The following is a 444,869-nucleotide window of genomic DNA, read 5'->3' as shown; positions in this document are numbered from 1 at the left end:
GCCTAGTTAATACATAGTAATTAAGAAAAAAGGGTTCTTAGGTATAATAATTAAAAAACGCAAATGAACGCACATTTTATTCGATAATATATGAATTCAGTAGATTATACAACAAATATTTTTTTGGGGTTAATTATACAATTATAACCTAAAAAGGTTAATTGCATTTAACATCAGTAAGCTCATCAAATATCATTTTATTATTTATTCGCTAAAGTTATACATAGATAGACGTTTAGATCCCATCCATGACCCCGGAACTTTAAGTCCTTCGGCGGGATTCGAACCCGCGACCATATTGGTCGTCAGAAGTTTCTAACATTAATAACATATTATAATATGAGCAACATTTGCCCAAATATGTCTTAAGCAAAAAATTGCCCGAATTTTGCTTAAATCAGGCAAGACAAATATGATTAATTAAATATACCATCCATGACCCAGGAACGAATTCCATCGACGGGACTCGAACCCGCGACCACTTGGTCGTCTACTACTAATTGACCAATATTTTTCCCAACAGGAAATTTTTGCCTAATGTTGGGCAATTTTTGCCCAGCACTAGGCAATTTTTGCCCCACGTCGAGCAATTTATAAGCCCAGTATCTCCTCCATCATGCCATCAGGAATAAGCTTCATGGTCTCTTCGAAATCTTTTTCCTCTTCGGAGAGTTGAGCATGAGCCATCTGTAGAAACCGCTCTCCGAGACACTTGTTCCTCATCTCTTCACTTTCGCCCTTCAATTTGCAGATGTAAAGGTACTCTATGTAGATGACAGCAATCAGTATACCTGAAAAAAATCATACTTTAATAATGTACCCGAATCCTGCGCAGTATACAGGGTGTAACAAATAAGGTATAGTCAGCCGAAAGGGGGTGACTCAGGGGGTCATTCCCAACAACTTTTGTTCTTCAACTTTTGAAATTTGCAAAAAAAGAGCTTTTCCATAATAAAAAGTCACGATCAATAAAGTTTATATGGGGAATCAATAAAATAAAATAATAATAAATACTTAGTTTAAAAAAAATGAAACAATTCGTAACTTAATATCAATTTATACGTGGGAGAGCCATGCTTCGGCACGAATGGGCCGACTTGACTGGAGAAATACCACGTTCTCACAGAAAACCGGTGTGAAACAGCGCTTGCGCTATGTTTCGCCGAGTGAGTGAGTTTACCGGAGGCCCAATCCCCTACCCTATTTCCTTCCCTACCCTCCCCTATTCCCTTCCCTTCCCATCCCTACCCTCCCCTATTACCCTATTCCCTCTTAAAAGGCCGGCAACGCACCCGCAGCTCTTCTGATGCTGCGAGTGTCCATGGGTGACGAAAGTTGCTTTCCATCAGGTGACCCGTTAGCTCGTTTGCCCCCTTATTTCATAAAAAAAAAATCAAGCATAATTTTACCGTCGAAACTCCTATGTTTTGAGATCAAGTAGAATTGGTAGACTAAAGAAGAACCTTAGCAACAATTTTTTTAAATAAATAAAATATAAGTATACTAGCCAGTCAAAAATGTTCTAGGGCTTCACTATACATAATATTATATTGTAATTGTTATGTGCATCAAACTTGTTACTGTTCTATTCTTTGTTTGCTTTTTGTTTCTTGATTAACATTTCTAGTGTATTTTATATCTGTAAAAATTTGTAATTGGCCTTCCTATGTTATTTTAAAACTACTTGTTAATCTAGCTGTAAGTGATTTTCCTAAATAAATAAAAATAAAATAAAAATGAATTCTAAGATCATCTATTTTACTTTAGTAGCCCCTTCAGAAACTTTACTTACAGGTGTTCGGTACATTTATCAATTTGAAGTCTTTACAGTAATTATTGTGGCTGTTTCGAAAGCTCTCCGGATCTGGAAACTCCAAGAATATCTTGCATATGTCCGTCAGGTATATCAACTCGAACGTCACAAGGTCCTTCTGTAAAGGAAAGTGGAGATCAGCACCAAGATTTTACTATTTTTAACTACCTTAAATAAAATTAGCCTGGACTCGCCCATGAAGGGTTCCGCGGCAGCATTAACGTTTATTGTTATGAAATTAAAAGATTTTAGATTTATTTTTATATCTCAGATGATTTAATGAACGTTAATTTAAGGTTTACCATTTATGACGTATAAAAAAACTACTTGCTAGAAGTTAGAGGGGGGGAGGGCGGGAGACATATTACATGGTAAAATACCACTTTGGAAGAGTCTCTCTTATACTATTCATGTTATAAAAATGATATTAGAAATCCCAATACGATTTTTGAAGACCTATCCAATAGATACGCATAGGTTAGATGAAATAAACATTTTTTTGTATCAGTTGTACCTATGGGAACCTCTAAAAATTTTTAATAAAGTTTCCATTTTTGTATCAAAATCTTAATGCGGTTCACAAACTACATCTACTTACCAAGTTTCAATAGTATAGCTCTTATAGTTTCGGAGAAAAGTGGCTGTGACATACGGATGGCATGAATGAATGAATGACGAATGAATGAATGAATGAATACGCTTTATTGTGCTCAAAATGTACAAACATAATAAAGAAGTTACATGAAATCAGCATGAGCAAAAAATTTATGTTGTATGTATGTATGGATGTATAATATGTTGTATGTATGTGAACTTTAAGAGGCAAGTTTCAGTAGCAGGCTCGTCAACAGCCGAATATATAATGTATTATGGTTCTGTATGAAGCCGTTAAAAAGGCTTTGTGGTTAAGGACTTCAGCTACTAGTATTAATTAAATCTTAATAATTAATATAGAGGTACGAAAAGATAATCCAAAAAGAGAGATCCAAACATATTGACATTAAATATCACTTCTCCCGAGAACAATGTGAGAAAAAGACAATAACTTTGAAATGTATTTCAACAGATAACCAGATCGTGGACATGCTGACCGAGCCCCTGCCAGCAGCCAGGTTCCGCGACCTGCGGGACACGAACGTGGAAGAATGATGTTTTATAATGTTTCAATAAATACTATTAGTAAATAATTATTTAATGATCTGGTTTTTTTTTTATGAAATAAGGGGGCAAACGAGCAAACGGGTCACCTGATGGAAAGCAACTCTGGTTCACTCTGGTGAGGTTTTTCTGGGGTTTCCCTCATCCTAGCAACAAATGTTGGATCATTTTGTATCTCCCCGGATTTTAAGGTCAAACTGCACGGAAGGTAACGTCAATTATGTATTACTCAATGTCATTTTAAATTGTGATTAATTTAAATAATTTTAAGAGTTCCGTATCCAAAGGTTAAAAACGCGATCCTATTACTAAGACTTCGTTGTCTGTCCGTCTCTCTGTCTGTCTGTCTGTCGCCAGGCTGTATCACAAGAACCGCTATCTATAGCTAGAATTCTGAAATTTTTACAGATTTTGTATATTTGTTGCCACTATAACAACAAATACTAAAAACAAAATAATATTAATATTTATTAAGGGGGGCATACAACAAACATGATTTTCTTAGCCTTTTTTGATATTGAATCAATAATGGTATCAGGTAGGCACTTGAAAATTTTACAAAAGCCTTAAATATATTATGTGTAATTTAATAATTAATAATAATATTTAAATAAAATAAAAATTTTAAGGAGGTTCCCATACAAAAAACACAATTTTTGGCCTATTTTTGCTCTATAACGGTACGGTTCGTGCGCGAATCCGACTCGCACTTGGCCGATTTTATTAATGTTTTGAGATTTAGGTAATTTTATTTAATGTTTATATTACTTTTAAATTTAATTCAAAAGACATAAATTTTTGAGGGGGCGTGTCGAATTTACTTTCGAATCCAAAAATTCCCGTCTTTTGATATCGTATTGAAAGATTTAGGTTCTGAGAAAGTTAAGTACCATTTGAGTCCCACAGGCCACATGTTAACCTTGCTGTCAATTGTGTGAAGTATAATAAACGACTAATAATTCTGAAAACAAGGGTACACAATGCTACCAAAGCCATAAAACTATAATTTATTATGGACGCCTTTTAGTTTTTAAATGATCATGTTCACATTTGGCATGGGAACGTTTTTTTGTTGGCTCTGTTTATTTTACTGTTAAATATTCGTACACTACTCTCCTTTCCTCCTTGGGGTATAGACGTGCCTTACCGAATGCGATTACCCTAAATAAAGTGCAATATAAAAGTGAATTTCTTTTATTTAATCTATCCACGACCTCATAGTCTGTCAATAAGACTAACAATTATTACTTACCGTCCTTACAGCTTTAAACCGCAACACGGTCACCGCCAGCCAGAAGCAGTTGTTGGCGAAGTTGGCCAGGTCCGTCGACGGGATCATGCACATGCCAGTACCACAATAGGACCGCTCGAACTGTAGGAAGTCCTCGGTGTAGGTGAAGATGTAGGGGTAAGGGAAGAAGCCGTGAGAGCCGTAGTTGAGTAGTTTGATCACCTGCTCTATGATCTGCCAGCGGGGATCCTTCACCTAGAATCGGTATACATCTTAAGCCGTAACGTGTAATGTAAGATTACGTGTAATTTAGCGTCAACAGTGTGATGGATCAACAACAACGCTCGGGGCGTTACATGTAATGCTCGTAGTGCCGTCCACACCTAGAATTCGTGTTACATCACACGGTGAATTACATTACACGTTACACTCGTCTGGACCCGGCTTTAGGGTCAATTCAAACCACAACACGACGCGTAGATGCATTTCTAAAGTACTGAATTGACAGATTTCTTGAGCGTGAGACGTCGTGTTACATCCATAAAAAATTAGAAATGCATCTACGCGTCGCGTTGTGGTCTGAATTTACCCTAAGATGTAGTTACACACTTTTTTTTTAATGAAATAAGGGGGCAAACGAGCAAACGGGTCACCTGATGGAAAGCAACTTCCGTCGCCCATGGACACCGAAGGAAAGGGAATAGGGGAGGGAAGGAGGGGATTGGGCCTCCCGTAAACTCACTCACTCGGCTAAACACAGCGCAAGCGTTGTTTCACGCCGGTTTTCTGTGAGAACGTGGTATTTCTCCGGTCGAGCCGGCCCATTCGTGCCGAAGCATGGCTCTCCCACGTATAATTTCCGTACGTCTTCAAGTATTTTGTCCTTATCTTATCCTTATATATAACCTTTCACATTGAAATCGACGCTCGATAGATTGTGTAGTGTTGGTAGAAACACAACATTTGCATTGTAGTCTACGAATAATAAAAACTAAGGAAGAGTATCTATGTCAAAAAATTTGTCCACGAGTCTACAAAATGTGTACCGAATACATGCATACTTTATGCATGTATTTGGTACACAATTTTGTGTAAATATAGAAGTGATAATTAATATCAACGGCTTTATTGCGTAAATTTGAGTGTAAGTGTCTAAAAGACACTTGGCCGAAGTTACGCGGCGTAAATTACGCATGATTACGTAAACGCATACAAAATACGGACGGAACGGACGGAATAGTGTGTCGTCGGTAATTTAAAATACCTTGCGGGCGTAATCATGCGGAATTTACGCCGCGTAACTTCGGCCTAGTGTGCTTAGACAGTGTTTCGTATTGCCATATTTTAGTGTGCGAAAAGGAACCAAATTCAAAACGGTTGAAGTATGGGAGTTACGTTTCCTTAGTTTTTATTATTCGTAGATTGTAGTATCCATTTTGTAACAAGGTTTATCAGTATTCTTTTTAACCGACTTCCAAAAAGCAGGAGGTTATGTTCGTCCGTTTTCTTATACTCACTGTTTCCTTGTCGTAGGAGCACGTGAAGAAACTTGTGATGTAGGCAGTCCCGCTGAATATGTATACCACGTCCAGTATACTCACGATCTACAAAATATCCATACTAATATTACAAATGCGAAATTGTGTCTGTCTGTTACCTCTTTACGATTTTGATTAAATTTGGTATAGATATACTTTGACTTCCAGTGCCCGGACGTAATAATAATAATACCCCCCACACCGGTTTCGGTGACGGTGGCCGGTTTCATTGAAACCAGGCCAGGTACGCAGGAATAGTTTTATAATGCCCAAGTGTGTGCGCAGTACACAAGAGCACTCTCTATTCCTTTGCTCTCATAACCCAGTGGGATGGAAGACATACACGACTGGCGAGAGATCAGGCGCAGGACCGACTTTTTACATGCCCATCCGACGCATGGATCATCTTACTTGTCAGACAATCAGGTGATCAGCCTGCATGGTCCTAACCAAACTTGGAAATAACATAAATAAATAAATGTTTCCAATGCGGGAATCGACCCCACCACCTCCGAGTCAAGAGCCACGCTCTTAACCACTGGACCACCGAGGCGTTATTTGGTATAGAGATACTTTGAGTTCCAGTACCCGAACATACGATAGTACTCACGAGATTAAGGAATTTCGGTACAATAGGGTTGCAGGCGTCATTTAGTTGCATTAAATACTTTTACAGGGTAAAAAAAAAGATAGTGTTATTATTTTGGGCGTGTATGTATGTCTCTTGTACAGAGTTCATTGTGGAAGTATCAGCACTGAATGCGTTACTTTTGACTACTATGACTCTATGAGAAATGCCCTAACAACATGAATTATCCTATATAAAATTAAAAACAAAAGTTACTCTTTTCAGCGCTGCTACTTTCACAGTGTGGTATATAATAAGGAACACATACACACCCTGAAGTATTATCACTTTATTTTGTTACATCCTGTAAAGAAATATCAAACAAAAAATTTTGTTTTTCTTAAAGATAGTAAAAATAAATAATGAAAGAGACAAACGTACTGGCAGTACGACACTGACCTCCATACAAGTACGCTGGACTTACAATACCCTTTGAAATGACAGATATTTTTTGTGCCTATTTGAAGCGGAATCGGCGCCCCCAATGCGGGGGAAGAGAACTAAATCTGACGTAAAAATGACGTTTGAAAGTCACCATATTGGCGCTGATAGCAGTAGTGGGAGTACTTGGAACCAATAGCGATTAAGCGGACATTTGCAAGTTACGTCAGATTAAGTTCTCTTCCCCCGCATTGGGGGCGCTGATTCCGCTTCAAACAGGCACAAAAAACACCTGTTTTTGTGCATGTGCAGTGCAAGAGCGTCCGTGGCCTAATGGGCAGACCTTCGGTTCGCACTCCTAGAGGGTGCAGGTTCGAACCCGGGTGGAGGCGTGTACCTATGAGACATTTTCTGATCTCAAGTACATAATACGGACGCTCGTACGGTGAAGGAAAACATCGTGAGGAAACCCGCACATAGTTGGTCCCAGACGTATTGACTAGTTCTTTCCTCTGGACTAGGCCGACTATGATGCGAGAATGCCGTATGCGCTTGGGCAACCATACGGACATTTAAAAATCTTGTCCCAGGCACTGCAGTATTTGAGGAGTGGTTACTTCGCTCTGAAAAATACTGCATAAATCATCCACAACGGATGTAAAGGCCTAGTTGTGCATATTTGAAGCGGAATCAGCCAGACCTCCATTATGCAAGTACGCTGGACCTAGGATACCCACCTGGGTATCCTAGGTCCAGCGTATGCAGTCGCAGCGTATGCAAGTACGCTGGACCTAGGATATCCAGGTGGGTATCGTAGGTCCAGCGTACTTGCATAATGGAGGTCAGTGCAGTACGATAGTTTTCTCTCTTTCTAGACAGTGTCAAACATAAAGCTCAGTCCATTTTGACGACCTCTGTGGCTCAGTTGGTGGCGCGTTGGTAGCGCAAGCCGGGGGTCGTGGGTTCGAATCCCGCCGACGGAACAAAATGTTTTCAAAGTTCCTGGATCATAGGTGTGTATTAAATATGTGCATCATGTAATAAAAATAAAAGTATTAAATATGTTTCCGTTGTCTGGTACCCGCAACACAAATCCTTCAGGTACTTAGTACGGGGCCAGACTGACGTGGTGTGAAACGTCTATAGATATTATTATTATTTAGAGTATGTACAGCCAAATTACGACGAAAAAGAGTTTTAAAAAATACGTGTGGCACTCGTGGACTGCCGCGGTAAAGCTATTGAATGGCATTTTATCACATTATGCAATTATATTTCGCATAGACGTCTAGTGACACGCACACAAACAATATGCCGAAGTCTGGCCACGACGCACCTGCATAGCGGTGCGGAGCCAGAGTGGGGTGTGTTAGGTTTTTTCGTTACGGAATTTCTTGATCCGGTCTCCGCGCTCATACGCTGAGATAAAAGCAATTCAACAGCTTAAAAGAGAGAGATATAAAAGTCTTACCAGATGTATGTAACAGATAACCTTCATGCACGTATAGGCGTTTTTCATTAGGTATTTTTTCCAGGCCGATGGTTCCCTGCTCTTTTCCTGTAACAAAAATTATTTAGGAAACGTTTGGAATGTCGTTTTGTTCTGAATAATATATCGCAAGTTCGAGACGAGATAAAAATTGCGTTTATAATAATTTACATAGCCGCCAATGCCAAATTTAAAGCTTAAAATCGCATAATATTATGTTCTTACATTCTTCGCAATGCCAAATGCGTTAGCATAATGTAGCTTAGTTTATAACTAACCTTACTGACATATTTTTTAGATAAATATATGTAACTAACATAATTACTAACACTACTAACTTAGTCTAAGAAAAATTGTTACTAACTAATACTTATGGAATATGGATGTATATTGTATAGTATACATCCATATTCCATAAGTATACATTGTATACGTATAGTGTCTGCAGTTGCTACGAGCTGTTGCTACGCCGTAGCACATCTCGTAGCTGCTACGGCGTAGAGCTTCTACGAAACAGAACTTTCAAATCGATAAACGAGCATACGAATTGCTTGATGCTAAGCAATATTAACTTAACCGACAGTAAAAAAGCAGGTAATGTTACAGACAATTTGTGCATAGAGCTTGCGGTACTCGCGTTCCAGGGGAGTCATCATGTTGTATCTGCGCTTTGACGGCGGATCGAAGTGAAGTAGGTACACCATTTTCCTGGAAAAGAAATAAAAATATAAGCCTTAAGAGTCCGGGTGCCATCGCAATTCTCATACAAACGTAATACCAAGATCATTTCGCATACGAGAATATTTACCATATTTGAGTTATTATTTGGTATAGTAAAGTTTCAGTCTATGTATGGATGTTTGTTTCACCGCCTAAGCTCCTGAACTTTATGAGGTAGAAATAGCTTTACAATTCGTGTAGTTAGATTACAGACTTACAAAAAATTGTTCATTCTGGTCACAATATGCAAAATGATCCTTGGATTGCATGTTCATGCAACAGTGTAAAACAGCTGTCTCTCAAGCAATTCCGTATTTAAGATTGCTTGAGAGCCTTTGTTTTGGATACGCGCCAAAGAGCATTGTAAGGGGTCATCCATAATGTGTATCACACGTAAAGGGGGGGAGGGGGTCAACAAAGTGTGACATGGTGTGACAAGGGATGGGAGGGTCCTAATTTAAGTGACATCACATTTTAAATTTAATAAGTGAATCGCGATATTTATTTTTAATGTTTAGATGTTAAATTGTAAATTTGTGACGTCACACTAGGGAGGACCACCTGTGACAAGGAGGTAGGGATCTAAAAATCATAAAATTGTGGCGTACATAATGGATGGTCCGTAAGAGTTGATAAGTTGTTTTCACAATATCATTACTCTCCGGGACACTTGTTTATTTATGCGCGGATGTATTGATTTTGTATTGCTCAGATTAATTGATTGATTAAAATACCATTATTAAGTTAATAATAAGACCCTGCAACTGTTATTAACACTTCAGGGTACAAAATATCAGACTACAACATAAGCAAGGTTTTAATTTCGTATCTGAAATCTGATGGAACCATTATAAACTTTGAACAACGCTACTACTAAAACTACTATTTCTTCATGGTTCTTAACAAACTATTTATCTTAGGCCTTAATTATATACAATTCAATACTCACCTGTGTTATTGTCCAGGAAAACCTGGGAAAAGTCAGGAAAAACTGGTATAAAGACAGGAAATCCCGGAGGTAGCGGCTGGGCGGCGGGCGCGAAAACACTGTCCCGGGCGGGCGGGATGCAAGCTGCGTCACAGACGTAGGGCGGGAGAAGCCGTAGGTTAGGTTGTTGTGAAATATACAGAAAGTTTATTATTCTTTGTTTACAGAACAATGATTAAGAAATAAAAATTACAACATTGGCTTTACAATATGTATATATATTGTAAAGCCAATGTTGCTGCACAAAATAAATAATAATAAATAGAATTAATAAATAATAATAAATACTAATAAAATTTAGACGTGGGAGAGCCATGCTTCGGCACGAATGGGCCGGCTCGACCGGAGAAATACCACGTTCTCACAGAAAACCGGCGTGAAACAGCGCTTGCGCTGTGTTTCGCTGAGTGAGTGAGTTTACCGGAGGCCCAATTCCCTTTCCTATCCTCGGGAAAGGAATAGGCCTTTCCCTTCCCATCCCTACCCTCCCCTTATTACCCTATTCCCTCTTAAAAGGCCGGCAACGCACCTGCAGCTCTTCTGATGCTGCGAGTGTCCATGGGCGACGGAAGTTGCTTTCCATCAGGTGACCCGTTTGCTCGTTTGCCCCCTTCTTTCATAAAAAAAAAGTCATTACCGCTAATTAATAGAACTTACATATTATACAAAAATTTAAAGTTATTGTAATATGATCATTAATTAAGTAAGTATATATCTTATGTCTTACGTTTACCTTAAATTATGATAAAAAATGGAGTAGCATGGCTTTAAATTTAAATCTAAAAGAAAAATCACCTCATATCATTTTGGTATTGTTTTAAAATTTTCAGTAAAATGGCCACGATATAATTTATATTAATTTTCCTCTTTTTATACAACTTATTATTTTAGCTAATTAAAGGATGGTACTTTATTATTATTAAATATTATTTAAGCTAACTTTTTAAACCGTAAAATATTTGTAATATAATATTTTATTATACTACGAATAAACAGATAGAAATGACGTATTCCAGCTAGAAGCCTACCATCGCTCTTCCTACTATCGCATCTGTTCTATGACGCTCGCTTGTTGCATCTGCCCTTGAACTTCGTCTATCGAGCGGCGCCATATCCATCCGATCCGAGAGCCCGGTGTTCGGAGTTGCCATACCTGAAAATACTACTAAATGTGGCAAGTACACCTGAAATGTGGGAAATTTATTAAATTATATAATAAATATAGAAGGTAATAAACCTTCCCGAGCAGATACGATTTTTTCTCATTTACACGTTTATTCTGGTAGTTTATTTAGTGTGATTTTAATAGCGTGGAAAGTTTAAAGCAGTGTTGTAAGAGTAAATTATTACAGATGAATATGAAGATCGATTGAATAGTTAGCAGTACTGTCAGTGTATTAAGTGAAGATATTTATTAAGAAATATATTTTTATACGCTTGATATCAGCTCAGCGGGGCTAAAATGGTCACATAGCAATTCCTCTCAAACAATTCAGCAAATGAATTTTCAAAACTGCCCAACTGACATATGTCAAATTAGTACGAATTACTAGACATGAATTATTATTGCAAACAGAGTGACCATTTTGCGATTTTAAAAAATATTATAATATTGTGACGACCTCTGTGGCTCAGTGGTGAGCGCGTCGGTAGCTCAAGCCGGGGGTCGCGGGTTCGAATCCCGCCGACGGAACAAAAAGTTTTCAATGTTCCCGGGTCTGGATGTGTATTAAATATGTGTATCATATAATAAAAATCTTAAATATATTTCTGTTGTCTGGTACCCGTAACACAAGTCCTTCAGGTACTTACCACGGGGCCAGACTGACGTGGTGTGAAGCGTCCATAGATATTATTATTATTATTATATTATTGTGATTCATAATATGATTCTCCAAAGTGACTATTTTAGCCCCGCTGACCGCAACGTGACTCGTAGATGCCATGAGCTGCATTTCTAAATTTCTATTGAATTAACAGACTTCAATTGTATGAGATGTCAATTGTAATGCAAGTAAATAAAAAAAAGGTAATACTGAAATTTAACAATTCTATTTATAATTTAAGGGACAACAGACCGCAACGCGACGCGTAGATTCATTTTCTAAAAGAAATGCATCTACGCGTCGCGTTGTGGTCTGAATTGACCCTAAAAATGCATCTCAAGATGTCTTCGCGTCACGTTGCGGTCTGAGCTGACCCTTACGATAAAAATATGTACCTACCACAAAAAACACGTGATACAGCGTCCACGAGTCAGAAGTGAAACCTCTGTCCAAACTCTTGACGGCCTCGTGAGTCGTGAGTCGTGACTCAACATTAATAATAATAATAATAATAATAATAATAGCTCCCACACCGGTTTCGGTGACGGTGGCCGGTTTCATTGAAACCAGGCCAGGTACGCAGGAGTAATTTCTATAGTGCCCAAGTGTGTGCGCAGTACACAAGAGCACTCTCTATTCCTTTACTCTCATAACCCAGTGGGACGGAAGACCGACACGACTGGCGAGAGATTAGGCGCAGGACCGACTTTTTACATGCCCATCCGACGCATGGATCATCTTACTTGTCAGACAATCAGGTGATCAGCCTGCACTGTCCTAACCAAACTTGGAAATAACATGTTCCCAACGCGGGAATCGAACCCACGACCTCCGAGTCAAGAGCCGCGCTCTATACCACTAGACCACGGAGGCGTTAGTGACTCAACATTATAATTATATCGAGCCTCTTTAACGTGACGCTATGAAATTTTACCATCTACACACATGAAGAAGTTTCACAAAAATCTCATTAATAACTGGTAAAATCCAAAAATGGTTCATCTAAGCGGGCCCCCTAGACGAGCAATTTTATTGCGCATTATCACGTATTGCGTAATATTATTGACCGTCCAGGGTTGATATCGAACATTGCTCGCCTTCAGTTTAATTGTCAAATAAACTGTTCAATAAAATTGACAATACAATTGTTCGTCTATAGCTATGTCCACACTGTGCACATTCATCTTCAATTTTCGTCATCAACTTTCATATTGGCGCATTCAATAATTGAATGCGTCAAGGAACGCAACGCCAACATTGTCATTTTTGTTTTTTGGATACGGTCAGAGGGCATGCGTTGCGGGCATGCCTCACGGTCGTTGTTGACTGCGCTATAACGCATGCCGCATGCATTGACGAACAGGAAAAGGCACAGTGTGGACAAAGCTAATCGTCTACAAAACACTATCAGTGACGGCAAACCAATGACGCGCGTGTCAGAAGTGGCACGCGACAAAAAAATTTGAGCATGCTACTGATCACAAAATTATGATAGTAATTATTAGAAGGAGGAGTTCTGGCCGATTGGAGTCGTCTACAGGAGGTTCCGAGGACGACTTCCGAATACGTCGCGCCCCACGTCGCAGACAATACGTGATTAGTGTTTTAGTGTTAGTGTTAGTTTTTAGTATAATTGTATGTACCTATGTTAGTCTATAAGGTATTTATAATATGGGCCAAGATGCCTTAATTAAATAAATAAATAATTATTCTACAAAAGCGCCAAGTTAGGCTTGGGACATTATATTTTTAAATACGCATCAGGATTTCAAAGAAAAATATTATGACATCACTAAAGAATTCTACAGAAAAGTGGCACGTTGACAAGAAAAAACAAATCCCTGCACTATACGATCTTTCAAGATTTCTGATAAAAAAGATATTTCCCACCAAAACTTTAACAATCTGGGTCACGGATGTACAGTCCAAGTTCTCGCTAATCGATTATATAAAGTATCGAGAAGGCGATTATGATAAAACATTTAGAAGACTATGTGAGATGTAGACATGGCATAGAATATTAAAAAAAAACTTTTTTTATTTTATTTGAATTGAGGAGTAAGAACTAATAACTATTCTCCTCACTCCTCACTCCTCAATTCAGAGATCAGCGGGTTTTTGTTAAAACTTATAATAATAATAATAATAAAAATGTTTTATTCTTCACACAACAGGAACTTACAAGATAATTAGGTACATGAAATATTATACTCAATAGCTAAATCTTTGTGTGAACTGGAGCCTAAACTAGGTGACCCTGTATTTCAGGACTCCAGGTTCCACCCGCAGATACAGTAAAAGGTGTTCGCGCGAGTGTGTGTTCGTGTGTGTGTGTGTGTGTTTGTGTGTGTGTGTGTGTGTGTGTTTGTGAGTGTGTGTGTGTGTGTGTGTGGGTGGGTGTGTGTGTGATGTTTGTATATTATGTGTATTAATATTTTTATGTAAGTAAGTAATATATTTTGTTATAGTTTTATATTTTTATAAGAATAATATTATATTATTAACAATATACATACATATACTTAAGTCTTAATACATGATATTATGATAAATACACATATTATATGGAATATTATACTAATTTATAATTTTTATTAGGTCTTCTGATTCATTGTAATTTAGTGTAAGGAGCCATTTTTTAACGAGAGTTTTACATTTGTTGCGTGTTTTGTCGTAGATATTTATTAATTTATTTATTCTATTGTAGATATATGATGCAAGGAAGGATATATGACGCGTATAAAACACAGTTTTGTGTTCAGGTATACTGCATACCTTATCTGATCTTCGTTTGGTATGTATATCAGGATCATATGTGAGTTCAGAGTGTTTGTATAATGTGACATTTAGAATATACAAACGTCTGATCGATAAAACTTGTGAGCATTCGTAAAGTTTGCTGGTGGGATATCTATACGGTTTTTTAAAAATAACTTTGAGTAGAGACCGTTGTGCGCGTTCAACTTTTATCATTTTAGTTTTACATGCGCCTCCCCAAGCAGTAATACAATAGCCCAATATAGATTGAGCTAGTGCGAGATATATAGTTTTGAGTAGTTGAGGTTTGGCGATGTCACGTAAGTTTTTAAATACCCAAATTAATTTTCGTGTTCGTGCTGAAAGCAGATTGATGTGAGCATTCCAGGACAGAGCGTCATCAAGCTGGACACCTAGATATTTAATCTCACGGACTTTTGCCAGCGTTAGGCAACTACATGAGGATAAACCGGATTCGATTCCACAGGTATGTGCTTTTAAGTTGAAGGTGGGCGCAGGTTTAGTCTTTTTTGTTATGCTAAATGTTAAATATTTTGTTTTTTTAATATTTAAAGTAAGAAAGTTTTTATGTAGCCAAGCTATAACATTCCTGAGTCCTTTCTCAGCATTTCTGCGTGTTTCTGCCCAGGTCTCTCCTGTAAAAGTTAGAGCAGTATCATCTGCATATGAGTAAATGTTTATTATTTACTTATGTTGCTTGGATACTATCATCCAAGTGTATGCTCAATACACTTACATTTCCTGCAGCTGGTCTACTCTTAATTTATGATACAAATGATCCAGGTTTTTCTTGCTAAACTTCTATAGCATATAATTCAGAAAATAATTTCATCAATAAAATATAATAATAATAATATCCATGGACGCTTCACACCATGTCAGTCTGACCCCGTGCCTGTAAATACCTGAAGGACTTGTGTTACAGGTACCAGACAACGGAAATGTATTTAATTAATTTATTTATTTATTCTTTATGCACAGAGTTACAATCATACATTTAAAAGTTATAATAATGCAACGGTGTACTTATCTCTTTAAGAGATCTCTTCCAGCAAACCTTATAAATAGTGGATGTATTTGTCATAGATGGGCCATGTACACAAAGAGACACAAAAAAAAAGGTAAAAGAGAAGAAAAAACAACATAAACTTATGCTAACTTAAACACTTACAAACTAAAACTAAGTTACAATATAGATAAAATAATACAAATAATAAAAACTTACATAAATACGCAAAATACAATATCATACTGAAATACTATAAATTATACATATTTTATATACTAATAATGAATTTAATACTTTTATACTATACATATATTTAAGTTTTATTATTATATCATACACATATTTAATACAAATCCAGTCCCGGGAACATTGAAAACTTTTTGTTCCGTCGGCGGGGTTCGAATCCGCGATCCCCGGCTTGAGTTGCCACACACTCTACCAATTGAGTCACAGAGGTCTTCACAATACACAACACTAAAACTTTGATTAAATTAATTTTTCAGACAATCTTTCTTAATTTTTTACATTTTTTTACAAACATCTGTCTAACCCACGACTGCATCTCCTTTATCTCCAGGATGTTAACTTACCATGGGAACCCTAAGAGATGATCTCAAGGAGCCCAAAAAACAAGCGAAAAATGTTTCTGGAGCCGTAACAATTAATGATAGCAAAATGGTGACTTTCCCCATCTACCCATTTCCTACATCATCAGTAATGTAGATGACAAAATCGATAGCAGGTGGGCCATCACCGCTGCATTATACAGCAAGACACTCGCCACATGTAATGTCCGCTACACACGTTACGATAGAACTGCACAGTTTTGTCACATCTGAAATACATTAACATGGGTTTACATAAAAGTGTTTCTGACTAAATTAGACCGATTCGTCTACTTTAGGTCTTTAATTAATAAAAAAAAACTTCAAAATAGTTTTTCAGGTAAGGATTAAACGGAGAAAATAATATTAAATAATAGATTGCTAGGAAAGTGTTAAATTAGGTGCGACAGAAAAACATATTTTGGTACACCTTTTTTTTTTTTTTTTTTTTTTTTTTTTTTTTTTTTTTTCACGCAGAGAAATGCATTAACGCATTCGACGCAGGGGATGGGGACTCCCGCTGCGGATATGTGGGGCTCGTCGCGGCGAAGATGGTATGTGCCGCGACCCTACCCACTAAAACTCTGCGACGCTCCTCTCGCCACCCAAGACGAAGCCACGGGCACGACACACCCACCGCAACTCCGTCAGTGGCCGTCCGACCTTTGTCAGACCACACTCATTTGGGGGCGCTTCTCGCCCGGCAGGCCGACAGAGGCCCCACTTGGGGCTTGCTTGGGCTCTGGTGTCACGATGCACGGAGCGTTTTGTGCATCGTGACCCACTCTGGGACTCGAATTTGATGACGGCGTCCCCACGCCGCCACCACTAAGATTTTTTTTTATGAAAGAAGGGGGCAAACGAGCAAACGGGTCACCTGATGGAAAGCAACTTCCGTCGCCCATGGACACTCGCAGCATCAGAAGAGCTGCAGGTGCGTTGCCGGCCTTTTAAGAGGGAATAGGGTAATAGGGGAGGGTAGGGATGGGAAGGGAAAGGAATAGGGGAGGATAGGAAAGGGAATTGGGCCTCCGGTAAACTCACTCACTCAGCGAAACACAGCGCAAGCGCTGTTTCACGCCGGTTTTCTGTGAGAACGTGGTACTTCTCCGGTCGAGCCGGCCCATTCGTGCCGAAGCATGGCTCTCCCACGTATGATTTTTATTTGTAACAATAAATGCAACTGAATTTGTATAATATTACAGTCTAAATAAAGAGGCTATTTTTATAAGAAATGAATGAATGTGTAAGAAGCTTTTGTGAACGTGTGCCAATAATTTTACTGAATACTTGTAGTAGTATATCTACACACACTACTACATCTACATCTGGTAATGCGATCAAACTGTACAGTTATATCGTCTGAAGTAGACGAACCGCTGTTTACATATTTCATTACATTGCTTTCAATTTTATTTTCAACCATTAACGGTTAAATTGCTAGTCGCCTTTCCACAAATGCAACTCTTAAGGTTGATTATATTACATTATGCATAGTCTATTTTGTTCGCAACTTCTTTGCGGCGACATTATAGCGTGGAAACCGCGCATATTTGGGATAAAAATAACTAATGTCATTTCGCGGGAACCAAAGCATCTTCATACATTTCGACAGAATCTGTTTATGTCTGAAGATGTAAGACATAGAAACATTTTTCCATGTTTTAATAAAAACTACTCGTATTAGTATGGCTTTAATGTAATCAAAATCAAAAATCAAAATTGTTTTATTTCTGAATAAAAAAGAATATTTTCAGAATGTCCTACATGATGCCTACCATCGGTTTGGGAACTAACCCGGCCAATAGCTACGCTTTTACTTTTATGCATTGTTACATAGTATATTTTAGTCGGATAGTTTAATGAATTGGACTAATATGGCGTACTAATAAAAAAACTACTATAAAGACTAGATTTTTACTTAAAAATTAGCAATTTTTTATCCCTAAACTATCTAAAACTTTATTGAAATGGGATGCGTGCGGGCATTAGTTTAACAATAAACAAGTTTAGCGCGGATTAGCATATAGATTAGTTACGGCTGTCCGCTATTGTTATATTCATGATATTGTAATGAGAACAGGCTGCTTCATTTTAATTGGTAGCAGCAAGTCTAGTTTTTGATAACCAATCTAACATATTACGGCCTAAGAGCCAGCTTTGCAATCAGAGGAATCTAATATTTTTGCGACTTAGGTATGTTCGATTGATTCATTTATTTTATTTTACTTGAAGTATAGTGGCTTATTTATTCCAAGCAATTCTTAAAATGCATTTCACTGCGTTAACAAAAAAGTTGGATGGACCATGATTGCGAAGCTGACTATATACTGTGCACAATCAAGGACAATCAGAGACGAATATACCACTGTATACATTCGTCTTATCAGATTAATATAAAAAATCTTAGTAGTAGGATGCTTGGCGGAAAATATAATTTTTATCACTTTTCAAAACTACGACGACACCGCGCCTTTGCGCGAAAAGAAGAGCTTTCTGTGATTCGGTCCCAAGCGGCGAAAGAAATATTATTCGCAAAACATATTTAATGTATCGAAATTTAAGAACGATATACAGAATATTTAAATATCGGTCATACAAATATACCGGTTCGATGGCACGTATTACGAAGTTTTCACGGACCGCTGCTTATTCCTTTTCGGATACGACGTTAAATTAGTTGAAAATATTTATAACGTAGGTGCGTCGTCAACCTTTGACCCTTTGTGTGCCTACCTGTGCCAATTTTGGCACATTTGAAAGGTTTTTTGACGTCCACGCTTCTGTAATTGTGTAGTCAGCCATGAAAATAAATAAATTACCAAATGTTATGTGCTAATTTTACTAAATGTGATAATAAAAGTAAACTAGACGCTTGCTTTGCTCATAAAATTACCGCTGAAGTAGAAGAAGCTATATCTGCCGGACAGACAGACAGACAAGTGTCAAAGTGGAGACTACGATTATGGCAAACGTAGCGTAGGGCATTTTTTTAAAGTGATAAACAGTGGACGGATGAGGTGGGCAGTGGATGAATGAGGTCTAGATAATGATTTTTGATCGCCGGAGAAGCCTACAATGGTCAGCAATGAGCGGTGATAGGCTGATCATGATGGTCAATTGCTTATAGTTTTTTTTGACGAAAATAATGTAGTTTTTAGAAGGTTTGAAATGACTTTTGGTCTCTGATAATACAAGTAAAAAGATAAATTACAATGAATTTCACATGTACTATCAGAGTAGTTGATAACGGACCCGCGTAATTTGGTTGACTTATGCCAAGCCCAGATGTTACATCACCATAAGCATTAACTTGGCATAATCCGACCAAATTACGTAGTTCCACATTGCCTATGAATCAATGTATGATGGTACTGAGACACTAAAAACGTTTTCATGCGATATATAATGCTGTTTTAAACAAAAGTTCAAATTGATTCTCATTACATGGACAGTGGCTATTTCTATCCAGTGCATTTTAAAATGCACGACCTGTGGCCGTTTGTCCATTGTAACGTCACCGGAACGTCATCGATAAAAATTGAAATAAAATGCCACTTTATGATCTAGGCTATAGGTTTAATTTTACTCTGCGCTAAACAAAGAAACAGAGCTATTGGTCGCTAGACCAATATCGGTAGAAAATGAAACCTATAATAGGTCAGGGATGGCGAACAAGTGGCACGCGTGCCACCAGTGGCACGAGAGCACGTCGTCACTGGTCTCAAAACTAGTATCGAAATTATTTTAACCAATAATGAAGGTTAAAAATCCTCCTCTGTATAATGAACACCAAAGGCAAATTTTGAAATACGCCTATGCGTATTTCAAAATTTGATTCTATAATCACAATAAAAATATTAAATGGTCCGTGTATGACTTAACTGAAGAAAGGGCACATTAATACGAAAAGGTTGACCATCCCTGGCCTAAGTCATATTTGATTTTTGTCGGTGACGTCCCAGCAGAGTAGACAGAACAAGGCGTACCTCGACTTCAAAAAAACGGGCGAATCTATGTAGTACGTATACATTTACACAAGCATCTTTCTATGTCGATAAGTGCCGACTGGACGTCAAAAAAAAAGAGTTCTGCTGTCATGTATCACACGTCTCTTTTTACCACGCAGTGTTACTGATACTGACATCTCGCTTGCTCAGGCCTTTGTTTCTCTATTCCGCTAGGTATATTAACTTTATGCTCTGGTCCCAGTGACGTCGGCGATGGACCAACGACCTATCAGTCCATGTCAAACGGCCAAGCTACAATTTGCCAGGTGGCTTCTGCCTGTACATTATTGAACAGATCGATACACGTACCTGTCGTTGATTCAGTACACCTGTTCCAACACTTTTGCTTTTGTTTTACAAGAAAATTGTCTTTGAAAGTATCGATTTCATTTTGTTAAAAAAGTAAAAAATGAGTATGCAACTTGACATTTTAGTGGTTGTTTTGTTTTGCCCGTAGTAGAATGATTTACCCAGACCCGGCTGAATTTTATTTATGATTTGAATAAAAAAAAACTTCACAAATCTATTGTACTACTAAGATAGAATCATTTTACTGCGGGAAACCACCATTAAAATGTCACGTAGTATATGGACGCTGTTAAGGATTTCTGTACTAACCCACAAAAAAATACGTATTGAGTTATGAATTCACTTATGATCTTTAGATGATTTAGATTTTAGAACAAAACTGCATTCAAAATTCAACAAATAAAATTGTAGTCATAGGTATATTCTTATATCTTATATGTATATACAATATGTTTTATGTGTTAATCATAATATTATACCGAAAACCAAACTTATGTGATAAAGTCCAAACGACGAATCTATTTATTTACTCATTGTCAAAAATATGAAATGCCACCATCGAAGTTCAACAAAACTGGTGGTGTTGGTGTATACGGAGAGCGGCACGTTGTTCTTAATGAGGACATTCCGGCACGAGACCTCGCACTGCTCCTCCTCGATCAGGCATTCGTCAATCTTCACCATGTAGATCTTCGCTTGGAGTTCCTCTTCGAGCTAGAGAAAGAGAAGTAGAGTTGTTACAAAAACAAATAGTTACTTAACAGAGACCATACTTCATCCTGATTCCTGACACAACTAAAACATACATAATATGAGACACGTTTGTGATCGCTTGTAATTTTCCATCACATGCCAACGAGAAGAGAAAGAACTCAATCGTAAATTCAACGCTTTACACGTACTAAAAGGCATAAGGGTAATGAATAAAAAATGGTAAAAAAAACTACACTAAAGCCTTTTTAAGCTTTAGTGTAGTTTTTTTGTAAATCGGGCTTTGGCCCACCACGAATTCCCACCACTATATATATCCCTTTGATATGATCTCAGGGAGCCCAAGGGAGAGGAAGAAAGGAGGAGGAGGAGGAAGAGGGAAGGAAGGAGGAGAGGAAATAGGAGGAGTAGAAAGTATTCCCATTTTTCTTCCCACTCAAAGCGGGAGACAGCACAAAGTCGCAATGACCAAAAGTAGAAAAAACTTAGGGGGCCATCACGGGAATAAACTATAAAAAATTACATAGCTTAAAAAAGCAATAGAGCAAAGGCAATTTGTGTTGCGCTAAAATTCATTTATTACGCGGGAACCTTACATTTTTTCGGCATAAAAAGTATCCTAATAAGTATGTCCTTTCCTTTTCCTTAAAGTATCTTCATATTATTTTTCAGCAAAAATGGTTCAGTGGTTTAGGGTAGAGGTAACAGACATACAGACGCATAGACGGACAGACAGACACATTTTCGCATTTACAATATTCAATACATGGATATGGATTATATGTAGTTCCTCTCTATATATAGTAATCTGTGCCTGTCCTCTATTCTGATAATGTCAGTTGAGTGGTCTTTAGCAATTGATACGGATTCGAATTGGTCTGGACATGTGATATGGTTGACAGGTAGTATCTACTTATGAATTTGACCATAGACTATAAATGGAGAGATATGTCATGTAACCAGGAGGGGTTTAAAATTCAAGGCCTTACATAGTGTGTATATTTATATTATTATTCTTGTAGCATATACATACATTTGGCATTAGGGTTGATTCAGACCGCAACGCGACGCATAGATGTATTTTTAAATTTTTATGGATTTGACAGATTCGCAAGACGTCTCACGCAATTGAAATCTGTCAAATCCATACAAATTATGCCGCGCCGCGCCTCGCCTCGCCTCGTCGCGTTGCGGTCTGAATTGACCCTTACTAAGCGCGGGTTTTTCACTCTACGGACATCCGTAAAAAGTGCTTGAGATCTGAAGATGTCTTACAGGTACTTGTTAAATCGAACCTGTACTCTAATGTAATTCAAGGACCGATCCACTAAGCCACAGACGCCCATAGTCTTTACTAAACTTCTCAGAGTCCAAAAAAACAGGCTTTCGTTTTTGGTAACGTATTGACGATGTTGTTTAGCTAACGACCGCTTCGTTGCGAAACCGTACATTTTTCCAGGATAAAAAGTATCCTATGTCCTTTCTTGGGACTCAAAGTATATCTTTACAAAATTTCAGCAAAATCGGTTTACTCGTAGCGGTTTGGGCGTAAAGAGGTAACAGACAGACACACTTTCGCATTTATAATAATAGTATGGATTGAAGAATCAGCACCAGATTATTATGACGTAACACATCACACAAAAGCGTTTTAATACGGTTCAAAAGTAACCCAAATACTTTGTTATAACTCAAACGGTTCTCGGTCGTTTGAAATTTCAAAGAGAACGAGATAACCCGGTTCCGTTTGATAAAAGAAATTGCTTTAATACGGCAAAAATACATCCACACAGAGTTTAAATTATATATTTCCGAGATTACTTGCTAAGAACGTAATATTTACTTGGGTTTGGTGAACTTTAGCCTCTGAACACCGCCTTATTGTTTCTTTTACTCACGAATTTTTTTAGGTATCTCATTTCTTAATTTTGTAAAGTCCCAATCACAATTTATTTCAAGCTGCTATTAAGCGTATCAATAAGCGTTTTTTACAATAAAGACAAACCCTTGAAGCAACAAATAACTTCTAAAATGAGTGAACACAACCTAGCGGACCCGACAAAATTTGTTCTTTCACACGTCTTTTATAAAATATTTAATAAGCTGTTTAGTAATAGATTTTTAATTTTTAATAGAATCCGTATGCAATTAATGAAAAATATCAATTGGACCGAATTTTGTATCTAAGTCTTGATTTATTTTCATATTTCAGTTGATTTAATGAAAGTAAAATTAAGGTTTACCATTTATGACGTATAAAAAAACTACTGGCTAGATCTCGTTCGAACCAATTTTCGTTGGTAGTTTTTGTAGGTACATCATATATTTTTTTTAGACTTATCATGCCTCTACTTTAGAAGTTAGAGGGGGGGGGACACACATTTTACCACTTTGGAAGATTCTCTCTCGCAAACTATTCGGGTTAGAAAAAAATGATAATAAAAACCTCAATATGATTTTTGAAGACCTATCCATAGATACCCCACACGCATAGCTTGCTTGAGGCCCAATCCCCTACTCTTTTCTCTTCCCTACCCTCCCCTATTACCCTATTCCCTCTTAATAGGCCGGCAACGCACCTGCAGCTCTTCTGATGCTGCGAGTGTCCATGGGCGACGGAAGTTGCTTTCTATTAGGTGACCCGTTTGCTCGTTTGCCCCCTTATTTCATAAATAAATAATAATAATAACTCGATAAATATACCGACAAGTATACCCTCAATTATCCCCACAGTAATGATCGTCAGTGAATTTCGCCTGCTAGTGCACTTACCGTTAGATGCTGTCTCTCAAACAATTATACCAATTCCCCTGGATCTCAGCTACAGACAAGAGAAAAATAGATGTGTCCTCTCCGCAGCTTACCTCTACTCTCTCTTTACTCTGTTATTTTTTGAAGTTAAACTTCTTTAGGCACGTTGAGAGTAAACTTTCAAGGTCGCGTCATGGCGATACCGTCACGGAATAAGACGACGATTTTGACTAAGGGTCAATTCAGACCGCAACGCGACGAGGAGAGGCAAAGCGCGGCGCGGCATAAATTTGTATGGATTTGACAGATTTCAATTGCGTGAGACGTCTTGCAAATCTGTCAAAGCCTTATAAATTTAGAAATGCATCCACGCGTCGCGTTGCGGTCTGAATTGACCCTAAGGGTCAATTCAGACCGCAACGCGACGAGGCGAGGCGCAGCGCGGCATAAATTTGTATGGATTTGACAGATTTCAATTGCGTGAGACGTCTTGCAAATCTGTCAAATCCATATAAATTTAGAAATGCATCTACGCGTCGCGTTGCTGTCTGAATCAACCCTAAGTTTCACTTCTAAAACGTGTGCTCGGCACACACGCTCTTTTTATTAAATAACTTTTGGATGTTGCACTTTGTTTTTTACTAATTTCGTTTATTTTCCAAAAAAAATCATGAAATTTTGTGTTTCATTTTGAGTGGAAAATAAGCTATAACGGTCCAGTTGCTTTTGTGTTTTAACGCGATTAAATGCGATTGACTTTTATAAATATTTTCAAAAAATTATATTCACTCGAAGCTTGATTTCGACAAAAATATAACCTAAAAATACCAACCAAATTCATGTTTGCACTAAGCAAAAACTTTATTTTTTTTGGCACATCTACTCTAACTATAGTCTATGGCGCACCTCTAACGTATGTATGGGCGTCGAAGTGAACACATACCGGAAATGACGCGCCAGTTCCGCCGGAAGTGGTGTCGGACTGTACCTCAATAGCGCAACTGTTTGCCGATCAAATATCCGGTCAAACGAGGCGCTTATAAATAAAATTGAGAATTGCGACTAAGTTGCATTTAACTTTTAAGACATTTAATTTGCAACAAGTATGCTTCTATAAAGACAATTTATTAAAATGTTCTCATTTACATCCTTTTAAGAGTTCCGTAGTCCACAAAGAATCCTTATACTGCCTTATAGTTTCGGTCTGTCCGTCCGTCTGTCCGTCTGTCTGTCTGTCCGCGGTTTTGCTCAGAGACTATAGGACCTACAAAGCTGTAATTTGGCATGAATACACATATTAATGATGCCGACAAAATGGTACTTCTAAGCTTAAAATAATAATAGTGATGTATAGGGGAGGTCCCTACACATCAAGCGGGGATGAATTTTTTTTTCGCGCCCACCCCATCGTGTGGGGTGTCGTTGGATAGGTTTTTTAAAAATATTATGGGTATTCATAGATCATTTTCTGATTTAGGGATCCATTTGTGAAATATTAAGTTTTAAATTGGAAAAATCGTTAGAGTCCAGTGTCCCCCCCTTCTACCAGCTAAACGGTTGTTTCTGGAAATGTGAAAAAATTCACGGGAGTAGGAAATATGCTGAATTTAAAAGGAAAACTATCACGGCTAAGAAGACTTCATAAGTTATTGAGTAAACTAAAAAAAAATGTATTCGGCGAAGTATTTAAAAGGAACTTTCCGTTCAAATTTCTTTGAAAGTAACTGAGATGATGTTGTTAGTAGTGTGAAACTCGTTATAAATATACATTCATTGACGATATTAAAATAATCAAAAACTAGCTAACTACAGAACCCTATATTGCGCGTGGCCCGACACGCACTTAGCCGGTTTTTATTTTCTTTACCTCCGATAAGCTAGGCCTCCTATGTTTATTGTTCGTCTTTGATTACGATAAACATTACAAAAACAGAAATAAGTTATATTAAGCCTAAACCACAAGTTAAAATCAATATTATTACTTGGCCAAATAAATATACATAAATATTCATATACCATGAACATTACGCGATACCGCTGTCTATCCCAGAGGACCGGTCCTTTTGCGTAAAAACTGTTACATATGTCCGGCCGGCAGTTCCATGTAAACTGCCCTTAGGGACCATAACGGGAATAATTATGGTCTTTTTATGGAAGTTTAAGTGTGTAGGCGTTTACCAATTGAGAAAGTTATAGTGAGTATTCAGTTATGATAAATGATTAGGTTGTTTTTACCCGACTGCGTTGAAAGAGGGTTGGATTTTATTGTGTACGAGCTTTTGCCCGCGGCTTATATAAGTACATATAAAATTTCATCCCCTATTTTAACCCCTTGGAGGTGGAATTGATCAAAATCCTTTCTTAGCGGATGCTCACGTCATATCATCTACCTGCATGCCAAATTTCAGCCCGATCGGTCCAGTGGTTTGGGCTGTGCGTTGATAGATCACTATGTCAGTCAGTCACCTTTGAGTTTTATATATTACGAGCTTTTGTCCGCGGCTTCGCTCGCGTTAAGAGGTATTATTATATACAAACTTTCATCCCCTATTTGAACCCCTTGGGGTTGGAATTTATTAAAATCCTTTCTTAGCGGATGCCTACGTCATAACATCTACCTGCATGCCAAATTTCAGCCCGATCCGTCCAGTGGTTTGGGCTGTGCGTTGATAGATCACTATGTCAATCAGTCAGTCACCTTTGAGTTTTATATATATATATATAGATAGAAGATAGAAGATAGATAGATGATAGAGATATAGAATATAGAATAGATATAGATAATATATGTATGCATATTTCTTTGGAATACTTAACAGTCAGAGCGACAGCAGAGCGCTTACCAGCGGTCCGTCGGGACCGCTGGTAAGCGCTCTTACAAACGAACGGCACTCGTCGACAGCAGTCGACGGTTGCCGTCGACGGCTGCCGTCGACAAGTGCCGCTGGTCTGTAAGAAGCCTAAAATATAAAGTCAAATTTTGGATACTCTTAACCCATCAAGCCCCAAGCGGCAGCCGGCTGCCGCATAACAATTGAAAATCTATTGTGTCTGTGATACCCACGATGGAGGTGCTACTATTGCTTCAACTCGGTGTGACCAGACCTTATTATTATAAGGGATAGTCTTGTATAGTGTAATCGTGTCCCAGATCACATGATTTATGTAACAACAATGCCAGCTGTTAGTTATGGCAGCTTAACTGCCAAATGATGATGATGAATGTATATTGCAAGCACTATAAGCATATTTAATTAAGTTGGTTTTCCGGTTGCCTATTGAGTCTTTAGCTATCTATACTCCACTCGGGCTAACTTGTCGCTAGCGGTCATTGACATAAAACCACGATTGACAATATCTGACACTTTATTGTCAATCGCGGTTTATATGGAAAATTACAAGTTTTTGACATGGAGGCAATGACCGCTAGCGACAAGTTAGCCCGAGTGGAGTTATAGTATTACTTTAAGCATCTAAGGCATAATTTCATCAACGACTGTCAAAGTTAATGCTCGAATTAGTGTCACGTTACCTCTTTCGTTTTTCATATGAATGAAAAAGAAGACATGACTTTTTAACAAGCTGTTAAGACTAACAGACGTTGGTGAAAATGAGCCTTAGTCTAGATTGTTAGGGTTCCATACCCAAAGGGTAAAAACTTGACCCTATTACTAAGACTTCGTTGTCTGTCCGTCTGTCTGTCTGTTTCCAGGCTATAACTCAAGAGCGGTAATAGCTAGAGAGTTGAAACTTTTACAGATTATGTGTATCTGTTGCCGCTATAACAACAAATACTAAAATCAAAATCAAAATTAAAATTTAAGGGGGCTCCCATACAACAAACGTGATTTTTTTGGCCTTTTTTGCTCTATATCAATAATGACAACAGGTAGGTACTTGAATTTTTCTTATAGTCTTTAATTATATGTGTACTTTAATATTTTATAACAATTTTAAAATAAAATAAGAAATTAAGGGGGGCTCCCATACAAAAATTGCAAATTTTGGCCTAATTTTGCTCTATAATGGTACGGAACCCTTAGTGCGCGAGTCCGACTCGCACTTGGCCGATTTCATTTTTGTAATAGTTTTAATATTATAATCGAGGGTGCTAACGGACGAATGCCAAGACTTTCATGATTACTAAACTTATATTAATTCATGTAAAGTGAGACTGAATGTGTATGGGGTTTATGCCATAAACTTTATTAAATTAAAGTAAGTCAATCTTTAACTCTCGTAAGGGCACCTGATAAACTATAGTCGAGGTACGACGAACGGAGACAACTTATATTGTTCGTATTTTATAATTACGTGCATATATATTATTATATTTGTCAATTTATAAACTACTAGATGACGCCCGCAACTCTGTTGCGCCAAAACTCGTTTATCGCGCGGGAACCGTACATTTTCAGGAATAAAAAGTAGCCTATGTCCTTCTTCGGAACTCAAAGTATCTCCATACCGAATTTCATCTAAATCGGTTTAGCGGTTTGGGCGTGAAGAGGTAACAGACAGACAGACAGACATACTTTCGCATTTATAATATTAGTATGGATCTCGTCAAATATCTCTAAATGTATTTTTATTTACACCACATCTAGGCTATCTAGATAGGTAGATATCAATACTGAAATTAATCTTTTAGAAAAATCGTCTCTAAATAACTCACAGATAAGTCTATATTCTATACATAATATGAAACAAAGTCGCTTTTTTTCCCTCATGTCCCTTTGTTCCCTTTAATCTTTAAAACTACGCAACGGATTTTGATGACTCTTTCAGTGTTAGATAGCCCATTTATCGAGGAAGGCTATAGGCTATATTTTATCACGTTAAGACTAATAGGAGCGAAGAAATAGAGGGAATGTGGAAAAAACGGGGAAAATTATTTGAAAGGGCTAACTTGAACGCGCTAATCTCAGGAACTACTGGTTCGATTTGAAAAATTCTTTCAGTGTTAGATAGCTCATTTATTCATAATAAATGGACTATCTAACACTGAAAGAACACTGAAATAAGGCTTTATTTTATCACGCTAAGACTAATAGGAGAATGTGGAAAAACCGGGGAAAAATATTTGAAATGGCTTATCTCGCGAACTACTGGAGCAATTTTTATGTTGGCACAGGTAAGAAGATTTTAATAATTTTTTCAATGGCTATTGGGATGGGTCGCTAGTATATTATATATCCATTTGTAATCTAAAATGTTAGAATTTCACAAACATTATACAAATTATGAATAAAACTTAATCTTTATTATTTCGTTAATAGGGATTCGCGGTTGAGTTAAAACAAGCTTAACATTAACACAATAAGAAATTACTCGGAATGTTAAACGTTACTTAACGAAATTATAATTCTTTGAAAAGTTACTCAGTTACTGTTAATTAAAAGTCGAATTTTAATAAAGAATTACCGACCGTTTTCGGCTTAAAACTTCTGAACGGATTAAAAATTCGCCACTGGATACTGGTAATTAAATGATTTAGATGTTTGGGGAAACTTTGGAATATTTCATTATGGAATTAAAGGAAAAATCTGAGTTTAAATAGACTATACAAGGACGTGCCCATTACTGTCGTGGTCCACCAAAAGCTAACCAACGTCCCCACTGTTGTCAATAACATTTCTACAAGGTGTGAAGTGTATACTTAAGGCCGAGGGTGTGCAAGTGTCCCTTATACAGGGTGTAACAAAAATAAGTGATAATACTTTAGGGTGTGTACGTGTTCCTTGTAGAGAGTTCACTGTGAAAGTAGCAGCGCTGAAAGACTAAAAAAAAATTTCACTTTTGTATGGGGAAACTCGTGACGCTCGGGCCCTTGCCCATACAAAAGTGAAAAATAAATTTCGTCTTTCAGCGCTGCTACTTTCACAGTGAACTCTCTACAAGGAACACGTACACACCCTAAAGTATTATCACTTATTTTTGTTACACACTGTATAAGTTGCAGTATGAAAGTAGTATCTCTGAAATAATAGTTATAGGTATTTTTTTAGGGTTCCGTAGTCAACAAGGAACCCTTATAGTTTCGGTCTGTCCGTCCGTCTGTCTCTCCGTCTGTTTGTCTGTCTGTCCGCGGTGAAATAATAGTTATAGGTATTTTTTAGGGTTCCGTAGTCAACAAGGAACCCTTATAGTTTCGGTCTGTCCGTCCGTCTGTCTCTCCGTCTGTTTGTCTGTCTGTCCGCGGTGAAATAATAGTTATAGGTATTTTTTTAGGGTTCCGTAGTCAACAAGGAACCCTTATAGTTTCGGTCTGTCCGTCCGTCTGTCTCTCCATCTGTTTGTCTGTCTGTCCGCGGTGAAATAATAGTTATAGGTATTTTTTTAGGGTTCCGTAGTCAACAAGGAACCCTTATAGTTTCGGTCTGTCCGTCCGTCTGTCTCTCCGTCTGTTTGTCTGTCTGTCCGCGGTGAAATAATAGTTATAGGTATTTTTTTAGGGTTCCGTAGTCAACAAGGAACCCTTATAGTTTCGGTCTGTCCGTCCGTCTGTCTCTCCATCTGTTTGTCTGTCTGTCCGCGGTGAAATAATAGTTATAGGTATTTTTTTAGGGTTCCGTAGTCAACAAGGAACCCTTATAGTTTCGGTCTGTCCGTCCGTCTGTCTCTCCGTCTGTTTGTCTGTCTGTCCGCGGTGAAATAATAGTTATAGGTATTTTTTTAGGGTTCCGTAGTCAACAAGGAACCCTTATAGTTTCGGTCTGTCCGTCCGTCTGTCTCTCCATCTGTTTGTCTGTCTGTCCGCGGTGAAATAATAGTTATAGGTATTTTTTTAGGGTTCCGTAGTCAACAAGGAACCCTTATAGTTTCGGTCTGTCCGTCCGTCTGTCTCTCCGTCTGTTTGTCTGTCTGTCCGCGGTGAAATAATAGTTATAGGTATTTTTTTAGGGTTCCGTAGTCAACAAGGAACCCTTATAGTTTCGGTCTGTCCGTCCGTCTGTCTCTCCGTCTGTTTGTCTGTCTGTCCGCGGTGAAATAATAGTTATAGGTATTTTTTTAGGGTTCCGTAGTCAACAAGGAACCCTTATAGTTTCGGTCTGTCCGTCCGTCTGTCTCTCCGTCTGTTTGTCTGTCTGTCCGCGGTTTTGCTAAGAGACTATAGGACGGTTGCTTCTGAAAATGTGAAAAAATTGACGGGAACTAGGAAATATGCTGAATTTAAAAGGAAAACTATCACGGCTGAGAAGTCTCCATAAATTTTTGAGTTATATTCGATCAACTAAAAAAATGTATTCGACGAAGTATAAAGGAACTTTTCGTTAAAATTCTTTTGAACGTAACTGAGATGATGTTGTTAGTAGTGTAAAACACGTTACAAATGCACATTCATTGACTATACAAAAATTTAAAAAAAACTAGCGGTACTACGGAACCCTATATTGCGTGTGGCCCGACACGCACTTGGCCGATTTTTATTTAATTTTATAAGTTAAAAGCATGACATTTGGGGCATGTATAACTGTATAATATAGAAATTCGATTATCGTACGGGAACCTACATTTTGCCACATCTATATGCCATACACAATTTAATTGTATTATACGTGATACTTCTTCTCATTATAAAACACCACGTAAATCTTCACACAATTAGAAAATACGTTGCTTTCCACACATGTGGAAATTGAGACAAATTCCGGAAAACATTTTAAGACGGAGTCCACGTGTTAGGTTTCTAGACTTCTAGTCAGCTGGCCGTAAAAGCTAAGTGCTAAGTGATAATCTTGTACAATTTCCTTAAGTGGATACACTGGAAGTGTTTCCACGACTTTAATCTGCCGTTTTGAGACCGTCCTGGACATATTTTAAGGATAGCTGCGTAGAGGTTTTAGAATTATAGTATAGCAATACCAAGTAGTTCTATTTTGATTAAGCGATAAATATTATCTTCTTTGTTGAAATATATAAAGTGCCACGGTAAATAACTAATATTTTGTCTGAGCCATGTACTAAATGCAAAAGTAAAATCTCTATGTTGAAACCTCTATAGGTACACTTAAATCGGTTCTTCGAGTCGAGGGAAAGGTCAAAGGACATGGGATTGTTAAAATCATCGTCAAACAACGGTTTCCGAGAATTGCGCCCCCGAGTTCCAATTTTGCATTCAATGGTATTATTATAATACAAATTATAAATCACTCCATCCACCAGCCCCGGATTTATAAATAGTCCGTTATAGGCCACGCCCTAAGGTGCAGCGTCCATTTTTTTAAATATTACTTTTTTCTCACTTTTTTGGTAAAAAAACGTGCGAGTTTCTTACGCCGGTTCTTTTCGCCGGGTTAGTTCCCGAACCGGTGGTAGGTACCAGTATCGTTCTGAAAGTAATTGTTACAAATCAATTCAGAAATAAAACATTTTTCATATAAGGCCCTACACATTACAAACATGGGGCGGCGGAAACAAAGTGGCCTACTCTCATAAAAATATAAATTCGATACTGTTATCCACTGCCGATACTTTCAGTGATTACAGCCCAAGCGACTTAAAACCTTCCTTCATGATCATACCTACAATCGCCATGATAATAATATAATAATAGCTCCCACACCGGTTTCGGTGACGGTGGCCGGTTTCATTGAAACCAGGCCAGCTACGCAGGAGTCATTTTTATAGTGCCCAAGTGTGTGCGCAGTACACAAGAGCACTCTCTATTCCTTTATTCTCATAACCCAGTGGGACGGGAGACCGACACGACCGGCGAGAGATCAGGCACAGGACCGACTTTTTACATGCCCATCCGACGCATGGATCATCTTACTTGTCAGACAATCAGGTGATCAGCCTGCATTGTCCTAACCAAACTTGGAAATAACATGTTTCCAACGCGGGAATCGAACCCACGACCTCCGAGTCAAGAGCCGCGCTCTATACCACTAGACCACGGAGGCGTAGAATCGGCATAATATAAAAATATTAAAGCCTAGCTTCTACTACAGCGCGCACCTAACAATAAGGCTCAGCGCAATATTCTGCTGTTCCACTTTAATGCGTCTGCGAGATCTTTATTTATTTAAATTATAACTCAGTGTCGTTTTATATAGAGTTTGCTTTTTATTAAAACGATTTATAGATGTCGCAGGCTGTACCCGAGCAGGGTTGAGATAAATGTTATTACTTGTTCTTGGTTAATGGCAGCTGGTTACACGACTACGTCCAGAAAAGGGGTAGTGATTTTGATTTAACATATTTTATCATACGGTTTATATGTAGTAGGGCCACGCTTTCCATTTTTTTTTTAATGAAATAAGGGGGCAAATGAGCAAACGGGTCACCTGATGGAAAGCAACTTCCGTCGCCCATGGACACTCGCAGCATCAGAAGAGCTGCAGGTGCGTTGCCGGCCTTTTAAGAGGGAATAGGGTAATAGGGGAGGGTAGCGAAGGGAAGGGAAGGGAATAGGGGAGGGTAGGGAAGGGAATAGGGTAGGGGATTGGGCCTCCGGTAAACTCACTCACTCGGCGAAACACAGTGCAAGCGCTGTTTCACGCCGGTTTTCTGTGAGAACGTGGTATTTCTCCGGTCGAGCCGGCCCATTTGTGCCGAAGCATGGCTCTCCCACGTATTTATGGTCGATTTACACGGGTGACTAACGGGTCGATTTTAGTCACCTGGCAAGTCACCAGTCAACAGTAGTATTCGCAGCAAGCGATCGCTTGCGACTGAGCGTTTGCACGGTCGATTTTAGTCACCAACCGCATGCGGCCATTGGCCGCATGACTTTGGGGCTTGCGACTTTAGCCGCATGAGGCGTAGTCGAATTGCCATTTACACGGTCGATTTTCGCCGTGCGGCGGAAATCGTGCGGCTTTAGTCACCCGTGTAAATTGGCCATTAGCTTTGATGATCAACCATGTTTGTGAAGTAGTTTATAAAATTAATAAAAATATTTTTAAGTAAACTGTAACAATAATTTCAGAACGTCTAGCTGTCGACCTACCCCGGCGTAAAAGTTCCAGCATTTAACATAATTTTATGGCAACTATTCCATGCACAATCGTCGATTATGGGCATTTGTAGGCAAAAGGTGTGCCTATCTAAACGAAATCACTTGTATTGGTCCATCATAAGCCTAATATTAATAAATAGAGATGTGCTTACTAGTCGCCGACTAGTCGGTAAAGCCGACTATCCGGTCACTTTCGTAGTCGGCGAATAATCGGTAAAAATGAAATGTATTTACGGTTTTTAAATTACGCACAAAAACCATTTGAGGCCTCTCATAGAAAACAAGCAATCTAAAACATATCCAACACGGTTTTTTTACTCTAACGCGGCGGTGAACATATACACCCCCTAAAGTAGTATCATTTATCACTTAGTTTTGTTACAACCTATATAATATTTGCTTGTCATCTCGCGGTGCGCTTATATTTACTAAAATGCGCGAAATATTTGGTTAAATCGTTATATTAATTTTTCTTGTGATCTCGTGGTCTAGCGGCCAACACGCACGTTCTCGCGGACGCATATAAATCCAGTCAATACGATATATTTTATTATTTAACCGTAGTCTTAGGCCCAACCCACACGTACCACAACCACACCACTTCGCAACAACAAAATGCCGTCAAGTAGTGGTTACGTGTGAATGATGTCGCTGCAGCTTTTTGTAGTTGCGTTGTGGTACCGACAAAATGTCGACGTAGTGCGACAACGCATGTCGCAAGCAGTAGTTGCGATATGGTTGCTTACGATAGTCTATGAATCGGAGGGGGGGGACGGACGCGATTGCATCGACGCAACGTTGTGGTTGCGATGTGGTCGGCCACTAGCTCGCTTGTAGTTGCGATGTGGTCGGTATCACACAAGTGGTCGACAACGACTGCAAAATGTGGTACGTGTGAATAGTCCAGTTCATTTACAATACGAAATATTGTAAATTAACTGAATAAGGTTGTGGTGCGGTTGTGGTTGTCGGGTGGTTGTGTTGTGGTGCGGTTGTGGTTGTCGGGTGGTTGTGGTGGGTTGGCCCTTATACTATAAGAGGCTTTTATACATTTGATATTCAAGGTACAGATACTTATCTGTCAATGGTTTCCGTTATGTCGTAGCACAGTGATTTACATATTTATCTCGAGATCTCGATACTCCAACTCGATAATCCCGCGACTGTCGATATTACGATATAATTAACGTAAAGAGAACGTGCCGCTTCGTCTCGCCGCCCGGATTTGCCTCACTTGTTTGCTAATCCGCGCCAAAGACCGGGATTTCTAGTGACTTTTCCCGTTTTGGATGGTAGATTAGATACTTATCTAAGTAATCATACATGTAAACATCTAACGCTAATCTTAGCGTTAGATGTTTACATGTAAACCTAGGGTATAGTATGCAATTCAAGACTATCTCGTTGGAAAAATCACAAAGGTAATTGAGTATATGACGAATCTAGTTATTTTTATTCCAGAGGGAAATAAACTTTTAGGTATTTGTACAAAAGCAGTAAGATTTGATTATAAAAAAAAAGGTGTCTTCTTATTGATGTGGCTGGCAGCGGATGGATGAAGGCTGTTTCCAAGATCAGGATAGTTGGCTTGGCGCTCACTGGGGCAGGCCTACGTTCAACAGTGGATGGCAATAGGCTGATGATGATGATGTTGATGATGATGATGAATTGATGTAGATGTTTTCGTTAATACAATATTTTGCAGCATATTTTATAATAAACTTAAACAAACTTAAACCCAGTAGTAGTAATGAGCCAAACTTTTTCTCAAATATTAAAATTAACAACTCTTACACTTGCAGTTTAGAGGAAACGGCGAAGGCATATCTAAACGTTCTCATCCCAGACGACGAGCCCTCCTTGGATGATGAACACCATCGCGACATTAGGAGTAGAATGTTAGACCCCATTCATACACCGGTCTCAGATTTACCAACCCCGGAGGAGTTTATTAAAATAGTAAACCTTTTGCCTATAAAAAAATCTGCGGGCGAGGATAAAATATCGAATATTATGATAAAGCAAGCGTGTTTAGCGGCCAATTCATCGATTCTATATGTTTACAACAGATGTATCGCAGAAGGTATATTTCCAAGGCGTTCCGGTTGCATAAAATTAATACCTAAAGCGGGAAACAAACCTCCTGACAACCCAAAATCTTACCCTCCGATAACGTTACTGCCTTGCTTAGGTAAATTACTAGAACGTCTCATCGTACCTCGCCTGCTACCCGGTGGCCCTAAATTCCATAGCCATCAGTTCGGTTTCAACGCCGGGAAATCGACTGTTGACGCGGCGTTAGAAGTAAAAAAAATAGTTAATTTGTCGGAAACTAAATACGTGGTCGCCATTTCATTAGATATTTCCGGGGCCTTCGACCATGCCTGGTGGCCGATGGTGCTATTAAAACTAAAAAATCGAGGGTGTTACTGCAATATTTATTCTATAATACATTCTTACTTTTCTAACGGTCAAACTAAGCTTCGTCTAGGACATTGTACACATGTCAAAGATTTAACGTGCGGCTGCCCTCAAGGATCGGTAATTTCGCCTAAATTATGGAACATCGGATTCTACGATTTGTTAAGTCTTCCATTTCCACCGCTTTGTATACTAGTTGGTTACGCCGATGACGGGTTTCTTATCGTTCAAGCAAACTCGCGTTCCGAAATTGAGTCTAAAGCCGACAGTAGTCTTAATTTAATATCTGACTGGGGTAAGCGTAATCGTCTGAAATTCTCCGCGCAAAAAACTTACCAAATTCTTTTAAAAGGTTCCCTTATATCTTCCCCTAGCATTAAACTTGACAATATTCAGCGCGGCTCGTCGCAAGTTGCTACAAAGCCAACGTCTTGCTCTTATATTCTTGTGCAAAGCTTATAGAACCACAAGCACCGAAGCCTTGCCCGTGTTAGCCGGAGTTTTACCCGTTGACCTTGAGATTCAGCGTCGTGCGACAATGTACTATCATAACAAAAACATTGACAACCCGTTCTTTTTAAGCGCTCGCGATAGAAATAAAATAACAAGATTGTTTGAACCTTTAGAAAACTCTTTGCAAAGCCTAATCTCCGAATGGCAGACGCGTTGGGACTGTTCCACCAAAGGGCGACATCTTTAGAATTTTTTCCCTAATATTAGTGAACGACTATCCAATCATTGGATGGATATTGATCACTGCGTTTCTCAATTCCTGACCGGTCATGGAAATTTTAAGGCCAAACTCTACGGATTTAATCTGGTAACATCACCCATGTGCGAGTGCTCAACCGAAGGCAACATGTTTGAACAAACAGCTCATCATGTTCTCTGGGAGTGCAGTCTCTGGCAGGACGAAAGAACTACAATGCTAAACAACCTACTCTGCACATCTGGTGTACTACGATGATCTCGTGGACAGCGCTAGGAACTTCCGTGCCTTCAAGCGTTTTTGTCACAATTACTATTAGCAACAGTCTAACACAATAAATTAATTTAGCTCTAGCGTAGTAGTCACTATTATTATTAACGTTTATTCGCGTGGTGCTTCTCCCCTTCAGTTCTTTGACTTTCGGTCACTGCAACTTTGTGCTGTCTCCCGCTTTATATTGGGGAGGGAATCTGGAATTCTTCCTACTCCTCCTATTTTCTTCTGATTAATTTCGTTGCGAGTCCCAAGACAGCTTTAGCATGTCCCTCGGGCTCCCTGAGATCATATCAAAGGGTTTTCGTGGTTGGATACCGCTGTCGATCCTGGTGACACAGGAGATACAGTGGTGGGAATGTGTGGTGGGCCAAAGCCCGATTTAATATTTTATAACAAAATTAATCTATGTCGTTTCATAGTTCACAATTTTCCGTTTATAACGACCGCTATTTAGGTTTTCGTCATCAGAACGAAGTCATTAAAATGTAAAAAGACTTAACCATCAAGTGGGCTGCAACTGAATTTACTCCTCGAACATAAATAACAGTATTTAATGGAGCGTCCCTGGATAATCCGAGGCATGAGCTCCGTTTAAAAACTGATAATGTTACTTTTAAATGTAATTAAAATAATTCCGAGCCGGAATTCCGTAATTGTTTTCAGTCAATTGTTACGCTTTAAGCCGCTCTGATGAATAGTTGGATGTCGGTAAAAACTTAATCCGCTTTTTCCCGTTCGCTTTATATGTGATTAACGAGTTTGTACAATGTAGAACGTTTAAAATTCCAATGTTTATTTACTTTTGACATACTACAAAATATGCACGCGTCTTCCCATTTATTTATGAGAATAAAGTCACCTTTTATTATTATCTTTAGAGTAAGGAATCACAAAAGGATATAGATTATAGATACTTAAAAAGTTTTCTTTTCATATTTGGTTGTACCTTCCATATCATTTCTTTCGTTCACTGTACTCTCACATTTGTTTTAATCGACTACAACAGTGTCTAATGCAACCACAGTAGCGGTAGTGAGGAAATGTCAGGATTTTATCAAATAGCCATCGTTGGCTTACTGGCGATCCGTAGTGGCTGTACTGGCCAGCTACGTAACCCCAATAGCCACTATATAGACACGCTAAATTGTCACTTAAATGTAAACAACCATGTAATTATTTAAATTTGTGAGATTATATTCGCTTTCTTAGATTACAATGAACAGTTTAAAAAGAATTGAAAAAATAAAAAGTAGCTACAGACTACAGAGTTTCGTGTAACGCCGCGAATTTGTGTGTGTGTGTGTGTGTGTGTGTGGTTGTGTGCGTGCGTGCGCGTGTGTGTGTGTGTGTGTGTGTGTGTGTGTGTGTGTGTGTGTGTGTGTGTGTGTGTGTGTAAATATAATATGCCTGGTTATGTTGGATGACCTATCTTAGTCCATTTTTTGTTCGGTTTTATTTACATAATATTGAGATATTCACATCCTTAAACAATATTTCAGTTTGATAATAATGGACGTCAGTCTGGCTCCGTGGTAAGTACCTGAAGGACTTAATATGTTACCCGTAACACAAGTCCTTCAGGTACTTACCAGACAACGAAAATATATTTGGGAGAGCCATGCTTCGGCACGAAGGGGCCGGCTCGACCGGATAAATACCACGTTCTCACATAAAACCGGCGTGAAACAGCGCTTGCGCTGTGTTTCGCCGAGTGAGTGAGTTTACCGGAGGCCCAATCCCCTAACTCCTACCCTATTCCCTTCCCTACCCTCAACTTTTCCCTTCCCTTCCCTTCCTTACCCTCCCCTATTACCCTATTCCCTCTTAAAAGGCCGGCAACGCACTTGCTGCGAGTGTCCATGGGCGACGGAAGTTGCTTTCCATCAGGTAACCCGTTTGCTTGTTTGCCCCCTTATTTCATAAAAAAAAAAATTAATACTTTTATACTTTACATATATTTAAGATTTTTATTAAGTACATGATACACATATTTAATAAATATCGAAGACCTAGGAACGCAGAAAATGTTTGTTCCGTTGGCGGGATTTGAGCACGCGACCCCCGAGTTGAGCTCTGATAACACGGAGCCAGAGAGAGTCGTCAAGTTTGTTTTTGTTTTATAAAACGATGTTTTATCTTTCCTAGAAAGCGCACAATCGCGTCGGCTCAACAGTTTAAAAAACTATTTTAAAGAGCAGTTTGGTAGATTTAAAAAACTATTAAAGTCATACAACAAAACTCATATAAAGTCGCGTTTTCTAGCAAGCAGCACATTCAAAGAATTGGAATGTTAAGTCGCCTACTTTGCATCATAAACGGTTTTCTACCGTTTAGGAACTGAAAAACACTATTTCAGAGTAACAATGCTTGAAAATTGTTTTTAAGTGGTTTTCTTTGAACGCGAGCCTGATCATCATCAGCACGACGCAGTTATATCATCCATACTATATACTATCCATACTAATATTATAAATGCGAAAGTATGTCTGTCTGTCTGTCTGTCTGTCTGTCTGTTACCTCTTCACGCTCGAACCGCTGAACCGATTTTGCTGAAATTTGGCATGGAGATACTTTGAGTCCCGGGAAAGGACATAAGATAGTTTTTATCCCGGAAAAATGTACGGTTTCCGCGCGATAAACGAATTTTGGCGCAAAGGAGTTGCGGGCGTCATCTAGTAATATTATAAATGCGAAAGTGTGTCCGTCTATCAATCTATCTATCTGTCTGTATGTATGTCTGTTACCTCTTCACGCCATAACTCCTGAACCGATTTTAATGAAATTTGGTATACTTTGTTTCCCGAGAAAGGACATAGGATACTTTTTATCTCGAAAAAATGTACGGTTCCTGCGCAATAAACTAATTTCCGCGCAACGGAGTTGCAGGCATCAACTAGTATACTATTAAAAAAATATTTACGCGGAGTAATATTCAATTTCTGCTTGTCTGTGTCTGGCACATTGGAAAAGTAAGCTGAAAAATTGGCCAAGTGCGAGTTGGACTCGCGCACGATGGGTTCCGTACCGCGATAGAGCAAAAATAGGCTGAAAATTGTGTTTTTTGTATGCCTCTCCTTTATTATTTAATTTATTTAAATTTTATTATAAATTATTAAAGTACAATTAATACAACTGAGTATTTCGTGAATTTTCAAGTGCCTATTTGTTGCCGTTATTGATATCGAGCAAAAAATTGCAAAAAATCACGTTTGTTGTATGGGATATTTAAATATTTAATTTATTTTGTTTTTAATATTTGTTATTATAGCGGCAACAGACATACACAATCTGTGAAAATTTCAGAAGTCTAGCTATATAGACTAGCACGAGTCGGCGCATGAGTACCGAAAACTATTCCACCTCAATTTTTTTATGGGATCCTCTTCAAATTGCCCTCCTGATGATATAAATGCATGTTGCCAGGGCGCAACCCGGTGCCATATTGTTTCAACAAACATTGTTTAAACAATTGCAAGGAATTGTTATTTTTCAACCGAACAATTTTTTTTTATTCTTTATTAGAATACCAATAAAAAAGGTCCTATGACTTTTTACGATAAAGTTAATATTTTTAAAGATATTAATTTTTAAAGGTTCGAAAAACCTCAAATTTGGGTACTGTCGGCCAATGAAAAATATATTAAAAAAATAATAATGTCAAAGTAATATATTTTTTTAAATTCTATGTACAATAGTTAATAATATTGTTAATAGAGATTTCAAAAAAAATCATTGTTTATATTTTTTTTTTATCTTAGCAAAAGTAGACAAAAAATTGTGTTTTTGTATGGGAGCAACAACAAAATTAAACAATTACTTTATTTAAATTTTATTATTAATTATTAAAGTACAAATATAATTAAGGATTTTGTGAAAATTTCAAGTGCCTAACTGTTACTATTATTGACGATGATTTTACGAGCAAAAAAGGCCAAAAAATGATATACACAATCTGTGAAAATTTCAGAAGTCTTAATAATAGGGTTAAATAACTCTCTATGGTTTGGTACTACTAATATATGTATATTATCCTGTGCTATGGTGCTTAGGGTGCTCAGAAGTTTCCCTATGAATTCTCTTCAGCCCGCTAAAAGGAACTTACTATATTGTTTGTAGTTAGTTTGAAGATGATAATAGTCGCGTTTCAAAGTATTCTACTTTTTCATGGAACGTGAAGCACTTTACCTGATGGTAAGTGATTTCTCCCGAGGATCATTGTAATTGAATGCTTTTTAACCCAAACTATATATTATTATAAAGGCGAAAATGTGTCCGCCTGCTACCTCTTTGCGCTTAAATCGCTGAGATTTGGTAAACAGATAATTTGTGTCCTGGGAAAGGCCATAGGATAGATTTTGATGCGGAAAAATGTACGGTTCCCGAGTCAAACATGCTTTGGCTCAACAAAGTTGCGGTGACATCTAGTAAAATACAAATCTTTGAGAGTAATGATTATTAAGCTAATATTTCTGTTCAGACTTAAATAGACTGCAAACAAAGTTCTAATGCGGGCTCTACACTCGCGGTGCGAAAGCCCGCGAAGGCCGCGAACCGCAGCCTTCGCGGGCTTTCGCAAAAAAAAACGTCGCGTTGTTTGCAATTTGAGGTCTAAATTAATTTATTATATTCTTTATGTTTACGCGGCCAACTCAAAAGTCTCAGCAGGCAGCAGGTTGAATATAGTTAGACCCTAGCCAAGATGTTTTATTTATCGCTTCTTATAGAATTACCGATCAAAATGTATAGAATTTACACGACATGATAATATGAACATCAACTTAACATTATTATCGAACGCTTATGTCAATTCCTAACTCTCGGCTAGGGGCTCTGGACTTGATAAGTAGATCTGCATTACGAATGTGCGTCCATAAGTCACACAGAATGCAAAGAGAGATCTCTCGAATAAATCGTCGGATTTCATTATTTTAAAATCTCTTTTCGTGTAATTGTAGACTGTCAGTCTGCCAACTATGAAATCATTGGGAAGACTTATAGTAGGTAGGGTGTAATAAATTTTAGAATGAAAATTCAAAATTCTAGTTTATAGTCTAAAGTAACTTTAGACTATAAACTAGAATTTTGAATTCGGCAATTCATTTTAAAAATTATGGGAAGACATTTTTGTTTGTCATAATATCTACTTCATTTTTATTAAATAAAATTTATTGTGATGTAACGAGAATGTGGTAAATAGGTACTCCATTTTGACACTTGCATAGATGACGCGGATCTACTTGATCATTCATTGATTGTTATAATTAATGTTAAGCTTATATAATAAGGTTGTACATCTGAAATGTGACACGATTGTGCTGAAATTTTGCATGGCGATACTTAGAGTCCCGGGAAAGGACAAACAATACTTTTAATCCCGGAAAAATGTACGGTTCCTGCGCGATAAACGAATTTTGGCGCAACGGAGTTGCGGGCGTCATCTAGTAATAGTACAGACTATAGCCACAAACTGTGGAGATGAACTTAAGGTGCCGTTCCGATCTTTTTTAGTTCCAAATAATTCAATTAAAAAGCCACTTTATGACAGACTGTTCAAATAATATCCTACATTATGACATATACTATAGTGTGTCATAAAGTGGCATTTTAATTGAATTTTTCGGAACGAAAAAAGATCGGAACGGCACCTTAGGTTTATTTCCACAGTTTGTCCATACTTTCGCATTTCCGCTGGTCGCCGTGCTAGCACTACTGGTCCAGAAGAATATAATTATACGTAACATTCACAACTAAAACGAACTGGCGATGTGTCTTCATTCCGTCTAAGTCCGGTTCGAGATATTTTACCTCGGAGTTTCTACGATTTCAAGCCCTATGATCTCAGCATAAGGTCCTTATAGAGGTAGAATAGCCCTGAACGCACCGGGTCACGTGCCAAGCTAATCTAATGGGTTTTACGGATTCCTATAATTTAAATTACCTTTATCTGCCCGAAGCTGAGCGATAAATTTATGAATTTAAAGCAAAACGAATATATATTGCTCCCGCCATCTGGTCAAGGAATTGTTCAATCGAAACGGTAGGTTATTAATTAGTTATTATGAAATACCATCATAATATTAATACGCGAACGAAAAACTTTGGATCCCATTTGACGAAAAATGCGGAAACGTAGGTGAATGAAATTTCGCACAGTTATAGTTTATATGGTGAAGGAGTGCATCGAGCTAATATTATTATGAAATTATGCTTTTATCATACATTTTTTTTTAATGAAATAAGGGGGCAAACGAGCAAACGGGTCACCTGATGGAAAGCAACTTCCGTCGCCCATAGACACTCGCATTATCAGAAGAGCTGCAGGTGCGTTGCCGGCCTTTTAAGAGGGAATAGGGTAATAGGGGAAGGTAGGGATGGAAAGGGAACGTTAACATTACATAGCACACACACTACAATTTGCACACTACCATATTATTTTTGAATGATAAGCCTATAAATACTCTTTTGTTTATTGGTTAAAGTCTGTTGTCAAATTTAAAAATGGATTGTTTTTAATTAATTATGAAATAGACAATACTTTAAACGGAGAGCCAAAAGAAGAAGATAATTTTTAAGGTCGAATTTCGACCATTGGGCGATCTCTAGTTTACTCAAATACGTCAGAAGGAAGGCTTTATTTTGTACTCGGAGACAACGCCCTCAACTATGTCGCGCAGGAATTCATTTATCGCGAAGAACCGTACATTTTCCGGGATGAAAGTATCCTATGTTCTTTTTTGAAGCTCAAAGTATCTCCATGCCAAATTTCAGCAAAATCGATTCAGCCTTTTGGGCGTAAAGAGCTAACCAACAGACAGACACACTTACGTATAATATTAGTGTGGACTAGCTGTTGCCCGCGACTTCCTCCTATCCTCCTCCTTTTCGGATTAAAAAGTAGCCTAAGTTATTCCTTACTACATCAGCTATGTGCCTAAAAAAGTCCCGTCAAAATCAAATTGTAAAAAATGTTGTTTTGGTGTATGTACCCTATATACATTCATATGCATTCAGTAAAAAACGGTTCTTTCAATATTACAAACAGACACTCCAATTTTATTTATATGTAGTATTTAGTATGTATGTATGTATAGATGTATAGATTATCGAATTATCCTTTTATTGACTTAAAAGTTTAAAACTAATAACAGAATATCATAACGTCCAACATAATAAAACTTGAAAGTATTTGACGGTGGAAGTTTGAAAAATTCAATTCCATTCTGATTGGTAGCGGTATTGACCATAGAGCTAGGGAGCACGTAGCAAATCGTGTTGGTCCACAAACACGTAGCCAATATACTGTTAACTTCAAATCCATAAGCTGAGGTAGAAGAATATAGACATGGCGATGTAAGCTGAAATATTTGTAAACAGTTGAAATTATATAAAAATGAAATTAAAATTGTTTTTTTTTATTCCAAATAAGTTGAAAATTACTCTGTTTGTTTTTAGGTAATGATACTATTTGCTATGAGGAATATCTCAAAATGTATATTTTAAATTCGCGCCGCAAACGAAATAACAAATATTTCTTCAGATTCGGTTACGGCGCGGAACAAGCCATAAGATTTTGGTATTAAGGGTCTACATATTTAATTTGTATGTTTAATAATTAATAATAATAATGATATTCAGTCGAGATTTTTCTTTATAAAATAAGGGGGCAAACAAGCAAACGCCCATGGATACTCACAAAATTAGAAGAGTTGCAGGTGCGGTACTGTGCGTTGAGATATAATATAATGTATCTATTAACTGCGTTAAGTATAACAGAAAAAGAATTTTATCGCTTTTGTAGTCGTAAATATACATCTATGATCTACTACAAAAAATTTTACTGGCATTATACTGGCATATCCATTCATTTCCAACGTCTTTAGCGTTAATATAATAACTCACTAGCGATGTCGCGAGTGTGTATTTTAAAATAAGTTTCGTCAAAACTGAGAAATATTAATTAACCCTTCAGTATGTGCCAAAATCTTTGCAAAAATGTAGGGTACGTGGTTTGCAAAAAAAAAATGGCCCCCGGCCTACCCTCTTTGTACAAATAATGTAATAACCTTACATCTAATCCATATTTTATGTTTGTGTGAAAAATATTATAATATATGTTAAATTTTCTATCTATCAAGCCATCATAATATAGTATTTAGTCAGATGTGATATTTGTCTCACCACTGTAAACTTTGAAATCAATGTTTCTAACTATTTCGCAACAAATATATTAATACATTATTATAATCTCAATAACACAGAGCTATACAAACTGTTTATGTAAACAATTCTTTGAAATAACTTAACTTGTTATCAATAAACAGATAAGAGATAAGAGTAATAAAAACCGGTTTTGGTATTATACACAAGCAAACTTCGTCCTTAGTGCAATACAAATAAAGTTCAAAATGGCCGCGGCCGGCAAAAAGCCGTTATAAATAGGTAATTTTTATCTTGATTATTTTACTAAAACGATACTATTATATACTATTACTAGGATCTAAATCGTTTTGTACACGATAATATACGCTTTTAACGTCAATTATTTACAAAAATATTAAACAAATCGCGTTCAAATCACATAAATAAAAACCAAATTTTCTCGTGTAAACTAGAAGTTATTACGATGTAAGTATTTCTTTCAAATGATTATCTAAAACTATTTATAAATTATAATTAATAAATTAAACTATTTTACTACTTACATTCGTTAAATCCATCAATAATATCAAACATACAACACAACATGGCAGAACACACACGAAAAATTCACGATTTTCAAATGACTGACAAATATTCGTCGACCACAGATTGTATAATATTTTGCATTCAGAATGTGGCAAATTTATCGTAGATCATAACTAACCAAACTTCTTCATACAAAAGTAGTCTCTAAGTCGACGAAATACGTAATTCAATCGAACGAAAGAGCGCGGCCACATCCGGCCGCTTGGGTGTAGACGGAATGGCTGCAGTATAATCTGTGGCGGCCGGATCCGGCCGCTTGGGGATTAAAAGGTTAAGTGCAAGAGGAAAATTTTCGACGCAGCTAGAATATAAAATGGGTACTCGTGGATAGTATTAAAGAAGCATATTAATTTTCCTCCTTCATATCTTAAGGGGGCGACTAACCCTAAAGTGTCGATTTTATAATTAATTTTTATACTTGAAAATAAGCCCCGAATTGTTTCATTTTCTAAAATTAGATACTACATTATATTTCCGAGAATTAGATCTGAGCAAAAACACGATATCTTAAAATTTTCTCGATAGAAAAAAATCACAAAGATGCATCTAATCTTCACGAATTTTTCATTTATTGCCGTAACCGTGCATTGAAATTCAAATTCAAATTCTTTATTAAGCATACAATAATATACAATAGTATAAAAGCTAGGTAGCGTACATTACGTCGTCTAATCCCATGCTAAGTAAAAACTTGTGTTATGACAATCAGACAACGGATGCATGCCGAACAATTTTATCCTAACATATATTATTTACACATTCACACACACAATCATACTACACTTTATCACGTAAAGTCTCTTTCGGCGACGTGATGCGCGCTTCGTTCGGGAGCCTCCCCCGGAACCTCCGGTAAACTACACCGGCGGGCCAGAACTCCTCCACCTCGAAGATGGATAAAACTTGAGTCGGCACTCTCACCACAAAGAAACTGAAATTCACTTTGTGACGAGAGTGCAGACGCTCCACCCTCAAGGTGTAGGTGGTCTTCTCGCGGTTTACGACGTCTTCGACCGTCATGGATCAGTGCAGGCGCGACACGTAGAGCGGCGTCGCGGGCACCTCGCTCCGCAGGCGCAGCTCGGGCACATAAGGTGCGGTGCCGCGGTGGTTGCGGACGTCGGGCTTCCTCTTCTTCCTCCTCTCCACCAGAACGAAGCCCTCCTCATCGCACCTCCTGCTCTCGTCCCTGTCGAGTCGATGATGTTCAGCCTTGCGGCCCTCCTTTGCACCCCTCGCCTTTGCCCGCGGGGGTGGTGCGGGGCAAGCAGCGACGCTTGCATAGTTTTTCACTTGAGTCGATGGCCTCAATTTCGTGTCGACGTCATGCGGTGACGCGGACGGCGAGCTGACGGCGGCTGTTGCTGACCCACTTGATTTTGCTGACGTGCAAAACGGCGAGTCGCGTTGAGCTCCGCGACGTATCGAGTCGATCGGATGCTCGGGTGACCTACATAATGAATTATTACTTTTTAATTGTAATAATTCACTACGTAACTCACTGATGGTGGATTCCGAGGCATCCAATCTACCTCGCATCTCGTCCAGCTCTGCCCTCATGATGTTGAACTTCTGGAGCAGGCTGGAGACGTTAACGTAGTCCGTCGATACCGCCGGCAGTTTGTGGAGCTGCTTGGCCACAAACACCGGCAACTCCGCAGGATTAGTCTGCTTGAGCAGGGAGATGATGTCCTGCAAGCTTCGTTCGCTTCCGTCTCCCCTCCGGGACGTCATCTGCGCTGTCTTCCCGAGCGCTTCGTACAGCACGAGCCTGCCCTTGCAGATCTCCTCGTTGGTGTAGGTGGACCTGCATAGCTGCACGATGCCGTCTTCGTCCATGGTGTTGACGACGTGTTGTACGAACGCCAGCAGCTCGTTGGATACGAGTGCCATGGTGTCGGTGCAGCGGCTGTGAGCCGCGCGACTCGCGAAATATTAATTAATTTTATTAATATTTGCTACGTGTGTTGCTGAGCGGTGCGCGACCGTTCGCTACCGCGATCAAAACAACCAAAAAAACAATAAGTTAATATTTTAACACATTGTATTAAATTCTCTCATTGAGAGATCGACCTAGCGGATTTTTTAAATGTTGTATATTTATCGAGTTATTGAGACAAAACTAATTTGGCGATGAATCCGCGTCGTTCTTTTTCACCTGGCATATGAAAGACGGGCGTGAGTGTGAAGAGAGAAGGACGATGTTTGATTTTTGGGGTTAGTCGCCCTCTTTAACTATTACGCTGTACAATGAAATATAACGTCACAATACTTATAGTGTAACCACGTTGTTCTATTTCGATCATCTCACGTTTGTTCTTTCTTTTTGAAAACTTCTTGTAAGCTACTTTACACATACAGTACGTTGTACTTACAGTATTTGTTAAGTTTCATTAAGCACTTATAGATTTTAGTGCACAGTAGGTATGCTAATTAATTTTTTATTATGTACTAACTCCCCCTAAAAAGGAACCCCCTTGGAAGAAATTGCTCAATAGCAATAAAGACGCCGTTGTGTTCTTGTATCTTTGCTGAATGTACTTTTGAATTATGTCTGTACAATATTATGTTGAACGTAATAATGTATATATTGTATTCTATTCTATGATATACATCCGCGTCGGAATTTTAGAATTGCGATAACGCCCAAAAATGCAATGGATCTGTATTTAATCAACTTCATTATATAACTAGCAAAAAGCGAAAAAAAAAACATCGGTAAAATCTATTTTTGAAACAGTCAAAAACAGGGACGTAATTGACAAGAGTTTGTCAGATTAAAAAGAGTATTAACGACAATGAAAACAAAAGGATTATTGTTCGGAATTCTCAGATTTTCCCTCCAATTAAAAACTTGAGCCCTTAACACGCGAAGTGAAGTGGACGGATCGCCTCTTTGTTTTTGGCCATCGAATAAAGGACCTTTTCAACGAAATACGAAGGAAAATTTTCGATAAATCTTTTGTACAGGTTTCGGAATCGGGAGCTGCGTTTTGCCGGAAATTGCCGTTAATTAAGATCTACAAAATGTGAACAAAAACTTATCCCAAATAACGGTGCAGAAACTTTGAAAGCATTTTCATATAAACAGACGAGGTAAATTAACTTTACAGGGCTGTTAGGTATATTTTTTTGAATTTGCGCTTACGCCGTATTATTGATTATAAATAAAAAACCGGCCAAGTGCGTGTCAGGCCACGTGCAATATAGCGTTCCGTAGTACCGCTAGTTTTTGATATTTTTTAATGGTCAATGATTGTATATATGTCGCAGCCGACTGGTTTAAATAGCCAGTTAGAACTGTGACTGTGCTGCGGCAGTAGCCGGCGACCGTCACAAAACACGCCTCAGAATTTTTTATTTTAACTTATTGCATTAAACTTTTGGTCACCCCTTAAACTTAATCCGCGAATAATCTTTTAATAAAATACAAAAAGTTTTCCTATTCTCCCGAATTACATATTAAACTAATGGTCACCCTAGTTAATTTGCCATTAAACCAGTTGGTTAAGCGTCGTCTAGCTGTAGTGTTGAACGTTGTAGTCAACAAGTCGACTAAACGACGTAAAGCCGTGTGATTGAATGGCGCTGTTCAGACAAAGGGTTCAGTCAAAGGGTCACTAGCTGTTTGATTGAACGGCTATTTAAACCAGTCGGCTGCGACATATATATAACAAAATCCCCGCTTCATGTGTGGGACAGTTATTATAAAACAAGTTTTTTAAAGATCTTAGATATTTACCACTAGATGACGCCCGCAACTCCGTTGCGCCAAAACTCGTTTATCGCCCGGGAACCGTACATCTTTCCGGCATAAAAACTATCCTATGTCCTTTCCCGGGACTCAAAGTATCTCCATGCCAAATTTCAGCAAAATCGGTTCAGCGGTTCGCACGTGAGGAGGTAACAGACAGACAGACATACACACTTTCGCATTTATAATATTAGTATGGATTTTGTCGGCATCATTAAAGTATGTGATTTCATGCCGAAATACAGCTATGTAGGTCCTATAGTATCTGAGCAAAACCGCGGACAGACAAACGGACGGACAGACAGACGGACAGACGGATAAACGGATAGACGGATAGACGGATAGACGGACAGACGGACAGACGGACAGACAGATGGACGGACAGACCGAAACTATAAGGGTTAAAACTAACAAGTTGTGTGAGTTTTCCCACTCAAATATTATAAACGCGAAAGAGTGTCTGACCTCTTCACGCCCAAACTACAGAACAGATTTTGCTAAAATTTGCATAGACATACTTTGAGCCCCGGGCAATAATGACATACGATACTTTTTATACCGGAGAATGTACGGTTAAGTGAATTTTAGCGCACCGGAGCCCCGGGTTCCTTAAAGTTCTAAAAACCTGTACCTGTAACTCTCTGTACCACTAGACCTCGCCTCCGTGGTCTAGTGGTACAGAGCGCGGCTCTTGACTCGGAGGTCGTGGGTTCCGATTCCCGCGTTGGAAACATGGTATTTCCAAGTTTGGTTATGGTCGATTTACACGGGTGACTAACGGGTCGATTTTAGTCACCCGGCAAGTCACCAGTCGAATCACCTGTCCAAGTCGAATCGCCACCCCATTTACACGGGTGACTAACGGGTCGATTTTAGTCACCCGGCAAGTCACCAGTCGAATCACCTGTCCAAGTCGAATCGCCACCCCATTTACACGGATGACTAACGGGTCGATTTTAGTCACCCGGCAAGTCACCAGTCGAATCACCTGTCCAAGTCGAATCGCCACCCCATTTACACGGGTGACTAACGGGTCGATTTTAGTCACCCGGCAAGTCACCAGTCGAATCACCTGTCCAAGTCGAATCGCCACCCCATTTACACGGATGACTAACGGGTCGATTTTAGTCACCCGGCAAGTCACCAGTCGAATCACCTGTCCAAGTCGAATCGCCACCCCATTTACACGGATGACTAACGGGTCGATTTTAGTCACCCGGCAAGTCACCAGTCGAATCACCTGTCTAAGTCGAATCGCCACCCCATTTACACGGGTGACTAACGGGTCGATTTTAGTCACCCGGCAAGTCACCAGTCGACAGTAGTATTCGCAGCAAGCGATCGCTTGCGACTGAGCATTTGCACGGTCGATTTTAGTCACCAGCCGCATGCGGTGTAGTCGAATTGCCATTTACACGGTCGATTTTCGCCGTGCGGCGGGAATCGTGCGGCTTTAGTCACCCGTGTAAATCGGCCTTTAGGACAATGCAGGCTGATCACCTGATTGTCTGACAAGTAAGATGATCCATGCGTCGGATGGGCATGTAAAAAGTCGGTCCTGCGCCTAATCTCTCGCCAGTCGTGTCGGTCTTTCGTCCCACTGGGTTATGAGAGTAAAGGAATAGAGAGGGCTTTTGTGTACTGCGCACACACTTGGGCACTACAAAATTACTCCTGCGTAGCTGGCCTGGTTTCAATGAAACCAGCCACCGTCACCGAAATCGGTTTGGGAGCTATTATTATTATTATAGTTCTAAATAAGCTATAAGGAACTATATTCCAAACCATGCTACCAGGCCCATTTTGACATTTAATATAAAGTTTTATGCCTCGCCTCGTGCCTCAGACCGTAATAATATCTACTAACGTAGTATAGATTAACAATCGCAAGCGAAAAAGGTCGTTCAAACTGTCTAGACTTTTGCTTATATCAAAGCTATAAAAGAAACGGCGTATTGTAGCAGTAAAATAAACAATAGCATTATTGCATTAATATATTTTAAGTGTAGCGAAACCGGAGTATTATTAGTCCAATGTTATAAAATTACTAGCTGTCCCGGCAAACGTTTCTTTGCCATATAAAGTATTTCGCCCGTATTATTTTATTGAAGTGACTAAATAAGTATGTCACTATGGCAACGTCCATCGCTACCCCATCGCACAAACAATAGTCGCCGTCAGTCTCGAGTTGTAATAATTTACTATTATTTATTCAACAAATGCACTTATCAATATAAAAAGTACCCAGCAGCCGATTCTCAGACCCACTGAATATGCATATAAAATTTGGTTAAAATCAGTACAGCCGTTTCGGAGGAGTACGCGGCCTAACATTGTGACACGAGAATTTTATTTATAAGATTTGACATAAGCCTCATACATATTATTATTATCTGTCAAACTCTTATTTAAATGAAGTTTAATCATCATTAAATGCCTCTTACTAAGGGCCTGTTTCACCACTTCCTGATATAATAGGCTATCCACAACTTACCTGACAAATAGAGTATCTGTCAGACTATAGAGTAGTATAGAGTATCTGTCAGATAAGTTGTGGATAGCCTATTTAGCATTTATCATGCAGCCCCGAAATAAAATACATTTTGGAATATCTATCTTTCGGATACGGAATATTATCCTACCATATTACTGGGAAACTGCATTTGAATATTTGAAATACACAACGTATTCATTAATTCGTTCGAGTTACTGCGGTATGCGTAAATTAAACAAGAATGATTTATTTACGAGCGCTACCAGAATACATCCCCAATTCTCTATTGCTTGGTACGTTTTGGAATTTGTAATTTTAGCTACTTATGAAGGCGGAAAATACAACTTGGCTGTTTGAACAAAGTCTTGATTGTTTAAAATGCAAATCCAATTAATAAAAATAACATTGGAAAAATTGTGCAGGGATACTAATGAAGAATTACACAGCTTTGCCTTTTTTTATGAAATAAGGGGGCAAACGAGCGAACGGATCACCTGATGGAAAGCTACTTCCGTCGCCCATGGACACTCGCAGCATCAGAAGAGCTGCAGGTGCGTTGCCGGCCTTTTAAGAGGGAATAGGGTAATAGGGGAGGGTAGGGAAGGGAATAGAGTAGGGGATTGGGCCTCCGGTAAACTCAGTCACTCGGCGAAACACAGCACAAGCGCTGTTTCACGCCGGTTTTCTGTGAGAACGTGGTATATCTCCGGTTGAGCCCGCCCATTCGTGCCGAAGCATAGCTCTCCCATGTCTAAAGCCTTGCCTTTGTCTAGCGCAGGCCGGCTGCCGCATAACAATTGAAAATCTATTGTGTCTGCGATACCCACGACGGAGGTGCTACGGAGGTAACCACAGGAGGTACTAACAGACACACTCTTAAGTACAATACGAGTATAATAAATATTGCATAATAATAATAAAAAATTATTTATTTGCACACAAAAAAAAAGATATAAAACACATAAAAGAGACAAAACCAAAAGAAATAAAAACAACAAAAAGTAAGTATAAAAATTACAAAATTGTGCAAAAAGGCGGTCTTACTGATTTAAGCAGTTTCTTCCAGACAATCAATAGATTGGATTTTTAAGAGGGAATAGGGTAGGGGATTGGGTCTCCGGTAAACTCACTCACTCGGCGAAACACAGTGCAAGCGCTGTTTCACGTCGGTTTTCTGTGAGAACGTGGTATTTCTCCGGTCGAGCCGGCCCATTCGTGCCGAAGCATGGCTCTCCCACCTATAAAATTATTATATATTATTAAAATAATATTCAGGAGCCTTTTCTCAGCACCAGGACTTTACCAAATCTAAGGCGAAGGCCTCAAAGGTGTGTATCTTAACACAGATTTCTGTCTGCAGGGATTGCGTACAAAAACGCGAGGAATAAATTAATATTCATCAGCGCGCGTTTGTTCCTGGGGCCAATTAGCCTATCCCCTACTTACGTTCATTGTTTACGTTCCACCACGTATTCGGCTACGTAACGTTACGGTGGAAGTGGGAAATTCTTCTGACAGAAAACAAAGAAGGAAAGAAATTGCTAGTAAGCAAGAATTCAGTGGCAAGGACCGATAAATAATATAAACGGATTATCGTGGGAAAGCCATGCTTCGGCAAACCGGCGTGAAACAGCGCTTGCGCTGTGTTTCGCCGAGTGAGTGAGTTTACTGCAGGCCCAATCCCCTACCCTTTTCCCTTCCCTACCCTCCCCTATTTCCTTCCCTACCCTCCCCTATTCCCTTCCCTACCCTCCCCTATTACCCTTTTCCGTCTTAAAAGGCCGGCAACGCACCTGCAGCTCTTCTGATGCTGCGAGTGTCCATGGGCGACGGAAGTTGCTTTCCATCAGGTGACCCGTTTGCTCGTTTGCCCCCTTAATTCATAAAAAAAATCCCTGTTTTTAAACTTGACTAGCGTCACAGAATATAATATATTAGTAGCTAGTGCGTTAAATTATTATAAATTAGCTTTTTGACCGAGCTTCGCTCGGTATTCTATAAAACACGAATAAAATGACATTTTCTAAAAATTATTCCTAGCTAGATCGATTTATCGCCCCCGAAACCTCCTATATACTAAATTTCATGAAAATCGTTGGAGCCGATTCCGAGATTCCGATTATATATTTATATAATTATATACAAGAATTGCTCGTTTAAAGATATAAGACTAGATGAGACCCGCAACTCCGTTGCGCCATAATTCGTTGATCGCGGAGAAACGAATATTTTTCTGGGACTCATATATCTCCATACCAAACTTCAGTAAAATCGGTTCAGAGGTTTGGGCGTGAAGAGGTAACAGACAGACAGACACACACACATTCGCATTTATATTATTAAGTTAATATGAATATTGATTATAAATCTATTGATTTTGAACCCCTCACAGAAGTAACAATTAAGGGATCTCTAGAACCAGACATTTCTCTGCTTTAGGAATCTCTGGGTAAGGTGGAAAATAAATGAAAACTGCACACTTTGGAAGCCCTGTTTGTTTACCCGTAACATATTATAAGACAAGCAACAATAAACACGTCTTGTAACGGTCTGAGGGTAGATATTATGAAAAGCAAAGCCTAACACACTTATTATGGATAGATAAATATTATACGAAATGATAGAAACATAGTTAAAATAGAAAACAAAATAATAAGAAATAATAAATGAACCTAATATTAATATAATTATTAATTTTAGTTTTTTTTTTGCCTAAGAAATAGAATATTTTACACGTACCTTACACTATTGCATCTAGGCTTAGATCGAATTAATAGTATAGACAGATTTCTGCGACCAACAAAGTGAAGCCGGTTTTTCACAATATTATGTGAGTTAAAGTGGTAGAGCCATGCTTCGGCACGAATGGGCCGGCTCGACCGGAGAAATACCACGGGCTCACAGAAAACCGGTGTGAAACAGCGTTTGCGTTGTGTTTCGCCGAGTGAGTGAGTTTACCGGAGGCCCAATCCCCTACTCTATTCCCTTCCCTACCCTTCCCTATTCCCTTCCTTACCCTCCCCTTTTCCCTCTTAAAAGGCCGGCAACTCACCTGCAGCTCTTCTGATGTTGCGATTGTCCATGGGCAACGGAAATTGCTTTCAAGGTGCAGGTGACCCGTTTGCTCGTTTGCCCCCTTATTTTATTAAAAAAAAAGTATGCTACGTAGTCGGCCACTCACACACGTAAAATAACGCGAGGTAGCGTAGTTAGCGAATATGTTTGCGTAAGCTCGTGCTAATAAAGTGCTCACAGATAAATTAAGTCAGTATACCTAAATTTAAGTAAAAAAAAACGAATTTTTCGGACAATAAACGAGCTGACGATGCACGATGGTAAGTTTTTGTTAGAACACTTCGATTGTGACAAACACGGACAGTGGACACGGACAATAGATCAAAATCGCTCAATCCGTTTGTATGCTGCGATGCCTGAGCAGACAGATGAACAGACAAACTCTTCAAACTATTGTAACACTCCCCTCTTTTTTTCGGGAATTATAAAATGATCCGAACATACGCACAAACAATGTGGAACATAACATGTTCGGACTCTCGTATGTTTTAGGGTTCCGTACCCAAAGGGTAAAAACGGGACCCTATTACTAAGACTTCGATGTCTCTCCGTCTGTCTGTCCGTCTGTCTATCCATCTGTCTGTCCGTCTGTCTGTCTGTCTCCAGGCTGTAAATCAAGAACGGTAATAGCTAGAGAGTTGAAATTGTCACAGACTATGAAAATATATCTGTTGCCGCTATAATAACAAAATATACTAAAAACAAAATAAAATTAATATTTGAGGGGGCTCTCATACAACAAACGTTTTTTTGCCTTTTTTGCTCTATATCAATAATAGCAACTTGAACTCATACAACAAACGTTTTTTTGCCTTTTTTGCTCTATATCAATAATAGGTACTTGAATTTTTCTCAAAGTCCTTAGTTATATGTGTTATTTAATATTTATTAATAATATTAAAATAAAATAAAAAATTTAGAGGAAAAACACAATTTTGGCCTAATTTTGCTCTTTATTGGTACGGAACCCTTCGTGCGCGAGTCCGACTCGCACTTGGGCGATTTTTTGGAGTTAAATATAAAATAATGCGTCATACTAACTTGTATTCTTTCAAAGATTTCTAGAATTAAGAAAACAAACATTCAAATCTATCAACGTTAAAATTCCCCACAAACTTGCAAAACCCTTTTTAAAATTCAAACTAAAACGACACACGCAAATGCAGAATCCGCATTTCTTACAATTAAAACCTTCCTCCGGGCTCTCTAGTTGAATATAAGCTGGGAAAAGTTGAGTAAATGTAAGTTTGTAATTTCAGTTTAATAGAATAGGGTGTTAGAAGTTCGATTTTATGCAGAACTTCGAGTTATTGGGTAATGAGATGTAGAAGTATCTTTTTGTTTGAAGAACAGAGATTTTCGACGTAATAAATTGTATATTTTATTCATAAAGTTAATATACCTAGCGGAATAGAGAAACAAAGGCCTGAGCAAGAGAGATGTCACTATCAGTAACACTGCGTGGTAAAAAGAGACTTGTGATACATGTCAGCAGCACTTTTTTGACGTCCAGTCGGCACGTGCCGCACGTTGACAGTTTAATCTCATAGAATTCATATTCAATCATGCTTGTATACGTACACATATTTTTACACATAGATGAAACCAATTTCGGTTTCGTTTGACAGCTCAAGATTGTTGCTCTATTCCTAGGTATTTGCTAGGTATATTAACTTTATGATTTTACTAGATGACGCCCATAACTCCATTGAGCTAAACTTCGTTTATTGGGCGGAAACCGGGCATTCTTCCTGGATAAAAAGTGTCCTATAACTTGGACATAGCTATGCGCTATGCGCTTTCGTCTTCAATTTTCGTCATCTTATGTCATTCAACTTTCGTTTTGGCGCATTCAATAATTGAATGCGTCAATGAACGCAACGCCAACTGTCATTATTAATAAGAAAGCGAAAGTTTTATATACGATCAGAGGAGAGCTCACGTTCGCTGTTGACTGCGCTATAACGCATGCCATGGACAAAGCTTATGCCCTTTAATCCGGGACTCAAACTCTTTGGTATCTCCATACCAAATTTCATAAAAACTGATTCATCGGCTTGAGTTTGAGGAGGTGACAGACAGATCCACTTTGGCATATTAGTATGGATGCTCATTTCAAATGAAAAGACAGCAAGGCCGTTGCAATTTTTATCATTTTAATTTAACATCTTACACAGTTTTCGACACTTCAAATTACACACGCGAAGGCAGTTTTTTTTTTATAAAATAGGGGAGGGGGGGGGAACGAGCAAACGGGTCACCTGGTGGAAAGCAACTCCAATAATGCTAATTACTTTGTAACCTATTTAATCCGGCGGCAAAACATTTTCCATTTGATGAACACCTTGATTATTTGTACGTAAAACAACGCAACGGCTGCGTCGACGCAACGCTGACGCAACGCGCTGTGTGGACTGGATCTTCAGCTTAGGAAATGATATACATTGATTTTTTGCGGCAAAATGCACTGTTGTCGCATGATAAAGAATTTCAGTGTAACAAAGTTGCAAGCAACGTCTGGATCTATACAAAATTACATATTATAAATGCGAAAGTGTGTCTGTCTGTCTTTCTATACTAAGTACAGTATATTTTATACCTACGGTTTTATACTGCGTTGCCGTTATTATGAGTAATACTAATAATTAGATGGTTTAGTTTAAAAAATGCAAAATCCCCAACTTTTCCCCGCGTTCTGTAACGACAATTATAACAGCATGAATATTTAAATTGAGCTTACCTCAGACGTTAAAAAATCACGTCTGCGAGTTTAAAGTTAGCCGGCGCCTCAAAGCTTTCATTATCAAATGAATTGCACAGTTAAAACTTACTAAAGCTCAGGAATAGCTTTGAGTGTTCTCAAAGTGGAAATTAAAACCCCTTTTTATCTGGGTATGCTTTGTGGTTTTAAAGCACAGGAATGTGGGGACGCTCAGTTTGGAATTAAAGTTTTGACACAATCTTTCACAGTTAAAAACGGTCGTATATTTTATTAAAGGTTGGGACTTGCGGACTCAAAACGACTAATTTGATATGAAATCACGTTGTGAAGATGTTGATGAACAAATTCTGTTTTAAATAATATATTTTAATTGCGAGTGTCAGCATTACTGTTATCTCTTTTTCAATCTGATAATGTCTTTTAATCTTATGTTTAACTTCCCTTCATAATATTGAGCTACCTATTTGTTTATCGTTTTATAATAAACATTCAAAACCATGGGAGCAGTGCGGCACTATTGAAAATAACCAATACGCTTCAGAAATCGGTCAACTTGGTAAGCTAAGTTTCTCTTGTTTCAGATAGTGTCGAAGAACAAAACAATTTTCTTGCAATACCTGCCTAAATGTAATAAATGTGTTTTGTAACGCAATGTTAGTCCAAAAATATAGATCTGCAGTCATAGAGACAAAATCAGCCACAAACAATATAATATTTATGTTAATAACATTGACAAAACAATGTGAAACAGATGCCTCTTAAGTGACATTTATTCAGTATATCTTGGCCACGCGCCAAAACAGCCTATAAAGGTATGATGCCCCTAAATAAAAGCGCGTTCAGATTTGAGCGTTTTTTGCGGATTCAGCATCGTGTGTTTTCCCAAACGCTACAGCAGAAAACGCGCACAAAACGTGCACATTTGAACGCGCCCTAAGGGCTATAAAGAAGAACCTCCTTAGTTTTAATCTCACAAAGTAAGCAGGAATACAACGAAAATAGAAAGTAATTACTTTTTTACTTCCCGTATCCTAATCAAGGAAATGTATTTCGGTAATCAGTCTGTGGTATGGGTATACTAATTTAGACTAATCACCTTCTTACGTTGAGAAGAATACGGTACGTGTTTCGCCTACTAATTATGTCGTAAGGATAGGCCATGCCTGACTTTTGAGTGCCTCATTGCGATGAATCTACAAGATAGTTACGTGAATTATGACGGTTTATTTTTATTCCTATACATTTACTAGACGCTTACGCCAATTCTTGTTACTGACTTCGTCTGTCACGTTGGGAAAACAATTACAAACAAATTACTACCGTTAGCTTCGACTAAATGGTTTTATTAATTAGGGTAAAAGTTTTAAGTCCCTGCTCCATTGGTTACGAGGCACAAGAATTATGCACATTAAACGTACATCACAGTTAAGTACTTTTAATTCAATGATTTGTGGTTCTAAAATAACTTGTACATTACAATATTTATTTTCTATGTTATCTAGAGTGAGTCAAATCCCGTTGACCCATTGGGGCACTTAAATCAGAGACATGTGACAGTGGCCCAGCGCCCGTACCCTTCGAACTTATCCCTACATTGTGCTAATACAGAACAAACCTTGGTTTATTAGCAATTAGTCTTGATTCAATCGGGTGTTTCCTGTAAGGTTAATCTGGTTAAAAACTTGTGTGTGTGGCCCGGAATAGTAATGTGGCGGTTTAAATTGGGAATGGAAAAGTTTGACTCAAGATTTGTTTAGAACCACTTAGTTCTTGTGGGCAAGCGCCCCAACGTCATGGATTTTCCCTTATCATAAAAAAGTTACCCTCTCAGCGCTGCTGCTCTCACAGTGAACCCTATACAGTATACGGGGGACGTAACCTAAAGTATCATCACTTTGTTTTGTTACAGCCTGTATATAATATTATAATAGCTACGGCCTATAATGTTTGGTAAAATGTCTGGAAAGGCAATAGCGTGTAAATAGCTAAATTGCCTGCGGGATAATACAAAAAAAAAACACTCCGGAATCCGTATCATGCCCGACTAACCTGTTCCATAGTCAGCAGGGGTGCTCCTCAGGCAATTGCAGTAGCAGCAAGCCCGTTGGATCTTGTAGGAGCAAGATGATTGTCTTCTGTAGCGCGTGGTTCGCTCCGGAGCGTAGCTGAAGTACTCTTGAATTTTGATGCACTTTGATCGGCCGACCACACAAAAAGTTCACAGCGATTATATTGAAAAACCAAAAGGGAAAGAAACTTGAAATTCCAGCTGGATTAAGCCTTTTCAAGGAAAAATTATCAGAACAAAATTTTCTCATATGCCGTCAAGCCCGATCCGCGGCTAAAAGCGGCCAGCAACACTTGTCATCTGTCAAGTGTCAAAGATCGTCTTCATCCGACAGTGGTGAATTGCCATATTATGTTAAAGGTTCATCCAACGGTTGATGAACAGAAACTCCCAAACTGAGCTACATCCCAACAGTGGAAATCAAACACAACACAAATCCAGAGTGTAATTTGAGAACTTATTATTTAATTATTAAGGAAATTAAGGAAATATAATATATTAAATTATAACAAAATTAAGTGCACAACCCATGTCTGTAGTTAAAATTTTGCGCGGAGCGGTTTTATCTATTTAATTTTGGACATGGATACTTAAAATATAAAAAAGAATACAGGAAAAGTATACAGGGTGTCACAAAAATAAGTGATAATACTTTAGGGTGCGTACATGTTCCTTGTGGAGAGTTCACTGTGAAAGTAGCAGCGCTGAAAGACGAAAAAATTTTTCACTTTTGTATTGGCCCGAGCGTCGCGAGTTTCCCCATACAAAAGTGAAAAAAACTTTCGTCTTTCAGCGCTGCTACTTTCATAGTGAACTCTCTACAAGAAACACGTACACACCCTAAAGTATTACCACTTATTTTTGTTACACACTGTATAGGCTGCTTTTTATGAAGAACATTAAATCTCAGGTTTTCACAAGAATTAAAAGTATTCGCAGGAAACTCAATTAATTATTAATAATAATTATTATTATCAATTATTAATAAAACACAATTTACGTAAATTATATAAAATACCTATAAAACAATGTCTGTTTCCAAATAGAACAATTAACTCAATCTGATAAGTAAAGCTAAGCTCATAACGCAATTATTGAAAGTTTGTAACTCCTAAAGCGATTACACACAGACGAACAGACAAATCTATAACGGGGATTAGTACAGGTAAACTTTGGACATTGTTTTGCTGTTCCGATCGGGCTATTATTGTATACAGCTTAAATTGAATTTAAAGTACTATTTTGGCACATTTTTGGCGATTTTGGCACAGGACAATTTGTATCCCGAAAAAATGAACGGCTTTCGCGCGATTTTGGCACAGGACAATTTTTATCCCGAAAAAATGAACGGCTTTCGCGCGATTTTGGCACAGGACAATTTGTATCCCGGAAAAATGAACGGCTTTCGCGCGATTTTGGCACAGGACAATTTGTATCCCGAAAAAATGAACGGCTTTCGCGCGATTTTGGCACAGGACAATTTTTATCCCGAAAAAATGAACGGCTTTCGCGCGATTTTGGCACAGGACAATTTGTATCCCGGAAAAATGAACGGCTTTCGCGCGATTTTGGCACAGGACAATTTGTATCCCGAAAAAATGAACGGCTTTCGCGCGATTTTGGCACAGGACAATTTGTATCCCAAAAAAATGAACGGCTTTCGCGCGATTTTGGCACAGGACAATTTGTATCCCGAAAAAATGAACGGCTTTCGCGCGATTTTGGCACAGGACAATTTGTGTCCCGGAAAAATGAACGGCTTTCGCGCGATTTTGGCACAGGACAATTTGTATCCCGAAAAAATGAACGGCTTTCGCGCGATTTTGGCACAGGACAATTTGTATCCCGAAAAATGAACGGCTTTCGCGCAATTTTGGCACAACTGAGTTGCGGGCGTCATCTAGGTTAAAGTATAATATTACAAAGCCATTTTTCTTCTTTACTTTTTAAGAAGACATTGGTTTACGAGTATATAATATCAAAATGAACATGTATTGTGTTACTGTTGTCATTTATTCTGATTTCAGAACGTCAACTCAGAACGTACAATTAATAATTAATTTTTAATAAAGCACATACGAATTATAAATAAAATTAAGATTAATGAGAGCAGCCATCCGTGCATCCAGCCGTGATATTTTAAATGTAAAATATCACTTATATCTCGCGGTTGGGAATAAAATTTAATATTTAATATAATTTTATCGAGCAAATAAAGGTTCTCATAACGCTTGCTTGAAGGGCAATATACGGTAATATTAATGGCGAACAAATAACGAATCAGTCATTTTAACGTCAACGGAAGATATATTATCTTATATATAAAATTCTCGTGTCACAATGTTAGGCCGCATACTCCTCCGAAACGGCTCTACTGATTTTAACCAAATTTTATATGCATATTCAGTGGGTCTGAGAATCGGCTACTGGGTACTTATAATATTGATGAGTGCATTTGTTGAATAAATAATAGTAAATAATTACAACTCGAGACTGACGGCGACCATTGTTAGTGGGACGGGATAGCGATGGACGTTGTCATGCTAACATACTTATTTAGTCACTTCAATAAAATAATAGGGGTGAAATACTTGATTTATATTATGGCAAAGCAACGTTTGCCGGGACAGCTAGTAACTTGTAGGCAAATAAATATTATATTCAATAACTTAATGACTTATCGCTACTTTCTCTTTTATTCACACGCAAAATATCAGAAAGATATGTGATAGTCCAAGAGCCAGTGACAACCAGACATTCGTCATTTTGTTAGCTGAAAAATTTCCTGTACATGACCCCTATTATAGGGGTGAGAACAACCATCAACTATGGAGTTTCAGTCGCGGTTACTTTAGGAGGTATGCAATTCTGAATCCTTCGATAAAATATAAAGCTAATTTTTTATTGTTTATTTAACCAGTATATCTGTAGAAATTCTCCTAATTTTTACATCACCAGGCTATAAGATGATGCCTATAGTTCATACAAAACCCGCAGGAATTAGAGAAGTTGATTCCTAGGCAGATGGCGGACCTAAGGCTGGTTTTACAGTGACGCGTACCATCCGCGCGGGTGGCAAGCGCGGGTCGCAAGCACGCGGATGACCCGCTCGAAGCTAACGAGTTCAGTGCCGCGCGGTTTGCCACCTCGTACAGTCGCAATGAGAAAAGTCGCGCTTTGTTTACTATGTAACGATCTAAGGCACTCAAAGCTCGTGAACCGCGACGCTTACCAACCGCGCTGGCAGACGCGTCATTATAAAACCACACTAAGTAATTTGACCATGTTAAGTCAAACCCATCCGACCGATCACAACTAACATTGAATTGACATAAGCCGACCAAGTAACGTAGGTCCGTCAACTATCTAGGAACCAATTTCCTCGACATATTAGTCTACTTTCGCAGAAATTTCTAACTTTATTTGTTTATTATTTCATTTAAATAAAATTGTAGACAAAATATAACTCCACATTTTCCCGCAAAACAATGATACACAGAGAATATTTTCAAAGAGATAATAATATATCAAAACAGCATCTCAGCTCTTGCAAAATTAACCGGAAGTAGTAAATCGTTTTTCGCGAAGAAAATTTAATAAGCTTGTGCATTTGCCAACGGGTAGCTCATAATAAATTGTAAGAGAGCGGTGTAATAAGTGTAACGTTATCTTAAAATTTAAAGAAGACAATATATTTGTATAAATAGACTAGCTGATCCGGTAAATGTTGTTTTGCCATATAAATTATTTCTATTATTCCTACTAGCTATTTGACCGAGTTTTGCTCGGTATTCGATAAAACACGAATAAAGTGACATTTTCTAAAAATGATTCCTAGCTAGATCGATTTATCGCCCCCGAAACCCCCTATATACTAAATTTCATGAAAATCGTTGGAGCCGATTCCGAGATTCCAATTATATATTTATATACAAGAAAAAAGATATAAGATAAGATTAACGATTAAACTTGACTGTGGCTAACATGCCCGCTTTATGTTAAACAGGTTGAAGTTGTATTATAGCATAGAAGTTGATTAATAAAGATTAAAGAATAATTACAAAAGGCTACATTTTTTATTTTAACAAACAGTAACGATAGATCTCTAGTAACTCTAGCTCACCCCACTGGTTTAAATATAATTTAAAACTCCAGGAAAACGTTTGTAATTTACGTGGTGACGTCACGTAGATTTTACCGCCACTTTACGACCTAATAAAGCTGTACACAACTCCATATGAATATGCCAAGTATATGCTTAGATTATCTTTTACAGTATTCCGTCATAAAACCCTTGTACACGAGACCCGAAATTGGTAGGACAAAGGCAAAAGTTTGTCGTATAAATTGTTTTATTCATTTTATGCCGGTTGGGGGGTTGACCGTGCATAATTTTTTAATTTCAACTTTTTTCACTACGTGCACGAGTGATTATAAAAAATAATGAATGTGTGAGTGACGGCTGAAGTGAAAAACATGTCAGGCAGATATTTTGTATTAATACCTCGATCGTGGGGATCGCAGATACAATATTGATCCCATATTGATGCTCCCACGCTCCGTCACAAATCAACTTTAACATTAGACCTAGAGCACGAAATATGCACGGTAAAACCTATTCAATGGAAGCTGCGGGGCTAAAATGGTCACATATAGCAATTCCTCTCAATCAATTCAGCAAATGAATTGTCAAAACTGACAAACTGACAAATGTCAAATCAGTACAAAAATACAGAAATGAATTGCAAGCAGAGTTGCATTTTGCAATTTTATAAAAATGAATCATATTATGATTCATATCATGATTCTTCAAAGCGACCATTTTAGCCCCGCAGTTAGGAAAAATGTGTCCTTGAATAATGCTATGACTTTAATTTGTCGCCAGTATAACGAAATGTGTAAGAATAATTACAAGGATATAGATATATTTAACAATGATATTAAAAAATTTCAAGCCGATTTAAAAAAGATTATTTTTAAGCCGATTTTAAGTGCATGTTGTGTGCACATATTTAGGAATAAAGTCTACTCGTAGTCGATAAGTTTTTAGTTTGTTACTGGCACTAATATTGGCTGTATTCTGTTTTGTGTACCAAATAAAATAAATAAATAAATAAATAGATTTTCAATTGTTAGTCTACCCGCAGACTAACAATTTCAAGTTGGCCGACTATCGTACAAACCACAGAAATAGATCAAGATAGAAGCGTATATAGTCGGCCAACTTGAAATTGTATATCTGCGGGGACCCTTATGCGGCAGCCAGGTGCCGCTTGGGGATTGATGGGTTAAATTACAGGTAGGACTTTTCATCGAAGTCATTTTCGTCATCATCGTTTTTTTTTGAGATTTAAGAAAAAATGCACAACACCTCTAAAGAAGTTTTAAAAGTTTTCAAGTCAGAAATTAAGTAACCAAGTTCATCATAGATTACTATCTTCTTTCTACTACTAGGTACTGTCTACTGACAGGGAGATATTTCAAGGCCCAGAAAAGAACGCATGTTAATTTTAATGGGGCAAAGCAGCACCCGCAACAATATTACGAAGAAAGCCGGGCGGGCGGCTTTTATTTGTTTAAATAAACAAATAAAATATTACTTACATAATATTTTAAAATATACCAACTTCTTTATCTTTAGGCGATACGAAGAACAGACAAGATGGGAAGCTCTAAAAAAGTATATTTTATCAAGGACAATGATCGTAAACATAGCAGCTCCGGCGTTGACAGGCGCGAAACCTCCAATCTCGGGGGAGTTCCGTATATTTTCCGATCCTTATCAAGCAGCTTTCAACGTACTTCGCGTTATAAATATTACATTTCTTCCTCGATTTTGTGCAGTTTTAGATATTTATGTGAGCGTTGTGTTATTTTACTACCACTGTGGCTCAGTTGCCGGAGGAGATCACGGGTTCGAATCTCGCCGCGGGGACAAAGATTTTTCAATGTCCTTGGGTCATTGACGTGTATATATTTTACGTGGTAGAGCCATGCTTCGGCACGAATGGGTCGGCTCGACCGGAGAAATACCACGGGCTCACAAAAAACCGGCGTGAAACAGCGCTTGGGCTGTGTTTCGCCGAGTGAGTGAGTTTTCCGGAGGCCTAATTTCCTACCCTTCCCTTCCCTACCCTTCCCTATTCCCTTCCTTACCTCCCCTACCCTGTAATCATATTCCCTCTTAAAAGCCAGCCTTTTAAGAGGGAATAGGACGCACGCACCTGCAGCTCTTCTTATGTTGCGTGTGTCCATGGGCGACGGAAGTTGCTTCTTGAAATCTCTGCAAGTTAGGTTGATGTAAGATAGGCTTATGGAGTCACCTAACAAAACGGCTGCGTAAGCAATGTGGAAACAAAGCGGCTCAGTTGACATACATTTTGGGTAAAAAAGAGTGGGAGACATTACTTCCTTTCCTACGCTACGCCGGCGCGGTCTACTCTCCCTCCATCTTACGATTTTTCGATCAGATCACATCCTAAAGCGAGTTGAATATTATAGGTCTACCAGAATCTGATGGAAAGACCTTCTTGATGTGAATATTAAAATACTTTACAAATTGTTAAGTTAATAAACAATAAACAATAAATATATTTTTTTGTTGTTTGTGTATATATATATATATATATATATATATATATTTAATTGGAATCTCGGAATCGGCTCCAACGATTTATAAGCAATAGTATAAGCAAATATTTTGTTAAATTTTAAGTGTTAGGCTAGTTTTGTGAACCTTTAATAAAAAATAAAAAAGTATAAATAAATTCTGAACTTTGTTATATTATTTTTCGGTTATATCTTAATCGGTTAAGTTTTGGAGAAAGAATCAGGGGACAACGAATGGTTGATTTTCTGCAGTTGTCTCTATCGCGTTCTGCGGTGTAGGCTTGAGGTAAAGGACAGCTATAGATATTACACGTACTTTTTTTTCATTTCTCTAGCCCCTGGTGTATTCTCTTAAGAGAGCATAACACTGCACTAGTTACACTCTCGTTAATAACTTAGATCCGCTATGATCGGCCTATGAATATTTTTTTCTTGATGGTAGATAAAACATGTAACTTACAAGACGTTTACCCCTATAATATTTTTTTCTCTTTATTTAGAATACATACAGTCATATAATAAAACACTATTACATATAAATATACAATTAAAAAGACTTAAATTAAATTAAATATTACAAAGATCGTGTGTAATGTTACATAATATGTCTGTTCAGGACCCTAGCCCGACGACAAAGGCTTGGGATCGGAAAACTAGTTCTACTAGGGTTCGTGTTTGTTTGTGTGTGTGTGTGCATGCGTTTATAATATGTGTGTATTAAAAAAATATGTTTAGCAAAAATTAAAGAAATTTACAGGAACTCAAAAAGCTTTCATACAAATTTTAATAAGCAACATTATGGCGTATACTTGTTATTACAATTTTTATAATTTACATTTTTTACCTAAGTCTTCTTACTACAATTACAAAAACAACTTATTTTTTGGCAAATTTACTACATTATATTACCAATTACTATGAGCTTAAAGTTTTAACATAAATTGATAAATACTAATGATTACTAATGAGCATGGGCAAAAGTTTAAATAAACAGTTTGGTTTGGACTGAATTAATATTCAGTTTACTGTGGGCTTGTAAATAGTATGTAAGCAATATGCGTGTGTTAATATTATGACGTATTTTACGTATTACAATATCACAATCAATGGTACAAGTTGAAACCGAGCGTCACGCGACAACTGCAGACGACGTGTCGTCGCGACACTGCTGGTTTCTATGTAGTTCTATGAAATACCCCCCGCAGCTAGCGACATGAATCAGTAGTGTCGCGACGTCGTCTGCTGCCGCTTCATGTAGCCAGCTTCTAACCTGTACCTTTAGACTTAAGTTATGGATGCCTTGCATGGGCAACAATTGCGGCAATAATTGCCCAGCGACACGAATGGACCAATCTGGAGCAATTAGTGGAGCAATATGGAGCAATTTCAATAAATTGCGGCAATTATTTCGGCGATATTGCTCCAGATATTTCATATCGCTCAATGTCGCCGATACGAATTGACGAATATCCGATGGGCTCGTGTATTAGTATTGCCTAGTAACTAGTTGATGAAGTTGCGTCATTTGGCTCAATTGTATTGCGATGTATTGCGCAATATTGCTGCTTTTTGCTGCTTGTTGCCGAAAATTGCTTATGTAGTCGTGACGTCATAGTCGACGAAAATTGACTGGAGTGGAGCAATTTTAGTTGCCCGTATTAAGCGTACCTTTAGTCGTTGGTACTGACTCACTATGTTAAGGTTGGATTCAAATGAATCCGCGCGAATGAGCGGTTTAGCCGCTACACCGCGAGATCACAAGCAATCGTATGGCCTTGTTATACCCACCAAGTAAAGTGGCGAGGCAGTGCAAACAGACAATTTAATTGGCCGATTGTAAAAATACTGCGCCAAAATGAGTTCCAATGAAAAAGTAACATAATTATTCAAAAAAGAACCTTTAAAATCCCAATTCAAGCTTAAGTCCTGAAAAATTCCAGTCACATGCGCTTCCGGTAAATGATTACCGGGACTCCGGGTGTTTAAAATGATTGTTAGTTCCGGAATCCAATATTTCATTTTAAATCTAATTTATTTAAAGTGAAAACTTCAATTAACGGTAAAAACTAATCCAAGAACCAGCGACAACCATCCTTCGTCATTTTATAAAAGCTGAAAGTTTTCCTATATAAATTATGACCCCCTACAGAGGTAAAAACGACCAAAAAATATGGAGTTTCGGTCGCAGTTACTTTAGGAGGTATCTAATTCTGAACGTTTAACTGACCTTCGATAAATTATTTTATATTATTTTCTTCGGGGTAAATGTAAGAATCTCGTTTTCTACTGCCGGATATTTTTGATAGTTGCTTCGTACTCCATAGTTTTTGTCGTTCTTGCCTCTATGGGGGAAATACAGGAAAACTTTATGATTTTATAAAAAAACTAGCTTACCCGGCAACGTTGTTTTGCCATATATAAATATTTTTTAATAATGTGAACAACGCTTATTACTTAGGGGTATGAAAAATAGATATTGGCCGATTCTCAGACCTACTCAATATGCTCACAAAATTTTATGAGAATCGGTAAAGCCGTTTCGGAGGAGTACGGGAACGAACATTGTGACACGAGAATTTTATATATAAGATGACGAAAGTCGGGCTGTCACTGGCTCTTGGGTTATGACGCTCCTACATTCCTCCATGTCCATTCACTTTACTCGCTTTCACTTCAATGGTTTGTTTAATTTATTCAAATTTCAGTTTGTTTCATTTCTAAGTAAGTGAAATTATCTGTATAGAATCTTCCGGTTTCGGTGACGGTGGCCAGTTTTATCGAAATCCGTTCAGATACGTGGGAGAGCCATGCTTCGGCACGAATGGGCCGGCTCGACCGGAGAAATACCACGTTCTCCCAGAAAACCGGCGTGAAACAGCGCTTGCGCTGTGTTTCGCCGAGTGAGTGAGTTTACCGGAGGCCCAATCCCCTACCCTATTTCCTTCCCAACCCTCCCCTATTCCCTTCCCTTCCTATCCCTACCCTCCCCTATTACCCTATTCCCTCTTAAAAGGCCGGCAACGCACCTGCAGCTCTTCTGATGCTGCGAGTTTCCATGGGCGACGGAAGTTGCTTTCCATCAGGTGACCTGTTTGCTCGTTTGCCCCCTTATTTCATAAAAAAAAGATACTTTAGATTTCAGAGTAATATTTTATAGTTCCAAAGTAAATTATATTGAATCTTTGATCCGAATGAAATAAGATTGAAAAAAAAAAGTTAAAAAAAAATCATCAAAACAAGATTAAAACCCCTTAGATAAATAAAACCTAACTCTTTTATAAGAATAATTGTTTGAGAGTATTTGGTAAAGTTTTTTGCAAATTCTACTAAATCTATTATTCCATAACCAAATCGAAGGAAAACTTTTCCCATGAAAATAGACAGCCATTTTTCCGTGTCACACTCAGAGAAAATTCTGATTTAGTGGGACATCTATACGGAAATAAACGACAGATTGTTCGTTCCTTTTTCCTCTGAAATGAAAGAAATTTAAACGGCATTTTTATAAATATTTGTTAAAATAGATCCTAATAAAATAAATTCCAAATCTATGTATAATTTATTGATTACACTGAAGAGTCTTGATGAAAAATTATTTTTTATCTTAAAGTTTACAAATAATTTGGCATAATAACTTATATTTTACACTAATACTAAACTATGTCACTACTAAACTATTTCTCTATTCGTGAAAACCTGCCATTGGCCTTTTTTTTTACATAATATTGGCTCTATTGTATTGTAAACTAGATGACGCCCGCAACTCCGTTGCGCCAAAATTAGTTTATCGCGTGGGAACCGTACATTTTTCCGGGATAAAAAGTATCCCGGGACTCAATGTATCTCTGCACCAAATTTCAGCCCAATCGGTTCAGCCGTTTAGGCGTGAAGAGGTAACAAACAGACACACTTTCGCATTTATAATATTAGTATGGATAAAAGCTGTTGGTTTTACAAAATAAATAGATAAAATACAGTTTTAATATTTATTACATTGCGTTTTTACGAGTCCACTTTGCGGAAGCTACGCGTCACTTTTAAACAAAAATGTATCTCAGAAAACTCTTTCATACTCCAACACAGATTTATCCGAAATATTTTTAACACCATTACTTGAAATTGTAAAAGTTTCCAACATTTAGTAACTCCCGTTTCTTTTAAATCTCACCTTCATATTTCTTAATTTTTCCCGACGCCATTTTGTGCGGATTTCGTGAAGATGTTCCATGTTATATAATTATACATTAACTTTTAGGTATCTTAAAGGTTTATAAGATTTATGAAAGATGGTAGTAATATCTTAATTTTGGTATACAGCAAAAACGTAAGTAGTTGCGTAATAGACGTAAAGTAACTAATGAGTAATAATGTTTATGGGCATTTAATGATATTTTATTTAATAAACTCTTTGATATTATCTTCGCTGTCGAATGTACAATATTGACCTTGTGCTTGGGGGCAATCCATTAAGTATGTCATACCTAAAGGGGGGTAGGAGGTCGACGAAATTAAAAGAAAAATTGTAAATTTTTGACGTCACTCTAAGGAATCTCATTAATGTGATCATCTGTGTCTAAAAATCATGTAAATAGTGTGACGTACTTTATGGATGGTGCTTTGGTCGTAGCAATAGCGGCGTAGGCACGCGTAGCACCGCTACGAGCTACGTCTTGCGTAGCACCGCTACGAGCTACGTCTTGCGTAGCACCGCTACGAGCTACGTCTTGCGTAGCACCGCTATGAGCTACGCCTTGCGTAGCACCGCTACGAGCTACGTCTTGCGTAGCACCGCTACGAGCTACGCCTTGCGTAGCACTTGCCAAATTACTTATTTTATATTATTACACAAATTAAGGCTTTAATCACCTGATGTCCATAAAACATTATATATTGCAAGCAATATTAAAGGTATTCCAGTTAAATATAAACTAACCGAAGTTTTCATTATTTAATCCACGTAATAAACTCTGAAATTCCCGCTGCAGGGAGTTCTGGATCGCACTAACCCAACTATATTGGCCAAAAGTCATTGTTCATTCTAATATAAACTTAGATGCAACTGAGGATACCACAGTATATTACAGTAGATCATCTTTAGATTAGACCACCGGGTAACGCACATAATATTACTAACGTTGCTTTTAGTGGCAAACAACTCGTCTCTAACCTGTTACGGATATGTATTTTAATAATTGTTAGAAAACTTATCTGTTTATAGGAATGGTTGCCACAAACAAAAAATTGGGAAGAAATCCACACGATTGATAGTTGTCGTATATATTAAACCACCGCGCTTAGAAAACTTCGATAGTGCGATGCAGGATTATAGGGCTAGTTCGTCAGCCACAACTAATGTACTAAAATCCTGATAACAAATTTACATGAACGTGAAGAGTTGCACTGCATTGCAATTATTACTCAAAGAAAAAAAGTGTTAAGTTTGATGTCAAAGACACTCCTAAATTACACTACTGTATAAAATTTACGCTGTGAAGGTACTGTGAAAATTAATGGAGAGTTATTTGAATATTAAACTATTGCTGGTTGGTTTAGTCAACTTTTCTTCATACAGGTGGAAATAGATTCTAGTTTTAGAAATAAAGATGTTAGATAAACTCAAGAGTAACATGTACTCAAGAGATAATGCTAATTTAATATATTCAGTAGGTATTTTTTTAAAGTTTTTATAGTGAAACTTTTATTTATTTATTTCAATGCACAAAACACATAACAATCAAAATGAAATAACATGGTAAGCGCATTCATAGCTACCTACGCAATCAAATATTTAGTGATGCACACTTTTATGGGATCGGTACAAAAAGCATAAAATCGATTCACATATATTTAATTTTTTTTTTTTATGAAATAAGGGGGCAAACGAGCAAGCGGGTCACTTGATGGAAAGCAACATCCGTCGCCCATGGACACTCACAGCATCTGAAGAGCTGCAGGTGCGTTGCCGGCCTTTTAAGGGGTAATAGGGGAGGGTAGGGAAGGGAATAGCCAATAGGAGAGGGTACGGAAGGGAATAGGGGAGGGTAGGGAAGGGAAAAGGGTAAGGGATTGGGCCTCCGGTAAATTCACTCACTTGGCGAAACACAGCGGAAGCGCTGTCACACGCCGGTTTTCTGTGAGGACGTGGTATTTCTCCGGTCGAGCCGGCCCATTCGTGCCGAAGCATGGCTCTCCCACGTCAAAAGCTAATTTCGATTATTACTAATATTACTACTAATATTTTCGACTTACATGAAAACTTCTCGATAAATACCAATAAACCGCGGTTGAGTGCTCAACTTTCCCAAGGCCCGTTAACCCCAATACCAAGTTAAAGAATTTAAATATTATGCAAAAGTATGGTAGTGTCAAAGTAGTCCAAAGTGCTAACTGCTGTGTTTCAACACCAAGTCTTTTTGACTCGAAGTTATAGGCTGAAGCGGGAATTAGTAATTTTGAAGCATTTTCATTTGACCTTATTTATAAAAAGGTGGCGCCCGCAACTCCGTTTATCGCGTCAGAACTCTACATTTTTCGGTATAAAAAGTATCCTGTCCATTCCCGGGATTCAAATATCTCCACAACAAATTTCAGCAAAATCAGTTCTACGGTTTGTGCGTGAAGAGGTAATAAAATTTGGCATGGATTTAGTGTTCCCATGTGTTCTTATTCATAATGATTTTTAGAACAAAACAAGACACATACAAATGTCAAATATAATATTTAATTTACTTAATTATTGTACTTTTAAATACATTTGTAAAGTTATTGTCCGTAAACGATTTGTACTAGCAAAGACTTTTTAAATACATGTCAAATGAGAGGCAGACAGGTGTTGTATATTCTATATACAAAGTCTAAGTCCTAAGGGCTACACAATTCTGGGTGAGGTTCTAGTTTAATGTTTAGAAGTGTCCCCGATTCTCTATATAACACAAATCTAAAAAAATACTTCATAATAATATGTTTTGTAGTAAATTATGTCCAGTCACCAAACCTACTATTACTGACAGCCAGAGTGTAGCCATTACAATATAAAAAGAAAAATAAATGCGACTTCAGAGCTCTCCTCAATTTTTCCTTCAGCTGAAATAATAATAATTAAACAGAATTTTTATAATTCCGCTTACGCCTCTTACTTACGACATACTAAGAATACTCTGCACATTGTCCTCGAGAGTGTCTTTAATAACAAAAATACTCTCTGCTCCTCAGTACTTGCTTCATGCAAATGCACCTTAATAAACGAGCAGTAGCGACTTAATAAATATTATTTATGAGAATAATAGTATTAATTAGTAGTATTGTTACGGGAAATAGTGGAAAATTAAGTTATTATGGGACAAAACACTATGCAGAAATTAAGCGACTGAAATTCAACATGAATACGCATGCTATTTAAATTAATGATGATTGATGACACTTAATAATAATGTTTTTTTTTATTAGCCTAATAGTGTCCCAAAGAGCGTCCGTGGCCTAATGGGTAGACCTTCGGTTCGCACTCCTAGAGGGTGCAGGTTCGAATCCGGGTAAAGGCGTGTACCTATGAGACATTTTCTGATCTCAAGTACATAATACGGACGCTCGTACGGTGAAAGAAAACATCGTGACGAAACTCGCAGATAGTTGGTCCCAGACGTATTGACTAGTTCTTTCCTCTAGACTAGGCCGACTATGATTCGAGAATGCCGTATGCGCTTGGGCAACCATACGGACACCATACGGACATTTAAAAATCTTGTCCCAGGCACGATAGTATTTGCCAAAATGTGCAAGGTATTAATATTTAAAGTATATAAGCGTCCTCTATGGAAATACAAAGAGAAAAAAACACCTTTTGAGCGTGATTACGTTTAGAAAATTGTGTGCGTCTACTCTTTCTGTCATATCCGCCAAATAGTCCAAACCAACTTCAGCATAGTATACTTTCCTTAGACACTATAAGTCTATAACTCTCTCTCTTACTAATAATAATATTTAGGCAAGTTATTCAAGTAGGTATCTTTGTCCCTCATATTGTGACGTTTCTTAAGGCCCTGTATTCCCAAAAACGGACGGCGCAAAGGTTCGGCTGGTACGCTTTCAGTCACACACTTTGCGCCTGCTATTTTATAGTTTTTTGATCGTCGTTTTTTTATACATCAATTAAATCAAGTCAAAAGAACGAATCGCCCTAGATATATTCTTTGTCTTTAATTCAGTGAAAAAATTATCTGAAAATTCCAAATAATTTGGACACAGTATGGAAAATTCGTTAAAATAAAGATTTTTTTTATCGAGTGAAGTTCATGATATTGTGTAATGGAATATAAATTCCACTGTGTTAGATCCTTACACACATATATTTTTTTCAGAATTTAAATTACTATATTTTTGTGTCTACTGTCACTTTTAAATCTTGAAAATCGTCCGTTTTTGGGAATACAGGGCCTTAAAAGCCAAAATTGTTGAGTCTAGAGATGAAAATTCCCCGGAAAGTTTCCATTTCCAAGGAATATTTCCTGAAAACTTCCAAATTTGGAAGTTTTGAAAACTGTCATTTATCTTATAAAGACAGTTGTGACGTTTATTTTTAAATGCAAATTACACTAAAATTAGGTACTTTTTATAGTTTTGATTAAATTGAACATACTATAGGTATAAAATATGTGATATGAAAGCAGATTTGTCTACTTTATTATTCAGTCGCATGATTTAGATCGTTTTTATTATAAATATTTATCTAAGATAACATTATTTTCAAACATATATTGCTCAGGATTGACTTTGCTTTACGCTTTTCGATTTTTTATATTATATTTTTCTTTGAAACATATAAAATTGTATTTTTTTAATAAAAACTAGAATAGTTTTCTATAGTAATACAGAAAATAACATTTTTTGAAGTATACTATATAAGTCTCTATTAAGGGTCGAATTAACGGATAAACTTCTTTCTAAAGTCAATCAGCTGATTTGATCTTACTCATACTTACATAAAAAAAATTACGTATTGAATTGAGTACCTCATCTGTTTTCGTCGGTAAAAAATACTAATTTATAGAAGAAAAACCATTTTTTAAAAATTCGCAAATGTTTCTGAAAGTTTCCAAAATTTCGGAAACTTTGGAAGTTTTCACGGAAATTTTCCGGTAAACAATTAAGAGGAGTCCACACCGCCGTTTTTCCATACAAACGTTGTCCCCTGTTTCCTCCCTGGATAATGCTAGTAGAGTTATAATTTTTTTCCTGAATATCTACGGCCACTAATACAATGTCCCTATGTTTTCTTTTTTTTTTTCATAATTTAATTATTAAATAAGATATGAACGTTCAAAAACCCAAAAAAATGGCCAGATTTTCCGCTGTGTTCAAACGTCCAGAAAACAGATTTAGCTAGATTATACAGAAAAAAGCAAAATTAGGGACACAGCTCAAGCCTTTTTTAAATCTTTAATGAAAAAAGTACTTAAATCGGTCAAGTTTTGGAGAACGAATCAGGGGACAACGAATCATTGATTTTCTGGATTTTCTGCAGTTGTCTCTATCGCGTTCTGCGGTATAGGCTTGAGGTAAGGGAGACAGCTATAGATATTACACGTACTTTTTTTTCATTTCTCTAGCCCCTGGTGTATCCTCTTAATCCGGTAAACAAAAAAATTTCAACACTTATTAATTCTGAATATCTTCATGTAAGCAGTATATCAATACAAAATATCTGTACCTAATTTATATCTTGTAGGTGTAATCTTTTTGATCTGTACCAGAACTAAGTACTAGGAATTTAATTTTCCGTACTACATAAGTACCTAGAACTTAATCCCCTCTCCAGAAGCTTTCAGGGTAATAATCCAAACTGTTCACGTACGTTTCGCTGATAAAGACTTGTATTATGCAAGAATAAAAATTATTCTCTCAAGATGATTATTCTTGTGGAATTATGCAACTGCAACGGTGCAGGGCATTTATATCAGAAATTGTACTATCAGAGAAGTTGATTCCTATGCAAATCAGGGACCTAAGTAGTTTGGTTGCGTTACGTCAAACCCAGCTGCTGACAGATCACAATTAACATTGAATTGACATATTCGACCAAATAACGTTGGTCTGTCAATTGCATAGTAATCAACTTCCTCGATGGTATCTTCGGGAGTATGCATCTGTAAGAATTTTAATCGTTTTTTTTTTTGGGTTAAAATAATATTAAATTGCCAAGATGCGAGAATATTCGTTTATCGCGCGGAAACTGTACAATTTTCCGGGAATTAAAGTATCCTATGTCCTACTCAAAGTACTATATTAAAAAAAAATATGCACATAAAAAATACAAAGTTGGACTTAATGCCTAGTGGCATTATAGGTATATTCCATATCTTTCAGCAAAATCGGTACAGCAGTTTGAGCGTGACGAACTAACAGACAATCAGATAGACGGATTCGCATTTATAATATTAGTATGTATATTTAGAACACATAGCTTCATTCCTGGGTACTTTGAACCTGAAGGTACCCAACACCCAAAGGGATCTCCATACTGATGTGAGTGACGTTGACAAATGTCCCGTAATCTCCTAAGACGCGGGTTACTTGAGGCGCTAGTGGGAAAATACCTTTATTCAATTACTATTACCCGCAAATTCAACTAATTTTACTTTTGAAAGGAATGGGGATTTTAGGTAATTTGAGTCCCAAGAAAGCACATGAAATAGTTTTTGGCTTTTGCGCGATTAATTTATTAATACGAGTATAAATAAAACCTTACTAACAAAAGTAGTTATACAGTGAAATACTTTACATGATCTGCATGTTGTATTTATCTGGTATATTAAAAACGTTACATAGCGGACAAACACCTTTTTTTTACGAAGTAAGGGGATAAACGAGCAAACGGGCCACCTGGTGGAAAGCAACTTCCGTCACCCATGGACACTCGCAGCATCAGAAGAGCTGCAGGTGCGTTGCCGGCCTTTTAAGAAAAGGGAATAGGGTAATAAGGGAGAGGAAGGGAAGGGAATAGGGTAGGGGATTGGGCCTCCGGTAAACTCACTCACTCGGCAAAACACAGCGCAAGCGCTGTTTCACGCTGGTTTTCTGTGAGAACGTAGTATTTCTCCGGTCAAGCCGGCCCATTCGTGCCGAAGCATGGCTCTCCCATACTGCAAACTAAAAAATGTTTACTGCACTGTGTCAAAATGTTTATTAGCAAGAGATATTTATGCTCCAGAAACCTTACTTATTGCAAAAACGAATACCAAATGAAGTTTTAGTACCTTGTTTAAGCTATAATATTTTATTTACATATTAGTATAACGAAACTATTAAAATGTTTGACCTTATTTTATTTACATTAGAATATTTACCCCAAATCCTATTTATATTAGAACCTTTCGTCATACCTTAATCAAAATCAAAATTATGTAAAGCAGGTAGACGATTAAATATTTGTTCTTATTATTTACCTGCTTAACCTTACTATAATCATTAAATATGTTTATTTATGTATCTTTTTCTTATAGCTAGGTGGAGTACGGCGCTGTGACAAAATATTGTGACGTATAACTACGTCGCAGGCTGAAAAAGATTGGGAACCCCTGCCTTAAGTACCATAGAGTTCGAACCTTTTTGTATAGAGCGTGGCATACCTAAAGTTATTTTCGTGTACACCTATGAAACATACGTCAATCGACAGAGAAAATAAATACAAGCAACAAATACTCTTTGACAAAATGTCGTAAATGATATACTTTTTGAAATATTTCAGATTGTATATCTAAAATGTTACTTTTTTACATTTTCAAACTGAAATAACTCAGAAAGTATATAGTTTACTACATTTTGTCAAAGAATATTGATTGTTTGTAAACAATTTCTCTATCGATTCGCATATGTTTCATAGGTGTACACCAAAATACGACATTTTATATGTTCTTGTAAGTTTAGGTTTGCCAATAAGGTTCGTTGTCCTTTCATTAAAACTGGTTAGTGGCTTAGATCTTGATGACTTCCGAAACCTTAATAATCCTTGTAGCGTAACTTCAAAATAGATCCATAAATCATTTACAGCGCAGTGTTTAGCCGAGACCTAGTTTACGATTAATCTAGATTCTAGATAGTCACAACACAAATATATACAGTACCGTAACTCAGCCATGTTCTTTAAATCAACAGATAAGTTTTGCCGTTGAAGTTAACTAAAATAACGCATATGTGGACGTGGGCCCGATTTGGACAATATAATAGTGTGGGAATATGTGTGGTGGCCCCAAAGGAAGATCTTCCGACCGAGCGAGGTGTTATGCCCGGTCAGGCCGAAGCCCACGTGATACATTTCAGCTGTCGTATATTATATACCGACGCGCTCAGAAAACTTCGATAGCGCGATGCAGGAATGTTAGGCGAATTGTGGGTACCGCCACAATAGGATGAAGATGGATTAATATTATTTATAGTGTGCTTATAGTTACATGATTGTTGTGGTCTTTTCGGTTTTCTGTGAGGCCTCCGTATTGATCTACCAAACTTGTGGTATTTTGAGAAAACATACTTTAAACCTGAGAGTAGTCTAGGTCAAACTCCGTTGTATCATGTATATAATAAACCCTCACCACACACTACGAGTACAATATAAATGATAAATAGTACACAATGCAAAATTAGACTTACTGAGTCCATGTATTAGTGTCTAAACACCTAGTGGCCGAAGTTACGCGGTGTAAATTCCGCATGATTACGTCCGCAATGTCAAACGCATACAAAATACGGACGGAACGCGACGGAATAGTGTGTCATCGGTAATTTAAAATACATTGCGGTCGTAATCATGCTGAATTTCCGCCGCGTAACTTCGGCCTAGTGTGTTTAGACACTTAGACTTACTGAGTACATGCTATAATAATAGTGTGTTGAGTGCAAGTGTTTATCGCTTCTTATAGCGAAGGCATTAACTTTTATTCGTATGGCATCGAATTGACGCCCCTATTCCCAAACAATTACTACTAAATTAATACAAATTTACGTTATATTTAGGTAAGTAGTGACAAAAACTAACACTTTACAATTTCATATGACTAAACTCACTTCTTTCTGGATAAATTTCCGAAAAACAAATGTAGCGTTTTAAATCTTTCGATCGCCCACTTTTTTTTAATTATTTATGTTAACATCTTCATTAAATTAAAGTTATAAAATTCAATCAAATTTTCTATTCAAAGTAGGTATTAAAATATACTTTTGAATGCCGAATCTATAATGCCAGCAACTAGCCTGGCGAGAACAACCGGCGTGAGAAACGCCTAGAAAAATCATAAAATCTAAGTGCGGCCGTTAGTCTACTAACGTACACGTTACACTGTGGTGTGAGTTAGGTAAATCCCCGGCGACCAATTAACGCGGTGGATTATACCCCGAAACTTCTAGACCTATTTGCCCTGACCCTATACCGGGGATATTTGTCTCTGGGTCACACGATTCGATTCGACCTGCGGTCTAGTTATCTTTGCAATGATATGAAAATAAGGATAGGCTATAACGGACATTTGGTAAAAACCTGCATGATTTTCTACCAAATATATTGGGGAAACTAAAACTTAAAATATAAAATGGGAGGAGGATGAATGAATAGGAATTTAAATTGTGCCTTCATCATAATATTCCAATGCAAAATTAGCTTTGTCTGTCTGTCCCATCTTCATGCTTTACGCACTAAAGCGATTTTCATTAAACAAGACAGCGACTTACTCAGTAAACGAAGTTGCCAACAATATCCATACACGCTTGAATAGCTTAACCGATTTTGATGAAATTTGGTAGCAGATACTTAAAGTCCCAAGAAAGGACATAGAATGCACGGTTTCCGTTCACGAATTTCTGCGTAAACTAAATTCCATGCAACATAATATTCTAGTACATAATTTCTCATGTTTATAGTCAATTTGAATTAATAGCAATCTTGTCAATGGGGTAGTTAACAGTATTATAGTATGGCTCTAACTTGGCCGATAGTAAGCACTAACATCAACTTATTTATTCAAAGTCTATGATTGGCTATCTAGATTAATGTCACGATAGAACAGCATTCACTATAATGAGCCAAGCGCCAATTTAAGTTCTATGGTGTAAAAACATTAAGACATAGTAAAAGGAGGGGAAGTAAGTTATCGTCATACAAAGGCACGCGGCTTATACGAGTATGTGTGCGCCATAGTATCAATGCGTCGCCACGTACGGCACACAACAAAATCTCGGCCAGTTTTAGAGGCTGGTACCGCCGCCCTTCCCCTCCTTTTACTATGATTAAGAGTCCGGGTGCCATCGCAATTCTCATACAAACGTAATACCAAGATAATTTCCCATACGAGAATATTTACCATATTTGAGTTATTATTCAGCTTAAGATAGTAATTACCTAGGTTCCTGTACAAAGATTCACTGCAAAATATTTACATACCAAAAATATGAACGAATACAATATTTACATACTAAATTGTAATCGTTCATATTTTTGGTATGATAATAATAACTCAAATATGGTAAATATTATCGTATGGGAAATTATCTTGGTATTACGTTTGTATGAGAACAGCGATTGCACTCGGACTCTTAACTACAGAATACAGATATTTTGTATATTATTTTACAATATAATCTTTTGCTAACATAATTTTCGTCAGACTCGAAGAAATTTTTTTACGTGGGAGAGCCATGCTTCGGCACAAATGGGCCGGCTCGACCGGAGAAATACCACGTTCTCACAGAAAACCGGCGTGAAACAGCGTTTGCGCTGTGTTTCGCCGAGTGAGTGAGTTTACCGGAGGCCCAATCCCCTACCCTATTCCCTTCCCTACCCTCCCCTATTACCCTATTCCCTCTTTAAAGGCCGGCAACGCACTTGCAGCTCTTCTGATGCTGCGAGTGTCCATGAGCGACGGAAGTTGCTTTCCATCAGGTGACCCGTTTGCTCGTTTGCCCCCTTATTTCATAAAAAAAAAAAAATATTACTAATTCCTTTTATGAAAGATTTCATTTAAAGATGAGTCGCTCATAATTCATAAATGCAATGAAATCTTTACTTCTAGTACTTTAATAATTCATAATTTAATAGAAATGTTATGTGTTCTGTCTAATTATCGATCATAAGCTGTTTTATATCGCTTATAATAATCCTTATTTGTACACTAATAAAACACACTTTTCTTGCACTTTTTCCACTATATTTAGATATTATTATAACTTTTAACAAATAACACGACCGGTTTCGAAATTATTCATCATCAGGTGTAAGTTTAACCTGATGATGAATAATTTCGAAACCGGTCGTGTTATTTGTTAAAAGTTATAATAATATCTAAATATAGTGGAAAAAGTGCAAGAAAAGTGTGTTTTATTAGTGTACAACATGAATTTCCACCAAGAACCGACAGTACAATCAATTACATATAATCCTTATTTCTCTAACAGAACAACGTTTGCCGGATCAGAATACAATAAATTTTACAAACAGTACAATAACTATGAACATTGAACATGTAGTGTAAACGCAAATTTTAAAAGACGCTCCAGTGTTATCGACAAGAGAGCAGCAATTTTAAATTGCAACAGAGTTGCTAGAGTTACAATGTTTAGGTATATCATAGACCATGCTATTGCAGAGACATGGCAAAGGTGAAAAATGTAACTTCCTATAGGTAGGTCTATCTATCTCTCTGATGGCAATTTTTGACAGCAGATTTTAAAAAAATATTTAACACACAGAATCAGCCGCTAAAAGAAGAAAGAAGGGTCAAAATGTTTTATTCCAACTACCCCGGTATTGCTAGAGTCAATTTATTTTCTCACTTTTTGCCATCAGATTTTGGTAGACCTATACCTATATTTATAATAAAATAAAAAAAAGGTCGTATGTACAGAGCACACACTACACGTGTCAGAAGTAAAACATCTGAAAAAAAAACATGATGGCATCGCGACGATGTTATTTTTTTTCGCCAATTTTTTTATGACACTAAAGTTACCTTGATATTTCACTCTTATTATAACTCAAGAACGGCTAAACTAATTCAGCTAAAAATGAAAGGGAGGTACACATACTAAATTAATTCATCTAAATTGGTTCAGCCGTAAAGCGTGAAGAGACAACAAACACTGTATACTTTCGCATTTATAATATTGGTAAGGACTAAGGATTCTAAAACTTTTGCTGACCTGAACTAAACCTGCTTGCTGTTTCTTAACTCTGCGGGTCCCCAAACATTTACAAATTCATTCTTATCTTGTACGATATTTCGAGGTGAGTGTTCGTGCGACGTATAATGTTGATAGAGGTGTACTGCACAGTGTTCATGTGGTAACATTTAACGCCTCCGTGGTCTAGTGGTATAGAGCGCGGCTCTTGACTCGGAGGTCGTGGGTTCGATTCCCGCGTTGGAAACATATTATTTCCAAGTTTGGTTAGGACAATGCAGGCTGATCACCTGATTGTCTGACAAGTAAGATGATCCATGCGTCGGATGGGCATGTAAAAAGTCGGTCCTGCGCCTGATCTCTCGCCGGTCGTGTCGGTCTTTCGTCCCAGTGGGTTACGAGAGTAAAGGAATAGAGAGTGCTCTTGTGTACTGCGCACACACTTGGGCACTATAAAATTGTGGCTGGTTTCAATGAAACCGGCCACCGTCACCGAAACCGGTGTGGGAGCTATTATATTATGTGGTAACATGAATATTGTACAATGCCGAATATTCGACTCACACGCCGATATACTAATATAATGCTTCTTTGTAAAATCGAAAGTGTATCTGTCTGTTACCTCTTCACGCCCAAACTGCTAAACCGATTTCGCTGAAATTTGGTATGGAGATACTTTGAGTCCCGGGAAAGGAAATAGGATACTTTTCATCCCGGACACATATACAGTTTCCGCGCGATAAATGAATTTTGGCGCAACGGAGTTGCGGGCGTCATCCAATGTTACTATAATATACAGTATACTTATTTTTTTTTTTTTATTTAACATTTATTGTACACAAGAAACTTATTCTAAAACAATTGACATGGAAAGACGACACAAAGGAACTGCTTATTTCTAAAGAAATTTCTTACAGCAGCCCTATGAGGAGAGATATGACATGTAAGAAAATGGACAGAGCGTGCACAATCACAAAATAATTCTTTAGGTCTACATATAAGAAAATAATAAATACTTAATAATTACCTCATCTAATATTTTTAGATGGTAGATATTTTTAGATTTAGATAAGGTAAAACATAATTAAGTATTTATATTATAAAACTTAAATGAGTATTTGCTAAGAAACAGGGATAATTTTGATATCTGAAAATAACTTAAATTGTCTACTTTAATTTTCAATCAAAAGTCGTATATTCATGAAGCTTTTAGTTTTCTTTTCCAGTATATCTATACAAAATGCTATTAAAAAAGTAAGGCACTATCTTATATTACATATAATATTATAACCACTGCATAGTCTGACATCACTACAAGAATTCGTCGTTTTCTGATTTTCCATATAACTGACAAGTGTCATGGTGACGCGGGAAAAGCTCGGGAAATGCGGAAAAAGTAATCAAATTATATCGACGTAAAGGGTCCCTTTGATTTTATGACACGCGGAATTCTGAGAAACAAAATCATAATATTATGATTATTGTTACGTCTGTGATCAAAAGTAACGGGTTCACATTTGTTGTTTTCAAGATGGTATTCCTTTATTTTATGTTAATGCGTGTATGGAATACTTAGACTGTGTGAAATATTGTGTATATGTTACCGTTAATGTGCATAAACCAGTTAGACAGCAGATTAACAAGGTATTCTGCAGATTACCTGGGTGAGTCAGTTAAAGTGCGAAAAGTTTATTCTATTCTCATTCAATTACATAAAACAGGGTAGTTGTAGAGAATTATTTAATATATTTTTTGACATAAACAGAGGAATAAATTATTTAATAATTTAACAGATCGTATCAGATAGGAACAACCAATTAAAAGAACAACAGTTTTAGGTTGACAAACTTTTAAGTCAAAGTTTTTAGGACTTTTACGAAGGAAGAGAATGCAAACTAAGTAGGCAATGTAATTTTTTTTATTTAAATTTCTCAATTTAACGGATGTTATCAGGGAATCTACAGATTACCTAGGTAATGTGCACGTTAACGTATTCTGCATTCTAACGGTAACATATATAACTTCTTAAAGTCGGTCGTCGGTATAATATTACTCACTTTTATTTATAAAAGCACTAGCTGACCCAGCAAACGTTGTTTTGTCATATTATTATAAATTATTTCTAGTATCAATAAAAAGTAGATGCTCCTACCTACTTTTGACCTATCCTCAGGCCGGGCCAGGCCACAACATTGCGATGCGGCGTCGTATCGCAAAAACAACATCGCACAGAAATGCGACGCGATGTCGGAGCGCAAAATTTCATTGGAAATAGTCACTGTCGCATTGGAAATTTCCACGATGCGTTCTGCGGCGTTGTAGATTTTTGCAATGCGACGCCGCAACGCAGTGTGTGGCCTGGCCCTTACGCATGTAAAAAGTTTTAAGATGAATATTTTTAATATAGAATAAAATTGCATAAAAAGGACTAATTCTAAAATCTAAGTACCATCTCCATAATCCATTCTCGATTATACCAACACGAGCCATTGCCCGCGGCTTCGCTCGCGTTAAAAAGTAATATTATATACAAACTTTCATCCCCTATTTGAACTCCTTGGGGTTGGAATTTATCAAAATCCTTTCTTAGCGGATGCCTACGTCATAACATCTACCTGCATGCCAAAATTCAGCCCGATCGGTCCAGTGGTATGGGCTGTGCGTTGATAGATCACTATGTCAATCAGTCAGTCACCTTTGAGTTTTATATATATAGATTCTACACCCTACTGCCAAACATTCGTTTCCCTAACTTTACGGTGTATAGAATTTTAATTGGCAACATTCAACAACCTATAACATACTGCTAATTAATAATAATCGTTTCCTCGACTGGAGTTGCAAATAATTTAAATTGGCGGCAACATTCTGCAATCTACAATCTACTGTCAAACATTCATTTCTCCGGCCGTACAGTGTACGTTGATTTGGCAGCAACATTTTACAACCTACTGCCAAAAATTCGATTCCCCGTCTTTAGCGGTCAGTATTGACAGTACCCTCTTTTTTCTACAAACTACTGTCAAACGTTCATTTTCTCGACCGTACAGTGTACATAATTTGAATTGGCAGCACGTGATAGTGTCGTGTGTGGAGATTGCATTACGATCCTATCAAAGTTGTGTAACAAGCTCAGTGCGAGTTACAAAACAATACCGGACGCAAACTAAATAATTCAGAACCGCGCTTGAAGTCTAAAAATGCAACCTCGATTGAAACTTTGTAAGCCAATATATTTACATAGTATCATAGTACGCGGAAGTGCGCAGGCCAAGTTTCAGTAACCCGCGCGCATACCGGGCATTATTTACAAGAACCGTTTCGACGCACTTTTGACCCCCTAGTGTCTATTTCAGGTGCAAATATAAAATTATACCTACGTAATTATATACTGGTACTAAAGCAGTACATCCAATTTCATAGATATAGCTTCGGTAGATCTTTTCAAGGTTCGCTTCGGTCGCCCTGATAAACTTCGATATTTAAAACAACTTACGATTTTAGCCCGGCCGCACATTGTTCGAAATTTCTGATCAGAAACAGTTGAACGTCCGCGCTGTCTCTTACATTTTGTACTGAGCCGAGTGAGCTCGAACTCGCCGGAAGGATATTTCGGATAGTGTGCGGGGTGGCGGTCCGGCGAAATTCAACTGTTTCTGATCAGAATTCGGACAATGTGCGGCCGGACTAAATGCTGTATTCAACAAAAGTAGTTTATGAATTCAGAGAAAGGTTTGGCGTGGCGTTCCTATAACACCATTCTCATCTGTGAAACTGTTTCAAAGCAGTCAGTTTTTTTTAGTTTGAGTTTAATTCGTTGGCTATGTTCACTGCTAACCTTTACATACAATTTTTTTAGTACAATAACTATGTGCCTTAACTTAAATATAACAGTGGTGACAAAAATCTAATCATAAAAGCTGTACATATTACAAAGTTGTAAATATAAGTATATCATAATATCTACGAGTACAACGAGCAATATCTCTTTATAAATGTCGTAGGGCTTTTATTAATGTCGTATATGTTAATGCTAACTATATTTTTTTTTCCACGGGGAGGGCGGGAGAATCCTCACGGATTCCTTATGGGCCGGCCCATAAGGATATGTCCGACTTTACTGTGGTGTTCCCAGTAACCTACGGACTAAACTCCCTCCTGGTTACAACCTGCTGCTGTCAAATTGCAGCACCATTTTACCCTTTTGTAATTTACATAATATCCAAAATGCTAACTATAAGCTGTCATGCTCTTAGCAAAAGTTTCTACAGATTAAATACATCTATGATATAAGCTGGAGCGTCTAGAACATGTCCGCGCTGAAATAAGCCGGACTAATCCTTTCCAGCACTGGCATAAGACGCAAGGGGATTACTGAGGAACAACAGACTAGTAGCTGGAATACAGTGTTAAGCCGCCATACCACCGCAGCGCACGCAGTGCACAGCCACGCGTCGCATGGATTCATTAGTTTGACTACGTGGGTCAACGTTTCTACTGCATCACACGCTATGCACACGGCCACGACTAAGTACAACTGTAGCACAGCACAGTTTTCAATACTATATACAAGTTTCCGTGTATCCCGTGCACAGCATGCGTAGCGTCTCGAGCAAGCTAAGTGAATTAATTCGTGCGTAGCGTGTCCGTGGGTTGCAGTGGACACAGTCATAATATATATTTTCTTACAAAGCGAAGCTTGATACACGTGCGTAGTCTCTCCGTGCGCTGCGGTGGATTGGCGGCTTAACTGAAGCAAGAGTACGGTCTATATAGCGACCGATTCTCATGGTCCTGAATTACTCATTGTCTTTTCAGAGCTATTCAAGACAGAAGTTTCTTTACTAAACAAGAGATAAGATACACGTTAAAATGATGTGTCACTTGCGGTATCGGAATAAAATGGTCACATTTATAAGCAAACAATTCCTCTCAATCAATTCAGCAAATGAATTGTCAAAACTATCAAACCGATGAACGTCAAATTAGTACGAATTACTAGACATGAATTGCAAACAGAGTGACCAAAAAAATCTTATTGTGATTCATAATAATTATGATTCTCCAAAGCGACCATTTTAGCCTCGCTGTTCCTAATTTAAATGGTTTATTTATTAAAACTGTCGCAACGCGAATTGACTTAACAGAAATGAACTGAGCCTTCTCTTGCACTTTTTGTGTCCGTATTTACTCTACAGTTTGACAGAAAAAGATTTGCCCATTTCTCTAAGTTTACGATTTTACCTGCACGGACATAACGTCAAACGTGTAACATGCTAGAAACTGCAGCTTGAGATCGAAGCCATATACGAAATATGAGAATCGGCCCCCGGGCCTATTACTATAGGTCTACCAGGAACTGATAGCAAATTTTGGTGGTAGATTTGCTTAAAATATGCATATTTCACACACAGAATTAGCCGCTATAAGGAAAAAAAAAGGATCAAAATATTTTATTCCAACTACCCCGGTATTGCTAGAGTCAATTTCTTTTCTCAATTTTTGCCAAAAGATTCTGGTAGACCTATACCTGTCTATACCAACAAAATTGAGAATCGAATCAACTCGATTTCAGCTTTTGGTCACTAACGCTCGGTTCAGTTTGTTTTAACTAACCGGCGTACTTACAAAAATAGAATTCGATAATTGCAAGGGTCAAAAATTGTAAACAAATATCATACAAGATCGTTTACAGTACTCGTATAAGTTAATTGTCAAATCATTGGAGTTGATTATTTGAAAATTAATTGAGTAGGATGGTGTTTAAAGTTGATGTTGATTTTAACATTGTGCTCATTAAACTTCGTCAGAGTTCGCCGTAAGCCTATACAAAATCACAACTCCCTAAAACTTTAAGAATATGAATTGGTTTTAAAGACAGTGGCATTTATTAAAATTATTAATTTTCGCGTTTAACAAAGTTAAGAGGATTTTGTGTATTAAAAAAAATTTAAGGTCACGCTAAGCTTTAACCGACATTTGACCGATAATAATTCGACGTTGGGCCATTCAGGCCATAACCATGATTGGCATTATGAAAATTTGACTAAAATATGGTCAAGCGACGTCGATCATGAGCAATCATGCTTCGGCAGAATGAGCCGGCTCGACCGGAGAAAACCGGCGTGAAACAGCGCTTGCGCTGTGTTTCGCCAAGTGAGTGAGTTTACCAGAGGCCCAATCCCCTACCCCATTCCCTTCCCTACCCTCCCCTATTACCCTATTCCCTCTTAAAAGGCCGGCAACGCACTTGCAGCTCTTCTGATGCTGCGAGTGTCCATGGGCGACGGAAGTTACTTTCCATCAGGTGACCCGTTTGCTCGTTTGCCCCCTTATTTCATTTTAAAAAATCATAGACGAATATTACGCTCTTTTACATTTTGCGATTGTCTTCAATCTACACTTATATTATAAATGCGAAAGTGTGTCTGTCTGTCTGTTACCTCTTCACGCCCAAACCGCTGAACCGATTGCTGCTGCTTTGACAGTAAACTCAATACAGGGGACTCATACACACCCTAAAGTTTTATTACTTAGTTTTGTTACACCCTGTACACGAACAAGTAAAGTAAGTAGTTATAGTTCCTAATCACCTCCACATTTGTCTATCTTGGACCAACGTGAAACAGCCGTATTTGATGTTTAATAAAAACAAAGCAAAGCCCTATTTTCAGGAGATAATCTCAAAAATAAAAAACCTCGTACCACGGATTTGTAAAGAGCGAAGCTATGTCGCTTTGTTGCGGTGCGGTGCGTTTACATTTACACTTCTTTATGATACTAAATTGACCTAACCCGGAAAATGTTGTTTTGTCAGTTATTTCGGATACGGATTTTTTTACAGTCGTTGCTCTCTAATTTGTTTCCCTATACCCAGCCGCTTTGGAGGGATAAAGAAACAAACACCGTGACACTTTTTTTTATGAAAACAACAGCTAGACGTTACATGTGGCATAATCTTCTAATCTAATGAGAAGATGCCACATTGGTGTGTTGGTAAGGCCGGCAACGCACCTGTAGCTCTTCTAATGTTGCGAGTATCCATGGGCGACGGTAGTTGCTTTCCATCTGGTGACCCGTTTGCTCGTTTGCCCCCTTATTTTATAAAAAAATGTTTCTTCGCTAGACGGGGTATTTATTTAGAGCGCGGCTCTCGACTCTGGAAGTCGTGGGTTCGAATCCCGCGTAGGAAACATGTTATTTTCAAGTTTGGTTAGGACATTGCAGGCTGATCACTTAATTATCTGACAAGTCAGATGACCCATGCGTCGGATGGGCATGTAAAAAGTCGGTCCTGCGCGTGGCCATTTAGCCGAAACTTTTTCGATTTCGCTTCGTTATAGAATCGCCGATCAAAATGTATGGAATTGACATTAGACGAGTCGAACGTCAACGTCATATTAACAAACGCTTATGTCAATTCCATACATTTTCATCGGCGATTCTATAACGAAGCGAAAACGAAAAGATTTTGGCTCACCCCCGATCTCTCACCAGTCGTGTCGGTCTTCCGTCCCACTGGGCTATGAGAGTGAAAGGAGGAGAGAGTGCTCATGTGTACTGCGCACCTACTTTCAATAAAACTGGCCACCGTCACCAAAACCGGTGTGGGGAGTATTATTTTGACGAAACTATTGACAGACATGAAGAGAGTTCAATAATGCCGCAAGTCGCAACGCAGATGTATGACCACTGCGTAATTCCGTTTTCCACGCACACTAGCATTGTGGCCCCACTCTAAGTAGAGATATGCCATAATCGTAAAATGTTGGAAGCATATCTGAACTCCCATGAGCGAACGAAAATTGGGAAAAACTTTCCTTAGCTCGTAATAACGTGATAGATTTTAAAGTGTACAAAACATTGTTTTCTTTGGCAAATGATGGTGTTAATAATAATATAATTTTTTTTTGACTTAAGGCCATCCCCTGAATTAACATAACGCGATCAAATTACGTAGGTCCGTTATCTGCATAATATGAATCAACTTCTCTGATAATAGCTTTGTCCACACTGTTCCTTTTTTTGTTCATCAAAGGCATGCGTTATAGCGTAGTCAACACCGCACGTGAGGCATGCCCGCGACGCTATGACACTTTTCTTTCCAACGCGGGTGGATTTTGACGCATTCAATTATTGAATATGCCAAACGAAAGTTGAATAAAAAAGATGATGACGAAAATTTAGGGTGAAATTGCATAGTGTGGACTATTGACCACTAATTTGACATATTGTGTTAGGTCCCTTATAACCGGTAGTATGATCTTTGATCGTCAAATCGTCCAAAGAAAAATATAAAATTATGACGAAGATGAAAAACACTTTCGTTTCAAATGTATAGAAGCCTCCTTTGACAGGTGTATATCAAATAACGGGTAGGTAAAATTATCATAATATGATAGTCATATTGTATACAGAAATGCGGACTATCCAGTCAGGCGTGTATACATCATTTATTATACAGTATATTCACAAAGGAGGCTTCGCAGGTAATGGAGTGGAAGTGATTCTATCACGATACTATTTAAGTACACGTTAGGTAACGTATGTCTATAATGTATGATAATGTATAGTAAAAGGGGAAATCCATAATGTTATGTATCTGTATGTTAGTTTTACACGCTTAAACCGCTAAACGAATATTTAAGAACTTTTGGTATGGATATACTTTGAGTCTCGGGGAAGCACATAGGATAGTTAAGAGGATTCCACACCGCCCTTTTTTCCATACAAACGTTGTCCCCTGTTTCCTCCCTGGATAATGCTAGTAGAGTTATAATTTTTTTCCTGAATATCTACGGCCACTAATACAATGTCCCTATGTTTTCTTTTTTTTTCATAATTTAATTATTAAATAAGATATGAACGTTCAAAAACCCAAAAAAATGGCCAAATTTTCCACTGTGTTCAAACGTCCAGAAAACAGATTTGGCTAGATTATACAAAAAAAGCAAAACATAGGAACACAGCTCAAGCCTTTTTTTAATATTTAATGAAAAAAGTACTTAAATCGGTTAAGTTTTGGAGAAGGAATCAGGGGACAACGAATCGTTGATTTTCTGGATTTTCTGCAGTTGTCTCTATCGCGTTCTGCGGTATAGGCCTGAGGTAAGGGAGACAGCTATAGATATTACACGTACTTTTTTTTCATTTCTCTAGCCCCTGTTGTATCCTCTTAATTTGTCGAGAATGTGCTTTTTTGGTTCCGGCCACATCATATGGACATTGGACATGACTCATTAATCTAGGTAATCTATACTAATAATATTATAAAGTGGAAGAGTTTGTTTGTTTGCTTGTTTGAACGCGCTAATCTCAGGAAGTACAGGTCCGATTGAAAAATTATTTCAGTGTTAGATAGCCCATTTATCGAAGAAGGCTATAGGCTATATTTTATCACGCTAAGACTAATAGGAGCGAAGAAATAGAGGAAAACGTGGAAAAATCGGGGAAAATTATTTGAAACAACTTATCTCACGAACTACTGGAGTAATTTTTATATTATTTGGCACAAATAATTAACTATAAGTCTCTCATTTCAACAAAGATATTACTATTAACTAGAGACACGTGATCTTCGTATCACTTTCCTCCTTATATAAACCTTCCCTGGACTTCTACGAATATTTCAAGATAAATATTCGTAAAAGTCCAGGTCCATAAATTAGCCAAATTGGTTTAGCCGTTCTCGAGTTTTAACAAAATTTTAAAATTCATTTTTATTTCTAACGAGCTTTTGCTCGCGGCTTCGCTCGCGTTAAGAAGTATTATTATATACAAACTTTCATCCCCTATTTTAACCCCTTGGAGGTAGAATTGATTAAAATCCTTTCTTAGCGGATGCCTACGTCATATCATCTACCTGCATGCCAAATTTCAGCCCGATCGGTCCTGTGGTTTGGGCTGTGCGTTGATAGATCACCATGTCAGTCAGTCACCTTTGAGTTTTATATATATATAGAGATATCTAAGATTCCACCTATTAATATCTGTGACCCCCAAAGTCCCAACAAGGGTAAGGTAAGTTTTTTAATCCTTGTTCCTACTAGACTTCGTTCGTACAACACTAAACTCTTGGTCGGCCGAAAGCACACTAAAATGTAACCCATAATGCGGTACAGTGACTTTACTTAGAAACAAAGTAAGGAGATAAGGGAGTGGGGCGTTAGTGTATGATATACGAGGGCCATCACCGCACCTGTAGTTTTCAATTACCACCCGTAGGGACGGACCCGATTATCCACATATCGATATTTCTGTAATAGAATATCGATTTGGTATGTTTATTGTTTACGTCGTAATATTATAAATAAGTGTTCACGTGAATAATACTGAGGATTGGAAAATAATCTTAAAAAACCGATTTATTATAGTTAGAAGTTGGAAATATTTTAAAAAAGCTTATGCTTAATAGTGGTTTTAATAAATAAAACTCCCGTTTAACACTAATTCCTATTATTTAGTATCCAGATATAGGTAAGTGTAGAATTGATCACGTAAGTAATAACCATGTAAAAGAAACAAATATGTATCCAAAACGAACTAAAGGTATACTTCTCGAATTGAATTGAATTTATTAATGTAAACTGTTTATACATCAGTCATTTTTACCTCTTCGCATCCAAATATTGATGATACAATATTTTTATTTATAATATTTGTATCACAAAAAAGAAGATCAATTTCAAGTTGCTTCATTATATTCTTATGGTTAAATGAAAAAGCGATTCTTTTGCTAAAAACATTGTCCATCTGTCTGTATTATTGTCCGCAAAAATAGACGGTTGAATTCGAAATGATCTGCCATAAGTTTTTTTGGCATATACGGTGTAGTAATTCTTAGAAGCGAGGGATTGTCATTTCTGATCGTATTCAAAATGCATTTGCTAATTTCGATAGTGTAGATTAGATCTTGAGTGAATGAATGATCTTCTTCTTCTTTTTTAGTGAGTCGCCAATGTCAAAGAGTGTAGTTAGATGTTAAAACTGTATGGGGTTTGATATAACGTATTGCTAAGTATCATGGCACTCGTTAGCACTATGTCAAATCCCATATTTTAATTAGACATCACTCTGACGTTATATAATATCATTCTCTTGATACTAGAAACTTCAGTGTCTATGCTATGTCAATACTAAAATCAGAAGCCGCTATATAAAATAAAGAACACAAAATCGAGCTCATGTTTTATCGATAAATCGATAAAGCCATAGATCATCCCTACCCCGTAAGGTGTTTGCGAGTTTATAGGCTACTTTACGGCGTTGTAATATACTGAGATTGCATATCAGATAGGCTATATTGTATTTTATACTGTCAGTTATCGTATAAGCAATCGATGAAAGTTTGTAAGGACTTTTTGGTGTGAGCGAAAAAGTACTGCGTGAAAGAATCCATACGATCATTGTAAAGAGTCTGTTACCTCTTCACGCCCAAACCAATGAACCGATTTCGCTGAAATTTGGTAGGAAGACACTTTGAGTCCCGGGAAAGGAAATAGGATACTTTGTATCCTGGAAAAAAGCACGGTCCCCGAGCTATAAACGAATTTTGGCGCAACGGAGTTGCAGGCGTCATCTAGTATTCAAATAAATTCAATTTTTTTTTTACTATAAGGTATTTATAATATGGGCCAAGATGCCTGAATTAAATAAATAAATAAATAAAATAAAATAAATTAAACTTTGTTACTAAATGTCTCTAACAAATCTATGGACAAAATTAGTCTGAAATAAAGTTTTATTTATTTATTTAAAAAAAATGTGTACTGCGTAAAGGTAGGCTTCTATGTTGAACAATGATGGATAGTCAAGATCGCGGCACTTTTTTGTCGCAAAAAAACTTTCTTATGTCCATGTCCTTTCCTGTCTCCCAAAGTATCTAAAACTAAAAACAGTTTCCGTTTAAGCGTGAAAGAGGAAAAGACAGACGCACTATCGAATTCATTATATTAGTAAGGATATAAAGTAGTATACAATGTTACAATATTACCATATGATTTGGTCCATTAAAGTGCTCTGATATAGCATGAAGATGGTTACGACTTTGAGGCTCAACATACTTCATACAATGTTATATATAAACACTGTATTATGTATATTGAAACATAAAAGTTAAGGAATATCAAAGAACTAGATGACGAGTGCGACTCCGTGGCACTAAAATTTGTTAATCGCCCGGGAACCGTAAATTTTTCCGGGACAAAAATGTCATATATCCTTTCCTGGGACCCAAAATATCTCCATACCCAGCGAAATCGGTTAAGGTGACGCCGCGATAAAGTAAAAAACCGTGTTGGATATGTTTTAGATTGCTTGTTTTATATGAGAGGCCGGGCCGGCCTCTCATAGTTTCATATTATAAGCTATGCGCAAATCAAAGTGTATGCTAGAACCAATCTATGTACAAATTTTGGAAGCTTAAATCACTCTCCTCTGTTGGCAAAATAGGAATCCCTTTTTTACAGAGGTCTTTTTGATTGATTATTCTGTGTTATAAAAGTTGACCAATCGTGTTATGCTATGGGTAATTCAAAGACAAAGACATGATGAATACTGACAATGAACTTTAATATCTTAGCTTTAGTCATTGCTGAGAAAAATCGATATCGCTACAGCCAAATTATCAAGGCGTCGCCTTAATCGGTTTGGATAAGAAAAGGTCACAGACAGACAGTCAGACACACAAAATAGAGAGATGGGCTTGAAATAATTTTGACGTGTGTGTCTGTCCGTGGAATCGTAACATCCAAGCGGGTGCGCCGATTTTGATCTGGTAACTTTTGGTTGACAGCTGACATGATCAAGAGTACTCTTACCCGTTGATCATCATCATCAGCACGCTCACTGCTGGGAAATTATAGGGGTTTTTCTAATTTACAATTTACAATATTATAGAATTAAATTTATAAGTTATAACCCACTAAAGTAACACGAGTGTTTTGCTTCTAGTTGTAGCAAAACTATACGAACTAAGAACTATTCTTTACCGAAACTCTCCTAGTAATAATTTCATACACTCTCTCGCCAAAATATAGAAGTTCTGTGGTAGGAGACAATTCTCTCCCCTCATAAGACGCCCGTGGATTACGTCGTTGTAATTTTTCAACGTGATATTTTTCGCGGGAAATGAAAATGTAAGAAACTTGTTACGAAACCCACAGTTCATTATTATCGAGCTTGAGTAACGTGGATATATTTTATGAAAAACTAGTTTTTTCAGACGGCTTTAGCCATATAATTTTCCTGACATCCAAAGAGTGGAATTTTGAAAAATCCTTTCCGAGTAAATACCTGAATAATTGTACGTAATTTACAACGTTTCTAGTTAAATGAGAAATAAATATTGCACTGAAAATAAAAATTAAATATGTTTGAGATGCGCGAGTCAATTGTTTCTCTGCCTGGACCTAGAGGGCCATAAGAACCATACTAATATTATAAATGCGAAAGTGTGTCTGTCTGTCTGTTACCTCTTCACGCCCGTACCGCTGAACCGATTTTGCTGAAATTTGGCATGGAGATACTTTGAGGCCCGGAAAAATGTACGGTTTCCGCGCGATAAACGAATTTTGGCGCAACGGTGTTGTGGACGTTATTTAGTACTAGCTGTTGCCCGCGACTTCGTCCGCGTGGACTTCAGTTTATAGGTGTTGTTCCCGTACAGCAATTGAATAGTTTACGCGCAAATCATAAAAGTATATTGTGTGGGAACCGTATATTTTTCCGGGACAAAATGTATCCTATTATCACGGGACTTAAAGTATCTCTATACCAAATTTCAGCAAAATAGATTGAATAGTTTAGGCGAAAATAATAAAAGTTTATTGTGCGGGACCGTACATTTTCCGGGACAAAAAGTATCCCTTGTCCTTTCTCGAGACTCAAAGTATCTCCATACAAAAATTCATCAAAATCGATTGAATAGTTTACGCGCAAATCATATAGTATATTGTGCAGTAACCGTACATTTTTTCCGGGACAAAATGTATCCTTTTCCAGGACTCAAAGTATCTCTATACCAAGTTTCAGCAATATCAGTCCAGCCGTTTACGCGTGATGTCGTGACCAAGGGAAATATGGATTCATTTTTATTTATATAGACGCAATCAATCTTATTTTTGATAATAATATATCGAATTTCGATTATACCACACCATACTCATAAAATATTTCTATTAGCAAATTTTATTACAACCTGGTAATCCAATGGATATCCACAAAAAAATAAAAACACAACAATAAAACTGTAAAAGCAAATAACAAACGCGTAAACAAGGAATTAATATAAAAATTGATTCAACGAATAAAAATGAAAAGTAATTGCATTGGAGCGTGCAAAAATTTAATCACATGACATGTCACTGGTTGTGATATAAATTATGTACTTCCATCAGAGAAATTGTTTTTTTTTTTTATGAAATAAGGGGGCAAACGAGCAAACGGGTCACCTGATGGAAAGCAACTTCCGTCGCCCATGGACACTCGCAGCATCAGAAGAGCTGCAAGTGCGTTGCCGGCCTTTTAAGAGGGAATAGGGTAATACGGGACCTTCCCTACCCTCAACTATTCCCTTCCCGGGTAGGGAAGGGAATAGTTGAGGGTAGGGAAGGGAATAGGGTAGGGGTTAGGGGATTGGGCCTCCGGTAAACTCACTCACTCGGCGAAACACAGCGCAAGCGCTGTTTCACGCCGGTTTTCTGTGAGAACGTGGTATTTATCCGGTCGGGCCGGCCCATTCGTGCCGAAGCATGGCTCTCCCACGTATAAACGTCTCCCACGATTCGTACGGGCAGAATGGAAAGGACCTTCGTTATTTGGTAGGTCTATGTCAAGTTAATTTTAGGCGGGTTGGGCTTGACATACCCCGACCAAAATACATAGCTCCGCCATCCATCAGGTAATAATGTATAATTTAGTTATTTGATAAAGCAGATAAAATAATCCAATCTTTGACGCGTGTCCGAAATTCTAGTTCAAAACTAACTTGTTATTATTGCTATTTTAATAACGTAAATGCTTTGTCAGATATTAGATCAGCTACTATAAGTTTTTTTATCTTAAAATGAATAATAAATTAAATTATTTTCAATAATTATCATTAAAATCGGCCAAGTGCGAGTCGGACTCGCGCACGAAGGATTCCGTACCATTATAGAGCAAAATTAGCCCGTGTTTTTGTATGGGTACCCCTCTTAATTTTTATATTTTATATTAATATTATTGTCTTATATCTTTAAACGAGCAATTCTTGTATATATATATATATATAATTGGAATCTCGGAATCGGCTCCAACGATTTTCATGAAATTTAGTAAGTATATAGGGGGTTTCGGGGGCGATAAATCGATCTAGCTAGGAATCATTTTTAGAAAATGTCATTTACATCGAATACCGAGCAAAGCTCGGTCAAACAGCTAGTTAAATATTAAAGTACACATAAAACTAAGGATTGTGTGAAAAATTCAAGTACCTATACCTACACTCTATTATTGATATAGAGCAAAAAATGCCAAAAAAATCACGTTTGTTGTAGGGTAGCCTTAAATATTTATTTTATTTTGTTTTTAGTATTTGCTGTTATAGCGGCAACAAATCTGTGAAAATTACAACTAGAGAGTTGTAATTTTCACAGATTGTATATTTATTATATATCTAATAGCTAGAGAGCTATTACCGTTCTTTGGTTACAGCCTGGAGACATACAGACGGACAGACAGACATCGAAGTCTTAGTAATAGAGTCCCGTTTTTACCCTTTGGAAAGGAAACATTCCCAAAGGAAACACCACCACCACCTAGTAAAATGTTACTAAAAGACGGTTGTTTTCATGCACGGTGTCCTTAAAATGCGCGCCAAAACTATAATATACGTGTAACACATGTAGGTGTACAAGACATTACAGTAAACGTCCACCAAAGTTTGTCCATGATGGTTACCCATGATTGCCATCACATACAGCGTGCATTAAAACGAAGCATATTTATACCATTTTACAAACGTTTTCGGTTATAAGTTATAATACTTATAAAACGCCAAACACACACAAATCTACGACAATATTACATCTAACTCGAAGACAAGTTAAAAGTTAAGGCGATCGTATATTAAAAAGTTTGCCCCGAACGTAACGGAAGGCGACATATAAATCGCGCCGAAAAGTAGAATTGGTGGCGAAATCGCGACAGCAAATTATGTCCCCATTGCAGAACTTTCTAGCTTTTTGTTTCGTGAAATATTTCTTTATAGCGTTATTTTTGTCGCTGCATACTTTGTACCGAGCGAGAGAAACAAAATGCAATTATAGTATCTTATAAGGCTGTTACAAAATAGTTATATGATTGGTAACAGATCAATTTCATTTTTACATAAATACTCTAGATTTTCATATACCGATTGCTTTTATAATTTATTTAACTTTATTTTTACCGACTTCCAAAAAGGAGGAGGTTACACGTTCGGCTGTTTGTGATCCGATTTTCAAAATTCTTTTTGTGTTGTATAGGGTTTAACTCGAATTTTGTACCATGTTCACAAAAGTGGTGATCTGATGATGGTATCCTGGAGGAATCGAGGGGACTCCTTGAAATTTGTATGGAAACATATAGTGATTTCAATTTTTTCTGAAGCATTCGAGGTAATAGCTACCAAAAAGTAAGATTTTGCACCAGGTTATACCCTGGATCCGAAGGTACCCAACAGAACTTTTGAATCCTTATAGATACAGGTTCGCCGTATCTAAACAACTGAAAGCATAAGCCAACACATTAATTTATTTGATCATCATCATCAAAATCATAATTATGCCATGAGTCATCACATTATGACCCAATTATTGATGCTTTTCGTGATATTTTGCATCGAAGCAGATGTTTTTGATGATTATTTCGCTATTTGTGGACCGATTTCCAAAATTCTTGTGTTGTTGTATAGGATGTAATCTTGATTTTGTATAATAATTACGAAAGTGGTGAGCTGATGATGGGATCTATGAGCAATCGAGGGAAATCCTTGAAATTTATCAAAAGACTCATAGTGGTTAAAATGTTGTTTCTAGTAACTTAAACATATGTTACGAATAAGAAAAAGTTCATACGAAGGTGTCTCTTCGTCCAAAGGCACTGAACAGAACTCCTGAATCTTTAAAGATAAAAGTTTTTAAATTGCAGCATCGCTTAGATAACTGCAAGCATTTACCACAATTTCTCTTACAGTAACATAATGTGAATAGTTAACATTCGTAGTGGTTATTTATGCATAACACCTTATCTTGTAGATAACTAAAAAGAGTGAAATTATTATTTTTAACAAAAAATTAAAACTGACTTCCAAGGTAAAAACAATAATAATATGAACTAAAAAGTATTAAATAACTCTTACTCTATAATAGTGCCTTTTTCAGAATTCGTCTAAATCTCAACTATTTCTGTACATACTACAGTCTTCATTACTTTGAAGTCGGTACCAGACCCAAAAGCTTCAGATATTCTGACATTGACTGAACTCACGATAAAATTAGCTGGTACCGACTTCAAATAATGAAGACTGTAGTATGTACAGAAATAGTTGAGATTTAGACGAATTCTGAAAAGGGCACTATTATAGAGTAAGAGTTATTTAATGCTTTTTAGTTCATATTATTATTGCTTTTACCTTGGAAGTCGGTTTTAATTTTTTGTTAAAAATAATAATCATAATACTCTTAAGGCTTTTACATTCAGGGAGACGAGGAACAATCCAAATACCCTCATGATACCTCTTAATCTCAATACGACCAAACGTTTAACATCTAAAAGCTGACATAAAATAGGCATACACTCTAAAATGAAAAGCATCAACATATATATTTTTTACTTTTAGCATATTTTCTTCATGTTCATACTTCAGGATCTGGGGCTGATGATATACATTGTAAACATAAGGGAAATTCACCCGATTCATCCGAAATATAAACCGAGATACATCCTGATTACAAGATTTAGATTAGCATATTATAAATGGTGTATTTGTAATCTGAGTGGGAACAAAATCAATCAGAGCTCCGAGTCGGTCCATACAAAAGAATTGCAAATTATACTCCCGATCCAATTTCATTCAAATTCCTTTGTTATCATATCGGCTTATTAAAGATATTTTGGGTCCAAAACGTCTGTGGATTATTGCGCATCTCCTTGATAATAACTGGTTGTACTATTATAATGCATCATATTATAACTTTTCTCATTGTTTTTTTTCTGTTTTCTACATATTATAGAAAAAAATGTATCGAAAGAACGAAGCTGAATTCAACTTGTCGTGAATGAGTATGCAGAAAATAAATAATTTTACATACTTTTTGCCATATTTCCCACTAATTTCTCGCTCCTATTGGTCACAGCGTGATGTTATGCAGCCTAAAACCCTCCTCAATAAATCGACTACTCAACACAAAAACAAAATTTTAATTCGAACCAGCAGTTTCAGAGATTAGTGCGAACAAACAAACATAGTAGAAAACTCTTTAGCTAGGTATATAATGTTAGATAGATTAATATTGATTTCGTTTTCTTGTTACCATAAAAGTTCCAAGCTGTGCACACTTTGTCAAAGTCAAAGTTTTTTTCTGTTGTTTATGACTTTGTAAAATTGATGTTGCCCAACTTTGTAATGTTTTAATAGTAAAGTTTTTACGAGACGCACGTAAAATCGTTGCTCGTTGTGTTTAAAGTAATTTTGTCGGCTTTTCTAGAGTTCTTTGACTTTATTTATGATTATCTATTCAGTATAACCCACGCCTGTATCGGTAATGGTGGTCAGGTTCGGGAACTGAAAACTTTTTTGGCGATGTTGTCCGTTTTTTTTGGAATGAGTAAAAAAATATTTTCTCGCGTCAGGACTCAGGACTCAAAACATTATGACCTGAGGGTGGATTTTTATGCGTCGGCGCGAGAGTGCGGTTTGGCCGCTACACCGCGAGGTCACAAACAATTGCTTGTCATCTCGTAGGAGACAAACCGCACGAACAAAACTAAGTGATAATACTTTAAGGTGTGTATTTGTTCCTTGTAGAGAGTTCGCTGTGAAAGTAGCAGCGCTGAAAGACCAATTTTTTTCACTTTTGTATGGGCAAGTGCCCCAGCGTCACGAGTTTCCAAATACAACTGCTCTCTCGTTTTCACTTCGCCACGTTATTTACTTTTTTTATTGCCCAAGTAAGTGCATAAGTCATTGACGTAGATGTGAAACTTATTATGGCGTTTTTTTAATACAACGCCGTGACATATCCTGATAACTTTGTAGGACACGAACATCGGTGTTTTACGATATTAAATCATTGGCTCCGGACCTTTGTGTGTCGTAAAGTTAAGGATTTTGTTGTTATTCGCTCAATCAAATGTACAATCGCAGTATTGTTGCTGCATCGATGTAAAAATCTAGATATTGCGATAAAGGAATGTATTTTCTGCGCCAGAGATGTTTAGCTTTGGCCCGCTCTAGAGCAGTAATTGCCAAAGTGGTCCAGGTGGACCCCAAGGAATAATCGAGAGACTTGACGGGAGTCTACGTTAAGCCTGAAAAAAATGGGGGTCCACAATCGTAAGCGGGTCCATGAAAATTAATTTGGAGAACCCACCAATTTATTTGGATTTTTTACTCTTTTATGTGTACGGAAGACAAAGAACGAGCGGTTTAAATCGAGCCTTAGAAATGCATGTCACGGCATCAGGTCATGTTGCAGTTGGAACTGACCCTCAAGGTGAACGCACATTTATCAGCACGAACACGCCAAACGCGCCGATCGCGCCAAACGCGTCGCCTTATTAGAATTCGTTATATGAAATAATAATAATATGAAACCTCGCACATTCGTCCGCATTTCGTGTAAGCGATGCGATCGACGCGTACGACGCTGACAACTAATGTGGGACAAGCTTAAAAACTTTAGGGCCTGTTTCACCACTTCCTGATAAGTGACGAATAGGCTATCCACCAATTAACTTGACAGATCAAGTATGAAGAATCTGTCAAAAAAGTTGTGAATTCGGCACTTTATCAGAAAGTGGTGAAACAGGCCCTTAGTGTCTAAGCACACTAGGCCGAAGTTAAGCGGCGTAAATTCTGCATAATTACGTCCGCAATGTCAAACGCATACAAAACACGGACGGAATGCGACGGAATAGTGTGTCATCGGTAATTTAAAATACATTGCGGGCGTAATCATGCGGAATTTACGCCGCGTAACTTCGGCCTAGTGTGTTTAGACACTCATGCCTGTTTTCTCCTAACGCTAAGTGGTCCCCTAGCGGCCATTAAGGGTACATATCCTTCAAGATTTCACGATTTTTTGTGTGTCACGTTCGTCCTTAGGGCGTAAGAACTTTTGCAAAACATTACTTTTTTATTTTAAATGTGTTTGTTTTAAGAGATATTTGACCCGCAAAGATCGCTAGGGAACACTTAGCGTTAGGAGACCGTTGGTGAAAACAGGCATTAGTCTATGATTGTACATCGCCGTCCCTACGCTCTATTAGACGAGGCCCACGTCATGCGGTAATCATACTTAACCCCGGCCGTAGTTTTATTCGTCGTAAACGTGTTTTACACCACCCGACCACCCGACGTGTCCGATCCGACGCGACACATAAACCTGCCCGATTTCAATACAATGGGCCAATCGAAAGGGACGCGGTCAAATCTTTTCCTCGTCCAATATATTTTATGGCAGATTCAGCCCTTTGTAAATTGATTTAAAATTGCCAGCTTGCCTTTTTAATAAAAAAAGTAAAGGTCAAACTTCTGAGTATTACCATTCGCCCCGAATTCACACGAATATATTAAATACTCAGTAATAAAATAAGTGAGCACACTTCGAAATCGTATTACTAATGCGAAAGTGTAAAGAAGAGGTACGATGAGATGTTATATTAGTTTATTGCATGGAAACCGTTCATTATTTTGTGATTAACATAATGTTACGTTCTTTCGTATTTTTTTGAGTCTCAAAATAGTTTCGTGGTACGGCCCCAGCAGCCTTATTCCCGGAACTGATGCCTTACTCCCGAAACTGATATCGATTTCGATTTTCGATTTCAACGATTTTTGACACTTTGCATCTGTTCCGGGAATAAGGCTGCTGGGGCCGTACCACGAAACTATTTTGAGACTCAAAAAAATACGAAAGAACGTAACATTATGTTAATCACAAAATAATGAACGGTTTCCATGCAATAAACTAATATAACATCTACCAGGGGCTCTACCATGAGTTTAAAGCTATAGTATTTATCGATACTCGATACCGACTACGTAAATATTTAGTATGGCGATTTTAGTTCTGCAAGTAACCGCTAGAGGCGCTGTAAAATTTGCCGTACTAAAAATTTACGTAGTCGGTATCTAGTGTCGATAAATACTATAGCTTTAAACTCATGCTAGAGCTGCAGGATCTAATTTTTCAAAGTGTTATATTTCTTATCTTCAATCACATCGGAAAACAAATAAAAACATTAGAAATGTAATCTGAAATGAGTTCTACAGTCAGCATATTTTTATTACGCCCCCAACACACTGTGCTCTACAATTATGTAAAATCAAAGTGCCAGCGCCACTAGTATGGAAACGTGCGAAATAATACACTGTGTGGCTTGGAACTGTTTATGCATTGTGATAAACCTTAATATATACAACAAACGCGAATTGTTTGTGGCAGTTCGGGTTCTGTATATCCATACTTAGGGCCTGTTTCACCACTTTCTGATAAAGTGACAAATAGGTTATTCACAAATTTTTTGACAGATTCTCCATACTTTATCTGTCAAGTTAAGAGGTGGATAGCTTATTCGGCACTTATCAGGAAGTGGTGAAACAAGTCCTTAATATTATAAATGCGAAAGTGTGTATGTCTGTCTGTGTGTCTGTCTATCTGTCTGTATGTCTGTCCGTCTGTCTTTCTGTCTGTCCGTCTGTCGTGTGTCAGTCTGTCTGTCTGTGTGTCTGTCTGGTACCTCTTCCCGTCCAAACGGCTGAACCGATTTTACTGAAATTTGGTATAGAGATACTTTGAGTCCCGGGAATAGACATAGGATAGGATTTAATCCCGGAAAAATGTACAGTTCCCACGCGATAAACTAATTTTAAAGCAATGGAGTTGCGTGCGTTATCTAGTTTATAATATTTTGATTGGTATACTATCTCAGGACAGCATTAGTAGATACAGAAAGCGTAGGTAGAATGCTTTGGCGCGTGGTTGGAAAAACTAGCGCCTCTTTCTATGGACTTAGCTTTTTACCGTTTCGTTCGCTTGAAATATGATTCCTGGTATTCCTACTTCGATCCTCAATGTGGACACCTAGAGGTAGAATTTGAAAAGTAACGCATTTTCGAATTGAATACCCACATCGTTAGAGGTGCACATGTGCAAAATTTTATGTTTTTATGTAAATGTTTACGTAAATACACAATCTCCATTCTATCAAACCCTTAGGGTCTTTTCAGACCGCAAAGCGACGTGTAGTCTGTAGATGCGTAGATTTGACAGATTTTCAAGACGTCTCGCGCAATTGAATTCTTTCAATTCAGTAAAAATTTAGAAATGCATTGCGGTCTGAATTGACCCTTTGGTCCAACCCACACGTACCACAACCATACCACGTCGCAACGACAAAGTGCCGCCAAGCAGTGGTAACGTGTGAATGGTGTCGCTGCAGCTTTTTGTAGTTGCATTGTGGTACCGACAAAATGTCGACGTGGTTGCGTTGTCGCCAGTAGTTGCGATGTGGTTACGTACGAAAGTCAATGAAACGGAGGGGGGAAGAGCGCGGGCGGTTTACGCGCACTGTCGTTGCATCGACGCAACGTTGTGGTTGCGATGTGGTCGGTCATTAGTTCGCTTGTTGTTGAGATGTGGTCGGTATCACACAAGTGGTCGACAACGACTGCAAAATGTGGTACGTGTGAATAGTCCAGTTCACTTACAATACGAAATATACGCCCGACAACGTGGTGTGGTTGTCGTGTGGTTGTGGTACGTGTTGGTTGGCCCTTAGATTAAGTTACTAGATTAATCCCCTCAGACAGACCCCTAGTCCCCTACGATTTTCGTAGCATCCTTTGTTGCGGACCCCTAAAATGCCAAATGAGTGGTGTGTATAAAGTAATTTCCTGTGAGTAATGAGTGTCGTGTCGCGTACTGTTTGTGACAATGGCGGAATGGCGGGAGACGCTAATGACAGCTTACACGAGTTGTTCCCCCAAATAAAGAAACTATTAAAGCACCCCAATCGGTTGTTCATTTGGGCCCGGAAAATTTGTATGTAATTTGTATTTCGTTTACATAGAAACACAATTTATATTACACTAGAGGACGCCCGCTGTTGCGCCAAAATTCGTTTATCGCACGTAGGGTTGCCATCCGTCCGGATTTCCCCAGATTTGTCCTAGTTTGAAGGGCGTCCGGGGTGCGTCCGGCCGGTTTTTTGAAAAGCGTCCGGGTAAAATCCAAACATTTAGAGCAATTTAACTTTTAAGTCATGCAGCAATAAACGAAAGATAAAAACTCGCTAAGCTTACACGGTTTCTTGCACGGACTTTTTACAGATTCTTGTTGGAAAAGCAAAAATTGGCAAGACGCTATCGTAAATACTGTTTAAGAGGTGTCCGGGGAAATAACCACATTTCGGCCAAATGTCCGGGAATTTTGTCGTGCCTGACCGGCGAAGGGAATTTGGGTGATGGCAACCCTAATCGCACGGAAAGCGTACATTCCGGGATAAAAATTATCCAATGTCCTTTTCCGGGATCCCAAGTATATCCATGCCTTTCAGCAAAAACGGTTCAGTGGTTTGGACGTGAACACGTAACAAACAGACAGACAGACGGACAGACACATTTCGAACTTATAATATTAGTATGGATACAGAATATCTAGTTATGGTTATTGGTTATAGATCGAATTATGTGACTTCATATTAAGATAACTTGATGTTGTAAAGGATGCAGTTTCATGTCAAAATATATTTTAGTTCTCTGGCCATCTAAAATTTTAATGGACATTATTTCTTACACTCCACTCTAACGTTGAACATTTTAAAAATTTTGTTAGCTCGTTCCATGCACTCGTTTTTAACCATTTTTGTGCCAGTAAGGGCGGCAAAAAATGAAGCTTTTGAGGCATATTCGGCGCCAACCAGTGGTGCGGTAGAATCGCTTAAACCCACACTGATAACTTCATAGAAATAACTACTAGCATGGGCGTACCGAGGGAGGGGCAGGGGGGGCAGCTGCGCCCCCCTGGATCATGTTGACGTACCTACTGAGTATATTATGTAGTACTTTCCTCTATAAAAATTAAAAATAATAAAACGAATTTTTGCCATTTGTTTGCAATACAATATTTTTATAACTAAAAATTATTAATTTTTTATTCTTTATAAGCACCTAGCTTATAAAAAATCTGATTTGCCCCCCCCTGGCCCAGAGCCTGGGTACGCCCATGACTACTAGGCAATCGCGTATTAATTAGTGAGTGATTCCCACTCGCACTTGGCTGAATTTTTGACAAGATACCATTTTATTCCACCCTTAACTCGTTCACAACGAAAGGCACAAAAACCGTCCACAAGAGGGAACCATTAATTCTGCAATAAAACATTGCGTCATTTCGATAAGTGTGTAAGCCGCAGCTGTAATTTATCATCCACATTAAACCGTCCACGGCAGCACCAATAAATTGGATCCTCGTCATTAAGGTCAATAATTGCACGTGATAACATCAGATGGATGCCGAAAATAGCAAAGGTGATAAATTGACAGGCAACCGGCAAGTGACCAACTTCATAATATAATGGCTGGTGTGTGTATTAAGTTGATAAGTAGTTCAATTAAATAATTATACACTTTCCTTGCACTTATTCCACTTTATTTTAATATATTTATTACAAAATTGTTAAATACACGACCGGTTTCGAAAAAATCATCATCAGGTGTACTGCAGGTAATTTTAAATTTTTAAAAAATTTGTAAACAAAAAATGGGTTGTCAGCATCGCAAATTTTTTCTACCATTCAGTATATTTTTTTTTTTTTTAATTTTTATACCATAAACAATATTTGATAAGTAGTTAACTAAATTGTAACTTAATTTTAAGTTATTAATTGCATGTAAACATAAAATTTAGTAGCAAGTAGCAAGGTAAAATTTAGTAAGTACTATTAATTTGGTTACTACTTATCAACTTAATACGTGTAAACCAGCCATTACGCGAAATATTGTCATACTCCTTTAGCTGACCAAACAGCGCACAATCCTGCACCATACTATCGAAATTCGACGATCTTGTGGGCTCCGGGGTCGAGCATACTACCTCGCTTGGTCGAAAAATCCTCCTTTGCAACCTCTACTCACATTAATTTTACACTTCCAAAGGGTGGCATGAGGTAGCTCAACTCCAATTTAATTTGACGTGGAATTTGAAATAACTGTAAATCCGTTATAAATTAAGGAATTTTGACCAATTAAAACGCGTTTTGAATGTTGATTCGACGTAAATTTTATTAAATAAGTACCATTTTGTAGGTAAATGCACGTTATCTTAAGTACGAATGTCAAAATTAGTACTTAAGATAACTTAAGTACTAATTTTGACATTCGCACAGCAGAAAGCAATTACTAGAACACGTATTACGTTTCTGTAGCTGTGTTGTGAGTTTTCGTATTTTTCCATCTAATAATTCCACATTGGGCACTAACCGACTTGTACGTTTTACGGGCACCAAATCAAATGGAAAACTTTATTGCACACCCACTTTGACGCGACACGTGTTGGTGATTGCGTTCGAATTTTAAAAAGTGGCGGCAAACAGACTGCCTGATATTGACATATTTACTTTTTTATTTTATGCATTTTTAAAACGTCGCTTTTAATTTTGCCAGTGGTTAATTGTGAAAAATAAAGCCCGTCTGCCACTGCTGCCACAGTAAATTCGGTGTTATTTAACCACTTGACAGTTGTTATGTTTGCATTATCCTGATAATAAGGGCCACTATTAAAGAAACTCCGATGGAAAAAGTTGACCAATAAAGGTGTTTTGGTGCTTGCATGTTTGCGCATTATCATCGACCCTAGCAGCTGTAAATCAAAATTTTGCCTTCGTAGTAATTGTTATGATTATGACAATGATCATTTCGGCCGCATGCAAAATGACGACTGGATAAAATTGACAGAAGGTTGTGACTGAAGCGGGTGTTTTATTGGTGACACTTTACTTTGTCGGCGTTAGTTTAACAGCCTTAATATAACTAAGTAGTTTTTTTTTGATGAAATAAGGGGGCAAACGAGCAAACGGGTCACCTGATGGAAAGCAACTTCCGTCGCCCATGGACACTCGCAGCATCAGAAGAGCTGCAGGTGCGTTGCCGACCTTTTAAGGGGGAAATGGGTTATAGGGGACGGTAGGGATGGGAAGGGAAAAGGGGAGGGTAGGGAAGGAAATGGGGTAGGAAATCTCCTATCCAATCGGGCCTCCGGTAAACTCACTTACTCGGTTTTACGCCGCGCTGTTTTACGCCGGTTTTCTTGGGAACGTGGTATTTCTCCGGTCCAGCCGGCCCATTCGTGCCGAAGTTATAAGGCTGAACTGACGCTGCCAACTTAACTATAAGGGTACTACTAATATAATATTTCTGTGCTATAAGTATCCTTAAAATAATAAACTTACAGCTTGTGAAAAATTCTAATTTTAAATAGCCGTCATAAAAAAACCGAGTTAACTTGCTCGTTAAAATTCAAGTTCTAATTATTCATCCATTCCCAGCCATGTCATTAAAAATACAAACCTTAAAGTTACTAGTGGAAATAAATTATAGCAAGATATTATAACCAGTTAGCGGGCGGTCTTAATTTTCTGCGATAAAATTAAAATTTCCCGGAAGTAAAAAAGTTATTTATGGGAGAGAATTTTTTACTTTTATGTTTTCATACATTTTGTATAAGGTTGTCGGCACTTTGTCTAGAGTGTTTAAAAATTGCTTAATATTTTTATTCTCATTTAGAAATATGTGGAAAATGGTGTTTGGGTTCTGTAACTGTGAGCTTACATCTAGATTCTAGTATTTACCGGACCGGCTCGACCGGAGAAATACCACGTTCTCACAGAAAACCGGCGTGAAACAGGGCTTGCGCTGTGTTTCACCGAGTGAGTGAGTTTACCGGAGGCCCAATCCCCTACCCTATTTCCTTCCCTACCCTCTCCTATTCCCTTTCCTTCCCATCCCTACCCTCCCCTATTACCCTATTCCCTCTTAAAAGGCCGGCAACGCATCTGCAGCTCTTCTGATGCTGCGAGTGTTCATGGGTGACGGAAGTTGATTTCAATCAGGTGGCCCGTTTGCTCGTTTGCGTCTTATTTCATAAAAAAAATTGTTTTGGATATGTTTTAGATCGCTTGTTTTCTATGAGAGGCCAGGCCGGCCTCTCATAGAAAACAAGAAATGGAACAGCAAGAATGGAAGGGGCGTAAGCGACAAAATGGTTTTTGTCACGTAATATAAAAACTATATTACGTGACAAAAACCATTATATTTCATATAAGCTATGTGCAAATTATAATGTATGCTTGAACTATCTATGTACAAATTTTGGAAGCTTAAATCACTCTCCTCTGTTGGCAAAATTAGAATCCCTGTTTTGTTCTGTGTTATAAAGTTGACCAATCGTGTTATGCTATGGGTAATTCAAATATAAAGATATGATGAATACTGACAATGAACTTTAATTCGTGTTTTTATATTTAGTTATTTAAGTCTCTTTTTCTTATTTTTGTAACTTGCCTGGCACCTATACAGTTTTGTTGCTGTATCGCCCAAAGGTTGACTGGTAGATAATGCCTAAGGCATTAAGTCCACCTTTTTTTTTTTTTTTCTTAATGAAATAAGGGGGCAAACGAGCAAACGGGTCACCTGATGGAAAGCAACTTCCGTCGCTCATGGACACTCGCAGCATCAGAAGAGCTGCAGGTGCGTTGCCGACCTTTTAAGAGGGAATAGGGTAATAGGGGAGGGTAGGGCAGGGAAGGGAATAGGGGAGGGTAGGGAAGGGAATACGGGATCGGGCCTCCGGTAAACTCACTCACTCGGCGAAACACAGCGCAAGCGCTTTTTCACGCGGAACCCTAACACGAATATCATTGTATTTCTAACTGCAAAAGTTGTTTCCCGTATAACTAGATACTGAGTTGCGCATATGTGACACAATATAATGCAGTAGAGCAACTCATCAGTGGTCATTGGTCTTAAAATCAAACTTGTGCAAGGCATGTTATACATATATATAACTCCGACACCGGTTTCGGTGCCGGTGGTCGGTTTCATTGAAACCAGGCCAGTTACGTAGGAGTAATTTTATAGTGCCCGAGTGTGTGCGCAGTACAAAAGAGCAGTCTCTATCCCTTTTTCTTTCATAACCCAGTGGGACGGAACACCGACACGACTGGCGAGAGATCAGGCGCAGGACCGACTTTATTACATGCCCATCCGACGCATGGATCATCTTGCTTGTCAGACAATCAGGTGATCAGCCTGCATTGTCCTAACCAAACTTGAAAATAACTGTTTCCAACGCGGGAATCGAACCCACGACCTTCGAGTCAAAGCCGGGCCGGCCTCTACGAGTACATAGATAACAAGCAATCTAAAACATATCCAACACGATTTTAGGGTTCCGTACCCAAAGGGTAAAAACGGGACCCTATTACTGAGACTTCGATGTCTGTCCGTCTGTCGTAGCATAAATAGTATTACTGTTCATTACTTATATTGTGTACATGAAGTATATGAACATAAAACAACATGCTCTGCCTCGTACAATATTGAAGGAACAAAGCAAATGAGCTTTTTATTTTCTTGTTTTGTGTTGTATATCGAAAATTTTTGGAAACATAATTAACATAGAGTTGTCATCTGTATAGTTAACAAAGGGTATGGTCAGAAATATAACCCAGTGTATTGCCCTGTGCTCGTGAGTCATGTCAAGACGTCTAAGGGGGTTCGCTGCGTTGAGCGTGTGCCCGGCGCGGGCGCCCTCGCCGTGCGCCCGCCTGACCGTCGACCGGGCGGCCGCGACGGTCACCCGTCTCTCTCAGCGGCCAGTATAATTTCGATCGCACGGGTAGTCGATACCTATTGATTTTTATTGACATATTACCTAGCCTACCTACCGAACCCGCGACCCCTGGCTTGAGCTGCCACACACTCAACCAATTGAGCCACAGAGGTCGTCTTTATTAAATTTCAAGTTGAATTTCGACCATTAAGCGATCTCTAGTAATTAGTAAAGAATTATGGCTAAGAAAACTATCTACCAATTTTAAAGAAATAAATATACTTAGATCAAAATTGGCCCACTCGTTTGGATACTAATATGCCACAGGCACACAGACACGTCAAACTTATAATACTACAACTATAGGTCTACCAGAATCTGATGGCAAAAAGTGAGAAAATAAATTGACTGTAGCGGGGTAATTGGAATAAAACATTTTGCTCCTTTTTTAGGGTTCCGTAGACAAATGGCAAAAAACGGAATCCTTATAGATTCGTCATGTCTGTCGGTCTGTCTGTCTATCTGTCTATCTGTCTGTCTGTCTGTCTATCTGACTGTCTGTCTGACTGTCCGTCCGTATGTCACAGCCACTTTTTTCCGAAACTATAAGAGCTATACTATTGAAACTTGGTAAGAAGATGTAGTCTGTGAACCGGATTAAGATTTTGTTACAAAAATGGAAAAATTATTAAAAATTTTAGTGGTCCCCATAGGTACAACTGAAACAAAAAAAAATATCATCATCCAACCTATGCGTGTGGGGTATCTATGAATAGATCTTCAAAAATCATATTGAGATTTCTATTATTATTTTTGTCTAACCTGAATAGTTTGCGAGAGAGACTCTTCCAAAGTGGTAAAATGTGTGCCCCCTCCCCCTCTAAAGAAGGGGCATGATAAGTCTAAAAAAAGTACATTACTAAAAAAACTACCAACGAAAATTGGTTTGAACGAGATATAACAAGTAGTTTTTTTTATACGTCATAAATGGTAAATCTTAATTTAACTAAATCAACTGAAATATAAAAATGAAACAAAAATTAATATTATAAATATATATTAATATAAACCTTATTGCTGCTGCCCTTCATGGGCGAATACAACTCGCACTTGGCCGGTTTTTTCCTTTAGCGGCTTATTCTGTGTGTAAAACATGCAAATACAAAAATTTATCCAATGATCGAGGATATTTTTTGAAACTCTGCTGTCAAAAATTGCCATCAGATTCTGGTAGACCAGCTATATTTTCATAAGGGATTAATAAGTATTGTAAAGCATACAGATTATATAGAAGAATAATCTTTTACCAACTTAACCCATTTGAGCGTAAAAAACGCCCACACAGTTAATAAATTTTATTACAAAATGTAGAACGAGCAATATATATTTTGAAACACGATGCAATAATTGTATAAGTACAGCTCGATCTATACCCTGATTCTGCTGTCCAACATTAATACAGCTTCGATTTAGTCTAAATCCTATCCGGAATCTTGTTTTGTAAAATAATATTATGTCAAAAGCCATCAGCTTTTTGGAGGTATAATAAGGCTGCGTTTCCACCAGAGATGTCTTGTGAGGAATATGTTTCTAGAACCAATATAATCGCTTCATTGACGTGACCTCGCTCAGCGCAGCGATTCTATTCGATTGGAAGATTGAAGGGTTAAAAACACATTCCTCACAAAACATCTCTTGTGGAAACGCAGCCTTATTATAAGATCTATGGACTCCTCACACCACATCTGTCTGGGCCCGTGCGTTTTAAGTACCTGAGGCTGAAGGGCTTGTGTTACGAAAATACAATAAGATATTGATAAGAAAACGGAAATATATTTAAGATGTATATTATAATTTAAAATAATTTATAACAAATATTTAATACACATCCATGACCCAGAAACATTGAAAACTTTTTTCTGTCGGTAGAATTTGAACCCGCGATCTCACACACAAGATCAACCACTGAGCCATACAGGTCATCAGGTTTGACCAATCAGACGTGTTTAACTTTATTTCAAAATAATACCTTTTTGTTGTTTTATCATATTGAGATTGCATCGAAATCGTAAAGAAGCTGTGCTAATGTTGAATTAAAACAGGAGAATAAGGGTTCTGTTGAGAGTTGGCGTCGTGCCATTTGCTCTGCAAAGCGACTGTACATTTAATAATGCCAAAGCAAAGTTTTTGATATACTCTGTCAATATCTATTTACCTCTCTGTTTTGTGATACTTTAGGCTGGTAATATTCAGAATTCGGTGAATCTAATAATTCAGCACGGGAAATTCAGATCATGAAATATATAAGTTTTTGTTAAAACTATTATTATGAAAGTTGATAATAATGGAAATATCAAATATCCAATCTACTCACGATAATTTTACAATGCAATATTAGAGTTTGATTTTTAACTCTTACATGTAACAACAGAGATCTTAATACTGTTCTACAAGCAGGAATCAAATAAGAATTACCAGAAGCCTAAATGGTCACTGCTAGCTCATTAAGGTGATCGCACATATTTTATCAGCAAGCACATGCCGTACGCGCCGTTTATGCATTGTATAATAGTATCTAAGATTCAATAAAAAAAAAACTATACGTACTTAATGATTTTTTCATTGCTGTAATATATTCAGGACTTTGCAAAACTTCACATCCTTAAGCAACCAACAGACATAAAAGCTAACTTCGATATTGCGGTGAAAAAAAAAACGGAAGGCTGTGTCAATCTCGGCTGTCATCAGAAATCCCAACCATATTTTTTTTACACTTGTTTGAAATAGCATATTTTGTAGCTTTGATTTTTCACCTTGCGAAGCGCGGCTTTTGTCTATTCAATTTATTATAATAACTATAATAGGTCTACCAGAATTTAATGGCAAAAAGTGAGAAATTAATTTGACTCTAGCAATGCTGGGGTAATTGGAATAAAACATTTTGATCCTTTTTTTCCTTAAAGCGGCTTATTCTGTGTGTGAAACAGCAAATATGAAAATTTATCCAATGATCAAGGATATTTTTTGAAAACCTGCCGTCAAAATTTGCCATCGGATTCTGGTAGACTAGACCCGGTGAACTTAGTATCATTTGCCTCCTATTGTGAAGTTATACCTAGCATTCCTGCATCGCGCTATCGAACTTTTCTAAGCGCGTCGGTATATATACGACAGCTGAAATGTATCACGAGGGCTCCGGCCTGACCACATAATAGGGACTAATATTGCTATACTGTGGGCCTGACGGAGCATAATACTTCGCTCGGTCGGAAGATCTTCTTGAGCGTCGCCACGTATGTCAAATGTATCACATTGGTGACCCCGGACCTCCACGAATTTCAATTTCATCACTAAAAAAGGCAAATCGGTTCATCATTTTCGAGTCTAGTGAGTAGTGAGACTAACAAAATTAAACATAGATGAACTGTTATATTTCCAAATAAAACTTTTAATGGTCATATAAATCCCAAAACAGATGTCAAAAGCCAAAGGGGCGCTATTTCTGACCATTTTGACGCCAAACTTACTCGTATGTGCTTCGTGAGTTTTAGAATCTCTATCCCAAATGAAGATAAACATTTAGTGCACTTTAAAGAATAAACCTAGGTTACCTAGATTATACGCTAAGTATACGGTTTTCGGCAGGAAGAGCATTTCGGTGTAACGCCACAGTTAAAAGTGATTTTTACGGTTAGTGGCGTATATCCTTATTTGCAGCTACGTGTGATACGTGAAAGCATTTTAAAGTTAGACGTAGAATATTTTTAATTGTACCTCATTTATAAAGTTAACCTTAGTATAACTTGATCCTGACTAAATATTTTTATCAAATAATCTTACATTTATAACAGATAACAACATTTTGTTTAAGATATCAAAAACAAATATTTGTTCAGTTCTTTGATTAATTTTTTTTAATAGAAAAAAACAATGCTTACCAAAACGTATAGTGAAAATTGGAATTAGGACGATTCCATTATCGCGGGTGCAATAATTTGACACACTTAAAGCCTCCTGCAGGCAAAATAAAACATATTTGATAACGACGGGAGAGGTGGACTGTATTATGAAAATAACTATAGTTTTTAATTAATGATACACCAGGAACTGCAACGACAACTATATCCTCCAGAGTCTCAGTAAATTGCAAATTGAAAATAAAATTAGTTGACAGTATAAAATTTGACATAGAAGCTAAGGCTGCGTTGGAGAGTCAATGCTGCTTGAAGGTTGATTACGAGAGCAAAGGTTGCTTAAAGGCTGCTTAAGATAGCTAAGGTTGCTTGATGGTAGTTTCGAAGAGCTAAAGCTGAATAAAGGTTGCTCAGGAAACTAAGGATGCTTAAAAGTTGTTTAGGATAGCTAAGGTGCCGTGCCCCCAGATAAAAACGAAAAGATGTCGCCCGCAATTTCGTTGCGCCCAAATTCGTATAATACGAGAACCGTACATTTTACCGGGTTCAAAACTTCCTAAGTCCTTTACCGGGACTCAAAGCATAATATACATATCAAGTTTCAGTAAAATTGGTTCATCTGTTAAGGCGTGAAGACGTAACAAACAGACATAGTTTTGGATGTATAATAATTATTAGCAAGGATTTTTTTATACGTTTTCGCTGATACCAGAACACACAAGTCCCAAACGCCAAAATCATTACTAGCTTTTCACTTCGCTGTGGCTAAATAAATCGTTGGAATCACAATATTTTCAGAGACATGCCAAAGAGAAAATTTATCTATCGGCTATCCCTACAACCCGGAATGAGAACCCGTGAAAACTTGTTCTTACTTGCCACTTGACCGTCGTAACTTACTGTTAAGGTGTATTAAAGCCATCCCCTGAGCAAACGACCTTGCCGAGTAAGCACCAAAATCCTATTTTCTTACTTGAATCTTACTTCAAAATTGACCTAAAAAAATTAAACGGCAAATAAAATTGTCGATCTATTGGCGTGTGTTTCAAATAAACGTAATTTGTAAATACTTAGGAGATGCTGAATGTATGCTTGAATTTAAATAAATTGGTATTACTTTGGAAGCTGATATCATGAGTATAAAAAACAAAAATAGAAAATTAATACGACAATATAATATGAACCTAAAAATATTATCATCAGTCATCACACATTGCAATTTCATCTTAAAAAGTATTATGAACTAAGTATATCATTCATTGCGTGAAATCTTAGTTTGGATTGTCTTTTTAACCGACTTCCAAAAAGGAGGAGGTTTCATGTTCGGCTGTAGAGATTTTTTTTATTTTTTTTTATTTTTACGTTATTAGCAATTTGCATTCTGTTTTTTTATTTGCATAATTTGCATCTAAGATGATTTAATATAAAATTTTAATGAATTTAAATAAAAACTTTTGACGCAACGTCGCTTCTGCTTAAGTGCCGAGACACATAAACACGACACGACGTCGTGTCGTACCACGATGCGGCGTCGTTTCACGATGCAACGTCTCGTCCTGGGAATCTACGAGGAGCATGGTAAAAAACTACATCGCGACATCGTAACGTGCCACGATACACGATACGACGTCGCGTCGTAGAAACTCACGACATCGTATCGTGTTTATGTATCCCTCCCCTTATGAGATTTAAACGCGGCAACTGCCAAGACTTGTACTCACTAATATATCGCCCGGGGGCAAACTCGATATTCTATTGAAAAACCACTGACCTCTATAATTCACTGGACAGGCGATCGCTATCAATAAAATGTTCCTATTTGAAAGTCGCCATATTGGCGCTGATTGCTATGTGAAAGCAGAAGTGAGTGTACTTGGAACTACTATTTTGCAAATGGCGGTTGTCATTTTCTATGTAATTAGTTCACAGTACGCTCACCGCGGCGCTTCAAATCGGCATAAGAAATACTCGTAGCTGTCATTTTGTACGGCATAGCCTGTCCAGTGTATTATAGAGGTCAGTGTAAAAAACTTTTAAAAGGTTCGCCGTTAGAGCATCACTACTAGATTTACATACTAAAGGTTGCCCGCAACTTCTGTCGCAAGCATTTACAATTTCCACAGCTTCCGAGAGCAAATAGTAAGTTCAGTCTTTTAAATACAATCAGACGGCCCCAACTCCGCTGCACCAAAATTCGTTTATCGCACGGGAACCGTACATTTTTTCGGGATAAAAAGGATCTCCATGCCCAGCAAAATTGGTTTAGCGGTTTGGACATGAAGAGGAAACAGACAGACAGACAATCTTTTACATTTATAATATTAGTACCTTAAATCTGTACCTTAATTTTGTTTATTTAATCCAACATTAATACAGTTACTATTAATAATACTACAAAAATGTATTGTTTAATGTTTGATTTGATCCTGACTAAATTCCTTAATCTAACATCAATACCCCCTGTATTGATGTACTGCTCTTCTCTTATAGTATAGGGTTATTAGACAGACGGTACAAATGCATTTTAACAGTGATAAAGATGTAAAAACGATACAAAGTTCACAATGTAATTATTATTTTTTATTAATAAAAAAATCAACAATATTTCACAAATAACATAAAAGGAACGATGAATTGTATACAGTGCAATTTTAATATGTACAAATATGTATAACATTTTAGTACGCCCAAAAATCTTTTTATGAAACTTCATGAAAAAGTTAAATGACCTGCAAAAGCAAGATTTTAGTGTGATTAACAATGAGTATGTATGTAATCACACCTTGAGTATATTCCGAAATAATAACCAGCTCACAAGAAGCAAAATTAATTCCTAAAATTAAATGAAGTTTTTGGCTTAAGAGCAACAAAAATATAAAATTTAATTTACACGAAATAGGTTTTATGTTATCTTGTCAATATTAATAAATAATAGTTAATAAACATTGATTAATAACAATGTAATAAATGTGTATTGTTGTGTATAATGTGTGTGAGTGTAAAGTGTGTTTGAGTGCGTCTGTGTGTGTTTTTGTAATGTGTAAATGTGTGTGTACTGTGTAGTGTGCCCGTTATTATATTTTGTATAATTGATATAAATAAATATGGTATAATAATTTCTTACTTAATCGCTGGAGTGTATTTCGGAATAAACTCTATCTATATGTATAAGTATTGACATGTTAATAAGAATATTATTATGTTTAGAACTAAAACTAACGGGTAGAGATGTGAACATAAAAAATGTTTTCATGACAAAAACACGTTATGATCCACACTACACTTGATACAATAAACGAAAAGAGGTTGCATCACTCAAAATCAGGTCCAAATTTGAATTTCGATCCTCCCGTCATAATATTTACAACTGGCAGTTAAGAAAAAACAATATTGAATTCCAAATTCAAAACGACTTTATTACGACCTTGAGTGATAATAGAGTTAAAAATAAACTACGTAATAAAAATGTAACAGAAATGCATCAGTATGCTGCGACTAGAGAGAACAACATTGACTAGGTTAGTAAGTAGAATATCACATTAAATTAATAGATTGCCAATTTTCGAGATTAAAATTTCGATTTCGTCTAATCTTCGGTTCCTGTGATCCATTGGAGGTATTTGAAGGACCTGGACTGGACTGGCGGGGCGTGCGAGTCCCATTTCGGCTGTCTGTACGCTGGTTGCTCTCTGGAAACACATTATTATATATAGAGCGTCTCTATGAATAGCAATGTTATGTATGAACTAATATAGACGGCCCATTTGGGCAACCGCTAAATAAACAAAATATAATATGAATGGGGTCGAAAATGGTTATAGACAAAATTATTTACTTCTTGAGATAATAACTGGTAGTTAATTAGACTTTTAAGTTCTTACTTAAAAGTCTAATTAACAACCAGTTATTACCTTATTAGGCCACATAGTTAAGATTCATCAAAGTTCATAATACACATTAATTTGCCTATATTTCTAATTTATTCGAACAAAATCAAATTTGAAAAATACATACCTAGGTTCAGCAGAAGCACGGTTATGGTATGCTGGTACATTCGGGTTGTGTTGGTAGTGAGGCTTGGGGTGAATCGTTGGGTCCAAGGTCTGGCTCTGGACTGGCGGATGCTCTCCCATAATTGGAGACTGGTACACATTTGGATTGTATCTGTCTACGGAAACTCCCCTGGTTCTTTCCGGGATCCTCTTCAAGTTGTTCACGTAGGAGCTTTGAGGTCTGCCGCGGCCCAGGCTGTTAGATTTCGACCATTCCTTTGCTGTTGTTGTTGTGTAGTCAGATTCAATACTTCTTTCCCTGAAGGAACGCGGCCTCAATGTTTGGCTCCAAGTCCTCGTGTTTGTCTGTTCGGAGGAAGTCACATATTTCGGATCCTCCTCCCAAGGAGGACGAACGGACGTCTCTGTGGTGTGTGAGCTAGTTTGAGTTTTCTCAGTGAACTCTCTCAATTCCTTACGCCATTGTGGTTCTACGGTTTCTGTGGGCTCATTCTGATCGTAATAGTATTTGGGGGAAGCATCAGGCTGAGCTTGGAACTTGGTTTCAGTAGGGATATAAGTCGATTCCGGCACGGTGATGTACCGTCTTTCATATTCGCTGTAATATGTTTTACGACCAGATATTTTGGGGGGATCAGTGGCGGATACTGGCTTTACGAACGATTGATTAGGTGCAGGTGGTACGTACGACGTTTTGGGCTTTGAAAACTTATTGGTCGGTGCTTTCCATGATGGTGTTGGCTTAGGAAGAGGTGTTGTTGGAGTTTGGGGCTGATAAGTGTTCTGACTGAAGTTATTAGGGTAACCAGAATCTTGCTCCCAAGGAGGTGGTACGTAGGAGTTTTGATTTTGTGTTGACTTTTGATACGATTCTGAGTCATATGAATACTGATTTGATAGTGATGTAGGCTTAGGATCTACGGTGCTATTAACCCAGCTTGGCTTAGGAGTGTAAGATGAGTAGGTGTTTTGGCTGTAATTGTTTTGAACGGATGACTTGTAAGTGTCGTTAAATGCAGGTTGTGATTGAGGCTGAGGTGAATACTGTGTTTGTTGATTAATAGACTGATGGTAACTTTGACCTTGAGGTGTATACTCGTATTGTGAGTGGTACTGTGCCTGTGATTGTGGTTGATACTGCGGTTGAGATTGAAACTGTGATTGCGGTTGAGATTGGTATTGAGGTTGAGGTTGATACTGAGTTGGTGTCTGTGGTTTTGGTTGTGTTTGGGGTTGATTCCATTGTTGGCTTGGTATTGAGCTTCCAGTTGTAGCGTAATCGTAGCTATCCTTTCTTGAATACCATTGTTGATTTTTGTTTACCATACTCGGTTTTACATTGTTTTCGATAACGATTTCCGACTGTGGCTCACCACCCAGTTGCCCAGCGTCATAGGTATGGTTGGTATAAGTATTATCAGTTTGGTAAATATTTGAAGTAGGCAGTTGACGTTCCACGCTAAGTCTTTCTAACAGCAAACTATGGCGCCTTTCTGTTGTTGGTTCTTTGGAATAACTAGTTTGGTATGTTCTGTTGAATATTGGAGGCGGTGGTGGCAAAATTCCAGAACGTTCAGGAATAAGAGAAGTTTTTACGACTGGGATTGTATATTCTCCAGGTAGCTCATAAGCCTGGTCTAATGTTTTAGTTGTTCGGTTAACAGTTACAATATTTTCTATTACATTATACTTAGTTTCAGTACTATGTGCTGAGGGATTGTCAGTTGTAGTGGAAATAATTTCTTTAGTGGATTTTGTTATTATTTCTTGTGCAGGGGCACCAATTGGTTTAATATCTACTTCCTCAACTTTTTCTAGTGGGACATTAGGTTCTCTTAGTACTTCAGTGCGTATTGGTTTGGATTCAGTCTTAATGGGAATAATTATTTCTTCTGACTTTGTCTCAATTTTTACTGTTTCTTCCACATTATTACTGGAAGTGGTAGTGGTTGTATTTTGATCAGCTGTGTCCGTAACCTCTTTATTTATATCATCGCTAGAATTGGCTGGTTCTTTATTTTCCTCCTCAACATTTTCAACTTCGGCATTTTCACATTTTCCCTCGTTTTCGTCCTTTTCTTCTTCTTCATCTTCCTCTCCAGACAAATGTTTATCCTTTAACTCGATGTCATTAACTTTCTGGTCCTCTTCCTCAACTTCACACTCTTCTTCTGACTGATTATCTACTTCATTTTGAACCTCTTCTTTTTTACTTTCTTTCTCTTCAGAATCGTCAGACACACTCTTTGTAGTATCCTGTTTCTTAATAACAACAACTTCTTCTACGTTTTGATCAACTTCTTCCTCTTCTTCTTCAACTTCTTCCTCTTCTTCAACTTCTTCAGCTTCTTCTTCAGATTCTTGGGCATCGGATTGTATTACTACTACTTTTTTGGTAGTAGTGGTACTTGTTTCAGATTTTTCTTCTTGTTTGATAATTTCTCCATTTTGTTTTGTTGTTTCTTTAACTACAGTTTCGTTTTCTGTTGTTGATTTTTTTTCATCTTCGATTTCTTCTTCTTCTTCTTCGTAAGTTTCCTCATCAGTCTCTTCCTTTGAAATTGTTTTTGTCTCAGTTTTTGTTGCAATTTCTGTCTTTCCGTCAACTGTTGTTCGCGTAGTTGTAGTTTTTATTTCTTGTACAGAACCATCTGGTAAAGTTTTTTGTACAACTTCAACTTTTGTTTCTGTTTTGGCTGCAGATTTCTTGGTAGGCAATTTCACTACAATAGCGGTTTCCGTGTCTCCATTTTGGCTGTGTACCTCATTTTCTGTTTTTGTGCTGGATTTAGTTACTGTTGTCTCCTCCTGAAAATAAAATATAAATCTAAATTAATGCAAATAAATTATAAAAAAGGTTTTAAATAAGTTATTTTGTTATGGATTTTTTTATAAACACAGTTAACAATGGTTTTAATTTATTATTCATTTTAGTTTAGGTTTTCTGTAAAGGAGACTTATATAGGTTAGTAGACATTTCAATGGCCACCAAGGATGGATTCGATCAAGTTGTAGCTGGCAAAATATTGGTTAAAACTAGTATTAGCCACAAGAGTTTGGTCGGACTGGATGATACCATCTATAGTTATAGCTAAATAATAATTATAGGTCACCCGAAAACTATAGGCTTATACTAAATTTAACCTAAATATGTATATTAAATTATAAAATTACACCTTATTCCAGCTAAAACTAAACCTGGCCACGCTCTAGCCGTAACAAATTCATAAACGAAATTCATTTAACAAATAGTAAGGGGTTAATAAATTTTTATAGACCTGTTGTTTTTCATTTTCAGAGGTGTCACCGAAATTATTTTCTTCTTTGTTTGCATTTTGTTCACTATTGATTGTATTATAATCAATTAAATCACTTTTTATATTTTCACCATTTCTAAATGCTAGTATATTACTCTCTTGTTGTACAGTGTCTTTTATGTCACAATCATTGTTTTCAAATGTATATGGCTTCTCGTATATTATTGCATCTTTACATATACTATTCAAGTTTGTCTTTGGTAAAGTGCAATAATTGTCAGCTGTATTTTGTTTTGGATGCATGGAATTTGTCTCAAATCTTTCATGGCCATTTGGATAACTGAATCTATTAATATCATGTTTGTTTACATTTGATTCTATATTTTCATTGATTGGACGATATGGTTTTTGCGTTTCTCTTGATCCATCCGGGTTACTTCTTGTCCTAAGTAAGGACTTTGGATTGGCTGGAAGTTGAAATGAAGGAAACACTTGCACTGGTAAACAATTGAAGTTTGGAATAGCTGTCGGAATTCCTGTAGCCGGTGGAGACTTTAAGGAATTTGCTGGCGTTTCCGGCACTCCTTGATTCATTGCATTCCTCATCAGTCTTTGTGCCATACGTTCAGATTTGATTTCTGAAAGATCGAGCCCTCCTGGCGTATAGGTGAAAGGCTTTCGCTCCCTACCCATAGCGCTGAACAAAGCTGGCGGTGGATTCATTTTGCTGAAAGAATCATAAAATCTCTATTTCAACGCAATTCTGAATATACAGTCTGAGACAAACATAAGACAAGATGGTAATTAAATTTGATACTTAGACGCAATAAACGTCTTAGGAATTGGTTTACGGAGTCAATTATTTTATATGAGCAGAAAACAACTAAACATGATTTGGTTTTTCAGAACATGGCATATTAAAAGTACATAATGTCCTTTGAACACATATCATCACGTCATGTAGCCATGCAGCTATATCATTTCTCGTATGTAACTACAGAATAATTACATTACATAAAAGTTTGATGCACGATCCAACTTTTCGAACATCAAACGTTTTAAATTCGTTCCACGCCCGCTGGAATCACAGTAAATTCCAGCAACATAATTCCTCATAATCTCCGACTTGGCAGCATGTCAAGAACGCGAAAAAATAATACTCACGAGGACTTCAGCTATAAATCGCTTCCTTGCACCTTCAGTTCTGGCGCATTTTGTTGGAAATCACTTGAACATTTCGACACATCACCAACTAATAGATCACTGTTGTCACGTCACTCGATCCCCGGCGGGTAATTTTAGTTTGTGTGGCCGGTCGGCGCCCGCGCCTGCCGCCTACCGTCTGCCCGTTTCGCCATGTATTTCTGTACGTCCCCAATAGCGGCCGCCTTGTCTATAATTTGTCTTGGGCGAATCGTCACTACTTCCGACAGATTCATTATGTTCATTTTTCTGTTGTTTGTCTGCATTTTTACGACAGTTTTGAATTTGTGTTTGTACACTTGCATTGTATGCGGTATAGCATTTTGGCATGTACACTTGCATACATACTTTGTGTGCATTATTGATGTCAAACAAGCATGTTTGTTAACATCGACGACTTTTGGCGAGTAATACATCATTACGAAAATATTGTTTCAGTGCATAATATTTTGTTATTTATTTCTCTGCAGCCAAGTTCTGTACATATTTAATCTATAATTTATTGCTATAGTCTCATTATATATTTTTTTTTTGTATTTTACTTTAGCATGAAAGTCATATTAAAAGAAAAAAGACAATTAGGTTCTATTCGAAAAATAATTTTTTCCTTTTTTAATTATTTTTTTATGTTATATTATGCTCTTTATTATTTAAATATTGAATTATCAAAAATAATAATTAATTAGTATATTTGAGTCAATTTTCTTTCGTTTTATTTAATGTGAAAGTTAATTAAATATATTATTAATAATATAATTAGGAGGTACATGAAAGAATTTGTCGGGCGTAAATTATTTTGTTCTCTTTGTAATTAATTTTCTTTGATGTCTCTATATGCAACCATTTCTATAGCGTACAATATGGCTTTGTTGTTAGTCTGTATAATATTATTATTAAGTTGTTGATTTCTTTGCCCATAGCTATAGTAATAAAAAATACGATTAAGAAATATGCGTCATTTTGATACATAATATTAAAACACGCTTAATATAATTGCTCGTTAATTAGTTATTTTTAAGGTTCCGTATTCAAAGGGTAAAAACGAGACCCTATTACTGAGACTTCGATGCCTGTCCGTCTGTCTATCCGTATGTCTGTCCGTCTGTCTGTCCGTCTGTCTGTCCGTCTGTCTGTCCGTCTGTCTGTCCGTCTGTCTGTCCGTCTGTCTGTCCGTCTGTCTGTCCGTCTGTCTGTCTGTCTTTCTGTCCGTCTGTCTGTCCGTCTGTATGTCCGTCTGTCTGTCCGTCTGTCTGTCCGTCTGTCTGTCCGTCTGTCTGTCCGTCTGTCTGTCCGTCTGTCTGTCCGTCTGTCTGTCCGCCTGTCTGTCCGTCTGTCTGTCCGTCTGTCTGTCCGTCTGTCTGTCCGTCTGTCTGTTTCTGTCTGTCCGTCTGTCTGTCTGTCTGTCTGTCTGTCTCCAGGCTGTATCTCATTTCAAGAACCGCTATAGCTAGACTTCTGAAATTTTCACAGATTGTGTATTTTTGGTGCCGCTATAACAAAAAATACTAAAAACAAAATAAAAATAATATTTGAGGGGGGGCTGCCATACAACAAACGTGTTGTTTTGGCCTTTTTGGCTCGTAATCCATAATGGCAACATGTAGACACTAAAATTTTGACAAAATTCTTAAATATAATATGTACTTTAATAATAAAACTTAAATAAAATAAATAATAAAGGGGCTCACATACAAAAAACACTATTTTTTTCCTACTTTCGCTAGAGCGACGACTCGCGCACGAAGGGTTCCGTACCGTTATAGATAACGGTACGGAACCCTTCGTGCGCGAGTCTGACTCGCACATGGCCGATTTTTTTTAAACTGGGGTTATAATAATATGCGTTCGGCGTTGTTGCCGCCGAACCGCGCGTTCGGGCAGACGCACATAAATCGGGCTAAAATAAACAATGGTAAAGAATTCAGATTTTCCTGAAAATTATTCAGTGGGCTTATGTACTCAATAAAATCAATTTACTATAGTTACAAATCAGGCAGAACCTACGTCAAGGCTTACCCAAAGGTTGACTCGGCTGTAATAGAACGATATATCAAAAGCCGCCAGTCTGTTTGTTTGTACAGGAGGTACAGATTATCTAAACACATTTTTCACTTCAGAATTGAAGCGACGATAAGAGACGATGGATCATAATTCAAAGCCTACTTTATCGCGCTTTTTCTTTGCATAAAAAATGTACAGTCGACGGAATGAAAAGCTTAAACATTTAGGGTGGGTTGCAACTTGCACCAGAGGCGTAGTTATAGGTTATTGTCAAATATGGCGTCCATCATGGATTTCTACTTGGGATTTGACAGTTCATTTGACATTTTGTTGTGGTTAAAGTTATAGTTAAAGTAAATTAGTGCAACCGACCCTTAGTAAATTCTAAAAAAAAAAAACTATTAAATTTCAAGGTCAAAAGGTCACAACGGTTCACCGTATGAACAAATTTTATAATTTTGTATTCTACATTATGGTAATAAATACAAATAGCAAAAAAACCCGTAGGAAATGAAATATATACAAAAAAAAGTGCAAAAACCGATTTTTGTGATCTTTTGACCTTGAAATTTAATAGTTGCGCACACTCTACCATAATATGTAGGTTTGAGACAACATTTAAGGTGCCAATATACAAATATTTACTGACTTACAGCTGGGTATCTCGAATTCCGAGGTTCCTACCTAATTTAAGCCTAATTGGACTGGACTATACTGTTAAACTCTTCACTGAACCGAAAATAAGTTATCATTGAATGTCACGGAGGGTTAATATTTAAAGCCGAGTGTACACGAAGCAAGGTTTAATTTACTCACTGTCAGTTCCGCTGACTCTGCTGACGACATTCTGCAAACAACAAAAATACCTTATTTATAATTTTATACTATCAGGTTGTAAAATTATATTTTAAATTAAAAGGATATTCCCCAGGATGAAGCTTTAATAACTTTTTATGTCAGATTTCTCTATTACAAATTAATTATTATTAATTTTTTAAATAAAATTATGTTAGAATTTTTTATTTTATTGTTCATGTCAAGTCTATGTCAAGTCCAGCCGAAAGATCACAACTAACATTGACATGACATAACGAGGTGTTAAGACTGAGGTCGACCTTGCCTGTAAAGCTTTTGTAACGTGTCAGACGCGGACAAGACATTGTGTAACTATATAAGTTATAACGTCTTTCTTAAGCTAGTTCCATAAGCGGTGGTGAACATCGTCATTCAATAGATATTATTGTATAAAGGTGTCCTTACCGCGAGCATTCACTTGGAATGTAACATTATAGATTCGTTTTTGAGCATTACATTACACGTGTAATGTAACATTAAAGATTTGACTTTAAGCATTACATTACAATACTACCTCCCTGACTGACGAGCATTCGCGTGTAATGTAACATTCGACTTTGAACTTTCCATACCTAGTTGATTGTTGTATCAAGATATTACACACTGTATCATTACAAGGTGCCCATTGTGATGCTCGGTTTTGTATCATTACAAGGTGCACGTTGTAATGCACGACTCTGTAACGTTACATTACAAGCAAAGCTCCCGGTTAGGAAGCCTCTTAATAAAAAAAAATCTTTATTAATTACAGTATCTTATCATAACCATTTACGAAATTATCATTTCCATGATTTTTAAAACCTCTAAAATTGACTCCTTTTGAATTACTATTTCAATAAAAAAGCGCATCAAAATTTGTTGCGTACTTTTAAAGATAATATCGCGACAGTAAGCGAAAAAGAACTTTGTTTTTGCAGTGATACTTTTAAATATGACTTTCTTTATGCAAAATCATAAATCTTATATCTTTAAACGAGCAATTCTTGTATATATAAGTATATAGAATTTTGATGCGCTTTTTTATTGAAAGAGTAATTAAAAAGGAGTCAATTTTAGAGGTTTTAAAAATCATGGAAATGATAATTTCGTAAATGGTTATGAAAAGATACTGTAATTAATAAAGATTTTTTTTTGTATTAAGAGGCTCCTTAACCGGGAGCTTCGCTTGTAATGTAACGTTACAGAGTCGTGCATTATTATATCTTTTTATTCGTGTTTTATCGATAATCGATAAACTGAAAAATATGACTCTCCCTGACATCTATTGGCGAATAATAATACTATTTTGTTAGCAACTAATTGTTTTAACGACCAGCAGATGGCGTTATTAAGTAACACGAAGTCAATGAGTGTCTGCTATACCGAGCAAAGCTCGGTCATCCAGGTACTATTCATTATACACAATTTGTACGAGATTCAATATACACAATTTGAACCACAGTTTATGTGTATAAGTCTCGTAATCCTCTATAAACCGTACATCACGTGGGTTATTTTTGTACCGACCGTCGTAAACGGGCTCGCGATTTGGCACGGACCGACATACACTATGTTGTATGTTCATTTGCATATAATGCTCATATTAATAGCTACATCTAAATACTAGGATCTAGGGAAATGTACCCGGCCGAACAGTTATAGATAACTAGTTAGATGGTGCCCGCCACGGAGCAAAATTCGTCTATCGGGCGGGAACCGTAAATTTTTCTCAGGACTCAAAGTATTTCCATACCAAACAGCAAAATCGGTTCAGTGATTTTGGCGTGAAGAGGTAACTGACAGACAGACAAATAGACAGACAGACACACTTTCGCATTTATAATATTCGTATGGATTGATGAAGATAATATGACGCATAAAAGAAACCACTTAAGAAACTATCAGAATTCAGATACATAATTATTATGCTATGTAAGATCTGTTTTAACATAACCCCACCAAATAACGTAGGTCTCCGAATCAATTAGTCTTATAGAACAAAGTCGGAAGCTTTATCTCGGTCGGATAATTTGCTCTACATACTCTAATTGAATGTATGAGGTTAATAGAAATTTTATTTCCTTTGGAAGATAGTTTATTAGGACATTTGTCCGTTTGGGCCATAAGTCTATGATAACATGAATTAGGTTAATGGTTGAACCTACAGATTTGTATAATTTTAGATATGTCCTAATGAAATTGGATACTGTGTGGAAAGAATTTAATATCGGTCAAAATCAGCAAAGCGTTAACTTTGATGGAATATTAGCTTTTTTCGCGGCTTATAATATGTTTCTACCAGCATCTAGTAACTGTACATTTTCCTAAAAAAGTAGCCTCTGTTCTTTCCAGTCGCCTCCTCTACACCTTAACGAAATTTCATAAAAGTCGGTCAAGTACTATATTGATAATAATTATATTGGTTACATGTTTATTTTTTATTATTAATATAAATACGAATTTTTGTGTACTCCTCTACATAATAAATTAGTATATAGCAGAACACGTTTGATGACTTAAAAAAATCTATATAATTCTGAATTATGAAATGTATAATAATAATGTCGTATTATTATTTTATCGCAGTAAAATATACAATTTTTGCAGCATGTCCACTTATACTAAATTAATAAAAATATATAAATTCTAATATTAAGTCACAATAAATTCATATCTACACATTCTATAGTCTATGGTGAATCCAGTTGGAGATCTGCCTAATTCATATGATATTTATGTTGGCGGGAGTAAAAATTGCTTTATTGTTTGCATAACCCGACCTAATGGTGTTGTACCATGTTCGTATGATTTTATTAATTTTATTTACGACTTCAAACGTATATCATCGTATGGCCTACTTAAGGTTAACCGGTTGGGCCATCATAATGAAACCATGTGAAGAGCATGCAATCAGCATTGTACTTGTTTTTTTTATTCGTAAATGGAATGCATTATGTACTATGACAAAATTAAGTCATAAAGGGCCCATGAATGGGCCTCTATAGGCAGATAGCGCACAGTCTATGTTATTTGGTCAGATTATGTAATAATTGATTGTTCTGTAGATTCTTAGTGGAAATTCATGTTGCATATTTTATAAAAACACATTTTACATGCACTTTTTCCACTATATATTTTGTATTTTTATCAATTTTAAGGTTATGTCAATTGTTTGTTAGTCGTTATTCTGAGGTCGTTATCTAGACAAAACCCGACCAAATTACGTTTCAAAATTATGTCAAGCACAAATTATAGAGCTACAGAAAGAAGTGTTAGCTTCTGTAAATTACGTCTGAATTGAAGATATACTTACCATTGTCCTCCATACTAATATGATAAATGCGAAAGTGTGTCTGTTGTCTGTAATACCTCTTCACGCCCAAACGAACCGATTTTTCGGAAATTTGGTATGTGGACACTCGAGTCCCAGGAAAGGACATAAGACACTTTTTATCCCTGAAATATGTACGGTTCAACTGCGACAAGCAAATTTTGTTGCAACGGAGTTGCGGGCGTCATCTAGTGTGAGATAAATCTTTGTGCAATGTAAGAAGCTCCTACGTTATTGTTCCACCGTTACCGCTGTAGAGGCCCAGTGCGGTGTAAAATCGCATATTGAAAGGCAAATTCGCAGATAAGTTCATACGCCGAGATTCCGATAGACGTCGCATACTGTCTGCATAGGGCTGTCACTTGCCACATTATTTTAATTTAAATTGGACCTGAACTTATTTGGAAACTACGACTGTATTTTTAATTGATAGCTCGCATCACGCATGAATCACACTGATTTGTCAAAGTTTTGCTTAGTAAGAAAAAACAAAGGGATATTAGCATTTTAACATTGAATAGGACGGGAATGGGACGGATTTACTCACCTAACAGTTTTTGCGACGTACCATCGAAAAATTGGTTCGTAGGCAAATAGTAGACCTACGTCATTTGGTCCCTGCAATGTTAATCGTGATCTGTCGGCTGCGTTTGATATAATCCGACCAAATTACATATGCCCGCCATTTGCCTATGGATCAAATTCTATGTTAGTACAAAATTAACACAAGTTACCTTACTACATTTAGGTTATGTTCCTTTCCGGAAGATGGAATTAATGTTTTAACTTTAAATTACTTATCTTGTTCATTGTACGTTTCCCGGAGTTTATTAGATACACGTGTTGCGTGAGTAATCACTTGTTGACATTAACAAATATAGAACTACAAAATAATCCAAAAGGTATGTAATTTGTTTGTTGACAAGACTTGTTTCACAGACATAAATTATTAGCGATCAACCTGTGATCAATAAATTCTTAGGACTAATTTATTTATAGGGTAAATGACTAGTGATTGGACAGTATCAGTTTCTGGAAAAAGCACAAAAACACAATATTTATTAAGGTTGCTTTCAAAACTGCCTGTTTTTAAAGTAATAGAACGCCTAAGTTTAAAGAAAAATAGGTAGTTTTTAAAGCAACCTTAATAAATATAGTGTTTTTGTGTTCTGTCCAATGACTAGTACTGTCCAATCACTAGTCATATTACTTAATAAAAAAATGTAAACGTTAACCCTCTCACTAATATTCCTTTAAATCAATAATAATAATAAGTCAAAGGTCTGCTAGTCTTTGATTGACATATTAGAAAAGACGCACGACGACATACAAAGAACTGCCCATTGGTGAAAGGGATTATGCTCTCACTTTATTTACTCTTTTGCGTGCCTAATAGAGTAATCATCACAATGATATAAGCCACGCACGAGAAATTAAATAAAAAAAAATCTTGTTTGTGGCAACCCTGGCTCAAACTAGTGTAACGCAGCCCGGCTTCTGATCGGGATGTTGAATAAATTTTCAGCGCTGCTCGAGTCTGATTTTCGCCTCATATTGCCAGTAAGTTCGTGTGAAATGTGGTTGGGCGTATCTCGTATGGATGTTTTAAGATATACCCATCATCATCAACGAGAAGTACATCAATTGTTACGTTTTAGAAGTTTTTATATATTATACTTTCACCTACCGAGTACATACGTATCCAATACGTACCCTAATATTGCGCCATCCCCGACGTAACGAATCTTTCATAATCCCCTTTAAATATCATAATATGAATGAATCCCCATAAGAGTCTATCAACCGTGTTCCCCTCCGATTTATTCCATTGAGGATTGATTGATTAATCAAATCTTGCAAGTTGTATTTGGTCCACTTTCCGGTTTCCGACTGAGCCTTGCACGAAAATGTTAATCGCGTGACAATGCTGTATTATAATGACGTGGAGCAGATCTGATAAGCGATGTTGGAGCTGAAAGGTGACCATAGGAACTCCATAATAAAACCACATAACCCCATCGAGTTCGGGCTCGTTTGATTCGTATTTATGAGTACTTGCGGTCTGCGGATAGTAAGGACAAATTAACTAACTCTGTGTCTACTCGGTATTTAATAATGGCGAAACATATTTTAGAGATTTGGCAAAACCATTATCGATGAAAAATCCGCGTATCGGCTCGGTAAATCTGAAAAACGGTTGAAATCCCGGAAAGCGGCCAAACGATAAACCATGTTGGCAGTAAACCTTGGGTTTTATTTGTTGGCCGTTACGCAAATAGGCGCAGCTGTCAATGTCGCCTAATGTTTACTAAATGCTAGTACAATCCATCACTAGCACAACACTAGTGAAGAATTATTTGCTGCCGGTTGATAGATTAGGTCTTTATTTTAGAGTGAGCACCTAAGAGTGCGCTATGACTGCCATTCAACCAAATAACCGGTCAACACTTCATAAATTTTAACGAAAAATGCACTTTTACCCATTGGGCAATCTTCTAAACGGCTGCAATTTCAGTGCAAAACAGTAACATTACACGTTTAGCATGGTCATCATGAATTTCTTTCTCCAGTGGAATATTAAACGTGGGAGAGCCATGCTTCGGCACGAATGGGCCGGCTCGACCGGAGAAATACCACGTTCTCACAGAAAACCGGCGTGAAACAGCGCTTGCGCTGTGTTTCGCCGAGTGAGTGAGTTTACCGGAGGCAAAATCCCCTACCCTATTCCCTTCTCTACCCTCCCCTATTCCCTTCCCTTCCCTACCCTCCCCTATTACCCTATTCCCTCTTAAAAGGCTGGCAACGCACTTGCAGCTCTTCTGATGCTGCGAGTGTCCATTGGCGACGGAAGTTGCTTTCCATCAGGTGACCCGTTTACTCGTTTGCCCCCTTATTAAAGTGGCTGAGGCAAAGGATTGTTTGTCACTTTATCCCTAAGATCTGTCAGTGTTTCTATAGCTATGTCTTCAGTCTATTCTCCGTAGATAGGTGACGTGATACTCTTCAATCGACAACAAACAGCAACTGAGCCTAAAATCCAATAATTTTCATATTTAAGTATGCCGTCTTGAATATATTTATAACAATTTTTTGGAAATAAATTCTGAGCCATTCTGATCATACGATTCCTCTGTAAAACTTTAAATAAATAAACCCAGCGCAAACCAAAGTGTTTGAAATATTATTTCAAAAAATTGAATAACAAACATTTTACTTTGGAAACATTTATGAATCGGGGAATGTATGATCTCATAAATGTTTGGATTAAACGAGAGCATCATCATTTCCTGTGTTGTCGGTTGCGGCCAACTTGGCAACTGTTGCGACTTTCATTATGAAAAATCGCTTTTAAACATGTGGTTACGCGTACTTAAATATTAATTTTATTTTACTTCTGTCATTTTAATTGTGACACAATTTGAGTTTTACGTGGAAGCTTTTTTCGGAGCTTAAAAAAGCTTCTGATATTGATGTTTGTGATTGAGCTACGCGCTATCGCTTACTATGAGGCGATAGATAGAGTTCTGTTTATTCCGACTAGATGACGCCCGCAACTCCGCTGCGCCAAAATTCGTTTATCGCGCGGGAACCGTACATTTTTCCGGGATAAAAAGTATCCTATGTCCTTTCCCGGGACTCAAAGTATCTCCATACCAAATTTCAGTAAAATCGGTGTAGCGGTTCGGGCGTGCAGAGGTAACAGGCAGACACACTTTCATAATATTTTATATAATATTACACAAGTATATTTAAAGTATGAATTCAATTCATAAGCATCTAGCTTTTATTGTCTAACGGCCGTAGTCGGTACGATTCAATGATTCATTTAATTAAGATTTTGTCATGATTTCCATGCACTTTCAGTGTTTTCTTCATAAACTATCATTCAAAATCTCTTAACGCGGCCATAAGCCCTTAAATTCATTAAAAAATCCCACATTGTTAGCGTTTCACTTGTACAGTGTTTTGTCTTTGTCCAATACGTATGAAATGTCTGTGTCACCTGTCTGTGTGCATATCACGGTTTTCTAGTTGAATCTGCTTTTTGATAGAATCACTAGACTGTTCATTGAATGAAACCATTTAATTAAGGGCCGATTCACACCGGAATGGCAGCGGCGAGGCGAGCTCGCCTCGCCTCGCGGTCGCGCCCACGGTCACCTGCGGCGCGGACTTTTTGCCCGCCCTGTGCGTTGGTAATATAGGATTCCCTTTGTGTTATCGCTCGCGGCGAAATTGACCGGCCCGCCCCGCCCCGTTGTCTGCAAAGCGCCTTAGTCATTCAATTAAATGGTTTCATCCAATGAACTCGCTAGGTCATTATATATAATAGTGTCACCTGTGCCCAATAGCAGATTCAACCAGATGACTGAGATATTCAGTGTTTTTTTTTTTTTTTTTTTTTTTTTATGAAATAAAGGGGCAAACGAGCAAACGGGTCACCTGATGGAAAGCAACTTCCGTCGCCCATGGACACTCGCAGCATCAGAAGAGCTGCAGGTGCGTTGCCGGCCTTTTAAGGGGTAATAGGGGAGGGTACGGAAGGGAATGGGGGAGGGTACGGAAGGAAATAGGGGAGGGTAGGGAAAGGAAAAGGGTAGGGGATTGGGCCTCCGGTAAACTCACTCACTCGACGAAACACAGCGGAAGCGCTGTTTCACGCCGGTTTTCTGTGAGGACGTGGTATTTCTCCGGTCGAGCCGGCCCATTCGTGCCAAAGCATGGCTCTCCCACGTCAACAAAACAGTGTATCTTTTTATTAGTAAGAGGGTGAATACATTAACCATTCAGCCTCAAGCATTGCTCTCAAACTATTTACCGAACAAACTTTTCGGAAATCCGACTTGTAGTTGTAACTATTTAGTTATTGTTTAAATGAAATACTCCGAAGTTTGGCTTCATGCCTACATATTCTGATATTGCGCTCATGACTTCGGTACAGTCGCCCACAGAACTGTCACATGTAACATTGTTTACTTATGATATATATTTGAGCATTCCGAAGGATCACAATGTTTATTTTACAGCTGTCGTGTGAAAATAAATTAATGTGAGAATTAAATATGAATTTGTGGATATATGAGTGATCTGGAAGAGTAGTTCTTGACCTAGTTTTTACGACGTTGTGTACAAATTGTATTCGTTTATGTGTAACGACATAATATTAATAATATTATATTAATTTACAATTCAATAATAAACGAATACAATTCGTCCACGAAAATAACTGAATTTGTTTAACTTTAACACATCAATCCCCAAGCGGCACCTGGCCGTCGCATAACAATTGAAAATCTATTGTGTCTGCGATTCCCGCGATCGAGGTATTAAAGATGTATTATTTTATGAGATTTAGTTAGATTATTCGTTTACCAAAATAGCTTAGTCTGCGAAAGTGTGTCTGTCTGTCTGTTACATTTTCACGCCCAAACCACTAAACCAATTTTGCTGAAATTTGGTATAGAGATACTTTGAGTCGGGAAAGTTCATAAGATACTTTTTATCCTGGGAAAATGTACGGTTCCCGCGCGATAAGAGAATTACGACGCAATGGAGTTGAGGGCACCATTTAGTATAATATAATTTTGTTTACAAGTCGGTAGTATTTTCAATACACTACTTGTAGTTTCAATTTTACGACATAATCCGTCTGTAATATTCTCAAGTAATTTACCAACTAATTTAATGATGGATTTTACAACACAATAACATTATACGAAGAGACGTAATTGTTTCACGGGGCAAATATAAAATATGAGATCCAAGCAATAAAACGAAGGCAAATATTTTATTAAAAGCAATTAAAAAGACGGGATTTAGCAAACAAGAAAAACTTTATGAATATTCACAAGTACAAAGTAACAAAAATACAGGGCCTTTCACGTTGGTTTTTATACCCAATTAGACAGTGTAAAACGTAGGTACATACTTACAAATATTTTATTAATTAAAAAGCTAAAAATTAGTAATCATATTATTTTTACACTTACGCATTCTCTTTTAAGAATCTTCCTGGTCTAACTTTTCATTTCTTTAACTTCTCATAATTTTTTTTTTAAACGGGCTTTGGCCCACCACACACTCCCACCACTGTATCTCCTGTGTCGCCAGGATCGACAGCGGTATCCAACCACGAAAACCCTTTGATATGTTTATATACGTGGGAGAGCCATGCTTTGGCACGAATGGGCAGGCTCGACTGGATAAATACCACGTTCTCACAAAAAACCGGCGTGAAACAGCGCTTGCGCTGTGTTTCACCGAGTGAGTGAGTTTACCGGAGGCCCAATCCCCTACCCTATTCCCTTTCCTACCCTCCCCTATTCCCTTCCCTTCCCTACCCTCCCCTATTACCCTATTCCCTCTTAAAAGGCCGGCAATGCACATGCAGCTCTTCTGATGCTGCGAGTGTCCATGGGCGACGGAAGTTGCTTTCCATCAGGTAACCCGTTTGCTCGTTTGCCCCCTTATTTCATAAAAAAAAAAAAAAAAATCTCAGGGAGCCCGAGGGACATGCTAAAGCTGTCTTGGGACTCGCAACGAAACTAATCAGAAGAAAATAGGAGGAGTAGGAAGAATTCCAGATTCCCTCCCCATATAAAGCGGGAGACAGCACAAAGTTGCAGTGACCGAAAGTCAAAGAACTGGAAGGGGGAAGCACCACGGGAATAAACGTTAATAATAATAGTGACTACTACGCTAGAGCTAAATTAATTTATTGTGTTAGACTGTTGCCAGCTGTAGTAATTGTGACAAAAACGCTTGAAGGCACGGAAGTTCCTAGCGCTGTCCACGAGATCACCGTAGTATGCGACACCAGATGTACAGAGTAGGTTGTTTAGCATTGTAGTTCTTTCGTCCTGCCAGAGACTGCACTCCCAGAGAACATGATGAGCTGTTTGTTCAAACATGTTGCATAACTTTATAATAATTTATTATGTGATCATATTAAAATTCCTAGCTATTGTGACGTCAAGTCAGTCCTAAAGTTATATTTTAATAAAATTAAAACGTAAAAAATTTCACCGCCATTTTAACACGAAACATGAAAATTTTATTTTCTGTTAGCACTTGTGTTTACGAGCGTACTAACCGCGTCTTGCTCGGCATACGCTTGTTTTATAGTTCTCTGTCGGAATAACTGGAACATAAAACACTGTTTTATATAATTGCATTTAGATTTCATGAATTATTATAGTACAATCTATATCTATACATGTTATAAAACAAAGTAGCTTTTTTTTCCCTCATGTCCCTTTGTTCCCTTTAATCTTTAAAACTACGCAACGGATTTTGATGATTATTTTAGTGTTAAATAGCCCATTTATCGAGGAAGGCTATAGGCTATATTTTATCAAGCTAAGACTAATAGGAGCGAAGAAATAGAGGAAAATGTAAAAAAAAACGGGGAAAATTATTTGAAAGGGCTAACTAGAACGCGCTAATCTCAGGAACTACTGGTCCAATTTGAAAAATCCTTTCAGTGTTAGATAGCCCATTTATTGAGGAAGGCTATAGGCTATATTTTATCACGGTAAGACTAATAGGAGAATGTGGAAAAAACTGGGGAAATCATTTGAAAGGGCTTATCTCGCGAACTACTGGAGCAATTTTTATGTTATTTGGCACGGATAAGAAGTAGACCACGTGAAGGATCATAATTCATAGGCTATCGATTTTAATCATTTTTTCAATGGCTATATATTATTATTTTATACCCGTGTGACGCCGGGGTGGGTCGCTAGTTATCTATAATATTTATATTATTAATACTAAAGTATCTGTTGTAATTTGCAACAAACACAAAAATATAAAAACGTAATAACGTAATATAAAAATCTCAGTTTGCCGCGAGATTCCTAAAATGACTTTAAATACTTTTTTTTATTCAAGGTTTTTAAGTTATGAAATCTATAAGTACCGTACTAAATTTTAAGTGCGATGATGCGGTTGTCTGATTGACTATATTCTGTCTGTAGCGTAATTTTATAAAAATACTAGCTGTCCCGGCAAACGTTTATTTGCCATATAAGTAAAGTATTTTACCCGTATTATTTTATTGAAGTGACTAAATAAGTATGTCACCATGGCAACGTCCATCGCTATCCCGTCGCACAAACAATGGTCGCCGTCAGTCTCGAGTTGTAATAATTTACTATTATTTATTCAACAAATGCACTTATCAATATAATGAGTACCCAGTAGCTGATTCTCAGACCCACTGAATATGCATATAAAATTTGGTTAAAATCAGTAAAGCCGTTTCGGAGGAGTACGCGGCCTAACTTTGTGAGTTGTGACTAGTGACACGAGAATTTTATAATATAAGATAATATAAGTATTAAGTAGGTGATCCATACTATCCATATTAATATTATAAATGCGAAAGTGTGTATGTCTGTCTGTCTGGTCTGTCTGTCTGTCTGTTGCCTCTTCACGCCCAAACCGCTGAACCGATTTCGCTGAAATTTGGTATGAAGATATTTTGAGTCCCAGGAAAGGATATAGAATACTTTTTATTCTGGCAAAATGAACAGTTCCCACGCGATAAACGAGTTTCTGGCGCAACGGAGTTGCGGGCATCATCTGGTAGTTTATATATAAGCAAAATATTATTTATGATACTTAATTACATAAACTTACTTATAAAAAAGGAAAGTTAATCAAAGATACTCAGTATTTTACACAAGACACTCCTATGTCAAAAAATATACTCCCCGTTCACGAATAACGCACGAATTTTAAACTCAAATACGAGCATTTAACGAGTGGTCTAGCCAGTAAATTGAGTGCCGGCAGCTCATTACCGGGCCAGTTAACTCTCCGCCTGATTTAATAAGATAGCTGCATAGACAAAGCTCGTAGCTTTGTCTATGCGTAGAGTTGAGAGCGCAATATTAGGTTACGTAGTTTATTAGAGTAAGTAATAAATCTAATAATTACAATGCTCCCAGAGTGATAATGCGCATAGAAATTTCCGTAATTTTTCGGCAACGGTCGTATTTCCCGACCATCGGAAGACGTCGCTACAAGCGCTGTTTTAAACTTAACTTTAAGAAAAACAGCGCTTTGCAGCGACGTAGAGGCGCCTGACGTTGCTTGGGCGTTACCATGGTAACGCCGCAATGGCTTCCCGGTGAGTTATAGCACTTATTGACGGATCGGCGATAGCGGACAGCCACCGGCTATATGATATTTACTTCTATTTCCTTTGAACAAGGTGCAAAATGCAAATGCATTGTTTGGGGCTCTTACGTTTCATAGATTCGGGTGTTTCCGTGATTACGAAAATTATATAGTTTGGGAGTACTGTATTATGATTTTTTTAATTATGTATATTTTATTTGTAAAGACTTTTCCAATAAGCCAGACAAAGATATTATCACATTTTTGTAGTTATACGATATGTAAATATTGTTATTAACTTATTACTAAGGGATTTTTTGTTTGCTTGCATTGAAATGGGATCACTAAACCGATTTACATAAAAAGTTTCAGAGTAGTAGTTAAGGCTCTGGATAAAAACACAGCTCCTTATAAGCAAAAAAAAAATACAACAAAAACCTAATACAACAAAACAAAAATTTCGAAAATCGGTTCACAAACGGCGGAGTAATCGTTGAACATACAAAAAAAAATCCACAGCCGTACATATAACCTCCTCGTTTTTTAAAGTCGGTTAAAAACTACAAAGCTACAGTAATAAATGATAATACTGCAATACCTACTCGTTAAATAAATCAACATCTATTATTGCAGATGTTAGCAAGGTTATAGAAAACGAGCGCTAAATCTCCCTAATGTTTCGGAGTAAAATATTACACAACCAAACATACCGTCCAAATGATGTAGTCCCGATTTGCGTCAGCGGTTTTTCATCTGTAAGCGCTATTTATCACGACTAGGAATGTATTAATTTTGTCTATACTGACCTTGCTCGCGAACTAGATATCTAACTAGATATCTTTCCATACTAATATACTAATAAGTACTAATACTTATATACTAATAAGAATATCATTGCGGAAGTGTGTCTGTCTGTCTGTTACCCTTTCACGCCCAACTCGCTGAACCGATTTTGCTGAAATTTGATATGGAGATACTATGAGACCCGGGAAAGGGCATAAGATACTTTTTATATGTAAAAATGTACAGTTCCCTAAGAAATAAACTAATTTCGGCACAACGGAGCTGCGGGCGTTTCTAATGCTAGATTTTGAAAATTATGCGTTTTATCGTGCTTGTTTTTACAGGTATGATAACAAACAGTATATGTAAATTAAACGTCCTGTCCGTCTGTCTGTCTCCAGGCTGTATCTCAAGAACCGCTACAGCTAGGCTTCTGAAATTTTCACAGATTGTGTATTTTTGCTGCCGCTATAACAACAAATAAAATTTATAATTAAGGGGGGCTCCCATACAACAAACGTGTCTTTTTCAAACTTTTTTGCTCGATATCAATAATGGCAATAGGTAGGTACTTGAAATTCTCACAAAATTAAAATATTATGAATATTTAAGGGGGGCTCCTATACAAAAACCACAATTTTTGGCCTATTTTTGCTCTACAACGGTACGGAATCATTCGTGCGCGAGTTTGACTCTCACTTGGCCGATTATTTTAATGATTTAGGACTTCCTAGCATCGTAGATTTCCAATATTAAATTGCGGAAAACAACATAACATAACAAAAAAAGGATATGGGCGGACAGCCCATAGATGGCCCTAAATTATAATAAAAAAATAATAATTGAGAATAATAATAAATAAGTAGAGAATGCATACTAATGTTACAAATGTGAAAGTTTAAATGTCTGTCTATTTGTTACAGCTCTTTTCTAAGCCGCTAAGCATATTTTCATGAAATACAGTATGGCCATTTAAATTTAAATACCGGGAAAAAGTAAAAAAAACTAATGTCTGTGCGAAGTTTCGACCAGTTTTAAAATAAACCTAGCAGACGCTGAAAATAGTGGAACCTACGAAGAAAAACTAAAAGAAAACAGCCCACTTTTGATCTTGTCTTATAAATAGTCCGACCCGAAAAACGGCTAACTGTAATGAGGTGAGTGACCCGCCGAGCCAGTTGTTTGAGTGACAGCTTGTATTATGGAGCAATGAGCTAGATTCAAGATATATAGCCACTTAGACATGTGACGTTTATTTCTAGTTTTGGCAGATATATCTAGATTCTAGGTGTTGTGTAAAACCCAAATCTATTGTTAAACAACTTTATAGTTTTGGCGGCAATATAAGTTTCGTTGCTCGTTATGTATTATCAAACCTAAATGAAATGTTTAAATACTTAATAAGGTTATTTTAAAATGATTTTATCAACCTAAAAAGCCTATAATTATTAATTATTGTTTCATTGTCGAAATGAAAATCATTATGCTAGAATTAAAAGCGAGTTATCCTTTTGACACGTTTGACGATTGTTGATTATTTTTCACTAGGAAGGTTGGTATGTTATTACAATCAAAATCCACCAATAGCACGTCCCCATTTGAACATGATCTGCCTATAGCGACTAGCCCTATTACTGATCTACTAATATCAAGTCGGGGCTCACCCATTCACCGCTACCCACCAAAGAGACCTGAAAATGTACTGAACCCAGTAGGATATTACTACAATGTTTTCACGCTAGGCAGCGCCGCACAGTAAATAAAAAGCTTTGTTCAACGTTTGCCAACGTTTATGTCAATATTCTGATATGAAATGTGTAACATGTCGGAATTTGGTCAGATTATTGTATGTGCTAGTAACGCCCTCTGCTCCGACCTTTGCCTAATGTTCCCGAGCGAATTCGAAATTTAAAAGCCAATGAATTTCATTCATGATTCGTACCACAATAGACAAAACTACCAGTAGTTCGACTGCAAAGAAACGGACAGGTTTCAATATCTGTCAAATCCGTCGGGTTTCACTAGGATTATGAACGGAATGTGCCTCGCGCTGGCTGATATAATTTATTTTTAAATATTTAAAACAAAGATTTCAAAATTGGATTCTGTCAATTTTAATCGCATGTGCCAAAACACAAACATCAATACGACCAAAGAGGAACACGTCCAGCGAATATGTCATAGTTTTAAATTCGTAGGTAGTTAACAACCCTAGCGACGTTTTTCGTCATAATACGTCAAATTAAAAAATTTCAACATCAGTTCTACGTCGGTATACTCTATCATTCTGTCTACTCTGTTCGTACTATTCATTTGACTGATATAATATGATATTAATAGTCTCAGGTGACAAATCTTGGACAGTCGCGTACAATCGACTTCCGCACGTAAGTTCATTAACACTTGGCAGCTCACCTGTACCGTGACGTCACTTGGCCGGTTGCCAGGCAACGGGCCCATTCAGTGATACAGTAATAGGATATGTATCGATAACACACACTAAAGACTGAGTTCGCAAAGATCTATAGTTTAAAGATCTTTACTTCCATACCAATGTAGTAAATCCGAAAGTGTGGCTTTTTGTCTGTCTGATACCTCTTCACGCTCAAACCCCTGAACTGTTTTTGCTGAGGTATGGAGATACTTTGAGTTGTAAGGACATAGGAAACTTTTATTCCGGAAAAATGTACTGCTCCTCCGAGAAACGAATTTTACAGTGCGTGGCAGAAAGTTACGCAAAAAACGCACGGTGGGGAGGACCACGCATCAAGGCCAAGGTGAGGATTGTACATTTTTCGCGCGGAACGTCGCGTTGGCGAAAAGTTGCAGGAGGTTATGATTCCGCACAATTCCTCGGAGCGCTCCCCGTGATACACACAACCGATAGAGGAATGATTGAGATTAAGGAAGCCACATCTCGGCGTAATTCCAAGGAGCCCAGCTTGTTTGAAACACTACTATAGTGTCAGTCAACAATACATTACTTATTCCTCCTCCGTGGTCTAGTGGTATAGAGCGCGGTTCTTAACTCGAAAGGTCGTGGGTTCGATTCCCGCGTTGGAAACGTGTTATTACCAAGTTTGATTGGGACATTGCAGGCTGGTCACCTGATTGTCTGACAAGTAAGATGATCCATGCGTCGGATGGGTAATATGTAAAAAGTCGGTCCTGCGCCTGATCTCTCGCGGGTCGTGTCGGTCTTCCGTCCTACTGGGTTATGAGAGTAAAGGAATAGAGAGTGCTCTTGTGTACTGCGCACACACTTGGGCACTACAAAATTACTCCTGCTTTCAATGAAACCGGCCACCGTCACCGAAACCGGTGTGGGAGCTATTATTATTATTATATACTTATTCCGTCAAACATACGTAGTAGATACCATAAAATATCCTAAGTTATGAGTTCTTCAGATAAAACGGTATTATCGACTGACAAGAAAATTTCCAGCTTTATCTGGGAGCTAAAATTTATCTTTTATTATCAAAGCAGCCATTCTCGGTCCAATAATGTTATTCCCATTATGGCGCGTGTGATGTTTCTTTAAAATTTCCGATGTGCGGCAAATTTTTATTAATCGTAACATCATTTTGAACTGTAAGGGTAGTGCTTCGATTTTTGCGACCGCGACGCGCGACAACTGCGACAGTAGCTTTGTCCACACTATGCCGTTTTCTGTTCGTCAAGGGCATGCGTTATAGCGCAGTCAACAGCGAACGTGAGGCATGCCCGCGACGCATGCTCTCTTACCGTATCCAAAACATTCGCTTTGTTATTAAAATGACAGTTGGCGTTGCGTTCGTTGACGCATTAAATTATTGAATGCGCCAAAACTAAAGTTGAATGAAAGAAGATGACGAAAATTGAAGACGAAAGCGCATAGTGTGGACATAGCTAATGAGGTACATGCTAAAAATTACGACAAGCATCTTTATTTTTGCGCAATAAAAACCTAACAAGAACCTAAAGTAAAATCAATAACGTTTTTAATAATTAGTAAAAAAAACTATCTTTAAATATTATCCTACCTAGACTGCACAAACTGTGCAGTCTAGGTAGGATAATATTATAAAAGTTATCCTATAATGTTTAAACTCTTCGTCTAAAGAGAAATCATAAAAAATTTCACCATTGAGTGAAAATATTTCATTCAATTTCAACTCGTACTTTAAGAGTGGGTTGCACCAACTTACTTTAACTATAACTGTAATTATAACCATAACTTTGACCATAACTGTAACTATAACCATGCCTCTGGTGCAACCCACTCTAAGAGTTATATTTTATTTCGAATTATTATAATAATATTAGATCCGTAAATTTTGCAGGCATGAAGCCTTCTCTCAGGGTAGCAGACACCATACTAATCTAAAAATAGTAGTAGTCACCGTCCATAGTGGAGTTAAAGTGTTAAATAAAGCACAAATTCATTACCATAAAATCCATCGTCTCATTTTTTACCGCAAGCAATATAAACGCACCCTTAGTTATTTTCATACCATGCTTCATAATATAAAGACGACATGAGAAAAAAAGACGAGCTGAAAAATATCACATTTTCTTCATTGTCTCGTATCGCTATTTTAAAATTTTATTTTCAAAGTTTCTTATAACTTAATTTAATTATTTAAAACATAATACCTAATTAGGTTACTAAGCTGTAATTTTAAATGTGACTGTATGTCTATTTGTTTGTCTGTACTAATTTAATTATTTGAAACATAATACCTAATTAGGTTACTAAGCTGTAATTTTAAATGTGACTGTATGTCTATTTCTTTGTCTGTACTGTTACCTCTTCACCGTTGAACCGATTTTGATCGTGTGCATGTGTGCACCTGAATAGTGCCACAAGGTCATCTGGTTGAATCTGCTACTTGATTGAAAAACTGGTGAATTCATTGAATGAAACAATTTAATTGAGTGACTAAAGCTGGCATGTCATTGACTGTAAATTGAATGTTTCATTAAATAGATTCGTTAGTCATTCAATCAAACAACTGATTCAACCAGATGACTGAGACATACATACATACATTGATAAAACATGACCCTCCGCATCCGCAATCGCTAAAAAACTACACGTGAAATTAAAATCAGTTCACTCATTAGAAGCTTCAGGCGGCAAACTTATAACACCCTTTTTACGTTGCAAAATAAAAGCTTTGTTCAGTTTAATGAACTTGCATCTAAAATCGGCTAAGCACGAATTGAACTTGCGCACAAAGGGTTCCGTAACATTAATTGAAACGAGCAAAAACTATAAGCAAAAAATTTCGTGTTTTTTCGTAATACGGCTGGGAGCTCCCTTTAAATATTTATTTTTTAGGGTTCCGTACGTAAAAGTAGTATAGTAAAATCGGGACCCTATTACTAAGACTAATACTAAGACTTCGATGTCTGTCCGTCTGTCTATCCGACTATCTGTCCGTCTGTCTGTCCGACTGTCTGTCCGACTGTCTGTCCGTCTGTCTGTCCGTCTGTCTGTCCGTCTGTCTGTCCGTCTGTCTGTCCGTCTGTCTGTCCGTCTGTCTGTCTCCAGGTTGAACCGCTATAGCTAGACTTCTGAAATTTTCACAGATTGTGCAATTTTTTTGCTATTTTTGCTCTATATCAATAATGGCAATAACAGGTAGGCACTTGAAATGTTTACAAAATACTCAATTATATTAAAATTTATTGTTTAATAAAATATGATAATTAAATAAATATAAACTATAAAATTAAGGGTGGCTACCATACAAAAAAAACATTTTTTTTCTATTTTTGCTCTATAATCGTACGGAATCCTACGTGCGCAAGTCCAACTCGTACTTGGCCGATTAGTAGTTTTTAGTATTTAATGTTATAGCGGCAACAAAATACATCAGTTATGATCAACAGTGTAGCTATCGCGGCTACTACAAACAACGATGTCTTAGTAATAGAGTCCCGCTTTTACGCTTTGAGTACGGAACCCTAATATGATATAATGGGCGCAAACAACGAAAGGCTTTTTAAAAATACATCCTTTGACAAATGTGATGTAACATCAGTCTTTGAAAATTGACTCTCTACAACACGATTCGTTTACCTTTGTGATTCGCATCAAACATTTTATATGCATATTATATGCATATGTATATATACAGTACTAATACATTGACATACGAGTAGGGTTGCCAGGCGCCGGATAAAGCCTGACGCAGTCAGGCATTTTGTTGGCGTATCCGCCCATAATTTTAGGGAGTCGGCCTTTTGTAGCGCTTTCACATCTATACTTCTTTTAAAGAGGTATAAAAATTGTCCTAATTATACGATTTTTATCTTTTTGTGCGCGATGCCGATTGACATACACAGAACATTAATATAACTTAATTTTTCGTGCACTTTTTCTAAATATAGTGGAAGAAGTTCACGAAAAATTGTGTTTTATTAGTGATCAAAATGAATTTCCACCAACACCTAAGTACAATCAATTACATACATACACACTACACAGAGTTGAGATGCTAAGTCAATAGCCTTTTGATTCAAACGTCCGGCTAACTGTTTTGTCCGGCTTTTCTGTTTGGCGACCTGGCAACCCTACATACGAGAGTGTATCATTACTGCATATTGGCAGTTACATTTTGTGTGACAAACACTTAGTTTATATTTTTTGTTACATTGATCAAAGCAGTAACTTCAGATGGTTAGTATAAAAAGACAGATATTACAGTACAAAATAAATAAATGAATACTCTCGTAATAATAATTTATTTGTATCGAATACACTCCGAAACTGGAACGATTTTGATGAAACACAAAAATATAGAGCAGACCACGGAGAAGAACGAAGTAACTTTTTGTATTTTTTTTAATGACGTTTTGAATTACTGTATAATTTGTATGTTTTATTGTAAGTAGTTTTCTATCGATACCAATCACATTCAAAGAAAGTATTTAATAGGCTTGATGACTATTTTTTTTTCTTATTGGTAATTGAAAGACACTTAAAAAATAGAAACATCGTTGAAAGAATGAATCTGATAGCTTAAAAATTCACCAAGATATGACAATTCAAATATCTCATAAAAAAGACCTGCCCGAAACGCTCCATACAAAGTGCTACGAAAGTATGACGTCAGTCTTTCGTAGTTTGTACGCATCGGGAGACAACTTTGTTCGACAGGTATATTAAATATTGCGTTTATGAAAGTGGTTTCATAACAAAAGTTGCTTTTAATTGCATAAGTTATCGAATTGTATACAAATATTAAGAAATTTAATTGAAAAAAAAATCGACTTGAATATCCAACTTTGAAGGCGCATAACAAAAAAAATACAAATGCTATCAAGCTGAAATTTTGGGAACACATATTTTTTACCGTGATTTCTTTATTTTATTAACAAAATTCGCTAATCTTTGACCTTGTCATCATCCCTATTATAACCTTTTAGTTAGTAATTAAAGTTTAGTAGTTTACAACTGTAAAATGTTCACGCCAAAATGCACGAATAAAAATAGCGGTGCAGTAAGTGCACATAAACGATTTTACGTCGGAATTTTAGTGTTTTGATCCAAATGTTCCCAAAGTTGGTGCCAAAGTAATATCGATAACGCTAATTAATTTCTATATTTGTTCGGTAACTTCATCGCCGTACGAGCCAGAATCAACAGCTTTTAGTGATATGAATTCTTGTGTCAACATTTCATTTCTTAAATTTTGTAAAAGAATGACTTATATCTTAAACCATAATCTTGGCTTTTTTTTAAATGAAATAAGGGGGCAAACGAGCAAACGGGTCACCTGATGGAAAGCAACTTCCGTCGCCCATGGACACTCGCAGCATCAGAAGAGCTGCAGGTGCGTTGCCGGCCTTTTAAGAAGGAATAGGGTAATAGGGGGAGCGCAAGCGCTGCGTTTCACACCGGTTTTCTGTGAGAACGTGGTATTTCTCCGGTCGAGCCGGCCCATTCGTGCCGAAGCATGGCTCTCCCACGTGGCTTAATTTATTATTATAATTCGTGTTAGTATACTTTGGACCATAATTCTGCAATAGTTAAAATTGTTCATAATAGTCTTTCCTCTTAAAATTTCGCTGAATCGGCCCTCTAGTTTCAGAGTCATACATCGCAATAAAAAAATCAAAATTAATATTCTATTAGATAAGAAGACCTTTACTTGTGGCTTGCGAATGTTTGAAATGAATGAAAAAAGTCATAAATATATTAAAATAAAAATTGTTTCTTGATATTTAATATAGTCTAAGTGCGGCGGTATTTTGCCATGTTGTTGCCCTTACTGGCGTTAAAATCTTCTTTAAGACATGAATATGTTATTCATAGCCCTTATTCGGAAGTTTCTTGGACATTTAGCTCGTTAAAGACTTAGGTGTAGTAGTAATTCCTACAATAGAACTCTAAACCCCCAATAAAGTATACAAACAAGGAACACCTGAGAATTTGAAATATAAAAATAACTGAGAAACGATAAAATAGAATATATTTCTCGAATATTCGATAGCGTTTATCTTCATGATACCTTAATCTGTAAGGAAATATTCACATAGAATAGCTATGTGCTACGGCATACTTCGACTTGTCGGTATAAAAAGTATTTGCGCGAATTGAGCTCGCGCGTTTTCTCAAACGCTAAGCGGAAAACGCGCACGTCTAAACGCGCCGAAATAAGACTAATTGACACAAAATAAAAGACCCAAGGGTCAGTTTAGATTGCAACGTGGCTAGGCGATGCGATGTATCTTTTAACCTATCAAGCCCCAAGCGGCAGCCGGCTGTCGCATAACAATTTAAAATCTATTGTATCTGCGATACACATGATGGACGGATTAAACAAGAAGATACGCAGAGAATTAACAGACTTATCGCTCCTAATATTGAGCTATTTCCAGTGTTAAAATGCATCGTATCGTTTCTTTATGTTGCAATGTAAACTCACCCTAATGGTTAATGATGATTGCTATTAATGTTATTTGCCTGTATTGTGTACAATGCAAGCTGATCACCTGATTGTCTGACAAGTAAGATGATCCATGCGTCGGATGGGCATGTAAAAAGTCGGTCCTGCGCTTGATCTCTCGCCAGTCGTGTCGGTCGTCCGTCCCACTGGGTTATAAGAGTAAAGGAATAGAGAGTGCTCTTGTGTACTGCGCGCACACTTGGACACTATAAATTACTCCTGCGTAGCTGGCCTGGTTTCCATGAAACCGGCCACCGTCACCGAAACCGGTGTGGGAGCTATTATTATTATTTGCCTGTGGTTTTTCTTTAGTATATTATTTACCAGTTAATTAATAATGTTACGGTACATGGTATACGGACACGTGGTGCGCAAGTACATACTCGAACCTTCTAAAAAGGTCCAATGTTTGTTTACGTGTTTACCCTTTATTTGTTAGCGTGTTTGAATTTAGACCTTATGACTGAGTCCATAAGGTCTAAATTAAATTCAACTTACTGCACTTATCGCAAGGACGGCAGTTTTATTGTGGTACATGCCCGAGCCGCCTAGAAATTTCCCACGGTTGTTTACTTGTTTACGTGAATCGGGAAATTTCTGGAATTCGTCTCGCCATATAAAAAGAGCCGCAGGCAGGCACGGCAAGTCAGTTCCTTTCGAGCTATCATCGAGGCGATTTCGGAGTGATCAATAGTGAGTGAACCAGTGAAACCTGCGACTTGGCTACGACCTAAGACAGTGATAGTGCTTAGTGATTGGACCCAGTGATTTGTGTTTGGACTTAGTGCTAAGTGTTGTGACCTAGTGTTTAGTGCAGTGTTAATAAAGTCTTCAAGAGAGTCACCAGGTCTTTCTCTCCAAATCCTCGAACCCTAGCACGTAACAACTGGTGTCAGAAGTGCGATTTGGAGATGCCATTGACTCCGAGAGAGGACTTCAAGGGGAGTGTCAGGACAAGGGCGCAGCGAGCTGCTGCCATTGACTCCGAGAGAGGAGTTGCGGAGGCCACACCCACTGGGGACCAAGCTCCGCCCACTGAGGGACAGGCCCCACCTACTGGCCCCGCCCACATGGCTCCGCCCACTGGCCACGCCCACCAGGCTCCGCCCACCTTGGCTGAAGCCACGCCCCCTGGCCCCGCCCACCGGGACACGCCCACTGGCCACGCTCCTCAGGCTCCGCCCACTTTGTGTGAAGCCACGCCCACTGGCTCCGCCCACCGGGACACGCCTACTGGCCACGCACCTCAGGCTCCGCCCACTTTGGGCGTGGCCCCGCCTACTGGCCCCGCCCACCAGGCCACGCCCACTCAGGCCACGCCCACTCAAGCCCTACCTACTGGCTCCAGCCACCATGCGTCGCCTGTAGCTTCTACAGCCCCTCAAATGGCTCTTCATTTAGAAAGTTTAATTGAATTAATGGAGCTGCAAAGAGCTGAAATGAAGGCAATGATGGAGGCCCAAGACCGCAAGCTCGGCGCTTTACAAGATTCTCAAAGAGCTGAAATTCACGCTTTGCAAGAGTCACAAGACCGCAAGCTCGGCGCTTTGCAAGAGTCACAAGAGCAACAAAAGGACCTCCAAGAGAAAGCGCTTTTAGCTATAAAGGATGTCAGTGACACGGTGACTAAGCTTCGTAAAGATGTCGACGTAATCGACGAACGAGTTACCGGGTTAGGGGTTGATGTGGAAAATGTGAAAACTGGCCTCACTGAACTACAAAAAAAAGTAGTGCGCCTGGAAACCACAGGAGTCGCGACGTGTAATGGAACTTCCGGAGTGGCACACGGGCCACGAGTAAAAGTACCGCCATACGACGGCACTACTTCTTGGAACGCTTACCGTCAGCAATTCCAGACTGTTGCTTCTGCCAACGGATGGTCTGACGAACAATGCCTGACCGCTCTCACTGTCGCACTCAGAGGGCAAGCCTTGTCGGTCCTGGAAGCACATACAGGAAATGGGTTCAAAGACCTGATGGAGGCCCTTGAATCCAGATACGGGGAGCGACACCTGGAGCACGTGTTTCGTGCCCAACTGCGTGACAGAGTCCAACGCTCAGGAGAAGGATTACAACAATGGGCGTTGGAAATTGAAAAACTCGTCAAGAAGGCACACCCAGGAGCTGACGCCAAGATGGTCGACTCCAATATTGTGCAAGCATTTGTCGACGGAATCAGGGATCTGGAGGTCAGAGCTGCAGTGAGGCTTCGTCACCACACCTCGCTTAAGGAAGCATTGGCGCATGCTTTGGAAGTCGAGGCTGTTCGCCGTGACATACGACAGACCCATAAGATCCACGAGGTCTCTGAGGAAGTCAAGGAGGTCAAGGCTCCCACGAAGAAAAGTTTTGGAGCCATGTGCTACAAGTGCGGCGAGAGGGGCCATCTCCAGCTCAACTGCCCGCAGAAGGAGACCCAGATGGCAAGAATGAAAAGGCTCGAGGAACAAATGGAGGAGCTGAAGAAGCAAGCAAGGGCTTCGTCCCCTGCCCGGGAGCAGGGAAACGAATAAAAGCCAGGACTAAGGGGCGAGTGCTGGCTGACACGGAGGAAGCCCCAATAACGGTTGTCTCCCAAGCAAGCAGCGGGAATAGTCTGGTGATTCAGGGGACTATTAACGGTACGGATTGCAAAATGACTCTAGACACAGGAGCCTCTAGAACAATAGTGAACCCAAATTTGATAAAAGCCGCAAGGAGGCACAAGAGGAGAATTAACTGTCGGCTTCTTACCGCCTCCGGTCAGCCAATACCCGTCCTGGGAGAAATGTCAGTTACGATTAATGTAGGGGGAACCTCATACCCTCATGACGTTATCGTGGCTGAGATTATGGATGATTGCATCTTGGGTTTGGATTTCATGAAGAAGCATAACTGCAGAATTAATGTCGCTGACGGAGTTTTCAAGTGTGGTGAAGAAGAAATTTTCATCCTTGGAGGCGCCTGCGGGAAAGTTGAATGTGTAAAGAAAGTCATAATACCTGGACGTGCGGAAGCTCGGGTGCTGGTGAAACTACCGCCAGCTGGAAAGAAGAAGTTGAATAGATGCGTGTTGATCGAAGACACACCTACCAAGACATCAGCGCAAAAACTGATGACGGCGAGAACCCTTGTTAGTGGAAGCAGTAACGCTGTGGTCAGGGTTCTGAATCTTGCTGATCGCGAGATCTGCTTGAACAAAGGTGACGTCATTGGAAAGTGCGAGGAAGTTGTCTGGATGAGAAAGTGTAGTTCGATCACAGGCTCAGACTCAGCAAACACCAGCAACTATGGAATAGTGACTGAGCTACTCGATGACTGCAAGAGTAATCTGACTTATTCGCAGGGCATGAAAGCTAAGAAGTTTTTACAACGCCACGCGAATATCTTCTCCAGTCAGGAAGGCGACCTTGGAAGAACGTCGATGGTTCAGCACAGGATAGATACCGGAAGCGAGAACCCAATTCGTCAACGAGCAAGACGGATACCCATTGCAAAGGAAAAAGAAGTTGAAGGCCTTTTGGAGGACATGAGAAGGCATAAGATCATTGAACCGTCTGCAAGTCCGTGGTGCTCACCGGTTGTATTAGTGAAGAAGAAAGATGGCAGTACAAGATTTTGTGTGGACTACAGACGTCTCAATGATGTCACCAAGAAGGACAGTTATCCATTACCTCGAATTGACGACACTCTGGATACCTTGAGTGGCATGAAATGGTTCTCGACCCTGGACCTGAAATCTGGATACTGGCAGGTGGAAATTCATCCAAAAGACAAAGAGAAGACAGCTTTCTCCACCGGTAAAGGTTTATGGCAGTTTAACGTCATGCCCTTTGGATTGTGCAACGCACCTGCCACATTTGAGCGACTCATGGAGTGTGTACTGGCAGGCTTAGTTGGAGAGGCTTGCTTAGTCTACTTGGACGACGTCATCATTGTTGGCCGCGACTTCGAAGACCATTTGCGAAACTTAGAACGAGTTTTCGCCAAAATAGAGGGAGCCAAATTAAAGTTGAATCCGAAAAAGTGTCGTTTATTCAGGAGTAAGGTGAACTATCTCGGCCATGTTATCTCCAGTGATGGAATTCAGACGGACCCGGAGAAACTAGAAGCAGTCCAAAATTGGCCAACCCCTAAGAACAAAACCGAAGTGCGGGCATTTCTCGGCCTATGCTCCTACTACAGGCGTTTCGTTAAGGGATTCTCAGAGATAGCCAAGCCATTACATCGGCTGACAGAAGATAAACGACAGTTTATTTGGGACGAGACTTCCGAAGATTCTTTTCAGAAACTAAAGAAACATCTGTGTGAAACACCAATCCTGGGGTATCCACAACCTGAAGGTCAGTTTATAGTCGACACGGACGCAAGCAACACGGCCATTGGGGGGGTGTTATCTCAAAAACAGGGTGAAAGAGAAGTTGTAATTGCATATTTCAGCAAATCTTTATCTAAGCCAGAGAGAAACTACTGTGTGACAAGAAGAGAACTCTTGGCTGTCGTAAAGACGCTACAACATTTCAGCAAGTATCTCATCGGCAGACAGTTTCTACTGCGAACTGATCACGCAGCCTTGAAGTGGCTACTACAATTCAAGAACCCAGAAGGCCAAGTAGCTCGATGGATAGAACAACTCCAGGAGTATGACTTCAAGACGGAACACCGCAGCGGAAAGTCGCATGGGAATGCCGACGCACTCTCACGAAGGCCGTGTTCAGAAGACTGCAAACATTGTGTTAAGCAGGAATCTAATGAAGTAACATTGAAGTTAACGAAAACAAGTCCTTTGGGTCCATGGGAGAATGATGGTATGAGAGAGGCTCAAGAAAGAGATGACGACCTTCGACACATCATCACATGGAAGAAACGGGATGACGTAAAGCCAATCTGGAGTGAGGTTGCACCCACTGGCGCTGTCACTAAGGCGTACTGGGCGCAATGGGACAGTCTGATTCTTCAAAACGGAATACTTTACCGGAAATGGGAGAAGACCAACGGCAGAGAGTTCCATCTTCAGATAGTTGTCCCAAGAACGAGAGTACCGGATGTTCTCCGTGAAATGCATGATGGCGTATCAGGAGGTCATCTAGGAGTAAAGAGGACGTTAACGAAAGTGCGAGAACGATTCTACTGGTTGCATTGTCGAGACGATGTACAGGATTGGTGCCGCAAATGCACTACTTGCGCTGCAGTGAAGGGACCACAGACAAGGAGCCGTGGGAGCCTGCGCTTGTATAACGTTGGCGCACCGTGGGAACGAATAGCAGTTGACGTAGCTGGGCCATTTCCTGTAACGGAATCAGGAAACAAGTATTTCATGGTTGTCATGGATTACTTCACCAAATGGCCCGAAGTGTTCGCCATACCAAACCAGGAAGCTACAACAGTTGCTTCTAAGCTAGTCGAAGAAGTAATATCTCGCTTTGGTGTGCCTCTAGAAATCCATTCCGATCAGGGCAGGAATTTCGAATCGCAGGTCTTCCAGGAAGTGTGCAGAATTTTGGCAATGCATAAAACGAGGACCACCGCGTACCATCCACAGTCTGATGGAATGGTTGAGAGATTTAACCAAACCCTTGAGAGGCATTTGGCGAAATTGGTAGATGACAAACAAAAGGACTGGGACAAGTATATACCGCTCTTCCTTCTGTCGTACCGTACCGCCGAGCATGAGAGCATAAAAGCTACCCCGGCGTATGTCAATTACGGTAGAGAACTACGAGTACCAGTAGACCTTTTGACAGGAGGATCACCGGAAGAACCAAAGACCGTACCAGATTATGTCTGCGATTTAAGGGAAAAGATGCGTTATATACACGCCATGGTTCGGGAAAATGGGTTACAGTCAAGTGAGAACATGAAGATCAGATACGACCGGAAATCGAATACAAGCGGCTTCGAAGAAGGGTCACTGGTGTGGCTGCATAACCCAACTCGCCGAAAAGGCAAATCTCCAAAGTTGCAGACCAAGTGGGACGGCCCATACAAAGTGGTTACCCGATTGAATGACGTGACTTACAGGATTCAAAAGCAACCAAGAGGGACATTCAAAGTGGTACACATAGACCGTCTGGCGCGTTACCATGGCAGTAACAATGATGCTCGGGACGAGCATCTCTAAGAGGGGAGTAGTGTTACGGTACATGGTATACGGACACGTGGTGCGCAAGTACATACTCGAACCTTCTAAAAAGGTCCAATGTTTGTTTACGTGTTTACCCTTTATTTGTTAGCGTGTTTGAATTTAGACCTTATGACTGAGTCCATAAGGTCTAAATTAAATTCAACTTACTGCACTTATCGCAAGGACGGCAGTTTTATTGTGGTACATGCCCGAGCCGCCTAGAAATTTCCCACGGTTGTTTACTTGTTTACGTGAATCGGGAAATTTCTGGAATTCGTCTCGCCATATAAAAAGAGCCGCAGGCAGGCACGGCAAGTCAGTTCCTTTCGAGCTATCATCGAGGCGATTTCGGAGTGATCAATAGTGAGTGAACCAGTGAAACCTGCGACTTGGCTACGACCTAAGACAGTGATAGTGCTTAGTGATTGGACCCAGTGATTTGTGTTTGGACTTAGTGCTAAGTGTTGTGACCTAGTGTTTAGTGCAGTGTTAATAAAGTCTTCAAGAGAGTCACCAGGTCTTTCTCTCCAAATCCTCGAACCCTAGCACGTAACAATAATAACAATGCCCAGAAAAGCCTATCGAATAAGTAAATTGAACGAAAACAATATCAATTATCGTGTTGTTATTTTGTCCTACATAATATTATTATTATTAAAGCGTTCGGGTAAACTTCTAAAAGACCCAAAGAGCCGTATTAACAAAATAGTGCTGTCTGTCTATCTATCTTTTCAGGCTTAAGCCTTTAGCTAGCTGTTAAGAGCTGAACCTATCGTAACCGACTTCAAAGAAAGGAGGTTATCAATTCGACCTGTATGTATGTAATATTTCCAGAACTGCCCAGTTTTCATATATGTGAGTCTATATCAGCGTCTGAACAAATGTGCCAAATTTCAATAGTGTATGTATGTATGTTTTTATGTTCGTGTCCGCGTGTTATACCTCCGGAAGTTCGTGTGTTATATCTCCTGAACTACTAGTCCGATTTAAGTAATTCTTTTTTTGTTGTACTACGTATTGTTTAACTTAGAGAATACTGCAAGTTTCATCAAAATCGGTTCCGTAGTTTTTGAGATAGGGAATTTTAATTCTTAATCACGCACAATTTTGAAGTCGGTTTTATCTTTTTAAAATGCTATTATTATTGAATACAAAATGGAGATATCCTGAAACCCGATAAAGGATACAGGATAGTTTTCACCAAAGAAAATGTTTAGTTCCCACGAGATACATTATGAACTTTCAGTGGAATAAAGTTGAAGGATAGAGATATATAATTTTAATATATTATATCAATATTTAGAAATATAGAGAAATACCACGGGCTCACAGAAAACCGGTGTGAAACAGCGCTTGCGCTTCCGAGTGAGTGACTTTACCGGAGGCAATCCCCTACCCTTTGTGCTTCCCTACCCTCCCCTATTCCCTTTCCTACCCTCCCCTATTACCCTATGCCCTTAAGGGCATTAACTCGTTAATCCGTTAATCGTTAATTAACGAAGTTAACATTTTGATTAACGGATTAACTTTTAAGTTAAATTTAGAAAATGTTAACGGACACGTTAACTTCCGTTAATTTGTAGAAGTCCGTTAATCGTTAATCCAATGCCTACTATTTACCGCACAGCACCGCGGCATGGCACGAAAAACAGTTTCAATCGCACAGTCTGTCAAGAAAGAGTAGACGCAGTACAAAATTTTCTAAACGTAATCACGTTGAAAAGTTGTTTTTTCTCTTTGTTTTTCCATAGAGAACGCTTATACACTTTAAATATACCTTGCACATTTTATCTCAATTTAATAATACATATTATATTATCTTTTTTTTCCACGGGTAAAGACATTTTAACACCAAAACGAGCCTCGCTTTACAGACGAGAACTTCAACTTCATAAAGGGGAATATGCACTTTATGCCCGAAAATTAAATAACACATTAGAATTATATGAATATTTTATTTGTTTCTAACCTGTTAACTTCCAGAACCTAAACCAACAGGTTTTTGAATAAGTTCACTAACGCAACGATATAAAAATGCAATTTTGCATAAATTAACGGATTAACGTTAACTTGCGTTAATTCTTTCGAAATGTAACACTTTAACGTTTAACGAAGCTAACTTTATTTTTAGCGGATTAACGATTAACGAAGTTAACTATTTGATTAACGGTGCCCAGCTATGCCTATTCCCTCTTAAAAGGCCGGCAACGTACCTATAGCTCTTTTGATGCTGTGAGTGTCCACGGGCGAAGGAAGTTGCTTTCCATCAGGTAACCCGTATGCTCGTTTGCCCCCTTATTTCATTAAAAAAAATAGAAGAACACTTAAAATATTCGATACATTGTTATCAATACACACATAGCGACTAGGTTTAGCACAAGATTCGCCTACATAAACAGTATCCCACGAAAATTAAGTACTTTTGGTGATATATAAAAGAATATAGTCTATTTTTTACTCCACAGCCATAAAATCATTCCTTTTATATTATGTTTTTCCAGCGTACCTGTATTATTTTTATACCCCCAAACCACTCGTCGCATTCGAGCTTGAGATGTATCTTTAGATTTATCGTGAGAATGACAGTGGAACATCAAAGCAGTTTTTATAATGGTTAGGTAATTTGCAACTTTTGGCGCCACAATATTTGGCAGCCCGTCCAGTCTACGACACGGCCCAATTATCTACGCATTACAAAATGCAGCCAAATGTAACTAGGGGTCCAATTCTCACAAATCGAGTCTGGAATCGAAGAAGGCTCTTATGTGCTTTTATGATTGTAAGCTCAGAATAATATAATGTTTAACAATCGAACGAAGATTACAGTACAAAAATTATGATGACCGTTTTCACCAATTGTTAGGAGTCGTTTGGTGAAAACGTGAAAACGAAGCCCAAGGAACTACGAAAATTAGGTACGTATTGATTCTACAAAAGTTTATGTGTCATTTAAGGCATCACCTTAAGATGACATACTACATACATAATATAAAGGTTGATATAAATGTATTAGTTCTACTGAGTTCTAAAGACTTTAGCATTTTCAGACTTATCAGTCAAAGTTACGGTGCGTCTGGTGAAAACGTTCACCAATGCTAACGCGTTTACACCAATTGGTTGAAAATTGCTCCTCACTCTATCAGTCGAAATAAACCCTATCTTCAGTCTATGCCAAGACACTAACGTCACACAGCATTTGAAATATCAATACGAATTCCACACAAACTTAAAATAAAACTGGATTCGTACACCCGACAGTCGGTTGCAAAACTCCGCCCACGGGGGCCATATATTCCGCTGGACTGACATCACTAATATTTAAAACATCAGTTTACTACATTAACGTTTAAATCTAGAAGTAACTACTGGGATTCTCAATCTTTTTCACGGAGCTCATTTAACAAATGTTACATATTTTTCTTACCCCTCCTGGCTCCTGATAATCTTAAGTTATAAAACATGACGAATCTATAAGGGTTCGGTTTTTTGCCATTTGGCTACGGAACCCTAATAAAAAACCAAATATGCACATATTTAAATTTTTTATATTTTGTTTTCATACCTACTTTTGTTCCTCTTGTAACCTTCGATTTACAGAACTCGATCAGTTCAACGATCGAAGGACTAAGTTTGAATCAACTTATTATTATAGGTTTACCAGAATCTGATGGCAAAAAGTGAGAAAATAAATTGACTCTAGCAATACCGGGGTAACAGGAATAAAACATTTTGATCCTTTTTTTTACTTTAGTGGCTTATTCTGTGTGTATAACATGCAAATATAAAAATTTATCCAATTATCAAGAAAATTTCAAAAATTTCCATCTTCCATCAAAATTTGCCATCAGATTCTGGTAGACCTATACAAGTTTTAAGTAACTGATTTATAAATTGTGCATGATAAATGGTGTTTGTCTGTCTGTCTGTCTGTTTGTAACACATCACGTTTCCGTCGCTGTACTGATTTGGACGGGTACAAAACTTTTATTGAGATTTAAACATTTACTGGGAAAGCAATATAGTTTTATGAATGGCTATTTTTCACAAACGGGTAGAGTTAAATGGAACAAACTCACAAGTGAAACAATTTAACAATATATCGTCAGACAGTTAACTATATGCCCGGGGCATAAAGTTAAAACTTATCGGGAACTTCGCGTTCGACTCCACACTAAACTACCAACTTTACACAAAACAGCTTTAGCAAATATAAAATTTATAAAACACTTTTAAATCATACACAAATATACTTGGAACTAAAATAGATTGTATTTTTGGCGTCTGTTTTTCGGCGGATAGAATTTTGTTAGTGCAGTTTTCACTTAATTTGTATTAACTCTGTAAAACATTTATCAATTTATTTAATATTTATTAATAAATGTAGGGATTATCATGTACTTACAGTTCTAAAGTATTATGCCTCCTAACTTTCGTCGAAAAAAAAACAAAAACAACACACAAACTTCACTAAGATTTTGGCGCGAACTGTTTAGTGTTCCTTATCTATGGTGTATGTAATGACAGGTGAGTACCAACCTGGGCAGTCAGGGGGAGTCCACCGAGCGAAGCACACGCGTCCACCGCCACAACACTTCTGCCCGCCAAAAACCCCGCGTTCTATTTTTAAATTGATTGTTTAGCGAAATGGACGGCGACAAGTAAACTCCGCGGGGCGCGAGTTAGCAATGGCGGCGGTATCAGGAATAAATCTTTGGAGTTATTTGAAGATTTCTATTTACATTTTTTAATCCAATGTCACGTATGTTCCTTAATCTATAATGATCACTATACCGCGACTGGTCTGGTTGCAAACAGTTTTAACAGCCTATAAAAAAGATTCTCCATTCGACCTTTATACGTTTTTTTTCTTTAAATTAACATAATTTCTTCTATTATTATCCTTCCTATGATTAGCATGATATTTTTATACGTGGGAGAGGGCCGGCTCGACCGGAGAAATACCACGTTCTCACAGAAAACCGGCGTGAAACAGTGCTTGCGCTGTGTTCCTCCGAGTAAGTGAGTTTACAAGAGGCCCAATCCTCTACCCTATTCCCTTCCCTACTCTCCCCTATTCCCTTCCTCACCCTCCCCTATTACCCTATTCCCTCTTAAAAGCTCATCTGATGCTGCGACTGTCCATGGGCAACGGAAGTTGCTTTCCATCAGGTAACCCGTTTGCTCGTTTGCCCCCTTATTTCATAAAAAAAATTCTTCAAGTTAGAGCAAAAAATATAATTTTTGTTTCTAAAAATAACTTGTTTCTAAGGCTAAAAACATAATATTATATTCTGTAATCTGGAGGTCCTGTGAAAATTCATAGCGCTGAAAATAGAAGTCTGCGCTTACGCAATGGATCTGAAATTTAATGGATTTCCGTATGATTTATCGTACGGAAGCGTATATATGACACATTACAGCCTTAAATCAAGTCCACAACCTCCACAACTAGTCTAACAAGCGAACTGAGATAGATTTCTTAATGTTTCTAAATTTAATTTAATTAAAAATATCACAGCTCCTAATTCATTTTCTGTCAAACACTTCCTTAAATTAAAGTTGAGTAAGAAGTTTATTAGTGCGGCCGCAAGTCAACTTCCTTTGCCAAAATGTCCTTTGTGACAATTGAATTTTCCTGTAAGTATCGATTATGATACCCGAAAATTCAATTGTCAAGGTACGATTTCTTTAATTCAAATTCTTTATTAAGCATACAATAATATACAATAGTATAAAAGCTAGGTAGCGTACATCACGTCGTCTAATCCCATGCTAAGTAAAAACTTGTGTTATGGCAATCAGACAACGGATGCACGCCGAACAATTTTATCCTAACATAGGTATATTATTTACACATTCACACACACAATCACACTACACTTTATCACGTTAATTTACTAGTGTTTTTATACTGACGGTAACATAACATAAGAGATTTAGATATTTATTATTATTTTTCTTTACATTTAGTAGTAAGTAGTAGTCGAGCCCAAGAACATTTTTTTTGTTTACTATCAAGCTAATTTTTATGAGTAGCTTCATTTTGATAAGACAAACAACATTTTTACACAAAAATCTTGAAAGTGGTAGCTAACAGAGATAGAAAGGATTTCATACTTTGATTTGATGGTCCTAAAATATGGATTGTTCTATTTGTATTATTCTACGGAACCCAGACTTATAGTACGTATTGACTATCATATTATAATTTTTTGTCTATACAAAGTTTTGTGGCTCGTCACATGGCTCTTTATAATTTTCACGCACAACATAAGCAGCCGCGACACTCGACAGTTAAATCCGTCCGCGATCATTTTTATTTCCACCTTGGCCTATTCCCGAGGCATTAAATCAATGTAAATATTTATTCATCTCAAGACCGAGATATAAAATTACTTTACAATCGACCTTGGAGGAAAGTAGATTTTAGTGTTACAGAATTGTCGAACGGAAGCGTTTGAAGAACATAAAGGTACAAGTTGGAAGCCGGCGACATGAAGCGGCAGCAGACGACGTGTCGTCGCGACACTACAGCGGGGCAAAAATGGTCGCTTTGAAGAATCATGATATGAATCATAATATGATTCATTTTTCTAAAATCGCAAAATGCAACTCTGCTTGCAATCCATTTCTGAATTTTAGTACTGATTTGACATTTGTCAGTTTGACAGTTTTGACAATTCGTTTGCCGAATTGATTGAGAGGAATTGCTAAATGTGACCATTTTAGCCCCGCTGGTTTCTATGTATTTCTTTGAAATACCCTGCGCAGCCAGCGACACGAAGCTAGCGACACTTCCATAGAAATACATAGAAACAGTAGTGTCGCGACGACACGTCGTCTGCTGCCGCTTCATGTCGCCCACTGCCAACCTGCACCTTAAATTAACTAGACGACGCCCGCAACTCCGTTACGTAGAAATTTGCTTATCGCGCGGGAACCGTACATTTTTCCGAGATAAAAAGTATCCTATGGCTTTTCCCGGAACTCAAAGTATCTGCATACAAAATTTCATTAAAAATGGTTCAGCGGTTTGGGCGGGAAGAGGTAATACGGCACAATCCAGCACGTTTTGTGCAGTATACGAGAACATTAAATAAATGTTGCAATTAACAATATTTAAATCCAACTTAACTATATACTTAATATTTTACATAAAATGTTCACTATATTATTTTTATATTAAATGAATGCGCATTTTGTCCAAAATAATACAAATAAATGTATTTCTGAAGGCATTACGCTGCAATTTACATTCGAAAATCATCAGTAAACAGTAATTAAGCGACATTTAAAAACAAAATCAACATTCACCGGATATCCGGATAAATTACGGTATCTGTTGGTTAAACTCATTATTTCGGAATAAAGTTTCAGACTACGCTATAATATAATAGCATATAGTAGGTATATGTAACGTATCTTATAAGCTCGCTCGATGTAATTTGTAATAATAATATCATAATAATATCTATGGACGCTTCACACCACGTCAGTCTGGCCCCGTGCAGTACCTGAAGGACTTGTGTTACAGGTACCTGACAACGGAAATATATTTAATACTTTTAGACTAAGTATACATAATATATTTAAGATTTTTATTATATTATACACATATTTAATACATATCCAGACCCGGGAACATTGAAAACTTTTGTTCCGTCGGCGGGATTTGAACCCGCGACCCCCGGCTTGAGCTGCCACACACTCAACCATTGAGCCACAGAGGTCGTCAAATGTTTGTAATGTTTACTTTTTTTTTATGAAATAAGGGGGCAAACGAGCAAACGGGTCACCTGATGGAAAGCAACTTCCGTCGCCCATGGACACTCGCAGCATCAGAAGAGCTGCATGTGCGTTGCCGGCCTTTTAAGAGGGAATAGGGTAATAAGGGAGGGTAGGGAAGGGAAGGGAATAGGGGAGGGTAGGTAAGGGAATAGGGTAGGGGATTGGGCCTCCGGTAAACTCACTCACTCGGCGAAACACAGCGCAAGCGCTGTTTCACGCCGGTTTTCTGTGAGAACGTGGTATTTATCCGGTCGAGCCAGCCCATTCGTGCCGAAGCATGGCTCTCCCATGTATACTACATTGTTTGTATCTCTTTACTTTATTGTCTTTCTCATGTAAGTGAATTTATGTTAATTGTTATGAGAATAAAATATGTATTAAAACCTAAAACCACATTACCGTCGCAAGACGTTACGATGCGGCCCGACACCGCATGTATGCGCCAACCATTGAATTCAATGAAAGCTTCATTGAATTGCAGCTTCAAAAAAAAGCAGAAAAAAAACAGCTTCAGTATGCCCTTTTACCCAAGTATCTCCATTCTTCATTCTCTATAACAAACATCGAAATCGGTTCAGCGGTTTTAGGCCAAAAGAATACAGACACTAAGGCTGCGTTTCCACCAGAGCGAAGCTGTGTTACGAGGAATGTGTTTTTGAGAACCAATAGCATCGCCGGGCTGAGCGATGTCATGGCAAAGTCATGTCAATGAAGCGATTCTATTGGTTCTCAAAAACACATTCCTCGCAACACAGCTCCACTCAGCTCTGGTGGAAACGCAGCCTTAAACTTAAATATATTTTTTTAATTTATTTGACTATTTGTATAGACTAGATGACGCCTGCAACTCCGTTGTGACAAAATTCGTTAATCACGCGGGAACCGTACATTTTTACGTAATAAAAAGTATTCTATGTCCTTTCCTGCCGGGCTAGCATGGTCACCAGTAGAAATGCGAAAGTATGGACAAACTGTGGACATAAACTTAAGGTCTGTTCCGATCTTTACCGCGGCTAATCGCGACCAACAAAATTCAATTAAAATGCCACTTTATGACAGACTATTATATATTATGTCATAAAGTAGGTTATATTTTTTGAATTTTGAGGGCTATAGTCTGTCATAAAGTGGCATTTTAATTGAATTTTTCGGAACAAAAAAGATCGGAACTTCACCTAAAGTTTATCTCCACAGCTGTTTGTCTATACTTTCGCATTTCTACTGGTGGCCGTGCTAGCCCGGTTGGAACTCAAAGTATGTCCATACCAAATTTCAGCGAAATCAGTTCAGTGGTTTGGGCTTGAGAATAATATAACAGCCAGACAGACACACTTTCGCATAATAATTATATTAGTATGGATATCAATTCTCAGGCATATTTTGGTATCTTGAAAAGAACAAATGGTATTCGGAAACAGATATGGAATTTCGGATTTTCCGGGATAAATATACCCGGAGTGAGCCGAGGATAATCTGAAATAACTCGTTAAAACTTTCAGTTTTTGGGAAGTGCAGTTTGAAAGTTTATTTAAAACTGAACACTGTAAACTTTTATCAATTCTGATACAACTTTTTTTATTTTGGAATGCAACGTAGGTATTTTATTGTTTACGTGTAGAGAAATTCTTTTCATTAAAATAGGTACGGGTCTGGGATGCTGACGAATAGAAAAATGTACTCGGCTGCAGTCACACACACATATTAAAATGTCACAGTCATTGTCAACTCCAATCTGGTTGCACCTTTAGGTGCTTTGGCTTTAACCTAACCAGTTAGGTCATCATAGTCCATAATACGTGAGTCCAAAATTTAATCCACTATACTGGCCACTATTCCTCCGACGACCTCGGTGGCTCAGTGGTGAGCGCGTTGGTAGCTCAAGCCGGGGGTCACGGGTTCGAATCCCGCCGATGGAACAAAAAGTTTTCAAAGTTCTTGGGTCATGGATGTGTATTAAATATATGTATAATATAATAAAAATCTTAAATATATGTATAGTATAAAAGTATTAAATATATTTCCGTTGTCTGGTACCCGTAACACAAGTCCTAACTTACCACGGGGCCAGACTGACGTGGTGTGAAGCGTCCATAGATATTATATTATTCACGACGTCTAGAATTGACGCCATACTGTTGATTCGTTCCCAAATATACTTACAGTTAAATAAACTTTACACAAATATTATCATAGCACCACGGTTTACAAATTAAAGTAAGGGGTTGACTAAAATTCTTAAGGGTACTTACAAAGAATTTAAATATTGAGAAAATACAAATAGAATTCAATAATTGTACTTACAAATTGTTGACTAAGACGTGTCTTTGTGTGTGTGTGGTGTGTATGTTTGTGGCTTGTGAAGTGCTTCCAGAGTGATAATGCGCATAGAAATGTTCGTAATTTTTCGGCAACGGCCGTATTTCCCGAGCGTCGGAAGACGACATTGCAAGCACTGTTTTTAAACTTTAAGAAAAACACCGCTTTGCGGTGACGTAGGTACAGGCGCCAGACGTTGCTTGGACGTTACAATGGTAACGTCACTGGCCAAGTCGGGATGGTTTCCCGGTGAGTTATAGCACTTATTGACGGACCGGCGACAGCGGACAGCCACTGGCTATATGATATTTACTTCTATTTCCTTTGAACAAGGTGCAAAATGCAAATGCATTGTTTGAGGCTCTTACGTTTCATAGATTCGGGTGTTTTCGTGATTACGACAATTAGCGAAGATTTGCATGCGCATTATTAATTTGGGAGTACTTTATATGACTTTGTTGGGTCGTCATTATATTACGTCACACTTGTCTCACCAGCACACCAGTACAATATGGCGTCGGATATAATGTGACGTCTTGAGTTGTAGCCAGTATACTGGGTTTTATTTTGGAACCTAGGAATAGAGTAATAAATAGTTGAAGTGATCTTAAATAATTATCATTATCTTATTGCCATCTACTGTACGATCATCTGTGTGCCATCATCTGTGAACTAAAGTAACAGATTTGAATTATCTATGGCTTCATATTCTTTTTAATAAAGCAGTTCTCTGCCAAACTCCACACGGTCGTTTTACTTAATGGTGGGCTTATACGGGCAACTAAAATTGCTCAACTCCTGTCAATTCTTGTCAACTTTGACGTCACGACTACATCAAGCAATTTGCGGCAACAAGCAGCAATATTTGATTGAGTGATGTGGCCATCGAATATTTTCAAGCGATATGAAATAAATTGCTCCATATTGCTCCACTAATTGCTCCAGATCGCTCCATTCGTGCCGCCGAGCAATTCTTGCCGTAATTATTGCTCGTGTAAGCGCTTCTTTAGATAAATGTGTCAAGTAAAGGATTAATTCAATAGACATTGAATGAAATAATACTCTTTTCTAACGACTCCTAAACAATTTAAGTATTTGTGTCAAAGTGTAAAATCCGTTAAGACACAACACAAATTAAATATTACACTCATGTACAGTCACTGGCATAACAAACATAATATTCTATACTATCTTTACTTTTGTCATCTTGTCAATAAGATTTATTACAATCTCAACATAGGTGCCGTCTGGGGCCCGATTCTCAAGCATCGAATGTCAGGCCTTCTCACTCACACAGCATATTATGCGCGATATAATACGAAATTCGGCGCTTCAGAAGGCTGCTCTGCCTTTCCCAAAGTGGGCGATAACGCCCCCTTGTTCGCGCTGAAGGTCTAAAGCTGGTGTGGAACCCAGAAAAAAATGGGGGCGTTGTGAAGAGGCTTGGAAGGTGATTTGTAATTCCATAATCTGGATGAATTTTAAATTGAAACAATGGCGGGCGCCAAAACATAATTATTTGTTCTCAAAGTGGGCATTAGACAAAATAAGTTTGGAAACCCCTGCACTAGCGTAACATCAGAAGTCGATTACAAGTTACGTCACGTCTGGAAATACCCCGCTATTTATACACTTGGCGAGACTAGATAGTTCGTTTATCTCGTATACAACTTGTATAATAATTTGTTTATCAAATATTAATTTGATGGTTTAGTGTAGGTGTTTCGTTGCAAACAACAGAAATGAATAGAGTGTCCATAATATTTGTAATTTTATGACACTTACGAATAAACTAGGCATTGGATTAAATGTGCATTTGCATATGCAATTCATATTGTGTGTTGATTGTGTTCTTTTAACGTTATTGCATATTTTTGTGTACATTTTCATTGATTTCTATAGTTATACAAGTTATACGAGCTGTTTTCCATTATCAACTCTTAACTTTTCTTTAACATACTCTATACATTTTAAGTGAATAATATAATTTACATCTTTGTAATATGATTTCTAAGCCTATGTCCTTTCCCGACTCTCAAAATATCTCTATGTCAAATTTTATCCAAATCCAAAAGTCTTTCACATTTATGATATTACGAGCTTTTGCCCGCGGCTTCACTCGCGTTAAGAAGTATTATTATATACAAACTTTCATCCCCTATTTTAACCCCTTGGGGGTACAATTGATCAAAATCCTTTCTTAGAGGATGCCTACATCATAACATCTACCTGCATGCCAAAATTCAGCTCGATCGGTCCAGTGGTTTGGGCTGTGCGTTGATAGGTCACTATCACTCGGTTTCTGAAAGGCAGATCAACACTAAAATTAACTAATCGCCTGTTAAATCTCTTGTCAAGTAACAATTGGGTTGCTAGAAGCACGGTTAGTTAGTTTAATTTGATCAGCGCGTCAGTTGACGGTAGATGTTCAATTTGACTCGAGAATGATATGTCAACCGCCATTTTGAGTTTCCGAAACGCTTGTCAAGCCGTGATCATAGATTAAAGGATTGTCAAAAGCTGTGTCAACTAATCGGTAATTGTGGGTGAATTAACTTATGAATTCAATTGATTTTTTATGTGAATCTACATTTTCTCTTTGAACCTACGTTACTATAAGGTTCGTAAACAGATTTATTATGAAGTTTTTATAAAAAATCGTAAGAAATACGTTGATTATGCAAATAAACTGTTTTATTTGCAATACTCGTTTTATTTGCAAAAAATTGTATATTATAATAAATTTCATTTCTATAATGAAGAAGAATTTAGGATTCGAAATCGTCTGAAAAATTGAAATTCCAAATTCTGACAAATGAACGAAAATAAACAAATCGCATGTCAAATCAAAATTATCACAGATTAGTTAATTTTCGTTTGATCAATCAAAAAGTATCAGATTTGAATTTCCCAGAACATTTTTGAAAGCAATGACATCTGCAATTGTGTCTGCAATTCCTTCTTTTGACATTTAATTTGCATTTTTGATAGTTAATTGGTGAAGCAATGAACGAAAACAAACAAATCGCTAGTCAAATTAAAAATGACCATAGATTAGTCAATTTTCGGCTGATCAATGTATCAGAAACTCAAACTGATGTGACATCCATGCTAAATTAACAGTAGTGTTAGTTGATCAGTGATTTGACATACCTTTCAGAAACCGGGGGTATGTCAATCATTCAGTCAGTCACCTTTGAGTTTTATATATATAGATTAAGGATATATTATTATACTGTTAAATATGTTAAAAGCATATTCCTCCGACTGTACGCAGTAATGAAATAAGTTAGTTCACACTAGGTAACGCTACACCGTGCTACGCCGTAGCTCTACGCCGTAGCTCGTAGCACTTAGCTACGAAGCCTTCTAAAATTAAATTACAAGTTTTGATACTTGGTATTTTATTACTTTTCAATTAGTTTCCAAGATGACAGGTTACCGACTGCGCACGGAGGGTTATGTTATTAAAGTCATTAAGGTCATTAAAGTATATATTGTATGGGCCTATGTAGCCTGATATAAATAAATAAATAAAAAATAAAGTGTATATTGTTTTTAGGCGCGTTCTTATATTTGGGTTTAAAGGGTGTCATTTTCAGCTTACTTTAAAACGTTAGTGATCGAATTATAGATCATTAAATTCTAGTTAATAGATTTTGATACCAAAAATGTATTTCTATGCATCACCCATCAATGATTGTAGTTACCTGTTACTGTCACCAGCAGTATTTCCGGACCGATACGACCTGCAAACCTTCAAGAAAAGAGCGTATACCCTCTTAAAAGGCCGGCAACGCACCTGCAGCTCTTCTGATGTTGCGAGTGTCCATGGGCGACGGTAGTTGCTTACCATCAGGTGACCCGTTTGCTCGTTTGCCCCCTTATTTAATAAAAAAAAAAAAACCTAGCATAGATTCTAAGATGGTTTCCTATTATTATTAAAGTTTTGAAACGCTTGCCTTGAATACGTCTTTAAACTAGTTATTTGATACAAGGTTTTTCTGGACTCCGGAGTAACATTATTTTTAAAATATTATACCACTAGATAAGGTCCGCGACTGCGTTCCATCGCACGGGAACCGTACATTTTTTCGGGATAAAAAGTATCCTATGTCCTTACCCGGGACTCAAAGTATCTCCATACCAAATTTCAGCAAAATCGGTTCAGCGGTTTGGGCGTGAAGAAAAAGAAAGACGGACAGACACACTTTCACATTTCATTTATAATTTTAATACTTATTTTAAGTATGTACAACAAAAATCCTGAAGCCTGAAATATTATAAATGGGTTGATTTACAAGGCTACGCGACGCGTAGATGTTCTTTTAAATTTGTATGGATTTGACAGATTCGCAAGACGTCTCACGCAATTGAAATATGTCAAATCCATACAAATTTGTGCCGCGCCGCGCCTCGTCTCGCCTCATCGCGTTGCGGTCTGAATTGACCCTAAGGGTTGATTCAGACCGCAACGCGACGCAAATTTAGAAATGCATCCACATGCATTTCTAAATTTGTATGGATTTGACAGAATTCAATCGCGTGAGACGTCATGAAAAACTTTCAAATCCATACAAATTTAGAAATGCATCTACGCGTCACGTTGCGGTCTGATTTGACCCTAACGCTCACCACATAATATCTTTCCCAAGACCTATAAGATTCCAATGTACCTGCAGAATCCTCCATTTCCACTAAAGTCAGTGTTATCGCAAGGTATACCGCAGCGTGCGGCTAAAACGTTTTCCGTGCAGTGCACTTTTGTTTTTTTCCCGATCCACATCCATCAGCGTCGATGCTTTTAACACAGACAGACGGACTTATATTGATAAAGGCATATCATTCCATACATATAACTACGTCGGTAATGTCTATCGGGAATCGGAAATCTACAGGGAGAGAATATAATATAATCCTATGACATGTTGCTATGGTTATATCTATACTAATATTATAAAGCGGAAGAAGTTTTTTTGTTTGTTTGTTTGAACGCGCTAATCTCAGGAACTACTGGTCTGATTTGAAAAATTATTTCAGTCTTAGGTAGCCCATTTATCGAGGAAGGCTATAGGCTATATTTTATCACGCTAAGACTAATAAGAGCAAAGAAATAGAGGAAAATGTGGAAAAGACGGGGAAATTATTTGAAATTGCTTATTATCTAAGAAATACTGGAGCAACTTTTATATTATTTGGCACACATAAAGAATAGGTCACGTGAAGGGACATAGGCTATTTTAGCGTTGTTGGCGTTGCGTTCGTTGACGCATTCAATTATTGAATGCGCCAAAACGAAAGTTGAATGAAAGAACATGACGAAAATTGAAGTCGAAAGCGCATAGTGTAGACATATCTAATGCATGGGATCAAATAATTATTGCAATAAAAATGTTAGCATATTTAAACATTATCTACATATTTCTCACGCACAAATAGTGAGTCTAGCCCATAAAGTTAATATACCTAGCGGAATAGAGAAACAAAGGCCTGAGCAAGAGAGATGTCACTATCAGTAACACTGCGTGGTAAAAAGAGACGTGTGATACATGACAGCAGCACTCTTTTTCTGACGTCCAGTCGGCAAGTGCCGCACGTTGACAATTTAATCTCACAGAAATCATGTTCAATCATGCTTGTGTAAGTGTATACGTACAAACATTCTTACACACAGATGAAACCAATTTCGGTTTCGTTTGACAGCTCGAGATTGTTGCTCTATTCCGCTAGGTATATTAACTTTATGGTCTAGCCACAAAACTCCCTAAACTAAGATGACAAAATTTATAATTCTGTGCCTCGCTATTGATTATAATAGGTGTACACTGTACATATTATTATATATACACTTACGATAAAACCTAAGGAAGTTAACAATATAATAATATTGTAAAGATATCAGTGAATTCGGTCTCCACACAGCTCGTTGTACGCCGCGGTGGCGCTCCTGAAATATTACAGGCACTACGTCACTCAGCTGAGGACAACGCACACCACAGACAAAATAACTTGAACAGAAAATATAGTTTCTTTGGGTACCGTAGTCAACAAGGAACCCTTATAGTTTCGGTCTGTCCGTCCGTCTGTCTACCCCCTGGACTACTACCCGTCTGTCCCCCCTACTGCCAGCTAAGCGGTTGCTTCTGGAAATGTGACAAAATTCACGGGAGTAGGAAATATGCTGAATTTAGAAAGAAAATTATCACAGCTAAAAAGACTTTATAAGTTGTGATAGTCAATCAACTAAAAAAAATATTCGGCGAAGTATAAAGGAACTTTTCGTTAAAATTCATTTAAACGTAACTGAGATGATGTTGTAAGTAGTGTAAAACAAGTTATGAATCATTGACCATACAAAAATTATCAAAAACTAGCGGTACTACTGAACCCTATATTGCGCGTGGCCCGACTCGCACTTGGCCGGTTTTATTTTTATTTGATTCATTTTGCTAAACAGTTTATTCAACAGCGAAAAAATAAATAAATAACACAATCGCACAATATAAATTACATTTACAAAACACAACCTACGTGTACTTTTTCACCAAGTATATTTAGTAATTTTTATCAATTTGAACGAAAAACACCACCGGTTTCGATACCATTTGCATTAGGTTTTATTTTTAATTCACTTTTATTTTTACTGCAATTCTGTCAAAAATTCATAACTTTAAACAATACGACGTGAAGTTTAAATCTATAATTGCGTACAAAAATATTTAATTGTAAATTATATCTAGTAAATTAACAAAGTTTCTTAAAATTAATAACTTGTATAGCAGTGTTACTCGGTTAGAATTGTATGTTGTAAAATTATTATGTGTTATTTCGGGTAAACCGAACAACTAATATTATATTGTTTACTTAGACATATATGTTTAGGCTCAACAATAATAACAAGTTCAGTCAGCCCCGCTATCTGTATAAGCCTTAATAACCTCCAAACTTTCCTAACAAAACTTTTCCTATTACTCTTAAAAAGGCGTCTCTCGTATAAAAGATTATACGTTTTTAATTTGTTTCTTATGGAAAATTAAATTTTCTTTTTGGGAATAAACAGCTAATAAGAAAAAATCACGAGTCACACTCGCGCACAAAGGGTTCCTTACCATTTTAAAGCAAAATTGATTTGATTCGACAGATTTAAATTGCGTGAGACGTCTTGCGAATCTGTCAAATCTGTGGGATATGTAAGTGGCGGCCACAAAGGAAGATCTTCCGACCGAGCGAGGTGTTATGCTCGGTCAGGCCGAAGCCCACGTGATACATTTCAGATGTCGTATATATACTGACGCGCTCAGAAAACTTCGATAGTGCGATGCAGGAATGTTAGGCGAATTGTGGGTACCGCCACAAATCCATATAAACTTAGATATAACGCGTCGCGTTGCGGTCTGAATCAACCTATACGCGAAAGTGTACGCAGTCCCTCAGCTGCGCTAAAAATTCCATAACTCAGTCACTGTTTACCCTCGCAAGTCTCAAACGCGACCTTATTCTGCAGTGCATCGACAACAGGAGCGAAACTACTTTGCGTTGCGGTGCGTTGCGTTGTCGCTAGAATCCATCGCTTGCGTTGCGACGACGCACGACAACACAACGCGTGACTGCAAGACGCTCAGCCCCCCCAAGTACGGACCGATATCAAAGTCCTCCGCATATTAATCAAATGACAGCCGCAAACTATTTGTTTAGTTTTGGTTGTATTAATAACTTTGTTATTAAAAGGAAAGATTAAAACTCAAAACTAACGACGCGACATCATTTTGATGTAAGCAGATATCCCAGGATGGGGGGGGGGGTTTGTGGGGGCGCAGCCCTCCCAAGTACGGACCGATATCAAAGTCCTCCGCATATTAATCAAATGGCAGCCGAAAACTATTTGTTTAGTTTTGGTTGTATTAATAACTTTGGTATTAAAAGGGAAAATTAAAACTCAAAACTAACGACGCGACATCATTTTGATGTAAGTAGATATCCCAAGTTGTGGAGGGGGTTTGGGGGGGCGCAGCTCCCCCAAGTACGGACCGACATCAAAGTCCTCCGCATACTAATCAAATGACAGCCACATCATTTTGATGTAAGTAGATATCCCAGGAGGGGGGGGGGGGTTTTGGGGGGGCACAGCTCCCCCAAGTACGGACCGACGTCAAAGTCCTACGCATATTTATCAAATGACAGCCGAAAAGTGTATGGTAAGTTTTGGTTGTATTAATAACTTTGTTATTAAAAGGGAAAATTAAAACTCAAAACTAACGACGCGACATCATTTTGATGTAAGCAGTTATCCCAGGAGGGGGAGGGTTTGGGGGGCGCAGCCCCCCCAAGAACGGACCCACGTCAAAGTCCTACGCATATTTATCAAATGAAAAATCGGTTTAGCGGTTTGGGCGCAAAGCATAAAAGTTTATTGAGCGGGAACTGTACATTTTTTCGGGATGAAAAGTATTCTATGTCCTTTCTAGGTACTTAAAGTATCTCCATTCTGAATTTCATCCAAATCGATTGAATAGTTTACGTGCAAATCATAAAAGTTTTTTGTGCGGGAACCGTACATTTTTCCGGGACAAAAAGTATCCCTTATCCTTTCTTATGTCTTAAAATATCTCCATACCAAATTTCATTAAAATCGATTGAATAGTTTACGCGCAAATCACAAAAGTTTATTGTGCAGAAACCGTACATTTTTTTGGGACAAAAAGTATCCTATGTCCTTTCTCGGTACTTAAAGTATCTCCATTCTGAATTTCATCCAAATCGATTGAATAGTTTACGTGCAAATCATAAAAGTTTTTTGTGCGGGAACCGTACATTTTTCCGGGACAAAAAGTATCCCTTATCCTTTCTTATGTCTTAAAATATCTCCATACCAAATTTCATCAAAATCGATAGAATAGTTTACGCGCAAATCATAAAAGTTTACTGTGCGGAAACCGTACATTTTTCCGGGACAAAAAGTATCCTATGTCCTTTCTCGGGACTCAAAGGAAAGAGATGGAGATACCATACCAAATTTCAGCGAAATCGGTTCAGCGGTTTGGGCGTGAAGAGATAACAGACAGACAGACAGACACACTTTCGCATTTATAATATTAGTATGGATTCCTTGAAAATCGTTGGAGCCGATTCCAAATTTCCTATTATATATTATATATTTATACCAAAATTGCTCGTTTAAAGATATAATGCCGGAGTATTAACGGTGCGACAAAGCACCGTACCGCAACGCAAAGGGTCAATGTGGCCTCGCCCATACAACCATTATTCGACCAATTTTAAATTCCATACATTACACAGCTTTCTGTCGTAGCTGCCAAAAATACAGTATTGTAAAGCAAAGTCATTGGATAATAAATATTTGTGGCAGTATCGAGGTAAGATCACACCGAGACGCGGCACTGCGTCTATTAAAGCGGCATCCGAAATGGGGCTTTATTAACTGTACAAAAAGATACATAATATGCCTTCGCAAGAGCGGTGCAGCTAAGGATTTAAAGACGTAAAATTTTAAACCAAAATTCTATCTTATTGTGTTGTCAATAAAGTTCGATTTCCAAATTCCAATCGCTATAAAACGTCGTATCGTATTTTGGAGCGAGCTGGTGATTGAACACAAAAACGATTCAATTTGAAAACAAATCATTTAATTAAGAATCGAAAACAATTGAAAACAACTGAAATAATGAACATCGCGTCGGGACAATTGTTCCGTTAAAAATGTTATGTTTATATACAAAAACATAACATTTTTAACGGAACAATTGTTCCTTCAATGGTTTTTCTGTGTTAAAATAATATATTACAGTAGTTAAGTAGTAGTTAGTAATCATTAGAAATTCTATTACCAACCATGTGTTATATTTTATATTTATTCATTGATTGTATTAAGGCCCAGTAGTCAATAAAATTAGCAGGTCGATGTCTGTCAGTACAAATATCGACGTAAAGTACATTAAAATAACATTCATATCAGCGCGCCTTGTGCAGTGGCGGTTACGCGCTCGCCGCCTGCCTTGATAATAGGATAGGAGTAAAAATCTTTTGTTTTTAGTATTACACAAATCAAATATATCAAATCGTTTAGGTTAGGTTACAACACATATACTACATTTTTTGTTTTTTCTAGAAAATGTGTAATTTAGCCATAAAATGATTTAATTATGAAAAACAGCGTTATAACAGTCATCTTTGAGATTTTTTTCTATCGAGCAGAATTTTTCAAATTGTGTACTGATATACCTTTGCGTAAGTATAGGAAATTTTCTCAATTTTATAACGGTACTTACTTTATACTTAAATAATGACATTTCCTTTACTAAAAACATTACTTAAAAAACCCATTTTACGTAGTTGCAACCACCACAGCGCCTTAATCAGCATGCGATTTAGAAGGCTATGGATTAGATTATTTGTGTCCCACTAAAGCTACGGTAATCCTTTTAATTTTAATAAATTTCAATAATATAATATATGTGCCTGAAAATGTTATTATCTTTGTCATTCAATTTGCAGCCGATTTGATTATACCCATTGCCCAAATAAGTTAAGTTTATTATATCAACAATAACACTATGTAATGCTTTAAATCTTACTTTTTTAAACACTAATCTAAACATTAATTTTAACTTTAAATTTTAACGTAGTGATTCAATAGTGAAATCAATCACAAAGACAGCTTAGCCGAACTAAACTAACACCACGAATATATAAAAAAAAATCAAACAGTCGCGGACACAATTTGTTCAAACACAACTGCGAAAAACCAACATATAAGAGGATTAATATTTTACTGACAAACAAAATTGTATTCAATTTCAGATTACTTTTAAACTGGAATCATCATCGTCCTTACAAATGTTTACTTACCACGGGGCCAGTGCTAAAAGTACGGACAGGATTTTGTTCTGGAATAGAAATCTTTAGCACAGAATAGATAATATTACAAATGGCTCTGCATAGGCTAATTTTTATCCAAAAAATGTATTATAAAGATTTAAGCTTTGCAAGGAACATTAGATTCCTCAACATACGTCGGAACGACATAGCGTACACCAAAGCAGACGGGTTTTTGCCAAAATGTACGGTTTCTATTCCCTTTCGCTTGCAGGCAGTCCCATGCAATATTCTCAGCATGTTCCATCTCTATCCAGTAAAAACTGGAATCTCGAGCGAAAACAACTCCAGTAATAAAAACGCTTACATAACATCTTGCGTACTCCCTATTTATAGCGGCGCTCATATATAAATTTCGTCTGTCTGTACGTCCAAGGCTAGATTTAATGATTCTTGAAATGTGATAAGCGCGTTTCGTTAGCTTTTATCTACGCTATCTATTGTTGTATGATTCTTATATAAACACTGTATTTAGGATTGATTTATTTATTTACCAGCGATCCGCCCGGCGTCGCACGGATACAAAATATATTATAGCCACTGAAAAAATGATCCTTCACGAGGTCTACTTCTTATCTGGGCCAAATAACATAAAAATTACTCCAGTAGTTCGCGATATAAGCCCTTTCAAATAATTTTCCCCGTTTTTTCCACATTCTCTTATTAGTCTTAGCGTGACAAAATAATATAGCCTATAGCCTTGATGAATGATTGGTCTCGCGCGCGAGACCTTATCTGAGCCTATAGCCTTCCTCGATAAATGGGCTAATACTGAAAGAATCACCAAAATCCGTTGCGTAGTTTTAAAGATTAAAGGGAACAAAGAGACATGAAGGAAAAAAGCGACTTTGTTTTATTATATTACTAGCTGTTGCCCGCGACTTCGTCCGCGTCAACACAGTATAATAACAAAGCTGGATAGTCAGCTAAAAATATATGATGGATAGTCCGGATAAAAACCATCCTATGTCCTTTCTCGGGACTAAAAGTATGTTCATGCCAAATTTCAGCAAAATCAGTGGTTTGAGTGTGAAGAAGTAACAGACAGACAGACACACTTTCGCATTTATAATATTAGCATAGATTATAACTGATCCTGCGTCCTTTCCAGAAATTCAAAGTATTTTCATACCAAATTCCACCACAATCGTGGAAAAACCAGACACAATAGCTTATCTATTGTTAACGCCTCCGTGGTCTAGTGGTATAGAGCACGGCTCTTGACTCGGAGGTCGTGGGTTCGATTCCCGTGTTGGAAACATGTTATTTCCAAGTTTGGTTAGGACAATACAGGCTGATCACCTGATTTTCTGACAAGTAAGATGATCCATGCGTCGGATGGGCATGTAAAAAGTCGGTCCTGCGCCTGACCTCTCGCCAGTCGTGTCGGTCTTCCGTCCCACTGGGTTATGAAAGTAAAGGAATAGAGAGTGCTCTTGTGTACTGCGCACACACTTGGGCACATCCTGCGCAGCTGGCCTGCTTTCAATGAAACCGGCCACCGTCACCGAAACCGGTGTGGGAGCTATTATTATTATTATCGCAGCCGCATGTGGCCGCTTGAAGCATTAAAAGTAAGTATGAAAGTGAACGTGGAAATTTAGACGTGGGAGAGCCATGCTTCGGCACGAACGGGCCGGCTCGACCGGAGAAATACCACGTCCTCACAGAAAACCGGCGTGAAACAGCGCTTCCGCTGTGTTTCGCCGAGTGAGTGAGTTTACAATCCCCTACCCTTTTCCTTTCCCTACCCTCCCCTATTTCCTTCCGTACCCTCCCCTATTCCCTTCCGTACCCTCCCCTATTCCCTTCTCTACCCTCCCCTATTACCCCTTAAAAGGCCGGCAACGCACCTGCAGCTATTCTGATGCTGCGAGTGTCCATGGGCGACGGAAGTTGCTTTCCATCAGGTGACCCGTTTGCTCGTTTGTCCCTTTTTTTCATAAAAAAGAACTCTGAATATAATGTATACCTACCACAAGTCCAGAGTTCAATCCGGTGTTCCAACTTCTATCCAAGCGTTTAGCAACTAGCCCACAAATATTATTGACATTTCGTCAATGGGAGCTTCTGTTGTAACTAACAACGCATACAATATTTTTCCATCGTTTTGTATATTGTAAAAAACCGTTCAAAAACGAGAGCGCGGTTCTCTTTTCCATCAATAGTTTATAAAAATCTCGCTTCGGGTGTTAGTTTTTTCAATTGGCTGACTGTATGGATTTTTCGATTCTTTTGTGTTTTTCCTCTCAGAACAATTCGACGCACGTATGGCACAAATTGGACCGTTTTGCTATAAACTACGTCCGTTTTAATATTCCGTTTTGGCGTATGAATTATTTAAAACCGTATTTGATGAGCTAAGCTCTGAACCCGTTCGATTTTATATTTCAGTGTCGGAGTGAATGTATAATGAATGTGGTTTTATTCTTCGACAGTAAATTATAACGATTTGTTTCGATAGCTCCACAAATAGAGTATATAATGGCGTTTTTCCCCTGCGCCGTAAGTTATAGGTACGAAATTGAAATGCAACTTTAAATTTACCAGTTGACACCAATTTACTGAGTTCTAAGGTGTTTAATTCAATAATACCATTTTTGGTTCTTTGTTTATTTCTTAGACGCTAATAATATTATACAGGGTCTACCGTGTAACAAAATAATGTGTTAATAGGTACTTAAATAAAGTTTTCAATTTTAAGAATACGTCTGCACAAGGTACTAAGTTTGTATTATATAAAGCAATAAAGTCTTTGAATCTTTGAATCAATATTCCATAGTTTTCGTTAGTCAATGTTAATAGTTAGATGTTCTACACGTAGACGTAATATCAGCGGCCAGTCGCTCATGAAATTGTTAATTAACAACTAAACGAGTTGATAGGGCCGCCTCATAACAGTACACACTGGTTATATTTGGCAGAGATATAACGCTCGAATGATTGAAAATGTACAACCCTAATGTCGCTAATTTTGAAGGTTTTGTTAGCCATATTTAGAACCGTGCTCATAAACCGCTCTCATACTCATACCTCCTCAATAATAATCTTGATACGCTCTTAAGTATCAGTTATATATCAAGAGGCAGTGGCACTTTTTATCAGCCTGCCTTGCATACGCCACCGAGATATCTCACTCTACGTCATGTTTTCTCGATGTTTGATGGTTTATGTCTCTTCATTTCTATTGACCCTAGCATGACAAATATTTTTTCTCGCGTAGATCTATCATCGAAGATCTATCATTGTCGAGATAATGTCGAGATTTTGACATTATGTGACGAGTAGTTTTTAATTATCTCGAGAGTGAGATATCTCGTTGGCGTATGTTAGGCAGGCTGGTCTGATACGCTCAAGAGCCTCTCAAGTAACAGTTTGCCAGCACGGTTGAATGCCGAGTTTCGTTTTTCGGATATGCCATATCCACATAATATACACACACTGGCAAAATTAGCGGAACATAGGTAAAAAGGGCCAAAACTTGAACTCAAGTGGGCTGTCTGAAAGCCTTTTTTATAGCTTCTAAGCTCATTCAAGAAATAAAATATTGAACAAAACTGGCAAGTTGACAGGTTTTTATAGCAATTATGCCCTAATAAGTGTTTTTCGATTATTGACGTTGTAAGTGTTCCTGATAAGAATGGCGTTTTAGCGGGGTGAAAGGCATGCTCAGCTCATTTGATTGTTTGGTTTTTGGAAGAACACATTGCTTAGATACAAAATTAGTGATTTCCCAGCATCTGCGACAGCTAGAGCTGTAACCACGATAGAGAAAGGTCACACCTACCGTTCGGTCAGTCAGGCCTTAGGTGTGTCGGCTTCCGTGGTTCATCGTAACTTTCAACGCTTCAGAGAGACTGGATCTTACGTTCGGAGACGAGAACAAGGCAGATTTCGGGTGACAATGGTTCAGGATGACCATTTTGTAAGGAAACAAAACTTAAGAAATCGACCTCAAACTGCTATGCAGACATGAAACCTGTCGGAACAGGTCCAAGATGAACGTGTAAGTGATTGTACAGTAAGAAGAAGACTCAAAGAAGTTAAATTAAACTCAAAAGTGCCAGCAAGGGCACCAAAACTTGAGACAGGACACCGAAGAGCCAGGCTAAGATTTGCGCGTGAACATCAAAATTAGACAAGTGAGTGAAATCTTGTGCTGTACAGTGATGGGAGCAAATTCTGTGTACATTGTATTGACAGGCGATAAAGAATGTGGATAAATCATAAGGAAAGCTACAGGCCATCAAACTTACCGGAAACAGTGGCCTATGATGCAGGCTCCGTAATGGTTTGGAGTTGCATATGATTTGGAGCCCGCATGGAGCTGATGATTATAGATGATGGTACTTTGACAGTACAGTGCTATAGCACCGACATCCTGGAACTGCGTGGTATGCCTTTTACACAGTTTTAGGTAGTAATTTCAATTTTATGTGCGTCCATAGAGTAAGAAAATCGGGCATTATTACCTAAACGATGCTGGCGTAGCCCAGGTGGAGAGGCCAGCGTGGTCTACGGATCCGGATACGGATGTGGATCCGATTGAAGACGTGTGGCACATCAATGGGTGAACGGTACGAGTTAAAACTCCAGCTCCAAAATGTGTCCAGGAGCTCGAGTTGGCGCTACTGGAGGAGTAGGAGAATATCCCACAGGAAATGATTGACTATTAAAATGCAAGCATGGAATGGCGTATCCTGGCCCTCTTGAGATCCATAGAAGGCATTACACGCTTTTAACATGGCATTTCTTTAATAAAAATGGAGAATTTATCTTAAAAACTTACTACTGAAATTTCAAAGATTTTCTTAATTTTTTGATTTTTGCTGTTTTTTTTCTATTTTTCACGTTTTTATGCCCTAAATTTATATAAAATTTATTTTTTAATAATCAATCAGTAAATAAATAAATAAATAAATATATAAAAATCAGTGAACAATTTAAAAAAAATTGAAAATTTTGTTATGTTCCTCTAATTTTGCCGGTGTGTTTACTTTACAGTACTTAAGTACGATCAATTTGTAACAGCATCTCAAAATCTTGAGCATAATATTTTAGCGGTAAGAGCGGTTTATAAATACGGGTGAGTAGTGTCCAGAAAAAGCTTGGACTTCGGCACAATTTTGGCGAAAGCTTGTTGAAGAATTATTTTCTAGAAAACCAATCTCGAAATTGAACTATGTTTTCCGAAATGCTCGTATGAAATTTTATTTACGTACTATTTTTACGTATGAATATTTTACAATCAATAGAAATATTCAATATATTAAAGTATTCTGAGTTTCCAAATCTATACTTCCATACTAATATTATAAATGCGAAAATGTGTCTGTCTGTCTAGGATCTCTATATCAAATTTCATCTTGATCGGTTCAGTCGTTTAACCCTTAACCACTGACGTACGTATGTGGTACGTCACCCACGCGGTTTTTCATTCAAAACTCAAAATTTCGCGGGAATTTCTGCGTGTCATTTTTGGTAATTTCCTAGTTGCCAGTGACGCGTCGAAGGCAGGGGAGAGCGGATACTGTGCATATCTGCGAGCAGGTGATTTCGACGACCTGACGTATGAGGTACGTAGCGTCAGTGTTAGTGTGACTTTTTTCAAGTAATTACTTTTTGTTTGTCCGTATATAAAAATGAATTGTAGGCTGTCTTATTCATCTTGGGAACCCTAAACGTCTAAAAAAGGCCAGCTGAACAGAATATTTCCAAAAACGACGAACAAATTGAATTGATATCGTAGCTTTCGCAAGAGCTCTCTAGCTTTATTGGTTGGCCAAGGATAAGGGTGATGAAATTGATCAAAAAAGCAACAAAAGTCATAAATTTTACACAATGAAAATTTGCTATCTATATTTCAAAGAAAAACGTCGCAGATCCCGAAACAAATGTCAATTGCTTGCATAAATCGGTTTGCTTGCAGTGCTCTAAGTCGACCTGCAACAGCTGTCTTTTAAAAGTGCCTTATAATTTGATTTGTGGTGATTGTAATTTTTTCCTAATTAATATAATCCATAATGATTAATATAAACCAAAAAAAAGGTTCCTATGGTTAGAAAATATTTTTTGTTAATTTTATATAAAAAGTACCCTACTTTGTAAGTTACAAAGGTTTTTGTTACATAAAAAATTATTTATAATGAATATAATATATTTTTAAATACCTTTATGTAATTTGAAAGTATCCAAATAAAAATACTTAAATTGGCACCAGAATTAAACTTTATCGACACATCAGGAGGCGTTCAAAATTACATACGTATCCCATACGTATGTCAGTGGTAATGTAACTTAATTGCACGTCAGTGGTTAAGGGTTAAATCGGTTCAGTCGCTAAATACCTGAAGGACTTGTGTTACGGGTACCAGACAATGGAAATATATTGAATAATTTTATACTATAAGTACATTTTATTTTTAAGTAAAACTTGATAGTAATAATCATTCATAGATAAAATATTTTAAAGATTGAAAATCTTCAGTTTCAGCTTCAGTCCGTATATTATTTATTGTATCTACTTCATACTATACATACTATTTGTTTTACTTAATAATAATAATGCGAAAGTTTGTCTGTTTGTCTGTCTGTCTGTTGAGTCTAAAGAAATAACATAGGATACATTTTATACCGGAAAAAATTACGTTTCCCGCGCCTTAAATAAATTTTGGCGCAACGGAGTTGCGGGCGATGGCGTAGTTTATCATAAATTATTGTACTTAACACAATGTTTTACTGTTAAATGCATCAAACAATCCAGTAGAAACAATTAATTAAGTGTAAATCCCTTTTGTAGTCAAAAGGAAACCACAGAGGGATTAACCAAACAGAGAGTCCGTTTGTAAGTAGGCACCGAACGTTACAAGATTAAGACTACAAAAGGACGTCTCAAACACAAACACAAACAGTTGAGCAACAGGCTAAACAGTGATAGGGAAACATAGTTGGAATTATCTCAATGTATGAATATATTAGAAAAAATAATATATAATAAATATTATCCAACAGATTCGCTGCGCTCGTGGTCACGTTAAGGCGAGGATAAACCCCAATTTGTTATTCCGCGACTTCCGGTTTACCTAGTTCCAATATAATAACGAAGTTTTAAAAAATATGAGGTATAAAGCACAATATTTAAAATACCTTAAACCATAAACATTTTAATAAAACTTAATACTTTGGCTGTAATTAATTTACAAACTCACCTCCGAAAAAACTCTATTTCATCGAAATATAAGTATTAACTAGGATAATTGTACATTTTATTTGAATAAATTTTTAGTAAATCTATATTAAAAATTCTTTAACCGAACAATTTTTAATAGAGTTTCTTAATATTTATTTCCAAAGATATTTAAAAAAAACATGAAAAATAGAGAAGATTCGCCCGAGAACCTATAGTTTTATGTTAAGCTAAAATGAATCTTAATGCGATGCGTATACGCTTGGTCTTTGGTTGTGTGCAAGGTTATCGTTTTTGATTGAGATTAATCCCCGCCTTAATGAAGCGATTCTATTGGTTCTCAAAAATATATTCCTCACACAACACATCTCTGGTAGAAACGCAGCCTAATGCGGCTTAAAAGGATATGTGTGAAAAACCCATAGAGGCCTGTAATGTTAACTATTAAAAATGCACCCAGTGTACTAAACATTTCATTTCCCCGACTGTACATGTCTATATATCGTTAACTACCAGGCGTTTAATTTAAAATTAAACATTAAGTTGACGAGGGTCCCAATCAATTTGTGTTGAGCAGTTTAGGTGTTGGACGTGGGATTGCGTGGGACAGCGTGGGATGGCGTAGGATAAATGGAGACAAGTCGGGTATGATCATCTTAATCCGGAATCGATTATGGATTTTACAGTCTATTCAGGATATAGGGCTCTACTGACATAACAAAGAGGCTATGGAATGCATTTTTACCGACTTCTAATTTTGTTAGACTAGACATTTTAAAACAGCCCCCGATTGAAATTCTTTCAGTTGATATACCCAATTTTTTTTGCACTGAGCGGGCTTGTGATGAACTATAGCTAAAAACACTCGATAATATCTGCAGCTTTTGAACAAAAAACTAGTTAGATCAAAATCTATTCATCTGTTTGGTTGCTACGATGCCGTGGACAGTCACACAAACAAACAAATACACACGTCAAACTTAAAGCACCCGAGTTAAAAAAAGAGGAAGTTCGGTTCACCTGCAGATATTTTTATTTTTTTAATGGAGCCATTCAAAATTTTGATTGTGGAACGTCAATTTCTAAATGAATACACAGAGGTGTATTCATTTAGAAAAAAAGACAGGCCGTAAGAGTACGGCCTGTCCACATCTCCACGACACGTGACACGTTACGTTGTCGCGACGTGCAAATTTACGTCAACGTAACGTGAAAATGCACGTCACGACGACGCAACGTTGCACGTCGCTATGCCTTGTAAATTTTTTTGTGCATAAAATTGTGCATTAACTAGGGTATTTTATTCGAATAGAAAAAGTGTACGGTACGGCAACGTCACCGTAGAACTGCACGTCACGTCGGCCGACATGGCTCGATCCGTTGCGCTTTCCCAAGTAATACTTAATGCACAATAGGTAGAATTTTACAAGGCACGGCGACGTGCAATGTTGCGTCGTCGTGACGTGCATTTTCACGTTACGTTGACGTATATTTTCACGTCGCGACAACGTAACGTGCCACGTTACCGCACCGTACCACGTTGACGACGTCGTGACGTGGAGATGTGGACAGGCCCTTAGGTCTAGCCCCGTGGCAAGTTTCCAAAGGCCTTAAAAATTATGAAATAAAACAAACAACGATCGGCTTTTGTTATTTTATTTAAAAAATCACATTATCTTACAATTAAGAGATACTTAAATATTAAGAGTCGCAATAGTTCAATAGATAGTCAATCAATCAACGAATCGGTTGATTGATTGAAAAATAGATACTTAAATACATCACACTGACTAGATTCCACACCCCATCTGTTTCTTTATCTTATATGTGACGAAAAAAATTTAAAATATACAGAGTGTTAGTGTAAACACCGTTATCCTTGAATCCATTAAATGAGCCCGTCAAAATCAAGAACTTTTTCTATGAGAACAATGCTGGGAACTCAAAAAATATGCCGACTTCATACCCATACGGATGCCCGGATCGGCAATTTGTATGGGTATGGAGACGGATTTTTTTTTAGTTCCCAGCATTGTTCTCATAGAAAAAGTTGTTCATTTTGACGGGCTCATTTATGGTTTCAAGGATAACGGTGTTTACACTAACATCTTGTATAATGTAGAGATAACTTAGGGCAAGATAATTTTCTTTTCAGAGAGAAAAATTGCTCTCGGAGAGAGAAATTTTGCTATGCTCTCTTGCATATTATTCTGTAATTATTCGAGAGGACTTTAGCCAAGATACTTCTATTATTTTACGTCGAAATTCGAAGGTCAAATATCGAAATTTTATTTTTTCGAGTGAAATTACCAAAGGCACCTTGGCTTAAGGCCCAGTACATTGTTTCCGTTTTTTCAAGAACGGTCGACAGTTGCACAAAACACAAAGCATATTTATTTCATTTTCAATCTGTCACATACTTGATAATAAGTATTAAATTGTTAATAACAAACGAAAACCACTAGTTCTATTGGAAGTCTGTGGGTTTATTAGTAGTGGTTGTAAAAATGTCGGTTCCAACGCTAATTCTACCATTTCAACATAAATATAAATATACTTAAGGAATAGATTAATAGGTAGTAATGAAATATCAAATATACATAAATAAATAAATACATAAAACTTTTGAAAGGCGTGTTAAATGATGAAAATAAATAAATATACATACCTAAAGTTAAACAAAAGCATTAAGCATATTAGCAATATAAATTGATAAATTGAAAAATACGTAAGTAAATAAAATAATTATTAATAGATAAATTAAAAGCGTAAGTAATAATAAGTAGTGTTAAAAGTTTATAATAATAATTAGCCTAGCTAAATTAATAATAACTTATTTTTTATATATATTGAATTACTTACTTCTAATATTATTATTTTATTATAAATATTTTTTGGTATAAGTATGTGTCTAGTATGTGTATATGTCTATAGCATGAAATCAATGAATTACCCGTCGATCGTGGAAAAACGAGACACAATAGAATTTCTATTGTGTCTCGGTCACCGGTGACCGTATGGGGCTTGATGAATTAACAGCTTTATAATAATGCATGCTTAAAATATATTTTATAGCCGCACTCAAAGAGATTTAGAGATAAGTGATAACCTAATAATAACTTAATGAAAATTTTGATATAAACTCCAAACATTTTCTGACCAACTTTCTGGGTTTCTTATGTTAAAATGGAGATTCATTTAGTAAAAATTATGTTAAGAATAATATTATTTGCTGAGATTAGCCTCGAAAATACTCAGAAGCATTTTCGTTAAAATTAGATGAAATCAAAATAAATCAAGAAAAATATTAAACAAAACTTTCATTCGATAATTATTACTAACATAAATAATTTAATAATCATATTAAATTACTCGGTAATTAGTCAATTATATACGCATTATTAAAATTATATTACTGCAACATGATTATTTCAATAAATTAATAACTAAAATCTATCTTAATCTTTGGTACATTAGCCGTAGTTACATTACACTATTAGTAAAATCACAATAAATTATTATTTTGTTCGCATTCATATCCAGTTGGGCCAAAATGGGCCCTTTATTTTTGTTTCTGGGTCAAAAGGAACATTATTTGTATCTTTGACCCATAGTCCATATTGCACCAACTTAACTTTTGTTTAAAAAAATATTGACATATTTAATTTTATTTCATTCATAATATCTGTTGGAGCAAAAAGGAAATTTTAATTTTATGAGTGAGTCAAAAGAAACATTTTTTTTTTGTTACGGTGGTCACTTTTAACCCATAGTCCATTTTGCCCCAACTTTTCTTGATCATAAAGGCCTTGATTAAGCAACATTAATCCTACAGAAGGCATCTGATTCGACTACAAAACATATATATTTACAATACATAACATAAGATCTGTATCCAGCTCCTTTACATACAAAATTATCAACACTTTGATTAAAGTATTTAAAAAACGCTACTTATTTTTGTTTGACAGCTGATTTCTAATAGCAAGTCTAGTACAACATTCTAAACCTTTCCTTAAGGCTGCGTTTCCACCAGAGATGTGTTCCGAGGAATGTGATTTTAAGATCCAATAGCATCGCCGCGCTGAGCGATGATAAGGTAAGCTCACGTCAATGAAGCGATTCTATTGGTTCTCAAAAACACATTCCTCGCAACACATCTCTGGTGGAAACGCAGCCTAATAATTCTGATAAAAATTACGTATTACAATTCCTTTAAAATCATATCGTCGAGATACATTAAAAACTTGGATCTACGTTAGGTATCCTATGCCATTAGGATCAGAGTATGTTTTAGTACCTTTTAAAAGATTCGTATTAAGAGCTTTGCAGTTGTACTGTTTTCCTTTGTAAAATTTACAAATATTGATATTAGAGATTGCTACAACTTTGCATCTAAGCTTGGTAGTACCCCTTCTATTTATCTAAGTAGTAGCTGCACCTCAAATATTTAAGTATCTATTATAAGTCGGAGTATCCCCTTCTCTCCATGTACCTGACATCGTCTCCCGTGTTGGTGATCACCTGCAGCACCCTGAACGACTTGGACTGCTGAGGAGGTCCGTCCTGGATGAACTTGTGGTAGTAGACGCTGGAATGTACAACGTAGTGTCTTAGTTGAGGGAGTTAAGAAGTTGGATGTTAGTGTAAAACGTTGTAACTCTAAATAAAATGGGTTTAAAATGTAGAAAATAGATTAAGATGTAAACTATAACCTTTGTACGCGAACAAATTATTATAAAGGCGACAGAAAAAGGATATGGGCAAAAAACCCAAAGATGACTAAAACTATTGAAATAAAAAAATAATAAAAAAATCTTATAAAATTAGGACAGCGAAAATCTGCGTGATGACAATTATTTGTATTCTTTAAACAACTTTTGTAAAGTATTAGACAAGGACAAAACAAATGTTCAAAGTTTCAAAAGCGTTATAATTAAAGGGATATTTTTTTATACAAAGTAGTTCTGTTTTTTATTGTTATTTTCACTTCGAACTAGATTGTTTATTATACAACATCAATTGCGAATTAAATTTTTATTGTAAAGACTAAAATTAGCAAAAAATTCATGTATTAGTATATTTTCATATGTAATTTGATGTGTATGTGTAATTTTAATTTGATAAGCTTAGAATCTTTTATAATACATATTTAACTAAAACATCACAGTAAAATTCAATACTAATCGTTAATCAAAATAATGGCGAAAGCCTTAACAAAGTAGTAATTACAACACGAAGCGTTACAATTCACAGCTCCAATTTCGATGTAATTTTAGCGCCTAATTACTGGTAAAAGCGTGATGGATGATTCGACAAAATTAGAGTGGTAAGTATAATGATAGGCATATATTAGGCTCCGTGCAGACGGGCAGTTCGCTTGCGACTGCGACTTTTTCAGGCGACATCTATACGGGCTTTGTTTAGCCAAGATCATTTAATGATTTTTTTTAACGGGCTTTGGCCCACCACACATTCCCAACACTGTATCTCCTGTGTCGCCAGGATCGACAGCGATATCCAACCATGAAAATCCTTTGATATCATTTAATGAATGGTACGATAGAAAATAATAATATGTACTTAGAGTTTATGTAAAAAATCTAGTTACTGAATTTAAATATAAGTGATTATTAAATCTCCCTGAGGGCAAGCGTCACGCACGGCTTTTCTTAAACCGGAAAATGCGCTGAAATAGCTTGATGTCAGCAATGGTGTTGCTCATTTGTGCGCTAGTCTATAATAATCATAAATCTTGGATCCTGCCGAAGTTGCATATAGCGACGACTTCGTAGACTATATTAACTTACTAAGGACAGCTGTATTATGGTAAGGCACCAAATAAATGAAAATTATGGAATTATTGCTGTCGTTAGCCACCTGTCGCGATTGCAAGTCGCGCGTCTGCGTAAGCCAAGTAATGATAAGCATGTACATTTAGTGTAACGCAAGAAAAGTGTTTACTTAGGACAGTGCAAACAGCTCCTAGAACCGACCACCGAAGCTGAAAAGTTTAAATATTGCTTTAGAACCCATTGTACATGTCTTTTGGGATAAAAGTTGTAAGCGTTTGGTCTCTTTGCTAGTTGATAGCCCTTGTTTGCTTTTGGTAAGAGTCTTTGATGTAATATTATGAAATTTTAAACCGCTTTTTCGCATTTTTTTGTCAAAATACACCATGTAAAATCATAGGTAAAGTGCAAGATGTAAGTATATAATAATTATTGTAATAATTTCAACGTTTATATGCCTGCCACAACTCGTTGGTTTTTGGCAATATATTGTGTCTTGTACTCTTGTATGAAGTGCTCCAAATTTTGAATTAAACATAGAAACTTTAACATTACCTTTTGTTTGCTCCACCGTTTCCATTCCCTTCGACTTGTATTGGTATAATTCTCGTTTTTGGCTGACTGTCCTGGTTCTGTATGTTCCGGTTCAGGCTTGGAAGATCTGGCTGATCGTCCAACCTCACGAGCTGGGGCGATAACACCCTCATTATGCGCTGCGTCGGTTGAGAATAAGGCGCCTGGGTTCTGTTGTGGTTCTCATTGGGGTTCTGTTGCATGTCGATAACTATTCTCATCTGTGGTTGGCCGTTGGCTTGCTTGTTATGATTTCTCGTTTCGGTACTTGAAACTTCCATTTGGATTGGAATGATTCTGCTACCTTGGTTATCTCTTGGCACGCTCTTTCTGTTCTCTGATGGTAGGGTAGACCAATTCGGTTGTACCGGCTGCTGGTATTTCGGTGGACTTATTATTTCACGAGCTCCTCTTTGCATTTCGTTGCTCTTTTTCACCCACTCTGGTTCGTTGTTGGTTTCTCTGGGAGGTGTTACCAGTTCTCTAGGTAAACTTTTCCTACCTTCAAGAGGCCTTTGGCACCAAGCTGGTGGTGGTGTTTTTGTTTTTTCTTTTTGAGTCTTAACCCACGGAGGAATTGCTTTTGGGCTGTCTGGGGGGCAGTAGTAAACTGGCTCCTGATTTATGTATACGATTTCTCTACTGTCTCTATTTGCTGGGTTGTTATTGTAATCAGGTTGGTTAGTTTGTTTCTTAGGAGTTATTGGAATCGAAATAGACGATTGATAACGATTTTCTAGTGGTGAGGTTGGTGGGGTGTTTCTGGCTTGCTCCTGTCCTCTCCATGGTGCGTTATTGTTTTGTGCTACGTTGTTTGGTGTAACGTTGTTTTGTATTACGTTGTTTTGGATTCTGTTATTGTTATTATCATGTGCAGCCACCCAAGGAGGAATATATTCTTGTTGGTGACTACCTTGGTTAGCGGGTTTAACCTCAGGTCTTTCAGCATTTAAGTTGTCCACTTGTTTTAGGTTTTCGCGCTTCCAGGGTGGACTGTAAGTTTGTTGGGTAGCAGGTGGTTCATTGTACGTATTCTGGTTTTCCCGTGGGTATCTGTTGATTGTGTTAGTTCTCCATGGTGCTGGGTTAGATTGATTAACGTTAGGACTTTGAATTTCAGGCTTCTGGCTCTCATAATTATTCTGATTATTAAAATTGTCCTGATTTCGCTGACCAACGCGTGGGAGAGTATGGAATACTGATGTGGGAGGCGATTGCTGGTAATTTGGAGGGGTCTGTGCAACATTTGGTGAGAAAGGTCCTCGGTTCGAATAAGGTGATTGTGGACTATTATTGTTTAGGTCGGAGTCCCTTTTTTCGGGTTGTCTCCAATGGTTATTGGGCGTCGGGGAATAAGGACTGTTACTGCTTACAGAAGATTGGTTTGCAAAAGGTTGTGGACTCTTATTGAATTGGGAATCTTGACGAACCAAAATATCTCTTGTCGGAGGAGTGCCGTTCTGTGCAACAGGTGGCGAATTCTGTGCATATAATGCTTCTGGTTTATACAAGGGACTACCAGGAGATTGGTTCTGCTGTATCGTATTTGTGAATGGTTTCGCATAATTCTGAGGCTGATTCTGGGGAAGTTTGACTGTTAATGGACTGGGAACCTTCTCAACAAACTTCGGTACAGGACCCATACGTTGTAAATCGGCTTTCTCGGCTTCCCAATGATAAGGACTGTTGGTTTTCCTCAACATTCCTATAGGATTTTCTGGGATAACGATTTCTGGTCTTTCTCCGACTGCCACTGGTTTTGGAGATTTGCTGTTAGGCGCTTCAATAACCAGAGGAGGTGGCGGCGGCGGTGCTGGTATCGATGGTGGGGGAGGAGGAGGTGGAACTGGTCCTCCTGGTCCTACTGGTGCACCTAGACCACCTGGGCCTCCTTGCGGATGATAGTTGGGACCTCCGTGTTGACCACCATATGCTTGCTCCTGGTCCTCCCAGGATTTCTGTCGAGCCATCCTCCTAGCCATACTTGGAGTTCGTATTTGTGATAGATCCAGACCACCTGGGGTATATGTGAACGGCTTCTTGTCTTTGGTCATCATGGCATTCTGGATACATGCTGGAGGCTCCACGCTGCCCATCGGCTGAAACAGTAATACCAACTTGTTAGCTTCTCTAGGACGGTGCCAAAATATAATTCTTTATTACAAAGTTTTAACTTTTAAATGCAACAAATTGCATTAAAATATTCTCGTATAAAACGAAATCAAGCTATCAGAAACAAACTTGATTTCAAATTTGATTAAGTATAAAAGATTGGATTTTGGACATCAATTGCTCTCCATCAGGCGAATAGCCTGCTCGTTTGTAAATACAACATATAATACTCACATTGACCTGTGTTTTGCCGAAGGTAGGTATTCTGCCGATGTGTCCAGGCGCAGGTCCGTAACTGGAACACATCCAAATTTTACTTTATTTTTAACCACGAGATGACAACATCGCTGGCGTAGGCGGCAGCGACCATTGTACTGGACTTTATTTATATTAATTTTAATTATATGGAGTTGTGAAAGAGTAAGTAGCTGAGTCAAAAGGTATATTTTAAGTTTTCGATATTGCTACAAACGAGGCAAGTCCTAAAACTCAATGCAAACATTAATTTTTAAAAAAATCTAAAATGTTTAACTTTTTTTAATAAGTCTCAACTACAATGTGGAAGTTAAATACTTGTTATTGTTTGTCAAGATATCATGCTGTCTCTTTCACGAATACTAATAAGAATATATAATTTATAAAACAGTATTTAAGCAAGGAATAAAATTTAACAGGCGTTCGGGAAATTATATAGCACAATGTAGTTTTCCTTCTTTAAAAAAAACCTTTAAGAACTACCCACTTTTGTCTTCATTAATGGCAATTGGCAATCAATAAACACAGATTTATATTTCATGCAAAGATATAAATAGTCTTCTATTTTAGATAAGTATAAATAACAATATTTACCCGTTAGTAGCCATGGCTGCGTTCGCCAACTGCAATGAGATCATAAACTGGATTAGTATTAGAACACCTGTCTGTTCTCCAGACATTAGGGTCAGTTCACATCGCAGCGTTAGGGTCAATTCAGACAGAAACGCGACCCGTAGATGCATTTATAAATTTGTACTGAATTGACAGATTTCGTGAGCGTCTTGCAAATCTGTCAAATCCATACAAATTTAGAAATGTATCTCCGCGTCGCGTTGCGGTCCGAATTGACCCTCAAGCGACAGCTTACAATTATTGAATGCAATTTAAATGAGCCATTCAAAACTGAACTTTAATACTTCACAAGAAGATACACATTGAATTACCAGACTTGCCAACCGCGTTATGAGGCAGTTCCAATTTTGAATGGTTCATTGTAAAATGCATCGTATTAACGCCTCGCGACATTGCAATGAGTCCCCTAAAGTCAATTATATTTCTCTCTATAATATATTTGGAACCAACTTTTGCTGTTTAGTGTTTAGGGTATTTAATATTTGAAACACACACAGCCTAGGATTTAGACTAGAAACTCGAGTTTCAGGAATCTAGGCCCTAGACCAGCGGTAGGCAACAGGCGGAGCGCGGTCCGGTCGGTCTCAGTGCCTGGGACAAGATCTTTAAATGTCCGTATGGTTGCCCAAGCGCATACGGCATTCTCGCTTCATAGTCGGAATAGTCCAGAGGAAAGAACTAGTCAATAAGCCTGGAACCAACTATGTGCGGGTTTCATCACAATATTTTTTCCTTCACCCTACGAGCGTCCGTATTATGTACTTGAGATCAGAAAATGCCTCATGGGTAACGCCTCCACTCGGGTTCGAACCTGCACCCTCCAAGAGTGCGAACCAAAGGTCTACCCATTAGGCCACGGACGCTCTCAACGTCTTCTATAGAATATAATATTGGAAGCATCCATGGTCTAGTCATTTTGATATAACTATCGGAGCATCGGTCATAAGTTTGATTCTCACATTGCAGCAACCGTGCAACCTTGTAGCCTGAAAACGTGATGATATCAGACATAAAACAAAAGATCATACATTAGGTCTGTTGGATGGGCAAGTAATAATCGGTGCTGCGCCTAATCTCTCGCTAGTTTATCCATTTCACTGGTACTGGTAAAGAAAAAGATAAAACCGCCTACACTTGGGCACTACAAAAATCACTCGTGCGGATAGGTACCGTACGCAACGTGGCTCCAACAAAACCGCCCACAGATACCGTATTCAGTGTGGGAATCCGGGAGTTGACAAATTTTTAAAAATATTAATTTACAGGTATTATTGTAAACAACTGAAGCGCTTACAATAATACCTGTAAATTAATATTTTATTCATTATTATGCCCTAGAATGAGTTCAAAGCTATTTTAAATACCTACTGAATTCAAAATATGTCACAAAAACGCGGCATAATGGTCACGTGACGTGTGACGTCATCGTTCATGAAACAAAACAACCGTAGACAGAGCAAAAGTGATTAACCTAACAACTGTCAATTTTGTTTGACACTGAACGATGACGTCACTGCTTCAGATTGGCGTTTCCAATCACGTGACTTACACTTAATAAATCCAATTTTTTCAATGTAAAATAAAATAAATCAGTAATTATTTTTTCGATATTTGTATTGTTTTGAGTTTTTTATCAATAAATCTATAAAATTTAATAATTATTTTAAAATTTTAATCATACTGTCAACTCCCGGATTATATAACACGAGGATCTCTCATCCGTGACAATATACCAGACACCGATGGCATGTGTGATCAGAATTTGGCTCTGACCGATAATTATAGTTGTGGCTGGGAGCCAGACATCATTTTAGTCCAACTGCGCCTTTACATTCCTAAACGTGAGCAATAACACTTTTTCCTGACTATTAAACTGTGATCACGGAAATGCATTGACGAACGAACTAAGAAATTGAACCATGTGCAGATGACAGACATACATAATGGTACATTCTTAAGACGCTTCATTACGTCAGTTCGGTCCCGTGGTAACTTCCCGGACAGCGAAGTTATTATAATACGAGCTTTTGCCCGCGGCTTCGCTCGCGTTAAGAAGTATTATAGTATTATATACAAACTTTCATCCCCTATTTTAACCCCTTGGGGTTGGAATTTATCAAAATCCATTCTTAGCGGATGCCTTCATCATAACATCTACTTTTTTTTTTTTTTTTTTTTTTTTTTTTTTTTTTTTTTTTTTTTTTTTTTATCATAACATCTACCTGCATACAAAATTTCAGCCCGATCCGTCCAGTGGTTTGGGCTGTGCGTTGATAGATCACCATGTCAGTCAGACACCTTTGAGTTTTATATATAGGTAACTAGATGTCCCGCGCGGCTTCGCCCGCGTAAATTAGGAATTTTACGGAAACCGTACAATTTCCCATAAAAAATAGCTCTTATGTCCCTACTCCCTTCACTTGGTTTACTCTATATCTGTGCCAAATATTGCCATAAAAATTGCTCCAGTAGTTCGTAATTTCTAATATTTCCCCCGTTTTTCCCACATTCTCCTGAGTTTCTTCGGTCGTATTAGTCTTAGCGTGATAATATATAGCCTATAATAGTCTTACTCGATAAATTAGCTATCTAACACTGAAATGAGTTTTTAAATCGGACCAGTAGTTCCTGAGCAAACATACTCTTTTATAATATTAAGTATAGATTTTTTTCAATTATCGCTTGACAAACTCGAGTCTCGATCTAAAAGACTATGAAAAGTAACAATAACAGGGTCATTATAGGCTCTTAAGTCATAACCATGGGACGATGTATGGTGTAATATGGTAGTGATGATGATCATGAATGTAATTTGCATAGTAGCATATGCTTTCCGTTCTTAGAACAACGCAAAAACTCCCAAACTTGTATCTATAAAGAATCAGGAGTTCTCTCAGCAACTTCCGAACCACGGTATATCAGGTATACCTCGGTGCAAAATTTTACTTGTTGGTAGCATATGCTTAGAATACTTCTCACGAAACCGAAGTCACCACATATTTCCATATAAATTTTGAGGAGTTCCCTCGATTACTTATGCATCCTTCATCAGATCACCACTTTTGTGAATATAATACCAAATTGGGATGATACCCTATATACCAAAAGAAAAATTTTGAAAATCGGTTAACAAACGGCGGAGTAATCGTTGAACATAAGAAAACGAACATAACACCTCCCCCATTTTGAAAGTCGGTTAAAATTGTAGCCTATGTGTTATTCTGATGTATAAGCTATATTATTGTAAAGTTTCATTAAAATCCGTTCACACATCCAAACAAACTTTCGCCTTTATAATATTAGTAGGAAGTAGGATATACATTTTTTTAATCTATGTATAGATATATAGATTAAAAAAATATTTTATATTACGGAAATATATTTAAAAAAACTATATAAGTACTTTAAACAATAGTAATACTATATTTTAGAAACGGTGAATCGGGACACAAAACCTTAATTTATAATGTCATTACTTAGTACTTAGTTGGTATCCGCAACATTTGTGTTTTTGCCAAAATTCGTTTATCGCCCGAGAACCGTACATTTTTTCGTGATGAAAAGTATCGTGTGTTTTACCGGGATTCAAAGTATATCCATACCCAATTTCAGCAAAATCCGTCAGCAAAACAGACAAACAGACACACAAACTTTTGCATTTATACTATTAGTATCGATAGTATGAAATTTTGTACCTCGAATATTATTATATTTTTTTTACCATATAATATTTTATATTAGGCTTCTTGGCCCATACTATGATAAATACCTTACGGACTAACATAATAATTATACTAAAACTAACACTAAACTATTATAAGTTATAACAGTCGAGTTAATGAAAGTGTTAAAGCTCTGATTTATAACAACTTTTTACTTATTTTGATTGAATTTTATATTAGAATTTCATTTATGTGTTTGTTTTAATTAAAATTCTAGTGTAGCAAGTTTCAAATGCAAAGCGCAAAGTAATTTAGACTAGCGAGTAGTCAGCATTTGACGTCACAAACTAATATGAAAGGTTTTCATTGTGAGTGGGAGAAAGAGGAAAGAGTGTTTTTTTATTAAATAAGGGGGCAAACGAGCAAACGGGTGACCTGATGGAAAGCAACTTCCGTCGCCCATGGACACTCGCAGCATCAGAAGAGCTGCAGGTGCGTTGCCGGCCTTTTAAGAGGGAATAGGGTAATAGGGGAGGGTAGGGAAGGGAAGGGAATAAGGGAGGGTAGGAAAGGGAATAGGGTAGGGGATTGGGCCTCCGGTAAACTCACTCACTCACGCCGGTTTTCTGTGAGAACGTGGTATTTATCCGGTCGAGCCGGCCCATTCGTGCCGAAGCATGGCTCTCCCACGTATAAAAAACTCTATACATACGTAACTCGTAAGCTCCTGTATTATATATTTATATACAGGGTGTAACAAAACTAAGTGACAATACTTTAGTGTGTATATTTGTCGCCTGTATAGAGTTCACCCTGAAAACAGCAACGATAAAAGAGTAACTTTTTTAACTTTTGCATGGGCAAACTCAGTCGCTGGGGCACTTGCCCATACAAATTACAAAAAAATGAATAAAGAACACAAAAAAGAACACACATTCAATATAAGTAATGCTCTTTCCGCGCTGCTACTTTCACAGTGAACACACATTCAATATAAATAAGAGGTTCGCTCTACCTGGAAATTTAACAGGGGTTCGTGGAGACGAAAGTTTGAGAAACCCTGTCCTAAGACCTAAAGTACATGTAGCATAATATATTACATTATAATAAAGCATATTCCACCCACATTTCAATCAATCATTGCATGTGGACGTAAGTCTACTTATAAATTGCATCTAAATCCGCACCCTGACTCAGGTATTACTCACTACGCGCGAAATAAACAAAACTATTGCCAAACTGTGCAACTGCCCTCGCTGACTCATTCAAGGGTTAAGGGTGACGCCAAAGAAGCGCAATTTGTGAGTTGTGAGTCGCAGAATTTCGGCCGGCAGAAATTCTGCTGCATTCAGTTTCATACAAAAGTCCTGTTTGATTCACACGAGCGTAATTTTGTGAGTCATGATTTGTATGAAAAGATATTTACGCGACGGAAATTCTGCGACTCTTCTGTCTGAAAACAAAATCGGTCCACCAGTTTGGATGCTACGATGCCAAAGACAGACACACACACAGATAGACAAACAGACAGATCCGTCAAACTTATACCATCCCTCTTTTTTGTCGGGGATTTAAAAAATGGGAGTATATAGGTTTTTAGATTTTGTCGGGTATGATGGCTTTAAACAAAACCACACATAAGTCATAACCCACTTTTAACCCGAAAAATACAAGCATGACGTGATTACATTAATTACTGTAATGATACGACCAATACCAAATTACTAGCCACTGGAAGAAGATACCTGTTCGACACCATTTTAGTCATCTATTTGACCATTTGACAAAACAATAACCATAATAATAAAAAACCTGGTCAGTTTTTTAGAAATAGAACTAGGTACTCATATTATTACGCTAATTTGATTGGCTGTCCAAGTTAACCAAAAAATAACGCTATTGAATTGATAAGCTCCAGCCACGAAAACCTAAGAAACCAGGCATTAATAAGCCGTTACGTATGAAGTTAGTAGTTAGATGCATATTTGCATCTCTTTATTTATTTATACAAACAAACAATGCAATAGATTTTAACTTGTAATGAAAAACATGCAGAAATATAAGCAAGCTGAATACTCCATACTCTACGCTATTATATTAAGATACTTAGCTTCGTTTGTTACTAGAGCTACTAGCTCTGTATGAAAAAGCTGTAAATAACGAATTGTAAACTTACAGGAGTAAAAAGTTAAAACAGGCTTTAAAAAAACTAACTGAAGTATAAAATATAATATTTTATACGCATTACGCAGTCAGAGGGTAGAAATAAAAAAAAAAGCTGAACACCTAGAAAAACGTTGCGATTATTTAGGTTTTAAAGGCACTGACAGAACTTAGTCGCTAGTTCTCTACGTAGAGTTTAACAAAAACTATCAATTGGAAAATAATTGTTAACGCAAAATTCATTAATTTATTAGCAAATTACTCAAAAATGAGGTTATTTAAAAATGGCAGATGTTATAATAAACTTTTTCTCTCCTTTCAGTCACTCTCCCATTTTTTTCAAGGAAATTCACGGACAATCATTTCAGGGATCCATCGCGAGTTTTACACATCACAAAAAAAACAATCCGTCAACTCACCTATTCGAAAATGGAATCCAATATTACACACTTCACAAATTTGAATTTGGAATAAGTAACGTTCGTAAACACGGTCGCGTGTTGTCGTTCGTTCGGATACGCTGCCGGGCGCCCGGCCAGTGAGCGCCGCGGCCAGTAGGCATGTGACTCACCCACATTATATCGACATCGAAATTTGCCACTATATATCTTTAAGCAGGCCATGACCACGCCAGAAATTTACAATAGTCAGATTCGCATGAACAGATTCAAGACTACTGATAGATTTGCAAGACTAACCGCCGTACTCAGAGACATTAAGTTATGATTAACCTTCAATTAAATGAAGAGTTTGACAGATAATATATGAGGTTTATCTCAAAATATTGAATTAATTACATTCAAGTAATTAATGTTCCACTCTGAGTGCGGCAGTATGTAACAGAGTTCCTTTGACAACATCTCTATTCTTCCGTAGAAAAAAATAATTTCTATAGGACTGCACGGCAGGACGGCTTGATGATTTATGTATAGGTTAACTCTGTAATTTATGGCATAGACAGGAAATAGAGATAAATAAGCTCTACATATTTGTTTACAAGGTCTCTAATATCCACTAACTTAGTAATTTTACCAGTTCATCATAGGAGCAAATAACAAGTAGGAGAGTAAGTTAAAATTTTAATATACTTACTTCATAGTATGAAGTATAAACGAAGTCATAATGCTCAAAGAGCTACGTCTACTTCAGTTTCTATCAGTGATATCTAATACTTATTTAGGTTACACCTAACACCACAGATTACTAAATAGGTTACACCCTACGTTACACCTAGTATATAAGTGCGAAACATTTGTCGCTTATGTACTTGGTTGTACGACATCATTACATCGTACAACCAAGCAAACAATAACTATTTTCATCATACATTTTCGGCGTGTGAGGTTTTTTTCCTCCTTTTTTTTTGGGAAATATCGTAACGAGTCTGCACATCACTAGTGCGGGATTTTTATTTCAGTTCGTCCGCCTACGGAATGTCTCACCATCGTGATTCGTGACCCCGAGCCGACCCGCGGCCTTCGCTGAACATCCCGTGCCGCTTGCAAACCTTATTAATAGTCTCACACGCACTCAAACTCTTCTACTAGTAAGATGCAGAGTATTCTAAACTCAATTAGTGTTATCGAGGGTGCTTAGAAACTAGGGCTGCCAACACCCAAATTGCCTTCGCCGGTTAGCCACGGCAAAGTTCCCAGACATTTGGCCGAAATGTGGGTATTTACGATAACGTCTTGCCAATTTTTGCTTTTCCAACAGAATTTGTAAAAATCTGACTAACTCAAGTCCATGCAAGAAACCGTGTACTGTATTTCGTTTATTGCTGCCTGGCTAAAAAGTTGGATTTCTCTGAACAAAAACCGGATTTCACCCGGACACTTTTCAAAAACCCAGCCGGACGCACCCCTAGGACCTAACTAGGACAAATCCGGGGAAATCCGGACGGATGGCAGCCCTATTAGAAAAAGATCCACATTCCACACTATACAAGGTTTTGTACTCGACTGGTACGTTAGCAAAGTGGCTTAGGAAGGGCAAAATAATGTATGACCACAGATTCATGATTGATGGTAGCGCTAAGCGCCGCGCGCGGAGACCAATCATTAATCTAAGTGTATGACTATAACGACCAGTGGCGGATTTACCAATAGGCTAAGTAGGCTGGAGCCTAGGGCGGCAGATTTAGAGGGGCGGCAAATTTAGCCCAATTTTTTATCTAACAGAAATAAAAAATCCCACACAAAAACATTTCTTGTATAATATTGCCGAGACGACCACATTTTAAGGTTTACGGTTTTTACCCTGTGAAAAAGATATGAGATCCCATGTAGAAGCTTCTGAAACTACACGGCCTAACTCTACTGACCCTAACTTAAACAAATTCTACATACCAGTAAATATATTGTAAGGCTTCGCCGTTTCGCTACCGCACAGGGTGAAACCTTGTGTGGTCGTCTCAGCAAACATTTTCAAAAAATGTTTTTGGTGGGATATGATTGTAAGTTAAACTAACGTATTGAATTTCAAAGGTCAGTTATAGGGGCGGCAAAAATTGAATAGCCTACAGGCGGCAAATTTGTAAATCCGCCACTGATAACGACTGTTAACAGTGTACATCTTTTTATTAATCGCTGTAATGAGGTTGTAAGTCGTAACGCCAGCACATTTCACTCTATTTGTACACACATCAACATACATACAACACATCGTACAGCGGGGCTAATATGGTCACATTTAGCAATTCGTCTCCAATCAATTCAGCAAATGAATTGTCAAAACTGTCAAACTGACAAATGTCAAATTAGTACGAATTACTAGGCATATATGTTTTTTTTTTTTTTTACAAGAAAATGACTACTATTGGATTGAAAATGGCGAAACAATAAACGATCCATAGACCATACAGCAAGTCTCTACATTTTTTTAATGAAAATAGAATTTTATTAAAAACAATACTGTAATTTTTTGTGACAGACTCCACATTCGAATAAGCTTTCAGTTTTAAAATAAGCACAAATTAGTGCTCATGTGTTTTAAATTGTTCAAATTCGAACTAAGTCTTCAAATGCGTAATCTACCTACTCTCAGAACTAAATGCTCAAAAATATGTTTACTCCAAGCTAAAAATCTGAGGCAGCTGGTAAGTTAAAACTTTCCTACTTCCTATACAAGTTGATCAAATATAATGGACGCTTCAGATACCATAGTAACATACTCACACTAACTGACGATGAAATAACAGCTGTTATTCATGAAACAATGTAATTTCTCAAAGTCTTTCCGTATCATAGAAATAGTTCAAGAACAAAAAGCTGAAACATGAAAGAGAAATAGCCACTGACCTCCATTAAACAAGTACGTACGAGATACTCATACGTGGGAGAGCCATGCTTCGGCACGAATGGGCCGGCTCGACCGGATAAATACCACGTTCTCACAGAAAACCGGCGTGAAAGAGCGCTTGCGCTGTGTTTCGCCGAGTGAGTGAGTTTGCCGGAGGCCCAATCCTCTACCCTATTCCCTTTCCTACCCTCCCCTATTCCCTTCCCTTCCCTACCATCCCCTATTACCCTATTCCCTCTTAAAAGGCCGGCAACGCACATGCAGCTCTTCTGATGCTGCGAGTGTCCATGGGCGACGGAAGTTGCTTTCCATCAGGTGACCCGTTTGCTCGTTTGCCCCCTTATTTCATAAAAAAAAAAAACGTTGGACTATTGATACCAAGATGTTTATTGTGCCTATTTGAACCTGAATCAGCGCCCCCAATGCGGAGGAAGAGAACTAAATCTGACGTAACTTGCAAATGGCCGCTTAATCGCTATTGGTTGTAGAAACTAGTATTAGTTCTAAGAACTCCCACTACTGCTATCAGCGCCAATATGGCGACTTTCAAACGTCATTTTTACATCAGATTTAGTTCTCTTCCGCCGCATTGGGGGCGCCGATTCCGCTTCAAATAGGCACAAAAAATAGCTGTCATTTCAAAGGCTATCATAGGTCGAGCATACTTGTATAATGGAGATCAGTGGAAATAGCAGATTATTGTTTAAAAAGCTTAATTCGTTGTTATCAAAAGATAAAAACCTGTTTATAAATCACGTCCAGGATGAAATTGCATGGCCAGGATGGCATTAATACTAACGTATTGACACTACTTTCTTTGGTTTAGGCCAGTGGTTCTTAACCGGTGGTCCCTGGAGCCATTCCAAGTGGTCCGCGAAGCCATCCTATGCAGTCACAAAAATCACATTAAATTAAAATCTGTAATTTTCAGATTTTTGCCAAATAAAAAAAGAGTGCTAGTTATAAAGTTGTGCTTGTTTTCTTTATCAAACAACCCATAGTTTAGGTAAACCAACCGGGTTTAGGTAAACCAACCGAAAGGACCATTTTACCAAATGTTTGTCTAGCCGACCACACGGCTAGACAAACATTTGGTAAAATGGTCCTTCATGACTGAAAGGTTAAGAACCACTGGTTTAGGCGTTATGCCTATCCCGCCATTTTTACAAAACTTTTTGTCCCGAAAAAAATCTTCCTTTTAACAAAATCAGTTCAGCGAGATGTTACAGACAAACACACTTTCGCATATTTTACATAATAGTAAAAAAATATTTCAAATTAGCTAACATTCTGCTTCATTTTGTACAAATTTCCACAATAATTGTGTTAAGAACGGCACATTTGGGAGTTGTGTGACTGCGGCTCAAAATAGGTTACCGTAAATTAGGTGACTGCCAATGCAACGTTAAAACACTAACCTCTATTGAAACCTGCAGCTTGCCAAAATTTCCACTAGCTAATTACAGAAACTTTATTTTCATTAGGAATGTTGTTTCATTCGCAGATTCTGCTAGCAATGCTTTGTAAAGAATCTGCTACTTAATGTTTGAAATTTTAGTCTTTGTAAAGGTAAAATAAAGCAAAAATTTAAAAAATAAGGAATAACGTATTCTTTTTTTTTACGATGATGTTCCCAATCTTCCTTTGATAATACCTACTTAATAGGATTTAGTTCTAACTACTTATAAATAATGGCGCAGAAGCCAAACGAGCGTTATTTGTGAGTTGTGAGTCGCAGAATTTCGGCTGGCAGAAATTCTGCTGCATTCAGTTTCATACAAAAGTCCTGTTTGATTCACACGAGCGTAATTTTGTGACTCATGTTTTGTATGAAAAAATATTTACGCGACCGAAATTCTGCGACTCACAACTCACAAAATTACGCTCGTTTGGCCTCACCCTAAGTTACATTATTTTTCACGTTTATTTTTTACGAATAGTTAAGTAATAAGCAGACCTATTTGTACGCACTTCAGTTCCTAGTTTACTATTTATCCACATTAATGTTATGTTTAATCCATAAAGTTAATATACCTAGCGGAATAGAGAAACAAAGGCCTGAGCAAGAGAGATGTCAATATCAGTAACACTGCGTGGTAAAAAGAGACGTGTGATACATGACAGCAGCACTCTTTTTTTGACGTCCAGTCGGCACGTGCCGCACGTTGACAATTTAATCTCATAGAATTGGCTTCAATCATGCTTGTGTAAGTGTATACGTACACATATTTTTCACACAGATGAAAACTAAGTTTGGTTTCGTTTGACAGCTCGAGATTGTTGCTCTATTCCGCTAGGTATATTAACTTTATGGTTTAATCCTTTTTTTTTTATTAAATAAGGGGGCAAACGAGCAAACGGGTCACCTGATGGTAAGCAACTACCGTCGCCCATGGACACTCGCAACATCAGAAGAGCTGCAGGTGCGTTGCCGACCTTTTAAGAGGGGATACGCTCTTTTCTTGAAGGTTTGCAGGTCGTATTTACAGTGCGCGGCAGAAAGTTACGCGAAAAACGCACTGTGGAAGACTGCCACTCATCAAGGTGATGAGGATGGTATGTTTTTCGCGTGGGACGATAGCGAAAAGTTGCAGGTGGTATGATTCCGAACAATTCCTCAGAGCACTTCCCGTGATACAACCGATAGAGGATGCAGAGTGAAGCTACATCTCGGCGTAATTCCAGGGGGTCCAAGCTGTTTGAAACACTATGGCAGTCAACAATTCGAGCAGCCCTTCGTTGGATACGATCCAGAGGGAGCAGTTGGTATTTTGGCGCCCCTGCCCAGAGATAAGAACAATATTCCATATGGGCCGAACCTGCGCATTGTAGGGGGGTAGGGGATTGGGCCTCCAGTAAACTCACTCACTCGGCGAAACACAGCGCTAGCGCTGTTTCACGCCGATTTTCTGCGAGGCTGTGGCCTTCGTGCCGAAGCATGGCTCTCCCACGGACAAATTATCTATTGTACATTCATTTGAGAACGATAATGTTTGCACTACCGAAATCTGATATTCGGCGGCGCACAGTCTCAATGCAGCCTCGCACCTGTTCTCATTATCTCGGTAATAATCACAACGATATTGTGTGGAAATAACCGTTGGCAGGCCGACAAGGCTGACTCACAGGCAGGTCGGATACTCAGGTAGTGTTGGGTTTGTTATTTGTGTTTTAAATGCAACTTTGTAGTTTGTACTGTCAGAGAAATGGATTCATTGGCTGATGGTGGTCCAACTGGTTAGAAAAAAGCACAAATTGACATATTATTGTACTAAGTTTTTATAATAATTATTTAAGTATTAGAAATAGGATAATTGAAAATATAATAAGATAAAAGGATAAATAAAATTATAAGTAGTATGAGTATTGTAATTTGTAGATAAATTATAACTTGAAAGACTGTATAAAATTTGCACGCCACCCAAAGGCAAAATAAGAAAGCTTGATCACATAACTTTAACATCATATTGTACCTTATTTCAGCAAATAAATGATTTCTATTTCTAACTTTGTTTGCCCGGGTTATACGATAGGACATTAAATTGCAATTTAGCATTTACATACTATAGTACCCAGCTTTGGCTTCAACCTATAGCCAATACAATGCTCAGACAAAGAAAGCTTCTACAAACTACAAATATTTCTAGTTCGCAAAAGCCGCAACATATTATAATATAATAATAATAATAACTCCCACACCGGTTTCGGTGACGGTGGCCGGTTTCATTCAAACCAGGCCAGCTACGCAGGAGTAATTTATAGTGTCCAAGTGTGTGCGCAGTACACAAGAGCACTCTCTATTCCTTTACTCTCATAACCCAGTGGGACGGACCACCGACACGACTGGCGAGAGATCAGGCGCAGGACCGACTTTTTACATGCCCATCCGACGCATGGATCATCTTACTTGTCAGACAATCAGGTGATCAGCCTGCATTGTCCTAACCAAACTTGGAAATAACATGTTTCCAATGCGGGAATCGAACCCACGACCTCCGAGTCAAGAGCCGCGCTCTATACCACTAGACCACGGAGGCGTTTATATTATAATATATATTATAATATGGTCGCAGCGTGGTCGCAGCCGAGCCGGCTTTCCATATCCTAAGAAAATCTTCAATACTGAAGAAACTGCTGAGTGTCGCACATCTGTCGTACAATTATTAGTAAACTTAAATTGCATTCAGCATCAATCATTGTTTTGTGTAATCAAAATGTCGCCTCAATTAGTCTGATTAGATAATGTACAAAGTTATGTTAAAACAACCCAAAAAAACTCTTACCTAGGTTTTGCTTTAAAAATACCCAATAGCTATGTCCACGCTGTGCACTTTGAAGATGAAATTTTCGTCATCAACTTTCATATTGGCGCATTCAATAATTGAATGCGTCAAGGAATGCAACGCCAATATTGTCATTTTTGAAGTTTTGGATACAGTCAGAGGGCATGCGTCGCGGGCATGCCTCACGTTCGCTGTTGACTGCGCTATAACGCATGCCCTTGACGAACAGAAAAAGGCACAGTGTGGACAAAGCTAATGGAAAGTCTATCAACTATTTTCTTTGTCAGAATAAAGTCACACAGAATTTTCTAGACTATAAATAAAGATTGGCTACTTTATTATAGCCAGATAAACTAAATATAGACGTTCATAATAACTATGATTCACATGTTGTTTCGAACTTGTTCGCCCGAGAATAATTAACGATTGCGAATCAAAAGCAAAACGAAAAGATTCGTATGACTAAGTTTTAGGGTTCCATAGTCAACAAGGAACCCTTATAGTTTCGGTCTGTCCGTACATCTGTCCGCCTGTCTGTCTGTCTGTCCGCGGTTTTGCTCAGAGACTATAGGACCTACAAAGCTGTAATTTGGCATGAATACACATATTAATGATGCCGACACGGTACATGAAATCTTAAAAAAATATTATAATGGAAGGTTCCCTACCCATCAAGTGGGGATGAATTTTTTTTCGCGTCCACCCCATCATGTGAGGTGTCGCTGGATAGGTTTTGTAAATATATTATGAGTATTCATAAATCATTTTCCGATTTAGGGATCCGTTTGTGAAATATTAAGTTTTAAAGTGAAAAAAATCGTAAGAGTACAGTGTCCCTCCCTTCTACCAGCTAAACGGTTGCTTCTGGAAATGTGATAAAATTCACGGGAGTAGGAAATATGCTGAATTTAAAAGGAAGACTATCACGGCTAAGAAGACTTCATAAGTTATTGAGTAATAGTCGATCAACTAAAAATGTATTCGGCGAAGTATAAAGGAACTTTTCGTTAAAATTTCTTTGAAAGTAACTGAGATGATGTTGTTAGTAGTGTAAAACAGGTTATAAATATACATTGACCATACAAAAATTTTCAAAAACTAGCGGTACTACGGAACCCTATATTGCGCGTGGCCCGACACGCACTTGGCCAGTTTTTTTTCTAGATCCTAAGAACTAAGTAGGTAGGTAGATGTTTGCAACTTCCTTCGCGACGTCATAATCTGACTGTAGCTTTTTTCATAATAAAACTTATAATATAGGATATTTTTACTAGATATGAAAGTTCTAAACACGTTTTCTTAACGTTTGATTTACCTAGGTAAGTAGTATGTACTTTAGAGTCACAGAGTAGGTACGTAAAACATTAACCCTGAAACCCTGTTGATGATGATGATATGCAGAGTCAAATCCCAGATAATCTCCGCCAGACAAATTCAGCGGATTGTTGAACCAAAATTTTAAAAGCGTACGAAATGTTTAAACGTAAGAACGCGAACATGTAAACAGCGCCGACCTCGCGCTAAAAATACACGAATTTCGGAATATTCCCGCCTTCTCGCGACCGACTTGATATTACTATTATACAATGCCCTAAAATATGCCCTCAATACTGTAACAAGTCCTTGTAATTACATTTAGTTAGGGCAGTTATTTCAATGATGATTTCAAATTAGTGTTATTGTAAAGTTTCATTTAAATCCATTCAGTAGTTTTTGCGTGAAAGACTAACAAACGTCCATACAAACTTTCGGCTTTATAATATTAGTAGGACTAAGTAGATGACGCCCGCAACTCCGTTGCGCCAAAACTCGTTTATCGCACGAGAACCGTACATTTTTCCGAGATGAAAGTATCCTATAACCATTCCCGGGACTGAAAGTATCTCCATACCAAATTTCAGCAAAATCGGTGCAGCGGTTTGGGCGCGAAGAGGTAACAGACAGACACACTTTCGCATTTATAATATTATATAAGTAAGTCCTTACTTAGATACTTATATACTTAATAATAATTCAAGTCCATACAAACTCTGAGCAGATGGTTCTATGTTCGGCTATGGATCCATACTTCTATAAGTATGTAGCATGGATCCATAGCCGAACATAGGCCCATGTGCTCTTTTAAGAGGTTGGTTAACATAATCAGCACTTAAGTATAGTTTTCACAGAGCCAGTACTGGCTGATAATAAGACTGGCAGCCAGTATTGACTTGGTATATGCCGCGTGTGAACAGTTTTTCAAGCCAGGCCAAACTGTTCACACGCGGCATATACCAAGCCAATACTGGCTCTGTGAAAACTATACTTTAAGACTTGTAAATATATAAATAGATACCTAGCTAATTCTTTTCCATTACAGACTTAGGGTCAATTCAGACCGCAACGCGGGTCAATTCAGTCAGAATTCAATTGCGTGACACGTCTTACAAATCTGTCAATTCAATAAAAATTTAGAAATACATCTACGAGTCGCGTTGCGGTCTGAATTGACGCGATCAATTCACATTGCAACGTTGTGAGACGCTGAGATGCTTTATAAATAATAATGCATTTCCTTGCATCGATGCGCTCCGTTACAGCATGAACTGACCGTAAGGGCCAACCACACGTACCACAACCACACGACAACCAAAACCACACCACGTGATCGGGCGCATATTTCGTGTTGTAAATTAACTGGACCATTCACACGTACCACATTTTGCAGTCGTTGTCGACCACTTGTGTGATACCGACCACATCGCAACCACGGCCGACCACATCGCAACCACAACGTTACGTCGATGCAATGACGGTGCGCACTGTTTCCCCCCCCCCCCCCCCCCTCCGTTTCATTGACTTTCGTACGTAACCACATCGCAACCACTGGCGACAACGCAACCACGTCGGCATTTTGACGGTACCACAACGCAACTACAAAAAGCTGCAGCGACACCATTCACACGTAACCACTGCTCGACGACATTTTGTCGTTGCGATATGGTGTGGTTGTGGTACGCGTGGGTTGGCCCTAAGAACAAATCAGAAATAGACAAAGATATTTACTTATACGCTCCATTAATTTTACTTTACGTTCATAAATCATAGTAAATTATTATGACAATATTAATTGTCTTACCTTAAGCACAATACGTTTCTAATCTTCTAGAAGACGTAAAGCAAGGTGAAATAAAAAGCATGTATAGAGGAATAACCTTTATATTCATCTCTGGTTTCACTTTGTATGCACTACGGCGACGCCATACAGAGGTCCGGTACGCTAACCATCGCATAAACCAATCTGTAATGTTGGAACTAAATGTTGGAGATAAATTTGAATGATAACTTCAAGTTAATGAAAATTTTGCCATCCATACATTTCTTTTTAAACTGCTCATTAAATTAAAGTTAAGTAATTCTTGTGTGCGGCCGAGAGACCTTGTGTCAAACGTCAGTGTCAGTTGAAGTTAATCGTGGATTATATTCTCTCTCTCGCACTTTTGAAAGAGAGAGCATGACATTTTGGAAAATTAGTATGAACATGGCTTAACTATTTGCCATAAAATAAATGCTTAAAAGTAGTACACATCATATTTTTAAGCAAGTGTCATCCAAATCAATGCAACGGCCGCATTCAGATTCTAATGATGATCTATCAAACTCGTCATTAAATTGAAGTATAATCAACTTAATTTAATAAGGACTTTGATAGATAATATATGGGGCTTATGTCAAAATCTTCATTTAATTAGAGTTAAGTAATTAATATTCGTCTCTTGAGTGCGGCAGTAAACATTTGTAATGACAAAAATATAATTATATAGTCATAAAATTTTTATGTCAGTTGATTTAACTGGCGTTCTCTTATAAAACATTAAGTTCCAAACATTTCAGCGTAAGATACAGAATAATTTACATCCACATAACTTTTAGTCATTAATTTTAAGAACACCAGTTCCCAACTATAACTCCAACAGCTTACAATGGTTTTTATAAAATTGTATTTGTGTTCTAACAGTCTTTTCATACAGTTGTGAAGCGAATTCAATAAAAATGTTAGTTCATTTTAAATGTAAGAGTGACTTTTGTCAGTTTTCATACGGAAGATAATTTCGTACTTTGGCTAGTGCCACAACATGTGTTTTAAGGACAACTTTAAGGTCAGTTCACAACGCGACGCACCAGTGAGTTCACCCTTACGAAGGTAGTCAATTAGGTTCTCTAACGCACTAATATATTTTTGTTTCTTCTAGTTTTTATATATATTTTTAGTGTTAGTTTCAGAAAATACTTTTATAGTTATTTTATTACATTCGCTGCACTACTGTATGAATTATACTGTGATACAGCCAACTGAACAAAGGTCAACTGTGCTATGTAGAATTTGTCAAATACTATTCAAAACATCAACATCATTTAAACTTACTTTTTCCAATTATTAATCTAAAAACCCTTACATTCCTTTTGATCACTATAAAGAGGTATTTTCGATACACGACAATAATTTTGTGAATGACTTACATAAAAGACGAATTTTATAAGTAACTTTACTACTAAGTACCGAATACATCATCATACTCCGCTGTTACTCATTTTGATCCTAATACACACAAAAGACCCGACCGAATATTCCATTGTTTCTCCATTGCACGGTTAATACGTGCCATTTAAATTTGGTAGCATTATAGTCCCTTGTTTACACTTAGATCAAAATGAATCGGAGTACTAATACTCAAACCTCGTTTCGCCGTCTCGCTTATAGCGGGTAACTCCTCGCCATGATGAAATAGTTGTACTATACAAGTGAATATTAAAAATTAATAAATTCTTGTGATGATAGACGATTTTTACACAAACAGACAAAAATACAAAAAATGAGCCTTAATAACGTACGTATAAAACTTATGCGTAGTCGATCTACATCGATTAAAATCAAAAATAATAAAAAAAACATCAACGTCTCTAAAAGAATAAAATAACCGCCAAATATATTTTATTAAAGCAATAATATGACGCAAACGAAATCTCAAGTATTCAATATATCAAACACATTTTTAAATTCTATAAAACATCACTAAATCGTACACAAAATATGTCATTTATACTTATTATAAACTAGTTTTACATACAATTACGCGGTGCAAGAGCGCGCGTAATATCTGCGTGCGCGCACGCACATTGGCGTGCATCTAGTGCGTACGGCGTATAAGTCCAAACGACTTACTAAAGGTAAAAATATAAAGTCTAATTATAACAGGCATTTTTGTAGGTATTCTTCAATGCTGATTTTATTTTTAAATTATATTTTTGTAGTTCATAGTTTTCATAGAATAATTTCTTTTTTTTTAAACGCACGCCCTTGCACCACAGACTATATCATATCAGAAACCTTGCTCAATACCTAACCCACATCACAGATCATTTTTAATTTTAATCATGCTTGTTTCATGTTATTCTAAGATAGCTTTTTTTTGTAATCTATAACAACATTTGAGTCATTTTTCAAAATTATTTGTGTTACAAAAGAAGCTTTATTTCTTTTAACCGATTTTTTTAAATAGTGTTTTGTATATTTTTTAGAATAACATGACACAAGCAGCATTCCGAAATAAGCGCATCATTCCTAGCCATAAACTTCACTCCGTTGCATTACAAACTTACATCTACGTTATAAATTACACTTAAATTACATAGCCTATAAAAGCTAGTTGCTATTTGGCTTCTTTCAAGTTGAACCATCATTATGTCTTGTCCCATAATCTAAGTTTAGTATAAAAATGCCTTATTTTGGTATCGCTGCTACTAAAATTCGTACTTTACAACAAAGTAATTCGACAAACTACCAACATATGGAAACATATTGAAAATGGCATCCTTGAAATCATTTTCTGGGTATAGTTTGATCCCCAATTAATATTTCTATCTCTGTTCATGTTATGCCAACTTGCATTTATCTCTGACATAAGACAGAGACAAAATATTTTTTATTGATTATAGTTTTTTAAAGTAAAGGTCTTATACTATTTGTACTTAATTTTGTGACCCAAAACCACAAACTAAAATTGTTTTTCTCTACTTATTTCACAGGCATTTTTATATTACAGAATACAGATGTTACATGTTATTTCAACCGACTTAAAAAGAAGGTTATAATATCATACCATTTACAATAGTTTCAATAAGTTGGCACACTACATCTCTTGAGCAATATTTGTCGAAATCATATATGTATATCTATCTTACTTATATTATTCATTTAGGATCCGAGAAAAATAATTGAGATCTCAATACAATCTGCTCTTTAATTCTCCCGTCAATACTGGTATAAATATCTATGTTACATCTATTTAGGTGTTCGAGTATTCGGATTTGAGTAAAAATATTTGACACATCCTATTACGAAATATAGCAGTTCAAAAGTGTGTTTGTGGGAGTTGCCAAATAATTATAAGTTATGATTTTATTTTGTTATTTTTTATCATATTCGCAACTGTATACTTAAATGGTCGCTGATAAGTGATAAGCATTTGTGTTAAGGGGGCGACTAACCCAAAATTTTCGATTGTATAATTCATTTTTATACTTGAAAATAAGCCCCGAATTGTTTCATTTTCTAAAATTAGATACTGCATTATATTTTCAAGAATTCAATCTGAGCATAAACACGATGTCTTAAAATTTTCTCAAAAGAAAAAAATTACAAAGATGCATCTAATTTTCACGAATTTTTCATTTATTGCCATAACCGTGCATTGAACTAAGTTAATATTTTAACACATTGTATAAAATTCTATCATTGAGAAACCGACCTAGCGGATTTTTAAAGTGTTGTATATTTATCGAGTTATTGAGAAAGAACTAATTTGGCGATGAATCCGCGTCGTCCTTTTTCACCTGGCATATGAAAGACGGGCGTGAGTGTGAAGAGAGAAGGACGATGTTTGATTTTTTGGGTTAGTCGCCCTCTTAATCCACATTTTTTTAGTTGAGTTATGAATGTAGTCTTGTTCTAAATGATCTAAAGAACATGACTGCATTCATAACTCAATACGTAATTTTTTGTGGGTTGATACACAAACTTAACAGCATCCAAATAGCCATAAAATAGCTTCTCTAGAGACATATTAGATACATAGTGCGAGTAAAAATGTGCGTTATTCAACCTGACTGCAAAAGAAATGGTTATATTATAGTAAATTTGAGACCATTATCTATGTATGTAATGTATGACTTATGTCATTAGTATTATTATGTCATAGTATTGGAGCTGTACTCGAACTACCAACATAAAAATATAAATACAAGACATAAATTAATAGTTCACCTTTATCATATACGCGTAACGCCTCTATGTGCAGAACTTTTCCAACGAACCTTTGTACTTTACCATAAAAAAAAAATTTGAGTACAGACTGTATCGGTTGATAGTTTATAAAAGCCATTAAATCAAGGCTCTGTATTACAAACCGTAAGAGTAGGTTCACACGACACAATCCTGCACCTTTTTTTGCAGTATACGTCTTAAAATTCGTACGCCGATTGTACTGCAACAAATCGTGCAGTACAATCGACGTGTGAATGGTTCTATATACATTGTATGCGATACTATTTATTCGTCAAGACGTATACTGCAAAAAAACGTGCAGGAAACGTGCAGGATTGTGCCGTGTGAATCTGGCCTAAGTCAAAATCTTCTCATGGTTTTTACTTTTTGTTTAAGTTACATATAAGTTATACGTCCGAAATGTTGGCAAAAGTTAACAATATGTTGCCGAAACAGCTTTTTATAATAATTTAATAGACTTTTTAACGGTCCATTGATTGACAACACAGATTTATAATTCATTTAACAATACTATCAACCGACCAATCCTGCAATAAAAAAACGGCAGTTTTAAACCAAAAACTTAACAGATTTTTTTTTTAATTTGGAAGACAGAAACACCGAAACATAATATGGCAACACTACACTTCTCACCGTCCACATTAGTACCAACACTTGCACATACACCAGTTTGCACCGCGACAGAACTCAACAACCGTAGGAGTCTACACTAACATGGAGGGATTTAAGATATAAGGGATACGAAATGTAGAGATTGAGTAGTGACGTTTCTCAATAAATCGCTTAGAACAGCCTTTCCCAAAGTGAGCGATCACGCCCCCTTGTGGGCGCTGAAGGCCTAAACGGGGGCGGTGTGTGACCCAGAAAAAAAATGGGGGCGTTGTGTAAAAGCTTTGATTGCACAATGGGGTCTTTGGAATACTTTTAACGTTCATTAACCTGCTAATAATTATTATACCGGTGGTAGGCCCCAGAACGTAGATGCACGTTCGGAAAGTGTTTGGAAAAAACCTATTCTGAATAAAAAAAATTTGACTTTTGACTTTGACTATAAAAACTATTAGCGAATTAGGTAATCGATAGTCTATATGTATGAGTATATTTATTGTTTCACAAGAAAAATAATGAATTATTTTAATAAAATATAGTAACTATAACTATAGTAATAATTGATGATCAACTTTTTTTACCCCAAAAATAGAATTTATCTACAATCGTATGTGTATAACCGAAAAATGGTTAGGAAAAAGACGTCTATGGGCCTTACTACGAAACCATTTTGAGACTCAAACAATCGGACGAGAATACCGCGTCCTGCCACAGATTACTAAATAGTACCAGATACTTCACTCAATAGAAAATTTCCAATACCTACTGCTATAATAGCCTACTCCGTCGCGTCAGCCACCACTGCATGCTAAACTGTGCCTTAATGCTCAAGCGTATAGCTGTGATTGCTTCGCACCGCGCGATCACGTAGCAATCGCAGGGCTGCCTCTTTGATAAAATTAAATTAACATAACTTTTGTGTCGATGTTATTGAGAACTGTGAATATGTTCTGACTTATATGTGGCAGTCCTAAATTAGTGCTGTACTGTGCAATCTAGATAGAACATAATTATTATAGACGTCAGTGTGTAGGTAAAATAAAATAAAAAAATTAAAGTTAAGTACATATGTTTTATTTTAATATAATTTTTTATAAATTTCTTACCCTTTCTAAATTCTCTATTATTAAATTTGAGTGTAGCAAAAATCCTGAATCTAACAAAAAGTTTTATTAGATATTGTTTTGGGAAACAAGGGCAGGGAGAATCAAAATTTATGTCATTTAAAAGCTCGTAAAGAATACTACCCGGCCTTTGTTTCATATTTTTTTCAAAATTATTAATAAACATAGTCTCAAGTTCTCTTACATAATTATGAAACGCATCGGTTTCGCCGACTTTTCAAAATGTAGACAACACACAAAATGACTTTTTGGCTTGATATTTGGTCTTGCCATGGTCTTGCTAAATCGGGCCTACCAATCAATTCAGCCCATGTTTTACGCCTGAAAAAAAAATAAGAATTATAAAATAGGACAGGTCTTACTTTTAGTTTACCCTGTATCGATATCTGTCTTTATACGAAAAGTGCAAAAAAACATATTTGTTTTATGGGAGCCCCCTTGAACATTTGTTTTATTTAGGTTTTAGTATTTTTTGTTACAGCGGCAATATAAATAATACAATTTGTGAAAATTTCGACTCTCTAGCTATCACGGTTCATGAGATACAGCCTGGTGACAGACAGATAGACGGACAGATGGACAGCGAAGTCATAGGAATAGGGTCCCGTTTTTTTACCTTTTAGTTTTAGGTAAGGAACCCTAAAAAGGCTTATCTTCGTAAATAATCCTAGAAAATTAAATTTAATAATTTACAAAATTGGTTTAAAATATATATAAGTTGGAGTGTCTGAGGTTTTACGCTTATCATTAACACGTATATTGTTTACAAATCGCATTAAAATCGAATCACCCGATAGTAAGTATCAAATTTTGTTTGTTTACATTAACAGCACGACAAGTTGAGACAAGTCCGGCCGCCGCGCGATTTGTGTTGGAAGTTTCGTATGTAGGTATTGATTTGAGCGACTCAAATATTATTACAATTTTATTCTAATAAAAGTAGTTAAAACGTTAAAATAGTGTTTAAGATAGGTATAACGTTTCTATGTAACGAAAATATGTAAACATGTGTCTGAAAGGCAAGCTAATGCTTATTACGACAAATATAATAATATAATTTATCACTTACCTTTCGTCATTGCCAGGTAAATAGAAAAATGATAGGTGTTTATCCCTTCTTTTACTTGATTTGCACCCATCTACAGCACATAAAGTACCAGAAGGCATCGTAAGGCGCGTACGAACGAATTAAAATGTAAAAACACCCGTGCGATTCGCTCGCGACAACCGCACTGAGCTTGGGCCTCCGGTGGCCCGAGACCGCTCGGTCGGGCGGTAGGTAATTATAGCGCGCAAGTACATGGAGTGACGGAGGCCTGGTCCTGCTCTAACAGCGTCACTTCACGTTTGTACGACGTAGAGAAGGACGCGGCATTCTCGTTCGATTGTTTGAGTCTCAACACGGTTTCGTGGTACAGCCCCTGAAGTCTGAACCAATTTGGCGAATTCGTTCCGAGAATTCCACTCGGGCGAAGCCGCGAGCAAAAGCTAGTAATAAATAAAAAAAATTGAGAAACATCACCACCCCTACGTCCTAACCACACATATGCTGTCGAGTGCTGCGCGCTGCTTGGCGGGCGGTAGCTGCGAGGCCTCAAAAGAAGCCGATCAACTCCTACTCGATGTTCGACCGCGGCCCGTCGATCGGCATCGTGTGCAGCACCTCGTCCAGCAGCTGCAGGGCTCTGGAATTGAGAAGCACATGTAAAAGCTAAAACTTAGCACCGTCCATACTAATATTATAAATGCGTAAGTGTGTCCGTCTGTCCTCCTCACTTGTGTTACCTCTTGACGATAACAGAGAAACAAAGGCCTGAGCAAGAGAGATGTCACTATCAGTAACAGCTGTAACACTGCGTGGTAAAAAGAGACGTGTGATACAGACAGCAGCACTCTTTTTTTGACGTCCAGTCGGCACGTGCCGCACGTTGACAATTTAATCTCATAGAATTCATGTTCAATCATGCTTGTGTAAGTGTATACGTACACATATTTTTCACAAAGATGAAAACCAATGTTGGTTACGTTTGTCAGCTCGAGATTGTTGCTCTATTCCGCTTGGTATATTAATTAATGGTATGGAGGTACTCTGAGTCCTGGGAAAGGACAAAGGATACTTTTTATCCCGGAAAAAAGTTCGCGTGTGAAACAGGTACAGGTCAGTTAACTAAAGCTGGCACAATCAACACATTTACACATTGCGCTTGTGTAGTGTCTGTGAATAAGCGCGCGGCGTGACGTCGTACTGCATACGCATCATGAAAATCTGCCCGTCTCTCTCGCGCGCGGTCTTGCTTATGAGCGTGAAGGGGACAGTTATTGTCTTTCTTTTGCTACTGTTTATAAATACAGTGTGATGTTACAAGTCAGTCACGTATAATCGGCGCCTGGCCAGCGTTTGGAACCGTACGATAATTATCGTATATATACGATAATATTGTGCCTACGTACGATAGCATATTATTATTGTACGCAGATTGTACGATATTTTTTATCATGATGCAAACATATTTTTAAACATACTGTATAGTGAAGTTGCGTAAGTGTGAGTACTGTGACCGTGCCGGCTTTGGTTAACTGACCTATAGGTACGCGTTACGAGCGAGATAGCTGTATGTCCGCTGGAACTGTCTACTGCTCCGCGACCGTACTATAGGCTCACCACGACTGCATTTTAACGCCTCCTCCTCTATGTAACTGGTCTGGACTCTAGTCATCGTCAGGTGCTGCAAGACCTGGAGATATAGTCTCACCTGTGCAGGTGCACCTCGACCCAGCAGGGCGTCTCCTTGATGGAGGTGCGCGGGTAGTCCGGCCCCCAGCCCTTCACGAACGACAGCCGCACGATGCATAGCCGCCGCAGGTCGTCCACGCCGATGCCCGCTGCTGCTGATAGACCTGCACGTATACAACAACATGTAAATGTAGAAAAGTGATGTTTGGTAATCTTAGGGCCTGTTTCACCACTTCCTGAGAAGTGCCGAATAGGCTATCCACCACTTATCTTGACAGATGAAGTATGGAGTATGTGTCAAAAAAGTTGTGAATAGCCTATTCGGCACTTTATCAGAAAGTGGTGAAACAGGCCCTTAGTCTCTTACTAATAAATATACCTACAAAGTGTACTTAAACAATTTAGTTACAGTCTGTCAAAAATGTCATGAAATTAAAAAGTGGCAACATCGTAGTGTCATCCCTTTCTTCTTAGATTGATTTGAAAGGGATGATACTACGATGTTGCCACTCTTTAATTTCATGACTTTTTTGACAGACTGTAAACAGTGCTTTGATCTTATTTAAAACGTTACAAAAGTCCAAGTGTCACACATAACATGTCGGATGAATGGTAAGATCTGCAATCTGCGTACACAGTGTAGATTTTTTTAGTAAGACTACTTACACTTATTCATCCCCGGATGCTGCGGCTGTATATGTCCGGCGACTGCTGCCGCCTGCGCCGCCGCCGCCGCCTGCGCCGTCGCCGCCTGCGTCTGCATCTGACGGTGACACTGCCGCAGGTCGAACACCTGGAGAGAGGAGATATGTGGTTTTTCTTACCTAGTAACTATGCTGTATTACCTCTATCTCTTTTTAATATGCTCGTAGTAATCGTCGACAGCGTTATAAAAAGACCCTAATTATTTAACCTTTTCGGTTCATTGGGATTACATTCAACCACTTTCTCAACAATTTGACTAATACCTCAATGCTTTCTTACTTGAAAGTGTATGTGAACATAAAGATGTCACTCTCGCATTAACGCAATAAGACGAATATCTTTCTCTCTCGGAAAAGTATGCCTGTCACGCTCACTCGCGGTCTTAGTTATGCACGAACACGCTGTCCTGTCTCTCTCGCACATCATGTCGCGGGGTATATCTGTCTCGCTCACCTTGATGCAGGCGGACGGGTATATCTTGTGCACGGCGTCGCCGGGCGCGCGGCCCGCCTCTCGATCGAGGTAGTAGCTCTGTACGAACACGCTGTGATCGGACAGACAGCGAAGCCATACGTCGCCTTCACCCCGGAGGTCTAGCTGCACGCCTTTGCCGATATGTAGCCTGTATAGAAAAAAAATATATCCTCCAACATTATGGTAAGCGAATTGATGAATTGTAGCTAAGAAGTAAGAAGCGTCGAATTTCATGAAACAAAAGATTTTTTTTTTATCGTGCACGCACGCACGCACACATTGCGTATGTGTGCGTGGGTACGTGCGTGCACATTGTGTGCACCAATTTATAACACGCTCCCCTATCTATAAGTAAAATAATTTATTCACCACTGTTAACGCCAAGTATAGAGCGTGTACGGTTCACTAACACGTACAGTGAACTTGTACGGATCGGTATGACATTGACCGGCACGTCTGAACATGTATAAATTTATGCATTTACGCAGAACAGTAGCAGAGTTATAGCAGAGTTATAACAGAGCAAGAACAGAGCATTATCAAGCATCAAGAGCGTATCATTTAACACCTATCAGCAGCATTAGCATCTCTATCAGCATCAGCATCATCCAGCATCCAGCATCCATCAACTGTAGGAGACAACCCCTACAGAGCGTACACCGATAGTTTAGGACTTATGAAATAGGCTTGAACGAAATGATTTAAAATATAACAATATCTATAATATCACTTAACAATGAACAGCGTCTATACGAACCTTGCTCGTTCGCTTTGTTCTGTTCTGTGCACGTTACTTAGCGCTCCTAAGCAGAAGCGATTGCCACCCGATGGATCCACGTATCCATCCACCTGTAAACAATAATGTATAATGAAATATATTAATTGAAAAAAAAAGACGAAAATGTTTAGTTTGTTAATATTTTTAGCAATTTTCCGCAAAATAAACTTCCACCTTTAAGTAAATGAGTGAGTGTACGCATAGGCATGCGTACAGCACCTTCCTCCTCCCACACTGCCTATGCGTACACTCGCATGCAAGAACCTGCGTTTTATGATGATATGCGTGACACGTTTTAATTGACAATAGTAGGCAAGTTACCTAATAAAAATTAATCGATAATTTAAAAATATCGAATCACTTCGTAAAGGAATTGCAATCGAAATTATCGATTTCGTACTGACATTTCAGTGGTGCCGGCGATTTAAGATGGCCGCCCTTTTTTATCGATTTCATTTCGATTCAACAGAGTCAATCTCTATTGACAAAAGTTCCGTTTCATGCATCTGACATTTTTCAAATGTTTTCGTAACAATAATTTTCACAGTTAATATTTATAATTTTATATTAATTAGTTAGCATTTAGCAACTTTTCATTTTTATTCATTTACAATTACAGGAAACATTTGTTTTTGTAGATGGAATATAATTTATTACATTTTGATTTTTTTTTGTATTCTTGTAAAAAAAAACCCGTAGCAAGGAATATGAAAACTGTCACCCATATCATCTTAAAACGCAAAAACTATAGCGCACGATCGTGCTGCGGTTCAATTTGGAACTACTTCGATCTCAACAGCTTTTCCAACTCCTAACAGCTATACTAGCGCACGATCGTGCTGCGGCTCAATTTGGAACTAATTCGATCTCAGAGGCTTTTCCCACTCCTGACAGCTATACTAGCGCACGATCGTGCTGCGGCTCAATTTGGAACTAAACAAACTCTTAAATCAGGGCCCGTACCACATAACCGTTTTGAGACTCAAACAATCGAACGAGAATGCCATGTCCTTCCTAACAAACGTGAAAGATGTTGTTAGAGCAGGACGCGGCAATCTCGTTCGATTGTTTAAGGCGGGGATTAATCTCAATCCAAAACGATAACTTTGCACACAACCAAAGACCAAGCGTATACGCATCGCAATAAGATTCATTTTAGCTTAGCATAAAACTGAAGTCAGTCGAGCGGATTTTCTCTATTTTTCATGTTTTTTTTAAATATCTTTGGAAATAAACATTAAGAAACAAAATTGTTCGGTTAAAGAATTTTTAATATAGATTTACTAACAATTTATTAAAATAAAATGTATAATTATCCTAGTTAATACTTATATTTCGATGAAATAGATTTTTATCGGAGGTGAGTTTGTAAATTAATTACAGCCAAAGTATTAAGTTTTATTAAAATGTTTATGGTTTAAGGTATTTTAAATATTGTGCTTCATACCTCATATTTTTTAAAACTTCGTTATTATATTGGAACTAGGTAAACCGGAAGTCGCGGAATAACGAATTGGGGTTTATCCTCGCCTTAAGTCTCAAAACGGTTTCATAGTAGGTAGTAGTTTCGGAGGCAAGACTGCAGGTCCCGTTTTTACCCTTTGGGTACGAAATCCTTGAGAAATATAACACTCACGGTAACGTTGGGTCTGCTGGACGGCACCTTGAACGTCTCCCCGACCTGCGTGTCCAGCTCGAAATACGCCACCGAACACCAGTACTCCGGCGCCGGTTGACTCGACAGTAGACCGCCGGGGTTGCCGTTGTCTAAATAAAAATCATACTAATAATATTATAAACTAGATGACGCCCGCAACTCCGTTGCTCTAAAACTTGTTTATATCGGGAACCGTACATTTTCCGGGACAAAAAGTATACTATGTCCTTTCCCGGGACTCACAGTACATTCATGCCAAATTTCAGCAAAATCGATTTAGCGGTTTGGGCGTGAAAAGGTAACAGAGAGACAGACAGACACACTTTCGCATTTATAATATTAGTATGCGAAATTTTGTGAGTGTGTTTGTTACTTCTTCATGTCTAAATTGCTGAAGTGATTTTCATGGGTATGAAGTTAGCTGACATCTTGGCAAAAAGGCAAAATTTTACAGTGGAAAAACATCTTATCGTAAGTCATCCTAATTTTATTTACTTTTAAGGAGCGGGACATATTGCGTCGAAACTTCACTGTAATAAAATTGATTCAGTTGTTCAAGCTTGAATAGGTGACAAACAGACATAAAGCATGTTTACAAAACAACGTACAATAGTGGTGATGTATGGCGGGCGCGTCTGGCAGCGGCGCGGCGGTGGGCGGGACTAAACTCTGCGTATACGTCAACGTGTTGTTGCCCGTCCATGTGCCTGCAACATGATTAAATGAGAACAAAATGAAAAATAAAATGAAGTAGCAAATATTTTCACAAAATCTATGAGTTGACCTATCACTGTCTTTCACAGAATATTATTTCTGCGTCATAACGGGGCGGCTGATAGAAACAAGTCGGTGTGCTACGTTGTCGAAACTGAACTGTATGCTACGTAGGCGTACAGTTCCAGCGATGTATGTGCAATACAACCGACAATTCATGGTTCATAAGAACACAGCGCACTGTGGCAAGGAACATATTTGCTTCAAGCAACATTGTTACTCGACTACGGCGAGGCAAAAAGGAGGGTTATGATTTTGAACTGTATTTATGTTACTATGGATGTTCATCTGTTCCCTCATAGCTTTTAAATTAGTCATCATTATCAAACGAATGAGCCCAACTACCAAAAAGTACTCTTATAATTATCTCAACACCATTAATTTCTTACACTCATAATACACTATTAGACCGCAAAAGGGCCCTCTTTATAAGACTATTTGCTCTTATAGCATGCTAATTGAATACTTGGTAAATCCGATTTTCACCTGTAATAGGCTTATAAAACACAAATAAGTGTTTTACAAAACTCGCACTTGTCAAGTGGAACGCATTTGTGTTACAAAGTATCAACGTGAGTACAAGACAGCACTTACCCTGCTGGTGCTGCGTGCGGTGCGGCACGGGGCTAGGCTGGGGGGCGGGGCTGACCGCACTGAACCCATTCTGCTGCGGCTCTGGGGACATCACCGCCGGCGCCGACGTCGTCATTGATGACATTGACGACACGGGGACGGAGCCCGCTACAATGTGGGTACAAGACAGCACTTACCCTGCTGGTGCTGCGTGCGGTGCGGCACGGGGCTAGGCTGGGGGGCGGGGCTGCCCGCACTGAACCCGTTCTGCTGCGGCTCTAGGGACATCACCGCCGGCGCCGACGTCACCATTGATGGCATTGACGACACGGGGACGGAGCCCGCTACAATGTGGATACAAGACAGCACTTACCCTGCTGGTGCTGCGTGCGGTGCGGCACGGGGCTAGGCTGGGGGGCGGGGCTGCCCGCACTGAACCCGTTATGCTGCGGCTCTGGAGACATCACCACCGGCACCGTCGTCACCACTGACGTCACGGGGACGGAGCCTGCTATGTGGGTACGAGATAGCACTTACCCTGCTGGTGCTGCGTGCGGTGCGGCACGGGGCTAGGCTGGGGGGCGGGGCTGCCCGCACTGAACCCGTTCTGCTGCGGCTCCGGGGACATCACCACCGGTGCCGACGTCGCCACTGACGACACTGACGACACGGGGACGGAGCCCGCTGGAATTTCTTGGAATTAGTAGATAAAGTTTTATGGATTATACGAAAATGTGATACATTTTTTTTGAGTTAGATTTCTTGGTAAACAATAAAATTGCAGTAAAATCTATATAGTAAAAATTGTATTGAGATTTTACTGTGCAATCTTTTGTTACATTTATCGACTTACACAAAATTAAATAATTAAGCCTCCACTTATAAAGATTTTACACAGCTTAAACTTATACAATGTTTGTTCTTTGTCTGACTTTTCTAATATACCAGATACAGTGAAGATGATACAATAATATGCAGGCTGATCACCTGATTGCCTGACAACTAAGATGATCCATGCGTCGGATGGACATGTAAAAAGTCGGTCCTGCTCCTGATCTCTCGCCAGTCGTGTCGGTCGTCCGTCCCACTGGGTTATGAGAGCAAAGGAATAGAGAGTGCTCTTGTGTCTGCGCACACACTTGGGCACTATAAAATTACTCCTGCGTAGCTGGCCTTAGTTTTCAATGAAATCGGCCACCATCACCGAAACCGGTGTGGGAGTTATTATTAATTATACAAGCTATAATTTGTTGGGGAATGTGTTTCAAATGAAGACTGTAACACATTATTTACATTGTTAACTATTTATGTATACAGGGTGTAACAAAAACAAGTGATAATAATTTAGGGTGTGTACGTGTTCATTGTAGAGAGTTCACTGTGAAAGTAGCAGCGCTGAAAGACCAAAAATTTTTTTCACTTTTGTATGGGGAAACTCGTGACGCTCGGGCCCTTGCCCATACAAAAGTGAAAAAAATTTTTGGTCTTTCAGCGCTGCTACTTTCACAGTGAAATCTCTACAGGGAACACGTACACACCCTAAAGTATTATCACTTGTTTTTGTTACACCCTGTATAATTAGCTTAAAATATTATGTTATTTTGTGTAAGCTCTTTTGCTCATTACTCACCAGGCAATGTTTGTGTCAGTTGCGTTTCTGTGGTAGTTTGCTCGGACGTAAAGAAAGTGTTGTTGGACCCATCTATTAACGGGGTTGTACCTCCTGGGGACATTGACACTGGGAGAGAAGCTGAAAGTTTAAGAATTTGTTTAAATATCAAAAGCCTTAGCTGATCCAAATATTGTTAAAATAAAAAATAAACACTTTCGAAAAGGGTCAAAAGGACCCAGAAATCAGGGTTAGTTGTAATCCTGTGTTAAATAATCATACCTCCGTCTATTTTGACATAAATAACGAGAGTGACATGATGTTTGTTCAAAGGTTGATTAACTATTAAACTTCTGTCAAAAAATCACTCAGAAGTCAGGCTGAACAGAGCCAGAAAAAAAACTTAAGGAAATGAAACAAAATAAGGCTTATTATGTGCAAAATAAAAACATTAAAGCTTACAATGATTCATTCTCTTAGGGAGCCACATGGCTCGGGCATCCATTGTGTCCGGGGGCTCTAGTTTTGGGGCCACAGTTCTCTGCTGCGCCATAGCCATCTGCTGAGGATTCTGTATGGACATTCCCTGGCTAATATTCGGCATTTGAGGCGTGCCCGGTGACATCTGGTTGGGAGCTGACGCCAATCTTGGCGAGGCCATCTGCGGCACGTTAGTCCCCATCTGCGGTGTACCTTGCCCCATTTGCGGTGTACCCGGCCCCATTTGCGGTGTACCCGGCCCCATCTGCGGTGTACCCGGCCCCATCTGCGGTGTTCCGGGCCCCATCTGCGGCGTACCGGGGCCCATCGGCGGTCCGGGCATGTGGTTGGGTAACATTTGAGCTGCCGGCGAGTGCATTTGCGTAGGGGTGAGTTGCGGCGCGCCGGCCCTTATTGTGGGCCGAGGCCCATGCCCAGGTGTAAACATGTTCGGAACGCCATCTGGCGCTATCGAAGCAAAAAAAAACGCAAAATAAAAATTAACATGCAACAAAATAAAACATAGTCACGTCAAAATAAAATGTTTACCACAGTTTAATACATACAGTAGACGCAAGCGCTAACTCATGTGTAAAACTTGTCACTATGTTGAACTTTATATCAAAACATGGGTGAGTTACTCTACTGTATATATTTTATTGTGCTTATTCTCTATCTTACTTTGTCCTTGATTAATTATAATGTTAGTTGTTTGGAACTGCTGATGATGGTGTGGGAGGGTGGTGTGGTGGTGTCTGGGGCTGGTGGCATGGTGTTGGATTGTCACCAGCTCTCCTGTGTCCATGTCCATGCCATTTCCGCTAAGGCCTGCCGTGTACTCATCTTTGACTAACCGACTCGACCCCGGCTGTAGGGTTAGTCCTGATAAATCTGCAATAATATTATGAATATAAAAATGTGAATTAAATAAAATTAGCCTTTATTTTCTACTACAGTTTTACAAGCATGATTAATTAACAATATTCGATTATTGTTTTATGAGAATGTGAATTAGACATTATTATTTTTTATTTACTTTTTTAACATTCTTTATCTAAGACATCTTGGTTGCTGCTAGCAGTCAAAGCCTGCTCAGCTGGCCGATTCTGTATCGTACATTTGTGAGTTAATCACTGAGTTACTATCGAAACAGAGGAGTGAGTATATAGCATGAAGCGTTCTACGATAGACGCATGTGCGGCCGAGGCATTAGACAATAATTATTACATGGCCAGCCTGTCATCATTTGACTTTATTTATCTGAGACTGTCGCAGGAATTATGTCTAAAAATTAATAAAGTCAATATAATGTTGACAATAAAATATTAATACAAAAGCGTTTTAAACAAACTTATAATTTAATTTTTATTTGAGGTTCAATTTTGACCATTGGGGGATCTCTAGTTATATCATAAAATTTTAAATCAATCCTATCCTAGACTAGCCAGTTATAGACTAACTTTTATTCGTTGGCATAATAAGAAAACAGAACATAAGAGAATCTGTGGGTGTCTACAGGACCCCCGTAAGGGCTTCTGGCGCCCGTGTGCAAAAAAAGGATTTTGGCACCCCTAATGATGGCGATTTGGCGCCCCTAGAGGATGGCGCTCGTTTGCATTGCACTCATTGCACATATGGTAGCGGGGGCCCTGGGTGTCTATCTTATCCCAGCCAATTTTATTAAAAAGCTTATTTCAACAAGCCAGTTAGTTTTATAACATAGTATTGGAAAAAAAGCAAAGCTTACCAATCCCTGGAGACACTACCCTTTCATAATGGTAGGGATTGACACAGACGGAGTCACATTTTAAGTCAAAGGCAAACTGACAAAACTTCACATGTTTCAACTCATTCTTGTGCAGATCCGGCCAGCGCCATATCCGGGCGTAGATCACATGTGGAAAGCCCTTGCGTCCGGCAACCTTGAAAAATAAGAAATAAATGTAGCTTAACCTCTTGAACCCCACCGACACCTTAACGTGCCACCCGTAAAAATACCTCTGTGTACCACTGGCACGTTAATGAGCCACCTGATGCACTCGACCTCACGCGGTTTTGTAACTTATTTTATTGAGTTTAAGAATTAATTTTGTTTGTTCTATACATTATTTTTAAGAGTATGAAGTTGGCTACAAAAAGGATGCACTAAATTAGTTCCTGATTGGCGCAAATTTTGTAAAACTTGAAAAAAAAAATCGAAAAATTTGAACGGTGCCATAGAACGCGGTATTTGAGGCTCAATAGAATTTTAACATCCTGGTATTCGAGAGATTAAAAGACATTATTCCAGTAAAGATACTTTTCCACATTTTATGGAGACACTTTTATATTATGCAATCTATTATTTACAGTTGAATGGTTATGGCTAAGGCTGTGTTTCCACTGAAGCGGAGCGTAGCGGTGCGGAGCTTAGCGGTGCCGAATTGACCAATCACTATGCTCGAAAACTTCGCTGTCATTCTGCTGGAATAGCATGATTGGTCAATTCGGGCAACGCTAAGCTCCACTCCGCTCCGCTCCGCTTCAGTGGAAACGCAGCTTAATAGTGATATCTTTCAAAGTAAATAATAAAAAGAGAATAAACTTTGGTTATATCATGGCAAATAAACCTAACTTACTTAAACCTAGAATTTTTAAGTTCCTGTGTTTTTTTGTTTTTGAGGAATAAAATATTTACCTGCAACCGGCCATCTAAGGTCCGTTGTATCGTCACACATTTACTTGGATGAGCCCCATTTGTTGTTATTGCTGTTATCAGTGAGTCTAATTCATCTCTTTTCTCCTTCAATTTCTTGACTAGCGATTCTATGGCCCGTTTGGAAAAACTCTCACTCTCCCCACCTTGTCTGTGGCACATCAGAGAGTGCACAATGCTCAAGCAAGCATCCGCAGAAGTGGGAGCTGCAGTGTTCATGGCTTAAAACAAAAGTAAAAAAGTAAAAACATTGTGAAATACAACATACACATAACTTTAAGTAAACATAACATCTTAAAGTCTATGAAAATGCGTTCAATCTATTAGGGTTTAGAATTAATTTAACATTAAATAGATGTTTAAATTAACATATACAAATTAGCCATCTATTTTTAACAATTGAATAATTACTTGTTACTCGAATACTTATATGAGTTAATTCGACAACGGTATGTAAGCTTAAATTAGTGCTTCGACTTCATATTTATCATAGGTAGCCCTGACAAAGGTCAATATCAATCAAATTTTTAGGAATATTGGATTTAATAAATAAATTAGTCATTTGCGTAAAACATGCTCAAAATAACATTATATTAATCAATTATTTACCTGCTTTATATGTTTGGAGTAGCGTCCAATTTTTAACTTAGAGAGTCTTAGGTTTTATTCTTAAATCATGAGTAAAATAATAAAATTGATTGCTTTTATTACGAGAAATATACCAAAACACTATACGACATTTTAGCGATCCATAAAGTGCCATAAATTAATTTCTTGCCAGTAATTATCATTTATAAGTTCCATAGACAAGTTTATATAAATGTCTAAAAATACAAATTTTCTTTCGACCATTTTTGGGACTAATTCAAACAGAATCGTGTACAACTGAATTATTTTTATCTATTTCTGTTAGTTTACATTGTTAGAAACACTCAAATAAAAACAACTTGACTCGAAATCGTTTTTAATAACCTCCTTTTTTTAAGTCGGTTAATAAAATGGTAACACAAAAAGTGACAGCCATATTGGTATGTTCCATAATTCACTTAAACTGGCCAGTGCAAACTGCGATCATCGCAGTTCGCTACGACTTCGCACTGGCCAGTAGCAAATTTAAAACACGTCATCGCTGTGCGATTACGAGTTTTATTATAAATTTGCTACTGAGACGTCCGGTCCGGTCCGTGTGACGTGTCATTGAGGTAGCGTAGGTAGCCGCTGTAGAACTTAGAAGTTCTACAGTAGAAAGTAGAAACCACCGTTGTTTTCATACAGGGAATATATTATAACACTACAGGAAAGGGCATATGGGCGAGGCCCGCGTGCCATAGTTATGTCCATGTATGTTCGTGAGTACGGATTTAAACCTTACGTTAGTTGACGTAAGGTGTAAAATTGCGTACAACTTCAAGTCTTATCATATTTAGCTGTCAAGCGCCATCTAGCGTTGAATAACTGAACTCGGTAGTCAGAGCCGGTATTGCTAAATTTTAATTCTTCTTTATTTCAACAGGGTTAGGGTTGTTTTTACGACATTGTTTTTAAAAAAGAAATCTCTTTGTGATTAGTTATTTCTTTTGTGTGCGTAAAATGTTACTGTGTGAGTTTGGCGACAGCAGTTTCAATGAAACTTACTTGCTATGGCCCTTCCTTTAGTGTTATATATTCCGTGTTTTCATACCTCTTCGCCATAGAGGATTTGGTAGACATATATCTAGGTCTATTAGGTTTGATTATAATATTTACAGCTTTTCACCACATGAAGCATCATTAATTTGTTGATAAAGGCTTTCCAAGCTAGCCAGTATGACTGGGAAAGCTTTGGAACACACCTGACATATGACACAAACGTATTGACACATGACATTTGTATTTTCAAATGGTCAATTTTGTCAATCCAATATCCAGATTTTTATTTCATTTGGAATACAAAGCGGGTCAAATAAAGTTTTCTACACATATTTGCTTAATTACTATATACGTGTGCGATACTGTTATACTAACCATATTACTTTGGTCCTCATGATACTAAAAAGTGGGCGGGTGGCCCCAGTTACTATCCAACAGTGCTCCAAATGTTATGAAGATAAAATAGACTCGTATTGATGATGAAAAATGAAGGGTGTTGATAGTTTACCATCAGACCGAGAAGGGATGACAAACAAACCAGTAGTAACATGTATGTTTCCGTTATTTTTAGGGCTCTATCGTCACACGAAAGTAGGAAACCAAAACAGTTTTTGATGTTTTAGGTGCAGGGGATTGGAATTTATTCTGTACCTTGGAGGCGCCTCTTGTGGCAGCTATACCTCAAGATTCTTGTGAATGGAGAAGGTCTTTTGGGAGGATAAATAAATTTGTGTATTTAGAAGCATCATTCATAAAATATAACAATAATGAAAAACCACAGTCTGAGCTGAATTTACTGAAACGTCCTATTTTTCATATCTACTGGACAGATTGTGTGGTAAATATTCTTTTGCACTATATAATTTTTTCCCCATGTTGAATAATATTACATATTCCTCAAATTGCAGGACATAGAATTTTATAAAACTACATTAAGAGAAGATATAGAAGGATGGCTCAAACAATTAGAGAAAAACAATATTACGGATTGGATGTTAGTTTTGGTTGAGACATATGATATAAGGAAAACGAACAAGCTCCTGCCGCGGACAACAGTGTTAGATAAGATTAAATCGGACTTTGCAGTGAAACAAACGGAGGATAGGTTTATTTCAGTCATTAATCCAATAAAATCGGAAGCGAGGAGTGCCGACTCATGGAGGACATTAGTGGCCAGAGTCAGACACTTCATTCTAGTTGCATATAATAAGGCTATCAATAAGTTTGAGGAGCATATGAGAGAGCAGAGAGAAAAGAGAAATGATTCAGAATGGGACTTTTGTAAATATTTTACCTTACAGGTATTTGTTTATTTAATATTTTTCATTATTTTTTTTTTTTTATAAAAATAAGGGGGCAAACAACCAAACGGGTCACCTGATGGAAAGCAACTTCCGTCGCCCATGGACACTCGCAGCATCAGAAGAGCTGCAGGTGCGTTGCCGGCCTTTTGAGAGGGAATATGGTAATAGGGGAGGGTAGGGAAGGGAATAGGGGAGGGTAGGGTAGGGGATTGGGCCTCCGGTAAACTCACTCATTCGGCGAAACACAGCGCAAGCGCTGTTTCACGCCGGTTTTCTGTGAGAAAGTGGTATTGCTCCGGTCGAGCCGGCCCATTCGTGCCGAAGCATGGCTCTCCCACGTATAAATTTTTAATTTAATTTAATGTTTTGAATAGTATAATAAAAAAACTAAATACTATAAAAGTATTATAGGGAGTATGTACCTATAATAAGATCAGGTAAATTAAAGTCAAAGTTCAAACAATGTTTTCTTTTTGCTTAATTTGTTAGAAATGCTACTTGACAGACCAGGGCATTGTTCTTATCATATTATACAATCAATTTAAAAACTAGTTATATTCTTATTATGTATTTAAATCAGAATTTATGACGTTGTTTACAAGATTTGTAAACATCATTATAAACTCTATGTATTTATTTATTACAGGAACAACTAGCATTTGTATTAGAAATGCTTGGCTTATACGAAGAAGCTCTAGTCCAATATGATGAGTTAGATGCTTTGTTTTCCCAATTCGTTCTCAATTCACATGTAACTGAGAGTCCAAAATGGCTGGAGACATTCAAACAGCCGGTGACGTCCTGGCAGGCTGTCAGATTAACTGCACTCATACCGCAGAAGTTAAGGGACTTAATTATTAAAAAGAAAGCCTCTCTTTTAGATTTTAGGAGTTATTTATTTCAACGACAAAGTGCCATGTTATTACGTACCTTTAAACCTTCCGAGGTAAGTTTCCATTAAAATGTATTTTAACACAATTAACATTATGCATCTAAATATCGTTTTTTGTGGTGACTTAAATAATTTATTAGTAAAACAAAACATAGACTCTATGTTTTGTTTTACTAATAAATTATTTTAGTCAGACACTAAAATATATAGATTTCTAATATATAAAATCCTCATGTCACAGTGTTTGTGCGCGATTTCCTCCAAAACGGCTCAACCGATTTTAATTTGTATGTACTATCAGAGAAGTTGATTCCTCAGCAGATGTGGGAACTAGTTTTTATTATTCGTAGGGGACCTACGTAGTTTACGTACGTCAAACCCAGCTGATTGTTCACATTTAACAATGAATTGACATGATCCGACCAAATGACTTTGGTCTGTCAACTGACTAGGAATCAAGTTCCTTGATGGTACATTCGTTAGGCGTGAGAATAGGTTTTTTTTTATCTACTTTTTATATTGAGACTAGAAATAATTTATATGGCAAAACAACATTTGCCGGGTTAGCTAGTTATAATAAGAATATTTCTGTTTAGCTATTAAAATGATATCTCCTTCTGCTATAGTTCAGATTTGAATCGCTTTTATAAAACATTTGTCATGCCACGAGTCAATGTTAGCTGATGCTTAGATTTATAGATATATCGGTTAAAGCTAATACACCAATAATTGACTGGTTATTATTTCTTCTTGGCCAACCAACTGTAACACAAATTGCTAGTGATTTAATTACTAATGCCGTTGCGAGGATATGATGTCAGTTGTAAAAATACAACTGTTTATAATTCCTAGGTGAAAAGTGTTCATTGGCAAACATCATCATCAACCTTTGAGCTATAATTTACTTAAAGTTTTTGTAATACTTGCTAAGCTTAATAAAAAAGTCATGTTTAGTAAAATCTCTACACGGTTTTTCCTTAACAGAACATTAATTAATTTATGACTTTCATCTTAAAAAAAAATTTGAGACTAAACTAGTTTTTTGCGCTTTGTAAGTTATTTAGGTCTAGAAATAAGTGTGCAAACTGAAACCTAAACAATACCCTTGCATTTTTAGATTGCATCCCGTTGTCTATCTACGGTGCACAACACTTCAGTAGAGCTCACGCTACTCGGCGCGAGCGCGGCCGACGGCGCAGCGGCGTGCTGGGCGCACCTTGCGTGCGTGGAGACGCTGCGGGCGTGCGAGCGACTCGCCGCGACCAACACCGCGCTCGACGCGTGCACGGCCATGAACGCGCCGCTCCTGCACAACGCCAAGGATAAGGTGTGTATGTGTATCTCTGACGTTACTCATCTGTCTCTCTTTAACACTGCTCGGCACGTGCTGGGCGCTTCTGGCGTGCGTGAAGACGCTGCGGACGTGCGAGCAACTCGCCGCGACCAACACCGCGCTCGACGCGTGCACGACCATGAACGCGCCGCTCCTGCACAACGCCAGGACAAAGTGCGTCCGTCTTTCTCTCTGACACCGCTCGTCTGTCTCTCTCTAACACTGCTCGGCGCGTGCTTGACGCACCTGGCGTGCGTGGAGACGCTGTGGGTGTGCGGGCGACTCGCTGCGACGCTCAGGACAAGGTTTGTCTGTCTCTCTCTAACACAACGTCAAGGACAAAGTATGTCTGTCTCTTTGTAACGCTATTATTGGCGAGCGATTTTAGGGCGGAGCAGGCACGCAGCGAATACGTCGCAGGCATCGCAGTTTACAAAGAGCAGAAGGTTGCTAATTCGTTGTGCGTCGATGACGTATTTGCTGCGTGTCTGTCCCGCCCCTAAGCCGCTCGCCATCGGCTAGTATGATAGCCCTAACATTTGGCATGCGAGGAGACGCTGACAAGACATTTTTAGACTCGATTTTAGCCTAATTGCTAGCAACATTTTAGACCAATTCCTCACAAGACTAATTTCTAAAAACGTTTTGACATATGCTGCAAGCTCGCGCAGTTACAATAATAGCCTCTATAATCTGACTTTAAGCTATAGAATATCTCGAAGGTCAGTGTGCTCGCACAGTTATACATTGGGGTAAATAGTTAATTATCAGTGTTTACGTCTGGTAGCTGAATACATGGCAGAATATACAATACATGCGTGCCTTGCGTGTGATTTTGACAAATGAATTGTGAAGGAAGACATACTGTTTCCGGATGGATAAGCAACTAATGACACTACATTACTTACAAGAAAATATTTTTAGGAATGTATTAAATTAGTAGTTATTTAATTGACAATGTATCCTTAATTAATTTAAGGTTAAAGCCAAATGCAAATATTGTTAACATTGATTTAAATAAGAAAAAATTAAGAGCTACTCTCGCGACTAAGCCGACTATATCAAAGATTTTAGGTTGTTCTATAATGGTACTATTTTAATAAATAAAAAGTGTTGCAATAGTAGTTTTTGACTATTATTTTACACAACAAATGCAAGTATTTACATGCAAAAGCTAGGATTTAACTGTTAACAGACTTGCCATACAAGTATGTATAAACAGACTTGAGATATAAGTCATATAAGTGTATCTATTTTTTTTTCAGCTTCACGAGCTAGGCAAGCTCTGCGGCCTGCTACCCGGTACTCCGGACCCCACGTCGGAGCAGCTCCATCTGGTTGTGATGCTGTCAGCAGGGATGGGGGACAGCGAGCCCAACAACCAGCAGTCCCCGACCGACAGGCTGAAGGAGGCACTGTGTAGCAAGACCAGCTTCCAGCAGTATTATCTCGAGCTGGCCGAGCTGGCCATGGGCACGTACAAGCATATTGGGTGGCTCAGGTCAGTTGATACTTTGTTATGGATAGCAGGTGTTTAGTTTTAATGGGTTATTTCCGAATGAGAATAGTATAAATAGCCTTTCTAGTAAAAATATCCGTACTTTTTACTTATTCATTACAGGGGTAAAATTATAATATATACTAGAGATCGCCCAATAGTCGAAATTCGACCTTAGTTTCAACGACATTAGGACTACTACCTATATTTTGTAAAAAATATTGACTTTATAAATTTTTTTCAACTCTCGTCTCTGGGACTCAGCTGATCTCAGACTGGCCGTGTAAGCATTGTCTAAATAGTATCTTAGATTCAATAAAAAAAACTATAATCCATTTAATTTGTCAACTTGTTGTCAACAGACTTCAACCATAAATAAAAGAGTATAACTCGTATGTATAGGCTTGTCACTCAAAAATCTGTCATTTCTCATGTGTGTGTGTTGTAGTGTGTGTAATGTTTTATTTGTTAAAAAAAATGTATGATAAAAGCATAATTTCAAAATAATATTAGTTCGATGCACTCCTTCATCATATAAACTATAACTGTGCTAAATTTCATGCAACTACGTTTCCCCATTTTTCATAAAAAGGGTCACAAAGTTTTTCGTTCGCGTATTAATATTATGATATAGGGCAAAAAACTACTTTGTCATTGTCTGGCAAATTGAAACGTGACATAATAGATAAAGATATAGCGAAAGGGGTGTTACACAGACATAGATCAAGATAGATACCGCATGTGTATATACTTCGCGTGCCATGTCGCGTTCCCAAACGACGAGCTATGCTCGTCTTTCGAAAGTCTGTTCTTTAGTCTGCTTTCGGAATCGGACGTCAATCGGAATTTTAAAAATGCCTGAATGCCTAAATGCCTAATTATGCCGTATTGAGCTGTAGAAATTCGAAATGAAACGTTAGCCTAGATAATGGACACGTTTCTTATCATCGGTACGTCACACTAGGTAGGAAAAAAGTGGCACGCTCGTTTTCATACAAATCAAGGGACATGCGGTATCTATCTTGATCTATGTCTGTGGGGTGTTATTAGTTTTGCGTGTCGGTCTGTCTTTGTTTGTGTGTGTCTGTCTATGGCAACATGGTGGACCGATTTTGATCAAGATTTTTTTTATTGATGATCGAAAAATTTTTTAGCAATAGTTCGTCATAACATAACGCTCAAAACCGAAAAATTTGAATTTATTTAATTAAAGATTGTATGCAAGAAGTTTTCGATTGGAGGTTGCTATAATTTTTTTCAATTTAATGTTCTATCTATTATTTAAAAAAAATCCCAGGTTCGCCCGCCACATAGGCCGAGACCTGGCTTCATTCTACTCGGAGCTGGGGGAGTGCAGCAAGGCTGTAGTGTTCCTTACTGACGCACTGAGGTCATACGAGGAGCAGAAATGGCCGGACTTGGCTGCTCAGACAAGACTCGAGTTGGTGGCTGCGGCTAAGAAGATGAACGATGTAGATAGGTAAATATTGAAATAAGTATGTATCATCAGAAAATTGATCAAAGAAGGCCGACCTGTGAATTTGGTCGGGTTATATTGATATAACCCGACCAAATTCACAGGTCAAAGTTTCTGCGAGTGTCCATGGGCGACGGAAGTTGCATTCCATCGTTTGCTCGTTTGCCCCCTTATTTCCTTAAAAAAAAAAAACATGACAAATAACGACACATGATTTGACATACCCCAACCAAACAACGGAGGTCCGTCCGTTATCTTCTTAACAGTTATACGCGATAGAAATAAAGGTAGCCAAAATCCTATAAACGCATATTTAGAATTCCCATAGAACTCATGTATAACAATCATAATTATCCACCTGTTCAAAAGAGTTCTACAATATATAACCATTTTCTTTCAGATATACAAAGCTCTCTGCTAGAATAGCTAGTACGGTCGAATTAGAAATTCTAGTCCGAAATTTTTACTACGAGGAGATGTGGAAGTCTATGAGAGAGAATCTCGCTGAAAGACAGGAGTCTGTGCTGACCGAACTCAACGATTGCTTCAAAATCGTCTCAGCAACTTTGGTGCCGTCCGAACGTGGTGTTTACATCACTGATAATAAGATTCAAGTTCGCCTGGTGTTCGATAGTAATTTTCCAAAGGATATCCTATGTAATAGAGCCGCTATAAGTATAGAGAGATATGAGAAGAAGACGCCGGCTAAGAATTATAAGACTGATTTATCTGCTAGTGTAAGTGTCGCGTCGCCCAAGAAATCCAAAGAGTGTACAGATGATAGTGAAACTAATGTCGTTTTTACAGAGTGAGTATATTTTGTAATACATTATTATTATACTTAATTAATCAAAGCTTTTTATTGGCGCATACAATACTACTAGAATCTTTTTGCTGGTGGCAGAAATCTTATATCTAAATTCTTGTATTTATATATATAATTGGAATCTCAGAATCGGCTCCAACTATTTTCCTGAAATCCGATAAGTCGATCTAGCTAGGAATCATTTTTATAAAATGTCATTTTATTAGTGTTTTATCGAATACCGAGCAAAGCTCGGTCAAATAGCTAGTTAAATATAATGCTACCATCTTATAAAGTGTCGTAGACAATTTTTTCATATCCATATCCTCCTACCCTCCGTGTATGTATGTCTCTACAATGTTACTATAGCTCTGTATGTGTAGACAATGTCACTAAATTATATTTTTGTCACTTTTCTTTGTATTTCTCTTTTTCTTTTTGTTAGATGAATAGTAACAGTAACTTAATATTGTTTTTATTTTATTTTCAGAATAAGATTAGACGATTTAAAACCTAAAGATCCCCTCCTGCACCCGATGCACATAACCTCAAAACTTCACTACAAAGAGGACAAGACATTGCAAAAGGCGACGGTAGAGTACCAAAACGTTAAAGCGCCTCTGAAAAGATCGGACAGCAGTAAATACAGAAAACCCTCTGCCACAGTCAGAAACAACTTTGAATCGTCATTTACGCATAACGATGTGGTTATAAAACCCGGACAAAATGAAATAATACTCGAACATGTTGCGAACAAGTGTGGTGCGTTTAGATTGGGACAAGTGTCTTTATTGATTGATAAGTTGGAATTCCTATCGAACGTGTTGATTGGGAGTAAGCTGGGTTATGATGTGGAGACAAAGGTTGTGTCGGTTTATCTGAATAAGGTTGAGCCGAAGAAGGATTTGATTGCGGGCTTGGAACAGGAAATGGAGCTAGTTGTAACTAGCGGCAGCTCGAAAATTGAGGTAATTTATTATTTCCCATATTGTTCTCGTTGAAAAAGTCCCGATAGTGAGATATTAAGCTACTAATTAGATAGGCATCCATAACTTACTAATAGGAGTTGTTTGCCTTTTTTTCACCCGCACATATTGCTATCCTACTCACGTGGAAACGAGATGCCAAAATTTTTTGGTTGCTCAAAATACATAATATTACAATATGTTATGTCTGGTCTATGAGGTATAGACTATCGAAAAGCACGAGTGAAAGACTTGCAGCAGCAGAAATGCAGCAAACCAACTATTTATTAATATCAATTATTTCTTATGCTCCGTTCTTGACTTGCTCCATTCTTGACTGCTCGGGACTTGCACGCGTCAGCATTCACGCACCTGTATAGAGACCCCACACAATACCTAATAGAAAATATTTTTTTAAGTTACTAATCATACAATTAAAGATCCATATCTCGTCAGTGGATGTCAATGATCAATGTAAAAAAAAAACAATTTTCAGGAGTCGTCAATCCTTCTCAAGACATCAACGGGTCTGAACGCGCGGTTCCCGAGCGATGTTCTCGGTTCCCGGGAGCTGACGGTGCCGGTTCCCGCGGCGGAACCCTTCCACACCACGCGGGTTCCGTTAATGTTGTACGCGAACCTGCAACCGAGGAGAGAGAAGAGTATTGAGCATACGGTATTTACTTATTTATTCATTTATAATTTCTTTATTTGCATATAAACAAAACAAAAACAACATAAGACAAGGAATATAGCAAATAGGCGGCTTTCAGCGGTTTCTTCCAGACAACCAAAATATGATAGCAGAAGGTAATGTTAAAGTGCTAAATTAAACTTTTTATTGAAGTTATTAAAAAATAATGCTTTCAGTTGTAAGTTTCAATTATAATATTATGAGTTATGACTAATAATATTATCTATTCATTAAATTTCCAGGTGTGGCTGACTTGTCCCTGGTGGGAGTCAGTAACGGAAGTTCCGTTACACTTCTCCCCGCCAATGGTCGCGACTTGGCAGCTACTGACGTCCAACACTCGGAAGTTCGTGCAAGTAACCGTCAAGTCGACTGTTGCTCACTTCACGGAGTTTATACTGAGTGAACCCAAGTTGGAGTGCGATGGAAGTGCTATGTCCGATCTGAATCCGAAATGTACGAGGGATTTGGTGAGTCAGCCGTGGTGTTTGTAATAAGTATTAGAACAATTTCTTATCATTATATTTATAGACCTATAAATTGCCTGTGTAAACAAGCTAAAAATTGTAACTACTTGAAAAGTTACAACTTTCATAGACTATTTACAATTTTTAACCCCTGAGGAAAAAATAGAGGCTTCACAAGTTTGTCGTGTCTGTCTGTGTGTGCATGTTTCTATCTGTGTGTATTCGTGGCATGGTAGCATTCAAACGAGTAGACCGATTTTGATAAATTTTTTTTTGTTTGAAAGCTGACGTGATCGAGTGTTCTAAACGACAGTCCATCGTCATCAGCCCTCTTAGTGTTAAAAAATTTCGGTATTTATTTCATTTCATGCCAGTTACTTGACCGGTTCAATATTTTCCATTTCTTCTGACACCTATTATTATTAATAGTGTTTTGTATCTTTTTTTAATGTCATATTATTTCACAGATGGTGTCATCAGATGGCACGACCGCTTCCTTCATGTGGGAGCTACTCAAGGACCCGCTAGTTAAGGCGAAGCCACTTAAAGCAACATTCACAGTCCTATACCGTCCCGTCACAGAAGATATAACTAGAACATTCACCTGTCCCTTCGACATACAAGACTACACGACGCTCTTCGTGATAAGAACTAAGTTGGAGCCGGGGAAGGGATCTGACTTTTGTAGGGCGTCGCAAGTGTGCAGCCTGCAACTTAATATACAGAGGGTATGTATTAACTTTACTAATAATAACGTATTAAATAGTGTTATCTCTCTAATAGTGCAATCTACTGTACTATTATGTACACGGACGAAATAGTCATACAATAGGCATGATGACTATTTTTTTTTCTTATCGGTAATTGAAAGTTACTTAAAAAATAGAAACATCGTTGAAAGAATGACTCTGATAGCTTAAAAATTCACCAAGATATGATAATTCAAATATCTTATAAAAAAGACCTGCCCGAATCGCTCCATACAAAGTGCTACGAAAGTATGACGTCAGTCTTTCGTAGTTTGTACGCATCGGGACACAACTTTGTTCGACAGGTATATTAAATATTGCGTTTATGAAAGTGGTTTCATAACAAAAGTTGCTTTTAATTGCATAAGTTATCGAATTGTATACAAATATTAAGAAATTTAATTGAAAAGAAATTCGACTTGAATATCCAACTTTGAAGGCGCATAACAAAAAAAATACAAATGCTATCAAGCTGAAATTTTGGAAACACTTATTTTTTACCGTGATTTCTTTATTTTGTTAACAAAATTCAATTATCTTTGACCTTGTCATCATCCCTATTTTTGTTGATCAGATATGTTATAAAAGTGGTTTGATATACAAGGACAATATATTGTTTGACTATAATAAAACCACTGTTTACACTGTGTAGGAAATCTATATATAATACTAGCTGTACCGGCAAACGTTTCTTTGCCATATAAAGTATTTCGCCCGTATTATTTTATTGAAGTGACTAAATAAGTATGTCACCATGGCAACGTCCATCACTATCCCATCGCACAAACAATGGTCGCCGTCAGTCTCGAGTTGTAATAATTTACTATTATTTATTCAACAAATGCACTTATCAATATAAAAAGTACCCAGTAGCCGATTCTCAGACCCACTAAATATGCATATAAAATTTGGTTAAAATCAATAAAGCCGTTTCGGAGGAGTACGGTGACTAACATTGTGACACGAGAATTTTATATAAATGATATCAAGAATAAACTTTTTTACTTTTAAGCTTGTGATATCTCATAATATCTTTGCGCCATTTTATTAAATAGAATCGTTGAATGATTGTTAGATTCTTGTAATCTCAGAGTAGCTCACACCATTTGATATTTCAAATTAAAACAAAATTTACACATTGCAGAGTCTTGCCAATGTTAAAATCGGTTTGACCTTTGTAAAGGTTAATGCACATTGTTGTAGTAATACAACTTGACTGGTGGGCCATGTTCAATACTCGAGGACGTGATATTTGGCTATTATATGAAATGAAAAAAACAATATAAAAAATAATATCAATTGATCACTGAGTAAATGTAGCTTAAAGTTAATTATTTACCCAACACATGGACACCGCGCGCGGGAGGGGTTGTATATTTATCGAGTTATTGAGAAAAACCTAATTTGGCGACGAATCCGCGTCGTTCTTTTTCACCTGGCATATGAAAAACGGGCGTGAGTGTGAAGAGAGAAGGACGATGTTTGATTTTTATAATAGTGTGCTTAAACAAATGTTTTGTTTTAGGTAAACGAAACTGAATATACGTCGCTCATGTACGAAGTGTTAGCGGATCAAACCATGTGGGCGGTGCTGGGACGCACAGCAGGTAACTTACACAAACAATACAGCTCATTTAAATTGTAAATATACGTAAGCGGGATTCGAAAAATCTTGGCTATGTAGGTACATAGTACAGCGGGGCTAAAATGGTCACATTTAGCAATTCCTCTCAATCAATTCAGCAAATGAATTGTCAAAACTGTCAAACTGACAAATGTCAAATCAGTACAAAAATACAGAAATGAATTGCAAGCAGAGTTGCATTTTGCGATTTTAGAAAAATGAATCATATTATGATTCATATCATGATTCTTCAAAGCGACCATATTAGCCCCGCAGAACTCCTCGTGTGAGTCCGACTCGAATTTGGCAAATTATTAAACTACAACTTGTCGTCTCCAGGCGTTCTAACGATGGAGAACAGTGGATCACCGCAGAGCGTGTCGCTAGACGTGATGCCGCTCGGCGCGGGCTTCCTGCCGCTGCCCGCCGTCCGCCTGTCCAAATACATCGCCGCCAACACTAAAGGTGACGCACAGACACAGATACACATACATTTTACGTGGTAGAGTCATGCTTCGGCACGAATGGGCTGGCTCGACCGGAGAAATACCACGGGCTCACAGGAAACCGGCGTGAAACAGCGCTTGTGCTGTGTTTCGCCGAGTGAGTGAGTTTACCGGAGGCCCAATCCTCTTCCCTACCCTTCCCTATTCCCTTCCTTACCCTCCCCTATTCCCTCTTAAATACACACTACTGACTACAATATACATTACAATAATGTATATTGTAGTCAGTAGTGTGTATTTTTTTATATAACCTACCTAAGCACCTAGCACCCAAAGTGGGCTACGTCTAGTTTTTACCGGTTAGAACTAACTTTATGTATCTGTATCTATTCACACTCGCATACGAAATATACTATTATTGTCTATTAGACAAATTATTATTGACTAATAGACATACCTACTTAATTTGATGGGATTTTGGCAATCTTAGCTGGACTACGACTATGGTACAACCTTAAAGTTAATATACCTAACGGAATAGAGAAACAAAGGCCTGAGCAAGAGAGATGTCACTATCAGTAACATTGCAGGGTAAAAAGAGACGTGTGATACATGACAGCAGCACTCGTTTTTGACGTCCAGTCGGCACGTGCCGCACGTTGACAATTTAATCTCATATAAATCACGTTCAATCATGCTTGTGTAAGTGTATACGTACACATATTTTTACACACAGATGAAACCAATTTCGGTTACGTTTGACAGCTCGAGATTGTTGCTCTATTCCGCTAGGTATATTAACTTTATGGGTACAACCCTGCATCTTTGGGTGCCATTAAATAAGAAGAATAACATTAATTTGACATAATGCGACCAAGTAACTATGGAGGGTAGATGGAGGAGAACTATCTTATATGGGGGATATTTGAAATAGTGTCCAGCTGTACGCAGTAAATAACAGTTGAAAAATCCTCCAAGAGTGGCGCTAGCTGCAGCAAAGGGTACGGAATGAATGTAGCCGTTGGTGACAAAATATAAATTGAAGTTAGCCGAATAGCCGAGTCACAGAATTACTGGGTTAATACCAATATATTTTGAAAAATATAACCTAAAATAGCTGAACTAAACTGCTAAATGATTTAAAATTTACCCTGTTGCTACTGTAGCGCCACCCTAATTAAACGCATTTCAGCGGACACTTTTTACATACAGAGATAGTTCTCCTCCATCTACACTCCATACAAGTAACATAGTCCCGCTTACTGTCTATGAAAGTTTTGTAATGTTTTCCATTTTATTATATATCTGTTTGTTATATATAAATCAATCAATTTAACATTTCAGATCCGAAGAAAGATATATCCCCGCACCCTCGGCTCGAGCCGTTCAGCCCTGGCCAGGTGTACCACGCGAGTAAGGCCAAGCAGGTCCATGTATTGCCGCCTGCGCAGAAAGACCACGCCGATATTGTTGTTTAAATCATCATCGCCCGACCAGCAGGCTAAGCATAACATCATAAGAAACGGGAAATAATGGACTTACTGACAGATTCTACTGATAAAATCGCGGATTTCCTTCGTCTATCACTTTTTTTCTTCCGTAGAAAGAAATCGCTCTATGGTGATTATACTAAGCCTGCAAGCCGTCATTTATGTGAAAACCGCCATCACCATTTGAACTTCCGAAGTTCTTAGCAATCTAAGTCGCAATAGACAACGAACCAGTAAGCCGACTGCAAACAAACTGACGAAGCGAATACCGCTGTAAGCATGCTATGAACGGTCGAGCAATGCAGCGGCACGTGCCGGCCGATATGACATACTACGTCAAACTTCTAAGTTGGCGTACTGGTTCATTCTGTCTATTGTGTCTAAGTGCTTAGTCAAAATGCATTCGCCATATGCGATAGCGAAGTTGAATGTCAACAAAAATGAAAGGGATTTGACATAACGTATCGCTATGTGTCATGGCGCTTGCGATGCGTTATGTAAAATCCATAAAGTTATTATACCTAGCGGAATAGAGCTACAATCTCGAGCTGTCAAATGAAACCGAAATTGATTTACGTCTGTGTGTAAAAATATGTGTACGTAAACACTTACACAGGCATGATTGAACATGAGTGCCATCTCGCTTGCTCAGGCCATTGTTTCTCTATTCCGCTAGGTATATTAACTTTATGGTAAAATCCCATCTATTTTAGGCGGTAGACAAAAGACAAAAGTATATCGTGTTAGCGTGGGCCCTGCAAAAACTTTTGGTGTCTCGTCAACATTTTATTTTCATAATTAATTATGAAACATAAAACATAAATATTCTAAATACCGTTGTTTGCGAGCTGGTTAGAGTAGTAAAAAAATACAATGCTCATGCTTACGACTAAAAGTCGACAAAAGACAATAGATTAGATGTGCTATCTAGATGCGAGCATTGCTTCATCTTTTGTTTGTTTTATATTTTGTGTAATATTTCCTCGGTATTATATTGTTTATTATTAACTCAATTCCTATCCCAATTTTGTATTAATTGATATTCTTATAAGTCCTTTTGTATATATTTTAATACCTAAAATTAATAAATATAAAATGGAACTATATTCCAAATTCAAATATAACATGGCACCATCTTGAATTTAAACGTCAAAATAAACCTCAAAGTAAAAAAGGCACTGCCGTAATTGACAAAATCTCCCTTAGTATGTTACAACGTTTTGTTCTTGTTTAATACATTAGTATTTGAAGGACAATGACAAATTATTGTGTAGCTTATTCATTGTATAATTTACCGCCGCTACACGACACGACGCGGCACTTCACTTCCATAAAATTGACGTTTTACAAACGTCAGTTCTATAGAACATGAACCCCGCGATCCATTTAGCGTGAAAAACGATCAAAACGCTCAAAATGCCTCCTATTTTGAGGGTTTTGATCGTTTTTAACGCTAAAAAGAACGCGGGGGAAGTGTCATGTCGTGTGTTTTAGTGCAGTCTCGACTTAAGGGGAATAATGTTTTATGATAACATTGTATCAAACCTCGGAGAATCCATAATGTAATTAGTCCTTATAACAAGCCATATTATGACATCGAATTATAAATGAGAATTAAAAGCTATTGTATACCTAGTATAAAATATAAACAAAATATATTATGTATTCTCAAATGCACAGGACCATATACTATGTGATATTATAAAGTAAATTTCGACATAAAATAAAAAAGAAATAAGAAAACACGGTTTCTTTCTTAAACAATTTTCGGAATCATGTCGTTTCTTTTACTTCATAAATATTTTGTATAAACAGCATAATATTTAATAGTCTGTGTTTAGAAGAAAAACGCTTTATCTAATGTAGACGTGTACTGTATTCGGTGGGAAATTAATTATAGAAAACTAGAGTTTTATTTTTTATCTTCATAAGGGCCTGTTTCACCACTTCCTGATAAGTGACGAATAGGCTATCCAGGCAATGAACTTGACAAACTATGGAGAATCTGTCAAAAAAGTTGTAATAGCCTATTCGGCACTTTTTAAAAAGTGGTCAAACAGACCCTAAGTGAAATAGTTCCCTACCCTCTACGTTTGTAAAATTTTGTTTTTTTTTAATGTGTAGTTTAGTAGCGCCACATCGTTGGTAATTCAGGTAAGACGTCAGAGGCTTCCGAGCTTTTTCACAGAAGTTTATTTGTTGAAAGGCGTTTTTGAGTGGCCAATATTTTTGCCAATCAAAAGCGCTAGTGAAGACATAAACTTCTGTCAAAAGGTTTAGATACCGGGCATTAAATTGATTTTTTGGCGCTAGCCCAAATCTAACAGAGCCATATTCGACCAACAGGAAAATTATATTTCTAAGGCATTGGCGAAATGTCGATATGGTGAAGAAGTCGTCTCAGTGACATTTTAGAATATGGCGACGTTAGTTCCGATTTAAGCCACGCGTAAAAATAGCATCGTAGATCTTAGATCTTCTTTAAGATGCGACCGCACTACGCGATACACAGCGACGCGACACTTAATGTTCAATAGAATTGACGGTTTACAAACTCACGTTTGCCGTTTTACAAATGTCAGTTCTATGGAACGTGAAGTGTCGTGTTGTGTCGTGTGACGTGTCGCCTTAAATCTCAGGTGCTGCGTTTCGTATTTGGTTTGGATGGTAATGTTATACTCTTTATTCAGTCAGTCATGATTTTTTTGGCACTTAGTAGAAGAGACTAGAGACAGAACTATTGTTTTAAGTCTCTGGCTCAGATCAAAACTCAAAGTTTCTTGTGGTGCATAATTGGTTACCATTTTTATAATGTTTTTTTTTTTCATTTTTTGGTATCTACAGTAGTATCAATTTCGTTATTAGACAATTTGTCTAGTCTATTCTAATCTATTGTATTCCATTGTTTTTTAATATTAGATTGGTGCCGTTGATCAGAAATGTTTAATGTGGCTTCCTTGTTGATGAAGTCAATAATCCATCATGATGGACCAATACAAGCATGTGGATATTGGTCTATAATTGCCCATAATCGACTTCGATTGTGCATGTTATAGGCAACTTCGCAGTCATAGTTGCAATCTTTGTTAGCCGATATCCACCACGGCCCAGAAAGCTCAGGTCGTTTAGGGTCAGTTCACAACGAGTTGCAATGTACGTGACATCACAATAAAATAGCTGCGACGCGTCGCGTATGCCCTCGTGTCGACTGACGCTTATAATCATAATATTTTTGCAATATTTAGGCTTAAGGTTTTTATTGAATGTTACATTTGTTTATGTTCTTATACTTAATAATTAATTTAGTGTCAAATTGTATTATGTTAGGTTATGTAACTCACACCGCAAGCTTACTGTGTACCAAATGTTTAGAAATTTTAAGTGTCATATACTCAAACATTATAATATCCGGCTTGGCAAAATATTTTTATAATTTAATATTTAGATTTTATATTTATTTCAAATATTACTAGATTAATGTGGTTAAGGCCATGTATATTGTGAGCGTTAAAAGTTTCATTTATTGTTGTACATATTATGTGTACTGTAAAATGATTACTGTAATTATATTTCGAAAAGTATAATAAAGCTATCAATGTAATGTTTACTGTTAGTATTGTTTTGTGATTGTTTTATTTTTTGTCCTTTTGATTTACTGTGAAAACAGATAAGGGTCAATATTGTGGCACAAAATCAGGACTATTGATATCTAGGTACAAAAGTAAAAAAAAAACCGGCCAAGTGCAAGTTGGACTCGCCCATGAAGAGGAACCCTTCATGGGCGAGTCCCATGCAGCAGCAGCAATAAGGTTTATTTTTATGAAATTAAGAGGTTTTTGATTTATTTTCATATTTCAGTTAATTAATGAAAGTTAAATTAAGGTTTACCATATTTTATGACGTATAAAAAAAACTACTGGCTAGCTCTCTCGTTCGAACCAATTTTCATTGATAGTTTTTGTAGTAATGTACACCATATATTTTTTTAGACTTATCATGCCCCTACTTTAGAGGTTAGAGGGGGGGACACACATTTTGCCACTTTGGAAGAGTGTCTCTCGCAAACTATTCAGGTTAGAAAAAAATATTTTACTTTTTAGAAACCTCAATATGATTTTTGAAGACCTATCCAATATACCCCACACGCATAGGTTAGATGAAAAAAAATTTTCTATATCAGTTGTATCTATGGGGACCCCTAAAATTTTTATAATTTTTCCATTTTTGTATCAAAATCTTAAAGCGGTTCACAGACTACATCTACTTACCAACCAAGTTGCAATAGTATAGCTCTTACAGTTTCGGAGAAAAGTGGCTGTGACATACGGACGGACAGACAGACAGACATGACGAATCTATTATATTAGGCTGCGTTTCCACCAGAGATGTATTTCGAGTATTTTTTTACATTTATAAAATAAGGGGGCAAACGAGCAAACGGGTCACCTGATGGAAAGCAACATCGCCCATGGACACTCGCAGCATCAGAAGAGCTGCAGGTGCGTTACCGGCCTTTTAAGAGGGAATAGGGTAATAGGGGAGGGTAAGGATGGGAAGGGTAGGGGATTGGGCCTCCGGTAAACTCCACAGATTTTAGAAGTGGTAAACTCACTCACTCGGCGAAACACAGCGCAAGCGCTGTTTCACGCCGGTTTCTATGAGAACGTGGTATTTCTCCGGTCGAGCCGGCCCATTCGTGCCGAAGCATGGCTCTCTCACGTATATGTAATGTGTTTTGTAAGAGCTGCGCTTAGCGAGGTCACATCAATGAAGTGATTTTATTTGTTCTCAAAAACACATTTCTCGCAAGCATTAGGGACATTCACAACTCGCCATCAATCACCAAAACAGGTTTTAATAATCCAGATTCCAGCCTAGCGCAGATATCTGCCGTATAGGGCCGGTAAATAGAAATAAAAACCAATGACATTTAGCCGAGAAATATTGGGGGAGCCGGTATATACAGCATCACCTGTACTATCATCCGCATAGCAATTAATGCCGTTGGTCTGTAACATGTCATTGATATGCAGTATGGCCAGTATGAATATAGTAGGCGATAGCACCCAGCCCTGAGGGACACCAGCATCAACAGGCTGAGTTTCCGAGCATTCGCCGTCAACTACGACCTTTATGCTTCTATCAGCTAAGAAACTTGTGAGTCACAAGTTTCTGCTGAAGCTGCCCGAGAAATTATGTAAGTGGGTCACAACTTGTGACCCACTTACATAATTTCTCGGGCAGCCTGTATGACGGAAGCTTTGATAGGTAGTAGCGCTTTATACCAAACCCGATCAAAGGCCTTCATCATCATCATCATCATCATCATATCAGCCTATAGTCGTCCACTGCTGGACATAAGCCTCTCTCAAGGCCTTCGCAATGTGAAATGGCCAAACTCCAAGCCAATGCCTCTCCCTTCGACTCAACTCCTCCATCTTTGGGCAGAAAAGAGTGCTCGAGATAATACCCTGGGGGCTGGGTGGGAAAGGTATGATGTGTCAGTCGGAGATGATATCTGCGTCTCGGTTAGAAAGAGCAAAGCCGGCTTTGCCGTCTCAAGGTGGTAATGGACGGCATTAAGGTTGGAGTGGAATCCCCTGATATTACAAAAGTCCATGTTTAATGTCGAGTGGGGTGCCTTTGTGTGTTTGCTCTTGCCCCGGCCTGCCAGCAAATTGGAGCGCAGTTTCGCCCTCCCCAGAATACGAGGCATTTACATAGGCAGCCTGGACGTCCACGCTCAGTTCCAGAGGGGTTCCTGAGCATGGACGTCCAGAGAGGGATTCTCAAACGCAGTTGTTACCCTCCGGGGTAACAAATTGCTTTTTAACTGCGGCATTTCTAGGGGGTAGGGGATTGGGCCTCCGGTAAACTCACTCACTCGGCGAAACACAGCGCAAGCGCTGTATCACGCCGGTTTTCTGTGAGCCCGTGGTATTTCTCCGGTCGAGCCGGCCCATTCGTGCCGAAGCATCGCTCTCCCACTGTAAGGTATTAGGGCCGGTATAAATAGTTAGTAGGTACTCAAGATGCATCTCGGTCTCAAGACACGGTTCAGGCTCTGTGATTGGTGGGCTGTCAAAATTTGGACCAATCATAGAGCCGAACCGCGTCTTGAGACCGAGATGCATCTTGATTACTGACTATTATTTTATACCGGCCTAGGAATCCTAAAAACAAACATTGTCACGAGTCATAACGCGGTTATAATGTGTTTCGACTTTCGGTCCTTACAAAGAGAGTAGGTATTCGCGTACGCAACTTACACGCAAGTGCCCCAAAATAACGTAAAAACGTATAAAATTAATATAGTAATAGGAATTTTGGCTGGTCTTCTTTGCTTAATGATTTATACATAAAAAAGTAAAAATGCTGTTGTCACTTGTCAATTTGTCACAACAAAAATGGCAACACCAAATTTTATTTCATTTCTGAAAGTGATGTGACGAATAACGTCTGATGCTAATGAACAAAATTATAGTGTGTTTTGTCTCGAAAGTATAATTCTTTTGATAAATTCTAGTCCGTAAATGATAAAATATAATAATATTATGTCTAAAGTGATAGAGGTTATATTTCACCACAAGACTTTATACATCTCCACGTTGGTATACTCGCAGTGATCATGAAAGAAGTTCAAAGAGAATCATCGAAGTAATCTAAGTGTTTCCTAAAAGAATAGTTATATGTACTCAGCGGGAATGACAATAATGGCAGTGTCGGTTGGCGAAATTTGCGAGAACACGAAGTTGGCAAGGGAAATGGCTCTGATGGGGAACTACGAGTCAGCTCTGGTGTACTACGAGGGCACCGTCCAGATGATCCATCGTCTCCTCATCACCATAGCCGACCCTACTCGGAAATCCAAGTGGCAGTTGGTAAGTGGCAGTTTTTTGTACGCGACACTCGACACTAGCAAAAGTAAAGGAAAGGAAAAAAAGGAAAGGATTGTTCCAGCGTAGCGCCTAGACTACTGATCCGATTTTAATTAATGATGTCAGTATATTCCTTAGAATGTCCCATATAACATGGGCTATCTAATTTGCATACTCTTGTTATAGTTTTAGCTTTTTTTTTCAATCTATGCAGTTAACCTTGTGTAAAGTGTCGTTTCCTTACATGATAAGTTATTTAATTAGTTTCGCATGAGGCGGAAGGCCACCTACTAAGCACCATTTGAATTCTAATATGGTTTGTTTGCAGTCCACTGTAATATACAATAATATTATAGGTGACTTAACATTTTCAAGTAACAATTTTTCTCAAAAGTTTAAAATCTTGCAATGATTACCATGATCAATATTTTTTGTCTTCAAACTGTTAAGATAAAAAATTTTGCATGTTATTTTCTCAATTACTTTGAATGCTGTTTATGACTAGAGCATATGAAAATCATAATGCATCTAACAAAAATTAAAGTTTTTTTATAAGTTTAATTTTTGTTTGCTTCACTTTATTTATATATACACTGTATTTCATTTGCTTCACTTGTAACAATGAAAAGAAAGGTGTTTATATTCTTTCAACTTGTGAACATGAGTCAAATCATTTGTAACGGTTAAATATACATCAGGTCAATGATTCTAATGAGTCAGTCCTCTTAAGCGTTGCTCGTTATCTGTTATCTCACTATTATTTACATGTCTTACTCTTTATTATCTAATTTGGGTGATGCATACTTCTAAAAGTTAAATTTTCAATATTCAAATTCTACTTTGACATAAAATAATTCTGTAAGTCTCCAAAGAGTCCATTTTTCCTAACTGCAGCATAATTTTAGGTTCCCTTGCAGCTGTACAGATCCCTTGTATCCCAATGTATGTTCACCAACATTTTTATCCCTATGATATGAAATTCTTAAGGCCTAAGAACTATTTTCAAAGGTCTTTATTCAAACCGGGCTGCCAAAAAAAATCAAAGCATGCTAGTCCCGCCTACACACCCCGGTATCCTCCAATCGTGATAATATCATTACATGAATCGTGCCCGCATGAATTGTACTTCACGTTGCAGCTAATAGTGAACAATATCGCGTAACAACGGTTCCCGCATTATAGCACAAAAGTAAAGATCGTAAGTCCCAAAAATGTTTTTGATGATTACGTAAAAATTCAATACAATACTAATATTTCCTTTAGCCATTATTTTATAAAGTGTGTGATTGTAGTAGTGCAAGTTATTTAATGATAGTATAACTCAACAAGTGTAACAGATATATTTTGTTGGAAAGCAGAGAAATATTCATAATTTCGAAAAATAAATCGTGTTTTCCGTTAGGTTAATATCAGATAAATATACAATGATTAAATAAATCTCAATTTCATTTAAGCCAATCGTCTTCCGGGATTGTAATACTTATTATAAAATACAGCAAAATTTGGCAGCCCGCTCATAAAACACACAATGACTTATATTTCTCAACTATACGAATATGATAAAACACTATTGTGCCATGATAAAAGATGTAAAATAGGCACAAACTAATCATCTTTGATACAGTATAAATAGAGATATTAAATAATATCTTCAGATAAGATTGTAACAGGGAAACCTTACAATCTAGCGTCATATTACTATAAGTCTACTATGAAACCTTTTTTGGTATTGCTATTAGAGATTTGACGATATTATTAGGTTTATGTGGCCTTATGTGGTGTTATGTTACATAAGTATACTTACCTAATTTCTGGCAAGTACAGTTGACCTGTGGTTAATGGTAACACATTATTTACAGAACAGTGTTCACCTTATATTTTTGGTTTTGAAGCAACAGTGCTTTTTTTATTAGAGGGAACTTCCTAAAAGCTTACAAGTTTTTAGTTAAATGCTTTTTCAAGAAATTGGCAAATTCTTAGTTGTAAGGGATTGTTGAGATGACCAGAAAATCAACACATGACGTGTAAAACCTCCGAGGATATGAGTGTCTGTAGATAGCCGTCTTTTACCATCAGGAGATCCACCTGCTCATTTCTTGGTTGATTAATACAGTCGAAGTACATGCGTAAAAAATCGGCCAAGTGCGAGTCGGACTCGCGCACGAAGGGTTCCGTACCGTTATAGAAGAAAAAATAGGCCAAAAATTGTGTTTTTTGTATGAGAGCCCCGCATTTTTATTTAATTTTTAATAAAAATTATCAAAGTACATATATATATGTAACGTGTATATATATATAATTAAGAGGATACACCAGGGGCTAGAGATATGAAAAAAAAGTATGTGTTATAATGTGTAAAAACAAATGATTACGCTGTGATATACGGGAGGGGTTAAACAGGATTATGAGACTAATCTTAACTTTCAAGTTCGAGACAACACTTCTACAACAACCAGCAAATAAAGTCCGTTCGTAATTATTTTGCCTCAGATTTTCTTTAAAGTGATTCTTATGTCCTCAATATAATAAGGTCCTGCCAATGTACTCAAACTCTCAGAGGTCTGTCCATTGCTGCATAAAAAGTTGTCATACAGATAATTGGAAAAGGGATAGGCGGACAAACTAGTTCTGTGAGATGTCCAAGAGTTCCAAGACGTCCAAGTATAGCGCGACGAATGACCAATCTCAGGTAATTAGTGGCGTCCGACTGACAACGGTTTAGCTTTGGCTACATTAAAGCACAGGTGACAGGCGCGTTATTATCGGTCGATAATATCGCATGCGTTATTGCGATATCTCTTTCTGCTGGCTACTTCCATTGCGGCGTTATTATCGCAGCAGTGTGTAACTACATGACCTAATGCAAAATGTACTGAAAACATATATTGCAATAACGCATGCGATATTATCGACCTAGCTTGATTTATATAATATTATGCGTCCGTGCGAACGAGTGGTTTGCAGCGGGCAGCGGCCTTTTGATCAGAAATCACAACGTTATCAATAAACAATTTCGTTACTTTCGTATTATGTGTTCTCGAAAATTCCATTTCCAATATCTTTCGTGATGGCGAGCTTTACCGATACGCCTAATTGCGGCTCTTCACGATGGGCCAGCGTAGTGGGCCATCACGATGGCCCAGCGTGTGGAGGACGTAGTGGCGTAGGATGGCCGATGGCGCCAGCGCTGGCCGTGGAATGGCGGCGGTGTCGGTTTTTCGGCCGCACATCAAAGGATGATGGCCCAGCGATGGCGGTACGCCTCTACACGTTGGCGATACGACAGTCGGTGCCTGACCGCGGTCGAGTGAGGACGTCGTAATTCCTATTACAATTTTCGATTTTCATTCAAAATTACGAGTACGTGGTCTCATAATGAATGAAACTGTATTATTAATATGATAAAGCCGAAAGTTTGTATGGATGTTTGTTACTCTTTTACTTAAAACTACTGAACGGATTTTAATGAAACTTTACAATAATTATTATAGCTTTTACATAACTCCTGACTCTTTAAAGATACAATTTTGGGAGTTTCGGTGTTGTTTTAAGAACGGAAAGCATATTATGCTATTATTACATTCATCATTATCATCATCATCACTACCATAAACCATTATTTTCATTTTAGTCTCGAAATAATTATTCGTAGAATTCAAGAGAAGGTTCATATTAGGAGGGAGGTGATACGAAGTTCACCGGGTCATCTGGTGAAGTCATAAATTATTAAAAATGCACGTTTCGCATTGCCGCAATGGCTAATGCTTACACGTCCATCTTGAACGACGTTTAGATCACAACTGAACACGGCCATCATGTAGAGGCGTTGCCAACTTGCGACCATTGCATAGCCATCGCATGCGCCATTCGATCGCCCAGCGCTGGCCCATCTTGAAGAGGGGCCATAACGAATTGTTATCGCACTGTTAGCTGACCCGGTTGTCTGTCACGCCTCCACCATAATAAGTATGCAAAAATCTATTATTATTATTCAGAGTAAACGTGATTTACTTGCACTCCTTTGTTTTTAAATTGGTGCTTTTGGGTCGTGTGTTGTGGCCTGTGGGTTTCGAGTTTTGCCTTTCGTCGGTGTTTCCTTGTATTCGTAGTTATGTGTGTTAGGTACTTGATACCATTTTACGCAAACGAAGTTGTCGAAATTTAGGCTTCTATATTATAATAGAATTTAATTAATAATTCATAGTAGGTAGATAAGTATCGTAAAAAAAAAATACAGATTCATCATTTACTTATGTACTTCAAAAAACTAGGCCCTTACATCCATTGTTGATGATTTATACAGATAACATTTTAAACTTTCGCGTTGCATTATAAAGTTTTAATGATGTTTAAAAAGTTAAATGATGATTTATACAGTATTTTTCAGAGCGAAGTAACCACTCCTCAAATACTGTAGTGCCTGGGACAAGATTTTTAAATGTCCGTATGGTTGCCCAAGCGCATACGGCATTCTCGCATCATAGTCAGCCTAGTCCAGAGGAAAGAACTAGTCAATACGTCTGGGACCAACTATGTGCGGGTTTCCTCACGATGTTTTCCTTCACCGTACGAGCGTCCGTACTCCGTATTATGTACTCGAGATCACAAAATGTCTCCTAGGTACACTCCTCCACCCGGGTTCGAACCTGCACCCTCTAGGAGTGCGAACGAAAGTTTTTTTAATAAAATAAGAGCGTAACGTGTCACCTGATGGAAAGCAACTAGCGTTGGCAATTTCGAAACACCAGAAGAGTTGCAAGTGCGATGCCGGCCTTTGCATAATCCTTCGATCGTGGATTCTTGGAAATCTATTGTTATTCTATTGTGATTTGTGTCTCGCTCACCGGTGAGCGGGGTTTGATCGGATAAAATGTAAAATTTTGTATGAAATTCTGTGACAAGCCTCGTGCTTTGGGAGTTATGACATAATATAAATAATAACCGCTATATGGTTGCGTGTGTAAGAGTCATAGGAAAAGTTTAACTATCAGACAACTTACAAGTTTCCGAAAACTTTTAGTTGGATTTGTTTATAAAGTCAATAAGACTTGAAAACTTCAGTTAACCTTAATTGTAACACTAACAAGCTAATGCAGAATCAAATATAGTATTATTATTAGAATAAAAAGAATTATAATATTTTCATTACTTAGGTCTTTTTGCAAAATAAAAGATACTAGATTCGACCAAAAAATTTATTTTTTTTTAATGAAAGAAGGTGGCAAACGAGCAAACGGGTCACCTGATGGAAAGCAACTTCCGTCGCCTATGGACACTCGCAGCATCAGAAGAGCTGCAGGTGCGTTGCCGGCCTTTTAAGAGGGAATAGGGTAATAGGGCAGGGTAAGGATGGGAAGGGAAGGGAAGGGAATAGGGGATGATAGGGAAGGGAATTGGGCCTCCGATAAACTCACTCACTCGGCGAAACACAGCGCAAGCGCTGTTTCACGCCGGTTTTCTGTGAGAACGTGGTATTTCTCCGGTCGAGCCGGCCCATTCGTGCCGAAGCGTGGCTCTCCCACGTATAATACATCATTATTACCCCTCATAAAGCTTTAACAATTGCTTAGGACCATCTCAATTCAAATAGCAGCTTTCCACTTAAGAAGCTGCATCAAAATCTGTCACATTAAAGTTCTATTTGCTACTAGATGACACCCGTAACTCCGTTGCGCCAAAATCCGTTTATCGAGCGGGAACCGTCCATTTTTCCGGGATAAAAACTATCCTATGTCCTTTCTCGGGACTCAAAGTATCTCCATGCCAAATTTCAGCAAAATCGGTTCAGCGGTTCGAGCGTGAAGAGGTAACAGACAGACAGACAGACACACTTTCGCATTTATAATATTAGTATGATATTACCATTTACCACTCTTCTGTTTTCGTCAACGGTTAAAAACCATATTTTTGCGCCGAAGTTAAAACGTAATACTAATTAAATCATATGATAACAATTTAATATCTCTAAAACATATATATTCCCAGCAGCATATTATGTTAACAATGGACGATCAACATACAATATTGCGGAAGAAATTTCAAAGTTAAGCCATCTCACGGGATTCGTGGTTCCGTACTGTATGATAGAGAAATCTAACGATGTGCTGCACGATATAAAACTATATTGTCCGGTGTTATAGCATATTTTACATTGTATCATTCTTGCGACATTTGCGACAAAACACTTTTACTATAATGAACGTTAAGAGGAGTCCACACCGCCCTTTTTTCCATACAAACGTTGTCCCCTGTTTCCTCCCTGGATAATGCTAGTAGAGTTATAATATTTTTCCTGAATATCTACGGCCACTAATACAATGTCCCTATGTTTTCTTTTTTTTTCATAATTTAATTATTAAATAAGATATGAACGTTCAAAAACCCAAAAAAATGGCCAGATTTTCCGCTGTGTTCAAACGTCCAGAAAACAGATTTGGCTAGATTATACAAAAAAAGCAAAACATAGGAACACAGCTCAAGCCTTTTTTTAATCTTTAATGAAAAAAGTACTTAAATCGGTTAAGTTTTGGAGAAGGAATCAGGGGACAACGAATCAGTTGATTTTCTGGATTTTCTGCAGTTGTCTCTATCGCGTTCTGCGGTATAGGCTTGAGGTAAAGGAGACAGCTATAGATATTACACGTACTTTTTTTTCATTTCTCTAGCCCCTGTTGTATCCTCTTAAGTATTATGTTCGTATGCATTTTTCTATCATTATTTAAACGTAATAAATAACGTAGTAAAGCGCATATTTGTTTACTTATTCTATATTTTATTATAATATGTATATGTAAGTATAGACAAAGTAACCTTTTAGTTTTTACTTTTTACCTAAGTGAAAAATTGATGTAATCCCGCAGAAACACAAATTTTTCGGCATAAAAAGTAGCATTTGTGATAAGTGATAACACAGATTCCAGAGTTTAAATTACATACTACGCTGAGATGAGCCTTTGATCAAAAATATTTTTAGTTATTCCAACTTAGAAATCGAACTTACGACCTCCTAATTAAGACTGGAGAACCAAGCTCAACCAGCCCTAGCCATTCTCAAATTGTGCTCCACGGAGGCCTGGGTCTCGTAGGGGCCAAGGCCTTGTAAGGCCCCTTGCACATAGCGAATTTTAACATCGGTCAGCGATGCAGTCGCGCATTTTTGAAACGCGCGACAGCATCGCGACACCAGCAATTTTTGCATCGATGCTGCCGCGCGTTAGTATCGATGGTATCGATACAGTTGCGCGTTAGCATCGATAATTCGATACACACGCGCGACACCAGCAATTAACAGATTTTTGCATTGATTTTGCTTCTGCATCGCGACAGCATCGTGACATCGCGAGTCGCGACTGTATCGATGCTTAGCAAGTGTGTAAAGGTGGACCATTTGCGACTGCATCGATGCTGCATCGTGATTCGTGACAGCATATCGACTGCATCGCTGATAAAAGTCGCAGTGTGCAAGGGGCCTAAGTTGTAGCCCGGGCTCCTCCAGCGATGCATAAATTATTTTTAGAAATGTCATCTTAAACCAACATGGAGACAGTGGGAGTACGTCAAAAATTACACGTCTTAAAAGGGTTCAGCCACCAACAAATTTTGAGGACCGCTCTAAACCAGTAGATTCTAGATGGCCCGTTAAATTATAAAACGTCGATTTCACTAAAAAAGATTTATTCTCAGCAGCTACGTAATAGATTGAAAAAACAAATAAACATGTCTTCTACAACATCCTCCTCAAAACGCCACTTGTAAAGTCCCCACTACACGACTTCCTCTCGTCTGGCGCTTACAGGAATATAGCGGAAGTGTAAACATTGTGCGTTCTGGGTTTGATGTACCTCTGATCACTGATGAGTGATGACACCCTTAAAGCGACCGCATAAGGAACATACTCCAAAGAATATCTCCATGTGGGATTGATGTAAAAGAGAGTTGTTAGCATAGCATTAATATTTTAAACTTAGAAGGTTAAGCTATTCAGTCGTGTAGGGGAGGGCAAAATATCTTTTTAACCGAGTAAAAGAAAAGGTGGTTCTATGTTTGGCAGAAATAATTTTCAAGGGGTGCAAATTATAGTTTTCTTTCTTTTCTTTTTACTTTTTACGAACAACATGTCTGGATTATGAGTCCACCGAGGGAACATAACCAGGGATAATAAAGATAACTTTATAGAAAACATAATTAATAAGTTCGGTCAAAAACTCTGAATTGAATTCAAAATTCAATCAAATTCCTGTTGATCCCGAGATTCCCAAGGGGTGCAAGTGCACCCCCTGGCACCCCCCTGCCGGCGCGCATGTTTTGGCTGTGGATATTTTCTCCTCTTTTCAGGTAGATTTCCAAAGTAACTTAAACGTTCTAATGATACTTCTCAAGCTTGAATACATCACAAACTGCTAAATTGACTTATGGTTTTGGTGATTGGTATTTAGATTACATAGATTATTAGCTCTCTGAGCGTGGACTTCACTGTAATGAAACTAATTACGGTTTCACTCCGAGAAGAGATCGAGTGTTATTTAAAACATAAAAATGTAAACTACATATTGTTACATTTTTAAAGTGTTGACTTGCGGTGCCTCGTCACCCCCGTTGCTTTCCGAAGGCTAGGATTGCTAGGAACGAGTGAGGTTAATGTTGTTTTGCTCATAGGAAATTATTACCAATCATGAACCTATGAATAACAAGCAAGGTCTGCGACCGCTACAATATATTTAATACGGCCAATGATGTGTGAAACTCGTTATTCGCTTCACGGAACTGTTAGGTAACAAAATAAAAATTTAATACCCCTTTTCCGTTTAAGGTTTGAACCTCAAACAATGCGTGGTGTTGCCATGGTTTATTATTATTGCGTACTAAACGTGTATTGTATTGAATGAATTGTCTCGTTACTCGTGCACTCATGTCGTGGTGGTGACGTTGAGAGTCGTCAGGAACTCAGGAACTGTACATCAGGGCGTGGGTGTTGGCGATCCAATTCTATGTGGAATTACTCAATTCATGGGGATAATGGAAGAGCCTAAACTCCGTTAATCCAGACTCCGGCAAGTCTGGATTAAAGGAGTTAGTTGAATGAGATGAGACTTCGTATTGAACTAAACTTGAGATGCTAATAATTTCTGATTATTTCTGAGATGCTAGTTATTTCCATTAAATTACTAACAGCTCAACAAGTTTTTCAAGTTGTTAGGCCTAATAAGTAATAAAACATTAATAAATTATGGACTTATTAATAACGTAGATTAATAACTGAAGTTTGGATTAGTAACGGACTTGAGTCGAAATTTAAAATTTTGGAAATAGTTGGTCTTATGACTTATTAGTTATTATTTTGTGAGTTTCGATTTCGACCCAATTTTCACTTTTTAACCCTAATACAAAAAAATGAGGTGTGTTATATAATATTATTTAGATATTCTATATTTTGCCGCGAAGAATATGGAAATTATAAATTGGAAATCTGGTTACTATGCATGTCCGTCGGTTTCAAAACGTTTGGTAACTATTCCTGCATTGCGTTCCTGGCTTGCGTGTAGAAAAGGTATGTACTATGTTGTATGAAATTATGTTTTGTAGGGCATACCTTTACGTTTACTGGTTAATATTGGGTTAATGTCATAAATTATAACCTATTTAAGTGACTAACTTTAATCGCTGTAAGTTTAATTTATTCTATGTTTAAAATAATGAGTGTTATTAGAATTATTGTAATATTTATTGAGGTTAATTGGTTGAAATTATAGTTTTGAGTTTGTCTTGAACTTTGGCTGTTCATTACCAGGTTGAAGACTTTTACATGAAGACAGAGCTTACCACTTTTACGCAGAGTACACACTAACGACCGCATTTGAAGACATTTGATAGTAGTTTAACTTCAATTTAATTGAATTTGAGTTTTCATTATTTTAGCAGCAATATTGCTTACTCAAAGCAATTTTCCTCCAGGTTTTTCCTAGAACTTTGATTATGAGAAAAAAATACAAATAGCCAGTGGCCTCTGTACAATTTGTACATTCTTGTAGGGAGAGTAAAACACAGAATACTCTTATATCACTCAACACTACCACTCGGGCTCGTAGCTGATGGAAGAAGTGATCGTCAGATCAAAGTCGAGCGACCACCACTACTCTCCCCACTACCTGCCCAAGTAGGCGGGGAATATCTTTATTTATCAATACACTACATCCTCTACTGTTTTGAAGTGTTTTGCTCGTTAGTAAAACCCAAGTTACTTATGTCCTAATCCGTCGTAAATACTACCGCAGGATATATTTACGTTCAGCCAAGAATAAGTAGCCGTTTCCTCAATCCTCATTCCTCATAAGTACATCGCGTATTTTGTAATAACTAATAATGTTACATTGACCTTTCCAGTTTCCGTAGAAAACTGCAGGAACATATTTTTATGATGGCCTACAATTTTTTTTCCTAATTCACAAAAATATCCATACTAATATTTTAAATGCGAAAGTGTGTATGTCTGCCTGTCTGTTACCTCTTCACGCCCAAACCGCTGAACCGATTTTGCTGAAATTTGGTATGAAGATACTTGGAGTCCCGGGAAAGGACATAAGGTACTTTTTATCCTGGAAAAATGTACGGTGCCCACGCAATAAACGAATTTTGGCGCAACAGAGTTGCGGGCGTCATAACCAATATGTTTGTAAATTTTGTCCAAATTGCAGACCGGCCGAGCGAAAATTGGGGCTTAAAAATTCATAATGTTGTGCGTTTGTCCTGCAAGCTTCACAAAGAAAAGGCTAATATTTTACTTCAAAAAGGTCTCTAGAAACTGCAGTCTATTGTTTCTAGTCGGCGCTTTAAATAGATCTCAACGCTACAGAAAATATAATGAAAGTGGCTGCGTATTTAGTCGAACGTGTATTTCAAGGCACTGCTAAGATTTCTAAAGCCCTTTTAATACAGAATGGCGCAATTCTATTGTTGAGGATTTGCTGTTGGTTCTAGTAGCAGGGTTGCCAACTCTCTGAAAAGTGGTTCAAGTTACAAATACAATGCAGGTGCCTTACTCCCGAAACTGAAATCAGACTCGTATCAACTTGATACGAGTCTGATTTCGATTTCGTTTTTGATGTCATTGTAACGCGTAGGAATTCCGGAACAAAATCGTATCAAAATCGAGATGTTGCCATGGCGTCTTGTCAACGTCGTTATTTCAACGTTGTATTGTTATTTAAAATTATTAGAAGAGGTTACGAAAAATATGAAATACTAGTTGTTGCCCGCGACTTCGTCCGCGTCAACATCTACACTTGAACTACACTACTATTATAAAGAGGAAAGATTTGATTTTTTGTTTGTTTGTTTGTTTGAGTCGAATAGGCTCCGAAACTACTGGACCGATTTGAAAAATTCTTTTACCATTGGAATCCTGCATTATTTCTGCTGAACATAGGCTAATTTTTATTTTGGAAAAATATAAGGTTCCGTAAGATATTTGGGATTTTCGGACGCAAGGTTTAAAAAATCAACCAGAAAAGTTACTTATTTTGCGTACGCTGCCTAAACTATAAAAGATAGAGGCATAAAATGTTCTAAGTAATTATAGATCTTTTAAATATCTACAAAAAAGTCTGCGACACACTATACCTATCTATGTTGAGTGAGGCACAATAACCATTTTTTTATTAAAAAATCTAGAATTTTTTTTGGACTATATTTAAATGCGTTTATTTAAATCATGCTATTGACCCTTATCAAAATAAATTATTTCATCACTAAGTACAGTTAATGTAGATAATATTCGGTCTTTGAATGATTAAAATTGGACGTTTGGTTTTAATGTTATGGCGAAATTAAAATATTACGATTTCTGCTGCACGTTGCGAATTGGGCGTCAAGGCGCGATGCGCGGGTGTGCGTGCGGTAGGGGAGAGATTTAATTATCAGTGCCACAGACTCGCCCGGAGAGTCCACGTAAATATTACCTCGATCGGGGGAATCGCAGACACAATAGATTTTCAATAGTTATGCGACAGCCGGGTGCTGCTTTATTGATTTGATATAGACTATCGTGCTTCATTATTATAATCCTAATTTCAAAAAAGCTTTAAAAGTTATGACTACGAAAGTAATATTTTTAGAACTTTTTAAAATAAGTTTTGAATGACTATTATTTTTGATTGCTATTATAATTAATTAATTTCTTTAACTATAAATCTCCAATAGCGGCAGCCGGCTGCCAGCATAACAATTGAAGATCTATTGTGTCTGCGATACCCACGATGCCGATGCACGATGGAAGTATTAATGCATATTTTTTAATCCACACTATTTCTGCTGAATATAGGCTATATTTAATGGGAGAAAAAAGGGAACCGTATTAAGTGTTAATAATTGTGTGAAAAATCTACCAAAATATTCCTTCTTGCTTATCCATACTAATATTATAAATGCGAAAGTATCTCTGTCTGTCTGTCTGTCTGTCTTGCTTTCACGCCAAAACTACTGAACCGATTGCAATGAAATTTTGTATACAGTTATTCTAGAGTCTGAGAAAGGACATAGGCTACATTTTGATGTGGGAAAATATCTTATTTCCATGAAAATTTCGATGAAAATGAATTCGCATTGCGCGTGGCCAGCGCTCATCCCGGGGGTCCTGGGTTCGAGTCCCGCAGGCGGAACAAAAAGTTTTCAATGTTCCTGGGTCTTGGATGTGTATTAAAATAAAATTTCAAAAATCTTAAACATATTTTATGTATAATATTATAAAAAATCCAGAAATATATCGATGGAATGAACATTTTAGTTCTAATACGATTCAACAGATGGCGTTTTATTTTTTACTTTATTGTAACATAGAACTAATCATACTTATTAGTTAGTATGTTTTTGTTTATAGTTTTTAATACGTTAGAATATTATGTTTAATAATATTATCACTTGGTATAATAATAATCAATCTATCTTATCTTATGTAGAACTCCTACTGCATTTCTAATCCATACTATCCATACTAATATTATAAATGCGAAAGTATCTCTGTCTGTCTGTCTGTCTGTCTTGCTTTCACGCCAAAACTACTGTACCGATTGCAATGAAATTTTGTATACAGTTATTCTAGAGTCTGAGAAAGGACATAGGCTACATTTTGATGTGGGAAAATATCTTATTTCCATGAAAATATCGATGAAAATGAATTCGCATTGCGCGTGGCCAGCGCTCATCCCGGGGGTCCTGGGTTCGAGTCCCGCAGGCGGAACAAAAAGTTTTCAATGTTCCTGGGTCTTGGATGTGTATTAAAATAAAATTTCAAAAATCTTAAACATATTTTATGTATAATACTAGCTGTTGCCCGCGACTTCGTCCGCGTGGACTTTAGTTTATAGCGCGCGGTGTCAACAAAATTTGTGTCAAATTTAAAAACTTTTTAATACCCTGGTAAGTGCTTCCGGTGTAGCGCGGCCCTTAATTAATCAAAATACCCAAAAACAGCTATGCAGTGTGCACATAATATATATTATAAATGCGAAAGTATCTCTGTCTGTCTGTCTGTCTGTCAGTCTCGCTTTCATGCCAAACGCCAAAAGTATCTCTGTCTGTCTGTCTGTCTGTCAGTCTCGCTTTCACGCCAAACGCCAAAACTTCCGAACCGATTGTAATGAAATTTTGTATACAGATAGTCTAAAGCCTGAGAAAGGACATAGGCTACTTTTTTACTGGAAAAAAGGGTTGTAAGGGGGTGAAAATGCGTAAATTTGTTCAAATTAAGTTAGTTCCAACAATTCATAATAGATGGCGCCGTGCGTCTTCTACATCGCGCTGACGCTTGCTCAAAAGTCTTTCTATAAGACGTGGTATCATCTTTTTAAGTTTCGATTTTTTTCGATTGTTATATCTATTCTAGGGTATTAAATAACTCAGTACTTTATCTGCAGTGACGTAACCTTAAATCTATCAATGATAAATAGTTTATGGGTAAAGTTGTGTAATTGGAGGGCTAAATAAGCTTTAAAATTTGGCATAAAGTATAAAGTTTAATATAAAAAAATGAAATACTTATTGTGTGCACACTGCACAGCTGTATTGATTTAAGGGGTACCAGGGTTTTTTTATAAAAGCTTTTGACACCAATTTTGTTGACATCGCGCGCTATAAACTGAAGTCCACGCGGACGAAGTCGCGGGCAACAGCTAGTAGTATAATAAAGATGGATAGTCCGCTAACAAATTTGAAAAAAGTAAAATATAACCTCCTCCTTTTTGGAAGTCGATTAAAAAGTAGCCGAAGTTACACCTTACTACATCAGCTATCTACCAAAAAAGTCCCGGCAAAATAGCTCCAGCCGTTTCAGAGATTAGCCGGAACAAACAGACATTCAGACAAAAATTGTAAAAAATGTTGTTTTGGTGTATGTAGCGTATATAGATTCATATGCATGTAGTAAAAAACGGCTCTTTCAATATTACAAACAGACGCTCCAATTTTATTTATATGTATAGATGTATAGATTATGTAATGTTTGTGTTTTTTCGTCATACCATAAAATACATTTCTTTAGAAACTTTAAATGGATGTGCCCATTTTCTACTTTAGTGGGTTTAAAATGGGTATTTTCGTTAAGGAGCATCTTGACATTAAACAAATATGTAAATTCTCTTTTGTAGTTACACTTAACATTGTCATAAGTAAGTATACATATTCTAGTATAAAATTTGTAAAATTTGTATCCCTGCATGCCGACATCAAAAGTTAGTTTTTATTTGGAATATAATGGTCCGTCCGACGCACCTTACTTATTTATACATGGGAGAGCCATGCTTCGGCACGAATGGGCCGGCTCGACCGGAGAAATACCACGTTCTCACAGAAAACCAGCGTGAAACAGCGCTTGCGCTGTATTTCGCCGAGTGAGTGAGTTTACCGGAGGCCCAATTCCCTTCCCTATCCTCCCCTATTACCTTATTCCCTCTTAAAAGGTCGGCAACGCACCTGCAGCTCTTCTGATGGTGCGACTGTCTATGGGCGACGGAAGTTGCTTTCCATCAGGTGACCCGTTTGCTCGTTTGCCCCCTTCTTTCATAAAAAAAAACTATAAATGTTGTTGAGATGCCTGGAAGAAAATCCAGGAATCGCAAAAGGGTACATGCGGGCGAGCCAAGCTAAGCACGATACCAAACTTAAATGGGATCGTATAGCTGTAGAGCTTCATTGGAGGTGCCATCAATCACATTAAAAAAGCTTGCAGGAGAACTAACTATATTATTATGTTAAAATAATAATGAATTAATATTTATTATCATCAAAAAATTAAACGACACCATACCAATCGAGCCATAGTGACCCTAAAATCGTTTACAATATATACTCGGCAACAATCGATCTCAATCGATGTCGATGCCTCTGTTGCTACCGTGAAATTTGACGTTTGTAAACGATCTGAAAGTCGATTCTCAGACAATTTTGTTTGTCGCGAGCACCTAAGATTTCGATTTGGCGAATGTTTCGATGCTGATTAGTTCCAAATTGAGCCACAGCCCGATCGTGCGCTAGCATAGCTGTCAGGATTCAGGAATAGCAAAATCCATTGAGGTTGATTAGTTTCAAACCGATCCGCAGCACGATCGTGCGCTATTTTAGGTGTCTAAAGCATGTCTAAAGTGTCAAAAACCGTTGAAATCGAAAATCGAAATCGATATCAGTTTCGGGAGTAAGGCCCCAGCTTTGATCCGATCCGTTTCCTATTAAGCACTTATAGGTATCCACTTACCACTCCCTATATTTTCGTTTTTCTGCTTATCATGATTTTTCATCTCTTCTCATTCTAAACGCCCCTCTTCCCTTTGCACCATGATTGCGAGGCCCCAGCTTTGATCCGATCCGTTTCCTATTAAGCACTTATAGGTATCCACTTACCACTCCCTGTATTTTCGTTTTTCTGCTTATCATGATTTTTCATCTCTTCTCATTCTAAACGCCCCTCTTCCCTTTGCACCATGATTGCGAGGCCGTTAATACTTTAATACAGTGTTTTTCAATCTTTTTGATTTCGCGACCCCTTTACAGATTGAAATATACTGGCGACCCCTCGTGTCATAGAAAGCCAAAGAAATAATTTTATTAAAAGGTACTTGATTTTTTCCTAGTTTGGTATATTTATCTATTATAATTTTTCTTTATGTCGGCGACCCCCCGAGTAAGGCTTCGACAGATTGAAAAACACTGCTTTAATAGCTTGCACATGTACAATCGACGTCGAACATGGGCTTTCACAGTGGAATGTACACTTACACAGTTCCGTAATTGCTTAATTAATAATTAATTGATAAAACGTGGATAGTCCGCATAAAGATAAGCGGCAGCCGGCAGCCTCTGGTAGCCCTACACAAAAATCGATGTTACATTTACATCTGAAACAATGTTCTAAGATATTCATCGACGTATTACAATTGTTTGTTTAGACTAGTGCCTTAGTACTAGGATTTTCTGCTAAAGCCCGGTCACCCAAACGTAGAAATTCGGCCAATGACCTAATATATCTATAGGCCGCTTACAATGTTAAGATCGCTCAGTACAACAAGAAGGGACAATCATGCTTTTATAGGCGCTTCAGATTTTTTGAAAATATTAGGAATGCCAATATTAGGACCATCTGAAGAACGAACTCTAAAGCGCCAATAATAGTTGTTTGACCTTATACCTTTTTGTTCATCAAATTTCGACTAAGTACATATTTTATCGTAAAAAGTTTATTTCAGTGCAATAACCTGAAGGCTGAATGAATACCTACAACCTGAACGGTAAAAGGTCGTCTGACAGGGCATAGGCCCTTGTATCGTAGATACAAATCACTTTTACATCGATCTAACATATTACATACGTCATATCATGTAGACTTTTTGTTGGTACACATATCTACCTCTCATAGTCATATATTATGAGAGGTACCTATGCTAAATCGCTTCGTAAATTGAGTGAGGCTTAACTCTTAAAAGTGGGTTGCAACTTGCACCAGTGGCGTAGTTATAGTTAAGGTTAAGGTTATCGTCAAATATGGCGTCCATTATGGATTGTACTAGGGATTTGAGTTTTGACAGTTCATTTGACATTTTGTTATGGTTAAAGTAAGTTGGTGCAACCCACTCTTAAGAGCACCCGAGACGATCAAACGGTTTGATTCTAACCTAATCTAACCTTGCATCAAGCAACCGTTTGATGTCGGTTTGAATGGTTTGTCAAACGACACTGTGCAGTTTCATTCAATTCGCGCTGTCGAGTACACGTCTTGTGATGCAGAAGATGCTCTAGAGTCTAGACTCTAGAGTCTAGATTCTAGAACGAGGATCGCGATTTTCTTATCTTATGTAAATTATAACGTTAATGTCCTGCGTCAGAAGAGAAAAAAAAAACGACTTTGGTCCAAATTAATGGTATAAGTATATAATAGTCGACTAAGATAATATCGTTTTACCCACGAACATCTACAGAAAGTGCTAGAAACTACAGCTTCGTTTTTTTCTTCTTCATAATCCAGCACTAAACCACATACCTACCAGTAGTTCGACTGCAAAGAAACGGACAGCCACCGATTTTAACTACTGTTTAGAGTTTTTAGATTCTCCTCGTGCGGCTGACACATTATATTATTATCAAATATTTTGCCGCGCTTTAGTGTAAAATTAAAGTTTTTAGATTTAGGGCTGAGTACGTAAGGTTAGAAACTTGGCTCTACATGAAATCTCACTACTTTTTGACACGACGAACTATAATATTATTATGTTCTCATCTTGGCAACATTTTTACATGAAAATGTTTTTGGTGGGATTTCATTTCTTTTTGTAAGCTGTTTAATTGTTTTTTCTTTTAGTTCATTTTTTAGGGTTGATTATTGAATTACACTTAATTTAATAAAATTAGCGGCATAGATTGAAATGCAACCTAGTTGCCTAGTGAATAAAGTTGCATTTCATTAAAATTTACTTATTTATCGAAGTGACTTAGAGCAAACTGATATCTATTATCGTGTTACTAAAGTTTCATTTTACTTGGATTTTTGTCGGCGTGGCGCGGCTTGTGATATCACGCGCCGTGAGAAAGGGTGGCTCGTGTTCGCCTGTTTGCTCAAGCCGCGCCTTTGAAGTTACCGACTTTAATCGGATCGGGACGCGCCTGCACGAGCTACGCCGCGCCACCCCTTCACACGGACTTTAATCGGATCGGGACGCGCCTGCACGAGCTACGCCGCGCCACGGGCTCGTGGTAGCACGCGCCGTGAGAACGCAACCACGCCACCACTTTGTTAGCGCGCGTGGCTCGAGCTGGCGCGTGATATTAAACGCGCCTGCTCGAGCCAGCCCGAGCCACCCCTTCACACGGCGCGTGGCTCGAGCGGGCGCGGCGCGGCTTGCGATAATACGCGCCGTGAGAAGGCACCATTTTAGACGATGTCCTGTCAAGACTCAAGAAGCCTCAAAAAGTCATTTGGCCTCCTATGACATATTAATAATTATTGATATAGTGCTTCGTATTAGCACAGAATACATATTAGTAACAAGTGTTAGTGTATTCCGTAGTAATGTGGTATCTGTCGCTATAAAAGTACCGTACCGAATTTTCATTGTTGCTAAATTAATAGCTGTTGTCGCAAGTTGATCATTTGTGTCCAAAATCTAAATTAAATTTTATCTTACCACTCCCTCAAATTTATAGTGCACTAGCTGTCCCGGCAAACATTGTTTTGCCATAAAATGATTTTCCCTGTTTTCCTGCTTTTCTCTTGAAGTTTTTTCTGGTTTTTTTTTCTATAGATCTCACGGAGCCCGAGACCTTTCCAACGAATGCAAAACCGTGGAAATCGGTTCGTGCGTTCTGGAGTTATAGCGTCAGGAAGGAAAACCCGACTTATTTTTTATATATTAATTATTAGATAATCTGAATGATTATAGAAATAATCGCCATCTATGATGCTTCAATACTGCCGATTACTGCCTCGATTATTATTACAAGCTAGTCTTCAACAGACACTGCGCCCGAGTCGTCGTGTTGCGCCGAAAACGGTTGAACTTTGCTACTGGAGCTCGGCCAAGCATTTCTATTGTAGTGCCGAATTTGTCGTGTGCGTTTTATACTCGTGGTGCTACGTACTGGTCGATGAACCCGCGAATGTCGGCCACGGACCACGGTGACGTTTGGGGTGTTTGAGTATAGAATACTCCAGTGTGAGTTGTGATGTGAAGTTAGCTGATTGTGAAGGATACTGTGTGAAGTTGGTTTCGTGTGTGACAGGTTGGTAGATAGTTTTTTGCGTTTCCATGACAATGACAATGTTGTGAACGCGCCAAAATATGCTTAAAGGTGTACAGTTCCGTATTTTTGCTCTTTTGTACTAAATAGCTCCTTACGGTTACGGTGCGTCTTGAGTCTTGACCTACTTACATAAAAAAGGCAATGTTATTATGACTAGCTCCCATAGCAACGGATATAATGTCCTAATTTATGCCATGGCCTAAAAATAAATTACTGAATTAGAAGCTTAAAATAGTGTCACGTTATGTTGATCGTGGGCCTAAAGGATTAAAATTAAAGTCTTACAAAATTTTACAACGATGATTTCCCGTTGAGAAAAACAAATCTTAAAATTGTATTAAAGGAGTAGGTATAATATTATCCCGTCAAGCCCCAAGCTGCGGTCGTATCCGATCGCGATAACAATAGAATAACAATAGATTTCCAAGAATCCGCGATCGAGGGATTATACAGAAACTAGACACACAGCTTCAGGTTGCTAACTACGTCATATTTCTCTAATCCTGAAAACCTGTCATTGGCTTTCTTTTTCTATAATGTTGTTTCTATTGTATTGTAAGTTAAAGCTGTTGGTTTTCCAAAATAAATAAATAAATTATGTCCTTTCCCGGAACTTTGAAATATCTCCATACCAGTGCCGTAAATAGGGCGGTGCCACCGGTGCCCAGGCACAGGGCGTAGACTGGGGGGGGCGCAAAAATGGCCAAACCAGGCAGGAGTAATATTTTTTCGGTTTGCTCCCGATAATAGTTCCCGCTGCGCCCCTAGAGCACAATTCCAAAAGTAAAATAGACCTATTAGACCTGGACCCCAGAAGGATAAGACATAACTTACTCTCTGATGGATGAAACCATAGGTTAGTAGTAGTGCCTCGTGTACTTATAAAACCTGCGAATTTGTGTAGCTCTAAGTGTGACACCTGGTCAGGTACCAGGAACCAAAGTGGACTAAAAATGAGTCTTACTTTACTTATTTTCAAATGGTTAATATTTACATATAATTTGTAGATTATTGTTCTGAACTAGTATCATGTAGTGTAAGACACTTTTCAATGACCAAAACTATTGCCAGACGTTTTAAAAGTAACGTTGTTGCTATTTTTTTTTTCAAAGGCAATATTTTTATTTTATAAATTAATATAACACCTTAGAAAACAATACGATATTGCAAGAATTTATTTTCTACTAGCTGTTGCCCGCGACTTTGTCCGTGTCAGCATACTGCATAGTATAATAACAAAGATGGACAATTTTCCTCTGTTTCCTTTCCCAAAGGGTAAAAACGGGACCCGATAACAAAGATATTTCAGCCTGTCCGTCTGTCTGTCTGTCTGTCTGTCTGTCCATATCCAGACTGTACCTCCCCTTTCTAACGTGTAGTGAATATTATTAAAGTATGGATACAATCGAGTATTTTTGGTCATATACCTAGTCAAGTGCCTACCTGTTAGACCCAGATCCCAGAGCGATAAGACAACTTACTATCACAATATGATTGAAATCTTAGGTTCTCAGTAGTTCCTTATGTACTTAGAATACCTTCGAATTTGTGAAGCTCTACATGGAGCTATACTCACTCTCACTCACTCACTCATAATGTGTAAAAATGTCTGTCTGTCTGTTTGTAACCTCTTCACGCACAAACCGCTTAACCAATTTTGCTGAAATTTGTTACGGAAATACTTTACTTTTTAGGAAATATGATACTTTCATCCCGAAATTTTGCCAAATGAAGTTCCGGATGTTATCTCTCAATTAATAAATGTTGAAGTAAATTTATATAAAAGTAAAACTATTTGGAGATATTTCGTTTTATAAGGCATTTTATTTTATTTTATTTTTTGTAGAAAAGATATCAGATAAAAGAATATATTTTGCTATGATTATAATAATTAACTGCAAGTATTTGTCTGTTATTTATTCATAGTAATCATCAACAAAATCATTATAATTTTCATCGTTCATCCAATCACGACCTTACTTTACTTATTTTCAAATTAGCCATTTGAAAATAAGTAAAGTAAGACTCATTTTTAGTCCACTTTGGTTCCTGGTACCTGACCAGGTGTCACACTTAGAGCTACACAAATTCGCAGGTTTTCTAAGTACACGAGGCACTACTAATAACCTATGGTTTCATCCATCAGAGAGTAAGTTATGTCTTATCCTTCTGGGATCCAGGTCTATATACATTGCTTTGGGTAATATAATGTCCAAAAAAGCAAGGGCGCAGTTGTAGAAGCTCGCACAGGGCGCAAAAAAGACTGTTTACGGCACTGCTCCATACCAAGATATGTCAGCATAATCGTTTAGCGATTTAGGCGTGAAGTGATAACAGACTGACGGACAGACAGACAGACACACTTTCGCATTTATTTATAATATTAGTATGGAATATCATGGATATGTCATTTCCCGAAATCAAAGTACGTAAAAAGCTCAGTGCCAGAATTCATTTGTCGATATAGTCAGATAAACAGACATTACTAAAACTTTCCTTCGATCGTTGTTCTATTGTTGTCGCGATTAATGGTGACCTTGGGGCTTGATAGGTTAGTATTCAGATTTACCAAGTAAAATGACTTTGAAGTTCGAACAGCCTGTCTGTTTGTCGGTGGACATAATTATTATGCTGTAATAACATAATTAAAATGTTGTGGGTAGTTTTATAAGTATTGCGAACGCCCTCAGCGCACAACTCGGCCAAGGTGCTGTTAAAATCTGTCGTCTATAGTGTGGGAGGGACAACTTTTAATGTGAATTATAAATTATAATTTGAATTTAGAAATCGTCGCTAAGGTATGTTTTCGCTTTTTAATTTCAGAAATACTAAGGGCCTAATACCTGTTTCACCACTTCCTGATAAATGCCGGATAGGCCATCCACCACTTAACTTGACAGATAGAGTATCTGTCGAATAAGTTGTGGATAGCCTATCAGGAAGTGGTGAAACCGGCCCTAAGCCTTTGAATTCTTTCCAAATGCTACGATTGCTACGTTAAACAATGACACGTTTTTTTCGAAATTATAAAATTTTTGAAAGTATAATGTAGTGTATGTCAGATATTTTTAATTTAGCTAACAACTGCCTACGTATTTTGTAGCATTCGGCCAACTAACTGAAATAGCTTTGCAGGTTTATAAGGTGCACTTTTAGTTTTAGTTACTTTGAGTCTGTGTTTGGTGCAAACGCTAGCAAATTAAATTAAGTCGTCTGCATTATGCATGTATATTTATTTTTATTTTTTATGCAAAAACTATATTCATATTTTTAAAATTCTTGAAGAATTTCACGAGTAAATATTGCCTTCATGTTGATGTTGATCGCGAGGTACCGTACGTTTTGCCGCGAGAATAACAATCCTATTTCCTTTGCCGAGGCTCAAAGTATCTTTATTCTTTGGTTTTTAGACGTGAACACGTAAAATACAGGCAGATAAGCTTTTGCCTTTATAATATTAGTGGATCATACGAATTAACATGTGGACCTAGGGCGACCTTCACGCCTTAACCGCTGTACTGTATGTACCGTTTTTTGTGAAATTTATTTATATAATGAAGGTACTTCAAGTTCAGGATAAGATCATACGATAGTTTTGTTTTGAAAAATTAAACGGATACAATGTTTTTCGAAAAATTAAACGGATGCCAAGTTTCGGTCGCGGTTACTTAAGGAGGTATCCAGTTCTGAAGTGTTACCTGACCTTCTAGAAAGAGTAAAGCTCAATTTCATAGCTTATATTCTTCGCGGTAAGTGGAGGAATCTCGTCTTCTGGTCCTTCCTAAAGTAGAGTTCGACAAGGCTGTTTATGAACGTGGCGAGAAAAGGAACTAACGCTTCTATCATACAAAAAAACCGGCCAAGTGCGAGTCGGACTCGCGCACCGAGGGTTCCGACAGCTTAAAGGTATTATAGACCTGAGTATTTGGTATGAATTTCAATTTAATACCTCTACGCGTTTATGAGGAAATGGGTAGTAAGTTTAAAATTATTAAAAAAATATATATTATGTGATGTAACTAAAAATTTATGGTTTTCGTAATTTTTCCTTTATCTATGCTATAAGACGTTGCTTCGTACCAAATTTCAAGATTCTGAGTTCACGGGAAGCACCCTGTAGGTTTTGATTCCCTTGCAAGTGTCGAAAATTTGCGGCATAAACGGCTGTATCTTTTGATTGCGTTGGCTTAGAAGTTTGATTTTTTCACAGCTTCAAGGGACAGTAGACCTGAGTAATTGATATAAATTTCAGCTTCATACCTCCACGCGTTCCTGAGAAAAAGGGTCTTGACAGACGGACGGACGGACAGACGGACAACAAAGTGATCCTATAAGGGTTCCGTTTTTTCCTTTTGAGGTACGGAACCCTAAAAACGTCATTTCATACGTGGGCGAGCCATGCTTCGGCACGAATGGGCCGGCTCGACCGGAGAAATACCACGTTCTCACAGAAAACCGGCGTGAAACAGCGCTTGCGCTGTGTTTCGCCGAGTGAGTGAGTTTACCGGAGGCCCAATCCCCTACCCTATTCCCTTCCCTACCCTCCTCTATTCCCTTCCCTTCCCATCCCTACCCTCCCCTATTACCCTATTCCCTCTTAAAAGGCCGGCAACGCACCTGCAGCTCTTCTGATGCTGCGAGTGTCCATGGGCGACGGAAGTTGCTTTCCACCAGGTGACCCGTTTGCTCGTTTGCCCCCTTCTTTCATAAAAAAAATAATAATTTTTTTGACAGTTCTCCTTTACCAGCAGCGCACATTGACTGACATTGAGACATTCAATTAAAGCCTTGTCGAACTGTAACCGCGACCGAAACTCCATAGTTGCTGGTCGTTCTTACCTCTGTCAACGTCACAAACAGGTAAAGTTTCAGCTTTTCTAAAATGAGGAAAGTCTGGCCGTCACAGGCTCTTGGTCCACTTATATTATTATCTGTTAAAATCTTTATTTAGGCCTCTTACACACTGCGACTTTTAACAGAGATGCAGTCGCGCGTTTTTGAAACGCGCGATAGCATCGCGAGTCGCGACACCAGCAATTTTTGTATCGATGCTGTCGCACGTTAGTATGTTGCGCGTTAGCTTCGATACACACGCGCGACACCATAGATTTTTGCATTTATTTTGGTTCTGCATCGCGACAGCATCGCTACTGTATCGCGACTGTATCAATGCTTAAAGTAGCGCAAGTGTGTAAAGGTGTACCATTTGCGACTGCATCGACGCTGCATCGCGTCAGCATCGCGACTGCATCGCTGATAAAAGTCGCAGTGTGTAAGGAACCTTAGACATCTCGTAAAAGTGTTCATTTATGGCCTTTCTTTGTTGCGTAACAAAAAGTTCGCATGTAATTAGCGACACTTGATCGCTCCATGATCGACGGTGTTCCGAGAAAGTGAGGTGTAAACTCGGAAACTCGGAACAATGGTAGCCTCTTTACGGCGTCAAGTGACGCTTAATCTCCCATTTGATAAGTAGGGTTGCCACTTGCGAGTAAATCTACAATCACTATAATGTATAGTCCGTCAAGAAAGTGAAGAAATTAAAAAGTGGCAACATCGTAGTGTCATCCCTTTTTTCTTAGATTGATTTGAAAGGAATGACACTACGATGTTGCCACTTTTTAATTTCTTCACTTTCTTGACGGACTGTAAAAGTGTGTCTGTCGGTCTGTTTTCTCTTCACGCCCAAACCGCTGAAGCGATTTTGATGAAACTTGGTATTGAATCCCGGGAAAAGTAATACTTAGGATAGTTTTTATTGCGCAAAAACGTTTAATCACGAATTTTGGTGCAAGGGAATTGCGGGCGTCATCTAGTTTAAGTACTTAAATCTTTTTGACAAAAGTTTATCTATTCATTGGCTCTTTCTATTGGCTAACGATAACGCCGAAAGCCCGAAACGTAAACCTATTGACAACGCTGTTGAATAGATAAACTCCAGTCAAAAAACGTGCGGATCACGGATGCATACCTGATACCAGTCAATCTGGTCTGCTGGTGCGCTAGAATGGAATAGAATATTATCTTTTGGAAGGCCTTTGCCCAGCAGTGGGACAGATCACAGAATAATGTCTCTAAAAACAAAATATACAAATTAGGGTTGCTGAGGAGTCCTCTTCCGCTTCCTCATAATGAGGAAGTTCCGCAATATTTTGGGTTACTCAACCGTTACCGCATTCCTCATAAATAAAAATAAAAATTCCTCTTCCGCTATCGCTTCCTCAAAATTTAAGAGGAATTTATGAGGAATTACACTGCACATACGCGTCGCGTATCCAATCACGCTCTGGCGCGGCGGCGCGGCGCCGGTGCGGTGCCGCACCGCACCCGTGTGGTTTCTCCCTGAGGGCCCATAGAAGTGCAAAGATGAGTATTGCAACGGCGCCGCTGCGGCGTGTGTCTAAACAGCCTAAGGGCCGCGACACACCAGAATGGCAGCGGCGACGCGAGCACTTTCAGTGTCATAAGATTTTAAACTTTATCTTCATTTTTGTAATACATAGTATAGCGGCCACGGGCGGCCGTAGACTTCTCAAGCGGTACTATGTATTACAATAATGAAGATAAAGTTTAAAATCATATACTTATATGACACTGAAAGCGCTCGCCTCGCCGCTGTCATTCCGATGTAGCGCGGCCCTTATTGCTAGACTGATTTTGATGATTCTTTATTGTGTGTGTTTTGAGAATGGTTTAGAATTTAGATTCATAGTTTGGTTCACTGGAAAATGCCCTTTTAATTAATTTTTGTGTAATGTATGTACCTAGTACGTTATGTACAAAGTACAGACAGGACAAAAGTTTGGGTTGGGTCCGCTAGTATTTATAATTTTTTATCTTCCTCTTCCTCATCCGCTTCCTCTTCCGCTTCCTCATCCGCATCCTCTTCCTCATAAAATATCCTCTTCCTCATCCGCATCCTCAAAATTTGCGCGTGACAATTCCTCTTCCTCCTCCTCTTCCTCATAATCACTTCCTCAACAACCCTAATACAAATATAATATGTATTATAGGTTGGTAAAAAATAATACTGTTGCAAGGAGAAACATTTCATGTGCTGATTCCGAGAAATTTGAATAATTAAGTTACCTCGATACCTGATTATAAAAAATGCAATTAAAACATTTAATATGCTTAAATAACGACTTCTGAAAACATAATTTATGTGAGAATTATTGACAATAATATTTATGCATCCTCTTTTTTCAAGGCTATTTTAATATTTTTATGATAGTATTTTTGATACAGATCTTTTGATGATAATATGATAGTTACGGCCGTACTCAGAGTGGAACATTAATTAGTTAAATGTGATTAATTCAAAATTTTGACATAAGCCCCATACATTATCTGTCAAACTCTTCATTAAATTGAAGGTTAATCATAATTAAATGTCTCTGAGTACGGCGGTTAGACAGTGCAAAACTATTTTAAACATAAATACTACCTAAATTTCAAGAACTAAAACATGAAATTAACGCGTTTTACCAAAATCAAGTAACACAACTCTAATTATCCAAATCATGTAACGAAAAATTTTTTTTTAGTATTCAACCACGTACCTCGGATATAATATGACTGTAAATAAAACCATCAAACGAAAATCGACCTACTAGAATTAGGTCCCGGAAAAACGTTATACGCAAACAGTAAACACTTTGACAAGTTGCTTTAAATCGGTATACCTAATTAGCGTACAAACTACACGCGTGGCCCTACGTCCTTAGCAAGGCTGCGACGTAGGATGTACCATAATATAGGTGTATATTTTGGGGCCAATCAATAAACATTAAGGTTTCGAAGGTCATGATAACCTTGCGACAGATGTGATAAATCTAAATGTATACCTACTTTACAATACAAGACAGAACTGTAGTATTGTAATGAAATGTCAATTTGACATATTTTGTAGTTTTCTCAAACATTCTAGTTTGTTTCCTGTCGGAAACAAACTAGAATGAACAAGGAACGAAGCATTAAGTGGGATACATTAAACAACAGAGAGTATAATGTAGCCCCTTACTCCTGTCAGTACATGATCGAGTATTCAAATCAACTCGGTCCCAACTCCCAACCCAATAGAGTTTGGTACTCCCAATCCCAACTCCCAAGTCCCGACATCTACACTAGTGCGCGATCGTGCGGTGGCTCAATTTGTAACTAATCATGATCGAGAATTTGACGTTTGCTCAAGGAATCAATCTTGATTCGAGTTTTTTCTTACGGATCACGTATCGTACATAATCGACATCGAATTCAATTCATAATCGAAATCGTATTTCGGGAGTAAGGCCCTCCGCCGTAGGAACGTGCCGATCGGTGATTCCACAAAATCACACGTGACTTCGTGGTAAAGTGTTAATCAATTTCGACCGTTTCCATGTAGCCAATGGATTAATTGAAAGTATGGAAATCGATTGATTTTCCGTAACGCCTTTTACGAACGGTTTCAGAGGTTTTTTGACCGGAGGGCGGAGTCTCTGGTTCAACAGCTTTGTTGGCTATTAGTGTAGCTTAAAAGAGCTACTGACCCAAAAAAATCAAACATCGTCCTTCTCTCTTCACACTCACGCCCGTCTTTTATATGCCAGGTGAAAAAGGACGACGCGGAATCATCGCCAAGTTAGTATGAATAAAAGACGAACTATAATGATTATGAAAAAAATATGTTGAGCAAATTTAGGTTTTATCAATGCCTTTTTAGATATTAAAAATATTAAAGAAAAGACAGTAAACTTCGAAGATCTAAGCAAAAATGTGTCTAAAACAAGGTTTTTTGTAAAAAAGAAACTATCGAGCATTTGTTCAGTACTTAATCGTGTTTTCGTCTTGAGCATTTCTTCATGAACTGGAAGTTTTCTAGACCTTACAGATTTTGAGATCTAGGTTTAAGTATGTAGTCAAGTTAGGGTCAGGTGCATTCTTAAAAATCGCGTAGCGTCGAAAAAGTAATGACTCGTAATAATTTGATTTGAGTTTAATACAATGTTGATTCAACCTCGATTGCGATGCGAACTTCGGAACTAAGTCGACTCTGCATCAAACATCCCGTTTCTATTGAGGGGCAGTATTCACCATTTTGGCTTCTTCATTAGTCCGGCAAAGTTTTACATCTCTTTCTAGTGTTATTTTGATTGTTTACGTTTGTACATTAATCATTATACCTACTGCAGTAAATTTATAAGCTTGCCCTGAGTCCAGACCCAGGAATAGACATATATGATTCTTCAGATCAGATCTCTCTTGTTTTGGAGGTGGATAATATCAGCAATATCTAGTGGGTGTCATAATCCATGTGATTGGATGTAAGAAGTTCATATTGTGTCACATCCAGCGAACTGTGAAGTAAAGTTTCCGAGAAATGTTACGCAAACATACACCTTATCTTTCTGTATTGGTAACAGTACCCCGATTACAATTATTATTAGTAGGCAATGATGTTTTATTAAAGACTAGATGACCCGCGCGGCTTCTCCCGCGTAAATAAGGAATTTTACGGAAACCGTACATTTTCCGATAAAAGATAGCTCTTATGTCCCTACTCCCTTCACTTGGTCTCCTCTATATCTGTGCCAAATATTGCCATAAAAATTGCTCCAGTAGTTTGTAATTTCTAATATTATTTCCCCCGTTTTTCCCACATTTTCCTGAGTTTCTTCGTTTCGTATTATTCGTATTAGTCTTAGCCTATAGTCTTACTCAATAAATGAGCTATCTAACACTGAAATAAGTTTTAAATCGGACCTGTAGTTCCTGAGATTAACGCGTTCAAGCAAACCTTTAGATAAAAATGTCAAAAATTCATGGATGGAAGTACCGACAATGCGTATGCCTAGGCCGGCCATAGACGGACGTACGCGCTACGGCCTTAAGCGGGGAATTGACTACCGGGCCGCCCGCGATTACACGGGACTACACGGGCACAGAGTCTGTGCCCGTACCTAGGAATTGACGAGCAGACATGCGACAGACCTGCCCGTGACGGGCGGCCCGTAGCGGGCGGCCCGGTAGTCAATTAGCCCCGCTTAAGACTTGCAGTCGAGACTGATGACGATGCGGTTGCCGCACGGCGATCTGCAGTTTTTATACTAAATTCATATCCGCAATACCTGGACCGCTCGAGCAGTTCTTGAGCGGTCGGTGCAAATTTCAACCCGACCGCTCCAGAGCAGTCGCGGGTCCCGAGTCCCGACTGCAACTTATGCGATGCGTCTGCCTGTTACCTCTCTATTCTACTTACCCTTGCCTTTACACTCTCTGTGTGACCCCGAGGATCATAAACCCTTCGTTCTTGTTTCAGGTACAGAAACAGATGGCGCGCGAGTACGAGCAGCTGAAGGCGACGATGGCGACTCTCCAGATGTTCAGATACGACGGGGAGAAGGCCATCACGCCGATGCCTGGCAGTAAGTGTAAGCATGCTTATCTCATATTCTGATCCCACCAAAAACAGTACCTGTTAAAAAGGGGACCAAGTTCCTATCGGCTAATAATTTTCGCCTAAAAAACAGTTGAAATCCAATCCAATGCCAAGTTTATATGCACTTCAAAATTGAAAATAATCATCATCAATAGCCTGATCCATAATACTTCTAATTTAAACTTGGCAGGTTTTCGGTTTGTAAATAGAGGCAAGCGCAGCCTGTTGCTAGAACTTGGCTTGCGCACTTCCGTGCGCTTAGATCCTATTGCATCGTGCAGGCTAGTGATATTCGCGATCATGACGATATGGTCCAAGTTCCAACGTAGACCTTCAAATGATTGTGAACAGATTGGTTCTTAAAAAGATATCATCGGAATAGAATACAGTATGGAACACTAACTTTAATTTTTGAGAACGCTGAACTGCTAAAGCTGGTTCCAGTTATTGACATAAACAAGGGCAACCATAGCTAGGGCAACGAAAATCTTACAACTGACCCGAATTTGACAACCAATATGCTTTTTACTGTCGCGGAGGTCTTGATGTTCCCGTGGCTTCGGCAAGATTGGATTCTGTTGAAGTCCCGGCGAGTTTTAGTGGGTAGACCACTACCATCTTTTCGGGCACAGCGACCTACATACCTACATAATATTATCCTCCTCCTCAAACGGAATGAGGCACATGCCGTGTCGGCCAGAAAAAAAATGCATTTCGTGCAACCTTTTTTGACTCAGTTATTCTTCAGTTGTATTTATTATTCGTAGAACTTAATAAATCTCTTCTCGCTCGAATGACACTCGCAGAATGGTGTCAGGGCAATACTTTAGCGGTCAAGATTCGATCTCGTCATGAAGACTTTCAACCGACCTTTTGTGTGATATTGGAGCAAGTTGGAACATTCTTTATTGAAATACAATCGGCTGGATTGGATAAAATGACTATAGCTATTGCGAAAAGTTCCAAAAATATTCCCCTGTCCTGTCCAACAATATTTTTCTTTGAAATTGTATAAGTATCTAAGATCGTATTATTATCCTTGGAAATATATTTGTTGAAGGTTAAATCAAATAGTTCATTTCTTGTTATAAGTTATAACAGCTCATAATACTAGGGGAGGGGAGGGTGCTATTTTTGAAGTCACTCGAGCGTCATGGAGACCTAGTAGGGCCGCGCTACACCGGAATGGCAGCGCTGAAAGTGCTCGCCTCGCCGCTGCCATTTCGGTGTAGCGCGGCCCTTAATTAATCAAAATACCCAAAAACAGCTGTGCAGTGTGCACATAATCTATACTAATATTATAAATGTGAAAGTATCTCTGTCTGTCTGTCAGTCTCGCTTTCACGCCAAACGCCAGAACCGATTGTAATGCAATTTTGTATACAGATAGTCTAAAGCCTGAGAAAGGACATAGGCTACTTTACTGGAAAAAAGGGTTGTCAGGGGGTGAAAATGCGTAAATTTGTTTAAATTGAGTTAGTTCCAAAAATTCATAATAGATGGCGCCGTGCGTCTTCTACATCGCGCTGACGCTTGCTTAAAAGTATTTCTATAAGAGGTGGTATCATCTTACATTTGAGTTTCAACCTGGGTTTGCCCTGCGATAACGCGGGGATTTACCCCCTAAAAATAGTCTCTTTCACGCACCAGGGCTGTAACCCGGTGCGTCTCTAATCACGGAACTTCACAATATGTAGAGGGGCTTAGCCCCTGGCCATGTTTCCCCACCCAGGCCCACATCTAGGGCCAGGTGTGAGATGACATACACGAATTTAAGTTTCGATTTTTTTCGATTGTTATATCTATTCTACGGTATTAAATAACTCAGTACTTATATAAAAAAATGAAATACTTATTGTGTGCACCACGGCCGTAGCTAGGGGGGGGGGGGGCATTGTGGGGCAATGCCCTACCTTAAAATCATAATGCCCTACCTTAAAAATACCAAAACCCAAGAAAATCAATCAATTATGATTTTTTTTTACTTCCGCCCTACCTGTAACCAATGCTGCCCTACCTCAAATCTGACTTTAGCTACAGCCCTGGTGTGCACACTGCACAGCTGTATTGATTTAAGGGGCACCAGGGTTTTTTTATAAAAGCTTTTGACACCAATTTTGTTGACATCGCGCTTTATAAACTAAAGTCCACGCGGACGAAGTCGCGGGCAACAGCTAGTAACTAATAAGTATGATTAGTTCTATGTTACAATAAAGTAAAAAATAAAACGCCATCTGTTGAATCGTATTAGAACTAAAATGTTCATTGCATCGATATATATATCTGGATTTTTTATAATATTATACATAAATATATTTAAGATCCAAGACCCAGGAACATTGAAAACTTTTTGTTCCGCCTGCGGGACTCGAACCCAGGACCCCCGGGATGAGCGCTGGCCACGCGCAATGCGAATTAATTTTCATCGATATTTTCATGGAAATAAGATATTTTCCCACATCAAAATGTAGCCTATGTCCTTTCTCAGACTCTAGAATAACTGTGTACAAAATTTCATTGCAATCGGTTCAGTAGTTTTGGCGTGAAAGCGAGACAGACAGACAGATATACTTTCGCATTTATAATATTAGTATGGATTTTTCTTTCTGATATTTTTAGGTAAGGGTTCCGCATTTCTTGCTTCATGTCTCAAGGGAAGCTTTACTTGTTTGCGTGTTGCAACCTAATAAAGGTTGTGTTAACTACTATAATAGCCCGTAACTTGTTATCAGAGCCAACTAGCCAGGAGCTCTCTAAGTTCATTTAGTCTTTTCACGCCAATTACCGCTGATTCTGATTATTCGGACGCCCCGCCGCGCCGGAAGTCGGAACGCACTCTGTTCATATACCTACATCTTGTTGTGGACCCCGTATACTATCAGAATTCTGACATGTCAAAATGTATGAGCGGGGTGGGGCGTCCGAATTTTTCTGATAAAAAATTCGGATAATGTACGGCCGGGCTAAAGCTGTATTAATGTCGGATTAAAAAGCAGAATTAGGGCCTCGAGTAAGCCAATTATAGGCCACCAGGTACAAGTTGAGTCTAGACTTTTCACGCGATTTTGACTACGTAAACAAATCTAGGAAGTCAATAACCCTAAGTATTGATTTGCAGTTCGAGGGTTTTTAGGCCATATGAGGTGAATAACCTGTGGATCAATTAGTGCTACAATTCTGAAACGCGCTATGGAAGTTTTCACTTTTCTGAGCGAGTTTTTATGTACCATCGAATAAATTGAATTCATAGGCAGATGGCGGACCAGCGTCATTTTGTCGGATCATATCGATTTAATGTTAATTGTGATCTGTCGGCTGTGTTTGACATAACTCGACCAAACTACGTAGGCCCCCCATCTGCCAAGGAATCAACTTCTTCGATGGGACCTGAGCTGATAACTATGATCTTGTGGCCTTTGGCTTGACCAAGTACACCATGCTTAGTGGACATCTCCTTTTAGGGTTTACACTTATATTCCCACTATGCTTACTTCATCATCATCTAGATTCTAGTGCCATCACATGGTTCGACGGTCAGCTGGTTGAATTACCACAATACCTACAATATAAATACTCGTAATTTTCCTTTTTAATTCTACATAGTTTATAGCCCTTCTAATGCTAAGTACTCACGTATGGTTTTGCTCGATCGAGCAATAACGTCGAGCAAAACCCGCGGCTCGGGATTTCGTCCACACATTCAGCATTGCTGGTACTACTAATATATATTCTGTGGCATTGCTCGACAGTTTTATTCTAAATCGATATATATATTTTAATTCCATCAAGCCGGCTCGATGCGAGCCTTCGAGCTGTCAGTTTTGCGGTCCACAGAGTAATTATTACTCGATTTGGAGTAAAACTATCGAGCAAAACCGCATGTGAGTACTTAGCGTAAAAATCTATATTAATTTTTACTAGAGATCGCCCAATGGTCGAAATTCGACCTTAGTTTCAACTTTCAATGACATTAGGACTACTACCTTTTGTAAAAAAATATTGACTTTATCATATTTTTTTCAACTCTTGTCTCTGGGACTTAGCTTATATCAGACAGGCCGTGTGAGCATTGTCTAATAGTATCTAAGATTCAATTTAAAAAAAAACTATAATCCATTTTCAATTTGTCACCTTGTTGTCAACAGACTTCAACCATAAATAAAAGAGTATAATTCGTATGTATAAGCTTGTCACTCAAAAATCTGTCAGTTTTCCTAGTGTGTGTGTTGTAGTGTGTGTAATGTTTTATTTGTTAAAAAAATATATGATAAAAGCATAATTTCAAAATAATATTAGCTCGATGCACTCCTTCACCATATAAACTATAACTGTGCAAAATTTCATTCACCTACGTTTCCCCATTTTTCGTCAAAAGGGATACAAAGTTTTTGGCTCACGTATTAATATATAGATACAATGCCTTTTACTTAAAGATCCAGCAACTGTATGGTTAAAGATTTTGTCTTTTACACAGCCTAGCCTTTCTAAGTAAGGCAGGCTACTTGGCCTAAAAAGGAAACTTCAAGGCATCTTGATCGAAGCTGCTTGAGAGCTGCGCTCATCTAGTGCATCTAGATTCTAGCGCAATATCCCAGGAAAATGTCAATAACCTTCTGTGATCTGCGGGGCTAAAATGGTCGCTTTGAAGAATCATGATATGAATCATAATATGATTCATTTTTCTAAAATCGTAAAATGCAACTCTGCTTGCAATTCATTTCTGTATTTTTGTACTGAGTTGACATTTATCAGTTTGACAGTTTTGACAATTCATTTGCTGAATTGATTGAGAGGAATTGCTAAATGTGACCATTTTAGCCCCGCTGTCCTTCTAATAATAACAATAATTTATTCTAATAATAACAATAATAGTCTGTCCGTTTGTAACCTCTTTAGTCTTTACGCTTAAACGGCTGAACCGATTAGGATGAGATTTTAGAAAGTACTATCAGAGAAGTATACATAGGAATCACCTAGGCAGATGGGCGATCTGCGTAGTTTGGTCGCGTTATGTGAAACCCAACCGACAGATCACAATTAATATTGAATTGACATGATAAGACCAAATGACGCTGGTCTGTCAACTGCCTAGGAATCAATTTCCTCGATGGTACAAAGGATAGTTTTTTGGGGAAAATGTAAGTTTGGTTATCTTGTGGAAATAATTAGCTAGCGAAAAAAGTATTTCCTATTAGTTACTGACCGGTCTTCCATTCTTCCACTTCCTAAGGTGTTTTAAAAGGGGCGCTCATTTGTTACGTAAGGCAGGGGGAAGAGGGGTCAATCCGAAACTCAAGCCTAGTGTGAGGGTGGCAGGGGGTCAAAAAATTCTAAAATAAACTTACGGATTTATAGACGTCCCTAAAAAGCCTCATTAGTTTGACATCTTTAAATGTTCCACGTGCATTACGTCTTCGTTAACGAAGGCAAAACGTGTATGTACGTATACGTTAGCATAGATAGCGATCTAGTTTAAACTCAATTAATTATCTCCGAATCTACCGTTTGGGCAGCTCGTTTAATTGGGTGTTGATAAGTGATAGCATCACGAATTCGTTAATTGGACCTTAATCACGAGTAGTCATAGAACTTTATGAGTGTCATATTTTGCATGAACTTTGAGATTCGAATGAAACTTGACTTGGAGCTCTTTCTTAATGGAGATGGAATTTATTTCAGACGAGCTTTTGCCCGCGGCTTCGCTCGCGTTAAGAAGTATTATAATATACAAACTTTTATCCCCTATTTGAACCCCTTGGGGTTAGAATTTATCAAAATCCTTTCTTAGCGGATGCCTACATCATAACATCTACCTGCATGCCAAATTTCAGCCCGATCCGTCTAGTGGTTTGGGCTGTGCGTTGATAGATCACTATGTCAATCAGTCAGTCAGTCACCTTTGAGTTTAATATGTATCTATACATAGTTTTTTTTTTGTTTAAAACGTTTTTTTTTTTTATTGGCCCTTGAGCAACACCAAAATGGAAACTCTCTTTATTATTCTGTCATTGTTAAAGTGTTGAATGAATATCGTCAACGCCTCATGAACTATTGTTTCTACAATCGGTGTCATCTCCTTTCTAGGAGTGTGTGTCATTTTAGTTTGTTCTACTGACGCATGAGAGCTGCTATGGGCTTAGCTTCTTGTCCAGATATTGTTTTATTTATTAAATTGTGACTATCTAACTTTTGGGATTAGGGTCCAAGACACTTTTCATGGAACTACATAATATTATCCTTAGTTTTAAGTTAGTTCAGTGTCCAAGTCCATTTCTATTTCATTGAATTATTAGAATATTGAATAACAATCAATAAAATTTTATGTGTGTTGAACTGAGACACTCTCAATGACTCATGAGAATTAATTTCATATCAATTTCTCTTGAATAAAATGTTGATAGACTAATGAAGATAGATTGCAGCTCTATTCTGAAACCAGCTTTTTCTAAAAACCTGTTAGACAAGACTTAAGCTTTTCGAAGAATATTGTATTTCAGAGTTTTATAATAATTGCTAAAGCGTATGATATGAATATTTTTAATTAAAACTTTCCAAAAATAATTTATTATGTCAAAAGTAAAAGCTACCGCTGTTGGCAACCCTAGTGGGTGTAAGTCGTAAGACATTCCATCATACCATTATGGTGATCGAACATTCTAGTGTTTTCCATGAGTTTTTGCCTCTTAACACCTACACGACAAATGAGTACTATGGCACTACAGTGCCAACAGTTAAACCAATAAGCAATGATTTGTTAATGTGTGGTGTGTACACGATATGGGTTAGGTAATCTCACAAGGGTCATTCATGTATTACGTCAACGCGAGAGGGAAGCCGTAGTAAGTTGTGGCAGAAGTTTCTGTCGTCGCCAAACTCAGTCGTGGGCAATACCTAGTTGTTAAATATTGACTTGTGCTACTTTCTTGAATTCAGATCTTATTAAAGGTTAGTTATACATCGAACGACCTTCACGAAATGTTCTTGCGTAATTGATGAAATAAAAAAACTTGAAAAAATCCATAAAAGGCAACTCGAGCTGGTTTTTATAACCTTTTGAGTACAATATTAAGTTTGTATTGCGCGCTTTACAGTTTTACTTGTCGTATTATTGCTAACCAATGTTAATGTCGCAGCCGTCTGGTTTAAATAGCCGTTCAATCAAACAGCTAGCCCTTTGACTGAACAACGCCATTCAATCACACGGCTAGCTTTTAGATTGAATATTTTAGTCGCTCATTACGTTCAACACTACAGCTGATTCAAAAGCCGCCGTCTAATTGAAGTAGTTCAGCGCGCACCGCTGCGGCGCTAGGTGCGTTTTATTTACAATATGGCGTCAACTGGGTGTTTGTGGTTGTTTTTCGGAAAGAAAGTAGTTAATAATAAAATAAAAATATGGAGGCACAGACGAGTGAATCAAAATTTCAACAAATATTCGAGGAGAAATTACGGTATTATGAAATTAATGGACGCAGCTCCCCTGAAAGGGGGGTTCGGGGGGCACAGCCCCCCCGTCAAAACAAAAACAAACACAATCCAGAAAGTCCAAAAGTTGGTTAGGTTAGGTTAGAACTTAGACCACAACACAGAGGGAGCCGAGCGAGCGCAGCGAGCGTGCTGCGGCAGCAGCCGGCGACCGTCCTCAAATAAAAGGGCCCCCCGCCAAAACAAAAACAAACACAATCCAGAAAGTCCAAAAGTAGGTTAGGTTAGAACTGTGACTGTGCTGCATGGCTGCGGCAGCAGCCGGCGACCGTCACAAAACACGCCTCAGAATTTTGAATCTTTCAATAAAATACAAAAAGTTTTCCTATTCTCCCATAATATTACATAATATTAAGCTAATGGTCGCCCTAGTTAATTTGCCATTAAACCAGTTGGCTAAGCGTCGTCTAGCTGTAGTGTTGAACGTTGTAGTCAACAAGTCGGCTAAACGACGTTTAGCCGTGTGATTGAATGGCGTTGTTCAGTCAAAGGGCGAGCTGTTTGATTGAACGGCTATTTAACCAGTCGGCTGCGACATTAACATTGATTGTACCCTTGTTTGCCAAAATAACGAGCCTATATTCCTATTTAAGGCTAAATGGATGCAAATAAGTACGATTTTAGTGTCTTTGCAATGTCATGATACAATTTTGTTTAAGAAGGCTGCCACACGCAGTCAAGTATCCGTCTATAGAGCTTTTTAACATCTCTTTAAAGTTCCTATCAGCCAGGTAATCTATAAAATTGGATTATTATCATCTCCTGAAAAGACGGGACGAGGATGCCTTTAGAATCTCTTACTGCGCTTCATATGAATGAATTGAATGAATTCATATTTGATATGAATCAAATATATATCAAAAATCTAAATATATAAACGTCTTCGGCTATAAGAAATATGCTGTTCATATTAACAATATTTGGTGCCGCATTTCTGTGATATTAAGACGGAAATTAACATAGCAAAGTAATTTATGTTTTGATCTACAATCTACATATTAATATCGCATTCATGGCACAAGCCTGATCTTACCGAGAGCGGTTTTGAATACAAATGAGTCAAAACTGTCCTGTTCCAGCGTTACTCTACTACAGATACTCGAGTTAACTTGAATTCGATATTGTGAAACTAAACTTGTTGCCAGCAAACCTAATAGCTCTAATAGAAGCATTTTTATATTCTGTGAATTCACACCTTTAAGTGCTTAAGGCGAGCACTTACTTCAATTCCAAAACGATAACCTTGCACACAACCGAAGTCGTATGTAGTCTTTCGAGGGGCGGATCTTCTCTGTTATTTATCATGTGTTTTTAAATATCTTTGGAAAGAAATATTAAGAAAAAAAATTGTTCGGTTCAGGCCTTTTTAATATAGATTCACTAACAATTTATTCAAATAAAATGTATGTTATCCTAGTTAAGTAATACTTATATTTCGATGATAAAGATTTTTGTCGGAGGTGAGTTTGTAAATTAATTACAGCCAATGTATTACGTTTTATTAAAATGTTTATGATTTAAATCCTTTTAAATATTTTGCTTTATATCTCATATTTTTTACATTTCATTATTATATTGGAACTAGGTAAACCAAGTCAATAAATAACAAAATGGGGTTTGTCCTCGCCTTAAAGAGTTTTCTTTATAAATACCACGTAATTATTGTTATAGCTTATTTGAATTGTACGGTATATTGGATATGATTAGTCTGTCTCTGATCACTGTTACATCCAAACCTATGTAGTCTTTTGTTTTTTTATTCAGAACCAACAATCTTTTGTAATTTGGCCTTTTCTAGGATCCACTAGAACCAATATTGTTCTCGATCGAGTTTCCTTAGTAGTGACCGTCCAGCTTGTTGATCCAACGTAAGCTGTATCAGATAAACCACTTTCAAATTTGCATTGCGAGATACTGGCTTCGGCCCACTGACTGTACCGGCACAATTAAATCTACTCTCACTCTCTGAAAACAGACAGTTCTGTTATGCCTTGATTACACCTACCGAGTAGAGTGGCGAGAGCTCTCGGCAAATCTAAAGCCGGGTCCAGACGAGTGTAACGTGAAATGTAATTCACCGTGTAATGTAACACGAATTCTACGTGTGGACGGCACTACGAGCATTACATGTAACGCTCGGGGTTTATCCATCGGCTGTCGGTTTTCGCGCGAGCACAAAGGCTCGTTTGGACAATTCGCTTTGAGTTCGTGTGCCGTCCACACTGTTGACGCTAAATTACACGTAATGTTACATTACACGTTACACTCGTCTGGACCCGGCATAATTGTCTGCTTGCACTGTCTCGCCACTGTACTCGGTAGGTGTTATCAGGCCCTTCGGGTTATAATATAACAAGATTAGAGTTATGAAATTTAAATATTACTTACGCTTTGATGGATTCTACATTATGTCAATCTTTCCGTTGTCGTAGTTTTAGATTAAGGGCCTGTTTCACCGCTTTCTGATAAAGTGCCCAATAGGCTATTCACAACTTTTTTGACAGATTCTCCATACTGTATCTGTCAAGTTAATTGGTGGGTAGCCTTATCAGGAAGTGATGAAACAGTAGGGCCTGTTTCACCACTTCCTGATAAAGTGCCGGATAGGCTATCCACAATTACCTTGACAGATTCTCCAGGCAATAAGATTTTCTTCTTTAATGAATAATTGCACTGTCCTGAATATTATCAAGTGGAACAAAAAGCGTGAAAACTATCCTTGATTCTCTCGCCCCCCTTGAGTTCTTACGTAATACTTGAACGATCCCTAAATCGACCCTTGACAGTTAACACATCTTTTCTGATAATAATTCTTCTTCTTTTACTATGGCGGCCTCAGTGAGTTGCCAATGTCAGAGTGATTTTGTATTGACTTTGCTCTATATTACAGGTCTGGTGAATTTCTGATAATAATATTTAAACTTAAAGTTATGCTCAAGCTCTCCTCATTTTTATCTTCTCATTCTCATTCTTAAAATATTTTGTCCGTGTGTGTATGCGATCCAGGATTTAACAATTAAAAATAGAACGAAAAATAATTATTGTCGGTAGTAGACTAATGGGCAGGAAACGGAAATCTCTAAATAGTCTATCGTTTTTCGGAATTAAAAAATAAAAATCCCGTGATGTTTATTTTTTACTTTTTAAATTATGTTTGTTTTAGTTGTAAAACTTTAAAAGTTTTAAATACTCACATCTGTGCTATAAAATGATCCACTCAAAATTAGTCCAACCCAGGAGTTTAACGAGTTAATTACTAAAGCATGAAAGAAGATAAAATTTTATTATAACACTAGAACATAATTTTTTCCGGATAAAATTTATCCAATTTTTTTCCCAGGCCTTAAAGTATGCCCGTACCAAATGTCATCAAAATCTGTTCAGCGGTTTATAAGCGTGAAGAGGTAATAGAGTACAGACAGACACATTTATAATATTAGTATTAATTATATTTTATTTCATACAGTTTCATACTTACTAATATAACAAACTATTTCTTAATTAACAAACTGTGCTACAGGGTACCTGTTAGATCGCATTCAAGAAAACAGTATAACTTTTTTGCTACTCCATTTAGCCGAACCAACGCAGGTATGCGATCCCCCATTACTCGAATAGTTCGTAACTTTAATAATCATTTCAATGATATAGATATATTTGCTCTCAAACATGCCAAATATAAAAAATGTCTTATAGATAGACTTAAAAATTTACATATTATAAATAATTAAAACCTTGCATTCCTCTTCAATAAATAAATTACAAACATTACACTTACAATTATACTAAATTTAATTTTACTACTATTTTAACTATTATTAACAAACACACTTAACACACAATTGACACACAAATATATACCCATATATTAATTATATCTATACTAATATTATAAATGCGAAAGTATCTCTGTCTGTCTGTCTGTCTGTCTGTCCCGCTTTCACGCCAAAACTACCGAACCGATTGTAACGAAATTTTGTACACAGATAGTCTAAAGCCTGAGAAAGGACATAGGCTACTTTTTAACTGGAAAAAAGGGTTGTAAGGGGGTGAAAATGCGTAAATTTGTTCAAATTAAGTTAGTTCCAAAAATCCATAATAGATGGCGCCATGCCGTCTCCTACATCGCGCTGACGCTTGCTCAAAAGTCTTTCTATAAGAGGTGGTATCACCTTACATTCAGGTTTCGATTTTTTTCGATTGTTATTTCTATTCTACGTTAATAAATAACTCAGTACTTTATCTATGTAGTGAGCAGTGACGTAACCTATCAATGATAAATAGTTTATGGGTAAAGTTGTGTAATGGGGGGCTAAATATACTTTAAAATTTGGCATAAATAAAGTTTAATTTTAAAAAATGAAATAAGTTATACAGTGCACACTGCACAGCTGTTATTGGGTGTTTTGATTTAAGGGGTACCAGGGTTTTTTTATAAAAGCTTTTGACACCAATTTTGTTGACATCGCGATTCGCGCGCTATAAACTGAAGTCCACGCGGACGAAGTCGCGGGCAACAGCTAGTACTTATATAATTTACTCTCTACTTCCTTAATCTCTTTTTTTTTCCTATACTAAATTATTTATCTGTGGTCACCGCTGTTGGTTCTACATTTAGTAAATATTATAATTGCATACTTTACTAATATTCATGTAAGACTGTTTGGAGACCCCAATATACGAAAATAAAATAAAATAATATTATAAATGTCGAAGTGTGTCTGTTTGTATGTCTGGTACCTCTTCACGACTAAACAGCTGAACCGATTTTGCAAAAATTTGGTGGATTGATGGATCTATACTTTGAGTGCCGGGAATGAACTTAGGATACTTTTTATTCCAGAAAAATGTATGGTTCCCGCACGATAAACGAGTTTTGGCGCAACGGAGTTGCGGGCGCGGCGTCATCTAGTAAAATATAAACGTGTTATATTGACGGTGAAAATGATTTTCTATTCCCAGCTAAGTGTCCATCAAGACGAGATAGGACCGACTTTCCCAATGTTATAAACCTATTATTACGCGGGGAGATAATCAATCTTCAATTTCTCGCCCGTACTATTAGGTTTTTGTTAATGTTGCTTTTACTGTTGTATCTAGTGTTTTTTTAGTTGTGCCACAGTATAAAATTTCATACTGTCATTGAAATTTTGATTGCTAAAAGCCAAAACAAACAACTAGCAGAGGCGGCGTCCTCGCGATCCAAGGGGCCGCTTGATACACCAGGTTTTTTAGGATTTATATGTTTTGATACGTAAATTTTTGTGACAAAAAATTTGAGTTCCAAAAATTTTACTCCCAACAAAATTCGTCTTCTTCAGTCATCCATCAAGGGGCCTCGCAAAATATTATATCTTGCCCACATCAAATTTAGGTCTTGCGCCGCCACTGAACGAGTATCAGGGTAAAGTTGTAGGCGTGCGTGTTGCTGCATTGTTTTACTACTTCAAGTTTATTATCGTTGTCTGGTACCTGTAACACAAGTCCATCAGGTACTTACCACGGGACCAGACTGATGTGTTGTGAAGCGTCCATAGATATTATTATTATTATTCAGTCGGTCTGAATTCAAATTTCTTTAGGGCTATAGGCTATAGCTTTATTTTGTCTACAAAGTACCTTTGTTTCCAGACCTGGAGGACCTGCCGACCCGCGACCAGATGTGGGGTCCGGCGCCGCACGAGCTGGACCCCGACATCTGGCCCCCGGCGCCCGACAGGGACCCCAACGCCTGGCCCCCGCCCACCAGTGTGGACCACAAGTGAGTTTATACTATCGTAGCGATTTTGTATCTGACAAAAATTACTTGTCTTTTTTTATGAAATAAGGGGGCAAACGAACAAACGGGTCACCTGATGGAAAGCAACTGCCGTCGCCCATGGACACTCGCAGCACCAGAAGAGCTGCAGGTGCGTTGCCGGCCTTTTAAGAGGGAATAGGGGAGGGTAAGAAAGGGAACAGGGAAGGGTAGGGAAGGGAATAGGGTAGGGGATTGGGCCTCCGGTAAACTCACTCACTCGGCGCAAACACAGCGCAAGCGCTGTTTCACGCCGGTTTTCTGTGAGCCCGTGGTATTTCTTAGGTCAAGCCGGCCCATTCGTGCCGAAGCATGGCTCTACCACTACAATCATGGTCTTCGGCCTGACCGAGCACAGCGCCTCGTACGGTCCAAAGCATGAAGCTAATACAAAGCTTTGTTTTAGCTTCGTGGTCCAAAGTCTTCATTTGAGGCTTGCCAATATTTTCCCACGATATTCTAGTATTCTATTCTCGAGAATACATCTTTTGTATTCATTCATTACCTTATCCTCACTACTAGGTCAATTGTCAAGTCTTTAAGGTGCGGTCGCGGAGCACAACAAAATTCAAACAAGACACCTTTCTGGGTTATTTTAGGAAATAGTCTACACTAAGTTATATGTGCTAGATTCCCAAAAAAAAACACAAAACGCTTTAGCAATGTGTAAATAAAACGCGAAATCTAATATAATATTTCTCTCGATTAGTAACAGCAACAAGTAACATCAGAGAAATGGCCTGTATTCACTTTGATTAGTAATAAGTGCAGGTGATTAGTAACCAGGAGAAAGCAAGTGTGGACTGCGACTTATTAGTCCAAGTCCTTTATTTTCTCCTAATCACTAATCACCTGCATTAATCAATATGAATACAGGCTCTTATACTGAGTACCGCGCAGCTTTGCTCGTAAAAAAATAATTAACCCCGCGGGAATCGCACATTTTCCTACAAAAAGTAGCCTCTATGACCTTCCTCGTTGTCTACTCTACACAATTTATATAAAAAATAAAAATCGATCCTATAGTTCGTGACATTGGCGCGTTCAAACAAACTGTACAGTTTTATTTTCTCCAAACTACATTGCAGTTATCAGGTCTGTGTTATGTAGGTTCGCCCAACAAGGTTACTATAACTCTCACCTCTGCGGAAATTTACCCGTACAACCGCAGTGCTCTCTATATTTGGACAGAGGATGTTGTGATGAATCAGTTTTGACGTCAGATGAATGAGGGTCACCGCGGCTATAGTGTAGGAGCCGGGGCTTAGCGAATTTTCACTTATAAATAGTTGAACTACCTAGAGGAAAGATAACATAAAAAATAGGTTTTCCAGAGTTAGCCCACTTTACATAGTAACTATTCTTATTTAACTCCCCTCGGGGGGAATTATTTTTTAAAATCCCTTCTTAGTGTATGCCGGCATCAATTGTGTTGTGTGTATTGAGCGTTTGAAACAATATCTGGGGTGCCCGATGGGCAAGCTAAATCTGTCTTGGGAACCGTAACGAATTTTTATTATTAATATTCATAATCAAAAGAACGGTAGAAGTAGACAATGTTTACTACTGTCCACTATTTTATGTACAGTTAATCAATGTTCTGTCATCACATTACCAGGGTACCACCGACGATGAAGTCAGCTCGCACCAACCCCCGCAACGCCCGCACCGCAGATGCCAAGAAGACCACAGGACCGAGAACAGCGGCAGCATCACACAGAAAGACCTCCGACGTCAGAAACCCTAGAACACAGAATAATAAGACACAGAGCGGTAAGCATAATTTTTTTTATGAAATAAGGGGGCAAACGAGCAAACGGGTCACCTGATGGAAAGCAACTTCCGTCGCCCATGGACACTCGCAACATCAGAAGAGCTGCAGATGCGTTGCCGGCCTTTTAAGAGGGAATAGGGGAGGTTAAGGAAGGGGATAGGGAAGGGAATAGGGTAGGGGATGGGGCCTCCGGTAAACTCACTCACTCGGCGAAACACAGCGCAAGCGCTGTTTCGCGTCGGTTTTCTGTGAGCCCGTGGTATTTCTCCGGTCGAGCCGGCCCATTCGTGCCGAAGCATGGCTCTACCACGTAAAAATATGTCTGTAACTAATATAAAGTAAGTATACACGGTTTATACAAGAGTTATAGCTGTACAATGTGTTGTCTTTCTCCGTAACGACATTTTTTACTTTTGTAACGACTTATCAGGATAAAACAATCGGTGTGTAACTTTAAGGCCTTTTGAAAATATTATTGTTTTATCAGAGAAGTTGACTCATGGGCAGATGGCGGACCTATGTAATTTGGTCGCGTTACGTCAAACCCAGTCGTCAGATCACAAATAACATTGAAAAAATAAGTTGACACGATCCGACCAAATGACAACTGTTGAATCAATTTCTTCGGTGGTACATAGTGCAGCTAAAGACAATGTTGGCTCTTGGACTTTGTGTAGACAATCAATTTCGCGGTGTTCCAATACAATTTGCATTGGCGTGATTTCAAGGGTCATTTTAGTAAAAGCCTTCACTTTCGTCTTCAACGTTATAACTTTATAATCATTATTTAAAAGCTGTATAGTGACGAAGCCGTCGAGAAAAGTTACAATTATAAAGGATGGATAGGCACTGACGCTAAATATGACAGAAGAATAGTCAGATTAATAAAGAAAATCTATCTTAAAATCTGTCACTATTTACATTCTTTCTCATTCTTCTGTGGTCATGACTCATGCTAAGCCACTGCAATATTATAACTAGTAAAGGCGTGATTGTAATGAATTAATAATAAAACTAAGTAAATAAAATAAATATTAATTCCATAATGCTAAACTCAGCTAAAGATGCCAGCGTGAAATCAATCTATATATTAATACATGAGCCAAAAACTTTGTATCCCTTTTGACGAAAAATGGGGAAACGTAGGCGAATGAAATTTTGCACAGTTATAGTTTATATAGTGAAGGAGTGCATCGAGCTAATATTATTTTGAAATTATTTTTTATCATACATTTTTTAGCAAATAAAACATTACACACACAACAACACACACACTAGGAAAAATGACAGATTCTTGAGCGACAAGCCTATACATACGAATTTATTTAGGGTTGAAGTCTGTTGACAACAAGATGACAAATTGAAAATGGATTATAGTTTTTTTATTGAATCTTAGATACTATTAGACAATGCTTACAGCATGTCTGAGATCAGCTAAGTCCCAGAGACAAGAGTTGAAAAAATATGATGAAGTCAATATTTTTAGTCCTAATGTCGTTGAAACTAAGGTCGAATTTCGACCATTGGGCGATCTCTAGTATTATGATAATCCTTGCCAACTTGTTGCTTATAAAGCCATCGTAACAATAAACTATCAGCTTTGCCAGTTAGTGTAATAATGTTTACTTATTTGGAGATTAGATTATGAAACGAATATTTTATATAAGTATTATAAGTAAACACGCTTAGTATGCATCCTACATACATACGAAAAGATTTTTTGTGTGTTATGTATGTTAATATATTCAATCTCTCACCTACTCAGAATATGTGGCAAGGCGTGTGCTGACTGGTGTGTCACAATTTGTTTGTGACCTCAGCAGTTTTAAATAAGGTTTTGAATTGTACGGTTAAGGAAATTTTATGTTTAGTATTTTGACTAACTTCTGAAATTGATTACGTTAAGGCGAGGATAAACCCCAATTTGTTATTCCGTGACTCCCGGTTTACCTAGTTCCAATATAATAACGAAGTGTTAAAAAATATGAGATATAAAGCACAATATTTAAAATACCTTAAACCATAAACATTTTAATAAAACGTAATACTTTGGCTGTAATTAATTTACAAACTCACCTCCGATAAAAATCTATTTCATCGAAATATAAGTATTAACTACCTGGATAATTATACATTTTATTTGAATAAATTGTTAGTAAATCTATATTAAAATGCCCTTAACCGAGCAATTTTGTTTCTTAATGTTTATTTCCAAAGATTTTATAAAATACATGAAAAATAGAGAAGATCCGCCCGAGTAAGCTAAAATGAATCTTACTGCGATGCATATACGCTTGGTCTTTGGTTGTGTGCAAGGTTATCGTTTTGGATTGAGATTAATCCCCGCCTTAAGGATAAACGTCAATATAATACGAACAAATTATTGTGAGATTAAGCTGCTAAAGATTAATTTTCCACGTCTGTACACTTTACAAATTACAGCAATAGTCAATTTCACTAGTTAAGCTTTTCAATTAAGGCTGTAGTTAATAGTTATAAAGCTGCTGTAAAGACTAAAAAAATATTTTTTAGAAAAATACATGGAAACTAACTCGATAGTAAAAGATATAATAATATAGATCTATTATATTTTATGGACATTTATATATAGCACGTATCTTATATCTTTAAATGAGCAATTCTTGTATATAATTATATACATATATAATTGGAATCTCGGAATCGGCTCCAACGATTTTCATGAAATTTAGTATATAGGAGGCTTCGGGGGCGATAAATCGATCTAGCTAGGAATCATTTTTAAAAAATGTCATTTTATTCGTGTTTTATCAAATACCGAGCAAAGCTCGGTCAAACAGCTTTATAGCACATTAAAAGTAATAATGTAAATGAACACACGTACATCACGAGTCTCGACAGTGACGTACGGCCGGATTTGAACCCGCGACACATTTGCATTGCATCATACGATTCATACCCATACGCGGTACGCCACATGTCCGCATCATGCTAACAACTTAATAAACTGTAATAAAACTGTTTTAATCTAATCCTAAACGAAATAATGAAATTCGATTAAACTCGTTTTCAGAAGTTTTTTTTACAGAAGTTGATTGGTTAAAGTTTTTAACGATAGCCAATAATAACGCTGTATAACTCCAGACAAAAAAACCATGGACTCAAAATAATATCTCCATACAAAATTTCATCAAAAACGTTTAAAGGTTTAGGCGTAGACATGTAAACTGTCGTATTTATAATAGAAGCTTGGATTATTTCTATGCTTAACATCTAGACATCATGGCTCATTGACTTTTATCGTGGAAATAATCACTCTATCAAATCTCGTCGACAGAAACTGTTAAGACTTCCGGCTTCAAATATCTTTATTATATTATAATAGGCTATTGAGCATAACTCTTAGGCCATTACCATATTAGCGGTTGGCGAGCAGATTTAGACTGGATTTATATGCGTCCCCGCTAACGGGCGGTTTGGCCGTTACATCGAGAGATCACAACTAATAGTATGTAACTATTAATTATTTTATCGTTTAGCGGTCGCGCTGTCATTTACATCCAATTGCTTGTGATTTCGTGGTGTAGCCGTCAAACCGCGCGTTCGGGCGGACGCAATATATAAATCGAACCTAAGGACTCAGCGGGCGCGCAGTGAAAACGCCGAGAACACGCCGCTGTTGCGCAACGAATGCGTCGCGGACTCGTAGCGAATACCCAACGTTGTCATCGCGTGTTTGCAGCGAGTTAAGGTGATGCCAAACGAGCGTAATTTGTGAGTTATGAGTCGCAGAAATTCTGCTGTTCAGTTTTATACAAAAGTCCTGTTTGATTCACACGAGCGTAATTTTGTGATCATGATTTGTATGAAACTATATTTACGCGACCGAAATTCTGCGACTCACAATAATTCACAAAGTTACGCTCGTTTGGCCTCACCCTTACAAAGCACAGAACGCTGCTATGCCGTTGGGCGTCCGCATACGCGGCGGGCACGTTGTACGTTCGCGACGCATTCGTTGCGCGTTCGCTCTGAAGCCGCTAACCAACCACTAGTATGATAAGGCTCTAATATCGAGAATACCTCTCGATATTAATCATTTCTATTCAAGTAGGAAGTAGTAATGCATAATTTGATTAGGTGCGGTCGAATTATAGTCGTTGGAGCGGATCATATTCCAATTACTATCAAGTGTCCCCCTGGCCTCGAAAATAACTGACCGTAAATAGAGGCTTATAAACCTTTTATAGTTATTTTACTTAAATATCTCTTATGAGTCATTTGCGATTTTCTATGTTCACCCCGAAAAATATTTATTTTAATCTTTGTAAAATATCTGCACTCAGATAAATTTAATACACTTTAATTTAATGGAGAGTTCCATAAACTCCATACATTACTGTCAAATGCTTCATTCAATTAAAGCTAAGTAATCATTAGGTGCTTGTAAATGTCTTTGAGTACCACTTTAAATTGTCGCCTTCAATAAAACAATAATTATCCGTTTATTTTCACAGCGAAGACGAAAGACACGAGCAACAAGGAAAACAACACGAAGGACAAGCAGGACAGGGACAACAACAACGACACCGACGATGAGAAGAAGGAGGAGGAGCGACGGTTCGAGCCGCCCTCCGCCGCCGACGGCGACCTCGTGGACATGCTCGGTGAGGGACAACTCCGTTATACTGTTACAGCTACTAGCAGGAGATATATATAAGGATGTCACTTAGTTCAGCAGAATATAAGCACAGACTTCATTTGCATAATATTATTGTGTTTGTGACATAAAGTTAATATACCTAGAGGAATAGAGCAACAATCTCGAGCTGTCAAACGAAACCGAAATTATTGGTGTCATCTGTGTGAAAAATATGTGTACGTATACACTTACACAAGTGTGATTGAACATGATTTCTATGAAATTAAATTGTCAACGTGCGGCACGTGCCGACTGGACGTCAAAAAAAGAGGGCTGCTGTCATATTGTATCATAGGTCTCTTTTTACCACGCAGTGTTACTGATAGTGACATCTCTCTTGCTCAGGCCTTTGTTTCTCTATTCCGCTAGGTATGTTAACTTTATGGTTTGTGATTAACAAAATACATGTTATTCTTATTTTATAATATCATAACCGCTACACTACGAAGGCATTGCTTTTTTGAGGATATGTTGATTAGAATATGTAATTAACCCCATTCCTGCATTTCCAGAGCGCGACATAGTACAGAAGAACCCCAACATCCGGTGGGACGACATCGCCGACCTGGCGGAGGCCAAGCGGCTGCTGGAGGAGGCGGTCGTGTTGCCCATGTGGATGCCGGACTTCTTCAAGGTCAGTGATGCCCAGCAGTGGGACATGGTCTGCAGCAAGTGTTCCGCAATCTTTTTGTGTTCGAGGTACAGCTAGAAAAATGAAAATTTTTGGAGGTACACCACAAAATAATCAGCGTGTACGGGGGAGCTCTGTTCCCAACTCCCATTCCTTACGTCGATCGTCTTGACTCTTGAGATATGTATTGCCTTTTTTGGTTCTTAATAAACTAAGAATATGTAGATAATATGTAATTTTTTGTGGCACACCCAGACTTCTATTTAAATAGATGTCTTTGGGCACACCAACATTAGCTTAAGAAGAATTTGAATATCTGAATAGATTTTAACAGATATTATGGCGTACTACAGGGTATCCGCCGACCGTGGAAGGGCGTGCTGATGGTGGGTCCGCCGGGCACGGGCAAGACGATGCTGGCGAAGGCGGTGGCCACGGAGTGCGGGACGACATTCTTTAATGTATCGTCCTCGACCCTCACCAGCAAATACCGCGGCGAGTCAGAGAAACTGGTGCGACTGTTGTTTGAGATGGTGAGTGTAGATATTTTTTTTCACAAGGCACTGCATGACCCCAAAAAATTTCTCCAAAAAGTTTTTCACAAACCCCAAAAAAGAAACGGTTTTATTAGTAAGTGGATGATTTTTATTGGTAATGATTGCGCTATATTATGTTGTTCCTTGTCTCATACAATGATAATATGATTCATTGTGCATTTTTGTGTTTTGAAAACGAAAAAGTGCGACCATTGAGTTTATAAGCTTGTGAATATTATAGTGAATTGTTGTGTGAGTAGCTGGCGACATTCATCACAACTCACATACAAACATCGCTACATAGCATTTATCCTTATTTTTGTAATTCATAAGCAACACGAAGTGCCTTTTCGCGCGTTCGGCGTAAAGGAGGCTAGACAGAACGATATTTGACCTCAACACTTTTTTATTAGTTCCTGCATGGTAGGGGCAGAGGGCGTTGATAGTATTCCTGTGCGTCAACTAGATGGCGTTTTTGAGAATAAAGTGTAGCGACGCGTTGTTAGTATTCCTGGGCGTCAATAGATGCCTTTTTTTTATGTTTCAGTATATATGTATACATGTTTTTTTAAACATAAGAAATAAATTCGTTCCATTCAGGTGTTCCTTGACACCTCTCAAGTTTTTTCGTTAATTAAATTTTCAGGCGCGGTTCTACGCGCCGAGCACGATATTCATAGACGAGATAGACTCGCTGTGCTCGCGGCGCGGCTCCGACAGCGAGCACGAGGCGTCGCGCCGCGTCAAGTCCGAGCTGCTGGTGCAGATGGACGGCCTGGGATCCGCGACGGACGAGCCCGCCAAGGTAAGGGATAGTGACAGCTCTAGTTTCTGTCTGGTGCGTGTTCCGAAATGTAACTCAGTATACAGGCCAGTGCTCGTGACGTCATGAATCTGATGCCATATTGCACTGGTTAGCACTATTTCAGAGCGAATTAACATTATGCCTTGTCATGAGAACTAGCCAGTATACTGGGTTATATTTCTGAACACACACATTGTCTATGCCTGAACCGTAACCCCAAATACACATATTGGGTGCGTCTAGTCCTTTTACCTTTATAACATGTATTTTATTTAACAGTTAATATTGTATGTCAAAAATTCATTACATTTGTTTCTGTATATTCCTGTTATTTTCCAGGTGGTAATGGTGCTAGCGGCGACGAATTTCCCATGGGACATCGACGAGGCCCTGCGCCGGCGGCTCGAGAAGCGCATATACATACCGCTGCCGACGCAGGAGGGGAGAGAGGCGCTGCTGCACATCAACCTACGAGAGGTCAAAGTGGACCCCGAGGTTGACCTCACACTTATCGCCAAGAAGCTAGACGGGTACTCCGGCGCGGATATCACTAATGTTTGCAGGTTAGTTTTACGGTATACGTTGTACCGAGATTATGCTATATTATATTTGGTACTCTATTATATTCTATTCAGTTTCGATGCAGTCTCAACTAAACTACAACTTGTCAAAAAAGAGTAGACGACAAACATAATTTTTGAATCACATAAATTCAACGCTAAAAAAAGCCATACAAATTATGATCGTGATTATTTTTTTAATGTTTTGTTTAGCGTCTACTCTTTTTTGCAGACTATACATCATAAAGGTCCTAAAAGCATGAGCATATTTATAAAAAAAAAACAATAAATGATACATTCACATCTTAATTTGTACCCTATGTCTTTTGTATTGTAACGTACTGTTTTTGCCTTACACTATAATTACTTTGTTAACCACTGACTCCAATTTTGTATGTAAGTTTTTTTTTCTGTTTATCTGTGAAAACTTGTAATTGGCCTTCATGTTTGTGTAATTTGTATTTGCTCTTGTATTTAGCCGTAAGTTTTCCGAATTTAATAAAATAAAATAAAAATAAAATAAAATACTGTAACGCCTCTAGTCCACCGACGCGACGCTGCGAACTGCGAAATATCTGCGAAACAGGAATAGAGCGAGATGCAATATAACGCATTGTCGTGTGGCGGATGAGACAGTAAATCGGTTCGCCGCTGTAAGGCGTTAACGTTGAAAATACAATCTTTTAAAAAACTTGATTTTACTTAAAATATGATCTTGCATGATTCCAGGGATGCGTCAATGATGTCGATGCGTCGGAAGATCGCCGGTCTCAAGCCGGAGCAGATCAAACAGCTTGCCAAGGAGGAGTTGGACCTGCCAGTCACACGACAGGACTTCCTAGAAGCCCTGGCCAAGTGCAACAAATCCGTGTCCAAAGGCGACATACAGAAGTACCTATCGTGGATGGAAGAATTCGGCTCCTCCTGATTGTAGTAAATGTAAAGAAAATGTGAGAAAAACAGTGCCCGGCCTCCGGGTGAAAAGTGTAAAATCTGAGATGGATCTCAATTATGTGATGAGCGGAAGCATGGAGTAATGCCTTAAAGTATTGAAACTACTGTTTCAGTATTAAAAAGTATAGTGTCATATAGTACATTCCCAAATTGGTATGCTTGAAACCTTTTTTATGAACAACGAGTATTTTCTGATACAATCTTTAGTCTAAGTACTTAGAGAAATCGAGCTTGATTAGTTTTGTGAGGCGATTGAAATAATAAATTGATGTTTTTGTACATATCAGCTCAAAATACAGAAACTAAGTGTTGCGATAGGAGGTGCGACGTTGCTTTTTAAAACGGCGATTCAAAATTAAACTCTACTTACAATAAAAAAAGATATACATTTAATTACAATACGTGTAACTCTAGCTATAAATGGCTGCGCAGCGCGGCACCGTTCTTGCAGAGAATTATGTACCTTTCTGTGTAGTAAATGAAGTTTAATTTTGATCGTCATTTTAAAAATACATCGTCGCGTTGCATTTCGTTGTGACCTATATCCCATAGCAGGATTTACACAGGGTAAGTAACTTTAAATTTGTGAAAAGTCCTTGATTTCTCATTACTGTATTAGGGAAAGCATAAGACAAATATAGCCAAGCTACAACTAAGAACTAATATAACTAATTTACAGTTAGATCTACAATATAACAAAAGTTAGCCTGTGTAAATTTTGTTGTAAAACGTTTTTAGTGATATAATATTTCAGCATAACTAAACGCGATATTTTAATGACATATGAACAAGGTATTATTATAATTCATTTTTGGTTTTGTATTTTTTCCATTCCGTAAAGTAAAAAATGACTTTGATGTTGCATTATTGCAGTTTGTGATTTAAAACAGTTTTGAAATATAGAAATACCGATGTATTTATCAAAAAGCAATTGATTTACTCATAAATTTTGGCAATAAACTTTTGAAAAAACCCTAGCCATTTTAAAAGGAGTCATCTTTGTTTGAGATCTGTCGTGGTCTACAGTATCAAATTCTTGGTTCTAAGAAAATTTTCGCTGTATTTATTGAGTAGGTATGTACATACATTAATTTTTCAGACTTTAAAGGTACTATTTACAGAAGTTGATTCATATACAAATAACGGACCTGCGTAATTCGGTTATGTTATTTCAAACCCAGCTGGCAGACTCTCATCTGCCAAACGCCCAGAATGGGCGCCAAAAAAATATAAGCCAGCTTATATTGTATATTGTATAGTGTTAAATTTCTTACAACGTAAACAATAAAACAGAGATGCAAATAACGAGTGTGGGCCGATATTTCGAATGTAAACATAAACCATTTTTTGTGATGATTTTTAATGAGAGTAATTAGAAATTGAAAATTTTTCGAAAACGGCGTGACAGTTTAAGCTACTTAACTTTGAATTGATATAAACCAATCAAATGACGTAGGTTCAACGCCATCTGCCTAAGATTCGATTTCTTCGATGGTACATAGATAACAAAAATAACTTGTAACTAAATTGCAATTTTGATAAATACACGAGTTAACCCCTACTTAACTTGACACCGTGATTTTTGTACTTAAACAAAGTATTTATAGACCCTAGTATAATTTTAATGCCATAATCTTAATTTATAACCTTTTGTAAATTTTTAAACTTTTTTTTTAGATTTTTAAAATTTGAAACTTAATAGGACGAAACCGCTCAATTATTTTCCATTAGGTGGTTAGCAAGAAATTGCATTTATATTTTTATTATTGAAATGGTCCACAGATAACAAGTACTCTGTCAAACAAAATAGGTATAATTCATTCAACTTGTGTGGAATTATAAAGTCTGATGCAGAGTATTAATCAAAATTAATTGTGACTAACTTAATAACGATTATTCAGATATAAATTCAGAGGTAAAAACCTCCGAATTACTAAGAGAGTGAACCCTAAACTGTATGCAAGTGTTCATCATGTTCACTCTACAATAATTTATATTCATTTTCTCCTAATAACTAATTTATTTGAAATCTTTTCAAAAATTTATTTGGGGCTCCATTGTCCAAACATATATTTTACGTCACAATTTTTAAAGTAAATTGGACTTGTAAATAGAAATAAATATTAAATTTGTACTTGTATATTATCCTTTACAATCTTCAATCATACAATTTTCTTGTCAAAAGTAGCAATAAAATTATGTAACGGCAATCTTAATGGTAAGTAAATTAATTAAATATACAATAATTGGATGTGCTATTGGAAAGAAAGAATATTTTTGCATTCATCTTAACAATAATGTCAATGTCATGAAATAAAAAAAATATTAAATATCATGTGGTATTTTTTATTATACACTAGCGACCCGCCTCGGTTTCGCACGGGTATAAAATATATATCCTAGTAACTCACTGAAAAACTGTTTAAAATTGATTCAGTATTTAGTTCTGAATGGTTCTGATTTATATTCATTACTACCCGTGGCCCGCATTGACCGGTACCACTCCAAAAGTTACTTAGCGCAATTTTTAAATCTCTTCGAAAATATTCATTTAAATCATATGCTGTATATATAAATCAACAATGTATTTCATTGAAAAAGGATTAATGCCGTATTATAAAATTTCCCAAAGTGGGCGATAACCCCTCCTTGTGGGCGCTGAAGGTCTGAAGGCGGTGTGGGAGCAGTGGGACCCAGAAAAAAATGTGGGCGTTGCGTAGAGGCTTGCGGGGTGATTTATTTCATCTAGATGCATTTTAAATTGAAACAACGGGGGCGCTAAAACATTTTTTTTTTTTTTTTTTCAAGGTGGGCACTGGGCAGTAGACCAAAAAAGTTTGGCAACCCCTGGCATACAATATTATGTGCAATAATATGTAACAAGCTTGAGAAGTTGTCGACAAGGCTTTAAATGAACGTGTCAAAAAAGAAACTAACGCTGCCATCATACAAAAACATCATTTTTGACAGTTCTCCTTTACCAGCAGCGCTCCCGCCCACGTTCAGCCTTGTTGAGCTTTCGGCACGGTGTGTCATCGGTAATTCAAAATACATTGCAGGCGTAATCATGCCACAGAATATATATCATGCGGAACTTCGGCAGCGTTTTTTCGGCCTAGTGTGTTTAGACACTGTTATGTTCAGCATCAAAATACTATGGTTGTCAATATTCATATACCAAGAAAGCGTGTATACCACCACCAACAGAGTGGTCCAGCTTTGGCCCATCCACTTCGAGGCAAGCGCCTTCTCTAATGGTAATAATCAATCGCCCTCGTCAGAATGGACCGAGGTTGTCCGCTGGAAGGTCCCTAAAAATAAGGCGCCTAAAGTGCCTGTTAAACTGGCAAAGAAGATGCCACCTCGCTCTACAGCTGTGGTGGTCAGGCTGAAACCGGAGGCCGTCCTTAACGGTATGACGTACAGCTCCGCCTTGTAAAAGGTGGAGGACGTTATCAATTTGGAAGAGTTAGGGCAATGCCCCCTCTGCATTAGGCAGGCGGCCACTGGATAGCTAGGGTTATCGAAGTTCCTGGCTCCACTAGTCATGAGAAGGCCGACTCATTGGCGACTCGTTTGATGGTGGTCCTTGGGGAACAGGCGGATATTTCCAGGCCCGTGAAATGTTACGACTTCAAAATCACGGGTCCATCCGATGCTGCGACCATGGAGTCGGTTAAGTCTGTGGTCGCTAAGGCGGGTGGGTGTCTCACTAGTCACTACTCAGGTGTAGGTGGGTCAAATCAACCGGGCGCGGGGGCTCGCGGGCACGGGCTTTGCTCGCATGAGCTGCCCAGTGACTACTGCTAAAACATTGGTGTCGCTGGGTATTGCTATTGGTTGGAGCAAAGCCACGCTCCACCTAGTTGACCCCCACCCGGAGCACGAATCCTTATATACTATTACTATCTACTACTCCCTATACTCCGAGACGGAGGTCAGGGTGAGTCCGACGCTTAAATGTCTTGGACTCATCCTGGACGGGAGGTGGACCTTCGGCCCACATTTCCAACAGTTGGGATCGAAGGTCGTGAAGGCGGCGTCAGCGCTGGGCCGGCTCCTGCCTAATATAGGAGGGCCCAGCGAAGGCGGCTATACTCCGGAGTCTGTCGGAGTATAGACCTGTACGGTGCTCCAATTTGGGCGGATTCCGTCACCGCTCGCAATAAGGCCAGCTGCGAAAAGCGCAGCGGATCATTGCGGTGAGGGTGATCAGGGGGTACCGTACGGTCTCCTGGGCGACAGCTACTGCCCTGGCGGTATATCCGCCGTGGGAGCTTGTTGCGACGGTCTTCAGAGAGGATCGGTCGCGGGGCGAAAACCTGCATTGGGACTTGGGAGGAGCTCCGGCGGGTCCGAATGCTGGGTGAGCAGTGGCTGTTGAGGAGGTGGGGTGAGGACCTGGTTCGGTATATATACTGTATTATCTATGGACCTGGCGCTAGCCCAGTACGGTCAACGTACTGCTCAGGCTTTGCGTCCAGTTTTCCAGTCATTCCAGTCCAGAAAGCCCCTCACCTTCCGCCTTACACAGGTCATAGTATTTTACTATGCACAGGTACTCACTGGACACGGTTGTTTCGGTGCCTACTTGTGTAAGGTCGCCAGGAGAGAGCCAACGCCAGCCTGCCACGACTGTGGCACTGCGGAAGACACGACCCAGCACACCCTCGAGGTGTGCGTTCGTTGGGCCGTGCAGCGCCACGATCTCGTCACTGTGCTAGGTGGAGACCTCTCAATCCCGAGCATGGTGCGCTGCATGCTCGAGACTCGAGAGTGATGAGGCTTGGCAGGCGGCGGTCTCTTTCTGTGAAACCGTCCTTTCACAGAAAGAGGCCGCGAAGCGGAACAGAGAGGATGACCCTTCCTCCGTTCCGCTCCGCCGGCATAGGACGGGAGTGCGGAGTCGTCGCTATGCCAACCTCCAATAACTTCCGTTCCACGGGGCTCCGGGTCAAGAAAGGAAGCCCGGCTTAGCTAGTCCCGGCGCCGAGGGGAACGCTTCAGTTTGCCTAAGCGTTCCCTAACTTTGGTGAAAGTCTGGTCCTTGAGGTAGACCGGCCGGTCCTGGAGGGAGTCATGTGTTAGACAGATCCAGGATATCCTTCCGTATACGGCTGAAGGCAAACCGCAGGTGGTTTTAGTGGGTAAGCCCGGCGCTTCTCGCCGGGTATTCATTTGGTTTTTACAATGCGCTTTGCGCATAGGCAAAGTTAAAAAATTTGAGTCACTAGTCACTTTTTTGTTCCAATTACCCCGGTATTGCTAGAGTCAATTTATTTTCTAATTTTTTGCCATTAGATTCTGGTAGATACAAAGACCGTATTAAATGCTGCGATCTGTTTTGATGATCTGCATGTGTATTATAACGGCCATTCCCAATATTTGATCTATCTCTGGTTTTGCCCTACTAGAGATAGGAATAGCTCACAAATCACAATTGACATAAAATACAGGTTTACCTCGTAAGTTGACCTAGATCCTTTAAGGGGCAATAGTTTAGATCATTTCTGACTGATTTGACTATGAAATACCCTATCCTAAATCCAATGGTTTTCGAGATTATACCTAAACTAATTTTAAGTATTTTTCATAAAAAGTCCATTTTTTGCCTTTTGTTGTATCTCCTTTTTGTAATCTGAGGCTCTGGTTTTTATACGTTTGTTTATACGTTTTATTTTAGAAGAGGAATTGATCTATCCATTACAATAAAAAAAATACAATTGCAGAATAAAATGAGTCGTAAAAGATGGAGAAAAGTGAAAAATCAAACAAGAAAAAAACCTAAGATGTGTCTTTCTTTAAGCGATACTTAAAAAAAATCTATGGAAGTCTGTTTGCAGATGAGCTTAAAAACATCTCCATTTTGTCAGCTATCCAAAAAGGTATAATACGAGGGCTGCTATTTATGTATCCGGAACTGGCCACTTACAAGAACAATATTTAAAAAGTAATTACAACATTTGAAAATAGAACTCTTTGGTTGAAGAATACATTTTGTTTCATGTGACTGTCAATTATTTTTCCATTGTGGCGTCATTTTGAAAATTGCGTGTCTTCATTTGCCATGATTTAACGCGTGAACATTTTCGTGCAATGATTTACTACGATTTTCGGCGTGGGCTAAATCAACAACAGTGCTTTATTCAACTCACCGCAACTTTTGGAGATGAAGCACCATCAAAAACCACTGTTTATCACTGGTACAGTGAGTTTAATCGTGGGCGGTCTATGCTCACGGATGAAAATAAAGAAGGTCGCCCAAAAACAGCTGTTGTCCCACAAAATATAGATGCTGTGCGGGAACTAATAATGCGTGATCGTCATGTTACATATCGCGAGATAGAGGCGTCCTTAGGCATAAGTATGACGAGCATACATAAGATATTACACGAACATTTGGCTGTAAAAAAAATATGTTCGCGTTGGATTCCGCACAACTTGACAATCGATCAAAAACGGGCTCGTGTCGATTGGTGCAAAAAAATGATAAAAAAATACAACCGTGGTACGTCAAAAGCCGTTTATAATATCTACACAGGTGATGAATCTTGGACTTGGCATATGACCCCGAAACTAAACAACAGTCAACGGTGTGGGTGTTCCAAGATGAGCCGAAACCAACAAAAGTTACTCGTGCAAAAAGTACTTTGAACCAAATGGTCGCCATTACAGTGCCATTAGAGAATCGTAAAACGGTTAATTCTGAATGGTATACGACCATTTGTTTACCAGAAGTCTTTGAAGAAATAAGAAAGGACAACCGACAACGCAGAATCATATTACATCACGACAATGCTAGCTGTCACACCTCAGCTGAAACAACTCAGTTTTTGGAGGGTCAAAAGATCGAATTGACTGGTCATCCGCCGTACAGCCCTGATTTGGCACCTAACGATTTCTTTTTATTTCCATACGCGAAGAACAAATTACGTGGTCAACGTTTTTCGAGCCGCGAAGAGGCTGTTGATGCGTTCAAAATGCACGTTTTGGAGATACCTCAATCAGAATGGAAAAAGTGCTATGAAAATTGGTTCCAGCGTATGCAAAAGTGTGTCGATCATCGCGGCGAATATTTTGAAAAGCAATAAAACCATATTAAATGATATATGTTTGTTTCTTTTTTAATTCCGGATACATAAATAGCAGCCCTCGTATTATAGGGTAATAGCAGTTTTTATTACAAAAAACTCAGATGATAGCCTTCCCCGGGCATTGAAATAAAATTATTAGTTAGTTCTAAAAATTAAACAAAAAAATGTAAACAGTACCTAAATATTTATTAAATTTTGTTTTTACAGTTCATTTTCTACATATCCGCCTCTGTTTCGGACACAAATTCTCATTCTTTTTCTCAAAGCACTTTTAACTACTCCAGTTGTTAGTGTAGTTCGCATTTTATCGGCTGCATCAATAATCTTTTGGCGTAAAACTTCTACACTCGTTATGGGATTGGGGTCGTCATACACCAAAGTCTTCATGTGTCCCCATACGTAATAGTCCATGGGGGTTAAGTCGGGACTTCTGGCTGGCCATGGTGTAGCTCCATCTCTCCCAATCCACTTATTGGGATACGTCGTATCTAGCAATTGTCGGACTGATCTTCGGTAATGTGCAGGACAACCGTCGTGTTGAAACCACATATTTTGGGTGAATTCCACCGGTAAGTCCTGCAATAGTTGTGGTAATTCTTCAGTCAAAAAGTTTTCATATGTTTCTCCATTTAAATTTTCGGGTAGAAAATATGGGCCAATTAAATGGTTACAAACTATACACATCCACATATTCAAACTAAATCGCCTCTGGGATCCCTTTGCTCTTTTCTTTTTTTGGATTTCCGTCTGCCTTTGAGGCCCAATAGTGAGCATTGTGGTAATTTGTTATACCATTATGTTATTTTTGGATAGCTGACAAAATGGAGATGTTTTTAAGCTTATCTGCAAACAGACTTACATTTTTTTAAGTATCGTTTAAAGAAAGACACATCTTAGGTTTTATTTTTGTTTGATATTTCACTTTTCTCCATCTTTTACGACTCATTTTATTCTGAAATTGTATTTTTTTTTTATTGTTATGGATAGAGCAATTCATCTTCTAAAATAAAACGTATAAATAAACATACCAGAGCCTCAGATTAAAAAAAGGAGATACAACAAAAGGCAAAAAATGGACGGTTTATGAAAAATACTTAAAATTAGATTATCTCGAAAACCATTGGATTTAGGATAGGGTGTTCTGTAGTCAAATCAGTCAGAAATTATCTTAACTATAGCCTCTTAAATGATCTAGGTCGACTCACGAGGTAACCCTGTATATGTCTCTAATGTCTAACGGCCGTTCCCAATATTTGATCTATCTCTGGTTTTGCCCTACTAGAGATAGGAATAGCTCACATTAGACATTAGAGACATATATTTTATGTCAATTGTGAGCTATTCCTATCTCTAGTAGGGCAAAACCAGAGATAAATCAAATATTGGGAACAGCCGTAATGTGAGCTATTCCTATCTCTAGTAGGGCAAAACCAGAGATAGATCAAATATTGGGAACGGCCGTAATAGGTTTATAAGATCTACATCATATACAAATGACAGTAGATTTGCCCCATCCGTATTAATTTTAACCTTTAGCGACACTTTCAACTTTCAAGCATCTTTCAAGTCAACACAAGATCGTTCTACGTCGACGTGTAAGTCAAGACGTGTTAAATTTGAAAAAAAAAAAGAAAAATCTTAGTATGGCAACATTTAGCCAAGGGCAACCAACATTACGACACGAGATTCACAGCTGTCACATCTAGTCACGTCATATAGTTTTAAGTTTTATGAAACTAGATGGCGGTGTCTCTCTAAACTAAAAAAATGCTTACAAATAATTTTTAAAAATTAAATCTATCTCAAATCTCAATAAGCACTGCAGTTTTCTTATTATCATTTATTCAGTGACTTAAAATTTGCCGCATCAAATGAAACATTACGTTTTAAAAGAAAATTATTTTTGAAAGAAAAAATGCCAAACCATAGCACAAGTTTTTATACAAGTTAGTAGTTAATAGTCACTAGATAGAAAAGTGATTATTTGTGTATGATTAAATAAATTTGTTGTAAATAAAAGTAAAAAGGCTATCGGCGTAAAAATATTGGCGCCCAGCGGAACTGAGAAGTGAGAATCGGCTTTCGGTACCTACGTTGAAGATGCTTAGGTTGCCACCACTGTTTGGAATACGTGGTCGTCGATGTACGGGAACATAAACATGCATAGATAATTTTTGGTTAATATTGATAAAGGTGCTAAGTTAATACTATTATTATACATAAATGATAAGCCAAAAATTAAAACTAAAATTTATATATAATTTTATTTACCGTGATGTGCACATACGCTTATTTTCTGTCACCGAAGTGAATATAGTCAAAAGCGTCGTCAAGCGAAGTAGAGTTTCGTCCCTGCTAATGGCGGACGCTCATATTTTGGAAGTTTCGTGATTCTATTGTTCTGTTTTCAAATATTAGACCAAATATTTATTCGGAAATGAGTTTTAGTATGAGTGTTTATACGTTATAGTGATATAAATGTGCTAGTGAAATTAAATGTTCTATTTGAACATGACAAAAGCGTCCGCTAGATATGTAACCTTTTCCATAACCTCGTTTATCCGAATGGAGTAGATATGTGATCGATGTGTGTGCGTCGGTGAACGATTTTTCGTCATTTTGCGTTACTAAAAGTGCAAAGTTATTTTGCTATCTAGTGATGGAAGTGCTCGCGTCGTGGTTTTGCAATCCGACGCCCGTTTTCGATGTAACGTAAGTGAGCCGGTCGATTAGTTGACCTAGTGTCAGCCGAACATGGCTGCGACACAGGCAGAGTCTCAGCGAAGTGAATCAAGTGTAGATCAGAATCCATCGGAACAGCTCAGTGAATCTCGGAACGCTCTGTTACAAAATGGCACCGACAAGACCGTCGGGCGCGTTCCGCCCGACGGCGTAGTGAACACAAAGAGTAAACCGCCGATGTCGGCCGATTCCGGCCAGCCGCGTGACGCTGGCGAGTCACCTGGCCTAGATCGGAGCGGAGAGCGCCCGGGACCGGATCAATACGGGTCCTACCGCTACCCGGATGGCGCGGACCCGTACTATTCGGCGCGGCCCGGTTTTCCCGGCAAACCGCGGCCCCCGCCGCAGCAGCGGTTCTTCCCGGGCCAGGCGGTGTCGCAGGCCCCCGGCCCGACACCAACTCTGAATTCTTTGCTGCAATCTAGTGGTGCTCCTCCGCACCGATATCCAAATAGCTACGACCAGCCCCCTGCGGGCTACGGTCCGGCCCCTGGATGGCCGCCTCCTCGACCTATGTCTTATCCTCAAGGCGGTCCCTATAGAAATTCAGCGGTAAGTGTTGTCAACCCTTGTATTAGATGATAATGTATAATATGATATAATATCCAATATGTCAACAATAAACTCTTGCTCAATAGCTTTGTGGCTCCATGATTTTCATACATAAATAAACTTGATTATTCTGTTGATGTTGAAAAATCTTAGAAGACTGAGCGCAGGACATTTCCGCTTCATATTTCTAAAGAATTCATTATGAGTCTGCTTTACACACAGGTTGAAAATATATTTATTATACATAGTTTATACCAGATAAATATATGTAGGACTACCTAAGGAATCTATTCCACAACATTCAATGTTTTTGTAACCAGATTTTAGGTTAGGTTAGAATAATTGCGTGCCCATGTACATGATGATGATATGAATATAAGATCATAACATTAAATATTTTGGTCTGTCATAGTTCAAAATATTTAGTTAGGAATTTTTGTGAATTATGTTTGTGAGACACGAATGGGATGATTAGGTACCACATAATTATTCTAAGTGTACGAGGCACATAATTTTGAAAAGATTAGTAATAAAGAGGTATCTGAGCACATAATATTATGACTACTAAACAACACTGTTTTGATATTAGTCTGCTCTTTTGAACTCTACATAATATAAAGATACATTCTTGTAAATAGCTAATAATTTATTTTATTACATATTGTTGTTTCGCCTGCCAAATCCTCTATGTGTTTTTTAGTAACATTTTCAGGGGTAAACGATAAACTTTTATTTAATGATTGATGGATTTATCAATAAATTAAAGGTTCATAGTTAGGTTAGTCATACATAATAAGATTTGTGACCATACTGCATTTTTTATTTATTGATAAGTCCAACCATCATTAAATAAAATAGTTTGTTGTTTACCCCTGAGAATTATACGTTCTAAAAACACAGGATTTGGCAGGCGCAACTACGATATATGCAAATATACAAGTATAACTTATTTTTACACAAGCAGTGCCGTAAATAGCCTTTTTTGCGCCCTGTGCGAGTTCTATACCGTAGCACCTTTGTTTTTTAACCGACTTCCAAAAGGGAGGAGGTTATATGTTCAGCTGGGAATATTTTTTTATTACATTGGGAAACATCTCTGGGGCCCAGCGGGAACTTATCGGGAGCAATTCGAAAAATAATCTGTCTGGTCTGGCCATTCTTGCGCCCCCCAGAGTCTACGCCCTGTGCCTGGGCATCGGTGGCACCACATTTACGGCACTGTACACCAGTACTCTTCCCAAATAAGAAAGTTTACAGATAGTGTTACAGGTAGTGTTACTTGCCATAATATGTTAGAATAGTGTAATTGAAAGTTGCATAAAATTTCTGATACATTAGGTCAGTGGCCCCAACCTTTTTTTCCCATGGGCCACAAACATGTTTTGATGTTGGTGTCGCGGGCTGCAACAAAAAATTTTTAGGATTAAAAATTACTTTCTTCAAAATTAACTATTTAAAAGTGGAAAAAAATTCACAACTTAACTTTAACAACATCTTTACATTATTTTGCTGGTGAGCGTGAATTTTAAAATGATTTAACATCACGCGGGCCAAAATGTGATGTGTGAAAAATGTTAAAGTCCGGGCCGCGGGTTGGGGATAGCTGCATTAGGTGTTTTTGCACTTAAAACACAATTTTTTTCAAGTTTCTCTAGGAAATCTTGTCATTCATACTTTACCATGGTGAATTTTTGTAAAAAAATGATAATAATATGTCATATTATTACAAATCTTAATTGGTCTCAAATGGCCAGTTTGAGTATTCCTGGATAATAGGGTGTGTCATTTTTTACAACTTTAGATTTTTTACATGTAATAGTTTTCAAAAGTTGTATTTGTCCATAAAAATAAGAACTGCATTTATTTTTTCTACTTAAGTTTACGTTTTTGGCTCGCTCAAAGACCTTGAAATTTCGAAAAAAGCACAAAATCAGACATTCAATTAACGGTCATTCCATGACAAACGATACCAGGGGTAAAAAAAGTAATATGTTCTTTTTACATTTAATCTCATGAATTTAGAAAGAAAACATTCCAAATTTTAATATGCGACAAAAAACTAGGAAAAAACCTGTAATTTTAAGTTAAATCAGTCTTCAAAATCTACAACAAAGTGAACAGGCTTATTATGCCTTTGACTATTGGATATTAAAAAACAAAGAACTGTCAATATGACAGCCGTTTTGCCACGTTGTGATTGAAGAATATTATTCGTATTATTGGCGGAATAAGTTACAGTCTTGAAAAAGTTAATGATTTCACGTTAAAGGTGTGTTTTCTTGTTGCGTTGGTTCTGTAACGCCCGAAACGCAAAATCAGGTAATTTTTATTTAAAAATTAACTTACAGATTGATTAGTTTAATAATATTTAGTAAAAGTAAGGTTTTGGTGGTAATGATTTAAAATACTAACTAATCATTCAACAAGAGACAAATTTTATAGCTTTTTTTCATGATTAAAAACTGTAACACCCGAAACGTTTCGGGTGTTACAGTTTTTAATCATGAAACTTTTTTAAGGGTTCCGTACATAAAAGGTAAAAACGAGACCTTATTACTGAGACTTCGATGTCTGCCCGTCTGTCTGTGATGTCTGTGATGTCTGTATGTATGTATGTCTATCTGTGATGTATGTCTGTCTGTGATGTCTGTCTGTCTGTAATGTCTGTCTGTCTGTGATGTCTGTCCGTCTGTGATGTATGTCCGTCTGTGATGTTTGTCTGTCTGTGATGTCTGTCTGTCTGTGATGTCTGTCTGTCTGTGATGTATGTCTGTCTGTGATGTATGTCTGTCTGTGATGTCTGTCTGTCTGTGATGTCTGTCTGTCTGTGATGTCTGTCTGTCTGTGATGTCTGTCTGTCTGTGATGTCTGTCTGTCTGTGATGTCTGTCTGTCTGTGATACATATTACGAGTTTCCAAGTGAGGTCGATGTTTTTGAAAAAAAACAAAAAAAAGTTTTAAATTAATTTGAAAGAAGATTAATTGATTTATTTTTGTTTAGTAATAGTTGTATTTGTATTGAAGAAGCTGTATTTAAGAAGAATTTGTTGTAGTTATGTTTGTGGGTAGATTTTTTAAAGAAACCGCTAATTTATGTTAAAAGAGAATTTATTAAATTTATGTTTATTTATTCTCTGTTTATGTTATAGTACCTTAACTAATAAAACACCGATTTTGTTCATATAAAGTGTTTAATTTTTGTACTCGTAACGCCCGAAACAAAACCATGGTAACACCCGAAACAAAGTAAAAATGTATAAAAGAATAGTAAAACCTTATTTGTAACAGTGATAATGTGGTAGCTGGATAGTAAATATTATACCTTTGTAGGCTTGTAATTTTTAGTAAAGTTTCCCTAAGAAAATTCGCTGAATTTCATATAAATGTAACAGTCGTCAAATCATAGAGGCAGAATCATGTAACGCCCAAAACGCACACTTTTTGACTTATAAAGTTGTTAATTCTTATGCTAAACTCTACAAATTTTACAATTAAGATAAAACAACTAAAAACGTAGAGAATAAGACATTTTAATTGCTAAAATATCATTTCAAAATGCATTAAAATTGTAACTTTAGTTGAACAAATGTAACGCCCGAAACGATGGAATGACCCTTAAGAATTTTTTTTACTATTTGCAATTAGAAAAATAAAAACAACGGACTTTTTTAATATTATTAACAATGTAAACAATGTCTAAAAATATTTTAGACGTTAAGTATATGACTGTTTCTTTATATTTTATACTTACATACCTACGCCCTGTTTTTATTTGACCTCATTCGACTCCTACAGTTTCGACTAAGCGGTATTTTTCAGTTATCTGAGTGGTTCAATTGTAATTTGTGAGCTAAATAATAGATAGGAATTAGTAATTTGTTTCGTTTAATTTGATAAAACAATTAAAATCACTTTAAAACCTAAGATAGAAACGAGTGGGCAAACTAAATTACTATAGAGTTATGAAAAGATATACCGTCGCATACGAATAGAAGAGCATATAACAATGGTACAAAAACTAGGTTTAATTTATCTGGGGCATGCAACTTATTCATCAGAATCTCCGAAGGCAGTTACGGAAGCTATTATTTTCTATTTGGCGGAAATCGACTAAATTGGATTTGTTGAACGCAGCCAGCTGTAATTTTGCCTTATGTTTAAACTACTTTTCTATAATTTAATGGATTAAAATTATATTTTTTACTTTCTTTATTCTATAAACATATATTTATAACTGATAAAAAATAATATTTATCACTTTAACCGACTTAAAAAAAAATAGGACAAAAATTCATTTTTTTGATATTTCAAGACACTTGAGCGAGCCAAAAATAAAAGGAATATATAACTTTTATAACATATACATAACGATATAAGTCCAAGAAAACTTTTGATTCCTATTACGTAAAGAAAAAAAAATCGCCCATACAACGTGACACACCCTACTGGATAATTTGTTTCTTCATGTAAGATGAAATATGTAACATCAGTTACCAGATTTCTTCTTCTCTTCTTCTTTTTATTTATGGCTCCTTTGTTAAAATACCGGATAAATTTACACTTGAAATGTTTATTTTTTGCACAAATGATAAAACTTAATTACGAGAGCGAAAAACGTTGGATCCATTTTAACAAAAACTGCGGAAACATAGGTGAATGAAATTTTGCACAGTTAAAGTTTATATGGTGAAGGAGTGCAACAAGCTAATATTGTCTTGAAATTATGCTTTTATCATACCTACATTTTTTTACAAATAAAACAGGAGATAAGCCTATACAATGTGTCCCGACACCGGTGTCCGAGCCTTTAATGTCATGAGCTGCTACTTTCACAGTGAACTCTCTACAAGGAACACATACACACCCTAAAGTATTATCACTTATTTTTGTTACACACTGTATTGATAGAAAGATTGATTGTAATAATAAAAAAGGTAAGCTGCACAGCAAGAAAAAATTATAAAATAGGTATGGAAGCAAAACAATTGATCTAGCAGAGGAAAACACTACTTAAATACTAAAAAGGAAATAAGAAAGATCTAGCAGAAATAAGTAAACAAATAACGTCTGAGATTAGGAAACACACTAAAGAAAACAGGAGAAAGATAAATCAATATCATAAAAAAAACAGGAGGATTAAGAGCGTTTCTCAAAAAATTTGTACCATTTTTTAGAAAATATGATAAAATAAAAATGTTTAAATATTACCGATTTTTTTAAGATATGGGTAAATGTCTACAAAATTTGGAATAGGGGTTGTTTTCAGATATAAAATGTTAACAAATAGTAAAATCTATTAAAACAAACCCGAGGTGCAGAAAATTTCCTATTTTGTTACCTTTACTAGATTACGTAAATTCAATGTTGAATTGTGTTATTAAAAAATTTTATTTGATTAAATGGGTTAATAAAACAAAATTTAATTTGTTTTTAAAATATCTGTCCTTTTTTAACAGTAAAATCTTAAAATATAGGCGGTAACGTTTCCTTTACGTTACTATTCGGCCACAACTCTTTCTCATCTTTACAATATTGAGTCTATTTTATCTTGTATAAATTTTTTATGCATATATAATGCAAAAACGAAGTATTTTTTTTTGTCTTCATCACAAAAACATAATAATATCCTAATAAAATATTTAAAAAATCAAAGAAATATGCGCCCGCTTTTATGGGACAGTAACCAAAATATAATTCTGGTAACAAAATAGGATTTCTTAAACCTAGTCTACACAGTAGTACAAATAAAAAAATCTGTTATATTTAAGAGTATCATTTCTCTGATTTTTTACGATCCTTTGGTTATAAAATCAGTATCTGAAACAAAATATTGTTTGTCTAATCTTATTACATAATAATAAAAATTATCAATGTTACTTAAAATTATATGCCAAAACAAGATGAGCAAATAATAGAATCTTTAAAAGCTTGGCTACGACTCATGTAATTTTCATAATTATCACAATATTAATACGTGAACTAAAAACTTTGTAACCCTTTTTACGAAAAATGGGGAAACGTAGGTGCATGAAATTTTGCACAGTATATAGTTTATATGGTGAAGGTGTGCATCGAACTAATATTATTTTGAAATTATGCCTTTATCATACATTTTTTTAACAAATAAAACACTACAACACACACACACATGAGAAATTTCAGATTTTTGAGTGACAAGCTTATACATACGAATTATACTCTTTTATTTATGGTTGAAGTCTGTTGACAACAAGTTGACAAATTGAAAATGGATTATAGTTTTTTTTATTGAATCTAAGATACTATTAGACAATGCTCACACGGCCAGTCTGAGATCAGCAAAGTTCCAGAGATAAGAGTTGAAAAAAAAAAATGATAAAGTCAATATTTTTCACAAAATATAGGTAGTAGTTCTATTGTCCTTGAAACTAAGGTCGAATTTCGACCATTGGACGATCTCTATTTATAATAAAAATCACATAGTCAACACTCTGCCTTACAATTTCCTATTTTGTTACCTTCTTTTCCTTATATACGTTACCACTCAAAAGTAACAAAAAAGGAAGTAACTAATAATGTTAAATAAACTTTTCAACTTGTATACGTGTACAACTAAAACTATTACTCGTTTATGATTTGACTTACGAAATCAAAATTGGGAGCTTTAATGGATCTTAAGCCGAAATAATAATAATATTAGAGCTTACCGGTGTTTCTTGGGTAACAAAGACTGGAATTTTTTTGGACCATTACGCTAATAGAAATATCAAAACGAAAATAAGATGGATATCGAGCTTAACAATTTTGCCACTATACTAAAACATATTTATACCAAAATAGACTCCAAAATTTAAAAAAATATGGTCACAAAAAAGGAATTTCAAAGAGGAACTTTTTCCGCCATACAATAAAAACATTGTTTATTAAATAAATTTGGTTTAATACGACCAAATATTATTTTTAAATGATTTACGGTCTTGCAGCCCTAAATACATAAGTTGTTTCAAAAATTTCCGCATGGCGTTACAAATACAATCAATTGTTTGGGAAGGTATGAAATTGGGACACTTCACTTTTCATACGACTAGATTAGACCGATTTTTAAAATATTTTTATAGTTAATAATTTATTAATATAATTCTAATTCGTAAATGTTTTTTACTGAATTTATTTAACTTACTACGTATACAATTTAATAGAAACGGGTAATGGTCTGTTTTATTTATAGAAAAACATATTTTAAAATGTGGGACAAAGATTTAGATAGAAAGTACACTTTTTTTGAGAAATGCTCTTAAAGAAAGCTCTTAAACAACTAAAAGAAAATACAATATGGATACCAAATATAAGAATTATAAAGAAAAGAAAAAGACAACTATTAGAAATCATATCACAGAAATAGCAAAACAGTTTTACAGAGATCTATATTATAAAGATACAAGTAAAATGGCCGATTGTCAAGAAATTGTAACGGAAGAAGAAAAAACTCCAGCCCTATTAGAAAGCGAGGTTCAAAAAGCAATTATGTCACAAAAGAACTGTAAAGCACCAGTAGACGACCAAATATCGAATGAAATAATAAAAGGGTGTTTGGAATCAATAATCAAATTCACTACAAACTTCGAAATCTTAGAAAAGGAGGAGATACCAGAACATTGGTCAAAATCCACTATTGTACTGCTGCACAAGAAAGGAGACAAGGATCAAATAAACAATTATAGACTAGTGAGTTTAATACCTAACTTGTACAAAATATTTTCCGAAGTTCTAAACAGAATAAGCAACACGAGAACCAACTGAAAGAACAGGCCGGTTTTAGAAGAGACTTCTCTACACTAGATCATAATACACACAATAAGACAAGTTGTACAGAAGAATAATGAGTATAACAAAATATATTACTTGGCTTTTATTGACGTTAACAAGGCATTTGATTCCATAAAACATGAATATATGTTAAATATGGGAAGCTTTGAAAAATCAGGGTGTCCGAAGAAAGGAAAATCGAGTACTGAATACTCTCCTTAAGTATCGGTCATGTCTCACCAGTCATGCTGTATAACAGATAAGCACTTTATTTTTTTATTCACAAAATACTCAATTATATGTATTAACCTCTTTACTTTCATAATAATTAATGATAAAATAAAAATTAATTTAAGTGGGGGAAGAGGGGTCCGCAGATATCCCGCTCTGAGAAAAAAAAATGGTCACGTTAGGTATGCTATGCCCCTCTACAAATTTAGAAACGTGGAAAGATGTTGCCCCACAAGGACAGGCTATGCCTAGTGTGGGGATTTGTCTTAATCTGAAATTGTATATTATATATAATACTAGCTGTCCCGGCAAACGTTTCTTTGCCATATAAAGTATTTCGCCCATATTATTTTATTGAAGTGACTAAATAAGTATGTCACCATGGCAACGTCCATCGCTATCCCGTCGCACAAACAATGGTCGCCGTCAGTTTCGAGTTGTAACAATTTACTATTATTTATTCAACAAATGCACTTATCAATATAAAAAGTACCCAGTAGCCGATTCCCAGACCCACTGAATATGCATATAAAATTTGGTTAAAATCAGTAAAGCCGTTTCGGAGGAGTACGCGGCCTAACGTTGTGACACGAGAATTTTATTATATATAATAAATTGTATTTGTAAATAATAATAAAAATGTTAAAATAATTGATTAATTGATTACCTCATAATCCTAGCATTATAAATTAGTTTTGCTTTCTTTTTTAATGTTTTTGTCCGTCCACACGCCTCCCACGCAATCTGTACTTGCGGCGGTTCGGCGTGGGACCCGAGTTTCTACGTGCCTTTGACTTTCGCCAAAAACGTTTCTTAACGTCTTTACCAACTACTAAGCAATTAAGAGCTAGCGCGCATTACGACTTTTTGCAGCGCGATTATTTTACCGACCGACAAAGATTCAAATAAAATGGACTAGATACATCTAGAACAAGTTGTGTGTACATATATTATGGAAAGGCATTAAAATATTGTTGGGCTATCTGAACTGACTTAAAAATTAATATTGGGGTAAAAACAGTTGATAGATTGAGTTTTCAGACAATATCACTCTGCAAAAAAGTGCAAGGATAACAACACAGACAAGTAAAAACAACTAAATATTATCAAATGTTCTTAACATTTAGTGCATATTTTGTAGGAACTTAGCATTTTTTGTATTCGAGTAAGGTTATTAAATCATGAATTTAAAAATAAAATGCATGTCAGCATAATTTAGTTTTGGCAATAACAAACAGGAAACTGATAATTACGCGTGTGCATCATGGTAGCATAATTTTTCCTTCTTTGTATGAAGCCCGTGAACGTTTGATGTTTAAATTAAAAGTGGAGGCTGCGAAAAAAACACAAAGCGAACAAAAATTCACAGTGCCACGTCATCGCCGTGTATGTAGGCTATGCTAAAAAGAAAAAAATACGGGGGGTACAAGGAAAAAACAAATCTGGCTCGCCGTTAGCGGATATAAAAACGAAAGCGGACGATAGTGAAAGTTTGATGTGTAGGCAAATATTACTCGCTTCTAGGCGGAGAATTTGTGCGTGTCTCAATTACGAAACGGGGTAAAGGCAGCGGCGGCGCGGGGCGCCTGTGTCGTTGCAGTTCCACGAACATTATGTACACTGTCTGTTCACTACACAGTACACACACGCTGTGTCGGCGTGTTTGAAGGCATCACGCTGAATGGAGCGACGTCTGACACGTGCTCTGGAATCTGAATAGGATTGGGCTTTTATCTGTTCAAACGGTTGGGTTGAATTTTGTTGGCGCGTTTGATTAAGTCGAGTGACTGAAGTGGGACTCGAGGTGTGTCTGTGGCACCACAGATTGTCAAAGGGGAGTTTTAAGAAGCGTTTCAGTGCGACCTATACTCAACGTACTGAGCTAATTTCCCTTTAGTCATTGGTAATTAATTTAAAATGGAATTGTTGTTAGTATTGAAGTACACAATGGATAGGTCAATCAAAACCAGTTGTGTGTTTTCGCTTCTGCTTAAAGAATCACAGAAAAGAGACCATCTTAAGAAAAATAAAAAATATGAAGGGTAGTAAAGTGCAGAAGCTTTATTAGGATACTTGGTACAGAAGCTGACGAATCTAATGACGCGTTTTGGCGCCATAGTCATTATGAAGCGCCTGTTAGAGTGTATCTAATGACCGTGCCACCCACAACCGAGCTTAGTGTGTGGCGGGAGTGCGGAGTGGCGTTAAATTGTCCAGTACACAAACGCTAGATTAAAACATTAAGCTTTTGTGGCTGAAACTCCAAAAAATATGTGAAGGATTTTGTTTTATCAGACACTCGGGAGAAATTCTGGATAGAATCTCTAAAGAAAAGTTCTCTAGAGATCCATCATGATGTTTATGACTTCTTTGGTAAAACAACTTTGAGTTGGATCTAAATTCATGGATTGCCTTTGCCGCCTTTGCGTACCCAGTCAAATATTTAAAAATTATGTAGTTACAAATAAAACATGTAAACTTGGAAACCCCAGTGACTTCCAAGTTGTGATGAAATGTTTAGCATGTAATTTGTACGACTGATTTGTGGCGTTTTTATGTATTTTATTCAGTTGGAACTTGTTATTCGGGCAGCGTTTTATATATCTAAAAATCATTGCTGTGATACTCAAGGATGAGTCGTATACTCAAGAACTCCACAAGGTGACTTCTTGACAGAATTTTGCTTTGTTTTTATATTTACACTTTATGTTAACTACTTTCTACTTTTACCGAAACAGAGCGCCTGGTGGCAACATTGTAACAAATTCAATGGCATTCAAGTTGTAGGTAACTTCTTCACATGTAAGAAAACTGATACTATGCAGTCGGCTTACTATTCGTGGTTTGGTTAACACTTCTTTTCTTTGCAAATCGTAATCTGCATAGCTAGCACAAGCACGTAGACAAACGAAAGAAACTAAATTTTGACAGTTTTACCGGAAAAAACATTGGAGTAAAAGTTTCTTTCGTATCTCGATATCTTTCGCTTTTGATATAGATTATATGTCAAGCATGACATTTAGTTTCTTGATTCTGTTTTTATTTTTATTATGGCACTTGGCTATAAAACCATGGCCAGTGTCGAGTAAATTGCGGCAAATTCAAAAAATCGATGTACAGCAACCCTGTCTATAGCCGGAATTATAGTTTTGATCTACAAACTACGAATAATAAAGTTCCTTAGTTTTTATTATTCGTATTTCGTAGATCAAAACTATAATTCCGGCTATAGACAGGGTTGCTACACGTCGATTTTTTTAATTTGCCGCCATTTACTCGACACTGGGCCATGGTTTTATAGCTGAAGTGCCATAATAAAAAAAAGAACCAAGAAACTAAACGTCAAAAAAAATAATTGACGTTTGTTGCCGTTGCTTTAATGGTTGCTATGGAAAGAGTTTCTTGTCTTTGTCCACTGAAACTCAAGTCGATGGGTGGTGCCATGCTCTGGAAAAAGATATGTAGACATGGGAAAGAAACTGCAATTACTTTCTTCCGAAGAATCGACTGGGAAACCCCGTGCTAGCTATGCTGGTGGGAAATTGAACTTCCTTTCTTTTCCTATTAGATGTTTTTTAAAGAAATCCTTTCTGAGTGCATGCCTTAAGTGCATGCGTCTTAATTTATCTGCTTAGTGAGTAGACTCTGTGTGGCAAGCTCGTTAGAAACATTCATAAATGTTCCTTTTAGAAACACCAGAAATCGAGAATGGCCCACATTGCGACTACCAACAATACAATGGCCGACTTACTAGACCTACAAATAAAAGGTCTAGCTCTCGGTGCAGTTGGCAACGCGTACGCCATAAAACAATGCGCTGAGCACGTGCCTGTTTACACTTGAAGAGTTCACATTCAAGGTCGGTACGCATTTGTAAGGATGTACCTGTGGGCCGAACGTATACCGGTTACGTAACTGTCCCGCTTCCCACGGCCTCTGCCGGCTCCGCACAATTAGCCCAAATGAATTCCATGCACAAAAGGATCTCGGTCCGTTTGAGACTGCTTTTGTTTGTTGTGTTTTTTCTTGGGGGATGGTTGAAAGCGTTTTTCGAGAGATTGTAGCGTAAGTCGAAAGAAAAAGATTGTTAGTTTTAGGCGTATACTGAAGGTGTTTTCGTCTCTGTTGAGTTGTAGGTAAACCGGGTTTTGGAGGGAATGATGTCGAAGTTAGAAGATTGCAAAGAACTGCATTGCAGATGTGTCATGTCACTTAATATGCTAGCTTAAATAAGTTTTTGTAGGGTTTCAGATAAGAACATCTTTACACTGATAAAGTTTAAAATATTGAGTGATCGTTGGATGAATCCAGCTTGAAACTAGACACTGACTGTTTCATTATATAAAACATAACTTATCGCGACGCTGTATCGTTGTATGTAAACGAGATAAATGTATAAATATCAAAACGTAGGCGATGCGTTAACGCCACCGCGTTATAGTAATTCGTTCAAAAGTCGGTGACGTCACGCCGATTATTTATGAATGACTCCAATAAACAAGTGTCGTGGAATTAGTCATTTATCTCGCGTTGTTTACCCGCAATCGTGTTAGATAGTTGTCGATAAGGAGACACGTGGTTGCGGGGTCGTCGACCCCGATACACTCGTGCTCGCCGACAGCTCGGTAATAATAATAAAATGTTTCCGTGCGACTGGTTCAAGGGCGAACCGCTGATATCGGCGCCCGCTATATTTAGATTTAGCCGTTTGACGTGGATATAGGGTATGCTCTTTTTCTATCTACCACCTTCATACGCATTGCACATGTTTCTTAATCCTTCAGCACGCAGGTGCGTTATATGAGATGTCTTGTTGTTCTCTTCTAGTTAGAGTTCCACACCATGAGCATGCTATTGGTGCTTTTGTTGGTAACCACTGCTGCCACCAAAATTTCCTAACTTATGGCGTGATTTGAGATTTGGGATCCAAATCTTTCACGTTTTAACCAAAATCATTTAGTATTGCAATGAGGGATTGGAATTGCTCAGAAAGCTTCAGTTGCCTCCGAGACATGTTTGAATAAAAGGGGGTGTGTACTGTGTAGTCTACATTAAATATCTGATGACGCGTCGGATTATTAATTTCAGTGCAACCGCAACTAATTGCTCGAGAGAGGCTTAATTATTGTCAATTAGAGCGTTCGTTGATCGATATTCTATTCTAGTCGTATTTAGGGCGGGACGTGGTGCGTAGTGCGGGCTGCGGCCCGAGTAAATTTCGCTCTCACTTTCGTATCCCAATAGCGGTGTACATGAAAACGAGATGAATGGCCCGCCGGAGACCGCTCGTTCTCCGTGATGTGGATTTCGTAAAATCAATGTCGTCTCGGTGATTCGTGTCATTGTTGTGTTCGTAATGCGGCTTGACCGCCCGAATGACCTCTTAACGCTACGTACTCGAAAGTTTGCTGTGTGCTAATTTAAAGTTATGATTGGCTTGTTTCGAGCTTATGCATGATTAGACTCATTATGTGGTTAACGAATTTTGTTAGTTTGTCGCATCAAATTTTCAGTGGCTTTCAAGTTATACCGTATGAAATTAAGTGACATTTCATTGTGCTTAAGCAAAAATATGCAAGCAAACTTAGATTTGCATAGACAAAGCTCGAAAGTTGTAAAACGGAAGCGCGCATCGGAAGAGCGGCGATTCTTACATCACGACTTATCGGTGAACAAAAACGTCATACGTCACGCGGCCTGCATTCATTCATACAATATGTTATGGGGTCGTTAACCGGCGTTACGTCATGTAATTGCTGGCCCCCTTCGCCCGTCCTCCGTTGGAATCAAAACGATGGATTAATAAACAAGGGAAACCTGTGTAGGTCAAGCCCATTATCCTGGTATAGTATACGTATCTGTATACAAACAGGTATATTTATGCAAACCTGTACCTAACTTGCCCTCGGGTACACGGATGCACGAAATGAATGTGCCGTTATACGACAGTTTGTTGTGTCATGTGTGTATGCTTCGTGATAATGCTACATTTTTAAATGATCTCCCAGTCCATTGAATTCAATGCTTGGATTCAAGGAGTTGAATCATAAGAATGTTCATTTTTCAAGTGCCTTAGCAATGCACTATCAATTGACATGTTCATAAAACATTTTACTGTGTCTTTATTGTATTAGTCTGTGGCGTTAATAACCATCATATTTTTAAAGTCACACTTATCCTAACAAAATCTTTGTCTTTCCACTAGTTGGGCCGCCATCTCCATTGTACACCAGAACAACCACAATTACTAGTCTAGGTACTTATCTATACTAAGTATATTGACATTGTACTTAGTATACTGTAGTGTGTATTCATTCGTGAGAGTTGAAACTAGTTCAATATTTATTATTTACTTACGAAAGAAATTTTTAGATTCCAGAAGTAATGGAAAAATTCATTTTTATGTTTTATAATCGCAGCATTTAGAAGGAAGATTCAGGACAAAATCAGATTTTGCCAGGTTCCTCCTAAATTTAGTTTGTTATTATTTTTAGCAATATTCCGCGAAAACGAATGTTTTCGCGGAATATTGCTAAAAATAATAACAAACTAAATTTAAACTATGGATTTCCGCAAAGTAACGCCTGATTCCATTAACTAGGTTCCTCCTAATTTAAACAACAATTCTAAGAAAATGGAAAAAAATGAAGCTACAAACTTTGAAGGAGTAACATGCCGCATCCAGGGAGGGTGAATTTTTTAATCCGCGCTGGAGGTACATGGCGAGGCGGGTGTCTTTGTGAAGTACATCTATATTAAAGGTCACGACCGCTCTTATATACGCAGATAGTATGTACCTAAAGGGAGTTCTTTATTGAGCCGTCTTGGGTGGGAAAGGGGTCGCTTTTATTAGGTCAGTAACACTTGTTATCCGTTTGTTTACACTTGTTGCTTGCTATCGATCTCGGGATTTGATGATTTGATTACGTGTTTTATGACTTTGGGTTTTGCGATTTTATATTCGGCGAGGAAGGGAAATGGTGATTGCTTACGAATGATGTATTGATAGAAATGTTTGTTGCGATCCCCATTCTTCTGACACATTTAATGCTAGTTGTTGTGTTGTGTTTGTGACTGGTTTGGTAGTAGTGTTTTTAAGTGCTAATTTACATTATAGAGCGGGCGCCAGTATCATTGACTTCTCCCGCTGTAGCTCCTTTGTATTAATCAAACGCCTATCTGGTTTAGTGGTGGTTTACATCTTGGCATTCGACGAAGGTCTCATTTTTGAATTTTTTTTTTTAAATGAAATTATTAAATTGGTTGATAAGCCACAATATGCTTACTAAAGTAACAAAAGTAGGTAAGTCCTAAGTAGAGTAAAAGGAGGGGAAGTAAGTTATCTTCATACAAAGGCACCGCGCGCGGTTTGCATGTGTGCGCCATAGTATCAATGCGTCGCCACGTACGGCACACAAAATCTCGGCCAGTTTAGCTTCGTGGGTACCGCCGAGATTTTGTTGTGTGCCGTACGTGGCGACGCATTGATACTATAGCGCACACATACAAGCCGCGCGCGGTGCCTTTGTATGAAGATAACTTACTTCCCCTCCTTTTACTATGCTATGTCCTAAGTCTCGTTTGAGAATCTACTCCAGTGTCGCTTCCAATGTGATCTCAGCGCATAAATGTAGTAGTATTTGTTTCGTTGAAGGGAGGATTTTAATGTGAATTTATTTTTGGTTGACGATAACAATTTTATAACCGCCAAACAATTAACAGTTCTAAAGTGAGAAAGGTGAGTTTTTGAACTGCACTTTTTGCACAAAAGTATGACAACCCGCTTAGTTATACAACATGCAGGAAAAGTGTATTATATTTTTGACGAGGCACATTATATACTCCTTTTAAGCTAGCGTCATTATGGTCTACTACACTCAATTCGTCTTGGTATGCCCATAATATGACACCTGTTGCACAACTAGCTGGTCACCGCGAGCTTGACATTGGCGGCCCTCGTGACGGACCGAAATAACCCACCAGCATTACGTAGTAATGAACACTATAAATAGTCGTTTATAATTAAATATACTGTATACATTACCTACGGCGAGTGCACGTCAATGTGACGTCATGCGCGAAAAGTATACTTTTAAAGTACTTGCGTAGATTGTTTTTGGCGATACTAAAATTTATGTTAAGTATTTTCGTGTCGCAGATACCGCGGATACTTGAAATAATAGTGGTGAAGGTCTTCTCTCGATTTCCATTTCTAGCCCAAACTTTAGAAGCCCTTTTTAGTTATTTTTCCTCCGACAAGAGTCTTACGAAATTACGAAAATGACATTAAGATAGTTTGTGACGAAGATTTTCCTCATAGAAGACTTCGTTTTTGACTAGACCTACGAATAATAAAAACTAAGGAAGAGTAACTGTGTCAAAGATTTTGTCCGCGAGTCTACAAAATGTGTACCGAATACATGCATACTTTATGCATGTATTCGGTACACAATTATGTGTTTTTATACAAGTGACAATTATTGTCAACGGCTTTATTTCCTAAATTAATTCAATATTAGTGTTTCGTACCTAGCTAGTGTCATATTTTAGTGTGCCAAATTAGATACCAATGCCAATAGAAAAAGTACCAAATTAAAAACGGTTAAATTAGGTATTGGGAGTTACGTTTTGCTTAGTTTTTATTATTCGTAGGACTAGACAAAATAACCGACTGGTTTGACAGAATTTATCAGCAACACAAACAACGCAATTTATACGTTGGGATCAATGTTACCTCTAAGTTTCCTGAGAGGATATCCTTAACTTTTTGCATTTAAACGTCATATCATGAATCAATTAACTCTAAATTGCTCCTAATTATGGTTGCCGTCTTTGTATGAAGTGGTCAACATTAGAAGCCGCGCAGTTAAAGCAAATTCGTCAATCAAATTAATCCGGCGTGCTGGCACCTGTCAGCTGTCAAGTACTATTAGTTCAGCTGCCTGTGCCTCAACCACCTGTTCTAGTTCAAGTTGACCACATAATTGGATGACTAGATTATTCAAGTCACTTACAGAAGTAACTATATTATCTTAATTTAAAGAATCTCCTAAACCCCAAGGAAGATAGTAGAGTAGGATTTCCAAAACTAACGAAAGGAAAGCTTTAAATGATTGAAACGTGGCCAGTGAGATGGAGTGTAGTTACTCATCATTTTACCATAAAAAGGTTAATTGTAGTAAAAAATAAAAATGCCGACGTGAAATTGGAAACAGCGTGTAATTGTTGCAGATTGTCCATTGTTGAGACAGTTGATTTAAAATACACAATAAACTTTGTCGCCGTTGTTCAGCACTCGGACGAGTAAAAAGTCGCCCGCAGCCAGTTCTTTTATTGGAATAATGTAATAATAGTAATATTCAATTCGACCTCATTCATATTCCCTTTTTCTCGTAACAATACGGTTATGGCTCGGCCTTTTTTTGTAGATACGCAAAGGGATAGCCCGTCGGCATTTAATATGTAAAGGAAGACAAGGTTACACGCACACCGACGCGTGCATACGAGTGTGCATGTAGTGGAGGGAATCCCCAACTTTTTACAAACACAATCAAAGAGTTATGTAATGTTAGCTCGTGCCGACGTACACGGCCTGCCTCCGTTGTTTGTACGAATGTCGATATTATACATACATTACCGGCGTATTAGTCATAGGTCATTAACATTTCTGTTGTGCGATGTTTATTTTTTGTACATTTTTATTGCTCCTATGTCCTTGGCTCGAGCGATGCTGAAACATTTTCTTTTACGACTGACGTGTGAAGAACCGCGCGATCCGCACACATTCAATTTTATCTGATAAAAGTTTTCAATACCACAATGGGCTTGTGGTTATTTGTTATTCTATCTGGAGGAGCACGAATTCTGATATGAGGCTAGATTTCTTTGCGTCCGCCCGATAGCGCGAATAAGCGGGGCTACACCGCGAGATGACAAGCAAATGCATCTAAATAGCAGCGCGGCGCAACCGCGCCGCTCTTTAACCGATTCAACCTTTTTGAAGACTTTCAGTCGTGTCCGCATACAATTTTCCCGTGACATGTGAGCCGTGTCATACGCCATAGGAGTAGATGACACGGCTACCGTGTCATCCGCCACGTTCAAAAAGCTTTATGGTTTTTTTTGGTTTTTACGCTTGTATTAACCCAAACTATTGTTGTTGACGAAAGGCTACGTTGTTTTAAGTTGATTTCGAGTAGTTTCACTAAGTGTAAACCTGAAAATGGCAGGCAAGCGATTTTTTTATTCAGATGTTGCTAACCTTTTGTAGGTTTCAAAGTTAGAAAAATGAGTACCTACCTATATATAATAGATCTCGGTTTCCAAAGTAAATTATACGTTCGTAGATAAATTTAAAGAAGTTCGTAGTTAATATTTTTTATCCGACTTCCAAAAAGAGGAGGTTATACGTTTGGCTCTGGATATTTTTTTATGTGTGTTCAACGATTACTCCGCTGTTTGTGAACGGATTTTCAAAATTTTTCTTTTGTTGTATAGGGTATTTGTTCCGATTGATCCGGTTCCGAGTTGGTACCATGTTCACAAAAGTGGTGATCTGATGATGGGAACCATGAAGACTCCCAATATTACTTCTTTATTTTCTTAAAAGTTTACTATTTAAAAGCCCGACCGCACGTTATCCGAATTTATTATCAGAAAAAGTCGGACGCTCATACATTTTGACACGTCAGAATTCTGATAGTATGCGGGGTCCACAACAAAATGTATGAACAGAGTACGTTCCGGCGGGCGTCCGAATTTTAGTGATCAGAAATTTTGGATAATGTACGGTGGGCTAAAAAAGGAGACAGCACCTACTATTTTCAATTCACAGAATATTCAGAGAGGAAGCCTATAAGCTTGTTTTACGTAGAAAATTTAGATGGTTTTGTTCGGAACAGAACTTTCTAAAGTGTAATTTGAGGGAGATACAATCGCTTTTTAAATGACACGGCTCACGTGTCATACGCCACACGTAAAAAACCCATAAGACGCGGCTGCCGTATAATCCGCAATGAATGCACCTTTTAAAAAAGGTTGACGGCCCCTACTTTTTTTCAATTCACAGAATATTCAGAGGTGAAGCCTATAGGCTTGTTCTACGTGGAAAATTAAGATGATTTTGTTCAGAGTAGAACCTTCTAAAGTGTAATTTGAGGGAGATACAATCGTTTTCAAATGACACGGCTCCCGTGTCATACGCCACACGTTAAAAACGCGTATGACACGGCTCCCGTGTCATCCGCACTGAATCGGTTAAGGAAATCGTTGCTTATATTCTCGCGGCGCGGTCAAACCGTTCGTTGTCGCGGACGCATATGTATTGTATTATATTCAGACTAAGTACAATATTACTATGTAGATTTTCGGCCTCACCCGAGCAACGTCGGAAATCGAAATCCGGTCATATCAGTGAACTTGCTCGTTTAATCCACGTTACATTATAAATAGATAACTTCATTCATAGCGACATAATTGGGTTTGGACGGGATCCGTTTGCGCCAGTCACTTGTCTCCTCGCGTTATGCTAACTAATCATTCGCCTCTTGAATATTCCAGTGCTTGTTATGAACATGTTAGCGACTAGCGCTCGCATTAAAAACGGACGTTTTTAGGGTTACGTACTCGAAAGGTAAAAACGGAACCCTATTACTGAAACTTCGTTGTCTGTCTGTCTGTCTGTGTCCAGACTCCAGGCTGTATCTCAAAAACCGCTTCAGCTAGACTTCTGAAATTTTTTATGAAACCGTTAGCTGTAAACTGCTCTAGTAGAAATATTGTCGTCGACGACGACGACCACAACTCCGTTGCTCCAAAATTCGTTTTTCACGCGAGAACTGTACTTTTACCGGGATAAATAGTATCTTATGTCCTTTTCCGGGACTCAAAATTTGTCAAAAACCAAATTTTAACAAAATCGGTTCAGCGGTTTTGGCGTGAAGACGTAACAGACAGACACACTGTATCATGTATGGAACATGGATTAGGTGTTAGAAGCTGCTGTTGTTAAAATATTGTCGTTGTATTAATTTTTGATTATACCTAGTTAAGAAAGTAGAGAAGGTAAGTTTATATTATTAAACTATAATGTAAACGAAATAGACACGTCTAAAAAAACAAAAATTGCATCCGATATTTCATGTTAGTACCTAATATCGCCTTTTTTCACCTGATAATCACAATATCATCATTCATCAGTCATCACTCATCACCCATCAGTAATCACAATAGGATATCTCATCTTATATCTTTAAACGAGCAATTCTTGTCTAAATACTATTGTACTCAATACCAGTCAATATACTTGACTCTCTGAAAATTAATTAATTATTAATTAGATTTTTGTCATAAACTACTTTCATTAAATTGGGTTCGGCCGAAAGCCAGCAACAGAACAAGGCGTTTCATTAAAAAGGCATTGTTTCAACAATTGAATTTTATTCGTAAATTGAAAAGTAACAATTCACATCGAATCATGACCGAGTGAATGATAAACAACCCTTTATTCAGTCCTAACAAAACAATGAAAAATATGCTTGTTTATTGCTAATAAATTAACTGTTTATTGTATTCCAGTAACCGGTTTGTGTTCGTACTTTTGTGTTGTAAAACTTTTTTTATTGTGTTTCGCTTTATAAAAGTTAATTTAGATACTGTTTAACATATATGATTTAAATAACTTCAAGGGTTAGGACTTAGGAGCTATTGTTTTATTTGTCCTCCGACCTGACCTATGTAACTTTGAACTTATAAAATACTAGCTTTAGCCCACGGCTTCGCTCGCGTTAAGAAGTAGTATTATTATTAATTAGGTATCGATACTTACGTTATACGTTGGGGCGCTGTAGGCAAACACAAGAGTGGTGCCAATTTTTTCTGCACTACCAGCACCCTGGGAGGCTGGGCGCCGAAGAAATCTCGCCCAGGGCGATTTTTACATTTTGGAAATGATGATCAAATGAATAAAAATGATGTAAATGCAGACAAGAGTAAAATTTAAGCATTCAACTTAATTCACTTTGAATTTAATAAACAAATCGTTGAAATAATTTCGAAACGCTGGCAAGAATAATTCTACAAAGGATACATAACTCCAACGAGAACATCGCCCGCTGTCTACTACAAAAGTGCTATAAATTCTGTAAAACTTTCCTCTGGCCAACGATCACTTTGTAATAAAGGGGTATTACATAGAACTTTAAGCTCCAACTTCGAAGTTGTGTTGACTAACAGTTATTGTAAGTGTAGAGTCAATAAAAAATGCACAAAGCCTTGAAAATTCGTCGAATGGTTGGGACGTTTTCTCGGAATTATTACATTTGACTTACACTGTACATTAATGGAAAAATAATTTAAGATAGCATTTCTAATTTACTTAATAATAATTCCTTTAATCACTGACCAAAGTTACCAAACATTCCTTTAAACTCAAAAGACCTTATATACGTGGGAGAGCCATGCTTCGGCACGAATGGGCCGGCTCGACCGGAGAAATACGTTCTCACAGAAAACCGGCGTGAAACAGCGCTTGCGCTGTGTTTCGCCGAGTGAGTGAGTTTACCGGAGGCCCAATCCCCTACCCTATTTCCTTCCCTACCCTCCCCTATTCTCTTCCCTTCCCATCCCTACCCTCCCCTATTCCCTCTTAAAAGGCCGGCAACGCACCTGCAGCTCTTCTGATGCTGCGAGTGTCCATGGGCGACGGAAGTTGCTTTCCATCAGGTGACCCGTTTGCTCGTTTGCCCCCTTATTTCATAAAAAAAACCTTAGCTAGTAAAGTACTACATATTTTTCAGAATTCCATAGTGTGGCTATTATGATACAGAATTTTCCCATTTTCCCTAACATTCAGTTGAACGCACCGGCCGGTTATTGATCCGTAACTACAAATAACCTATCTCTGAAGCGCCTATTTATGTCATTTATAGGACTCTACATTCTATGAAGCTCTAATCTTGGGAGTATTTTTCGATTTCCTTTTGTTCATGATAATTTCTAAGTATTTAGCAATATATATGGCCCCGTGCAAGTTTCTTACGCCGGTTCTTCTCGGCGGGGTAGTTCCCGAACCGGTGGTAGGCAACGTAGTTTCTTCGTTCGACTTTCAAAAAGTGTATCATGATACCCATTTTGAATAAAAAGATATTTTATTATTTATTTATTTTATTCAATTAGCACAAACGTCGCCGTTTCGAGCAAATAGAATCAAGAAAGTCAGATGAAAAATCTCGTATGAGACCAAATAGTAAAGTATTTTATGGAGCCGAGAATATAATATGAATGAACGTCCGAAATAGCTCAGCGTTAAAAATGAGATACGATTTTAATTAACAAAAAACGAGGCTCCCCCCGCACATAAAAAAAATAAACTTTATGGGAGTTTCGAGGAGGCTTACGCTAAGGCAATAGGTCACTACGCCGTTCGGTTCCTTTAAATTATGTATACGCCTCGAATATAGTTCGGGAAAGGGTCGAATTCGTCGGCCACCTTTTATAACAAAGTTTGGTGTTTAATGTGGGGTCGTTACGCGCCTAAATTATCATACTGTTAACGTCGAAATGCATCGTTCGGCGTCTCGTACAATAGATACAGATGCGTAATGCGTATAGGCCGGGTTCCGCGTACGGTGCGGTGCGTGGCGGCGTGCGCGAGCTGCGCACCTACCCGCGGGTCAATTACTGCATAAATCAATACGGATGTCGCCCTACGAGATGGCTCTTTGTTCCGGCCGACTGGAGACGCGAGGCCCGTCTCGGCGGTCCCGGCTCCGGCCGGAAAACTCGCCGAGGTATCTGGGGTCGGATGATTACTTATTAACGTAGGTGGAGGCCGGCCGGCGCGGGCGGGCCGCTGGAAGCCGGCGAGCGGCGCGATCGATGCAGTGTCCGCCAATAGCGCTCCGCCGCCCCTTCGCCGCGACATGCGCAACCCCCGCGCCGCCCCGCGCCCCGCGCCACCCCCCACACCCTCGTAAATCATCGAAACCACCATAAAACATCGATGCACGTAAAAATGTTACTCCTAATTCGGTGGACGGTCTCCTAGTCTAGCATTGTTCAAAAGCGACCCACCGACTTCTTAGAGCCGACGGTTTTCATCATGTAAATGCTCCGAGGGGGTGCCGACCGCCTCTCCCGCTCGCCTCGGAGCGGGGCTCGCACGGAATAATTGAATTTTCATCGTAGAACAAAATGAGAGCTGAAAACTGAAACGGACGGAATTGTTGGCACAGCGAATTACTTTGGACGTCAATTATTTAGACGCGTTATCTGTCTGAAAATTGATATAGCAGTGGAAACCGCGCTGTTTTCGTTTATACGAGGAGGCTTAACGTTTTTACCGAAGAGTTTAGGTTAGAACCTCGTTATCTTTAATGGAATTACATGAAATTAAAGCTTTATTGTTGTTTAGTTTTGCCTACTTTTGGGAATATTCAAAGCAGGGATACAACGCCGGTAGATTAGGAATTCACTTGTGTAACTGCCGGCAATTTTGCTTTTTGTTTATCCTTTTAGAGCTCGACATAGACAACTACCCAGTACCCACATTAGTGATTTATTTCCGTGGCACGACCAATATAAACATTGTCGAATTTGTATTGGGCGTCGAGGGGAATAGGTACAATCCGATACGGGGACCATTTGTCATCCGCTAACAAGGGTCATTAGTGGGCCATTAATTGTCGTGATTTGTCAAAGCTGACAGTGACTTTTGGGGAGGAATGGTCTGTATATCAGTCGTTGACTTGCATTTACTCGGATTCCAAACGACGGATTGATCGGGAGAATTGAAAAGCTCCAAGTCTGCCAATGGTAAACAACATGCAAGGCAGCTGCACAGACATTGTAATTTGTACTTGTACCTGTAGTGTACATTGTACCTATAAAGACAACAGATAATTAGTAATTTAATAGAAAAAACTAGACAGGGAGAAAATTTGATTAGGCACATACTCTTTAGCACAGTTTCTGTTTCATTATCTGCTAATAAGGCCATCCCTTTGATACTGAAGATTATTGCTGTATTTTTATTATAATTTTGTAGCTTTCAATTGTGAGTTAATAAGGCTCTAAAAACGGTAAATTACGGCATCTCCGTCGTCTTGAGTAGTATTGGATGAAGTGGATTCTCCTACTCAATAAGCCTCACGCAGCTTTGGGTTCGAATCCCGGATTTCCGGGTACCTATCGGTATCGAAACTGGACTGGTGTGTTATTGTTTTCGAATTTAGTAATATCACAGGGCCGACTGATGGGGGATTAATGATTGGGGTGGAGTGGATTCTTGTCGGAGGAGTTGTGGATATTTGTATACTTATAAAGTATCTCTCATATGATTATATTGCTATTTTACAACAGTTTATATTGTATTCAACAAAATTATTGTGGTTTACGCTTCGATACAGGTAGCACCTCCATCGTGGGTACCGCAGACACAATAGATTTTCAATTGTTATGCGGCAGCCGCCTACCGCTTGGGGATTGATGGGTTAAACTTAAATCTCTCTGAGAAGTAGGTAGCTAAACATAATATTATGTAAAACCTTTGAATTCAAGCTTACAATAATTATATTTTGTATGTTTTTTACGTTTTACTACAACAACAAAACAACTTTTGATATTTATTTTTTGTGTAAATGTTAGTCAACGCAGATATTTGCTTACTTACCAAATCTCAACTATAATAATAATAATAATTCATGTTACTCAATAAGAAGAAACATTTTATGTAATTTTATACTTTAAAGTGCTTAAAGGGAGATACTTTGTTGAAAGCAAGTTTCGCAAGATACGAGCTTAGTAATGTACTTATAGTTTATAATGACCGTACCGTAAGATTATAGAGGATTTGTATTATTATGACTTTTATCTTTAAAATAGATCACCTTAAACTGCTACCAAGTTTTAAAATTATATTGTAATTTCAAACATAGTCACAGTAACATATTTTGTATTTAAATAATATTTCTTTGCTCATAAATGATACAATACATTACAAGTAATTCGCGGTGTAAATGTTTTAATTTAGAAGGCTATCAAATAGTAGGGTACTGGGACTACTGGGTAGTAATTTCCCAATTTAAAATTTTGTTTATTATATGGACTATTAGAGAAGTCGATTCATAGGCAGATGGTGGACCTATCAACTACGTAATGTGGTCAAACTATCCGACAGATCCGTCTTGCATTGAATTGATATAACCCGATCAAATGACATAGGTTCTCCATGTGTCTATGAATCATATTCTTCGACAGTACATCTGGGCTGATTTTGTTATCACTTATCAATATGTTTCTATGTTTGTTGCAGCCTCCGCGTGGCTACGGCGGGCCGGTGTACGCGGGCGCGCCGGGCGGGCAGCCGGGCTCGTACGGCCCGCCCGGCGCGTACCCGCCACGGTACGGCCCGCCGCCGGGCCCTCCCGGCCCGCCAGGCCCGCCGGGTCCGCCCGGTGCGCCCAACTCGAGGCCGCCCTTCTCGCCGCACTCGGTAAGTAACCTTTTAAGTACAGCTGTCTTGAACGTTTCTTAGACTGGTCATAGACCGCAAGCTGTTGCAGTCGGGACCGATTGCTCTAGAGAGGTCGTGTTGGTACCGACCGCTCAAGAACTGCTCGAGCGGTCAGTGTATTGCGGATATGAATTTAGTATGAAAACTGCAGATTGCCGGCGGTGACCGCATTTTGCAGTAGGGTTCGTCTGCAAGGTGCGGTCCGTCTATGCCCAGCCTTACATACTTCTTACTGTAGCGACTTGAAAACGCGGAAAAGAAAGGTGTGGTATGAAGACGACTTGTTTGGAGAGAGGTGTTCCGTACCAGAAGGGCAAAAACGGGCAGTTACTGCGATATATCTGACACAAGCCTGCAAAAATCCTCTTGTTAACCGTCTACTATATCTATCTATCTATCACTTTGGAATAGAGAGAACAGATTGCTAGGCAGTTTAGGTATTCGCCTCCTAATAGGAACAGAGAATTCATAAAATTCTATACGCTTTAAAATATGCTCACGCCCCGTCGCACCAGTTTCCCATTAAGGGTAATTTAGGGGTAAGCAGAGATATTCACAGACCCACATTTATTGTGACCTTGACCGATTTCTTTCACCCCATGGGGCATTTACCCTATTCAAAAATTGTAACACTCAATTATTTTGTGTTATGACATAACGACATTAAATATTATCGTTCTTGCTAAGAGAATTACAAATTAAAATTAAAAACAATACATACATATACATAGTAAAAGGGTAATAATTGTTAAAGTATCAAAATTTATATCAAATGGTTTTGAAAAGTGTTTAAAATGCTGAAATGCAGAAAATTTCATGGTTTCCGTATTCCTTATTATGCATATATTATAATAATAATAACTCCCACACCGGTTTCGGTGACGGTGACCTGTTTCATTGAAACCAGGCCAGTTACGCAGGAGTAATTTTATAGTGCCCAAGTGTGTGCGCAGACACAAAAGCACTCTCTATTCCTTTACTCTCATAACCCAGTGGGACGGAAGACCGTCACGACCGGCGAGAGATCAGGCGCAGGACCGACTTTTTACATGCCCTTCCGACGCATGGATCATCTTACTTGTCAGACAATCAGGTGATCAGCCTGCATAGTCCTAACCAAACTTGGAAATAACATGTTTCCAACGCGGGAATCGAACCCACGACCTCCGAGTCAAGAGCCACGCACTTAACCACTGGACCACGGAGGCATTTTTCTATAAAAATTATACTATTATAATAAGGGTTATTTCGAAGCTATAAGCTTCTTACGACCCTTGAAAGGCTTTTATCGGGTACCTCCGCCATCCTTCAGTGCTTAGTCGGATTTTTATTTAACTAAATATACAATAACGCGATCTTTGTAGAAACTATTAGGGAAACCAAAACCAAAGCCTACCATGAAGTCTTATAGTAGTATTACTTTAATTTTAAGTTTTATCAAGAAAACATAGAATGTTTTATTACAAAACAGAATTCTGTAGAATCTTAAAACTATAGCTATTAAAGTTTTCACATGGGTATGTTTCACCACTTCCTGATAGGTGCCGAATAGACTATCCACCACTTAACATGACAGTTATAGTATGGAGAATCTGTCAAACATTTTTAAATAGCCTATTCGCCACTTTATCAGAATGCGGTGAAATAGGCTGGATGTTCACATGCAGAAGATATCAATAAATTCATTATGGTGTCAAATGAACAATACCAGCTGATAATAATAATTAGTTTTAGCGTGTTTTTAATCAGGGTCTTCTTGTCTATCTATGATGACATTAATTAAAATCGCACCTCATAAAAATAAAATAAAAGCACTAAAACCTCGACAAAACGTTTATTAAGTATATCTAAAACCGTCGGCCACTATAATTATTAACCTTCATTTGAGTCTATCATTAAGATAGTGTGATAACACAGGGGAAGTAGCCTCAACTTAAGATGGTAATGGTGTGAAGTTTTATTTTAATCTTTATTTTATAAGCGCCTTCGTTGTTTTGTATTGGTAGAGCTTGAAACGAAAACTAAATAGATATGCAACTAAAATTAAGTGTTCATAGAGACAATTTTGATAGTATCAAAAGTATTCCCAAATTAAGGTATATAAAGTATAAACCATATTATGAGAATATCGCTTTACAGCCTTTTTGTTTCACCTAGGCCGCTAAAATAAAATTAAAGCTGTATTAATGTTGAATCAATAAAAGAGAATAAGGGTACGGCAATATACAGACTACTCACTACGAAGTACACAAATATAATAATAGCTCCCACACCGGTTTCGGTGACGGTGGCCGGTTTCATTAAAACCAAGCTAGCTACGCAAGAGTAATTTTATAGTGCCCAAGTGTGTGCGCAGTACACAAGAGCACTCTCTATTCCTTTACTCTCATAACCCAGTGGGACGGAAGACCGACACGACTGGCGAGAGATCAGGCGCAGGACCGACTTTTTACATGCCCATCCGACGCATGGATCATCTTACTTGTCAGACAATCAGGTGATCAGCCTGTAATGTCCTAACCAAACTTGGAAATAACATGTTTCCAACGCGGGAATCGAACCCACGACCTCCGAGTCAAGAGCCGCGCTCTATACCGCTAGACCACGGAGGCGAAGTAAACAAAATAACAGCGGGGCTAAAATGGTCGCTTTGAAGAATCATGATATGAATCATTATATGATTCATTTTGGTTTTAGAGAAATTTCTAAAACCGCAAAATGCAACTCTGCTTGCAATTCATTTCTGTATTTTTGTACTGATTTGACATTTGTCAGTTTGACAGTTTTGACAATTCATTTGCTGAATTGATTGAGAGAAATTGCTAAATGTGACCATTTTAACCCCGCAGTTACGGGTTGTATAAATGAAATAAGGACGGCATCGTTAGTTATAAAAGCGAGCTTCGTCGTATTACTCGATTCATATTCAAGTCCGAAACTAGAGAGCCTCGAACGTTTCTTAGAATCGTTGAGCCGACGCGGCGGCGCGCCGGAGCCTCATCCACTCACGTGAACATAAATGTTCTATCATACTTTAAAATACTTTGACGGGAATATAGCCTCTACGGCGCCAGACGTTGGGCTCATATTCCCCCGATAGAAACTCGCTCGAATGACGTAAGCCGCTCTGCCAGCGCTGACGTAAGCTCGTTGTGCAACGAAGCCCGATGTACAGTCGGATTTAAAATACTTTTTGCTCGATAATACTTGTGTGTTTGATTGAGGAGAGTTTTAGCAAGTCACACTGATTTGAAAGAAATTGCTGGGTTTTTGCTGATCAAGTCCAGAGTCCTATGTCATTATGACTATTGTTCTTATGTCGAATGATGCACGACAGCAAACAAAAGCTATAATTTTGTATCAATCAGTGTTAATTATCCTTGGAAATTATCAGTCTCCAATCTTTATTAAATTCCTACAAAATCAGAGAAGTTGATTCCTAGGCAGATGGGGGACCTACGTAGTTTGGTCGCGTTATGTCAAACCCAGCCGACAGATCACAATTAATATTAATTGTGATCTGTCGGCTGGGTTTGACATGATCCGACCAAATGACGTTGGTCTGTCAACTGCCTAGGAATCAATTTCCTCGATGGTACTCTAATAAGAATTTACCTTAGCGGCATGATTATTATCAAACCATCTTAAGGTGACTTAAATAATATAAGCCGAATATTTCCGTCCGTCTGTACATTTTGAAGCAGGGCTCTCAGAGCGCGCTCGCGTAGAAATCGGTGCTAAGATATTATCCAACACTGCACAAGGTCGGTCGTTCTGAAATCTCCGCTGGTGGGCAAATTCCTTACTGAACTACCTTAGCAGTACTTACCGTAGTATCGTGATTCGTGATCGATTATATTGTCTATTAACGCCTCCGCGGTCCAGTGGTTTAGAGGCTAGAGCATGGCTCTTGACTCGGAGGTCGTGGGTTCAATTTCCGCGTTGGAAACATGTTATCCATGTCCTTCTGCGTCACTGGCCTGGTTTCATTGAAACCGGCCACCGTCACGTTATTAATTACTTCTATCATACTCGCTTTTGGCATTTCATACATTGTAGATCATCCGTATCTATCATAAAAAGGTTTTATTCTACTTAAAAAAGAATAGGACTAGAGAGTGACAGATTGACGGATTCTTTTACTCGGGTTTTATTTTTATCCGTAGCCAATTTTCATCAAAGACTTGTAACGGTCTAATTATAGTTATTAATTATTATTCTACTAAATTATTGATATCTTATCAACAAAGAGACTGCCAATATAGAGATATATCTATATATATAAAACTCAAACTGACTGAATGACATAGTGATCTATCAACGCACAGCCCAAACCACTGGACGGATCGGGCTGAAATTTGGCATGCAGGTAGATGTTATGACGAAGGCATTCGCTAAGAAAGGATTTTGATAAACTCCAACCCCAAAGGGTTCAAATAGGGTACGAAAGTTTGTATATAATACTTCTTAACGCGAGCGTAGCCGCGGGCAAAAGCTCGATATATATATATTTTCGAAGTTAATCTCTATTTAAATATGTCATCTCCCTCGTTATTTGAATGAAAGAGAACGCAAGGCAACCTAAGTCCTTAATATAACAACAAGCTCATCTCCTAATAAGAAGAAAATATAGCTTAGAGGACTTTTTAGAGGTTTTAAGAGGGTGCTGTTGGGCGAAAATGTGCATTAGTAGCTTTTCTGAAATCCCTAAATACCTTAGCTGCTTTTCGAATATTTTTTTGGTTTCTAGGTTTAGTTTAATCTGTTTTCGTTTCTCCGCCTTTGGATCCGCAATTCGAACGCATGTTATTATCAATAATAATTATTGATAATAACATGCGCCGCCGTGGACGGCCTCCAAAAAGATGGCGAGATGAACTGGATGCCTACAAGCCAGGCTGGCCTGCGGTGGCGTTGGAGCGAGACAGATGGAAGACCTTGGGGGAGGCCTTTGCCCAGCAGTGGGATAGCATAGGCTCATAAAAATAATATTATTATGAGCGCAACGATCGCAATTCCGTTGCGCTAAAATTCGTTAATCGCACGGGAATATTTTTACAGTACATTTTTTCAGGATAAAAACTATAATTATACTATCCTTATGTTCTCACCCGGGACTTTGGGCTTGAAGAGGTGACATACATACACACTTTCGTATTTATAATAATAATTAATATGTATTACTATTTATTTATTTATTTTATATTCAGAATGCTTACAGACTAATTACTTAAATACCTAATACAATATAAGATAAACAAATAGCTAATTACAAGCCTCCACATGTATGTAAAAAGATAATACAAGTCAGCAAAAATGTGTCGAACTATATTACTTAATCTACTACAAATTTTGGAAAGGTAAAGAGAAATAAACTTAAGAATATAACAATAATTTAAATATACTTTTATATATCAATATAAATTAAAGTTATGAGCAAAACTATGGATATATGTGTGGATTTAGTAAATGATCATTAGTCTGTATTCAGTCAATCGTGGCGAGCCTATACATATGATGACGATGTGTATTCGGCGTTGTTAATTACGTGCTAATATGAATGCGCTGACGGCGCTTCTGTAGGCTGAATGTGTACGAAGATTGATTGCGTGTCTACAGGAATGTCACGTTTTAATATATGAAGTCACCGCTACATTTTGTTCTTATTAACAGTTTTGACAACGTCTGGGACTAATGAAAGATGATGGCAATAAAAATAGCTACCAAATGTGGTCAATCTGTTAATGCTCGTCAAAATTGGACAAGCGGTTAAGTTGTAAAATATAAAAGGACATACAATACAATCCACATGCTTATTATGGTGTTCAGATGGTGTTGACTTGATCATAATTTAAAACTATTTTCAGTGTATGATATAAAATAAGAAAGAACTGATTCACTGATAGATCAAAATGCAGGTCATATTGATTTAGATTTATAAAACACTGAAAATCCACTAAGAACATTCCCCACTCCTATGTGGAAGACCAAACTGATCTATATTATAAATCCTTCACTAGTGGTATATGTCTGAAAAGTGTTCGAAAAATACTTTAGGTAGGTACGTTTAGCATCATAAACGTATAATAGCATGCACTTAGTAAATCATGTTATTCCATACGTTGTGTATTAACTGAACCTCAAAACGGTGACCACAAACGACCATGCGTGATGCGACGCATTGCGACTGCTGATAAAATGCAATGTGCTGCAGTTATATATTTACTTTTTCAATGGAATGATGTTCCTGTTATTTGTACATCCATACTGATATAACTATAATTTTATACGTGGGAGTTTATGCTTCGGCTCGAATGGGCCGGCTCGACCGAAGAAATACCACGTTCTCACAGAAAACCGGCGTAATATAGCGCTTGGGCTGTGTTTCGCCGAGTGAGTGAGTTTACCGGAGGCCCAATCCCCTACCCTATTCCCTTCCCTTCCCTTCCCTCCCTTATTCCCTTCCCTTCCCATCTCTACCCTCCCCTATTACCCTATTCCCTCTTAAAAGGCCGGCAACGCACCTGCAGCTCTTCTGATGATGCTGCGAGTGTCCATGGGCGACGGAAATTGCTTTCCATCAGGTGACCCGTTTGCTCGTTTGCCCCTTTATTTCATAATAAAAAAAAATGCAAAAGCTGGATGTCTATCTCCTCTGTATGCTTGAACTGCAGAACCGACTGGAGACTTTGTAAATTTTTAATCCATTGGCTCAAGGTCAATAATAGGCTTACTAAGTATTTTTTAATGACATGTCACATGAGTTATGACTTATAAGTATCATTATGATATGCGTATTTTCCCAGACCATAGAGACTCTTTTGAGAGAATCTTTGTATGACTTCTATAACGTGCACAGTGCGTATGCATTTGAATGGTGTATTTGTTCTGAGCTTGGAGCATGTTTAACGGTTAGCTAGGTAAACTCTGATTTATAGCAACTATGCTCAAGTCAACCGCTGCAAGTTTGCAGCAGGCCATCTGTCTCTACTCTCTATGGTGGCTGTTACAGAAACCTCTGTTTCCAACCAGTCTTATATTGTTCCTCTTGACTTACATTTAAAATTGGGTTTACTAGTTCAGCTATTTTGGTAAAATCCTTCTACTCAAATTTAGGACGGAGGAGCGGTCCAAGAAATACAAAAGTACATAACGGGCATTGTAACATAACATGCGTACAATAGAAAAATGTCGTATACAGATAGATTTGGTTGAACAAGTGTAAATTCGCACCTCCCCAGCCCGAACGTCTGAAACGTATAGGAAGTTGTGTACATGGGTGGTATATAAAGTGTATTGTTAGGCGGGATTCTTGAGTGCGGTTAGTGCGGGGATCCGGGCCGCATCCGGGTGCAATGAATGCGACGGTTTCAAGGGCGCACCTCAGGTGATGACGTACGCGCCCGCCACCCCCCGGCTTCGGCACCCACCTAATAATGCACGTCTGCGCTCTGTCTGCCGCCGAACCGCTGCAACCTTGAGCACTCTTATGAGCAGCTCGCCGCATAAACTTGAACCCCGACAGGCCCGACACCTTCGCACGCCTACCCCAGTCGCCCCACACGTGTAAATACGTTATACGAGCGACGGCCTAGCGTAGCTAGTATTAATTGAACCAGCGGCCGGCATAGTGTTCTAATTCTAAACAATCGACGCGCCCGCCCCGCCTGACCTCGCCGCGCCGGCGTTCCCGCAGTAAATACACTTTAATTATCAAAATAATAGTGGAATTACAGGCGGGCCGGCTCGTCAGCTGAGCGAAAACGAAAGTAAACAGAACTCGGTCAAAGGGTTCGTACTCACCTACCCGCAATATTTATGTGGGTAAGGGGGTGGCTCCCCACACCCGATCTAGTCGCCCTCCTTTGATGGATTGGTCGGCGACTGGCGCGGAAGGTTCGAAACGCAGCCGAACCAGACGTCCCGTTAGTCTCGATTTCCCGTTACCTCGGTGCGACAAACTTTTCCAAACCGAATTATTATTCAGCGAAAGTTCTTGGAATTCTTTGTGTTTTGTTTTGGACGGAGTGCCACCCGCCGCCCGCCACCCCGCCCCCTTTACAAGTTATTCCAGTGACACAGATTGGTAAATAACACTCGTAAAAGTTCAATCTACAGAGTGTCGGCTACGCTACGATTTTATCGCTACTGTTTGTTTACCGGTGTACAAACAAGACCACTGCTTGACCGAATAGTGGAAACGTATTCGTTCATGTTGATTAAAGTTCTACCGCATGTCACTTACGTTACATAATTATGTAACATATTTAATAGCAATCTAGCTATTAAATAAGGAAATAGAAATTGGGTTGTACCTGAAGCTTGAGGTGAATATGATGATAGCTGAATAAACAGATGAGCTTGTTCCTCGAGCAAGTTACCCCAGTTAAAGTATCTAAAACCATTTCTTAAACTAAAACAACAAATATAAAGTTCCGATTTGATTTTTCCATGATTCCAGAACTGCAGCTATAACCGGTCATAGAGTCTCAATCCCTCTCCCAAAGTCTCCCACCGACTCCAAGCTCCTCGCGAGTGAGACGCTATCCAATTACCGCGTGGAACGCCCTCGGGCCCGCGACAGTATTACACTCGATCCGCTCTAAGCTGATTAAAACATTGCCGCGAATCGAATTTCGATTCCTGAGTAAATTGGAGAGACGTTTCTATAAATTACAGAGAACCCCGTGTCTTTATGTGGAGATTAATATGACATACTTTGAATTTGGGTGATAGATAGGTGATGCTGCCTGCAACTTTGTTGTACGGTGTACCTCTTCAGCTTGTAAGTTGTACATCGGGCACCCATGAGATCATATCAAAAGGTTTTCGTGGTTGGTTACCACTGTTGAACCTGGCGACACACTAGTTGCAGTGGTAGGAATGTGTGGTGGGCCAATTGCAACTTCGTTGCGCCATAATGCTGCGTGGGAGCCTCAATTATTCCAGAATAAAAATATTCTAAGTCCTTTCCCGGGACTCCCGTATGCACTTTGACAAACGCCAATATTGATTCCGCGAAATAAACGTGGTGAAAGAGGAAACAAATACTTTAGAATTTATAACATCAGTATGGATAGTTGTTTTTGAAAAAATATTGATATGGAAGTATTTAAACCTATGATTTTAAATTATCTTAGGAGTTTAAGATAACCCATTAAGAAACAAAAGTAATACAGTCTTTTAACTTTTCAATCTAATACATTTCAATGCAAATCCCGTGTATCGCAAAAATAATGGTTGCCATTTACAAAGACTCCTTGTCTGGCAGCAAAGGAATTTAGAGCACACCATTGTACAACGCGAATGTCAATGTCAATAAAATCGGTAGATAGAACTCCGTAAATTTTTGGGTCAACTATACATATGGGCACGTTTCGCTGACTTGCGTTTTTAAATAAAAAGGTCTGGACAAACTAGAAAGTGTGCAATGTGCATACCACAGAAATGCGTTTGCTTGTGCACACTTTCTTCAGAGTACGAATACGGCAGCCTAGTGCCTACTATACAGATAGAGTTACTCAATAGTGATAATCCCTTCAGAATCTTCTCTACCGACCGTATTGTACTGCAGTAGGCTGTAAGCTGGTTATTTTTCAGAAGAATTCAAATCCTGTAAAATCGTTTGTTATTTCAATGACGGTCTTCAAAATGTAAGACGTAAGAGAAGACGATAGAAATGGAGTCAGGTATCAGTTACCTTACGCCCCTGGTTCACGGGCACCTAGGCCAGGTTGTCCAAGAGCAGACCAACGAAATGACACTTGCGACACGATTAAGGGTGATATTAAAATCTTAGCCCTTGCTTTAAAAAATACAGAACACAAAGTCAAACCACTTGGTTTTGAAATGCGTGTTACCAAGCTTGCGCCTGAAAGCGTCCAATGTGTACTAGGTCTTAGCCTTGAAACGTCACAGAAAACGACTGGTGAGTGAAAGCATTGTGCGATTGATGCAATGGAAGCGGGGAAGTGTGTCGAGGACACTTCGCTTTAATACATTTTTAATGAATGAACTAATGCCGTCTTGTTGTCGCGCCAGACGTTTATGGCGCTTATAACACGCCGGCAAAAACTCGGAGAAAAACAACATGATTTACAAGACTCTATAATAAACGGACGTGTGAATTGTACCCATAAATCTCCATTCTTCGAGAGTTTGGAAACGTATTCCAAATTTGTTCTTCTATTATGCGATTATGTTAAATTTAGAAGCGGCATCGTTGAGACAATAAATACGCTGTTGACCTTTCCAACTTGAAAGACTTGTAGCTTTTCAATTAAGCAATTCGGCGAAATTGAAATTTCTCGCGATTGCTCACAAATGTAGTATTTTTTAACGAAATCAGGTAATTTTCACGTTTTTTCCTCAAAGGGATCCCTCAGGAAACTCATGATTCGATGAATGAATAGTTACTATGGATATTTAAAACAGTCATATAGGAACTTCATTGTACTCGAAAGGTCTTAGTGGCCTATACCAAGTACCGTTAGGGTTATTCAACGCGACGGGATGTGTTGTGCAGTTGTGGTCCAGTTTGCGCAGTTAGTGCATACAGCATAGAGTATAGACCGTGTGCGGTGCACTTGATAACCCGTGCATAATGACCGCGGTCAAGGCCGGCCGTCTATTGTCTATGCCCTATGGAATTACCCAGTGCCCGCTAATGATAAATTACCTCTTGTTTATGGTTGGGTGAGGTTTTAGAGGTTAGATTTTAATTTAGTTCTTTCCTTTTGATTTTATCTTGTGATGTGCTAAAGATATTGGAGTATCCCGTGTTATAAAGATTCATGATCCTCGTGCATCAGGCAGTTTTGCTTTTTCTTCATTGATATTAATAGTAGGTATTTCATGTATTATGTGAAGAAATGCTAATAGCAACTAATGTTCCCATATTTTTACTTGAAATTGCAATCCATTCATGAGAAAACTACATAGAGAATGTATCATCTGCACGATTAGTATGGCTAGCCGCTAGCCACTGCGCCCACTAGCCAGAGGAATAGTTTTTTCTACGTAAGAAATATGAATACAAAGTGACAGACAGAAGAAATCAGTTATTTTGTTCCCAAGCTCCAAAGTTTGTCAGTATTTTTATGATTTAGCGTTGCTACTACTGTGCTTATGTTAAGCCTGTTGAAAAGTAATACTTTCATCACTTTTACTTGTCATTATCATCAGATAGAAAGCATATTTACAATATACGTAGAGCGTTCGGCAATAGAGCACGAATATTAGATTGAATGTTTACAAATACATTAATCTAAAGATTAAAACGTTACGAGAGCGGATATTGAGTCAGGGCCAAGGGTACGGCGATAAATAGTGCTCCAATTTAGCGCGAACAGCCGATACGTGTTGCGAGGTTTGTACACTGGATGCCCTGAATTATACACTAGTTTAACGAGTATTAGAAATTAGAATAGCTAGTTAGTGGTAGGTAGAGCGAATCAAATGTTTTCTTCTTTTAAAATCTGTTACATTTAGGCTTGAACCGCTGGATCTATTTGGAGATGTTTATGGGCTTGGGTTACCAAAAAGAAACATTGAATGGCGTCAAAATGTACGGCTACCATGCTATAAATTATGTTGGGGTCTTCATCTAGTATATTCTAGAACAAAAATTGCAAATTACAAGCATATCTTTTGATATGTTTAGTGTTACCATATCCAAAGATCATACAAATAGGACAAGAGTTCCGTTTGTGTGCCTACTAAGACTTTCCGGTAGTTAAGTTAAAGCACAGAAGTTAAAGACTAAGGGCCTGTTTCACCGCTTCCTGATAAGGCTATCCACCACTTAATTTGACAGATGGAGTATGGAAAATCTGTCAAATAACCCTATCGGGCACCTTATCAGGAAGCGGTGAAACCGGCCATAACTGTTTTGAGATCATTTTGTACTGATTTTTTTTCTAATCAACTGTTCAACTGTTCATCAAATGTTTTGTAGTAAGACCGTACATCTGTATTCTCTATTAACTATTAACCATAAATATTACTATATTGTATGTATGAGAAGTATATCCATCTACTTTGCCTTCTTCTGGCTATCGCTGCTGCTTCTGCATCATTTGTAAGCTGTTTTCACCAAGCCCATGCAGTGTGCCATCTACATTACGGCTGGCTGATATATCGCGTCTCCCGAGTCCCGACGGACTTGTAACGTGTGTGTCGCATTAATTATAACACGCACAGATACCATGTTGTAAATAATTGAACATAACTCACACAGACGCAAATTAACATTTGCCGTTTTGGACACGGTTATTAGTTTAATACGTTAAGCTCATTAGTACATTGTGGAGGTGCGTCAAATATGCGTATTTTGGACGATATACTTGTATGCCCCTTGGGCATCGTGATGTATTTTAATTCAACGTTTAGCGTCTATCTGCGCCGGGTCCTCACAGGATCTTCGAAACAGCCAATTGACAGATTTTTAGAGTTTTGACCATTCGTTTTTTGACCAGGCGTTGAATTTGTTTTCCACTTGTCTTGGTCGATCAGACGTTAAATTGAATTCAGTTTCGTTGACGTTGCTCTAACATATTCTGAGGATACCATGGTCACCTGCCTGTAAATCAATTTTTCTCATGGTAAACTCTACAATTGCAAGCAAGCAAGGCGAAGTAAGAGCTGAGGCAAAATATGCCTCAGCTCTTACTTCGCTTTGCTCTTTTTCTTCTTACCTTATTCAGTGTAACTAAAGAACGTGCTTCTTCCGCAGGGTTACGAGAGGGGCGGGTCCCCGCAGCCGTCGCATCCGCCGGGCGCCCCGAGCCCCGGGGCCAGCGCGCCCGGCGGTCACTCGCCCACTCAGGACGCGCAGCACCCCCATCTGCCGCCGGGAAGTCAGCCCCCGCACCAGGTATGTGATGGAGTTTGTTGGTTAGTTACATACGGTACAAACCAAAGTGATAATACGCTGAAAGTATGACTTTTTGAAAGAAACCCTCCAAGTTACTCTTACGACGCTCCTACTTTCACAGTTAACTCTACATATTTAGGGACTCATACACCTGATCCTGAGTCCCTCCCCGATTTCCGTGACTGGTGTCTTTTTTTATTGAAGCCTGGCCAGCTACGCGAGAGTAAATGTTTATAAATCCTAAGTGGGCGTTCAGTTATACACGGGAGAACTATCTCTACCTTTACTCTCATACTCGGTAACGGATGACTGATGACTTGATGAGTGATGAGATCAGGAGCAACTTTTTACATGTCTTTCTTGTCAATAATTAATTAGATCATCAGCCTGCATAGTTTTATCCAAACTTGGAAACGACATTTTTCTTTTTGGAAACGACATACACTTGACTTCAACCCACGGTACTCTTGACTCGGAGAGTCAAGAAGTTAGAAGAGTCAGGCTTTTATCCTTTGGACCAAAGAGGCGTTATCCATCATAATGATATTATTGACATTCATTAATGATAATATTGTTAAGGAATTAAGTGCAGAACAGGCCAATCCCATTTTCGAAATACAAAACGAGTTGCACGATCGAGGTTTGGGAAAATGTCGCGTTTTAAAAGCAAGTTACACGCCGTGTTTAACGTTAATTACATTATTTGCTCCGGTTTTATTTCGGAAGACATATTAAATGGTGGCGGTGCCGCTCGGAGGCGGTTCGCAGAGGAAATTTTCGATAAGTCCAGTTAAGTCGGTCTGTTTCTCACGCGGACGGCTCTTATCGGGACTGGGTGTTTAGGCAAGTTGTATTCGATGCAGGAAGTTGGTATCAATATGTATTGGTGATAGAGTTTAGACTTTAGACTAGGCTGTATATTAGAGCTTTTTTCTGTGGAACCTTGAGGTAAAATTACAAAATATCATGTTTTATAAAATACATAATTAAATGTTGCGAATTGCCTAAATGTCTTAAGTAAAAGTGCTCATACATTTTTTAATCCTTATTTCACTGACGAAATTATCGAATCCAATTTGACTAAGAGCCCCGTTGCGCTAAATATACGTCCGCCAGCAAAACTCCAATGTATTTTACTGTGGGTATTTGGATATTTTCGATGCGTCATTTTGTCATTGAAAATACAGATTCAGATTTATTTTTAGTGTCTTGTATGTCGATTCCTAATTCCTATAAGGATTTTTTGTTATAAAATGTAGTTCCGACCTTTCCATATTGGTCCATCACATGGCGAACAAAAACAAATGATTACGTACGTGTAGAAGGGCATTATGTGCGTCTATGATTGTCCTAGATCAGTCTTTCCCAAAATGGGCGATAACGCCCCCTTGTGCGCGCTGGAGGTCTAAAGGGTGTAACACCGCTCGGTGTGGGACCCAGAAAAAAATGGGGGCGTTTGTGTAGAGGCTTGGGGGTGATTTCATCTGGATCACTGACCTCTATAATACACTGGACAGGCGATCGCTATCAATAAAATGTTCCTATTTGAAAGTCGCCATATTGGCGCTGATTGCTATGTGAAAGCAGTAGTGAGTGTACTTGGAACTACTATTTTGCAAATGGCGGTTGTCATTTTCTATGTAATTAGTTCACAGTACGCTCACCGCGGCGCTTCAAATCGGCACAAAAAATAGCTGTCATTTTGTACGGCATAGCCTGTCCAGTGTATTATATTGGTCAGTGATCTGGATGCATTTTAAATTGAGATAATGGGGGCGCTAAATCATCTTTTTTTCGCAAAGTGGGCATGGGGGCACTAAAACATATTTTTTCGCAAAGTGGGCAGTAGGCAAAATAAGTTTAGGAACCCCTGTCCTAGATAGACGTCGTCTGTGCCTACTTAGACATAGACAGCTTCGTCATCATAGTTATGAGTTATCTGCGATGGTCCAATGTAGAGGGGCTTTAGGATTATTATGAAATGCTCTATGTATCGTAATATCTAATATAGAATCTCAATTGTTCGTATAAATTTCGGCGTCAATACGTTATAGTTTATACCAGGGGTTCCCAATCTTTTTCAGCCTGCGGCGCAGTAACACGTAAAATATTTTGTCACGGGCGCCCTACTCTACCTAGCTATTAGAAAACATAAATAAACACCTTTAATGATTATTATAGTTAGGTTAAGCAGGTAAATAGTAATTTAGCAAATATTTAATCATCTACCTGCTTTACATAATTAATATTATGATTTTATTTTATAATATAATTGTGGTTTCGGATAATGATGGATCGACTCAAGGTGCGCGACGCCCCTTTTGCCTTTCAGCGCACAGTTTGGGAACCCCTGGTTTATACCTACAGTTAACGGTAAAATTATAATTTGATGCATTCAAGTGACCCCGAGCACTCTGAGCAGTGAGCACGTGGGACGGCATTTACATAATTCATCACTATAAAAGAACTGCTCATTATTTAGTAGCGAGCGGTCAATGACTTTTCACACGAAATCCGAGTTTTACGCGCGAAATGTTATATTTATAGGCGATAGCGGGGGAGCGTTGTTATTTTATATGGAAATCTGCGGCGTTAACGAAATTGCGCCCCCGCGCGCTCATTTCCACCTTTATGTCGACCGCGTAAGGTTCAATATAGAGGATCGGAGGTAAAATAATTTTGAACGGGACTGCATGTAATCCAAAAGTCGGATGCGGCCCCACTAGCTGTGAACTTTAGTGTTACGGTCGGCACTTCGGCAGTAGCGCCCGGTGCCGAATGTAGGCAATTTTTTAAAATTACCTCCCACCGACATAACTATTTCAATAAGCCGTATAATATATCCGAACTGAGCGCCGACTTTTACTTTCTATGGAGCTTTGTTTTTATAGCGGGTGGTTGGAAGGGGTTTTATGTGCTCGTTCTGTAGTTTGTTTTAATGTGTTAATAAATAATAATGTGTGAATACATAACCTTGCCTGGGTAGAGAGGAACAAATGTAGGAAAATTGTTTCATTTCCGGCCAAACAATTGACTAGGATATTGCCTAAACTTTCACCAAGCCTACTAATAAAAATATTTACCAAGCAAATATACAAGGTCTGCTTGTTTTCGACTGGTACTTTGGAAAAGTTACATGGCAGACAAAAACAGGGAACATTGAATCTCGCTGCCTAAATAATATCTTTATTAGTAAATAGTAGCTGGTAACAGACATTAAAAAATCGTCCTTATATACTACTAGACAACGCCAAAATTCAGAAAAATCCGTTCAGTGATTGAAGCGTGAAGAGGTAACAGACACAGTTTCGCATTTATAATATTAATTATGGTAGTATCAAGTATGGATTGTCTACCGATGATGCTCAAGTTCATAATCAAGTTTGGAACGATTCAACAGAACCTAGACCTACATTACCCCATCCCGCGTTAATAAACCATGGCATGGTCCTTCGAAGCCCAAGCCGCTAATGTTAGTGACTGCGGAATATGATTAATGACTTGGTAATGCCGCCTAGGTGGTCTGTTTTGACTTTTGGCACTGATCCTTTTATGATTCTCTGTTATTATTATTAACAGCAGCTGTTTTGAGCCTTCTAAAAATGTTGAGTAGGCAAAACTGCCAGGGAAGTTGATTCATAGGCAGATGGCGTAGGGTACCTATGTCAAACCCAGCCGACAGGTTGCGACTAGCTGATATTGAATTGATATAACCCGACCAAATAGCGCAGGTCTGTCGTCTATGAATCAATTTTTTCGATGGTGCACTAAAAATTGTATTGATCGAGTATGCAGAGTATAAATACCGAAAGAAACATCCTTAATTGAATATCTATTTTTAATTTTTATTGGTGCTCAATCAACATAATTTGCAAGTTACTCGTGAGTCGTGATTATTTACATTTTATTTTTATTTCACTCAAATTATTTAAAATTAAATATTCATTTGGCATGGCATTTAATTAGCTAGAAATATAAAAAAATAAGCACCATATTTATTGCGTGCTTAATAAAACCAATTAATTATATTTATAGCTTCTCATTAATTGTACTAGCTACACAAAGTATAAAAATAAAATAAACTGTTCTATAAAATTGTAGAGTATCACTTCTCTCTTCATGTATATGTATAATCATGTTAATCTACACTTGTGACTCACAATAAAAGCATAAATTAATATTATTATATGACTTACATTTCTTTCATATCCATGTCATATTAATTTATATAATATGTGTATCATATTTAAATAAAAGTCTAAAATATATGTATATTATAAAAGTATTAAATATATTTCCGTTGTCTGGTACCTGTAACACAAGTCCTTCAGGTACTTAGCACGGGGCCAAACCGACGTGGTGTGAAGCGTCCATAGATATTATATTATTATATCCATATCCATACTAATATTATATATGCGAAAGTGTGTATGTCTATCTGTTACTTCTTCAGGCTTAAACAGCTGAACCGATTTTTCTGGGTATGGAAACACTTTGAGTCCTGGGAAAGGACATTTAATACTTTTTATTCTGGAAAATTGTACGGTTCCCACGCGATAGACGAATTTTGGCGCAACGGAGTTGCGGGCATCATCTAGTGACCAGACATAATATAATGTAACAAACTAAGACGTGATACTTTAGGGTGTGTTCCTTGTAGAGAGTTCACTGTAAAAGTAGCAGCGCTGAAAGATTAACTTTATTTTTGTAATTTCTATGGGCAAGCGCTCTAGCTTCCCATACAAAAGTGAAAAAAAATCGCTCTTTCAGTGCTGCTATTTTCTCAGTGAACTCTGTACGGGGCACACTGAAGTATTTTCACTTAGTTTGTTACTCCTTGTATAAAGGATGTAACAAAACTAAGTGATAGTACTTTAGGGTGTGTATGTGTTCCTTGTAGAGAGTTCACTGTGAAAGTAACATCAATGAAAGACTAAATTTTTTTTCACTTTTGTATGGGGAAACTGGAAACTCGTGACGCTCAAGCGCTTGCCCATACAAGAGTGAAAAAAAAATTTCGTCTTTCATTTTTTACTACTGCTACTTTCACAGTGAACTCTCTATAAGGAACACAACACACCCTAAAGTATTATTATTTAGTTTTGTTACACCTTGTATATATGTTTTAATTAAAATTCTAAATTCTAATTAAAAAAACTAAATTCATAATTTTCAAAAATACCTATTACCTACACCAGTATTCCCCAACCTTTTTTTCATGCGGGCCACAAACATGTTTTGGTTTTGGTGTCGCGGGCCACAACAAAATTTTTTTAGTGTTTAAAAAATAACATTCTTCAAAATTAATGATTTAATAGTAGAAAAAATTTTACGACTCACGTAGACTACGTTATTTTGCCGGTGGGCGTGAATTTCAAAATTGTTTAACATCACGCGGGCCATAAATACAGTCCCGGCGGACCGCATGCGGCCCGCGGGCCGCGGGTTGGGGATAGCGGACCCACACCGTACACGGTATAAAATGCTAGTCTAAGCAGTGGGGTCTGTACTCTGTCAGCGCTGTCGTGTTGAGTGGTTTGTCGTGTTCCGCGCAGCGCCGCCCTGTTCACCATAACCGGTATCCATCCTGCCGATTGCGCTTAATAACTACATCCAAATTGAAATATTAAAGCTTAAAATATGATAGAGGCATGCTTTGCTACTCTACAAATTCCCTCTACAAATTCCACTACTGGGTCTTTTGTGTCGCCACTCGCCAGGATCGACAGCAGTATGTAAGCCACGGAAACCCTTCGGTATAGTCTCATGAAGCACAATAAGCACGATAAAGCTGGTTTCAGACCCGCTAAAACGCACCTAATAATTCCTCCAAACGTGTTAGGCTGTTAGCCCATGATATGCCGACGCCTGCGAAATGTCGCCAGAATATTATCAAAAGTTCATAGGTCCAATACTCGTACCTGCGATCTTTTTTCGTCGATATTCGTGGTATGAGAATTAGGGGCCAATATGGAATTGAACTTGTCGTTCGTCGGAACTCGGAAGTGTCCTTGACTCGTCAGTCGTCATAGTGCCGCAGTTGGAGGGACGTATTCGAACGTAGTCGAAGTGTTTTTGGCACGGCCGTTTGGCTTCATTTACATACACTACTAACTGCCCCATTTTATTGGGCGCACGTGGTTTCATTGCTGTATGTATGTACCTACTTACTATTTTACAACTGTTTGTATAAAACTTCGCTCTGCACTATTGGGAAAAATGGAGGGGTACGATTTTTGATAAAAATTTTTTAAGCCGCTTTAAATTAATAGTAATTAATATTTGTGCGCCAGGACCCGAAATATAATAATTAGGACAGTTACAACTTACAATGTTAATCCTTCGATCATGGATTCTTGGAAATCTATTGTTATTCTATAGTGTCTCGCTCACCGGTGAGCTTAAATTGGGCTTGATGGGTTAATTAATCAAATGTCACAAGTATGTTAATGATTTAAAGAAACGTTGGCGACAAAGTAGCGTCCACGTTTATTTTTATCTCTGACAAGACCTTTATTATAAAGGCATTAAGATCATTTTCGTGGAAACTCCAAGGGAACTATACAGTAAATAACAGCGGTAATATGGGTTTAGGGGTTCAAAAATTAAACGTCAGTCAGCTATCACGCGGCCGACGAGCTGGAACACGGCGGGAGACGGGACCCACGGACGATTTACGGATCAAATTAAAAGTAGACTCCCCTCCCAAGCCCAACTCGACTCTACTGCCACAAAAACTTCCATTACCAAGTAATTTTGTTCACAACAATGCTAACCTTATCACATTGGAATTCAACATCGTTAAAGTGTTGCATAATTTTAACATAATGTCGCGAGACAGCTGAGTCGCCTAATGGCTATACGCGTATACCGTATGTAACATCATGCGAATACATTCGAATCTAAATCCCCATATACGTCACGTCGCCCCGTGCGATGCGAAGCTCCGATCCCACACAAAACTGTCGGCGACGCGAGGTTAATACTCTAGGATGTCGGAGAGAATTTTGAGAGTCAAGGGCCATTCCGGCGTCGTGATCGCTCGAGAGTCGTACGGTCGAAATGAAACGTCGTATCTTATTTTATGATTAGCGGCTCGAAAGCGCTTTGTAATTTTGTTAGTTCCGCCTTTCTGGTGCTGGGGGCGAGTACGGCGAGTGGAGATCGATGCCGGCGCTGCGTGCGAGTGCGAGCGGGAGCGCGCACCGCGAGTGTCCTCCGTCTCCCTCGCTCGAACCGCCTACCGGGCAGCCATGTTGCGCTCGACCTGCGCTCGCCCGACCGACCGCCATTGTACCGTTCTAGCTAGCGATGTTCTCAGACTTCGCCCGATGTTATTGTTTACGTTTTTATCGCTGCAGCTCCCCGATCCACGGAATCTAATTGCAGCCTTCCCCGCCTCGCTCCAAACTCGATCTTATCTGCGCGGCAATTAGTCTCGGCATCGTTAAAATATATTATCGGCCGAGGAGCGTACGTGAAAAATTTGATATCGCCCAACAAAAATAGAGAACGACGGTCGATGAGATATTCGTCGACGGACAGGCACGTGGTGAACGCCGAACGTACAGTCTCGGCTCCGGAATTAAAATGTCAGACGTGCGGCAGCAGGCGAGTGGGGGCGCTGGGGGGCGCCGGCGGGGGCGGAGGGGGGAGTTATTAATAACCATAAGCCGGCAGACGCACGAACGTCCAGAGGGGCCGGCCAGCGCTCGCCGCTCGCCGAGCGGTAATGAGGAATCACTAATAATTATATTTTAATGGACTCCACTACCGAAGTAACATTAATTACGCCGCGCTAAATGGCCACACTCCCAATAACAAATCGATTGGCAATCGACTTATTAAGCTCTAGCCTTTGACCCTCGCGCGTTTTGATGTTATTAGAGACCCTTATAGGCAGTGGAATTGACATAACCAATACTTAAACTTGGACGTCTCTACTTCGATCGTTTAATGGGTTTCCTAGCATTCAATGTTTACAGACAGAGCGCGGGGGTTGCATAAGACAGCTCTACCCATTCGCTCTATCTGAGGCGCCCTCCATATATAATTTAACTGTCCGGCGAAATAGTTGAGTGCGGCTTTGCTACTTTGTAACTTTGTGACCAAACGGTACCTACCTGGCCATTTCATTACTTTACCTTTGTAAAGTATAGGAAGGTAAAGTTCTGTACCGGCTTATTATTTTTAATTATACTAGCTGTTCCCGTAGTTTCGCCCGCGTGAAATTGTATACTTGGCAATTGTTAGCATACATAGTTGATCCCCTATTTTAGGCTTGGGGGAGAATTTGAAAATTTCCTTCTTAGTGAGTGTTGCTCACTAAGAAGGAAAGCCTTTAAAATAAATTCAGTTAGTAAATAATAATAATTAACTTTAAGTGTTTTCCTATGATTAATAATGATGACCTATTAAAATAAAGGGCATATTGCACGAAGTGCCCTTTTTTTAATTGACAACTTTTTGTACCCCTTTTACTCGTCGACGTCGGCCGCGGGCCGACGAATTAACATTGTCCAATTAAACAATTAAAATATCACCGCAGAGTTATTTGTCGAAGATCCCCCCGATTAACTTGCCCTTTAGCCAAGACCTTCTCTTTATCGCTTTATAGAATCCCCGATCAAAATGTATGGATTTGACAAAAGCGTTCTTTAGTATGAAGTTGACGTTCGATTCGTCTTATGTCAATTCCATACATTTTGATCGGCGATTCTATAAAGAAGCGATAAAGAAAACGTCTTGGCTACAGGCTCTGTTTATCTTTTCTCCGATCGCAGAAGGACTTCTCGACGTTCTCTGGGAAATATGTGTATCCTCGACGGATAATAAATCGAGATTTTATGATGGCGGTGTGTGGGGACTGCGCAGGTCGTTCACCCTCGGTTACCGTGTCAGTGTTATGACGTCTATTTCAAGTTTATGCGGTTGATAATAATTGCGGTGATTTCCTCAATGTATTTATAAAGTCGTCGTTGTTGGATTTGATCAGATGTTTGCTCTTTGCCTTGGAGCTCCGCGGTAGGCGAGAGTCAAAGTTGGTAACCATAGATTCTTGGATGTAGGAAACTAAATTGCACCCAGTATGAAACTTTCAGTTTTGAGTAAAATTTTAAGCTTAAACTTGCTGTCCCGGCAAACGTTTCTTTGCCATATAAAGTATTTCGCCCATATTATTTTATTGAAGTGACTAAATAAGTATGTCACCATGGCAACGTCCATCGCTATCCCGTCGCACAAACAATGGTCGCCGTCAGTCTCGAGTTGTAATAATTTACTATTATTTATTCAACAAATGCACTTATCAACTACTAACTAATAAGTACCCAGTAGCCGATTCTCAGACCCACTTGAATATGCATATAAAATTTTGTTAAAATAAGTAAAGCCGTTAAAAAATGTTAGGCCGCGTAGTCCTACGCGGCCTAACATTGTGACACGAGAATTTTGTATACATACATATAAGAATATATAACCAATAAGGAAAACTTAAAATCTCGCACGGTTTCCTTTATATATATATATATATATATATTATGATCTAGTTAGATGGTTTTCCTTTAGGTACGCCTGCGAGTGAAAATCCGCCTGCCACAACCTAGGCAGAGAAACGAAATAAAATATTGTCTAGTTTAAAATATTATTTTTAATTACAACCGTAACACTTTTCAAGTTATGAACGAGCTAAACATTTCGCGTAGTACTCGTAACGTTTTCTGCCGTATTTAAACAAAATTGACGTTCTCTTTAACGAGCGTTCGCGCTGCAATTGCTCTTTCATTAAGCAACTTTTCCTCGATTTAATCTAGTCATTCTAGCTTTAGACTTACTAACCTTTATGTCGACTACATAAGGTTCAAAGTTCCAAATAAAATAACGCTGAACGGGCTAAAACTAGTGGTGACTTTGTCGCGTCCGTGTTTTCGTAGTGAGTTTCCAGGCGGGGATACTCATAACAAACTGCGAAATACTTTAAATTCCTACCGACTTGGCTGGAGCTGAAGTTGGGTACGGTCAGCAAAATAATAGGTACTAATGGTGGGTTTCATTTAATTATGTTTAAGCTCTTAAGCAGTAGATATATGTGTCAAGAACTTGAAAGATTGATAGCAATCCCATAAAATTTGTGTGATAAAAGATCACGTTGTCTTCAGCTGGTTTAGCATAATGACACAACTCATATTACGATAGAATGGGGAAAGCGACAGATTTAGGGACGAAATTATTTTCTTTGTCAATGTATCTATTATTTTGTAAAAATAAACTTTTTGAGATAAAAAAAAGAAACTGGCAATTGGCCCACCCCACCACTGACTGCAACTACTGCATCGCCAGTAGGCGATAAACACTTTCCATGCTGGCTAGTGGCTGGCTAGTGGCTATGCCGTAGTTTTGTACACGGTACAAGTGCAGGGACGTAGGGAATTGCGATAAATGATGACGCCACCCCCGCTAACCCCCGCCAGCCCCCTGGGGGCGCGGGAATGCACTCGAATTTGTAGACACTGGCTCCGCGCCCCCGCTTTGTACCGGTACAAACAATTAACAATATAAACTTACACGTTATTAAATGTGTTGTATAATTTGTACCTTTTATATCTGTTGTCCTTTTGTTGTGGTTGTTTTGCATATATATATATATATATATATATATATATATTTTTTGTTGCTTTTTTTGGAAGTTGTGGACACGTGTTGATATAACAAAAACAACATTAATACCCTTGTTGTTGTTTTATCAGCTTATCTATCGAAGGCCGTAGCTGTTAACGACTTACGCCTCCGTGGTCCAGTGGTTAAGAGCGTGACTCTTGACTCGGAGGTCGTGGGTTCGATTACCGCGTTGGAAACATGTTTTTTCCAAGTTTGGTTAGGACAATGCAGGGTGATCACCTGATTGTCTGACGCATGGATCAGCGTCGGACGGGCATGTAAAAAGTCGGTCCTGCGCATGATCTCTCGCCAGTCGTGTATAAATATCTAATTAACCAAATTGTATTTTCTAAAGTCCCTCTCAGTTACCTTTATGTATGTATAATGTAGCATGCAAAATAGACGTCAGTTATAAATTTTTATTAATACATTCACAGGTGAATATGCCCCCTACACGTAATCCCTTGTAATGGTCCACCATAGTCCATAGGCAAGCACAAACACATCGCATAAGGGAAATATACCTGAAAATACCATACAAATTTGACATTAGCTCATTAATAGGCAAGCATACAATGCTACTGTTTCTGAAAAAAAAAACAAAATTTCCAATGCACGAACAGCAACACAAAGGCACCAATCATACAATTTGGTATTGAATTTTTCATCCGCTAAGCACGTAGACGTAGTGCGCGCCCGACAAAGTAAAATTAGTGTGTTTTGAACATTCCCAACTGTTGTTGTCGACTGTTTTTGCCGTTCGCAATTGTACATATGCCATATTTATTGCTGGTCCGGCCTTCTTTTTTCGTTATTGCTGTTTTATAGAGACTTGGCTATAATTTTCTTTTGGCTTTACCCGCGACCGACACTTAACATTACCTATTGTAGTGTGATGACTGATGAGTGATGACTGATGGGGAATAAATTAATATGTATTACTTTTCAATTATCATCTCTAATAACGTATATTATCTTCTATTTAACCCATCAATCCCCAAGCGGCAGCCGGCTGCCACATAACAATTGAAAATCTATTGTGTCTGCGATACCCACGAATCACGATGGAGGTGCTACGAAGTATGTACGTATGTATTTTTAATAAAATTTCAAATTACGTATGGAATTACGTATGTTAATTTAAAGTCTTGAGTATATACAATTTTGGTAATTGGTATGGATGGTTCCCCAAAGGGAATTTTTGATGGTGTCAAGTTTCAAGATAACCAAGGTTCACAAACCTTTAGCACGTCTCGGGCTGAATGCACTTAAGTCCCTGATAACGGATTATAAAACTCGAATGACCAATAAACCTAAACGCTCGCGGACCTGATAAGGCTTTATGGTATAAACAGCGGTGGTATAAACCACTGAATGTTGGTTTTTCGCTTCTCCGGACCTTTTATATATTGGATTTTATTTAAAAGTACGATAATTTAAGATGTTTACTTCTTTTATTAACCGACTTCCAAAAAGGAAGAGATTATGTTCGACTTTTTACCACCATTTTTTTGCCATTTTGTAGTAGAAATACAGAGGTTCGAGAAAAAAACGAAGCTGCATTAATGTAGAGTTGGGACTTGGGGTACTTTTGTGAAGAGTGACAGTTTTTTTTTAATTTTTATTTCTTTTGTTTCAGGGTTACTCACAACAACCGCGACCACCTCAGCCGTCCACGCCAAACGCCCATGAACAAGATTCGGTAAGTTTTTGCCTTTATTTTCATACATAACTTTGGTATCCATTTAATTTTAAGTAGGTATGGATAGGGAAAAACTACATTTAGGGAACTCTCATAAGGGAAAACTCATAAGAAATAATAGGACTCATTATAAGTGAAACATTTTGTCAGCTGTTTGAATTAGTTTGATTAAAATACTTATCTGCAATATAAGTAGCGTACCAACGAAAAAAAGTTTCATAATGTGGTTTGCAAATTCGATCCGCAAAATGTGTTGTACAGAACGTGTATGAGGCCCGTCGTTACTGCTAATCATAAACGTCTTCATCGGAGCGCATATGGCGGGCGAGAATAACCGAGTTTCACTTGTCTGTTTGAGTATACAGTGACTTCATTCGCTGTAATGTACCGTCAGTATTGACCGCGTGAAGCGCGCGTTTTGTTATGTTCAATCGTACTACTTAGTTGACGGTAGACTCGAGAAGGAGCGGTTAAGCCGCTTATGTAGCGACTAAACCGCTATTAATTTTTTTTCCCTCAAAACACAAATTTTCTATTCTGCCATGACAGTTGTAAAACTTATTAATGAAACAGCTAATCCTTATAGCTATACGCAATGAAATGACTGATTAATAAAATATTAACAGCCTATTCATTTTCATAATAAACAGTCGCCCATTTGTAATTAAACTTTATGTAATTTAAATTGTGAAGAGTTTTGTGGCTATTATTATTGGAGCTCGATAATTATAGAGCATAAAGAGATTGATGTTTCACAAATTATTACCGTAATAACTAATAAGTAATAACTAATAACTTTAGTAAATAAACGCTACGATATTATTTAAAAATATAATTAACTACAACTACTTACATAAATTACCCGCCCTTTTTTCTGACATACAATATGTAAATACTTATAATACAATAGTACGTTCTTTTAAAACGTTTTTACACTCGTTTAAAATATTTAAAACGTTTTTAAAAACGCTCGGAAGTTAAGTATTCATAGACTATATCTTGAAAAATCAGACTATGTTTGCCCGACATCGACAGTCGATTGAAAATGAATAAATTAAACATCCGTTATATTTGCTTTGGACAAGGGCATTTTCAAAAAAATGTGTACCCCTGGTTTTTACCTTGTCCCTTGACTTCGCTACAGATTATTTGTAAAAAATTACATACTAACATTTTGTAATTTTAATGTAGGGGCATAAACAAGTTGTTTTTTATTAAAATACATTCACGTTTGTATAAAATTTTATTTAGTTTGAGATTTATAAGGGTTTTTAAGTACCGAAACCTATTAAATTCACCTGTCCCCTTCCCAGAAGTTGTAACAAAATCTTTAATAACTATTTTTTTTCTTAAAGTAAGTTACTTAAAAAACATATGTTAGATTCCTAAATACTTAATGTATCAATTGAATGTCTTGTTATTGAAAAATCTAACATAATTTAACTACAAATTAATTAAAATTATAATCATGAAAAAGCAACCCGACCGGAATGTTCGGTTTAGTGACCGTTTTTTTTTAGTTTTATAAACATACTACAAAAATATTTTCGGCACTAAATGATAGCACTATATTTCATTGTACATCGAGAAACTTCAATTTAAATTTAGTAGTTAAAAATCTGCTACAAGACGCGGACGCAGGTTGGATGGTTCTTCAGGAACGGTTTATTTGTTCAGATAAGTGACCATATTTTGTAAGCATTATTATACTTTCTCCAACTGTTTCTACTGTTGACACGTTGCAAATTTAGCTTAGTATTTAGTATAAAAAATGAAATTGTGATAACTATTATCGGTTATTTACAAACACTTTAAAAGTAAAAGAAAGTAATATTACGTGACTTCCGACTTGTGACTTTTCGTATGGTCACATATAATGGAACGGACAAGTCACAACAGGCGGAAAGCATAAGGCTTAGTTCACATTTTAAATAAATTATTTTTTTATTCACAGATTTTATTAAGAAAATTGAAGATTTTTAAACTGGTACGATTAACGTACAAATATATTTTTTATTACTTATGTGTTAAGGTGACGCCGCGTTAAAGTAAAAAACCGTTTTGGATATGTTTTAGATTGCTAGTTTTCTATGAAAGCCCGGCCCGGCCTTTCACAGAAAACAAGCAATGGAACAGCAAAAAATGGAAAGGGCGTAAGCGACAAAATAGTTTTGTCGCGTAATTTAAAAACCATAAATACATTTCATATAAGCTATGGGCAAATTAAAGTGTATGCTTGAACCAAGCCATGTACAAATTTGGAAGCTTAAATCACTCTGTTGGAAAAATAGGAATCCTTTTTTTTTTACACAGGTCTATTTGATTGATTATTCTGTGTTATAAAAGTTGACCAATCGTGTTATGCTATGGGTAAATCAAAGACAAAGACATGATAAATACTGACAATGAACTTTAATTTCTTAGCTTTAGTCATTGAAAAATCGATATCGCTACAGACAAATTATCAAGGCGTCGCCTTTACTTAACAATAACAAATATTTAAAATTTAAGTACCTAAAAGTTTTATTTTTTAAATAATTTTGATTTTATTTCCACTACTTTTCTATCAGTAAAGTTGAAAATCATTTTGTGTCGTTGATATTTGCAGATTTATAATAACTAGACATCAGATTATATGCATTTGCATACTTGCATATGCAAATGCATATAATGTCACTTTTTAGGCGATAGTGCATATTTTGGCAATTTTTCGTTGATAGTGCATATTTCGGTAGTTTAACTTCCATGGGCATTAAGATTGCAATCGGAAAATGTTGGTAGAAAATTATTATTGGCGTATAATAAATAAATAAAAAGTCTTTATTTCAAGAAATTAAAAATCCTGGATTTTATGAAATTATAAAAATTGGCGCTTTTATTAATGTCACTACCGGAAAAGTCTTAATAAATTTTAATATTAAGTGACTTTTGACTGTGCATATTTTGTGCATATTTCTACCATTTTTCGTGCATATTTGCATGGATATTTCGGCACTTTGATCGTGCATATAATCCGATGTCATTTATAACTTAGGAATTCGTAGACATGTGAACACATCTTTATGATTATGAGATGTTCGTCCCTCTAATTATTGAAGTTAAATCTATGAAATCATAGAATTTTTTACTTTTATAAGTAGTGCAACAATAAAAATGTTTAAATAAAAGGTTTTTGTGTTATAAAAACTCCTTTAAATATGTTAAATATTACTTACTCATGTAAAAAAATGAAAAATAACCTAGTGGTTGGGTCACATAGTCACACTATGGATTAAAAATAATTGCTACTCTTGTTGATCCTTGAAATTATCTAAATTTTTTTTAATAAACAATTAGATATGCATTTCACTAGATTAAATTAACGAAGAAATCCATTTATTGCTGTATTTTTTTGTATTAAATTATATTTTACATTTAGTCGCACAACGGAATCTGTTTCGTCGAAAATTCGATTTTGTTTCAATAATATCAGAATAATATAACGTTTTCAGCGTTCTTTTTAACTTATTCCATTAGTTCAATATTTTTCCTTGTATATGACATTCAAAAAAAGGTAAATAAATGACCTTAAAAAATATAGACATATTTTTGCAAGGGTACACGTTTTTTTGAAAATGCCCACAAACTAAATGTCGGCTGGCAAACACAACAACGCGGGCGTAAACAAACGGCACCCCGATTCTACTACATAAATTAATGCAGCTTTGCTCCTTGTTCGATTCAGTCCGTTTACCATCAAACAGCGCAAAAATATTGTCATAAAATTTTAACCAACGCTATATAAATTTAATGAGAATACCATTTTGTAGTCTGTTAATTATTACCGGACTAGTCGCCGTATTCTGACGCCACGAATTTCACTTCGATCGGAGGCTGTCGGAATTGCGATTGAGGCAGGAACCTCTTGACTTTAAGGGACGAAGCTGCATTCATGTTGAATTAGAATATTAGAATCAGGGTACAGAATCGATAGCGTCGACGTGGTCCGTGTGTCGGGGGTTTTAGCGGGCGCGACACTTGACAATAAGCTCGCTAAATTGTGAGCTCAACGCGCTGGAAAAGCTAAATCCACTCCAATTTGTAGTAGGCGTATGTAATGTTGTAACCTGCATTGTTTCTGCGTTTAAAATGGGAATTTCCTCATGTCGCGGCCGTGAAGCGGAGGAAATTGAAAATTGACTACTTTTGTAGTATTTTTAGTTTGTAACATTACTGCGTGACTTTGGCTTTATATTACGCACTAGATGTTGCCCCAGCATCGATAAACCTAAATTCGTTTGTCTCGCCAGTTATCCTTTCATTTTTTTTTCGGAAAAATACTATTCTATGCGGATTTCCGGGACACTACGGAATTTCATAAAAATCGTTTCGGTGTTTTAAGCGTGAAGAGGTTACTTACCTATAAGACAGACAGTAAGAGTTCCTTCCCATTAAGTCGCCAGTAGTGCGGCAGCAGCGCGACTTCTATACTAAAACGAGCCCGCGCGACTCATCTAATATACAAAATTCTCCTGAAACAGTTTTCGTTGCCATTCTCCTCCGAATCGGCTTGACCGATTCGGAGGAGAATGGCAACCGAGCATATTGAGTAGGTCTGAGAATAGGCCAACATCTATTTTTCATACCAAAAATTATTTATGTGGCAAAACAACGTTTGCCGGGACAGCTAGCTTTAGTATAGAAGTCGCGCTGCTGCCGCAGTACTGGCGGCTTAATGTGAAGGCATTCTAGCTGCCGCACTCAGAGTGGAACATTAATTACTTAATTATAATTAATTCAAAATTTTGACATAAGCCCCATACATTATCTGTCGAACTCTTCATTAAATTCAAGGTTAATCGTAATTACGGTGTACGGTGCGCGGCGGTAAGACACTATCTTTCTTTTTTATATATTAGTCTAGATTATTTTAACTAATAAATTAGTAAATTATGCAACATTATTTGAAAACTAATCGGAAAGCTGCTGATTAAACAGAAAGTACCTCCCAAAGACCCCACTCAATCGCAGCGAAAAAAACGTGCTTATTATCGGGATTTGTATTTATTTGTGTTGAAGTGTGTCGCCGGGGTATTTCATTAAGGCCAGATCAAAGCTACAATCAGTCCCAACTGACAGATCGCCCGCGGGCACGTTCTGAGTGCATTGTGCATTGGGGGTGAGGAGAATCAGGGTTGTTTTACCTCTGACAGGACCTTTATGCAGATGACGTAAGGTTCAATGTGGAGACTAGGTAATGGAGAAAGTACGGCGGCTACGGCCAAATGATTCGGGAATCTGTCATAGAGTTGGATACTGATAGGTACTAGGTTTGATGTAGTTATTTGGCAATGGGAATTATGCCTCGAGCATTATAATTGACAGTTAACGACTTCTTATTTATTAGATAAATTGTGGAACTCTACCTTAGTGCTACTAACATTGAAACTTATGCCTAGTTTCAGAGGTTTTGGACGGGACTTTATCTATTCTCGAGCGCTTTTAATTGGCTAACCTTAGACACGTTAACCAATTACAACTGCTATAGAAATTATAAGCTTCTGCCAAAATGTCTTAAAAACTGAGCATTAAAAATTAAAGGAACTTCCTGTACTTAGGAACCAGGCAACAAATATTAAATGACAATTATTTTCCAACGGCACATTTTTCTCCAACGGGAATTTTATCGTAGTCTCTGCGATGTGTTGTGTCAAGATAAATTTCCTCGGGAGGATTCTTTGTGTGAGTCCGCGCGCGATGCGGGCGGGTGAATGGCACAGTTCCAAGTCGCTTGTTGTTTTAGGCCTGTCAGAGCCCCTGCCCTGTCATGTTGCCCGTACTTGGGACTAACGTATTCTATTTCTTCGTGACCCGCTATTTCGTAATACGGAGGGGGTAGTTTTTGATATCCTGACATGTGCTTTCTGAATTTCTGAGTATCCTGATCTAAAATAAATATTTAGAAATTTAAAAGAAATCTGCGTATGGAGAATCGGAGACCTCAGCTATGACCTATTAAAATCTAAGCAATGCTTGCTCATTTTCCATATTAAGCAACAACGAGTGTTTTTTATCCTTCTTTCTAACTCGCTCGCTAATTAATCCACTACGTTTTCAAGAGACATTTTTCCTTTCTCTATAATATTTTCTTTGAACATTTAATTAAACTGAAACTTGAACATTGTGATCGCTGAGAAAGGAATAAGATCGTATTGCTTTTCGGTAGTCTATGCCTAGCTGAAGGCGCATGTTAAAGAAATTGGAAAAATAATAATAAACATCCGTAACCGTATTTGAAATGCGAATCTCATTCATGAATCCGCGTTCATATACAGAACCGAAATTACGTATTCACGCGGAGGAACCGGGGACGGTGCCGACTGCCGACCCTAATCGCAGCATCTAAAAAGATAGGAACGGGGTTTTGTTTGATGTTGATTGATACTGTTAGGCGGGCGCGTATTGTGTCGCCGCTCCCTCCTCGCCCCGCCCGGGGGGACCAAATGAGTGAAATTATGCCCCGGGCGAGGAGATGTGTAGCTTTTTGTAATGTACGGCCCGCTGCGAGGGGGACTTTATCGCGTTCAGCGCCATGCCGGTGTTCGCTCCCCCGCGTTTTGTTATTACGTTAGAGTTTGCAGAATCGCATTCGCGCCTTAAATATTTTCACCTCGGCTGGAGAAATGCGTATTTGCTATGCTGGAATTAGTTTTTGATATATCGTTTTTGTCTAGGAAAATTGTTGTTGGAACAACAACAATTTTGTTTACTTTTACATAGCAGGCTTTTTGATAACTGTAAGAATAGAAATACTGAAGGGGTTGAAAACAAAATCGCAGATTTGCCTTGTCAGACTGTTCTAGTATTCTACCCTAGAAATAAACTCTTTCTATGATGATTGATGGCCAAGGGCTATGCAATATGCATTTCGTGCAACTTGTGTCTTCTTTTTTAACATAAATAGTCATATCTTCAGGTATTTTAATATCATAAGCATTCATATCAAGAGCACTCCTAAGCCGGGAGTGCAATACAATAGTGGTATTATTGCCGACTGCGTTTAATAGGCATTAGCGCCAGTAACGAGTTAAGGTCGTGGGTCCCCGCTCGGGCCTTTATTTATTCAGCGCTGCGCGGCCCATTGAGTGACAGCTCAAAAGAAATATCATGCGGCGGTGAGGGGACGGCGGACCTGAGAAATGTACGGAGAGGGGACCCTGACGTCTTGTGATGTCATTTGATCGACGTCGAGCAATCTTGTGTTTTTATAATTGAATTGCCTAGATGTAACTGTTGCTTGATTTGGTTACGGTAATCCTATTGAATTTTTAATTGATGTCTCTTGCGTTTTTGATGAGTTTATGAGAAATTTGGGAAATGAGACTAGCATCTCAATAATAAGTTGTAATATTTCTCAATGTTCATTAGCTACACGCCGAATAATGCAGCTAATTGATCAACCACCACTGCCAGTATATTGTAAATATCCCGACTATACTAACATCATAAAACTGCAGTTAATGCTCCTCGGGCCCAATAAAGTGCAGTCGAGTTTATTGACAGTACTTGGGCACTGTATCATGATACGATATTAATAATAATGACTTATACTGCCAGCCGTAAAGGCGATTGCTCAATTTAGTGATCATGGTAGTGTTAGTAATGCACAGATTTCAAATTTATTTTGCATAACTATGCACATATTGCTTACCATGCCATACATGTTTAGATTGCTGACGCAGAAAGTATTGAATATGATGGAACTGGCCATTGACCCTCTTGCTAATAAAAATATCTACACTGTGGGTGGATATTGTGTTTGTTATTTATCTGTTAAGCAACTTTTCTAACGTATCGGACAAAGATGAGTATTTGTAAGTAACTGATGTGTGTGTTAGTGTAAACTGTAAACACCGCCCGGATCGGCAATTTGTATGGGTATGAAGACGGATTTTTTTGAGTTCCCAGCATTGTTATCATAGAAAAAGTTGTTCATTTTGACGGGTTCATTTGATGGTTTCAAGGATAACGGTGTTTACACTAACATACTGTATAGCTGACTCGGAAAGTATCCATACTAATATTATAAATGCGAAAGTGTGTCTGTCTGTCTGTTACCTCTTCACGCCCAAGCCGCTGAACCGATTTTGCTGAAATTTGGTATGGAGATACTTTGAGTCCCGGGAAAGGACATAGGATACTTTTTATCCCAGAAAAATGTACGGTTCCCGCGCGATAAACGAGTTTTGGCGCAAAGAAGTTGCGGGCGTCATCTAGTTTATAATAAAATGATCAGAACGGAACACTGAGTATAATATTTCGCAGTAAACGCAATTCCTTTTACAATAATGAAAGACGAGCATGTCGTAAGCGGCAGATCCTCATACAGTCGAGCTTTTACATCCGCAGTTTTAAATTCACTCGAAAGTGTCGTCAAATTTGAGCGTCGCCAATAAAATCAAAAGTTTTACAACTCGCAACAGTGTTCGGTGTTCACTCTAGCCTAAAACTTTAAACACACAAGTTTACGAGGCGAGCGCGACGTTGGAATTGGCTGCGCTGCTAATACGGCGAACCGTGGAAACGTGGGTGCTCCGGGTCCATAATAAACGAGATTGAGTATGGCCCGGCGCAAATGAATGACTCTAAGGCCGGTGCTCACTGAACTACCTGGTTCCTGGACTGTACAAATCAGATGTTGGTGGGTAGCTACCGTGTTACTTGCTACGTGAATCGCTTGAGTTGGGTAGACGCTAGAGCATGACATCTAGATTTTCTTGAGATGTATGTGGTTGTTAAGTGGCAAAAACTGGGTGTAAAAAATTTACACTCGCAAAGATCTGCAGCACACAATCGACGTCGATCATGGGCAATCACAGACCAATATGCGCCTCTAAACGCTCATAGTCTCTTGTCCATGTCCATAATAGAGGAAAGGTTGTAATACCAGGGCATTCTGATGAAGAGGAGAAAATATCTTACTTGGTAGAGATCCAAGCTCGGCTAACAGAACTATCTGGCCGTAGTCGATTCTGCGATCAAAACAATTCCTTATTAACTGGCGAATCACGTACTCGCTGTGGTTTATGGTTGCAGATTGCAGAAACGTGTTACAGTTATGTTACTGTAACTGACTGGCTAACTCATACGTCATTATTTTCGGAAAACGTGGTTCAAGCAAACCTTTCGGTAAGATTTCTTGAGGCATGCTTTAGTTACGGAACTATGAATGAGATGGCTCATGATTGATGTTTGGATGTGGCAGAATTGCGTTTGCTTTGCGCTAATAATTGACGTTTGGCCACGGAATTTACCCTGTGCGTAGACCATGGACGTCGGGCAGTCTTACTTCTCTGATGTTTGGGCTGATAAAAAAGATTTGATTGCCCCTGGAATTACTGAAAAAAAGTAGGTTGCTAGTGTATGCTTGCCTTACCTAGGCACGTAATCAGCCTTCGAGTACGCCAGCTCATAGTGCGCCACAAAGAACGCTGCGCAAAAAGTAGCCCGCGACTGCCGGGACTGGATCCTTTGGTTGCTTTATATTGTTTACCAGGTTCTACTGAATCAAATGGACGTGCAAAGAATTCTTTAGCGAATATTTGAGGGTTATTTTAAAGTACTTTAAACTAATTCTTTACAATGAAATAGTTAAAGACTTCGTAAAGCATGGGGAAGAAAACAGTATTTGTGCCAATATTGGTTAGAACATATTTTACCGAAGGTGCATAAATGAAGGTGTTTGAAATTCTATTTGACCCCAGGCGTCGCTATGTAGCCTTAGACTACTAATATATATTCTGTGTCTTAGGGTCCATCCGCCATCGTGTCAAATAGGCATATTATCGCTAAGGCTACATAGCTGCACCTGGTTGCATATAGAATTTCAAACACCCTTATTCAAACGCAACGTGATTACATTGGAGTGTGCCATAAAAGTGTAAAATTAACGCGTTACTTTCATGTTGTTCCTCACGAGGATCTCACCTCGTTAGACGTTAGTAATTCCCTAACGTTTGATGGCGTTTGATCGTAGATGAAAAGCCGACCTAGCGAGTGGGATGCAGATGCGGGGTTAATTGCTTTAGGCCTCGAGCACACGTTACTTCTCACCGGTTCTCTGTCGTTACTCTGTCGCTAAGGATTCCTATCCATTTGTGAGATAAACTTCATAGTTTTGATCCATGTTCGGATATTCTGCCACAAAAATTGTGTGGGTGGCAAATCAAAGATATGAAGAAATCAGCTTTTCCTATCATGCGTATCATAGCTCGCGCGCGGATCTGGTCCGGATGAAAGTTGCCCGCATTCTATCATTTCATAGATGTTTTTCCTGTCATGCGGGCAACACGCGCGCGGCTAAGAGCATTTTGTCACCCGCAAGCGGGCCAGATCCGTGCGCGGGTAACACGCATAATAGGAAAAGCGCTCTTATACTTCTTATATACAATTTTTTAAATCTTTATTTAACAAAAATAAACTAATAGCGATTATAATAATCGTGGCGTCATATCGTATTACCGCGCTAAGTACATTACGTGAATCAATGACTGACAGTCAATTAGTATTCTAAACGTATTTATATTCAGGTCGTATCAGCTGATTGAGTAATTTATTGGGTTCATTAAACGCATCAGTCGCGGTGCCGTTCGCGCTGACTGCAGCCAATACTGAATACCCCAAGGAGACGGTTTCCGCCACTGTCCCGCTAGCCCACTGGTTCCCAACCAGCGGTCCGTGGACAACCAGTGGTCTGCAGGAGCCAAAATACGGTCCGCGAATTACTAACAATACTTACTTAACAATATTAGCCCTAGGAGAACCATGAACAAGAGGCAAGCTCAGAATTATCACATTAATACTTTATAAAGTTAAACATTATTTCCAATTATGTAATTTTATAAAAGTTATGTATAAATATTACAGTTTAATTTTGTTATGCCTTCATAGTGGCCCTTGTTAACTAGGAAAATATAACAGTGGTCGCTGACCAAGAAAAGGTTGGGAACCCCTACGCTAGCCGGCCATCCAGCGCTGTCCCACCGCTGCCACCAATTATACGGCCCAATGTAATTTATAGCGAACAGTGACGCCCCAATAGTTCATATTCAATGTGAATTCTAGTTGTTCATATTCGATATTATCATATCTTAATATATATATTTCTTGTGTGCGTGTGTATGTGACTGAACTCCTCCTAAACGACTGGACCAATTTTGATGAAATTTTTTGTGTGTGTTCGTGGAGATTCGAGAATGGTTTAGATTTACAGTTTGGTCTACTGGAAAATGTTTTTTCAATTAATTTCTTATTTATAAGGAGTTGTTGATTTTGGAATGTTTTACATTAGATCCGACGGACGGCGCTATCATCGCATTCAATATTATTCTATTTCAATTTTAGTTTGTCCTGACAGATAGTGCTACGATTAATTTGAAAAAAATTTTGTTATTCAATTCATGTGCTGATTAAAATATTAAATGTAATTATTTTTTAAAGAGTTTTGAAGTGTGTATAAATAATTTTGTGAATTCAGATGTTTTTTAATTAATTTTTATTTGTAAGGAGTTTTTGATTTTGGAATGTTTTACATCAGATTCGACGGATGGCGCTATCATCGCATTCAATATTATTCTATTTTAATTTTAGTTTGTCCCGACAGATAGTGCTACGATCAATTTGAAAAAGTATTTCGTTATTTTGTGTTATAATTGTGTTATTCAAGTGAAGTTGCTAATTAAAATATTTAATGTAATTAGTTTGTGGATAACAGATCTTAGCTTTGTCAGTAGAATTAAGTAAGCAGGCAAATGTATGATGTGTATTTTGTGACTGTAAACTGTTCTAAAGTAATAAAAAAATACGTGTAGCACTCGAGGACTGCCGCGGTAAAGCATTGCATAGCATTCTTTATAAACTTTATATGCAATTATAATTCGCATAGTCGCATGCACACAAACACCGTGCCGGAGTCTGGCAACGCCGCAAAGTTTTGCCGGGCGTAGTGGGGTGTGTTAGGTTTTTTCGTTACGGAATTTCTTGATTCGGTCGTCACTTTCAAATTCCGCGATATAAGCCATGCGATAGCTTAAAATGACAAGAGTTCAAGAACTTTTCACTAGCTAATAAAAGTTGCACTGTTAAAATCTATATATACTTATATATAAAACTCAAAGGTGACTGACTGACATCACATGGTGATGTCAGTCACACACACACACACAGCCCAAACCAATGGACTGAAATTTGGCATGCAGGTAGATGTTATGACGTAGGCATCCGCTAAGAAAGGATTTTGATTATTTGTACCCCAAGGGGTTAAAATAGGGGATGGAAGTTTGTATAAAATAATAGTTGTTAACGCGAGCGAAGCCGCGGGCAAAAGCTCGTTACTATATATATCGAATATGAACAACTAGAATTCACATTTATCGGTATTCAACACTGTTTATAAAATATGTGGTATAGAAATAGAGGTTGCTGTCATTTGGGGTATTAACAGAGTAAGTACGTAACTATTTTTAGACTTCCTAGCCTTCTAAGCCTAGCTTAGACCAAGGTCAGTAGCCAAGGCTTGTCTACAAAATCTGTATTAAGGTCGGCATACAATTAATTTTACGTAAATCTTAAAAATGTATATCCGAATCGACTTCATTGCTGTGTAACCAGTATTCTATTTTTAGAACACGCATGAGATATTTTAAGAATAATTAAAATTCCTTAAACATTTAAATAAATGAATTTATTACTTTATTTCATGAATTTATTTATTTATTTCATGTTCGTAAAATTACTTTAAAAAATACTGTGTAATTTAATTATAGATAATAATGTAACGACTAACGTTTATGTCGAATGAATTCAGAATTCAAACTTTTCTCCAGATTCACTCGGTAGTAAGTTAATGTAGGGTATAAGAATGTTGCGTTGATAAAAGTTTATCGCTGAGTCGCTGATAGGGTTGGGTTACCCTACCTGCCTTGAGTAATTTAAAGTCAATGAAGATTAAATACAAATGAAATTAGTGCATAATATTATCTTCATAGTCAACAATTTTAAAAATGAAGAGAAACTCTATAGTCTTCCTTTTGAAACATTATAAAATATGTAGTTCGAATGACCGAACATAAAGTTACCGAATGGGGCCCCATAACAGGGGCCCTGTACGGACTTCTGCAGAATATTTTTTTCCAAAGACATTATAAATAATATCAGCGAAGCTTTGGCGCTTACACATAGGGTTGCCAGATGTCCGGTATTTAAGCGTACAGTCCGGTATTTTCGAGGCCTGTCCGGTAAAAAATAAACGGTCATACCGGACAGAACAATGTCCGGTATTTTGAGGAAAGTTGGTGTTACTGGTACCTAGTTTTAGGTGATTTTAATTTTTTTAGAAGCTCCTACCTTATTTCGTTAAGTAAGTTATAGTATATAATGGCGACCACAATTTAATGACCGCATTTTATAATATAAAAAAAAACTGTATTTTTGCGACTTTCCGTACAACACCCCCCCGTTTGGACTTTGGGTTTGTCCGGTATTTTTTCGCGACTCACCTGGCAACCCTACTTACACCCAGAGTTTCACACAAGGAATACTGTACCGTGTATGACTTGAGGCTATACGATGCTGATCCGTTTCCGAATTGATATGTGTACTGTGGTCTGTGACCAGCGTTGCCAGACGTCCCGATTTTTTCATCAAAATTAAATGTCCCGCGCGGGACAAGCTCAGTTACTACAACGTTGTACAACAACGTTATTTACGCGCGGGACAACGTTATTTTAACGCTAATAAAAAGATGAAAATTCAAAAAACTCTTGATTTTATACCTTTTTTTAACTTTGGGAATAAGTTAAAAAAAGGTATAGGCTTTTCACTGAAGAATCCCGCTTTTTCACTCAAAAAGTTCCAAAGCTCCGACTTGGCACAAAATGTCTGGCAACGCTGACTGTGACCAATAGAGCTAGTTGACGTCACCATGCTGCCTACCAAATCGCTAGCTACCGTCAAAAAATATCGCCAGTAGTAGTAGGAGTAGTTTCTCCAGACCAATACGGCTTGCAAATCTTCAAGAAGATAGCGTATTCCCTTTTAAAAGGCCGGCAATGCACCCGCTGCGCTTCTGATGTAGCGAGTGTCCATGATGGGCTACGGTTGCTGTTGCTTTCCATCAGGTGACTCGTTTGCTCGTTTGCCACCTGAGTTTATAAAACAAATGACATTGCAACCCTAGGCATTCGGCACGAATGTAATTAGTGCTGGCCGATTTCGATAATGCCGCGCGAGGCCGCGACCGGCGCGCCGCGGCCGAATGCGGTCGGACACTCGTTATACTTGCATTTTAATAATTGATACCCACCCCGCACCCCACCTGCCACCCGCCCTCGGAGCCTTTTCCAGCCCGTAATGGGGAATTGATGCGTTTGTAATTATGCGCCGTATGGATCTGTATTCGGTGTGTTATGCGTTTACTGTCGTTTGTTATGTACTATGTGACCAAGTAGATTTTGTCAGCGGCTGAGGAGATATCGTTCGAGATTTTTTTTTTTTTTTATGAAATAAGGGGGCAAACGAGCAAACGGGTCACCTGATGGAAAGCAACTTCCGTCGCCCATGGACACTCGCAGCATCAGAAGAGCTGCAGGTGCGTTGCCGGCCTTTAAAGAGGGAATAGGGTAATAGGGGAGGGTAGGGATGGGAAGGGAATTGGGTAGGGTAGGGAAGGGAATAGGGTAGGGGATTGGGCCTCCGGTAAAATCACTCACTCGGCGAAACACAGCGCTAGCGCTGTTTCACGCCGGTTTTCTGTGAGAACGTGGTATTTCTCCGGTCAAGCCGACCCATTCGTGCCGAAGCATGGCTCTCCCACGTATATAATTCTGTGGATATCCTAAATTTTGGTGCGATTGAACGAGCCAGTGCTACTCTTTGGCCCATATCAGTCCAGTAACTAGACTCTTCTTGAGCCTATTCAATGCAAACTACAAATATTTTTATTAACATAGAATATAATATTATTTCAGACTTCAGTTATGTTTTTGAGTACTTACTCAGTAACTTTAATTCTAATTGAATTAAATTTAAATTCTTTCTTATATTTTTATGGATGTCTGATATATTTTTTTAGTTCTTCGTGTTTTAGAACTTTAGTGGTTGTGAGAAATATCTGAATTAAAGCATGTACGTATGTAAATTCGACTAGGTTTTTCCAAGAAACCAGGTTAGGAAATAAATATATTTTTTACCAATTTATAGGCAACAAGTCTGTGAGACCTGTTTTGGAACTTGACTCAAGCCCGAATTACAGTATAAGATCATACAGAACAGTAACTCCACCGTGTTCTTGGAATCAAAATCGCTCTATATAAAGACAAGTTTTATAAGCGCGCGATATGATACTCCGTTGATTTGTTACTTCAACTTATCTGAAATCATGCTAATGTGTGCGTGCGCCTATTCAGACGGTCTACCAGACCTTTGTATGAAGACGGTTCCTACTGTGTGTTATTTATATTGCGGCCAAATTAAACGCGTTCTCATAAATGCGCCCATTCACTGTAATTTATACTTGTAGCAGGTCGTTTTGTCTCGTGACTCACATTTTACCGCTTAATATACATATTTTAGTACTGATTGTATGAAAAATGTGAATTAAGTTACAATTTTGTATAAAAAATTATCTGGTTTTGGCCTGGTTTTGACTTTTTTTAGGAGATTTTATTATGAGTTTCTACCGCTATTTAACGCTTGCAGTATCCGAGCTTTTACGTAGATTTCAACGATAATAATGGAAGATAATTACGTTTTAATCCCGTAAAAGTTAATTCATAATCGTCATTAGGCACGATTCACGAATAAATCCCAATTTTGTTGTAAATTGCTAATGTTTGGTTATTAGTTGTGTGCAATCACTAAAAGTTGTGGACTCTAATTGCGTTGATTAAAATTTCAATAACAATGTATTATGCGATTTCCATCGGATTGATTCTGTTAATTTTGTACGAGCGACGATTGGGGGATCGTTCTCTACTTTTGGTCTCTATCACCATCGGCATACGGTCTAAAAGCGTACAGCGCATGTTTACGAGCGTACAGCCGATACCTTAATCCGTTGTAAAAGGATTAGGCCCAATTAATTGGGGCGAATGGGGCGAAACCGAGCGCTCAGCGTCACGTAAAAACGTACGGCAAAACGAGCCAATGCTACATATCGTCTATTAGTAACGCGGAGTTTTAGTTGCGGAAACCATCGCATCTACATCCTAAGTTTGGCCAAAGTATATAAATCGGCCAAGTACGAGTCAGACTCGCGTATGAAGGGTTCCGTACCATTATAGAGCAAAACGTACGGCAAAACGAGCCAATGCTACATATCGTCTATTAGTAACGTGGAGTTTTTGTTGCGGAAACCATCGCATCTACATCCTAAGTTTGGCCAAAGTATATAAATCGGCCAAGTACGAGTCAGACTCGCGTATGAAGGGTTCCGTACCATTATAGAGCAAAATTAGGCCAAAATTGTGTTTTTGTATGGGAGCCCCCTTAACTTTTTATTTTAATATTATTATTAAATATAGTACACATAAATTTCAACTCTCTAGCTATTACCGTTCTTGAGTTACAGCCTGGAGACAGACAGACAGACAGACAACGAAGTCTTAGTAATAGGGTCCCATTTTCACCCTTTGGGTACGGAACCCTAAAAAGGCTTCTTGCTACTATATACTTAATATCTTAAAAGACATAATAATAATATTACTGTTATACATAATACAGTACATTTATTTCGAATTTGTCCTGTGATCATGTTAAGTTTTGCTGTAAATAATTATAATACAGGTAACGGGAGGGTTATTACGGGAATTAGAGAGTGTAGAACTACTGAATGAAATCCTATTCGTGCAATGAAATCTAAAAAATATAACAACGCCTTCCACGTGAATTGCTTTTTTACTTCAGCGGGTTTGCTTCCTCGCTTTTATCCCTACAGGCTACAAGTGATGAAACTAAACTGCTACTGATCCACATTTATCTGTACCACAGTCTGATTGCGATTATCCTCGTTGATCTTATTGGTGCTCCAATATCGTTGATCGTGTGTGTTTTAAATCTCATTTGGGCAGGACCGGTTTAACGGTGCAGCGGGCCGGGTATATTGTATCGGTTTTAAAATATTAAGCGGACCCTGAGGACGTTTCTACACAGCCGCCGGCACAGGGACGTCACCGAAAAAAATCAAATAAAGTGCCACTTTATGACTGAAGACTATAGGTTTCATTTTCTACCGACATTGGTCTAGCGACGCAAGCCGCCGGTGCTTCGTAGTGCCGTAGAGCAAAATTAAGTCTATAGCCTTTTTTAACAAGGGGAAATGCTTCACGCATCCCTGGCGAATTGGGGATATCGGCCGGGGTATGTGGGATTCCCTGCGTAGTCTACCCACTAAAACCCCATGGTGCTCCACACCTCGCTTAAGGCAGAGTTGTGAACTTACCGCAACTACCAGGAAGGCCTAGGACCTAGGTCATAAAGTGGCATTTTATTTGTATTTTTGTCGATGACGTCCCGGTGACGTCGACGGTGGACGACCGGCCTGATTGCCCCACTTTGCTAACGAGCGTTTTACGTTCGTAAAACGTCCATTAGCGGAATGCACCTCCCCTGGCCGCCGGGCTTACGGGCTTCTGTCGATACGGTTACTCGGTTAAGTTATGGTTAATTCATAATATTTCATTAAAGTTATGGTTTAGTAATAAAGACATCAAATGGGGAAATAAATTAACGAAGGCCGACACAATTTGCAATAGTAGTTTTGGACAACCCGTTAAAAATGTTTCAGTCCATATTCATAGGCGTTATCGAGATACTTAAAGGCTGTAATCCTATAGCTCTATAAAATACAATAAAAAATAATTAATAGATTAAATAGAGATGTCATATTATTATACTACCGTCAGCCATACATTTAACCGCGCGCTACCTGCGGCAAAGCCAGTGTACTGCACGCTCAAATAATGTCCCTATTTCGCATATTTCGCTCATATCACCTGTGTATACTGTCCACTTTACTACTTACTCTCCAATTAAATGATGGCTAAATTCTAAGATTCTGATTTAGGTATATTTTCGCACTGCTTGGTGTTATTGAGTAGTAATAATGATGTACCTCAAATTAACTTTAATTATTATTTGCAATAATCGTTCAAACGTTTATACGACTTAATTGGTAAGTTTTATGTGTTCAGTCCGGTATTATTGCACTTAATGGTGGGTTCCGTCTTGAACCACTAATTTGCTAAGATTAATATGTTTGGTTTATGTGCAATTTCGATCTTCAACTACATAATAATTAGCTGGGAAAGGAAATATAAGGGCTGGCGATAATGAGTGTGTGTATGCTTTTTTAAATTATAATAATAAAATATTTGTCTCCTCATAATATTATAACTATTTAATCAACCGTATTTATTTAGGCAAATATGGTCTATCTAGGCAAAATGTACGATTTTTGCGGATTTCCCATACGAGCAGTGAGCACATACTCGCGGGCTACCACTACAAAATAAACGTCATAAACAATAACTTAGCTCTTACACGAGTTAATAGCACTCGTCGGGATTAGATGGAGCGAGATATATTTCGGTGACAGCGCCTCGGCCGGCTTATGACATCAAAGGCAAGGCAAGGCTCTTTAGGCCCCAACGATTGTTTTAGGGTTATACGGGGTAGTTGGAAATAGTAAATTAAACCTACAAAGTACAACTATTTGCTAGTCTAGTATCGATGGGTAGGTGTGTAATAGGGTGGTATGATAAGTTTGACTCGAAGAAGAAGATTAAAATAAATATATTTTGAAGTTAAGAAGAATAATGGGAAGATTTTACTATGTATTTTAAACCAATATTAATAAATAATAAGTCTTCGAAGTTCGACACAGTCCGGATCAATAGAATCGAATAGCTTTTTTTTTCTCAAATACAAACGTCAACCAACTGATTTTTGGAGTTTTGAAAGAGGAGAGTAATAAACCAAATTATTACTGCATTGTTTTTTATACGTGTTGGCTAATCGTAAATTGATAAGGGTATCTCAATTTGGACTTAATTGAGGTAGGCGTAGCATTTGTGATCTTTGTTTTTAAATAATAAAATATGTACATATTATGTACATTTAAATTTTCAATAAAAAAAAAACGGTATTTTTTGTGACTTAGTTGTGACTTCCGAAATTGTACTTATATCACGATTCTCGCGGAAACCCTACATTCTGTAGTGATTAATAGTTAATGAGCATTTCTCAAAAAAATTGTACCATTTCTGAGAAAATATGATAAAATAAAAATGTTTAAATATTACCGATTTTTTTATTTTAAGATATGGGTAAATGTCTACAATATTTGGAATAGGGGTTGTTTTCGGATATAAAATGTTAATAAATAGAAAAATCTAAAAAAATTAAAACAAACCCGAGGTGCAGAAAATTTCCTATTTTGTTACCTTTACTAGATTACGTAAATTCAATATTGATTGTGTTATAAGAAATTTTATTTGATTAAATGGGATAATAAAACAAAATTTAATTTGTTTTTAAAATATCTGTATATTTTTAACAGTAGAATCTTAAAATATAGGCGGTAATGTTTCCTTTACGTTACTATTCGGCCACAACTCTTTCTCATCTTTACAATATTGAGTCTATTTTATCTTGTATATTTTTTTTATACATATATAATGCAAAAACGAAGTATTTATTTTTGTCTTCATCACAAAAACATAATAATATCCTAATAAAATATTAAAAGAACCAAAGAAATATGCGCCCGATTTTATGGGACAGTAACCAAAATATAATTTTGGTAACAAAATAGGATTTCTTAAACCTAGTCTACACAGTAGTACAAATAAAAAAATCTGTTATATTTCTCTGTTTCTTTACGATCCTTTGGTTAATAAATCAGTATCTGAAACAAAATATTGTTTGTCTAATCTTATTACATAATAATCAAAAATATCAATTTTGCTTAAAATTATGTGACAAAACAAGATGAGCAAATTATAGAATCTTTAAAAGCTTAGCTACGACTCATGTAATTTTCATAATTATTATAATAAAAATCACATAGTCAACACTCTGCCTTACAATTTCCTATTTTGTTACCTTCTTTTCCTTATATACGTTACCACTCAAAAGTAACAAAAAAAGAAGTAACGAATAAAGTTAAATAAACTTTTCAACTTGTATACGCGTACAACTAAAACTATTACTCGTTTATGATTTGACTTACGAAATCAAGATTGGGAGCTTTAATGCATCTTAAGGCGAAATAATAATAATATTAGAGCTTACCTGCGTTTCTTGGGTAACAAAGACTGGAAAATTTGTGGACCTTTACGCTAATAGACAACCTTCTGTTCGCGCACGTGGAACGTAAAAGAAATATCAAAACGAAAATAAGATGGATATCGAGCTTAACAATTTTGCCACTATACTAAAACATATTTATACCAAAAAAGACTCCAAAATTTTAAAAAATATGGTCACAAAAAAGGAATTTCAAAGAGGAACTTTTTCCGCGATACAATAAAAACATTATTTATTCAATAAATTTGTTCTAATACGACCAAATATTCTTTTTAAATGATTGATGGTCTTGCAGCCCTAAATAAATACAAAAATTGCCGCAAGGCCTTACAAATACAACCAATTGTTTGGGAAGGTATGAAATTGGGACATGTCACTTTTCATACGACTAGATTAGACCGATTTTCAAAATATTTTTATAGTTAATAATTTTACTCATATAATTCTAATTTGTAAATGCTTTTTACTGAATTTATTAAATTTACTACGTATATAATTTAATAGAAACGGGTAATGGTCTTTTTTATTTATAGAAAAACATATTTTAAAATGTGGGACAAAGATTTAGATTTGAGAAATGCTCTAATACTATCCTATAAACCAGGGCTTCCCAAACTTATTTGTACTGTGACGCCCTTGGGACTTTGTCATTTCTTTACGACGTCCCCCAAGTCTCAACCCAGCCCCCAAAATTACTTTCTAATTTTAGAACCAGCCTACATGGGTTATCATATAAACACTATTTAGATATTTATGAAAGATATTAAAGCCAGCAAGGCTGGCTAATGTGCTGGCTGCTGCTTTTCTGAGCTTCTGAAACCGGAGATTTAGACTGCCCGGGAATCCCGGGATGTACGCGTGGCGCTCACTCGATTTGGTTGTGTTGACATGACATGACACGCGACGCACAGTTTGGGAAGCCCTGCTATACACTTTTCCGTAACTACAGGAATTTATTATTCAGCATGTATCTACTCTATGGTCGAATTGAGAATTTTAAACATAAGATACCGGAATATAAGAAGATATAAGTACTAATAAAAAAGGAAAACGTCAGTTTTTAAGACACAAAACAGAACCTACATACTTGACATAATTTGTCTTATTGAGAATAATAAAGATCTTTAAACCGAAACAGAACCTTGTTTTCTCTAAATATGACATAGAAATTTATGAACTTGTCAAACTAAAATTACTTTGTTTTCTAATTGCTGCTACCAGTTTTACGAGCAGTGTGGTTTTACAAAGGTTTTATGACTTGAGTACACACGGCCTCAATGGAGTACACTGTACGGTAGTTCCAGTAGCGTCCTGCAGTCTTTTGTTTTCTACTGTTGTAGGAATATCTGGGGGCTAGGGCCTTATTCTTATGCCTCTAATGTCGCTTTGAGAACAGCGGGGCTAAAATAGTCGCTTTGTAGAATCATATTATGAATCATAATATGATTCAGTTTTTTTAAAACGCTAATTGCAAGTCTGCTTGCAATTCATGTCTAGTAATTTGTACTGATTTGACATTTGTCACTTTGACAGTTTTGACAATTCATTTGCTGAATTGATTGAGAGGAATTGCTAAATGTGACCATTGTAGTCCCGCTGTTGTAAAGAGACATTGGAGGCATGAGAATAGGGTCCATACTGATGGGTGCGTTCGAATTTGCGATGTGCGTTGCGATTTGCGAATCATGAAAATCTATAATTCTATATAGTCATACCAACATAAAGCTAAAAAGTTTGTTCCTTTGAATTCGCTAATCTCACGAAGTACTGGATTGATTTTTGTGCTATTTGCAGTTAGCACAGCACACAAAGAACATAGGCTACTTTTTTTGCGTGATGTGAAATGTGTCCTTGGAATTTCTTGCACGGGTAGAGCCCCGCGGGACATGTGTAATAAAGGCGTCACTTAAATATTATGATTTCTGTTATTAATTATCAACATTTGCTGTCCCGGCAAATGTTGTTTTGCCATATAAAGTATTACGCCCATTTCAACAAAATAAATTGAATAGTGTAAACTAAAATCATAAAAGTTTATTGTGCGGGAACCGTACATTTTCCAGGACAATAAGTATCCCTTGTCCTTTCCCGAGACTCAAAGTATTTCCATACCAAAATTCATCAAAATCAATTGAATAGGTTAGGCGAAAATAATAAAAGTTTATTGTGCGGGAACCGTGCATTTTTTCACGAGACAAAATATATTCAAGTTTCCTCTTCGGGACTTAAAGAATCTCTTTCAGCAAAATCGGTCCAGCCGTTTACGCGTGATGTCGTGAACTCGTGACTCGAAATCACGCGGAAATGGATTCATTTTTATATTTTTACTAGATGTCCCGCGCGGCTTCGCCCGCGTAAATTAGAAATTTTACAGAATCCGTAGGTACATTTTCCCATAAAAAATATTTCCCCCGTTTTTCCCACATTTTCCTGAGTTTCTTCTGTCGTATTAGTCTTAGAGTAATAATATAATATAACCTTCTCGATAAAATATGATGAGTCTTACTCGATAAATGATCTATCTAACACTGAGATAAGTTTATAAATCGGACCTGTAGTTTCTGAGATTGACGCGTTCAAGCAAACATACTCTTCAGGTTTATAATATTAGGTAGATATAGATTTTTTTTAATTATCGCTTGACAAACTCGAGTCTCGATCTAAAAGACTATGAAATGGTATAATATGGTAGTGATGATGATGATGATGATGATGAAGAATGTAATTTGCATAGTAGCATATGCTTTCTGTTCTTAAAACAACGCCGAAACTCCCAAACTTGTATCTATAAAGAATCAGGAATTCTCTCAGCACCTTCCGAACCACGGTATACCAGGTATATCTCGGTGCAAAATCTTACTTGTTGGTAGCATATGCTTAGAATACTTCTCACGAAACCGAAGTCACCATATGTTTCCCTATAAGTTTTGAGGAGTTCCCTCGATTACTTATGGATCCTTCATCAGATCACCACTTTTCTGAATATAATACCAAATTGGGATGATAGCCTATATAGCAAAAGAAAAATTTTGAAAATCGGTTAACAAACGGCGGAGTAATCGTTGAATATAAGAAAACGAACATAACACCTGCCCCATTTTGAAAGTCGGTTAAAATTGTAGCCTATGTGTTATTTATTTAATATTTTAATCAGCACATGAATTGAATAACAAAATTTTTTTCAAATTAATCGTAGCACCATCTGTCAGGACAAACTAAAATTGAAATAGAATAATATTGAATGCGATGATAGCGCCGTCCGCCGGATCTAATGTAAAACATTCCAAAATCAACAACTCCTTATAAATAAGAAATTAATTGAAAAAACATTTTCCAGTAGACCAAACTGTAAATCTAAACCATTCTCGAATCTCCACGATGTGTTCGTGGAGATTCGAGAATGGTTTTTGGTCACAAAAAATTTCATCAAAATTGGTCCAGTCGTTTAGGAGGAGTTCAGTCACATACACACGCACACAAGAAATATATATATTAAGATATACATATATTATAGATATAAATATGTCAAAACAAAGTTTGTTGGGTCAGTTAGTAGCAAAGTAACAAATACAGTCATGATACTAGACTCTAGAGTGTCGGTACAATGTGTTGCGGTGACATTGACCTCGGGCGAGGCGTCAGGCGGCACCATCAATCACCGCGCCGCAGCGGACGTCATCTATTGTGAAGCGCCACAAGTGTACGCTGTTGCTCAGTGCTCTGCCTGCTAGTTATTTATACTGCTTGATATCACGGTGACACCTTTATGTCAAACATATAGGGACCACTCTTGTAGAAACTCCGAGGTAAAATAATGTTGAACGGTGTTTTAGATGATTTAAGTTTGTTTGCGCAAATGTTGTAGGAAAGTGCTGGGAACCACGTGGTTCATGGAGCAGATGAAAAGTGCGTACAAAATTCATTCATGGTGTGGGTGCGCATAGACTATAGACTATAGAGGTGTGTAATATGCCGTATGCGTAGGCAGTAAATTTATTACTAAAATATACGGTAATAAAGTTATTTAATAAAGTCTTCATCCATAACTAGAGCATAATAATTATTGATACACCCTGTCGGGGTCTACTAAGACCCCAACTAGGTATAATTAAAAGTATTCGGGATTCTTTGTTAAAAGTTTGGGAACCTCTGGCTTTGTATAATATGGACTTAAGAAAATTCAAGCAGTTGACAAAGTTGCAACTCGCAATGCAATCGGATAAACAATTTACTAGCGTTCTATTTTCATCAGACCAATCTCTTACTTTGTTGGTGTAAAACGTTTATTCTGTATTTCCAACTCGGTCGAAATAAACCTCCAATTGAAGACGTAAGGGGATGAAGTGGATAACTAACATTTAATAATATAAGGGCAATTACTCATTCCTTCCTTATAATTTGAACAAAACTTGTATCTTACAGTACTTCATGATCTGGATAATATTATAACTGACTACACTTTTTGTCACTTAAATCACTTCTTAAATGATCACTTCTTAAATCATTTGAAAAAAAAATTATGTCCTAAATATTCCATTTATGCAAAAAATGTCAATTTTCAAATTGTTACTTTTCCCACTTCATCCACTTACGTCTTCAATTCTATTTGTATCTGATGTTACTTAAATCATCGACTATCAAAGCTGAAAACGTATAAGGTAAAATCGTAAAGGAAATTGTTGTGAACAAACACGTTATTGTTTCTGGAGAGCCTCTATAAATGGGTCTGAGCTATTCGAAAATTATCCACTTGAGGAAATTATAAACATAGGCAGCAATTTGTCTCGATTATGGTTAAGGAAGAAACAAATCTTTATGGTTGTCTACGGTTTACAGATTAACACATGTTATTTTGGTAAGTGTTGTTTTATTACTTATATGCCAATCTAAATATAGCACCTACGGTCTGTAGACTGTATGAATAGCATATACGGCACATTTTTGGAAGAATGTAATCGTATTCTGTCTGTTTGTCAATTGTCACCTCTTGACGCGCTAACGGCTGAACCGATTTTACTGAAATTTGGTACAGAGACACTTTGAGTCCCGGGAAAGAAAAAGAATGTCAAGTCTGGAAAAATGTACGGTTCCGGACAGCAGAGTTGCGGGCAGCGGGCGTCATCTAGTCTATAATACAAGATGTTGGTGTAAACACCGTTATCCTTGAAACCATCAAATAAGCCCGTCAAAATGAACAACTTTTTCTATGAGAAGAATGCTGGGAACTCAAAAAAATCCGTCTTTATACCCATACAAATTGCAGATCTGGGCATCCGTATGGGTATGAAGACGGCATTTTTTTTTTGAGTTCCAAGCATTGTTTTCATAGAAAAAGTTGTTCATTTTGACGGGCACATTTGATGGTTTCAAGGATAACGGTGTTTACACTAACACACTGTATTAGTGTCTACTCCTCAGCATCAAAGTTGCACGCTCCGTGCCGGGCGCAGCGTGTACTTGAAATAGTTTTAATCAACACCAGTGTAGATTTTACGATCAGGTATTTATTTGTGGAATTCCCTTCCTGCTGGCCGCCGGCCAACCGGGGAACCCCCTCGACTAGACCAGCCGAGTTTGTTGTGGATTCTGTACGCGTGTACAGCTGATCGCGCTTGCCACTCCGACTGATGATAGATGTGTAAGGAGCATTAATGTCGTTGGAGGTTGATCGTTAAACCGCTGATGTTCCGTTGCCAATCTATCGTGTCCCACCGCTGGGCATAGGAGTCCTTTTAATGTGCAAAGCGTAAAGCCTCTGTGTGATATTAAATGAATGTGCTTGAAAAGAAATGTGAATGTCGGCTGTCTAAGCAAGGTTTTTGTTTCAAACACAAATCACTTTATGACGGCAACGCTAGTTGACGATAAAAGAACCAGAGCTATATTTATTCACTGAATAATTGATGCTATGTTTAAAAAAATATGAGTTACTAGATGTTGCCCGTAACTTCGTTCGCGCACAAATTCCATAAGACAAAAACCATCGTCATGAAATATTCTTGACTCTATAAAATAATATTGAAACATAAGAATGGGTATTTCGATACAACTGCGTAAGCAGGTAGACGGGGCTGTCACACATCATTAAACCCCCATCAATAACCCCCCACCCATATAATAGACAATATAATTTAGCACTCGCACTCTCGGTGTAATCCGCCCGGCATGGCATCCGGCGCTAGGAATTTGGCAAAGCTTATGGAAATGACACGGCCGTGTAACAATTACCTATTGCGCTATGTGGGTGAATGTCACACTCATCTGGGTTTTGTGTGCTGTGTGTGTTGTGTTGTGTTGAACTTGTGAACACCGAGCCTTTCTTGAAAGTGAGAGTCGTAAGTTTCTCGGCGTTTATCGATCTGGGTTTTTATCCGACTGCATTGAGATGTATGGCTGATTTTGACAGTCTCTGTTTGTTCTACAGTTGCAGTTTGGATAACTAATCTGATTTGAAGGAAAGTGGTGTTAATAGATTTCTCATAATAACTATGGTCTTAGAATTTGCGTAGTCGGGCTAGGGTTGTTCATAAATTGACATGAATACTGAGGTTGAAAAAATAAATATTATTATATTTTCCTTACTAAGATCAAAGCTGATGCATGATATTCGCAGGGTCGCGAAAAAAAATCATCTCCGCTTGATGTGTAGGGAAGGTACCATAAAAAAAATATTTCTTTAGGATTTTATGTACCATTTTATCGGCATCATTAATATGTGCATTTATGCCAAATTACAGCTTACTAGATCCTACGGTCTCGGAGCAAAACCGCGGACAGACAGATGAACAGACAGACGGACGGACAGACCAAAACTATAAGGGTTCCTTGATGACTACGGAATCCTAAAAATGAAGAAAATGCAATTAGCAATTTTGGCAGCTAGAGCGTAATTAAGTTATACAATTTAAGGTGACGCCGCGTTAAAGTAAAAAACCGTGATGGATATGTTTTAGATTGCTATTTGCTTATTTTGCCGGCCCGGCCTCTCATACAAAACAAGCAATGGAACAGCAAAAAATGGAAAGGGCGTAAGCGACAAAATGGTTTTTGTCGCGTAATTTAAAAACTATAAATACATTTCATATAAGCTATGGGCAAATTAAAGTGTATGCTTGAACCACTCTATATACAAATTTTGGAAGCTGAAATCATTCTCCTCTGTTGGCAAAACAGGAAACCCTTTTTTTACAGAGGTCTTTTTGATTGATTATTCTGTGTTATAAAAGTTGACCAATCATAATCAAAGACATGATGAATACTGACAATGAACTTTAATTTCTTAGCTTTAGTCATTGCTGAGAAAAATCTATATCGCTACAGCCAAATTATCAAGACGTCGCGTCGCCTTAATAAGAAACGGCAAAAAAACTTTCTACGTTCAAATTAATTTTATTGAGCGCTCGGCTCGTTATAACTTATAATATCATTACGTAGAAAAACAACGTTGCCGGAGGTAAAAACTAGAGATAGATTAGAACTCGGCCCGTTCACCTACGATACGTGGAAGCGATAATGACATTCAGCGATTTACCTTTTTCTGATAACGACACACGCCCACAAATTAATATTTATCTAGTGTAGGTCGGCGCGAGTAGGTCAGGAATGTATTATCGCGTCAGCTGTTAGGCCCCTCGGTAGATAAGCGGCCCATTGTGCGAGCGTTTCGCTTTTTATTACCTAGATCTGTACAGAATAAACCGTGGCAGAAGGTGAACGTGTGTAGCTTTTGTTTGCTTGCTCGCAGCGCGGTACGAATTGTAGAGCTGTACTTTGTACGCGTTGGATTCTCGAGCGTATACAAAGCCTCCCGTTTGTGTCTACCTATTCTGTGTACGGGCACTCAAACGTCTTGGGAGCCGGGAGTCGGGACTCAGATAATAAATAACGGGTGCAGCGATTGCGGCCGCCACCCGCCCCGGCGAGGGGGTCCGGCCCCCGACCATTTTAATGTCCCGCCGCTAGACTTTATATTAAACATTCGGCCTTGACAGTGGCCTACATCGGCATCGGGACACGCACACACGTCCGCTCCTCTCGTCACTCACAAAAAGAAAAGTTCATTCAGTTTTCGTCACTTGCCAGAACTATAAATAACCCTCCGCGATAAAGAGGCCTTTTATTTTTATCCCGTTCGCCGACTGATGTTTTGCTTTTTTATTGAGAATTCTTTTATCTTTTAAAGGATTGTGTAAGTTATCGATGCGTAAAAATTGATGTAATTTTGCTGAGAAACACGTTATTTTTTACATAATTTACTTTTCTTTGAAATGATTGCTCTGGTCTTCCATCGCAATAACTCATAAGTACTCATAACTATACTTAGTACTTACAAATTTTGTCTATTTGAAATAGTCTTACAGGCAGAAACGTTGAAATTGCACTTTACAATAATTCGACGCTACGCTGATGTTGGCGCGGACAGTTCGCGTACAAACAATATGAACATCCGCGTCGGAGAGCTGAGCAAATTCTATGGTCGCGACGGCTCGTAGCGACGACGGAAAGCCACCTACAGGCTTGGATGACCACAGTATAAATGCGAAAGATTAAAGACACTAAAAGAATATTTTCTTCCTTAGAAAGAAACCCGTCCTTTGGTGACCATGCCAAGCATGCTGATTACCCTTTTTGTGGGAAATCCCTGCGGATAGTAACCAGCTTCGATAGCAACACGCGGATTTCTGGTATCGCTATCAGCTGATAAGGATCGGCGGTCGGCACTGATGTAACAGAGCTTATTATACCGGAATTGTGTTATGTGGGTCAGTGACGGCAGCAGGGTCGCTGACGCGTCTTACGTAACGCATTGTCTCTGCCCGCCCGTCTGATGTGTGCTCGGGTTTGTTTGTTTGCCTTTTGCTCCCCGATTACGTCAAGAGGTTGGAAGTATGCGAGTGTGTGAGTGTGCTTTTTGTGGTTGTGTGCGAATTCAAAGAGTGTGTGGTGTGGTTTCGTGTCAAGGGTCTGATTGCTCTACATTTTTCTTTACATCCTTTGTAGGTCATTGGGAATATTAGCTTATGGTAAGATGAAAGAAATTAGGTTGTTGTTAGTTTGTCGCGTGAAGAGCGTACATTTTTCCACTTATAAATTATAATATGTATTAGTATTTAACATAGATGTATGATGCCATTGCTGTGGTCAAAAATAAAAACATAAACGATAATAATTTTATGTAAGGTCCGTGTTGCGTTAGGTAACCATATTTTGTACATGGCGCTGGTCGACGAAGGTCGGTTGTTTTTACCAGTCAGTGGCTCGGTGGAAGCGGTTACTGTTGCAGGTGTTTGATGTCACCGGCGAACTGGTCGGGCATCCGGTCGAGCGGCAGATGGCGCTGTAGCACGCACACACATACACGTAGCACTAGCGCCAGTGTGTGGAAAATTGTGCTACACTTGATATACAGGGTGTAACAAAAATAAGTGATAATACTTTAGGGTGTGTACGTGTTCCTTGTAGAGAGTTCACTGTGAAAGTAGCAGCGCTGAGAGACCAAATTTTTTTTTTCACTTTTGTATGGGGAAACTCGTGACGCTCGGGCCCTTGCCCCTACAAAAGTGAAAAATTTTTTTTCGCCTTTCAGAGCTGCTATTTTCACAGTGTACTCTCTACAAGGAACACGTACACACCCTAAAGTATTATCACTTATTTTTGTTACACACTGTAGTTGATGGTATGGGCCATGGGGGCATGCAGGATTAACATTACTCCAGTGGAAATAAGAAGTTGGTAACTGGTACTGACAGATGTCAGGGAATATAATGACGGATTTCTATTGTGATACTGTCACTTAACTCTAATCTATTGTGGAATGAATAGAAAGAAACTTGGTAGCCAACAAAAATGCCAGAAGAATCTCTATTTTGATGATATTGTGGACATGTATGTATATGGAAATGTAGGCTTGTAAATATTTATGAATAAGCAATCGTTACCGAAGAAGACGGTGTGCCGTGTGATATAATTACTGCAGTATTTATGTAACTAATAGCATAATCTCGCTGGAATCCGCCTGAGCTCTCGCTAACCTACTAAAACATATTTCTTTTATTTTGCCCAGCCGAGCGCTCGCAATGCCCCTGCGCGAGTCGCCACTTATAAAACTGGTTTGTATGAACGCCGACCGACCGGTGAGCTGCACGTGAACCTTATTCTTATTATAATAAGGTTTGAAATTGGTGATTTAGCTCTGTCGGCGGCCGTACATGGAAAATTAACGATAAAACCTCCGAGCGTCCGTGGCCCGATCGCGCCAAGAATTACATCCATTTCATAGACTTATATTAATAAAGAAGGTACATATTCCAACTGATATTGAATTGAGATATGAGATAATACTTAATATAGGCTATTGTAGAGAGTCGAGACTCTACGAGCTAAGACTAGCTAAGATATAATTTGAAAACATTTATTATGTCTGCGGTCTGCTTCATTTATACTAATGGTGCTGGTTTAATGACCGACTTCCTCAGACATGCACTTTGGTTTCATAAAAAATGTAGAGTTCTAGCGCAATGTTCTAAAAGTCCTACTTAATTTACTTAATGACGTGTTGAGGTATACTTAATTTTGGTTTGATTCATTGGAAGATGGATAAAGATGGTTGGCATTTTAGACATGCCAAAATGTTGGTTTCCTTGTTTGCTAGCTAAACCCTGTAAGTAGAAATTAGTGTCGATTTATATTTTGCAGTCGTTGGTGACAGATACTGGATGGTGAATTGCAATTGAACATGTTGAAACAACTGAATGCTTACACATGTTTACAGTGCTGATCCTGACCCGAAAGTTGATGGCACTGGAGCAAGCTACTATTTATGTAACATGTAGACTGTAGAGTCACTGTTTCTGTATGCGTACGCCGTACTCTATTTCTAATTAAACATTGTTATTATAATAGTGAATATAATATGTATAATGTAATATAAAATACAAATACAAAGCGTAAAAAAACAGAGTGGTTATACTTAGATAGGCATGTGTCCCTAAATATTATAGAGTTCCCTGTGGGATTGCTGAATTTGCAAATTCATGACGTTGCGTCATTTTTGATAGAAACATAGAAGTCAATTGTAACACTTTTAGGGTAAACTCTATATAAGAGACACACCTTGAAGTATTATCAGTATCATTTTATTTTCATACGTCCTGTATAATGTATTTCTGTATCAATATTTGATTAGAAATAAAGTCCACGACGTGGAATCCAAACTACGTCATCGACGACGCTAATAGAATTTTACTAGCAGTTAATACGAAACGTATTCTCTTGAGATACATTTGATTTAAACTGAGATTCGGATGCGGGAGTCAGACGGATGGGCGTCCTTTGTTCGTGTCCGTGTGGCGCCTCGGCGGCGCCGCGCTCTTATCAACGCATTATTCTGTTTCTTAGGGTTCCGTACTCCGTATTCAAAGGGTAAAAAACGGCTATTATAAAGGATCAGCTGTTTTCTGTCAGTGACAACTGACACCAGTCAATCAGAATAATAAAATCGAGCGAGAGACAATATTTTTCTTACAACGATTTTTCGCCATTTTGTACGGAAGTACGGAACCCTACGAGTCTGACTTTGCAGGTTTCTATATTACCTGATTGGTATGGGAATGGATTTGCAAATGTGAAAATTGTACGGGCAGTCATTTGAATACTTGTCGTTTGTAAATGTGATTTATTCGTAAATGTTAAATTGTGTTGTTAATACGTTGGAGGATGTAGGTGTATGTTTACGGAAAATCTGCTAGATGATAAGCTGTATATTTTTCAACCCTTTATCTCGTAAAAAGGTTCCCCCGGAATATCTAAACGAACCTCTGTATACAAACTCTTAAGCAACATTGAGTAACTAGTATAATAAACTAGCATAACCGTGCCTATAAAGTTGGGTCTTATCATAAATACGTATAATTGAACGTCGCAACAGCAGTAACGGCGGGCGATATTGTAAACACAAACGCCAGTGCGCAAATGCGACTGACCCGCATTTCCAATAGGCCAGCAGTAATGAGATGCATTAACATTACACAGATATATTGTGTTACAATCCGATCAATATTGGCTAATTAGCGTGTTGCTAGGGGCAGATCATCGCATTATATTACTGCGGTATGCTGTATGTAGTATTGTTGCATATTAATATGTCCTAGTTATAGGGAAAATTTGATTGATTTGCTTGCATTGATTAGGTTTGAAAATGTTCTCAATATTTATGAAATTTCTCATAAATGTAGTGTAGGGACTGATGACTTGTATCTATATATCTATATATATAAAACTCAAAGGTGACTGACTGATTGACATAGTGATCTATCAACGCACAGCCCAAACCACTGGACGGATCGGGCTGAAATTTTGCATGCAGGTAGATGATATGACGTAGGCATCCGCTAAGAAAGGATTTTGATAAATTCCAACCCCAAGGGGTTGAAAGTTTGTATAGTATAATAATACTTCTTAACGCGAGCAAAGCCGCGGGCAAAAGCTCGTTATTGTATACTTGCGATAAAGTAACATCTAAAAATGTGCGGTTTACGTGGCATGTACGAGTGAACGAATACCCTCGTTTGAATAATATAAGATGACGTAAATTTGTAGAGACGAAAACTTCACATAATTCCCCTTACCCTCGCAAAGTTTGAACCTTCAAACCTCTTTTCTCTCTATTGCCTTTAAAGCTGAAACTTAATAATATTCTGAGAACAGTTACGTAGCTCTCATATAATTTATTAAAAGTTCACAAAATATAATAATAAATAATTGAAACGTAATTAAACTGAAGCGAATTTAACATGAAGGCGCACCTCGCAATTCACGAGATGATTTCGCAAATATTTGCAGCCGTATCGAACAATGGAAATGATTTTATAATATTTCGGGAGGCTCCCGAGTCCCGACGTTTATTAATTTCGTTACGTCCCGTATACTGTCGCAAATACGTTGGAAGTTAAATAAATTTAGCGAAATTTACAACGTACAAGCTAAAGCCATAGCAGAACTAAGCTGATTTATCATGTTTGTTAGTGCGAGCGTGTGTGCGTGCGAACAAATAACTGGTAGAGTCTGCGAGTGGATTGGGTGCGTGCAGCGCGCCGCCGGCAGCGAGCGGGGGGTCGCTATAGCTATACGTGCGGCCGCCCGACGCCCGTCGCAATATCAGCCCGGTGAAATCGCCCGCCCGCCTCGTCCCGCCGCGCCTCGCCTGCGCCAGTCGCCGTGCGCCAACTGAAACGCGCGCACCGCTAGCGCAATCGAGCGTGCTCCACGACCGACCGAGTACCGCCAAGCTCGCCCCCGAAAATTTCCTTCGTGCGAGCTCGCCCCGCGCCCCGGCACGCCGAAACCCCGCCGCCGCCCCGAAGACGGTTTATTATCGCAATTATTCCCCCGTGCGTGCGTGTGTGTGAGTGTGCATGTGCGCATATCCTCGTTATCTGTGTTTCGGTGTCATTCCGGGAAGGATTCAAGACGGCCGTCATCATAAGGCTGCCCGCGAACCCAGTGAGTATACGGCCGCATGACTCTCGATGTAAAATGGAACGATTCTTATCTCCAGCGGGCCGCGCGGCTGTGTGTGTGGCGTCCTATCAGCTGCTCGCCTGTGTGCGAGTCCGACCGCGACGCTCGCTTGTGTGCGTTAGCTCGATACTCGTAGATTCTATTTTGCGGTGTGACTAGATGTTTGTTTTTATTATCATATGACCGGTGACTGTTGGAAAGTTCGACTCTACATAACCTCCGATTTTATTGAATATTCTAACAATTACTTTGGATTATATTCGTTACATTTTTAATATTAAAGCTTTATACCCATAATATTTAAGCATTGCTAAACTTCAACTTTGACGTTGATGTTCCAATTTTTATCTTTACGAAAAGAAGCCGAGTATAACTTGACTATATTGTATGTACGTATATCACTATTCACTCCGTTCGACGCTTTTCCTTTGCCGTCGGTACTTGTAGGCTTAAATATTGTTCAGTAGATGCTGAAGTAGAATTCTAAAATATTTATTATACGGCATAATTTCTAAAATTTTGTTGCAACTTCTACAATACTTGTAAAATATTAAATTGTCATTTAAATATTATTATATTTTCGCTAGCGTGAAATAATTAGTATTTTGATCCTTCTTTACCTTCACGGGTAAAAATTTAAAAAATCTTCTTTAATACATGCCTACATCTTATAGAGTATTTGGTATTACAAGTCTAACTCTAAAGCTTTTTTGCCTTTTTGCGTTCATCTACAGCTAATCAATCAGCTTTGCTTTATATTTTTGGAAATATTAAAAAATTGAAAAAATAATATTTAAGGCTGTAAAAATACAAAAATCTTCTAATTTTATTATTAACGATATTAGATAGATATTCATCTAAGTACTAATTAATAATTATTATCTATAAACATCATGTGTAAGTTTATAAGTTTATTTACTGAATGGAAACATACAACGTTCATTTACATTGCCAATTTATTTAATATTCAATTTAAAGTCATTGGCACGTTTAGGTTCATTACAATTCACACTTCAAGGCTTATTAATATTTATACTTTATCGTTAAATTATTATCATTAAAATCTGAGATTATTTATAAATATCTTACATTGAAAATAAGTAAACTTAGTAGTTGTTTTGGTAACGACTTTGTGGATTATTCACTAAGTTCCTCGTTATTAGTTTTTGATAAAACACGAATAAAATGACATTTTCTAAAAATGATTCCTAGCTAGATCGATTTATCGTCCCCGAAACCCCCTGTATACTAAATTTCATGAAAATCTTTGCTCGTTTAAAGATATAAGATACTAGCTGTTGCCCGCGACTTCGTCCGCGTGGACTTCAGTTTATAGCGCGCGATGTCAACAAAATTGGTGTCAAAAGCTTTTATAAAAAAAACCCTGGTACCCTTAAATCAAAACAGCTGTGCAGTGTGCACATAATATTTCATTTTTTTTAATTAAACTTTATATTTTATGCCAAATTTTAAAGCTTATTTAGGCCCCCAATTACACAAATTTACCCATAAACTATTTATCATTGATAGGTTTAAGGTTACGTCACTGCATAGATAAAGTACTAAGTTATTTAAAAACGTAGAATAGAAATAACAATCGAAAAAAATCGAAAAAACAAATGTATGATGATACCACCTCTTATAGAAAGATGTTGGGCAAGCGTTAGCGCGATGTAGGAGACGCACGGCGCCATCTATTGTGAATTTTTGGACTAACTTAATTTGAACAAATTTACGCATTTTCACCCCCTTACAACTCTTTTTTCCAGTAAAAAATTAGCCTATGTCCTTTCTCAGGCTTTAGACTATCTGTATACAAAATTTCATTACAATCGGTTCGGTAGTTTTGGCGTGAAAGCGAGACAGACAGACAGACAGAGATACTTTCGCATTTATAATATTAGTATAGATTCATATAATATGAATGTTACATGTTTATTGTTTACTGCAACAATAATATATCATCAACATCAACACAAACAAATAATTACGAATTTATTGATAATTTGAAGAAATAATCTACTAAAATAGTAGGCATACCATTATTATCATGGTTTTCTTGCCCTAATAATTACTTAAGCTAAACCCTACTTATAGAAAACAACATTTCTTAAGCAAATAGTGGCTTCATAATATGCAGAAATATGAGTCCTGAGCTGAGCTAGAAAATAGCTCTTGACCATACTGTAATACTGTATCTTGCGACCAAAAACAATCAATATAATTCCGAGAGATAAATAGTAGCGCCCTATTGGGCTATTCATGATTGCAGAATGCTTTCACGATAACACAGTCGACACAGCTCGTGTTTATTGTATTATGAGGCTGATTATTAAATGCAATCTCACGTCACACCGGCCGATACTGAAACGTCGTAACCGCCAGCTATCGGATCGATCTCGCTTTTATTCGTGCGGAGTAAAATGTACGATGCAGGGTGAGAGGCGTTTCGACTCTTCCGTCGGCGAGCCGTTTATTACAAATTACACGATGTGTATAGCTATTTAGGTAGGCCGTCATTATTTATGTTCTAACTGTAGTGTGGGTTAAATCGGAGCAGTCAGCTGACTGTCCGTGTGTGTGTGCGTTCCTCGGGAAACACCTTTTGATGACGCGTTTGTTTAATTGGGCACATTGTTCCCCCGCTGTTTTTTTGCTGTTCTGATTTCGCTCGGCGCTCTGATATCGTTTTCATTCATCCGCCTTTTCCATTTGATGACTGCATTTTTTGCATTTAAAGGAACATTTTTGTGCTGGTTTTTTGCATTGGCATTGCAGTCTGCGGAGTTTTGGCTGACATAGTTTCGAACGTTAAAGTTCAATAGCTAACGTTTTATTTGACCTGACATAGTTCGTTGCTTCGCTCTCGGAATTTACTAGGGCTTCAATCTATAAATACTGTTTTTATCTCTATCCGGCTCGACGAGGACCAAACGTATATTTTACACAAATTTTGAAAATGTTACTAGTTACATATTATATGTAACCAATAACATTTTCGAAATTGCTCAGAATATAAACGTCAGGTGGCATTTTATGGAAATAAAATGATATTTTAAAACCATTATAAACAAACACCTATGTCAGCTATTTCAGTGACAAAGGTCATTACTAGCAGCTATTTATAATACAAAACAATTTAGTAATAGATGCGATCTACGGTGACCTCGACAGCCGTCAGTTACATCACTTATCACGCAACTCGTTGCTGCTACGTCAGAGTGTACTCCGTAATTAGTGAACATTATACCTTATTACAATGAACTGAGATTGGAGTGAGATTTGAAACTACAAATTTCGGGTTTGTGAGATTTTAGGACAGACGGATGAAAATTTGTTTTTTAAAGAGTTATTTTGCTTCAGAGAGATCTTTTGTTTCAGAGTGACCGTAACAATGGTAGATTATTCAGGGTTTATGACTTGTCTCATAATTAGAAACTTATTCTTCAAATAATTTATCCAGGAAGTGTACCATACAAAAAGTGACATAAACAAAACGGCAAAAAAATAATTTCAAAATGTACATCCGTCATGCAACGTCTCATTTGCGGCGATGGCAGCGGTCGACCGTCCGTGATTGCTCTTGTAATTCCACTGGCCTCATTCCCCTGATGATACTCATCATTGATGTTTTTCCAACGCAAATGACAGCACGCGGGGCCTCCAGTGTTTGTTTTGCCTTTTTGTGTAAACTTCACATTAGAGGTGAGTGGTGACTTCACGGGATGAGATGAGCTCGCTTGGAAATAACGCTATTAGGTACCATAGATGTTGGAAGGCTTGCCTAAAAAGAATAGGTCAGAGAAGGAAACGATATACGCGCACTGTAAAACTCTGGAATGAACTGTCACCAGCAGTATTTCCGGACCGATACGACCTGCAAACCTTCAAGAAAAGAGCGTATTCCCTCTTAAAAGGCCGGCAACGCACCTGCAGCTCTTCTGATGTTGCGAGTGTCCATGGGCGACGGTAGTTGCTTACCATCAGGTGACCCGTTTGCTCGTTTGCCCCCTTATTTAATAAAAAAAAAATAGACAAAACGCTAACTATAACAAAAATAACAATCATCTGCAAACTGCAGCATTAAATCAAAGACGAATTGAATCTTACCAATAAATAAAGTTGGGATTGATTTTGCCGTAGTAGAATAGAATAATTGGTGTACCGACTTTAATAAATGATTTAGAGAGTTGTTATCTTTTCTCGACATAATCACATTTGTTCGGATTCTGTACGCGATTGTCTCTTGATTGCTTTGTCTCTGCCCCAAATAAATTGTCGGGGATTCATTCTCTCGACGCGGCGAAATTCGTTCGACTGATCCCAAAGATGTCGACAAAGATCCGATTGTCGGGAAAAGTATGCCGACATAAAGTAAAATCGTCGGGGAGGATTTTTCTAAAGGTCATTCATTAATTCTTTATTGTCTCGATGCGGAAGGAGGGAAAGTTCGCCGGGGCCGCGCTGCCCCCGCAAGTAAATGGAGGCCGGGCATTCGACAATAATAATAATTCGTTCCAGCCCGATCAGCTGTTTGCCACACAGCCCGCACCGACCCGCGTAACAGGTTGCCTATAAAGAATTCAATAAACCCGACACTTGTCTTCACATTTCACTTTACTTGCATGTGGATTGTCGGGGGTGCCTCGTTACTTGTTTAGTATGGGTGTTTCGTATCACATTTTCTCTATCTTTTTTATTTTGTTTTTCCTTTCATGTTTGTTCTTTAGGTTCAACGACTGCTTTTATAAGCTTACACACATTTTGTATAAGTTTTACAACTTGGTGTTCCATTATGGGATGTGATACTTTTTTTTCATGATTCAAAGGTTCTTTTAACTCTTTTGTGTCACGTAATTTTATGTTGATATTATAGATTTATATTTTTCTTAAGTATTGAAATAATGAGTGATGCCAATCAAAACGTGAGCTGAGTCTGCTCTTATAAGTGAACAGTTGCGACTTGTGATTGTGCTACCAAAAATCTTCATATTATTTTCCTTTCAGTAAGTAAAATATTGGTTCGGGGAACACAGCTGATAAGCATTTTCGCTCTGCAACCGGCTCACCTAAGTGCTGCCGGCTCTAGATAGAGGCGCTATCTTATCTCCGTCTGAAATCACATTCCGACCATGAAACATTACTTTGCAATTACTTGGAAATTAGGGCTTAGACTATGATACCATCAGTGTAGTTACTAGTTTGTTTGTAATTGCGATGAGTGGGTTGCTGAGATGAGGTTGTATTTTGGATATCTTGATGACATTTTTTGTCGCTGTTATTGTTTAGTGTATTAGTAACATACGTCACATTTTTCGTGTTTCGTGACGCCGTAGAAAATTCATAGGCTAAAAGAATCGATATAAGTTTGTGCCGCAACTGCCGGTTAGATGAATTAATTATTCCGTATTGAATGGGTTTAGCGATGAAATCGATTCGGGGAAATAAGCAATGAAGAGCATCGTGGATGAACTCGAATTTAGCAATCGGCGCGGCGGTCGCGCTTAGGGCCCGGGAGGAGCAGGCAGCAGCATTTCGCTCTCGATACGGCGCGGTGACGAGCCGGTTATGTAACGTAAACGTTTACGTATGTACCTACGCCACGTGCTCGCACACGTGCACAACACTAGCCTTGTGAATTATTTATTTACGAGCGTACATTTTCACACGCCGGTCGGCGACCCCGCCGATGATCTTGGAACGCTTTTACGCCGATTAATCTCTACGTGTCCTCGGCTGACGTATTGTCATAGCTTTCTATGTATGCGGGTTGAATGAGTCACGACATGAATGAATTATGTTTCGATACGGATTTCCCTGGCCGTTATCGCATCGGTGTTACGACATTTCATTTTATACAATTACGCGTATTTCAGGATGCTCGTTAGTCGACGTTGTACCCTCCGGTGCGAATTGTTGACAAAATACGACGTGTGGAAGTTGTCGAATTTTTTTTTCCGATTTTGTTCAAGTCACACCGCACGTGCACATTAATCATGTGCTTAAATTTATTAAAATTTTTGAGAGAGGAGTAGTTTAGTTGATCTCTGCCCACGTAATATGCAGGGAGTTGCTCTCGATAATTATTATCTACCAAGGTTTACCAAACTCTACATCATTCTAGTATCTGGGATTTCCCATAATAATTAAATCTTTCTCATTACCACTACTTAAAATATTATAAACAACAGCTAAGATACAATACGTATTCAATATGAGTATTTTTAAGATTAAATCTTACTCTTTGTAAACAACAGCTAAGATACAATACGTATTCAATATAAGTATTTTTAAGGTTAAATCTTACTCCTTGTAAAAATATGTACCCAATTTCTTATTTGAAAAGTCTAGTACGCGAATAAAAGGCATTATTTGCAACACTGGTTCTATTCGGTATACTTACTTTAATTTTTTAGATTATTCAAATTCAAACAGTTTCAATGGATGTCTTTATTGTTTATTTGCTAAAGGAATTCCTACAAAAACCTTCCAAAGTCTTAACAACGGTAAAATCGGTAAACATTACTTGTAAGAGAACTTTGAAATACTTTTCTTTTGACAGTTGATGAAATGTTTATAATATGGTTTCTATAACCGAAGTTAGTAAAAGTATTATGAATTCTGTTTCTTTTATGTTTTGTAAATATGTACCTACAAAATCAGTATTTGGTCTACGTTATTTGGGAATTAGGACGCAAATACGTTAAGATTTCAAGTCTTGAGTCTTTATTAGAAGGCCTGGTGATTTCATGTCTCTTAAAATATGTCTTATGTAGAGATTCAATCGTACTTAGATTGCGAGAAAAGCCTTATGCATCCATATTATTAAAATACATAGATGAGTCACGAACGCAAAATGATATGAAAACATAATATTATTTACAAGGCGAAATGTCGGCGTATTCAGAAATAACATGTTGCCACTAGCTGTGCGTGTATTTAATTTATAGCTGGTAGTATCTGTGAAATGGAGCGTGCTTTATAGTCGGGGATGTTTTACCTCGAAGCTTCCATTAGATTGATCCTTAGTTCGTCAGTATAAGGGTCCTGTGACCTGTCAGAGGTAATATAACACTGAACGCACTGGTGTCAGACGCAAATTGCGAACGCGTGAGGCTGGCGTATGGATTATCGGGCTCTATTTGTGGCCCACCTTACAGCCGTGCCACTGACCTAGCCCTATTAAACGATCCATCGCCCGCATAGCGATAAATATACACGATAGCACAGATGTTATTACAGTAGATTAGTAGGATGGTAGAGTAGGATGGAAAGTGGGGAAAAATGGATATGTTTCTGATATAGTGGAGAAAAGTAGTGAAATTGTTGGCGGCTCATTTAAAATTGATGCAATGCGTGATGAACTCACTAAGAAAAATATTATAAGAAAAAAAGACGGAGAACGAAAGATACAAAGTAGAGTATTGAAAAAACAAAACTGAAACACAATCGTATCCTTATTTCGATCCTGATAATAAGTAAGCACTGCATAATTTATTATGATCTATAGAATAAATGGGAAATTGACGTGCGTCAGGGCTGAGGGCACTCATAACATTGACCTGTAACAATGTAAAGCAGGTGTAAACAGGAAAGTATTAACATACAGTATATTTTAAATTACGATGGCCACCTTTTCGAGTGTACTACAGCGAGTATAAATGCCTCCACTTAAGTTTATTCCCGCCATAAAATGTTAGTTCGGCTTATACTTTATAGGCGAGTACGGCGAGCATAATCAAATTTACATTTTACACTGAGGAATGCCATAAAATTTTATTTTAAAATCGCCGAATCGTTCTACGAAATTGGCGATTTTAAAGTTTATCACACTTGTGATCTCATGCGACGCGCGCGATTGTATCTAAAATTTAAAATTGAATTTCCTTCTCGTATTAATAATGTAAAAGATTTTAGAGCATCCAATAAAAAAATAAGAAACGGAAACAATAAAGATAATATGGTAATATGATATTTTAAACACTGACATTAATATGTTGACTAAAATATTGAAAATGAACTAATAAGGAGACATCTGAATCATTAAAAAATAAAAGTTTAAAACAACACATATGAAGGAAACAAAAATCAAAAGACATTACCAACTATAATGAATAAACTTGTAATTGGTAGAGAAGTAGAGAATACAAGAATTCCGAAAAACATAATCGAAATAATATAGAAAATTGCACAAATTCATAACAAATTGGAGATAATAAATTCTTGCGATCGCCAGGGAACTGTTATATTGATAGATACGACTGTTCATTATGACAAATTCAAACACTTTTGTGTTGTAAATACGTAAGCTCGCATCCAATGAATTCTGTATCACAATGCGAAATACGCCTGCCTCGGAGCCGGGAGTGCACTGTGCAGTACACATTCAGCGCCGCATCTAGATAGAGCCGCCCAGCACGTTCCGACAGCTTCCAACAATAATAATTAATTGACTCGTCCGTTCGTTATCGTGCTTTTATATTTACGTTCCCGAGCGAGCGAGCGGGCGAGGCGCATTCGGAATGAAATTTCCATAAAAACTTTTGTGCTCCGGACGTTGCGAGCGCACGTTAAAATCGTCGGCTGGCAATAAAACGGCGGGCTGTGCGGCGAGGCGCGACGTGCTCGGCTCGGCCCGCGGGTGCGAGCGGGACGGGGCGAGAGATAATGGACTCCGTTCGAAATGAAGAACGCGCGGCCGTTCGGAGCGAGCGAGCCGGAGCGCAGCAAAAACGTCGGCGCGGTTATCGTTCCCCCCGCCGCGCCCCGCCCCGCGCCGACAGCGGGGGGTCGCGGGTTGCCGCGCCGGGTTCCTTCGCTCCGAGAGCGCGCCGCTCCACCGAGCCGTTCTCAGCTGCCATCATATTTTACGACCGCTTTAAACACTGAAAAATGTTCGGAGCTCCTTTCGTTCTGAGACAAATTTGAACTTTATATTCCGGTTCCGGTGACGTAATTGAAAGGTTCGCGGCTGATTTACGGCTGCGAGGTTTCGAGTGGTAAGTTGCTCGTAATGACGGACTCTATTTGTGTTTTCGTATTGCATTTTTATGCAAATTCTCCCGAGATCATAGCGGAGACTTCTCGTCGTCTTTTTTGCCGCTTAAACGGTCGTGTTTTTACTTTTTGCATCGGTTGCTGTGTTTGTTTCGCAGTAGATTACCGCAAGCGACCGTGCTCTATTGACACGGCCCCGCCATTGTCGACTCTACAGCATTCTACAGTACCGCTGCAGCGCGGAGGTCGCTGTGTCAAGGTGTTCCAACTTAGCCTCATGTTTGTGCAGCAGTTTACTCGGATTGTTATGCAAATAATGGTGCAGACGCTAATCATACCTTTCGCCGACTGGTAGAGCTATTTTCTATCTGTTTAACATAATCAGACGATACTGACGCCTTACGAGTATTCCAGACTATTTTATGAAGATCTATTCTATAGGCGCATTATTTTGTAAATAATATTTCAATATAATTGATCAATTAATTATGAAATAGTCTTGAATATTTGTATACGTAGATGATTTACTAAAAGAATGTGATTAAAAAATAATGATATTTAATTTCATACTTGAGACTTTTTATTAGGGTTCCGTACCCAAAGGGTAAAAAATAGGGTCCCTATTACCAAGACTTCGTTGTCTGTCCGTCTGTCTGTCATGTCGCCACTCATGGCTGTATCTCAAGAACCGCTATAGCTAGACTTCTGATTTTTTACAGATTGTGTGTATCTGTTGCCGATATTACAACTAATACTAAAAATAAAATAATATTAATATTTAAGGGGATATCACAACATATCCTCATACAACAAACGTGATGTTTTGGCCTTTTTTACTCGATATCAATAATGGCAACAGGTAGGCACTTGAAATTTTCACAAAGGCCTTAAATGTATGTGTACTTTAATAATAAATAATACTATTTAAATAAAATTCAAATTTAAGGGATATATACAAAAAACAATTTTTGACCAATTTTTGCTCCCTCCGAACCCTCCGTGCGCGAGTCCGACTCGCACTTGGCCGATTTTTCTTATTGCTTTAGTTATCGATCCTTCAATATTTTATTCGAACCTTTTTTATACCAATCTCTAAAACATCTGTTATACCTACTGGCGAGTGCCGACATTAATAGAATTCTTTTTCACTATAGGCACTTCTATTTTATCACCTCTTATTTTGTTATCGCCAGTAGATAGGGAATGAAAGCTGTGCGTTAAATAAATAACCCCAATATTTCACAAAGCGAGAATTTTATTATTTTCTTTTTTCTCGTCTTATCGTGGTAGCGTCCCGTTACTTTTATTCTATAAACATTAAACAGTTTTTTAACGCTCAGACTTATATCGGTTAAGTCATCATCTAGATTCTAGTATATAAATAAAGTTTTTATTGCAAGTACTAAGGTGTGTGTCTGACTGTCTGTATGTTTTCAGGATCTGACCGGTCAGAACAGCAATGACTCGGGCGGCAGCGGCGGCGCCGGGCGCGCCACCACGCCGCACCTGAGGCCCACGCCGAGCCCCACCGGCTCCAGTGGATCGCGATCCATGTCACCGGCTGTTGGTGAGTACTCCTCCATTCCTCATCTTCATAATCCTACTGGTACTTTCGTTACGGGACCCCCTCGGATACTCCTGTAGGCTTAGCATGGAAACATAAAAGCGGATTCCTTTTTCCGGAAGAATAGACAAAGTGACAGATTGACAAAGGTAATCCGACATTTTATCACTAAAGGGTGTTAGTATGTCGATTCTTTCCCGTTTCTAATGTTGTTATGCTAAGCCTGCTGGAATCATAACAAAGACAACTCTTCTTCTAGTAAATTCGTTGCGAGATCCATCGAACGCTTGGTATGTGTTTGTAGAGACTTTTTGTAGTTAGGTTAGGTTGTCTTGGATACGAAGGAATTGCTATTATTCCCCGGTTAAAATCGTTGCATGATTCCTTACTGTCAGATAAGTCAGCTCTACGCAGGTATAGAATTTCTATCCTACTGCCCCAATTTATTTTAATTAAATGACTTCCTAGATCCGGAGCGCTTTAGGCTTCTCGCGGTCTCATTGCACAAAAAGGGGTTTGCCAGTTTAGTTATAGGTGTTGACAGCAAAATTCGCTAATGCGAAATACAGACAATAATCGCTACTAATATTTATGTAGAGTTTTGGGACGTTTGATTCATCTCATACTAGATTGCATTCCGTTGTTGACAAATAAACACCCACAACTAATGCACTAAGATATGTATAGAATGTTTGTTGTGTAAGTTCTAAGTATATGCAGCAAACGCCTCGCATTAACTCCGACCGGAGCAGGAATCCCTAGAAACTGCACGTTGTAGAGCCGCCGCGGCACGCGAATCTCGCCCCAAACCGCGAGCGAATAAGGCGCAAAGTCGCCGAGCCGCCGGACGAAATCCTAGTTTCGCCAAGGACGTGTTGATCAGATTCATTGTGCATACTTCGTCACTAGCAGACGCGGGCTTTCCCGACATTGACCTACATAGAGCGGGCGCCCAGAGTACACCGTATTTTGCCCCTTTTGCGGGCGCGATCCACCCGCCGCCCACCTTATGTACGAGCGAGGGGTGGTCGCGGTACATAGGGCCTCGTGAAAAACTTGCCCCCACACCCGGTGAACACGCAAAACGGGACCTTCCGCCCGGGCCGCCATGACCGGACCGTCCTCCACAAAAGTCGCGGTTAATTTGTATACCCCAATTGTCAAGGTGACTCAAAACTTTTCTTGGACCAAAACAACGTGGGCTTAGTGTGTGCCAAATAAATAAAAAGACTGATTTGGGAATTTTCAGGAATTGTAGAGGAAATAGCAAAGTTGTAAACATCCTGTAGGCTGTAGCGTTGTGGGTTTAGTGTGTGCCGAATACAGTAAGATTTCAGAATGATAATTTTCCTGAAATTTACAAAGAAAATACGAATGTTTTAGTAAACACCCGTAGCGCCGTGGCCCGTGATCTGTGAGTTATTACTTGTGACCTCATACGTAGAGTTCAAAGCGGTGCATAACAACGTCGAGATAATTGAGCGTCTGCCATTATGTTCGTCTAACGTCGTTTGATTGTTAATTGTTATTTAATAATCGTATGCTAATTTTAGTATCCTTACGTCGTGTTATCCTCCTTCTTTTAAAAGGGATACCAGTCGAGTCTTTTGACTGTACTTGGAAATTGGAATAAGGATTTGTTTTTTTTTTCCACGACTGTTGAGTGTTGTATCGAATAAGTTTATCGAAAAAAATTGTAAACCAATTTCTTTTCCAACGCAGTACATAAGTACAAACCTACAAAGTACTTTTTTCACGAAATACGCTTAATTAATACGAAATCACCGCCTCGAGTGGCTGACATTCACGAGTTCAGTGACCGAGTCTCGCCATTATATTTTGCTCCAAGGTCCGCTCTACAATTATGTATAAACCTAGATATTTGATCTTGTACTTGGGATACTTCCATTCATGAAATCCGAGAGCTAACGCAAATAAAACGCGATGTTGTTAGGTAACATTTAACATATCGTTATGTGCTGATGTTCATTCATGTTCTCGCTGGGTTGTGAGTGTAAACTTTCTTCATTGCATTGTGATTTGTGATGAGATGACGTATGATTCATTTTCCAAAGCATTGCAAGGTGGTTTGTCCGTTCAACCAGCAAGTGGTGACTGTAGAGTTCTGTTTGGCCTCATTACTAAGTTTCTCAACCAAATCCATTTTAAATTTTTGTACGTCTAAATTTTTTGCCATCGTGATAGTCTTAACAGTCTTTTGTACTAAGTCAGTTGTCGAATTCAACTCCATTTGTTAATTTATTTTTGGAAACTCTACCTTCGTGTCAGTAGAGTCCGTTTATCATAAATAACATCGTTCCATTAGGGGAATATTTTTACCTTCTTTATGCCGTTTGCATTAACATACCACCGCGAATGGAGAATGCCCTAAAAGCGTTTCGTGGTTATACCACGGACGGTAAAAGTATTCTTGTTCGTTAACGTTCGCCGAACGAGGCTTTCTCGCGCACCATGCCAGCGACTGGCGAGGAGACCGGTTATGTGACCGCAATACCACGCTGCTCCAACCAACGCCACATCGTACACTGCGCTATACATTGCTCCACCGAAGCGCCGAGTTCTAGAGAATACGGTATTCGACCAGCAATGGATCGCGTGGATAGAGTTTGTCGCTGAGTACATGCAACCTTGGTATAAGGTTTGCTTGCTGTATGACGTCAATCGTTTGGACTCTGAGTCTTGATTTTCCATCGAATTTGCTTCAGTCTTGGAGGTTTTTTAAGTTTCTTGGTGGCTTTGAATTCAAACTTTGTTAGCGAATGTCGAGTATGATAAAAAGTCGCTTATTAATCGTATTGTGTTCATTTCCAATTCAAGTTCTATCGTTATATTAACACAATGAAGCCGCAATACCGCAACCCGAAGCGTCCGAAGGTGAATTGCGTATTGTTCGCCGCCCGCATGCCCGCGGACTTTCCAAAACGGCTTTTACTCTGTCGACATAGAGTCAATTTTGCAATACACCTTCGCTGCGCTGGTGTTTTTCGAATTTGGACTCTATTGGGGTAATGTTAGAGTGGTATTTTGAGTTTGAGGCATCATTGTATACGGGTTTCAGGGGCCTGTGCGTATCGGGCCGGTCTCGGAATGCCGCGGCCGGGTTCCGATAACTCGGGTTTTGGACTCGACCCGCTGGCCGCGGCCCGCGACCCACCTCGGGACATGTAAGAAACTCGACAACACCAAAATAAAATTCCTCGAGTTTTGTATTATTTAGATGCTGGGTTTTTGGGCTCGAATTTTTTTTACTTTAAAGGCTTTTAGGGTGAAGTAAAATATGAGCCTTTTTCGATAGGTTTTTTTTGGACACAAAAATTTTTGAAAGTCGAGACTGGATTCAAAATACGAATTTAATTTTCTTGACCATGGTCCATGTGTTTCAAACATTCATATACATAATATTTTTATTCATCATTTTATTCAGTAAGCAGTTAGTAAAATTTAACCACACTATAATATTATGCTATTTACATTTACTTATTACATACAATAAAACGCAAAATTTGAATGAAATTATTTTAATTTCATTGCTATTTACTTACAATGCAACTCTTTTTTCGTTTGTACTATTATAATTAATTGTATGTAATCTTATAGTTCGATGACCTTTCCTTACGTAATTTGCAGTTTATAGAATCTTTTTGCGTGTTGTTGCCTCATTATCTTGTTCAAATATTTTGCATATCTTCAATGCTATTATGTTGTTATTGTTTTTTGTTATCAATCATGTGCTTTATCGTTAAAAATGTTTTGATTCTAAATTTATACATTAAAATATGTTTAGTTATGCTGCATATGAATAAGGGGCAAAATATTATGATAATAGTGTACTCATACCTAATGGAGGCTTCCCCAAACTAGCATGTATTTGGTGGCTATACTTATGCCGCGGCCGTACATGCGTAGTGCTTCGTGCTTAAAACGATACCATTGGACGATCCGCGTGTATCGTCCAATGGTATCGTCTCATAAGTCATAGCACGTAGCTTCGTACGATAGACGCATGTGCGGCCGCGGCAATAGGCTGGATTTATTTGCGTCCTCCCGAACGCGTGGTTTGGTGGCTACATCGCGAGATTAGAAGCAACGTATGTACAAATGACATCGCGACCGCGCCACCATTGAAAAAAATGTTACATACCGTAAAAATTACAATTGCTATATTTTGCTTGTGATTGTGGTGTAGCGACTAAAACGTTCGTTCGCGCCGACGCATGTAAATCTAGCCTATATCGAAATTGAATAATTGAGAAAAATAGAGTCAAATGCTCGAGAGCAAAATAAATAAACTATGGCAATTGGCAGTTGTCCGATGGTCATTATTCATGAGCCTATGAGTTAGGATTTAAGAATATAAAGTTCTCAAATCGAAGATCCGCTATTTCCGTGCTTTTATCATCTACTCAGTACCCTACTCTATAAATTTGTCTGAGTGATATAATCTTTAATTTTTAATAATTTATTTATACGATGGGTGTAATGTAATAAAGATTTGCTTGCTTTTATTGATCCGATCAAAGGGAGACCACACGACACCTTCGGGATTTCCTAATGCGCGCACAAAGTTACTGGCAAAGCCTCGTTTAAGCACACTGCACACGAGCGCTATCTTAAAGGCGAGTTTAGCATAACTGTGCCACTGTTACATCAATTACGGGCTAAGCTCGCCCTGATTATATGTTAAATAGTCCCTCTGCCGGGCGAAACGCAACCTCATTACGCGGTAATACGGCGTAATCGCCACAATGGGATCCCGGGCCCTCGGCGACGCTATAGGCACCTGTATATGTCGCATGCCTATGCCACGTGCTCAGCGTCCTTGGCGGGGCGATGACCTCGTTTAAATGAGAAAAAAATAAACAACACTTTTTGCTCCCAACCCCGCACCGGTGTTTTGATCGACGTCAAAGTTTTGAGGACGTTGTTTTGTTCGAGATTCTTTGAGAGCTAGATGTGGAGATTGCGGATAGGTGCTCGTTAATTTTGTAGGTTTCCCACCTTGTTGGGTATCAGTTGAAGTATAAGCGTTGCCTTTGTAACAAGGTATGCTTCTATGTAGATTGTATAATCATCTTACAACTGTCTGTGTGATAATAAGTGAGTAGTGACTCAGGGGACAGGCCCGATTACAAAGGCCAAAAGTGGTGGTACCTGATTATAATCAGGCCCTGAAAAGTATGATAGCATCTTATTCAGATTTTTAACGTTCCTGGCTTCATGATAGAATCAATCCAATATTGTTTGTTTTACCGTTTACGAGACCACTATCATACATTGCTTCGTCTGGATTTTCTTGAAAAAGCCCACAACATTACACACTTTTCTTTTGATTTTCGTGAAAAATTTCCACCAAGTGACGTGATAAAGATCCTCTGCGGCGATTAAGAGCTCACGCTCGACGTACCCTCACGTCGCTGACAGCTGTGTCCGCTCACTGTGCGGGTTGTGTCCCGTAAAACGTCCGGCCCATTAGGCCCCGGCCAGGGCGACAAGTGAACGAGTAAATCCCTCTGAATGGCCCCCGTGGCCTTGACTCTACAAACATGCAACACCTGTTACAACAAAGGATTTGGTAATCGGCTGATCTTTTGTACTTGTGTGTGTGTGTGTGTGTGTTTCTGTGTGTGTGTTTTTGTAAAAACGCAAATTCTTCTAGATATTCCAACTAGGGTTTTGTTGTGTCTTAAAATATATTTTGTCTTTGATGAAAAACGTGATCGAGAACAATGAAAATTGAAGGATGTTGTCCCGAAATATGTTTATCATACTGGAACGGCACATTTTCCGCCATAAGAGCCAAACTTTGACCCTTTCTCGGGAATCAAAGTAAATTCATAGAAAATGTCATCAAAATCAGTTCAGCGCTTTAATTGGCAAGAGGTAGCAGACAAACACATCTTCGCATTTATATTATAATCAGTATGGAATATTGTATTTGTCCCGTAAGGACTAAGGTCACAGCTGTTACATACTGTAGAGCACCACCAAATACCAATTAGTTTCGCTCGGGGTCCGTTTTAAGACATGAAATGACCTTCGCGGTCCACACATAAAAAAAAAAATTAAGCAAAGCTAATTACGGAAATTACAATGGTATTTATTTATATATCAATGAGATGAGATAAGAATGAATCTCTCTGAAGTTTGGAGTGAAATATTGGTGCAAGCTATAGATATTGACATTAAATCCTAGAGATGTTGAAGTCCTAAGATGAACGAAGATCATCTTCGAACATGCTTGGTCCGCACACAATGGGCCGGCGTTCCGGATGCGGACCGCGGTCCGCCATTTGGTGACCCCTGCTGTAGAGTGTAGAATGTAATAATTGAAATGGTTTGTAAACAACGCGGTATTGAGTATTGTTCTACTGGAGTGTCAACTGGGTCGCCGTTGTTAGCGACATGCCCGCTACCTCCACTGTAAAGTGAAAATGTCTACCGTCAGGTGGTAATATAGTGAACACGCTGCAACTGGACTAACATGAGAATATTATAGTTACTGAAATTGAGAGAAACTGTTGTGATAGAGATGAAATGGTACATATTATACCGGTTGTAACAAAACTAAATCTTATATCTTTATATGAGCAATTCTTGTATATATAATTGGAATCTCGGAAGCGGCTCCAACGATTTTCATGAAATTTAGTATATATGGGGTTTCGGGGGCGATAAATCGATCTAGCTAGGAATCATTTTTAGAAAATGTCATTTTATCAAACTGTCCTGTAAAAAGTAACTCTTGATTCTATTATCTTTTGTTCTGTTAATGTGGTCCAAGTCCCATTTCTTTATGAAATAAGGGGGCAAACGAGAAAACGGGTCACCGGATGGAAAGCAACTTCCGTCGCCCATGGACACTCGCAGCATCAGAAGAGCTGCAGGTGCGTTGCCGGCCTTTTAAGAGGGAATAGGGTAATAGGGGAGGGTAGGGATGAGAAGGGAATAGGGGAGGGAATTGGGTCTCCGGTAAACTCACTCACTCGGCGAAACACAGCGCAAGCGCTGTTTCGCGCCGGTTTTCTGTGAGAACGTGGTATTTCTCCGGTCGAGCCGGTCCATTCGTGCCGAAGCATGACTCTCCCACGTCTAAGACATTGGACCGATCACCGAAGATAAGTAAAACTTTTATTATCTAAGCTAGATGTTGTTTGCAACTTTGTAACGCAGAGAGTCATTTTTCGCTTGAAACGTACATCATATTAAAATCGGTTCAGCGGCTTAGTTGTAAGAGACAGATACATTAGTAGTCTAATAATTAAGACATTCATAATATTAATATGGATGTTTCGTTATAACTTTGAACTTGTTTACCTACTGATGATGCAGATATTAGATAAGCTTATCAGACATGTATTAGCACAGTATGTCACTAACGCAGTGGGTCACTGTGACACATAAATTATGGAACCTGTTCCCTATACACTATATGTACAGTAAACACGGTGACATTTGCTGCTGATTGTATGCACTGAGTTAGGTCTTAGGTCTTAATGCATTTATTAAGGTCTCAGTGCAAGCAATAATGTTCTTTGTGTCTACGGATAGTTACATCAATTATGGTTACTGTAGTTCGTCTCATTCAGTAAGGTTTCAAGTATTGTAACCACCGAATGACCGACCAAAAAATAGTGGTATTTTTTGATCGGTCACTGGTATTCTGTATTCAGTTCACTGGTGGTCAGTGGTATTTTTTGTTTTGTTCAAGTTTAAGTTTGTGTCTGGCAATTTGTCTGTGTTTGTGTGTGTCTGTTTGTGGCATCCTAGTATCCAAACGGGTGGACCTATTTTAATCTAGTTTTAGCTAGCGTTTGTTAAAATGTGAACTAGAGATGACTCTACATACTCGTACTGACAGTATTCGGATCAAGACCACAATTATGTTGTTTTACGGCCGTTCCCAATATTCAATCTATCTCTGGTTTGACATACAACCGATCACAGCTAACATTGAATTGACATAAAATATATGTCTCTAATGTCTAATGTGAGCTATTCCTATCTCTGGTAGGGCAAAACCGAGATAGATCAAATATTGGAAACGGCCGTTAAACAAACATTTATGCTATATAATATTATATATATTCGATATGGTTTCGGTGCCGTATCTGTATAATAAAAATGCAAACTATTATTCTCAGGGATCAGTAGAGTCTACACTTAGTAACGTCCAGCCTCCTATTTAAAGTACATACAAACAATGTACATAGCATGCTATGATGCTAGGTTTACGTAATGTAAATGCAGATTACTGATATTATAATATATATCAATGTCGGCATGTCGTGCCAGTAGCCTGTAGCACGGAATGTCGGATCGCGGTAAGCTGGTAGCCCACACATTACCAGCCGTATTACCGCATTCTCCGCACGACACCAATAGGGCGATTCCGCTAGAGACGACCCTCAACACGAATTTTTAAAGTATAGCATTTGTTACATTTTTTTATTGAATTATAAATAAAAAGATGTATATTTACTAGCAAAAGAACTTTTATGAGTAAAAATTGTAATTTGAATGATTTAGAGCATTTTGAAGTGATATCATCTAACGCAGCGAGAAAAACTGCTTATTAAATAAAAATAAATAAATAACATAAGTTTCTATTTATATAAAAATATTTTTACTTATATAATTTTCCCCTATTTTTTAAATTATAAATATAAATTTTGAATTAAAGGTGTGCTGTAGTTCGGTTTTATAACAATACGTCAAAAAAGGTTTGCTTAAGTTACATTATTTAATTGTTTTTAGTGATTTAGATGATTTCTTTTCTCAGATCGATAAATGACTGATAATTAAAAAATAATAAAATTTTAAATAGTATTATTACAATTTACTAATAATATTATGTATTGCGTATCAAAAATGTAGAAATTAGTCGCAGACTTATGAATAAATTCAATTTCTTTAGACACGTTGCGCCCGCGATATTCTGATGTTGCACCCGCGATCGTGAAAATTGTTAATAATTCCTAGTACTAATTACTTAAATTAATTGTATCTAGTTAAATCATTTCTTTGTCTTATACACTTTTGAAATATGGGTTAATAATTTACTAAAAGTTCCACAATTAGCAGTATTCTCAAATGAACTCGTCCGAGTTCTTAATAGAGGACCAATTTGGTTGCACCCGCGATAGTAGTTCAAACATGTTTTGTGGCTTTTCTTAGATTTAATTTTAGTTTTCATTTACAATTTATGATTGAACTAGTTAAAATGTATCCCTTCAAAAGATAATTTATTAATAAATGTTTTATTTTGTCAGTAGGACGCTTTAAGTGCGTCAAATGTTGCACCCGCGATAATGGAATCGCCCAATACACACTAAACCTATTATTTCAGCACTAACATCCGCACACGCGAAATACAACCCTATAACTGAAGGGTACGGTTGACAATCCAACGTGTGCGAAACGACATGAGTCAGGCGCGAAATTCAGGAAATTACAAACGCTTTACCTGTTGAGGCGAGATGCCTATAGTGAGTCATCGTAATACTGGTTTGATGGTTTGATACTTGAGATGAGCTCGTGTTCGAAGATTAAAATCGCCGGATGTCACAAAGATGGAGCATTTTACTCAAAAAAGGAAAAAAGTTATCTACTTAATTTTAGTAGATTAGTGTATGATATAATAAAAAATCTTAAATATATGTATAGTATAAAAGTATTAAATATATTTCCGTTGTCAGGTACCTGTAACACAAGTCCTTTTGGTACTTAGCACGGGACCAGACTGACTTGGTGTGAAGCGTCCATAGATATTATTATTATTAAAGTAATAACAATGATATTATTAAAGTGGTTTTGCGTTGGAGTAGCATTGGACTCTTGTAAATATACTATAATATTATGGACTATGGTCAATTGGTCACAGTTAGATCCGGTGTGCTACGGTTTTTCTCTATCACGTGGCAATATAGTTGAAATTGGTGCGGCTAAGCGAGTAGTAGTAGTTTAAAGGCTGTACAGTGTACAAGGCATACGTGAGAAAGTAAAGACCTCGACAGCGGCTGCAAGCGACGGTGGATGCCCTTGACAGAGCAACTTGAATGCCTACAGCGTACCAACGCCGCGCGCGCATACTTCATACTAACTTATACAATATACTATATTACGTTCATACATAACTCATACATCATACATGTATGCTGTATATTCGCGGGACAGTTATATCATATTCCGATTAATACAATGTATGAATTAATGTATAAACACAAGATGTTATCGGTGTCGTTTTTATACGAGTCCAAATATAGCGACGACCGGTATATACAAGTACATTGTTTATGTATAGATGTTTCGATTAAAGTCATACAAAACTTTGCCTTTTAACTATGTATTCTGTACTTTAACTAAATAAATTCTGCTATTTCATCCAACTTCAACACTGTATCGTACAAGTTCTAATCTATTCCTTTCAAGCTGAGTGTTACATACAAATTTTAACATAAGTAAATATAACAAGTTCTTTAAATAAAATAGGTTATACCTTTGTTTAACCCATTTATCGAGGAAGGTTATAGGCTATATTTTATCATGTTCAGACTAATAGGAGCAAAGAAATAGAGGAAAATGTGGAAAAAACGGGGGAAATTATTTGAAAGGGCTAACTTGATCGCGCTAATCTCAGCCTCAGGAACTCCTGGTCCGATTTGAAAAATTCTTTCAGTGTTAGATAGCCCATTTATTGAGGAAGGCCATAGGCTATATTTTATCATACTAAGACTAATAGGAGAATGTGGAAAAAACGGAGGAAATTATTTGAAAGGGCTTATCTCGCGAACTACTGGAGCAATTTTTATGTTATTTGGCACAGATAAGAAGTAAACCACGTGAAGGATCATAATTCATAGGCTATCGATTTTAATAATTTTTTCAGTGGCTGTGGCCTGTCGCTAGTATTACATAAGAGTAAAAGTTAAAACCTATAATCATAAGACGTTTTCGGCACATTTTTTCGCACTTTACAAAGGTACCGACGAATTAGGACTTGTATTATTGTTTTCCGTTTCGATACTGTTGCATAACAAACCACAACCATAACATTTCCTTTTCCATGCGATCGGAAAGTTTCAATAATGCATTCCGAATTTAATTCCTCGCTGCTGCACAAAAACTAGATTATGATTCACAGGAAAAAGAACAAACAACTCCTGTGCAAATTGCGAGTGTGCGAGGATAAAATAATTAAAACGTGCCCCGCTCTACGTACAGGGTTGTCAAGCTAATAGCCGGACAAACCGGCCGGCTTAGCCGGAACCGGTGAAAAGACCGGACTAATATTCAGGACTTTGCATTTAAACTATTAGACTCACTACCGACAGTCTGGTTTAAAGGTAACTCTGGATTAACTATTGTGTACTTTTTTCTCTCTTTTCTCGTATTTCTTGTTTGTAATACGAGAAAAGTAATTCTTGTATGTAATATAAGATTGTCATATCAAATTGTAGATGATCTACAAAAGTCGAACTGTATTTAATTTTGACCGGACAGTGGCCACGTGAGGTTGACTATGTCCGACTATATCCGGACGCCTGGCAACCCTATATACTTAGTCCGTTCACAGTTAAACTGCCTCTGTGTTTCTGCAACAGTGATAGTTGTATCCTTAGCGTTAAGGTCCTCTCAGAGGTAAAATTGTGACGCACTATAATAGTTCTCCGAAAACGTTGCACAAATGCACACGCTGTGTATAATTGCCATTGATACAATGCACTTGTAGCTACATGGTTAACTTTTTATTTTTAACGAGTTATTATACGAATTTAATGAATACTGTAGATTTTTCCTCTTGAGATTCTCTGAAAGTAGGGATAGGGCTGGTCCTCAGTTATAGCCTGAATTTAGGTTTACTTTTTCTTTGTTTACTACTTCTAGAAGGTCTAATACATTTCATACTTTGTACGCTTCAAATTATACGTTTGTCGTCTACCCTCTCTTTAAGCTCTATTATGTCAGTAGAGTCTAAGCAGTTATACGAGGAATAAACGTATTTTTTCTGGTAAATGGAATTCCAAAGACGAGACACATGTCACTTTACATTGTTACCGATATAGACATAAAAACAGACCTGTCACATGGCAAAGGACATGCGGGCGTCACGAACGTAGATAAGCAATCTATTGTGTGTTGTGTGTGTATGTGTGTGTTTTGTGTGTGTTATTTCACGAGTCAAACTGTCTGGCCCGCTGTCACTGTGTTGCACCAGTTTACGGTCAGCGTAAACAAATATTATAATAGGTGGGCGATGCTTCCGTGATTCACCGTCGCCCGGCCGTCTGCCAGTTTATAATGTTATAATTAGTATACGGTATCGTACAATGGTTGAAGGATGCGCTTAAATACCTTTGTGAAGGGTTTTTGTTGTTGAAATATATAAGGATGTTTGTGTTAAAAAAACTAGCGCCGCTGTCTTGTAAAATTAGTCTAGAAAATCGAGATGAACTTCTCGATCGAATCAAACCTATGAGGGTTTTTAAGTTCGTGTCATACGACAGCTCTGTTTGACACGAAAATGACAAGACATGCCTTATCGTTACATGACTGGTTGATGCGCTGGTGGTAAGTAGAAAAGTGAAGAAAACACAAGTCCACCAGGCGGCGCGTCAGATGTGTCAGGTCCAACTAGCAGCAAATGTAATATCGAAAACCTTATTCGGTCGCGTAACCCTAACACGATAGGAGATAAGGTGACCCACATAAAGCTGCAATACCACTTTCGTCGCAAATCACCTCTGCACATATACGGTGCAGGGCTCACCGCTCACGGGCGCGGAAAACGAAAGTGATCCAGTGCGTCTCCCGTCATGTACACGGCTTTGAGCGTTAGCGGCACCATAGTATAATGTAGTAGATTATCCTGACTGGTTCGGGGCATGCACAAGTGTAATGTGATTACTTATGAAGTAAAGCGTTGTTCGGACATAAAACTCTACCGAGATTCGTCTACTAATACTCCTCGCATAGGTAGTTTAAAAACTCGTTTTGAATTTTATGGTATGGACAAATTTATGAACGTTGGAGCATTTCTCATAGAAACATAGAAGTCAAAAGTGACTATTTTGGCACTGCTACTTTGACAGTGAAACTAAATAAGGGATACATAAGGACCTTAAATGATATTAACTTAGTTTTTTTACACTTTGTAGATAAAGCTTCGCTTAGGTTTAGAAGAACATAGAACGTATCGGAATTTGTTAGGAACCCAACTGTATTAAAGATGCACTAATATTTGATCACAATAGCAGAATCTGCACGATTTCTCCGTGTAGACTGTTGAGTGACTACTATTTCAAGGACGCAGCCAAGTCAGCCTACTGTGTTTATACTGTAACCGTACTGCCGATTGATGTGCGGACGGGGCCTAAGCTGTAGGTTAGGTGTATTATTCAAATTGTGTGTGCTGCCGAGTGCGGAGTGCCGAGTGCGAATCGATCGGAAATATCCGCTTGCACTCTCGAATACAATTTAATTCGGCCTACAGATAGCGGCCTTGAGGCTCCAATTTGTTCCCCATTCAGTGTGTAACTTGTTACGTGTGTGTGCAAGTTTCGCGTTTCAGTATTTTTGTTGCTTTTCGATTTCGCTCGAATTTTTAGCTTATCTTGGTGTGGACTCTATTAGTTTTTTGGAACGCCAAAGGGTTGACATTAGACAAATGAGAAGCTGTTATCGCGAAAAATCTCTTTGAGATTTTCTTTTGAGATAAGATGCTAGTTGCTTTCTTTTATATTCGGCTTTTTGAATTCGGCTTAATCAGTCAAGCGTGCGTTGGTAAAAGTTTTGATACGCAACAACCTAACCGGGATACGAGACATGATGTTATGCATTAAATATAAAAAAAATTATCAGTTCCTATGACAGTCTTAAGAGGCGTGGGGTACCTATAGGCCATTTCTTTTTGCTTTACTTACATCTTACATTTTTTAAGCTATCTTCTAAATCTCTATTGTGTTCAGGCTAGTTCTTATTCTAAGAAGAAGCAGCCTTCGCGTCAAATCTCAATTGGGGTATTTTGAGTCATCATTAATTGACTCTGAACAGGATTGTTTCATGAAGTAAAGGTTTAAGTGAACATTAGCGATAAGTTATGTGGCGGTGAGACTCGTTACTATTTACTAATCCGTTGTCCTCTCGTTTTCCAGGAACACAAAACGTACCGATGCCCCCGCGACCGTCGTCGTCGCTGTCGGACGGCAGCGGGGCGGCGCGGCCGGCGCCCCCGCCCGCCGCGCCCCCCGCCATGCTGCCGCAGCCCTACCCGCACCACCCCTACAAGCAGGGCTACCCGCCGCAGCCGCCGTACCCCTACCCGCCGCGGAACCACCACCCCTACCCGTACGGGTACCGGCCGACGCCGCCGCCGCATCCACAACATTATCCGCCGATGAAGGTCAGTGTGATGATTTGATGTTACTAGCACCATCATGCCGCCAGCCATGCTTCCAAAGCCCTACCCTCACCACCCTTACACTGAGGTACTACTACTACACGCCCATTATTCACCCATGAAGGTCAGTGTGATAATTTGGAGATTATTTTGATTTGGTCTTAGTCCAGGAAGTTGGAGATTGTATAGAGACTGGTTAATCACCGCCACCTTCCAGCCATGCTTCCAAAGCCCTACCCGCACCACCCCTAGTTCCTTACACTGAGGTATCATACCCGCCGTGAAACCATCATCCACACTCATACGGGTATATCTCTGACGCCACCGCCGCATTCGCAGCATTATCCGCCCATGAAGGTGTCAGTGTGATTATTTGAGCTTAGTCCAGGAAGTTGGAGATTGTATAGGAACTGGTTAATCACCGCTACCCTCCAGCCATGCTCCCGTAGCCATATCCGCACCACCTATACAAGCAGAACTACCGCTACCCTGAGGTATCGTAATTCGTACCCGCCGAGGAATCATCATCCATACTCATACGGGTACAGACCGACGCCGTCACCGTATCCGCAGCATTAGCCGCCAATGAAAGTCAGTGTGATATTTGATGTAAGTCCAGTAAGTTGGAGAGTGTGTAGATACCGGTCGTAGAGCAGCAAATTCGTTAATTGGCAATGGGTCAGTAGGGGAATTTGTACCTGCTGTCTGTCACTATAGGACTATATTATGTACCTACATAATTCATGTCCAGCTTCTGCTAGCTGCTAGTAAATAGAACCTTACGGTGGCTAAGTTGTATCTTATAAAATTCTTACGCCGGTTGTTCTTGCCGGAAGAGTTCCCGAAACAGTGATATAAAAGTGCATTCAAAATGCCAAAAAATTAAATCATGCAGCTGAACAAAGAGCTCCACCCCTTTTGTTAAGTTAAATAAAAAAAAAAGATACATACAGCCGAAAGTATTACCTCCTCCATTTTGGAAGTCGGTCAAAAATGACTTTGAATTTGACTCTGGAGCTTTTACGGTACCAACGTAAATGAGCAAATATTTGTACAAGAAATGAGCGTATTCTCTTTTAAAAGCCCGGCAACACACCTTTTGCGTTGTTGCTTTCCATCAGGTGACCCGTTTGCTCGTTTGCCCCCTTTATAAAAAAACACACCATATTAACACTAACATTGTCCATTCCAGGGCGTGGGTGTCCGACACATGGGTCCGCCGGGCGAGGCGATGGGCCCGCCGACGGCGCCGGGAGAGCACGACAACGGCCCCGCCCCGAGCGCGCCCGCCACCGCGCTCGTCACCACCGGGCCCGACGGCGCGCCGCTCGACGAGGGGTCGCAGCAGAGCACGCTCAGCAATGCTTCCGCTGGTGAGTAAACTCGGAGTTTGCCAGCAAACTTCTCTTATCTTTCTCTGATCAGTTTCCTTGTGGTTTCCAAGACAGTTTAGCGTACATAGTTCGACGAGGGGAGCACGCTTAGTAATGCTTCCGCCGGTGAGATGATAGATATAGTTTACTAATTTCATAGCTCCCACACCGGTTTCAGTGACGGTGGCCGGTTTCATTGAAACCAGGCCAGCTACGCAGGAGTAATTTTATAGTGCCCAAGTGTGTGCGCCGTACACAAGAGCACTCTATTCCTTTACTCTCATAACCCAGTGGGACGGAAGACCGACACGACCGGCGTGAGATCAGGCGCAGGACCGACTTTTTACATGCCCATCCGACGCATGGATCATCTTACTTGTCAGACAATCAGGTGATTAGTCTGCACTGTCCTAACCAAACTTGGAAATAACATGTTTCCAACGCGGGAATCGAACCTACGACCTCCGAGTCAAGAGCCGCGCTCTATACCACGGAGGCGAGGATACTTTACTAACGAAGTACTTTAACTCTAACTCTACCTTGAGGGCTTCCACAGATAACTGCGTATTCGCATCGCATCGCAAATATCTGCGACAAAATTCATAATAAAAATGATATTGCACTGCGATGCTAATTTTTGTGCGGGAGCCCTAAGTAGAGTACCGAATACCGAACTTCTCTTCGAAAATTAGAAGGGAAGATTTCTGATTAGTTTTCGAATCAGAATCAGAAGGAATCTGATTAGCTTCTTTGCGCGGTCCCAACTACCAGGACAGTTTAGCATGTCCCAAGGGCACCTCTGCTGAAATCGCGTCAAAGGGTAACCTATGCCCATTCCGGGACCTAAAGGTATATCTGTTGAGCTATTTAAGCGTGAAGGGTACAGATATACTAGACATTAAGTACTGTTGCAGTTTTAATAATGGTGTGTTATACTAGGGACTACGCTAGCTGAGTCCTTTAGATGAATCGTTTTGTAGGTCCACTAACCTGCTCTTCTATTCCTAAGCAACTAATCAACAAAATGTGCTTTCTATTCCCGATCAATATGATATGGGATTCGGGTGAATTTTAGAACTTGTTCTAATACAAATGTATTTTAATTCCAGCGTCAGGCGAAGAGTGCGGGACGCCGAAGCGCAAGGAGTACGGCAGCGCGGCGCCGTCGCCGTCGCCCGGCGGGGCGCACGCGCACGACGACTACGACGCCGCCCCCTCGCCCTGGCCCCGCCCCCCGTCCAGTCCCGTGAGTACGCCCCTGGTGGCTCTACATCCGACGCTGACTACGACAGCTCTCGTTACTAGAACTTTATCCGCCTTGGTGTCTAAACACACTAGGCCGAATATACGCGGCTGAAGTTCGACATGGTTACGCCTGTAATGTATTTTAAATTACAGAAGACACACCATGCCGAAATTACGTCGCGTTATATTGTATGCGTAGCGCATTGCTGACGTAATCATGCCGAACTTCGGCCGAGTATTTTCGGCCTTGGGTATTTAGACACCATTCAAATTATGTCACAAATTCTAAAGGAAAAAGTTTAAGTAACGTAAGCAGTGGGCTTCTAGCGGGGGCCCTATTCGAATGTTTTGACTCGAATTCGACTACTAGACCACGCGATAGCTAACAAACGGTAACCGTTGATCAGCGGTTAGGCTTTCGAATTTGAGTCGAACGGGATTTGTGAATCCCCCCGCAGGAGAACAACTATATTTGTAAATTGACTATTATATAAAATAAATTACCCTAATTTTGGCTTCGTCATAGTCAAGCAACATAAAAGGATTGTAAATAATATACTTACTAAAAACGTGAATAAATTCCATAATATCTTCAAATTACAAAATTTGTTCTCCTAGTTTCTAGTTTTAATCGCACACTACATCAGCAAAAGTAAAGATTCTTTTACATAGAATAATTTCAAATGTCATGTAAAAATATCATTACTCGTGGGAATTTAACATTTGTATATTTGTACACTTTCGGAAGGGTTTCTTAATACAATGGGAAGCAATTATGATCGAACGGTAATAACGAAAAAAATAAACGACTTAGGGCTTGTTTAATCATTTTCCAAGTCTTGTTAATAGAAATTGTTACTCATATAAACTCTATAATAGAGAGGCCAACAGCCGCGCTCAGAGTCTTTTAATGATGATTAAAATTTAATTTAATGAAGAGTTTTACATATTACGTAATATGTATGAGACTTATGTCAAAATCTTCACATTTTAACCGATTCATTGTGGCGCACATTCTTTTTAAACTTTCAGTAGTGGCGGCATACAATTTTCTCGTGACTCGTTAGCCGTGTCATACGCCATAGAAGGTGTATATATGTCTCGCCATAGGCGTTGCAAACCTTTTGTAGGTTTCAAAGTTAGACAAATGACAGCCCTTACTTTTTTCAATTCAAATCAAATCAAAATTGTTTTATATCTGAATAAATTTAAAATAAATGTTTTCAGAATGTCCTACATGATGCCTACCACCGGTTCGGGAACTAACCCGGCGAGAAGAACCGGCGTAAGAAACTCGCATGGGGCCCAATTTTTTACCAAACAAATTAGAGAAAAAAATTAATCTTTTAAATTAAAGTTTACAATTTTGTAACTAAATATTATATACAATATCCACATACATAATTGTAAGTCCTATAATAATGAAGAAGTAGCCTTGCAAGAATATGTATTCAGAAACGAAGCCTATAGGCTTGCTTTACGTGGAAAATTAAGACGGTTTTGTTCGGAGTAGAACCTTCTAACGTGTAATTTGAAGGAGATACAATCGTTTTATAAAATACTGGATGACGCCCGCAATTGCGTTGGCTGCCGCGTCATCCCCACTGAATCCGATAATTACAGTTAAGAGCCCATATGACCCTAACTTGACTACATACTTTAACCTAGATCTCAAAATCTGTAAGGTATAGAAAACTGATTTTTTGACACAAGTAACTTCAGTTCATAAAGATTAAATGCTCAAGACGAAAACACTTTTACTCAAAAAATGCTCGATAGTTTCTTTTTTTACAAAAAACCTTGTTTTAGACACATTTTTGCTTGGATCTTCGAAGTTTGCTGTCTTTTCTTTAGTATTTTTTAATATCTAAAAAGGTATTGATAAAACCTAAATTTGTTCAAAACACTTTTTTCATAATCATTATAGTTCATCTTTTATTCAAGTAAAACTAACTCGGCGATGATTCCGCGCCGTCCTTTTTCACCTGGCATATGAAAGACGGGCGTGAGTGTGAAGAGAGAAGGACGATGTTTGATTTTTAGAGTCAGGTGAGCTCTTAAGCAATGAATATTCGTGTCTGAGTGCGGCAGTGAGGCAGTAAGATAACGTGAAGAATCAAACAGGCCCTAGTCGTCATGAGCTCTGTAAATGTTACCCTGTAAATAATACACGACTAAAATGTACACTGTAGTAGTGCTAACATAGGCGAGCGGCGAGGTAAGCATTGTATCATATATTTTCAGGTGTTTAACAGCCACATTCCACCGGAGTCCTACAGATCAAAGGTTTATATTGATTTAATGACCGTTTAGCATGCGTAGTGGCCAGTGCATGATATATATGATATTATATGCAGACGATAACATACAGACTCGGAGATTTTGCTAAGTGCTCGGCGGTTCTCGTTGTTATATAAGTCAGTGGAAAAGCGAAAATTGTCGAGTGTTAGCAGGATGATCGAGTTGGTAGCTTTTCCTAAGGTGTACGAGCGCTGACCGAGTGTACTTGTAAACCTTGCTTCAGTAATGATCGTAGCAAAGTTTTCAAGTTGCTACGGGCTTGTCAACGACTGTTCGTGTAGAGTAGCCAAGCAGGCAGAAGATATTTTGACTTTGGCTAGCTAGGGACTCGGATGGCTAAATTTTCATGGTTACAAGTCACAAAGTAGTACCTAAAAGCATAAATAAATAGTCTAGAAAAAAGTAGTGTTGGTTTAAAGTCATTTATTTATGGGACACATTTATATACTACAGTAGTCATTACCACCATGAGCTGGCTAAATAATGTAGACGTAGTGAAAATAGCTTTTCATCGTTAGATGCTAAAAACTATTGAGGCAAGATAATCCAACAGAATCCAATACACTTTGGATGCTAAAAGGTTTGCTTGCTTGATTTAGCCCGGCCGCACATTGTCCGAATTCTGATCAGAAACAGTTGAATTTCGCCGGACCGCCACCCCGCACACTATCCGAAATATCCTTCCGGCGAGTTCGAGCTCACTCGGCTCAGTACAAAATGTAAGAGACAGCGCGGACGTTCAACTGTTTCTGATCAGAAATTTCGGACAATGTGCGGCCGTGCTTAAATAACACAAATGGTAAATTGTCGCTTTATCATTTGGCTTCAAAGTAGGATAAAATACATATTGTAGTAGGCACTTCATTTTGACTAGAGCAGGCAAGACGCATGATGGAATGTAACGGTGACTGAAGTTTAGGTTACTCGTCAGGACGCTTTGCTTTGAGTACTTTATTAAACTTGCAGTTTCTTGTCAAAGTAATTATAACTAACCTATATCCACACAAATGTTCTTTTGTTTAACTCCTTTGACAATATTCTGCAAAATGTTACTGGCGATTACGTATAAGACAATTGGAAAAAGCTGCATGAAATCATTACAATACTTCATACAAAATATCAAAATTCATCATAGTACAGTACATTTCGCTGCTGTATGGTTACATTGCTTTCCCGCATAATCAAAGACATTAATATGTCTTTGATTATGTTGGTATTTTTTCTGATATGTTGTAAAAAACAACTTCATAACATATCTATTGTGTTAACATTTATTGTAAGGGATCAGTTTTCATAGACGAAAATTATCTGTGAACTACAATTAATAGTAATTAAAATCAAATCACATTTTCCGACTATCTAAACTAGTTTTCATTCATTTTTATTTAAGTAGATTCTTAACGTTTGCTAAGATTGTATTTTACATATGGAATGTGACGGAGGTAGATCGTCATAATCAATGCGTTGTACATACATTAGATACAATCTTTTATAGGACATGATATTATGTTCTATAATCTAAATGGACTGGAATGTCATCTGTTGTGTATTTTTATTAGACTTGGGGATTGTGTTAGATAGGGTACCTAAGTCTAAGTACTCACATACTGTTTTGCTCGATCGAGCAATAACGTCGAGCAAAACCCGCGGCTCCGGCTTTCTTCCACACATTCAGCATTCCTCGATAGTTTTATTCTAAATCGATATATTTAATTCCATGAAGTTTTCAAATTTGCGGTCCACACAGTAATTACATATTACTCGATTATGAGTAAAAATGTCGAGAAAAACCGCATGTGAGTACCTAGCATTATTAGATTTACTTAGCTACAGTCGAGGCACTAGAGTTAGTATGCTATAACGTTGGTTCTCTATCTTTCTCCATCCCACAATGGGTATCTAAGGTTTAAAGCTTCTGTCGATTAGTCAAGAGTTTTGCTAAATCTTGGCCCCCTTATCTTGCTTATACGGCATGGAGCAAGATGGCGAAACCAATTTATATCTTGCCCCATCCTATATGGGGCAGGATGATACGGTTTACAGCTCCTGTCGATTTGACAAGAGTAACTAAACCTTGGGTTCTCCATATCGCTCCATTCTGGTGGCGAGTGAGCGGTGTATGATGAGTTGCCTTGCGACAGAAGTCGGACTCGCTGGGCAAGCTGTACGAGATGGACGACGCCCCCGAGCGGCGCGGCTGGGTGGAGCGGCTGCTGGCGTTCATGGAGGAGCGACGCACGCCCATCGCCGCGTGTCCCACTATCAGCAAGCAGCCGCTGGACCTGTATAGGCTGTATCTGCTGGTGCGCGAACGTGGCGGTTTCGTTGAGGTGAGAATAATATCTATTAAAATAGAGTATATCTAATCTAATATAGTAGAGGTTAAGCCCTAGCAGACAAGTGGCAAGCGGTTATCGTAAACGCCAACAAAATGTATGCGATTTGACATAAGTCATCGCTTAGCTAGCGAATACTAATGTCAAATCCCATACATTTTGTGGCGTTGGCGTCTACGATAATCGCTTGCCGCTTGTCTACTAGGGAAGGAGAGACACTTTCGCCTTTTTGTTATTTAATAATATACAGTATGGATTGAGGCTGTACGTATGCGCCTAATTTGTGCGCTTCAATGTATGATAGTTATATACTGTGTTCTATTTCGATGATCTGTATACAGTTATACACTTTTTCAGACTTCTGCAAGTAGAGATCTATATTATAAACGCATATTGTAAACTAATCTTTCTGATTCTTGAATCTGATTCTTGCGAGTTTCTTACGCCGGTTATTCTCGCCGGGTTAGTTCCCGAACCGGTGGTAGGTCATCACGTAGACGTTCTGAAAAGATTTGATTCAAATTTAGTCAGAAACAAAACATTTATTCTCACAGGTGACAAAAAACAAGACGTGGAAGGACATAGCCGGTCTGCTCGGCATAGGCGCGTCGTCGTCCGCGGCGTACACGCTCCGGAAGCACTACACGAAGAATCTGCTGGCGTACGAGTGCCACTTCGACCGCGGCGGCATCGACCCGCAACCCATCATCAACCAGGTGGAGGCCAGCACCAAGAAGAAGAGCGGCAAGTCCAACAGCACGAGCAGTCCAGGTGAGAATTCAAATTAGAATAAACTAGAGGTTAATAAATATGAGAAATAAATAAAATAAAAAATAAATTATGACACTACAATAGACAAAGAAATAATATTATTACTAGTTCGTTTAGAGAGGTTTTATTATATTGTGTTTGTTAAGAATTAGCCTTATCATTAATAATAATAAGATTAATGATGATGAATGTAAATTTCAGGGTCGTCGAACTCATCAGAACAGTTCCAATCGGGCGGGGCGCAGGGCGGCGCGCCCATGGAACAGTATCCCGCCCACTACCCGCCCTACCCGCCTCAGCCTAACCAGCCGCAAGGTAACATACTGTTATATAGTCAGTAGCTACTGTCACAGTATAATGGTATTACAGTAGAGTCAGCCCTACCCGTTCCGAGATAGTTACCGGGACCGGTGGTAGAACATTTTTGAACCCAACATTTTTAACTTTGAATCTTAAAGGGCCTACATTTTGGCTTTGAAGCTTTGGTATTAAAGTGTAAACATCAGAAACATTGCATAATTGATTAACGCATAACGTAATGTCTCTTTAATCCTTCCATCGCGGATTCTTGGAAATCTATTGTTATTCTATTGTTGTCGCTGACACCTGTGTCCATTTAGGGCTACAAGTTAATTAACGTTAATGTTTACAATAATATGATGATTTGGAAGATTACTTAAATTTTAAAACGTAACGTAAATTCATTAGGACTTTGCACGATTGACGCTGTAAATACGCTCAATAGATTTAGCCAACTAGATCAAATGTGTTTGCCTGTTCCATTAGACAATAAAACTTTTAAAAAATTAGTTTTCAACATAGTTTTAGAAGCACACGAAACTTAGGCACAAAATATTAGGATCAAAAAATAAAATGCATCACCATTAAATAAAAATTAACTAATAACATTTTTTCTGCTTGTTTACTAACCTTTCATGTATTTGCTTATGTATTATAAAGAACAATATTTGCTTTATGGAGTACAAAACCTCACCTATCTTGCCTAAGATGAGACGAAGTTTCAGGGGCCGTACCACGAAACTGTTTTGAGACTCAAACAATCGAACAAACGTGAAATGACGTTGTTAGAGCAGGACGCGGCATGTTTGAGTCTCAAAACAGTTTCGTGGTTCGGCCCCAGGGTACTATAAGCTTATGTCGACGAGACACGAGTTATTAAATACGAGTTTGTTCTTTGTAATATTGTTAATAACAGATTTAAATGTCACTTTGTACCGATATTCCTAATAATAAGTGTTTATTGTATATTATGTCATGTAAGGTACTTTACATTCCCCAACCTACCTTTGTCAATTTTATTATCATCCAAATCGTGAGTCGAGTCACAAAATCTTAAATTAAAAAAAAAAAAGTTGGTAAAAATGTTTGTGAATCGTCTGATGGTTTGAACTTTTGGTATTATATTGTGACTAATATAATGTACATTATCTAAATATTTGTTAACGGTTTCTTAAATTGTAGATAACCCTTTTATAACATTCGTCCTCACTACACATTGACAGCATATACAATAAACATTCATATACTACTAAAATCGAGACGCTCAGACGGTAACTTTTGATAAAGTCCGGTAGCCGGGTATAGAGATATTCGCCAATTGATGTTTAGTTTGTCTCTATTACACGCGCTTGAAATACAGGTATCCGGCTTACATTACGTATGCGTGGAAACGAGATAGCAATGTTTTTGAGTGCGAGTAAAAGAGACAAACAACGAAGACAGATTTCTTCTCTCGCACCTTACCGTCTGGCGTGCTCTTTTATATTCGCGTTAAAAAGAGATATCATCAGCCAACTGTCAAACTAAAAAAGCGTCCGTATCTACCTATTTTTTATTGATATATAAAAAAATAGGTTGGGCTATATACTTTCAGGAAAGTTGATTCTTAGGGCATTTGTGCACTACACGGAATTTTACCGTCCAGCGTTCATAACTTTCACGTTTGCCATATCAAAACGTAAGAAATCAAGACGTCGCGCCGCGCCGGATGGTAAAATTCCGTGTAGTGCGGCGCCCATAGGCGGCGTAATTTAATTGGTTGCGCTATGTCAAACCCAGGCGACAGAGCACGACTAACATTGAATTGACATAGCCCGTCTAAATGATGTTAGTCTAGCTATGTAACCATGAATAAATTTCTGCGTTGGTTCGTTGGTGAATATGACCACGGTTGTCGTTGGTGGTTGATGATGTCTCTTGTTAACCCTTAACCGGTATTGGTAGTACGGGCACGGGTCGTAATAACATCGTGTTGTAGGCGGCGGGCCGGGTGGGGACAACCTCGCCGCCTCCAACCCGTTCGACGAGCCGCCGGGGCCGAGGCGACCCCCAGGTACTTAACCCCACGCCGCGCTATCCCCCATCACATATAACATGCGTTGAACACGATTGTCTGTCTGTAATGAGATGTTTATATTCACTCACTCCTCGCGCTGTCGACAATATTGTCCTTAATACTTCTGTGGCAGTAATGACTCAAGTGAGTGTTTACTCGGCCTAAGTATTACTAAAAATAGTCAGTACTCAAGATGCATCTCGGTCTCAAGACACGGTTCAGGCTCTGTGATTGGTTGGCTGTCAAAATTTGGACCAATTTCCGGCCTTAGACAGGCCATATTGCTCTGCGTTGCGGCGAGTCACGTCAACGCAATAATTTCCTGCCAAGCATTTCGTCAAGGAACGCCTCAATGTAGCATAATAATGTCTCGACGCAACCAACATATTCCAGCTTTATTAAAAAATTAAGTCGAAGAATACCAAGAAAATTTCGTGTTCAACGCATTATCAACAGCTAACTGGCACATATGTTTTTGTTGTGTAAATAACAGATTAATATTGTTTGTCAAATAATCTTTGTTTTTTATAATATAATAAAAATAACATTTTTATTTAAAAATTGAAATAAAACACAAATTATTAAAATTTGCTTATGTGTGAGGCATGTTAATAGTTAATTTTTGTATATTTTATAATATCTACGCTTAACACATTTAAAAAGAAAACAAACACTTAAATCACTTGTAAAGTATGTGTTTGCATGGAGGTTTGTGTATTTAGTTTCACACACATTTTATGTCGAGTTAAGTTCTTTCACGATAAATATATAACTATAGTTTTATATGTATGTTACGTTTGCATTTCAGGCTACCAACAGAATTACGGGTACGAATATGGATCTCCTTACCCCACGAACAGGCCTGTGTATCCACCTTACGGTCCTGAAGGTGATAGGTTAGTATATTTTACGTAGTATATTATTCAGGAAACTGAGAATTCATTGTTTTTAATGAATTACCAGAGCATGTTGTGTAAAACACAAAAACACGCCTTACAATTATTTATTTGTTAGAAAGCAATAGAATGTGGGTTTCCGATATTTCATTTGTCACCAGGTGGAGCTATGTAGCCGTAGGATCTTTTTTGTCAAAAAGCTGTCATTATATCACGATATAGCTGTTACATATTTTGTCTGTATGACAAGAAATCTCATACGAAATAACCTACCATCCATCTGGTGACATAGCCATCGATGGCTTATCATACGCTAACTGCTAACATATTATTATAATACTAAATTAATAATTTTGATTTCAGGGGTTACGGTTCGGGCGGCGAGTATCGGTACGGCGGTTACGGGGGCGCGTACCGGGCGGGCGGGCCGGGGGGCGGGGCCGCGGCGCCGGGGCCCGCCCCCGCGCCCCCCGCCAACAGCGCCCCGCCCGCGCCCGCCCCCTACCCCGACTACTACCGCGCGCCGCACCCGCAACACCCGCCGCACCCGCAGCACCCCCCGCATCCGCCCCACCCCCCGCACTCGCCGCACCCGCCTCAGCAGCCGCATGAGGTACGCCCATTACCGAAATATATTTTGTATACGCCCCTTGACACCATACTATGTGCTATGTAGTCTGTAGCATGACAGTCTCAGTAACGTTTCGTTTCAGTTGCCGCGATTTACAAATATTGACTTAGTATTTCAGCTTTACTATAATTGTAATATTATATAAATCATCAATTACTTAATTACAAATGTTGCAGTCTACTAATAAAATGTCACTGTTAACATACTACAGCGCACATACTAAAGCGTATATCCAGCGTACAGGAGCAACAATACAAAGCTGAAGAATGCTAGTGTGAGGGGTTAAAACTGTAGTTTTTATGTTATCTTTGCTAAGACAAACTATATTGTGTAGAAATCGTGATAATTTTGATGTTGCAGACTAATGAAAACAGACGGAAGTCTTGCAATCTTTAAGCGTAAGGGCCGCACCAAACCGCAATGGCAGCGGCGAGGCGAGCACTTTCAGTGTCATATGATTTAAAACTTTATCTTCATTATTGTAATACATAGTATCGCTTGAGAAGTCTACGGCCGCTCGTGACCGCTTGCCTCTGCCGGCAGCCGCGATTTCTCAAGCGATACTATGTATAACAATAATGAAGATAAAGTTTAAAATCATATGACACTGAAACTGCTCGCCTACCCGCTGCCATTCCGGTGTTACGCGGCCCTAACTTCCCCTGTTATTTTTTATACTGTTTTACTATGTTTTTTGTTTCCCAAGACAAGTTTGACTATGTACCTATTATACATTTTAATATTTGCTAGTTTTAAGAATGACAAACACAAATTTGATAATTAAATACGTAGAATAACACGTTGAAAATGAAAATACGTAGTTCCGTTATCGAATTTGTGTTAATAAATGATGTGACTGTCTCGTGCACGTGGTGCGAGCGAGACAGCGCGGCGAGAGCGAGACGGCAAGTGTCAGTGGCGTGTGTTGTGTAGATGTCCGGCGCGTCGTGCCTCATGAGCTCGCAGCTCGCGCGACAGCTGGTCGCCCCTCTGCCGCCGCCCGTCCGCCATTACGTACGCGACGTTTGTACCACGCACTCAACACCGCTTCCCATCGGCGCCCGCACCGCCTCCCGCGCCCCGCCCACTCACGTCATGATTGAATCCGCCCCTGTCATACACGCATTACTTTCACATCAAAACATTTACATAAAATCAATTACATTTTAGTACACAAGATTTTTGGTTTGTTGGTGAACACGGGTGATAATTATCTTTACTTGTTAGTATGCGATACGAAGTAGGTTACAATTCACAGTTTACAGTAACTCATTTGTATCATTTCTTTTTTTCTTGAATCAGGAGACGACGCCTACATAATTTGGCTGTAGCGATATCGATTTTTCTCAGCAATGACTAAGGCTAAGAAATTAAAGTTCATTGTCAGTATTCAACATGTCTTTGTGATTGAATTACCCATAGCATAACACGATTGGTCAACTTTTATAACACAGAATAATCAATCAAAAAGACCTCTGTAAAAAAAGGGATTCCTATTTTGCCAACAGAGGAGAGTGATTTAAGCTTCCAAAACTTGTATATAGATTAGTTCAAGCATACACTTTAATTTACCCATAGCTTATATGAAATGTATTTATGGTTTTTAAATTACGCGACAAAAACCATTTTGTCGCTTACGCGCTTTTAATTTTTTGCTTTTCCATCGGTCTCTCATAGAAAACAAGCAATCTAAAACATATTCAACACGGTTTTTTACTTTAACGCGGCGTCACCTTCACACCAATAGCTATTTTCTTACAATTATCATGTCACAGTTTTAAATTCTTCATTAGTCGACAAGCTACGCACTTCATTACTACAGATTTTAATATTCGTTGCCTCAATTATTCACATTCATTGGAACACCTGTAACCTTATTTGTGTTATAAAAATGTATAGGGGTTCAGTTAACTAAAAGTAAACCTGTAACTCAACACTGGATTTCGATCATGATTTGAGGTGATGTGACTGCGGACATGTCATTACTATTCGAAAGACTCGTGCGGGGCTCCTCATTTCGTGGTTTTGGCTTCATTTAATTTACAAATAATATCCACTCGCTTAACGAAATTTTGAGCTGTCACTGTTAATTTTCTTCAACTTTTCGTTTATACTAAATTTTTGGCTTGCGGTGTGATTAATTGGCTTATCGATTCGAAAATCAAACTTTCAAAATTTAACCAAACAAAATTCATGGAAGTCCAGGTATAGAGTGTGTGGTGGTGGCTTTACATGAAGAGATTATGTCACTGGATCATTTTGCATGCACACTGTACCATATAAGCTTAGCTGTAAGACAACGTCGCTTTGTATAATGCGGGTACGTCGATTGCGCCTCCAACTACTCTACTTGACATCTTTGCCGGTTTTAATACTTGTGTATTACTTGCAATAAAACATTCTTTTGCAAATAACTACACATCTTAAAGTACTTGTAACATTTATTGCTTTTGGTTTGAAAGATGCAAACGACGTACAAATAATATCATCTAAATTCTACGTTCGCCCCGGGATCACGATTCACGGCTATAAATATTGTTTCTGTAATATACTGAGGAAGTTGTTTTATAGTAATTATTCCCAAGGCTATTTAAAAAAAAAACCAAGAAGCTTATAATATTAATATGCTTTAAGATAAGTTTCCCAGTATATAACATATTTAACAGGTTTATATTATGAACGTACTTCATCAAGAAATATTGGTAAAAATTTATATCATATTTCTTTACGGAGTATTAATCTGTTGCTAATTATATAACATATCGTCATTATAACATTGAATGCGGTAACACATCAAAATATTAGAATTTCTAATTTACGATTTCGTGAAGTACCATGGTATTCTAATATGTTAGTATACTTGTTAGTAAATGTAAATACCTAATATTATATTTTAATATTTTAAACATGTACACCAATCGTGTTACCCTTTCATATACAAACTGCTACTGCTACTGATGGGTGATCAATATCGATTCTATCGATATCACATCGGACAATACGTATCGACGCATCACTCATCTCTACATTCGCCTCATTCGGCTTGGGGAACAATTTCAATTATCGACCGTACTTTAAACGAGCTTTGTATTTAGGGTGGAGGCGGAGCGAACGCAGCGGCGGCGGCGGGAGCGCCGCGGCGGCACCCGGACTTCGCGAAGGTGGAGGGCTACAGTGGGCAGGGCGGCGCCGGTGGTGGGCGGTTCCCCAGCGGCGCGTGGGGCGGGCCCTTCCCCCGCCCCGCCAACCCCGCCTGGCGCCCGCCCGCGCCACACGTCCAGATGCACCCCTGGCCGCAGCAGCCGCCGCACCAGCCATACCATCCGCCGGTGAGTACGCACGCACGCATTTTGCGTACGTGTGCACGCAATTTGCGTATGTGTACACGCACAGTGCGTATACTCATTTCGTTTTGATCTAAACATCATTAAAACTTAGTATAAGTGGTTTTAATGCTACCAGTAACCAGCATTGAAATCATCATTTTAAAATGACGCGAATTAGTCCCACACTTGGCAACATAGATCAAAATGAACTGAAAAGGGAGGAAACGTGTGCTTACATTTTGAAAACGCGTGTGCGCACCATACGTATGTGTGAATGACGTGCACAATAATGCATTATATAATCAGTAACTCATTTAAAATTAATTGTAAATCACTGTGCCTTTTCATTTGTATATATCGGTATAGGTAAAGTCAACTTAGGCAAGCATAATTTTAAGTATTTACATTGTTATGTCATTATTAATTGACTTTACCTATATGCTGTTTGTGCTAACAATTCACGTTATAAATAACGTCATTACCAGAAGTCATATTTTCTTCTCACAAACACATTTTTTGTGATTTCTTGATATTTCAAAGTTTTTAAAATTGTATTCTGTCATTGTTCCTACCGGCTTCTTGTTGAAAGAATCCCACTTAATACGGACAACACAACGAATACCTTATCGCGTTGATTTTTTGTGGATATTCACATTTTTGGACATTTTAAGTATAAGCCGCGCAAAACTTTAAAATTGCTCGGTGAAACTAGAGAGGGTAGGCGCAATTTTGCGGGTTCCGAACCCAAAGGTTAAAAGCGACTGAGCAGCGTCGGTGCGTTTAAACCGGGACACGTTGTTAGTAGATTGATCTGATGTGAGACGGGTCACAAGTTATAGATAGCTATCGTACACATACACCTATCAACCCCCTCCACTTTCGACGAGCGTTTCAAAACTCGTGCGCAGTCTTTGATGCGACAAGGTATGTGTGTTGTCTGCCCCACCCTACACGTAGTGACGGTCGCGTGTGTTGTAGAGTGGGCCCGCGTGGGGCGCGCCGCGACCGACGCCGGACCTGCCGCCCGCCGCTCCCTCGCCCGTGAGTTCACCTCACCTCATCTCACCTCATTACCTCACGATGATGCTGACAGAGTAGACAGAACTAAGGAGTACCTCGACTTCAAACAAGCGAGTGTCACTTTTAACGTGAACTATGCTGAGTTACGCTTTAGTACGGCGCGCGCCGGCCGATATGACATACTAAGTACGTCAAACGTATAAATTTCGAGATCTCTTCTGAGTCCTACTCGTTAGTTCTGTTTCTTCTGATGCTGACGAGCCGATGTCGACCTTATTGCTTTCTTAATAGGGTTGGAATCGAGTGTGGCAAAATTTACGACGGTTTTGGGCACGTTATCAATCGCTTAAGCAAAAACCTAGTTTTAAATACTGGAGTGAAAAAAATATTTCTTTGTACCATTGAGCAAAATAGATTCCTAGGCAGTTGACAGACCAACGTTAGTTGGTCGGGTTATGTCAATTCAATATAATTAGTCATGGGTCGTGACTCGTGAATTGCGAGTTTCTTACGCCGATTCTTCTCGCCGGGTTAGTTCCCGAACCGGTGGTAGGCATCATGTAGACTTTTAGAGAACATTTGCAAAAAATTATTCTGAATAAAAAAAGTTTGAGTTGAGTTTGAGTGATCTGTCAAAAATGTCCGGCACTGGAAGACGAGATTACTCCACTTACCGCGAAGAATATAAGCTATGAAATTGAGCTTTACTCTTTCTAGAAGGTCAGGTAGATTTTCAGAACTGGATACCTCCTTAAGTAACCGCGACCGAAACTCCATAGTTGTTGGTCGTTCTTACCTCTGTAAAGGTCACAAACAGGTAAACTTTTAGTTTTCACGGGCTCTTGGTTCATAGTATAACAGCCTGGCGACGGGACATTCGCCGATGTGAATATTCACGCGGTGCGAACGGCGAAGCGTCTAGCGACTGAAATAAACGCATAGCAATGTACTTATCAAGCCACGCGCAACGGCGACGGGCGAAATGTACCGAGCGAACCGCGCCGGCGACTTGTGGCGCGGCGGGCGAGCACACCAAGGCATGAATCAGTACGGCGCGAGCCACGGAGTCGAGCGGTAGTCGCGGCGAATAATGCAGTGATTAAACGAGTTTAGTTATTTCGCCGCGAAAAATTAACACCGAGACTTTTATTGCTGAAATACTAGCTAGACCAGCTATTTGGAGGTCTGGCCATCCACAGCATCAGTTTAATTAGCTGTAACGTTTAATTTATTCAAATAAATTTACTAGAGATGTGCCGACTAGTCGGTAAAGCCGACTATCCGGCCACTTTTGTAGTCGGCGAATAGTCGGCAAAAAGCGCCGACTAATCGGCTTTTTACTTTTTTGCTATTATTGAAATTATATTTAAAAAAAACCTTGATTTATTATATTTTATAATGTGTTTGCAGATCACACTCAATCAGTGTTACACATTTTAAATGAAGTGTTTCTGAAATTACTTGCTAGTAAAGAAATTATTTTTGTAAATTTAATTTTAACAACAAATTTAAGTATGTATTATTAAATCGAGATTTCATGTACTTACATGAAATATTTAATGGAAACCATCAACTGTATCATAGCTAAACAAAATAAAGTAACGTACGCGAAGTAAACATACTTAACACGATTCGACACGTTTGCAGGCGGCGCGGCGTGTGCGACGCCAAACAGCAGTAAAAATGCGTTACGGAAACTTCCGAAACCATGATCGGCTTGGCCGACTAGTCGGCCGATTAGTCGGCTTCTTTGCAGCCGACTAATCGGCTAGTCGGCCAAAGTCATGATCGGCACATCTCTAAAATTTAGATATAAAAAAAACCGTTTGCGATCATAAGAATATAATCGAAGGTTTCAATACTTATTCTGGTATACTCAAAAAAAAATATCTGGATATTTTCTGTATTTCTCGTACTTCTTGTGGAATTCTCCATCTATACCCCGATTCTTATTCAAATCATGTACTCCACAATCTCTTCCAAATATTAGGTCTTGAACCGAAAAACTATTACTTTCTAAGCAATATTGAGATAGTTTCGATAAAGACATTTTGCTGTCGGGGTTTCTTACTTATTTCACGTCGGGGTCACCAATGTGGGAATATGCGTGGCCACCACAAAGGAAGATCTTCCGACCGAGCGAGGTGTTATGCTCGGTCAGGCCGAAGCCCGCGTGATACATTTCAACTGTCGTATATATACCGACGCGCTCAGAAAACTTCGATAGCGCGATGCAGGAATGTTAGGCGAATTGTGGGTACCGCCACAATCGCATTGTGTCTAAAAAAATATATTTTCTAGGGTGTAATTTAAAACTAGATCATTTATGTGTCCAAAATCGTAGTTGATTCAACTAAACCTTACGTATCGGCTTGTCGGCAACTTTACAAGATATTGAAAGTTTAGCAGTTACAACAAAATAATTTTGGCATGTAATTACTAATTGTTACATACACGTTACTCGGTCTGTTAAAAATAAATACGAAACTGTAACTAAACGTTATTATGACAAACTGCTAAACATTTAATTTCTCGATTGTGCAGTGAGCAAAAAGTCCTAGCAATAAGCTTTAATAATATTGTTATAAATGTAAAAATAAAAGAAATCGTGTATAGAATTCAGAATTCGTTATGGAAAGAGTTTGCTCACTGTATAGATGTCACCATCATTGTGATCATATTGTAATTATACTATCATACAATACATTGTAGTGTGTTTTCGTCTGTGTGTCGTTACTTGTTATCATTAACTAAACTTCATGAACCATTATCGTTTGTTCATTTTCATAACCATTAAGCTTTATAATAACACTTTAACCACTACATTGATCAATACTGTAAAAAAAATGATATTGGTGTCTTTTTGTCTTATTTTCATGTTCATGTAGATGCCTATTTATGTTTAAATTGAATGCCACAATTTGTAAACGCATTTTGTTTTATACTAATTCATAGGTAGATTCAGTGGAAGAACGATTTGATTCTGCTAAAGGGAGATCCGAGGAGGAGGGACCTTGCGCTTAAAAATGATTAATCTTCTGTTAACAGATCTACATTTGAGCTAAAATTCGCTATGAAGAAACATTCTTAGTCATGAAATTTTTATCTTTTATAGGGAGCTTCGGGAGTCGGGCAAATAAAGAGGGAGCTGACGTTTCCCCCGGACTGCGTGGAGGCGACGCTGCCGTCCGCCGAGAAGCGGCGGCGGCTGACGAAAGCCGACGTGGCGCCCGTCGACGCGTGGCGTATCATGATGGCGCTCAAGTCCGGCCTGCTCGCCGAGACCTGCTGGGCGCTCGACATTCTCAACGTGCTTCTGTTCGACGACAGCTGCATCGGCTACTTCGGCCTGCAGCACATGCCAGGCCTGCTCGACCTGCTGCTGGAGCACTTCCACCGCACCCTGGGCGACGTGTTCGAGGCGCCTGCCGGCGAGCGCGAGCCGTGGTACGCGGCGCCGCCCAGCCCCGCGCCTGCGCCCGCCCCGGCGCGCCGCGCCGACCCGCCCGACCCCGCCCACCGCGTGCGCCTGCTCGCCGGCGATAACTACACGCTCGAGACGCGCCGCCGCACGCCCGTCGCCCTCGCGCCCCGCGCGCTCGACGACCCCCCTGACCCCGACCCTACCGACGCTGACTCTGACGCTCCGGACCTCCACGACGACCTACACCTGCAGTTCGGCGGTGACTGCGGCGGCGTTGCCCACCTCACGCCCTGCTTCCGCGCCGACCTCGTGCATCCGCCCTTCGCGCGCGTGCTGCCCGGCCGCCGGCGCCCCGAGCCCGCCGCCCCCGCGCCGCCCGCCGCCACGCCCGCCGCCACCCCGCCGCCCGCCGAGCGCGCGCCCTCGCCCGCGCCCGCGCCCGCCGACGCCGACAACCTCGAGGCTGAGCCGATGGACATCGAGCCCGAACGCCGGCCGCAGCTGCAGGTGCGCGATCCCGCCGGCGTGCTCAAGCGCCGCCGCCTTTCGGACTACGAGGACGAGTGCTACACGCGCGACGAGCCCAGCCTCAACCTCGTCGGCGAGGCCCGCGACTCGCTCGCGCGTCGCTGCGTCGCGCTGTCGAACATCCTGCGCGGGCTAACGTTCGTGCCCGGCAACGAGGTCGAGTTCGCGCGCTCGCCCGCCTTCCTCGCGCTCGCCGGCAAGCTGCTACTGCTGCACCACGAGCACGCGCCGCGGGCGGCCCGCGCGCGCGCCTACGAGCGGGCGGCGCGCGACGACGCCGACGCTGACGCCTGCTGCTCGAGCCTGCGGGGCGAGGCCGAGTGGTGGTGGGATACGCTGGCGCAGCTGCGGGAGGACGCGCTCGTGTGCTGCGCCAACGTCGCCGGTGCCGTGGAGCTGGTGGCGCAGCCGGAGGCGGTGGCCCGACCGCTACTGGATGGACTGCTGCACTGGGCCGTGTGCCGGGCGGCGGTGGCGGGCGACGCGCCCCCCGCCGCGGGCGCCGCGTCGCCGCTGTCGCCGCGGCGGCTGGCGCTCGAGGCGCTGTGCAAGCTGTGCGTGACGGACGCCAACGTGGACTTGGTGCTGGCGACGCCGCCGCGCGGACGGCTGGAGGCGCTGTGCGCGGGGCTGGCACGCGACCTGTGCCGGCCGGAGCGGCCCGTGGTGCGCGAGTTTGCGGTGAACCTGCTGCACTACCTGGCGGGCGCGGGCGGCGGCGCGGCGCGCGCGGTGGCGGCGCACGCGCCGGCGGTGGCGCAGCTGGTGGCGTTCATCGAGCGCGCGGAGCAGACGGCGCTAGGCGTGGCCAACCAGCACGGCGTGGCGGCGCTGCGCGACAACCCGGACGCCATGGGCACGTCGCTGGACATGCTGCGGCGCGCGGCGGCCACGCTGCTGCGCCTGGCGGAGATCCCGGACAACCGGCCGCTGATCCGGCGCCACGAGCGGCGGCTGCTGTCGCTGGTGATGTCGCAGATCCTGGACCAGAAGGTGGCGCACGAGCTAGCGGACGTGCTGTGGCAGTGCAGCCGCCGCGACGACTGCACGTAGTGCGCGCGCGGCCCGGCCGCTCCCGGCCGCTGTCGGCGCCGTCAGACACTCAGTGTATAATAATTCGTAATTTTGATTTTTATAATAAAATGGGACTTGAATCTTTTTCATTGGTTTTATGACGGAGATTTTATACCAAGTACCTTAGCGCCTCCGTCCGGCGAGGCGGGAGGACCGACGAGTTCGGGCTATAAGTTCTAGTTAAGTTTAATGTGAATTATTACAATAATATCTATAATATATTGAAATTGAATCTGATTTTATTTTGTTTTTTCTGATTGGCATTTCGATGTTCCGTTCACCTGCGAATCCAAATTACCGATTTCGATACACCAAAGTGAGTAGTTGTAATTTTAACGACTGTACGTTTTCTTATGTCGGTGATTATTTTCGCGAGAATGTTAAATGTGAAATATTTTTAAAGTAAGACAGTACGAAGA

At 38.3% G+C, this 444,869-nt stretch overlaps 7 protein-coding genes and 2 long non-coding RNA genes across 24 annotated transcripts; 4 read left to right on the top strand and 5 right to left on the bottom strand.

Annotated features, from left to right (window-relative positions):
• Nucleotides 1-132: 132 nt before the first annotated feature.
• LOC121736119 lies at nt 133-9,990 on the bottom strand. Its single transcript, XM_042127174.1, has 7 exons — nt 9,908-9,990; nt 8,847-8,946; nt 8,221-8,307; nt 5,720-5,806; nt 4,224-4,457; nt 1,793-1,931; nt 133-791 (listed from the first exon to the last, which is right to left on the bottom strand). Exons 2-7 carry the CDS (start codon nt 8,940-8,942, stop codon nt 592-594), a joined length of 843 nt encoding a protein of 280 aa, XP_041983108.1. The 5' UTR covers nt 8,943-8,946; nt 9,908-9,990; the 3' UTR covers nt 133-591.
• Nucleotides 9,991-16,870: 6,880 nt separating this feature from the next.
• LOC121736120 lies at nt 16,871-25,756 on the bottom strand. Its single transcript, XR_006036979.1, has 3 exons — nt 25,745-25,756; nt 18,808-18,812; nt 16,871-16,956 (listed from the first exon to the last, which is right to left on the bottom strand). It is a non-coding gene; the product is annotated as an uncharacterized LOC121736120 (long non-coding RNA).
• A 93,229-nt stretch (nt 25,757-118,985) lies between these two features.
• On the bottom strand, nt 118,986-160,195 carry LOC121735954 (mediator of RNA polymerase II transcription subunit 15-like). 3 transcript variants are annotated; one of them, XM_042126958.1, is made up of 4 exons: nt 124,364-124,627; nt 123,221-123,926; nt 119,944-122,750; nt 118,986-119,618 (listed from the first exon to the last, which is right to left on the bottom strand). In XM_042126958.1, exons 2-4 carry the CDS (start codon nt 123,920-123,922, stop codon nt 119,516-119,518), a joined length of 3,612 nt encoding a protein of 1,203 aa, XP_041982892.1. In that variant the 5' UTR covers nt 123,923-123,926; nt 124,364-124,627; the 3' UTR covers nt 118,986-119,515. The 3 variants fall into 3 exon arrangements, with proteins under 3 accessions (XP_041982892.1, XP_041982894.1, XP_041982893.1); XM_042126960.1 differs by lacking the exons at nt 123,221-123,926; nt 124,364-124,627 and adding exons at nt 127,220-127,256; nt 160,058-160,195 and having other exon boundaries at nt 118,988-119,618; XM_042126959.1 differs by lacking the exons at nt 123,221-123,926; nt 124,364-124,627 and adding exons at nt 127,220-127,250; nt 160,059-160,195 and having other exon boundaries at nt 118,988-119,618.
• A 27,958-nt stretch (nt 160,196-188,153) lies between these two features.
• On the bottom strand, nt 188,154-199,466 carry LOC121735956 (extensin-2). Of its 2 annotated transcripts, XM_042126965.1 has the most exons (6): nt 199,315-199,466; nt 193,032-193,060; nt 192,417-192,477; nt 190,053-192,169; nt 189,670-189,709; nt 188,154-188,296 (listed from the first exon to the last, which is right to left on the bottom strand). In XM_042126965.1, exons 2-5 carry the CDS (start codon nt 193,043-193,045, stop codon nt 189,691-189,693), a joined length of 2,211 nt encoding a protein of 736 aa, XP_041982899.1. In that variant the 5' UTR covers nt 193,046-193,060; nt 199,315-199,466; the 3' UTR covers nt 188,154-188,296; nt 189,670-189,690. The 2 variants fall into 2 exon arrangements, with proteins under 2 accessions (XP_041982899.1, XP_041982898.1); XM_042126964.1 differs by lacking the exon at nt 189,670-189,709.
• On the top strand, nt 194,442-210,595 carry LOC121735958. Its single transcript, XR_006036947.1, has 3 exons — nt 194,442-194,452; nt 197,118-197,123; nt 210,535-210,595. It is a non-coding gene; the product is annotated as an uncharacterized LOC121735958 (long non-coding RNA).
• A 6,265-nt stretch (nt 210,596-216,860) lies between these two features.
• On the bottom strand, nt 216,861-228,765 carry LOC121735957 (mothers against decapentaplegic homolog 4). 3 transcript variants are annotated; one of them, XM_042126968.1, is made up of 15 exons: nt 228,624-228,765; nt 227,997-228,235; nt 227,067-227,241; nt 226,001-226,210; nt 225,575-225,787; nt 225,302-225,532; nt 224,861-224,980; nt 223,768-223,923; nt 222,492-222,590; nt 221,863-221,993; nt 220,206-220,297; nt 219,428-219,596; nt 218,936-219,062; nt 218,289-218,433; nt 216,861-217,220 (listed from the first exon to the last, which is right to left on the bottom strand). In XM_042126968.1, exons 2-15 carry the CDS (start codon nt 228,231-228,233, stop codon nt 217,151-217,153), a joined length of 2,175 nt encoding a protein of 724 aa, XP_041982902.1. In that variant the 5' UTR covers nt 228,234-228,235; nt 228,624-228,765; the 3' UTR covers nt 216,861-217,150. The 3 variants fall into 3 exon arrangements, with proteins under 3 accessions (XP_041982902.1, XP_041982900.1, XP_041982901.1); XM_042126966.1 differs by having other exon boundaries at nt 223,768-223,914; nt 225,302-225,787; XM_042126967.1 differs by lacking the exon at nt 223,768-223,923 and adding an exon at nt 223,252-223,398 and having other exon boundaries at nt 225,302-225,787.
• Nucleotides 228,766-229,910: 1,145 nt separating this feature from the next.
• Nucleotides 229,911-243,868, top strand: LOC121735955 (trafficking protein particle complex subunit 10). Its single transcript, XM_042126961.1, has 15 exons — nt 229,911-230,193; nt 230,267-230,481; nt 230,552-230,944; nt 231,594-231,893; nt 232,957-233,166; nt 234,438-234,673; nt 235,968-236,150; nt 236,548-236,955; nt 237,443-237,920; nt 238,414-238,593; nt 238,854-239,081; nt 239,546-239,806; nt 241,353-241,434; nt 241,791-241,916; nt 243,242-243,868. The coding sequence occupies exons 1-15, from the start codon at nt 230,130-230,132 to the stop codon at nt 243,373-243,375; spliced, it is 3,498 nt and encodes a 1,165-aa protein (XP_041982895.1). The 5' UTR covers nt 229,911-230,129; the 3' UTR covers nt 243,376-243,868.
• A 5,934-nt stretch (nt 243,869-249,802) lies between these two features.
• On the top strand, nt 249,803-303,162 carry LOC121736146 (katanin p60 ATPase-containing subunit A-like 1). Of its 5 annotated transcripts, none has more exons than XM_042127224.1 (10): nt 249,803-250,268; nt 279,841-279,952; nt 293,077-293,206; nt 294,861-295,015; nt 299,513-299,662; nt 300,210-300,331; nt 300,682-300,861; nt 301,511-301,669; nt 302,009-302,232; nt 302,959-303,162. In XM_042127224.1, the coding sequence occupies exons 1-10, from the start codon at nt 250,077-250,079 to the stop codon at nt 303,155-303,157; spliced, it is 1,623 nt and encodes a 540-aa protein (XP_041983158.1). In that variant the 5' UTR covers nt 249,803-250,076; the 3' UTR covers nt 303,158-303,162. The 5 variants fall into 5 exon arrangements, with proteins under 5 accessions (XP_041983158.1, XP_041983159.1, XP_041983161.1 ...); XM_042127225.1 differs by having other exon boundaries at nt 249,804-250,268; nt 279,841-279,946; XM_042127227.1 differs by lacking the exon at nt 249,803-250,268 and adding an exon at nt 269,277-269,519.
• A 9,245-nt stretch (nt 303,163-312,407) lies between these two features.
• On the top strand, nt 312,408-444,535 carry LOC121736137 (trithorax group protein osa). Of its 7 annotated transcripts, none has more exons than XM_042127208.1 (19): nt 312,408-313,571; nt 338,899-339,078; nt 351,833-351,973; nt 364,269-364,331; nt 408,627-408,756; nt 422,925-423,172; nt 424,362-424,542; nt 425,652-425,788; nt 428,032-428,073; nt 430,233-430,418; nt 430,979-431,195; nt 431,397-431,510; nt 433,474-433,548; nt 434,360-434,447; nt 434,811-435,060; nt 436,012-436,092; nt 438,174-438,407; nt 439,383-439,445; nt 442,540-444,535. In XM_042127208.1, the coding sequence occupies exons 1-19, from the start codon at nt 313,032-313,034 to the stop codon at nt 444,427-444,429; spliced, it is 4,860 nt and encodes a 1,619-aa protein (XP_041983142.1). In that variant the 5' UTR covers nt 312,408-313,031; the 3' UTR covers nt 444,430-444,535. The 7 variants fall into 7 exon arrangements, with proteins under 7 accessions (XP_041983142.1, XP_041983141.1, XP_041983144.1 ...); XM_042127207.1 differs by having other exon boundaries at nt 430,230-430,418; XM_042127210.1 differs by lacking the exon at nt 428,032-428,073.
• Nucleotides 444,536-444,869: the final 334 nt, after the last annotated feature.

Source organism: Aricia agestis, chromosome 18, assembly GCF_905147365.1.
Source record: "Aricia agestis chromosome 18, ilAriAges1.1, whole genome shotgun sequence".
NCBI classification, from domain to species: domain Eukaryota; kingdom Metazoa; phylum Arthropoda; class Insecta; order Lepidoptera; family Lycaenidae; genus Aricia; species Aricia agestis.
The sequence above is the reverse complement of the archived record's forward strand: the minus strand, read 5'-3'. Positions and strand labels throughout refer to the sequence as shown.

What these genes read in the sequence shown, in the direction of transcription:
- LOC121736119 (XM_042127174.1), bottom strand. Translation starts at nt 8,942, where the DNA reads ATGGTGTACCTACTTCACTTCGATCCGCCGTCAAAGCGCAGATACAAC. An exon ending in GCAAGCTCTATGCACAAATT is followed by an intron (nt 8,308 to 8,846) that starts GTCTGTAACATT and finishes TTTTTGTTACAG; the next exon opens with GAAAAGAGCAGGGAACCATC. An exon ending in TTATCTGTTACATACATCTG is followed by an intron (nt 5,807 to 8,220) that starts GTAAGACTTTTA and finishes GATATTTTGTAG; the next exon opens with ATCGTGAGTATACTGGACGT.
- LOC121735954 (XM_042126958.1), bottom strand. Translation starts at nt 123,922, where the DNA reads ATGAATCCACCGCCAGCTTTGTTCAGCGCTATGGGTAGGGAGCGAAAG. An exon ending in CTGAAAATGAAAAACAACAG is followed by an intron (nt 122,751 to 123,220) that starts GTCTATAAAAAT and finishes TTTTATTTTCAG; the next exon opens with GAGGAGACAACAGTAACTAA. An exon ending in CGTGCTTCTGCTGAACCTAG is followed by an intron (nt 119,619 to 119,943) that starts GTATGTATTTTT and finishes ATGTGTTTCCAG; the next exon opens with AGAGCAACCAGCGTACAGAC.
- LOC121735956 (XM_042126964.1), bottom strand. An exon ending in TCGGCAAAACACAGGTCAAT is followed by an intron (nt 192,170 to 192,416) that starts GTGAGTATTATA and finishes TTACTGTTTCAG; the next exon opens with CCGATGGGCAGCGTGGAGCC. An exon ending in AACGGTGGAGCAAACAAAAG is followed by an intron (nt 188,297 to 190,052) that starts GTAATGTTAAAG and finishes TGTACATTCCAG; the next exon opens with CGTCTACTACCACAAGTTCA.
- LOC121735957 (XM_042126966.1), bottom strand. Translation starts at nt 228,233, where the DNA reads ATGAACACTGCAGCTCCCACTTCTGCGGATGCTTGCTTGAGCATTGTG. An exon ending in GGTAGTGTCTCCAGGGATTG is followed by an intron (nt 226,211 to 227,066) that starts GTAAGCTTTGCT and finishes ATATTATTGCAG; the next exon opens with ATTTATCAGGACTAACCCTA. An exon ending in CCGCACGCAGCACCAGCAGG is followed by an intron (nt 222,591 to 223,767) that starts GTAAGTGCTATC and finishes ATCATGTTGCAG; the next exon opens with GCACATGGACGGGCAACAAC.
- LOC121735955 (XM_042126961.1), top strand. Translation starts at nt 230,130, where the DNA reads ATGAAGGGTGTTGATAGTTTACCATCAGACCGAGAAGGGATGACAAAC. An exon ending in AAGCATATTGGGTGGCTCAG is followed by an intron (nt 234,674 to 235,967) that starts GTCAGTTGATAC and finishes AAAAAATCCCAG; the next exon opens with GTTCGCCCGCCACATAGGCC. An exon ending in TGCAACTTAATATACAGAGG is followed by an intron (nt 239,807 to 241,352) that starts GTATGTATTAAC and finishes GTTTTGTTTTAG; the next exon opens with GTAAACGAAACTGAATATAC.
- LOC121736146 (XM_042127224.1), top strand. Translation starts at nt 250,077, where the DNA reads ATGTACTCAGCGGGAATGACAATAATGGCAGTGTCGGTTGGCGAAATT. An exon ending in CCCACCAGTGTGGACCACAA is followed by an intron (nt 293,207 to 294,860) that starts GTGAGTTTATAC and finishes TCACATTACCAG; the next exon opens with GGTACCACCGACGATGAAGT. An exon ending in TGCGACTGTTGTTTGAGATG is followed by an intron (nt 300,862 to 301,510) that starts GTGAGTGTAGAT and finishes TTAAATTTTCAG; the next exon opens with GCGCGGTTCTACGCGCCGAG.
- LOC121736137 (XM_042127207.1), top strand. Translation starts at nt 313,032, where the DNA reads ATGGCTGCGACACAGGCAGAGTCTCAGCGAAGTGAATCAAGTGTAGAT. An exon ending in CGCCTCAGCAGCCGCATGAG is followed by an intron (nt 435,061 to 436,011) that starts GTACGCCCATTA and finishes TGTGTTGTGTAG; the next exon opens with ATGTCCGGCGCGTCGTGCCT. An exon ending in CGCCGCCCGTCCGCCATTAC is followed by an intron (nt 436,093 to 438,173) that starts GTACGCGACGTT and finishes CTTTGTATTTAG; the next exon opens with GGTGGAGGCGGAGCGAACGC.